Source organism: Stegostoma tigrinum, chromosome 2 (assembly GCF_030684315.1).
Source record: "Stegostoma tigrinum isolate sSteTig4 chromosome 2, sSteTig4.hap1, whole genome shotgun sequence".
In the NCBI taxonomy this organism is placed as follows: domain Eukaryota; kingdom Metazoa; phylum Chordata; class Chondrichthyes; order Orectolobiformes; family Stegostomatidae; genus Stegostoma; species Stegostoma tigrinum.
Genome location: NC_081355.1, coordinates 83,924,110 through 84,500,825, shown reverse-complemented (window position 1 = coordinate 84,500,825; position 576,716 = coordinate 83,924,110). Strand labels below are relative to the sequence as shown.

Here is a 576,716-nt window from a genome sequence, read left to right as displayed (position 1 = left end):
ATCAAGAAAGTAGCCTAGACCCTAACATTACTTTATTTACCAGCAAGTGTAAGGCACGGTGTTGCAGATGTGATTTGATTAGTCTACCGCTAGGTGTTAAGCAAAATACACTTTTTTTCTTACAACACAGTTAAAATACAAACAAATTGAAATACTTACAAAATAAAATATTATCTAACTACTAATCAACTGTTCCAATTTAGCAGCATCCTACATACACCCCCTTGGCAAAGGCAAATTCAGCAAAACAGATTTTCCCTAGAGGCTATCTTCACCCCGCCTAATGCAGGAGAAAGGAACACTGAAAGAAACTATCTGGTAGCAGAGAGCGAGAACTCGAGCTTCAACAGCAGCAAACAGAAAGCTGTATCTAACAACCTCTGTAGCCAACTCCAAATCTCCATTGAAAGGACAACCAAACTCTGGATCTAAGATATCAACTCATGCTGATTTTTTTTTTCTAATTCAGAGAGACTCGGGGAGCTCAAAGCTGTTTACCCACTGTTTCTGAAACAGATATTCCGGCACCACTGTGGCAACATCTCTCTGCAAGAGAAATAGCACAGGACAAATCTGTCTTAAAGACAAAGTACCATCACAATATCAGATGGGTAGTTCCAGTGAAGATGCTGGATTAGCCCTTTGAAACACTCTGTATTCAGTAGAAGCTTGCTGCTGAAGCAATTGTGAAAAAGAAGGTAGTAGTAACCAGGTGTGTTAGAATTTCTTTGTACTGTATATTGTTAAGTCACTGGGACTGGATCAAACACATTTGAGGATAAGGGAGATAAAGATGAAAATCGCAGACATACTGCTTTAATCATGCAACTCCTCTTTAATTTAAAAATGGTGCAAAAGGATTGGAGAATTGCAAATGTTATGGCCTTGTTTTAGACAGATAAATCCAGCAAATCAGACAAATCATACAATCCCTACACTGTGGCAACAGACTATTCAGCCCAACAAGTCCACACTGCCCCTCTGAAGAGCACCCCACCCAGACCCAAACCTCTATCCCTGCATTTCCCCATGTCTAATCCCCTGGACACTATGGGCAATTTAGCATGGCCAATCTACCTACCTGCACGTCTTTGGACTGTGGAAGGAAACCAGAGCACTCGGAAATCCATGCAGATATAGACAGTCGCCTGAGGGTGGAATTGAACCTGGGTTCCTGTTGTTATGAGGCAGCAATGCTAACCACTGGGTCTCCATTGCACCCTGATCAGTTTAACCCTGGTGGAAAAGCTTTTGTTAATAATCACTCAGAACAGAATTTAACAAGTTAAACAAATGCAGATTACTTGAGGAAAACCACCACGGAAATGTTATTGAAAAATAATGTTTAACTTGTTCAAGTTTTCTATAAAGTAACACAAATGTTAAATAAAGGGAATTACAGTGGAATGCAGATATTTAGTTTAAGTAGACTGGACAGATAAATAAGTAGGAAAGACCATAAGCAAGCAGTGACAGGCACCTAAGGAAATAATTCATAATTCCGAGCAAAAATACATCCTAGTTAGGAGGAAAGATTCAAAGCGAGGGATAAACCGACCATGGCTAATAAAAGAAATTAAGAAGAGCATGAAAGAAAAACCATTTAAGGAAACAAAGTCATTGGCCTCAAAGACTAATAAATTCAGGATCTAGCACAGGGGGACTTGAGTAAAAAAGAGAAAATAAAACTACAAGGGCAAACTTTGAGGAATATAAATACTAACAATAAGAGCTTCTTCAAATGTATAAAAAGAGGGGTCAAAGTGAACACAGACCTAGAAAATGAATCTGGAGAAATAATTTATGGGGAACAAGAAAATGACATGAGTTAAACGGAAATTTGTATCAGTTTTTATGGTGGAAGATATTTTGAACATCCCATTAATGCTAAAGAATACTGGGAAGGAATCAAGTACCACCACCATCAGTGGAGAAGTAGTTTTAGACAAACTGACAAGGCTAAATGCAGACAAGTTCTGGCCCTGATGTGTTGTACCCGAGGATCATAAAATTGGTATCTTCAGAAATAATACATGCATTGTTGTAATTTTTCAAAAACCCTTGAATTTTGGAGAAGTACCTGAGGTAGTTTTCCAATCCTATATGACGCCCCAACTGAAAAATACTGTAGGCCAATTAGCTTATCATCTATTGTCAGAAAAATGTTGGTATAGATTATCAAGTAATAGCAGAAAATTTGAAAAATCATAATCTAAAAAAGCAGAGTCGGCATAGTTTCACGAAAGGGAAATGAAAGTTGGACTAGAGTTTTTCGAGTATGTCTTGACCAGATTGGAACCTGGAGGTGTGTTGTTTTTGGACTTCCAGGTGTTTGACAAGGTACTTCATAAAAAGGCTAAGCCATATGTCTTGGAGTCTGTTTCACACAGAGGTGCAGCAGGTAATCAGGAAAACTAATGGAATGTTGGCCCCTGTTTCAAGGGGTTTAGAGTGCAAGAGTATGGAAGTCATACAAAATGCAGGTGATTAAAGTTTTTGGCAAGTTTTGTAGCTTGAGTCATGAATGAGGTTGTAGACTTGCTTGCTGAGCTGGTGTTTGGTTGTAGACATTTTGTCACCCTGCTAGGTAACGTCATCAGTGTGCTTCGGGTGGAGCGTTGGTGTTCTGTCCCATTTGTCATTTAGATGTCTTGTTCTGCTGGCGTGGTTGGCATTACTTCGGGTTCTGTTTTTCAGTAGTTTGCAAATTGGGTCAATGTGTTTGGAGTTCTGGTTGGAATGCCAGGCCTCCAGAAATTCCCTAGCATGTCTCTGCTTGGCTCGTGCTATCGTGGATGTATTGTTCCAATTGAATTTGTGTCCTTCTTTATCTGTGTGTATTGAGACCAGTGAGAGTTGGTTGTGTCTCTTGGTGGCTAGTTGGTGTTCATGTATCCTTTGGCCAAACTGGAAGTAATCTGACAATATGTAATGTTTTTCACAGACCTTGCATGGTATTTTGTATATTACCTTAGTTTTATTGGTTGTGGGTATGGGATCTTTTACGTTCATCAGCGTCTGTTGCAAGGTGATTGTTGGTTTGTGGGCTACCCTGGTACCTAGTGGTCTGTCTTGTGGTCATCTCTGGTATGTCTCTGACGTACGGTAGGGTTACCAGTGTGACTAGCCATGTTGTGTCGTCTTGTTTTGGTCTGTTGCAGAGGTAATATCGGATTGTGCTTTTTGGGTATCCATTCCTTTAAAACTCTGGAAAAGTGCTCCTGTTCTGCTTTACGCAATTGTGGCCTGTTTGAATAATGTCTTGATGCAGCTCCATTATTGGGTGTTGGGGAGGTTGCTGGAGTAATTAAGTATCTGGTCTGTATGTGTTGTCTTTCTGTATATGCTGGTCTGGAGTTCAGTTATTCTTGCGTTCTATCCTTACGTCTAAGAAGGGTAGTCGGTTATTGTTCTCCTTTTCTGAATTTTATTCTGGTGAGGATGATAATGTATTGGTGTGTTTCTTTGAGTCTTGTGCGTTTGATAATCATGAAGGTGTCAAATATGTAACAGACCCAGGCTTTGGCTTGTATGGTGGCAAGTGCTGTATATGGATACCTTTTGCATTACTGCTTCAGCAATTAGTCCTGTCATTGGGGATCCCACTGGTGTTCCATTGATTTGTTTGAATACATGGTCGTTGAATGTGAAATGGATTGTGGGGCAGTTTCAGGGTGCTGTCCTTGTTGATACTGTTGGTGGCCTGGGGTGCCTGCCTCCTTGATTTGTCCAGCAGTGTGGCAATTGTTTCTTTTGCTAGGTCTATGTTTATGGATGAAAATAATGCTATTACATCGAAGGATATCATTAACTCATCCTCTTCTTTTCTGGTGTCCTTTGATGTTGAGAAGTTCTTGGAAGGAGTGGGTGGAATGAATTGTGTTGTCAATTACGTGTTTAAGTATATACTGCTGTTACAGACCACTACAAGAAGACACAACATGGCCAGACACACTAGTCACCCTACCATACATCAGGGATGACCACAAGTCTACTCAGATTGCTAGGCATCAGGATAGCCCACAAACTAACAACCAACCTGGTTGCATGAGCCAAGTAGAGACGTACCAGGGAATTTCTGGAGGCTAGGCATTCCAACTGGAACTCCATCAACGAACACATTTGAACAGGACTCAATATACAAACCACTGAAAAACACAAACCGCAAGCAAGGCCAACCACCCCAGCAAACAGAGTCATATAAATAACAAGCAGGACAGAACACCAGTGCTTCACCAGAGGCACATTATCAATGTTATATAGTAGGGCAATGAAACATCTGCAACTAAACACTGACTGACTAGATGAGCAAGTCCACAACCTCAAAATGCAGGTGAGGCCACACTGCATTACTGTAAGCAGTTTTGATTCTGTTATTGAAGCAAATATCATTTCATTGAAGAGTGTTCACCAGTGTTCTTTAGGGAAAGGAAACTGCATCCTTACCTAGTCTGACCTATATGTGATTCCTCACTCTCAACAATGTGTAGGACACACAGCTGTCCTCTGGGCAATTACGGATGGGCAATAAACGCCGGCCTAGCCAGTGATGCCTTCATCCAAATGAATGAAGAAAAACAAAGTTCAGAGGTGGCTCACTGAGATGGTCTGTGGTAGGGAAGAATTTTGTTATGAGCAAAGTCTGAAACAGGTTTGGATTCTATTTGTTAGGGGAAGTGATTTAATTGAAACATATAGGATTCTTAAAGTACTTAATAGCATAATTGCTGAGAGGATGTTTCCCCTCATGGGAGAGTCTACGACCAGAGGGTGTGATCAGAGACTGTCTATATTTAAAGCTCAAATAAATAACCTTTCTCCTACTGATCAAGAATTTGAGGAAAAGGCAGGAAACTGGACATAAGGAATGTCATCAGCCAGGATTCTGTTGAATAGGAGAGCAGTCTCTAAGAGAATAATGGCCTATTCCTGTTCCTATTTCTTATGATACTAAGTGATTAGAATAATGAGAATGGTATAATGTATTTAGAATTTGAAAAAAAAATTTGATAAAATGCCATAATATAACTTTGCCAGCAAAGTTACAAACCATGATGTTACACCTCACTGGGGCTTGATTTCCAGCATGCTATCCATTGTTCCCACAGTTGTCACAAAAGTAAAAACTTGTATGCTAGTTTACAAATTTCTAAATGTACTTGTCTGATACACTTGGATTAACAGAAAATGCAGACCACATTTTAAAAAAAAACTATTAGAAACATTGGCTGGAAGCAGGTGGTGATGGTTGAATTTGTTTTCTGACTGGATATGTGTCCAGTGGAGTCCCTGAAGAATCGGTGTTGAGAACTTTGGCGCTTGCGGTGTGTGTGTGTGTATGATTTAGACTGGATGGAGGAGGGTTGATCAGTAAGTTCACAAACAGTATGAAAGTTGGTGGGGTGGTAAATGGTGAAAAGAAGTCTTAGATTGCGGGAGGATATAGACGGACTGATCAGAGGCAAATGGAATTTAATCTGGGTGAGCACACTTGGGCGGGACAAACTTGGAAATACCTGATCAACAGCAGGACGTGCCGGAGCACCGAGGATCAGAGGGGCTTTGTTTATGCACATCAGTCCCTTAAGGAGTAGGACAGGTAGATAATAGTTAAGAAGGGATGTGGGATATTTGCCTTTAGTAGCTGAGGCATAGAATTTAAGAGCAGGGAGGTTATGATATAACTGTGTAAAATGATTAGGCCACAGCTAAAGTATTGTGTGTTGTTCTGGAATCCATGTTATAGGAGGCTTATGGCTGCACTGGTGAGGGTGCCACGGAAATTTACCAGGATATTGCGTATCCTGGTAAAAGGTAAAGAGTTTGTTATGAAGCGAGATCGGACAGATTGAATGGTTTTCCTTGGAGCAGAGAAGACAGAAGGGGAAGATGAGCGAAATATATAAAATTACGGGGAGCATATTTAGAGTGAATGGGAAAAAAACTGTTTCCTTTGGTGCAGACATCAGTCTCTGAGGTATAGACTTGAGGTGGAGGAGAGCAGACTTAGATGGGGTTTGAGGAAAATTCTTTCCACCCAGAGGACATCAGAATCTGTAACTCACTGTCTGAATGGGTGGTAAAGGCAAAAACCCACGTGACCCTTAAGACATATTCAGATTTGCATTTGCAATGCCAATGCCTACAAGGCTCTGGGCAAAGTACTGGAAAATAGGATTAGGTGCTTGTTTTTGACTGGCGTAGGGCTTTTTCTTCACTTTAGACATCTAAACTAGGGAGTATATTTAAGGTGAAAGGAGGAAGATTTCGAAAGGACATTATCTGCAAAAAATTTGCCCCTTATGTGTGGAATGAACTGCTAGAAGAAATGGTGGACGCAGGTACAGTGGGCCTAGTTCACTGTGGAAACATAGTCTGTGTGGACTAGTTGGACCGAAGTGTCTGTTTTTGTGTTGTATGACTAACTATGACATGGATTGCATTGCAAGTCTGATTCACGTGACCAGTTCCTTTACTATAGAAGTGTGAAATTCATTTGCAAAGTGGTGCTGCCGTGGTGTGAGTGACGTTTTGCAGCATGTGAGGTGGCTGCTTCCTACACATCCCAAGAGGTGTAATTTGAGTGGGACATAAATACACGCTGTGTGCCCCTGAAAACAAGTTGCTTGGTCAAGACATACAGCCATGAGCTCATGCAGCAACAACAGAAGGCTAAACTTGATCAACATGTGCAGGCAGCCATCTTTTATTTATTTATTTGGAGCTGAGCTCCCTGTACAAATTGCAGCTTTGTGCTTTTTGACCTGATTTTGCTCAAGCATTTTTAAAAGCGCTGTGGTTAACTGCTGCAAGTATCTTCAGGGTTTTTGTTGCTGACCACAGAAAATAACACTGTCTTGTGCAAAGACAGGACATTACTTGGAGTGATTGTTCTTGTGCAACATAAGCAATGCATGCAGAAAAAGCATCAGATGGGTAAAGGTCTATTATTCCTTGACTTTTAAGTCTAGAGCTATAAGGTTCAATTGTTTGGTCCTAGGGTCAAAACTACTGCCAACTAGCTTGATGGTTATGTGATTGCACAATATTCCTCAGAAATTTGGTAATGTGTAAAGGAAGAGGTTTAAGAATTTAATGAAACTGGTAAAATGTTTTTCATAAACACATTTATTGCATGATTAAAACACTGTTTAGACTTTAGGCAAGTCATAGACAGAAGGAATTCTGTCAATAACACAGCTTACCCATTGAAGGGCTAGCTTTTTCTAGCAAAAATTAAATAAAATTACCAACTTTTATAATTCTACACACAAAGCAACTACAACATTTATGTGGAGCAATTTAGAACACTGGTATCAAATACTTGACAAACTCACATTGTACCCCCACTTACGCTGTCATGCACATCAGCACACCGTGAAAACAAATCATGCATTTGGTCAGTATACAGAAGAAGAATGACCTTTTCCCAAGTGGAATTGTATCAAGTAAATGCTTCATTCAGTTTTCCTTCCTCAGGTTTGCCATTTACCTAAACACAGAAGAATAGATTATATGATTGAATATCACCAGACTTGTCTAAGATTCTCATAACTGCACTGAGATGGCTACAGTCAAGGAATACTGATTTAGCTTTTGGCTAATGCTGCTAGACTTACCATAAATAGTAGTTTTGCAGTGGTTTGTAAAATAGAGATCCAGTACCGAGTAGGCAGTGCTGCTGCTGAAGCTCTGGGCTTCATCATTTTGTCCTGTAGTGAGCTGATCACTACCTAATTATGTGCTATACAGAATTTTTCAACATTTCAACAAGGCCTATGTAAAGATACCACATGGGAAACTCAAAGGAGGTAAAAGTGCATGGGATCCAGGATCACGTGGCAAGTTGCTTCCAAAATCAGCTTAGTGACAGGAGAGAGAGGTTGGTAGTATAAGTCTGTTGTCTGACTAGGCCAGTGTCCAGTGGTGTACCACAGGGATCAGTGTTGGGTCCCTAATTCTTCTGTGATATTCATGAATGACATGGATGAGAATGCAGGGAGGATGTTAAGTAAGTTTGTGGATGACACAAAGATTGGCCATGTTGGCATTGAGGAAATTGTTAGGTTTCAGGAGAACAGAAACTGGTCAGGTAGATGCAATTTAACCCTGATAAATATGAAGTGATGTACTGTATGAATGACAAGATACTAGGAAACTCAGGAACAGAGATATCTTGGGGTGCATGTCCACTAAACCCTGAATATAGCAAGTCAGGTTAGTAGGATACTTGAGAGGGCTTGTTTTTATCAGTCATGGCATGGATTATAAGATCAGTGAGGTCATACTGTAGATGTCCTGAACTTTGACCAGGCCACACCTGGAGTACTGTGCACAGTTATGGTCACCCCACTATTGGAATGAGGTGATTGCACTGGAGGAGGTACAAAGGAGATTGACCAGGATGTTGGCTGGCATGGAGCATTTCAGCTATGAAGGGAGGCTGGATAAGTTCAGATAGTTTTCTTCAGAGAAGGTTGAGGAGGAACCTGTTGGAGGTGTACAAGATTATAAGGAACGTGGACAGGGTGGATAGAAAGCAGCTGTTTCCTTTAGTTCACTTTTAAAGTGAAGGGTAGGTGGTTTAGAGGGGATTTGAGGAAAAGCATTTTCACCAACAGAAGAGGATGGATTCTGGAAAGTAATGCCTGGAAGGATAGGTGAAGCTGGAACCCAGGAAGGTAACTTGATTACTACTTCAAAAGACTGAATGGAAATGATTGAGGGCAGAGTGGTGGATATGATCAATATGGATTTCAATGAAGTGTTTGACAAGGTTTCTCATGGTAGACTGGTTAGCAAGGTTAGATCACATGGAATACAGGGAGAACTAGCCCTTTGGATACAGAACTGGCTCAAAGGTAGAAGACTGAGAGTGGCTTATCAGACCAGAAGTGTACCACAAGGATGGGTGCGAGGTCCACTGCTTTTCATAAATGATTTCGATGTGAACGTAGATGGTATGGTGAGTTACATTTGCAGATAACACTAAAATTGGAGATGTAGTGGACAATGAAGGTGGTTACCACACTACAACAGGATCTTGATCAGACGTATGAAACTAGAAAAGATTTATGCAGATATTGCCAGTGCTGGGGATTTTGAACTACAGCGAGAGGCTAAATAGGCTGGGGCTATTTTCCCTGGAGCATCGGAGGCTCAGGGATGACCTTAGAGGTTTATCAAGTCATGAGAGGAATGGATGGGGAGAGTCCAAAACTAGAGGGCATAGGTTTAAGGTTAGAGGGGAAAGATATAAAAGGGACCTGAAGGGGCAACTTTTGATACACATACCACCGTGTGTGTGAAAATGAGGTAGCAGCAGGTATGATCACAACACTTGAAAAGCATGTGGATTGGTACATAAATAGGGATTTAGAAGGATGTGGGCTAAATGTTGGCAAATGGGACTAGATTTATGTCGGCGTGGATGAGTTGGATCTGTTTCCTTGCTGTGTATCTGTACGACAAGCTACTCAATTGTATCCAACTGCTGCTGAAATACCAGCTCAACTGGAAATACGCAATATTTGCCTAAATCCCAACAATGAAGACTAGAAGAAAAAAATAGTACTATCTGACCTTGATTCATCTAACTACTTGTAAGCAGTTTTGGGCCCCCTATTTAAGGAAGGATGTGCTGGTGTTGCAAAGGGTCCAGAAGAGGTTTACAAGAATGTTCCCTGGGCTTGTCAGATGCAGAGCAGTTGAGGACTCTGGGTCTGTAGTCAATGGAGTTTAGAAGGATGAGGGGGATCTGATTGAAACTTGTACAATACTGAGTGGCCTGGATACAGCGAGTGTGGAGATGATGCCTCCACTTGATGGAGAGACTGGTACCAAGGGTACAGCCTCCAAATGAAGTGACAACCTTCTAGAACTGGAGATGAGAAACTTCTGTGGCCCTAATTGCCACAGAGAGCTGTGGAGACCACATCATTGTGTGTATTTAAGACTGAGAGATGGATTCTTGATTTGGTAAGGGGATCAAGGGTAATGGGGAGAAAGCAGGAGAAATGAATTGAGAACCATATCAGCTATGATCAAATGACAAGAGCAGACTTGATGGGCCAAAGGGCCTAATTTCAATCCTGTATCTTATGCTCTAGATTAGCCACCTTGTAAATCTAACTGCTAACACAATTCTTCGCATAACTGGGATTGTTTAGCAGATCTTGTCCAATTGCAGAATCACATCTAATGCTTAAGTCTAAGTTCTAAGACTTGCAGGCACAGCTGGTTAGGTCTGAGCAGTATCTTATCAGTTGCAACAGCTGAAGGACTGTGCTGTTTGATACAAGAAAAGCTGCTGTTCCCTTCGGGATTTGGTATTTTCATGATTCTACCCTGACTAGTATAAAACAAAGACGTCATTTCACTTGTCTTTAAAATGCTACATCACGGTGTTTTAACAATAGAAAGAGGGCTGAAGAAAGCAGATGTTTATATACTTGCAATGAGAAGGAGGAGTGTGGGTGGAGGATAATAGAAGTAACTGGGGCAAGGCAAAAGGGAGAGAATTCTAGCACATCGGACGTCAGCAGCTAAAGACATAGTTGCCAGCACTGGAATAAAGTAAACTGCACTGATATAAGAGGTTTGAATTGGAAAAGAAAATGAATTTAAGGGCTTAGAAAGCTTATAGAGACAGGTAACTGCTAATATCTAACAAGAACACCAGCATAGCATCCATCAGGTTGCATCTTTGTCTCTGCCTATCTTTGTGTATACGGTTTGCAAGAACTCCATTCCAACAGTCTTATTTTGGGAAAGAATAGGCGGTCTGTCATAACTCTGCCTGTGTATGTAGTTGTACAAGCACATTGATAGGAGTGACACTGAACACTGGGTAGCAACTCAAACATTTTGATGAGAGAGTGACGTTTCTTCAACCCACCACAATCATGAGTCACAACCTCTTCATTCAAAAATTGGGCGAACGAATTTCACACCCAGTTTAAGTGACCAGAGGGGGTTGCTATTGTTTGTGGTAGCCAGCTTATCCAATGTAAGTCAGTGAAGGAACTGTAAGTGATGGTGAAGATGTAGACCGATAGCATCAGCACACGTGAAATCTGACTGTCATCCAAAGACACTGCCTAGGATCATTTTGATAACAAATGTAACTTCCTTCCTATTTCTTATGAATAAACAAGCATTTTTTTTTTGCTTTAAAGATCACAACTAAAATTAAACCTGTTGAATGGTGGTGGTGCAAGCTTTCGATCAGCTGTTCTTTAATCAACTGCTTACTCTGTTGCTGGTGCTTGACTTCAGTAGAAAGCAGTTTAAAAAGACCACTAAGTCTTTTAAATTGCTTTCTATTAAAGTCATAAGTTGGAAAGTTTCTTTACACACTCGTACTTGCCTCAAATTGTAGAAATGTCGACATATAATATTCTCCTCCAATCAGGAAAGCAAGAATGAAGAAGTGAAAGATTTGATTATGAATTAAGAATTTAACATGTTAAGCTTTTCTTTCTGATGAGATTTCAGTCACTTTGACAAGAAAATCTGCTGCAGGTTAACAAATGGCTTTGTTCTGGTTACATCAGTATACACAAGTGGAATGGGCCTTTATGATGTAGCACTGGATGAAACGTATTACCCAAGGACCTCTGTCCCCTGTATACTGACATGACAATACTGCCTTTTATGCAATATCTAAGCCAAAGTATTTTGATTCTAACAACATCTGTAATAAAAAATGTTATACATTTTAGTAAATTAAATAAAATACTGAAGATGGCTTTTACTGCAGTTCAATTAGGTTGCATGATAGTCAATATGATAGTGGTTTGAGCAAGGGATGGTTGGCGAGAGAGATGTTGGATACTGACCTGCACCTTGTTGCTGGGGCAGTTGGGTCTGTAAGGGGTGATTCCTACAAAAACAAGATAACAAAAGAACAAAACTGAATTGGATCAAATTCTGTATCTGTTGTGAGGAATAGTTTAATTCTAACATCTTAAACCATTTGTATTTGCTACTCTTTACACTAGAAAGTGACTAAATCAGTGCAGTTATTGATGAGATGAGGATCATATAGTTAGGGCTATAAAATATTACAGACAATACTAGGAACATTACATACTTCACTTTTTAAAAATCTCTGAAATCTAGTCAGATTATTGACAGCTTGAAAAGTATCTTAGCTGCAGTGAAGTCAATTTGTTTCCCTTTCTCTTAGTTCCCATTAGATATTGAAACTCCTTTGAAAGAAAATAAATTGACACTTCTTTTGGTAGCCATACCAGATCCAGAAAGCAAATGTGACAATGTGAAGGACACTTCCCTCTGATGTCCCTTCACTCCCTTTCACAGGAAGTTAGCAAAAACTCAAGGATCAGAAATGGCCAATTTGTCCTCTGACACACCCTCCTCTAATGTATTTGAATGCTTTGTGAAAGAATGAAGCCATTTAAAATTACCACAGTGCTTTGCCATTGCATACCATTTCAAACAGTCTTCTGGTAAACAAGTTATATATTCTATGCCCTATTTAATTGTGCATGTTTGTGTATGTTTACACCTTTTGTCTTTCAGCAAGAATAGCATGAGCTTCTCCAAGGTTCCTTGACGGTCTAATGAGTGTATTTGTTTTTCTTTGTACCCTTTCCAATTTGTACTTCTCTGTTAAATCTGATTATCCTGATCCAAAAAATGCTCCAAACATGTAAAATCCAAAGAGAAACTTCTTAAGGCTTTTATTTCACTATTCCTGCCACACTCCAACATGAACTTGCTTTTTAAATTGCCTCACCATTGTGCATGATGAAAGTAAGGAGTTGACATTGTTACCATCCCTCTACAATATGACCATGGATAATTGAACCACATTCTGATCTGGCTGTGCAACATAGGTCACTATGTTGCCAAAGAGGTAATTTTAAAAAGTCATGTACTTGGCATTAGGTGTAATCAATTTGTATGCCACTACACCTGCAGAACATTTAAAATTCAGTATTTAGCGCTATGTATTCCATATTTGTTGCAAAGTAGTAAATCGATAATACAGGAATAAAAGTAAACAGAAGGGAACCTGCTCAAAATGAGCTAATGAGAAAAATTATAGTACCACCTTAACAATCCAAAATAGTGTTTTGGTGTACAAAACCCAGGCACACATGAATGTGAAACATCTTCCCATACTTCTCAAAGGGAGGTATCATCTATTCACATCCCTAAAACACACGTGTGAGATGTTTAGTTTTTAATGCACAACCAGTTCTCCAGCAGCACATTTCTAATTCCTTTGATCACTGCGTTAAAGGAAAACAACATTCATACAAAATAACAAGATAATGCAGAACTAAAGGAAGACTTACTGTTGTGTCTGCATGAGAGGCATGTTGGAGGTGTCACAGTTATCTGAATGATGAAGGGGTGGTATGATCTCACCAGTTACAGGATTAAACACAGGCAGAGTGGAAAGGGGCCAAGCTGCTTCTCGGTTCTTTGACATGTTCCGAAGCTCCTTGGTTGACTTCTGAATGGAGCTATGATGAACCAACTGGATGCTGAAGGAAAAACATGAAATGAGAAGGTTACACTGAAAACTTTGAACAATACAATCAGGTCAGTGATAAAGTGTGGAGCTGGATGAACACAGCAGGCCAAGCAGTGTCTTAGGAGCACAATAGCTGTCGTTTTGGGCCTAGACCCTCCTTCAGAAAAAGTCTGAAGAAGGGTCTCTGCCCGAAACGTCAGCTTTTGTGCTCTTAAGATGCTGCTTGGCCTGCTGTGTTCATCCAGCTCCATACTTTGTTATCTCGGATTCTCCAGCATCTGCAGTTCCCATTATGATCAGAGATAATCAGGTCAGTGTCTTGCTTTGGGAAACTACTGATAGTTTGACTCGGTAAATAAAATGAATAGAAATTTCTGGATCTTGCTCCCAAGAAATTTTGTTTCTGAATTCCCTGTTAATAAAAAAGTTTTTTTTGTTCCAGTTCATTTTAAAAAAAGTCAAATTAAATAATAAAAATAATCATCAGCAATAAGGGACTAATGTTTAATGCTTTCAAATGACATTGCTCCTAACCTGATTATTTAAAGTAATCCATTTCGAAAGAGTACAGATATGCCATTTAAGTTGTAATAAAATAAACTACCATTTCTGGCCTTAAATGTTCTGACAGTAGCAAAGAAAAGGCTCCAATGTTTCAAACTAGGTCAGAGATTCTAGTATAGTTTTAGGTTTCAAAGTTACCAAATTAGAATATAAAATGGTGATTAGAAAATTTATAAGAATGAAAACTTTTAATCACTATCTAATGGTAAGAAACTAATTTAAAAATACAGTGGAGATTCCTAAAACACTGATTTTAGGAGATAAATTTACAATTGTGAATTAATTTAGATACTTTTATGCCACAGTTTAAATACATCAAGGTAAGAAATTTCTGGTTTTATGTATTTTGCATTTGTGATCATTAGCAGAAGCTGGAGGGTAAGAAGTAACTTTTTGAATTATTCAATTAATATTTGCTCTTTTACACCATTTGTGTAGTTTGTCTGTTACAAGAACTGTCCTGTTTGTAGTTACTATTACCAATTTACCATTGGGTATTTTGTTGCAATGGATTTATTCATTAGTAGTGTCACAAACAGTCCAAGTTAAATAGGAGTCCAAATCAAAACCAGCAACATGAATTATGTATTAATTTGAAAGGGTCACTATGGTGACCGCCACTCCTGATATTTGATCAGATAACTAAATTGTAAAACTTGACATAGCCACAGTTCAGCATCAACCCCCATCTTCAAATTAAACACAACCACTGACTGGTTGTTCTAATCTAATAATACAGAACAAGTGAGGTCTGGATGAACCATATTTCCAGAGGTGTATTACAGGTTGAAAATTGTGAAAGCTATTCAATAAAATGCCAGCCAGAAAAGCATCTCAAAATGCTAAACAGTAAACAATGAGGAAGAATTTGATGGTAGAGCTGGAATAAACTAAAGAATGTGGTCTAGGTATCACCTGGGACTCCAAGATTACAAACTGTCTAGTTCAATTGAGAGGTTATGGAGAGAGATGGAATCAGTCATGACAGTATATTCTGCTGCAGGGTTTGAAGATTATGGTTTGTCTGTCCAACATTTGACATTCTGGCATTCGAAGAAAAAAATTATTGTTCATGTACAAAAGTTTAGGATCACCAGTCATATGACTGGATGACTATTCCAGAAGACTGGACTCCTGATCTGGAAATAAGAGATCAAATACTACCCAGCAGTTGGGAATTTCAGTTGTGTTAATTGAATAAATCTGGAATGACAATGCATAACTAACAGATGATCTTAGAACAGTACAGCACAGTACAGGTCTTTCGGCTCACAATGTTGTGAACTTTTACCCTAAGCCTAATGTCTATCTAACTCCACCCCTACCTTATGTGATCATCCATATGCCTATCGAATAGCTGCTTAAATGCCCCTAATGAGGCTGACTCCACTACCCCCTCCAGCAATGCATTCTACTCCCCTACCACTCTCTGAGTAAAGAACCTACCTCTGATGTCTCCCTTGCATCTACCTCCACTCACTTTAAAACTATGCCCCCTCGTAATAGCTACTTCCACCATAGGAAAAAGTCTCTGGCTGTCCACTCTTATCTTTATCTCTGATCATTTTGTACACCCCTATCAAGGGGTAAGTCCTATACAGAGGATTTACTGGAGTTGGCTCAAATGATATGCCACTGAGGTTACAAACTGGTGCTCACATGAAGAAAGAGACAATAACATAATAACTCTAATCAAAAGAAATAAAAATGGGTTTAAGTTGGGAGGAAAGAGTCGAGCAAAATGTTCGAACAGCATATAATGGTATTTGTGGAACATCTTTGTTTTCTGTTCGTGGATCTGAAGAAATTGGAGTGTGACATTTTGCCAATTTAATAATAATCAAATAAATATGTGAAGAATATAAACTTTTAAAAAAGAATTCAGCCATTTAAGTCAGTCAGGTAGTAAACTTCAGACATGAGAAACAAGCCCAGTTGTGTGTAATTCATGGAGCTGCACAACCTAATATCACTTTGGTCACGAAGAATAGTACAATTGGCTTCCATAATCTTGAATTAAAATCAGCTCGGTCTCTCATTTCCAGAACGTGGCATTACTAGTGGACATTAGATCCCTGTCAAATTCAACATGGTACCTTATTCAAAATTTTTTTCCAAAATAGTTCTCAAAATAGAGATGTTGACAAGCCCAGAAATCATTGTCCATCCTTATTTGCCGTTGAACTGACTGGTTGTGAGGTCAAATGACAAATAAGGAAACAGAATGGTGGCTCCGTGGTTAGCACTGCTGCCTCATAGTACTAGGGCAAGAATCCTGATTCCTTTGTCCTGTGGCATTTCTTTGCTACATGTGTATTTGAACCATCACAGTAAGTCAAAGGCTAGCTGGTAGGCACCTAGGGTTGTCATTCATGAACGGGAACCCAGCTCTGTACGTATGAACACTGTACTGTCACAAGGGTGACTATAAAGTACACTGCCAAGATTCCAGTAGAAATGATAACTTCATTTCCATGAAGTACCAGTCATTCATTGCCAAGCAGGTAACAGACTATGCTATTTTTAATTAAAGTGTTAAGACATGTTATAGGACCGTCATACAGGGCAGGTGGGATTTGAACCTGGACATATGGTACACAAGTAGAGACACTGCACTGCAACATTTTTTCAGTTTTATACTGGGTTTTGGGTTAGATCAGGTAGTCCTAGCTTATTGTATATTTAATAGTACATGTTGAAAAACAAAATCTATCATCTTGTTAAGCCAAACATCTGCTGAAGTGAGAGACAACACAGCATGAAGCTAGAGGAACAGTAAAGTTGATGTTTTGGGTCGGCAACCTTCTTCAGAAATGATCCTGACCTATAACATCAACTTTCCTGTTCTGTTATCGTTTACGGAATAGGCTATAATTCAAAACGGACAGTTGACTGCCTTCTGTAAACGGAAGTCTCAACAGGCAACCAAACTGCAATCACCTTGATACTCAGCTGACACTGCCACAACAGATTGGGGCTTAACCTAGCACACATATTGGTTAAACTAAATTACCCCAAGGATCTGTGCAAAAAAAGCAGCTTTCTATGTTATTTCAAACTAGCGGCAACACAGTACTTTGCAGGCAATATTTAACTGCAATCAACAGCATAATTTGTTTTCAAATAAAAATTGAACATGCCAAAAACAGGTTACGCAGTAACCAGGAATGGAGGAAGCTGAGTTGACATTTTAGGTTGATGAAAAGTTTTTTCAGATCTCCAATATCTGCAGTAAAAGTGGGAGAAGCAGTTCACCCTTCACAAATTTGCTTTGATGAAAGGTAATTATCTAAAATATTTCCCTGTCCCGATATGCTACTGGGTGTGTATTAAATTTTCCAGCATTTTTCCCAATGCAAGTTACCCTGGGTGTGGTGTTCTGGAGTGTGTTCTTTTATCTGCAGACAGCTGGACCTGGTGTGGTCAGCAGAACCTCAAATAACTCAACTTTCACTTGGGAGAAAGATCCAGACTTTTTATACCATGTCTTCAATCAAGAGCAATCTGCACACGTGCAGCATGAGACTGTCAAAAATACATCTTGTGGGAACAGAAATGATCCCCTCAAATTTCTTATCACTTTCAGCATTCCATATTGTCAGCTGATGAGAGATGTAAAGAGGACAGGCAGGAGAGTGAGTTCATGGTTTAGGTGGTCTCAGGGTTGCAGTTAAAGAAGCCAGACATGTTCGGGCAGAAAATGACCCTAAAGTCAAAGTGAGAAGCTTAAAAATCTTATTGTAACAATACTGTATTCTAGACTGAACTCCAAAAAGCACTGATACTAGAATACATTCCTACTGTAGCAGTCATTCATTTCTTTACGATCCCTTAACAGGAAATCACACCACTGGGAAAAAAAAAGAGTTACATGATCTCTAAACTGGCAGTTAAAGGAAAACTTTGCTTTTTTTTTTTCTTCATGATAAAAAATTATTACTCGTTACATTGGGAGTTACTGAACATCAAGAACTCACTTGCCACACTACCAAGAGGCCTAACTGCACTAACTCTTCACTATGGGTCAACAGTATGAGATGAACCATGAAATGTACAACTCAAATGGAAATGAGTACGAAACAGACTCTGAAGACTACGGTAGCAGAATATGATTTGATAAAACAAAAAGTAAAATTAAAAACAGAAGATGCTCAATTTAAAACATAACAGGAAAGAAGACACTTACTCTGGTGTTTGCATGTCTCTCTTTTGCCTAGGAACAAAACAAAATTAATGAATTAAATAATAGGCATTGATACTTGAAACATCAAAAGATATCTGCTAATGATGGTCCCACTTTTGGCAGATGTTGAGAAGATTATTATTGAATGCACTTGTCAGTATCTGCCTACAAGTATAGGGCCAGAATAACTGCACACACAAACACTACGGACACACAGAAGGGAAGAGACTGATGGAAAATAAACGTAGATGATGGAGCTGAAATATGAACGCATGCAATGGTATGGACAGTTTCTGAGCTCTCTACCTCCTTTACTAACCTGTGATATTGTTACTATCAGATCGAACTAGAAACTAGAACCCTTTCCCTAGTATTAAGACACCATTACAACATAGAAAAGTCTCATTCTTTAAAAAAAAGAGATGTGTCCCATGTTTAGAGTCTCTGCATATCTGCACTTGGACAGCAGTGTGATTTACTTACACTCCTTCTCGGCGGCAGAACATGATGTAACCAAGGATAACAAAAAGCACCAGAGCAACGGCTACTGGTATCGCCAATGTAATCACGAAGTCTGTGTAATAGTCCTTGCTTTTCAGGTTAGTGGAAGGTGGTTTATACTCTCCGTCATCAGGCAGAACACCATCTCCCCGAATCAGTTCCTTACTGACAGAAGGCATTTTTGACTTGTCGACCTGCCACCAAATTGTAATAAAAAGAGCTACATCTTTAAATTTGCTATTTTGATTCAAACGTACTAGATATACATTTCAGTACTTCTATAACTTGGCAGCGAAAAATCGTTCCTTCCACTGCATCGATAACTCTCATCTGTGTCAACGTAGAGTTCAGGATGGTGTTTATTTTCTTTGTACTGTTACTTGAATATTTTTGCACCACTGTTATCTTGCACTGTGCAAATTCTGTACTGCTCAGTGCCATTTGAGTGTTTTTCCTGTCTGTACCTGAGCCGGAGCAGGATGGTTCCAGTTCCTGTCGAACTATCAAAATTGTTTTTTTAAAGAAATATCAACCCACGTGCTCTTTAGTTCTGGCAGCTGCACAAAAATATTTAGCAAGGTTAATTCAAAATATTTTTATTTCCCTTTAGAGCCTCCTGAAAACCTTTGATATTATTTTCAAAATTCTTCTGTGCCCCACTGCCAGTTCCTGATTCTCACCAGTAGCTAATACGTCAACCACTGTCTGTCATCCTTACCAGCTCTGCAAGTTTTCTAATTACGCAAATCGAAACTTAATTCTGGAACTTTGCTGCCTCTTATGGCTGAGTATCTTCTCAAACACTGCATTTAGCAAAGGGTAGTTTCAACTTAGTGGATAAGGAGTTTTCACAGTGTCTTTATGCTTAGAAGGGGTAAAATTGATGGCACTCCTGATTCAGATGAAAGATCAAAATTTTAGCTGAATACATTCCCCAAAATATAATCAGCTCTGGTTGTTAGTGTCAGTGCCAGCACCAGTTCTGGCGTGCTGGTAGCACTCAGCTTTGAATTAAAAGGTTGTGGAATCAAGTTCTGTCTTGCCACAGAGGTTTCAGCATAATTGACGTTTTACTGCAACACTGACAAAGTGCTGCTTAATCAGAAGCACTAGATTTAAGACTGAAACCATGACCCTGTCTGCTCTTCTTAGATGGATATAATTAATTTCACAACACTACTTGAAGAAATTTACAATAGTTCTTCCCATATTCTGGTCAATATTTATTTTATCATCTTATCACTAAACACACCAGTCATTTGTTTCATTTCTGTCTGTGGGAAATAGCTGTTAAAATAGTTGTCACATTTCATAGATTGAAAGTAGCTATGCTTCAGAAATATTTCCTTGGCTGTAGAGTACTTTGAGGTCATTAAGTTCTCTCTCTGTCTTTATCTATAGTTATGGTGGAGAGTTAATGTAGTGCTGTTATTCAAGAAGTGTGGTAAGGATAAACCAAGAAACTACAGGTCAGTGAGTCTAGAATTTGTGATAAAGAAAATATTAGGAAAAAAAATTGAGACACCAAACTATCCTCCAGTTGGAGAGGCAAGGATTAGTCAAAGATAGCATAGCTTTGTAAGGGGAGAAGAAATTTGATTTGAATTTTTTGAGGAGGCTAGGTGTGTAGAGGATAGCACAGTTGATGTAATCTACAGATACTCTAATAAAGCTTTTGACCACGTCTCACATGGCAGGCTGGTTCAGAAGGTAACAACCCATGGGATCCAGGGAATTGGTTCAGTGGTAGGAAGCAGAGAGTGATGATCGAAATTTGCTTTTGTGACTGGAAGCCTGTATGCTATGATATAGAGTGACTCACTGGTTAGGACTACATCCTCACAGTGCCAGGCACTTGGGTTCAATTTGCATTCACAAAAACATCCACTGACTAACTCCCTTTGTTTCCTTTCACGGAGACAATTTGGATCTAACTCACCACATTCCTTGGTATCCCTTCATGTAAGTTTCTCAAATGCCTTACTGAAATCCACACAGACAACATCCTCTGTACTCCTCATCGACCTCCCTCTTTGCTTCCTCCATAAATTCAATCAATTAAGACATGACGTCCCTTTAACTATGCTGACTATTCCTGATTAATCCATACCTCTCCAATAATTGATATTTTCCTGCAGTGGGCAGCCATTATCTTCACTTACCAGTAAATGTCTGTGTTCGGTGCAAACTTCAAACAGCAAGGGACCCAAAACCGAGCCCTATGGAACACAACTGAAACGGGTTTCCATTTGCAAGAAATGTATGTTGACCATTATCATCTTTTATGCTAATCCAATTATATTTCCCTGCTCCCATTGACTTTCAGCTTTCTTGTCAAAAGTCTTACTAAAATCCAAACAGACAACATGCACCTCATTACCTCGTTTCTTCTTCAAAAACTTGAAAAAGTTAGTAAAATGTGAACTTCCTCAAAAAAAAATCTAAGCTGACAATCCCCAATTGATCTGGTGTCTTTATAAGTGGTAGTTTATTTTGTGTCTCAGAACTGATTTCAATAATTTGTCCAACACCAACATCAGAATGGCCAGCTTAAATGTGTCCTCTGCCTTGCAACCTTTTTGAATTCAACATTCACAGACCTCCAATCCCTGGCATCTCAACTGTATCAGGTGAGAATTGGAAAATGATCCTCAACCCATCTTCCATGTGCCTCCCAGGCTCTTTTAACAGCCTTGAATATAATCTTTTCAGCCTTGGTGATATATCCCCTTAAGTAGTGTCACTTTCTCCAGTAATACCCCTCTCATACTACTCCAAGCAATATTTCAGACTCCTCCACTTTAATTGCACATCAGCCCTCTCCCTTATGAAAACAAAGTACTCACGAAGAACTGTGCCCAGATCCTCTGCATCAAAGTGTAAATTGTCTTATATACTTCGACAGCGCAGTGGCCAAGGACGCAGATTTGGTTCCAACCTGGAGTGCGTGTCTGTGTGGTGTTTGCACATTCTCCCCATGTCTGCGTGGGTTACCACCAGGTGCTCCAGTTTCCTCCTGCAGTCCAGGTGCATACAGGCTAGGTGGAATAGCCATGGTAAAATGCAGTTATGGGGATAGGGTGAGCAGTCAAGGTTTGGGCAGGAGAGTGGCTGTAGGCTCAATAGGTGGAATGGCCTCTTTCCACAGTGCAGGGATTCTCTTCCCTCAGTTATCTTCCTAGTTATTCTTGTGGTCCTAATGTTTTGGGAAAATCTTTGGATTTTCCTTGATTTTACCTGTCCATGTCCATTCTGTAATTTGTTTTACTGTCCTCCCCCTACATAGATGTGACTCTCAATGCAATGTAGTACCTTCCCAACCAGCCAACAGAACCACACTAAGATCACTGTTAGGTGTTCCCCAATGCTGATCAACTGCAGTCACTCTGAGATCTGTAACAGCTAAACTTGGTGACTATCTTCTGAATTTTTTTTTTAAAGTCGTTCCTTATACTGCAGTCTCAAAACTCCTGCCTTTGCCTGAAGCTGGTGACCCTTTTCCTAATCCCAGGGGAAGGTCACTAGTACAATTGGATCAGTGCTTTGTACTTGTACAGTTGATTTATCAGCAGCCACCCAAAGTATCCAGACAGTGACCCACTTGAGGTGCCGCAGCATCATCTGAGATAAAGAAAAAAATTCAAAGAATGCTCTTCAGTGTCAGTGGAGCAATTCTGGGAGCGTTAATGGGCTGCTCCTCCATAATCAGGTCCCATACCTTCTCAGATTCATAGCATTTTGAGGCTATGGGGTCTATCCAATCTGTCATGGCTGTGATCAACTGTTCAAAAAGTACAATTCATATAACACAAAAATTTAAAGCTTCATTAAAATAAAATAAATCATGTGCATTTAAAAACTAGCGCGCCTGAATTTACCGACAGGAGGGCAAATGTTAAGATTCAAGTTCAGAATAAGACAGTAAACATATGAAGCACATAAAGAAACAGATACATCAATGTTGGTTACATTATCATTTCATTATAGGTGAATCTCACACCAAAAGATTGATAGGTGATAGATCCATAGAGCTTAGTACAGGATTATTAGAGTAAAAATAATTGGATTAGCTTCATTTACCATTTGTTTACAAATACAATTGTTGCAGCTCTGCATAGGTAAAAAGGAAAAAAAAACTGTGAAATTGAAAAGTTTTGAAATTGAAAACCAGAGGGCAAGGCAAGAAATTAGTTTAGAATGAAGACAAAGAAAATGAACTTTCACTGTGACTTCCAGAAGCCCTGTAAAGCCTACAGGGCACAATACCCTCAAGTGTTGCACTGAAGTACAAGCCTATCTTACTCATTCTAGTCTCTGAAGTGATGTTTGAACAAATGACCCCATCATTCATAGGTAAAAGCACCACGATGGCTCCATTTACAGAACTAGCTCAGTCAGCCATGTGACTTCTTTCCATACCATTTAAATTTGATGATTCTATGAATTAAACTGATATGATTATGTTGAAATCATATGCAGAATAAAATGATAAACAAGCAAAATAATGAAAAAAGGAGTTTATTTTCCCAGTCCTGCATTTGGCAGCTTAAAGCTATTGTGTTAAAATGCTGTTTTTCTGTTCAATGCCTAAATGTTGTTGGAAGTTCCTGTCTTTGATGTTCCATAATGCAAGTAAAGGCTAAAAGAGGATGCCAAATGACATGCAAAGTTATTGAGCTCATTTACTTGAAACTTTAGCACAGCTATCTCTATAGTAACTAGTCTTTAGCACAATGGCTCATGACCCCCAGTAGAATCAGTGGACACAAACGTGGGATTGGACACTGTCTCTCCTTCAATGCACAGCAGAAGCCACTGTGGAAAAGAGATAGCCCAGTCTTGAGACTCTGGCAGCAAAGCCTTGGATCTAGGGAATCAGTGCCTCCACACAGTACAGGGTGGACAGTGAACGCAAGACATCCTTTAACATTACAGACAATTATTGGCAGTGAACTTCAATGAGCCCATAACATTTGAGAGTTGTGATAATGGGAACTGCAGATGCTGGAGAATCCAAGATAATAAAATGTGAGGCTGGATGAACACAGCAAGCTCAGGAGCACAAAAGCTGACGTTTCGGGAGTTGACTTGGTGCGGACATGTAAATCAGTGACAGAGTATGGGAAAACCAGATGATCCAGCAGCTGAGGCAGGAAGGTGGCTAGCAGATTCAAACTTGACAGCGTTTCTACTCCTGTCTATGTGATTTATGGATTCCTGCCTCAGCTTCATAGGTACCAACCATTAGACCAAAAGAGGAGGAAGACAGAGGGCCTGATGAAGTGTGGGTATGTGTCTATGTATGTCAGTGGCCAGAGAGAGAAGGTTGGAAAGCAGAGCTACCGAGTGTAGAGGGCTAGATATGATGGCGGAGGGGCTGTGTGTGTGCGCGTGCGCGCGCTGGGAGGGAAGGGACTTCACAATCTTCTGCCAACAAGGAGAATTTTTTCAAACCTACACACGTACTTGAAACAATTATGTTTTTACAAGCATTTCAAAAGCTCAGATTTTCACATTTATGTGATGAATTATATGTTGCACTGTAATAAACAAACTTTAATTATTATGTGTTGAATGTTTCATTTTTGTTGTTATCTGGGGTCATGTTATTTTCCACGAGTTAAAATGGGGTCATATCATTACCAACTAGAGGGAGATGGTGTATCTTACTAACAGTGAAACTTCACTCATTTATGGAGTCAGATACTTGAAAACCTGAATTGATGATTAAACTCGCTTGATAGTAACACTACGATTTGACTAGAATCCTCTCAGGAGTTTTTCTCCTCTAACTTGGTATTTTTTTCAAAGTAGCATTTTCTTAATGATGGAACAGGGTGTATGCAAGTTCCAAACAAGACACTGTTCAGGACTGTGATTCTTGATAAACATTAAACAAATGGTGGAAAATAGCTAGTTAGTTGTAGTGTTTGACAACAGAACTGGGCTCGTTAACCATCTACATTTCTATTTTAGGCTTGGGAACTGATAGAACAATTTAAAAGTTTGTCAATGCCAAATTGGGTGTGACAAAATACACAAAGGAAACAGTTTTACAGCCTGAGCACAATATTGTCAAGCAATGGTGTTACATTGATAGGAAGAAAATAGAGACTGCACATTTCTTGGAAAAAGTAGTGTCTAAATGGGATAGAGGAACAGGGGGGAAATCAGAGGGTTGGGGGGGGTCAGCGGATACACAAATTATTACAAGTAGCAGCACAGGTTAGGGACATAATAAAAATAAACAAACTTTTGGGATTCCTTTCTAAAGGGATAGAATGAAAAATCAGAGAAGTTATGTTAAAATTAAATTGACCCTGATAAGAGAGATAATTTATTAGGATTATAGGAGACATTAGAGGTCATATCCTTCCAAAAATAAATTCATAAAAAGATTTAGGTGATTCTAACAGACACATTTAAGATTATGAACGTTTTTGTAGGATACACAAGGGACAAGATATTTGCACTTCCTGGGGACTAAGAGTCATAAATATGACTTATTCATTAAAAATTGAATCAAGAGTTCAGGAAAAAAAATTCTTTACCTATATAATGGTTAGAGCTCACTACCAAAAGGAGTAGTTGAACTGAATACAGAAGACGTACATAAGAGGAAGGCAGATAAATGCATGCAAGAATAATGAATAGACAGATATATGTTCATGGGGTTAGGCAAAGAAAGGAGGTTGAAGGCATAAATCAAATATAAACATCAGCATTAAATGTAGGTCAATTGGCTTGTTTCTTGTTGTAAATACCATATAACAATCCTGAGAAAACATGTAAAAGAATAGAACATCAAAACGTATATGATCCCCTTCAAAAGACAGAATGCAGAAAGGATAGTGCTTGACTTACCAAAGACAGTTTACACCAGTCAATGTCAAACTGAGCCCTAAATTTCTTGTCACAGCTTATGCTTGGTTCCATCTCCTGACTACACTTCAGCTGGTTTTGTGGGGTCTCCACTTCTCTTAGACACGATGAGAAAGTCACATCTGTCCCCACCATGACATAAACCCTGCAGAGGAAGCATTCCAACAGAACATCATGTTTTACAGGGATATGAAAACCTACGTGGTGTACTATTGCCTCGAGCTGGGTATTTCCAAGTGCATTTACACCTTGAAAGAAGCAATTTTTGAAAGCAACATTTGAATTTTATATAAGTGTCAAACCAAAAGGGTTCATCCAAAGAGTTGTGAAGCATAACAATGCATGCAATCCCTAATTGCTTGAGAAATTTAAAATCAAGAAACTTGGATCATTTGCAACCACTTTCAGAAGCAAGGGCCCTTGGGAGTTCTCAAATGGCAGGGGCAGTGCAATTACTCATTTGGAGAAAATCGCAAACCAGTGAAGGCATTAGCACAGAAGTAGCAAATATTGGCAAAAATATGGATTCAACATGAGAATAAATTGAATCAAATAAACAGAACAGGGCTAGATGCTGAAAAAGGAACAAAGAGGAGTAGGGGAAGTAGGCCTCACAGCAGGAAACAGGGAGTAATTTTCCAACTAGAACCTCGTAGACATTTGTAACACGGGAGGTCGTCATTCAGCCCATCATATCTGGTCTAGGTTAAGATCAGACAATACAAATCACTTTCCAGCTTTTGGTCTGTAACCCTGGAGGCAATGGCAACTGAATATCTAAATGCTGCTTGAAAGTGCCTTCTATCCATGCTATCTATGCCCCATAACGGTGCTGATCTCTATCAATTTCTCTCGACATTTGCTGTCCCAAGGAAAACAACCCCAACCTAAACAATCTTTTCTCACTGCACAGACAATCCAAGCACAGACAGCACTCTGGCAAGTCTTCTCTGCACCCACCTCTCTCATGCAATCACATCCTTCCCATCATGTGGTGGCTGGAACTCTCACAGCGCTCCAGCTGTGTCTGAAACAGTATTGTTTACAGTTCCAGAATGAGCTCCTTCCACTTATATTCTATGGCTCGCTTAATAAAGACAAGTATCCTACATGCATCCTTAACAAACTTGCCTACCTGCTCTGCTACCTTTAGAGATCTGTGGACATGCACACAAAAGTTCCTCTGATCTTAAGTACCTCCCAGGGTCCTGTCATTGATAGTTTAATCCCTCGGCTTGTTAGCCTTCTATCTGTATTATCTCACACTTTTCCTGTTTAAGCTTCACTTCTACAGTTCTGTCCACCTGACCAGTCCATTAATATTCTCCTACAGTTTACCACCCTACCAATTTTGCTATCACCCGTCAACTTCTTGGTCACTGCCCTACGTTTAAGTCCGAATCATTAAGTATACAGCACATACAAGGACACCAGCACTAGAATTATAGGCACAAAAACATCCCTCTCCCAACACCCTCAGCTTCCCACCCCTCAGCCAACTTTAGATACAATGTGGCATCTTGCCTTGCATCCTATGGGCTTACTTTCTTAACCAATCCATCATGAGGGATGTTATCAAAAGCCTTCCTAAAGTCTTCGTCTTCGTCGACCATATTAAATTAATTACCCTCATTCGCACCCTTAGCTACTGTCTGAAAACATTTGATTGCAAGTGTCAAACACGACCTTCCCTTTACAAATCCATGCTGACAATCCATGATTCATTGGTGTCTCTCCGAGAGCAGATACATTCTACGCACCAGAATGCTTCCTAATAACTTTCCACCACTGAGATTCGACTGACTGGCCAGTAATTTCTTGCTCTATCCTCACCAATGCGACAACATTAGCAGCCCTTCAGTCCTGTGGCACCTAATCTATGGACAAGGAGGGTTTGAAAATTATTGCCAGAGCCCCAACATCTCCTCTCTTGCCTCCCTCAACACAGATGGGAGGCATCTGAACTGGGTCCGCAGATTTACCTGCTTTTAAGGCTATTAAACCTGCTTATACCTCCTCTCCCTCTCTGTTAATTTCTAACAATATTTTACAGTCCTCCACCCCGACGTCAATGCCAGCATCATCCCTTTCAATTGGGAAGTCTGATGCAAGGTATTCACTGAGCCCATGCCTTCAGGGTCCACAGTTAGATAACTTATACTATCCTCAAAGGGACCCTTGACTTTCACTAGTTATTTCCATGCTCTTTATTTATTCAAAGAAGCCCCTCTGGGTTTCCCTTTACTCTGCCCACCATCGCTCTCTTTGCCCATCTAATTTCCCTTTAAATTTCCTTCCTGCATGTTTTACACTCCTAGAGTGACTCTGCCACAGCTTTGTTTACTTAAATTAATCCCAACTTTTATGTCATTTGATGTCCAAGGTTCTCCAATCTTAGTCTCACCCTTTGTCTTGTACTCTCACTATTTCCTCCTGGAATCTCCCACTACTCTGATTCACTAGTTTATCCACAAGTAGCAGCTCCCTGTTCACAAGGATCAAATCATATCTTATCTGAATAAAATTGGCCTCTCCACAGTTGAAGCTTTTACTCGCAGCCATCATTATTGTTGCATAGAGCTGTACTGCATAGAAACAGACCCTTCGGTCCAACTCATCCATGCTGACCAGATATTCTAAATTAATCTAGTCTCACTTGCCAGCATTTGGCCCTTATCCCTCTAAATCCTTCCTGTTCATGTACCCATCCAGGTGCCTTTTAAATGTTGTAATTGTACCAGCCTCCACTACTTCCTCTGGCAGCTCATTCCACACATGCATCTCTGAGTGAAAAAAGTGCCCCTTAGGTCCCTTTCAAATCTTTTCCCTCTTACCTTAAACGTATGCCCTCTTGTTCTGGACTCTCCACCCCAGGGAAAAGATCTTGGCTATTCACCCTATCCATGCCCCTCATGATTTTACAAACTTCTATAAGGTCACCTCTCAGGCCCCGATGCTCTGGGGAAAATAACCCCAGCCTATCTAGCCTTTCTCTATTTCGAGGCAGTGGCCATAAAATGCTCCCCTACTGATACACCTTCCACCTGCCTGGGAAAATTTCCAAATATTAGGTTCCCCTCCCTGCTCAAAGTTCTTCAGGATGAAATTTAAGAATTCTTTTTCCACCCCACTTGTGCACCAAAACTAAGAGTTAATAATTGGGAAGTTAAAAATGCTTACTGTTATTACTTTATCAGTCTTAACATTTCTCTGAAATTGGATTACGTATTTGTTATCCTTGCTTCCTGACTATTTGGGGGCCTATGGTACACGCTCAACAACATGTTTGTCACTTCTCCCCTCAAGGCCTAATTTGATGCCTGTCCTAAGATTTCATCACTCCTCACTGCTACAATTGATTCCTTGATCAATATCGCCAACACCAATCCCCACCACCACATCCCCTCTCTTGTCATCTGAATATCCAATAACCAGGGACTTGCAGTTGTCAATCCTGCCGACCTTTCAGTCAAGTCTTCGTCATAGCTGTGAGATTATACTCCCATGTAATTATCTGTGCCTTCAACTCATCCAACTTATTCCTTAGGCCCCTTGTATTTAAATACATTCCATCTAGCCTTGCTAAAGCCATCTCTATCTTATCTAGCGATAATGGGAACTGCAGATGCTGGAGAATCCAAGATAATAAAATGTGAGGCTGGATGAACACAGCAGGCCCAACAGCATCTCAGGAGCACAAAAGCTGACGTTTCGGGCCTAGACTCTTCATCAGAGAGCCTCTCTGATCAAGGGTCTAGGCCCGAAAGGTCAGCTTTTGTGCTCCTGAGATGCTGCTGGGCCTGCTGTGTTCATCCAGCCTCACATTTTATTTTCTATCTTATCTAGCCTCTGCATTCCAGACTCACTCATTCACTCTCTCATTTTAACTTCCAACTCCATCTTGCATTCTCTCTCCTCTGAACTACTTTGTCAGGACCTCATTTCCTGCCAATCCAGGTTAAAGTACCATAACAACATTAGCAACCTCAGCAAGGAAAAATATGCAAGCACCCTGTGTTTCATTTAAGGGTTGCACTGAAATCTGCAGCCATCTGCGTGTCATTCAGTAGCACCAAGTAGGAAAGTGTTAAAATTAATCTGCCCCAAGTTCCTGTTTCTGATTTATTCTTAGCATTTTCAGCGTCTCTCAGTTTCACTTCAAGTGTTCCATAATGGAGGTCATTAGGGTTCTCAACTCAATGAGACCTCACTACCTTTTTACTGTTTGCCAGAGAAGCAACTCATATCAAGCAAGTGGGGTGATTAGGATTTTAGTTTTTACCTTGTTGCAGCAGGTTTTTGATACCGCAACATGTAGCTCTGCAGATCGGCTCTGCCCTTGTCACCATCTATACCATAAGCAGGAGCACAAGGAGTAAAAGGTGGAGGAGAACAACTGGGAGAGCAGGGAACCGGAAGGAAGGTGGCAGTCCCTCACTGCCCAAGATATTGCTGGCAATCATCCAAATGCCATGGCAGCCGTCACATTTGTTCCATACCTTATCTGCCTTCCATCAACTATCACTTCACCACAGCATCAAAATAAAAGTCAAACCAAAATAAACAATCAAACCAAATTTATACATCAAATCATGCCAAATTGAATGCAAAGTTTGAATAATCATTGTTATGCTTTGCCTTAGTGCCTTTCTTCCAGTATTTGGAACACACAGAGGCTGTCACTGAATTCACCCCCGAATGCCCACAAAAATCCCCCCGATATTAAATCTTGGGGGCAACCAATCAGAAACATGTCATCATCATCGGGAGCTGCTCACTCACAGGCTGTTTCTGAGATTGGAAAGGCAGGGAGAAAGAGAGAGAGGCTGCAAAGTGGAGGAGGAAGAGAGCGTGGAATCTGGTCAGACAACAAGTGGAATTTTTAAAGTCCAGTGACGCTGTTTGGGAGACAGAACACAACAAAAGGCATACTCAAACAAGTTAAGACAATTTGAAGCTCATGTAGTAATCAATTCTTTGGAAACAAATGCAGTGTCTGCAGCTTAGGACCGAATAAGTTTGGGAGCTAATGTGTCGGGGGGAAACATATTGATCCAATCTGTCTTTCATTGGCCTTTCCCAGTGTTGCTATACTTTGCAACCCTATGATGATAGATGAATTGCGAAAAGTTGCTACTTTTCAATGGATGAGATTGCAGATGGTCTAGGAGAGTGACCTCAGAGAGAGGGTTTCTTCATCCCGAGCCTGGAAAAACAGAGCTAAATATGCTGTCGGTCCTCTACTGAAAATGGGCTCAAAAAGGGTCCAGTCCTTGAGGAAAGGCTGCAAACTAAAAGGATATATCCACCTATGCCATTTATTCTATATTATACATGGCAGTAAGTAAAGCATGTACAATGAAATTAACCTCCAGGCCCTCGTATAGTTACATAAACAACAAAATAGTCTGATGCAAATCCAAAACTTTGTTTTTTTTTATTTTTCTAAGAAATTAAACTTACCCTTCCTTCATATTGTTGATTGGCAGAGGCACTCGCCCACCCCGATCGAGTGCTGAGGTAATGTTAATGGCATTGAGGCGGTCAGGTTGCCAAACATTCTTCACAGCTCCCAGGAAATCACCAATAACCTCACTTGCCAACATCTCTTCCACATTCATGTTTTTCACAAAGAACTCCGCTTGATAGGGCAAAGGGTAATCTTTAAACAAGAATGCAAATGGTGAAAACAACGTATTCTCAAATCAGTCATATACATGGACTTCGGTAAGGCATTTGGTAAGGTTCCCCATGGTAGGCTGATGGAGAAAGTGAAGTCGCATGGGATCCAGGGTGTGCTAGCTAGATGGCTAGAGAACTGGCTGGGCAACAGGAGACACAGGGTTGTAGTGGAAGGGAGTTTTTCAAAATGAATACCTGTGACCAGTAGTGTTCCACAGGGATCCGTGTTGGGACCACTGTTGTTTGTGATATACATAAATGATCTGGAGCAAGGTATAGGTGGTCTGATTAGCAACTTTGCAGATGACACTAAGATTGGTGGAGTAGCTGATAGTGAAGGGGACTGTCGGAGAATGCAGCAGAATATAGATAGACTGGAGAGTTGGGTGGAGAAATGGCAGCTGGAGTTCAATCCAGGCAAACGAGAGGTGATGTATTTTGGAAGATCCAATTCAAGAATGAACTATACAGTAAATGGAAAAGCCCTGGGGAAAATTGATGCACAGAAAGATCTGGGTGTTTAGGTGCACTGTACCCTGAAGGTGGCAATGCAGGTGGATAGAGTGGTCAAGAAGGCTTATGGCATGCTTTCCTTCATTGGATGGGGTACTGAGTACAAGAGTTGGCAGGTCATGTTACAGTTGTATAGGACTTTGGTTCAACCACATTTGGAGTACTGCATACAGTTCTGGTCACCGCATTACCAAAAGAATGTGGATGTTTTGGACAGGGTGCAGGGGAGGTTCACCAGGATGTTGCCTGGTATGGAGGGCGCTGGCTATGAAGAGAGGTTGAGTAGGTTAGGATTATTTACATTAGAAAGATGGAAGTTGGGGGGGGGGGGGGGGGGGGGGCCTGATTGAGGTCTACAAAATCATGAGAGGTATAGACAAGGTGGATAGCAAGAAGCTTCTTCCTCCCAGTGTGGGGGACTTAATTACTGGGGGGTCACAATTTCAAGGTGAGAGGGGAAACGTTTAAGGGAGATATGCATGGAAAGTTCCTTACACACAGGGTGGTGGATGGCTGAACGTGTTGCCAGCAGAGGTGGGCACGATAGCATTATTTAAGATGTATCTGGACAGATGCATGAATGGGCAGGGAGCAGAGGAATACAGATCCTTGGAAAGTAGGTGACAGGTTTAGATAGAGGATCTGGATCGGCGCAGGCTTGGAGGGCCGCAGGGTCTGTTCCTGTGCTGTAATTTTTCTGTGTTCTTATCTCAATTTAAGTACCACAGAAACATTTGGCAAGTGGTGTGCAGAGGTCTGTGTGCTGTAATTGCATTAATACAGCTATGTGCACAGTTACCTGGAGGCTCATTCTCTTATGGTTTGTATTTGGGAAACACTAATTCCCCAGGTGCAGACTGCAGGGCACGGAATGGAGACTTAGATATCGGATCTCTAATCTCATGGCATTCACGCAGAAGTGTGGGATGACCACATTGGCAACAAACAGACAGGAACCACAGCCAGGGAAATGAGAAAAAAAAATGGAAAAGTTAGTCTTCTAATGTCTGCAATGCAACTGTCTTCTTCTTTCTATTTCGTAAAAAGGCAAGTCTGAATATAACTGGGCCAGTTAAACAACTCGATCCCCCAAATCAAGTCATGGTAAACTTATTGCCACACATTTCGTCAGGTTCACACGAGGAGCAGATAGCTGGCTGTAGGATATAACTATATGTAAGATGCTTGGGTTTTGAAGGGACATCCATGAAACTGTGATAACAAAGTGTGAAGCTGGATGAACACAGCAGGCCAAGCTGCATCTCAGGAGCACAAAAGCTGACGTTTCGGGCCTAGACCCTTCATCACCGAAACGTCAGCTTTTGTGCTTCTGAGATGCTGCTTGGCCTGCTGTGTTCATCCAGCTCCACACTTTGTTATCTTGGATTCTCCAGCATCTGCAGTTCCCATTTTCCATGAAACTGTGATTCTTTTCAAAAGACAGAAAGTCAAGGATTATCTCAGAAGTCTTCAGAATAACAAGGGCTATGATTGGTTAAATATTAATTAAAAAGGGCACATATTCAAGATTATAAAAATTAAGAGATCTGAAAAATGTATTTACACAGAAGGTATGAATGAATGCGAAATTTTCTACAACAGATTTGTGTGGATCCAGAAACCAAATATCCAATAGGAATTAAGAGAGTTGCCTGAAGATGAAGTCAGAAGTCAGGCAGCACCAGGTTACAGTCCAACAGGTTTATCTGAAATCAAGCTTTCAGAACGTTTGCCCCCTTGTCAGGTGAAGTTCATCATTCCACCTGACAAAGGAGCAACGCTCCAAAAGCTTGTGATTTCAAATAAACCTGTTGGACTATAACCTGGTGACATGTGACTGCTGACCTTGTTCACCCCAAACCAACACCACATCATGGCCAGTAGATGGTGAGAGAGCAACTAATTTAGTAGGGAGCAGAAGTCAAACTTGGGAGATTTGTGAGAATATTTTTACTCTGGTTTGCTCTTTGTATTATTGTATAGTTCATCTGAAACCTATGACCATTGTCCTCTAAACATCTTTTTACCTTTATTCATAATGGGATGAGGACATCACTGGCTAGGCAGCATTTATTGTCCATCCCGAATTGCCGAGGGGGCAGGTCATTGTCAACCACGTTGCTGTGGGTCTGGTGTTACATGAGGCCAGACCAGAAGGATGACAGTTTCCTTCCCTAAAGGAAGGAAACATTAGTGAACCAGATGGGTATTTCCAGCAATCAGCAACTGACTCATAGTCGTCACTAAATTCTTAATTCCAGATTTCTTTCTTGAATTCAAATTCTACCATCTGTTGAACCCAGGTCCCCAGAATGTTATCCTGGTCTCTGGATTAACAGTCCAGGGATACTACCACTAGACCATCGCCTCTTCTGTATCAAATATGTAGTGAATCTGACTCATAGTCTCTTTGATGGAGCAATTTGTTTTGAGCAGTTTTGCCAACTGACATTTCATTTCCCAGAACCTGATCCAACTTTCCTCTTTCCTCGTTGTGAGGTAAACACACTGCTCTAAGAAATTACCCCAAGCACACTTCAGAATCTCTTCCTCCTCTGTGCCCTCAACATTAATTACTCCACTATAAACTGGGATGGCAATAAAGTCCCATTATCACTACCCACTACTTTTGCACCTCTTCTATAAGTTTGCTTAGCTGTTCTTATCCCCAGTTGGTGGTCTGCAGAATACACCCAAAAATTTAAAAATACATCTATTGTTTCTTAATTCTAGGCAAATAGAATCTAACTGTCAACATTCCTGGATAACCTTATTGGTTTCACCTCTTATCTGTTCTTTCCAGCCTCATCTCCCTGAGTAATTTTTGCCTTTTTAACCACCGTAAATCCTCACATGGAGCCATTGGGATCAGGTGCATCTCTCAACTCTGGCATTCAGAAATGTAAGCTGACTGTTGTTTTCTTCTTCCACACCCCCCCCCCCCCCCCCCAGGGGAATTTAATCCCCATGAATACGTTGTTCATGAGGTGGTGGGTCTCTTCTAGTTTGTTGCATTTAATAATGACAAATGTGTCATCTATATACTGGATCCAGAGTTTGGTTTGAATACGGGGGAGAGCGTTGTGTTCTAGTCTTTGCATGACTGCCTCTGCGATGAGTGGCCCCTGGGTGTGCCACTGATCTGTTTATATATTTGACCATTAAAGACAAAGTGCATGGTGAGGCAAAGGTCTTTTTTAGTGGGTAACAATACATGTTGCATTGTAGAGGTCCTAACACAATTATAACACTTCAAAGTAAAGCAAGGATTTCTATCAAATATCAAAGTAATAGTACCTTAATCCTAAAGCGCAAGTGTGCATTAGGTTCAGAAAGTCTGAATTGAAGCTGTCTGATACCAATGTCTCTCCCCTAATGAACATAAACATTTAGATTATGTTGCAACATTTATCATTTTTTTTTGGTGTTGTTTAGTTAAGAAGTGGCATGGATGGTTATTCCATTAATTATAGACCGCCTCTAATTATTAACAAATATTCGGAGAGATGGCTTTCCCATTGAATTCTAAAGAATTTTTTGTTGTGTTTAATCTCAAAGGCTAGGTAATCTATTTGGTCAAAGTACTGCGTCCAGCAAAGTCGTAGATTCGAAGCACAAGATCCTTAATCAGACTGTGATTTTACTTCTCTGCAATGGCACAGCACAGGAGTGCTAGGCATCAGCACAAGAATCTCCATAAGCTTGTGGATTTTTGGCACATGTAATCTTTATCAGCAATTCCACATCATTATGAAGAAAGTTGACTGTGTTGACTTGCTGTTAGAAGAGGAGTAACTTTTAATTTAGTTTCGCATATTAATCCCACATGTTTTGGCCCTTACTTTGCACATTGTATCCATGGATATTTCGCACCAAGTCCTTCCTCTTTGTCTCCATTATCACCACAACATCATACGCCCATGTCATTTTGTGCCTGAAGCTGACTTACAACTCTGTATTTACATAGTTACACTAAACCTGAAGGTCTGAACAGATTTCCTCTTACTCCGTCCCCAACTCATCCCATACTAATTCTTACTCAAATGCTATCTATCTATTCAGGGAGACATCAGTGTAGTAGTAATGTCACTGATCTATTAATCCAAACACTCAGACCAATGCTCTGGCAACAAGGCTTCAAAATTCACCATGGGAGCTGCTGGAATTGGAGTTTAATTAACAAATCTGGAATATAAAGCTATCCATAAGTAATGGTGACGATAACTAACCAACTGCAATTAAAACCCATGTGCTTCACTAATTCCTTTTAGATAAGGAAATCTGCCACTCTTACCCAATCTAGCCTGTCTGAAAAGCAGCTCCCACCTGTAAGCTGCCTCATGGATGATATATCCCATATTTATTATACTTCAGGTACATGAATGTCTTCTGTTAACTTCCAAGGAATTACTAACACAATTTTAAAAATTTGCAACAATTCCACATTGATTTTAGCCGGAAACAATAGCTTTCCAAACAGTCACTCCCAAAGTTGATTGCTACAGTTGCAGAGTTTATGAAATGGAAACACAGCACAAGGAAGCTCTACATCCAGAACTGTAGCACAGCCTTTTCTCCTCTGCAGAGGCAAGCTGCATATTTACACCATGTTTTATTGTGTATTGCAAAAACGTTACCCTTTCTATGTAAAAAAAACTAAATGCATCAAGAAGAATCTCCATACCATCTGAAGCCATTATGTTGACAACCAAAGTATGCCTTGCTGTTTCGTACGTTCGTCTGTTATAGGCAGTGATCTGTAAAAGAAGAAAAGAAACAGCAAATCATCAAACATGAAAAAAATCTATTAGCACTGCTGCCTCACAGTGCCAAGGACCCAGATTCGATTCCAGCCTCAGGCAACTGTTTGTGCTGAGTTTGCGCATTCTCCCTGGGTCTGCAGGGGGTTCCTCCAGGCGCACCAGTTTCTGCCCACAGTCCAAAGATGTGCAGGCCAAGTGGATTGGCCATGGGAAATGCAGGATTACAGGGAGAGGATACAGTAAGGAGGTGGGGGGATTGGATGGGATTCTCTTTGAAGGGTTGCTGTGGACTCGATGGGCCAAATGATCTGCTTCCACAACGAACAAATTCTATGATTCAAGATATTCCAGTTAAAAACTGCCTATGGCAGTATTTAAATTTCTATACTATTACCATGCAGCTTGTATTTGAACGTGCACTGTGAATGGAAATTAATGCGTTAGATCAATGCATTCAGAGCAGTCAAACAGCTATACCTAAAACTGTTACTTACACTTCAAAATGTAATCAAAATTAAAATACAATGGACAGCTAAAAGTACAATTCCTTTTGTAATCAAAACAAAGATAGGAATTGGGAGAATTTGCATTCGAATACCATGCAGTAAATTTGTCTTGACGTTTCTCTTGTTTTCATTATGCAGTGGTCCACACTTATAGTTTGCGCTTGCCTTCTGCATGAGAGCTGGCCAGGAAAGTCACCTGTTCTTACAGCCTGCGGTCAGGTATATTGGAAAGATTTACAGCCTGACAATCAACTTGTGGACTATGCTTCAAGTGTGCTTTAGATGATCAAGTCCCAGTTTGGGTCTTAAACCCAGAGTTTCTAGCCCAGTGGTGGGAATGTTGCTACACCATGACATCTCCTACCCCTCCTAATTCCACTACCGGCAAATTTATTATTTATTTCAAGTATCTTGGTGGCTATGTTTAATGTCAGTTACTGTAAGAAACTAGGAAAGGTGGTGGTCTAGTGGTATTATCATTCATCTACTAATCCAAAGACCCAGGTATTGTTCTGAGGACCTGATGTGAATACTGCTGTGACGGATAAATGCAATAAAATTCTGGAATTAAGAGTCTAATGGTGGTCCTGAAAGGTCACTTGTACAAAAAAACCAATCGCCAATGCCCTTTAGGGAAGGAAACTGTCTTTCTTACCTGTGACTCCAAACCCAAAACAATGTGGCTGACTTAACTGCCCTCTGGGAAAATTAGGCCAATAAATGATGGCCTAGCCAACGAATTAAAAAACAAAGGTACATTCTGAAGTGCTTTCCTAAGACAATAAAACCATAAGACACAGGTGCAGAAATAGGCCATTCAACCCACTGAGTCTGGTCTACCTTTCAGTGACATCTGACCGTCCTCTATTCCACTTTCCTCCTTAGTCCCCATCATCCTCAATTCCATAACTGATTAAAAATCAGTCTGTCTCAGGCTGGTATATTCTAATTCAACTGAAAGCTTGATATTTTGCTTTTTTTGTGGTTGTAATTCTGTCCCCAATACATTTTACTGATAAACTGATATTTTTGCAATTAAGTTATAGATGTGTCTTTCGCAACAAGAGGGAGGTGATTTTCGTGATGGAATTGTTATTTTATACTAATAGATCATATGAATATGCATATGAACTAAAAACTGCTCCACAATTCATTAAGAACATGGCTGACCTGATTACTGCACAGTCTCACCAATCCTCACTAGTCTGTAACTTTCTTGCTTATTAAGAATCTACCTCCACCTTAAAATATATCCTGAGACACTGCCTTCTCAAAAGAATTCCAAATATTCACAACCTTCTGAGAACAAAAAGAATTCTCTTCATCTGTGTGTCAAAGAACAGCCCCATTATTCTTAAACTGTGACCCCTAGTTCGAGACTCTCCCACAACAAGAAATATTCTTTCCACATCTATACCATTAAGATGCTTCAAGATCTTATGGTTCAATCAAGTCACCACTTACTCTTCTAAACTGTAGCAGATACATGCCTAGCTTGTCCGGTCTTTCCTCATAAGGCATCGCACCCATTCCAAGCATTCATCTCGTAAACCATCTCTGAACTTCTTCCAATGTACATACGCAGTTCTTTAAATAAAAAAACCTAAAAACACACATAACGGGAGGTGATGGCCCAGTAGTTTTACTACTGGATTCTGTAGTAATATTCCTGTAATGTTCTGGGGAATCACAGTTTGAATCCTGCCATGGCAGATGGCGGAATTTGAATCCAATAAAATCTGGAATTCAAGGGTCTCATGACGACTGAAAATATTGCCAATTGACAGCAGATTCCAAATCTTTTTCCACTGTTGTCCTTCACTGCCTGGTCTGGCCTACATGTGACTCCAGACCTACAGACTCTTAATTGCCTTGTGGGTAATTACAGATGGGCAATAAATGCTGAGCCAGCAATGTCCATATTCTATGAATAAATTTTAAAAAAAACTAATCCAGATGGGATCTTACTAGTGCCCTGTGTAATTCAAGCAGAACCTCTATAATTTTGAATTCAATCCTTCTCGCAATAAACAAGAACATTCTAGATAACAAAGTGTGAAGCTGGATGAAGACAGCAGGGCAAGCAGCATCTTAGGAACACAAAAGCTGACGTTTCGGGCCTAGACCCTTCATCAGAGAGGGGGATAGGGAGAGGGTTCTGAAATAAATAGGAAGAAGGGGGAGGCGGACCGAAGATGGATAGAGGAGAAGATAGGTGGAGAGGAGCATATAGGTGGGCAGGTAGGTAGGGGATAGGTCAGTCAGTGGAGGACGGGCAGGTCAAGGGGGCGGGATGACGTTAGTAGGTAGGAAATGGAGGTGCGGCTTGAGGTGGGAGGAGGGGATAGGTGAGAGGTTGAACAGGTTAGGGAGGCAGGGACGAGCTGGGCTGGTTTTGGGATGCAGTAGTGGGAGGGGAGATTTTGAAGCTTGTGAAGTCCACATTGATACCATTGGGCTGCAGGGTTCCCAAGCGGAATATGTGTTGCTGTTCCTGCAACCTTTGGGTAGCATCATTGTGGCACTGCAGGAGGCCCATGATGGACATGTCGTCTGAGGAATGGGAGGGGTAGTTAAAATGGTTTGTGACTGGGAGGTGCAGTTGTTTATTGCGAACTGCGGAGGTGTTCTGCAAAGCGGTCCCCAAGCCTCCGCTTGGTTTCCCCAATGTAGAGAGAGCCACAACGGGTACAGTGGATGCAATATACCACATTGGCAGACGTGCAGGTGAACATCTGATTGATATGGAAGGTCATCTTGGGGCACGGGATGGGGGTGAGGGAGGTGGTGTGGGGGCAAGTGTAGCACTTCTTGTGGTTGCAGGGGAAGGTGCCAGGTGTGGCGGGGTTGGAGGGGAGTGTGGAGCGGACAAGGGAGTCACGGACAGAGTGGTCTCTCCGGAAGGCAGACAAGGGTGGGGATGGAAAAATAGCTTGGGTGGTGGGGTCGGATTGTAGATGGCGGAAGTGTCAGAGATGATGCGTTGTATCCGGAGGTTGGTGGGGTGGTACGTGAGGACGAGGGGGATTCTCTTCGGGCGGTTATTGCGGGGGCGGGGCGTGGGGAATGTGTTGCGGAAAATGCAGGAGACTCGGTCGAAGGCGTTCTCAACCACTGCGGGGGCGGGGGGGGGGGGGGGGGGGGGGGGGGGTGGTAGTTGTGGTCCTTGAAGAAACGGATATCTGGGATATGCGGGAATGGAATGCCTCATCCTGGGAGCTGGGAGTAGATGCGGCAGAGGCGAAACAAGAACATTCTGTTAGCTTTCATAATAATTTGCTGTCTTTTGAAATTCATGCACTAGGACACTCAAATTCCTCTGCATCTAAGCTGTGCAATTTTTCACCAAGTGAATAGCATGTTTCTTTTCTATTCTTCCTGCTCAAATGGACAATTCCACATTTTCCTATTTTCTAATCCACATTTCCAGATTTTTGCCCACTGCCTTAATCTACCTTCGTACCTTCTTCAAAACTTACTTTCCCACTTATCACCTTGTCATCAAAGTTAACAACCCTACTGTTAGTCCCATCATCCAAGCTATTTGTGTAATTAAATAATTGAGACCTCAAGGCTGATAAAGGTGACACAACACCTACTACATCTTGCCAAACAGAAAGTGACCCATTTAGGACTAATGTTTCCTGTTGGCTAGTCAATCTTCTACCAATGTCAATATGTTACACCATCAGCCTTCATTTACAGCAATGACCTTAGACATAGCACTTCAGGAAATGCAATAACAGTCCATCCAGCGATAATCTACCCCATTATGTACAGCCCATGTTTCTTCACAAAGTAACTTCAATAACTTAGTTTGAACATGATTTCCCTTTCGCAAAACCATATTGAATCTGCATACAGACTCAGAAGCCACATTAGCAATTATACTGGTGATAAATGATTTCCTTAAACATGCACAAGATGGATTTTTAGACTAGTACATTAAGGAACCAACCAACAGGCTTTCTTAGAGTTGGTTTTCTGCAAAAAGTTAATTAATAATTTGTAAGAATAAGTGGGCTGTTTTAGAAAATAGTGACAAGTGGCATACCTCAGGGATCAGCATTTGGGCCCAAACAATTTACTATTTGGAAGAGGGAATTAATTGTAATATTCCCAAATTTTCTGAGGACACAAAAATTGATGGGAGGCCGACTGGTGAAGAAAATATAAAGAGGCTTCGCAGCAATTTAGGCAAGTTGAGTGAATGGTCAAATACATGGTAGATGCAGGAAAACATGGATGAATGTGACCTTTGCCATTCTGTTCTTCCTACTGAAATGGATCAGCATTATTTAACTTGTGATTATATTTGGAAAGGTTGATATGCAAAGGGACCTGGGTGTCTTTGTACATTGGTACACTTACAAAGCTAGCATGCAGATGCAGCAGGCAGTTAAGGTAGCAAATAGGATGTTAACATTCATTGCAAGAGCGTTTGAATCTGAAGCTTTGCTCAATCTGTAACAAGGCCTTGATTAGACCATAACCGGAGCACTGTGTGCAGTCTTGTTTCCTTGCCCACGATATACTTTCTATAGAAGCAGTAGAATGAACATTCACCAGATTAATTCCTGAGACAGCAGTTTTGACGTATGAGGAGACACTGGGTTGAGGAGGCCTGTATTCACTGGAGTGGAGAAGAATGAGAGGAAATCTCATGAAACATAAAATTTTGACAGAGTGGACAGACTGGAATACAGGAATGACGCTTCCTCTGGCCAGTGGTCAAGACCAAGGGGTCCGAATCTGAAGATATGTGGCAGGCCATTTCAAATTAAGCTGAGAACATTTCTTCACTCAAAGGTTGGTGAGCCAGTGGAACTGTCTACAACAGGGGCTTTTTGGAAGCAAAGTCAATGGATATATCATGATTACATAGAATGATGAAGCAGGGTTGATGGCCACATGTCCTACTCTTATTTTCTATATTTCTGTTTCTATTAAAGAATAGCATTGATGGTACACTACAGTGTTGCCAATGTTACCCTCTCAACAAGCAATGATGTAAAGATCTCAGCACTAAACAGGAGAGGTAAGTAATGTGGTCTTTGTAATGTTTATCCATTGACCAATAGTAATAAATGAGCCTGGCGTTGCAATTTTTCAATCTTCCCATGTAAAAAATAGTTGCCACGTTTACTTCCATAAAAATAATCACATCATTTCAAAGTAAGTAACAGCATTGAGAGACGCAACAACGTGCTATGCAAATGGAACATTTTATCCCCATTTTCCATTCTAAATATTTTTCATGGGGCTTGAATTTCCTTGGGATTGCTCCTGCTGCCAAACTTTGTTGGAAGAGAAATGGAAATCCCATTTACATGGGAAGTTACGGAATAGGAGGGAATAAATTCCTAGTCACAGAAAATATTTCAATGTAATTTTAACTTTACCGTAAACTTGAACATGAACATAGTGTTATTGTAACTGCGGATTTTCAAATAGTTCCTAAATGTTTCTAGGTTACTAGATTGCATTGAATTACAAAGTAGAACGCGCCCATTTTCTCAGTGAGAATAAATGTTCATAAATAGCCTGAACTTCTATACTTTGTCTACAACCTCCTAAAAGCTAGCACAGTAATACATACATAACAATAATACAGATAACTACGGTACCTCAATGATTGTCGTTTTGTCAGCGTTCTCAATGGTTGGTGACCCATAAAGCACTCCGTCACTGTATGGAGTTCTTTGAATATATCGCAGCCAGCCAGGTCTGTCTGGATATCCTTTCAGATTTGTCTTAAATGTTATAGGATCATTTCGAGCATCAGCTAAACCAAAGAAAGACAAAGACAAATCTATTTGTAGTTGCTGAAATTCTGCTTTTAATCCTACACTCTTTCTGAATTAAGCGCATATTGAATTTGGGTGTTATGGTGTAGAGAATTGTTACATTACGTCAACTAGTGTAGTAATCACGCTGTAACTGTTTTCCCTTGATGTTTCTACATGTTGTTCAGTCGCACAAACTAGGAAAGCATTAGAATTAGCCTATCAAGTTCAAGCATCTTGGCCAAGACAGTATAAGGAAACTTCAAGGTCACTTTTGTGCCAGGAGGAAGGAAAACTTTGTTGGAGGCTAGTAACGTCTGTTGAAATGCACTTGTGTACATTGGGTCAAAATATTCTGAGATTAGACACAATCCTCCACAGTTAAACAATGTTGCACCCTTAACAGCTAAGGTTCAATCAAGAATAATAATGATAAGGTATTTATGAAATGTCTGGAACTCTCAGGACTATCCAAAAACAAGAGTGAATGTATTAGAAAGATGGGGAGAAATCAGTCACATAAACACCATCTTTTTATTTAAAAAGAGAATGATTTAAAGAAAGTGAAAAACAATGCCGCTTTTTGTTATGTTGCAAGTGCCAACTCATGCTCACTGAAATGGCATACTTGAACAACAACCAATTTTCAACAAGCTATTCAACTATTGGGGCGTCATCATCAAAACCCATCTTGACCTTGCTCAAAGTTCTCATCTGTTCCTCACTTGTGATTTCTTCTCTTCCCTGCCTATAGAGACCAAAATAACTTCAATGTTTCAGTATCTGCCCTAGCTGACATCCAGAAACAAAGCACAAAAGTTTTGGATTAACTTGGGGCCTTTCTGATGTGGATGGATTAGTACTACAGTAAGCAGCCCAGTCTTTTATCAACTATAACTTTAACAGTGTTTCAGTTAATATTAGGAATCTAAATCAGCAACTGAGTTTAACATGTTCTCATTCTGCAAATGTTCTCTGCACCAGGTGCTTGAAAACCCCTGGATGTTAAAGCACGCGTGGTCTATCGTCTTTCTTCCCTCCTATTCAAAAAGTGTCACAATCTTTGTTCATTTCTTTCCTCAATGAGGCTCAAGTCCTGAACTGACCACACTAAATTTCAACCAATCCTGAGCCCAGCTCTAACATTTTCCCAATAACAGGCATTAGGCCAACTGGCCTATAGTTAACTGTTTTTTGCACCTCATTCCCTTTTTAAATAAAGGTATTACAATGTCAGTGAAGACTAAAGTCACCAAGATTAATGCACTGCCTTTTTTACATGACCTCAATATCTCCTGATTTATTCTCAGTCCTCCTGAACAGCTAGTGTTAAGGGGTCTATAGACTATTATCAGCGAGTTCTACTTATTGATATTTCTTAACCGCCACCCATATGGATTCTGCATCTTCCGATCTAAGATCATTGTATTCTACAGAACTTCATCCATCAGCAGTAACAATGATACACCCTTCAAAAGCCAAGTTAACTCTGCCTGATTATATTATGATTTTCTAAAAATCCATCTTAATGGATTCTAGCAATTTCCACACGGCAGATGTTAGGCTATCTGGCCAATAATTTCCTGCAGTTGTCTTCCTCTTTTCCTGATTAAAGATGTTTTATCAGTTCATTTCCAAACCACTGGGATCCTTTCAGAATCTGTGGAATTTTGGAAATTTATAACCAAAAAAAATTACCATCTCTGCAGCCAACAGTGGTTATGAAATCTCAAGACAGACAGTTTACATCCCATTATTCATATCAAATTTTATAGGGGTGGCTTTTGTAAAGCAATGAAGTGCATAATTTTATATCTTTTTAAAATTAACTTTAAAGCATAGATTGAGTTCAATTAACAGTGTCACTTACCGACTTTCATGGAGTATGGAGGAAATTCCCCTTTAAAATATTCTCTCTCCAAAACATGGACAAAAAGGACACCAGAAGATGGATAAACATTCCGGTCTGAATGCACTCTTGAGAAAATGGAATACACTAAAGGGAAATGGGAGATGGACAATAAACCAAAAGCAAAGAATAAACTTATAAAATCATACATGGTTTTGCACTCATTTACAGCAGGGTGTGCTGACCAAATATCAAACTTCATTATATAAAGAATGTAGAAGAATTCCATATATTGATCTGAATTTGATGTTAAATCTTGATCATTAAAAAGGATCTCAACTGAAACAATAAATATGACACATTGAAAACAATACTTTAGTTACACAGACATTAATTTTAAGTTCATATGTACTGGCTTAAATTCAATAAAATAGCATTGAACATTATCCCATCAATAAAACGTCTTAGTGACACCAGTTTACATCTATATTTTTGCTGATGCGGCCTTAAGTGGAGAATTTTTGTTTGTAATTTAATGGGTCATGTCTTCTTTTCTTAAAAACTTGTTTATTTGTTTGCAGAAGGAGTAACAGCTACTTTGCCTTAGTCGCTACTAGTCATAGTCATTAAAAGCAAACAGGTTCAAAGTACATTTATATAGAAAAATAAATCCCGTTTAATTTAACATTTAGCAAAGCCGGTATTAAGTCGACCAGGGAGACCCCTAATGCTGTATTAGAACTCAACTCAACATCAGGAAGCCAAAGGTTGGATTTTTCAGGATAATGGAGGGGTTGTAAGATGCAGTATAATGTACGCAGAGTTCCAAAGTTGGGGAAATGGGTACGTTATTGGGCAATACAAAGGAAGCTCTTACCAAAGGTTCTGTTTCCACAACTTATCACATTAGTTGGTGGTGCTATCATGAACAGTGAAGAATTAAATGCTAGATGTTCAGTCATTGCTAAATGTGCCACGCATCAAAAATATTGTATTCAAAATTGGAAAATTTTTCATTTTGAGCATGAAATGGGTGGACAGTAAGTGTCTTTTTCCAAGGATGATAACTTCAGCTTGTACAAGGGGGCATAGCTTCAAATTGAGGGGTAATAGATTTAAGACAGATATCAGAGGCAGGTTCTTTACTCAGAGTGGTAAGGGTGTGGAATGCCCTGCCTGCCAATGTGGTTAACTCAGCCACATTACGGGCATTTAAACAGTCCTTGGATAAGCATATGGATAATGATGGGATAGTGTAGGGGGAGGGGCTTAGATTAGTTCACAGGTTGGCACAACATCGAGGGCCAAAGGGCCTGTTCTGCGCTGTATTGTTCTATGTTCTGTGTTCTCTGAAATGGTCAAATGGAAATCAGCAAATTAAAATGCATTGGATTTTCAATAGACCAGAGAGGTGGGGTAAGAGAAGATGGGGTGGGGATCTTTCTTGAAATCAAAGAAGTGGCTGAAGACAGGGAAGGCAACACTGCATCCCCAGCAATTTTCCTAGGGGGCTTCACTTGCCTACCTCAGCAGCAACCATTGATCCTGGTGTTGCTGGTCCAGCACCCTTCCAAACAGGGAATTTCAGCCCAGTATAACAGTAAGGAGTAAATATGTATTTCACTTCTTGCGCATTACCTTTTCCATTGTGATAGCCATTTCATATAGTGATCCAAGGTTTTTAAAATTAGCATTACAGAGCTGGGCTTGGTTTAAAAGCAACAGTGAGTACTGAATTCCAATACTGCTGTACTATTGCCATTACACTGAAATAGCTTAAAAGAGATCTTCAATGAAGATATCCCTTGAATTTAATGTGAAAGTCCAGTTTGACAAGTGTTGTGGGGATCGGTTATCTCAGTTGGCTGATTTACAATGCAAAATGATGCCAACTTTGTGGGTTCAATACCCATACTGGCTGAGATTACCATGAAAGGGTCTCCTTCTCAACCTCTCCCCTCATCTTAGGCACTGTGACGCTCTGAGGGGACAGCCTGTGGGGCTATGGTGATATTTACCTATCACTCATTGATTCTGAGACTATGTTTTAAAAGAACAGGTATTTTCAGGCAAATCACGGCATGCTTGTTCTCTCAAGATACTCTTTAAAACAAAGGCTTGCTAAAGGTTGTACGTTTATTCTCCAGAACTACACAGTTGTGAGTTCTCTTAATCTTTGACTGGGTAGATAAGCTTTAATTAAACATAAGGTCACTTGATCATTGATAGCAAAATACTAATTGTATATGTAACTTTTCTGAATCAAATATATTCGTAATTTATTGCAGGACTGAAATATTTTAAATCACAAAATACTGAACTGATATTACAATCTAACCAAATTTAAGAGACTACATAAATCAATTAATTTAGTGTTAGGTCGGAATTAAACAAAAACCAAAATTTAGGACACAACATGAAGGACACTACTTTGTTAATTAATTGTTGGTTAATGCTCAGGTAAAGCTGATGCTAACAAACTGTTGTTGCTTAAAAATAGTACAGCCATTCGAAGATATGTGTACAGTGTTTGCATAGTTGGCTGAGCTCAGGAATCTGGCAGCGAACCATATTCTGACTAATACGTTAAAATTTCCTCTGACATTTCATGGTAAAAATTCTGTGTAAAATGGGCTTGGATAGCATCAACCCAACTGCTATTGGACACAGAGCACAAAACTGCCTCAAAGTCAGAAATCACAATCAGAGGTTGTTGTTTTGGGGGAAAAAAAAGTGTTAACTTGTATTGGAATGCCCTTAAAAGTTTTTTTAAAAAATTAGCAGAGTTTTACTCTGCACTAACATGCCAAGCCTGACTTGGAAATGTATGAGGCTGACACAATAAATAAACCATACCCCGTAGAAAAACTGTCACCTCGCCCAGCACAAAAATCCAAACTATTTATTTTAAATTACATTTGTCAAAATGTTTCTAGCAACTTCACATTTATCTGTAGCAAAAATAAACAGAAGTAGTAGCTATGATCATTAATGCATCTTTGATGGTTCTAAGCTGGCAAACATCACATCAGTTTCTTACTGCTCGTAAAGTTAGGAACACAGGAATAGTACCCAAAAACCCACAGAGTATCTAGCATTCTACCATTCTGCAGGTTGCATCTTACTATGATAACTGAGTTACCACTAACCATGGGAATTATTAGCAATTAATTCAACTACAACAGATGCATACACAAACTGAGAAAATCCATAGTGGTTAGATAGATAATTTTGGGACCTATCGATCAAAGGTCACCTGTTCTTCCCAAGCATCATAGACTCAGATATTAACAGTACAAAAGGAGGCCATTCAACTCATCACGTACATGCTAGACAACAAAAAATCTGACTACTCAAATTCTATTTTCTAGCCTTTGGTCCAGGAGAGCGTGGGGGCAGCACGGTGGCTCAGTGATCAGCAGTGCTGCCTCACAGCACTAGAGAAACAGGTTCAATTCCGCCCTCGGACGACTGTCTGTGTGGAGTTTGCACATTCTCACCATGTCTGCGTGGGTTTCCTCCAGGTGCTCCAGTTTCCTCCAACAGTCCAAAAATGTGCAGGTTAGGTGGGCTGGCCATGATAAATTGCCCCAAAGTGTCCAGGGATGTGTAGTTTAGGTGAGTTATAGGGGGATGGGCCTGGATGGGATGCTCCAAGTGTCAGCGTGGACGTATTGGGCCAAAGGGCCTGTTTCCACACTGTGGGGATTCTACTCTATGTTTCTATAAAAATCAAAATTCTGCTTGAACGTAGCAAGAGTTTCCGACCCACATACCTTTCAGGCAATAAATTCCAGACTTCCACCACTCAAAAAAAAATCTCAACTCTCTTCCTAGCTTTCTAACTCTTACAGTAAATCTAAGTCCTGTGGTTATTAATAATGGAAAAAAAGTGCTTTCATATGAGCCCTATCTGTGCCCCTTATAATTTTATCAGGCCCCCTCTCAGTCTTCACTGCTCCAAGGAAGACAATCCCAGGCTACCAAATGCTGTCTCATATCTTGGACTATCTAGGCAGGCAGCATCCTGGTAAATCTCCTCTGCGCTAGTGTATTCCTCCTCATACATGTTTCAAGTTAATCACATACTACATCCAAAAATGTTATTTTCTGAAATGAATCTAATATATATTTGAATAAATTGATGCCGATTGTTTAATAGGGAATCTGTTCTGTAGATCCACTACTTATTTAAATATAATTATCCACAGTGGCAAGCATACCTTCCAGCAAGTGCTGGCCATGTCATACTGTTGTGAACAATGTGTAACATGGTCTACATTCACTGGGGACTAGATAATCTTAAAAACAGCAATCATGCAATTGCTCAAGCATCTCATTTTCGGGGTGCAGACACCCAATTTACTCCTCATAATCTGATCCCTCCAATCCCACAATCACCCCATTTGCATGCTTCTATATCCATTCTTGTAGTGTGGCAGCTGGAACAGTACACAGAATTCTCTGAACAGATAACTAATCATTTACTAACTGGCGGAATTATCTCACCAATGTCAGTATACCCTGGTATAGCTTACAAACATTATAGCAATTCTGCTGACATCGAATGCTGTACAGCCAGCACAATCCAGTCCAGCTCATTTCCAAGAGAACAAAACTATAATTAACACTGAGTTTGGAGTATTTCAAACTTTTGACTCATTTAATTTTTTTTATTCCTTCATGGAATGAGGGCATCACTGACTAGGCAGCATTTATTGCCCATCGGGCAATTAAGAGTCAAATACATTGCTGTGGGACTGAAGTCACATGTAGGCCAGACCAGACCAGATAAGGATGGCAGTTTCCTTCACTAAAAGGACATTAGTGAACCAGATGGGTTTTTCTGACCATCAACAATGGATTCACGGTCATCATTTGATTCTTAATTCCAGATATTGTATTGACTTCAAATTCCACGATCTGCTGTGGCGGGATTCAAACCTAGGTTCCTGGAACGTTATCTGGGTCTCGGGATTAACAGTCAAGAGATAATACCAGCAGAACATCGTCTCCCCCAGTCAAACACTAGATAACGCTTTCTTGATCATAATGAATGCTCATACTTAGCTTCTTGCTAGTGTTATACTATCCCTGTGGAGATTTAATTGCTTTTCGTTTTCAGTTTTTTTTTAAAACTGCATAGACTTTTCTTTTTTCACTGATTATGTACAATCTGGTTAGGATTAATAACAACTTCATATTCTAAGGTAGTACAATTACTGGATGTGAGTTTGCTCGCTGAGCTGGAAGGTTAGTTTTCAGACATTTCGTCACATTTTTTATTTGAAAAAATGTACTTTATTCATAAGATGTACAAAAAATAAAACATATTTATAAACCTACCCAGTCACGCAAGCCGCTCCGGGTTATCCAGGGGGTACGTACATCAACTAAAGGAAAAAAACAAAGAAGAAAAAAAAACAAAGCAATACCCCGGCAGCCGTCAACCCGCACAGTCCCAGTTGGCCCCCTGACCAGTTGGGGAAGGCGCCAGCTGGGTCCAGGTACCAGATAGGGCCCTTTTTTCTATTCTGGACGAGGGGTTTCATACGGTGGTCTTTCCCCACCGTGCCTTGGCGGCGGCTGCCCCAAGCTTTAGCGCGTCCCTCAGGACGTAGTCCTGGACCTTGGAATGCGCCAGTCTGCAACACTCGGTCGGGGTCAGTTCTTTCAGCTGGCAGACCAGCAAGTTGCGGGCAGACCAAAGAGCGTCTTTAACCGCACTGATGGTCCTCCAGGCGCAGTTCATGTTGGTCTCGGTGTGCGTCCCGGGAAACAGCCCGTAGAGCACGGAGTCCCGCGTCACGGAGCTGCTCGGGATGAACCTCGACAAATACCACTGCATCCCCCTCCAGACCTCCTGCGCATAGGCACACTCCAGAAGGAGGTGATCGACAGTCTCGTCTCACCCCCGCCCCCCCCGCAGCCTCGAGGGCAGCGTGCGGTGGCGCAGAGATTCCAGGCATGCATAAAGGATCTCACTGGCAGAGCCCCTCTCACCACCAGCCAAGCAATGTCCTTGTGCTTGTTTGAAAGTTCTGGCGATGAGGCATTCTGCCAAACGACTTTGGCAGTCTGCGTGGGGAACCACACAACGGGATCCACCCTCTCCTTTTCCCGAAGGGTCCTGAGGATACTACGTGCTGACCACTGCCTGACGGCCTTGTTGTCAAAGGTGTTTCCTTTCAAAAATTTCTCCACGAAGGACAGGTGGTATGGAACGGTCCAACTACTCGGAGCGTTCTGCGGCAGCGAGGCCAGGCCCATCCTTCGCAACACCGGGGACAGGTAGAACCTCAGTAAGTAGTGACACTTGGTGTTTGCGTACTGAGGATCTACGCACAGCTTGATGCAGCCGCTCACAAAGGTAGCCGTCAGGGTGAGGGTGGCGTTCGGTACGCCCTTTCCCCCATTTTCCAGGTCTTTGTACATGGTGTCCCTGCGGACGCGGTCCATCCTCGACCCCCAAATGAAGTAGAAGACGGCCCGGGTGACTGCAGCGGCGCAGGTCCAGGGAATAGGCCAGGCCTGCGCCACATACAACAGTACCGAAAGCCCCTCGCACCCGACAACCAGGTTCTTACCCGCGATGGAGGGGGACCGGAGCATCCACCTGCCCAGCTTCTGATTCAGTTTGGTGATACGCTCCTCCCAAGTCTTAGTGCACGCCCCAGCTCGACCAAACCAAACACCCAGCACCTTCAGGTAGTCTGTCCTGATGGTGAAGGGGATGAAGGAGCAGTCGTCCCAGTTCCCGAAGAACATGACCTCGCTCTTACCCCTATTGATTTTGGCACCCGAGGCCAGTTCAAACTGGCCGCAGATGTCCAATAGTCTACTCACCGACCGACGATCGGTGCAGAAGACGGCGACATCGTCCACGTACAGGGAGGTCTTGGCCTGAAGGCCTCCGCTGCCTGGGATAGTCACGCGCTTCAGGCTCACGTCCTTCCTGATGGAGGCGGCAAAGGGCTCCACACAGCACACGAACAAGGTAGGAGAGAGCGGGCAGCCCTGCCTGACTCCAGATCTAACAGGAAAACTGTCCGATTCCCACCCATTGATCGAGACTGCGCTAACAATGTTGGCGTAGAGCAGCCGGATCCAATTGCGGATGCCCTCCCCGAACCCCAATTTGGACAGGACGTCCCTCATGTAAGCATGAGAGACCCTGTCGAAGGCCTTCTCCTGGTCCAGGCTGACGAGGCAGGTGTCCACCCGCCTGTCCTGCACGTAGGCGATCGTATCCCTGATGAGCGCGAGGCTCTCAGCGATCTTCCTGCCTGGCACAGCACAGGTTTGGTCAGGGTGAATCACTGACTCCAGGACAGACCTGACCCGGTTGGCTATGACCTTGGCCAGGATTTTGTAGTCCACGTTCAATAGTGAAATGGGACGCCAATTCTTAATTTCTTCTCTCTCCCCCTTCTTCTTGTAAATGAGGGTGATGATGCCCTTCCTCATGGACTTGCACATTTCCCCTGCCCGAAGCGCACTATCGTACACCTCCAGCAGGTCCTGGCCGACCAGGTCCCTCAGAGCGGAATACAGCTCAACCCGTAAGCCGTCGCTCCCGGGAGTCCTATTCCTCTCCAAGGACTTGAGGGCTCTGGTCAGCTCGTCCAGGGATATCGGCCGGTCCAGCCACTCCCTTGTGCCGTTGTCTAAGACCTCCGTGATAGACGACAGGAACGACTTGGAGGCCATGCTGTCCGTGGGCTTCGTGTCGTACAGTCCGGCGTAGAAGGATCTGCTGATCCTCAAAATGTCGGGCCGAGACGACGTCACCGAGCCGTCGTCCTCCTTCAGCCGGCTAAGCACAGAGCTCTCTTTGTGCACCTTCTGAAAGAAGGAACGCGAGCACATCTCGTCCCGCTCCACGGAGCGGACCCTGGACCGGAAGATTATCCTGGAGGCCTCCGCGGCGAAGAGCGAGGCTTGCTGGCCCCTCACCTCGCGGAGGTCCTCCGTGACATCGACCTCCATCAACTGCAGAAGGAGCAGGTTCTGCACCCTTTTCTGGAGTCGCGACAGATTTCCCCGCCCCTCTCTCGCCTTCTGAACACCCTTGAGGACAAAGAACCTCTTGATGTTCTCCTTCACCGTCTCCCACCAGTCACCCGGAGACTCAAAGAGGGGTTTCACGGTTCTCCATCCAGCGTACTCCCTCTTAAGCTCCTCGACCTTCTCTGGGGTCAACAGAGTCATGTTGAGCTTCCACATCCCCTTGCCAGCCGGCTGGTCGTCCTGTAAGTGACAGTCAGCCAGCAGGAGGCAGTGGTCAGAGAAGAACACTGGCTCAACGCCGGTGGACCTGACCAAGAACGCCCATGACTCAAACAGGAAGTCTATCCTTGAGCGAATAGACCCGTCTGGCCGCGACCAGGTGTACCTCCGCTGCGCTCCGTCTGCAGGGGTGCTGAAGACGTCGAGCAGCTTAGCGTCCTTCACCGTGCCCATCAGGAATCTGGACGTGACGTCCAGTTGACTCCCCCCACCCGCTGTCCCCACGCCGGATCTTCCATCTGCATCGATGATGCAGTTGAAGTCTCCGCCTAGGATGACCGGCCTGGACGTAGCCAGCAGGGGTGGAAGCCGCTGCAGGACGGCCAACCGCTCATTCCGCACCGCTCGGGCGTACACGTTGATCAGCCTCAGGGGAGCGTTCCTGTAGGTGACGTCAGCCACTAGGAGGCGCACCCCCACCGCCTCCTGAACTTGAGAGATGGTGAAGTTGCGCCCCCGCAGCAGAATAGCCAGGCCCGAGGAGCGACAGTCATTACCCCCTGACCAGATCGAAGGCCCACAGGTCCAGGCGCCGGACCATTTCCCGTACCTACCGAGGTGCGGTATCCCGCACTCCTGCAGAAACAGGAGGTCCGCCTTGATGGTGGTCAGGTAGGCCAACGTGGACACACATCTTGCGGTGGACTTGACACTGCGCACATTAATGCTCGCAACTCGTACCCCCATTGTGGGCAGTGACCGCAGTACCCTCCCCAAGTCCAAGGTCCAGCCCCTCTATCTGTCCCTTCATGCCCATTGCCCAGGCTAACTGCTGGACGCTCTCCAGGCTCAGGAAACCGTCCGTGCTGCCTTCCGGGTGGCATCCCCCCGTTGGGGGTTCGGAGGCAGGAGAGTCTGGCTCTGGGTCAGGCTGGGGTCGCGCTGTTTCCTCCTTCCCGCCTGGAAGTTCCGGGGGGCCCTCCAGTGCCCCAGCGGCACTTGACTGGGTTTCGGAGGGAGCCTCAGGACGCCTCCCGTCACCTGGAAGCGTGATGCTGCTTTCCTTCTCCCTCAAGATCTTTAACTTCTGCTTCGGGCGGGCCCTCTCTGAATCCCCCTCGTCAGAGGAGCTCTTATAGCCCCCCTGTAGCTGCCTCTTCCCGACAGATGGTTGCGGTTCCTGGGCCCGTCGACACACCTTCCTCCTCGCTTTCCGGACCGTCGTCCACTCCCCTGGGTCGCCTGTCACCGCCTCCAAAGACTCCGGGTTGCCGGGGATGGGGAGCGGAGCCTGCAGGGGCGCTTTGCTGGCCTCGGGCCCATCCTGCGGGGCTGGGCCCTCCTGCACATTAGTGGGGTCCTTGCTGGGCCCTGGTGCCTTCCTCTCCTCCGGGGGGGGGGGGGGGGGGGGGGGCTGGCCTCGCATTGCCCCTGCCGGCGACCTGGGCGTAGGTGGTCCCCCGCTGCGGGCATGCCCTATCGAGGTGGCCCGCTTCCCTGCAAAGGTTGCAGCTTCTCTCTCATGGGCAATCCTTTGCAAGGTGTCCGTCCTCCCTGCAGTTCCTGCAGATGGTGGCTTTGCAGTCGGCCACGACGTGACCTGACCTACCGCAGGCATGGCAGACTTTAGGTTGCCCTGCCAAGGTCAGGTAGCCCTTGCTCCCGCCGATCGCGAAGCTGGACGGTGGGTGTACGACGTTCCCATCCACGCCCATCCTCAGCGTCACCTTGACTGCCTCTTACTGGTCCAGATGCCAAAGGGGTCCATGATGTCAGTTAGGTCCCCTTCCACCTTCACGTACATTCCGAGGAAGGTCAGGACATCAACTGCTGGCACATGCGGGTTGTACATGTGTACAGTCACCATACGGCTCCTCTGTGCTGGCATCACGAAAAGCAGGACAGCGGTCAATACAGAGAGTGGGCCCTCACCTCCTTTCTCCTTGAAAACCTCCAGGAAGCACTCGCAAAGCTTGGCACTCCTGAAGGTCACATCGTAAAAACCTCCTCCAGGCAAATCCTGCAGGCAGTAAACGTCCGCAGCAGCGAACCCACAACAGTCCAACTGGACCCTCTTCACGAAGATGGTGCGGTCCACAGGTGCACCTTCATCCACCTTCTTTACGAAAACACGGATGGTGTTCCGGACCCCCTGACCTGGGGCACGAGCACTTGCCACAGCCATCGTTGCAGGTTGGCTGCTCCCCTGAACCAGCGTTAGGCCGAAGCCAGCATTAAGATCCACTGGTTGCAAGGGTGCACAGCCAACCCGACGTCCTCCTTTCACCCCCAACACAGCACTCTCCTCCTCTCGGCCCGCAAGAGAGTGGGTCTTTATTTTGTTCCAGATGTAAGCTGGATAACTGAGCTTGAAGGTTTGTTTTCAGATGTTTTGTCACTATTCTAGGTAACATCATCAGTGAGCATCCGATGAAGCGCTGGTGTTATGTCCCGCTTTCTATTTATCTGGTTAGGTTTCCTTGGGTTGGTGATGTCATTTCCTGTTCTTTTTCTCAGGGGGTGGTAGATTGGTTCCAAATCAATGCGTTTGTTGATGGAGTTCCGGTCGGAATGCCATGCGTGTCTCTGTGTGGCTAGTTGATGTTCATGTATCCTGGTGACTAGCTTTCTACCAGTTTGTCCAATATCGTGTTTGTCACAGTTCTTGCAAGGTATTTTGTAGATGACGTTCGTTTTGTTTGTTGTCTGTATAGGGTCTTTTGACATCAGGGTAGCCCACAAGCCCACCAACACACTAAAACAGCATCTAATGAACTTAAAAGAACCTATACAAACAACAAATAAAACGAACGTCATCTACAAAATACCTTGCAAGAACTGTGACAAACACTACATTGGACAAACAGGCAGAAAGCTAGCCACCAGGATACATGAACATCAACTAGCCACATAACAACATGACCCACTATCACTCGTATCCTTATATACAGATGAGGAAGGACAGCACTTTGATTGGGACAACACATCCATCCTAGGACAAGCCAAACAGAGACACGCATGAGAATTCCTAGAAGCATGGCATTCCAACCAGAACTCCATCAACAAACACATTGGCTCCAAATCAATCTACCATCCCCTGAGAAAAAGAACAGGAAATGACATCACCAATGCAGGAAATGACATCACCAACCCAAGGAAACCTAAACAGATAAATAGAAAGCGGGACATAACACCAGCGCTTCATCGGAGGCTCACTGATGATGTTACCTAGAATGGTGACGAAACGTCTGAAAACTAACCTTCCAGCTCAGCGAGCAAACTCACATCCAGAACCTCAACCTGAGCTACAAATCTTCTCAAAACTCGATAGTACAATTACTTTAAACTCCTTTTCTTAGAATGCTCCTCTATTACTCCATCAAAAGATCTGGAGTTTAATACCTGCTTCTTCCTCCAATGTCACCCAGCATGGAATGAAAATGAAACAGAGTCTGCAAAGTTCTCCCTAAGACCTAAGGAGAATATCCTCTGGGCAACTTCCTGTCGTTTGCAATTATGGGTATTGTAGTTTTTGAAAAGTAATTGTTAACTCCGAACAAACAATTCCAAATTATTTCAAGAACAAAACATGCTGAAAACAATTCAACACAACAACAAAATAATTTATTTTATTAAGTATTGCATTTGAATTTAAAAGCAACAAACACATTGTTGTACAGGTCAATGAGCAATCACTCATTTTTCAACTCTTTGCATCACAGAAGAAAGACATACTGCCTTAGAACGAATTCTCTGCATTACATCCAAAAAAAGTCTTGCAGACTACAACTAATGCTTAGCTTTGTTCATGTATGTCCTAAACTATGTATGTGTGGCGACAATTCAAATATTTCTGTAGCTTTGATTGCAACCAGGAAGTTTTGGCAGTGTTAGAGCAGCAAGTTATTTTTGACAGCTTATCCAGCCGTTATGGGGCAAGAATCGGCAAAATTAACAGTGCATTGATGAATAGTATGTAGCGTGATCTGGTCAAGCCTCAACTCAGGTAATATTTCCCATTCTGATCATGGCTGCAACTATTAACACCAGAACTGTACAGGCAGCAATCCACACATTCAATCAGTGACCTTATACTCTGTAACAGGCCTCCTTCTCATAGCATCAGAGATGATCACAATAGCACTGAGCATTAATGGTACAACCTCATTCCAGATAGCGAACTGAGGTTTCCATTCAATCTCAGTTAATTCACGGCTCAGACTGTTACGGTAAGTCAGGACAGCTGAAAGAACACAGTACTGAATTCAATGAAGGCTGACATATTACGAAATGAATCCTTTTAAGTTGATCATGTCTCTTTTAACAAACAAAATCAATTATGGGCTCTTACTTAACTAGAGTCATTTCTTCAATAAAGATTCCAAGCTTTCAAATTTGAAGAGGGAAGGGGCAATGGATCTATCTGACAAATTGCTCAAGAGGAATGAGGTCAAGTATAGAATACTACAAATTAAAGCAAAAGTAATTTGGGACAGTTCAGTAAGTGGGGAAATCACTATTTTCATAGCCATAAAAGCAGCTGCAGGCAAAGTGCAGACAGGATGCATTTGAGCAACTGTTCTTGATAACGGTTGGTAATATCAGAGGATAAATAGGCGTAGGACAACCACCCAAGTGCTGGTGATTCAGTGCATTCCCTCATCCTCCCAAAACTCAAGTTTAGTTTCTGTCCAACTATTATTCTAAATGATACCTTGATACTTTAATCAAACTGCTTTATGCCTCATTGTTTTCACAGACCTATCAGCAGCACACTTAAGAATGCTACAGAAATTCAATCAGCATTGCTTCAGTCACATCCTCCAGATTCAATGGGAGCACAGTTTAATATGACATTACTTGGGCAATTCTCAATAGAGATCAGAACTACATTGGACAAGATCTGATCAAAGAGGTTGAGGGATATTCTGCTCCTACGTCAGATGTTCCTTCATCCTTCATGAAGTCAACAAAAGCACTCAGACTCCTGCAAAATCAACTTCAATAGTCCAGACACACTCTCCAGACGGCTGAAAATTGCCTCCCCACCAGGTCCTATTCTCCTAACTCTCAAATGGCCAGCGTTCCAAAGGAGGCCAAAGAAAACACTTCAAAACAGTCTATATTTCATTGAAACATCACAGCATTAATTCCAATGACTAAAAGGAGCTTTCAAACCCCAAAGCATTAAAGGCATTGTGAACTTCTCCACCAAGCTGCACATTTTGAACCGAACATCTTAATTTTGAGATGGAGTAGCAGTAGATAGGGAAAGAAAGTAAATCAAATCCTGGGCTATTATGGGAAATCCTGCCTTATGCGTCCAAAGTCCATGGGTTGAGAAGCAACTATTCAGTCACATGGACAGCAAGGCAGTCACTCAACATTATGAATTTGTATGATTCTTAAACTGAGGGGTAACCAAGATGATGGCATCTATCAGTGTTTTCTGTTATGCTTAATAATAGCACCTGCTTCTACTGCCTCTGCTCTACTGTCCAACTCAATGACTTGTCATCCTCCTGAAACTTCACACTTCCATTGTGTAGAAAGTCCAGTTAAATCATGGTAAAGGAATAACAGACAAGATGGCTACCTTATCCAGTTCTGAACAAAGGGAGAGCTATTGAAACTTATTATGCCAGAGATCATGTCAATAGCTCCACAATTACCTCCTATAACACACAGTAAGTCTAAAATTTCTGTTGTCAAAGACACCTTAAATAAAAAACAAAATACTGCTGATGCTGGAAATCTGACACAAGTAGAAAATGCTAGGTAGACTCAGTAGGTCTGACAATATCTTGAAGGAAGAGAGAGAGACAGTTGATGTTTCAAGTCAGATATGACTATTCTTCAAAACATTATGCAGAATGGAAAATGAAAGGGGAAGCTAGGAAACATCAGAATAGAAATTGTAATAAGACCCAATTTCTAACAACTTATACAGCTAAAAAGAAATTATTTACTGTCAAAAAGGTTGCAGATATAAAAACTTGAATGTTTCTGAAATGCATCACAGCATTTCACCAAAAAGAATTATTTTAAAGTTCAGTGACCATACAGAACATTAACATGGAATTATGTGGATACAGAGACCACAAGAAAATACAATTCACTCATTCATAGCAAAAGAGAGGAACCACCTGAAAATTACCTGAAAACTATCTTATTTTAACAAGGATTTACATGATATGATATAGGAATCCCTACCATTGAGGGGGTATTGGATAAATAGACAAATTTATGACAAAGGATATGATAACTAGATAAACGAAGTAATAATATGATTGGGCAACATTATCATGGTTTTACAAAAAAGAAAATCATGTTCAGCTGTTGGAGTGTTTTTTCAGGATATTACTTGTACCATTGGTAAAGAAACAGCAGATGTGCTGTATTCAAATTTTTAGCTGGCTTCTGATAAAATTCCACACAACACTTAGCAAAGAAAATCACGGCAAATGAGATTGGGGGTTCGTGGCTTAAAATTGGTGAACAGACAGAAAAGAGAGTAGGTATAAACAGACCATTCATGAGACAGCCGGCTTTACTACTGGAATACTGCTAGGATCTGTGCTGGGGCCACAGCTGTATACAATCTACATTATTGAATTGGATGTGGGAACCACCCAAATGTAGTTTGCAAATTTGCTTATAACACAAAGTTAAGGAGCAGCTCCAAGGGGACTTCAATAGGCTAAGAGAATAGGCAAGAACGTGGCAGATGGAACATAATGTTTATAATTGTGACATCGTTCATTTTGGTAGGGGGAGAAAAGAGAGAAAGAATATTTCTTAAATGTTGCGAACATGAGAACGTGCTGATGTCCAAAATGATCTGGATGACGTTGTTGCTAAGTTTATAAGAGCTATGATACAGTCACAGGCAGGCAATTAGGAAAGTAAATGGTGCATTAGTCTTCATCACAAGGGAATCTTAATACCAAATAAAGATGTCTTACCACAATCATAAAGAGTCTTGGTATGATAGTCGCTGAAGTATTGCGTATAGTCTCGGTGTTGTATTGTCACGGATGGAGTGCCACTGAGCTTCATCAAATTAATTTCTGGGATGGCAGGAGTGATTGAGGAAACTGAGTCTGTATTCCCTAGAGTTTCAAAAATTGAGAGTTGATCTCGTTTAAACTTATAAAATTCTTATAGGATATGACAAGGTTGATATAGATAGGATATTTCCATGGCTGGTATGTCTGGAACCAGGGAACAGTCTCAAAATCAGGATAGGACAATTAAAACATAGATGAGGAGAAACTTCTTCATTCAGAAGGTAGTGAGTTTCTGGAATTCTCTACCCAGAGGGCTGTGAAATCAGTAACCATGTTCAACGCAGAAATCAATACATTTCTGGAAGCAAAGTTATCAAGGGCAATGGAGATGGTGCAGAGACGTGGTGTTAGGGCAGATAGTCGGCCATGATCTGTTTGAGTGGAACAGCAGGCTCAAGGGGCTGAATGGCCTACCTCTAAGTTCCTAATCCTCAGCACTAGCAATGTAATACACAAAAGGTACAAGTGTCTTTCATTAGGTCATGACAACAAGTCGTTTAAGCAATGAGCTGCTTTGCACCAATAATAAGTAATGAAACTGCCAAGAGATTTTAACATCCTTCAACCACTATAACATAAAAAACCACCACTCAGCCCTTCCTAGTCACCCTTTTGCACTATCTGATTTCTTAAATCTATTACTAGAGCCTCTGCATAAGAAGCTGAGTTGTTTAATTTACATCATTAATTAAATGTAATCTACTATATCAGAATTTTGAAGGTCAGATTTTGACATCATACACCGTAGTTACCTATGACAGTAAATGCAAAACAATCATGTAAGGTTACATCAAGAAAGTCAATTCTTGCTATTATATAGAAACTCCCATGATTACATGTAATGCATTTGCTGATTTACCATGAACTACAGCAAGTGATCTGGAAATCTGAAATAAAAGTAGAAACCCAGCAAGTCAGGCAGCGAGAAACAGAGTTAACAGTTTTTAACAGTATAAAGACAATGCACGAAACTTGTTAACTGTTTCTCTCTCCCGGAGATGCTGCCTGACCTGCTGGAGTTTCTCCAATACTTCGTTTTTTTTATCTCAAATACAGCCATCTAACGCCGAAAATTATCAAACTAAAATAATGTCAGGATCTGATTTGATAACGTGCATTTTTCAAACTAAAATCTGGTCTCTGTTGTATCTGGAATTAATCAAAAACAACGGCGTCCATTTTGTCAGCTTCATAAAAGATGACAGCACAGTCAGCTGTTAAGTACATAATTTTGTAGGAACAACCAGTAAAACAAATTACCATAAATAAAGCTTAGCTTTGCATTGCGAGTTAGCCCAACAGGAACTATGCAAGTTCTGACCAATTTCAATTTAAAGGCATTGATAACTTCCATATACTTCTCATACCAACGTATACAAGTAAACAAAAGGAGAATAGGGAGAAGGTGGCATGATGGTAATGTCACTGGACAAGAGCTTTACCACTAGATATACAAATTCACTGGAGTTGGTGGAATGCAAATTCAATTAATTAATTTGGAATATAAAACTAGTGTTAGTAATAGAGTCATAAGGCTACCACTGATTATGGTTAAAAACCCAACTGGTTCACAGATGCCCTTTAGAGCATGTTTAAATGGTCCATCCTTAACCAGTCCTAACTATGTGTAACTTCAGACCTATAGCACTAGCTGAGTCTTAAATGCCTTCTACATTGGCCTCAATTACCCTTGAACTAAATGGTTTGTAAGTCATACGTCACAAGACACCAGACACCAGATTATAATCCAACAGGTTTACCTGAATTCACAAGCTTTCAAAGTGCTGTTCCTTCATCAGGTGAAGTGGAGGGCAGTGCACAGGTACAGGAATTATAGGCAGAGAGATCATTGCAAGATAATTCTAGGTCATTAAGAGTGTCAAAAGATAGTACAAATAATGTGAGTGGAGAGTCAACAGGCTGAGTACAAGTCTTTGCAGGTGATCAAGAGTTCAAACAGTGGGAGTAAAGCGTCAACAGCTGAATCACAAGTGAAAGGATGACCTATGAACCAGAACCATCTTGCCATTTGCTCTCCACCTACATGTTCTGTGCCTGTACGCTTCCCTCCACTTCACCTGATAAACAGACAGTGCAACAAAAGCTTGTGATTTCAAATAAACTGGTTGGACTATAACCCAGTGCCGTGTGATTTCTGACTTCGTCCACACTAGTCTAACGCTGGCACCTCCACATCAAGGATAATTAGGGATGGATAAAAAATGCTGCCCTGACTTTGATGCCCAGATCCCACAAAAAAATGGAAATCGTGCTGGTAGTTATAACTCCATTTCACTTATGTAGGTTCATATAGTGTAGGTTGGATGGGCTTCAGATCGCTTTCACAGGTTGGTGCAACATCAAGGGCCAAAGGGCCTGTACTGCGCCGTTATGTTCTATGTGTTATGGGAAGGCAACCGCCTAGTGGCATTATCGCTGGACTGTAAATCCAGAGACCCAGATAACGTTCTGGGGATCTGGGTTTGAATCTCATCACAGCAGATGGTGGAATTTGAATTCAATAAAATATCTGGAATTAAGAATCTAATGATGACCATGGACCCACCGTTGATTGTTGAAAAACCCATCTGGTTCACTAATGTCCTTTCAGTAAGAAAAGTGCCATCCTTACCTGGTCTGACCTACACGTGACTCCTGACACACAGCAACGTGGTCGAATCTTAACTGCCCTCTGGGTGATTAGAGATGAGCAGTGGTCCGTGACACCTTCATCCCATGAATAGATTTTTTAAAAAATGTAACCTTGCTTGCACAGAAAGTAAACACCAGCAACCAACTGTGGTTTGTTTCGATAATATACTATCTTCTGTACACAGGGAGCACTTAGAAGTAGACGGTTTCATTTGAGACAAAAACAAAGTGCTGGAGAAACTCAGCAGGTCAAGCAGCATCTATGGTGAGAGAAACAGAGTTAACACGTCCAATACTGCTTCTTCATACTGTTAAAAACTGTTAACTGTGCTTTTGTCTCCACAGATGCTGCCTGACCTACTGTGTTTCTAAAGTACTTTATTTTTATTTCAGATCTCCAGTATCTGTACTATTTTGCTTTTATTTGGCTTATTTTTAAAATTCACTCATGAAACATGGCATCGCTGGCTGGCCAGCATTTATTGCCTGTCCCTTGTTACCCTAAGAAGAAAGTGGTGGTGAGCTGCCTTCTTGAACCACTGCAGTCTATGCGGTATAGGGAGAGCCATAATGCCATCAGGAAGGGAATGCCAGGATTTTTGATCTGGCAATAGTTAAGGAATGCTGCTATATTTCCAAGACAGAGTTGTGAGTGGTATGGAGGGGAACATGCAGGTGGTGGGGTGCCCATGTATCTGTTGCCCATGTCCTTCTAGATGGAAGTGGTCATGGGTTTGGAAGGTGCTGTATACTTAATTTTGGGGAATTGCTGCATCTTGTAGGCAATACACACGGCTGCTACTGAGCGTTAGTGGTGGAGAGGGTGCATGCTTGTGGATCAGCGAGTCCTTTTGTCCTGGATGGTGTCAAGCTTCTTGGGTGTTGCTGGAGCTGCACTGATCAAAGCAAGTGAAGAATATTCTATTACACTCCTGACTTGTCCCTTGTAGATGACAGACAGGCATTAAGGATTCAGGAAGTCAGTTACTGCTATTATATTCTTAGCCTCTGATCTGCTCTCATAGCCACTATATTTATATGTGGAGTCCAATTGAGTTTCTGGTCAATAGTAACCCTAGGGTGTCGATAGTGGGGAATTCAGTGACGGTAACGCCATTAGATATCATGGGTTGGATTGTCTCTTATTGGAGAAGGTCATTACGTGGCACTTGTGCGCCACAAATGTTACTAGCCACAGTTCACGCCAAGACTGAATATTGTCCAAATTTTGTTGTATTTGAACATGCTTCAGCACCTGAGGAGTTGTAAATGGTGCTGAACATTATGCAATCATCAGCAAACATCCCCACTTCTGACCTTATGAAGGAGGAAAGGTTATTGTTGAAGCTGCTGAAGACAGCTAGGCCTAGGACATTATCCTGAGGAACTTCTATAGTGTTGAACTTGCAATGAGATGTCTGACCTCCAACAACCAGCACCTACGTACGGATTCAAACTGCAAACCTTCCTACGTGTCAGGTAATGACTCCATCCAGCGGAGAGTTTGCCCTCTCATTCCCATTGATTCCAGATTTGCTCAGGCTCCTTAATGCCACACTCGGTTAAACGCAACCTTTATGTCAAGGGCTGTCACTTCACCTCAGCATCTGAGGCACGTTATATCTTATGGACCCCAGAAATCTGAAATAATCACTATTTTAAACACTGGTTAAAAAAAAGGTTTTCATGAAATGTATTTTACAGATCTGACCGTGTGCTCTGGACTGAAACTGTTGTTCAGCACCTGACTGTAAGCGCAGCAGCAGTGACTGTGGCATTCTAGGTACATGATCACACACAACAACACAGTCCCCATTTCATATTGGAACAATTCAGCAATGTATGAAGTCTAAAACATTGCTTCAGTTGTTTAAAGCTACCAGATTTATTTTAAATACTTGTCTGCCTTTCAGCTAGAGTTGCATGGATAACTGTAGGGTGCTATCTTAGCTCAATGAGATACAGAGCAGACAAAGTACATTGTCAAAATTTAGAGGCTTTAAAAGGTGCTGTGCCAACAAAGCAGCCAAAAAAATAAGTTATTTTCAGGAAATTGTGCTTTTTCAATGGTCACTCAGTCACTATGCTTTGTACATGTTTCAAATCGCAATGCACATCAAGGGGCAGAACTCCTTAGCACCAACAACTCATTGCAGAATTTCAGCCTCTGGTTAACTTGCCAATTCAAAATGGAATACTCACCTCCAAAAAAGCTACTCCCACAGGATACAACACCAGCACTGCAGTAACCATTTTAAATAGGGCAGCAGAGCTGCCAGCATGGAAGTGGTAAGAAAGTTAGAAGATCCAATCAGGGAGCCTATTTAAATAAAATTTGGAGATTAAATGAGAACATCAGCACAGTTTTGAAGTACATGCATTATGAAAATGCAGGCACATTAAACAGGTTCACCATTCTAAGTAGCCAATTTTGCAGCCAAAACGCCACAGCAGCAAGACTCCACACCATCAGTGAAAACTCAGAAAATCAGCTCTAGCATGCATTTACAAAATTTCTCTCCAAGTTCACAGATTCTGATTTAAAATCACAGAATAAGGAGCAAAGAAGGAAGTAAATCATGTCAGTGCCAGCTCTTCAAAGAAGCTAACTTCCAGCTCTCTTTTCTTCGTTAGATCTCTGTACAACACTTTAAGGCTGATCCCAGAGTTTCAAAGCACTGGTTGTTAAAAATTTGTTGAGCAATATTTAAACCCAGTGAATCACAGGGTTTTAAAAAGAGTGTTTTGCCTTCCACAATTTGATCATTTGTAAAATCTAACCACTGAAACCCATTTGAGGCAGTTAAGTCTTTGAAAACAAATGCCCACACTGCTGCAAACAACCCGCACAATCTAATATAAGCCACAATTTGAGAGAGTAGCCTCAATTTTTTGAATAAAGTTACATTAATATCAAGCCTTTAACATCCTTAGGATGTTTCTAGTGACTTTACAGACAGTGAATTTCTTTGAAGTCCAATCACTGCTTTATTATGGGGAAATACAGTATAATTTATACACAGTTACATCTCGAGGACTATATAAGTCAATGAAGGCTAAAATTAAAGTAACTATAATATTTTTACTCCGACCTATAAAGCTGTATTCCCATCTAAATGATTTCCATTTGGAATGAGGATAATTTTAATTGGAGATGCTCTTGTTAGACCTGTACACAGACTTATGCAGTAAAATGTAATACCAATCAAATTTTGGCAGACATGAACCTCATTAAATATATTTAAAATATATTACACAATAAAAGCAAATGCTTGTAATTAATAAATTAAATTGGGTTAATGTTTAAATAAATTTATGTTATCAGACTGTCACTGTTTTTTGCATTTTGCTTCTGAAAATAGTTATTGAGAAACAAGGGTGACAACTTAAAACACAAACATTACAACAAAACTGAAGTACAAAAATGTTAAAGACAAAATATTTTAGACCAACACTGACAAACCTCCCACAAAGTACATGTTGGGCTTGTTGCTGGACTCACCCTCCATCATCTCAGCAGTCCTACTCCAGCTAATGCGGTAACTGTTGATTCCATTATTCGCCCATTTATTTAATTCAGTGCCATCTGCACAGTTTACAAAACAGGCTTTTCAAAACAAAATGACATTAAAATATTATATGGAACACTTTGCTAAAATATCAACAAACGGCTACAGTAATGAATGGAGAATGCAGTTCATGAACTAGATGCATTCAGCCCCTCCCTCCCCCCTTGCGATGCCTTTGACTTTATTTTTTAAAAATACACACACAAACATTGCACACAGATTAAATTTTGAGCACAACCAGAAACAACCACAGCCGTTAAATCTGGTAAATATGATCCCAGAAACTAATGCTCCATTGTGCTCCCTTAATTACATTAAAATGGGAGTTATACCCCATCAATGGAAACCTGATTAGAAATTCTCAGATTCAGCAACATGTACAATGCCAGCAGCATCAACATCAATGCCAGTTTATCTTGGGTATCCATTAGATTAAGGAAGGGAATGCTGAAGGAAATACTGTTGAATTACTTAAAATTTACTTAAATTAGAGGATAACTAATCTAACGCTTTCAGGGACTGAGAACATCAACGGCACTGCCTAACTGCAAAGCCTGGCAGAACAGAATGATAAGTGCCACAGTAGTAGTCCTGATCATGCAGGCCACTGACATAAAACCTGATTAATCCAGGCTACAAACACTGAAAAAGATAACGCCTGAAACACTCAGAAGCTACATTTTCGACTCCTCATGGGATTATACATCTGTGTATCGCAAACAAACAATGCTTTCCACATGTGGCGATTAAGAACGGTGGGAAGCGTGGCAGAAGATTCTGCATCTCCTGCAGTTTGTGTATCAGACTGCAAAAGGAGGGTCACAACTCTTACCCCTCCTTCCCAGTACTAAATACCCCAAAATAAACTCCTGTGGGACAGACCTATTGTCACCAATGCCCACTCCCTTCTGTCTTTAAACCCTCTTTGAATGTTGACAGCTAACACCAATTCCTTAGCAAATTAAGCCAATTCTAAATGACAAAAGCAAGTAAAAAAAATGAAAAGCTATTTGCAAGCCAACAAATAAATTCAGCATTCTAATCCCTCCTCCTCCAAAGTTTTTAAATTTTGGTCTGCTTTCTGCTGCAGCTCATTGCATGCCTACTGCAGAATCACCCTACTCTGCATAGCTTCTCTACAAGCTAAGAAGCATATATATACACAAATATCATTTTATTCAAAGTGTTTTATTAGAGATTTAACTTTGATTGCCATGTTCCTGCTCATCAAGTGCTGAATGACTTTGAATGTTTTTTTTCCTGCACAGATAACAAGTCAAGTATTTACTGAAACATCATATATCACAATACACATGCTGGACATTCTCTACCACGACCATCGAACACAGCTGAGTATCCAAGTTTATTGCAGTTAATTCTGTCCTTTCTTTAAAAAAAAGACTAACCTATCCAGTTCTATTTATGTTTAATGGTTTGAATGTTTAAATAGATTGTTTTTGCCAAACCTTAAAGTAAAAATGTATCAATTACTTACAAATCAGACCGATATTTATATTTTACGGAATTTTATTAGCCAGTAAACTGAAGAAATTGCAACAAAGCACAACTATCCTTTATCATTAGCAAAGAATCAATATCATAATGACATTGTGAAAAGACATGAGAATTTATAACTGTTAACCCCATTTTAAATTTATGTTCAACAATACATACACTTGTTCTGTCCATAAGTGGAAAGTTATATGATCAAGACATAAGGATTGGTAAACAATGTTATCAGAGAAATCACAACAGGTGCCAAGTACACATATATAAACTGAGTTATTAATACTTTGAACCTTGAGTCAATAATACAAATACTGCATTCAGTAACGACTATCTATAAAGCACTTTTAACCCTGTCAATCATCGCAAAGCAGTTCACGGGTGTGTTTCCAAACAAAATTTGACACTAAGCCACATAAAGAAAAATTAAGGTTGACCATCATAAGCTTGGTCAAAGAAGTAGGTTTGAAAAAAGGATTTTAAAGAAGGAAAGGGAAGTGGAAAGCTTTCAGGAAATAATCCCAGCATTCAAGGTCTTGGTAGCTAAAAAGATACAGCCACCAACAATAAAATTGTTAAAATCAGTGATGCTGAAGAGGTCAAGGTTAGAGAGCACTTACACCCAGGAGATTACAAAAATAGGAGCTTTACATTTGAGAGCATTGAAAATAAGGATGAGTATTGTAAAAATCGGGGCGTTGCTTAAGCAATAGACTGTGAATGTAAGCAAACACAGATAATGGGTAAACATGACTTTGGACAAGGATAGGAAAGACGTAAATCCTTGGAGCGTCTGTGAAACCAGTCAAAAGTGCACTAGAATCCTCAAGTCCAGAGATAACGAAAACGTGAATAAGGATTTCAACAGACAATTGCAAACTGAAACAAGGCTAAAATGGTAATATTAAAAGGTGGAAACAGGCAGTCATGGCGATGGTATGAAACTGTTCCACAACACATAGGATTGTTTACATTAGCTCCTTTCAAAATAAACATAAATAATGAATTGAGGTGAGGCAACAAACAAATTGTACTGAAAAGTTTTGATCAATTAAAACTCCTAACACCTACCAATATTCGCATTTTAGGGAGCAAAAGTCGTTTTTTTCCCTAAAAAATGGGAAAAGGAAGCAGCGGAAAGCGAGAGTCGTTTCTGTGCGGTTGCTATGGGACTGTTTCGACCAGTGTTTGCTGTGGTGAGGTGTGGAATGTGGTATAACGGTGACTGAGGAAGCGACACACCCACAGCAACATTTTTTATACACTTCATATAATGCGAGCCAGGCTGAGCCACAACACACACAGAAACAACACCCTCTTGCAGAGGGACAATTGGGTTCGGGTCTAATGAGATCGCTGCTGCAGAGACTCAACGTCAAACTCACCGAAGAGCAAAGAGATGCAGACGGCACTGGTCCCCATAGTATCGGAACACGGCCCCGATGTACAGCAACAGCAATGGAACAATCCCCACGAATGGAATGTGGCCCGGAGCATCGCCCCGCTTAGCATTATGGGAATAGCATAGCCATTGGTCTAGAACAGAGGATGGAATTGCAGATGGAGCGCGTATAGAGGGGAGACGGAAACTAAACCAAGAGGCCGAAAGGAACGGTGTAGGCAAGGCAGCCGGTTTGCAAACTTCCCAAAATTGGGAGTACAGGAAAAAATTCCGCAGGACAAATGGGGAGGGATTATGCAGCATGAAACGGGAGAACAACTGAAGGAAACACAGCGTAGAGAGGGGCTAGAGAGATTGAAAGCTCAGAAAGGGAAGGGCTGCAGAGACTGTGTGAGGAAAGGTTACAGAGAATGAGAACGTGGAAGAGGGATCACAGAGGATACGCGTAAATGTAACTCAAGAAACATTGTTCAAGTGCGTAAATGGTGATTATTTGGACAATGAATGTCAGTAAACTGTCCAAGTGTACGAGCCATCGCAGCTTGACTTTGCCCTTTTACAGTGGCAATTTTAACTCACCAGCATCGAAGAATTCTTCACTTCTGCTCTTGGAATAATTAACATCCTGACGTTAATGCTTTTATGAATAAGAATAAAAGGGTTTAATTACTTCAATCAAAAATAATAGAATATATTTCTGAATATGTTTGCCTCATTTTGCTTGCTGTCTGTTGATTTGCATCCGAAATATGGAATCTATTTAAAATGTTAAAAGCTGCCTTTTAGATTTCTGAGATAACAAGGTGTAGAGCTGGATGAACACAGCAGGCGAAGCAGCAACAGAGGAGCAGGAAAGCTGCCGTTTTGGTCATAGACGCTTCTTCAGATTGGGGGAGGGGAAGAGATTTCTGAAATAAGTAGGGAGAGTGTGGGAGGTGGATAGAAGATGGATAGAGGAGAAGATAGGTCAAAGAGGCGGGGATGGAGCCAGTAATGGTGGGTGTGGGTTGGAAGGAGGGAAGACAGACAGGTCAAAGGGAGGGATGAGGTTAGTAGGGAGGAAATGGGTGTGGGGCTTTAGGTGGGAGGAAAAACAGGTTAGGGAGGTGTGGATGAGCTGGGCTGGTTTTGGGATGCAGTAGGGGGAGGGAAGATTTTGAAGCTTGTGAAGTTCACATTGTTACAATTTGGGCTGCAGGGTTCCCAAGCGGAATATGAGGTGCTGTTCCTACAACCTTCAGGTAGCATCATTGTGGCACTGCAGGAGGCCCATGATGGACATATCGTCTGAGGAATTGGAGGGGGAGTTGAAATGGTTCACGACTGGGAGGTTCAGTTGTTTATTGTGAACCGAGTGGAGGTGTTCTGCAAAGCAGCCCCCAAGACTCCACTTTCCCCAATGTAGAGGAGGCCACACCGGGTACAGCGGATGCAGTAAACCTCATTGGAGGATGTGCAGGTGAACATCTGTTTGATGTGGAAGGTCTTTTTAGGGTCTGGGATGGGGGTGAGAGAGGAGGTGTGGGTGCAGGTGTAGCACTTCCTGCGGTTGCAAGGAAAAGTGCCGGTTGTGGTGGGGTGGGAAGGGAATGTGGAGCGGACAGGGGAGTCACGGAGAGTGTGGTCCCTCCAGAAAGCAGACAAGGGTGGGGAGGGAAAAATGTCTTTGGTGGTGCAGTCAGATGGTAGAAGTGCTCGAGGTTGATGCATTGCATCCGGAGGTTGATGGGGTGGTACATCAGGATGAGGAGGATTCTGTTTTGGTTGTTATTGCAGGGACAGGGTGTGAAGGATGAGTTGCGGGAAATGCGGGAGACACGGTCGAGGGTGTTCTCAACCACTGAGGGGGGGGGGGGAGTTGCGGTCCTTGAAAAACGAGGACATCTGAGATGTACAGGAGTGGAATATCTCGTCCTGGGAGCAGATGCGGTGAAGCTGAAGGAATTGGAAATAAGGGATGGCATTTTTGCTGGAAGGTGGGTGGGAGGAGGTGTATTCTACGTAGCTGTGGTAGTCGGTGGGCTTGAAATAGATATTGGTTTCTAGGTGGTTGCCAGAGATGGAGACAGAGCGGTCCAGGAAGGAGAGAGAGGTATTAGAGATGCTCTAGGTGAACTGAAGGTTGGGGTGGAAGGTGTTGGTGAAGTGGATGAACTGTTCAAGATCCTGATGGGAGCACGATGCGGCGCCGATACAGTCATAAACGTAAAGGAGACAGAGGTGGGGTTTAGGGCCAGTGTAGCTACGGAAGACGGATTGCTCCACATAATCTGCAAAGAGGCAGGCATAGCTTGAGCCCATGCGGGTACCCATGGCCACCCCCTTAGTCTGCAGGAAGTGAGAGGAATTGAAAGAGAAGGTGTTGAGGGTGAGGATGAGGGTGTCATTGGAGGGGGACTGGTCGCGCCTGCAGGACAGGAAGAACCGGAGGGCTTTTAGGCCATCTGCATGGGGAATGCAGGTGTGTCGGGACTGGACGTCCATTGTAAAGATGAGGTTTTGGGGACCAGGGATTGGAAATTCTGAGGAGGTGGAGGATGTGGGTGGTGTCACGGATGTAGGTAGGGAGTTCCTGGACCAAGGGGGAGAAAATGGAGTCCAGATAGGTGGAGATAAGTTCAGTGGGGCAGGAGCAGGCAGAGACAATGGGTCGACCAGGGCAGGCAGGTTTGTGAATTTTGGGAAGGAGATAGAAGCATGCGGTGCAGTGTTGGGGAATGATGAGGTTGGAGGCTGTGGGTGGGAGCTCACCTGAGGTGACCAGGTTTTGGATGTTCGGGGGTGGGGTCATGATCAAGGGGGCGGTAGGAGGTGGTGTCGCAGAGCTGGTGCCTGGTTCGGCGATGTAGAGGTCAGTACGCCATACTACAACTGCGCCACCCTTGTCCGTGGGTTTTATGGTGAGGTTGGGATTGGAGCAGAGGGCGGCACATTCTGCAGAGGGACCTGTTTGTATCTGCGAATTTTGTTGCATACAGTCTGGAGAGAGGCATTGCCGAAAGTTCAACAATGGTGTGAGATTTCATCTGTTTATAGATGACTGATGGTTGCTTTTTAAATTTTTGTAGTCAGACATTCAAATGTAGAGAAACTTCCAGGTGCTCTTTTCAGGAATAGTATTGAGGGAGAGCTACACTATTGGAAGTGATGTCTTTCAGATGAAACATTAAACCGAGCCTGACTGATCCCTAGCGGATGTAAAAGACGCTATAACTTTATATTTGAAGAAGAGCAGGGGAGTCATCAGCAATGGACTCTGAAAGAAATTACCCCTAATTGATAAAATGTTGCATAACATTGTATTAACTTGAATACTAGTTTATTAGATAACCAGGTAGCGCAGGGTTTGTACGCGAAGAAACTCACTCGAGATCACTGGACTTTAGTTGTAAATCTCAGAAGAAGGCTGATCCCAGCGTGGTTCAGAAAGGCCGTGTGATAAAGGCTTGTGTTATCATTTCGACCAAAAAATGAATTTTAAAATAGAGGTAATTTTCTATGAATTTAAAGTTTTCAACAAAGATCAAAAAATCATTGCTTTAACAGAGTTCAGACAGCTTTTCCAAAGAAGCACGTGACTTAGCTTAAACAACCCAATCGACTAAACTGGGGGAATTGATTGCTGGATAATAAAATGTGAGGCTGGATGAACACAGCAGGCCAAGCAGCATTTCAGGAGCACAAAAGCTGACGTTTCGGGCCTAGACCCTTCATCAGAGAGGGGGATGGGGGGAGGGAACTGGAATAAATAGGGAGAGAGGGGGAGGCGGACCGAAGATGGAGAGTAAAGAAGATAGGTGGAGAGAGTGTAGGTGGGGAGGTAGGGAGGGGATAGGTCAGTCCAGGGAAGACGGACAGGTCAAGGAGGTGGGATGAGGTTAGTAGGTAGCTGGGGGTGCGGCTTGGGGTGGGAGGAAGGGATGGGTGAGAGGAAGAACCGGTTAGGGAGGCAGAGACAGGTTGGACTGGTTTTGGGATGCAGTGGGTCGGGGGGAAGAGCTGGGCTGGTTGTGTGGTGCAGTGGGGGGAGGGGATGAACTGGGCTGGTTTAGGGATGCAGTAGGGGAAGGGGAGATTTTGAAACTGGTGAAGTCCACATTGATACCATATGGCTGCAGGGTTCCCAGGCGGAATATGAGTTGCTGTTCCTGCAACCTTCGGGTGGCATCATTGTGGCAGTGCAGGAGGCCCATGATGGACATGTCATCAAGAGAATGGGAGGGGGAGTGGAAATGGTTTGCAACTGGGAGGTGCAGTTGTTTGTTGGGAACTGAGCGGAGGTGTTCCGCAAAGCGGTCCCCAAGCCTCCGCTTGGTTTCCCCAATGTAGAGGAAGCCGCACCGGGTACAGTGGATGCAGTATACCACATTGGCAGATGTGCAGGTGAACCTCTGCTTAATGTGGAATGTCATCTTGGGGCCTGGGATGGGGGTGAGGGAGGAGGTGTGGGGACAAGTGTAGCATTTCCTGCGGTTGCAGGGGAAGGTGCCGGGTGTGGTGGGGTTGGAGGGCAGTGTGGAGCGAACAAGGGAGTCACGGAGAGAGTGGTCTCTCCGGAAAGCAGACAGGGGAGGGGATGGAAAAATGTCTTGGGTGGTGGGGTCGGATTGTAAATGGCGGAAGTGTCGGAGGATAATGCGTTGTATCCGGAGGTTGGTAGGGTGGTGTGTGAGAACGAGGGGGATCCTCTTGGGGCGGTTGTGGCGGGGGCGGGGTGTGAGGGATGTGTCACGGGAAATGCGGGAGACGCGGTCAAGGGCGTTCTCGATCACCGTGGGGGGAAAGTTGCGGTCCTTAAAGAACTTGGACATCTGGGATGTGCGAGAGTGGAATGTCTTATCGTGGGAGCAGATGCGGCGGAGGCAGAGGAATTGGGAATAGGGGATGGAATTTTTGCAGGAGGGTGGGTGGGAGGAGGTGTATTCTAGGTAGCTGTGGGAGTCGGTGGGCTTGAGATGGACATCAGTTACAAGCTGGTTGCCTGAGATGGAGACTGAGAGGTCCAGGAAGGTGAGGGATGTGCTGGAGATGGCCCAGGTGAACTGAAGGTTGGGGTGGAAGGTGTTGGTGAAGTGGATGAACTGTTCGAGCTCCTCTGGGGAGCAAGAGGCGGCGCCGATACAGTCATCAATGTACCGGGGGAAGAGGTGGGGTTTGGGGCCTGTGTAGGTGCGGAAGAGGGACTGTTCCACGTAACCTACAAAGAGGCAGGCATAGCTGGGGCCCATGCGGGTGCCCATGGCCACCCCCTTAGTCTGTAGGAAGTGGGAGGAGTCAAAAGAGAAGTTGCTGAGTGTGAGGACGAGTTCAGCTAGGCGGATGAGAGTGTCGGTGGAGGGGGCCTGGTCGGGCCTGCGGGACAGGAAGAAGCGGAGGGCCTTGAGGCCATCTCCATGCGGAATGCAGGTGTACAGGGACTGGACGTCCATGGTGAATATGAGGTGTTGGGGGCCAGGGAATTGGAAGTCCTGGAAATTGATTGCTGAATGTTTACAAGGTTAAGTTTTTATGACTTACACAGAAACAGATGGCCAGGAGGCATGAGTAGGTTGAGTTCAGAAGAAAAAGAGTTCCTAATAATACAGCAAGTTTTTCTTTCAGTTTGTAAATACCTCTGGGCTATGAGAATTTGAAGTTTCCTTGCTGTCCGAACTGAAAAGAAGCCAGATTGTCAGTTGGAAAGGAGCTTCTACACCATCTGAACTAGTATCAATTGAGTTAGAAACTTAAAATTGAAATAGGAATGTCACTTAAATGACTGTGAAGGATATTGCTGGTAAAGAGTCAAATCTTTTTTGATGTTTGTATTAAGATATTTTTAAAAGTATCTTGTACTTTTTAGAACATAGATAGAACATAGAACAGTACAGCTCAGAACAGGCCCTTCAGCCCACAATGTTGTGCCGACCATTGATCCTCATGGATGCACCCTCAAATTTCTGTGACCATATGCATGTCCAGCAGTCTCTTAAATGACCCCAATGACCTTGCTTCCACAACTGCTGCTGACAACACATTCCATGCTCTCACAACTCTCTGCGTAAAGAACCCGCCTCTGACATCCCCTCTATACTTTCCACCAACCAGCTTAAAACTATGACCCCTCATGCTAGCCATTTCTGCCCTGGGAAATAGTCTCTGGCTGTCAACTCTATCTATGCCTCTCATTATCTTGTATACCTCAATTAGGTCCCCTCTCCTCCTCCTTTTCTCTCCTCCTTTTGTGTAATAAATTTGTGTGCGTGCTTTTGATGCTAAAGAATATTGACAGCAATATGTGAACATGCTTAGTGACTGACCACCACAACAACCAAACAAGAATAACGAAACTTCTGATCTATCAAACCAAGTTGCACTGAGATCTGTGTTGTCCAGTATTACTCGGATCATAACAGTTCTTCCAACAGTACGGCTCAATCTTTACCCTGTACCAGCGTCCCAAATATCAAAATCAGTTTCTTCCATACCACTCTTTAGGCCACATTTTCAACTCTCTGATCTTTGTACCTGAAGCCAACTTGTTAATGGCTCATACAGTAATCTATCGAATACTAGCAGTAGGTCCAACTGTTTTAAGTTTAGCCCCTCACAGATCAGAGTCCCTGGGCAGAAATTCTTTCTTACTCTTATCCATGTCAGTGGTACCCACAACTGGATTCTCCTTCCTACTCTGATTGCTATCCATCTCTGAGGAGATGCCTTTAAGTCTGGCAAAAGGCAGATGGGCTCATGCCTTTGGCTGAAAACTGTACTCATCCCCTAACTATTCAGTCTTCCAGTACAATCACACATCTTTTGAATGGCCCCATTTAGTGGCTGTTTCCCTCATAGTGCTGTGGTCAGTTTGCTCAACCTTCCTCTGGTCCCCGCACTCATCCACACACATTTACAAGAACATTGAGTCTATTGCACATTTATAGGATTTGAGGCTGGTCTAATGCTAGGGTCTGAGTTCCCATACTGTCTCACTCTGTGTGCAACAGCTCTCTGTAGATATAATTCCCTAAGTGCCACTCCACGCATCCCACACACTTATTTAGCCCTGCACACTCTCCACTTTAAGATGACAACGCAATTATCTCTTGAATGTCTCAATTAAACCTGTTTTACCATATTCTCAGGCAGTGCATTCCAAATCCTAACAACTTGCTGCATGAAAAGGCTTTGCCTCAATTTGAAATAATACGTATTTTGCTTTTGTACCTCTCCTTCATACACAAACCTTCCTATTAGAAAATTTAGTATAGCTAGTTTTATCTTATTTCTTAGGAGTGAAAATGGGAACTGTCTCCTCAGTTCTGAGTAAGGGTGACTGGATCTGCAATGCTACCACTGATTTCTCTCCACAGATGCTGCCAAACTTACAGAGCTTTTCCAGCAATTTTATCATTTCCGGCATTCACAGTTCTTTCTGTTTTTATTTAGAACGGTCTCTTAGCTTGGGAAGCAAAGAAAATTTTTAAAAAAAACAGGCTTGTGAAGGATACTCGAATTGGTGTAGCATTGACTCTGGGGTGACAGTGGACATGGAATGTAGTTGCCAAATAGTTCAGCTGAGATTCTGTACAATGAGCATTCTGAAGATAATATACCCGTTGAGTGGTATGTCAATAATTGCCCCTTATGGGAATAATAAACCGTGAGTGAAGTAAAGTTAGACATTGAACTTGCTAGCTTAAATCAAATGTGAAAGAGTCAAGAAATCCCTAAATTTAGTTGGATGGATACATTTCATCAATATTTTGATTATTTTACAAAAAGAAATGCCCGTACAAAAATATGAGAGGGATTCTAGAGGAGCGGCCTCACAATGTAATGCCTTGCCCAGATATGGAGCTTTTGATTTAATTTTGCTTGTACAGATAAAACCTAAATTTCATTTTAAGACCAAGATGGGAGTCTGCTGTTTGCGTATTAATTGTAAACATTCGGCCCTTTAACTGAGCTCCCCTTAAATAGAAACATAGGTTTAAATTTCCCAGTGCTGTATAATGTTGGCAATGATGAGTCAATTGGGAAATTATGGTGAGATCAGAAAAATAAGATTCTCAACGTTGAGAAGCAAAGTCTGATTTTCTCCCCAAAGTTTGACAGCATGACAAGAATCTTGCTTGGGAGCAGCAAAAAGCATATTTACATCTCATTTTTATTCAGTTTGCTATTTTCCCATGCAGTGGAGAGAAATTAGATAGCCACAATTCTGAACATGAAAGGCAGAGCTCCAGCTTGCTGTTTGCTCCCCTAGGCCTCCATCTTTACCAGCAGTCCCCAACATCTCAAGGTATGCTACGTGGTCAGCAATTGCCCACATCCTCTGTCCACAAAAGTTGGTAGCCTCACCAGATTGTCATAGCACATGTCAAACCCATTTAAAATACAGTAATCCACTTCAGTACAACACTTTAAAGCACATACTCATCTTGCAATACAGAACTGCAGTATGCAGGGGAAGTCATCCATCCCACGGATTGGAGCAGGGTGCATGTCATTGGCTTGCTTCTTTTTAGCACTCATTCACTATGCAGCTCTTTAGATGATCACAGTATCTCTTCTTTGTCTTGCCATTTTGTGCTTCACCACCTCACTCAAATCTATAGGCTCACAATACTTCTTTCATTGACTTTTCAGTGCAGACACAAAGCTAGACAGCTTGACATGGTTAGAGATAATGAGAACTGCAGATGCTGGAGAGTACGAGATTAAAAAAAAATGTGGACCTGGATGAACACAGCAGGCCAAGCAGCATCTTAAGAGCACAAAAGCTGACGTTTCGGGCCCAGACCCTTCATCAGAAAAGGGGAAAGGGGAGAGGGTTCTGAAATAAATAGGCAGAGAGGGGGAGGCGGATCGAAGATGGATAGAGGAGAAGATAGATTAGATTCCCTACAGTGTGGGGACAGGCCCTTCGGCCCAATAAGTCCACACAGCCCCTTGGAGCATCCCACCCAGACCCAACCCCATCCCCCTATAACTCACACACCCCTGGAGAGGAAACAGACAAGTTAAAGGGGCAGGGATGGAGGCTGTAGAGGTGAGTGTGGGTGGGAAGATAGGGAGGGGATAGGCCAGTCCGGGGAGGACGGACAGGTCAAGGGAGCAGAATGAGGTTAGTAGGGAGGAAATGGGGGTGCGGCATGAGGTGGGAGGAGCAGATAGGTGAGGGGAAGAACAGGTTAGGGAGGCGGGGACGAGCTGGGCTGGTTTTGGGATGCAGTGGGGGAGGGGAGATTTTGAAGCTTGTGAAATCCACATTGATACCATTGGACTCCAGGGTTCCCAAGCGGAATATGAGTTGCTGTTCCTGCAATCTCCGCGTGGCATCGTTGTGGCACTGCAGGAGGCCTAGGATGGACATGCCGTCTAAGGAGTGGGAGGGGGAATTGAATTGGTTCCCGACTGGGAGGTGCAGTTGTTTATTGGGAATCGAGCGTAGGTGTTCTGCAAAGCGGTCCCCAAGCCTCTGCTTGGTTTCCCCAATGCAGAGGAAACCACAACGGGTACAGCGGATGCAGTATACCACATTGGCAGATGTGCAGGTGAACATCTGCTTGATGTGGAAAGCCATCTTGGGGCCTGGGATGGGGGTGAGGGTGGAGGACTGGGGGCAAGTGTAGCACTTCCTGCGGTTGCAGGGGAACGTGCTGGGTGTGGTGGGGTTGGAGGGGAGTGTGGAGCGGACAAGGGAGTCACAGAGAGAGTGGTCTCTCCGGAATGCGGACAAGGGTGGGGATGGAAAAATGTCTTTAGTGGTGGGGTCGAATTGTAGATGGCGGAAGTGTTGGAGGATGATGTGTTGTATGCGGAGGTTGGTGGGGTGGTATGTGAGGACTAGGGGGATTCTCTTTTGGCGGTCATTGCGGAGACGGGGTGTGAGAGACGAGTTGTGGAAAATGCAGGAGACACGGTTGAGGGTGTTCTCGACCACTGCAGGGGGTATGTTGCGGTCCTTGAAGAATGAAGTCATGTGGGATGTACCGTTGTGGCTTTCTCTACATTGGAGAAACCAAGTGGAGGCTTGGGAACCGCTTTGCAGAACACCTACGCTCGATTCTCAATAAACAACTGCACCTCCCAGTCGCGAACCGTTTCAACTCTCCCGCGCATTCCTTAGACGACGTGTCTATCCTGGGCCTCCTGCAGTGCCACAACGATGCCACCCAAAGGTTGCAGGAACAGCAACGCATATTCTGCTTGGGAACCCTGCAGCCCAATGGTATCAATGTGGATTTCACAAGCTTCAAAATCTCCCCTTCCCCCCACTGCACCCAAAACCAGCCCAGCTCATCCCCACCTCCCTAACCTGTTCTTCATCTCATGCTTCCCCCCACCTCACCTCAAGCTGCTCCGCCATTTCCTACCTCCTGACCTCATTCTGTCCCCTTGACCTGTCTGTCCTCCCCAGACTGATCTATCCCTTCCCTACCTCCCCACCTACACTCACCTCTACAGGCTCTATCCTGACCCCTATAACTTGTCTATCTCCTCTCCACATATCTTCTCCTCTATCCATCTTTGATCTGCCTCCCCCACCTCCCTATTTATTTCAGAATCCTCTCCCCATCCCCCTTTTCTGTTGAAGGGTCTAGGCCCGAAACATCAGCTTTTGTGCTCCTAAGATGCTGCTTGACCTGCTGTGTTCATCCAGCTCCAAACTTTGTTATCTCAGCTTGTCATGGTTATTAGCAGTTATCCATTAAGGCATAGACATTGCTCTATGGCACTGTGCTATTATCAATGACTCACTTGCAATGTGTGGCATCCGCTTACACAACAAATGCATTAAAAGAGCATCAACTAAATGGTCATGTTTCAAGTTTTAAGTGAATTGGTCCACAGTCAAGTCACTGACACAATAAGTTACAGGCATTGGCCGTTATCAATCCTGGGGCTGGAAATAGTCATTTGGGCACTTGGGATGATCAGATTCGGGGAATCCATATCAGTATAGTTAGGGGAGTGGGCCACAATTAGTCCTGTAGGTCAAATGTAAACAGTCCTGAGATTAGAAATCAGTCAGGGAGCTGATCAGAGATCTCTAAAGAGTCTGGTCATTCATCATTCAGAACTATCTTTCAAGTCAGTCAGAAAGGTATGTGATGATTAACCAAGGGGTCTGTTCACTACTATACAATGGTCATTAGGGCCCAGTGCTGTGGTAGGATGCTAGCGAAATGTGTGGATTAGAGGCAGCATGCTGCAATGTAGAGAGGTATTATTTGTGAAGGGGAGAAAATAGAATAGGAGCGGGCATGGAATACTGCACAAGAGGAGGTCATTGATGGTCACCACCATCCTGGCTTTGATGAAAATCATTACATAATTATGTTTATCATGAATAAGCTATATGGGGCTTGGGGAGTGTGGCCAGATGACCATTTAAATAAAGCAGTTGGGCACAAGTATAGGGCAGATCAAAGTAAATGAGGATGATGAGGGGCCTGGGTGGGGGAGGAGAGGGCAAGGTGGATAGGAAGACTCTAGTTCGTAGAAGGGGGTCACCCAGCTTGAAAGGCTGAGCCTGAGACTCACTCTGAAGTATTATCGGTGTTAACTTCCATCCTCTTCTAAATCTTGTGTGCAATCAAAGTGAAACGTAGCTACCACCAAAATCAAGAGTGGGTGAAATAAGTGTTACCATCATCTGTGGAGAACAGGTCCTCTTTTACGTGTGTGAGGCTGTTGAGGCTGGCATTGGCATTTCGCAAACACACATAATATGAGTGAAGACACCTGTGATCACATCATTCAAGTAATCTTGAACACATCATTTACCATTACAAATTAGTAGCTGTGAAGCACAAGTAATGTCATGCAAGCTGTAAAGCTGTTGCCAAAGTCGCAATCACCTTCCATGGTTCCACTGCCTGCACAAGGTGCAGGAGCTACTCACTTCACAACTTGGACAACAGTACCATCCTATGTGGAATGCTGCCTCTCTTGGGTCCCCTAGGAGTGAGACTGGAGGTTCTCATTATTGCTGTCATTTATTTATGTCACCAAAAGACTTGAGCAGTATATGTGTGTGTCAGGTCAACAAGAGGCAAGGTCCATGTAGCAGCATCCCAGCAGTCTCCTTGTCAGATAAAATCCATGTCCCAGTGTTTGGTGTGGGCTGTTAAAATATTATTGGGGCGTGCAGCAACTGCTGAATGATCACATTACTGAGGAGCTGCTTTGTTTCTGATATCGCTTCACAGAACCTTATTGGAATGGTCTCCAACAGATCCAGGTATGGAAGATGTGGTCATCCCCTTAACCAGTACACGAAGAGCGTTCACACAAATGTATGAGCAGCACATGCCTCTGGAAGCCTAGGACTAGTGTCAATGCATTGGATGTGTGCAGTGTACTACTTATGCAGAATTTGCAGCTAAAGGTGACTTCAGAATATGGTGAAAATACAGGATAGCCACAATCGCCTCTCCTCCAGGGGATGCCATGCAGATGAGGTGGAAGAAGTGCCTATTTACTTTGTTTAGACACATTCTTCTAAACACTATGTCACAATGCCCAGCAAATGTGCAATACTGCAACTTCTTCCATGTGGGACAAAAAGGAGCATCCTCTACATCATTCTCCCATTTAGGTCTGGGGGCCATAGCATTACCATCTAGACAAAAGACACCATTTAATCCTATGATTCTCTGCTCTAGATAACTGGAAGGCTCTCATTGCTTTGTGACCTGGTTTCTTTTAAGAGAGAGTTTGAACAAGATGTTGCGAGCTGGCTACTAAAGATCACTTGAGTTAACAGCCTGGGAGGGCTTGGGTATTTTTAATGCAGCTTGACTGATTGTGGGTGTGGCCAGCTCTCTCAGATTAGGATTTTTGGGTTTTGGTTTCTCAGCAACACCAGAAGTTATTGGGGTTGCCACAGAGTTGGAAGCTTCAGTGCATGTCTCTTGGCTGCTACTCACTCTGACTTTTCTCTTGAGATTTTCTCCCCTCCTGGATTGGAGAACTGCATGTAAGAATTTGTACCTGAATTTTCCTTTTTTTGCCAAGGGGTGTGTTTATGGGATGTTACAATACTAGACCAGTTAATTGGTAACAGTTAACGTACCTAGTATTCTGTTACATTTTTCAATAGAGTTGTTATTCAAAACTCCTCTTTTTTGATTATAATTTAACTATAGTGTTTAAATAAATTGTGTTTTGCTTAACATCGAGGAGTTTGACCAGTCACTTCACAACTGAAACAGACACTTCACATTTGCCTTTAAAAATAAGAAAGATTAGGGATTAGCCTACCTTCTTAAAATATTTTGAGTCTGTTCCATAACACATTCATGGAACTGAGTTGCGTGAAGTCATTTTTCACTGACTAAAGATGTTTCGATGCTGCTGCAGTCAGTATCCCGTGTGTAATCCATACTGCAAGTGCAGATTACCACTTTAAGCATTTTATGCTTTTTCTGTGTTTTTTTTGTAACAAACTGTTGGAAGCGATTGCACTATTTGATGTTCCCTCATTCAATCATGACAACATTTCATGCTCATATGGATTCTATGGAAAGTCAAGATTAGAACAACAATGGCTAAAGCAATGGGGGGATGGGTCAATGCAAATATCTAGACAACACTGAGGCAGCTGAATGCTCATGTGCCACAGACAGCGCTGAACAAATGACGTTGTTTATTGTCTATTTCCTAAATGGCTCTGATAAAACTTGTTGCCGCTCCTGTGTCTGCTGGTGCATTTGAATGAAGTTATAAAAGGCCAACACCAATGTTTTCTGCTCTGGGTCAAAGGTATTGTTCTGTCCGAAGAACATCTTCATGGCCTTTCTTGGCACAGTGCTACAGCTCCCACAGATCATCATCATCTGGTTGGTCTCCAGCAGGTCACTGAGCGTCTTCAACCTGGCACTTTTGTCCTTCTGGCTGCTGCAGACATGAGGCAATGATGCATTTACTGGAATTTGTTCCCAATCCGAACCTAGCTAAAGCAGCCACCGAAGTACCAGTACCTGACCTGGTGACAGCCTTGCCAGTGCTTCCTCAGAAGGATCTGTGGATTCTTCCTCAGAAATGGAGGTGGAGATGAGTTGCAAAACCGGGGTTAAGGTTCAGATGTGTTAAGAGTACGTTCACAGTAGGAGAGCAGTGAAACACTTCACAATGAACTTTACTTGTTTGGTGGAACATGAATGTCCTGGCATAAGCAGTTGTGCTGCTTTCTCACTAGGACAAGGATTCTCTCTTCAGGGATTTGAGGTGATGAGTGTTGGGCATGAGCATCATTAACACTGTTTCTCTCTCCATACATGTTGCCAGATCTGCTGAGCTTCTTAAGCATTTTCTCTTTTTATTCTACAAATACTCTGTTGTGTGGCTGTTACTAATTTTCTTATTTGACTTTTGATAATGAAATGGACTTAATAGTTCTAAACATAATAGTGAGATAAGATTAGATCAGTAGGTAAATAAATTAAGAACTCTAGATTTCTCCTTTGTTATCTGAGGTCTTATTAACATACCTTTTCTAAATTTCAAAAGTACGGGGACAAGGGGACTTGGGAGCCACTAATACAAATGATTTAGCACAGTAGAACCAAAATAATCTAGGATAGGAAAGGTGAAAAAGAAATTAAAACCCTAAGTCAATTTCTCTACATAATTTATGACCAGAAAACTGAACACTCAGAAAATTAATATTTCAGTCATGAACTACTGTTAATGGCTCATAGATGGGAACAAATTCCCTTCCCTGTAATTATCCATTAAAAAAGTTTCATCCAAAACATTGAATATATTATTGAGGATAACAGAGTGAGAGGATTTACTAATCATGATTTAACTGATTTCAACCAAGGTAAATACCCTAATAGGATATCCCAAACTGTTTGATGATTTTGCTGGTAAAGGAGCTGGCCAACTGCAAGCAAAACCTATCCCTGCATCTCTGTACAGATAGACAGTCTGCTGAAATTCACTAGTCAATATTTTAATGCACCTGTAACCATGGCGATGGAACTTGTAATTTGAAATGCTGGTGACTTAAAACTGATATTGTATTCAGGAACAAAATGTATTCCTACTAACTGATGAATAAAAATTAATTTGGCAATTTGAATATGTGGTGCACAACCTTTCCAATATATCAAATATCCCAATATTTGTAACACTTAGCTTGCCCTCATTGCAACCCAGTTTGTTCCATATCATACATCATTCTATTTGTGATCAGAAATAATGGGAACGGCAGATGCTGGAGAATCCAAGATAACAAAGTGTGAAGCTGGATGAACACAGGCCAAGCAGCATCTCAGGAAGTCAAAAGCTGACGTTTCGGGCCTAGCTCTCTGATGAAGGGTCTAGGCCCAAAATGTCAGCTTTTGTGCTCCTGAGATGCTGCTTGGCCTACTGTGCTCATCCAGCTTCACACTCTGTTATCATCATTCTATTTGTACTGACTCTAGTCTCCTAGCCTGCCTTGAGACCCTACAATTTGCCTACCAATGTAACAGGTCCACAGCAGATGCGATTTCCCTAGCCCTGCCCTCATCCCTGGAGTATCTGGACAGTGAGGATATCTATGTCGGACTCTACTCATTGACTACAGCTCTGCCTTCAACACCATTATCCCCTCCAGACTGATCTGAAAACTCCAAGACCTAAGTGTCGGCATAACCCTGTGCAATTGGATCCTCAGCTTTCTGACAGACTACTATCAGTGAAGATAGACAACTGCACTACTTTACAATAACACACAACAGTGGAGCCCCCCAAGGATGCATCCTCAGCCCCCTTCTGTACTCCCTGTGAATCCACAACTGTGTTGCCAAATTCTGAATGAACACCATCTACAAGTTTGCTGATGACACGGCTGTGGTAGGATAGATATGTAATAGGAAATACAGAAAGGGGAAAGAGAGCTTGGTGCAGTGAGAACAACCTCTCTCTCAACTTCAGCAAAACTAAAGAACTGCTCATTGATTTCAGAAAAAAAGGGGAACACACTTCCATCACACTCCCGCAAACAACGGCCTCCATTTTCGCAGCGGGAGCGGTGAGAGCGAAGACCAGGGGCCTGCCTGGAGCTAAGTTCTTCATTTCAGCAGCAGAACTGAGTGGTAGCGGTCGAATTGCACTCTCAAAAGTGAGTGAACTGATATATTTGGGCAGTGGCTAAACCCGAGACATTACACGTGTAGGGTCTCCCACCCGCCCTCCCCCTCTGACCAAAAAACAGACTCTGTGGTGTGTTGATAAGGTAAGTGCTTTTCTTTTTTTAATCATGTGCTGGTAAGTAGAGTGATTTGGTGCAAATTTTTTCATTTGCTTTTATCTGGTATTTGATGTTATAGTAAGACTAAGTTAAGCTTAAAAGTAAAAATGGCAGGAGATCCCAGACCTGTGTTATGCTCCTCTTGCTCAATGTGGGAGCTCAGGGACGTGGCTGATGTCCCTGACTCCTATAAGTGCAGGAAGTGTGTCTTACTGCAGCTCTTGTTAGACCGCATGATGGCTCTGGAGCTGCGGATGGACTCACTTTGGAGCATCCGGGGAAGTCATGAATAGCACGATCAGTAAATTGGTCACACCCCGCACATTAGAATTGCTCAGGGAGAAAGGGAATGGGTGACCAAAAGGCAGAAAAAAAGCAGGAAAGCAGTGCAGGCGTTCCCTGCGGTCATCTCCCTCCAAAACAGGTATTCCGTTTTTGATACTGTTTGGGGAGATGGCTCACCAGGTGAAGGCAGCAGTAGCCAGGTTCATGGCACCGTGGCTGGCTCTGCTGTACAGAAGGCCAGGAAAAAGAGTGGAAGGGCTATATTCATAGGGGATTCGATTGTAAGGGAATAGGCAGTTCTGTGGTCAGAAACGAGACTCCTGAATGGTATCAGAGATAATGGGAACTGCAGATGCTGGAGAATCTGAGATAACAAAGTGTGGAGCTGGATGAACACAGCAGGCCAAGCAGCATCTTAGGAGCACAAAAACTGACATTTTGGCCCTAGGCCCTTCATCAGAAAAGGGGGATGGGGAGATGATTCTGAAATAAACAGGGAGAGAGGGGGTGGCAGACTGAAGATGGATAGAGGAGAAGATAGGTGGGGAGGTAGGGAGGGGATAGGTCAGTCTGGGGAGGACGGACAGGTCAAGGGGGCGGGATGAGGTTAGTAGGTAGGAAATGGAGGTGTGGCTAGGGGTGGGAGGAAGGGATAGGTGAGAGGAAGAACAGGTTAGGGAAGCGGGGATGAGCTGGGCTGGTTTTGGTGACAGTGGGGGGGACGGGAGATTTTGAAGCTTGTGAAATCCACATTGATACCATTGGGCGGCAGGGTTCCCAAGCGGAATATGAGTTGCTGTTCCTGCAACCTTCGGGTGGCTTCGTTGTAGCACTGCAGGAGGCCCAGGATGGACATGTTGTCTAAGGAATGGGAGGGAGGAGTTAAAATGGTTCGCGACTGGGAGTTGGAGTTGTTTGTTGCGAACTGAGCGTAGGTATTCTGCAAAGCGGTCCCCAAGATTCCGCTTGGTTTCCCCAATGTAGAGGTAGCCACAACTTCGATCCACCTCCCCCTCTCTCCCTATTTATTTCAGAATCCTCTCCCCATCCCACTTTTCTGCTGAAGGGTCTAAGCCCGACAAGTCAGCTTTTGTGCTCCTAAGATACTGCTTGGCCTGCTGTGTTCATCCAAGCCCACACTTTGTTCTCCCGAATGGTATGTTGCCTCCAGCTGCATGGGTCAGGGATGTCTCAGATCGACTGCAGGACATTCTGAAGGTGGAGGGTGAACAGCCAGGTGTTGTGGTGCATATGGGCACCAATGATATAGGTAATGAATGGGATGAGGTCCTACAAGCAGAATTTGGGGAGTTGGGAGCCAAGTTAAAATGTAGAACCTCAGAGGTATTAATCTCAGGATTGCTACCAGTGCCACGTGCTAGTCAGAGAAGAAATGAAAAAATAGGCAGGTTAAACAAGTGGCTTGAAAGATGGTGCAGGAGGGAGGGGTTCAGAATTTTGGGACAATGGGACCGGTTCTGGGGAAGGTGGGACTATTACAAATCGGACGGTCTACACGTGGGCGGACTGGAACCAATGTCCTAGGGGCTGTTTTTGCTGACACTGTTGGGGAGGGTTTAAACTAATGTGGCAGAGCGATGGAAACCAAATGAAGAGGCTAATGGACAATAAGGAGGTAGTAACTAAAGCCTGTAAGGAACTAGATAATGAAGTCAGTGTGACCAAGGGGAAGAGTAGGCACAGAGCAGATGATGAACACAGAGGGACAGGTAGTCTGAGGTGCATTTGTTTTAACACAAGAAGTGTAGTAGGTAAGGCAAATGAACTTGGGGCTTGGATTAGTACCCGGGAGTTTGATGTTATTGCTATTACTGAGACTTGGTTGAGGGAAGGGCAAGATTGGCAACTCTGTTTCCCAGGATATAGATGGGGATAGAGGGAGGGAAAGCGGGTGGAGGATCTGCATTACTGGTCAAAGAGGATATCACAGCTGTGCTGAAAGAGGGCACTGTGGAGAATTCGAGCAGTGAGACAATATGGGTAGAAGTCAGAAATAGGAAGGGTGCGGTAACAATGTTGGGGCTGTACTATCGGCCTCCCAACAGCAAGCGTGAGATAGAGGCAAACATATGTCAACAGATTATGGAAAGATGTAGGAACAACAGGGTGGTGATGATGGGAAATTTTAATTTCCCCAACATTGACTGGGATTCACTTAGTGTTAGGGGTTTAGATGGAGCAGAATTTGTAAGGAGCATCCAGGAGGGTTTTCCAGACAAATATGTAAATAGCCCAACTCGGGAAGGGGCCATACTGGACCTGGTGTTGGGGAATGAGCCCAGCCAGATGGTTGAAGTTCCTTAGGGGATTACTTTGGGAATAGTGATCACAATTCCGTAAGTTTTAGAATACTGATGGACAAAGGCAAGAGTGGTCCTAAAGGAAGAGTGCTGAACTGGGGGAAGGCCAACTGTAGCAAAATTCAACAGGAGCTGTGGATTGTGGATTGGGAGCAGCTGTTTGAGGGTAAATCCACATTGGATATGTGGGAGGCTTTTAAAGAGAGGTTGATTGAAGTGCAGGACAGACATGTCCCTATGAAAATGAGGGATAGAAAGGGCAAGATTAGGGAACCATGGATGACAGGTGAAATTGTGAGACTAGTAAAGAGGAAAAAGGAAGCGTACATAAGGCCTAGGCAACAGAAAACAGACGAAGCTTTGGAAGAATATCGGGAAAGGAGGACCAATCTGAAACGAGGAATTAAGATGGCTAAAAGGGGTCATGAATCTTTAGCAAACAGGGTTAAGGAAAATCCCAAAGCCTTTTATTCATACATAAGGAGCAGGAGGGTAACTAGAGAAAGGGTTGGCCCACCCAAGGACAAAGGAGAGAAGTTATGCGAGGAGTCAGAGAAAATGAGTGAGATTCTTAATGAATACTTTGCGTTGATATTCACTGAGGAGAGGGACATGACAGATGTTGAGGTTAGGGATAGATATTTGATTACTCTCACTCAAGTCAGCATAAGGAGAGGGTAAGTGTTATGTATTCTAAAAGGCACTGGGGTGGATAATTCTCCAGGCCTGGATGGGATCTATCCCAGGTTACTGAGGGAAGCAAGAGAGGAAATAGCTGGGGCCTTAACACATATCTTTGCAGAATTCTTGAGCATGGGTGAGGTCGTGGAGGACTGGAGAATTGCTAATGTTGACCCCTTGATTAAGAGGAGAAGATAGGTGGAGAGGAGAGTATGGGTGGGGAGGTAGGGAGGGGATAGGTCAGTCCGGGAAGGACGGACAGGTCAAGCGGGCAGATGAGGTTGGTATGTGGGAAATGGAGGTGCGGCTTGAGGTGGGAGGAGGGGATAGGTGAGAGGAAGAACAGGTGAGGGAGGTGGGGATGTGCTGGGCTGGTTTTGTGATGCAGCGGGGGGAGGGGAGACTTTGAAGCTTGTGAAATCCACATTGATACCATTGGGCTGCAGGGTTCCCAAGCGGAATATGATTGCTGTTCCTGCAACCTTCGGGTGGCATCATTATGGCACTACAGGAGGCCCAGGATGGAAATGTCATCTAAGGAATGGGAGGGGGAGTTAAAATGGTTCGCGACTGGGAGGTGCAGTTCTTTGTTGCGAACCAAGCGGAGGTGTTCTGCAAAGTGGTCCCCAAGCCTTTGCTTGGTTTCCCCAATGTAGAGGAAGCCACACCGGCTACAGTGGATGCAATATACCACATTGGCAGATGTGCAGGTGAACATCTGCTTGATATGGAAAGGCATCTTGGGGCCTGGGATGGGGGTGAGGGAGGAGGTGTGGGGGCAGGTGTAGCACTTCCTGCGGTTGCAGGGGAAGGTGCCGGGTGTGGTGGGGTTGGAGGGGAGTGTGGAGCGGACAAGGGAGTCACAGAGAGAGTGGTCTCTCCGGAATGCGGACAAGGGTGGGGATGGAAAAATGTCTTTAGTGGTGGGGTCGAATTGTAGATGGTGGAAGTGTTGGAGGATGATGTGTTGTATGCGGAGGTTGGTGGGGTGGTATGTGAGGACTATGGGGATTCTCTTTTGGCGGTTATTGCGGGGGTCGAGTGTGAGGGATGAGGTGCGGGAAATGCAGGAGACTCAGTCGAGGGCATTCTCGACCACTGTGGGGGAGAAGTTGCAGTCCTTGAAGAAGGAGGACATCTGGGATGTGCGGGAGTGGAATGCCTCATCCTGGGATCAGATGCAGTGGAGGCGAAGGAATTGGGAATAGGCGATGGAATTTTTGCAGGAAGTTGGGTGAGAGGAGTTGTATTCTAGGTAGCTGTGGGAGTCGGTGGGCTTGAAATGGATATTGGTTTCTAGGTGGCTGCCTGAGATAGAGACAGAGAGGTCCAGGAAGGTAAGGGATGTGTTGGTGATGGCCCAGGTGAATTTGAGGTTGGGGTGGAAGGTGTTGGTGAAGTGGATGAACTGTTCGAGTTCCTCTTGGGAGCACTAGGTGGCGCCAGTACAGTCATCAACGTAACAGAGGAAGAGTTGAGGTTTAGGGGCAGTGTAGGTGCGGAAGAGGGACTGTTCCACATAACCTACAAAGAGGTAGGCATAGCTTGGGGCCATGCGGGTACCCATGGCCACACCCTTTGTCTGTAGGAAGTGGGAGGAATCGAAAGAGAAGTTGTTGAGGGTGAGGACGAGTTCGGCTAGGCGGGTGAGGGTGTCAGTGGAGGGGTCTGGTCAGGTCTGTGGGACAGGAAGAAGCAGAGGACCTTGAGGCCACCTGCATGAGGAATACAGGTGTATAGGGACTGGACGTCCATGGTGAAAATGAAGTGTTGGGGACTGGGGAATTGGAAGTTCTGGAGGAGTTAGACGGTGTGGGTGGTGTCACGGATGTAGGTAGGGAGTTCCTGGACCAAGGGGGAGAAAATGGAGTCCGGATAGGTGGAGATGAGTGGAGTGGAAGGGAGTTTTTCAAAATGGAGAACTGTGACCAGTGGTGTTCCACAGGGATCCGTGTTGGGACCACTGTTGTTTGTGATATACATAAATGATCTGGAGGAAGGTATAGATGGTCTGATTAGCAACTTTGCAAATGACACTAAGATTGGTGGAGTAGCAGGGAGTGAAGGGGACTGTCGGAGAATGCAGCAGAATATAGATAGATTGGAGAGTTGGGTGGAGAAATGGCAGATGGAGTTCAATCCAGGCAAATGTGAGGTGATGCATTTTGGAAGATCCAGTTCAAGAACGAACTATACAGTAAATGGAAAAGTCCTGGGGAAAATTGATGCACAGAGAGATCTGGGTGTTTAGGTGCATTGTACCCTGAAGGTAGCAATGTGGGTGAATAGAGTGGTCAAGAAGGCATACAGCATGTTTTCATTCATCAGATGGGGTATTCAGTACAACAGTTGGCAGGTCATGTTACAGTTGTATAGGAGTTTGGTTCAACCACATTTAGAGTACTGCATACAGTTCTGATCGCCACATTACCAAAAGGATGTGGATGTTTTGGAGAAGGTGCAGAGGAGGTTCACCAGGATGTTGCCTGGTTTAGAGGGCACTAGCTAGGAAGAGAGTTTGAGTAGATTAGGGTTATTTACGTTGGAAAGATGGAGGTTGAGGGGGGACCTGATTGAGGTCTACAAAATCATAAGAGGTATAGACAGGGTGGATAGCAAGAAGCTTTTTCCCCCAGAGTGGGGGACTTAATTACTGGGGGTCACAATTTCAAGGTGAGAGGGGAAACGTTTAAGTGCGTGGAAAGTTCTTTACACAGAGGGTGGTGGGTGCCTGGAACACGTTGCCAGCAGAGGTGGATGAGGTGGGCATGATAGCATCATTTAAGATGTATCTCGACAGATACACGAATGGGCAGGGAGCAGAGAGATACAGATCCTTGGAAAATATGTGACAAGTTTAAATAGAGGTTCTGGATCAGTGCAGGCTTGGAGGGCCGAAGGGCCTTTTTCTGTGCTGTAATTTTCTTTGTTCTATCTACATTAATGGCGCTGATGTTGAGAGGGTGGAAACCGTCAAGTTCGTTGGAGTGACAAGAACCAACAACCTGTCTTGGACTTCCCACATAGATGAAATGGACAAGAAGGCACAACAACACCTTTTCTTCCTCAGGTGGCTGAAGAAATTTTCATGTCCATAAGGTCCCTCACCTACTTTTAAGGATGCACCATAGAAAGCATACGTCTGAGTAGATAACAGTCTGGTACAGCAACAACTCTGTCCAGGACCGTAAGAAACTACAGAAGGTCGTGTGCACAGCCCAGACCATTACGGAAGTCACCCTTCCAACCGCAGACTCCATTTACATGGCTAATTGCCATGGAAAGTTGCCAACATCATTGAAGACCCATCACACCCAAGTAATGCTCCCCTACAACCTCTTCCGTGGAAACTTGAACACATTGACCAGCAGGTTCAGGAACAGCTTCTTACTGGCCATTATTAGACTGATGAATGGACTCTCTAACTTCAAATAATGCTCATCTTGCTAATGTTGATCTTGCCTTGAGCATACCTTGTGCGACGTAACCTGTATGACTCTACTTTTTTTTTACACATTATGATCTGTACACCCTTGCTTACTATGATCTGCCTGTACTGCTCGAAAGCAAAGATTTTCACTGTACTTTGGTGTACATGACAATAAATCAAATCAAATCAAATCAAATTACTGTGTACAATCAGACCACACTGAAATTGCCAGCATTTATTTCACCTGCAGGTGGCGGAAACAAGCAATAGATCGACTTGAATTGAGTGAATTTTCTTGAAGTACTTTACGTCCTGCATATTTAAAAGCATTTTTGCACGTCAGTGGCCTTTCAAGTGAATCACATGCCAATGTAATGACTGTGTGTATTTGCATACCCATTGGTTTAATTATTGACATAATTTTCTGTAAATGAGTGCAAGCAGCTAAACTGCAAGAAAGCTCTGTTTGACCTTTAAAAATACCCTTAGGTCAATGCTGTTGGATGCTGTATCAGTAGCAGACTGTAGGACAAACAGGTATAGGTGGTTAAGTACTTCAATCATTGACTTCACTCTCAAATAACTCTACCACATGATTTATCAACAAATAATCTGCACTGTTTTAGGGAAGAGCACAGGAGTTATCTCCATGGGCCAGGCAAATGTATATCCTTCAAACAACACAACAAAGTAAGATGACTAGTCATAGTAACATTGTAATCTCTGGGACTTTGCTATGTGCAAATTGGTTTCCATATTTCCTATCTTACATTAGTGATTACATGTGGAAATCACATCATCTCCTGCAGAATGCTTTGGGATGTCCTGAGGTCGCGAAAGGTGTTCTAAAAATGTAAGTTGTTACTTGGCGGGATTGCCAACACTTGTCTTACTTCTTTCCTCATCTGGACATTGCTGACATTGGCAATGAGTGCCAACTGGCTTACCCCAGAACCACAAAGCGTCATAGTGTCTGGGCCTGAAAGGGATAACAGTTGAAGACAAATAGTATGTTGGCCTCACAGCAAGGAATCCCAGTGCAGGAGCAGGGATGCCTTCCTGCGATTGGTCAGGGCATTAGTGAGGGCATAGCTGGAGTATGTGACAGTTTCAGTCTCCTCATCTGGGGAAGGATGTTCTGTGTATGGAGGGAGCGCAATGAGGTTTTCTCAGACTGATTCCTCAGCTGAGGAAGGGTCACTGGACCCGAAACGTTAACTCTGTTTTCTCCATTACAGATGCTGCCCGACCTGCTGAGCTTTTCCAGCAACTTTGTTTTTATTCCCAATTCCTGGGCCCATAGGACTGACTATGAAGATAGACAGAATCACAGGATTGATTTGGCACAGAAAGAGGTCATTCGGCCCATGAAGCTTGCACCAGTTTTATTACCTGGTGCTAGTTTCATGTCTTTTTCATATATTGCTACACACCATTTCACTCAATATCTCAACTGAACCTGCGTCCTCCATATTTCCAGGCATCACATTCCAACCCTAACTCTTCACTGTGCGAAGAAGATCTTTCTCAAATCACACTTCGTTCATTTCCACATTACACCTATGCACTGTCATTCCTTTCATCGGTTGCATTTGCTGCCACCAGTACATGCATGCTATGCACCAATTAAACCGTGCATGTGCGTTAAAACAGTTTCATGGGATACTGACTGCAAGAGCTGGGGGAGATGGGGAGCTAGGTGGGGGGGGCTTATTGGTGACAGGGGAGTGTTGGTGAAATCAGGTTGGTGGGTGTAGGGAGAATGGGTTAGGGATACCATATGATGGCACAGTTGTCAGTGCCACATGGGCCAGAACTCACTTCTCCCACTGCAATCTTTGAACCACACATTCATCTGTCTAATCTGCTTTATTCTATGTCAATTTGCACTTGGCTCAAGTAATACTACAAAGATTATGATCTTTAACATTCTTCTTTTAATTTGGTTCATGAGTCCTAAGGCTGACAATGCAGAACCTTCTTCTTTATCCTACCTAAACCATTGGTATGTACCTACATGGACTACAGTGTACTGGATCCCACTGTAAGTTCCCCTCTCACCCTGAACAGATGTACTGCACTCTGGCACACTGCTAGGTGGAATCATACTCTTTGTTGCAAAGAACAGCATCTAATCTTCTCACTATACTGCCCACTACTACCATCACATTTCTTCTTGCTGCCCTCAATCCTGAGAGATTTCCTGTGCTATGGTCAGTAATCTCATCTGCTCTACAGTTCCCAGTTTCATCAAACAAGCTGAAAGAACATCAAACATGTTGGACAATTACTTACTGCCTGTCTAGGGGGTCCCCAACTTGCCTGCTCCCTGTGACAGCCTTCTTTTAAGTTCAAGGCACTAGCCTAGGTGTCACATTTCTCATCCCCTTATGGCATATGAAATTCTATTATGTTATGATAACTTCTGGCAAAAATAATGTTTACTTTGAGATCATTTATTAATTCTGTCTCACTAAATGTTATCAGGTCTAAAATAGCCTGATCCCCTGCTGACTCAAAAATATATTCTTCTAAGAATCTATTCTAAATACACTTTATGAATTCATCCTCAAGCAACCATTCTTAATTTGATTTATGCAACCCATACGAAGATTAAGATCACCTATGATTATTGCAGTACCTTTCTTACAAGCCCCCCCCATACTATTGCTGTGTGTTCTGACTTACAGTGTAACCACTCTTAGGGGTCTATGTTCCCACAAATGAATGCTTTCCATTGCTGTCCCAACCATTCATTATATACCTTGATCCCCCAAACCAATTTATGTTGTGAGGCTGATCATATCCTTTGTTAATAGTACCCCCTTGTAGAACAGGCTGTAAGGAAAGCAGGTTTCCTTCCTTATACAACATTAATCAACCAATTAATAAACAATCAACAGCTCTATGACCACATGAAAACCAAAAGAACTGCAGATGCTATAAATGAGGAACAAAAACAGAAGTTGCTGTTAAAGCTCAGTAGGCCTGGCAGCATCTGTGAAGAGAAATTAGAGTTAACTGAAGTTCTGAGGAATGGTAACCGGACCTGAAACGTTAACTCTGATATCTCGTCACTGATGCTGCCAGGCCTGCTGAGCTTTTGCAGCAACTTCTGTTTTTGTTAGCTCTGTGACCATGTTTGCTGGTAATAGATTTTTATTTTTTTCTTTCATTTGTAAACTCAGTTCAAGTTCTAGCAATATTATGTTGGAATTTCAATTTATTGTCTCTGATTTATTGGTCCAATAACATCACCATTATATTCCATGTCAGGTTTTTATCCTATTTCTATTCATGATGGAACGTGAGCTTCATGGGCTAGTTTGCAATTCATAGCCAACCCTTAACTGTCCTTCAGAAGGTAGAGGTGAGATGCCAATGGTATGTTGAAGTCAGGTAACAGTAATGAAGAAGAATATTAAGGCTTGCTGCCAACTAAGTTGCATCACTAGGACAAGGGGACTTGTGTTCAAACTAATAATAGAAGACAATTTCAGCACTAATATCAGAAAATATTTCACAAAAAGCATGAGATAAATATTGGTGCAGTGAAGTGAAAACTCTCATTTATTCAACAAGTGTTAAGCGTTTTGCTGAGGAATACTTCCATGATTTTCTTGATGGTGATGAGATGAGAAGAATTACGTTTATAAATAAAATATTCTTGTGCGACGGTTTGACTAAAGGTATTATTTGAGTTCCAACCATTGTCACAGTGTGTGAGGAGTCAGAAAGTCATGCATTATATTTATAGCATTGGTATTATCAAGATTTGAATCAGCAGACTGATTTCTGGCAAGACTGACATATGAAGAGAGATTGGATAAGATAGGATTACATTCACTGGAGTTTAGAAGAATGAGGGGAATCTTTTAAAAACCATTGACGTTCTAGCAGGGCTAGACAGTATAAATGCAGGAAGGATGTCCCCAGTACAGAGGAGCTCAGAACCAGAGGTCACAGTCTATGTGTAGATGATACGCCATTTAGGACTGAGGTGAGGAGAAATATCTTCGCCCAGAGGATTGTGGGCCTGTGGAATTCTCTGCCACAGAAGGTGGTTTAGGCCAAAATATTCAATATTTTCAAGAAGGAGTTAGATATAGTTCTTAAGTCAAAAGGGATCAAAAATTATCGGAGGGAGTAGTGGTTGGAACCAGGTGGATCTTGTAGTCAATGAGATCCTTGATTGGGGCCGTTAGCATGGGCCAATCAGGAGGCACTGGCAGACCAATATTAACAGTGGACCTCAGGTGTCCCTGGAGAAGGAGCACGTGATGTGCACTGGCGCTCCTGGTGCCTTATGGGAGAGGTGGGTACCGTGAGGTCTGGACTGCTTTGTTTCCCCCACAAACTCTATTTTGATTTGATCCCTACCATGCCCCCCCCCCACCACCCTCACTTTTTCTTTCACATTGGCATTGTTCCTACAGGAGCTCTGCTTGATACTGATGCTTTGGCCTCACAGGTGATTTTCCTGGTGGTGGTATATTAATAAAGTTATTTGCACACCCAGTGTATTTTTTAGTGTCTCATGCCTGCACATGCACAACAAGGGTGCGGCGGAAGATAAGCTCTATTGCAGTGTAGGGAAAAAATATAACCAAAAAAGAAAAACGAAAGAAAAAAAGAAAGAAAAAAGTATTTACAGGGGATTCAGAATCTTCTCAATTCAGGGGACTGACTCTCAGCTGGCTGGCCATAGCCAGTGCACTGTGCACTAGTGAATAAAGGGTGACTTGGTGATGGGATACTGGCCTCTGCGCAGTTATGTCAGTGGCGATGGGAGAAAATAATGCTTGCCTGAAGAACAACAGCCACCTCGGAATTGGGATAAGCATTTCTGGTATCATTGCCTTTATTTGGGAAATTCGACTCATTTAATCCTGCCTTTGAAGACTAGCGTATGGGAAAAGAACTCAATATTTTTCCTGGGCAAATGACATTGGGGCAGGTGAAAAGCATTGAGTAATTCTCCTGAATGCTTGCAGACCTGCAGCATTTTCCATTATAAGGAGCTTAACTTTCCCAGAGGCACCAGATACTAAAACTTTCCAAGAGTTGATGGAATTCATGAAGGAATACTATTACCCCAAATCGATACTAATTCTGAGACGCTATCAGTTTTATTCGACTGTTAGAGAACCAGGGAAATCCGTATCGGGATTTTCAATAAAGTTAAGACAACTGGCAGAAGCATGTGATTTTGGGTTAACCCTGGATGAGATGCTGAGAGACTGTTTGGTATGTGGGATTAGTGACGTAACCACACAGAAGTGCCTCCCGGCTAAAACACAACTGGACTTCAAACAGGTGCTACAACTGGCTTTGTCATTAGAAAATGCAGCAAGTCGAGCATGGGATCTACAGGCCGTCCCAATGGAAGTGGACTCCCTCACTTATCCGACTGAGCTTGAGTGTAGGCAATCACATGGCTTCGTGCAGGGTATATCCTGAGCAGAGGGACCCTAGACCAGACCACAGCAAAACCCCACAAAGCCAAGCCTTGGCCAAATGCTTAAAGTTTCTTTAGGATTTGCATTAGCAAGCCATTGAAGTTGCTGCTGGAATGCGAACTTGAGACATCAAGGAGTCCTAAAAGGCCTGACTTGAGTAAGAAAACTTGTCAACCAGTACCCAGGAGAGTGTACACCCTGAAACATGCCCTACTATAGGTGGGTTGGAACAATTAAATTGCTTAATGATGTCCAAATCAGAACCAATTAAAATTAATATTTAGCTAAGTGTTCACCCAACTCCCAAGGAGATCAATACCAATGCAGCTGGATCTGTTTTTAGAACCTGTCCTTGACAAGGTTCAATCAGGACTCTAGCCCTTAAGTTTGTGCAACACCTCAGCCAGACTGAGAGCATACACTGGACAACTGTTGCAGGTTAAGGGTGTTACTTCGGTTCCTGCCTCCTATGAGAAGCAGTTGGTTCAGTTACCACTGATGGTGGTAAGAGGCTCAGGCCCAAGTCCACTGGGTTGGAATTGGTTGAGAAAGATTCACCTGGATTGGCTCAACATTTTTTGATTGTAAAATGGCTGCTTCAGTGAAGTCCTAGTGAAATGCCCAGGAGTGTTTCGAAGAAAATCTTAGGACTACCTAAGAGGCAAAGCCACTTTACATGTTGACCAGGAAGAAATTCCAAGGTTTTGCAAGGCCTGCCCACTGTCGTTTGCCTTGTGGGCAGGAATAGAGGCAGAAATCAGGAGGCTGGAGAGAAAAGGAATCATCAAACCAGTGAAGTTTGCAGAATAGGCAACAATGGTTATACCAGTTGTGAAGTCTGACGGCTCGGTTTGACTTTGTGGGGATTTTATGTAAACGGTAAACCATTTCTCGCAGCTGGATAAATACCTGAAGTTGGCAGAAGGGCTCTCCTTTACAAAACTGGACATGAGGCATGTCTACCTGCATTTGTGATGGTTGAGGAGTCCCAGCAGTATGCTACAATTAATACCCTTAAGGATTTACACCAATATATAAAACTGCCATATGGAATATCATCATCCTGTGCCCTTTCCCAGGGGACCAAGGAGAATATTTTACAAGGCCTAATCCAGGTTGCCATTTATCTAGATGATGTGCTGAAAACAGAGAAGATTAATGAAGAGCACTTGGAGAACTTGGACATAGTGCTTAGATGTTTCTCCCAGGTGGGCATATACCTTAGGGAGGAAAAATGGGTGTTCCAGTGCCCCAAGTGACCTACTTGGGCTGCAGAGTTGACAAGACTGGGTTACACCCGTTTGAAGAGAAAGGGCGATAAAGGAGCCCTGACTTCCATTATTACAGAAAATTCACACAGTACCTGGCCTCCATCTTGGAACCTTTACATCTGCTGTTGAAAGACGATCGGCCTTGGAAATGGTCACGTAGCCAAGAAGTAGCCTTTAGGGAAGTGAAAAAGCAGGTATCATCATTCAAGGTGTTGGCCCACTACGATCCGAAGTGAGAGGTGGTGCTGAAACTCAATGCCTCCCCATGCGGTATTGGGGTAGTGCTGGCTCACCAGTAGCCCAATGGAGAGGAATGCCCAAAGGCAGAGGCTTCCTGGAGTTTGGTTGACGCTAAACGCCACTATGCCCAGATAGAGAAGGAAGGTTTGGCAGTCATCTTTGGCATGAGGAATTTCCACCAGTACCTTTATGGACAGGAATTTTTCATAGTAACAGATCACAAACCCCTGCTCAGGCTAATGTAGGAAGACAAGGTGGTGCTGCCCATAGCTTCTGGTAGAATTCAGCATGGGGCCCTTATTCTTAGCACATCCAAGTACAAGTTAGAACACCATCCAGGAAGCCACGTGGTTAATGCAGATGCCTTGAGCTGTGCCCCACAGGCAGATATTCCAATGGTGGGGCTTCCCCTGGAAGAATCCATTCCAGTTTTAAGCTTCCTGGACATCATTCCAGTCACTGCCAACAGTATCTAACTGTAGACACAAAAATATCCTTCCTAGCCAAAACAGATGGTGGTCATGGGGGGAACAGAAGGGCCATTGCAATCTGGATTGAAACCTTTCTGGACCAGATCACTGTAGAGGATGGCATATTACTTTGGGATGGAAGGGTGGTTGTCCTGAGTAAAGATTGCTGCCAGATGCTGGCTAAACCCCACCAGGGCCATCCAGGGGTTTCCAAGATGAAGATGACAGCAAGAAGCTATGTCTGGTGGCCAGGATTGCATACCAACGTAGCTGTGTTAGTGGGGCAGCGCCCACAAATACAAAAATTTCCACCAGCAGTAGCTCCACATTTATGGGAATGGCTGGGTGAACCCTGGACTCGGCTACATGTCGACCAGCCAGCCCTTTCATGGGCTCAAGGTTCCTGGTCAGTGTGGATGCCCATTCAGAGTGGTTGGATGTGCATAAAGTCCGTTTGGCAAACTCATGGATGACAATTGAGAAGCTGCAACCCTCCTTTGTCGTACACAGACCCCAGGAAGTATTGGTCATGGGCAGTGGACCATCATTTACCAGCAGGGAATTTTAGTATTTCTTGAAGTCAAATGGCATTCGGCACATAACGATAGCTCCATACCATCCACCATCCAATGGTCGGGTGCAAACAGCAGTCCAAACCCTGAGAGCAGGATTAATGAAGCAGTCTGCAAGGTCACTCAATAGCTAACTGTCCCAGATCCTGTTTGATTATAGAACCACCCATCTCGCAACAACAGGGATAGCTCCGACAGAATTGCTGATGGGGAGAAGACTCCGCACCAGGTTAAACTGATATTCTCAGATCTGGGAAGGAGGAGGGTGAAATGGCAGCAGGAATGCCAGTGCTGGCCATATGGCTCCTCTAAGCAAGAGATGCAATTTAATTCAGGGGATGAAGTTTGGCACTGGAGCCAATGGAAAGGCCCTGTGTAGGGACGAGGCAAGGTTAATGTGATTTCAGGTCCTGTGACTTACAAAGTTCAAGTAGGTGACACAGTCCTGAAAAAACACATGGATGACCTGAAAGTTGTTACTGTGCAAATGGAGCAAGAACATATCTGAGCCGAAAGTCTGGCAGAAACCATAGGCTCTCCCACTCCATCTAGTGTCAAGGAAACGTAGAAGCCCATGATGCATGCTGCCTCAATACCATTATCACCAAAAGAGATGAGGAAACTCTCCTGAGATACACTGGATGCAAGGGATCAGCTACGATCCTGCTGCCTGTGTCAGACCCTGCATCAGAGGAACTGGAACCATTGCTGGAAAAGCTGCAAAAGAAAGACCAGGCTTACATCTCTGGTCTTGGGGGTGAGGGGTTGCTGGACATGGGGTGTGGTGGTGGGATCTAGTGAGTGGGATCAGATGGACTTCATTGACTATGGTGTCCTTGATGGGGATTGTTAACCTGGGCCACCAGAGAGCCCTGGCTGACCAATATTAACAAGGAATTTAGAATCTTCTCTGTTCTGGGGACTGACTCTGAGCTGACTGGCCACAGCCAGTGTACTGCGCACTAATAAATAAAGGGAGACTTGGTTATGGGATACCAGCCTCTGTGTAGTTACTTCAGAGAGAAATTTGGATGATTAGCCATGACCATATGGAATTGCGGCACAATAGTTAGCACTGCTGCCTCACAGCATCAGGGATCTGGATTCAATTCCACCCTCGGGCGACTGTCTGTGTGGAGTTTGCACATTCTCCCTGTGTCTGTGTTGGTTTCCTCCAGGTGGTCCAGTCTCTTCCCACCATCCAAAAGATGTGCAGGCTAGGTGGATTGGCCATGGTAATTGCCCATAGTGTTCAGGGATGTGGAGATTAGGGGTTATGTCTGGGTTGGATGCTCTGTGTGTTGGTGTAGACTTGTTGGGCCGAAGGGCCTGTTTCCACACTGCTGGGATTCTAAGTTCAGAATGGGAGACTGGGCTTGAATGTTTGAATGGCCTACTCCTGCTCCAAGTCTCTATATTTTAAGATATGCATCTATGCACAAAAGAAAGGAAGTTAGCAAAACCTTTCTCACAGTAGCAAATCACATTAAGTTAACATCAAAGAATATTCTTCAACCATGGAAAAGATTTTACAAAAAAATTTCACTAAATCAATTAACCATAACCATTACAGAAAATGATGCAAAATGTTGAATGGAATGGATATAAATTAGATTACTGCTGTTTAAGATCTAATAGACTTTAAAGACTTTAGTTTCAATGTCTACTAAGTCTGTTTTCTGTGATAGTGTTTGAAGTGGGTGCTGTTTACAGGGTTTCCTTTGCAACATTAACCGAGCATAACATAAAGTTTTAGTGACACCGTAATTGTATCATCTGATAATTGACAGAGGACAATTTTAGTAAGTGATCGTATCTCAGGAGTAATGTGGTATTAACTTAAATGCTAGACGTCCTGTCATATCTATTTTGCATCATTCAGTGAAACAGGAAACACTTATCAGATATTATAATTTAAATATCAAACGTCTGGCATTGTGCCATATTGAAAAATATGAAGAGAAGACATTTCCTTTCATTGTTACTTATTGGGTGATCCCTAATTTTTCTGATGAATTGATTAATAACGTGAACAATAAATAATAAGAGGTGTCTCAGATTTCTTTGGTATTCTTAGGAGTTTTATCTTTTGAAATAAATGCGTTAATTTATGCATAGCACATTGATTGTTTCTTATTGATTTCCTGTGTTGCATCTTGAAGATGTTATACGCTGCCTCATGGGGTGCCAGTGGCGGAGAAAGTGAATGTTTAAAGTGATGTTTGGGATGCCAATCAAGCTGGTTCATATGTCCTAGATGGTGTTGAGCACCTTGCCTATTTTTAGAGCTGCACTCATCCAGGAAATTGGAGTGTATTCCATTATCCTACTGACTTTTGTGTTTGTTTGATATTATGATTCTGGCATTGAGATATGGTATACATTTATGAACAAATGAAAAAAAGTTTAGCAAAACTTTTCTCTCAATAACAACTGATTCGCAGTTAACATCAAAAAACATATTTCATCTATGGAAACATGTTTACAAAAAAGTTTCACAAAAACAATGAAGCAAAATAATTGAAAGAAAAGGTTGAATTTGACGCAGTGGGACCATTTGGGCATTAATCACATGCCAAAATGAAAAATAAATGCTATCATTATTATAATTTTAAAAAGCATTTCATTTCTAATTCAATTATTAGAATTTCTAATTCTATTTCATTTTTTTGTGCTGGTGCCGAGTTAGGCTGGGTTTCAGTTGGTCAGCAAATGCCATCAGTATCATTTACAAATGAGGTCCTGTGTGTAAAAATGCACACAACATTCATGTCAGCTCATTGCAGCAACGTCTAATCCAGTTGCACTCAAATCTAGAATACACTTTCCTTCAAGGGTCATCAGCTAGGAATGAGATGTAGATAGCTGAGTTAATTTAGTTCACTCTAATGCAAGAATGTGGGGATAAGCCTTTACATCTTACTTTGTGGTATTTGCTTCCTTTACCGCTGTGTGGCTCTGAGTAAGGGATTTTGAGGTAGCTCACTGCCATCAATAATTTGTGTGGTTGCATTTGTTTAAGAAAAAAATCTCAGCTCATCAGTTTGATAGCATTGTGTTATAGTTCTGAAGAAGTCATATCAGGCTGAAACATTAACTCTGTTTTCTTTCCACGGACGCTGTCAGAACTGCCGAGTTCCTCCAACATTCTCTATGGTATTTGAAACAAGCACAAGGTGCTTGGAGTAGTCAACTGGGAAAATACCGCAAGATCTCTAACTGTATAACCAGAAGAAGAGAGCACAAACCACAGTGATTTAAATTTGAGCACCCCCAGTCTAATTGGTTTTCCACTGGGAACTTTGCTTTAGGCTGCCCAGATCATAATCTTTGGAATTCCCTCCCTAAACATCTCTAACTCTCTACCCATCTTTAACAAGGTCCTTAAAGTATTTCTCTTTGATTTATCATTTGAACACCATAGTTTTGCCTTATGAGACTTAGCATCAGATTTTATTTTGTAATATTATTTTGAAGCAATTAGGAAATGTTATTACATTAAACATGCTCTATCAATGGATGTTGTTTCAACGGATACCAATCCAGTGCCTAAGAGTACTGTACAGCTTCTAACCAGGGTCATGAGAGGGCATCCAGGCCTGAGAAACATGCAGTAAAGAACAGGTTAAGTGTTGATTGGAATTAGCCGCCCGAGGAATGAGGCAAGTCTGCAGATGTTATGCTGGAGGAGAGTTGAGCTAATGACAGTGTACAAGATTCTAAAGAACATTCACATTTGTCTTGTCTATGTTTAACAAGATGCTTGGCTCTATAATGAGTACTGAGCCTAAAACTTGGAAGAGAAGATGTAAAATACTTGGACTGAATTACTTTACACAAACTGGTGAATGTATGAGGTGGTCTGCTAAAGGAGGTAGTGAGGATTGATTGATTCAATAAATTTGGGGAAGAATTGAACGAGTAGTTGGATAAAACCATATAAAGTCTTACAAAAGATCTCATAGGGCCTAATATTTCTTGGACACCAAAAATGCAATGGTCTTGTCTGGTTCCAAAACATCCTACCTCTCTCTGGTCACTGTACATCCACATTTCTGAGATTCCTTAAGCTAATTTAGATGCACAGAGCCTTGCCCTCCCACACCAAAGTATGAAAAATAGCTAGAAAAATACATTGTATTCTGCTTAAAAAGCACAAGATTTATAGATAATCAGTCAGTGTGGTGTTCTATAAATCCCTACTTTAGAAATAAAACCAGTCTGAATCCAAACAGATTCTAAACAAGGCCTCACACCTAACATGCCTTGTCTGAGTTAAAATGTCATATCTTCTTCACGCTTAAAAAACCTTTACTTCTCTCAGGACAGTAACTTGAAAGGAATTTAGGGATTTATATTTACATATTAATCAATTAAACCCTTCTAAATGTTTAAAGATTTAACAGCATCTTAGGTTTGTTTAATATATCCTCATCAATGGTGTGACCCTTTGATATTTTACTTATAAATTCTGTGTCTGACTCTCTCACTAACATCTGAAGAAGGAGCGAGGCTCCAGAAGTTTGTGTTTTCAAATAAACCTGTTGGACTATAACCTGGTGTCATGTGATTCTGACTTGTCCATCCCAGTCCAACACTGGCACGTCCACATCATAGAAAAATGCACGAGAGCCATACCTCTCAGACTCACCCCACTTCCAGAAATACAAATATTTCAACGCATGGATACAGAAAAAGTTTTTTAAAAATTTGCATTAACTCATAAGCTATCAGATATCCTTCAATACTGTACATCATACAATGTATTGCATTCTCACTGCAATTACCATCACCGTACTATCCTAGACGAGTGGTAGTATAATAGCAGCCTTCATGATGGAAATTCTCTGTGAATAAACACAGGAATCAGACAAATGTGAGAAAGTGTTGTTAACCTTGTTTTTACCTTACTTTCTGGTTGGTTACCACATTTGGTCTGTACAAGGTCAAAGCACATAGCTAGATCAAAGCAACATGTATCCCCGCAGAGGCCAGCATTCCATTTATTTGACTGCAACACAATGGTACCAAATTGATGAGCTGAAACCCTTTTTTTTAAACCAGATCAACCACACAAAGCCCACTATTTTGTAGCATTGCCATTACATTCCAACTAGGTCATGAAAGGTTACATTTAGCAGCAAATGACAGCACAGGATTCATTCCAGTTATTTTCAAAAGACCTGCTCTTTCATTCTTTGAAAGATTAATGGGTTATGTATTTGCCTTGTGTGCTTTTGCTTCAAAAGTGGAAATGTTGAAAAATACATAGTTAGTATCTTGGTACAACTTTCTTCTAGCAACCACAATGATCATATGGCACTTATGATGTAAAAGTTTTCTTCCCTCTAATTAAGTATTTTTGTTGGTAACTTTATGTTCAGAATTGTTGATAGAATACAGAAGGAGTCCTTTCGGCTCTTTGTATCTTTGGTGACCCTTTGAGACAGCCATCTCACTCCTATTTGCCTGCGTTTTTTACCATTTACCTCTGGAAATTTATCGGCTTTTATCAAATTTTCTTCTGAATATTGTCATTAAGTCCTCTGTGATGATCCTATCAAACAGTACACTGCAGATCACAATCCGTCATTGCGAAAAAAGTTTCCTTATGTCTGTTTCTTTGGTTGATCACCTGCACTCTTCTTATTAATCCATCTGTCAATGGCAAGAGATAATGGGAACTGCAGATGCTGGAGAATTCCAAGATAATAAAATGTGAGGCTGGATGAACACAGCAGGCCAAGCAGCATCTCAGGAGCACAAAAGCTGACGTTTCGGGCCTAGACCCTTCATCAGAGAAGGGGATGGGGAGAGGGAGCTGGAATAAATAGGGAGCGAGGGGGAGGCGGACCGAAGATGGAGAGTAAAGAAGATAGTTGGAGAGAGTATAGGTGGGGAGGTAGGGAGGGGATAGGTCAGTCCAGGGCAGACGGACAGGTCAAGGAGGTGGGATGAGGTTAGTAGGTAGCTGGGGGTGCGGCTTGGTGTGGGACGAAGGGATGGGTGAGAGGAAGAACCGGTTAGGGAGGCAGAGACAGGTTGGACTGGTTTTGGGATGCAGTGGGTGGGGGGGAAGAGCTGGGCTGGTTGTGTGGTGCAGTGGGGGGAGGGGACGAACTAGGCTGGTTTAGGGATGCAGTAGGGGAAGGGGAGATTTTGAAACTGGTGAAGTCCACATTGATACCATATGGCTGCAGGGTTCCCAGGCGGAATATGAGTTGCTGTTCCTGCAACCTTCGGGTGGCATCATTGTGGCAGTGCAGGAGGCCCATGATGGACATGTCATCAAGAGAATGGGAGGGGGAGTGGAAATGGTTTGCGACTGGGAGGTGCAGTTGTTTGTTGCGAACTGAGCGGAGGTGTTCTGCAAAGCGGTCCCCAAGCCTCCGCTTGGTTTCCCCAATGTAGAGGAAGCCGCACCGGGTACAGTGGATGCAGTATACCACATTGGCAGATGTGCAGGTGAACCTCTGCTTAATGTGGAATGTCATCTTGGGGCCTGGGATAGGGGTGAGGGAGGAGGTGTGGGGACAATTGTAGCATTTCCTGCGGTTGCAGGGGAAGGTGCCGGGTGTGGTGGGGTTGGAGGGCAGTGTGGAGCGAACAAGGGAGTCACGGAGAGAGTGGTCTCTCCAGAAAGCAGACAGGGGAGGGGATGGAAAAATGTCTTGGGTGGTGGGGTCGGATTGTAAATGGCGGAAGTGTCGGAGGATGATGCGTTGTATCCGGAGGTTGGTAGGGTGGTGTGTGAGAACGAGGGGGATCCTCTTAGGGCGGTTGTGGCGGGGGCGGGGTGTGAGGGATGTGTTGCGGGAAATACGGGAGACGCGGTCAAGGGCGTTCTCGATCACTGTGGGGGGAAAGTTGCGGTCCTTAAAGAACTTGGACATCTGGGATGTGCGGGAGTGGAATGTCTTATCGTGGGAGCAGATGCGGCGGAGGCGGAGGAATTGGGAATAGGGGATGGAATTTTTGCAGGAGGGTGGGTGGGAGGAGGTGTATTCTAGGTAGCTGTGGGAGTCGGTGGGCTTGAAATGGACATCAGTTACAAGCTGGTTGCCTGAGATGGAGACTGAGGTCCAGGAAGGTGAGGGATGTGCTGGAGATGGCCCAGGTGACCTGAAGGTTGGGGTGGAAGGTGTTGGTGAAGTGGATGAACTGTTCGAGCTCCTCTGGGGAGCAAGAGGCGGCGATGATTGACATTGATGACTGTATTTGTGCTCCTGAGATGCTGCTTGGCCTGCTGTGTTCATCCAGCCTCACATTTTATTGTCAATGGCAAGAGTTTCTTTTTACTTACTTCATTAAAACCACACTTGATTTTGAACACTTCTGATACATCTCCTTCAAACCTTCTCTGCTTTAATGAATTCCAGCTTCTCTTGTCTCTCCAACTAACTGAAAAGCTCAACCCTGGTACCATTCCACAAAACCTCTTTGTATCATTCTAATGTCTTGTAGTCTTTCCTCAAGTGATTGAATCCCACAGGGACAAAAGTCATGGAAATTAGGGACATTGTTACACCTTAAAGATACAGATTGGAATTGACTGACTATTATTTTTTAGCTATTATTTAGCTATTATTTTAGCTACTCTTTCCTGCCATTGACGCTACACTTAACTTTCTCAATAATAGAAATCTTGCAGCTCATTCTCTCTATTACAATTTATATTGTCTCACACATGGGAAAGATGGTGGTATATTTGTACAGTCACTGGGTTAGTAATCCAGAGGCCTAAATGATTTTTGGGAGGCAAATTCAAACACAGCAGCTGGTAGAATTTGAATATAATTCATAAAATAATGTCTGGAATATAAGGCTGTTATCTGTTCTAATAACCACAACAACTATCACTGCTTTCTATAAAACCCCATATGGTTCACATGTACCCTTACCTGATCTGGTGGCTAAGCAAGCCACTCAGTTCAAGGGCAGTTGGGGATGGGTAAAAATTGTTGGCCTAGCCAGTGATGCCCACATCCATCAAATCATGAAGAAGGAAAACTTGCTCTTAGCTCTGAGATAGTAGGAACTGCAGATGCTGGAGAATCAGAGATAACAAGGTGTAGAGCTGGATGAACACAGCAGGCCAAGCAGCATCAGAGGAGCAGGAAGGCTGACGTTTCGGGCCTAGACCCTTCTTCAGAAGAAGGGTCCAGGTCTGAAATGTCAGCCTTGCTCCTCCGCTGATGCTGCTTGGCCTGCTGTGTTCATCCAGCTCTACATCTAGTTACCCTTCTTGGCTGTCTTAGTTTTTCTCATACAGTCCATTACCCTTCACATCTTTCATGATCTTATTCCATATTATTATAATGCATCTCTCGGGTAGCACAGTGGAAATGAAGCCCTGCCATTCTCACAAAAGTTAAAGATTTTGAAGTAGGTGTGCAAAGTTCTTCAATTTACTTGGTTTTCAGACTCAGAATAATCGAAAGCACAGGCCAAGTTACTGTACTTGAGAAGAATTACCATTTAAGCTATGTAATTGAATTTTAGCTACAGGTAAACAGCCACAAGCCATTGGCTAAAAATACAAATGAAAACTGTGATTCCTTTATAAAGTTTCCCTTTTACACAAATGTAGAGAAACATAAAGATGGGCAAAATTAGATTATAGGCAGAAGAAACTTGGAAGGCAGTTCATTGGTTCCTATTTATGTGTTGTTGAGATGATCTTTATGATTATTATGCTGATCTGAGCATTGTTTTTCAGTTGTCTTCTTCTGGATAATTCCGCTGGTTTGCAAGAAACACAAAATGGTAGGTTCACTTATAAAAGGTCTCTGATTCATCGGTTAAAATTCACAGCTTAGAACAACTACAGTAGGAAAGATGAACTGGTTTTCTTCAGATTTAAAATGGAGTTTGACCACGGAGAACAGAGAGATGGCTCCAGCGCTGAGGCAAATCAAAATATTCATGAAGAAGAGTCCCTATCCAAAATGTCAATTTTCCTGCTCCTCTGATGCTGTCTGGCCTGCTGTGATTCCTCCAGCTCCACCCTGTGTTATCTCAAAATACTTCTCCCGATATTGTTTCCAACCCTAAGTTGTTCAGTTATCTGAGAACCAATCACACAGATGTTGGCAGGCAAAGTGATTTTCTCATTTATAACTGATGACTAAAACATGAACCAATCAACTTCTTATTGCCAGCCAGCTGCAACTGTACACAGAACCCCCTTGGTCCCAGTCTGTAACCATTTCAGTTAATGCTTTTCTGAACAGCTGCTTGCACAAGTGCCACCTACATCACTAGAACCAGACATCATGAAAAAAGACAAGGAGCCATTTTGATGAGTGTACACTTTTTTTTACATTATTCTAAGATTTGTTGGACATTGCTGAATGGTTTCCTGCAATCTCAGCACACCATTGTGCTCTCATGCTTGCAGTTATATCTTAAATCTCTTCCAGTGTTTCATTGAAACCCGCACAAATTAGAGAAACAGCTTCTTATTTTACATTTAGGCACTTTACAGCTAAAGGTCTCAACATTGAACTCAACAACTTCAGATCATTAACTCTGTCCTCAATTTTGATTACCCCCTTCTGCTCCACTTCCTCATTTGCTCTCAGCAAAACTGACCTGCTTTCTGCTTTTAACACATTCCTATTTGTTACTATTGGTCTTCCTTGCCCTTTCCCTACAGCATAAAACCCATCACTTTTCCAGCATCCTTCTGTTCTGAAGAACAGTTTTATTTCTCTATTTTTATTTCTCCAGTCTATTTCTCTCCTCATAGATGCTGCTGCCAGACCTGCTGAGCTTCTCCGGCACTTCCCAGTTTTCATTTAGATCTGCAAAAACTGCAATGTTTTGCTTTCAGGTTAATGTGGCTTAATTTGTTTAATGGGTTTCTAAAAATAGTATAACGACTGAATTCTGATTCAAAAAAGAGATTGCTGGAAAACTGGGTCGGTAGGTAGAAAGCAAACATATGCTGCATTTTCTGAATAAATCTATTCAGAGAACCTATTGTGAGGAAAAGTATTGGAACCAGTTTCATAACTCATCAACTGCTTAGAACTGAATTATACAATAGTAGTAGATGGATGCCTAAAGGTAAAAATTGGAAACTAAGATTATTTTCTGCAGAATGGAAGATTGTAAACTGAGTTACTTTTGTGGAAAAAAGGCTGAATTTGTGTAGGAAGTGTTAGTGTGTGATTATCTAGTCTTCTCCAAATCTGAATGAGTGGAGAAATAATTGGATCGATAGATTTGACTTTACTAGAGAGAAAACCAGGTGGGATTAGTATTGTCAGTTCCTGACAAAAGCAAAATTAACAGCAATTTTTTTTGTTGTAAACTGATAAGCATCAGTTGCTGATGGATACTGACGTAGGTTTGAATACTCTATAAGGCTCAAAGGATGAAACTGTTTCTGCTAAATATACAAAAACAGCAAAAGGAAAAATGCTTGAATTTACAACATGAAAACCCCATGTCTGTATTACAACTAATATAAACAAATAGTTCTAGTCAGACTTTCATGCCCCACTCTTACATTCCCTTCTTCTCTGGGGTCATGGGAATTGAGTGTATGGTTGGAAGATACAATATGAGGCTTTTGAAGTTTGTCTCTTCTGTTCATTGTCGGGATGAATGTTCTCATATGATTACAGGGCTACTTCATTTATTATGCATACAAGCTGTGTCATGAGTTGAAATGCAGGGAAGATGGGCAGGAGGATCTTGACCCTGCTGTGAACTTATGGGGCAATGGTCTGGGCACTATGTTTAAAGGTCATCTTGACACTCTTTCACTGTCTACAAACCTGCAGTAACCTCTCAACTTGCATTTTCACTCTCCCTCTCCCTGCAAGCAATCACACCTTGCTAGAGGAGCAGATCTAGGCTGCCAGGAAAGAAAGGAGATTGTTTTCCCCAGGGATGATAGCAGGAAGCCCTCCAATCAGACCTGGATCAGATACAGTGCAGGTCGGTGTCCGTGAGCCCCACAATAGAGCCCAGATGTAGTGCAGGAAGAGGAAGAATGATCTCCAGCACTCTGCAAGTGGCACCATCTACACACCGCAAAGTGACATATAGACATAATTCCAAATAAACATTTTTCAGTCCCAAAATGTAAATGATTTGCAGGATATTTATGTCCCTGAGAATTAGTTTATAAATGAAGCTGTTTCAGTTAAGCACTTCTTTGGCAGGCACTCGCAGATGATACAAAGTGAATGGAGACTCAAAACAGATTACCAGACTGGCTAAGTACAATCAGAGTTCCTGGGGAAAATGAACCAGTGCAGGGGGAAGATTCCACTAGCTGCAAGTTCTAGTTTTCTGTTTCTCTCTTCTAATTTTAAAACACTGCACAAACTTGTTAGCAAAGTGGGTTGAATCACCTCAAGTTACTCAGACGATAGCTGAAAATTCTGGAATTGTTTTACTGCCAGTTTTATGCACATACACCACATGGACCGCTGTAGCTCTGAAAGATAGTTTTCTACCACCTTCTCAAGGGCATTTCAGAGTGGTCACAAATGCTGGCCTGACATCCCAGAAACAAACCTTTTAAAATTCTCTTGTTCCTCCTCAGCAAAAGATTATGAGCTCATATTTTCCTCCACTCCACATATCACATAACAAAAAAAATCACATGGCAAGTATGTGCAGTGTTTTCTAACCAACTGTGTGCTAGACAGCATGACTTTTATCAACCATTGTGATTAAGTTTACGGAATAAATTATTTGCAGAAATAATACATCTTATGCTAGCATAAGTGTTGAATAAGCAGCACCCTCTAAAACTGATTAACTAGTATATCATAAAGGAGGAAAAACCTTATGCTAAATAATTCACAAATCCAAAGCCTGATATAAGTTAAATATCTGGAGCTTATTATAAAGTTAACAATGAGAGTGTTAGCTTGGAACATCAGTGTTGTGCATGTCATATTGTTGTATAAAACTAACTGCAAAAGTTAGGAAAGGGATTCTAGCTTTTCATCACGAATTTTATGTGACGTTCCTATTTAAGTACAATTTACATGTACATCTGTCTAGAATGTAGCTATACAATGTAAATGAAAAAATAAAGTAGCAAAAACACTTTTGTTCATAAAAACGGTTGACTACTTGTTAAATTCCTTTGAACATTTTTCTCCTGCCTTGTATTCAGTTGCTTGGAGACATCATATAAACCTTGAAATAAAATCAATGCCATGGCAACTGCAGTGTATGTATTCGTAGCAATTGTATCGATAGGCAAATAAGATGATTTATGTCTAATGATGTAACAAAGCCTAGCACACTGTTTAACGACAGCCTTTTAATCTACTTTTGCTTCTGGACCGTGCTGGGAGAGAAGCCAATTTTTCCCAATGAAATTACATATAATTACCTTCTAGAACAGTGGAGAACTGTTATATCTTTGAGGGCATAAATAGCAGTTTAACAGAAGCTGAATTATTTATAAAGGTTACAAGGTAATCATTGGTGGAAAAGGTGACATGTTTACATCTGCTATGTATGTTGTCTAATATTACTGACTTAGCAATGAATCTTTAGATCTTGTACAATACCACAAATATGCGATTATTCAATATTTAGAACTATCCTAATTTAAAAATGAACCAAATTCTGATGATATAGCAACCATTTTATGAGGGAAATCAACTATGAAAATAAATCTTCAGCTTTGTTCCCAGTCTTTAAAACCGCTCCTTTTTCCTATAATGACTCCCTTCCAACAAGCTATTCCATTTGTGTATCAACTGGCTGGAGTTCAAATCTTCTGTATTCTTCTTCATTAAGATTCTGAAAATTATGATTTAAAAATAACTTTAAAGTAATTTCCTAATAAATATGCAGCCAACAGATTATTATTATATCATGCCTGTTATACACCAATTGTCCCAAGGCGTCTTACTGAAGATTAAAGGCAATTAAAGGAATTAGGAAGTGGAAGCTGGAGCAACCAAAAAGCAAAAAGCTGAAATAAGTTAGCTGAATATTAACTACTGGGAGCAAAATGGATATTTAAGGAGTTAATATCTGGAGGAGTAGTGTATTTTCAGGGTTAGCATGCACTTGGGAGTGATGAATGATTTCAGATGACAAGATTTGTGGCTTAAAATAAATATAAATGAAGAGGAATAGGCTCAGATTGCTGATTGGATAAGGAGGAGTTGCAAGGTTAGGAGGGCTAACATGGATGGAGAAAAATTTTGTAAACAATAGAAAGTGAGGCTAATACATGAAAAGAAAAAGGAGACTGAAATAGACAGAGGAAGCCACGGAATGGCAGAACAAATTATGGAAATGAGAGAGTAGACTGAAGTTACATTAGTAATACCATAGAATATGTTTTGAAATAAATGGTATTGCTAAAAGAAGGAAAGGAATTAAATGAAAAAAAGTAAAATGGTAGTTGGAGAAATGAAAAGCGTTTGAAGAAGCATTTTGAATTTCTAAAAGGCAATGGAGAAGGAGGACAATAAGGTTGTGGTGGAAGCAATCATTCAGAGCAAGGAGAATGCAGCAGCTGACTGGATGATCAAAGCCATGTAGAATCAGCAAGATATTGAAGCCCATATCGACATAAACAGCCATGAAAGATTAATGAAACAGGGTGATTACAGTGAAAAAGATCAACCATATATTGTGATCCAAACTGAAATTTTCAAACTCTTTTATTTGTTAATGGGATATGGGTATTGCTTGTTAGAAGTTACTGGCTGTCCTTGAGAAGGTGCTGGTGAGCTTGTTTCAACAAACTTTGGCAATCCATATAGTGTTGGTACATCCACAGTGCTGTTAAGAATAGAATTCAAGCATTGAAACCCAGCATGAGTGAAGGAATCACAACATAATTCCAATCCCGGATGGTGTGTGACTTGCTGGGGGAATTTGTAGGTGAAAGAGTACCCATGCATCAGCTGCCCTTGTCCTTCTTAATGGTGGAGGCTGTGGGTTTAGAAGGTGCTGTTGGAGGAGTCTGAGCGAGTTGCTGCAATTCATCATGTTGCCACTATTGTATGTCAGTGGTGAATGTTGTATGTGGTGAACAGGGCACTAATCAAGTGGGCTAATCTGTCTTGGAAGGTGTTGAGCTCTTTTGAATGTTAGTGGGGCTGAAAATATCTAGATAATTAGAGAGCCTTCCATCACACTCCTGACTTGTGTATTATAGATAGTGGACAGGTTTAGGAGAGAGTGAGTTATTCACCACAGAATCCTCAGCTTCTGACCATCCACTGTGGCCACACTATTATATGAGGAATCTGGGCCAATCATAATGGTAACAACTATGGTAACATCCAGGATATTGACAGTAGAGGTTTCAGAGGTGATAATGCTGTTGAATGTACAGCGTCAATGGTTAGATTCTGTTGTATTGGAGATGATTAGTGGCTGCTACTTATGTGGTGTGAATGTTACTTACTGCTTGTCAGCCCAACTTGAGTGTTGTCCAGGTCTTGCTGCCTATGAAAGTGGATTACTTTTGAATAGGAAGTCACAAATAGTGCTAAATATTCTGCAAGCATTAGTGAATATCCCCTCTTTCCATTTGCCTTAGAGAAAGGAGGTGGTTTAGAACGGTTGGAAAATGGGTTTCCTCAGTGTAACGATGTTAATTTGAAAGTTCCAGACCAGAAATGTTTGGTTACAGCCAAAGTTTTATTCAAAGTTGAAAAAGGCTAAGTTCGGTTATACGACTAATCATGGATGAGTTACCAAAATCTCTAAGACTGCAAATTTAAGAAACCGCTAATTTAAACCCATAGATGTAATGTAGAAGGGGACTCTGTCTTGTGTTTGAGTGATGTAAAGTGATGATGCGATTATACTGTTAATATATAGATATCAAAATCTTTCAACTTGTGTTATATGTGAACAACTTGGATAAGTCTATTTTATCTTCTTTCCTTTTGCAGAATAAGCCTTTGCTTGGCATGCAAGTAGTTCTGTTTTTAGCTTCACCAGGTTTACACCTTACTTTCAGGAATGCGTGATGCTGCTCCTAGTTACTCCGATCCAATGGGAAAGGAGAGATTTGAGGAGAATGGCAGAAGAATGAGCACCATGGGAGAGACAACAACGCTGGGTTTCCTCCTCAGGGCAAGAAGACTGCTGCAGACGTGAGAAGTCAGGCCAAGAAAGCCATGCATTTTAATTGAAAATGCTAGGCTATGTCCAAGCCAATTGCTGGAGGTTACAGGAAAATTCTGAAGGGCTTAAATACACCATGTGCAGAGAAAAAGAGCATAGCCAACCAGAGCAGGAATACAAGCTGCTAAGCTTCCATCATGGATCTTAGCTTGACCCCTGGAGAATGGTGAATATAGAACGTTTGGGTGTTTTTGAGAGGATGGGGTTGAGGGGAGGAGAGAGGGGTATCACTTGCAAGATTAGAGGTATGGCTCTCAAAAGAAACACCTTCATCCCCACACATGCCACTGTGAGGTCACTGACCAACTTGGCAGGGTTCACTGAGTAGCCTTTAGGAAGCATAGGGAAATCATGTGAGTTCATGAAAATCCTGGTGGATTCATGGATAAGGTTTGTTGATTAATAGGCTTAATAATGCATCTAATTAGCTGCTGCCGCTGACTGAATGAGAGTCAGCTTTTCCTTTTGGCCACACACCACCTCTCACACTTGATGAGTTCCGTCAATCACGAACAACACCCACCGGAGAGAAAGTCACTGAACTTGAAAAGTAACGGTTTGGCTGAGAGCAAATCATTGCTGTTAAAATCAGATCCAGAAAATAAAGTAAACAGCAAAACTTGATGCCAACATTATGAGTAGTCTTTTTCAAACAATTTGGTCCCAGTTTTGGTGCTTATGTATGTCAGAGGTTTACTGACTGATTATTTTCAAGTGGCCTGCATGTAAGTACATCCAGAGATAATAGGAACTGCAGATGCTGGAGAATATGAGATAACAAGGTGTAGAGCTGGCTGAACGCAGCAGGATAAGCAGCATCAGAGGAGCAGGAAGACTGACGTTTCGGGCCTAGATCCTTCATCAGAAATGGGGTAGGGGAAGAGGGTTCTGAAATAAATAGGGAGAGAGGGGGAGGCGGATTGAAGATGGATAGAGTAGAAGCTAGGTGGAGAGGAGACAGGTAAGTTAAAGAGGCGGGGATGGAGCCAGTAAAGGTGAGTGTAGGTGGGGAGGTAGGGAGTAGCTAGGTCAGTCCAGGGAGGATGGACAGGTCAAAGGGGTGGGATGAAGTTAGTAGGTAGGAGATGGGGCGGGGGGCGCTTGAGGTGGGAAGATGGGATAAGTGGGAGGAAGGACAGGTTAGGGAGGCAGGGACAAGCTGAGCTGGTTTTGGGACGTAGTAAGGGGAGGGGAGATTTTGAAGCTTGTGAAGCCCACATTGATACCATTGGGCTGTAGGGTTCCCAAGTGGAATATGAGTTGCTGTTCCTGCAACCTTTGTGTAGCATTGTAGTGGCACTGCAGGACACCCACGCTTGGTTCGCACCAAACAACTGCACCTCCCCGTTGCGAACCATTTCAACTCCCCTTCCTGGGCCTCCTGCAGTGCCACAACGATGCCACCGGAAGGTTGCCTCCCGCCCCCATCTCCTACCTACTAACCTCAAGCTGCCCCTTTGACCTGTCCGTCTTCCCTGGATTGACAAACTCCTCCCTACCTCCCCACCGACACTCACCTTTACTGGCTCCAGCCCTGCCTCTTTGACCTGGCTGTCTCCTCTCTACCTATCTTCTCCTCTGTCCATCTTCTGTCTGCCTCCCCCTCTCTCCCTATATATTTCAGAGCCCCCTTCCCCTCTCCCATTTCTGAAGAATGGTCTCGGCCAAAAACGTCAGCTTTCTTGCACCTCTGATATTGCTTAGCCTGCTGTGTTCATCCAGCTCTACACCTTGTTATCTCTGTAAGTACATCCAGATATAATGACACTAAGTGAAAAGCTTTTGAGATTTTAATTTAACATAAAATAAAAGCTTTCAAAATAGTATTGATGCATATATATAAAATACATATATATATGTGAAATAAATTAAGGTTGTAGCATAATGAAAATATATAAAATTTGTTTTCTTTTATATTCTTAAAACTCATTTTCCTCAACCATGTAGCTCTACTCAATTACCCATTGTACCGTTCACTTTTTCTGTTTTTAATCATGAGAGACTATTCGCTATTAATGCTCACTCTGCCTGATGACTGGCAAAGAACTGGGAACTAGAGCTTATGCTTATACATTTTAATGCTTCTTCTGATAAATCAACTAGGCTTCATTTTCATTGAAATTATCCATTCCTTTTGATGAGATTTAAAGTTGGGAGCCAACACAGAGTGCCATTTTCAACTCAAGTGGAATCAAGTGGATCAACTCGCATGATCAAGGACAGAAAACACAAACAGGAGAACAGGTAGTGAGCAGAGCTACACAATTGAGGAAAAATAGCAGACATTTAGGAAAATAGTCCACAGAAAAGATACAACCCAACAAGAAAGTAGAATTCTAGGAAGGGGATAAGCTAACCATAGTTAACCAGGGATGTTAGGTTAGCCTCAAACAAAAAAAAATGTGACAAGGTTAGTGGTAAGACAGGAGATTAGGAAAGTTTTAAAAACCAACAAAAGACAACCAGAGAAAACTAAAGAGGAAGAAGGTAAACTTTGTGGATAAAGTTAGAAGTAATATCAAGGTGGACAGCAAAAAGCTTCTTTAAACACATAAAAAGAAAGAGAGAGGTCAAAGTGGAAATAAATGCCCTAGAGAACAAGGCTGGGGAAACAGAAAAAATGGCAGAGGAGTCACAAAAATACTTTGTGCCAACCTGCACATAGTAGACAACACTAGTAGTATTCCAAAAGTATTAAATCATCAAGGAGTAAAAGGAGATGGGGAAATGAATACAGTAACCATTACTAAAGAAAAAGCTAAGGCGTGAAAGACTGATTAGTTCCTTAGACCTGATGGGATGCATCGCAGAATATTAACAGAAATAGCTATCAAGATAATGGATGCACTGGTAACAACGTTCCAAGAATCTTTAGTTTCCCAGAGAATTAGAAAACTGCCAATATAATACCTTAATTTACAAAGGGAGGGACACAAAAAAGACAAGTAACTAGAACCCAGTTAGCTTAATGTCTGCTATTGGGAGTATGTTAAAGTCTATTATAAAGAAAGTAGTGGCAGAGAATTTAGAAGTAAATAATGTAATCAAGCAGATGGATCATGACTTCACAATAGGAAAATCATACCTGGTAAATTTACTAGAATTCTTTAACTAAGTAACAAGCAGGATAGATAAAGGAAAAGCAGAGTGTGTAATGTATTTGCATTTTCAGAAGGCATTTGACAAGAAACCACACACTAGGCTACAAAACAAGACAAGAATCCAATATATTAGAGATAGTATAGTTGCATGGATAAAGCATTAGCTAACTAACAGAAAAGAGAGAGTTGGTATGAGGGGAGCATTTTCAGGATGGCATCATGTAACTAGTGGAGTGTCATAAGCACCAGTGCTAATGGCACAATTATTTACTATGTATATGAATGCCTTGGATGAAGGAAGACCCAAAAATAGGTGGAAAGGCTATACTGAGGGTGATGCAAGGTGTCTATTGATGTATAAAGCTATGTTAAGTGATTGGGCAAAAAAATGACAGATGGCATATAATGTGGGGGAATCTCAAATGCTTTACTTAAATCCATGTATACCACATCCACTGCTCCACCTTCATCCATGTGTTTGGTCACCTCTTCAGAGAATTCATAAGGTTTGTGAGGCATGATCTACTCCTCACAAATCCATGCTGACTGTCACAAATCAAACTGTACCTATCCAAGTGATAATAAATCCTATCTCTCAGAGCCCTTTCCAATAATTTGCCCACTGATCAAGTAAGACTAACTGGCCTGTAATTTCCAGGGTTATCTCTATTTCCTTTTTTGAACAAGAGAGTGATATTTGCCTCCCTCCAATCTTCTGGCACTATACCTGTGGAGGGTGAGGACAAAAAGGCCCTGCAATCTCTTCCCTCACTTACACTTGGACAAATCCCATCAGGCCCGGGGGACTTAACTATCTTCAAGTTCCTCAAAATTCCAAGTACACCTTCCCTACTAGCATCAACCTCCTCTAGCCTACCTGCTTGTTTCACACTGTCCTCCCCTATAAATAGGTCCCTCTCAGTTGTGAATACCAAAGAAAAGTGTTCATTAAGGACCTCTCCTATCTCTTTAGGCTCTGAGCACAAATTCCCTTTACAATCCTTGATCGGCCCTACCCTTTCTCTGGCCATTCTCTTATTCCTCATGCACATGCAAAAAGCCTTGGAGTTTTCCTTGATCCTATCTGCCAATGTTTTCTCATGCCCCCTTACAGCTCTCTTAAGCCCTTTCTTCAGCTCCTTCCTGGCTTACTGGTATCCCTTCCTTGTTTCCTAGAACTTATATAAGCATCCTTCTTCCTTTTAAACAATTGGTCTACCTCTCTTGACAACCAAGATTCCCTCACTCAACCGCATCTTCCCAGTCTACTCGGGACAAACATATTGAGCACCCGCAGTATGCATTCCTTAAACAATCTCCACATTTCAATACTGCTCTTCCCTGGCAGCAACTGTTCCCATTTTATGTTATCCAGTTCTTGTCTACCAGAATTATAATTACCCTTCCCCCAATTATAAACCTGACCCTGCTGTATGTACCTATCCTTTTCCATGACTATTGTAAAAGTTACAGAGTTATGATCGCTACCACCAAAATGCTCTCCTACCAACAGGTCTAACACTTCAGATAACAAGGTGTGGAGCTGGATGAACACAGCAAGTCAAACAGCATCAGAGGAGCAGGAAAGCTGATGTTTTGGGTCTAGACCCTTCTTCAGAAGTCAGGGAGGAGAAGGGGATTCTGAAATAATTAAGGAGAGAGGGGGGAGGTGGCGAGAAGATGGATAAAGGAGAAGATAGATGGAGAGGAGACAGGCAGGTCAAAGAGGTGGGGGTGGAGCCAGTAAAGGTGAGTACAGGTGCAGAGTGGGGGGGGGCGCGCGGTGGAATAGGTCAGTCTAGGGAGGATGGATAGGTCAAGGAGGCAGGATGAGGCTGGTAGGTAGGAAACGGGGGTGGAGTTTGAGGTGATGACGGAATAGGTGGGAGGAAGGACAGGTTAGGGATGCAGGGACAAGCTGGGTTGGTTTTGGGATATGGCTGGGGGAGGGAAGATTTTGAAACTTGTGAAGTCCACATTGAGACCATTGGGCTGCAGGGTTCCCAAGCGAAATATGAGATGCTGTTCCTGTAACCTTCAGGTGGCATCATTGTGGCACTGCAGGAGGCCCAGGATGGTCATATCGTCTGAGGAATGGGAGGGGGAGTTGTTTGTTGCGAACCAAGCGGAGGTGTTCTGCAAAGCAGTCCCCAAGTCTCCGCTTGGTTTCCCCGATGTAGAGGAGGCCACATCGGGAACAGCGGATACAATATACCACACTAGCAGATGTGCAGGTGAACGTCTGTTTGATGTGGAATGCCTTCTTGATCCTGGGATGGGGGTGAGGGAGGAGGTATAAAGGCAGGTGTAGCACTTCCTCCGGTTGCAGGGGAAGGTGCCGGGTGTGGTGGGGTTGGAGGGGAGTGTGGAGAGGACAAGGGAATCATGGAGAGAGTGGTCTCTCCGGAAAGCAGACAAGGGTGGGGAGAGAAAAATGTCTTTGGTGGTGGGGTCAGATTGTAGATGGCGGAAGTGCCAGAGGATGTTGCATTAGATATGACTCCACTACCATTTTCCATCCCCACCCTTATTTGCTCTCTGGAGGGATGACTCTCTCTGTGACTCCCTTGTCCACTCCACACTCCCGCAACGTCAGCTTTCCTGCTCCTCTGATGCTGCTTGGCCTGCTGTGTTCATCCAGCTCTCCACCTTGTTATCTCAGAATCTCTAGTATCTGCAGTTACTACTATCTCTGAAATAGGTCTAACACTCGGTTCATTTCATCGCCAAGTGCCAAATCCAAAGTGGCCTCTTGGTCTATCTACATACTGTGCCAGGAATCCTTCCTGAACGCACTGGACAAAATCGGTTCCATCTAAACATGTACACCTAAAATGTTTCCAGTCAAAATTTGGAAAGTTGAAGTCACCCATGACCATAACCCTGTGATTTCTGCACCTTTCCAGTATCTGCCACCCAATCCGCTCCCCCACTTCTCTACAACTATTAGAGTGTCTATTAGGTATTAGAAATCCTACAGAGGGTGAAGATAGATAAGTCCCCTGGGCCGGATGGGATTTATCCTCGGATCCTCTGGGAAGCCCCAGAGGAGATTGCCGAGCCTTTGGCATTGATCTTTAACTTGTCATTGTCTACAGGAATAGTGCCGATGACTGGAGGATAGCAAATGTGGTTCTCCTGTTCAAGAAGGGGAGTAGAGACAACCCTGGTAATTATAGACCAGTGAGCCTTACCTCAGTTGTTGGTAAAGTGTTGGAAAAGGTTATAAGGGATAGGATTTAAAATCATCTAGAAAAGAATAAATTGATTAGGGATAGTCAGCACGGTTTTGTGAAGGGAAGGTCGTGCCTCACAAACCTTATTGAGTTCTTTGAGAAGGTGATCAAGCAAGTAGATGAGAGTAAACCGGTTGACGTGGTGTATATGGATTTCAGCAAGGTGGTCGATAATGTTCCCCACAATAGGCTATTGTACAAAATGCGGAGGAATGGAATTGTGGGAGATATAGCAGCTTGGATCGGAAATTGGCTTGCTGAAAGAAGACAGAGGGTGGTAGTTGATGGGAAATGTTCATCCTGGAGAGCAGTTACTAGTGGTGAAAAATATAGGACAGATGTCAGAGGTAGTTTCTTTACTCAGAGAGTAGTAAGGGAATGGAACGCTTTGCCTGCAACGGTAGTAGATTTGTCAACTTTAGGTACATTTAAGTCGTCATTGGATAAGCATATGGACGTACATGGAATAGTGTAGGTTAGATGGGCTTGAGATCGGTATGACAGGTCGGCACAACATCGAGGGCCGAAGGGCCTGTACTGTGTTGTAATGTTCTATGTCCTATGTTCTATGTCTGTAAAAGACCCCCAACAAAGTGATTGTTCCTTTCTTGTTCCAGACCTCAACCCAAACTGACTCTGTAGACATATCATCCTTGAACTTCCTTGCAGTAGCTGCTATACTAGCCCTGACTAGCAATGCCACTCTCCCAATTCTTTTTCCACCCTCCCTATTTTTTTAAAGCATTTAAATCCTGGAACTTCCAACAACCATTCCTGTCCCTGAGTTACCCAAGTTTCTGTAATGGCCACAGCATTATAGTTCCAAGTACTGACCCATGCACTAAGTTCATCCGCCTTATTTCTGATACTTCTGGCATTGAAGTATGCACACCTCAAACCATCCCCGTATCCACAATGACGCTCCATCGACCGCATTTCTTTATTAATATCCTCACTCCCTGTTGTGTCTGTTGGAAGGCTGAATATCTCATCCTCTGAATTACAAATCCAGTTCCCCACCCCCTGCCAGTCTAGTTTAAACTATCCCATTTAGCTCAAGCAAACCACCCTCCCAGGATATTTGTGCCTTTCTAGTTCAGGTCCAACCTGTCCTTCCTGTACAGGTCCCACCTTCCCCAGAATGTGTTCCAATTATCCACATAATGGAATCCCTCCCTCCTACACCAGCCCTGTAGCCATGTATTTAGCTGCACTCTCTCCCTCTTTCTTACCTCATTACCACATAGTACTGGTAGTAATCCAGAGATATCTACCCTGTTGTCCTGGACTCTGGTTTCCAACCTAACTCCCTGCACTTGTTTTTCACTTTCTCAGTTCTTTTTCTCCCTATGTCATTGGTACTGATGTGTACTATGACTGCTGGTTGCTCACCCACCCCCTTAAGGGTCTTGAAGATACGATCCGAGACATCACGGACCTTGGCACCCGGAAGGCAACACACCATCCGTTCATCTTGTTCGTGTCCACAGAACGGCATGTCTGTGCCTCTTACTATTGAATCCCCCACTACAATTACTCTCCTTTTCTTCCCACTTCCCTTCTGTGCCACAGGGCCAGGCTCAGTGCCAGAGACCTGTCCACTATGGCTTTCCCCTGGTACGTCCCGCCCTCCCAACAGTATCTAAAACAATATACTTATAATTGAGGGGAACAGCCACAGATGATCCCCGCACTATTTGCCTATTCCCTTTCCCCCTCCTGATAGTCACCCAGCTACTTTTTCCCTGTGCCCTGGGTGTGACCACCTCCTTATAACTCTTCTCTATCATCCCCTCAGCCTACCGAATGATCCGGAGTTAATCCAGCTCCAACTCCAATTTCCCCCAATGTGGTTTGTGAGGAGCTGGAGCTGGGTGCACTTCTCACAGGTGAAGTCAGAAGGGACACCAGCAGTGACCCTTACCTCCCACATCCTGCAAGAGGAGCATGCACCTGCCCTAGCTTCAATTCCCTGTTCTCCTGATTTCTTGAAGAGTAAAAAAAAGCCTTACCTTACCGACCCTCCACTTAGTCCTTTTTTTTGGTTAGCGGAGGAGGATGGGCGGGACACACTACACACGTAGTGTTTTGGATTTAGCCACTGCCCGAACATATTAGTTCACTTACTGAAAGCAAGAAGGCCACTGCTGCATGAGGTAGGTTTTTATACAGAAAAGCTTACCTTCCCAACTGCACCCTGGCTTGCGTTCTGTTCATTACCCGCCACTGAAAGCAAAAAACAAGTTTCTATTTTTTTTTGTTTTGTGTCATCCTTAGCATGGCAACAGACTCACAATTGAGAAGGTTTTGGGTGCAAGCCCCGTTCTGGTATTAAAGGTAGTAATGGTTACACTGTTCGGTGAAAGATTACTTAGCACTATTTAAAAAAGAACAAAAAAATTTGCCACTTGCAGCCAACATTAGTCTTTCAATCAATACCATCAAAACTTGTTAATTTGTAATTTTACTAACTGCTATCCATAGCTTCTAACTGTGCATATAGCTGATGCCATATCTTGAGATGACAACGGTGACTCGATCTCAAAAATAACTTATTAACCATGAAGCACTGTGGACATCCTGAAGTCATAAAAGGTGCAAAATAAATGCAAGGTCTTTTTTTTTGCTCTATTGTACTTTGCTCCATAGTGATGGCAAAGTTATTTACTGTGGTCTTTTACAGCCTCTGCTTACTTTCCTTGTTTCTATATTCAGAAAATCATAACTGGCAAGAAGATAATGTTGTTCTCGACAAAAGAAATGTGATTTTATTCACTGGGACATTGCTTTCCAGTAGAATTCCATGTACATTTATAGCTTTGCATCATGAGATCTACAAAAGAGAGACAGGATATTTCCATAGCAGACCAAGAGACCTTCAAGTTATATCTTCCAACTGGAATTGAAGTCAGTAACTACAAAGTCAGTTCCAAGGGTCAGGTACTGAGGACTTGGTCACTTTGCAGTAAAATATTCAGTACCCTCAAATCAGTGGTCATGGTCAAAGGATGTAACTTCAATGATATTTCCTCCCTATCACAACATCAGCCTCTCAAGCAGTTCAATGCACAGATGCACATCACTCACATATCAGGGATTGTGTCTGATATTCAGATGCATTGCTTCACCCTCACATTCTTATCAATGACATAATCAGAAATCACAACACCAATAGTCTGAGATAGTAAGAACTGCTGATGCTGGGGTCAGACATAATGCAGTGTGGAGCCAGAGAAGCACAGCAGGCCAAGCAACATCAGAGGAGCAGGAAAACTGACATTTTGGGTCAGGACCCTTCTTCAGAAATGGGGAAGGGGGAAGGGAGCCCTGGAATAAATAGAGCGAGGAGATGTGGAGCTGGGTAAGGCAGGTCAGATGGTGATAGGTGAGTGCTGGTGTGCAGTGGTGGGAACTGGTCTGTGAGGTGGGAGGAGTGGATAGGTGGGAGACAAGATTGGCAGGTTATGTCAGGTTGAAGAGGTGGGGATGAGAGGGAGGGTTGGTCATGGGATGAGGCCGGGGCTGGGGAGATTTTGAAACTGGTTAAGTCCACATTGAGAGCATTGGGCTGTAGGCTGCCAAGACAGAATATGAGTTGCTGCTCCTCCAGTTTCCGGCTGGCATCATCGTGACACTGGAGGAGGCCCAGGATGGACATGTTGCCCAGGGAGTGAGAGGGGGAGTTGAATCGCTGCGTCTGCTCCGAAGATGGGGAGTTCCACTCCTAAAAATCCCAGATGTCCTTTATTTCAAGCACCGCAACTTTCATTCTTTGGTAGTCAAAAATGATCTTGACTGCATCTCTTGCATTTCCCGGGCCCAGGCCTTGCATCCCCTGTCCCCAACAAAAACAAAGACAGACTTGGGGCCCTGGAACATTATCTGTGTCTCTGGATGAACAGTCCAGCAATCATACCACTAGACCAACACCTCTCCTGTGCTCTCACAAATTACTTGAATCGCTGAAGCACTGCCCCAAGGGGGTGGTAGTGGTCATACGCAATTCAGCCTGTTTCCCTGTTTCAGATTCTGCATCCACTGCCTTTTGAGGAAGGAAATCTCAAAGGCTCATAACCCACTGAGACAGAAGAAAACGTTTCCTCATCCCTGTTTTAAATGTGTGTTCTCTTATTTTTAAACTGTGACCTTTTGGTGTTGGCTTTTACTTCAGAATTCTAAATTTCTCAATGACGCCCAACACAATTCATTCACAAAGATCTGCAGTATCAGACCTAAATAAAACACACCTCACCTGGAAGCTCCTGTGACTTTTTTAAACAGCACGATTGGGATTCCATGCGCAGCTGAACACATGGTTAACTAGGAGGGGATGTTAACAGGATCTGTGAATTTAAAAATGGCAGATGTCATGTCAATTCTGCATTAGATACTGTTCGCTATCACAGTTGCCCTGGTTTATAAGCTTCACAAGGACCCTGATGCTTGCACCCTTACAGCCAGGATACGTTACATAGGCAATGCCCGAGACTGTCTGACTAAATTTATGAGGTATTGGTTTTCCTTTGCACAGAATCCATTGGCAGTGTAGAGCCAGATTTTGCAGCTGAAACATCAAAGTAAGGGCAATAAGGCTGTGTCAAAACGATGAAAAATAGTGAAGTTATTCAATGTAGTTTGCAAAAGAAAGTCAATTCATACTGAGTATGAAAGACTATTTATTATTGTTGAAATGTGGAATAGAATGCAATTATGATGATTGATGTAGTGCTAGTAATAAAAGTAATGTCAACAATTATAGCTTATGGTCAACACAAAAAGAGAATAACTCATGGTTAAGAGGTAATGGGAACTGCAGATGCTGGAGAATCCAAGATAACAAAGTGTGAGGCTGGATGAACACAGCAGGCCCAGCAGCATCTCAGGAGCACAAAAGCTGACATTTCGGGCCTAGACCCTTCATCAGAGAGGGGGATGGGGTGAGGGTTCTGGAATAAATAGGGAGAGAGGGGGAGGCGGACCGAAGATGGAGAGAAAAGAAGATGGATGGAGAGGAGAGTATAGGTGGGGAGGTAGGGAGGGGGTAGGTCAGTCCAGGGAAGATGGGCAGGTCAAGGAGGTGGGATGAGGTTAGTAGGTAGGAGATGGAGGTGCGGCTTGGGGTGGGAGGAAGGGATGGGTGAGAGGAAGAACAGGTTAGGGAGGCAGAGACAGGTTGGACTGGTTTTGGGATGCAGTGGGGGGAGGGGAAGAGCTGGGCTGGTTTTGGGATGCGGTGGGGGAAGGGGAGATTTTGAAGCTGGCGGAGTCCACATTGATACCATTGGGCTGCAGGGTTCCCAAGCGGAATATGAGTTGCTGTTCCTGCAACCTTCGGGTGCCATCATTGTGGCACTGCAGGAGGTCCATGATGGACATGTCATCTAAAGAATGGGAGGGGGAGTGGAAATGGTTTGCGACTGGGAGGTGCAGTTGTTTATTGCGAACCGAGAGGAGGTGTTCTGCAAAGCGGACCCCAAGCCTCCGCTTGGTTTCCCCAATGTAGAGGAAGCCACACCGGGTACAATGGATACAGTATACCACATTGGCAGATGTGCAGGTGAACCTCTGCTTAATATGGAAAGTCATCTTGGGGCCTGGGATAGGGGTGAGGGAGGAGGTGTGGGGGCAAGTGTAGCATTTCGTGCGGTTGCAGGGGAAGGTGCCGGGTGTGGTGGGTTGGAGGGCAGTGTGGAGCGAACAAGGGAGTCACGGAGAGAGTGGTCTCTCCAGAAAGCAGACAAGGGTGGGGATGGAAAAATGTCTTGGGTGGTGGGGTCTTGGATTGTAGATGGCGGAAGTGTCGGAGGATGATGCGTTGTATCTGGAGGTTGGTGGGGCGGTGTGTGAGAACGAGGGGGATCCTCTTTGGGCGGTTGTGGCGGGGGCGGGGTGTGAGGGATGTGTTGCGGGAAATGCGGGAGACGCGGTCAAAGGTGTTCTCGACCACTGTGGGGGGAACGTTGCGGTCCTTAAAGAACTTGGACATCTGGGATGTGCGAGAGTGGAATGCCTCATCGTGGGAGCAGATGCGGCGGAGGCGGAGGAATTGGGAATAGGGGATGGAATTTTAATTGACTATGAGTCACACACAGCTAGCATCATAAATCTCTCAAAAATATAGTATTCTTGTTTTTGTCACTAGACGATGAGTCTGATAAATTACAAAAATTTAGAAGTATTTCTATTTAACAATCAGTTAAGAAATGTTCTTTGGGAACAGGGACATTGTCTAGTGCATTTAGACAATATCCTGTGACATGATAATATCACTAGGATTCAACTGAAGAATTGAGATATTTTCTATGCAGGTACAGTTCTACTGTTTCACAGTTAGAATGGACAGATTTAAAGATGTGATGTAGGTGGTGCTTCATCAGGGAGTCCTGAAGGTCAAATGGTCTGATGACATCATTTCCAGTCAAGAGCACAGGCAGAACTCTAATTAGTTGCTATCTTAAAGTGAATTACTTAACCTGACTGTAAGCATTAAATTGCTAGGATTAAGCTGCACTTTGAATGACAGTCAATTAAGCAAGAGGAAAGGATCAATGATTAATGGTTTCAAATTGACATTCACATATTTTGTAAACAATTATTAATGTGTTCTTTGCAAATAGAATAACATATGGAAATAAATCATCAGCCTTGTGGTCAGCTAGGCAAAAGGTACACCAATGTACAGTTGGTATAAACAATTCTGATAGCTAAATGTCAATTTGTTAATTGTCTAGAGCATAAATAAATGTTATTATTTGAGAAAGAGATAAAAAGGTGATGAATATTTCCCTGATTCATGGCTTTTGACACTCCAGTTTCCTTTGTTTTGCAGAGCTGTTAGACACATGCCATTGCAAAAAGAAAATGCTTAGATTTATTCAAGTGTGATTCATGAAGTGAATATAAAGAAAGGCATGAACTTTCAGTGACGGAAAATCAGCATTGCAATGCAATGAGCACGGTGTGTGTGTTTTTTGAGTAATTTGGAATGAGATCAGCTATTAAATGCTTTACAAAACAAAAGAGTAAAAATTGTTGCTTTGTAGATATTAGCAAAATCTTTGCCTTCTTATAATGTTCCTTTGTCTGTTACTTTAGCAGATATATTTTTGAAATTTGGTTTTTATTCATACTCTATAGCAATTTGCAAAATATTTTTAATTCCATTATTGAGGTTGATCTTTTTTATGAATAAAATAAAGTTCACCACATTAAATCTTTTTCATTTTCTCTGAGAGACCAACGACATGTATGATTATTTATTTCCTTTTCCACTGTGGGTTTGTACTTCTAAGCATGCGCTATGAAATGAGCTACTCTCAGGTTTCCACCAACTGCTCGGGCTGTGTGTAAATCTGCCTGAGGACTCTCACTGCAGTAACCTTCAACTCAGGGAAGATTCTGTTGTCAATGCATAAGAAAAATTCAGCATAAAGTGCAAAAATAAATTTACTGTGAATTTACCCAGATTTGAACAGCAACCTTGATAGGCCTGTGGCTTTTGAGATGTTAGCCCATGTAAGACATACCACAGAGACTTGGGCCTTATTAGGTCAGATATCCGTAAGTTAGTTAATTAGCAACCAACCATGTAGCACTAATATGACACTTCAGACTTACATATGTAATCTTAGTTGTGTTTATTTCAATTACAATTATATAGACAGTTGACTGGTTGGTTAATAGACTGACTCATAAATTAAATGACTACTTGGTTCAATGTTGACTGAATGCACAGAGAGTAAGATGGAGTTCTGTTATGATAAAGCAGCATACGTTCTGATTTTACTCAGCTCTTTTAAAGGTATAGTGCCATTCTGAAATCTGTGCACTAATACAATATCCCCATTTACACTTTGAAGAATAGGAAGCCTGTCCTGACAAACATATTCAAGAAAACACATCAACATATGATTTTTAAAAATTCAGATTATGTATTGGCAAACATGCAATACAACTTATAATATGATCACATCTTTGCTATGCATTCTCACTCTATGGGAAGCTATCTGTAATTATGAAGATGTGAATCATGTTTTACGATGTCTGGTGTGATATTTTCAGTGTCTGAGTCATTATCTTGCATGGCAGAAGATTGGTCATGTACAGCTTGGATGCATCATCTGTTCACCATACAATTTGGCCACTGTCTGTGAGAATGTCATATTACGTGGACGGGAGACAATGTTATAGAATCATTCCATGAACCATGAGTTAATACAATGATCTTGAACTCTGATGCATTTTCTTGGTTCAAGTTGGGATAACTGTCTGCATGCTCATTGATCCTGTTCTTGTACTATTTCCTCTCTTCTTACTAACAATGCAATATGTACTCGTGTTTGGGTGATAGAACCTGTGTTGGTGGAACTGTGTGGATCTGTCTTCAAAGTATGAGAGCTGTGCCTAAGGGAAAACCACTGCCTCGAATAGTAACTTGAAGATTTTATCATAGGCATCTGAAAATCCTGTCGAGTAGCTGTATGTTTAATGAAGATAACCTTCACCCTATGAATGGTGCATTCTGTGAGACCATGATATTATGAACAGAGAAGACAGGAGGTAAGGTGTTGAACATTCCGCTTTCCACACATGTTTTGGAAAGGTGCATAGTGTACTACACACTATTGTTGGAAGAAATCTGTTGAGATCTGCCAAACATACTGAATGTGGCATTGATATGTCATGAATGGATATGAAGACTATCTTTGAACTTTGATTCAACAATAGTCACTTGCAAGTACAAAGGAATATCTTAGTTCTCAGCTGTATTTGGAAATCTGCTACGAGCATCAAGTATGGTCATTTGTGGGCCTTGTTCATATCATATATCAAATTCGTCTCCCCAGACTTTCACAAGCTGACGGTGTTGTCATGGAGCTGTGAACAATGGAATGCCTATCAAAGAAAAACCTTTGCATTCTGAAACGTAAAACGTAAGTTTCCTTTTCTATGCTGGTACAATTATCTGAGTTCTCATAAGGACTTTGGAACCAAACATAATCATCATATCATCATGAAGAAGACATGCTCTGAGGCCTTTTCAAGATGTGACTGCTTCCAACATAATAACGTGGAGGGGTCATAATATTGAAGAATACACTTGCTGAAAGATGAAGCATTTTTGAAAAACTGAAAGAGATTTTGGTAGCATAATGTAATGTAGTCCTAGCATAGTGTGTCTTTGTGGAGCAAATCTTGAAGTGGAGATACTTTGGTTGCAAAATTTGGAAAATATGGGAATAAAAAGTTGAAAATCTGGGAACATCTTTGAAAAACCATTGACTTATGGTATCAGTAAGCTTTTACATACCTTCTACTTTGGTAGGATCAAGTCTAAACCATTAGAAGAATAAAGAAAGAGAGATTCATTTGGCCTGTGTTAATTTGATGTTTTAGCAGTTGAGAACTAATTTCATGACACATTGAGTGATTTAAGTGCCCAGACTCACGGATTGTGAAAGAGTGAATGCATAAATTAAGTGTGAAGTTAGACTGCTGGGAAAAGAGATATCAGTTTGCCAAGTGGTTTGTGTGCCGGGGTGCCTGTAGATATGGTGCTAGACAATGAGTTAGAATGGTACCAGGTGCCAGATAAGTAGGGTGCTATATTGGTAGGGGATAGAATGCCAGGTAAGTAGGTGCTGGTTGAGTAAGGTGCCGAGGCACACGGTGGGAAGGAGCCAAATAATTTACTTAGTATTTATAGTAGGTTGTTATGGGCCAGAGATATTGTGTTTAGTGGGATTGAGGTTTTGGCTGTACATCAGGTTCTGTTGAGCAGAAGATGGAGTCAGGTCCCAGGGTTTTGTGGGGGAGCTTGGCATCAGTGGTAGAGGAGGGTCTGGTGACAGGGGAAGGGTGGAGTGTTGTGTTCTGGGGACAGGAGGCTGAAAACCCCAGTGCCTGGGGTTTAAAGGGTGTGGAGTGTGTGGGTGACAGTTCCGTGGAAAGCTGGGGTTTAGTTTAATACTTACCCCAGTTTTCTAACTTTTACTATCTAATTATCTACTTAAGAGATGCAGAACTCTTTAAATTCACCAATTTGAATAGATACTTTTGGAGGGTTCCAGATGCCGCTAGGGCAGCCCGGTGGCTCAGTGGTTAGCACTGCAGCCTCACAGCACCAGGGACCCGGGTTCGATTCCAGCCTCGGGTGTCTGTCTGTGTGGAATTTGCGCATTCTCCCCATGTATGCGTGGGTTTCCCCCAGGTGCTCCAGCTTCCTCCGACCGTCCAAGATGTGCAGGTTAGGTGGATTGGCCATGCTAAATTGCCCGTAGTGTTCAGGAATGTGTGGATTAGGTGGGTTAGAGGGGGATAGGTCTGGGTGGGACGCACTGAGGTTCAGTGTGGACTTATTGGGCTGAAGGGCCTGTTTCCACACTGCAGGGATTCTATGGTACTATGTAAGGGAATTGCCCATCAGACTCTTAAATCTCCTAGACACCTCCCATCCACGCTGTAGAAATGGCCAATGGAAAATCTGGGCTGTATTGTTGACATCTTTACAGTGAAATGTTCAGTCACCTTGGATCTAAACATTCATATGGAATGCTATCTAAATAGGAATAGGGCTGTACCAATCGATTTTGTGAATGATGTGGTTTCACACTAATTTGTGTTTATCATGATACTACATTCCTGCAGAGGGCTGATGCTGCACTGGGAATTATCTGTCAGATACATTATTGCATCATCTTTAAAATCATCAATAGAATCAAACTGTCTGGGCAGATGTTTGTCAGCTCATGAATAGATATGATGTTCTTGTCTGGAATCATTGGAATTAATACACTGATTGTAGCTAGGAAAAGGTTGGAACATATGCTTGAGATGGGGTTGGGATTAGGGGAGGGGGAGAAGTAAACAATAGGTAGAGGAGATGACTGAGCTACAGGCTACTAGAATTGAAAGGGTTAAGGTTAGTAAGGAGGAGGTGTTATCAATTCTAGAGGGTGTGAAGGTAGATAAAACCCCTGGGCCTGATGGGATTTTTCTGAGGATTCTCTGGGAAGCTAAGGAGGAGGTGGTGGAGCCTTTGGCCTTGATCTTTGAGTCCTCATTGTCTACAGGTTTAGTGCCAGAGGACTGGAGGATTACAAATGTTGTGCCCTTGTTCAAGAAGGGCAGTAGGGATGACCCAGGTAATTATAGACCTGTGAGCCTTACGTCTGTTGTAGGAAAAATTTTGGAAAGGATTATAAGAGATAGGATTTATAATCATCCAGCAAGCAACAATGTGATTGGAGATAGTCAACATGGATATGTCAAGGGCAGGTCGTGTCTCACAAACCTCATTGAGTTTTTTGAGAAGGTGACCAAGCATGTGGATGAGGGTCGGGCAGTTGGCGTGGTGTACATGGACTTCAGTAAAGCCTTTGGTAAGTTTCCCCATGGTAGGCTACTGGAGAAAATAGAGGTACTGGATTGAGGGAGATTTAGCCATTTGGATTAGAAACTGGCTTTCTGTAAGAAGGCAACCAGTGGTGGTTGATGGAAAATATTCAGCCTGGAGTCCGGTTACTCGTGGTGTGCCTCAAGGATCTGTTTTGAGACCACTGCTGTTTGTCATTTGTCTAAATGACTTGGACACAGGCATTGGTGGATGGGTCAGTAAGTTTGCAGATGACACTAAAGTCGGTGGAGTGGTGGACAGTGTGGAAGAATGTTGCAGGTTTCAGGGAGACTTGGATAAACTGCAGAATTGGGTTGAAAGGTGGCAACTGGAGATTAATATGGATAAATGTGAGATGATTCACTTTGGGAGGAATAATAGGAAGGCAGAACACCGGGTCAACGGAAAGATTCTTGACAGTGTAGATGAGCAGAGGGATCTTGGTATCCATGTACATAGATTCCTGAAAACTGCCACCCAGGTTGATAGTGCTGTTCAGAATTCTGATGGTGTTTTAGGTTGCATTGGTAGAGGGATTGAGTTCTGGAGACGTGATGCCATGCTGCAACTCTACAAAACGCTAGTGCGGCCTCACTTTGAATATTGCGTGGTCGCTCCATTACAGAAAGGATGTGGAATTGTTGGAACAGGTACAGAGGAGATTTACCAGGATGTTGCCTGGTCTGGAGCGAAGGTCTGATGAAGAAAGGCTGAGGAACTTGGGTCTGTTCTCATTGGAGAGAAGGAGGCTAAGAGGAGATTTAATAGAGACATACAAGATGATCAGTGGATTAGATAAGGTGGACAGTGAGAGTCTTTTTCCGAGGATGATGACTTCAGCTTGTACAAGGGGGCGCAGCTACACATTGAGGGGTGACGGATTTAAAACAGATGTCAGAGGCAGGTTCTTTACTCAGAGAGTGGTAAGGGCCTGGAATGCCCTGCCTGCCAATATAGTTAACTCAGCCACACGAGGGGCATTTAAACAGCCCTTGGATAAGCATATGGTTGACGATGGGATAGTGTAGGGGAATGGGGTTAGATTAGTTCACAGGTCAGCGCAACATCGAGGGCCGAAGGGCCTGTTCTGCGCTGTGTTGTTCTATGTTCTATGTTCAGATGGAGCCCAGAGAGAACAACAGTTGAACACACAAAGGAATGGGTGAAGATCAATCTGGGGGAATCAATAGATGTTAATGGGTTGTGGTAGCAGCCCATGTGATGACAAGCCTGGTGTGTGGGGATTATGGAAGGGCATGGGAGAAGGTGCAGAACTTGGCTGAACCATCTCCTGCACTTCTGCCCTCATCTCTTCCTCTTTCCACCCACAATAACAATAGGGTCCCTGTGGTCCTCACCCATCACATTACCAGCATCCACATCCAAAAGATCATCAGCTGCTATTTTCACCACCTCCAGCAGGAAGCCACCACCAGAAAAATATTCCCCTTCCCTCCCTTGTCAGCCTTCCGCAGGGGCTGTTTCCGACAGGACACACTGATCCATTCTTCCTCCATGCCCAACAACCCAACTCTCCCAGGCCACCTTCCCATGTAATCACAGAAGGCGTAACCCCTGCCTGCCCATTTCCTCACTATCCAATGCCCCAGACACACCTTCCAGGTGAAGCAGCAATTTACTGCACTTCATTCAATCTAGTCTACAGTTTTCACTGCTCACCATGTGGCCTTCTCTACATTGGGGAAATGAAATGCAGATTGGGCAACCATTTTGCAGAACACCTACATTCTGCCCGTAACAGTAACTCTGACTTTTTGGTTGCCTGTCACTTCAAACCACCATGTTTAGATTTGTGTTTAGATTTGATTCCCTACAGTGTTGAAACAGGCCCTTCAGCCCAACAAGTCCACACACCCCCTTGGAACATCCCACCCAGGCACATCCCCCCATAACCCATACACCCCTGAACACTATGGGCAATTTAGCACGGCCAATCCACCTAGCCTGCACATCTTCGGACTGTGGGAGGAGACCGGAGCACGCGGAGGAAACCCACACGGACACGGAGAGAACATGCAAACTCCACACAGACAGTTACCCGAGGCTGGAATCGAACCTGGGTCCCTGGCGCTGTGACGCTGCGGTGCTAATCACTGAGCCACAGTGCCACCACCGTGTTCCCTAGCCAATCTCTGTCTCAAGTTTGCTGTAATTTTCCAGTGAAGCTCAGCACAAGCTGGAAGAACAGCATCTCATTTTCCACTTTGGGGCCCAACAGCTTTTTGGATTCAATATCAAGTTCAATAACTTCAGGGCCTGAGCACCTTCTCCCATGTCCTTCCTCCAACCCCACACTCCAGGCCTTGTCATCACATGGTCTGCTACCACAACCATCCCTTTGTCAGCTAATGGGTTTTGGTAGCAGCCCATGTGATGACAAGCCTGGTGTGTGTGGTCCCAAATGATGTCCCCAGCCTGATCTTTACCAATGCTTTATCTGTCTGACTGTTGTTCTCTCTTGCCAGTTGCCATCTCCACCTATTGTTCACAATGTCCCCATCACCCATCAAACCCCCTCCCCCACGACCAACCACTTCATCTTCAGCTTATATACCCACCTTTTCCTACAATAGATTTGAAAAAGGATCACTGGACCCAAAATGTTAACTTTGCTTTCTCTCCACAGTTGCTGCCAGACATGCTAAGACTTTCCAGCAATTTACAATTTTGTTTTTGATTTTCACTATCCGCAGTTCTTGCTCTTTTATACTAATTACCTTGTGGATCATGATGATGCATAAATCTGTGCATGCTGGATCAACAATGTAAAAGTATTCAGGTGCCCATTCTGAGTAATTGTATCAACACGTAAGAGGGATTTTGACCACACATAGGATATGTGAACCATTGTAAGCAGTTAACTTGTCTGATGTGGACTGCACCAAACCATGCCATTTTCCTGAGTATATGTCATGTTAAGGTGCATAAAGGGATGATATTTGTACGTGGATCAGTATCAATCTTGGTATATAGCACCCTACTGTCCATTCCTCTCAGGATATATCAATAGGATGGTGGTAAAGGTGTCAATATTTTCCAATGGCAGCTTTGTGGTATGTCAAATTGATGGCATGTACCATCTGATTGGAGTCTATAAGCATTGCAGTTACCTCTTGGAATTTCTTAATGTGCTTCCATGCCACTATTGCTATTCAGAGGAAGGACAACTTGTAATCCCAAATGTGATGATTGCAACACCATTGGGCATTAAAGCTTGAGATGCCCTGAAATACAATCTTTATTTAATTGGTGTTGAAAGTTTATGAAAGATAAGAAGACATGGCTTTGGTCAAAACTTAAATTATATCATTTCATACCTTAATTCAGTCAGTTAATATCAGCAAAACTAAAGAACTAATCATTGACTTCAAAAAGAAAGGAGGAAGACACACCTCCACCTATATCAGCAGAACTGAGGTTGACAGAGTGAAGAGCATCAAATTCCTCAGAATGACGATAACTGATAACCATATCTGGACTTCTCACATAAATGTGACAGTCAAGAGGGCACAGCAAAGCCTATTCTTCCTCAGGCATCTCAAGAAATTTGGCATGTCCATAAGATCCCTCACCGACTTCTACAGATTGAAAACATAGTGTCCATGTGCACAATGGCCTGGTATGGCAACTGCTGTGCCCAGGACTAGAAGAAATTACAGAAGGTAGTGTGCACAGCCCAGATCATCACGGAAGCCAACCTTCCTTCTGCAGACTCTATTTACATGGCTCACTGCCACAGAAAGGCAGCCAACATCAAAGACCCATTACACTGCTGTATAATGATCTCATAAAACCTCTTCTGTCAGGCAGAAGATACAGAAGCCTGAACGCACACACAAGCAGGTTCAGGAACAACTTCTTTCTGGCTGTTATCAGACTGCTGAATGGACTGTAGCCTCAAATAATGTAACCTGCAATGTAACCTGTATGCCTCTCAGTCTTTTTGGTCTGTACATCCTTTACTTGCTGTGATCTGCCATACCACTTGTAAAGAAAGCATTTCACTGTATTTCAGCACATGTGACAATAAAATCAAAATCAAAATCTGCCACAACCACAGGATTTAGATGATTAGCCCAGATATGTTTCTGGTGAATTAGAACCATCAAATTATTGATGATTGGAGATTCTAATGGTGATGTCATTAAACGTTAGGGGGAGGTGATACAATTCTTGTTTGTTGGAAATGGTCATTGCCTGAAATAATTGTCACTTGCCTTTTATCAACCCAAAACTAAATGGAGCAATTCCAAGTGGGATTGAACACTGTGTAATCGTCTGTGAATACCCCACTTTTCACAGAATGATGGAAGGAAGATCATTAATATAGTGGCTGATGTCCTTGATGCAACATTGAGGAACACCTGCAATAATGTTCTGTGCCTGAAGTGATTGTCTTCCACCAACCACAATTATCATCATGTATTGGGCGTGACTTGCACCAGCGGAGAGCTTTCCCCCCGATTCCCAATGACTTCTTAGGTTCTTTGATGCTGCAATTAGTCAAATGCTGACCTGACCTCAAGGGCATCACTCTGCTGTATAATTGGCAATGATAGAAAGGTCAACAGTGCCTTCAGTTTAAGCAGTGATCGAAACTGACTACTACCCAATTGTCCAGCTGGATGATTGCAAAGCTGCAGTATGTAATGCCACCTACATTAGCAAGACAGATTTACTTAAGGGATACTGACAAGTACTGGTTGTGTAAAGGAAATCTCCGCTTTGATAACTCAACAGGTTATACTACCGTCAAATCATGTCATTTGAATTCCAAACTGTCCCAGTCACCTTTCAAAGGCCAACCAACCAGATAGTGATGGACTCATTGAATTGCTTTGAGTGTCTGGACAATGTCCTGGTGTACAGTGACACCTGGGAAATGCATTTAGACCAACTGAAAACCCTCATCCAGAAAATATAGTCAGCTGAACTAATGCTAAGGTCCAAAAGACATAACTAAGACATGGGCTGCAAAGCTAGGAAGTATAGCACAGTTTTCCATTCGCATGACAAACTAGGAAATCATGAGGTTCTTGGAAATGAGTGTTTCCATCCTAAATGTTGTCCCAATTTCAGCACAACAGCCATGCAGCTGAAAACCCAGTACAGGAAAAAGTAGGATGAGAAATACCAGATAGCTTTTGAAAGTCTGAAGGCTGTTTTAATGAGTGTGCTTGGCCTGTGCTTGCAGCTCCAAACTTTAATCAAACATTTAACATAGCCATTGATACAAATGACATTAGGATAGTAATCCTCCAAGAGAGCTAAAATGGTGTCACAAACTGTCGATTTATCACTGCTGTTACACCCTTTGACACATGTGTCCCAGATGGGTATAGATGGGGTACAGAGTGTTGCATAACTCATTAACTTTTGAGAATGAGTTTAAGACTGAGGGTATCAGCTATTCTGTTAGGGTTGGTTTTTCAACTGTACAACTTTTTTTAAAAAATCACCCAAATTGTTGGGTAATTGAATGTGATTGCAGATGCCTAGTCTAGAACTTGGAGTGCAGGTTAGACCAGAAACATAAGAATAGATTTGGGCCATTCAACCCATATTTTCTAATCATTCTATCACCATAAGCATGTATCCTACTGGCAATCAGAAGTCTATTAATATTTACCTGAAACATATTCAAAGACTAAGCCTTCACAGCTATCTCTGGTAGAGAATCCCCAAAGTTCACAACACTCTTAGGAAAAAAATGTCTGCTTATCTCATACCTAAGTGGCATCCTCCTTACTTTTAAAGTCTGTTCTCTTGTTCTAGATTCCCCAACCAGGAGAAAACACCTTCTCAGTATCTACACTGCCTATCTCCTTTAGAATTTTGTAGAGAATACTGACCATGGCTTGGACAATGAATATGTATGAGAGTCTGTTTCTCATTTTATATCATAAAGTCATAGGGTCATAGAGCTATACAGTGTAGAAACAGACCCTTTGGTCTAACTCATCCATACTGATCAAATATCCTAAATAAACCTAGTCCCATTTGCCAGCATTTGGCCTATATCCCTCTAAACCCTTCCTATTCATGTACCCATCCAGATGCCTTTTAAATGTTGCAACTGTACCAGCCTCCACCACTTCCTCTGGCAGCTCAGGCCACATACGCGCCACAATCTGCATGAAAAAGTTGTCCATTAGTTCCATTTTAAACCTTTCCCCTCTCATCTTAAACCTATGCCCTCCAATTTTGGACTCCATCAGCCTGTGGAAAAAACTTTGTCAACCTTCCTTGTCAATGCTCCTCGTGATTTTATAAACCTCTATAAGATCACCCCTCAGCCTCTGATGCTCTAAGGAAAATACCCCAAGCTTGTTCAGCCTTTCCCTACAGTTCAGGCCTTCCAACCTTGGCAACATCCATGTAAATCTTTTCTGAACACTTTCTAGTTTCACAGCATACTTCACAAGAGCAGGGAGACCAGAACTGCACACAATATTCCAAAAGTGACCGAACCAATGTCCTGTACAGCTGCAACATGACCTCCCAATTCCTATACACAATACACTGACCAATAAAGGCAAGCATACCAGACACCCTCTTCACTATCCTGTCTAGCTGCCACTCCACTTTCAAAGAACTATGAACCGGCACTTCAAGGTCTCTTTGTTCAGTAACACGCCCAAGGACTTCCCAATAAGTGTATAATTCCTGTCTTGATTTGCCTTTCCAAAATGCAGCACCTCACATTTATCTTAATTAATCTCCATCTGCCAATCCTTGGCCCATTGGCAAATCTGATCCAGATCCCATTGTATTCTGAGGTAAACTTCTTCACTGTCCACTCCACTCCATTTCTAATTTTGGTGTCATCTGCATCTAACCATACCTCGTATGTTCACATCCAAATCATTTATATAGGTGACAAAAAGCAATGGACCCAGTATCGATCCTTGTGGCAGACCGCTGCTCATGGGCCTCCAGTGTGAAAATCAATCCTCCACCATCGCCCGCTGTCTTCTACTTTTGAGCCATTTCTGTATCCAAATGGCTAGTTCTCCCTGTATTCCATGTGATCTAACCTTGCCAACATCTAACCTTGCCTCATCGAATACCTTACTGAAGTCCATATAGATCACTCCATTATATATTTAAATGTTTTTCTCACTTTGTAATGAATGGAGTATGTATATTATTTTATACATCCAATGGGTAAGCATCATGATGATGGATCAGAATCTTAAAGTTCTTACAGATTTGTTGAAGCTTTATTTCCAAGATGTGTTTTGTTTAAAAGAGGGTTGCTATAGCCAACAGATAATCTTCTGTCAGAGTCCTGCGCACAGCCATGGAATATTGCACCCAGATCCCTGAAGGATAAAATACAAACGTATCTACAGGACATAATGTGAACAGCAGATGCTGGAGAATCCAAGATAATAAAGTGTGAAGCTGGATGAACACAGCAGGCCAAGCAGCATCTCAGGAGCACAAAAGCTGACGTTTCGGGCCGAGACCCTTCATCAGATAGGGGGTTGGGGTGAGGGTTCTGGAATAAATAGGGAGAGAGGGGGAGGCGAACCGAAGATGGAGAGAAAAGAAGATAGGAGAGGAGAGTATAGGTGGGGAGGTAGGGAGGGGATAGGTCAGTCCAGGGAAGACGGACAGGTCAAGGAGGTGGGATGAGGTTAGTAGGTAGGAAATGGAGGTGTGGCTTGGGGTGAGAGGAAGGGATGGGTGAGAGGAAGAACAGGTTAGGGAGGCAGAGATGGGCTGGGCTGGTTTTGGGATGCAGTGGGGGGAGGGGATGAGCTGGGCTGGTTTTGGGATGCGGTGGGGGAAGGGGAGATTTTGAAGCTGGTGAAGTCCACATCATCCTTGGAATCAAAATGTTTAATCAATATGTGCTGGGTAGTAACAGTATGCTGGTTACAGATCATGAGCTTCGAATATCTATTCTATTGACAGCAAAAATATACATCATTGCACTTGTTACATGAAGCAGAAAGTAGATTGTGAATGTACAATCCTCACAATAAGCAAGTGAGGATTTTCCAGTCACAGAAATTGAAATTGAAATTGAAATTGCAGCTGCAACTCAGAAATACCTATTTTAATGAAACTTTGAAAGGTTTGATAGAATTTGACCAGTGCTCAAGTAAGATATTGAATCCATTCCACAATGGACACAACGAGTGTTATGTGAACAATGATGCAATACCTGGGTCACAATGGTACCAGGTTCTTTAAGAATCAGGATTTTGGCAGAATACACCAGTATGTTTAGTGCAAAATCTGTAGCCAGAGGTTGTGTTTTTTTTTTGGCCAGGCCTAGAATCACTGATTAGCCATTGCATTATCTGTCAAAATCACAGGAATTAGCTGCCAAAATCTCCTTTACAACCATGCAACCATTTCAAAGTGCAAATGTACTTTTTTAAAGAAAACAAACAAAAATGGCAACAGCAATTAAACCTAGAGAGGGAAGGGGTATTGAAACAACATGAAAGCAAATTATGACAAGATAATTAGCTAGGAATGTACAAAACATAGGCTGTGAATAAACCTGCTGAGATTATGAATGAAACTGGATCAAAAGAAAGCAGATACAGGAGATGGTCCAAGAAAATAAAAGAAAGATGGCCTCTTCTAAGCCCTGAATGGAAACCAGACAGTCCAAAATCTGTATGCGATAAAGTAAATGTCATAAACATGTTTTTAGACTTGATTGTTGGTGCAATTTAAGAAGAAAAAGAAGTCAGTTGTTATTTTGCCAATTGCGGATATTCGCAAAGAGTTATTGGTGATTGGCTTTGAAGTTGTATAGTTAGTGTAAATGCAAATAACCTACAGTTAAAAGTTACATTTTTTAACTGGGGAAAGCTGTGTAATATTTAATATTTGCTGCTAACAGCAATCCCAGTCCAGGAAAGACCTGCCACTGAGCTTCTGGCCGCTTTTAGTTGGCCATGCTTCATTATCCTTATGCTTCCCTTGCAAGAAGCAAATTTGCTGGTAAAATAATAAGTAGTTCCAATATAAATGGGTCTAATTACATTCCCACAACTGCCTTCAAGCAAAGCCTCCTCTCAAGATTCTCTGGGAATATTCATTGCGATATAAACACTTCAGTCTTTCTTTCTTCCTTCCAAACATCTTTCGCTCTACATTCCATCCCCTGCCATCCTTCTGACTCATCTCCAATTGGCTTGTAAAATCCCGGTTATGGTCTTGCATTCTTCCTATTGCCAGTTTGACATCTTCATCAATCATAACTGAAATAACTCCACAAAGGCTGGTATTCAATCACCAAGTTGACCTTCATTTACATGTCATAAGTCCTTGACACTGATCCAGCTCCATCAGAGCCAGGTCTCAGAGTGAACAGGATGTCTGACACTCCTGTACTTACCTGTCAATCAACACGACCTGTTTGGACCAGATTAACAGCCCCAATCGGGGAATTCAAATTCTATGAGGTCCATTTGGCTGACCTCATTACAATCATTACATCCTTCCACCTCTGAGTCTCAGGACGTAGCTTTTTTTTTGTAGCTCCTCCCGGGGTATTTTAGCACTGGGTCAGGTTCCTCCAACTCTACCTCTGATACAGGCAGCATGTAACTCATGATAGTTCAACTCTTGTGCCAGAAGCATCTTGGAAGAAATTCATTCTCCTCTTCAGGCAGCAAAGGCATTGATCTCAGATTAGATTAGATTCCCTACAGTGTAGGAACAGGCCCTATGGCCCAACAAGTCCACACCGTCTCTTGCAGCATCCCACCCAGGCTCATCCCCCTGTGACCCCCACACCCCTGAACACTACAGGCAATTTAGCATGGCCAATCCACCTAGCCTGCACATCTTTGGACTGTGGGAGGAAACCAGAGCACCCGGAGGAAACCCACGCAGACACAGGGAGAATGTGCAAACTCCGCACAGACAGTCGCCCGAGGCTGGAATCGAACCGGGGTCCCTGGCGCTGTGAGGCTGCAGTGCTAACCACTGAGCCACCACACTGCCCTATGGGAGCAGCAACTTTTGCCATGTCCATCTTAGGTTCCAAGGTATCTTCAATGCTCGATAGAGAAGGACAATCCATTGGTTCCATAACAGTCAGAAAAGGCTGTCGAGGTGCTTGGCATGTCTTGCTCCTGCACCATTCGAGAGTTTTCAGCTTTCATATGGTCCTTGTACTTGTTCATACCATTGCACCTATCTGAACTTTATAAATCACTGGACCTAACCTTGCATTGTCCATGCCTCTTACTCATGGACGGTCATTCATGTAGTTCCTACACTAAACATAGTCCCCTGAAGAAAGCGTCTTTCTTGCTTGGCAGAGTTCTGTGCCCGACATTGGCATTCCTGATGCCATTTAACCCCTACCTTGCCCCCCCCCCCCAACGACCCTCAGGCCCATGAAAATCAGAATTAACCTGATGCAGCATCTTCTCTCCATTAGCAACTCTGCTGGGACTATCGCTGTAGTTGCATGAAGGGTACTCCTATAATTAAGTAGGAATGAGGGCAGTTTGGTATCAAGTGAAGGTGTAGGCTGTTTCTTTAAGCCTGCCTTCAAAGTTTGAACAGCTGTTTCTGCCAGACCATTCGATAATGGATGGTGTGGAGCTTTCTTTAGGTAACAAATACTATTTGACTTTAGGAAATACACAAATTCCATTTTAGTGAACGATGGCCCATTATCTGTATATTGCAAAAGATGCATGCAATTTTTTTTATCATCGCCCCTGTGTTTGATGAATGAACTCTATGTCCATCCAGCCACCATGAGTGGGCCTCCACAATGACTAAGAATATCAAGTGCTTGAAAGGATCTGCATCGTTGACGTGTAACCACGTCTAGGGTTCACCTGGCCATTCCCACAAACTGGGGGAGCTGGTGTTGTTACTGCCCCACCAATGTAGCTTTGTCTGCCACAGTCCTGGCCAGGAAATAGAATACTTTTCCAATGTCTTCATTTTGAAAACCTTGGATGACCCTGCTGGAGTTTGGCGGTACCTGGCAGCAACATTTGCTCAGGACAGTCACTCTTCTTCCCTATAATAATATGCTGACCCTCTCTGTGATCCGGTCTCTCTGGGTTCAAAAAGGTTTCAGTTCTGGTTTTGACGGCACTTTGGTTTCCCCCTTCACCACCAGCTGTTTCTACATTCAAAGTCTGATACTGTCAGCTGTGACTGGACGTCTGTCCACAAAATCTAAAATGATTACAGACTCTTCCAGTGGCAATATCACCAGTGGGCTGAGGCTCAATGCATCCGCATTTGGACTGGCTTCCCAGATGATGTTCCAACTTGTAATTATATGCAATTAGTGTTAGAACCTACTGCTGAATTCAGCCTGAAGCTATGGGTGGCCCTGCCTTGTCCTCCTTAAGTAGACCTAGCAGGGGTTTGTGGTCCATTATTATCACAAATGTACGTCCATAATGGTTTTGGTTGAATTTCCCAACTCCAAGTGTGACCACCAAACCTTCTTTCTCTATTTGGAGGTATTTACATTCTGCATTAGCCGAAGTCCTGGATGCATACGCTATTGGGTGTTACTCTCCATGAGGCCACCAATGAGCTAATATGACCCCAATCCTGTACAGGGAGGCATCATATGTCAATGCTAGATCTTACCTGGGATCATAGGGGTGCCAAGACTTTAGAGGATGATGACTGTTCCTTCGCTTCCCTGAAAGTTATGTCTTGGCTACGCAATTATTTCCAAGGATGACCCTTTTTAAAGAGTTGATGCAAAGGTGCCAGGATGGGGGCCAGGTTACGTATGAACTTTCCATAAGAGTTCACCAACTCAAGGGAAGTACTGAGCTCTGATACAGATGTAGCGGCTGGGGCATCTTTGATAACCCTCACTTTATGTTCCAATGAATGTAACCAAGTCTTGTCAACTCTGTAGCTGAAGTAGGTCACTTGAAGTGCCTGGAATACATTTTTCCATTCAAAGGCTTATGCCCGCCAGAGATAAATGTCAAAGGACTATTTCCCAACTTCTCGAAGTGTTCCTGATTGGTCATCCCTGTTAATAACACGTCATCTAGGTAAATGGTGATCTAGGGTAGACCTTGTAAAATGTCCTCCATCACCCTTCTGACAAATTGCACAGGCAGTCTTGTATATTGGTACAAACTTTTTGCACATATATCCTTTATGCAAGGGATTGGGTATTTAAAAGCTGCAAAAAGTATTTAAATATTTGTTTAAAATTACCTTAAAGGCGAACTGATCAGTTGGACTTCACAATCAGCGCTGCCCATTCCGCAAGCTGGACAGGTTTGATGAATCCTTCGCTTTCCAGCCTCCGGATTTCTGCCTCTACTTTTTCCTGCAAGGCAAATGGTACTGGCAGGCCTTGCAAAATCGTGGAATTGCTTCCTTGTCAACATGCAAGGAGGCTTTACCTCCGTTGATAGTCCCTATACCTTCCTGAAAATCTTCCAGGTATACAATTCAGGCTTCAGTCAGGCAGCCATTTTCTAATTGAAAAACATTAAGCCAATCAAGTTGAAACTTTCTTAACCAATTTTGCCCCATCAAGTTTGGGCCTCAGCCTTTTTCTGCAATTAATGTTAATTGAACCAGCTGCTTCTCACAAGAGACTGGAACCGAAGCTGTACGCTTAACCTGTAAAGGTTCCCCGGTATAGGTTCCCAGTCTAGCCAAAGTCTTGCACAAAATTAAGGGTTGGAGTCCAGAGTGAATTTTATTAAAGACAGGTTCTGCAATCATTGTAGCAGCTGGTATCAACCTCCATTAGAACTGGGTGATCATTTAATCTGACGTTTATTTTGATTGGTTCTGATACGGTTGTTGATTAGCAATTTAACAGTTCCAAACCAGATGTAGGTGGATTTTCCAGAGTGTGCACTGTCCTGGATATCAGCCTATGAGTTCTCTTGTTTCATTTAGGTCTAGTGGGATTCTTTTGTTGCTTTAGTCCGCATCCCAGCAGCAACTACAATAGTTTGCCGGCCTGGATCCTGAAGAAAATTTTAACCATGTGGCCAAGGCTTGGCTTTGTCTTGGCATTAGTTGTGGTTTGACCTAGAGTCCTTCTCTTCAATCAAGTGGTATTCCTCAAGCTGAGTCGGACTCGCAAGCGTATCCAACTCCACCAGAATACCCTGCAACTCATAAGCTCCACTTGCCACATTTTCTAATGACAAAGCCAGCTGTAGTGCCTGTTTGAAATCCAATTGGGCTTCAGCTAAAAGGTGCTTTTACACAGTTACATCATTAATCCAACAGACCAAGCAGCCTCTCAGCATCTCTTTAAGGATTAAACCAAAGTCACAGGCCTCTGCCAGTGGTCTTAACCTTGTCACCAAGTCACCCCTTATTTACCTTGGAAATTCCTTGACACTGATCCAGCTTCCTCAAAGGTAGCTCTGAGCGTGAACAGGATGTCTGACACTCCCATCTCTATCTGTCAGCCAGTGCTCCCTGGTTGGACTGCGTTAACATCATCAATCAGGGAGCTTGTATTCTATAAGGTCTACCTGGCTGACCTCATTACAATCACTACAAGGATGAATTGCACTCTCTCATGTAAATCTACTTTTTGACAATGAAGATCTGTGCAACTATGAGCAACAGCCAAAACTCTCGTCCTCGTTGGCTATTTTTGTTGCTTTTACTCAAAGCAGTCTGTTAGCTTTCAGGCTGACTACTGTGTGAACAAGGTTTTCTTTTCAGTCATGTCTTTGAATTCTATTAAGAACTCAGGAATAGCTGCAAAGCTGGTCGACAACCAGTCACCACTTGAAACATCATTAAACAATCAATGTGCATATTCTGCTGTCTGGGTCATTCTGGAAGTATTTTACAGCACACAATGAGCTGGTGTCCAGGTTTGTAGTTATTCGTTGCATTTGTTTCATTGTCATTGATAAATTAATGGAAGTCAATACATGTAGCATATTAGTGTTTCTACAAAGATATTCAATACAATGGTTCCATGGAGGTGTAGGCAACATATTAGCATGCATTGAGTATTGGTAAAGGCCTGGGAGCTTACAGTAGGTTGCCAGACTGTGACTAGTGAAGTCCCACAAGTGTAAGACTGGAACATCAGCTTTTTACATTGATATTAATGTTTACAATGAAAAGATCAAAAATAATCTATTCAAGCTCATTATTAGCATGCAGTTCTTCTTTGTTTCTGTCTTGGCATCTTTCTGTCTGGTCATAAAGATACAAAATTTGAAGGTATTGTCATCAGTATATACAATTGTCTCAGACACAACACTGGCAATATAAATGTTGAAATATTGTAATGCCAGCACCAAACTCAACGCCTCCTTCTCAGCTGTGGAATATTTCTGATGATGATTAATCAATTCTGGAAAAATATCCAATAGGATTTTTTATCTTCCCATCATCTTCTTGCAAAAGTACAGCCCTGATATCCACATCACTACATTGATAGCCAACTTGAATGACTTTGTGTAATTAGGTGTGGCTAACACTAGATTAGTGGTTAACACAGTTATCAGGCTGTCAAATGCCTTCTGACATTTTCCTATTCACTGAAATTTTCTACACTTCTTCAACAAATCAGTCAGTGAAGCAACCGCTCTGCTAAAATTCAGTACCAACTCCCAATAAAAGCTGGTCGGTCCAGGAATCGTAGTACTAGATGGAGTAGTAATTTCAAATGTAAAATAATTCAAACTCAAACTTAAAACTAATTCACCTGGAACTTATCAGTTTCTTCAGTTTTAACAGCAGGAAGGTGGGCAAACTATTCACTAGTCGAATTAAATATTTTAATGCAATGGTGTGTCAAAGTTTTTATCTGTATATCAAGCTTAATACTGAACAGCTGTGTTTCCCATGTATTGGAAAACCTGTATGGAAGGGGAGTCACAGACTAGTGCACAGATCATTTCAGTCTCTTTCCAGCACAGTTTGCAAAGCAAGGGGAGCAGAAGTAATTCCCCCAACTCACCACATACACTATTAGCCTTCCAAAGATGCACACTTTGACACCTGGCCTTGTCCCATTTCTCACCACTCTCTCTCCAATCTCCCTCCAATCTTTCCCTGAGGCCATCTTTCCTTCCAATCTCCTTTGAACCCCATGCCATCTCTGCCTCAGACCATTCTCTGAACCACAATAATCACGTCAGACCCTGTTATATCTGTGCATCACTTTACCTTGAGAAGGAAAAAGCTAAGGAGCCCGGAACTTCAGCTTCTTTTGCAGTTTTCTCTGCCAAACATAGAGGTAAACCTGTCAATCAGGGCAGGGAACCTATTCAAAAACACATACAAGATGATGTTGCAGTTTCATGCCGCCATGCCCACCCATAACTAGATGTCCTAAGATGTTTCGCAAAAGTGTTATTAGACAAAGTATGATAAGAAATTACATAATTTGATATTTGGTCAGATTTGAGAAAATGTTTCAATGAAGAGGTGGATTTTTAGGTCCATCTTAAAGAAAGAAATTGAGGTAAACAGATGGAGGGGTATACAGAATAATCCAGACCTTGTAGTCTCACAATCTGCTGACCTATTGATGTACTGGGATTATCATTGGGCAGGTATCAGCTGATTGCTGATGCATTCCCAGAGTCTAGACCAGTCAGTCAGACTGTATCCTGCAGTACAAGGGTCTCATGCATTGAAGATGCCTATCATGTTCTCTGTAACATGGCTGGTCAGAGAGGAGTGGTAAGACCAACACAGCTATTTAGAGGAAAAGTAGAAGTAGGAGATGAAAGACAGTGACCTGACTACACGGGGAGACGGATTTCTCTGGTGCAAGGCTTAAAGCTCTCCACAATGATCATTGTCAGGATCATCAGGTACACAGAGTTTCAGATGATTTATTTGAACCCAAGAGATGGCATGTATTGGATCTCCTTCTGATCTGGCTGCTATTGAAGCTGCAGCCTGGAATAGATCAACCTTTGCCACAACGAGGGAGTTAGCACTTGGCCCAATATTTTGACCACTGCTTTCAGCTACTTCCAAGTAGTGCTTCCCTTCTGGCCTCAGGCACGGTAGGGGGAGTCTGCTTACTTCTCTCTGGTTGCATCTGAAATACATGTGGAATTGTCCTAATGGTGCAGCTCACAGTGATGACTGGAATACAATGCATTCTCTTATCCTGTACATCACAATTTCTATTCACCATAGCCACCCGACCTACCCTGACCTGCTTTTTGTCAGCCCACTTGGTGACCTGCAATGTTCCCTTTTCCATAGTGGGACAATTGGTAGGACTGAACCCGCATTCCATAAGAGCCCATTTATGAGCATTCTGAGCCTGCTTCCCCTGCAAAGTCAATAGTGAGAGATATGGCACTGCTGGCCTCTACACCATTACCAAGTGGCTCCTTGGTATAAGAAGCAGCAAGCATCAGTGCTGCCAGGTCTCCAGTTTTACAAATCTAAGGAGTTAGTATGCAGCCTGTTCCACACATGCTCAGGAATAGCATGTCCCTTCACACTTAACAGCTGCTGTGTCTGTTGGACATTGAATTGCTTGTCAGAGCTTTGTATAGCTTGACAGAGTAAATAAAGCAATTGAACCTCCTCCTGCATTGCAGCCAGCTCCTCCTAACCATATTCCATCTGTTCGCAGCCTTTTTCCTATCAACCTCCAGAAAGAGTACCTTGCTGCTCTCCCTCACTGCCTCCACAACAGTTTCCTGATCCGCATCAGCAAAGCAATGGGCAGTCCTATCATGGATAGCAGTCCTTTCCTTTCCTGCTTTATCAATGCTACAGTGAATGTTACACGAAACAGCATCCAAATTGGCTGCTGTGGTCAGTTTAAATTATTGAGCCCACATTATTTCTGTCCTGTCTCTATTCCTGCCACTGCGTCCAGTTATTCTCAGCCCAACTCACTCAGTCAAATCAGCTGCCAGCTTATAAGAGCTGTGACTGTTTCTCCCTGGTGATGGGATCAGGTCTTAGAAACTGTCTCAACATCTGTTTCCTGACCCCATAGGAAAATCAAGCCCAGCCACATAAACAAGTCAACTGGTTGCTCCCAATTGGGAATGTATCTGGAGAAATTGAAGACATACGTGAAGTGACCATGCTCCCTTAGCAACAGGTTCAAATGACCTACATGAATAGGCTAGGCTGTCATTTCAAATGTGTGTTTTACAAAAAAAGAAAAATTTATTAACCAGCAAGAATACTTTTATGGCAAGTTTAATAAATTACAGGTCAATTATGAAAAATGCAATGCAGATTTAATATTTTATAAACTAAAAGACTGCAAAAGCTTCTACTACTGGCTATACATGATTGAATAAATTCAATCAGAAACTGTCTTAAATGGGACTTTAATCACAGGACTTACCACTGTAACATATTTCTAGTACTACAGGATGTAAAAAGGGAAGCAGGAAGTGCTGACTCAGTATCATATTCTGGTTAGTTTTAGTTACTGTGAAATAATCTGAAGGTTTATCTCAGAAAACAGGACATGGTCACAGATACATAAACACATCCAGTGGCATATGACTACTTCCTTCTTGTTTTCTTAACTTTTTCTCTAAACGCGCACTCACAACTGCAGTTGTATTTTCCAAATTGTTCCACAGTCACATGAAGAATCTTAAAGCCATTAATGTAATAATGCCAATATGTTCTGCCACACGAGAAAGTACATTTTGCACCTCATTCTTAACTGTTCTACACATGACTATAATTTAAGAAAATTGTAAGAGTAACAGTTTCTGGATTTAAAAAAATTGGTTCATCATCACAGTCAGCATAGACATGGTGGGCCATGCTGTACTGTTCCATGTTCTATGTTTAGACAGCAGCATTTGAATTGTACAGACGGATAGCAGCAGCAGATCATGAGTTGAGATAAACTCAGCAGTTAACAGTAGTAGAATCAGAACAGGAAGCGTGGAACAGCTAATCTGCAGTTTGCCCATCAACCTGTAGGCAGCTAGCTTGAAACCATATTCCTACATCTGTCACTAGCAGCTATATTTTCGATAAAAGGATTTTCTAAAATTATATAACCTTATATTGGAAGAAGTACTTTGACTTACAGTTATAATACCTGAATTTTGCTGTCAAACTTTAGAAAAAGGTATGCCAGTTTTAAGTACAATGCAGTAATGAAGATTTCATATACACTGACGTGTAATTGTGAAAGCAAACCATTCTTTACTGTTTCACCTAGTGCAATGAGGCAGAACTCTGCTCATAGATAATCATGTGTACTAAGCTCTAAATGCCATCCGCCAGTGAAAATAGAAATTAGCAACTGGTATTAAAGCAATAAACATATATCTGCGCAGCACAAAATTCTAACTGCAAATGAATGACCTGACCTGATACCAGCAAATTGCTGCTCTTAATCTGTATTTCTAGAATGCAAATCATTTCATTTGTTTAAAGCTTTAAGAAGAGTCTCCTCTGCAAGTCCAAGTGTGGTGAGGTGACACCCCAGCCCTACTAACTGCGGGCTGGAGACCCAGATCCACATTCTCCAGATGGCATTACTAATATCGCCGTGCTATAGGACACAGCAATGGTGCCTGTCCTGCTCCATCACTATAAGATCCAATGTGACAACCGGTCTAAGGTCTCCTGAGAATCCAACGGCTGAAGAGAAGAAGGAAGACCTGAATTTCAGAAGCAGTTGTCCAAATGGAAAATTATAGGCCGATTAGCCTAACCTTGGTTGTTGGTAAAATTCTAGAATCCATCGTTAGGGATGAGATTTCTAAATTCTTGGAAGTGCAGGGCCAGATTAGAACAATTCAGCATGGATTTAGTAAGGGATGTTCTGCCTGACAAACCTGTTAGAATTCTTTGAAGAGGTAACAAATAGGTTAGACTAGGGAAATCCAATGGATGTTATCTAGCTAGACTTCTAAAAGGCCTTTGATGAGGTGCCTCACGGGAGGCTGCTGAGTAAGGTGAGGGCCCATGGTGTTTGAGGTGAGCTACTGACATGGATGCATGGACATTGGCTGCCTGACAGAAGGCAGAGAGTTGGGATAAAAGGCTCTTTTTCGGAATGGCAGCCGGTGATGAGTGGTGTCCCGCAGGGTTCAGTGTTGGGGCCACAGCTGTTCACCTTATATATTAATGATCTGGATGAAGGGACTGGGGGCATTCTGGCGAAGTTTGCTGATGATACGAAGTTAGGTGGACAGGCAGGTAGTAATGGGGAGGTGGGGAAGCTGCAGAAAGACTTTAGGAGAGTGGTCCAGGAAATGGCTGATGAAATCCAACATGAGCAAACGTGAGGTCTTGCACTTTCGAAAGAAGAATACAGGGATGGACTATTTTCTAAACGGTGAGAATGAGGGGAGAGCTACTAGAAACTTACAAGATAATACATGGCTTAGAAAGGGTGGATGCTGGAAAGTTTCACACGGAGATTCACACGGATGATCCCTGGAATGGTAGGTTTAATGTATGATGAACGGCTAAGGATCCTGGGGTTGTACTCATAAGAGTTTAGAAGGTTGAGGGGAGATCTAATAGAAACTTACAAGATAATGTATGGTTTAGAAGGGGTGGACGCTCGGAAGTTGTTTCCGTTAGGCGGGGAGACTGGACACATGTTAGAATTAGAGGGGGTCAATTTTGAACGGAAACGAGGAGACATTTCTTCAGCCAGAGAGTGTTGGGCCTGTGGAATTCATTGCCATGGAGTGCAGTGGAGGCCGGGATGTTAAATGTTTTCAAGGCAGAGATTGATAAATTCTTGATATCAAAAGAAATTAAGGGCTACGGGGTGAGTACGGGGAAGTGGAGTTGAAACGCCCATCAGCCATGATTAAATGGAGGAGTGGACTTGATGGGCTGAATGGCCTACTTCCATTCCTATGTCTAATGGTCTTAATCTACTGTAGGAAATTGCTATATAAATTTGATGTAAGATTGGTATTCTCCTTTGAAAATCAGACGTGTCTCAGTTGGTAGTACACTTCACTTCTGAGTCTCAGGGGTGTGGGATGTCATGTCTTGTGGTTCCTGATAGTTTCACAGCTCTTACCACAAACTATGGATTACAACTTGTTTCACAACACACAGTCTATAGTTCAGTCATGTGTGATGTAGTGTTCTGCATTTACTCATTAACATATATTTTATAAACCATATTGGGATCATAATTATGCCTCTTTGTTTAAAAATACCCCTATATATCAATACAACTTTCAATTAATGTTTTTAACTTGCATCCAAACCGAAGATTATTAATTGAATTTTACAATTAAACTGAACAATTTCAAAGTCTTTTGTAGCTTGTTTTCTCAAAACACATTTCATTTACTACATTGCTTAAGTGGTAAAATATTGTACTTCTTCTGGGCTAAAGCAACATGTTGCAGTTGGTTCTGGGCCTGGTAGCAATTGCTTTCTTCTCTGCGTTATGATTCTGTAGCTTCTATTTCTCTTCCTCCTACTTTAAGCATCCGTCTTCCACTTTGTCACTTTTCTGCAGTGCCTGCTCTCCTTGGCTTTTTGCATTTCATATTTCCTCTTTTCAACGTTCCAGTAATGTCAACAGTTTGTTATTCATCTTCAGCAAATAATTTGCAGTTGTGCTATAGTGTTAAGTTGCATCTGTCATTCACAGATTTGCCATCTGAATTCAGCACTATTGCTTTTGTTTCTTCTTAAAGTTCTTCTCTTTGAATCATGAGCAGTTGAGGTTTAGAATTGAGGATCAGGATCTTCCTCGTGGAACTTTCCTATATTAACTGTACAGCATGCAATTAAACTTCCAAATGCTTTTTTCCAAGAAGGCATGCTATGTCCTGCTCAGCATTCAAACTTTCATTCACCCTTCGGTGATGTTTCCTCCATTTCCGGGTTTATTGAGAGTCAGCTGCAGCTCTTGCAATTGCACAACATCAGGACAGCAGGACCATCTGTTTCCGTGATGTAGAACATGGAGTTAATGTCATTTCCTTTGTATATGTCTCTGCTTGGCTCATTCTGAGCTGTTGACTCTCAGTTCCATCATATACTATCAGTATAATGTTATTCACTTCCACAGCATCTTTCTTTGAGTGACCGTTTTCATTCAAATTGGCAGGAAAGATCTTCTGGTACAGCCTGAGTGGGATGCAGTTCCTTTGTGCTCCAGTATTAAGTTTCAGCTTTAGGTTAATGGTTGTGGATATTTGATCATATTCTTCTATTTCTGTGCGGACTCAAGTAGTTGTCCACAGCTCTTGCATATCTTTCTCCCTGACTGTTGTGTATTTCTGTTTCATTGCATTAATCCTTCTTCCTTTTACTTGTTTTCTCTAAAGACCAGCCTTTTGTGTGCCTTCATCTATCTACTCTTTGCTATCTGGCCATGTCCTCAATCCACATTATTGCAAGTTTGCCCTTTCCAATTAGATTGTTTTATAGATAATAAAATGTGAGGCTGGATGAACACAGCAGGCCAAGCAGCATCTCAGGAGCACAAAAGCTGACGTTTTGGGCCTAGACCCTTCATCAGAGAGGGGGATGGGGAGAGGGAACTGGAATAAATAGGGAGAGAGGGGGAGGCGGACCAAAGATGGAGAGTAAAGAAGATAGGTGGAGAGAGTATAGGTGGGGAGGTAGGGAGGGGATAGGTCAGTCCAGGGAAGACGGACTGGTCAAGGAGGTGGGATGAGGTTAGTAGGTAGATGGGGGTGCGGCTTGGGGTGGGAGGAAGGGATGGGTGAGAGGAAGAACCGGTTAGGGAGGCAGAGACAGGTTGGACTGGTTTTGGGATGCAGTGGGTGGGGGGGAAGAGCTGGGCTGGTTGTGTGGTGCAGTGGGGGGAGGGGACGAACTGGGCTGGTTTAGGGATACAGTAAGGGAAGGGGAGATTTTGAAACTGGTGAAGTCCACATTGATACCATTAGGCTGCAGGGTTCCCAGGCGGAATATGAGTTGCTGTTCCTGCAACCTTCGGGTGGCATCATTGTGGCAGTGCAGGAGGCCCATGATGGACATGTCATCTAGAGAATGGGAGGGGGAGTGGAAATGGTTTGCAACTGGGAGGTGCAGTTGTTTGTTGCGAACTGAGCGGAGGTGTTCTGCAAAGTGGTCTCCAAGCCTCCGCTTGGTTTCCCCAATGTAGAGGGAGCCACATCAGGTACAGTGGATGCAGTATACCACATTGGCAGATGTGCAGGTGAACCTCTGCTTAATGTGGAAATTGTTTTATACTTCACTGTGTGCAAAGCCTAAATGAATTATTAACAAGCTCTTTATCTGTTCCTTGGATTGAATCTATTTTTCCTACCAAAGTGCATAACCTCACATTTTCCCACATTGTATTCCACCTGCCATTTCTTTGCCCAGTGTCCAAGCCTGTCCAAGTCCTTCTGCAGTCTCCTGCTTCCTCAACATCACTTGTCCCTCCGCCTTTCTTTGTGTTGTTTGCAAACTTAGCAGCAATACCCTCAGTTCCTTCATCCAGATCATTACTGTGTAACATGATAGTTGACACTGACCCCTGTGTATCTCTACTGGTCACTGATGGTCAGCATGAAAAAGACCCTTTAATCTGCAATCTCTGCCTTCTGCCAGTCAACTAGTCAGCTCCATCCATGCTAGTACCTTGCTCCTAACACAATGGACTCTTATCTTATACAGCAGCTTCCAAGCAGCATCAGCCATTTATAGTTACACTTTGCATCTAGATAATAGAAAGTAATAGTGAGCTACCATATTCAACTTTGCCCGCACAGTCCTCCCTGCTCCATGAACACCAGCGTTACACCTTAATAATTGCCACCTTGCTCCTATGCATTCCTACTGTGGAGGCCAAGGTGGTGGTTGCTAGTCCAATCCCCCCTCTTCCCATAGCCTACTGTAAGCTGAAATGCTGTTCCTTTTGTTACACATATACCTGTACCATCCCTACCAACCATCAGAGTCCTGTCCCCACTTCTAAAAGTGCCTCTGCTTCTCCCCACACTAGCCTTCATTCCCCTTCCCTTTTTAGCAATAATTGCCCTACATATCATCCTTGTACCCTCTCTGATGCTCGATGAATGGACCACCAGTTTTACATTCCCCCAGACCTCTGACTGCCTCTGATAAATAACCCTTAGTCATGGCTGACCAGACCTCTAACCACTGTCATTGCAGCTCTTTAACTAACCTTAGGCTGGAAATGGCCCAACAGGTCTTACTGCTGCCACTCCCTGGGCTGTAGCAGGACAGGTCCCTTGAATATGTGTCTCAAGTGGACACCTGGCCATGACCAAGGCCCTGGGCTGTGTCAGCCTGTGTCCCTGACTGACATTACCAGGGCCCTCTGAGAAACAGCATCCCACCTTGACAAGGGACTAGCCCCACACTAATGGGCATCATTTAGATGAAAAAGTGCGCGGTGTATTTACCACATAGGCAGCCGGTGCATCCCGTGTTTAGATTAATGCTCTGACATGAAGAACATCGATGCATCTCCCAACTCAACAGATGCTCACTGACAAGCAATCTGTCCATGAATCTGTGCAGAGGTGTATAGTGATATGGCAATGGTGATAGCCTTGGCTCTGGCTGACATGCCAATATGATAACAAGTATGGTATGATATAGCAAGGCAAGGCATGGTAGCTGACAGCTGCATACAGGCACTTAGTTGGTAAACAAGAAGCTCGGAGATGCAGCCTTGTGCAGTCCATGAGATAGGTCCCTGTCCCTGGGGATGCCAATGTCCCTGAATGAATAGTGCCTGCAACTTGTGCCCACAAATCATGCCCTGTGACACTGTTTGGTCCAAAGCAACATAGAGGTCCTTCACAGCAAGCAGTGAACAGATTTTACCACCTACCTGATCTGATTTCCATGTTGCATTTTCTCAATGTCTAGTTTATTTGATGCATTTGGTACAACAGAAAGTTGAATATTAACGAAGTGATTTGGGCCATTGACAAGGCATTTAACAAGAAATAAAATTCCCCTTAATTGGCAACTCACCTTTGCTGAGCAAGAAACTCGCCACTTGTCAAATGCGTAAAACATGGAGTAAGACACTTATGACATAGAGATGGGCCTTGCTGGACTTTTCCTCCAAATTTTCTGCAAATCCCACTACGGCACATGTTACTCAGACCCCATACGGTTTCATCCCTTGTTAGTTTAATTTCTCAATCTTTCTAAGAAGTTGTACGAGCATACATTCCAACATATGAATTAGGAGCAGCAGTAGGCCATTCAACCCGAGCCTGTTCCACCATTTAGTAAGATCATGGCTGATCTAATTGTAACCTCAAATCCACATTCCAGTCTACCCTGACGACCAATGTCCTTCTTCTTTAGCTCTGCATTAAAAATATTTAAGGACTCTAACTCATGACCTTTTCAAAGACTCAGAAATGTCTGGGAGAAAAAAAAATTGCCTCATCTCCATTTTAATGGGGGACCCCAAATTTTAAGCTGCGTCCCCTGTTCTAAATTCTCCCCATAAGTGGAAGGTAGAGTTTGCTGATCACATAACTGTGGGGAACTGTGCATGTGCACTTGTCCAGAAACATGCATGTGCACAATTCAAGGCACTACATCATCATCTAGATTCTACCTGTAACATCTTATGCAACAACTACACAGCACATGTGCATTGAAGTGTGTGCTTTTGAAACAGGGTTCAACAGTAGAGAATGAGGACAGAGGTGGAAGGGAATTGGGGGAGAGAGAACGGTGTGGTGAGGGGAAAAGAGGACCAGGAGGGGAAAACAGAGAATTGACTGAGGGAACAGGGAGCAGGAAGAGAAGAGGTTGACAGAGATATTACGGTGTGGAGGCCCCCCTTTCCTGAATGCCCCTCCCGTGTCATGATGCCCTCCCCCAATCTTCCTGGTCCCCATCTCCCCGTTTTCCTCATTCCCAGGATGCACTCCCCTGAACCGTTTAAATGCACTTGCATGATTTAAAGCCATACATAGCACGCATGTGCTTGTGTCAGCAAACACAGCCCAAGCGAAACCTTCTGGTCCACAGCTATCCTGTCAAGATCCCTTCCCTCAACTGCTTCCAGCCAGTGACTAGTGGAGTTCTTCAGGAGATCAGTGTTGGAACCACAACTATTTGCATTATGTAACAATAATTTGGACAAAGGAACCGAGGACATTGTTGTTAAGTTTGTAGTTGACACAAAGACAGGTGGAGGGATAGGCAGTATCGAGGAAGTGGGGAGGCTGCAGAAGGACTTGGGCAGGCTAAAAGAATGGGCAAAGAAGTGGCAGATGGAATACAACATGGGAAAATATGAGGCTATACACTTTGGTAGGAAGAACAGAGGTGCAGATTATTTTCTAAATGGGGAAAGGCTTCCGAAATCTGAAGCACAAAGGGACTTAGGACACTTAGTTCAGCATTCTCGTAAGGTTAATATGCAGGTTCAGGTGTCAGTTAGGAAGGCTAATGTAATGATGGTGCTTGTTTCAAGAGGGATAGAATACATGAGCAGGGATGCACAGCTGAGTCTATAAAAGGCTCTGGTCAGATCACATTGGAATATTGTAAAGAGTTTTGGACGACACATTTAAGGAAGGATGTGTTGGCCTTGGAGAGAGTCCTGAGGAGGTTGACAAGAGCGATCCTGGGATTGAAGGACTTGTTACATTAGGATTGGTTGAGGGCTCTGGTTCTGTACATAATGGAAGGATGAGGGGGGATCTTATTGAAATTTACAGAATACTGGGAGACCTAGGCTGAGTGGATGTGGAGAAGATGTTTTCACTAGTAAGAGAGATTATGACCTGAATGGTCTCAGAACTAAGAGACAACCCTAGGGGCAGCATGGTGGCTCAGTGTTTAGCATTGTTGCCTCACAGTACCAGCGAACTGGGTTCAATTCCACCCTCGGGTGACTATCTGTGTGGAGTTTGCCCATTCTCCATGTGTCTGGGCGGGTTTCCTCCGGTTTCATCCCACAGTCAAAAAGATGTGCAGGGTAGTGGATTGGCCGTGCTAAATTACCCATAGTGTTCAGGGATGTGTAGATTAGGTGGGTCATGAGGGATGGGTTTGGGTAGGATGCTCTGAGGGTCGGTGTGGGCTTGCTGGGCTGAAGGGCCTTTTTCCACGCAGTAGAGATTCTGTATTAGTTCTCAAACTGAAATGAGGAGGAATTTCTTCAGTCAGAGGATGCAGAATGTTTGAAGCTCATTGTCACTGTGGAGACCGAGTCATTGAATGTCTTTAAGACAGAGATAGGTAGTTTCTTGATTAGTAAGGGGATCAAGGGTAATGGGAGAAGGCAGGAAAATGGAGCTGAGAAACATTTCGACCATGATCGAGTGGCACAGCAGACTCAACTGCAGAGACCATAAATCTGCTCTTATTCCTTATGGTCTTATGCACATACCCCATCTCTGTATTTTTGTTGCCCTGTTGTTCTCTAAGAAATGGTCTCTTCCAATGTTGTTCAGGGTAACCAAAGAAGCATCTTGATTCTCAGTTTCTTACATTGTTACTTTTAGAGTTGCATGCTTTCTTCTGTGATGAGAAAAGGCAGAATGAAATAAGTGGGAGTGTGCTGCAGGTGAAATGAGTCATTGAGGAGGATGGTTGTGAGGAAGGGATGCAAGAGAGGAAAGTGATGAGGGTAAATACGGGTATTGTCATTTAGATCCAAATTTAAGGAGTTGCCTGGAGAAAAGGATATATGTTGAACTGCAAAATAAAAGGAATACTTTTCAAGTGAGCGCAAGAGAGGTCAAAGAGTGACAAGAGGCCATGTGAAAATGGTCAGAAAATTACTTTTCTGGATGTAACGACATCATTAAGCCATTTCTGGTTCTGGAAAACTATACTTCTACTGTTCACAGTTTTGTCCAGTTCAAATTTTATCTGCTCCATTTGGAAGGCTGGCCTCTTCCTCCTAGCCAGAGGGAAATAGTGTTCCTCTCTGGACCTCATTTCTTTCTTCAGGGACAAAAAACATAGAAATAGGGCTAGGCTTCCCTCACCTGTCATTAACAGAATGCGCGTCAACAACATGTCTGTACTACGAAGTCTGTTTCATTTGTTTTGAAGAAGGGTCGCAGGAGTCGAAACGTTAACTCTGATTTCTCTCCACAGATGCTGCCAGACCTGCTGAATTTCTTGAGCAAGTTAGGTTTTTGCTTCAGATTTCCAGCATCCACAGTTCTTTATTTTATTTTGTTTATTTGATTTATTTTAAATGGCTTCCCAACCCCAAACATTCTCCACACTGTGGGTTGGTCTATTTTGTTAAGATCACCTCAATTTGTTTTGTTGCTCCCATGTTTGTTTGGGGAAAATCTAGACTTATCCAAGAATAGATGTAAAACAAACGGTTTGTCTGTGGGGAACCAGTAGAAAAGTGGAGAATTTGAGTTGCACATTCTTGGTTTACATGTGGAAGTTGACTGATGTCTGCTGATGTCATCTGGACCAGCATGTTGATGAGGTGATGTGGATGAGGTGGAGCCACAATTTATTTGGGGAGAACTCAAGAGGTAAGATGATTGGAAAGAGAGTGACAGATTGATCAAATATGTAATAATGGAACTGAATGAGGATTGTCCTTAGATGGACTGTGAAGGAGAGGTGTTGGGGTGGGATGGCATTGCCAACCATCTGAAAGGCTGCATGGAGGTTAAAAAGAGATAATTCAAAGGATCGTTCTCTGCCATTTCAGACAACTCCAGCAGAACACCGCCACCAAATACATCTGACCCCCAATCCCCAGTCTGCATTTCTCAGTGATCTTCCCATTGGGACACCTGCCCCTTCACCTCTTCCCTCCTCACCGTCCAAGGGCCAAAACAGTCCTTCTAGGTGAAGCAGCATGTACCTCTTCCAATCCTGTGTACTGTATTCGATGCACCCAATGTGGCCTACTCTGCATTGCAGAAACCAAACTCAGGCTGGGTAACCACTTTGCATAACACCTCCTGTCAGTGTGCAGACATAACTCTGACTTTCCCATAATTGGTAATTTTAACACAGCTTCCTGCTCGCATGCCCTCTGACTGTCCTCGGCATGCTGCAGTGTTCCAGTGAATCACAGCACAAACTGGAGGAGCAATGTCTCAACTCCAGCCTAGGCAATTCACAGACTCCTGGACTCTTAAGACTGAGTTGAACACCTTCAAATTGTGAGCTATTTCTTCCCTTTCTTTTAAGCTTGTCACATTTTGTTATCATGTCTTCTCTCACCTCTCCGACCCTTTTTCTGTCCTTTCAAGTTTAGCAGGAGACACACCATTGTTCTGCCATGCTCACATTTCAATTGCTTAATTTGAAATATCTATGTCTTTCCTTCATAAGTACCCTACACCCACTACCCCGACACTCCCCCATCCCAAACTATAGCATAAATGCTGTCCCCTCCACACCTCACTTCAGTTCTGATGAATAGTCATCTACACTCAAAACATTAGTTTGTTCTCTCTCTATGGATGCTGTCTCACCCATTGTGATCTCCAGCATTTATTGTTTTCACTAACGCATATTAATCATAATCAAACCTTACTTCGGATAAACCTTTCCAACAATTAAGCCATTACGTCTGTATGCCTTCTAAAATCCATCACATTGCCATTTTGAATAATTTTGTAAAAAAGCTAGTGAGTTTTTTGAAAGTAATCCAGTTTCGGTCATGGAATGGTATCAATTCTTAACAGGTGGACAGCATGCTTGCTGAGTGAAATTGACTTAGTCAAATCTTCCGACATTGAAAGCATCTGCTCCGTTAATAATTGCCAAGCTGGTGTTTTATTTCAGCAATTATTTCTGACTGTGATAAATCCGTATTATGATAAGACGCATATTTTTAATGCAACCTAAAGATCAATTTACATTTGTAATTGGTCAGGAAAATTCCTTCAAATATAAAGCATATTTACGTAAAAATGTAATACATTCTGCTTTTATATTATTTTGCACCATTAGGTTCCAGACTGAGAATTCAATTTGGAAGCCAACACAGTTCTACTTATTACAGAATTATCCCCTGTCCAATTAAGTTGAGCACTGAGTCATCCTTGCTCCAATTTCTATTATTGTTGGTTAATTCTCTTTCCTACAGCTAGAAGAATTCATATGATAGTCATTACTCATCAAAATTTCATATTGTATATATTCTGATGATGAGCTATTTTGCTTTCTTCAGTTATGTGTTTTGTTGTCAGGAATAAAACCGAGCCAACACTTGAGGTTAACACAGAATAATTAAACAGTTGCTATAGTAACAGAATTATATCTGGTTCAGAGTATACATGCCAGACATCTCACATCCATCAAGAGAACCTTATGTTTGCGTATACTGTTGCTTCTGATTAGTTAGAAGTTATATATTTATTTGTGGTAAAACAGAATGTAATCCTGTTATATCCTCGCATCACAATTTAGAATTGAAATTATCTGAATTGCACATTTCATTACAAATTAACTTGGAAACACATTGAGACTTCTCGAGAATTATAAGAATTTGCTTTAATGTGATCTTAAAATTCCTCAATCTAAAGGCCTAATAGTGTGAATTCCAAACTAACCTGACATTGACATACCTTTCAAGTTAAATTATTATAAGATATTACAAGCTGAAGTAGGCCTCAAATCCACGTTCCTGCTCTTCACCCATAGCCCTTGATTCCATTGCTAATTGAAAATCTGTCTACCTCAGCCTTGAATATAATTAATGACCCAACCTCTACAACCTTCTGTAGTAAGTAATTCCACAGATTCACTACTCCCAAGAGAAGAAATTGCACATCATCTCTGTCTTAAATGATTTGAAATTATGTCCTCCAGTTCCAGATTCTGCAGCAAAGGGAAACAAATCTTTCTGCATATATACTCTCAAACCTCCTAAAAGTCTTGTGTGTTTCAATAAGGTCACCTCAGACTCTTCTGAAATATAATCAGCACAGGCCCAAGATACTCTACCTCTCAGAATAAAATCCCTTCATATCCAGAATCAATCTGGTGAACCTTCTATGAACTGCCTCCCGCTAGTACATCATTTCTTAGATAATCAAAACTACACACAATATTCTGGGCCTAATCTAACGAGTGTCTTGTATGGTTTTTATAAGACTTCCCTATTTTAGCACTGTATTCCATTCAAATGAAGCCGATATTCTGTTTGCCTACTCTATTATCCATTGAACTTGGTTGCCAATCTTTTGCGATTTATGCACTAGGACTCCCTGTCTGCTGCAGATTTCTGCAAATCTTTCTGTGCTTAAATAATATTCAACTCCTCTATACTTCCTGACAATGTGCATAATTTCACATTCTCCCACATTATATTCCACCTGCCAAGTTTTGCCCACTTATTTTATCTGTCTACATCCCTCTGGGGACTCCTTGTTTCATCATCCTTGCCTTCCCACCTATTTTTGTGTCATCTGCAAATGTGGCTAACGTACTTTCTGTCAATGTATATGATTTCTCTTTATGAAGCCAAGCTGATTCTGCTCGATTATTAAATGTATTTGTAAATGCCCTGGTGTTACATCATTGATAACAGACTTTAACATTTCATAATACCAGATGTTAAGCTAACTGGCCTACAATGACATATATTTTTGTATCTTTTCCTTATTGAACAAGGGTGTGATATTGGCAGTTTTCCAATTCTCAAAGTTTTTACAAGAACTGAAAGATTCTTGGAAAATTATTCCCTGTGCATCTACTATCTCCAAAGCAGCTATCTCCTTTAGTAACCAAGGATGCATCTGATCAGGTCCAGGAGATCTATTGACTTTTAGTTTAGTTTCCCTTGTGTTTTTTCTTTAGTGATCATTGTTATATTTATTGTCAATCCCCTCTTTTGCCTTTCTTTTCTTAATATTTTTGAATACCATTAATGTAGTCTACTGTAAAGACTGATGGAAGGTACTTATTGAACTCCTCTGCCATTTCCTGGTTCCCTAGTAATATTTCCAGTCTCATTCTCTAAGGGACCTACGTTCATTTTGGTCTCTCTTTTCCTTTTTATATACTTAAAAAGATCTTGCTGTCAATTTTACTTGCAAGTTTATCCTCAAAACTTATTTTCTCTCTTTTTTGGGCCATCTTTTATTGGTTTTTACTAATCTTTGCCACATTGCATCTGTTTTTTTTATTTGATGCTATATTTAAATTCTCTGTTAAACCATAATTGGTTTGTCCCCTTCCTAAAGGCCTTCTTTCTCATGGGGAGATATCTTTGTCTTGAATCTGTTGTAATCTCTACCAACAATTTAGGTGTCATACGTTGCTTGAAGCATGTGTCAGAGAACGTTAAGGGAGGGGTTCCTAATGAATCCTGTCAATGCAAACACAGAATGGCAATGTCAGTGGCCCAGACTTTAAGGTGAAGCAATAACAAGCTATTACAACACGTCATTAAACCATTCCAAAGTGCTTCACATATATTGCATTGCTTTGAAATGTGGCAATGACTCTTAAGCAGGCAAATTCAATAGCTGGTCAGCATCACCCTCGAAACCCCCAACAACATTCAGACAAATAACAATTTTAAATTTAATTGTCTTGATTTGGGAAAGAATGCTGCAAGCCAACAGAATTTCTAAGTTAAATCATAAGAACTGGAGAAACTCAGCTGTGGAGCAACAGAATTAATAACTTGAGTCTGATACGACTCATCTTTAAATCTTTCTGTTTTTATATTGGAGCTCCAGCATCCACAATATTTTCTTTTTATATGAGAATTCTGGATTTCTTTCTATAGTGTCATGTGATCTTCAATGCAGCTGAGTTCTCAGTTTAACATCACATCAATAGATCAACAACTGCAGCAGCGCAGTACTCCCTCTGAATTATACTGGAGTATCTAGTTTATGTGTTTAAGTGGACTGGGACTTGAACCTTTTGGCACAAAGGCTACTAATCGAACCAGGCTGACTTATGAATGTTGGCATGACTAAACAGGTTCATTAGGAGGAGAAGAATTATACATTTGTCTCACATTAATAAAACATCAGTCATTTCCCAATATATGTGGCTCTTTTATATTTATGTAAGTATAATGTACAGCATCTTAAAGTCTAGAGCAGTTATGTTCAAATTACTAGGTACTGAAGTGATTGCACTAACAACTTGTAACAACGTCCCACTCACTATAAGGAAAGTGAAAATGCATATAATGTTCCACAATTGAGACTTGTAATGATGTTAAGGCTCTTGATTCTCAATAGTACAGAAATGCAATGGAGCTGGTGCCCTTTGGTGCTGAATGCACAATGTGCTGACCTCATCGTACAATGATTCAATTTTACAAAATGGAAGCAACAAGGCATGAAGGCAAAACAACTCCATTCTATAACGTTTCTTTGAAATTTGTAGGGAGAAGAATAGGTCTTTATGAAGGACAAAAGCACTCTCTAGACAAGGTACTATTACACAAGGCTGGAGGGAGGTTGCTGAATAAATTATTAGAATCCTTATTTTCAACACAGATCAATGAAAAAGTAACGTAATCACCTTCCTTTGAGATTTTAGGCTGTATTTCCAATGCAGTATCATTCGTAGCAGTCAAAGTGCAGCAATTTTTAGAGAGAATTTTTGTAGAAGATGCACTCATCTTTTTATGATACGAATTGCTGTATTTCAGCAGGCGAACAAAACATTTAAAGGCCCCGAAACCTCTTTGAGGTGGTACGGAGGGAAGGTAAACATAGAAGGCAAGTTGGTTAGTCTCAGGGTGGTAGATGGATGGGTAGAGGTTAGGATAGCAGGTGGGTGGATAAGTTGGTAGGATACCCAGGTTGAGTGCGGGAGTAGGATGACAGGTGATCAGAAAGTGTGGCAGGTCAGGTCATAGGTGGTTTATTTAAGCAAGTCTTTGGAGGATGGAGAGTATCACTGGATGCGGAAATTAATCAGGCCAGGTTGAGGGGCAAAACGCATTAATTTTTCAGTGGGAAAGGAGAAAAAGATAGATACTGAAGCAACCCAGAATTACCCCAAAATGAAGAAGGATAGCTCCACCAAGTAGTTAGAGATAATGGATACCCAAACAGTTAGGTCTGACAAAGCCTGCCACACAAACAACAGGTTTTACAGTACCTCCCAACATGGTTGACGTGACCATACATCAAGAATGTATCTGAACTGACCGCAAGACTCCTACGGCCACTGGGCATCAGAGTGACACACAAATCCACATCAACCCTCTCCGATGAAGGGTCTAGGCCTGAAACATCAGCTTTTGTGTTTCTGAGATGCTGCTGGGCCTGCTGTGTTCATCCAGCTTCACATTTTATTATCTTGGATTCTCCAGCATCTGCAGTTCCCATTATCACTCAACCCTACGCCAACTGCGAACAAGAACCAAAGACCCTTTACTCACAATGGACAGAGCCAAAGTAATATACAAGACTCCATGCAAGGACTGTGACAAACATTACATTGCACAGACAGGAAGGAAACTAGCCACAAGAATACACGAGCACCAACTAGCAACAAAAAGACACGACCAATACGCACTCGTATCCATACACACCGACAAGGAGGCCACCAATTCAGTACGTCAGGATCCTTGGACAAGCCAAACAAAGGCAAGCACCAGAATTCCTAGAGGCCAGCTTCTCCACTGAGAAGGCCATCAATAAACACATAGAATTAGACCCTATATACACACACCACTGCAAAGAAAAACCAAAAATGAGGTAATTAACTCCAACGGACCCCAGAGTTTAAACAACAAGCAGGAAAACACAACACTTCATTGGAAGCTGCATTGATGATGTGACCTAGTAGGATAATGAAACATCTGCAAACTATTGAAACAGCTCAGTGAGTGAACCAACTACAGCAGGATGGTGCTTACCTCGGTCTCACACACTCCCTTTATTACAATCAAACCGCGTCAAACCTGGAAATTTTAATGTGATGCTTACGAAAAACAAACATAGCCCAGGCTTCATAAAAGCACGTTGTTGGTTTGCTGACAATAATTTCAAGGAAATAGGAAATGTTCCCAAAAATTAATTAATTTATATTTAAGGCTCCTGGCCCAGTAAATAGTATTCCTACAAGGCCTGGCTTGCAGTTTCACACTTGTTTTTTCTTGCAAAAACAACACAGATGATGCCGGAATGCTTGCAAACATACCAAACTGTCACTATCTACAGGGCATAGGGGCATGGACCTTTCACAATACGTGGATACTGCTACAATGTGTGATCAGTCCCAGTGAAGACAAAAGGTGGGATCTGCAGCTTATGGATATGCTGAACGGCATGTATCAAATTTGTGGATGACAGTGGGTGTGAGTTTAAGTGAATCCCTTATTTGGACAGTCAATACAAACATGATGGTCTGAATATCCTCCTTTTGTGCTGTAATAATTTTGTGATTATTGCCTAAATTTGGGATCCCCATTAGCTTGCTGGGCTGCATCTACACAGGGAGCTGCCATCAGTAACCCACACTGCAGGGAAATGAATAGGTATCCATAACGCCACGAGAAGAAATCATTGAAAGCAGCTTTATTAATGGTTCTAATTAGCAATAATGTAACATGGCTAATTTTATAGAGAGCCAGCAATAATACTGGTTCAGTTATTTATCTTCCCGAAGCCAATAACCACACTAAGTACAATGCCATCACCACTGTTGACAATTCTAAAATAGACAATTTCAAACCTGTGACTTTCTTGGGCACTGTCGTCTCAAGCAATTCATTTATCCACAATGACGCTAAACATATATCACTTCTGGTTTATCTCAGTTCAATTACACCATGTAAAGAAACAGCCATGCTGCTTTGAATCCCTATAATACAGAAATCATCACTTATACCATTGACCAGAAACTGTTCTGGACTAGTTGTATAAATATTGTGGCTACAAGAGCAGGTCAAAAACTAGAAATCTTGCAAGTACCTTACTTCCTGGCTCCCCCAAGTTTGTCCAGCACCTAAAGTCATGAATATGATGGGATACTACCCCCTTGCCTGATTAAACTCAATTCCAATAACACTCATGAAACTTGACAGTATCCATTTCAAAGCAGCTCACTTGATTGGCACCACATTCACAAACATTCACTCCCTCCACCTTTGATGCTCAATAGCAGCAGTGTGTACCATATACAAGATGCACTGCAAAAAGTCAATACTGTATCTTAGAGAGCACCTTTCAAACGTACAACTATTACCACTTAGAAGGACAATAGCAGCAGTTATATGGAAATCTCACCGCTTTTTATCCTCCAAGCCACTCATCCACCCTGACTTGGAAATATATCATTATTTCTTCAGTGTCATTAATTCAAAATCCTGAAACTCTGTCCCGAACAGTATTGGGGGTGTACCTATATTCAACGGATTACACTGTATATAGGCAGCTCACCAGCTGCTTCTGAAGAGTACCTAGGGATGAGCAATAAGTGCTTGCCCAACCTACAAAGCTCTTATCCTTTGAATGAATAAAAAAAAGAATATTGTAGGTGACTGTAAAATTTCATGTTTTAATGCTAGACAAAACATTACATTGGTGCTAGATGCAGTTCTCAGTAACCTGAATGTATAATCTCATGATGGCAAATTAGTAAGGCACTGAATGAAGAAAAGGTACCATGGTCTAGGCGTAGCTGGAATAGGGCAGCTTTATAAACATTGTGGAAATTCAACTAGCTCTAGCTGATGTGTAATGTATGTCCTATTAGACAGTTATTGAACAGTCAGTGCTTCTAGAAGGTTATCTGCCTGTTTTTCCATAACCTTTTATTAAAGGAAACTGTTTCAAATACAAGTGGTTCCTTTAGACAACCCAATTTTTTTCAGGGATTTTAATAATCTGCCTGTGACCTTCCATATGTTAAAAGTATATCATTGAGAGCTAAGCTTGCCTGCTACTCAGGGAAAACCACTCCTCAGGAGAATTTTGGTACTTCTGCTGCTTGACCACTCATTTTGTACTGTTGCTGCTCGTTCCATTATATAAAGCAAATTTATACTCCTTCCATTCCTTCTGTAAGGCCATTATCGGTCAACTTATAGCACATGTAATATGCTGGTCCAAGATCAGTTCTCCACTACTTTTTCAAGGGAAATTGAGGATGGGCAATAAACGTTGGCTAGCCACTGATACCCACATTCCAGAAGTAATTTAAAAAATTAGAATGTTGGCAGAAGTTTATTTTATCACCTTTATTTTGAATTCTAATGTTCCTTTTTGAAAGTATCTCGGACCAGCATAAATATGTGTATGAAACAAAGTCTGTAAATTCCCAAATCTGAAATGAGCAATAATGGTGAAAACATAAAGTTTTAATGGTTTTGCTTTTGTTTAGCAATGGTGACAGATCACCATATTATAAATTTTGAACGTGGGTGGTGTCAGAAATAGTCAAAAGAAATAAAACTTGTGTTATGAATGCACAAGGGCGTCTGAGATGTAACGTTATTTTGTGGGGTATTTATATAAAAATCAACGTTATTTTATATGGGGGATAATTATTTTATTTTATACATCTGTTACTAAGAAGACATCTAACATAGCAGCAACCAACACAGTGTGGAGCTGGAGGAACACAGCAGGCCAGGCAACATCAGAGGAGTAGGAAAGTCAATGTTTCAGGTCAAGACCCTTCTTCAGAACTTTCTTAGTCCTTGGATGCTGCCTGACCTGCTGTGTTCTCCAGCTCCACACTGTGTTGACTTTGACTCCAGTATCTGCAGTTCTTGGTATCTTTGAGTAACATAGCAACCACTTATGCTACACAAGATTACTTAAACTTCAGAGGGAAATCTGTGCTCATTTATCATCTGACATAATATAAAGACCACTGCAAAATAGAAATATTGCCCACTGCTTTGGAATTTTCCAGATAAGAGAGACATTTTAGTGATTTGTTTTCCTCTGACTGAACTCCATCTCCTTTCATTACGTTGTTGATCTTCTAACAGAACAAAGCTAAGTGACTCACTCTTTATCTATCAAAATTTGCAAATTTGTTGTCTTATAAGAACTCAGAGTACTTGTTCAAAAAATGTTAAGTGTGGCGTCATAATTTCAATTCATGCCAAAGCATTCCATAGCCAGGTTGCATTGAGAATACATCAATGGAAGGGTGTGCGTTGACTGATTTCTCAGGAATTTGTAATGAGGGATCCATCCTGATTAGCTCGAGGGAATGTTAATGTTCTTAAAGTATGAATTAGGATCTCATTGATGCCCATTTCTCACTTTCACAAAGTAGTCTGGCAAATGGATTTTAATCTGCTTTCAGAGCAAACTCTCCACCCCTTCATTTGGGCACCATGCATTTTCCATGCCCTGCAAATCTTCAGCTTGTTCTTTTTGACAGGCTCATGATGTCACTGCTGTACCATTTTTTTGCTGCTGCCATTTTCCTTAAAGTCATCTAGAGAGACTGTCTACCTACATACCAAAAGAAACAGAAAGCTGTTCAGCCTTGCTCAGCTGAGGATAAAGACTTTGTCAGGCTGTCGCTGTGTGCTGACAATGCCACACTGGTATTTCTTCAGTGGAAAACAAACAGACTCTCATATGTGTCAGAGATAGTAGGAACTGCAGATGCTGGAGAATCTGAGATAACAAGGTATAGAGCTGGATGAGTACAGCAGGCCAAGCAGCATCAGAGGAGCAGGAAGGCTGATGTTTCAGGCCTAGGCCCTTCTTCAGAAATTTCCTGCTCCCCTGATGCTGCTTGGCCTGCTGCATTCATCCAGCTCTACACCTTGTTATCTCAGACTGTCTTATGTACACTTTGGTTTGATTAACAGTATTAGGAAGCCAAACATCATGGCTCAGGATGTTGCCAATATCTCGATGTTTCAGCATTGAAAATGTGACACTGGATATTACTGACAGTTTCACCAGGCTACTGCCCATAGTAATTAGTAATCTATCACTATATAGTTCTTCTGGCAGCTCACTGGAGGGCTTTGGTGCAAATAAATTCTGATTTGGAGTCTCAACTGAGGATTTGATGGGGCACGAGTGTCCTTGCTATTGCCTTTCAATAAATCAGCCTAGACTGATGTTGTACAAGCTGACATCATGCAGACCAAAGCTGTGCAATCAAGATCACACAAGGCAAAGTCAACTGCAGAACCTCCAGTGAGACTCAACAGCCATCCTACAACAACTGGGATAGCACTATGTTGAAGCAACAGGGCAGGCAAAGGATCACAAAGCAGGCACAAAAGGAATGCACAAGAACGAATAGTTAACTTCCTTTCGCATAGTTGGTTATGACTTCAGAAAAAGATGTTCATGAAAATACATCTTTTGCACTGTGTCTCAACACCATCTATCCACTTACTCATCCTCTGTCTTCATCAATGGTATAGAAAATAACCTATTTTCCAACATCTTTCAGTTCTGAAGAAATTATACCATGCTCAAAATGATTCTCCAGCATCTGCAGTTCCCATTATCTCTAATCCTGTTTATCTGTCCATAGATGCTGCCAGATCTGTTGGGACTAATGCTTACAGTGTTTTTTCAAGAAAATGGTCCTATGAGTGGCCTTTATTGCAGAATGTGGTAATGCGACATTGTTTAGGATGTGTTGGATAGGTATGTCAATCTCCCCAGCCAGTTAATTTAAGTTTCTGGTCAGTGTTAATCCCTAGGATGTTGATGGTTGTGGATTCAGCATGATAATACAGCTGAATAGCAAGGGGAATTTGTTAGATTCTCCTTTTTCATTAGATTCTTCTTTCTTGGAGAGGGCCCTAACCTGACTTTGTCTATCGTGAATTGGTTACTTGGCACTTAGTTGGCCTTCAGCAACCACAATCATCTTCTTTTGTGCTAGGTATAATTAAAACTATGCTTTTATTCTCCATATGAGTGCTACATCAATTCTAAGGTTTCATTACCTATCTGGATTCCTTCTTGTCATCATGGATGAACTACAGACTCCAATAGGTAAACTTAGAGAAAATATAAGGTATTATGTTTGGCCTCCACATTAATTCTGTACTAACACCATTAACTTCATCCACCTTACTGGGCACTGTCTTGGCTTAGTCTTCACACAAATATTCTATTCTCTCCTAACAGAACTCCCATCTTTCACTCCTGGCAAATTTAAGCTAACCTAAATTTCTGTATCCTATCCCACACCAAATACTGTTAGTCCATCCTTTTTGTTTTATCTATGCTGGTTTCAAAATTCTCAACATCTCAAATTTAATACTCTTATTCTTATCTTTAAATTCTTCCAGAGTCTGCAAATATTGCTTCAATGCTACAACTTCCTCTGTTTTATTCTGGACTCTTGTCCATCCCACACACCTGATCTTTGCCATTAATTTACCAATTACTAATTTACCATTAGTAGCTGTACCTTCAAGTTACTTTAACTCTAAAGTCTGAAGCCCACTCCCTAAGTTCCACAACATTACTCTTTAGCATTAATATGATCCTGAAAAAATGTGGCAGGCTTTTGCTAACTTGCATAATATTCTTTTCTTTGGTTCAATGCTCATTTTTTTCCCAGGAACTTTGGTGAAAAGCATGGGATTTTTGCTCTATCTTAATCATACAAATCTGATTAATTTTGTTTTTGGCTCTATTAAATCCCTGGTCTATTCTTTATTGTTCTTTGGATTATTTTCCACATCTGAGGTCTTCTTGATTTGTTTTCCCTCACCTTTACCCGCAAAGATGTTGCATATTCCATCCTTAATCACAGCTATTGATAATTATGGTTTAACTTCAAATAATATAGAATCACATCTACTTTTGTGATTAAATTGACATTGAAACAACTGATGTAAATACTATCACTGTGGTAGGTTAAACATGACACATTAAATTCCCTATTGTTCAAAATGATTGAGAACAGACAAAATAAATGACATCATTTTGCTTGTCATTATTTAAACTGAGAAGCGTTGCCAACTTAATTTTATTCATACATTTTGTTTTTTTTATTCTCTTGTAAAATGTCCTTGCATCATATTTCATCCTGAGAAATGAGGATTTAAAAATGAGCTTTTGACAGATTTATGTCAATTCTATTGTAAAGGCAACTATTACAGTTCTGAAAATGTGAGCATTCAGTACAGCCAATCTGTAAAAGCAAAACCACACAGACTGAAACAAATGCTACTCGGAGAAGGATAATGCATTGTTTTAAGATAAATGGAAACTTAAAAATCCAATTCCAATCTACAAGATCACAGTCAAACAGTACATTGGTGCCTTCCACCCTTTGCTCCCGCCACTGACCCAAATATTTTGTAGAGATGATTATCAGTACAAAAGCAATGTTACTAAGACTCCTTAACATATGTTCTTGCAACAGTTTCCAACTGCTGGAATTCATAGTGGAACTTTTCTTCTTCATAAAAATGTCTGCATAATCTATATGTGTTACCTCAACTAAACAGTACAATGTAATTTATAATTTTCTGAAAGGAATTTCACCAATGTCTGGAAGAGATAGGTACTTGTTTAAGAGACCTGGGTTGTATATATTTGAGATTGCTCTTCCTCTGCAAGCACAGAATATCATTAAGCAAAAACAAATTAATGAAAAAAAAACAGTATTTTTGGCCTGTTTAGCCCGTGTTTATATTTGGACAAGCCACTGAAATTATGTTTTCTTCACAAGACAAAATCACTCATTATGGCATTTTTCACTTTTTATCAGGGAATAAGTTACAATGAAGTAGGAGTAGGCCTTTCAATCTCTTGAACCTGTTCTGCCATTCAGTGAGATCATGGCTGATGTGTGGCCTAACTCCATATACTTGTCTTTGTGTTTAACAAAAAATTATCTATCTCAGATTCAAAATTAACAACTCTTCTAGCATCTACTGCATTTGTAGAAGGGCAGTTCCAAACATCTACCACCCTTGTGTGTAGAAGGAGTTCCGAACATTTCCCCTGAATGTTGGCCCTAATTCTCCGAATTTGCCACCTCGCCCTACAATTCCTAAGCAGTGGTAATTGCTTATCTTTAAAACCCTGTCTTTTCCTGTGTATACAGCAAACATTTTAGAACTAACACCTTTGGGTCCAAGAGTACCAGTTAATCAAATATTCCAGTTGGACAACAGGACCAGGTAATCAATGGAAAAACACACACTAAGTAATAGAAACCTAATGCACATTGCTGCAAAAATTTTTGTCAGCATAAATTACTTAAATAATAACGCAACTTTACCTTTACCGACAGACAGCCTTCTCGCTCGCAATCTCACCTGACTACTCGATCATCGCAGAAATCAGGATAATACGCTGGAGTTCCAGTGTTTAAGATATATACATTTTGCCGGTTTATCGAGAGTACCGGTTAATTTGCCGGTTAAAACAAACCTTGCTCGATCTTGAAGACTTCAATCAGATTCCCCTTAAACTCCTAAATTGTAGGGGGGGAAAGGCCCCATTTGTATAATTTCTAATTTAGCCCCAGAAGTTCAGGTATCATTCCAGTAAACTGTGTTGTACTTCCTCCAAGGTCAATACGTTCGTCCTCAGGTGTTCTTCCTTATCTGCTCACAGTGCTCCAAATAGCGTCTAATCAGGCCTTTGTATAATTGTAACATAACTTCTACATCCCCACACTCTGATCTTCTCGATATTAAGGTCAGCACGCCATTAGATTTCTTATTTTCTGCACTTGTTCATCACATTTTAAAGTTCCATGCACCTGAATCGCTGAATCTCCTTGGAGATTCATTGTATTTAACTTCATAAACCTCACACTTGCTTACATTGAACTCCATCTGTCACAGTTTTGCCATTCACTTTGTCTATCAATATCACTTTTGTAATTTTACGCTATAATCCACATTGTTTATAATGCCGTTCAACATTATGTCACCAGAAAATTTGAATGTATAACTGTCTATTCTATTAAGCTACATCTGTTAAAATAATTTCATTTTTATTTTAAGTCATTGCATTTGGCTTAGAAGGTTGTGGATTTGATTTAACAGTCAAAAGACTGCACACATCATTATGACTGACCATTCAGTGCAGTACAGCAAAAGTGCAGCACTCATCAAGGTCTGCCTTTTGAATGAAATTTGATATCCTTCATAACCTTCAGATGTGGAAGAGTGCCCTGGCCAAAGTAACAAATCTTTGAATCAACACAGTGAAAATTAAATATTTAGTGATTAATCTCATTTGGACATCTCTATGGGATCTCTATCTCTATGGGATCTTGGCTTCTGCAACATACCTGTTACGTGCTCCATATCTTGTCACAATAACCTGCTTCTAGTAAACATTTGAGATAACGGAAACTGCAGATGCTGTAGAATCTGAGATAACAAAGTGTGGAGCTGGATGAACACAGCAGGCCAAACAGCATCTTGGGAGCACAAAAGCTGACGTTTCGGGCCAAGACCCTTCATCCCCTCTCTGATGAAGGGTCTAGGCCCGAAACGTCAGCTTTTGTGCTCCTGAGATGCTGCTTGGCCTGCTGTGTTCATCCAGCCTCACATTTTATCATCTTGGAATCTCCAGCATCTGCAGTTCCCATTATCTCTGATCAGTAAACATCTGTCTTCTTTATTCATAGAACATAGAACAATACAGCGCAGAACAGGCTCTTTGGCCCTCGATGTTGCGCCGACCTGTGAACTAATCTAAGCCCCTCCCCCCTACACTGTCCCATCATTGTTCGTAATTTTGTAATTCATTGCTCTTCCGTGTTCCCTGTAAACTGTCGTGTCATTGTGATATCTTGAAAGAAGATTGGATTGCAGTTAATTTAGAAAATTGAAGTAATAATTTGTCAGTAATCCATGCATGCATTTGCTGGCATAGGTATATTTAAAATACCGTTGTGAAGAGTACCTTCAGGCTTGTAATTACAGTTGGAGAGATATTAAATGGAATTGACACAATTTAAATGTAAGCATTATTAACAAAGGAATAAAGAACAATTGATGCCTAAATTTGTGATACAGGCATACAGTATAAATATTGAAACTCTAACCAGGGGCTTGTAGAATTGCTGCAAATATTTGCTTTTTATCCTGATAATACCACGTTCATGTGAATACCTACTGTTGTTCAGTCAGATGCTTATGACTGGTTTGTTGCATAACACAACGTATTCTCAACAAAATGAAAACATGAACTCAACCATAACTCTTTCAATATGATTTACAAACTCTTAGAAAGCTGCATGCAATTCTTTTTGCCCTTCTAGAGGAAAGATGTTAAAAATGAGAGGGTGTAGAAAAGATACACAAGGATCTTCCTGGGACTGGAGAGTTTGATTTATCAGGAGAGGCTCAATAGGCTGGGGCTTTTTCCCCTGGCGTGTTGCCGGGTGAGGGTGATCTTATAGAGGTTTATAACATCGAGGAGTGTGGATAGGGTGACTAGCCAAGGTATTTTTTCAAGGGTTGAGGAGTCCAAAACTAGTGGACGTAGGTTTAAGGTGAGAGGAGAATTAAAAAGGAGTTGAAGGGTAACTATTTCACGGAGAGTGGTGTGTGTATGGAATGGGCTGCCAGAGGAAGTGGCGGAGGCTGATACAATTACAACATTGAAAAGGCATCTGGATGTGTATATAAATACGAAGTGTTTAGAGGATTATGGCCAAATGCTGGCAAATAGGACTAGGTCAGATTGGGATGTCTAGTCATCATGGACAAGTTGGTCTGAGGAGTCTGTTTCCATGCTGTTTGAGTATTTCTCTAAGTACTTTATTAGCTCTGTAGCACTGACACTCTGATATAAAAGTTGGCAGGTCAATGCAAATTCTATTAAATTTCTATTAAAGTGCCTTTGGAGGACAGGCAATGTATTGTTTCTCACTTACAATACAATAATTGTATGTACTTAGTAGACTGAAACATATCATAGAAAATACAAAATTGCTACAAAGATATAGAATGTACATGAATAGAGACTAGTACATTTACCATGAATATACTAAAGGCATTGAAACTCAGTATGTGTGTAATACTTTATGTAATTTGTTTTCATGAAATAAGTATTGAAATATTTTAATGCAGAAACTTCACTGTTTTAAGAGTAATCTCATACTTTATGCCAGTCGCTTTGATCTATATACTTGTCAAAACAAACAACTCCATAGATTTATAATGCGTATTTTCTTTCGAACACAGTTGGAAGAAAACAAGCACAGTCTTCATTGACTGAATGGCCTATTTTTAAGGTGAAATATCGTACTTTCAAATGTTGTCAGTGCTTTTTGGGGAGAAGGTTGTGAAAACAACTCTCGAATAATTGTATAAGGGGAAAAAAACACGAAGAAAGAAAATTGCGTTTGATGAAAAATTGAAAGCAAATCGCTGCAAAAAAAAAACTGGAACAGGTTGTCAGCATCAGGTTCCACGGCCGGAACATAAGTCTACTGGCGTCAGGAGCGACTGGAGGATTTCGACGATGAAGGTTGCATGGTGTATTTGATGAGTGGACTGTACTCTGCTCCCCGGATCCGTGCTGCCCTCGCCCTCGCGGCGGTTCTGCCTGCGGTCTCCTCATGTTTGACGCTCGGCCACGCGATGACGTGGGCGCGCGGTACACGGCCGTTGTGTTTCAGTTGGAGCGCGAGCCGCTGCGGGAGTAACGGCTGCGTCGGCGCCAGCGAAAGCGCTCTGGCTCGGAAGCCGGGGCAGGTTCCTACCTCGATCCCGTCCTTGCCCCGCACCCCCATGGCCAGCATGTCCGCAGGCAGCAGTTGCTGTGCCTTAGATTCGTGGGCACCTGTGCCGCTGCGCCTCCGGGCTTCTCTTCCTCCAGCTCTCGGCGTGACAGTGGCCGTGTGAGACTGAGAGAACCCCCCCCCCCCCACTTGCAGCATTTATTTGGAAGGAGGAGGGGGCAACTGTTTTTTTCAGGCATCTTCATCATTCGGCTGGTGCCGACTGTAAACCATGATGAAGACGGAGGCTTCAGGAGAGAGATCGACCCTCCGCAGTGCCTCGCCCCACCGAAACGCTTACCGGACCGAGTTCCAGGCTCTCAAGAGCACCTTCAGTAAAGGCGCCGGCAACGCGGGGGTGGCGGCGGCCGCCCCTGGAGGCGATGGGAAGGCGAGGGAAGGCACCGAGAACCCGCCGCAAGCCCGGGGAAGGAAATACGGCTCCAATGTTAACCGGATCAAGAACATGTTGTTTATGCAGATGGGCATGGGGCCTGGCGAGGACAACGGGTCTTCTGCTCGCAGCAAAGGAGCCCGAGGGACTTCGTCGTCCCCGCACCGGAGAGTGCGACCCCGGGATGTGGCGGACGTCGCAGTCGGCCCCCGGGTCAAGCTGGCCGATCGGACGAGTCGCATCGAAGCCAGTCGTGATGGGCCATCGACCTACTCCAAATTTTCTGAGACACGCAAACTGTTCGAGCAGAGCAGCCGCGAGTCGCTGGCCCTTTCTCACCAGTGCTCCCCCAAACGGGAGCGCAAGGGCTCCCAGGACCAGTTGCTGGACGAGCTGCAAGCGATCGATGGGCCCCGCTCCCATAGGGGTAGCACCGAGTCTCTGGACAGCACCAGCCCCAGGACAGAATCCGTGTCTCCCACTGTCAGCCAGCTCAGTGCCGTCTTCGAAAGCACCGAGCAGCAAAACCCGGCGGCTGGTGAAAGCGGGCTGCACGGCTCCTCGAAAAGCATTGAACGACTGAACGAGGAGCAACCCCCAGACTCGAAAACATCCGTTATTCAAGGTGAATACAAGAATTATTTTGTAAACGAGGATACTGGAGGTTCACCGAAGACACATGAAATACAGCCCAACATTGCCAGCCATGCGACATTTCCATCGGACACCGTCAAAACAGATCCTTCTTGTGACCAGAACAGTGCAATGGACGAAAGGCAAGCTAAATCCGGAGCGCACGTTGGTGTGGACCATCATTGTAATCAGCAAGAACGAGGACCCATTGCAGAAGGTGGTTCTAACTTAGGGAAACACACAAACATTCCTTTGGACGTGAATCAAAGCAGCGTTGCTTCAGATTTTCAGAAAAGCGTTGCGGTTGCAACCGGTACAGCTTCAGGTAAGCGAGGTTCAACAGCAAGCGAAAATTCCTCGGAGGAAAGTACAACTGAACATTCTGGGATTCCAGTCACAAATCGATCAGTTGACAAAACCGGCGGTTTGGAATATCCCAAAACCGAATCTAAAATTCAAAATGTGGAGGGTGAGGGCTGCAGTGTGGAGTCAGGAGATGACGCTGTTTGGGAGCACACTTATGAGGACTCAGAGGAGCAATTGGATAGCGATGAAAATAATTATGACCCAAATGTGGAATGTACAGAAGTAAAAGGATTATCCGATGAAGATAATATTCCAACGAAAAGGAAAGTTAAGTTCAGCACGGCTCCCATAAAAGTAAGTGTTTTGCAATGGCTGAAACATGTTAGGGCATCTTAACAAGACAACGTCCAGAAACTTCCGAAATAACTGTGTTTTAAAATACATTTCATTTATAACTTTGAAAAAAATCTGATGTGCAGTTATTTTGACTAAAAAAGGTCTAAATTAAGTTAGATTTGTCACAACAGATGTGAATACTCCAAAAGATTATTTCTGATGTGGTAATATTGAAATGAGCACTGTCTCAATAAATTGTCTATTTCACAAGTAACAACCGAGAGTAAGGTCGAGCCAGATATTATATTGCATTTATGCTGTAGCATGTTTAAATGGCAAAGCACAGTTTCACAATATGGATAGGATGCAGGAATTCCGACTTTCAATGCTACAGGAAAACGCAGCCCTTCTTCTCAAGTTATGATTTACTTCTGACATGGGTATTTATAACTTTGTTTTTGGCTTTGTAAGACACTCCTTGAAGTGTATTGAATGAAACCACTTGATGTATGGCTAAAATTTTCTTGCAAATCAGGCTGAATGTCTATTTACTCCCACGATCTTTCAAGGGAAACAAAAATGGGCAGTTAAATGCAGGAAATGGGACAATCAGTGTTTGTCACTTGAGCTGTTCAGGCCATACATTCCTGCGTGTGTAACATAGCAACTGTCCTTGCTGCCACAAAAGCAAACTGAAACATGTGTTGACATCAAATTTAAACGCTCTATAATTAGTGTTAGTTCATAAAATGAGAACTCTGGTGGAGCAAAAGGTAATGAACCAAAAAGGAAATCCCAAACAAGCAGGTGAGTAAGTATGCCTGAACTGACCACTATCTTCAAATTCAGGAAATAGCAACATAAATTAAGCACGTGTCTAAAATCTGACCTAGCTCTAACTGTTCACCTGTGCTAAGTTCTTAACTGTCTACTGTTCTAAAAAAAATATTTTGAAAGCTAGTCTTAATGTTTCACATCATATACAAGAACAATGTGTTATATGGACCCTGTAACTCAGATAAATTAAAGACCAAAATAGAAATCAAAATAATCATCCAGCCCTATACTTTGTTATCTTAAATTGCATTAGTATTACAGTTTTCATGAAATGCTTAAAAATGCTTTATAGCCAATTAGATGCTATTTTGTAATGCTGTCACTGTTCCTGTGTTGGAAAAATGGCGGTTAATTCTCACACAGCAATAATCCAAAAACAGCAATATGATAATGACTGCAAAACTTTATTTCAGCCTGCAGCTATATGACTCAGAAATGAAGTGCCTTCCGCTGAACCATAGGCAACAAGCTGAACACAATACACAACACCTTTGGCACCTTTATTATGACCCAGGGACGTCCTAAACGACCTTACAGTGAAGTACCTCAAAACTGTTGTCACTGTTATAATGTTGAAATGCAGCAGTTCTCAGACAGCAAGCACGCACAAACAACATTATGATGATGGCTGCTGAGCCAAAGATGATAAAATGTGTGATCAAATGCTTGGTCAAGTGATAATGGGAACTGCAGATGCTGGAGATTCCAAGATAACAAAGTGTGGAGTTGGATGAACAGAGAGCTGATGAAGAGTCTAGGCCCAAAACGTCAGTTTTTGTGCTCCTGAGATGCTGCTTGGCCTGCTGTGTTCATCCAGCTCCACACTTTGTTTGCTTGGTCAAGTCATGGGTTTGAAGGAGGGCCTTGAAAGTAGGTAGAGAGAGAAGGAGAAATTTGAAGTGTAGGGAACAAATTTTAAACTTTGACCCTTGACAGTTGAAGGTGAGCTCAAATGGCTGAATGAATGAAGGATCATGCAAAAGGTCCAAGTTAAAGAATCATGAGTTATGGGATGGCTGCTAGACTGGAGAATATTGCAGAGATAATGAAGGGAAAACTGTGACAAGAGCTTAATATGAAACCAATAACTTTACATTTGGAGATACTTGTGAGTTGAGGCAGCATGTATTTTGTATAGAGTTTAGGATAAGCAAAGTCAAGAAATCACTTGGAGAACTTAATAGGGGCCCTAACAATAACAACAGTGGGGTGAGGTATACACGAAGAAATAATAGGTACTTAGGGAAGTCTGATTTAATTTCCTCGTAGTTTGAAGCATGAAATTGGCAAAGGTAGCCTGGAAGTTTAGTTTATAGTATCTTTGGAACACTTTTTTAAGAGTAACAAGTTCTAGAGTCAACTGGAGATCAGGCTATCCTAAATCTGACTAGTAAACAGGATTAATTAATAACTTAGGTAAAAGCACCCTGATGTAACAGGGACCGAAACATGATTTTAATTTTGCATGTAGTTTCAGGGACAGCACAGTGGGTCTCAGACCAGAGTTTAATTAAATTTAACTAAGGTTAATAATGAAATCATGAAGACAGCTGGCTAAAATAAACTGAGAAATTTGGTTAATGGAGGGGCTGGTAAAGATGTGGTTTTGGACTTTGAGGAGATGTGTCATAACACTCAACAGATGTGCATTAGAATGAGGATGAAAAGTTAAGGGAAGAACATACCATCAGTTCCTAACTAAGGAAGTTAAAGGTATTTTCAAATCTAAACGAGATGTACAATTCTGTAACAATTAGTATCAAGTCAGAGGATTGGGCAGTTTATTTAAAAAAAACAGCAAATGAAGTCTGAAGAAAGGGAGAAATTAGACCATGAGATAAAGTACTTAAAAAGGAAAATAATAAGTAAAGTGAGTACTGGTCCTCTAGTGTCCAAGTCTGGTTGGGGAATTATTAATGGAGGGATGTAGTTGCATTGGAGGCAGTTTAGAAGCGATTCACCAGATTGATTCCAGAGATGAGGGTTTGTCACATGAAGAGAGAGAGTGAGCAGTTTAGGCCTATGCTCCCTGGAGTTTAGAAGAATGAGAAGACAGCTCATTGAAGTGTATAAGATTAACAAAGTAGATGTAGAAAAGAAACTTCCTTAGGTGGGGCAATGTAGAATGAGAGGTCAAGTTTTAGGATAAAGGATAGTAGATAAAGATAAAAGGTAGAGGGATGAAATGGCCTAGTGGTATTATTGCTGGCCTGTTAATCCAGAGACCCAGATAATATTCTGGGACCCCAGTTCAAATCCTGCCATGGTAAATGGTAAAATTTGAATTCAATAATAAAAAAAACTGGAATTAAGAGTCTGATGATGACCATGAATCCATTGTCAGGAAAAACCTGTCTGGTTCACTAATGCCCTTTGTGAAGGAAATCTGTAATGCTTACATTGTCTGGACTATAGCTTTGTAGAACTTTAGTTAGACCTTTAGTTGGAACTTTAGTTGGAATCTTGCATGCAGTTTTGGTCACCACAGTGCCAGAAGGATGTTAATACTTTTGGAGAGGGCGCCAAAAAGGTTTACCAGGATGTTGCCTGGTATGGAGGACCTTAGCTATGAAGAAAGGTTGGAGAGACTGGGTTTGTTTTCACTGGAATGCGGGAGATTGCAGGGTGACCTGATAGAAGTTTATAAGATTGTGAATTGCATGGATAAAGTGGAAAGTATGAGGCTTTTTCACAGGGTGGAGGAGTCAATTACTAAGGGATACTGGTTCAAGGTGAAGAGGTAGGGGTTTGTAGCTTAGAAGAGATGTGCGATGCAGTTTTTTCTCACAAAGGGTAGTGAGTACCTGGAACTTGCTGCCAGAGGAGGTGGTGGAAGCAGGCACAATACCAACATTCAAGAAGCACTTGGACGAATACAAAAATAGGAACGGAATAGAGCGATACAGATCCTGTAAGGGAAGACAGTTTTAGTATAGGAGGGCTAAATGTGTCAGTGCAGGCCTGGAGGGCTGAAGAGCCTGTTCCTGCGCTGTATTGGTCTTTGTTCCACGTGTGATTCTAGACCCACAGCCAATGTGGTTCACCTTTAACTGCCCTCTGGACAACTAGGTATGGGCAATAAACGCTAGCCTGGCCAGTGATCCCCTCATCCCGTGAATCAATAAACAAAGATTAGAAATTACTTTTCTCAAAGGTTGTGATTGTGTGAAATTCACTACCATGAAATGTGGTGAATGTCAAGACATTGAGTAAATTTACAGAGGAGATTGACAGATTTTTAATTAATAATGGATTGAACAGTTCTGGACAGTGGGCCACAAAGTGGAGTTGAAGTGAGACGAGATCAGCCATGATTGTATTAAATGGTGGATCAGACCTGAGGGGTTGAATGACCTATTCCTCCTCCTAGTTCTTATGAGTTTAAATTAAGGTATGGGTGAAGAATTGAGTACATATTTTGCATTGAGAAACATATTAATATCCTAAAAATAATTAAACATTATTAAGTGACAGATAATGAAGAACTTAATCACTAGGGAAAGGGTATTGAGAATTCTGAGAACTAAAGGCAGACATTAGCAACATAGGACCACGGAACAGGAGTAGGCCATTTGGCCCTTTAAACCTGGTCCACTTCTCAATAAGATCCTGGCTGACTTGGTTGTGGTCTAAGATCCTCTTTCTGTCTGGAACCCATAATCTTTGACTCCCTTGCCTATCAAGAAATCTCTGTAAGAATGATGCAATAACTGTAAAGACCCAGTGTGCACTAGTGAGAACAGAATTCCAGAGCCTAACAACCCTCTGAGAGAAAACATTTCTTTTCACCTTTGTCTCAAAAGGGAGCTCTCTTATTCTTAAACCATGTCTCTAGTTTTAATCTCCAAATATCTAGATCCCTAAAGACCTTATCTATTTCAATAAAATCGCCCTTATTCTTCAGAACTGAACTGGGCGAACGTCTAACCTGTTTAATGTTCCTTCATAAGACGTGTGATCCTTCTCAGAACTGCTTCTAAAACTGTTCTATATTTTATTAAGGTATGAGGACCAAAACTGTCTGCAGGACTGTAGATAGACTCTCACCAAGTCCTGTAAAACTGCAGCAAAATGCCCTACTTTTATATTCCATTCCCTTGCAATAAATGATAATATTTAATTTGCCTTCTCTTTTGATATACCTGCTGAGTAAGTTTTTGTGATTCATGTATCAGGACACTCGGATTGCTCTGTACCACTGTTTCCTGTAGTCTGTCTCTATTTAAATAGTAAACTGCTTTTCTACTATTCCTGTCAAAACGGACAAGTTCATAATTACCCACATTATACTCCATGTGTCAAATGTTTGGCCACTCATTTAACACTTTACAGACTACCTATCTCCACTTTACAACTTACAATGACATCATGATAGGTAGGAAAATAAATTTGAGCCACTGTTCACTTTTTCCTTTCATCCAAGTCATTCACATGTGTTGTTAGTATTTGAGGACCCAACACTTATCCCTATGGCAGTTACAGCAATCATTTTCTTATTAAAAAAAAATAGAAATTGCTACAGAAACTCAACAGGTCTGACAGCATCTATGAAGGAAAGGCAGAGTTAACATTTGGAGTCTGGTGACCCATCTTCAGAAGGATCTGGAGAATGGTCACTAGACTTGAAACATCAATTTGACTGTCAGTCCACAGATGCAGCCATATCTGCTGAGTTTTCTCCAGCAATTTCTGTTTTTGTTTCAGATTGCTGGTGTCTGTAGTTCTTTGTATTATCTATTATCTCTGCTTTCTGCTAATTAACCAATGCTATAACCATGTTACTCCCTATATTGTATAATGTTATTTTGTGTGGTAACCTTTGATGTGGTACTTGTCAAATGCTAGACCTTGTCCTATGGCTGTCAAATCCCAGGGGAGTTGAAAGTTTCTCCTTAATTGTGTAATATACTGCAACATCATTATAACATAAATTGTACAGTTGGGAAGCAGTCACTTGATCTGGGGATTTTTCAAAAAGAAGCAGCAAGGTTACAGATGTCTGAGCAGGTACAGAGAGGGTTTGAAAAAAGCAGCAGTGATCCATAATGTTATACAACAAACAAGACAGAAGATGAGGATGCAGATGATCAGAGTGTACCATGCCAAATGTACAAAAGAGACAGCTTGATAGAAGGATCATATTGATTTTTGATATTCAATGGAAATAGTTTTGTTTATGCTAAGCTTGGATTTTAATTGTATCCCACTTAATGATTATGCCATGTGGGTCTGATTCCCTGCTCCAAAAAGGTGGGACCAGCTATGGATTTATAAATTATTTGGTAATGAGGCTGTTAGGGTGTGGGGGCTGGTGACTCTGTAGACACTCTTGCAAAATAATTTTTGTTTTGCTGCTGTTGAGACAGTGCAAGGACCAAGGATAACTTCTATAACGTAGCAAGATAATAATTGTTAATGAGAATTTCAATAGCAGCAGGTCAATAGCTCCCCAGCAGAGAGCTATTCTTAAACACATGTTGATGTTAGATTTGCTGTGACATTATGATCTGACAGATCTCCATAGTGCTGTTCCATTGTTTGCTGTGCTGTTTATTCCAGCAGATTTATTTGCTGTACTGCTTCCAAATCTGCCTTAGATTGAATCCCTTGGGAAGTTACAAATTTATGTTCACAGGCTTGATTTCATGGCGACTACCATCAGTTGATTTTTGACAATGTTTCATCACTGGAATGTCACCGCTAATAGTGCAATAATTAGTTATAGCAATAACTTGCTTTGGAGAATAGTTAGAATCGTGACAGTACAAAAGGAAATCATTTTGCCCATCTTGTTTGTGTTGTTACTCTGCAGCCGAAAATATATCTAGCAGCCCTGCCCTTTCCTCATGGCCTTGTGTACCCCTTTGCTTCAAATATTTATTCCAGTTTTGTTTAAAATGTGAGGATGTGTTTGGTGATTTTTAAACTAAGTTTAACTATAATGATCTAAGGTATTTTTGTGCATAAACATTCCCCAGTTCACCAATTAAAAACATGCCAGATTTTGTTCGAAAAGCTTGTTTGAAATGTTTTAGCGAGGAGACCAGACTCAGCTGTGTATGATACCTTTGATAAATGTAAGAATGACAACTTAAATTGTACCAGTTCTGGAGTGTGTAGGAATGTTTGAGGTGTGGTGCGTATGGAAATATGCAAAGTCCCAGGAGTGTTCTGATTAATTAAGACAGGTGTTGTTACATATGTTGGTACTCATAGGAATTGTGTGAAATAGTGTATTGCCATATGTCTAAACTACTGAGCCTTTCTGCGAAACAGTTTATTTGATGTCTTCATTCCTCCGACTTTGTAACTTTATGGGTCATGGGAAAGTCTGGTTCCTCTGCAGAGCTTCATAATTGTAATGGTCTTGAGACCTATCTGGTGAGATTTTGCTTTAATGATTTTATTGTCCATCAAATATGATTTACTGAACACATCTTATTTTTATACTTTGTTTTTAATACAGTAGTATCCTTGTATCCTGTTTCTTCCATTCTTGGGATGTCTTGTGTCTTTTACTATGTATAAATTCATTCAAAAATTAACAGTTTTGTAGATTTGAAACATGGGAATGAAGAATAGACATTGTGAGTAGTATTTATAGGTCTAATATGTATGTTTTGTGAACTTTGTGGGTCTATGCTTGTTGTAGTTGCTACCTATTGAAGATGCTTGTGATAATATTAGATTTATATTTCATATTGTTATATTTGGACAGGACCTTGATTTCCAGGATTTTACACAGCTGTCATACTTCTTTTTTGAGAAATTTCTTACAGTTCAGGCAGTTTTGTGATGACTTGGCATATGGTTAGATCTCTTTAAAATAGAGAAATAGTTGCTTAAGTCTTTACTCAGGTGCATGGTGAATGAGAGAAAGCCCCGATATCTGTAGGATTTATATTTTAACTGTGCAGATTTTAAATAATCCTGCCAAACAAATGCACAGGATGGGCAGCAGTGATAAGAATCAGCAGAAGGACACAAGTCTCAAAGTTGTGTTTTTATCCCAGTTTGAGAAGAATGAAATTGTTGGTATTACAATGATGTACACTACTTTTAAATTTCAGGTATACATTTAAACTTTTCCTGAATTTGCGCATAAATCAGCCTGTCATGAAGTTGAAATGACAACTGTTGTAAGAACATAATTTATTCTGCCACAGTTAACATCACTCAATGGCCTCTGCTACTGATTCATCCAAATGAATAGTTACTGAAACCTATGACGCATGTTGCACTCAGTGGTTGCATTAATAAATATATCTTTCTCTTACAATTTTTAGTTGATTTTATTTATTATCTGTCGACTAGGTCTGAATAGTTAATAGGGCATTAATTTATTTCACTTGAGGGGTTTTCAGGCAGCAGTTTTTTGAAGCTGGAATAGAAGATCTGTCTCTTAAGTCTGACAAATACAATGTGATGTTTTTGTGTGTCCGAGGTGGCCGTTTATGTAGCATTTCATATGTCGAAGCTGAAGTTCTGTTTGCGTAAAAGAATGGTAAACTTAATTTTGAGACTAGATGGTCTTAATTTGAATCTGCTGTTGTGTCCACAAATTTTCAGCTGACCTCAGTGAAATCTATAGTTTTTTTTTACAAAATCGTTGACACCGTTTTTAGATTACTTCGAATTAACACTTCTGTTTCACACTCAATCTGTTATCTCAGGTGTTCCCATGTTTCTCCAGGCAAACTATGCATAATAAATTATTATCCATTATTGTGGCCTCAACTTTGAACAAAGATGGCTTAATTTGCTGAAGCAAAGCTTGTAAGCAGGTTCACTTCTGGAATATTTGCGATTTTAAATGGAGGAAAGAAGGGTTTCTTAAATAATTTAGCATAAGATTTGTGCTAAACAGAAAAATTTTATTTGTGCCAAATGTTTTTTTTTGGTTTTATTGTTTTTAATGATATTTATTTGCCTTATTTATTATTTATTTATTTGGATTAAAATAATTATTCTTTTTGCCAGCATCTGTCACCATTGAAAATAATTTGAATGCTGAAGTATGAAAAACTTACACAGTGGTAATGTGCAATTTCTTAGTTAAGTTGAACTTTGTCGTGGTAGAAAGCTTTAAGGTATTTGAAATTTATTTAAATGCTTAGGGTAGTGATGTTTGGATTAAAATTTGATACAAATAGAATTGTATTATAAAAAATTGTATGTGCTTCCTCCGACTCAAATCAGGGAATTAAACATATTGCAGTACATAGTGTTAGCACTGGCTGAAGAGGGGTGTGCTGGCTCTCTTCTTCAACTTCTGTAGTTGGTTGCAAGTAAGATAGATGTTCTTTTTACCTCATGACTTTTCTTCAATTAAAATGTAATTTACTATTTTTGCTGAAACAATAAGCAGCCAATTGCAAAGATTTCTCGAGTGAGAGAGCACTTTTTAAATCTAATAACACCACGAAAGCGATAGAAATATGATGTCAAGTGTACAGCCTCTGTGAGTTCACATATATCACTCACATATTCGTATGCAGGTAGAAGGTTAAAAAGGTTTCGTGTCCACAACAAATGGGGGTACAGTCTAAAGTGCTTAGGTCATAATGTTTTACATGAGACCGTGGTTGTTTAGTTGGTGTTGAGTCTTTTCCAGCCTGTTTCTGTTCTGCAGTCAAAAATCCATGATATGATTCTCTGCTGAAAGTAATTTAAAGAAATAGCAGCTGATTGTATATTACATTTGTTGGAGTTATTTTTGTTTTCCACGTTTCATAATTACTGGTTGTCTTCATTTTCAACATGTGAAAGGTGTCATGATGGCATGTATTAGATCAGCCATGCAAACATACAAACACAGATAATAGGGAATGGTGTAGGCCATTTTCCTTTTGAGCCTAATCGTGACTGATCATCTAACTCAGTACGCTGTTCCTTCTTTCTCACCATTTGCTTTGATTCCTTTAGCCTTAAGGATTATCTAACTTATTCTTGAATCCATTCAATGTTTTGTCTTCAATCATTGTCTGTGACAGAATTTCCCAGGCTCACCACTGTCCAGGTGAAGAAATTTCCCTGTTCATGTTTTCTGGACGAAAGAAGAGTTGACTGTTTTTGATGATAAAATGATAATTTTAGCTCAGCTGTCTTTTGTCTAACCTCAGTTGGTTTCCTGAAACTTAACCACTAGCATGGTCAGGTGATGCCTCGAGTCATTTTAAGTTTATTTGGACCCTTTTTTAAATCATTTGAGTCCATGAAAGTCTTAATTATTAAATTGATCATAGAATTCAAAATTCAGTAAATGGAGATTATATGATTCTGACATTGTTAATTTGAAAGCTTGCACTGTGATTTTATTTCCAAGAACAAAATGTTGACAGGAGCTTATTTGGCACTTGTTAAATTCTGTAAAGACCATCTCCACATCCCTTCAGCCTGAGTTATGTTGTCAACTTGGACCTTGTTCGATTTTATGCCTTTGTTTTGTGCAGGTTTCAATTTGGTTAGCTGATATCAGCAGGCAGTGGTTTCAAGAAGAATATTCTCAGCCAAGTGGAAGTGGGATTTGGTGTGTGAAAGGGGGTAAATTCGTTGAATTTGATGTGGGGTTGGGATCCTTTTTTCTCACTTTTCTAGGCTGGGCTTTGAGTTCTGCAAGGAATCACTTCCTTCCTCCTCTTCCTTAGTAGAAAGTATGTACCTTAGGATGCCAGATCTTGATGTTTGCATTGGTGGGCCATTACTCATTGGACTTCAGGCATCCTGCTGGGAGTGTTGGTTAATCCTAACTGCTTCATGATTGCTGGCTGGCAATGTCTTTTTTAATGGCTGTAGTGCCCCTTCCTGTTGGAGGCTGCCACCCCTGGGGTCCATGGGTCATTATTAGGTAGAGCTGCTCCTCTTGGTTGGCTGCTGGTCTTTCCCTCTTCTGGCTGCAGAATATCCTCGTGGCTGGCATTCTATTATGGCTTTAATTTTGGCTTACAGCTAAAGGAGCAATGCAGGGGTCTGGGTATTGGAGACCCCTGTTGTGGTCAAGATGGATAGCAGCTCCAATCAGCAGTTTGGAGCCTTATACGTCATGGCTGCCTTGTGAGACATCAGACAGCATTGTGGAACAAGTGCATAACTGATGTTAAAACAGGTTTGTGGTGCATAATAAGAATTTGAGTACCAATAGTAACTAAAACAAAACCATGAGAAATGGGGCAACACTAAACTGAGACTTTGTGCAAGTTGGGCCATCTGCAATTTACTTATGTAGCTGTACTGTTAAGTTCTTTATTTGCTGGATCGCTGGCTACTATAATTACAATGAGTCAGGTGGACTTTTCTTACAAAAATGTTTCAGGACGTTGGCAGTAAACACCTGGCCATGGAATCATTAGGTTTTTATTTCGTAGCTTCTTATGTTTGCTAAGATTTTGGGTTAAGAATTCCATTGTGTGATAAAGTCGACTGCAACCAAATTTCGCAGCTGTATGTTTTACAGTCAAGATGACAACATTTAGATTAATTTTTCCAAAGTAAAATACTGCAAATTTTGTAAATGTGAAATCATTAATTCTTGCCAGACCAAACAGTTTCTGAGGATAGGGAAACAGTTAATGAATCAGACCAGTGACTTGTTTTCTACAGAACAACTATTTTCCCAGTTATGCTACTGTGATGAACTATGCATACAGAGATAAGAATTATTGTTTTGATCATTAGTTACTGTGCTAGTTATTTGTATTGTTAATGTAATCATGTATTTAATGCTGTATAACTTGAATTTTCCAAAAATTATTTGCGGCGAAACAAAATGTGTAATGATGATTCTTAGGTTATTATTTTCTCCCCATTGTGTCTGGGGACTTTGGGAGATTTAATGTCTCCTTTTAATAACTGTTGATATGTGGGTTATTGCTTTAGACTTTTTCTTCAACACTTGACTGATTTGAAATATTCATGTCATCATCAGTTATCAGTGGCTTGTCATACACACTTGGAAGACAGCGTATTATTTATGAGCAGATTCAGTTTCAGTTGCAAGGCAACAAATTACTTAATAAGGATTTTCTTGAAAATACTCAATTTGAGATCAAGAGGTTGTTCATGTTTCAATAAAGGTGTGTCCAGAGCTAATAAAATTTTAGGAATCTATCATTTTAATATCACAAATTTTGTTCAGCTGTGCAAGAGACTATATCATAATTTGTATCACAGATTGAAATTCACTAGGCACAACATTTATGTGGCTAGGGACAACTCACCCAGCTTTAAAGTTCATAGTTCATACTTGGAGACTGAAAGCTCCATGATTAGTAGGCAGAGCTTTGCTTATAAATGGCTGAGTTTTGTGTTACTAATAATGTTAGTGAAATGTTGTAACTTAGCTAAGGTCTATTAGTAAAATGAAATATGCCACATTGATTTTTCCAGTTTTCTACTTTTAAGAACTGACTGTGTTTATAGCTAAACTTGAAGGATCCAATGGTGTTCTGTTATTTGAAAACTAAATTTTTCACAATGATGTATTATGCTTGAGATGATCAGACTAGATACATGTTGGCTAAATTTGCAGGTGACATACATTGGTAGAAAGATAAGTTATGAAAACGACATAAGAAGATTCTATAGAGGAATATGGAAAAATGTGAACTTATCTGCTTTGGCAAGAAGAACAGAAAAGCGGTATATTACTTAAATGGAGAGAGACTGCAAAAATCTACAATATGAAATTATCTGGGTGCTCCCATAAATGAATCACAAAAAGTTAGTGCACAGGTGTAGCAATGATTACAAAGGCTATTAGAATGTATTGCAAGAAGAACAAAGAAGAAAGTAGGGAAGTGCTATCAAAGCTGCACCAGCTTTAGTGTGACTACATCTGGAGTCCTGTGTACTTCTGTTCTCCTTACCCAAGAAAAGACGTAATCATATTGGATGCATTTCAGAGAAGCTTTTAAGGAAAAATTGAGCAAGCTGGAACCATACCCAAAGAATTCAGAAGAATGAGAGATGATCTTATCGAAACGTATGAAGATCCTGAGGAAACTCACCAGGCAGGATATTGAGAAGACGCTTCTCAGTGTGGGGAAGGTTTGGAACTAGGGGACACAGTTTAAAAGTAAGGAATCTCCCCATTAAGATGAAGATGAGGATTTTCTTTCTCTCTCAGAGAGAGTTGTTAGGCTGTGGAATTCTCTCTCCCAAAGAAAAACACAGGCTCGGTTAATGAATACATACAAGTTGAGTTAGACAGATTTTGATAAACAAGAACATCAAGAGTTGTCAGAAAAAGGAAAGTTGACTTGAGGTCACAGATTAGCCATGATCTTGTCAAATGACTGACAGCTCTAGGATGTGAATGGCTTATTTCTAATTCTTCCAAGTACTCCTGGCATGGTATTACTAAGTTTCCGCTCTGGCCAACAATGACATCTCCACTTTTGAATTCTGTCCATTTAGAACACAATCCCCATATTTTCTATGATAACAAGGTGTGGAGCTGGATCGACACAGCAGGCCAAGCAGCATCTTAGGAACACAAAAGCTGACATTTCGGTCCTCGACCTTTTATCAGGTCTAGGCCCGAAATGTCAGCTTTCCTGCTCCTAAGATGCTGCTTGGCCAGCTGTGTTCATCCAGCTCTACACCTTGTTATCTCAGATTCTCCAGCATCTGCAGTTCGTATTATCTGTCCCATATTCAAATTGCTTCTGTAAAAAGTGAATAACAGTGGTTAGAAATGAAACCTGGTGAAGCATCACCTTCTGCCTTCAGCAATAGCTTGCATACTCTCTACATTTAATTTAGCCACATATTCAGACCTTTTCAGAATTAGTAAACATTTTCTGAACAAATAACTAAGTAGATGGAAGGGTAAAATTTGATCTTGAATCTGGATTCTGGGTATGTGAGAAATTACACTTATTTATCTTCCCTCTTCTTTGTAAAACCAGAAACACACCCAAAGCATACACCTGTTCGGGAATTTGCAAGTACAAATTCTAACATTCTTTTTGCACTGGTTTGAGAAATCATTTCCCAGCCAATTTAAATGTTTTGCTTGCAATATATAACCCTTTTATTTTGGCCCACAATATCCTCAAACACGGTTCCCTACGCTGAACAGTAGTTAATTGCAGTAAGGCATTGTTTCACAAGCATTGGTTATCCTCCAAGAACAAGCTGCCCAAAGTCAAATCTAGTTCTGGACCTGCCTTATAAATTAAAAACACAAGCCAAGAACTCTGAATGGAGCAGCAGCAGAAATTCTCATCAATGTTTCACCTTGGTTAATTGTTGTAACGTTTATGTAGAATCCCTACAGTGTGGGAACAGGCCCTTCGGCCCAAAAATGTCCACTCTGACCATTGGAGCATCCATCCCAGACCCATCCCCTATAACCCACCTAAGCTACATATCCCTGAACAATACAGGCAATTTAGCCTGCCTGACCACTTAACCTGCACATTGTTGGACTGTGGTAGGAAACCGGAGCACCCAGAGGAAACCCATGACGATACAGGGAGGATGTGCAAAATCCAGACAGACAATCACCCAAGGGTGAAATCGAATCCAGGCCCTTGGCACTATGAGGCAGCAGTGCTAACCACTGAGCCACTGTGCTGCCCCAAAAACTTACAATAATGAAATTATTTTAAGGTAAGTTATTTAAAGCCCCGTCAGTGGCTGAAGCCACAAAATAAGTTTTCTGAAAACTCAAGTGACCTAAACAGGTCTCAGAATAGCCTTCGACACTGCAATTTACAAAGCTGCCATAACATATTGAACTTCCTGGATGTAGTTTACCAAAGAAGTAAGCTTAAATGTGTGAGAACTACCATCTCCTGAATTGCTCAAAGATATTCAAGCACAATCTATCAATCATTCAGGTGGATGACAACAACTACTTTGGATTCAGAAACCCGGTAGATGGCCCTACTATTTAATATATTCACTTTAAACTGGGCTGGAATAGGCACACGGTACAGTTTTATGCTACAGAATATAGACCACAGAACATTACAGTTCAGATCCTTTGGTCCACCATGTCTGTCCGTACACACTAAGTACAAAACGTGTCACTCAGTCATATTCAAAGGTAGTACATTATTAACATTTTGGAGATACACTTAATTGTGAGATCCTAGGGGATGTTGCTGAACAAAGAGACCTTGGAATGCAGGTTCATAGTTCCTTAAAAGTGGAGTCACAAGTAGATGGGATAGTGAAGAAGACATTTCGTGTGGTTGCCTTTATTGGTCAGTGCATTGAGTGTATAGGAGTTGGGGAGGTCATGCCACAGATGTACAGGACATTTGCTCGACCACTTTTGGAATTGAACATAGAACAGTACAGGCCCTTTGGCCCACGATGTTGTGCCAAACTTTTACATTAAACCTAGTGTCTATCTCACCTCCACCCCTACCTTATACTGTCATCTATATGCCTACGTAAAAGCCACTTAAATGCCCGTAATGAGGCCGACTCTACGACCCTCTCTGGCTCCACGCCCCTACCACTCTGAGTAAAGAACCTACCTCTGATGTTTCCCCTATATCCAGCTCCATTCACTTTAAAACTATGTTCCCTCATACCAGCTACCTCCACCTTAGGAAAAAGTTTCTGGCTGTCCACTCCAATTAAACTTCTGATCATTTTGTACACCTCTATCAAGTCACCTCTCATCCTTTATTGTTCTAAAGAGAAAAGCCCCAGCTCTCTCATCCTTTCCTTGTAAGACCTTCCCTCCATTCCAGGCAACATCCTGGTACATCTTCCTTACTAACATCGATCTCCTCTAGCCTACCAGCCTGTTTCACACTGTCCTCATTAGGAAAGATGTGGAAGTGTTGGAAATGGTGCAGAAGAGGTTTCCTAATGAGGCGACCAGAACTGGTCACAACACTCCAATGTGGCTGAACCAGGATTTTGTATAGCTGGAGCATAACTTCATGGCTCTTGAACTCAACCCCCCGTTAATGAAAGCCAACACACCATACATCTTCTTAACAACTCTATCCTCCTCGGTGGGAACTTTCAGGGAACTGTGGACATGAACCCCAAAATCCCTCTGCTCCTCTACACTGCCAAGAATCTTTCCATGAACACTGTATTCTGCTTTCAAGTTTATCCTTCCAAAATGAATCACCTTACACTTTTCAGGGTTAAACTCCATTGGCACTTCTCAGTCCAGCTCTGCATCCTACCAATGTCCCTTTGTAACCTAAAACAGCCCTATCCACAACTTGACCTACCTTCGTATTGTCGGCGAACTTACTAATCCACCCTTCCACTCCTACAACCAAATCATTTACAAAAATCACACAAAGAAGAGGACCCAGAAGAGACCCTTGTAGTAGACTACTTGTAATGGAGCACCATGTTGAATATTTTCCACTCACTACCACCGTTTGCCTTCTAAGGGTCAGCCAATTCTGAACCCAATCTGCCACATTTCCCCCTAACACATGCATCCTTACTTTCTGCATGAGCCTACCATGGGGAACCTTATCAAATGCCTTACTTAAATCCATGTATACCATATTCACTGCTCTGCCTTCATCCTCGTGTTTGGACACCTCTTCAAACAATTCAGTAAGGTTTGTGATGTAAGATTTACCCTGCACAAATCTACGCTGACTATCATGAATCAAACTGTGCGCATCCAAGTGATCATAAATCCTATCTCTGAAAGCCCTTTCCAATAATTTGCCCACCACTGAAGTAAGACTAACTGGCCTGTAATTTCCATGGTTATCCCTGTTCCCTTTTTTTGAACAAGGGAATGACGTTTGCCACTCTCCAATCTTCCGGCACTATACCCGTGGACAGTGAGGACAAAAGATCATCACCAAAGGCCCTATGATCTTTTCTTTCACTTCCCATAGAATCCATAGATAAATCCCATCAGGGCCGGAGGAACTTACCTATCTCCAAGCTCCTCAAAATTCCTAGTACATCTTCCTTACTAACATTGACCTCCTCTAGCCTATCAGCCTGTTTCACACCATTCTCCCCTACAACTAGGTCTTGCTTAGTTGTGAATACTGAAGAAAAGTACTCATTGAGGACCTCTTCTATCTCTTTAGGCTCGGTGCACAAATTCACTTTGCAATTTTTGATCGGCCCTACCCTTACTCTGGTCGTTCTCTTATTCCTCATGCACATGTAAAAAGCCTTGGAGTTTTCCTTGATTCTATCTGCCAAGGTTTTGTCATGCCCCCTTATAGTTCTCCTAAGCCCTTTCTTCAGCTGCTTCCTGGCTAACTTGCATCCCTCTAGAGCCTGTTCTGAACCTTGTTTCCTAAACCTTATATAAGCATCCTTCTTCCTCTTAACTAGTCGTTCGACCTCTCTTGAAAACCAAGGCTCCTTCATTCGACCGCATCTTCCCTGCCTGCTAGTGACAAACATATCAATCGCACACAGTATGCATTCCTTAAACAATCTCCACATTTCAATAGTGCTTTTCCCTGACAGCATCTGTTTCCATTTTATGTTACTCAGTTCTTGCCTAACAGAATTGTAGTTAACCTACTCCTAATTATAAACCTTACCCTGCTGTATGTACCTATCCTTTTCAGTGACTATTGTAAAAGTTGTAGAGTTATGATCGCTACTGCCAAAATGCTCTCCTACCAACAGGCCTAACACTTAGCCTGGCCCGTTGCCAAGCACCAAATCCAAAGTGGCCCTTCCTCATGTTGGTCTATCTACATTCTGTGTCATGAACCTTTGTTGAATGCACTGGACAAAATCTGCTCTGTGTAAACTATTACAACTAAAATGTTTCCAGTCAATATTTGGAAAATTGAAGTCACCCATGACCATAACCCTGTGATTTCTGCACCTTTCCAGTATCTGCCTCCCAATCTGCTCCCCGACTTCTCTGAAACTGTTTGGGGTCTGCAAAAAGCCCCCAACAAAGTGACTGCTCCTTTCTTCTTGACCTCAACCGAAACTGACTGTAGACGTATCATTCTTGAACTTCCTTTCAGTAGCTGCTATACTAGTCCTGACTAGCAATGCCACACTGCTGCCTGTTTTACCACCCTCCCTATTTCTTTTAAAGCATTTAAATCCCGGAACTTGCAACAACCATTACTGTCCCTGAGTTTCTGCAATGGCCACAACATCATAGTTCCAGGTACTGACCCATGCACTAAGTTCATCCACCTTATATCTGATACTTGTAGCATTGAAGTATACGCACCTCAAACCATCCCTGTGTCCACAATGACGCTCCATCGACCGCATTTCTTTATTAACAACCTCGCTCCCTGTTGTGTCTGTTGGAAGGCTGAATACCTCATCCTCTGAATTACAAATCCAGTTCCCCACCCCCTGCCAGTCTAGTTTAAACTGTCCTGTATAGCTCAAGCAAACCTCCCTCCCAGGATATTTGTGCCCTTCCAGTTCAGGTGTAACCCGTCCTTCCTGTACAGGTCCCACCTTCCCCAGAATGTGCTCCAATTATCCGCATGATGGAAGCCCTCCCTCCTACACCAGCCCTGCAGCCACGTGTTTAGCTGCACTGTCTCCATATTTCTTACCTTGTTATCCTGTGGCACTAGTAATAATCCAGAGATAACTACCCTGTTTGTCCTCGACTTCAGCTTCCAACCTAACTCCTTGTACTTGTTTTTCACATTCTCGGTCCTTTTTCTACCTATGTCATTGGTACCAATGTGTACCATGACTGGTTGCTCACCCTCTCCCTTAAGGATCTTGAAGACATGATCTGAGACGTCACGGACCCTGGCACCCAGTAGGCAACACACCATCGTTCATGACACAGAATGTAGATAGACCAACATGAGGAAGGGCCACTTTGGATTTGGTGATTGGCAATGGGCCAGGCTAAGTGTTAGGCCTGTTGGTAGGAGTGCGTTTTGTTCGTCTTGTTTGCGTCCACAGAACCGCCTGTCTGTACCTCTCACTATTGAATCCTCCACAACAATTGCTCTTCTGTTCTCCCCCCTTCTTTTCTGTGCCACAGGGCCAGGCTTAGTGCCAGAGAGCCAGAGACCTGTCTGCTATGGCCTTCTCCTCATAGGTGGTCCCCCCCCCCAATAGTATCCAAAACGGTGTACTTATTATTGAGGGGAACGGCCACAGGGGATCATTGCACTGTCTGCCTATTTCCGTTCCCCCTCCTGACAGTCACCCAGCTACCTTTTTCCGATACCTTGGGTATAACCACCTCCCTGTAACTCCTCTCTATCACCCCCTCAGCCTCCCGAATGATTTGGAGTTCATCCAGCTCCAATCCAGTTCCCTGATGCGGTTTGTGAGGAGTTGGAGTTGAGTGCACTTCTTGCAGTTGAAGTCAGAGGCGACACCAGCAGTGACCCTTACCTCCCACATCCTGCAAGAGGAGCATGCATCTGCCCTAGCTAAAAAATCCCTGTACTCCTGATTTCTCGAAGAGTAAAAAAAAAGCCTTACCTTACCGACCCTCCACTTAGTCCTTTTTTTTGGTTAGCGGAGGAGGATGGGCGGGAGACACTACACATGTCGTGTTTTGGATTTAACCACTGCCCGAACATATTAGTTCACTTCCTGGCTCATATTAGTTCACTCCCATTGCTGAAAGCAAGAAGGCCGCTGCTGCTCGAGGTAAGTTTTTATACAGAAAAGCTTACCTTCCCAACTACACCCTGGCTTGCGTTCTGTTCATTACCCGCCACTGAAAGCAGGAAGGCCGCTGCTGCACAATGTAAGTATTTATGCAGAAAATCTTACCTTCCCAACTGCGCCCTGGCTCATGTTCTCTCCACTCCCGCCTCTGAAAGCTGCATGGAATTCTCGTCTACCTGCTATGGGAAGGATGTCGTGAAACTTGAAAAGTTCAGGCAAGATTTACAAGTATGTTGCCACGGTTGGAGATTTTGAGCTGTGGTGGAAGCTGAATTGGCTGGAGCTATTTTCCCTGCAGTGTCAGAGGCTGAGGGGTTACCTTGTAGAGATTTATAAAATCATGAAAAGGACATTGAAAAAGTGAATAGCCAAGGTCTTCTCCCTGGGGTTGGGGAGTTCAAAGCTAGAGGGTATAGGTTTAGGGAGAGAGGGGAAAAATTTAAATGGGACTTAAAAGGGCAACTTTTACACGCAGACGGTGGTGCACGTATGGAATGAGCTGCCAGAAGAAGTGGTGGAGGCAGGCCCAATTATCACATTTAAAAGGCAGTTGCATGGTTACATGAATAAGAAGGGCTTGGAGGGATATAGGCCAAATGCTGGCAAATGGGCCTAGATTTAGTTATGATATCTCTTCAGCATGGACATGTTGGACCGAAGTGTCTGTTTCCTTGCTGTATAGCTCTATGACTCTATAATTGGAAAGCTGCTAATTTGACACTCCTATTCAAAAAGGGATGGAGATGAAAAACCGGTGTACTATAGGTCGATTATCCTAACATCTATATGTGGAAAAGAATCAGAATCAATTACTAAGGAAATAATAGCAGAGCACTGAGAAAATTAGAATAAAGTCAGCATTTATTCATGAAAGAGAAATAATGCCACACTTTTTTGTAAGAATTTTTCAGAAGTCTTAGCTGTAATGGGTAGAGGGTAACCAGTAGATGTGTTGTATTTGGATTCCAAAAGCATTTGGCAAGGTACCTCGTAACAGGATAAGTCATAAGATAAGCACTAATGGTGTTGGCGGTAGTACATTGGCCTGTATAGAGAATTGGTTAATGGGCAGGTAACAATAAGTGAGGATAAGGGATAATGGGAACTGCAGATGCTGGAGAATCCAAGATAATAAAATGTGAGGCTGGATGAACACAGCAGGCCCAGCAGCATCTCAGGAGCACAAAAGCTGACGTTTCGGGCCTAGACCCTTCATCAGACAGGGGGATGGGGTGAGGGAACTGGAATAAATAGGGAGAGAGGGGGAGGCGGACCGAAGATGGAGAGAAAAGAAGATAGGTGGAGAGGACAGTATGGGTGGGGAGGTAGGGAGGGGATGGGTCAGCCCAGGGAAGACGGACAGGTCAAGGAGGTGGGATGAGGTTAGTAGGTAGGAGATGGAGGTGCGACTTGGGGTGGGAGGAAGGGATGGGTGAGAGGAAGAACAGGTTAGGGAGGCAGAGACAGGCTGGGCTGGTTTTGGGATGCAGTAGTGGGAGGGGAAGTGCTGGGCTGGTTGTGTGATGCAGTGGGCGGAGGGGACAAACTGGGCTGGTTTTGGGATGCGGTGGGGGAAGGGGAGATTTTGAAGCTAGTGAAGTCCACATTGATACCATTGGGCAGCAGGGTTCTCAAGCGGAATATGAGTTGCTGTTCCTGCAACCTTCAGGTGGCATCATTGTGGCACTGCAGGAGGCCCATGATGGACATGTCATCTAAAGAATGGGAGGGGGAGTGGAAATGGTTCGTGACTGGGAGGTGCAGTTGTTTATTGCGAACTGAGCGGAGGTATTCTGCAAAGCGGTCCCCAAGCCTCCGCTTGGTTTCCCCAGTGTAGAGGAAGCCACACCGGGTACAATGGATACAGTATATCACATTGGCAGATGTGCAGGTGAACCTCTGCTTAATATGGAAAGTCATCTTGGGGCCTGGGATAGGGGTGAGGGAGGAGGTGTGGGGGCAAGTGTAACATTTCCTGCGGTTGCAGGGGAGGGTGCTGGGTGTGGTGGGGTTGGAGGGCAGTGTGGAGCGAACAAGGGAGTCATGGAGAGAGTGGTCTCTCTGGAAAGCAGACAAGGGTGGGGATGGAAAAATGTCTTGGGTGGTGGGGTCGGATTGTAGATGGCAGAAGTGTCGGAGGATGATGCGTTGTATCCGGAGGTTGGTGGGGTGTTGTGTGAGAATGAGGGGGATCCTCTTTGGGTGGTTGTGGTGGGGGCGGAGTGTGAGGGATGTGTTGCGGGAAATGCGGGAGACACAGTCAAGGGCGTTCTTGACCACTGTGGGGGGAAAGTTGCGGTCCTTGAAGAACGTGGTCATCTGGGATGTGCGGGAGTGGAATGCCTCATTGTGGGAGCAAATGTGGCGGAGGCGGAGGAATTGGGAATAGGGGATCGAATTTTTGCAGGAGGGTGGGTGGGAGGAGGTGTATTCTAGGTAGCTGTGGGAGTCGGTGGGCTTGAAATGGACATCAGTTACAAGCTGGTTGCCTGAGATGGAGACTGAGAGGTCCAGGAAGGTGAGGGATGTGCTGGAGATGGCCCAGGTGAACTGAAGGTTGGGGTGGAAGGTGTTGGTGAAGTGGATGAACTGTTCATCCAGCTTCACACTTTATTATAGTGAGGATAAGGGGTTCTTTGTCAAGTTGGTGATCTGTACCAGTTTGGTTCCATAAGGATCAGCGCTGGGACTGCAGCTGTTTCCAATATATATTAATGACATGCAAGAGGGAAGCAAATGTACTGCAGCCATGTTTGCAGATGACTCAAAAAAAGATAAAAAGGCAGGATATCAGAAAGATATGAACAGTTTACATAGAAATATTGATAGTGTAAGTAAGTATGCAAAAAGTTTGTAAATGGAGCACAAGATGAGAAATTGTGAAATTGTTCATTTTGGAAGGGAGAACAACTAAACAGAATATTATTCAAGCGGAGAAACACTGCAGAAAGTTGAACCATAGAATCACATCAGCGTGGAAGCAGGCCATTTGGCCCATCGAATCTAGACAGAAGAGCCTCCCATCCAGTGCCATTAATACTACCCTATTTCTGTAACCCTGCATTTGCTATGGTAATCCATCTATCCAGCACATTCCTGGACACTATGGGCAATTTAGCATGGCCAATCCACATAACTTGCACATATTTGGACTGTGGGAGGAAACCAACGTGCCCAGAGAAAACCCACACAGACTGTTGCCTGAGGGTGGAATCAAATCTGGGTCCCTAGTGCTGTGTGGCAGCAGTGCTAACCATGGAGAAAGACATAGGGACTTGAAGGGCACTTTTGGGGTGCTTGTACATGAAACACAGAAAACTAGAACATAGGAAAACAGGAAAGCTAATGGAATGAGTGATAATGGGAACTGCAGATGCTGGAGAATCCAAGATAATAAAATGTGAGGCTGGATGAACACAGCAGGCCCAGCAGCATCTCAGGAGCACAAAAGCTGACGTTTCGGGCCTAGACCCTTCATCAATGGAATGTCAGCTTTTATTTCAAGGGAATTGGAGTATAAGATCAAGGAAGCCTTACTGCACCTGTACACAGTGCTGGTGAGACCATATTTCAAATATTGTGAGCATTATTGGTCCCCTTATCTGAGGAAAGGTGTCATTTTATTGAAAGCAGTTCAGAGAAGGTTGAGTAGGATGATCCCTTCAATGGAGGGATTGTCTTATGAACAAAGGGTAAATGGGTTAAAACACTATTCACTAGAGTTTAGCAGATTAGGAGGTGATCTCATCGAAACAAATGGGATTCTTTAAGTGGTTTGACAGGGTAAATGCTGAGACGATGTTGCCCTCATGGCAGAATCTAGGACCAGAGAGCATATTCTCAGAATAAAGGGACACCAATTTAAGACTGAAATGAGGAGGAATTTCTTCTGTGTGTGTTGAAAGTTTTTGGAACTCCTTGCCACAAAGAGCTGTGGGAGCAGAACCCCAAAGTATATTTAAGTCTAAGGTAGATACATTCTTGTAGGAGAATGAAGGGTTAAAGGAAAAAATGCAAAAAAGTGGATATGAAGAACATCAGATCAGCTATGATCCAATTAAATGATGCAGCAGTCTTGAGGACTCTTTGGAATTCTGTATCTCAGAGCACATTGGAGGCTCTGTCATTGAGAATATTCAAGGCAGAATTTCAGAGGTTTCCAGATTCTAAGGATATAAAGAGATACGGCAGTACTGTCGTATATTAGCATTGAGGTGGAAGATCAACTATAATTCAGTTGAATGACCTTTTCCTGATTCTGTATTTTATCATATATTTTATGAAGTAATCTTTGACATGACGTCTTGTCAAATGCAATTTGGAAATCCAAATACATCACTTCTACACGTTACTCTTTATCTTCTTTACTTGTTGCTTTTTGAATTGTTAGAATTTAGCAAAGCATGATTTAGCTTTTACCAAACCATTTTGCCTGTATCTAATTATGTTAAGATTTTCTGGTTATACTGCAATTATCTCCTTTAGAAATAATTTCTAGCATTTTCCCCAAGTTGAATTAACTGACCTATAGTTCCATGCTTTCTGTTTTCCTCCTGCCTTGAATAGTTGTGTCATGGTTGGGATTTCCCAATCCACTGGAAAAATTATAGAATATAAGGAATTTTAGAAAAGCACAACCAATGTGTTTGTTGTGTTTGCAACCACTTCATTTAAGACTCAGTATCGCAGGCCGTTAGTCCAGTGACACTTGTTAACCTTTAACTACAGTAGCTTTCCCAGTACCTCTTCCATAGTGATTCTGATTATTTGAGTTGTTTTTCAGTTATTCTTGGAACTTTTGTAGTGTCTTCCACAATGAAGACTTCTTCTGCCATTTGCTTGTTTTCTATCATTTATCCCTCAGTTGCATTCTCTAAGGGATCTATGCTCACTTTAGTTGTAATTTTCCTTTTTAAATACTTGTAGAAGATTTGTCTATTATTTGTTTCTAGCTAGAATGTGGTCATACTATAAAATTCTCCTCCATTATTTTTCAATCATTTTTACTGGTTTCAAAATCTCTCCACACTTCTGACTTATGACTAATCTTGGCAGTGTTGAACACTTTTACTTGATGCCATCCTTAACCTCCTCCAATTAACCATGAGTTTGCATCCTTCTCATTGAGGAATATACCTTTGCTGTCAGTTAGAAAACATTTCCATATGTCTGTGGCATTATTCTTCTTCCATCCTACTTTTGGACCTTATTTTCCCAGTTTACATTATCAAATTTTGTCTTCATCGTGTTGTGATTCATTTTATTTTAGTTTAAATAACTTAGTCTTAGACCTATATTTAACAGTGACAAACTGACTGGTACCACAGAAATGTTGTGCAGAGGCTATTTTTACTGAAGTCGTTAATTATTTGTAATTCATTGTGCGTTGCCATGCTAAAAATAGCCTGCTCCCTTTCTGAAGCTAAAATGGACAACTGTAAGAATTAATCCTGATTCCTTTCTTTGGACGCATCTTCTGGGTGGCCTTTGATAATCTGATTTGTCCAAACTGTACAAAGATTAAAATTACACATAATTGGAGGTAATAGTGAAGGTGCAAAGAAATTCTAAACTTAGTCAAACTATCTTTCTTGAGGAAGTGGTAAGAATGTGGAACATAAACGTTAGTTGAAGCAAAGAGCGTATAGATTCATGAAGGAGAAAGGACAATAACATCAGCTAATCAGGTTAGATTAAAACTAATGAGAAAAGAATAGACTCATGTTCTCAACAGGCATCTGCTGGGCTGCTTGTTTTGATTCGTAAAGTAAGTACTGTATGATTCTATTTTTAAAACCTTGATTTACAACGAAGTTATGGTGGAAGAGTTTGGATGTTTATGTTAATGATTATGACTACTAAACTGAGGGCTGTTGGTGTAAATTTTGAATTTAATTCAGATAAGCACAGAATAGGACTGTGAATTCTTAACATTCCAAGCAATGGTGGATTTTCATCTTGATATTTGAGTTCATACTTTGACTGCATAGTTATATGTGGCTTTACAATGCATGTTAATCAAGTACACTTTCTGTGAGAAGATTAATATTGTCCAGTGTCTGCCTGACAATTTGGCATTGCCATCAGTGATAATATTATGGAGAAGCTTGACCTTCCTGTAACATTTTAGAATCATATGCAATGTTCTTGAATTAAACACAGCTTTTCCTTTATTTATTCCTTTATTCATTCACGGGATGAGGGCATCGCTGGCTAGGCAGCATTTATTGCCCGACCCTAATTGCCCAGAGGGCAGTTCAGAGTCAGCTGCATTGCTGTGGGTCTGGAGTGACATATGGGCCAGACCAGGTAAGGATGGCACCAGCCGTTCCCGGAGTTGTCACAGAGGTTAAAGATTTCATCAAAGTACCCAAAATTTCCAACTTGCCTGTCTTTTACATCAGGTTGATGAAGGATGATCCTGTACTTAACTTCACTAAATATTCATTATAAATAGAGAAATTCTGGCTACAGATGAACAATTATGAATTATGACATATGACTAGTTAAACTCTTAGCATCTTATAACATTCTTTCAATGTATACATTCAGGCAGATACACAAAAAATATGGGTTATAGACTGTTGTGGGGAAATCACATCAAGCTACCTTTAATTGGGCTGTTTATCAAGAAATCTCTCGGACAATCAAGTACTGAAACAATGATTTAAGCCTTTTTACATGTAACAACCAAAACAAGACCTCTCAAGGTAGCAAGTTAAGTTTCAAACTCAATTTGGCTATTACCTGAATAGTGGTGAAAGTTAGGCATTGTTGTTTGAAATCGTAGCTATCTCTAATGTCCAGAGTTTGATCCTTGTGCAGTGTTGTTCTTTGAAGTTCTGTGTTGAAGTCTTGTAAAGTTTCTTGTCCTTCAGATCTATGGTGTAACACTATTGATGATGGTTTAGAATTTTTCATCCAAAATTTTGATTACTCTCCAGGAATCCTTGAGTATGCAGCTTGCTTCCTTATCAGAAGTAACCCTTCTGTACTTTGTTACATTTGGCTTTAATTATCTGTTTGAAGACAGGGCTATCTTGTGATTAACTCCTTAAATTCTTTGATAGGGTAATCATTTGTCCTTGTGGCATAAAGTAGCCAGTTATCAAGCAGATGTCAAAACAGATTTGTTCAGGTAGCTTCAACTCCTTCTTCTTCCAGACATGCCTAATTGTTTTCAATTCCTGTATCAGTTTGTCCTTGTCTCTTAATAGTTTATTTCAGTCAGAGTTATTGCTAATTCTTTGAGTTCATGAACAGTTACAGTAAGTTCTTCTGTAACATGATAGTTACATTCTTGCGTGACCTGGCGGTAGAGAAAATTGTGTTGCAGGGAAATCACTGTAGAAAATCGCTATTCCAGTACAGTGGAAAGTTTGTGTTATCCAAACAGCATCCACCATTCATCAGTCATATTATAGCCAATTCGCATTAACAATACATGGATTATAGCAGAATTAAGAGGAGCAGGACTGTTCATGTTTTGGGTCGGGACCTGTCTTCAGAAATGCAAATCAGTGGATTATCTGTGAAAGGGTGACTATGGAGCAGTAGTCTGATCAGCACAAGAACCACTGAGATAATGGGAACTGCAGATGCTGGAGAATCCAAGATAATAAAATGTGAGGCTGGATGAACACAGCAGGCCCAGCAGCATCTCAGGAGCACAAAAGCTGACGTTTCGGGCCTAGACCCTTCGGGTCAGCTTTTGTGCTCCTGAGATGCTGCTGGGCCTGCTGTGTTCATCCAGCCTCACATTAACAAGAACCACTGATCTGTTTTTTATTCAAATGTTTCCCTCTGACCTGTGATAGCATGAACTGCAGAACTTTAATACAGGTAGTTCTGCTTTAGGAGATAATAAGAACTGCCGACGCGGGAGTCAGAGATAACACAGTATGGAGCTGGAGGAACACAGCAGGCCACGCAGCATCAGAGGAGGAGGAAAGTTGATGTTTCATCTGTTTGGTTTGTTTAGTTTCACACCAGGCACAGGCTCAGCTACATATTCGTCAATGTGGTCTATTGCATCTGCTGCTCCCAAGGTGGCTTCCTCGACATCAGTGAGACCAAGCAGAGGCTCGGAGACCGCTTTTGAGAGCAACTGCTCTCTGTTTGCAACAAATGACAACGTCTTCTGGTTGCGAACCATTTCAGCTCCCCCCCTCCTACTCCCTGGGTGACATGTTCATCCTGGGCCTTCTCCTGTGCCACAAAAACGCCACCCGAAAACTGGAGGAGCAGCACCTCATATCCCACCTTGGGAACTACAGGCCAGTGGCTTAAATGTGGACTTAACCAGTTTCTAAATCTCCCCACCCCAGCCTCACACCATGACCAACTTACCCTCTCATCCCTGCCTCCTTGACCTAACGCAACCTGTCCATATTCTTTCCCACCTATTCGCTCCTCCCACCTCACTGACCAATCCCCACCACTGCCTACCTGCACTCACTTATCACCATCCAACCTACCTTCCCCATCCCCACCCCTCCTCTTTCTATTATTTCAGACCTCCCTTACCCCTCCCCCATTTCTGAAGAAGGGTCCTGACCTGAAACATCAACTTCCCTGCTCTTCTGATGCTGACTGGCCTGCTGTGCTCCTCCAGCTCCATACTGTGTTATCTCCATCTGTACATGATCCCTTGGCTCAAGTTCATCTGCTGTAACCCAGAGTTGTACAAAGTGTTCAAAATGAGTATCAAATTACTTGCTTTTAAATTGTGCAACAGTCCTTGGTTTTTTTTAAATAGCATCTTTTAATTTCAAACCACAATTAGAAAATGCACAAAATATAAAGATGCAGTCTTTATAGTCTGGGCCTCGGGTTTCCTAGTCCAGACACATTACCCCTCTACTACCATCTCTTTATGTATAAGTGATGGACTTCAACAGGAGAAAATCATTTCATATATAACAACCTTTTCCAAACTGCGATTAGCTCTGAAGAAACCATTGGACCTGAAATAGTAGCTCTGCTTTCTCTCCATAGATGCTGCCAGACTTGCTGAGATCTTCTAGCAATTTCTCATTTTGTTTAGGATCTTGTCATTTCCCTTGACATTCAACAATGTTACCTTCCCTGAATCATCATCAATCTAGGACTTGCCTTTGACTATAGACTTCATTGGACCAGCTGTGTAAATATTGAGCATTAGCATATAGCAAACTAGGAAATCTGCAGCAAATAATTAATACCTTTTCTCCCCAAAATCTATGCATCAGCTAAAATGTTCTTGTCAGAAGCGTGATAGAATACTTTTTCGCTTGCCTGAATGGAAGAAATACCTTGGACACAATGAATGGGTTGCCTATTTCCCTCTTTGTTCCTTATTATCAAGGCCCCAACTACACCTTCCAGGTGCACTTATGCTTTTTTCAATCTAGTCTACTGCGTATGCTGTTCACAGCATGATTTCTTTTCCATTGATGAGACCAAATGCAGTTGGGTGTTGACTTCGCAGAACATCTCTGCTTTGTTCATGGGAACATCCCTGACCTCCCAGTTATTTGCCATTTCAATAAACCATCTTCCTTTCATGCTGACATTTCTGTCCTGAATTGCTGCAATATTCCAATGAAGGACATTCAAGCTCAGGGAATAACACCTCATTTTCTGCTAAGACACTTTACAGCCTCGAGGTCTCAATATTGAATTCCCTAAGTTCAAACTGATATCATTGTATCTCTTCGCTATTTTTCTTACAGTCTCTGCCCCCAGTCTCCCCAAAGCTTTGACTTGTTTGTGTCCTTTTTATTTTACTCTTTGTAGAAAGGACCCATTCTCTCCCTTTCACACCTTAATTGACAGCCATTTCATCTGTTTTTCTCTTTCTTCATCATTAGCAACCCATTTGTCCCTTGCACTGGGCCTCTGTCTCTGTTAAAAATATATAAACATTTTCTAAAACCTTTCAGTTATGAAGAAAAACCATACTGGACCTCTGTTTCTCTCTCCACAGATGCTGCTTCACACATTGAGTTTCTTCATAATTTACTCCACTTGTCTGCATGGGTGCAGATCCAATAGCACGTGAGAGGCCTGATACTATCCAGCTCGAGCAGCCAGCTGATTGATAGCTGATGTACAGCCTTCTCTATTACTAGCCACAGTGGTTGTAGTGTGTACTATCAATCGCGTGAAATGAAGCATCTTGCCAAATCTCCTTTGGCTACATCTTCCAAATCTACAATCTTGAGCCCTTGATGAACAAGGGCAGCAGGTTAATGGCAGCCCCATGATATAGAAGTCCCATCCAAGTCTTGGACTTGGTTTCAAACCTATTCCGTAATTGTTGCTGGGGCATGAAACTTGGAACTCACTGGCTGTATTGTAGTTGATTTTAGTTCTCATGTAGATTGGATAATTCATGTTTGCACGGTTGACTTGAAAGTAAGTTCATGAAGTGTATTCAAAGCAATTTCTTAGAGTTGTTCTCGAGCCATTCTGAGAACAGGCTATTCTGACTTAGTAATGAGCAGTGTGACAGGATTAATCAATAACCTTATTGCAAAGGATGTTCTAGGTGACAGTGATCATAACATGATACATAACACAGTATAGAGCTGGATGAACACAGCAGGCCAAGCAGCATCAGAGGATCAGGAAAGCTGACGTTTCAGGTCGAGACCCTTCTCCAGAAAAAATATTTTTTGTTTTGAAGACAGTTTGAGGGATGTGCTTGATGTGCTACTGGGAATTTGTTTACATTGTGAAAATCTTACAAGTGGACAGTAAACATTGAAGAGCACTGGGCTGCTTTCAGTTGGAAGGATCATAAAATGTTATTTATTTAAGGTAAATACCCATAACTTGGAAAGGTTTTGGTTTCACTTCGAAAGCATACTGGTTAAAGTTGTAGTTATAAAGATTGTAACATGTAGAAACAGAGGTAGAACATTTGGCTCTGTCATTCAGTGAGAGTATGGCTGATGTAATACTTCGCAACTTCACTTTCCTATCTTATCCCTGTACCCCCTTGATTCCCTCACTGATTAAAAATATGTATATCTCAGCCTTGAATATATTTAACAACCCAGCAATATGGCCCCCTGCAATAAAGAATTCCATCGGTTGACTGCCCTGTGAGAGAAAAATATCTTGTTCACCTTTGCCTTAAATAGGAAACTCCTTTCTCTCAGATTATGTCCTAGACTCTCGCACAAGAGAAACAGCCTCTACCCTGTCAAGCCCCTTTAAAAAACACATTTTTAACAAGGTCTTCTTGTAGTCCTCCCTATACCCAAACCAACCAAATGACTCCTCTCTGGACTAGTGATAATGGGAACTGCAGATGCTGGAGAATCCAAGATAACAAAGTGTGAAGCTGGATGAACACAGCGGGCCAAGCAGCATCTCAGACGCACAAAAGCTGGCGTTTTGAGCCTGGACCCTTCATCAGAGATAGGCCCGAAACGTCAGCTTTTGTGGTCCTGAGATGCTGCTTGGCCCGCTGTGTTCATCCAGCTTCACACTTTGTTATCTACTCCTCTCTGGACTGCCTGCAATGTCGGTATATAAATGGGAGGTGATGGCCTAATGGTATAATCGCTGGACTGTTAATCCAGAGACCCAGATAATCTTCTGGGGACCTCGGTTCAAATCCTGCCGAGGCAGATGGTGGAATTTGAATTCAGTTAATATCTAGAATTAAGAGTCTAATGATGACCATGAACCCATTGTCATTTGTTGAGGAAAATCCTATCTGGTTCACTAATGTGCTTTAGGGAAGGAAGCTGTCATCCTTGTGATTCCAGAGCCATAACAGTGTGGTTGACACTTAACTGCCCTTTAGAGATGTGCAGTAAATGATGCCAAACCAGCAACACCCTCATCCAATGAATGAAGAAAAAATAAGCTTTGTTGAGATAAGTGGATCAAAACTGTTCATAGTATACTAAGTGATGTGTGAATGAAGCCTTGCAGAGTTTCAATAAGACCTCCATAGTTTTATACACCATTACCTTTGAAAACTAGTCCAACTGTCCATTTGCCTTTTCTGATATCTACTAAACTTTGATACTAACTTTTAGTGACTCATATATGATGAACCCCAGATCACTCTGCTGCAGTTCTTTCTATATTATTTCCTCATTTAAATAATATTCAGCTCTTCTATTCTTCCTGCCAAAGTACACAACTTCACATGTTCCAATATTATGTTCCATCTAGCAAGGTTTTTACGCTCACTAATCTGCCTTTATCCTTCTGTAGACTGTTTCTCATGACTTTTCTTCCCGACTATTTTTGTGTCATTGTAAATTTGGTTACAGTACATTCACTTGCCTCATCTAAACTATTAATATGTATTGTAAATAATTGTGCACATAATGCTGATCATTGTGCATTCCTCTAATTATAGGTTTCCATCCTGAAAATGCCCCCTTTACCACAATTCTATCTTATATTGTTTGGTCAATTCTTTATCCATGCAAAAATACTACCACCAGTATCAGGGCTCTTATTTTATTAAGTAGCTTTATGTATGCTACATTATCAAATGCCTTTTCAAAATACAAATATATGTCATTTATTTTATCTAACCTGCTTATAGAGTCATACAGCATGGAAACAGACCCTTAAGTCCAACTAGTCCACACCGACCATGTTCCCAAATTAAACTAGTTCCACCTGTCATTGCTTGGCCCATATCCTTCCAAACTTTTCCTATTTATGAACTTAACAAATTTTATTTTAAATGTTATAACTGTACCTGCATCCTCCACTTTCTCTGACAGTTCATTCCACACATGAAGCACTCTCTGTAACAAAAAAAATTGCTCCTCGTGTCCTTTTTAAATCTTTCTCCTCTCACCTTAAAACTATGTCCCCTACTTTTGAATTCCCTCATCCTTGGGAAAAGACCCATATCATTCACCTTACCTAGCCCCTCTGATTTTAGAAACCTGAATAAGGTCACCCCCCAAACTCCTATCCTCCAGTGAAAAAAGTCCCAGTTTGTTCTGTCTATTCTTATGCCTCAAACCCTCCATTCCTGGCAACATCCTAGTGAAACTCTTCTGGATCACCTCTCATTTAATAGTGTCATTTCTATAATATGGCGACCAGAACTGCGTACTGTATGCCAGAAGAGGCCTCACCCATGTCCTGTATAGCCTCAATATGACATCCCAACTCCAACACTCAAGGGTCTGAGCAATGAAGTTAAGCATACTAGATAGTTTCTTAACCATCCTGTCAAGCATTGACAGAAATTGAAAAAAATATATACCTGATCCCCTAGGTCTCTGTGTTCTATAACACAACCCAGGACCCTACCATTAATTGTATAACTCCTGTTCTTGTTTGTTTGACCAAAATGCAATACCTTGCATTTATCCAAACTAAACTCTTTTTGCAGTTATGCATGAGTGGACACTAATAACTTCCACAGTTACCTCCTACAATGCTCAATGGGTTTTGTCTAGGGACATCAAAAAGACTTCATTAGCTGCCATGTCCAAATCAGGAGCTCCAGTCAAATAACTGAAACTCTGCATTCCTCAGTCTGAAATAACAAGCTGTAGAGCTGCATGAAGACAGCAGGCCAAGCAGCATCAGAGGAGCAGGAAAACTGATGTTTCGGGCCTAGATCCGTCTTCAGAAATGCAAGCTTCACAGCGGGGTTAGAATTGTTTCATTTCTGATTATCTCAGATTCTCCAGCATCTGCAGTTCCTACTGTCTCATTCCTCAGTCTACTGTTTTACATCCTCCAGACAACATGTAAGTTCCTGGCTCAGTTAACATCTTCAACTCAACCACTCCTAACTTACAGAAAGAATAATGTTTTAACCAGAAAAGTGAACATATTTTCAAATCTAGCAGAAATACTGCTGCATTTTCAGTTGCAGTTGGGGTCACATAGTGGCTCAGTGGTTAGCATTGCTGCCTCACAACACGCAGGATCCTGGTTCGATACCATCCTTGGGCAACTGCCTGTGTGGATTTTGCACATTCTTCTGCTGTCTGGGTGGGTTTCGTCTGGGTGCTCTGGTTTCTTCCCACAGTCTAAAAATGTGCAGGTTAGGTGGATTGACAATGGAAAATACAGAGGTAGGGTGGGGTGGGTGTATCTGGGTGAGATGCTGTTCAGAAGGTTAGTGTGGACTTGATGGGTCAAATTGCCTGTTTCCACACTCTAAGGATTCTATGAACATCTGTGCAGTAACCTGCACTGAAATTCCTACAAAAAAACGATATTCTTTCTGGGCAATTAGCTGTAGAATTTCACTGGGCATTATGTTACAGGGCTCTAACTCGTGGAAATTATTGAATTTTTAAAAAATTTTATGTAAATTGTAGCAGGAACTTTATTTCCCCCCGGCAATGAAAATGAAGAGCCTAGTCCTTGTTTGGATTCACAACATATTGTTCCAGGATACTTTTCCAAATTCACTCTACATGAAGATTAAAGACATCCATCATTAATCTGGAGATGGTAGGAACTGCTGATGCTGAAGAATCTGAGATAACGAGGTGTCGAACTGGATGAACACAGCAGGCCAAGCACCATCAGAGGAGCAGGAAAACTGACATTTCTGAAGAAGTGTCCAGACCGAAACGCCAGCTTTCCTGCTCCTCTGATGCTGGTTGGCCTGCCGTGTTCATCCAGCTCGACACCTTGTTATCCATGATTAATCTGCTGCGTTTTTTTGCATGTCCTTATTATCTCCTGATTTATTCTCAGTTTTACAAAACAGCTTCCTGGAGGGGTCCTTTGGATACGCCCACCTCGGTTTTTTTCCTTTTGTAGTATTATACCTTCACCCATATGAATTCTACATAATCCGATCCAACATCATTTCTTGGTATCATATTTATTTCATCTCCTACTAACAAAGCCACCCCACCACCCTTCCCTTCTGGTCTGTTCTTTTTGCAAAGTCACGTACTGCTGCATAGTTAGTTTGGTTTCCTTGTAACCAATTTTTATAATGGCAATGAGATCATGTCCATTAGCCTGTATTGCTGTTGATTCGTTTAGTTTATTCTAAAGACTGCAGGCATTTACATAAAGAACCAGAGATTTTGCATCTCCCTTCACCCATAACCTATTTTATGCTGTTTTCTCATGCTTGTATTCTCAGTCTCTTCATCTCCCACTATGGATATCATTATTGAAATAATTGCTTTGCAATCCAGCTATACCCTTTTTTCTCTGTAAGCCCATGTACTCCTCTTAGATCTTCTGGCTCAGAGGTATCATTACAAGACCCTATAAATATTTTTAATCAATCTGTTCAGACATGATGCAGTGTACCTCTGGACTGGATTTGACTTGAACCTGATCTAGAGGTAGGGTTATACCACAAAACCACAAGAGCCTCCAGAACTAGCATATGATACATACTGGTTCAACTCAAGTTGTAGATATTTTCCAAATAACATGTTTGAAATGTTATGAAATACCTCTGGAGTTGATGGGACTTGAACATGGACCGACTGAATCAGAGGTAAGGGCCACTAACATTGGCCACAAGTGCTCTAGTATGTTTCATATTTATTGAATTCAAATTTCTTCACATGTCATGTGAGGATTGGCACCCAGGTCCTTGGAACATTGCTTGGGTCTCTGGATTAATAGTCTAGTGACAATGTCACAATGACATCGTCTCCTCTTAGTATGTTTTCATAGATATTTTCTAATCAACCTGTTCAGAGATATTATTGTGTACCTGCAGGGACTTGGGGTCAGACCTCTTAAATCAGTGGTAGAGAGACAACAACAGCACCCCAAGAGCCCTTAGTGTGTCATCATTTTTATTTAATCAACCTGTCCAGATGTGTTGTGAATTACCTCTGGACCAGGTAGTTTTTGAACTTGGGCTTGTGGGCCAGGCACAGGGACAGTACCACTGCACCACACAAGCCCTCATATCTTATTAGATATTTTATATACAGTCTGTTCAGAAATGTTGTTAATAGCTTTGGAGGAGGTGGGACTTGAATCCAGGCCTCCTGGCTCAGAAGTACAGATACTACCACAGTAGAACAAGAATCCTTTATATATTTTCAGTCTGTACATGATATTCATTTGTCTTTGTTCCTGATTTTCCTTACCAGCGAACTAGAGTGCTCTATTATGTATCCTGTACTTAGTTGAGAATTTAATACTGATCTCGGTTTAGAATTAGTTATATGATAAAATACCAAATTTAGTCCTGCCAGCACAGTTTATCTAGAAGCAGTTGCAATAAACTGGACATGTTTAAATTGGTATCAGAGATAATGGGAACTGCAGATGCTGGAGATTCCAAGATAATAAAATGTGAGGCTGGATGAACACAGCAGGCCAAGCAGCATCTCAGGAGCACAAAAGCTGACGTTTCGGGCCTAGACCCTTCATCAGAGGGTCTCTGATGAAGGGTCTAGGCCCGAAACGTCAGCTTTTGTGCTCCTGAGATGCTGCTTGGCCTGCTGTGTTCATCCAGCCTCACATGTTTAAATTGGCATCATTTTAGATTCTGTTTCCCTGCAAGTAATGGTATAAACTCACACTGACATTGTCCATACATTTATTTAACATGGAACTTTTTTTGAAATAATTAGTATCGGGACTTTTGCCTCTTGTCACAGGCAAAAACTAGAGGTGAATTGTATTGGTTTATTTCTAATGTTCTTATTTTCATTGTATTTTTTTTCTAAAAAATAGGCAATAGTGTTTTTCCTCAAACCCAGTATGTAGAGTCAAATTAAAAATAATCTATTACAGATTATTTCGGGTTAAACCAAAGGGTGGATTAGGACTACCTTGAACACCTGGGGAATAGGAAAGAAGTTACAAATTATTTAAAATCAAGCACAGCAGAATTTGTTCGTGTGAGTTAGAAAGCTCAGTAAGTCGGTGTCCATTTGAAGTTCTCTGAGTTGCTTGTGTATAGAAGTCTCACTTTCACAGCAGCCCAGATGCAGTCAAATTGCTGCTGAAGGTTTAGTAGAAACTTTGCAGGTATAGAATGGCTTCTTTTTATAAATCAAACTTTTGAAAGTTATTGATCAGATGCTGGTGCTTAGCAATACCTGTAACTGCATACTGTGATGTGTTCTGCCTAGTGTCACAAGGATGCTGTCAAACAGATGTCAATTCTGTGTAGTTAAGAGGATTCAAACAAACTAATTTCAGTTCTGTGACTGGGACTTTGTGTTGAGACACTTAGTTAATGAGATGGATTGTTGTTCCCATTGTCAGAAATCAGTGTATTTTATAATATATAATTGGAGTCATTTCATTAAGTCATTTCAAGTCAAACTATAATGGGTTTTGATGGTCTCCTTTATTCAGAACTGGCTGAGGTAGACATTTTCTTACCGATCTTTGAGTTGGCTTGGCTGGAATGTTTGTACAGTGCTTAGAGAGTAACATTCCAGGAGGTGTTCCCACGAGGAGCTCAAACAGTTCATCCACTTCACTAACACCTTCCACCCCAAACTTAAGTTTACCTGAACCATCTCTGACACCTCTTTTTCCTCTCCTTCCTGGACCTCTCTGTCTCCATCTCTGGCATCCACCGGGAAACCGATATCCATTTTAAGCCTACTGACTCCCACAACTACCTGGAGTATTCCTCCTCTCACCCACCTTCCTGTGTAAAGGCCATCCCCTATTTCCAATTCCTTCGCCTCTGCCGCATCTGCTCCTGAGATGAGGCATTCCACTCCAGAACATCCCAGATGTCCTCTTTTTTTTCAAAAACCGCAACTTCCCCTCCACGGTGATTGAAAATGCCCATGACCATGTCTCCCGCATTTCCCGCAACTCATCCCTCACACCCCCATCTGCAATAATAACCAAAACAGAATCCCCCTCATCCTCACGTACCACCCCACCAACCTCCAAATCCAGCGCATCATCCTCTGACATTTCCGCCATCTGCAATCTGACCCCACTACCAAAGACATTTTCCCTCCCCACCCTTATGTGCTTTCCGGAGGGACCATTCTCTCCATGACTCCCTTGTCCGGTCCACACTCCCCTCCAGCCCCACCACCCCTGGCATTTTTCCCTGCAACCAAAGCAAGTGCTACACCTGCCCCTATACCTCCCCCCTCACCCCTATCCCAGGCCCTAAGAAGACTTTTCACATCAAACAGATGTTCACCTGCACATCAGTTAATGTGATATACTGTATCCGCTGTTCCCATTGTGGCCTCCTCTACATCGGGGAAAAGAAGCGGAGGCTTGGAGACCGCTTTGCGGAACACCTACGCTCAGTTCGTAACATACAACTACACTCCCAGTCGCGAAGCATTTCAACTCACTACCCACCCCACCCCACCCCACTCCTAGGATGAGATATCCATCCTGGGCCTCCTGCGTTGCCAAAATGACGCCACCCGAAAGATGAAGGAACAGCATCTCATTATTTCGCTTGGGTACCCTGCAGCCCAAGGGTATCAATGTGGACTTCTCCCCTCCTCCGACCACACGCCAAAGCGAGCCCAGCTAGTCCCCGCCTCCCTAACCATTCCTCCCACCTCAAGCCCCACCTCCATCTCCTACCCACTAACCTCATCCCACCCCCTTGACCCGTCGGTCCTCCCTGGACTGACCTATCCCCTCCCTAACTCCCCACCTATATTCACCTTCACTGGCTCTAACCCCACCTCTTTAGCCTGTCTGTCTCCTCTCACCATATCTTCTCTTCTACCCATCTTCCATCTGCCTCCCCCATCTCCCTATTTATTTCAGAATCCCCTTCCTCTCCCCCATTTCTGAAGAAGGGTCTCGACCCGAAACGTTAAACTTTCCTGCTCCTCTGATGCTGCTTGGCCTGCTGTGCTCATCCAGCCTCACACCGTGTTCTCTCAGATTCTCCAGCATCGGCAGTTCCTACCATCTCCATTTCAGGAGGTGAGTTTGCTTTTGACCTACTAATTGCTGGAACTTTCTAGAAGTAGTCATCTTTATCATTCTGTGTTTATGGCAGCCAATTTAAAGTCCAGTAAAAATTCACCAAAAAAATTTAAACAATAAGATATAGATTTAAAAAAAAGCTAGGATCTTTTTCTCTTCCTGCTGTATGAGCATGACTCACTTGAAATGCAGCTGAATGATCGTCAATCTTGGTTTGGTGCTGATGTACAAAAATCACAAAGTAACAAAATATTTGAATTGATATCAAAAGATAAATATGCAAAAGCAAGTTCGACATATATCTTTGAATAAGCAATGCTGATGATTATTAATTTGAGGGAGCAATTTTATCTGATACTTGGCTTTCCTTAATGCCTTTGTGATTCGACAATGCTAGTCTATTTTATTGGTGACTCTTAAAATCATCACAAATAATGACTTTTTTGAAAAGGTGTACAAAATCAACATTGATCTTGCAAAAATTCTGATTTTCTTATTATTACCACAACCTGCCAATACACTCCCCATCCATTATTCCTTTTCTGTTTTCCTGTTTGACCCAATTTCTCTGGCATTGTATGGAATAAATCATGTAACCTTGAAAATGCCCATTAGAAAGTATGCTGCCCGAAGGATTAGAGTTTCTTTCTAAAAACATGACAACCTATTTTTGGCCCTCCCATTTTCCAGGTGACCTGCTGTCAGGTCAGTGTAATCATGCACTGGGCTAGTTGATGCTTCAGTGATTTAGGTAACTCAATATGTAAGAATGTAACATAACCTTTATTTGAGCAAAAATTAAAAACACTCCTTAGGATGTTCTTGCAAAGAAGCTGGTATGGGTAGATTTTAATTTTGTCTTCTTCGTGTTTTTTTGTATTTAATGAATGGTTGTGTTTGTTACTTGCACAATTTAAGAACAGTGAATATTGAGCTTGGGCACCCAATGTTTCCTTTATAATCTTACAAATTTAAATCTAAGGTTTTGGGTTTTAAAATAAATGTCCTTGTTAAAGAAGAAAATGTGTTTAGCCATCCAGTGGGAGTTTTCATTGAGCATGTGATTTATAATTTCTCAAACATTCCGGTGTTCAACTTTAGATTTTCGCATGTGTTCAGTTTTTACCCTGATTTCAATAGTATGGCAACTGCCATGTATAATATAAAGAAAAATGAGTCAACTGGGATGAATGATCGACCTACTGTATGTATATTTGATTTGTAACCATTTTTGAACTTCTCTTAAAACCTGGCTAACAATTTGGCAAGTAATTTATGACCAATTTGGTGAAATAGGAAATTCTAAAATAACTCTTGTATTAAGTTTATGTAGCAAAATAAGTAAATAATTATGCTGTTAACATCTTACTAGAAATTGTGAACCCAATTTTTGATCAAATCCCCTTCTGGCAGAGTTTACACTTCAGACTCAATTAATTGAAATTAAATCCTGTCTTAGTAATGATGACTATGAAACCAACATCACTTGCTGGAAAAATTCTTTTGGTTCCCTAATATCCTTTAGTCATGAAGAAAATTTGCTATCCATGTCCCATTTGGCCTACAAGTGTCTGTAAACTCACAGTAATGTTGTTGAATCTTAACTGCCCTGAAGTGGCTGAGTATACCACCAGTTTGAGGACAGTCAAGGATGGGTAACAAATAACGGTACTGCTGTGTGATGCCCAAATCCCATGAAAGAATAAAGAAAAATAAACCTTAGTGATACAAATGCATTACAAATACTAATAAATTATCTGAGTTTTGAAAGGTAAAGGATCAAAATATTTGCTAACCATTTCACTTACTTGTTTGCCTCTGACATCATGTTTGATATATCTCAGAACATTCTATAGTCACAGACTGGACTGACTGCCTGACTTGGGGCCTTCCTCTCACCCCAATCCTATTATCGTTGTTAGGTCAAAATCTATGTCATTCCTATGGAGTATTTATGTAATGGCACTGTGGAAGTACTTTGTCCTCTAGGTTCAAGAAAAAGGCTCATCATTACATCTGAAAGGTAGTTAATGATAAGCAATAAATGCTAGTTTTCTCTGCCATGGTTGTAAAAATGTGACCGTATTATCTTAATTAAGGTGTTATTTTCGATCAGCCGCATAAGTCGCTGTTGTTCTATGAAAGTACATTTCGATGTTTTTAGCGTACCTAGATTCTATTGAGGCTTTATCAGGAGTCATTAATTCCCCTTGGTTACATGAAACTAAATGTTAGGCGTATAAGAATGCAATTTGACTATTTACATCTGCTTTGCCATTTAATGAGATCATGTATGACGTCTTTATTTTCTGGATTCCTCATTCCAGTCTACCCTAATAACCTTTGACTCACTTGGCTAACAAGGATCTGCCTATCTTCAGTCACCTTACCTGGAATTAATATTTGGAATTAAGAATCTAGTGATGACCACAAACTCATTGTCGATTGTGAGAAAAACCCATCTGATTCACTAATGTCCTTTGGGGAAGGAAACTGCCTTGCTTACCTGGTCTGGCCTACATGTGTGTCCAGACCCACAATATGGTTGACTCTGAACTGTCCTCAGGCAATGACGGATGGGCAATAAATAAGACCATAAGACATAGGAGTGGAAGTAAGGCCATTCGGCCCATCAAGTCCACTCCGCCATTTAAATCATGGCTGATGGGCATTTCAGCACCACTTCCCTGCACTCTCCCTGTAGCCCTTGATTCGTTTTGAGATCAAGAATTTGTCAATCTCTGCCTTGAAGGCATCTAACATCCTGGCCTACACTGCACTCTGCGGCAATGAATTCCACAAGACCACCACTCTCTGGCTGAAGAAATGCCGTCTCATTTCAGTTTTAAATTAACCCCCCTCTAATTTTAAGGCTGTGCCCACGGGTCCTAGTTTCCCCGCCTAACAGAAACAACTTCCTAGCATCCACCCCTATGCCACCTAGCTAGCGATGCTCTCATCCCATTTATGAATAATAAAATACCTCGACCACCTTGAGGCAAAGGGTTCCAAAATTGCACAGCCCTCAGAAATAAAATACCCTAATTTTGTCCTGAAGAAGTGACCCATAATTCCTAAAAAAAAGTTTTCTAGTTCTGACGTCCTAACTCCTATACTCAGTAGTCTGAACAATGAAGGCAAATGTGCCAAATGTCGTCTTCACCACCCTCCCTACCTGTGACACAACTTTCAGTGAACTGTATACCTGAACCCCTAGGTCTCTTTGTTCGACAACAGTCCCCAGCACCCTGCCATTAACTGTGTAACTCCTGCCTTGTTTGTCTTGTCTAAATGCAGCACCTCACATTTATGGAAATTAAACTCCATCTGCCACTCCTGGGCCCATTGGCCCAATTGATCAATATCCTTTTATAATCTTAGATGACCTTCTTCATTTTCAACTGTACCAGCAATTTTGGCGTCAACTTCAAACTTACTAACGATACCTTTTAAATTTTTATCCAAATCATTTATGTAAATTACAGACAAAAGTGGACCCAGGAGATCCCTACGCAACACAAGCCTCCAGTCCAAAACAACAAAGTCTGGAGCTGGATAAACACAGCTGGCCAAGCAGCATCTTAGGAGCACAAAAGCTGACGTTTCAGGCCTAGACCCTTCATCAGAAAAGGGGGATGGGGAGAGGATTCTGAAATAAATAGGGAGAGAGGGGGAAGCGGACTGAAGATGGATAGAGGAGAAGATAGGTGGAGAGGAGAGTATAGGTGGGGAGGTAGGGAGGAGATAGGTCAGTCTGGGGAGGACGGACAGGTCAAGGGGTCGGGATGAGGTTAGTAGGTAGGAAATGAAGGTGCGGCTTGAGGTGGGAGGAGGGGATAGGTGAGGGGAAGAACAGGTTAGGGATGTGTGGACGAGTCCAAAAAAACAACCTTCCACCACCACCCTCTGTCTCCAACTGTCAAGCCAAGTTTGCATTTAATTGGCAAGCTCTCCGTGAATTCCATGTGATTTAACTTTACTAATCAGTCTACCATGTGAACCTTGTCAAAGACTTTACTAATCTCCATCCAGACAATGTCTAACACTCTACCGTCATCCATCTTCTTAGTCACATCCTCAGTTGAGTTTTTAAAGGAAGAATGGTTAGTAAGTTAACAGAACTTATACAGTTAATGGTAATGCTCTGGGGAGTAATGTCGAATAGAGGGACATGGGGTTCAGGTATCGAGGTCTTTAAAAGTTGCGTCACAGATAGACAGGGTGGTAAAGAAGGCATTTGGCAGCTTGCCTCCATTGCTCAGACCACCGAGTATAGGAGTTCAGACGTCATGCTCCAGTTGTAAAAGATTTTGCTTAGGCCACTTTTGGAACACTGTATATAGTACTGACTTTCCTGCTAGAGGAACGATATTATTAAATTGGAGAGGGTTCAGAAGAGATTCACAAGGAAGTTAGTGGGACCAGATGGACTTATTTTTTCCACTGGAGTGTAGAAGATTGAGGGATGAACTTCATGAGGGGAATAGATAAGGTGAATAGCTATGGCCTTTTCCCTATGGAGTTCAAACTAGGGGTTAAAGTTCAAACTATATTTTTAAGATGAGAGGAGAAAAATTCAAAAGGCACCTGAGGGGCAACTTTTTCAGACAAAAGGGGTTTGTATGTGGTATTAACTGCTAGAGGAAATGCTAGATGCAGGTCCAGAAGTAACATTTTAAAGATATTTGGACAGGTATATAAATAGGAAAGGTTTAGAGGGATAACAAAGTGTGGAGCTGGATGAACACAGCAGGCCTAGCAGCATCTTAGGAGCACAAAAGCTGACGTTTCGGGCCTAGACCGAATTCAGAACCCTCTCCCTATCCCCCATGATGCCACAATGATGCCACCCGAAGTTGTTGCAGCAACAGCAACTCATATTCTGCTTGGGAACTCTGCAGCCCAATGGTGTCAATGTGGCTTTCACAAGCTTCAAAGTCTCCCCTCCCCCCAATGCATCCCAAAACCAGCCCAGCTCGTCCCTGCCTCCCTAACCTGTTCTTCCTCTCACCTATCCCCTCCTCCCACCTCAAGCCGCTCCTCCATTTCCTACCTACCAACCTCATCCTGCCCCCTTGACCTGTCTGTCCTCCCTGGACCGACCTGCCCCTTCCCTAGCTCCCCACCCATACTCTCCTTTCCACCTATCTTTTCCTCTATCCATCTTCAGTCCACCTTCCCCTCTCTCCCTATTTATTTCATAATCCTCTCCCCATCCCCCTTTCAGGAAGGACATACTGGTGCTGGAGCATGTCCAGTGGAGATTCACACGGATGATCCCTGGAATGGTAGGTTTAACGTATGATGAATGGTTAAGGATCCTGGGATTGTATTCATTAGAGTTTAGAAGGTTGAGGGGAGATCTAACAGAAACTTGCAAGATAATGTATGGTTTAGAAAGGGTGGACGCTGCGAAGTTGTCTCCGTTAGGCGAGGAGGCTAGGGCCCCTGGGCACAGCCTTAGAATTAGAGGGGGTAAATTTAAAACGGAAATGAGGAGACATTTCTTCAGCCAGAGAGTGGTGGGCCTGTGGAATTCATTGCCACGGAGTGCAGTGGAGGCTGGAATGTTAAATGTCTTCAAGGCAGAGATCGATAAATTCTTGATCTCAGAAGGAATCAAGGGCTACGGGGAGAGTGCAGGAAAGTGGAGTTGAAATGCCCATCAACCATGATTTAAATGGCGGAGTGAACTCGATGGGCCGAATGGCCTTGCTTCCACTCCTCTGTCTTATGTTTTTATGGTCTTATGGGAAGCAGGGACGAGCTGGGCTGGTTTTGGAATGTGGGTGGGGGAGGGGAGATTTTTGAAGCTTGTGAAGTCCGCATTGATACCATTGGGCTGCAGGGTTCCCAAGCGAAATATGAGGTGCTGTTCCTGCAACCTTTGGGTGGCATCGTTGTGGCACTGCAGGAGGCCCTTGAACATGTTGTCCAAGGATTGGGAGGGGGCGTTAAAGTGGTTTGCGACTGGAAGGCGCAGCCGTTTGTCACGAACAGAGTGTTGTGTTCTGCAAAGCAGTCTCCAAGCCTCTGCTTGGTTTCCCCAATGTAGAGGAGGCCACTTTGGGAACAGCGGATACAGTATACCACATTAACAGATATGCAGGTGTACATAAATTTGACGTGGAATGTTTTCTTGGGGCCTGGGATGGGGGTGAGGGGGAGAGGTGTCGGGGCAGGTGTAGCACTTCATGCAGTTGCAGGGAAAAGTGCTGGGTATGGTGGGGCTGGAGGGGAGTGTGGAGCAGACAAGGGAGTCACGGAGACAAGGTGGTCCCTCCGGAAAGCAGGTAAGAGTGGGGAGGGAAAAATGTCTTTAGTAATGGGGTCAGATTGCAGATGACGGAAGTGCCAGAGGATGATGTGTTAAATCCGGAGGTTGGTGAGATGGTACGTGAGGACGAGGGGGATTCTGTTTTTGTTGTTATTGTGGGGAGGGGACGTGAGTTGCGGGAAATCGAGAAATGCGTTCAAGGGCATTTTGACCACTGTGGAGTGGAAGTTGTGGTCCTTGTGTTGGGCTTCTGATGGGGCTAGCCAGTGATGCTCACATCCCATGAATGAATGACAAAAAATGTTGCGGTTGAAAATAAGGTGCTTTAATTGATCATGCTCTGGGACACCAGAATTAGTGTAAACAGCACCTTCATTTGACATTTTTAAAATTATCTCTAGTATTGCTGTTGCCAGAATGGAAAGGCTGTATTACTAGAAATGTGTGCAGAGCAATGACATTGAGCATTCGTCAGTGTACAATATCCTTAGTGATGTCTGATAATGAGGTCAGCATGTTGGAGCAAATCTTGTGGCATTTCTTCATCTGTAGGTTGTAGTGTTGGCAGGACGTCAGATACATTAAAATTGCTACAATCTCAACTATGCATCTTTGCATACATATAAAGGGCAAAATATTTGCCTTTTATGATGACTGCCTACACACATTTGGGCATTTTGAAAAATGCATTGTTGAGACCAGAGAACTTTGTTATCGAATTTTGAGAAGATTTGTAGCTCAGGTTGAGGTTCTGGATGTGAGTTTGCTCGCTGAGCTGGAAGGTTAGTTTTCAGACGTTTCGTCACCATTCTAGGTAACATCATCAGTGAGCCTCCAATGAAGCGCTGGTGTTATGTCCCGCTTTCTATTTATCTGTTTAGGTTTCCTTGGGTTGGTGATGTCATTTCCTGCATTGGTGATGTCATTTACTGTTCTTTTTCTCAGAGGATGGTAGATTGGCTCCAAATCAATGTGTTTGTTGATGGAGTTCCGGTTGGAATGCCATGCTTCTAGGAATTCTCGTGCGTGTCTCTGTTTGGCTTGTCCTAGGATGGATGTGTTGTCCCAATCAAGGTGGTGTCCTTCCTCATGTGTATGTCAAAAAAAAACAAAAAAAACCTTGCAAGAACTGTGACAAACACTACATTGGACAAACAGGCAGAAAGCTAGCCACCAGGATACATGAACATCAACTAGCCATAAAACGACAAGACCCACTATCACTCGTATCCTTACATACACATGAGGAAGGACACCACTTTGATTGGGACAACACATCCATCCTAGGACAAGCCAAACAGAGACACGCACGAGAATTCCTAGAAGCATGGCATTCCAACCGGAACTCCATCAACAAACACATTGATTTGGAGCCAATCTACCGTCCTCTGAGAAAAAGAACAGAAAATGACATCACCAATGCAGGAAATGAATCACCAACCCAAGGAAGCCTAAACAGATAAATAGAAAGCGGGACATAACACCAGCGCTTCGTTGGAGGCCCACTGATGATGTTACCTAGAATGGTGACGAAACGTCTGAAAACTAACCTTCCAGCTCAGTGAGCAAACTCGCATCCAGAACTTTGTTTTGATAAGTTCATAAATTGTGTCCCGTAATTCAGTCATTCAATGTTCATGTGGCTACAGGCAAATTATAGAACTGAAAAATGAATTAAAAATGCATAGTGCTTTATAAGACACTATCGGCATAGTTTTATTACAATTTAAATTTAAGAAAGTGTCTATCAGAATACAATTTAATTTTAATGATTTATTGTACTTTTATGTTACTCAGTTACCCTGTTGAATTGATGGTGTATATGCTATGACGACTGTTCCAGAAGTAAAGAATAACATGCATTAATCAAATAAACATTTTAATATAAATTTAAAAAGGACTGACCTTGTTACGGATGCTGGACAAGGACAAAGCCAAGTCTATTTAAAGGAGAAATAAAAGAGTTATATATTGTAAGTTATCAATAGTATACAGTAAAATTTCCACCTATATTGTGCTTTTACCATCACATGGTTGTGGGCACTTCAAAGGTAACTTGCAATAACTTTTAAAATATTGGATCTAAATATTTGGTGTTGTTGAAACCACATTTGGAGTATTGTGTAGAATTTTGATCTCCGTATGTGAAAAAGGATTGAAATGAATTATAAACAGTTTAGAGAAAGTGTAATTCCTTCAATTCATTCCTTGAGATGATGGGCTTATCTTGTGAAGAAAGGTTGAACATATTGGGCTTTGACCAGTGGAGTTTTGAAGAATGAGGAGTGATCTTATTGAAATGTACAAAATTCTGAATGTTGAGAGGGTGATTTCTCTTGTCAGGAAGAGTTGAACTAACAGACACAGTTTAATCAAACAAGTCAGCTTCGGAGAATTATTTTCTCCTCTGAGAATAGTTAGTCTGTTGGAATTGTCTTCTCCAGAGAATGATGGAGGCTGGATCATTGAATTTACTCAGGCCTGAACTAGGTAGCTTCTTGATCATCAAGAGAGCCAAAGGTTATGGGGTTGTTGATGGACAAGGGGCCTTGAGACCACAAACACATGAACCATGATATTATGGAATAATAGAGCACGTTGCAAGGGCCAAATGGCTTACTTCTCTGAAGTTTCTTGTTCCTGTGTTCTAAGAAGAAGTGCTATGAAGGGCATCACTGGCATGACTTATTAATCCCAAAAATGTGCACAGAGATCATGGTGCAGGATTCATTTGAGCTGTTCTTTCTGATCTAAGCAGCACACTGTGATTTTAGAGCGCAACCAACTCTTAATCTGCTGTATTGAATCACATCACACATCAGTAATAGCTTGAAAATGCTAAGAGGCTTGCACCAGTTGAAGTTTTCTGCTCTATGTAAAAAATAAGCTTGCAACATTCAAAGAGGACATGAAGTGTAGCTGGGGAAAGGCTAGATGCCATTCCATAACTGTAACCTGTAAAGCGCTCAGTAACAGAGCAAGACAGGATAGAATGACCTCCGAGATTTTCCCACACTGTACTGATGACCTTGGTGGAGGCAGTAAAGAGTTGAAGAGATGTCTATTTTTTGCAAGAGAAGCAGGAAACCTTCCAGAGAAAGCAGAAAGCTATGAAAATAGATGACATTGGCAGTTGAGCCATGAGTATCTGAATCAGAACAAAGAACATAAGAAATAAGAACAGGGGAGTGGCTCATTGATCCTCCTCTGTTATTCACTGCAAGTATAATTGATTTTCAATTCCCAGTATCTCATTTAACTTGATTTCATTGAGACCAAAGATTAGGCTATAACCGTGTCTTCCCCTCCTTAATACATAAAATATGATTAATATTTAAAATATATTGTTAACAGTAATAGTAAAGAATTGCTGATTACCAGGATGTAGTGTTGCAATAATCTGGATGTAGATTTCAGGTACAAAAGGACTGTGTGGAAAACTCATGTCCTTTACAGAAACAAATTTCCAAGGTCTAGTCTATAATATGACTCAGCTGATTCTTAGCTGCGATATAAATAGACCAGCGTGCCATTCCAGTTTTATGGAAATCCAAGCAGTTGTTATCACGATCAGCACAGATGTGGTGGACTGAACGACCTGCTCCAGTGCTGTAGTGTTCAGTGTTTTATCTTTATGTATTTATTGATGGAGCAATCACAACTGTTTGGGGTAGAGGAGTCCCTGCAGTATAAAAAGTTGGTGCAGGGGGTGCGGTCTGTGAATCTTGCAAAGGAAATAAGGAAAGAGAACACATGATAAAGCATTGACAGGTGTAATAAAGGGAAACCAAAATGGAGTTTTTTTTAAAGTGTAAGAGACAACAGAATAATGTGAGAAGAAGTTTGCCCATGGGGGAGTAGAGGTAATCTGTGTGGGATCTGGAAAGTGTGAGCACAGTTCTAATGAATACTTGCCATCATCTTCATAATGGAATGAAATATTAGAAGACATTAACATAGAGAGAGAGAGAGAGAGAGAGAGAGATAGGGAGGGAGGGAGGAAAGTTCTAGCGGGCTTAGCAACTTAAATAGTCAATGAATCCGCTGCAAACCGAGGTGAAATGGGCTTTTGAGGGACGGAAGGGAGGAGATGTCAGGGATAGTAGGAACTGCCGATGCTGGAGACTGAGATAACAAGGTATATAGCTGGATCAACACAACAGGCCAGGCAGCATCAGAGGAGCTGGAAAGCAGAGGTTTCGGATCTGGTCTCTTTTTCAGAAATGGGGGAGGAGAAGGGGGCTCTGAAATAAATAGAAAGGGGGAGGCGATGATAGAAATTGGATGGAGTTTTCCCTGCAACTGCAGGAAGTGCTACACCTGCCCCTATACCTCCCCCCTCACCTCCATCCAAGGTCTCAAGAAAACCTTCCACATTAAACCGATGTTCACCTGCACGTCTGCTAATGTGGTGTCTTGTATCCACTGTTCCCAACGTGGCCTCCTCTACATCGGGGAAACCAAACGGAGGCTTGGAGATCACTTTGTGGAGCACCTATGCTCACCTATGCACCTAATGACTCCTCCCAGTCGCGAACCATGTCAACTCGCCCACACATTCCTTGGACGATCTGTCCATTCCTGGGCCTCCTCCAGTGCCACGGCGATGCCACCCAAAGGCTGGAGGAATAGCACCTTGTATTTCACTTGGGAACTCTGCAGCCCAATGGTCTCAATGTGGACTTTACAAGCTTCAAAATCTCCCGACCTCATCCCAAGACCAGCCCAGCTCTTCCCCGCCTCCTTGATGTGTTCATCTTTTCTCCCACCTATCTGCTCCTCCCACTTTGCTGACCACCCCCACCCCCCTTCCTACCTATTAGCTTCATCCATGCCTCCTTGACCTATCTGACTTCCTTCCCACCTACCTGCCTCTCCCTCCTCACTGACCAACCCCAATCCCAATTCCCTACCTATGCTCACCTTTACTGGCTTCATCCTCACCTCCTTGACCTGTCCATCTTCTCTCCACCTTTTTGCTCCTCTATCAACCTTCTATCATCGCCTCCCCCTCTCTCTATTTATTTCAGAGCCCCCTTCCCCTCCCCCATTTCTGAAGAAGGGCCCAGACCCGACATGTCAGCTTTCCTGCTCCTCTGATGCTGTCTGACTCCTGTGTTGATCCAGCTCTACACCTTGTTATCTCTTCTATAGCTCCAAACTTTTTGATGTATTCTAGGTAATTCTGGGAGTCGGTAGACTTGGAATAGATATCAGTTTCCAGGTGGTTGCCAGAAATGGAAATAGAGAGGTCAAGGAAAGAGGGAGAAGTATGGGAGATGGTCCTCATGGGAGCATGAGGCGGCACCAATACAGTCATTGATACAATGGAGGGGGAGATGGGGTTTAGGGCCAGTGTAGGTATGGAAGAGGGGCTGTTCCACGTATCCTACAAAGATAAAGGCATAGCTTGGGCCCATGCGGGTACCCATGGCCTCTCCCTTTGTATGTAGGAAGTGGGAGGAGTTGAAGGAGAAGTTGTTAAGGGTGAGGACAAGTTTAGCTAAGTGGATAAGGGTGTTGGTGGAGGGGGACTGGTCGGGCCTGTGGGAGAGGAAGAAGCAGAGGGCTTATAGACCATCTGCTTGGGAAGTGCAAGTATATAGGTACTGGACGCCTATGGTGAAGATGAGATGTTGAAGACCAGGGAATCGGAAGCTTTGGAGGAGCTGCAGGGCATGGGTGGTGTCATGGATGTAGGTGAGGACTTCCTGGATCAGGGGGAGAAAATGGAGTTGAGATAAGTGAAGATAAGTTTGGTGGGGCAGGAGCAGACAGAGACAATGGGTTGACCAGGGCAGTCGAGTTTGTGATTTTGGGAAGGACTATCTCTTTCCTACTTCTTTCCTACTATCTCTTGGAATAATAGAAGTAGCCTGGATGGATGGGGTCAGTCTCCTACAAAGCCAAGATTTTTAGTTTCAGCTTTCTGCAGTTGCTGGGGTCTTGAAGCTGGGTGTGGAGGATATCATTCCTCTCTTTGTCACAACTGAAAACAGAGGTTCCATTCCTGCTGCTAGAATTGCATGTGAGATAATCTATTTTACTGAGCTTGCCCAAGAGTGTGTTTATGGGATGTTGCTGTATTGGAGCAGTTAATATGTCTATTACTGAGTTAATCATTTTGATAGAGTTATAGCTAAGCCAGTTCTGTTATTTTTTGTCAGCATTTTAACTATTGAGAAAATAGAGTGTTTTGCTTAATGTTGAGTAGTTTGACAAATTGCATCTGGAACGCAACACCTTAGACTTAACCTGCACAGTCAGAAAAAGTTAGGGTTTAAGCTATCTGGGCTTAAGCTATCTGCTGAATATATTTTATGAGGGATTTGGTCTGGTCCATAACAGAGGTGAGAAGTTGGAAAAGGCTGACAAGGCAAGCGATCACACCGTGAATAGCAGGATTCAATAAAGTACTTAAAATTAGAGGGACCTTGGTCTGGACGACAACAGAGACCTGAAGATAGCATTACAGATAATAATGGTGGTTAAAGAAAGCATGTGAGATCCTAGCCCTTATTAGCCGAAGAGTGAAATATAGGAGCAGGGAGGTTAGGCTGGAACTATATAAAACTCTGATTAGGCACTGTTGGAGCACTGTGTGCAGTCTGGTCACCACATGATAGGATGGATATGATTGTGTGAGAGAGGGTGCAGAGAAATTTACTAAGATGCTGCCTGTGCGGAGGTCTGAGCTGTGAGGAATGTTTGGACAAAGTCGTAGAGATGTACAGGACGGAAACAGACCTTCTGGTCCAACTCGTCCATACTGACCAGATATCCTAGATAAATCTAGTCCCATTTCCCAGCGTTTGGCCTATATCCATCTAAACGCTTCCTATTCATATACCCATCCAGATGCCTTTAAATGTTGTAACTGTACCAGCCTTCATCGCTTATTTTGGCAGTTCATTCCATACATACACCACCCTCTCCATAAAAGATTTGCCCCTTAGGTCCCTTTATATCTCCCCCCCCACCTTAAACCAATGCCCTCTTATTTTGGACTCCCCAACTCTAAGGAAAAGTCCTTGTCTATTTACCCTATCAATGCCCTCATAATTTTATAAACCTAACTAAAGTCACTCCTCAGCCTTCGATGCTCCAGGGAAAGTAGCCCTAGCCTGTTCAGCCTGTTCCTATAGCTCAAACCCCAGTTCTGGCACCATCCTTGTAAATCCTTTCTGAACCCTTTCAAGCTTCACAACATCCTTCCTGTAGCAGGGTGACCAGAATTTCAAAAGTGGCCTAACCAACATCCTATACAGCCGCAATGTGACCTCCCCACTGCTATACTCACTATTCTTGCGTTGCTATGGCCTCCAGACTATGGGCTAAGAACTGGAAAATGGAATTAGTGTAGTTAGATATTTGTTGACCTGCACAGTCATGATGACCTGACTGGCCTTCTTCTGTGTTGTAACCGCATAGGTCTAGAATTTAAGGATTTCTAAGATTTGGAGTAGATTTGTAACTCGGCTTGTGGATGTTGAGGTTGGTTGGCTTACTGAGCTGGTTTGTTGTTCTGCAGACGTTTCATTACCATGCTGGGTAATATCACCAGTGCAGCTTCCAATGAAGCATCGGTGTGTTTTCCGACCTAGTTGTTAAACTCTGGAGTCCGTTGAGCTGGGTTGCCTCAATTCTGGTTTTCCTTCATAGTGGAGTGTATATGGGGTCAGAAGAGGGCTACACGAACAACATCAGGAAGATACTACACACCCCGACGCACTCGTTACACTGTCTTACATCAGGAACTCATCAGAACTAACCACAAGACTCCTACGACCGCTGGGCATCAGAGTGGCACACAAACCCACGGCAACAACTGCTCACCTGAACTAAAGACCCACTCCCTGCCATGGACAGGACCAATGCCATCTGTAAGATCCCCTGCAGAGATTGTGAGAAACACTACACCGGACAAACAGGAAGGAAACTAACAACACGAACACCAACTGGCTACAAAAAGACATGACCAATACTCACTCATCTCAATCCACACAGATAAGGAGAACCACCAGTTTAACTGGGACAGCACCAAAATGCTGGGACAAGCTAAGCAGAGACAGGCACGGGAATTCCTAGAAGCCTGACACTCCACGAAGCAAACCATTAATCAACACATGGAAGTGGACCCCATATACACTCCACTATGATGGAAAACCAGAAGTGAGGCAATCCAGCTCAGTGGACTCCAGAGTTTAAAAGCCAGGCAGGAAAACACACCAACGCTTCATCGGAGGCTGCACTGATGATGTCACCCAGCATGGTAACAAAACCTCTGCAGAACAACAAACCAGCCAGGCAAGCCAACCAACCTCATTTTAAGGATTCTTAATCTTTTGAATGAAGACGTTTCTCTTCACATCGGACACAAATGATTTAAGCTTTATCCTGAAATTGTGCCCTTGTGTTCTAGATACCTTTACCGGGGTTATAGAACAACCCCTATATCTACCTTAACAATTAACAATCATCTTTCTTTCAATGAGATAACTGCCACTCTTCTAAATTCCAGATGTAAAGGTAAAATTTACTCATAATCTGATTGTTGGATATCTTTCTTATTCCCAGGAACTAATTTAGGACATTTTCACTGTGCTGCCTCCAAAATAAGTTCAGCATTCCTCGAATATTCTGCAGAGTTTTAATCATCATATTTAAAGTGTTATTTCAACAAGATTGGATTCAACTCCCCAAAGTTTTCATGCATGCCATATGAGTGGTCAAAGTCAGTGAATGTTTCATCAAATATAATGTCACTTACAGCACCACTAGCCTCTCACATCGCTCAATGCACAACACTCCTATCACTCTTTTGCAGCAATCTTTCTCAATCAGAATTCATACCTGACATTTTTAGCTTCATCTCATCTTTACATGCTTAATAATTCTGCAAGCCTTGCACGCACCACCTGCCATCCAACGTGACAACCACCAACTCAGTGATACACTTCCTTGTCTTGTATGGGACCAGTTGCTGCATAACCTGAAGCAAAGCTATTAACTGTCAGAACTCGGGTACTTACATTTGCATTACTTTCATGAGAAGATGGTGATCATATTAGTGAAATGCCAATTACCGAGGCTTCGACCAAAGTTGGTACCAAAATTTAGAAGACCTCTGCATACCTAATCCTCCTTTAATCATTTCACAATGTGCACCTGTTACTTTCTCCTCTTAACCTCACCGTAGCCTTACTGTTATGCCTTTGTTCTTTTGGATACTCAAGAACTACCCCTGGATGGGCATTAATTGAAGGATGGGAGGCAAGTGATGATGAAGAACATTGTTACTTGACCTTTTATTGTCAATCCCTAGCTGAGATATTGATTTTGCCCATAATTTTGAGGTTAATTTAAAAGTAGGATACGTACATGGTGAGATTCTGGTACCAGTGATTTGCAGTCATTTCAAGGAACAAAGTAGCACAGGTGCCAGCTTCCCAAAGGGCATAGTTGCACATGAACACATGAACTTCAATGATATTGGCCACAGAAGATATTTTATGCACATGCACAGTGAGATGCATGATGCCTTTGAAGCCTTACTCGCAAACGTGTGTGCAATATCAGTGACCATGAAGGTGACAAAGGTTGATGTCCATTCTGTCCAGAATGAAAGTGTTGGTTGCTGCATCAGCCTGCTTCTAGAACCAAACAGAATGCAACATCTGGTGATCAATGTTCCTGATCTCATTGACCCTGCAGAGCTTTTGCTACAGATTCCTGCCATGCAACCTCAGATTGCAACCATCATAGTTGTGGTACTGGTATTGAAGTGGTTTCGCAGGTTGTCATTGCAGGTTAGCAATCTGTTTTCCAGTGAATTGCTGAAGGCAATTTGTTGAGGAACTGCCCTGGGCAAAAAGCAGTGACTCTGTGGGGCATAAATCTGCTGTCCTCTGTCCTGATGGCTGCATTTATTCTCCCACAATTGCCAATTCACCAGCTAGTTCATACTCTTGCAACCAAACTGCAATGTATTGCTGGATTATTAATTTGGAGATCCAGACAGTGTTCTGAGGACCTGCGTTCAAATCCCGCCATGGCAGATGGTGAAATTTGAATTCAATAAAATATCTAGAATTAAGAATCTAATGATGACCATGAATCCATTGTCGATTTTCAGGAAAAAACCATCTGGTTCACTAATGTCCTTTAGGGAAGGAAACTGTCACCTTTACCTGCATTTACCATGGCTAATCCACCTAGCGTGCACATCCCTAGACACTGTTGGACGCTTTAGCGTAGCTAATCCACCTGTTCTGCACATGTTTGAACAGTGGGAGGAAACCAGAGCACCCAGCAGAAATCCGTACAGACGCATGGAGAATAGGCAAACTGCACACAGTCTCCCGAGGTTGGAATCAAACCCAGGTTTCCTGGCTCTCTGAGGCAGCTGTGCTAACCACTGTGCCACTATGCCGCTGCTGGTTCTCACTTACCACCCCACCACCGTGTCCAAAGGATTGTAAGCTGCTATTGCCGTCAACTCCAACAGAATGCCACAGCGTGACACACATTTCCCTGTCCTCATTTGTCAGTATTCTGCAGAAATGATGCACTACTCCTCCATTTCCAACACCTCTTCCACATGCTCCCATGACACTTTCCCATGCAGTCACAGAAGGTGTAACATCTGCATATTTACATCTTCCTTCCTCACCATCCAAAGCTTCAGATTACCTTCCAAGTGAAGCAGCAGTTTACCTGTACTTCATTCAATCTAGTACATGTATTTGCTCTTCACAATTCTACATTGAGGAAATGAAATGTAGACTGTGTGACAGCTTTGCAAAACACTTACGTTCTGTCTGTAAAAATGACCCACAGCTTCCAGTCATACGCCACTGCTGTATACCACTGTGTTTCCATGTCAATGTTTCAGTCACAGACAGCTGTAGTGTTTCAGAGAGCCCTAGCGCAAGCTTGAAGAACAACATCTCATTTTCTGCTAGGGAACCCTGCAGCCTCTGGAACTCAACATCATGCTCTTAATAACTTTAGGGCCTTATTCCATCCTTATGTGTTTTTACTCAGCCCCACACCCAGCCCTACTTTTACATGTGTTTTTTGTTTGCATAGCCAACCTATTTTCACCAACCCTCAGGCCTTTTATCACATTAAATGGTTCGCTTTCAGTACCCATTTTGTGGGACAGCCCTCTCCATTTTGATATGAGTTTCAGGATGTTATTATTAAGGAGGAGTTTGTAGGTTGATTGGATAAGCTGTGTCATTGTTAAATTGATGCTGGGTGGTGTGTCTGCTTTTACGTCTTTTCAACTTTTCTGTACCAGTTTGGCACAATTGAGTCATCGTTGGTAATTTCAGAGGGTCAAAGAATGAACCATGTTGCTGTGGATTTGGAGTCACATGTAGACCATACTGGGTAACAATGGCATTTCTCATTCTAGAGTACATTAGTCAACCAATTGGGTTTTATGGTCACCGTGACTGATATTAGCTTTTAATTTCAGATTTTGTTAATTAACTTGTAACTAACCTCCATCAACTGTGGTGATTTGAACTTGTGTCCCCATATCATTAGCTGGGGGCCTCGGTAACATACTACTCCACTGTCTCCATAAATTAGACAATGGTAAATGCTTATCAGTGTACTCTGAATGCATTCTAACCTTTATGCTAAAAATTTGGTCAGCTGATGGAAGGGGGTGGGGATTATTTTATTGTGTATAGTAATATAAATGCTAAATATATAGAGTGAATATTCCCACCCAGGCAGCTGTGTGGTCATAAAGCTGAAGCAGTTTAATCTGAGACAGATTATTATGGCCATCTGTAATCATCAATCTGAAGATTTATAACATAATGCAAGGATATACTTGTTTTTACAGATTGTTTTCAGCATGTCTGTTGTACTATTTATAATAGGCATCCCAAATAAGTTTCAGTTTTGTACGAAAAACTGATAAAATGTTTAATTCTAAATAATTCGGCAGTTTGAATTGCAACATCCTGTTGCTAGTTAGAAAAATGATCCAACTGAGCAGTTCTGGCATTGGGGCTATTTTCTTTTTAGATAAAATATTTTAAGGATGAGATCATATCCTAAAATATGACCTTTTACAATACTCCGTACCATCAGATCATCTTGATGTTTTGGCTATTGCAAACGTAGGTTTTGTCATAAAGGAAGATTAAAAAGCAGCATAATAACAGTAGCAAATGCATTAGTGTCATAATTGCAGTTCATCACTGAGTCAGTTTTTGCAGCACATTTGGCCCATTGCGTCTGTGCCAGTCCCTGACCACCTATCTACTCTAGTCCCATTTCCTGCTTAATCTATAGCCTTATATACAATGGTATTTCAAGTGTTTGTCCAAATTCTAGTAAAATGTTGTGATGGTTTCACTCTGTACTACATTTAACAATATGGGATTTTGAAAATAGTAGTTGTTTTTAGCTGGTCCAGATGGAAGGTTGGAAATGATGTCTAGTGGATACCAAATCCTGCTCTACCTCTTCCATTTTTCTAATTTTTTTGGTCTTTTTTTTAAAAAAAGAGATGATGAGAAATTACTTCTCTCAAAGGATCATCAATCTGTGAAATTCACTACCTCATAGTACAGTGGATGCTGAAACAACAATAAATTTAAGAAGGAGATTAAAAGTTTTTTAATTAATAATGGACGGAATGGTATGGAGAGTGGGCGGGAAAGTGGAGTTGAGGCTGAGATGACTTCAGCCATGATTGTATCAAATGGTGAAGCAAGCTTGAGAAGTTGATTAGCTTACTCTTAATCCTGATTCATATGGCGTTGATCACTATTTTGTTTCATCAATTTCTAGCAATATGTTGACCAGTAAGCTGACAGAACGCTCATTGTTCTTTAAGTATTGCCATGATCATTTGCCTTCACCTCAGAGAGGTTGGGATCTGAAAGATGGAAGCAGCAATTTACTGTGCCACTTACACCAGACATGTTTATGCAGTATAATTTGCCTGTTATAAAGTGTTACAACGTATACATGTCGTCACTGCTAATTGGTACTTCAGACTGCCTTATCTGTTACCTGAAGAATTATCCTAATTGCTAGACCTGATCAAGATTTGCACAGTTCAGTCTCTTCTCTCCCTGAATTGTTGCTGTTCAGACTCATTTCTGTGATGCTGCAGTCAAAATTGGATAACAGTCGTGTTTTTGATATATTTTTGTTGTTGAGCATGAGGGGAAAAAACTAAGTTCAATATAACAATAAATACTAGAGAGGAATGTTTCATAATCTGAAAAGCAAGAAACCAAAATGGAGGAACTTGATTGTATCCTGGCACCTGATTTGAATCTGGAAATGTAAAGAGAGGTTCCATAGATTGAGGTTAGTTTCCTTGGAACAGAGATGTCTGAAGAGAAAAGTAATTGAGATGTATAAAATTATGCATCAATGAAAATAAACTTTTTCCCTTATGAGGGTATCAATGATTGGGGTCATAGATTTAAGATAAGTGTCAGTAGGTTTAGAAAGGATAAGGGAAACCTTTTTCACCCAGAGGTGGTGAGAATCTGGATCCCTTGTAAGAGTGGTAGAGACAGAAACCCTTATATCGTTTAAGAAAAATTTAGATGTACACTTGCGATGCTAAGTGCTAAGAACTAGTATTAGAATAGTTAGGTGGTTTTTGACAGTTGCAGACTTGATGGGCTGAGGGGCATTTTCTGTTCTGTAGACCTCTACCATGCTAACTCCAATAGCTATTTCTTAGGTTTTGTTTGTTATGAGTTCTATACATGGCACAAAGCTTGCATTTATAAATTATCTCTTTTAAATCTAAAGTGAAGTTAAGATAATTCTGGAAAAGTGATAGTTGAATTTTCTGGTTGCAATACCAATTCCGAGAAATGAGACTCTGCCTGAGATTGTTATGGGATGAATGGCGTAGGAAGATATAGGTGTTGAAGATACATAGAATGGCCAGAGACAGCATTTTCTATGACAAAGTTGATCAGTGTACAGAGGCTGCTAGAGATGATAAAGTTAAAGGTATGTCCAAGAATGTGAGCAAGACAATTGATATGGAAGAAAAGTGTTAAGGATGACCAGTGTTCTGTGAATTCAGATGAAGAAAGTTCAAGAGAAATTGACAAGTGGATTGAAATGTCAGGACTGAAGCATTGCTCAGTGTGAGGCTGAAAATGGAAAGATGCTCTTCAGAATATATAGATTGCAGAAATACTGCAAGTGAGCTCCCTGTTATGAGGTTGCTCTTGATTCCTGTTTTCTCGAGTCATGGTATATGCAGTACAGCTGGAACAAATGTATATGCTGTGTATCTTTCTTGATGTTGGGAAAGATCAATACAAGTTGGTTATGCAAAACTAACAATACTGATCAATGTAAATGATGGCTAATAATAACTAGTGTTGTGCCTCTGACGTAAAGATGAATACCACCCCATAAGTACACTTAAATTGCAGTATTGCTGTAACAATGGCATCAGCTCCAAAAGTGTAGTCTTTGACTGCTGATGACAACATAAACGTTTTCCTGGTAGCCTGTCATTAACGATTGGTCCTGACAAATCCAACAAGTTTGCTTTGGAATTAACACAGACCAAGAGACATAAGGATTGTGCTCCTTGTCATAGCCACTCAGTACCACAACAGAGTTTCTAAAAAGCTTATCTGTTCTGGCCTAGATTTTCACTACTAATTTACACAAACACATGCCTTGCATGGCACGTTTGCACTCGAGGTTGCATTGTTAGACAAATGATATTCAAATTAGTATTACCAATTTCTTTTGCTCCTTGAACAAATATTCACAAACCAACGGAAGTAAATGTTAAGCTGGCAGTTTTAAAATAATGAGACTTGTTTTCTTTACAAAAAGGCAGTGACATTAATACTTCTAAAAATTGTATGTGTGGTCAAGCTTTGACAGCTTTAGCTGCTGGTCCATAAAGTAGACAATTTCTTGAATGCATGTTTAAAAGTTATTTGTTCATGGATTTGCCTTGGAGAAACTGGGTAACAAACCATCATTGAATTTCAGTGTGAAGTTTTGTGACATTACATTGATGGAAGTAGAAGCCTGTCCAGTTGCTGAAGGCTTAATCACAGCTGCTGTCTATTTATTCAATAATCCACAAACAACCGTAAAGTGTAACCTCAGTGTTATTTGTGGACAGTTCTGAATGCACAGATATTAAATGCCTAGAATTGGAACGCAGATTTGAAGGGGACAGCACTTACAAAATGTTGAATGTTTGACAAACCCTTTTGCTAAGTTTTCAATTTTTAATTAGTTTATTTGTATGTGTGTTGTTTGGACCTTGACCGTGTCTTAATGATTTCCTCAGGCTTGTACAGGCAACTTCTCTGTACAAGTTTCCCAATCTGAAAGTTTCTACTTGCCACACCTCTTGTGCAAACTATGTCTGTATTCATGAGCCTTGATGAAGTTCATCAGCATTGAGCATCTATTTTGTTATGTATCCATTTTCTAGTCCAAATGCTGTGGACAAATATAGAAACAAATTCTTTGTCTGATGATGGATACATGTAATTGATTACAAGATGCTTCTGCTCTAAGACAGATTTTCTTCCCTCTCAAAATATGCTTTGACTCCTGAGATTTAATAAACAAGTTGTGAAGACCTAAAAGTCTTAATGAGCTAAAAGGCTATTTCACTTAAAACAGGTTCCATTTCTTAGTCACACAAACTTTAATTTTACTATATGGCTGGCTGGATTTCATAATAGAAACAAACACAGCTGACATTTTTGGGCACTATTTGAGTGGTGATTTGTGTGACTGGAGGCTGGTCATCAATGGTGTTCACAGGCATCGGTGCAGGGTCAGTTATTGTTCGTGACAATATATAAATGATACAGATTCCTCAAGCGGCTCAGGAATTCCAGCATGTCCATAAGGACCCTCACCAATTTTTACAGATGCATCATAGAAAGCATACTATCAGGATGCAATACGGCCTGATAAGGCAATTGCTCTGCCCAGGACCGTAAGAAACTACAGACAGTTGTGTGCACAGCCCAGACCATCACGGAAGCCAATCTTCCATCCATTTACACTGCTTGATTCTGCAGAAAGGCTGCCAACATCATCCATGATCCCTCCACCCTGGTAATGCTGTCCTACAATCTGTCCCGTCAGGTAGAAGATACAGAAGCTTGAACACATCCACGAACAGGTTCAAGAACTATTTCTTCCTTGCCATTATTAGACTGATGAATGGACCATGTCACTTCAAATAATGTTGATCTTATTAACATTAATTTTGTTTCGTGTACATCCTGTGAAGTGTGACCTGAATGCCTCACTCTTTCTAAGCACCGCATGATCTTTGCCTTTGCTTACTTGGATATGCTTGTACTGCTTGCAAACAAAGCTTTTGACTGTACTTAGGCACATGTGACTACAATAAATCAAAGAAAAATGAGAATATGAGGGTGACATGAAAATTGGCTGGGTTGTCAATATTGAGGAAACAAGTCTTAGGCTACCGAAAGGTACAGATGGGTTGATCAGATGGGTAGATTAGTCACAGATGGAATTTAACCCTGAGAACTGCAAGATGATGCAGTTTGGAAGATGTAACAAGACAAGGAAATATTTGGTGAATGGCAAGAGACTAGGAAACTCTGGGGAAAAGAGGGATCTTGGGATGCTTGTCCACAGATCCTTGAAGATGGCAGCACAAGTTAACAGGTTAATTAAGAAGGATGCTTTCCTTTATCAACAGTGGCATAGATTATAGGAGTAGAGACCTTATTTTGGAACAGTACAGATCTTTGGTTCAGCTACAGCTGGAATATTGTCTGCACTTCTGGTCATCTCACTATAGGAGAGAGTTGAGGGAGTGCAGAGAAGGTTCACCAAATTATTGCCCAAGTTTGAGCATTCAGACTATGAAAAGAGGCTGGATACACTTCTTAGCAGCAGAGGAGGCTGAGGGAAAACCTGAATGAGGTGCATAAAATAATGAGGGACATGAATTTGAATCGGACCTTCTGGCTTAGAGGCAAGGATACTACCACTGCGCCACAAGGTTCGAGAAACTAGCTTTAATCTTATATTTAGTTACTTTTAATTTACATTTTAGGCATGTCATAACATACCTCCAGAACGGGTGGTTCTTGAACCCAGACTACCTAGCCCAGAGGTGGGGGCATTACCACCACAAGAACCTTCAGTTAATGTTCTGTTAATTTCCACTATTTGCATACACTTACAGTAAGCATTAGTGAAATTCAATTCAAGGAACTGATTGTCCAGAAACTATGAATTCACAGCTCTGAGTGGTTGCCGTTTTTGGAAGAATAAATTAGGAGATAATTTTTTTATTAAGAACAGATACATAAGTCATTGAGAAAATAGTCATTTGAATATGTGGAATCAGGAAACATATAGAAGGTAACAGCTGACTGCAAAACAGAAAACAGCAGGTGTTAATGGTGGCTTCTCAGATTGACAAAATATAGAAGTGCTGTTTCATGAGAATTGATACTGGTGCCATGATTCTTCACAATTTACATGAACAGCTTGAACCACTGATGCCATATTACTCCCTACAAACTTATAGAAAAGCTAGAAGTATGAAAAGAGACCTCCTATTTGTGGTGATGGCTATAACTTGGGTCGTCGGTATGAGATGGTCTCCCAAAAATCCACTAAGGAATTATTTCAAGAGCAGTTCGAATGTGAAACATGCTATCAGATGGAGTAGTCATATAGAATCGATGATGAGAAGCTGCAGGTTATAGTCCGACAGATTTATTTGAAACCACAAGCATTTGGAGCATAGCCCCTTTGTCAGGTAAAGCCACTTCACCTGATGAAGAGATTACAATTCAAAAGCTTGTGATTTCAAATAAACCTGTTGGATTGTACCTGATATCGTGTGACTTCTGAATCAGACCTAAAGAAAACCTAGATAAAGCTCAGAGAGCAAGTACGGGTCAGGTGGTCCAAATGGCCTCCTTCTGCACCAACAATTCCGTGATGAACATTTGAAGCTGAAAGAAATAGAGGTAGGTGAAGAAATGTGGGAGGAGGCTTGTGTGGAGTTCAGATATATATAGCTTTAAATTGAGGGGTGATAGATATAGGATAGATGTCAGAGGTAGGTTTTTTTACTCGGAGTAGTAAGGGCGTGGAATGCCCTGCCTGCAACAGTAGTAGACTCGCCAACGTTAAGGGCATTTAAATGGCCATTGGATAAACATATGGATGATAATGGAATAGTGTGGGTTAGATGGGCTTCAGATTGGTTTCACAGGTTGGTGCGACAGCAGGGGCCGAAGGGCCTGTACTGCATTGTAATGTTCTATCTTTCAATTGTTATTGTGTATTTCAATGATGTGGTAAGAAAGATAAATTGGTATTTCTAGCGCTGAGGTGCAGTGTGGCACTATACGGAGTCAAATCAGCCTACCTACTTCTATATTCGCAATACAGTAGAATTAAAACCTTCAAAGACCCTCAAGATTGACCCTAATGGTTCCAGACTTTCTGAATAATCAATCTCAGTTGGTTGTGAATAATCAGCTCTACATGCCTGATCTGTAGTTTAAACAAATGACTTAACACTTTTTTTTAACAATATAGTAACTTCAACAGAGCAAAATTAAATGACAAAGTAATCTAATTAATGTCTACAATTTAAACTCAGTAACCTTTGTGTACATTCCCATTCACACAAATGACAGATAAACAAACAGTGTTAAGGAGTAACTGGTCAGATTATTTGAGTAGTTTTCATGATGCACTCCTCCCACAGGCATATAAGAATATTTCTGAGAAAGTTCAGAGGAAGGTTCACTTGGCCTGAAATACTAGCTGTGATTTGTCTCCATAGATGCTGCCAGACTGCTGAGCTTTTTCAGCAATTTCTGTTTTTGCTTGATTTTGGTTTTTATGAATTTTTTTGAGTGATTTTCTAAAGATGTCAGTCAGTACCACCATTTTAGTTCACTCTTGAGGAAATTTTGGTAATACTTATAACTTAGTTTCTATTCTGTAAACTTTCAATAACTGATAATAGGTTAGGCAGGGAGCTTTCAAATCTTCATGCTGTAACATCAATAGCAAAACTCCTCTGCCAAACAGTCCAAAAAAAAGTTCAGACTCTGTAACCACTCCCACTGTTTGACCAGACACGAATTCCTAGCTACTGACCTCGTTAATGGTAAAACGTCTGCAAAGAATCTGTGGAATCCTTTGATCATGAATCAACTTGCAATTAGCTTTCAGGCCTGTCCTCTCAAACAAACAACAGCTTGTTTGTTCCTTTTTTTTTACACACAAGCTGCTGCCCACAGTCTAAAGGTCATCTTCAACTCTTGGTTCACAGCTCAAAACCAAAATTGAAAAAGAATCAAATAAAAATAAGGAAACATCAGTGAGAGTTCTAACAAGTGGAAAATAGAGATGATCAAGATAGTGAACGTGGGAGTCTGTTTCAGTCGGAGGATAAGACATTATTAAACTAGAATATTGATAACGTTGTTCTGCATTTACTATAATTGGCCATCTCTCCATAGATGCATAGACTCCTTAAATAATGAAAGTACACATTTTTATAATTAGTAATGCATTTGACAAAGGTTCTGCATGGTAGATTAATTAGTATTTTAGATCATATGGACTTCAGGGAGAGCTTGCCAATTGGATGGAGGGTTATTCTTAAGACTGGAGCCTTGTGACCAGTGGTGTTTCACAAGGATCGATGCTGGGTCTACTTTTGTTTGTACGTTATATAATTGACTTGGATGAGAATTTAGGAGGCATGGTTAATAAGTTTGTGGATGACCCCGAAATTGGTGGTGTAGTCAACAGTGAAGAAGGTTAGCTAAGATTACTAAGGGATCTTGATCAGTTGGGCCAATGGCCTGAGGAGTGGCAGGTAGAGTTTAATTTGGATAATTGATATTGAGATATTGAATTTTGGTAAAAGAAACCAGGGTGAGACTTATACAATTAACAGTAGGGCCCAGGGTAGTGTTGTAGAGAAGAGCAACCTAGGGGTTCATAGAACATAGTTCTTTGAAAGTTTGAAAGTTGCATCACAGGCAGATAGGGTGGTTATAAAGGTGATTAGCATGCTTGCCTTCACTGATCAGGCCATTGAACATAATAGTTGGGACAGTCATGTTGAGGTCACACAAGACATTGATGAGGCCACTTTTGGAGTACTGTGTACAGTTCTGGTCACCCTGCTATTGGAAGAATATTATTAAATTGGAGAGGGTTCAGAAAAGATATACCAGGATGCTGGTGGATCTGGAGAGTTTGAGCTATAGGGAGAGGCTGAATACGGTGCGACTTTCACTGGAGCGTAGGAAGTTGAGGGGTGACTTTATAGAGTTTTATAAAATCACAAGAGGGATAGATAAGGTGAATAGCAAAGGTATTTTTGCTAGGATGGGTGAATTCAAAACTAGGGAGTAAATTTTTAAGGTGAAAGGAGAAAAATTTGAAAGGGAACTAAGGGGCAATTTTTTCACTCGGGGTAGTTCGTTTATTTGTGACAGAATAAACTGTCAGAGAAATGGTAGATGTAGGCACAGTTATAGCATTTAAAAGACATTTTGGATAAGTAAATGAGTTTAGAGGGATATGGCCAAACACGGGCAAGTGAGACAACTTTAATTTGGGAAGCTTGGTTGACTTGGACGAGTTAGATTGAAGGGTACATTATCGTGCTGTATGACTATTATAAAACAGGAAGGCTTTGAATTGGTACTACCATGATAGCATGAACCAACAAGGTAATACAATACCGAGATTCTAGTTTGACCGTGCAGTTCATGTGCATCTGTAGTTCATGATTTTTTGAAGATCTGATATGAGAATTTTAGCATTTTATTAAAATGCATTTGCTGACCATGACCACTTGTTTATAATGATCATTAGGTGTAATATGGAACTGTTGCCAGGCCTTCTGATTCAGCATCGTGGAATTTTCATCTGCTCCCATTCATTTTTGAGGGTGATCGTTGAGGGCTTTTTCATTCTGCAGAATCCTGCTCTTTGTTCTCTTGGACATACCAACTACTAATGCATCCAATGTTGAATTGGTTACTCTGGAACCTGCTGTTTTATCCTGGTGTTCAATATTCTGATGTTTTAAATGTCAACAGCCGCCTTCAGTGCATTTCCCTTTAACGGAGATAACCTACCTTTAAAAAACTGGCTGGCTAGAATGCATGATTTCCAAATAATGCTGCCAAGCACCACTGCTAAAGATAGAGGCTGCAGGCAATGTTCAAGAGAGTAGGTAAAGCTGAACTCCATTAGCCCAACTTTTCAATGATTCAGATGATGTAATTTGAATGTTGCCTACTTTGATCTGAATGGATGCAAACAGGTTGTGAATTGCAATCCCTACACCTAATAAAACTGGATAATCTGAGGAAGGGTCACTGGACCCAAAACATGAACTCTGATGTTTTTTTTCACAGATGCTGCCAAACCTGCTGAGCTTTTCCAGCAACTTCTGTTTTTGTTCCTGATTTATAGCATTTGCAGTTTTTTTGGTTTCTATTTGGACAATCCAAAATCTAGCCTATGACAACTCCTTTAAAGTTTTTGAAAGACGCAAGTCTACAAAAGTGGAAGAACAACTAATTCGCAATAAACTTATGGTTGTTTGAGTATAATTAATGCAAGTATTATGTCACATTCGGTGCATCTGTGTTCTTGCTCAGCAGACAGGCCCTTGAACAAACTGCATTTAAATGGCCCTAAGTTTAAATTTAATGGATTTTTCAATCTGTGTAATAACTACAGATACCATGAGATTGTGATGTATTGATATTCACTTTCATGGCTTCAGTTAGTATTAAAATGGATTGAAATTTAACTTTGATCATAAAACACACATTTTCAGGGTTTTGCAGCTGTCAAAAACTGACAACGTTAATTGCCTCAGAGATGGTCGCCCTAGAATCTCATCCTGCCCCTCTTGGAGATCAGCAATGACAATTTGTGAATCCCTGAGTTAGAATATATCCAGGCTTGCGATATGAAACCAGGTGGTTAAATGTGTAGAATTTTTTAAAAATTGTTTTGGGTTCAGCACCAAACCAAAGAAGAAAATGTTTAAGTGAGAAGGATTTTGAATTTAAGATGGGGACATGGGGAACCAAGCCAGAAAATAGGAAACTATTTACAATTTCAGTTTTCAATGTCGGAATTAGGAAGGGAAATCGGCAGTTTGGTGGGTGTTGGAGTGATCAAAGCAGTGGGATATTGATCTGATGGACAAGATATGAGAGACAATGAATAACTTGGGGGGAGGGGAAAGTAAAGGTGATGAGGGATGGGGGGAGAGCGAGAGAGAGAGATGAGGAAGATGTTAGTGGTTTGTTTTACTGACAGAGGGAAGATAGAAGGGCAACTGAATAGATGACGTAAGTCTAATGACATAAAATTTCGTGAGCTCTTTGCACCTAAAAATTGGTTAGGAGAATGAGATTTTCTACTTCCACATTTATAACACTGCCTGCCTCTAATTATGTCTCTTCAAATGTTTCAGCTCATTTGCTGCTGAAACTCTCATTCATGACTTTGCCACCCTCTAGAGGCTGTTTCAACATTTTACGTGGATCACTTACATACTGTATATTAAGCTTCAGCTTATCCAAAACTCTGCTGCTCATAACTGTCCCACCAAAGGTTCTGTTTACTTATTGGTGTTTTACGTTGGATTATAGAAAATAGGAGCAGGACTACACCATTTGACTGGTTGATCCTGTTCAGCCATTCAGTTATAATTATGGCTGTTTTTGTATCACTGCCATTCTTCTGCTCTCTCATCATGCTCCTTGACATCTTTACCAGCCAGCAATCTACCTTCCTTCTCCCTTCATACATTCAGTGACTTGGCTTCTACAAACCTTCTATGAGTCTTAGAATCCCTACACTGTAGCAATAGTCCCTTTGGACCAGCAAGTCCACACTGACTCTCAGAGCATCCCACCCAGACCCCCCCCCCCCCCCCCCCCCCAATAACCCACCTCATCTACACATCCCTCGTCACTATAGGCAATTTTCCATGGCCAATCCACCCAGCCTGCACATTTTTATAGGCCCGTTTTCCATGGCCGGTCCACCTAGCCTGCACATTTTTGGACTGTGGGAGGAAACCAGAGCACCCAGAAGAAACCCATGCAGACACGGGGAGGATGTGCTAACTCCACACGGTCGCCTGAGGGTGGAATCGAATCCAGATCCCTGGTGCTGTGAGGCAGCAGTGCTAACCACTGAGCCACTGTGCCACCCCAGTGGTACAGAGTTCCCCAAGTTCACCACCTTCTAAGAAATTTCTTCTCAGTCCCAAATGGCCTACCATATATTCTGTCACTAGCAATCCCAATTCTGGAACCTCTGGCCAGGGGAAGCATCATCCCTGTCTCCAGTGTGTCTGGCCTGTTAAAAGTTTGTACATTTCAATGAGACCACCTCTCATTCCTCTAAATCCAACGAATACAGGCCCTAATGACACAATCCCTTCTCATATGACAAACCTGCCATTCCAGAAATCAGCCTGGTGACCTTCATTGCACACCCACTATGGCAAGTATATTTTTACCCGGGTAAGTTACCTGCTCAAAAAACGCCAGTACATTTGTGAAACATGATTTCACTTTTGTGTTAACTTTGTATAATCACATTGGTGTTTTCTAATTCTGCTGTCGCCATGCCCTTTATAATAGTCTCCAGAATTTTCCCTATTACTGATGTTAGTCTAAAAGATCTCTGATTCCTGGTTTTCTATCCTCTCCTTTTTAAGATAGTGAGTGTACGTATGCCACCGTCTAAACTGCTAGGCCACTCCAGAGTCTGTGGACATCAAGAAGATGACAACCAATGTATAGACTGTCTCCATGGCCACTTCTTTTAGTATCCTGAGATATAGATTATCAAGCCCTGGGAATTCAGTTTTTGGTCCCAGTAACATCTTTGAACATCTTTATTTTTCAAAATAATACTGATTTCCTTCACTTCCTCCTTTCCAATGTTTCCCCATTGCTTCTGGGAAGTTTTGAGTTTTCTGTGAAGACAGAAGAAAAGTAACTGTTTAGTTACTCTTGGACTTTATTGTTCTTTATTATCATTCTTTGATTTCAGACAGCAAGGTTCCTGTATTATTATTCTTCAACCCTTCCCTTTGCACATACATATAAGAGTTTTTATGGTCCGTTTTTATATGCTTTGAAAGTTTATCATCATACTCTCTTTGTTGCCTTTTTATCAACCTCAGTTCTAAACGGTTCCCAGTCCCTGGCCTTGCTATTTTTGTGCAACTTTATATGATTCCTCTTTGAATCTTGTGTCTTTAGTTTATTGTGTCAACTTTGGTTCAGCCCTTTTTCCCGTTGTGTTCTTTTGCCTGAAGGAAATGTATAGTTGCTGTAATATATACATTTGTTCCTTAAGTATTAATCATTACCTGTCCATGTCATGCCCTTTAATGAAGTTACCCTGTCTATTGCATCCATCCTGCCCCCTCATACCTTTTACAGTTTCTTTTGTTTACTTTTTGGATTTTATCCATTGACTCATGTTGGTTCCTGAAGTTCCAATGTCTCCAATTTAAAAATTCTCCTTCTATTTAAATTTTTACCTGGCCTCATGCCTTCCTATCTTTTGCACCCATCTTAGCTGTGTAATATCCCTTTGGCTCAACATTGGTGTCTGCCATCATTCCCCCAAGCCCTGCACAAAAGTTCCCTCCACAAAGCTTTGACTAAACTGTTAGTCTCATTGTATTCTGTCACTTTGCAATCATTTTACTTGCAAATTACATTTGCATAGCTATGCACTGCCCACTGTACATGTACTATATAGCAGCAAGTTATCATTTTTATGGTTAAACACCCTACTGTATAAATATTGAGAAATTAGGAAAGTAATTTATTTTGGATCCATATTTAACTCTGGCCACCAGTTTCTAAAGCAAACCAAATAGCCAAAAAAAGTTATTGAAATTTATTTATTTTATCGCTGTGGTACGGTATGAAGTATGGTTGTAACTGTTAATTGTTGTTGATTGACTTACAGATTATTGTAAAGTTTTGAAGAATTACTTTGTAATTTCACAATCTTAACTCAAAGATTGTCTCAATCACAACTCAACTTCTTATGAAATCCATGTTTATCGTGTCGTGTAGTGAAATTAACAAAAAAATTAAATGATATATGCAGAAGTTCAACTGCATTGTGGCAATTAAGCCACCCATTCCTGTTCCTGTGGTTCACCTCCAGGTGCTTCCTGAAAAATGAGCCTTTCTCAGGCATGATTAATGTATCCTTTGTTTGGGAGATGTAAATGATGACATGCCTATCTCCGTGATGAAAACTCTACACAAATTAAGAGTTAAATAATGATTTTCTAGTTCTTGCTTTGTTATTATTTTATGTTTATTGCACTTGTGTGACCAGTGCAAATAGAGAATGTTGAACGGATCCACTTTCATGTCGGCTAGTTTCTACATCTTATCCTTAAAGATGCTGTAATTAATTCTGAAACTGGAGTATGTGCAGTAGTGCCTTATTTCAGTTTCAGTTCGGGTGAACAGTTTGTTTAACCTCAAGATTCAGGCTTTGGGAAAAGTGATTCTGTTATGAACCTACAAAATATGATTGATTGATATTTGCATTCCATTGTCCGATGCAATACCTGGAAATTTCTTTGAAGCTAGCCAGTCCCTCCATGTTAGGTTCGAGAAGGCCCTTGTCTCTTATTTGGATTTACCACAATTACGAGTAATTTAACATGCTGAAGATAGAACTTAGCTGATTAAACATGAAAACAAAATTTCTACACACAGGGAATAAATATGGCAGGGCAAAGTGGAAGAATTTTAGACTGTAGAGCTGACCATGCTGAAAATTCTATCTTTCTATCCCTTGAGAAAAAAATCAGTTCCTTTGGAAGCAATAAAGAATAAATACCAGGGCACCGAGAACTTTGAAAATAAACAAAATTCCAACACACAGGGAATAAATATGGCAGGGCAAAGTGGAAGGATTTTAGACTGTAGAACTGACCATGCTGACAATTCTGTCCTTCTATCCCTTGAGAAACAAAAACAGTTCCTGTGGAAGCAATAAAGAATAAATACCAGGGCACCGAGAACTTTGAAAATAAAGCACCAGTGTTAGATGGTCAGTACTGATAGAGTGGAGCATTGTAATGGGTCAGTACTAAGTTGCGCTGCGTAGTCTTTAGGTCAAAGTAAAACGAGCTGCATGAGTAGAAGGTCATAGTTAAGGGAACCGCACTGTTTGAGCTGTGTCTTTTGGATGAAACGATAAATGAAACTCCATCAGCCCAAATATAACTGATTAAGAAGGCTAATAGAATGCTGGCCTTCATTATGAGAGGAATTTAATGAGGAGGTAAGGATAATGTGCTTTAGTTATAGGGTTATTGATGAGACCAAATCAAGACTACTGCTTGCATTTTTGAACTTTTTTAAGGATGGTACCAGAAAGATTAATCGTTATGAGAATGGCATTGGGTGGGTGTTATCGCAGGGAGCAAGTAGCATGGAAATAATGGATATGGAAGGGCCTGGTTTGGAAAGATGATTTAGGAGAGGAGGAGTGGGTTGGGTAATGGAAGGCTGGATTGTAATTAAAGGAACAACATGGGATAGAGATGGTATGAGCAATAGGAATGGCACAGAAGGGCAAAGGAAGATTGAGATGAAAGAGGACAAGTGGGAGGTATATGAAGGTTGCAGCTGGAAATGGGAAGCAGGTAGAAAATGTGGGATGGCATGGGAAGTATGGATACAATGAAGAAAATTACTTAAATTTGTTAGTTTGACAGCAGGGTAAGACCTGTTTAAAAAAGATGGGATTGGGATAGAATGAGAAGTGTGGAAGAATGTTTTAAATAATAGTGACACCAAATCTTTGGGGTTTAGTACTTCAAGCAATCTTTATTTGCACTACTAGGGAAATAACCTTATACTGTTTAAATCAGGAGACATCTCCAACAATACAGAGTTTCAGGCAGTTTACATGCAATTCTAATTGTGTTGTAATCACTGCTGACAACAGGCTGGTACAATTAAGTAGGGCTGTAACTTGGACTATCACAACCATAAGACCATAAGATATAGGAGTGGAAGTAAGGCCATTCGGCCCATCAAGTCCACTCCGCCACTTAATCATGGCTGATCGGAATTTCAACTCCACTTCCCTACATTCTCCCCGCAGCCCTTGATTCCTTGTGAGATCAATAATTTATCAACCTTTGCGTTGAAGACATTTAACGTCCCAGCCTCCACTGCGCTCCGTGACAATGACACATTGTAACCATCATCATGCCATCTAACTAAAAAATGGAGGCTATTGTTACAACCAGACAGCCCTAGACAACATGCGTTTGCCCTTGTCTCAAGGTGAGAAAATATTTTTTATAAAGATCAGCTTGCAAACAGGTATACCTCATTGATTGAATATACGTTTCACAGATGTAGAAACAACACCAGTACCGGGTGTCCAGATTTGCAGGATCAAAGTGGGGTGTCACGCACCAGTTATTCTGCGGGTTGACCTCAAGAGATACTGGGGCATGCTATGTGATTCATGTTTGCAGTAAAGTTACTTTGTTGCCTTTGCTTTGCAAGTTTGACATTCAAGAATTGTTTTAACTTTGTAATTGCTGTTTTGCTAAAAAAACCCACCACAAGACAGCTTGAATAGCATGGGGTGGGGATAGCATGAGAAGAATTAAAAGGGTAAATGATACCTTATGAGCGGGAGCAGCAAAGTATCAGAGGTATAGCATGGGATGGAAATGTCTTTGGAGGGTTGGTATGAGATGGAAATTGTACCAGAGGAAGGGGATAACATGGGAAGGATTAAATGTATGGGATAAATGTGGAACAGTGGGAAGGCAAGGGAAGAATGGAATGTCATGGAAAGGTGCATTAGGCTATTGATTTGGTTAAGTACGTTGTTTGATGGCCAGTAGTTTGCTAATTTGTCCTTTTCTGCTTGGACAATACTAATTAATACAGAAATAGCCATTATGAAGGTCATTTGTAAAAGAAGCATTTCTTCTCATTATTTCCATGGTTTTGTCATCTCTTATCAGACTGTTTTTAACTAATTGAATAAAGGGAGAAAAGTTGATCTGAAAATAACATTGTGTTATCACTTCAAAATTTTTGTATTTGTCACTTGTTCTGGGAATATATTTGAATAGATCAATTAACACATTTGAACATTTGATGCCAAATGACAAATGGAAAGTAAAAAATGTATTAGGGATTTTGTTTGATCTTTAAACATTTAAATTCATATTGTAGCTTTAGTGATCATCTGGTAGAGAGGTGGGGAACTGACCCATATGGACTGGACCATGTGGTAGCAAATGGGATTCGTTTAGAATGGCATCATGGTTGTCACAGACATGGTGGACTGAAGATCCTGGTCCTCTGCTGCACTGTTCTATATTCTATGTTTAACAGTGCAGAAAAGCAAACATCTAAAACAAGAGTTGAGTCAAAACTGGATTTACCAAGTCTCTTATAAGCCAGCCACATGCATGGGCACTGCACAGATCGCTACTTTAATTATTTATCTATTTGTCTCGACAAGCTTCTAACAACGTTTGGGGTTCAGTGATTTAATTGAAATCTAAATTGAGGCCACAACTGAAGATGAAGGAGAGACCCAAAACATTTAATGAACTTTGCACAGCAAAAGATTTGGGTGAGACCAGTCACAACTTAAAAGTAAATTGTCATTGAAATTTTTATAGATCCATTTCCTACCTGGCCCCTAGCTAAATTGACAGGGTGATGGTTGGGCATTACAATAGCAATAGATCACACAAATGTAATCTGTTATTTTTGGGGTGGTTGCATCAGCGAAGCACAGGTCAGGAAGCTCAACTCTTGTAACTTGTTGGTTGGGAAAAATTATGTTGAGTTGCTGAGGTAAGAGGTAGATCATTTCAGCCTGCAGCAAGGTTGATTTCTTAAAATTATCCATTCGTGGGATGTGGCCATTGATGGCTATGTCAGCTTTCATTGTTCCTTCCTAGTTGTCTTTGAGAAGATGATGGTGAGCTGACTTTTGAATCAGTGTAGTCCATATGGTTAGTGGATCCACAGCACTGTTAGTGACAATGGAGAAACAACAATATAGTTAAAAGTCTGATGGTAAATGGCTTAGAAGGAAGCCTGCACATTATGATGTTCCCATATAACTTCAAGCTTTGTCCATTTTGGTGGTAGTGGCTTTGGGTGCCAGATTATAACATTACAAATGGTGATATATTATTCTGCAACTTCTGATGACCCACATAATTTCATGGATGTTTAATTCTGATTTTCCAGATCTGTCCTAATCTGTCAAACATGTAAGCCAAGAATTAGGAGAGGGTTGGGACACTTGTTCCCCTGAGCTTGCATCACCATTCAGTGAAATCAGGGCTGAATTAATCTTTTTCCGTGTCCCTGCATAGCTCCTATAACTTTTTGCACCCTTGAATCTATCCATCTGTGCTTTAAAATCCTTCATTTTTTCTTTTCATTGCCTTTTGTGGTAGACAGTTTCAAAGACTCATGACCCTCTAAGAGAAAAAAAAAATTCTCATCTCCACCTTAAATGGGCAACCTCTATTTGGAAACAGTGACCCCGGGTCTGGATTCTATCACAAAAGAAGCATCTTTTCCGGATGGACTCTGCCAAGATTCCTCAGGTTCTTGATATTTTTAATCAACCAATTTCTTATTTTGCCAAGTTCCAGTGGATTCAAACCTTGCCTATTGAAAAAATCTGCTCGTTCGAGGTATTAGTGTAGTGGAGTATTGGAGTGAATCTAATACTAATACTCTGACTGTTTTTCACACCAAAGTGTATAACTTCACATTTCGCCATGTTGTCCTTCATCTGCCATGTAATTTTGCACTCAGTCATCTTGTCTAAATAATGCCTCCTTTCACTCTCCTTATTACTTTAAATCCTGCCTAGTTTTGACTCATCAAACTCAGAAGTGTTGCATTTGGTTCCCACATCCAGGTCATTTATCTATTGTGTTGGTATAGAATGGATCCTTGGGTACCCCACTGGTTACTGACTGCCAATTGGAAAAATTCTCATTTTATTCCCACTCTGCTCCCTGTCTGTCAACTAATTCTCAATCCATGCCAATACATTACCGCCTATCCTACGTTTTTTAACTTTTCCCACTAACCTCTTCTGTGGGACTTTATCAGAAGCCTTCTGAAAAACCAAATACGTGGCCTTATCTATTTTACGAGCTGCCTTCTCAAAAGTGGAGCATGATTTGCCTTTTGTAAATCCAGGTTGCTTTTGTCCAATCCTGCTAATGCTTTCCAAATGTTCTGTTATCACATTATTTATAAGGCTCCAGCATTTTCTCCACTACTGATGTTAATTTAACTAGTCTGTAAGTCTACTTTCTCCCCCTCTCTTTAAATAGCAGGGTTACATTTAACTTGGCCCAATCTGTAGGACTTATTCCAGAGATAGAATTCTGAAAGATGACCACCAATATATCCAGTTATTCCAAGGTCATTTGTGTTATTACTCTGGGATGTAGATAATCAAGCTGTACTGATTCCATTAACCTTTAAGCCCATTGATTTGCATAACACTGTTTTCTGGCTAGTATTGTTTTCCTTCAGTTCTTGTCCTTTCACTAGCCACTTGGTTTTCTAACATTTAGAATCATACAGTTATAGAGATATATAGCACAGAAACAGCCCCTTTAGTCCAACTTGTCCATGCCAAACAGGTATCCTACAAAATCTAGACCCATTTGCCACCATTTGGCCCATGAAGGGTCTAGGCCCGAAACGTCAGCTTTTGTGCTCCTGAGATGCTGCTTGGCCTGCTGTGTTCATCCAGCCTCACATTTTATTATCTTGGAATCTCCAGCATCTGCAGTTCCCATTATCTCTCTCCTCTAAACCCTTCCTATTCATATACCCGTTCAGATGCCTTTTAAATATTGTAACTGTACCAGCCTCTACCACTTCCTCTGTTGGCTCATTCCATATACGCACCACTCTCTGCGTGAAAAAGTTGCCTCTTAGGTCCTTTTATATCTTTCCCCTGAGGTTGTTGACTTGCTTGCCTGGCTTGCTTGTTTTCATCCAGACGTTTTGTCACCATGCTAGGTGACATCGTCAGTGGAGCCTCCGATGGAGCGATGTTATTCTACTCCACTTGGAATTTATACTGTCTGGTCTGTTATGGTGAGTAATGTCATTTCTGGTTTTGATCTGTATGGGTTTGTATATGGGGTCCAATTCTGTATGTTTGTTGATTGCATTACGGGTGGAGAACTATGCCCGTAGGAATTCCCGTGCGTGTCTATGTTTGGTTTGTGCTACTATGGTTGCCTTGTCCCAGTTAAACCGATGGCCTTTATTGTCTGAGTATACTGAAATTAAGGAAATTTTGTTGTGCTGTGTTGCTGCTTCCTAATGTTCAAGTGTTTTGATGGCTAGTTTCCTTCCTGTCTGTCCAATGTAATGTTTGTGGCAATCATTCACTGGTATTTTGTAAACCACATTGGTTCTGCATGTTGTAGGAATTGGGTCATTAATCCTTGTGTTTGTCGTAGAGTGGCTATGGGTTTGTGTGCCACCATGATTCCTTAGCAGTCTTAGGAGTCTTGTCAGTTCAGATATGCTCTCGATGTCGGGCAATGTGGCCAGTGTGTTAGGGCATACTGTATCCTCCTGTTGTTGTCTGTTTAGTAGGCATCTGAGGATGAAGTTGCAGGGATACCTGTTCATAACAACGAGTTTGTGTGGGTGCTAATCCTCTTTCCTGTGCTGCAATGTGTCCTGGCCTGTTTAAATAGCGCCCTAATGCAGCTTTGTTTGTGGATGTTAGGGTTGTTGTTGTGGAAGTTGAGGATTTGATTCATGTGGGTGCTTTTCTGTGTACTGAGGCTTGGAAATCCCATTGGTCATACGCTCAACTTTAACATCCAGGCACGGAAGTTGATTGTTGTTTTCTTCTTCCCTTGTGAATTCAATCCTTGAGAATACATTGTTGATGAGGCGGTGGGTCTCTTTTGGTTTGTTGCATTTAATAATGGTAAGTGTGTCATCTACATCCCGGATCCACACTTTAGGATGATTGTGGGGGAGGGTGGTGTGTTCTAGTCTTTGCATGACTGCTTCTCTGCAATGAGTCCTGAGATGGGTGACTCCATTGATGCACCATTGATCTGCTTGTTTACTTGACCATTAAAGACGAAGTGTGTGGCGAGGCACAGGTCTAGTAATTTAACTATTGCTAATGGAGCTGCTGGTCTACATTGCTGCTTCTTCTAGTAATGTGGCCACTGGTCCTTTGGCTAGTGTGATGTTGAACGATGTGAATAAAGCTGTGACGTCAAAGGATACCATAATCTTGTCATCGCTGATTTTTGTGTTCTTTTCTCTCTCACTTTAAATCTATGCCCTCTCGTTTGGACACTCCTACACCAGGGAAAAGACCTTATCTATTTACCCTATCCATGCCCCTTATGATTTTATAATCCTCTATAAGATCACCTCTCAGCGTCTGACACTTCAGGGAAAATAGCCACAACCTGTTCAGCTTCTCCCTAAAGTTCAAACCCTCCAACCCTGGCAACATCCTTGTAAATCCTCCCAACTCCTATGCTCAGTGCACTGACCAATAAAGGCAAGCGTACTAAACACCTCCTCACTATCCTAACTACGTGCAACTTCACTTTCAATGAACTTTGAACCTGCATTCCTAGGTCTCTTTGTTCAGCAACCCTCGTCAAGACCTTACCATTAAGCGTATAAGTCTTGCGTAGTTTGCAACACTTCACGATAAGTGAAATTAAACTCCCATCTGCCACTCCTTGGCCCATTGGCCCATCTGATCAAGATCTGATTGTACTCTGAAGTAACCTTCTTCACTGTCCGCTACATTTCCAATTTTGGTGTTATCTGCAAACTTACTAACCATATCTCCTTTGTTCACATTCAAATAATTTATGTCAGTGCCGAAAAGCAGTGGGCCCAGCACCAATCCTTGTGGCACACCACTCATCGCAGGCCTCCAGTCTGAAAGTTAGCCCTTCACCACCACCCTCTGTCTTCTACCTTGTGAGCCAGTTCAGTATCTAAACGGCTAGTTCTCCCCGTATTCAAAAAGCGATAAAAAACCAGCAAATAGATAAAATGAAAAGATTAAATAAAAGATTATACTGGTAAATGTCAAAAAAAGTTTAGTACTGGACTTTTATTTATTTTTAAACTGGCATTTTTAGTGCACGCTATACATTTGCATGAGATTGAAAAGAAACTGGAGATGAGCATGCACAATCGGCAATTATCAGTGGATTGTTGGTGTTGGTGGACACTTTGAACTAAATACAGAGTAATGATTAAATCCACCAAGTAGCACCATTTATAGTTTTTTTCCTGATGAATTGTATTAGGGCAGAATATCTCAAGCTTAGTTTATTTAAAGTGTTACAGATTGCCTGTGTTGATACAGTTTGACTAAAAGAAAAACAAATTATTAGATTCACATATTTTGGTGGTAATATCTCAGTAATATCCAGCATGCAGTGGTGAGTGGGATGGAAAGGAAGTTGAGTTTATCTCACCAGTCATTGACATTATTGAAATTTTATAGCTGAAGCATGTGAGAACTGTCAGGGTAGCTGAATTAAGCATTTAACTCATATCATATAATTAAGAATATAAGATTTCCCAAAAGAGGAAATCCAGAAATGGAACATAGAAAACAAATAAGCCTAAATTTCTCCCTGTAAGATATAGGATATTTTCTGAGGGCACGTATCGAATTGGGTGGAACACATAATGAAAGGGTGGCATCCAGATTCAATGGCACTTTATTGGAAATGTTGCTAGGTGCAATCTTGAGCAAGAGAAGCTTGCTTTTGAAAGTGATGCACAATCAGATTGTAGGAGTGGAATCGTCTCTAAGTACAGATGTATTCACAAGATGGATAGAAAGATTTTCCAAAGTATTGTGACCCAATGATGTGAAGCATTGTCATATTTTCCCTTTGATAAAATTAAAGGTGAGGGAGATCAGCTTCTGTCAGCAAACATGTATCCTGCCTTTTGAGGTTGCCACGTTGTGCTGGATCACAATCAGTTTTGGTCTGTAAGCCCATGATCACAAAGAACTGAACATTGCCCACTGAATCATTTAATCCAGCAATCCAGAATAGATTTGCCTTTACGTTCTGGGATGAAAGTTCCTCATCTGATCACTGTGCTGCCTTATTCAATTAGTTTTGCACTTCTAAAAATGTAAAGCATCATATTTTGTTTTATGTAGATGAATAATATTTTTAGATGCTCGTATTGATATGACTTTTGTACAGACCTACATACTGTAATGTAAGTTCTTGTTATTGATGAATTACTTTCGATTGGTCTCCAAATTTTTAAATTGAGCCATTGCAGTAACAGCAAGTTTGTTTCTACAGGTTTTCCATACGTACTCTAATGAAGACTATGATAGGAGAAATGATGACGTGGATCCAGTTGCCGCATCTGCTGAATATGAACTGGAAAAACGAGTAGAGAGGCTTGATCTTTTCCCTGTTGAACTTGAAAAAGGTAGGAGTAAGAACCTAGGTTTACTCTCAAATTTTTGAGCTTAGCTTAACTTTGAAAAGATGATGAATAGATGCTGGATAGAAGATGTTAAGAAGGGAAAATTGAAAATTGGTGCAAGAGGGTAGTTTTATGACATTCTTAAAGGAGGAGTAGATGGACGGTTGCAAAATGGCATCCAACCATCAGTTATGGTGGGCTATGCCACACTTCCATTCTGTGCTGGAAGTGAGCTACTCATTTAATTGGTAAATGTTGAAGAATAATCATATACAGACTCTCCACTTAATCTTTAATTTTTTTTTCACGGGAGATAGCATTTGTTGAACCTCTCTAATTTCTCTTGAGCAGGTGTTGAGGTGCCTTCTTGAATCGCAGTAGTAACTTTAGTGTTTGTATATGCAGAATTTTATTAGGATGTGAGTTGAGGAATCTTGATCCAGTCACAGTAGAGATGTGGTGACAATATAGTTTCATTTCAAGTTGATGTGCGCCTTGAAGTGGAACTTATGTCTGGTGGTCTTCCATAGGATCATTGCTCATGTCCTTCCAGGTGGTAGATGTCGCAGGTTTGCAAGGTACTGTTGAAGGAACTGGTGATTTATTGCAGTGTACCTTGAATATGATATATGCCACTGTGTGCTGAAAGTGAAGGAAGTGAATATTTAAGCTGGTGCATGGGATGCTGATCAAGCAGGCTGCTTTGTTGTGGTTGATGTTGAGATGCTTGTGCATTCTTAGAACTGTACTCATCCAAGCAAGTGGAAAGTATTCCAGCACACTCCTGACCTGTGCATTGTAGAGATCGTGCACAGATTTTGGGAGTCAAGACAAAATAAAATGACAAAGAATTCCCAGCCTCCCACCTGCTTATGTAGTCATTGTCATTTCGTACTGCCCGGAACATAGGAATTTAATTTAAATTCCACTTTGCAGGTGTGTTATTTGAAGATGTACTGCTGATAGCTCTTGCTTCCCAGCCAAATTTGAATTACATCATGAGGTCCAATATTGAGCGTCCAACTTGTTCCCCTGATATAGACTTGATGGGCCAAATGGAGTGCTTCTGCTCCCATATCTTGTGGTTTTATGGACTCTGGCACTGAAATGCAATAAAACTCTAGTTTTCTATCCTGTCTTTGCTAAGCATCAGCTGTTGACCTCCAGATGATGCGAATTGCAGAAAAACTTTATATATTCAGTTCTGAAAAAGGCATGGTATATTTATAAAAGGTTTTCCATGTAAATATTGAGGATTGCAAAATTCATTCTTGATGTTAGCATTAAAAATACAAGGTTCATCATTTTTATGTAGCAAAATTGTGTGGTTGCTAGAATTCTGTGAAAAAAAAACTGGAAAAATGCAGAACATCAAGCAACAACTGTTGAAGTCTGATGTTGTTGGGTTTGGCACAAGATGGACATGGCAGTGGGCATAGGAGTATCAGACCAGAAGCAAAGATGATGCCTGCGGATTGGCAACTTCAGTGTTCATTGGGTCACGTGTATGCGGCGGCAAAGCATATTCCGCTTGGGAACCCTGCAGCCCAATGGTATCAATGTGGATTTCACAAGCTTCCAAATCTCCCCTCCCCCCACTGTATCCCAAAGCCAGCCCAGCTCGACCCTGCCTCCCTAACCTGTTCTTCCTCTCACCCATTCCCCCCCCCCCACCTCAAGCCGCACTTCTATTGCCTACCTACTAACCTCATCCCACACCCTTGACCTGTCCGTCCTTCCTGGGCTGACCTATCCCCTCCCTACCTCCCCACCTATACTCTCCTCTCCACCTATCTTCTCCTCTATCCATCTTTGATCCGCCTCCCCCTCTCTCCCTAATAATTTCAGAACCCTCTCTCCATCCCCCTTTTCTGGTGAAGGGTTGAGGCCTGAAATGTCAGCTTTTGTGTTCCTAAGGTGCTGCTTGGCCTGCTGTGTTCATCCAGCTCCACACTTTGTTACCTTGCTTTCTTAACTGGTTTTTCAGCTATTTCTCTCCTGCAAATAATGATTCAGTTAGAGTACATTTAACAAGACTTCAACAAAGTGTTATGGACCAGACCAAACCCCCTCAAAATATATTAAGCTATCCTAACCTTACCTTTAAAGTAAGAAAAAATGTTAAGTATCAGTGTTACATTCTAGGTGCAATTTGACTGGCTAAACTATTGGATTTGAAGTAAAACACACTTTTTTCATGCACCTTAGGTAAAATACAACAAAAGAAAGCATAAAGAAAAGAATTGGCTTAGCTGGAACTTTATTGGAAAACTTAAGAGAGTAATTGATTATTTTACTACTAAATAGTAACGATCACAGCCTCAGCAAAGGCAAGTTCAGAAAGACAGATTGTCTCACGTGCAACTCTGGTCAAGGAAGAAAAGTATCAAGAGAAGATTTTGAGAGAATGTAGCAGGGAGAGATGTATTGCACCTTCTAAACCCTGCTGAGACCCAGCAACAACTGCTACAGAGAAACTGAAAAAAACTAAAAATCTTGGTTCTGTGAGAGCTTGACCATGTCTATTCAAGCTGCTTCCATTGTTCCAACTGTAAATAATGATCTCGACATCACAAACTTTTTACCCTAGTGTCTCTGTGTAGACTGCTCGCAACCTCTGCCTTAACCTCTCTTTTTGAAAAAAGGACAAAATAAACCTCTTAAAGCCATAGTATCGTCACAAAAGATTTATTTAAATATATTGTATTTAACAAAGGAACACGCTTGCAGTTACTTCCGACATGCCAGCTGGTTGATGAGAACACTGAGCCAAAGAAGTGATTGAGGTCACAAGCTTAGATTTTAAAGATGATCTTGTAGGAGGAAAGATTTAAAGAGAAAGTTCTAGATGTGGGGCCTAGTTGTATGAAATCCAGTAGCAAATTGTACGGCAAAAGAGGGGGCATGCACAGAGCCTAGAGATGATTAAGGTCTGGATAGATGAAGGGGAGGATGTTAGAGAGTTTAGAGGAGCAATAGCGGTTTAAAACATGTCGATAACCTTTATTTGGAACAGTTGGGAAATGGAGTAATGAATGATTGGCACTTGTGTAAGATAGGAAACAGGCAAAGGAGACTTGGTGAAGCCGAAGTTATTGGAGAATGGAGGCCTAACAAGAGAGCTTTGTAAAAGTTGAGTAGAATGGATTGGGCAGTGTTTCAGAGGTAGAGGGGATATAGGTTTGTAAAATAACTTCACGGTTGACTGGGATACCAACGTTATGAATTGGTTAGATAAGCCAGAAACAATGGCTGTGTGAATTGGATTCGTTCATAAGGTTTTAGAGTAGACCTGCGTATTGCCAGCTTATATATAGAAATTGTTGCTATAATTTCTCATGGTATTGCTAAGGTAAGAACGTATCCATAACAATGAGGCAAGAATAAATCTTTGTTGGACTCCAGAGAAAGCAATCCGTCAGAGCTCCATAGATGAGCCATTGTTGCAGGCATTCTGGTTACAATCTGGTAGAGTGAAACCAAGCAGAGGCAGTTCCACTAAGCTAAACAAAAGAGAAGGAATATAAACAAAGTCCTGGAGCAGGTCTGGTAATATCTGTGGAGAGAGAAACAGTTAAAATTTCTAATCTAGTGACTCCTATTCATAACTGTTCTCAGAAGAGTCATTGAACTTCAAATGTTACCTTTGTTTCTCTCTCCACAGATGCTACCAGACATAATGTTTCTGCAGCGCTTCTTATTTTTGTTTCAGATCTACATTTGAAGTAGCATCTGCGGTATTTTGCTTTTAATGTAGGGAAGGTGTTGAATATATCTGCAGACAGATCAAGAAGTGATAATGCGATCAGAGTTAGAGAATATGTCATTTATGACTGGAAATGCTGGAGGATTGATTTGTTCCTTGTTTGCCCAGTCAAGGGATTTTGAGGCTAATTTTAGCATCTCTGTACCAATCTAGCTGAGGTCAAGTGGGTCAACAGCAAACTTGAATGAAAGTTGCTTTGTGTGCATCAGCAACCAATTTGTAAGGTATTACCTTTTTTTAAGGCAGGTGGTGATATATAAAGGATTTACGTTTTACTAAAGTACTTTGCAGGAGAGAAGATCAACTCTAGCTAATGTTTATTCAAATAATTTTATGCTAATATATTTGAAACTTGTAGAATAATTAAGATATTCCTACTCTCCCAGTCATTAGCTGGTAGTTGTTTATTTACTTCTTACATGCAACATCATGGGGGGAGGGGACAAACTGGGCTGGTTTTGGGATGCAGTGGGGGAAGGGGAGATTTTGAAGCTGGTGAAGTCCACATTGATACCATTGGGCTGCAGGGTTCCCAAGTGGAATATGAGTTGCTGTTCCTGCAACTTTCGGGTGGCATCATTGTGGCACTGCAGGAGGCCCATGATGGACATGTCATCTAAAGAATGTGGGGGGGAGTGGAAATGGTTCGCGACTGGGAGGTGCAGTTGTTTATTGCGAACCGAGCGGAGGTGTTCTGCAAAGCGGTCCCTAAGTCTCCGCTTGGTTTCCCCAATGTAGAGGAAGCCACACCAGGTACAATGGATACAGTATACCACATTGGCAGATGTGCAGGTGAACCTCTGCTTAACCAGCCCAGTTCGTCCCCTCCCCCCACTGCACCACACAACCAGCCCAGCTCTTCTCCTCCACCCACTGCATCCCAAAACCAGTCCAGCCTGTCTCTGCCTCCCTAACCTGTTCTTCCTCTCACCCATCCCTTCCTCCCACCCCAAGCCGCACCTCCATCTCCTACCTACTAGCCTCATCCCACCTCCTTGACCTGTCCGTCTTCCCTGGACTGACCTATCCCCTCCCTACCTCCCCACCGATACTCTCCTCTCCACCTATCTTCTTTTCCCTCCATCTTCGGTCCGCCTCTCCCTCTCTCCCTATTTATTCCAGAACCCTCACCCCATCCCCTTCTCTGATGAAGGGTCTAGGCCCGAAACGTCAGCTTTTGTGCTCCTGAGATGCTGCTTGGCCTGCTGTGTTCATCCAGCCTCACATTTTATTATCTTGGATTCTCCAGCATCTGCTGTTCCCATTATCATTGATTATAAGCCATCTCAGTTCCATGTTCTTTTAAAATTGAGGATTGAAATTGCCTGAACTGCATTCTACATTGTAAAATTATGTAGTACATTGGAGAAGTAATTTTGTGAAGGTGTATGTCACGTTAACAATAAGAAAGCTCAAGTTTGTATTAGATACAGTTAATATGACAGATTACTGAATAATCTGCTCAACTGTTCTGATCCTCCACTTGTTCTCAGGTTTGTCAAAGGATATTGCAGTGTCTAAAATGTTTATTCACAATCCTGATACCTGGGGTATTAGAATGATTTTATTTTGTACAATGGCTAACTGTCAGTATTTTATACACCTCAATGACTGAGCTTTGACAGTCATTTGGAGGGAGGAAATTCCAAAGAGTCCAACCTTCTGAATCAAATAAATTCTCCTTTTCTTGGTCTTAATTGGCTTCTCCCTTATTTTGAAATCGTGTCCCTGGTCTGTACTCCATCTTGCCTATATCTATTCGGTTTATCTCTATTAAGTATTTTGTAGATTTTAGCAAAATCTTTTCTATTGTCTGAAGTTTCAAAGAATGATTGATTTCCCAAATCTCTCGCCTTATGACAGTGCCATCCTGGAACGAAGTCTGTGAATCCTTCTTGTACTCCCTTGATTGCAATAGTATCCTTCCTATAGCAAGGAGACCAAAACTCCTCACAGTATTCCAGTTGCAGTCTGACCAAAGTTCTTTGCACATAAAATGATACTTGCCTATTCCTGTACTGAAATCCTTCTAAATTAAAGACTAATGTGCCATTAGTGCTTCCTAAGCTATGCTTTATTGTATAGTTACAACACAGGCATCTGCCTGACAATTTGGAAACTTTGTCTAGGTGCCCTGACTACCAAAGGACAATTTCAATCATTCCACTTACTATCCCATCAATCTACTTTCAACTTTAATAAGTGTGATGATGTTGATTTTTCTATTGTAGCAATCACTTCGGCAACAAACTGCTCATCAGTATTCAAATTCACATGGCTCCCGATTTCATTATGGCCAGTGTCTAAACATGCACAAACGAGCTGAATTTCAGAAATAAGTGACTCCCCTTGAATCACTGCTGCTTTTGACTGAGTGTGACATTAGGGACCCTAGCAAAGCATAAGTAAATGGGAATTGGGGAAAACTAGTTGGAACTATAATAGCAGAAAGGAAGATTGTTGTGGTTGTTGGAAGCCAATCCACTCAGGCCACTGTTATGCTTGTAGTAATTCCTTTGGGTGGGTCCAACCATCTTCAATCCCTTAACCTGAGAAATAGGCCCACGCCATTTTAGCCTCCCATGTCTTCTGTGCTTTCTGTAAGATCGTCGCTAATATGCCCAGACCTCAACTCCTGTTTTGTGCCAACTTTGTCAGTCCTCAATTCCTTTATTTCAAAAATCAATCTATCTCTTTAAATACTTCCAGTGACCTCGTCTCCGCACTTGCATAGAGAATTCCAAACACTTACTACTTTTGAAAGAAGAAATTCCTTTGCATCTCTATTTTAAATGAGTAAGCCCTTACTCTGTAACTGTGTCCCCTAGCTTGAGATTCTCCCACTAGCAGCAACATTCTCTCAACATTTATCCTGTCAGCCACCTCAGCATCCTGTATATTTAAAGTTGGTTCATTGATGCCGAACCCACTGAGATGGTCAGAAGTGGAGCTGTTTGAGACTTATGAAGCGTTCTTTCACAGCACCTAAGATGATGAAGTGGCTTAAGTTTATATGTAGCAAGACCTAGGTAACACTCTGACTGGGGCAGATAGGTGGCAAGTAAGGTTTGTACAGCACAAGTGACAGACAATGACCATCTCCAATTGTCATTGAATGTCAAGGGGAGACATCACCATCACCAGATCCCTCACAATGTCTTTTCTTAGGCAGATCCTTGGGATTGAGGATGACTTCCATTCGTTTTGATGGTTTCTGAGATGGCTGATAAGTCCTATGTACGATCTGCAAACTCTCCCACATGCGGGGAAGCTGGTGCTTGAAGGATCAGGTAGATGAGTTGTTTTGAGGTTTGTGTACTCCCTCAAATGCCTCGACTCCGCCTCTGTGTGTTCCTGACAAAGTCTTTTACTATGTTCAGTGCCTTCCTGAATGGACCAACCTATGAGTCATAGTTATGTACGAGACAAAAGGAAGCCATTCAGCCATTTAAGCCCAATTTGGCTCCCCAGATAGCAATCCAGTCTGTCCAAACCCACTCTCTGATTCCATTTTTTAAAAATTGACCTGTAGTTTAAAATTACACCCCTCTGGAGTAGGTGGGGCTTAAACCCATGTCTCTTAGCCTAGAAGTAGGGACACTACCACCGTGTCATGAGACTGCCTTTGAACCCATTCTTTTTTTTAAAAAAGACCTATTTTTCTCATCAACCTGTTCAGAGATGTTATTACATACTCCTGGAGCAGGTGGGACTTGAACATTGGCCTTTTGGTCCAGGGGTAGGGACACTACCACTGCGCCACAAGATGGTCCCTAATTTTTTTTAATATTCAACCTACTTTTCTAATCAACCTGTTCAGATGTTCTGACACACCGCTGGAGCAGGTGGGACTTGAACCTAGGTGCTTTGGTTCAGGGATAAGGACACCATAAGTGTGTCATGAGACTCTCTTTGTGTGATGTCATTAATCCAGCAGCTTCACGTCCTTCAAGTGTGTCATCCAATTTCCTTTTGAAATCATTGATCGCTTCTGCATCTGCTGACATTGTGGATAGTATGTTCCAGATCATTTCAATTTGCTGTGTTCAAGAAAAGTGTTATTCTTCCTATTCCCCTGTATCTCTTGTCCAAAGCCTTAAATCTTTGTCACCTTAACCCTCTGCCATCAGTGAAAAAGAAGATTTTTTTCCCTTGTTTAGCTTATCTAAATCTGTCATAATCTTCTGTAACTCAACAATCTAAAGCTTTCCTTCCTCACCATGTAACTAAAAACATAGAAACTGAGAGCAGGAGTGGGCCATTTGTTCCTTTAAGCCTGCTTTGCAGTTTAATATTGTCATGGCTGATCATCTGTAATGCCTTATTTCTGCCTCTTGATGTCTACAAAATCTAAAAACATATCTATCTTATTTTTGAGTGTACTCAGCAGCTTGGCTTTCATAGTCTTCCATGATAGACAATTCCACAGGCTCACAGCCTTTTGAGTGAAGAAACCTTTCCTCTTCTGAGTCCTGAATGGCCTACCCTGTATCCTGAGAAAGTGACCTCTGGATCTAGACTCACCAGCCAGAGAAACTATCATTTCTGCTTCTAGTTTATTCAACCCTGTTGGAAGAAAAAAAGTATTGGGTCTATTAGAAATACCTGCCTATCAGCAACTGTCAGATTTTTATAAAAAGATGAACTATTAGTTAAACTGATAGTTGCTAAGATTGGGAGTGAATCTCCCAATAGACTTCCAAAAGGCCTTTGATGACGTGCCTCACAGAAGGCTGCTGAATAAGGTGAGGGTCCATTGTTTTCAAGGTGAGCTACTGGCTTGGATTGAGGATTGGCTGTCTGACAGAAGGCAGAGAGTTGGGATAAAAGGCTCTTTTTCGGAATGGCAACCGGTGACAAGTGGTGTCCCACAGGGTTCAGTGTTGGAGCCACAGCTGTTCACTTTATATATTAATGATCTGGTTGAAGGAACTGGGGGCATTCTGGTGAAGTTTGCCAATGATACGAAGATGGACAGGCAGGTAGTACTGAGGAGGTGGGGAGGCTGCAGAATGATTCAGACAGTTTAGGAGAGTGGTCCAGGAAATGGCTGTTGAAATTCAATGTGAGCAACTGCGAGGTTTTGCACTTTGGAAAAAAGAATACAGGCTTGGATTATTTTCTAAACGGTGAGAAAATTCATAAAGCGCAAGTACAAAGGGATCTGGGAGTGTTGATGCAGGATTCTCTAAAGGTTAACTTGGAGGTAGAGTCCATGATTAAGAAAGCGAATGTAATGTTGTCGGTTATCTCAAGAGGGTTGGAATATAAAAGCAGTGATGTGCTTCTGAGACTTTATAAAGCTTTAGTTAGGCCCCATTTAGAGTACTGTGTCCAATTTTGGGCCCCACACCTCAGGAAGGACATACTGGCACTGGAGTGTGTCCAGCAGAGATTCACATGGATGATCCCTGGAATGGTAGGTTTGACGTATGATGAATGGCTGAGGATCCTGGGATTGTATTCATTAGAGTTTAGAAGGTTGAGGAGAGATCTAATCGAAACTTACGAGATAATGCATGGCTTAGAAAGGGTGGACGCTGGGAAGTTGTTTCCATTAGGCGGGAAGACTAGGACCCGTGGGCACAGCCTTAGAATTAGAGGGGGTAAATGAAAAACAGAAAGGAGGCGACAATTCTTCAACCAGAGAGTGGTGGGCCTGTGGAATTCATTGCCACGGAGTGCAGCGGAGGCCGGGACGTTAAATGTCTTCAAGGCAGAGAGTGATAGATTCTTGATCTCAGAAGGAATCAAGGGCTATGGGGAGAGTGCAGGGAGGTGGAGTTGAAATGCCCATCAGCCATGATTTAAATAGTGGAATGGACTCGATGGGCCAAAAGACCTTACTTCCACTCATATGTCTTATGGTCTTATGAATGCAGAGCAGCTAGAGTGGTTAACACAGAGCTCACTACCAGTCTCAGATTCCGTCTGTCCAATACTGACTGTCCCAGCTTCTCCACTCACTAGTTTCCTTTCTGCAGACCTTTCTATTCCTCTAAAGATAGAATTTAGAATTGAAGGAGCAACAAGTGCATGAGAGAAGGAAATTACCACTTGAGGTTGATGTGCAGTAATTCTGGCTTGTCATTTCATAGACGTTTAGGAGACTTGCAACTGCACAGTCACATAAAAATGTAGAAAATATGAACTGGAGAAGGAAATTTGGTCCTTTGAGCCAGTTCCATCATTCATAGGTGATCATCCAACTCAATACCCTGTTCCTGTTTTTGTCCCATACCTTTTGATCCTTTTATAGCCCTATTTGACTCCTTGAAAACATTCAACATTTTTATCTCAACCACTTCCTGTGGCAGAGAATTCCACTGGCTCGCCGCTCTGTGCTTATATCAGTCCTAATTGGTTACTCCATATGCTAAGATCATGATCTGGTCTGACATCTCCAGTCATGGGCACATCCTTCCTCTGTTTACTCTGTGTAGTTCTGTCAGAATTTCATAGGTTTCTATGAGATCCCCTCAATCATTCTTATAAACTCTAATGAATATAATCTTAACCAATTCAGTCTCTCTTCAGCATCAGTCTTGGCATCCTGGGAATCAGTCTGGTAAATATAGGTTGCAGCAGATTCATCAACCGTGAATTCCCTTTCATAATCACACGCGGACTCTTTTCAATCTTGTCATTGTTTTCTAAGTTAATAAAGTGTGAAGCTGGATGAACACAGCAGGCCAAGCAGCATCTCAGATGCATCTGAGATGCTGCTTGGCCTGCTGTGTTTATCCAGCTTCACACTTTATAATCTTGGATTGTCCAGCATCTACAGTTCTCATTATCTCTGATACAATTGTTTTCTAAGTACTCTGCTATGAAACCTTTTATGATGGTCTCTAGCATATCCCCTATTACAGATGTCAGGCTAACCAATCTATAATTGACCCCACCCCCGACCACAAAACATCATCTCCCAAACCACTCACAACCTCATCACATCAGGGGACCTCCCACCCACAGCCTGCAACCTCATCATACCCCAACCCCGCACCGCCCGCTTCTATTTCCTTCCTAAAATCCACAAATCTGACTGCCCTGGTCAACACATTGTTTCTGCCTGCTCTAGCCCCACCGAACTTATCTCCGCCTATCTCGACTCCATTTTCTCCCCCTTGGTCCAGGAACTGCCTACCTACTTCCATGGCACCACCCGCACCCTCCACGTCCTCCAAAACCTCCAATTCCCTGGTCCCCAACACCTCATCTTTACCATGGACATCCATTCCTTATACACCTGCACTCCCCATGCAGATGATGGCCTAAAGGCCCTCCACATCTTCCTGTTCTACAGGCCTGACCAGTTCCCCTCCACTGAGACCCTCATCCGCTTAGCTGAACTCGTCCTCACCTCAACAACTTCTCTTTCAATTCCTCCCACTTCCTACAGATAAAAAGGGGTGGTCATGGAGACCCACATGGGCCCAAGCTATGCCTGCCTCTTTGTAGGTTATGTGGAACAATGCCTCTTCCATAACTACACTGGCCCTAAACTCCACCTCGTCCTCTGTTACATTGATGACTGTATCGGCGCTACATCGTGCTCGAACAGTTCATCCACTTCACCAACACTTCCACCCCAACCTTAAGTTCACCTGGACCACCTCTGATATCTCCTTCTCCTTCCTGGATCCCTCTGTTTCCATTTCTGGCAAACACCTGGAAACCGATATCCATTTTAAGGCCACCGATTCCCACAGCTACCTCGAATACACCTCCTCCCACCCACCTTCCTGCAAAAATGCCATTCCTTACTCCCAATTCTTTCACCTCTGCCTCATCTGCTCCCAGGATGAGGCATTCCTCTCCCGAACACCTCAGATGTCCTCGTTTTTCAAGGACTGCAACATTTCCCCCCTCCATGGTCGAGAACACCCTCGACCGTGTCTCAAGCATTTCCTGCAACTCATCCCTCACACCCACTCCCAGCAATAACAACCAAAACATAATCCTCCTTGTCCTCACGTACCATCTCACCAACCTCCGGATCCAATGCATCATCCTCCGACACTTCTGCCATCTGCAATCTGACCCTACCACCAAAGACATTTTTCCCTCCCCATGCTTATCTGCTTTCTGGAGGGACCACTCTCTCAGTGACTTCCTTGTCTGCTCCACACTCCCCTCCAGCCTCACCACACCCAGCACTTTTCCCTGCAACCGCAGGAGGTATTACACCTGCCCCCACACCTCCCCCTTCACTCCCATCCCAGGCCCCTAGAAGACTTTCCACGTCAAGCAGATGTTCACCTGCACATCTCCTATTGTGGTATACTGTATGCACTGTTCCTGTTGTGGCCCCCTCTACATCGGGGAAACCAAGCGGAGGCTTGGGGATCGCTTTGTGGAACACCTATGCTCGGTTTGCACTAAACAACTGCACCTCACAGTCACGAACCATTTGAACTCCCCCTCCCATTCCTCAGATGACATGTCTACCCTGTAGTGCCACAACAATGCCACCCGAAGGTTGCAGGAACAGCAGCTCATATTCTACTTGGGAACCCTGCCCAATGGTATCAATGTGGACTTCATAAGTTTCAAAATCTCCCCTCCCCCTACCGATCCCAAAACCAGCCCAGCCTGCCCCTGCCTCCCTAACCTGTCCGACCTCCCACCTATCCCCTCCTCCTACCTCAAGTCCCACCCCCATCTCCTACCTACTAACCTCATCCTGCAACCTTGAACTGTCCGTCCTCCTGGGACTGACCTATCCCCTCACTAACTCCCCACCTACCCTCACCTTTTTTAGCTCCATACCCGCCTTTTTGACCTGTCTGTCTCCTCTCCACCTATCTTCTCCTCTATCCATCTTCTATCTGCCTCCCCCTCTCTCCCTATTTATTTAAGGACCCCTTTCCCCTCCCCCATTTCTGAAGAAGCGTCTAGGCCCGAAATGTCAGCTTTCCTGCTCCTTTGATGCTGCGTGACCTGCTGTGTTCATCCAGCTCTACACCTTGTTAGCTCAGTTTATAATTCCTTGCTTTCTCAGTACCTCCTCTTTCTTTAAATAGTGAGATCACATTAGCGACCCTCCAATCCATAGGGATTGTTCCATAGTCTATAGAACATTAAAAGATGACCACCAATGGGTGGCATCCCAACTATATCAAAAGAGTTTATATTTATTTATGAGATAAATTCATCCACTTTATTGCAAGTGATCCACGCATTTAGACAAAAGACTGTAAGGCTTAATAGTGGTCATTTGACCAGACATTCAGTGACTAATCCATCACGTGTAACTTTCTCCACAAACCGGAGACAAGAATTGATTAAGAGAGCATAGGAAGCAGAGGTGAGCTGATTAACAGAACATTGTGATTGTCTGTATTGGACATGGGGTGGCTGTCTGTAACAGGCTGTCTGTCATTCTGCATGCATAGGCCCCTTGACATTCGAGAGTGAAATTGGCCGAGGGCTGTCATGGCAACAACCTGTGACTCTGCTATTGATTTAAGAGGAATCTGTATATTTTTTTTAACATGGAATGATGATGGGCCTAATGATGTTTAAAACTATAACTGAGGGGTGATGTAAATTCTGAGGGAAAATGCCTGCTCTCATTCCCATAATATAGAATCAAACTGAAACCTGAATATAACACGGTGTGAAGGCCAAGCAGCATCAGAGGAGTAGGAATGAAACCTGAATATATTGATTTGTTTTTCGGCTGGAGCATAGTTCCAATGCATCACCAAAAGACCAGTCAGTTCAGCAGAGATAAGCAATCCATCCTGAAACTTGCCGACTTGTGAGACTAATGGTTACATTCTTGGCATTGGGATCTTGATTGCGACCTTTGAGTAAATATGTAGTAATATAGTTGTTTTAAATTATTTGTTTGCAGGATGTGGGCAAGTCTGGCTGTGTGTGCATTTATTGCCCATCCTTAACTGTTCCTTGATATGTATAGGTTCCTCACGCCATTTCATACAGTCGTTAAAAGTTAACCAAATTGAAACCTGCCTGCCCTGGTCGACCCATCGTCTCAGCCTGCTCCTGCCCCACCGAACTCATCTCCACCTATCTGGACTCCATTTTCTCCCCTTTGGTCCAGGAACTCCCCACCCACGTCCGTGACACCACCCACGCCCTCCACCTCCTCCAGGACTTCCAATTCGCTGGCCCCCAACACCTCATATTCACCATGGACGTCCAGTCCCTGTACACCTGCATTCCGCATGGAGATGGCCTCAAGGCCCTCCGCTTCATCCTGTCCCGCAGGCCCGACCAGTCCCCCTCCACCGACACTCTCATCCGCCTAGCTGAACTCGTCCTCACACTCAACAACTTCTCTTTTGACTCCTCCCACTTCCTACAGACTAAGGGGGTGGCCATGGGCACCCGCATGGGCCCCAGCTATGCCTGCCTCTTTGTGGAACAGTCCCTCTTCCGCACCTACACAGGCCCCAAACCCCACCTCTTCCTCCGGTACATTGATGACTGTATCGGCGCCGCCTCTTGCTCCCCAGAGGAGCTCGAACAGTTCATCCACTTCACCAACACCTTCCACCCCAACCTTCAGTTCACCTGGGCCATCTCCAGCACATCCCTCACCTTCCTGGACCTCTCAGTCTCCATCTCAGGCAACCAGCTTGTAACTGATGTCCATTTCAAGCCCACCGACTCCCACAGCTACCTAGAATACACCTCCTCCCACCCACCCTCCTGCAAAAATTCGATCCCCTATTCCCAATTCCTCCGCCTCCGCCGCATCTGCTCCCACGATAAGACATTCCACTCCCGCACATCCCAGATGTCCAAGTTCTTTAAGGACCGCAACTTTCCCCCCACAGTGATCGAGAACGCCCTTGACCGCGTCTCCCGTATTTCCCGCAACACATCCCTCACACCCCGCCCCCGCCACAACCGCCCTAAGAGGATCCCCCTCGTTCTCACACACCACCCTACCAACCTCCGGATACAACGCATCATCCTCCAACACTTCCGCCATTTACAATCCGACCCCACCACCCAAGACATTTTTCCATCCCCTCCCCTGTCTGCTTTCCGGAGAGACCACTCTCTCCATGACTCCCTTGTTCGCTCCACACTGCCCTCCAACCCCACCACACCCGGCACCTTCCCCTGCAACCGCAGGAAATGCTACACTTGTCCCCACACCTCCTCCCTCACCCCTATCGCAGGCCCCAAGATGACATTCCACATTAAGCAGAGGTTCACCTGCACATCTGCCAATGTGGTATACTGCATCCATTGTACCCGGTGCGGCTTCCTCTACATTGGGGAAACCAAGCGGAGGCTTGGAGACCGCTTTGCCGAACACCTCCGCTCAGTTCGCAACAAACAACTGCACCTCCCAGTCGCAAACCATTTCCACTCCCCCTCCCATTCTCTAGATGACATGTCCATCATGGGCCTCCTGCACTGCCACAATGATGCCACCCAAAGGTTGCAGGAACAGCAACTCATATTCCGCCTGGGAACCCTGCAGCCATATGGTATCAATGTGGACTTCACCAGTTTCAAAATCTCCCCTTCCCCTACTGCATCCCTAAACCAGCCTAGTTCATCCCCTCCCCCCACTGCACCACACAACCAGCCCAGCTCTTCTCCCCCCACCCACTGCATCCCAAAACCAGTCCAACCTGTCTCTGCCTCCCTAACCGGTTCTTCCTCTCACCCATCCCTTCCTCCCACCCCAAGCCACACCCCCAGCTACCTACTAACCTCATCCCACCTCCTTGACCTGTCTGTCTTCCCTGGACTGACCTATCCCCTCCCTACCTCCCCACCTACACTCTCTCCACCTATCTTCTTTATTCTCCATCTTCGGTCCGCCTCCCCCTCTCTCCCTATTTATTCCAGCTCCCTCTTCCCATCCCCCTCTCTGATGAAGGGTCTAGGCCCGAAACGTCAGCTTTTGTGCTCCTGAGGTGCTGCTTGGCCTGCTGTGTTCATCCAGCCTCACATTTTATTATCTTGGAATTCTCCAGCATCTGCAGTTCCCATTATCTCTGCTGTGGGCTTGGAGTTGTGTAGGCTAGATCAGGTAAGAATGACCAGATTCCCTTCCTTAAAGGACATTACAGAATTGGATATTGAGAAGCAAGAAAATGATCAAAATTCATTCAACTAACCTACTAGTTAGTTTTTATGTCTGCCTAATTTCTGTTTCATTGTGTCAAATACTTGAAATTTGGGTTAAGCTGATCTTTGTTTATGACTGTCAAATGGCACTGTAAATGATTGGGACTGATTCATCTTGAGCAGATTTTTTTTACATGGCGATCTTAGCTCTTAGGCGGTGATATCTTGTCTCTAATTGAAGCTTATCTACCTATGATGTACATAAACCATCAAAGTTATGTTGAAGTTTTCTTGTTAGTGTGAACATTATCCTGTATTAATTTTACTAATTACATGAAAAGTTAATGCGTTGAAATGATGAGGTACTTTGGTACCTCCCCCAGTATTGGTCTCATTGTCACTCCCCACAAAGTAGTCATCAGCCAGGGATGAAGAGTCTGTAAAATAGGAGCAGAAACATAGTAAAGTTTGCAACCGCCACTTACCTTCCTGTCTCAGCTGCACGACCACTTGGCACTTCCCACATACAAGTCATTGAGTTATATGTCTGCCATTGCTTACCAGCTTGTGTTTTGAGCAATTTCTTGGAAAGGTGTTTTTTGAGATTGAAGAATAGCTGGGCTAACTTGTTGGTAACATGTGCAACTCAAGGAGATGTACAGTCTTTTATGGAACAGAAGACAGTTTGGTCCCCTCGAGACCATGCCAGCTGTCTGCAGTTCATTCTGGTTAATTCCTTTACCCCTTCTGTGGTCCTGTAAGTTTACTTCCAAGCATGTTTCCATTTGAAGATATTAATTGTTTCACCACTTCCATTGGCAGAGTGTTTCATATCATTCCCACTTGCCATGTAAATAAGCAATCGCCCATTTCACACTCTGCATCTTTAATTTTGAATCTCTGTCTTCTACTCCTTTCATTGTCACTTAATGGGAATAGATTTTCTTTGACTACCTTATATAAGCCTGTCATAATTTCAATCTCCATTACAGAAATGGGAACAACTTGAGCTTTTCCAATTTAACCTTCCAAGAATAAATATCCATGCCTGTAACCATTCTGGTGGTATGTTTATCCTGCACCTTCTCAAGGAATTTCAGATATTTCCTGAAGTGCGGTGACGAGAATCAGGTGCAATGTTCTAACTGCATCTTAACCAGAGGTTTATAAAAAAATAAGCATAACATTCCATCTTTTCTACTCAATGCCTGTTTATGTGAAGTTCACGATCCCATGGGCTTTGCTGACCATTCTCTCAATATGTTGCACCCTCTTTAAAGATCAGTAAATATGCACATCCAAACCCTTCTGTTCCTGCACATTCTTTATAATTATGTCATTAAGTAAACGTTGCCTCTCAACAGTCCTTCTGCCAAAATGCATCGCCAAAAGTTTTTCTATATTGGATTTCATCTGTCATTTGTCTGTCCACTTTGCAGGCCTGTCATCCTCATTGCTTGTCATTTCTCCATTTCTGGTATCATTAGCAAATTTTGAAATTTGACTCCATATTTTATAAACTGTTTATATATAAAACAAAGAAAGCAGCTGTCCTAGCACTGATCCTTGGAAAACACTGGCTTCTACCCTCAACTTCAAAAAACAAACATTGTTTTTCAAAGTTGAGGGTAGGAGCCAGTGTTTTCCAAGGATCAGTGCTAGGACAGCTGCTTTCTTTGTTTTATATATAAACAGTTTATAATAACAACGGCTCCATGTTTAAGGTAATTTTATTACTGAGTTGGACATTGGCCTTCCCATTCCCTCAACCTCCATTTTGGTGATCAGATTTTTATGTGTTACTTTGGCAAACCCTTTCTTAAAATTCATGGAGACAACATCCACTACAATTGCTTCATCAGTTAGCCATGTTACTTCAATTGTGTTTGTCAAAACAATCATTCTTCACAACTTTATCCCTCCTCTTCACTGATTATGGATTGCAAAACCTTACGCACCACTGAGGTTAAATAACAACCCCCCCACCCCACCCATAACATGGCAAAATTAAAAGGTGGCAAGTCGTCTCACTATGTCCATCCCGTTTTCTTTGAAAACCTGGGAAGCATGCCACTCAGACCAAGTGACTTTTCAATGCTGAAAATAACCCACGTTTCCATACCACACCTCTTTAATTTTCATACTTACCTCTATAATCTCTGTTTCGACTAACATTTGATCAGATTCCTCCTCCTTTGTTAATATCTAAACAAAGAAATTAAGTATTCTAGCCTTGCCCTGCTCCTTTAAGCATCTATCACTACATGTTTTGTATTAGGACCCACTTCACTGCTTACTAATTAAAATCTGAAAAAAGATTTTTGTGTCCCTTTTATATTGTCTGCTGCTATCCTTTTCTAATACTCTATTTTGTCAGTTTTATTTTCTACTTTGCCTCCTTTACAAGCTATGTTACTTGACCTGGTCTGTGGGCCTTTCATTTTTGTTTCGTCATATCGCTACCCCTGTTATCACCCAAGATGCTTTGTTTTGCTTCCTTTGTCTTTTGCCCGTGTTCAATCAACTTAACCTGTACCTGAAGCATCTGTTCTTTAAGGGTCACCTACTGCCCTGTAAAATAGTAGATTGCCCCTATTTCTTTTCTAGTGACAGTCTAAATCTTATGATATAATGATCACTCTTGCCCAAATTTCTTCCCATTGACACTTGGTCCATTTGTCCCATCTTATTCCCCAGCGCCAGATCTAGCATTGTCTTCATTCTAGAAGGACCAAAAGTACACTGATCAAGGAAGCTCTGCTAGGCATATTTCAGAGATTCCTCCTCTACCTTACCCTTGACTCTATAATTTTGTCATTCGATATCTAATGTTCCCAATCATCATCTGCAATATTTCATATCTTGCATTTAAGATTTGAAAATTCCTGTCCCACTCTGAGTGATAGAATAATGTTTAAGACACACTGACTATTCTACTTTCTTTCAAACAACTTCCTGAAAAGGCACTTTCAAATATACTTTTAAAATCCATTTGCCTTGTCTTTGGGCCTCCATTTACCATGATATTTCAGGAGTTTGTCTGTATAATCACTTACATATTTCCACCATTGATGCACTTTATCTCAGTGAATCCTTGACTGTCTCTAGTACAGGTTCCATTTTCATCTTCCCATTTTCAAGGAGCGTAGACTTGAGCATATCTGACGTAATGACTAGTTTATTGACATCGTCAGATACAGTAGGATCATATCAAGTGCTATCAGACTTACTTAAATTATCCACTGTTGTGGGTGTAGGATTCAAGCCATTTATTCACCTGTCTCTGAGTGCTTTCTTGTTCCCTCTGTCCCAACATCAATTGAGAATTTGCCTTTATTGTTTCTCCAGGACCCTACACATTTTCTTTCCAAGCCCTTCTTGCCCATAAAGCCCATTTGTGCCTTCTCCATTTATCCTGTTCTGACTAATGGCTGAGCACAGAGCTCTCTCTGGTTCCAATTCAAGATATTTTTGAAATGGTACTCTTTCATCAAGATATTGTTGCTATCCTGCCGATTGTAGCAGTTTCTATCTGCTTCCCCTGCCTTTTGTAAGTAAATCTGTTAGCCCTCTGTTCTTGAAAATCTTCTCCCAGAGTGCTTATGTAAAAAATACATTTGAATTCCTGTATCTATAAACTTCGTGGCATACCTCTAAATGTCACCACCTCTGGCTCTGGCTGATTTGATCTGATTACACTCAGTTATGCAATTGGCTATCCAGGTGAAAAAGTTTGTTATAGCCTCTTTCCATTAGATACATTAACATCAAGTAAGTGTCAGTGTAGTTTAGCCTGATTGTATTTTGTACTATTTATCATAGAACCCACAAATATTAGTTAAACGTAAGTAATATGTTAGAAGGTGAAGGTGCTGCAACACTGGCTTGTGTTTTCAAAGCATTATCTGATCTTGTCTCCATACCAAATTAATTCTTTACTTTCTCACTCTGCAGATGAAGATGGTCTTGGCATCAGTATTATAGGAATGGGAGTTGGAGCAGATGCAGGATTAGAAAAACTAGGAATTTTTGTCAAGACCGTTACAGAGGGAGGAGCGGCTCAAAGGGATAGCAGGTGAGAAAAATTGAAGTTGAAAAGGTGGTACTTTTAGAACTTTTATGAGTCTCCCATAAAAATGTAGCAGGTCTAGAATAACATCCTTGAGTGTGAAGTAAATGAAGTTTACCCCAATTGTTTTACAAATAAATCACAAGTAGCTACAGCGAACTACTTGGCTGCAAAGCTGTAGGACGAGTTAAATACTCACTTACTTGACACAAAAAGGTGGTCATTTGGGTTTTTGCTTGTTCTGGATTTTCTGCAGCAACTTCTTAATGTCATGTGAAACTAACCAAGTTGACAAACATAAGCATCCACGAGAAATGGGTCCTCATGAATAAGATAATATGCTTTGCACTTACAACTGAAGATAGTTAGAAACTGTGGTCTTTCACTCATTTGCTGGTCTTCTCAGTTTCTTGAATGTGATAGAGTGCCAGAACTTTGCTCTGATCTCCTAAGTATAGAAATATTTAATTCAGTTTGTAACCTTCTCCTGCCAGTGCTTATTCAGTTGTAGCTTTATTAGGTTAGTGCTGTACTGTCAGGTATTACTTCCAGGTGTCTGTCTACACTGAAACAATTTGGCTTGCTATTCTGTTCTTATTCAGCCCCATTTAAAACCATTGTGGGAATGAAAGGTATACTCACTGAAGACCATTCTCTGTTTTCAAGGGCTTTACGCTGGCCAACATGCCTAACACTTCTGTAGGCGGAGGTTCTAAGCTGTGAAATACATTCCCTAAGGTAGAGGCAAGGAAATGTAATTCACCGTGGAAATTTGTAGAACTTCTAAGATAAATTGCACATCCTTAACTCTACCATCCCTAATAAGCACGTGTCATGTTTCAGTTTTGGTGCTGGGCCCAAGCATTAGCATTGTTTTATAGATATCATTATCATTATCGTTAGCAGGTGACAGGGAAGCTTCAACTCCATTGAAAATTAGGAAAAAAGTGAAAGGGAAGAACTCAAGAGCTGTTAGCAATGGAGGTAATGGGACCCAAAACGAAGGTGCAAAAACTGGCATAAGGGCACTTTATCTGAATGCTTGGAGCATTTGCAACAAGCTGGATGAGTTGACGGTGCAAATCATGGCAAATGAGTATGATTTAGTGGCCATTACGGAGACACGGTTACAGGATGGTCATGACTGGGAGTTAAATATCCAGGGGTATCAAACTGTTCGGAAGGTCAGACCGGAAAGTAAGGCAGGTGGTGTTGCTCTGACTTTTAAGGATGATATCAGAGCAGTAGTAAGAGATGATATAGGTTCTACTAAACAAAACGTTGAATCCATTTGGGTGGAAATTAGGAATAGCAGGAAGAAGAAATCACTGATAGGCCATCAAATAATGAAATCGTGTTGGGGTGGGCAATAAACATAAAAATAACTAATGCATGTAAAAATGGTGCAGCAATTATCATGAAGGATTTTAATCTACATATTGATTGGTCAAACCAGGTCGGTCATGACAGCCTTGAGGAGGGGTTCAGAGAATGCATACGTGATAATTTCCTTGAACAATATGTAATGGAACCTATGAGGGAACAAGCTATCCTAGATCTAATCCTGTGTAATGAGACAGAAATAATTAATGATCTCACAGTTAGGGATCTTCTCGGAAGGAGCGATCATAGTATGGTCGAATTTAAAATACAGATGGAGTGTGAGAATGTTACATCCAGTAGCTACATCATGGGCTTAAACAACGGAGACTATAAAGGAATGAGGGAGGAATTAGCTAAGGTAGAATGGGAGCAAAAACTTCATGGTCGGTCAATTGAGGAACAGTGGGGGATTTCCAAAATTATTTTTCACAGTGCTCAGCAGAAGTATATTCCAGTGATAAGGAAGAACTGTAGGCAAAGAGAGAGCCAGCCATGGATGTGTCAGGAAATAAACGAAAGTATCAGATTGAAAAAAAAGACTGATACAAAAAAGCAAAGAGTAGTGGAAAACTAGTAGACTGGGAAATCTTAAAAGGCCAATGAAAAGCCAGAAAATAAGTTATAAAGAAAAGTAAGATAGATAATGAGATTAAACTAGCTCAGAATATAAAAACAGGCAGCAAAAGTTTCTATAAATATGTAAATCGTAAAAGAGTGGTGAAGGCAAACATTGGCCCTTTAGAGGATATGAAGGCCAATTTAATAACTGGGAATGAGGAAATAGATGAGACATTAACCAGTTTTCTCGCGTCAGTCTTCTCTGTGGAAGACACAAATAACATGCTGAAAACTAATGGCAAGAAGGTTGTAGCAGGTGAGGACCTAGAAACTATCATTATCACCAAGGAGGCAGTGCTAGGCGAGCTAATGGGGCTAAAGGTAGACAAGTCTCCTGGCCCTGATGAAATGTATCCCAGGATACTAAATGAGGTGATGGGAGAAATAGCAAATACACCAGTATATACTTACCAAAATTCACTGCACTCTGGGGTGGTTCCCACAGATTGGAAAACAGCCCATGTGATGCCACTGTTTAAGAAAGGAAGTGGACAAAAAGTAGGTAACTATAGGCCAGTTAGCTTAACTTCGGTAGTGGGGAATGTGCTTGAATCTAACATTAAGGAAGAAATAGCAAGCCGTCTAGATATAAATTGTCCCATTGGGAACTCCCAGCATGGGTTCATGAAAAGTAGGTCATGTTTAACTAATTTGGTGGAATTCTTTGAGGACATTGCTTGCATAGTGGACAATGAGGAACCTGTGGATGTGGTGTATCTGGATTTTCAGAAGGTATTTGATAAGGTGCCCCACCAATGGCTGCTACATAAGATAAAGTTGCATGGTATTACAGGTAATGTACTGGCATGGATAGAGGATTGGTTGACCAGTAGAAAGCAAAGAATAGGGTAAATGGGTGTTTTTCTGGTTGGTGGTCATTGGCTAGTGGTGTGCCTCAGGAATCAGTGTTGGGACCTCAAATGTTTACAATTTACATAGATGATTTGGAGTTGGAGACTAAGTGTGGTATGTCAAAATTTGCAGATGATACGAAGGTGAGTGGCAGAGCAAAGTGTGTAGAAGACACTGAAAGTCTGCAGAGGGATGTAGATAGTCTAAGTGAGTGGACAAAGGTCTGGCAAATGCAGTACATTTCATCCATTTTGGTAGGAATAACATCAAAATGGACTATGTTTTAAATGGTAAAAAATTAAAGCACGCTGCTGTACAAAGGGACTTGAGAGTCCTTGTGCATGAATCACTGAAGGTTGGATTGCAGGTGCAGCAGGTAATGAAAAAGGCAAATGGAATTTTGTCTGCCATTTTTAGAGGGATGGAGTTTAAAAACAGGGAGGGTATGCTGCAGCTGTGTAGGGTCCTGGTGAGGCCACACCTGAAGTACTGTGTGCAGTTTTGGTCTCCTTACTTGAGAAGAGATATACTAGCACTGGAGGGGGTGCAAAGGAGATTCATTTGGTTGATTCCAGAGTTGAGGGGGTTGGATGATGAGGAGACACTGAGTAGACTGGGATTATACTGATTGGAATTCGGAAGAATGATGGAAGATCTTATAAAAAACATATACGATTGTGAAGGGAATAGATAAGGTGGAGGCAGGGAGGTTGTTTCCACGAGCAGGTGAAACTAGGACTAGAGGGCATCGCCTCAAAATAAAGGGAAGCAAATGTAGGACTGAGGTCAGGAGAAACCTCTTCACCCAGAGGGTTGTGAATCTGTGGAATTCCCTGCCCAGTGAAGCTACCTCGCTGAATGCTTTTCAGACAAGGCTAGATAAATTCTTGAACAGTAAAGGAATTAAGAGCAATGATGAGTGGGCGGGCAAATGGAGCTGAGTCTTAAAAATATCGGCAATGATCTTATTAAATGGCAGGGCAGGCTCAAGGGGCCAGTTGGCCTACTTCTGCTGCTAGTTCTTATGTTCTTATTATGGTAAAATCTGGCCTTCAGTTTGGGTGGCATTATATTTCACCACTTATTCTTCTGTGTCTTTTCAAACTTTCTCACCTTTGTACCTTCTGGAGAAAATCTGGAGACCAATGCTTGTAATACCTCCTTGCTGTTTTTGTCCTGCCTATCTGTAGCTCAGACATTAGTCCTTTGATCATACTTGCCTTTGACCGAGGCCTCCCTCCACCATCTCCAAGGTTGATGCAGCCTTTGGTACATTTGTCAGTAGTGTTGTCCACTTGCGATTTTTAAAAAACTGGTTTCCTTCACAATGTTCCTGGCTGCTGTTCAAGCTTCTTTTTACTTGTTAGTTTGCACCTCTGTCCTCTTCCAGCCATTAGTATGATGTGTCAGTCTGTACTTTGGTAACTTACCTTTGACCCTAAAAACATTAGCAGAATTACAAGAATTTACAAATCAAATTTTATCGAATATCTGAAATCATGTCAAATGTGGTACCTTCACGAGCTGGTTATATTAAAATTGTGCCAAGAACCTTTGACCAGTTGAGTCTGTACTGCCAAAAATATGCTCCAGCCTACACCAGTGCAACTTTCCCATAATAGGCTCATAGTCTTGAATGTTATGATAGTCCAAGTACTTTTCTTAAAGTTAGAGAGGTTACCAATCTCAACTACCCTCCTCGGCATTCCAGATCCCCATTAAGCTCTGGGTTAACAGTTGTTTTTCCTGAAATCCCCACTAAACCTCCTGCCCTTAGTTTAAAAGTGGGCTGCCATGTTCTCGATTTTTCAACCAGGGGAGCGGCTGCTTTGTATCCAACCTGTTCATGCCCCTCATATCTTATACATGTCTTATCAGCACCCCCTCAACATTCTCTGCTCAAAGAAAACAGCCTGAATTTTGGCAGCCTCTTTTCATAGCTGAAATTCTCCATCTTAGGCAACAACTTGGTGAATCCCATCTGCACCCCCCTCCAGTACAGTTACACCCTTCATATTTTTTACAACAGCACATAGTACTCCAGCTGTTGCCCGATCAAAATTCTGTGTAGTTCCAACGTGACCTACCTGCTCTTATAATCTGTGCCTTGAAGTGCCCTGTACGTTGTCTTAGCTAACCTATTAAACTGCCCTACCACCTTCAGGGATTGGTGAACAAGCATCCTAAGATCCCTCTATTCCTCACAGCTTCCTAATGTCCTGCCATTCATTGAATATTCCTTTGTCTGTCTCCCTGTTCTGAAGTGCAACATCTCATATTTATCATGACCAAATTCTGCCTGCCACTGATCTGCCCATCTGACCAATCCATCACTATCCTCCTGTAACCTAAGACCTTCCTTCTCCCTGTCAACTATCTGGTCAATCCTTGTGTCATCTGCAAACTTACCTTTAATTGCCTCTATGTCCTCATCTTCATTATTTAAGAATAAAACAGACAATAAAGGACTCAGGATAATAAAATGTGAGGCTGGATGAACACAGCAGGCCAAGCAGCATCTCAGGAGCACAAAAGCTGACGTTTCGGGCTTAGACCCTTCATCAGAGAGGGCCAATAAAGGACTCAGCACTGATCCCTGAGGTATGTGACTTCAAGCTAGCCTCCAGGCACATAAACAACCCTCGATAATAAAATGTGAGGCTGGATGAACACAGCAGGCCAAGCAGCATCTCAGGAGCACAAAAGCTGACGTTTCGGGCCTAGACCCTTCATCAGAGAGGGGAATGGGGGGAGGGAACTGGAATAAATAGGGAGAGAGGGGGAGGCGGACCGAAGATGGAGAGTAAAGAAGATAGGTGGAGAGAGTGTAGGTGGGGAGGTAGGGAGGGGATAGGTCAGTCCAGGGAAGACGGACAGGTCAAGGAGGTGGGTTCCCTGCAGCCATATGGTATCAATGTGGACTTCACCAGTTTCAAAATCTCCCCTTCCCCTACTACATCCCTAAACCAGCCCAGTTCATCCCCTTCCCCCACTGCACCACACAACCAGCCCAGCTCTTCCCCCCCACCCACTGCATCCCAAAACCAGTCCAACCTGTCTCTGCCTCCCTAACCGGTTCTTCCTCTCACCCATCCCTTCCTCCCACCCCAAGCCGCACCCCCAGCTACCTACTAACCTCATCCCACCTCCTTGACCTGTCCGTCTTCCCTGGACTGACCTATCCCCTCCCTACCTCCCCACCTATACTCTCCCCTCCACCTATCTTCTTTACTCTCCATCTTCGGTCCGCCTCCCCCTCTCTCCCTATTTATTCCAGTTCCCTCCCCCCATCCCCCTCTCTGATGAAGGGTCTAGGCCCGAAACGTCAGCTTTTGTGCTCCTGAGATGCTGCTTGGCCTGCTGTGTTCATCCAGCTTCACATTTTATTATCTTGGAATCTCCAGCATCTGCAGTTCCCATTATCTCTCACATAAACAACCCTCTACCGCCGCCCTCAGTCTTGTACCACTAAACCAATTTTGGATCCACATTAGCAAGTTACTCTGGATCCCATGATTCCATGCCTTCTCTATCAGTTTCCCATGTGGGACCTTGTGAAAAGCCTTGCCGAAATCCACGTGAAATACATCACTTCCCCTACTTGCTTCAATACACTCAGTTACTTCCTCAGAATGTTCAACTAGATTTGACAGGCATGATTTCCCTCTGACAAAGCCATGCTGACAATCCCTGATACAGTGTTGCCTCTCTAAATTGCGATGAATTTTCTCCTTCAGTGTTTTCCCCAATAGCTTCCCAGACATTGATGCAACACTCACTGGTCGATAGTTATCTTGTCTGTCTCTACTGCCCTTCTTGATAAGTGAAACTACATTAGCTTTCCCCAGACCTCTGATACGTCTCCTGTGGCAGGAACAGTTTAAAAATTTGGGTCAGATTCCTTATTATTTTCTCCCTCGTCTCTCACAGTAGGCAGGGATGCACCTCATTCAGACCTGAGGATTTGTCCACTTTTAAAGCAGCTAAAAATTTCAAAACTTCCTCACTGCATCTGTCAATCTGCTCAAGAACTTCACAGTCTATCTTCTTGAAATCTGTATCTGAATTTCCCATCTCCCAAGCAAGGACAGGTGTGAAGTACTCGTTTAGCACTCAACCAGTGTCCTCCAGCTTCATGCACACATTTCTCCCTTTAGTCCCTAATGGGCCCTCCTCTTCCCTTTGATCAACTTGTAGAATATCTTGGTATCCTCCCTAATCTTGCCCACTAGCATTTTTTCTGTTCTTTCAATGTTCACCCTCTGTGCTCTCCTGATTATTTTTCATCAAATTCCCCCCTGCATTCTCTATTCTCCTGTAAAACCTCTGTTGTTTTACTCACTATGTACCTGCTATATATCTCTCTCTTCCCTTTTATCTAGTCCTGAATATACCTGGATGTCCTGGGTTCTTTGGGCTTGTTGCTCCTAAAGAGAACACGTCAGGCCTGTACTTTCTCCCACAGTTCTGCTACAGGTTTAGCTTTAACAAACTGTTCCCAGACTGTTTTGGTCAGTTCCTGCCTTTTCTAATAAAATCTGCCTTACCCCAATCCACAACCCTGTTTGCAGACCCCTTCCTCCTTTTTCATAACAAACCTGCCAAAGTCTTGCTGTTGTTTTATCTGTTGGATATTTTCTTTTAATATTCAATGGGAAGGCAATATATAATTATCCTTGGCTGTTTGCACTCTAAATTTGTCAAGATGGGTAAGAAAGTTATTGAGAGTTAGAAAATACCAAAGAGGCATATGGACAGTATAAGAGAGTGGGCAAAAGATTGACAGTTGGACCATGAAGTGGAAAACCGTAAACTTGTCCACTTTGACTGGAAGAGTGCAAAAGCAGTATATTATTTAAATGGAGATGGAGAGAAATTGCAGAATTCAGAGTTACACAGGAATCTGGGTGACGTGGTATGTAAATCACCAAGTTAGTTTGCAGATGCATTGAATGATTCGTAAGGCAGATGCAATGTTGATGTTGCTTGCAAGGGGAATGGAATATGACACAGTTAAATTGTACAACTGCAGTTCTATAATGCTTCAGTGAGATTGAATCTGGAATACAATGTACAACTTTGGTCTCCTTAATTCGAAAAAGATAAAATTGTGTTAGACATAATTCTCAGAAGACTTACCTGACATGAAGAAAGGTTGACAGGTTGGATCTTTAGCCTGTGGAGTCTACAGGAGTAAAAAATGATTTTATTGAGATAAATAAGGTCCTGAGGAGATTTGACAGATTGGATTCTGAAACGAAGTTTCCTGTTACAGGAGAAATCACAAACAAGAAACAATGTTTAAGGAGAAGAGATTTCCCTTTTAAGATGGAGAAGAGAAAAAGTTCTTTTCTCGCAGGGAGTCATTTGTATGTGAAATTCCTCCATCAACAAAAGATAGCTGAAATGCCTATAGGCAAATGTAACACTGCATTAGGTACGATATTTGTCAAAAATGCCAAGGCTAGTACACTATTACAATGATCTACAGAATTATGTTTGGCAAAATAAATGTAAGGGTTGGTGTAACATTTAGCAGTGCACAGTTGAGTAGTCTTGTTTATTTACTGATGCAGACTACAAGATAGAAACTGAAAATATGAAGATTGTTCAGTTTGTTCAAAAAAAGTTTCAGCCATGTATCTTGTTCAGTGTTGTCTCCATGACAGTTTTCCATATGGATAGTAGCATATTACACTATTTACATAATACATACACTGTCCTTTGTATAGAAAGTGACAGCAGTTCTGCAAGTATCAACAGGGAATGAAACTAGTTAATCGAAAATAGTTTTCTATTAGAGTATTTCCAAGAGTCGCAGATGTTTCTGCTACAACTTTCCTATAACAGTTAGTAAGATTTTTTTCTCCGTATTTTTCAGTATATATACGTGTTTTTGTAATGTTTGTTTCTGATCTTCTTTTCATAAAGGATCCAGGTGAATGATCAGATTGTGGAAGTGGATGGAATCAGTTTGGTGGGTGTTACCCAAAGTTTTGCTGCCACTGTTCTAAGAACAACTAAAGGCAGTGTCAGGTAAGGAAATGTTACATTTAGCTTTTAGAATATCAAATTTATTATTTGTGGTATTCTCTAAGGGATCATCTACAGATTGTTTCGACCTGAAGTTTTAGGTCTTAAAACCATTATAATGTAGAATGATACTTTATTATTAAATTACTTATAAAAATATCTAATGCAACTTGATGTTATTAATGTGGAGACTTGCTAATGTGATAGTGGCTATAGGCAGAAATGGGTGAAGTTCAATTTGCCATTGGATGAGTAAATAAATTCCCAATGGAGATGATTCTGACTTTGAACATATAGCTGTCTGTGCTCAATCCGGTCTTGCTCACTTGAATGATCTGCCAGTTGTCTCTCAAAGATGTGCATGCTGGTTATCTAGCAGATCTCAGTGCTGAGATGCAGAACCTAGCTTTTGAATGTGAGTGAGACACAAACATTGTGCCTAACATTGGTTACTTTTTATATTTCTTCTTGCTGACTCTCTTAATTGACTTTTCAATAACTTAGGTAGATGTCTCTTGACAGTTTGCAGAGTATCCCGGTTGTGGCTAGAGTAAATTCTCTAAAATTGTTTCTGTTTTCCAAATTCTCCCCCTTTGTTGTTCTCTTTCGTTAGTTTAACTTGATTTGTCTCCTTTCATAAATTTATCGCTCCTTCCTTAGATACTCATTCTTCATATGAAACAGCATGTACAAAATTAGTTTATTTGAACTATTGGCTCCGTTACATTGAGGGCCAGTTCCCTGTACTGTACTGTGAATCTTGAGGGTGAAACATTGAGCTGCTTGCTCCACTTTCAATTTACAGATGACAACCTGTCAATCAGCATGAGGCAGAGTTTCTATCCATTTCTAGGAGAACATCAGTTGAAAAGGCCCAAATGAGATGCACTCATGAATTATGAAGGAAGTGGGTGTAGAAATTGTGGGGACATTGGTTGTAATCTTTAGTCCTCCCTGAACTTGAGGAGGTCAGAAGACTGGAGGATTGCAAACATTATGGCCTTGTTCAAAATCAATTGTTAGGATAATCTGAGAAAATACAGACCAATTAGTTTAACTTTGATGGTGGGGAAACTTTTGGAAATAATTTTCTCCAGTAAAATTAGTAAACTCTAAAAATTGTGTTAATTAGGAAGATTTAGCACACATTTCTAAAGGGAAAATTTGAAAATTATAGGTCATGGTATAAGGAGGACAGTGGCAACATGGATATAAAATTAGCTGAATGAGATGGAGTGTAATGATTATGGGACATTTTTTGGGTTGGAAGAAGGTTTGCAATGGAGTTCCGGAATGGTCGGTATTAGGCTCTGTTTTTCATGATATATATTATTGATCTGGATATTAGATAATTTAAAGATAACACTGAAGTTGGAGAAGTTGTCAACTGTGAGGCAGACAGAGGGTATTGGTAAGTTGGAGTGGGTGGATAGTTGAGATGAGGCTCAATGAAGACAGTTATAATGTGATGCATTTTGGTAGGCCATAGAAATACAAGATACAGTAAGGCGTACAATTATAAAAGGGGTGCAGGAAGCAGAGGGACCTGCATCTATATATCTACAGATCGTGAAAGGTAGCAGGAAAGATGGAGAGAGCAGTTTAAAAAGTGTACAGTTTATTAATGGGAGCATAGAGTGTAAAAGCAGGGATATGATGTTGAACTTGCCCAAGATGCTTCATACACATCCACTGGAATATTGTGTGCACCCATGAGCGTCACATTATCGGATGGATGTGAATGTATTGAAGAGAGTGCGAAAACAATTTGCAAGTATGTTTCCCAGAGTGAGAAATTTAAGTTATGAGGATAGATTGAAGAAGTTGGGATTGGTCTCATTGGAGACAAGAAGCCTGAGAGGGGATTTGATAAAGTTTTCCAAATCATGATAATATTGGATAGAATAAACAGGGATCAGCAGTTCTGCTTGTAAAAAAAAGAGACAGCATAGATTTAAAGTGCTGTGCAAAAGAAGCAAGGATGACATGAGGGAAAAGAAACCTGTTACAGTGTGGAATGTATTTCTTGGAAATATGGTGAAGGCAGGTTTAATGGAGACATTTAAGAGGGGATTTGATGATTATTTGAGTACTATTAGTGTGCAGGGAAACAGAAAAGGCCGGAGATTGGTATTAGAAAATGGAACTGGTGTGGGCGTGATGGGCCAAATGGCCTCATGCAACATAAAATTCTGTTATTCTGAGATTTTATGTTCTGCCTCAGCACTATGTTGCAGCAGTACCAATCAAGAATGGTGACAACTGTTTGCGTTTCAGATAGGCCAAGGAGATGTCTTATATACAGCACCTGGTAGTGAATGATCTGAGATTTAGATATATCCAAGATTTTGCTGTGACCAGGCTATCAAGGATCCTGACACTCTGCGAGCTGATTCTGAAGAGTCAGTACTAAAGTCAAGGACTGTTCATGTGTAAATAAAGGGTGACTTGGATAAAGTCCTAAGGTGTTATTCCGAGGGAGGTGTATGCCTAAGAAAGGAAAAAGAGACCGATTTGGGCTACAGAGTTGAGGAGACTGAGTTACGCCCATTGGAAGATAAAGTATGGGTGATCAAAAGTGTCCTGCTCCCAATTCTGATGAGGACCTCAGGTCATTTCTTGGGCTGGTAAATTATTATGGTGAGTTCATACATAACTTGGCCTCCATCCTGGTACCTTTGCATCAATTCCTTAAAAAGGGTCAGCCTTGGAAATAATCACATAAACAAACCGTAGCTTTCAGTGAAGTGAATAAACAGCAGTCATTCTCTTAAGGTGTTGACACACAATAATCCCAGGAAAGATCTGGTTTTGACAATTGTTGCCTCTCTGTGCAGTATTGAAGTGGCATTAGCTCATATGTTTCTAATGGAGAGGAACACTCCATCAGTAATGCATCCAGGACTTTGGATAATGCGGAGCATATTTACCCCCCAGATAGAGAAAGAAGGTTTGGCAGTCACATTTGGAATCCAGAAGTCCCACCAAAATATCTATTGATGAAAATTTGTGATAATCACAGTACACAAACTCCTACTTGGTCTGCACAGCGCAAGACAGTGCCACCCATTTCTTTGGGCTGTACTCAACTGTGGGCTCTAATATGAAGTGCTCATAATTACAAGTTAGAACACCGTCCGGGAGGTCAAGTAGCAAAAGCGGATGCATTGAGCTGCCTACGATTGACAGACAAACCACTTGTGGTACTGTCAATGGAAGAAGTGTAATGTTATTCAGTTTTTTGGAAACAGTCCCAGTCACAGCTGACAGTATCAGACTTTGGATGCAGAAAGATCAAGTCTTTTCATAACTGAAACAACTGGTGATGACTGGGGAAACCAAAGGTCCATCATAACAAGAACTGGAAACTTTTTGGACCAGGAGAGACCAACTCATCAGTGAGGACAGTTTTATTGTTATGGAAAGAAAGAGTGACTGTCCTGAGCAAAGGCTGCCACCAAATGCTAGGAGACAAATGAAACAAATACAATTGAAACAACCTCCCTGCGTCCACCTTATCTATTCCCTTCATAATCTTATATGTTTCTGTAAGATCTCCCCATATTCTTCTCAATTCCAATCAGTATAATCCCAGTCTACTCAGTCCCTAAGGGCTCAGGGCTAACCAGGGGTCTCCAAAATTAAATGTTGGTGGGAAGTTATGTCTTGGCCAGGCCTGGGCACAGACTTAACCATGTTGGTGGGGCAGTATCCAATGTGCCAACAAAGACAAAAATACCGCGAACAACTTCTTCTCAGTTGAATGCCCAGGTAAACTTTGGAGTCAGTTGCACGTCGACTGTGCAGGTTCTTTCATGGGTTTAATGTTCTTAGTCATCATAGATGCCCTCTCAGTGGTTGGATGTGCATGGGGACCTTTCATCAAACCATGGGATGATGATAGAAAAACCGTATGCATCTTTTTTAATACTTGAATTCCTGGAAGTGTTCTTGGCCATCATTTACCAACAAGGAATTTGAGTCTTTCCTAGTGTTGAAATGGGATTCAACATACCATGCTAGCTCCCACATGCAACTACAGGGATAGCACTGGCAAAGTTGTTAATGGGTAGAAGACTCTGCACCAGGTTAAGTCTGATTTTCCCAGACCTCGGGGCAGTGGTAGGTGGGGAAGAAAGGACATTAGGAACGCCATGGCTAGTGACAACACTTCACTCAGTGAGAGATACAGTTTGATTGAGGGGATGAAATCTGGTGAATGAGTCATGGAAGTGGCTCCACGTTCGTAATAGACATGGTCGATGTGAGTTAAGAACCAGTTATATTTAAAGTTCAGGTTGGTACGATGATCCTGAACTAGCATGTGGACCATATGAAAGTTGCAAATTTGCAGAACAGGCCCTGTCCCTTGGAACAGGCTGCCAGAAATCGTGGGTGCACCTTCTCCATCTAGTGTTGATGGGTCCATAGAATCAGAGCTGGACATGATTGGTGTAACTGCCTTGACTCCTTTGTTACTGGAAGAAGAGAGTGAAATTCTACTGAGGTGCTCCTTACGCAAGAAGCAAGCTTCCAAGTTTTACACACCGCCCATATCAGACACATAGTTGGAGGAAGCTGATCCAGTGCTAAAACACCCCAGGAGGCTCTCCAAGAAAAAGGACCAGCCTATGTCCTTGGACTCCAAGTGCAAGGGATACAGTGACTGTAATGAGTTCAGCCAGCGGGACCTCATAGAATGTGAGTCCCCGATGGCAATATTATTGTCGAACAGATTTATTTGAAATCACAAACTTTCAGACCAGACCGCTGCTCCTTCATCGGGTGAAGTCACCTGATGAAGGAGCAACGCTCCAAAAGCTCATGACTTCACCTGATGAAGGAGCAGTGCTCTGAAAGTTTTGTGATTTCAAATAAACCTGTTGGACTATAATCTGGTGTCACGTGACTTCTGACTTCGTTCAAAGATATGAAGATTAGGTGCATTGTCCATGCTAAATTTCTCTGTAGCGTCCAGGGATATGCAGACAAGATACATTAGCCATGGTAAATGCAGGGTTACGCAGATGGGGTGAAATGCTGTTTGGAAGGTTGGTGCAGACTCAATGAGTCGAATGGCCTACACCTGGACTGGAGGGATTCTGTAATTCTATGTGCGCTTGGAATTGGATGTAGATTTTAAAAAAGGTGGTACATTGTTTTTTGTTTATGCTTTTGTTGTTTATGAAAAAAATTCAAGCTCCAGGATTTGGTTCTTACTCTGTGGCAGGAGAAGAAACTAATTATGTGGTGAATATCTGGTAAGCGCCTAAAGTTTCTTCAATTCTTGAAGTTCAAAATAGTACAGCATCTGGTGCTGAGGTTAATAAAATATATAAAATTTTAAGTAAATATTTAATTTCATACAATCATTTATGTACTTAGAACACATTATAGATGACAGGACGGATGATGTATCAGAGCTGCATCATGTGGAACTCCAGGATGCAAGTGTGATCTAGAACAAACATGTCTGCAGCAACTGTTTGACACTTGAGCAGCTTTGGAGGCTATGAGCTGGAGGCTGAGCTACTGACACGGCAACACAACAGAGAAGGAGAAAGTTTTGTGGATTTTTTGGACTCAGGTCCTTCTTAAACTTATTCCCTCACACCTTAAACCTACACAAGCTAGTTTTCAATTCCACATTCCTGAAGAAAAAGACTATATGCATTCATCCTATCTTTGCCCCTCATGATTTTATACACCTCAGTAAGGTCATCCCACGTTCTCCTATGTTCCAAGGAATAAAGTCCTATCCTGTCTAACCTCTCCCGATAAACTCCAACCTCCTAGTCCTGGCAACATCCTTGTAAATCATCTTTGCACACTTTCCCGTTTAACTGTGTCTTTCCCATAACAGGACGACCAAAACTGTACACAACATTCCAAGTACGGCCTTACCAATGACTCCTACAACTGTAACATAACATCCCAACTCCTATAGTCAGTGCCTCAATCAATGAAGGCCAGCATGCTAAATGCCTTCTTCACTACTCTGTCAACTTGTGACGTCATGTTCAACAAACTTGTACTCCTAGGTCCCTCTGTCCCACAACACTCCTCAGAACTTTACTGTTTACTGTATAGGTTCTACCTTGGTTTGGCTTTCCAAAGTTCAACACCTCACATTTATCTGTATTGAATTGCATTTGCCAGCCCTTGGCCCACTTCCCCAGCTGATCAAGGTCCCGCTTAGGAAAGGGTCTTCTAATTTGATCAGTGTTCAGGGACAGCAGGATGTCTGCAAGTGATGCAGATAAAGATGCTCAGCATGGGAGCCTCAATGTTGGAAATTTTCCAACAAGTTTGAGGTTCTTTCACGATGTTTGTTTGAGAGTGAAAGCTGCAGGGTGGATGCACCAACTGACCATGATACTGGAAGCCATGTAAGTGAGGAAAACAAAAGGATTTGTCACTATTCTCTGCAGCAAAGAGTGTGAATGTAGATGGCTATGCTGCCTGCCAGTTACCAGGATTGGGATATCTGGCTCGGGACAGAAAGGAACTTGTATTTGGGAGGGGGAGGATCAAGTCATTGTTGTCTATGTTGATGTTGTACCTGCCTGAACCACTTTCTCGGACAGCCCATTCCATAAACGCATCACTCTCTAGGTGAGGAAGAGGTACCAACAATGTCGACAAGTCGAAGAGGAAGTAGGCACCAAATTAAAATCCATCACCTTGAAGATTGCAGTCTCTGGATTATTATCCAAACTGGGGCAGAGAACAAAAGAACATCAGAACAATGAGCAGAAGTAGGCCATCTGACCCCTCGAGCCTGCCCCGCTATTTAATAAGATCATGGCTGATCTTTGAGCTTCACTTAACCGCCCACTCGCCATTACCCTTAGTTCCTTTACCGTTCAAAAATTTATCTAGCCTTGCCTTAAAAACAGTCAGCGAGGTAACTTCAACCGCTTCACTGGGCAGGGAATTCGGCAGATACACAACCCTTTGGGTGGAGAAGTTCCTCCTGACCTCAGTCCTACATCTGCTTCCCTTTATTTTGAGGTGATGCCCTCTGGTCCTAGTTTTACCTGCTAGCAGAAACAACCTCCCTGCTTCCACCTTATCTATTCCCTTCATAATCTTATATATTTCAAAAGCTCTCCCCTCATTCTTCCGAATTCCAATCAGTATAATCCCAGTCTACTCAGTGTCTCCTCATCATCCAATCTCCTCAACTCTGGAATCAACCAAATGAATCTCCTCTGCACCCCTTCCAGTGCTAGTATATCTCTCCTCAAGTAAGGGAGACCAAAACTGCACACAGTACTTCAGGTGTGGCCTCACCAGGACCCTACACAGCTGCAGCATACCCTCCCTGTTTTTAAACTCCATCCGTCTAAAAATGGCAGACAAAATTCTATTTGCCTTTTTCATTACCTGCTGCACCTGCAATCCAACCTTCAGTGATTCATGCACAAGGACACCCAAGTCACTTTGCACAGCAGCATGCTTTAATTTTTTACCATTTAAAACATAGTCCATTTTGATGTTATTCCTACCAAAATGGATGACCTCACACTTATCAACATGGTATTCCATCTGCCAGACCTTTGCCCACTCACTCAGACTATCTGTATCCCTCTGCAGACTTTCAGTGTCTTCTGCACACTTTGCTCTGCCACTCACCTTAGTGTCATCTGCAAATTTTGACATACCACACTTAGTCTCCAACTCCAAATCATCTATGTAAATTGTAAACATTTGAGGTCCCAACACTGATTCCTGAGGCACACCACTAGCCACTGACCACCAACCAGAAAAACACCCATTTACCCTATTCTTTGCTTTCTACTGGTCAACCAATCCTCTATCCATGCCAGTACATTACCTGTAATCCCATGCAACTTTATCTTATGTAGCAGCCATTGGTGTGGCACCTTGTCAAATGCCTTCTGAAAATCCAGATACACCACATCGATAGGTTCCTCATTGTCCACCATGCAAGTAATGTCCTCAAAGAATTCCACCAAATTAGTTAAACATGACCTACCCTTCATGAACCCATGTTGGGTGTTCCCAATGGGACAATTTACATCCAGATGTCTTGCTATTTCTTCCTTAATGATAGTTTCGAGCTTTTTTCCCATTACTGAAGTTAAGCTAACTGGCCTATAGTTACCCACCTGGCCTATAGAAAATCAGATTAGAAAATTAATGCAAATTTCAGTTTGTGTGGCACTGGCACTAGTACTGGAGATAGTTGATCTGTATTGTTTTAATGGACCCCACTTGAACTGTGTTCTCATGAACTGCATAATTGGAAAAGTAGAGGGCACTGTAAGACAAATAGTTGAGGTAAAGGATCAGATTTTCATGGATATGATGAATAAAATAATAGAGACAAGACAACAGAGGGGTGTTATTATAAGAACTGAGAAGCAGACTGTAGCAGAAGAGCATAGAGCCCAAATTTAAGAGTAAGTTAACTGAAGATGAGAGGATTTTAAAAAATGTTAGAGTTGTCATTAGTGGCATAGAGCTCGAGCATTACTGCAAAAAGGCATTTTTCAAAGCTTTTGGAACAGTTCACACAAGTACCAATTTAAGGGCAACCAGCACATGTACTGTATGAGAAGAAAGTGCTAATTGGTTGCTATTATTAACTTGTGCATTCTGCATGGCAGTGCTTCTACCAATTCAAGTCCAATCAGCACTGTTCTCTCACAGTATATAAATGTTGGTTTCCTCTTATATTAATTTTCTTGTGAATTGTCCTGTCTTCTTATTTTTCAGCAATATTTACCAGAAACTCAACTGGTCTTGCCATTTAAGTACTGTAGCTACATGAGTGTGTCAGAGGCTAGGAATACTGCCACAAATAACTCATCTCCTGACTTCCCAAAGCCTGACCATCATCTACACAGCAGAAATTAGGAGTTTGATGGAATTTTTCCTGCTTTCCTTGACGAGTACAGTTTGATACCATCCAGGTCAAAGCAGCCTATTTGACTGTTACTGCATCCAGAAGCATCCACTCCCTTCACTACTGATGCTGAGTCATAGCAGTGTGTACTGTCTACAAGATGCTGTCCAGAAATTCACCGAGGATCTTTAGATAACATATTTTAAAAATGTGACCACTACCATCTGGAAGTATAAAGGCAGCAGATACATGGGAACATCACCAGTTGCAAGTTCCCCTCAAGCCACTTACATCCTGACTTGGAACTATATAGCTGTTCCTTCAGCGTGGCTGGGTTCAAACCCTAGAACTCCTACCTTAACAGTGTTGTGCATGCACCTGCAGCACATGGACTGCAGCAGTTCAAGAAGGCAGCTCTCCATCACCTGCTCAAGGGCAATCGTGCGTGGACAATAAGTGCTGGCTCAACCAGAGACACTCACATTGCATGAATGAATGTAAAGACACGGTTCCTGAATCTCACTTAAAATACTTGTCAGAAATGGGAAAATTGAGCCCAAAAATCTGTACCGACTGCCTTTTCAGAAAGAGTTCCAAAGCCTGTGGACCCTCTAAGGAGAGCAATTGCCACATATTAATGAGGAGCACTTTATTTTTAAACAGTTGCCAAGTTCTAGATTCTCCCATAAGAGGAAGAGTTCTTTCCACATCTGCCCTGTCAAATCAACATTTAAGACGATATTTCAGAATCTGCAAAATAGATATGTTCTAAAGGATGAAACCCTCTCCCCGTCCATTGCCACCTGTGGTTAACTAGAACGATTAAAGATAGTAAGAAATTTAAAAAGGAAGCTTTTAATTGTACCAAGGTAGGTGACCGGCCAAGATATTAGATAGATGTAACCAGGCCAATGAGATGAATTCGGGCAGTTTGTGACAGACATAAGGCTTCTTGACCCATATGAGGAAAAGATGCTATACTTGGTCAGATGAGAATTTGAACACTGATGTGAGGACGTGGAGACCTGTGTGGACAACCACTGCAATGAGCTGTATTGTGCTGTGCTTTTGTGTTCACTTGCACACGGTATGTTGGGTCTAGTGTTTTTGTCACTGTCCAGCCTGGTGAAGTTGCACCCTTGTGAAAGATGAACAGCCTATTCATACGTACCAAGGATGGAAGATACTGTAATGACCAGTGATTAACCTCTTCTTTCGCACCCTATCAATTCCTTGACTGCAGCTCACATTATATGTAGGAATCCTTAAAATGTGCTGTTGATGATTGAAGTTAAAGCATTACAGTTTAATGTGGACAACATTTGAGGCTACATGAAGTCTGTAGTGATTGTGGTAGAACTTGGCTTGCATAGAATTTCCATGCTTGCATCCATGTTACGAGTAAGAGTATGGAATCAGTGAGGATTCCACGCATTTGTTGAGGCAAGGTTTCATGCAGTTGTTGGAAATTTTACAAGGAAAAGCCATCAAACTAATTTAACAAGTTACTCCTGAGAAACGTATTTCTATAAGAAAGAATGAGCAGAATTTGATAATGCTTGGAAGCACAGTTTAATCCCAGTTTTGAAGATATAGGAAACTTTTTTTTTCAAAATTGGACAACAAGGTTTCTGCAAATGAGATTAAGTTTGGCCCATCGTCAGAAACAAGAGTGTGATTGTGTGAGGCAGGCATTGTGATCCAGAATTTAACTTTGGAGAAGCTTCAGCCTGGAAGTATAAGGTTTTTATTCCCAACGTCGACAAGTCTACAGACTGCAGAGAGGATGCATGAACTGATTATAGCACTGTGGAGCAATAGTCATGCTACACAAATGCCAGGTAATGACCATCTCCAATTTAACCACCGCCTCTTGACATTCAGTGGCGATATCATCACTGTATGCCCCATGATCAATCTGATCAAAGTGTGTAAGTTCTAAGTGTCCCAGGCTCCTAAGTGAATTCCTGAATGGCTAAAAAGGTGCCTGGGTTGTTCCAAAAATAGCATGATGATTTGGTGATGCTAATTGTTAGGGAGATGCCCCCTTCTGTGGTTAAAGCCCATTTGAATAGAGGAGCCATGGACCATGCAAGGATGTTGCGGTGAAGGCAGAGTTGTCTGAATTCGGGAGAAGCAAATGGCAAATCAGGGATTTGCTCCGGTTAGTTTTGTGGGAAGGAAAGGAAATTTGGGAGCTACATAGAAGTGAAGCGAGTTTTGTGAATAAGAACATGCAGTTGCATAGAAAAAAATGCGGTTGCTACTCGGTCACAAGGTCTTGTATTTGCTGCTTAAACCTTAAGGGGTAAATTGGAACATTTTTTTCCTCTCTCGAGAATCTGACTTTTTTTCATTTCCACTGTATTTTTTCATTTTCACTGTATTTTCCCAACATTCTCACCACTGAGGAGCATCCTTGAGGAGGGGCTGAAGAACCTACTTGTTTGTCTGTTTGTATCATATGGAAATTAATAATCCATAGATCTATGGCAGTTATGAGAACACTTGCTGATTTTTCATGATTCTTATTCTTTTATCAATTTTGGTTTGGAACTGTGAACTGAGAACTGTGGGCTAAAGATGACTTTTGGACCGTGGCTAACAGCTTATTTTAAAAGGAAAAGAGAGAAAACAAACTTTTTTGTGAGATTGGGTCTGAAAGTTAATTGTGGGTTGGTTCCTGACCAAAAGATTCCACAGAAACTTCATTGCAGGGAAAACATTACAAACAGATAACAGAAGTTGGCTAGTAATGAGATCAGAATCTGTGAATTGGTTCCAGCAATTTGGAAAAGATCTAATGCTCAAACAGATGGCAGATGTTGAATGATAACTGCGACTTTATGGAGGAGGCAATCAGTCTGGCAGGGAGTGGTCTGAGTTGGAATTAGGTTTTGAACTGTATTTTCTGTGGACAATAAAAGATTTGCAAACTCCCTGCCTAACCTCTGTTGGAAGTTCAGAGAATAGAAAGCTAAGCATAACTGCCTTTGTCTGAGTGAATCTCCTTAGTGACATCTTTAGAAAATCAACTTTGAAACTATCATCTATGATTGCAGGAACACATCGTGAAAACCACTTAAGTAATGTGACCAGTTTGGCTTTATTAAGTTATTAAGTGTTTGTTTGCTGTTCATTTGTCTTTTGTTTTCAGCTCCCCAAAGGCTTTTGGGTTTAAAGGTAAAGTCACCATAGTCATACCAGACCATAGGGCTGGTCTCTCATTGGAGAGATGCACTGGTGGTTATTTAACGTGAGGATCATCTTGCCTCAACATGGGAAAAGGTTGAGAAGAAGTGTTCTTCATGGTAACTTATGTTTGTCTGGTAATTGAATCCATGCTATTCGCATTTCTCTGTATCACAAACCAGTTTTAGCCAGCTTAGCTAAATTAATCCCCATATTTGGATTTATTGCATAGACCAGTAAAGATTACTTGGTCATTAAATTTTATTTTGCTACATCACTATGTTGTTAATAATTTGCTAAGTCTTTTGTTTAAGTTACAAACTGACGTTTGGAATAGAGTATTCACAGAGTCTGGGAGTGGTTATTCAAATGCCTGGATAAAAATGATTGAGGTCAATTTTGAGGGTATTTGAAGGTTTTCATTTTACTTCGTTGTGAATACAGAGGTAGGAAAGTCTGATTGCATTTGTCTATCTGTCTCTGTATATAATACACTACATAGACTTTTCTCATTCTGTGCTTTCTACTTCTACGTAATATACATGTCCAATCATAAATCTAAGCCTGCCTATGAAGGATCTCTGTGAACATAATTGAAGGTAATTCAAGATGAATTTTAAAACCTTTCTTTTTCTGGAACCCGAGGAATTCGGTCTGCATTCTACAGTCTATCTCCATGATTAAATCAACATAGTGTTTTTTTTTTCTGTGCCTGGTATTGAATCCAATATGTGTGAATGTGAAGCAGTTGTATTATGCTGTATAAAATGAAATAATGTCAGTTGAGAAGTAAAATATGTTTTCCTCATAGTATCTTTTTGAAATTATATGATATTTTATGTTGAATGTACAATTTGAATATGTTCATTTGAGATGTTCAGCTGCTCAGTTTTCTACTATTTGCTGCTATTCAGTTACTTTAAGTGATAATGGTTAGAGAATAAATGGAGAATGACTTATTCTGCAGGTTCCTGATTGGGCGAGAGAAACCTGGCCAGAGCAGTGAGGTTGCTCAGCTGATCAGCCAAACTCTGGAGCAGGAACGACATCAAAGAGAACTGCTGGAACAGCACTATGCTCAGTATGATGCTGATGATGATGAGGTAACATCATTCTGTTGAAACGATTCTCTATCTCACTCTTTAAAATTGGTAATTCTAGCTTTCCCCAGGGAGTAATATTTCAGAGCACACTGCTTTCGAGCAAGAGAACCAGAGTGTAAGGTTCCAAATACACTTGCCTCACAGGCAGTTGGACTTAAAATTTTCTACACAGGTTTGGTCTGAACCCAGGAAAATCGCCTAAGTTGTTTCTATTTGGCAGAGTATCTGATTACATTATCGGGTGAAAATTAAATATTCACAAGTATAAAATTATTAAAAGGAGGCTGTATTAGAATAAGAGATAACAAGGTATAGAGCTGGATGAACACAATAGGCCAAGCAGCATCATAGGAGCTGGAAAGCTGACATTTCGGGCCTAGATCCTTCTTGAAGGGTCTAGGCCCGAAACGTCAGCTTTCCTGCTCCTGTGATGCTGCTTGGCCTGCTGTGTTCATCCAGCTCTACGCCTTGTTATCTCTGTATTAGAATAATTTTGGAATCACAACTGGGCACTTTTTTGAGTAAAAGAATAAAGCTTTAAAGAATTGAATATTAGATGAATTGGTTTTCCTAGTTTATAGGTGTGAGGCTGGAAAAGTACAGCAGATCAGACAGCATCCAGGGATCAGGTAAGCCAGTGTTTCAGCCTGAAACCCTGACAGTAAGTTTGTTTAATATGGTAAGTATATAAACAAAGTCAAATTTTGGGGAATTGCTTCCTTGACATGTTCACGGTGAAGTTATCTTTCAAGGCTGATTCCAATGCAATTTAACATTAATAAACTTCATTCAGCTGTGATGGTAATTTGTCAGACTGTAGCTTGGTGTGTCAGTTTGGTGTTAAACAGATGAAGGCATTTTGCTTGAGCAAATGTGCTTAAAGATGTTGTTGCCATTGGCCAGAGAATTAGATGGCTGTTGGCATTTTGTAAACTAAAAGCATTTTTTTTACTGTTGCAGAGTTGTTGCATTTAGATAACTTTATTTGAAAATTTATTCATCTGTTTGCATGTGAACTATTCTGGTAAATGAACTGTACATTGCCAACTTGTGCACTTAATTCCTCCAGTTTAAGTAGAACCAGTTGATATTGTAGTTTTTTGATGACAATGGCAATGTAACTATGAAGTTTGAAGTTACAACTATTTTATCAATTGGTTGCATCATAAGATATCTAGCATTGGCCAACACAGAGTAATTGCAAAATTTATTTACTGCCGCTTCAAGGATAATGCCTGCTTAGATTGTTTATGCTAATTCAGCACTAATATTCTTTTAAACACACTCATCATTGATGAAGTACCCCTTGGGCCTTAACTTCCACTAGTCCATTTCTTGGATGACATGGTGGCTCAGTGGTTAGCACTGTTTCCTCACAGTGTCAGTGACACAGGCTTTACTCCAGCCTTGGGTGACTGCCTTTGTGAAGTTGGTATATATTCTTTGATTCTGTTTAGGCTCCTGCCAGTGCTCTGGTTTCCTTCCACATTCCAAAGATAGGCAGGTAGGTGGATTGGACATGTTAAATTGTCCGTGGTGTCCAGGGTTGTGCAGGCTAGACGGATTAGCAATGAGTAAATGTGGGGTTACGGAGGTAGGGTGGCAGCCTGGGTCTGTGTGGGATGCTGTTCGGAGGGTCAGTGAAGACTTGATGAGCAGAGTGGCCTCTTTCGGTACTGTAGAAATTCTACAATTTAATTCTAGAATTAAAGTAGCTCCTGCCAGTGCTCTGGTACGTCTACAATTTAATTCTAGAATTTGAGTTGCTTGTTGCTTGCCTTTACAGATTATTGGGTAAACAGTAAAACAGGCTAGACATTTAAATTAAGTCAATGATAATAAATAAATGGTCAGGCCCATCAAATCAAAATACCATTGGATATAAATGTAGCATTTCTTTAAATCTTTGTGACTTAAAGGTACCTAATGTGATAAAAATTTGAAAATGAACAAAGCAATTAAGAAACTTGGATGGTTGTTTTAGCATTCTTGTTTGTGTTGTAGTGATAATCTTCCATATTTAGTTATAACATGGTTAAGTGAGAAATTCTCCTGTACCACTTTCAAAGCTTTAAACCTATTTCTTAATTTGTGCTCAAACTTGAAAGGAGTATACTAATTGGGTCTGATGTAGTGTTTTGTGTAGATTTAGCATTTAATTTTTGATAATTTTTACAAAATGATTATTAAAAATTGCATTGATTCTTAAAATATTTGTTGCCCCTTGAAGAAAAGTATGAAGAGAGTTTCTGGGAATAGATAGTAATTTAAATAAATGTTGTAAGAGCAAAAGTTTGATTTAACTACTTGAAAATTTCCAAAGTCCAGTCTGTTTTTCATTAAGATTAGAAATTGAGATCTACAAAATTCAATTCAATATCACCGTAATAAAGCATCACTTCTAATATCATGGCTCCTTTAGACTCTCTAGAAAGGGTGTTGTGAATCTTGGAAAGGTTTCAGAAAAGATGATGCCAGGTTTTGGGGGTTTGTGCTGCAAGGAGAGGCTGAATAGGCTGGGCTATTTCCCCTGGAGCGTTGGAGGCTGAGAGGTAAACTTAGAGGCTCATAAAGTCAGGAGTAGCATGGATAAGGTAAATAGGCAATGTCTTTTCCTGGGGTGGGGAGTTCATTACAGGCATGGATAGGGTAAATAGAGAAGGTATTTTTCCCGGAATAGAGGCATCCGCAACTAGAGGGCATAGGTTCAGGGGAAAGGTTTAAAAGGAACCTAAGGGGCAACTTTTTCATGCAGAGGGTGGTGCGCATATGGAATGAGCTACCAGAGGATGTGGTGAATACTGGTATAATTACAACATTGAAAAGGCATCTGGATGGGCCTATGAATAGGAAGGGTTTATAGGGATATGGGCCAAATGCTGCCAGATGGGACTAGATTAATTTAGGATATCTGGTCAGCATGGACGAGCTGGACTGAAGGTTCTGTTTCTGTGCTGTACATCTCTATGACTATGACTACAGCAAGAATTTTCAGCCCTCTTTTGAGTGAGAATCATCTCTTGGAGAAGTGAGACCTCTGTCCTTAGGAGCAATGGGATTTTTCAGCTGAGCACCCCAGCAACAATTTAAGGGATGCTACTGATTGATAGGTGCTGCTGAATAGTAGGTACTACTGAATGGTCATGTTGCCATATCAAAAACTACTCACTGGCAAAAGAAATCACATATTAATTTGGTGCTTACTTTTGACAAGTGTAAATCTTACACATGCAGAATAATATTTTCCAGAACATCCCTCCTATCAATAGTACACTGGGCATCTGACCCTAATAGGCATACGTTCAGCTAACATTCAAAAGGGTTGCACAGTGTCTCACAGGTTAGCACTGCTGCTTCTTAGTACCAGGAACCTGCATTCGATTCCATCCTTGGGCACCTGATTGTGTTGAGTTTGCACTTTCTCCCTGTGTCTGCATGAGTTCCCTTCAGGTCATCTCCTACAGGCCAAAGATGTGCAATTAGGTGGATTGTTCATGCTGAAATGTTGGTAGTGTTGAGGCTAGATTGGTTAGCCATGGGACATGCAGGGCTATGGGGATAGCGTAGGGGCCTGGGTCTGGATAAGGCGCGGTTCGGAGAGATGGTGAAAACCTAATGTGCCGAGAGGCTTCTTTCCGCAAATTCTACAAATCAGTTTATTTCTATATTTTGACTTGCTCATCCTTCCCTTTACGGTTTACTGGGTAAATAGCAAAACTGGCAAGACAGTTAAAACTAAGTCAATGATAATGAATCGGTGGTCAAATCCATCAAGTAAAAATCCATTGGATACAAGTATTTATAAACTAGGTATTTCTTTGAATCTCTTTGACTGAAAAGGTACCTTATGTGATAGAAATTTGAAATTAAAGAATACATTTTGGAAACTTGGACAATTATTTTAGCGTTCTTGTTTGTGTTCTGGTGATAGCCTTCCATTTCTGTAGTTACAACGTAATTAAGTGAGGGATTCTTCTGAAACCTCTTCAAAACTTCTAAAACCAGTTTTAAAGTGTGTGCTCGAATTTGAAGGCAATACTCTAATTGGGGCTGATATAATGTTTTGTGTAGATTTAGCTGTTTATGTTTTGATAATTTTTTGTAAAATTTTCATTAAAAATTGCTTTGATTCTTAAAATATTCCTTTGGAGCTTTCCATGTGTCTGCGTGGGTTTCCTCCAGGTGCTCCAATTTCCTCCTACACTCCGATGTGCAGGCTGGTGGATTGGCTATGCTAAGTTGCCCCACAGTATGCAGGAATGTGTAGGCTAGGTAGATTAGCCATAGTAAATGCAGGAGTACGGGGATAGGGTTGAGCGCTAGGTTTGGGTAGGATGCTTTTTGGAGGACCGCGCAGACTTGATGGGCCAAGCAGTTTCTTTACACACTTTAGGGATTCTATGTTTCTGTGAAAAGAAACTATAGGAAATATGTAGGAATGGGAAAATATGTTGTGGGCAGACGTTAAAAATATGATAGAATATTTCCTCAAGCAAATTTTTAGGCCTACGTTTCTCAGGTCAGCTGAAGTAACTCTGGGGTGCCGACAGTAAATCTTGAAGTCAGACGTATAAAGTAAAAGTTGCATACTACTCCTTTAAGCAGAGGAAAGCAAATTAAAATGCCATATTTCATACCAGTAGGCAAAAAGTCAACAAAGAATAGAAGGACAGGTTCAGAATACATATGTCATTTCATAAAGACTTATGAATAAGGCTTGTGAGATATATAAATATGGTAAAGCAGCAATAATGAAACCATGGACAATATATTTTAATTCAAGAAGCCAGTGTATTTGGGCAAGACATAAGAGACGCTGGAATAGCGGTACTGCCTATGGAAGACATTGCCATTTCGGAGAGAGAGGGCATCCTTAAGAAAACAAAGTTTGATTAGTATTGAGAAATAAAAAAATGCATGATTCTGCTATGCAAATATTCAACAGATGTCTAATTAATGAGTGATAATTAGAAGAGAAAAACTGCAGGAAAATCAGAGATAGACCATAATTGTAGAGCAGTGACAATTGGGGCTTGTATTATATTCAGTTATTGATTTGGATACTGTTTGAATAAAAGAAAAAGTAGCAGAGGAATTTCTGACATAGGTTCAAGGAAAACTACCTTGACTGGTGTGATCTGAGTCCAACCAGGCTGGGGAATGGGTGGGCCAAGTGGACCACTTGTCTGTGAAGGAATGCTTGTGTAAGAGTGATCAAAGCATTATATCGGTTAACTCATGCAGAAGAGCAAATAACTTTCTGAAGTCAAAATAATAAATTAGAAGAGGGCAAATGAGGATAAAATGGTATCAAAAATCAGAAAAGTATTAAGTAGTCTTTAAGAAAGTATGTTAAAATTACAAACTAGATACATTCCAACAACTGTGAAAGGTGGAATGTGAGCAAACTGTAAATCAAACTAAAAATTGTTTGTAAATCAGGGAGCCCCCTTACAATATACCTGTGTTTACTGAAGAAATGAATGCTGACAAAATATTCCAAGAAATAGAGATGGCTTCTAATTAGCCAGTCTTTGGAACTGGGCCACCATCCTTAATTGAATATAGAAACAACTCCAACTCTGCCTCTAAACCATATATAGCATGGTTAACATAAGCAGTCTCATCTCTCATTGTTAACAGAAGAAGCCTCTTCTCTTATCCATGAGTCAGAGAGTCAGTGAAGCACTGTTTATTTTATCCATGGGATGACAGTGTTGTTGGCTTAGCCAGCATTTATTTTCCTTTCCTATTGCCCAGAGGACAGTTAAGAACCAGCCTCTGTAATGATTGGAACAAGGGCCAGGTTCATCTCATGGTCTGTATGATCTTTGATTGGGGTTGTTAATCTGGCCCAATCAGATGAAGAAATGGCACTGAACAAGCTAGACAGAGTCTATGTACTCTGCACATGTAAATAAAAGTGACTTAATGACAGGATACCTGCCTCCTTGGAGTTATTTCAGTGGCGACAAGAGAAAACAGTATGTTCCTGAAGAAAACTCGCTCACAACAGCCAGCTCTGAGTTGGGTTAAACAATATCGTCCTGCCCTCGAAGACGGGCCCAGTGAGTGGAAAGAATGTATTTTTTTTCCGGCCAAAAGACAATGGGGCAGATGAAAAGCAACGAGTCATTCTTCTGACTGCTTGCAGACATGCAGCATTTTCAGTTGTTAAGAGCGTAACTTTCCTTGTAACACCTAATACCAAAACCTTTCAAGAGTTGATGGGATTTAGCTAATGAATATTACAACTCCAAGCCTCTTCTAATTCTGAGGTTTAATTTGACAGTTCAAAAACTGGAGGAATCTGTATCAGGATTTTTGACAGTTAAAACGGCGGTGGAGGCATGTGATTTTGGGTGAAACCTCAATGAGATGCTGAGAGACCATTTGGTATGTGGGTTTAATGATGTAATATTGATTGTCCCAAGTAAGGCCACTGCCAGATACTGGCTGAACTTCGCCAAGGTCATCCAGGTGTTTCTAAAATGAAAATGTTGGCAAGATGTTATGTGTGGTGGCCAGGATTGGATGCTAACATAGCTACATTGGTGGGGCAGGGTCCAGATGCTAATAAGGACAGAAATTACTGCCAGCAGCATCCCCACATTCATGGGAATGGCCAGGAAAACCCTGGAGTCAGTTACGTGTTTACTGTGCCAGTCCTTTCACGGGCTGAATGTTCTTAGTCATTGTGGATGCTCATCCAAAGTGTTTGGATATGCCCAGAATTCATTTGGCAAGATCAGGGATGACGATTGAAAATCTATGAGCGTTATTCGTGATGTGTGGACTCTCTAAGTATTGGTCACGGACAATGGGATATTATTTACCAGTGCGGATTTTGAGTATTTCCTTAAGCTGAATGGCATTTGGCATGTTCAGAGACCTCCATACCATCCATCATCTAATGGTCTGGTGAAAAGAGTAGTCCAGCTATTGAAGGCAGGCTTAGAGAAGCAGATTAAATCTTCCCTTGATACCAAACAGTTCTGGTTTCTGTGTAATTATAGGACCAGTGCCCTTTGTTAGAACTGAAAGTAACTAGGAAAATGCTTTTAGTTCTGGCAAATGGTCACTGGACTTGAAATATTAACTCTTTTCTCTCTACAGATGCTGCTAGACCTGTAGAGTTTCTCCAGCACTTTCTGTTTTTATTATGACAGAGCTGAACTTGAGGTGAGATTGACTGCCCTTGACTTAAAGATCTGAAGTTGGGATGTTCACTGATGATTGCTTAATTTTCAACACCATTCATGACTCTTCAGACACAGAAGTAGCCTGTTTCCATATACGGCAAGATGTGAACAACATCCATGTGGACTCTGCAGTAATCTTCTGCAACACCAATGCCAAGTAATAACTATCTCCAACGAAAGAGAATCTCCGCCACATTTAATTATATTCCCATTACTGAAACTCCAGTCAGAACATCCTGTAGAATTCCATTGTCCAGAAACTTAACAGCATCTGTTATGTAACTACTGTGGCTGCAGAGGCTAGGAATTCTGCAGCAAATAACTTAACTCCTAACTTCCAAACGTTTGTTCACCATTTATAAGGGTTAAATCAGGAGTGAGCTGGAGTACTGTCCACATGTTTGGATGAATGCAGCTCCAACAATACTAAAGAAGCTTAATACCATCCAGGGCAAGTTAGTCTCCTTAATTGGTAACCCTCAAACTCTCAAAGATTTATTTCTTCCACAATTGGCACACATTAGCAACAGTACGTATCATCTCACAAATGTACAACAGCAGCTCTCCAAGGGTCTTTTGAAACCTTCTAAATCTGTGACCTGTACCGCTGAGAATCATAAGTCAGCAGATACACAGTAACACTACCACCTGCAAGTTCTCCGACCAGCCACAAACCATCCTGACTTGGAACTGTATCACCATTCCTTAACTGTTGCTGGGCTAAAACCTTGGGACTTGGCACTTTGAAGATGGCAGCTCACTACAATTGTCTAAGAATAATTGAGGATAATTGCTTTCCTAGCGAACAAAGTCCAATAAATAGTATAGATTTTTTTTCACTCGCTGTAGTATATGTCCAATTTCCTTAAAGTGTGGCACCCAGAACTGGATGCAGTACTCAAGTTGAAGATGAACCAGTATTCTCTACAGCTTTAACTAATTTTTCTTCTGCACTGCATGCCCTGTTAAATAGTGTCGATGATACTGTGTGCTTCAGTGGATTATGACGGTACTTCTTAAAACTGATAGTCAGTACATTCACTTGGCATTAATTGGTTCAATCACATAGAAATTAGAATAGTGTAGAAATTTTTGTCGTGTACTTTCAATGAAAAATAAAGTGGAAAGTTTTATAACTTGCCCACCAAGGTGCCTTCATTCATGGTAATAATCATAGATAACTATAACAGCCAACTTATTTATCTTTTATGCAGCTGAAATTCTTCTATTATCTGTTGTTAACCATTTTTAGAGCAACATTGTGCATGATTTTCGTGGAAGCAGAAGGAGCTGCAACAATAACAACAATTCTTCTTTTAAGCAGGTTTGTTATTTTGTAGGAAATCTGATTTTATATGTCTGCATTATTTGCCAACATGACTAATTTCTACTCACCAATATATAGTTTGTGCATTCCAATTTAACATTTCAAAGATCACTTGAAAATCTTTATCTGGGGCTACTTGTTAAGACTACTGTTATCTGTTATTTTATAATTTCTGTTCAATATATAACCTCTCTTTTCTTGCAGAATACATTACTTGATGGTAGGTACTTGTGTCTGTTAAAGGAGCCATCATTTGCGGCTATTAGTTTTCAATATAGATGTTGAAAGTTAAGCATGATTTAATATTGCAGCCATTGTATAGCTAATACTAATACGTTTTTCTTTCAATGTAATACTTTTGAAAATTGAACATTTTTTGAGATTATTGAACTAGAAAATTTGTTTCATTGAAATTTTTATTTAGTTCCCTGCTTACCATGGATAAAGACAACATGCAAAAGAGGAAAATAAAGGAACACTTACCCTGTTATGACCTTTTCCAACTAAGACCACGTGACTTTCTGCTGTGCTTTTTTAAATAATTGCATTATATCCTTGCTGCGTTCTCTTCATTACTTACATTTGTTTTACTTAAACTAGTACTGTTTTTGTTTTGCTTCCTGGGCTTCAATTATTTGAAGAGTTTTTTTTTTCTTCAGCTATCTGAATTCTGAGCAAACTATACTTCAAATTTTAACCAACATTTCAGAACGTTATCAAAGAATCAGGTGGCTTGTGAACGTTTAACCCAATATAGACTGCTCAGATATGCTCCCTAGCTAAGCATTGCGTGTAGGGAAAGATTTTCTATTTGTAAGCTGAAAGACCCGGCAACCATAAAATTATTGGTAAGCAAAGAGAAAAAGCTGGAAATGTGTGTTTGGATAGGCAGCATCAGAGAAACAGTTAACATTTCAGATCAATAACCTTTCTCTATTGGATTTGATGCATGAAGTGAAATCACTGTCCAAATCCATGTAAGCTTGGAAAGCTTTGGAAATATTCAACAGTTTTTTAAAAATCACTGACCTGATGGCTTTTTGCAATCAAAGCTTCTGCTTAAATACCTAGATACTTGGTATCTAGACCTTGGCAGCGTGGAGGAACAGAGGGATCTTGGTGTGCAGATACATAGATCCCTTAAAATGGCCACCCAAGTGGACAGGGTTGTTAAGAAAGCATATGGTGTTTTGGCTTTCATTAACAGGGGGATTGAGTTTAAGAGTCGTGAGATCTTGTTGCAGCTCTATAAAACTTTGGTTAGACCGCACTTGGAATACTGCGTCCAGTTCTGGGCGCCCTATTATAGGAAAGATGTGGATGCTTTGGAGAGGGTTCAGAGGAGGTTTACCAGGATGCTGCCTGGACTGGAGGGCTTATCTTATGAAGAGAGGTTGACTGAGCTCGGTCTCTTTTCATTGGAGAAAAGGAGGAGGAGAGGGGACCTAATTGAGGTATACAAGATAATGAGAGGCATAGATAGAGTCGATAGCCAGAGACTATTTCCCAGGGCAGAAATGGCTAGCACGAGGGGTCATAGTTTTAAGCTGGTTGGTGGAAAGTATAGAGGGGATGTCAGAGGCAGGTTCTTTACGCAGAGAGTTGTGAGAGCATGGAATGCGTTGCCAGCAGCAGTTGTGGAAGCAAGATCATTGGGGTCATTTAAGAGACTGCTGGACATGCATATGGTCACAGAAATTTGAGGGTGCATCCATGAGGATCAATGGTCGGCACAACATTGTGGGCTGAAGGGCCTGTTCTGTGCTGTACTGTTCTATGTTCTATGTTCTATGTTCTATATTTTCATAGAAGGCATGGCTGCCACAAAATACATCTTTTGAAAAGGTGCAAGTCTGCTAGCTTCTGAGACAGTTGAACTTTTATTTGAGTTTTGGATAGGCTGTAGTTCCAGGTGACCAATTTGGTGGATTTGAGCTGAGGAACTAACATTTTTCTGTTTTAATGCTTTGCTGATGAGAGTCTAAGTTAGTTACATAGAACAGTCCTTTAACTGAAAAAGAGCTTCTTGGGAAATTCAGTGGAAAAATTGTTAATCAAAGTCTACATTAGATTCGTACATTGGCATTGTCCTTGATTGTCAGAGATTTTTCTGAATGATACAGAGTAATGAATAAGAATTTGAATAATTTAGCCATTTGAAAGTATATAATTTACCACAGCATATGATTTTTCTCCATATAATATGGATTTGGGTAGATACTATATGAAAATCAGCTTCATTTTCTGCATAATATCAGTTTTACTCCTTGATCTGCTAAATATGTAATGCTGCAGACTTAAAACTTCTGTTTTTTTGTGTGACATTTCCCAAAATTGTGATGGCAAAATTATGCTAAGTTCTAAATTTGTTCACATGAAGCAGCATTACCCATGCTGCATATCAGTACTGCTGATATCAGTGAAGAACACTATACAGTTTGAGACCATATACACTACTAATATTGGCTAATTTTTTAACAGTCTTTGGAGCAATTGTCAAAAAGTTGTTTATATGAAGTCTTCTATTTCCAGGTTAAAGTTCACAGTACTCTTGAATTTTAGCCTCTTCATTTTGAGCCTTTTTCAGCAACATTTGCAAGCTTGTTAAGGCTTATTCATAGTTGTGATCCTGATGTACTGAATCTTTGTTTAGAAGTACTAGGCCAAATTGTAAAGGGGTCTGAGTGACATGGGCGATGGCAAGATTTGTGTTAGAATTATTTGAGAAGTCCAATGAGGTCTCTCTTGAATTTGGGAGCATCTTGTGTCATCTGTCATCTGTTATGCCTTTTACAAGTGGTGAGGTGAGTTTCTCACTAGGCTGTGTTGAATTGACAATGAAGGTTGATATTTCTTGTTAAACTTTATTATTGGACCAACTCACCTCACTAACATTCAGTTTTTGATATCATCAAAAGTGCCAAATCAGCTAGACATTTGAGAAGACTCAACATTGAAATCAGAACAAATCCCTGGCAAATTCAGGTCACTGCTCGCTCCAAATGGCACCCACGTTGGAAACCAAGCAGTAATATCTCAGGGCACCCTTTATGGACAGCATCCACACACACCCCATATCCATGAACATTGACATCCGAATTGTGCCAGCCTATAAGATCACTCATGATACATTACCACTGCTTCTTTACTTCAGGACTACATATTGGACTCCACTGGTGACCATCATAATAATGCTGCAAAAACACGCACCCAGCTCATGAATTGGGCCAGACTACATCTCAAGACTCTTTGCTTACTTTCATTACACTCACTCACACTGAGCCAGCCTGGATGCTCACAATATCCCTGTTTTACATGCTGGCCTTAGTTAAGGGGGATAACCATTGCTCAGGGTGTGTCAGTGGAGTAAATCAGGGTTAGCTTCTGATATCAGTCCAGTGGTCAGTCATGATGCTCTCTTTGTAAGGGCTGAGATGCTGAAAGTTGGGCAGACTATACCCTGCCTTGATTCATTTTTGCTTTATTCTGTACTGGCACAATGAGAATGAAATGAAGATCCAATAACTTACCATTGTAAACATAGTTGGACATCTCAAGTGGCAAGATGTCATGAATTTTTCTGGAGCCACTTGTTTGTAACTTTGTAAGATTTTCAGGTTATGGCCTTTCCTGTCTTTTTGCCATTGCAAGCTGTAGAACAGTTCCAGCTGAGGCATCAGATATTGGAAGGAAAGAACGTTTCTTAAATTGCCGTTATGAACTTTTTCCAGTGTTGCCTGGACAGTCATACCTAAATATTACCTTTCTCCTCTATTTCTATTTGGCAAGTGTGACCTCCATATTCCTCTGGTCAAAGATTCCCTCAGCTGAAACATGTGCTGATTGAAAACCTATCTTATATATCATCTTGGTAAACTTTAACCCCTGCTGAACTTCTATTCTTTAGGACACATTGGGCTGAAAGACCTTTTTCTGTGCTGTAGAACTGTATGGCATCTGGCTATATTGGGACTACGTGAGAATTTGCTTACAATATTGATTTGCAACCAAACTTCACATCATATAACAAGATGTTCAGGCAATTGGCTCAGTTTGAATAACTTTAGTAAAGTAATGACATCTCCTTTTGCTTGTCACTTCATTAATGTGGGATCAAACTTTGATCTGCTGGACCAACTAGGTTTCCATAATGACATGCTGTGTTTTCTGTATTTCTATAATACCAAATGAATACCAATGCAGCTGAGATAACAAAATGTAAGGCTGGATGAACACAGCAGGCCAAGCAGCATCTCAGGAGCACAAAAGCTGACGTTTCGGGCCTAGACCCTTCATCAGAGAGGGGGATGGGGGGAGGGAACTGGAATAAATAGGGAGAGAGGGGGAGGCGGACCGAAGATGGAGAGTAAAGAAGATAGGTGGAGAGGGTGTAGGTGGGGAGGTAGGGAGGGGATAGGTCAGTCCAGGGAAGACGGACAGGTCAAGGAGGTGGGATGAGGTTAGTAGGTAGCTGGTGGTGCGGCTTGGGGTGGGAGGAAGGGATGGGTGAGAGGAAGAACCGGTTAGGGAGGCAGAGACAGGTTGGACTGGTTTTGGGATGCAGTGGGTGGGGGGGAAGAGCTGGGCTGGTTGTGTGGTGCAGTGGGGGGAGGGGATGAACTGGGCTGGTTTAGGGATGCAGTAGGGGAAGGGGAGATTTTGAAACTGGTGAAGTCCACATTGATACCATATGGCTGCAGGGTTCCCAGGCGGAATATGAGTTGCTGTTCCTGCAACCTTCGGGTGGCATCATTGTGGCAGTGCAGGAGGCCCATGATGGACATGTCATCAAGAGAATGGGAGGGGGAGTGGAAATGGTTTGCGACTGGGAGGTGCAGTTGTTTGTTGCGAACTGAGCGGAGGTGTTCTGCAAAGTGGTCCCCAAGCCTCCGCTTGGTTTCCCCAATGTAGAGGAAGCCGCACCGGGTACAGTGGATGCAGTATACCACATTGGCAGATGTGCAGGTGAACCTCTGCTTAATGTGGAATGTCATCTTGGGGCCTGGGATGGGGGTGAGGGAGGAGGTGTGGGGACAAGTGTAGCATTTCCTGCGGTTGCAGGGGAAGGTGCCGGGTGTGGTGGGGTTGGAGGGCAGTGTGGAGCGAACAAGGGAGTCACGGAGAGAGTGGTCTCTCCGGAAAGCAGACAGGGGAGGGGATGGAAAAATGTCTTGGGTGGTGGGGTCGGATTGTAAATGGCGGAAGTGCCGGAGGATAATGCGTTGTATCCGGAGGTTGGTAGGGTGGTGTGTGAGAACGAGGGGGATCCTCTTGGGGCGGTTGTGGCGGGGGCGGGGTGTGAGGGATGTGTCGCGGGAAATGCGGGAGACGCGGTCAAGGGCGTTCTCAATCACCGTGGGGGGAAAGTTGCGGTCCTTAAAGAACTTGGACATCTGGGATGTGCGGGAGTGGAATGTCTTATCGTGGGAGCAGATGCGGCGGAGGCGGAGGAATTGGGAATAGGGGATGGAATTTTTGCAGGAGGGTGGGTGGGGTGAGGTGTATTCTAGGTAGCTGTGGGAGTCGGTGGGCTTGAAATGGACATCAGTTACAAGCTGGTTGCCTGAGATGGAGACTGAGAGGTCCAGGAAGGTGAGGGATGTGCTGGATTATCCTCCAACACTTCCGCCATTTACAATCCGACCCCACCACCCAAGACATTTTTCCATCCCCTCCCCTGTCTGCTTTCCGGAGAGACCACTCTCTCCGTGACTCCCTTGTTCGCTCCACACTGCCCTCCAACCCCACCACACCCGGCACCTTCCCCTGCAACCGCAGGAAATGCTACACTTGTCCCCACACCTCCTCCCTCACCCCCATCCCAGGCCCCAAGATGACATTCCACATTAAGCAGAGGTTCACCTGCACATCTGCCAATGTGGTATACTGCATCCACTGTACCCGGTGCGGCTTCCTCTACATTGGGGAAACCAAGCGGAGGCTTGGGGACCGCTTTGCAGAACACCTCCGCTCAGTTCGCAACAAACAACTGCACCTCCCAGTCGCAAACCATTTCCACTCCCCCTCCCATTCTCTTGATGACATGTCCATCATGGGCCTCCTGCACTGCCACAATGATGCCACCCGAAGGTTGCAGGAACAGCAACTCATATTCCGCCTGGGAACCCTGCAGCCATATGGTATCAATGTGGACTTCACCAGTTTCAAAATCTCCCCTTCCCCTACTGCATCCCTAAACCAGCCCAGTTCATCCCCTCCCCCCACTGCACCACACAACCAGCCCAGCTCTTCCCCCCCACCCACTGCATCCCAAAACCAGTCCAACCTGTCTCTGCCTCCCTAACCGGTTCTTCCTCTCACCCATCCCTTCCTCCCACCCCAAGCCGCACCACCAGCTACCTACTTACCTCATCCCACCTCCTTGACCTGTCCGTCTTCCCTGGACTGACCTATCCCCTCCCTACCTCCCCACCTACACCCTCTCCACCTATCTTCTTTACTCTCCATCTTCGGTCCGCCTCCCCCTCTCTCCCTATTTATTCCAGTTCCCTCCCCCCATCCCCCTCTCTGATGAAGGGTCTAGGCCCGAAACGTCAGCTTTTGTGCTCCTGAGATGCTGCTTGGCCTGCTGTGTTCATCCAGCCTCACATTTTGTTATCTTGGAATCTCCAGCATCTGCAGTTCCCATTATCACCAATGCAGCTGAGTTTTGTTAGAACAAACTTCCAGTAATTTGTTTCTCGAGTGCAAATGGTTCCACGTTGATATTATGAATTATTTTACTGCCACTGGTCATAACTTTTCAAGTTGTGTCTTGTTTCCATATTGTTCAATTGTACCAATGACTATTAGTGTGTTTTCAGGTGGATGTAGTAGTTCTCCTCTGTAAAACATTTGCAATTTTTTTTAGAACATCTTTAGGCCTTTTCTCTACATATCAATTAGTGTTGATGTAAAACGTAGAAGAATTATATACTGTGAGGAGGACAGTGTAGAACTCCAAAAGGACACGAGAGATTGGTGGAGTGAGCAGATGGGTTTCAATACAGGCAAATGTGTGGTGATGTATTTTGTGAGAAAGGACATTGAAAGATACTGTACAATAGAGGGTACACTTCTAAGGGGATGCAAGGGCAGTGGCACCTGGATGTATATGTACACACATCATTTGAAAGTGGCAGAACAGGTAGGATGAGTAATAAGTAAACTAAAGCATGTTCTTCTTGGTTTTATTTTAAAAAAGGCATAGTGTGCAAGAGCAAGGAAGTTAAGCTGAAATTGCATAAAACACTTAGAGTCATCGAATCATTTAACATGGAAATAGATCCTTCGGTCCAACTCATTCATGCCAACCAAGTTTCCAAAACTAAACCAGTCTCACTTGCCTGCATTTGGCCCATGCTCCCCTAAACCTTTCCTTTTCATTCCCTTGTCCAGATGTCTTTTAAATTTGTAACTGTGCCTGCATCTGCCACTTCGTCTGGCAGTTCATTCCACATATAAACCACCCTCTGCGTGAAAAGGTTATCCTTCCGGTTCCTTTTAAATCTTTCTCCTCTCACCTTAAAAATATACCCTCTAGTTTTAAACTCCCCCACCCTTGGGACTGTACCTTGACTATTCACCTTATCTGTGCCCCTCAAGATTTTATAAACCTCTATAAGGTCACTCTCAACCTCCTGTGCTGCAGTCAAAAAATGTCCCAGCCTATCCAACCAATTTTTATAGTTCAAATCCTCCAGTGTGCAACTTCCGTGTAAATATTTTCTGAATCCTCTCCAATTTAATAATACCTTTTTCTATAACCCAGAATGTTGCCATTTCTCAAAATACTGGCACAGTATGGCACTAATAAGGTCAAGTTGCAGGTCCAAACTTTGTATTGGACAGTGTGGCTATTCAATCTGAAAGTCAGTTGATATGTACCCCATTTTGGCCCTGGGATCTTTTATATCCGACTGAGCAGGCAGACTAGAGTTCACTTTAACATCTCATCCAGCACTGCACTAGAGTGTCAGCCTAAGTTCTTGCTTCAAATCTTGAGTGAATATAAAAACATAAGACGTAAAAGTTAGAGATAATAAAATGTGAGGCTGGATGAACACAGCAGGCCAAGCAGCATCTCAGGAGCACAAAAGCTGACGTTTCGGGCCTAGACCCTTCATCAGAGAGGGGGATGGGGAGAGGGAACTGGAATAAATAGGGAGAGAGGGGGAGGCGGACCGAAGATGTAGAGTAAAGAAGATAGGTGGAGAGAGTATAGGTAGGGAGGTAGGGAGGGGATAGGTCAGTCCAGGGAAGATGGACAGGTCAAGGAGATGGGATGAGGTTAGTAGGTAGATGGGGGTGCGGCTTGGGGTGGGAGGAAGGGATGGGTGAGAGGAAGAACCGGTTAGGGAGGCAGAGACAGGTTGGACTGGTTTTGGGATGCAGTGGGTGGGGGGGAAGAGCTGGGCTGGTTGTGTGGTGCAGTGGGGGGAGGGGACGAACTGGGCTGTTTTAGGGATGCAAGTTAGGGTTGGTTATTTGGTTCTTCAAGTTTGCGGTATCTTGCACTATCCCTGAAAGGAAGAACGGGCTTTTTTTTTTGTGGGGGTTTAATTTCTGATATGTGTTCTGGAGAACTTCTTAAAACCGGTATGTTCTCAGCTGAATTAGAAGACTGACGTAGTTACTCGGAAATGGAGGAGGCCAAGTGGACCAAATATCTACAGGGAGAATGCTTGGCTAAGAGTGATCATTGTAACATAAACTTTAATTATCATACAATTATAAGACATTGTAACACGAAATCCAATTTGAAATTGGAAGATGGCTAACTTCAGTGGGATGAGAGGATCCGCTTGAAATGGAACTAAAGACAGACAGAAAAAGTGGTGATGGGACAGTGGGTAATCTTTTGGATTATCTCAAGTGTATGGAAGACAAAACATGGGATGCTATCCAGGTGCACATTGTAATTGTCAAGTCTGGAAATAATGAAAGTATGAATGATAGTTTTAGCAGCAAATGAGGTGAGGCAGGGACAAAGTTGGGTAATGTTGCAGAGGTGGAAATAGGCAGTCTTAAGTGATGGTGCAGATATGTCAAAATTTAGCTTAGATTTAAATATAACATGAAGGTTAAAATAAGCTGCTTCAAATCAGACAGCTGTTAGGAGAGGGATGTAGCTGGTAACCAAGGAATAGAGTTGTTGCAGGATCAAAGATAATGACTTTTGTCTTCCAATATTTAATTAGACAAAATTTCTCCTCTTCCAATATTGGGAATTGGACAACTTGTCTGAGAATTTGGAGGTAATGGAGGAATTGAGGACAAATGGTAATAAGATAAAGTGCTAGATTAAAAAATAGAAAATAGGAACAGGAATAGGCCATTCAGCCCTTTGTGCCGGCTTTGCAATTAATCCTACTCAGTATCCTGTTTCCATTTTCTTCCCATACCTTTTAGCCCTCAGAACAGCATCTAACCCCTGTTTGAAGACAGTTAGTGATTTGCCCTAAGTTGTTTCTATGGATGACCTTTCAAAATGGATGTTACATTTTTCAGAGATCCAGTTACAGTACTTTATCTATTTAAAAGTCCATATCACCGTTTTCCTTGCTATCCTTTCAATATTTCTTCAAAGAATAGATGAGCAAAGCATGATATATTAAGGGAATAGCTATTAAAAATAAAAATTAGATAAAATTGAAAGCTGTAGCTAAATACTGTATCACTCATCTTACCACCATCCTCTTTTGCTGTTCCTCCTTGAGAATGAGACAGAAAATAGCTTGTTTCTTATTAACTGAGGTGATTAAGGGGGAATGTGGGCAGTTATGTTTAAAACAGTACCACTAGTGGCAGGGTCTCATTGGAGTGTTACCTGCTGGGGACCCACATGTATCAAATGGACATTAAATGGCAGGTGATGAAACAATCCAGCAAATAAGCTTTACTTTTAGAAGAAGCTGCTACTGGAACTGAAAGGCACATTATATAACAATTCAGTTAATTCAAATCAAGCAATTACATAAATCTTCCCTTTCATATTTGACTTGCAGACCACACACAATGGATCATACCTCATTAATTAGGAGATCAGCCAGTTTACTTACCCATGTATCCGTTATATACACATGCAATACATGTTACGCCCAAGATTGACAAGAAGGTAAAAGCAGTATCATTGACAGTAGGAACTGCAGATGCGGGAGTATCTGAGATGAATCTGTTCATCCAGCTCCACACTGTGTTACCTCTAAAAGCAATATCATGTTGGCTTTTTACCAAAGTGCAATGCAAGACGCCCAGTCAGAGATCCATTAACCAAGTAGCATTACCACCTTCGCTGTTGCCAAACACCAGTCCACTAAAAATGAAGTTTACAGAATCTTTGATCAGATTACACAGATGCAGAAAGTCAGATTCACAGAGAGAAAGAAAGCAGGTAGATAGAGAATGACATACAATGGAAGTTTAGCTGTAAGACAGGGACTGAATGGCTAAATGTAACAGAACAGTGGGAGCCTGGACAGAACAGCCGAGAGACAGAGATTGAACACCCAAGGGAAGAAGAGGAGGGGCTTAGTCTGTTGAACTCCTGTTGCACTCCCTGTATGACAAGTACATCTTTCCTTAGATAAGGATGCAAAATTTTACAGAATACTTCATGTCCAGTCTCACCAAAGCTCTATCCAACTGCAGCAAGACATTTTTAACTCCTGAACTCAAGTCCCATACGATGAAGGATAATGTACTGTTTTCCTTATTAATAGCTTTTGGAAATAATTCTGAGGGATAGGATTTATGACTATTTGGAAAAGCATAGCGTGATTAGAGGGAGTCAGCTTGGCTTTGTGAGGGGCAGGTCATGCCTTACAAATCTTATTGAGTTCTTTGAGGAAGTCACGAGACAGGTCGATGAGGGTCGAGCAGTGGATGTGGTGTACATGGACTTCAGCAAGGCATTTGATAAGGTTCCCCATGGCAGGCTCATTCATAAAGTCAGGAGCTATGGGATACAGGGTGATTGGGCTGTCTGGATTCAGAATTGGTTGGCTGACAGGAGGCAGAGAATGAAGGATAGCGAAGATGATTCTCGATAGGAGAGAGAGAGACAGGGTAGTTGTCATGGGGGACTTCAACTTTCCAAATATTGACTGGGAACACTATAGTTCGAGTACTATAGATGGGTCAGTGTTTGTCCAGTGTGTGCAGGAGGGCTTCCTGACACAGTATGTAGACAGGCCAACAAGGGGTGAAGCCACATTAGACTTGGTACTGGGTAAAGAGCCCGGCCAGGTGTTAGATTTGGAACTAGGTGAGCACTTTGGTGATAGCGATCACAATTCTGTTATGTTTACTTTAGTGATGGAAAAGGATGGGTGTATACCACTGGGCAAGAATTATAGTTGGGGGAAAGGCAATTATGATGAGATTAGGCAAGAGTTAGGGAGCATAGGATGGGGAAGGAAACTGCAGGGGATGGGCACATTAGAAATGTGGACCTTATTCAAGGAAAAGCTCCTGTGTGTCCTAGATAAGTATGTACCTGTCAGGCAGGGAGGAAGCTGTAGAGCGCGGGAGCCGTGGTTTACAAAGGAAGTGAAATCTCTGGTCAAGAGGAAGAAGAAGGCTTATGTTAGGATGAGATGTGAAGGCTCAGTTAGGGCGCTTGAGCGTTACAAGGTAGCCAGGAAAGACCTGAAGAGAGAGCTTAGAGCCAGGAGGACACATGAGAAGCTGTTGGCGGATAAGATCAGAGTAAACCGTAAGGCTTTCTATAGGTGTTTAACGAATAAAAGATTGACGAGAGAAAGATTAGACCCAAGCAAGTATGGTAGTGGGAAGTTGTGTGTGGAGTCAGAGGAGATAGGGGAAGAACTAAATGAATATTTTTCGATAGTATTCACCCTAGAAAACGACAATGTTGTCAAGGAAAATACTGAGATACAGGCTACCAGACTAGGTGGGATTGAGGCTCACAAGGAAGAGGTATTAGAAATCCTACAGAGTGTTAAAATAGATAAGTCCCCTGGGCCGGATGGGATTTATCCTAGGATCCTCTGGGAAGCCAGGGAGGAGATTGCCGAACCTTTGGCATTGATCTTTAACTCGTCATTGTCTATAGGAATAGTGCCAGATGACTGGAGGATAGAAAATGTGGTTCCCCTGTTCAAGAAGGGGAGTAGAGACAACCCTGGTGATTACAGACCAGTGAGCCTTACTTCAGTTGTTGTTAAAGTGTTGGGAAAGGTTAGAAGAGATAGGATTTATAATCATCTAGAAAAGAATAATTTGATTAGGGATAGTCAGCACGGTTTTGTGAAGGGTAGGTCGTTCCTCACAAACCTTACTGAGTTCTTTGAGAAGGTGACCAAACAGGTAGATGAGAGTAAACCGGTTGATGTGGTGTATAGATTTCAGTAAGGCGTTCGATAAGGTTCCCTACAGTAGGCTATTGCACAAAATGTCAAGGAATGGGATTGTGGGAGTTATAGCAGTTTAGATCAGAAATTGGCTTGCTGAAAGAAGACAGAAGGTGGTGGTTGATGGGAAATGTTCATCCTGGAGTCCAATTACTAGTGGTGTACCGCAAGGGTCGGTGTTGGGTCCACTGCTGATCGTTATTTTTATAAACGACCTGGATGATGGCATAGAAGGATGGGTTAGTAAATTTGGAGATGACACTAAGGTCGGTGGAGTTGTGGATAGTGATGAAGGATGTTGTAGGTTACAGAGAGACATAGATAAGCTGCAGAGCTGGGCTGAGAGGTGGCAAATGGACTTTAATGCGGACAAGTGTGAGGTGATGCACTTCGGTAGGAGTAACCAGAATGCAAAGTGCTAGGCTAATGCTAAGATTCTTGGTCGTGTAGATGAGCAGAGAGATCTTGGTGTCCATGTACACAGATCCTTGAAAGTTGCCATCCAGGTTAACAGGGCTGTTAAGAAGGCATACAGTGTTTTAGCTTTTATTAATAGAGGGATCGAGTTCTGGAACCAAGAGGTTATGGTGAAGCTGTACAAAACTCTGGTGCGGCCGCACTTGGAGTATTGCGTATAGTTCTGGTCACCGCATTATAAGAAAGATGTGGAAGATTTGGAAAGGGTGCAGAGGAGATTTACTGGGATGTTGCCTGGTATGGAGGGAAGGTCTTACGAGGAAAGGCTGAGGGACTTGAGGCTGTTTTCGTTAGAGAGAAGAAGGTTGAGAGGTGACTTAATTGAGACATATAAGATAATCAGAGGGTTAGATAGGGTGAATAGGGAGAGCCTTTTTCCTTGAATGGTGACGGCGAGCATGAGGGAGCACAGCTTTAAATTGAGGGGTGATAGATATACGACAGATGTCAAAGGTAGTTTCTTTACTCAGAGCAGTAAGGGTATGCAACGCTTTGCCTGCAACGGTAGTAGATTCGCCAACTTTAAGTACATTTAAGTTGTCATTGGACAAGCATATGGACGTACATGGATTAGTGTAGGTTAGATGGGCTTCAGATTGGTATGGCAGGTTGGCACAACATCGAGGGCCGAAGGGCCTATACTGTGCTGTTACGTTCTATGTTCTATTAGCAGCTAATTACCCTCCCAGCCAAATCGTTATCCACTCCTTTGTATATTCAACTGTTCCTCCCTCTCTGTCTTTGGGTTCCATTAACCTATCATTTACTCGTGCCCCCCACCCCATCATCTACATATATACACTCACATTTGCCTATCTACCATCAGTTCTGAGGAAGGTGACCCGACCCGAAACATTACCTCTAATTTCTTTTCACATTTAATACCCGACCCTACTTGTCTTTGAGAAGATGATCGTGAGCTGCCTTCTTGAACTGCTGCAATCCACCTGCTGTAGGTTGACCCACAATGTTGTTCAGGAGAGGATACCAAGAGTTTGACCCAGCACAGTGAGGGGAAAAGCGATATTTTTCCAAGTCAGGATGGACAGTGTCTTGGAGGAGATCATGCAGGTGGTGATGTACCCCCGTCTTTGCTGCCCTTGTCTTTCTAGGTAAAAGTGGTCATGGGTTTGGAAGGTAACAAAGTGTGGAGTTGGATGAACACAGCAGGCCAAGCAGCATCTTAGGAGCATAAAAGCTGATATTTTGGACCTAGACCCTTCAGCACAAAAGGCGCTGTGTGAGGAACTTGGGTGAATTTCTGCTGTGCATCTTGCAGATGGTAGGCACTACTACAGCTGAACATCGGTGGCAAAGGAAGTGGATGATAAGTGAGATTTAGCTGCCAACAGATTGCTATTTGGTTTGTTGAGTTATGACCGGTTGTCGATGCCAAAAGGTGTCAATTTGACAACAAATGGACTTGGTTTAAACAGCTGTACAGCTTGTCAGTGTGAACAATACTGGTGGAAGCGTTCAGACAGTTGCAAGGACAGATGGCATGCTTTTCTCCAATAAAATACCTAAAGCCCCAAGAAACCTAGCTTCTTTTCCCTCACTCGTTGCTGCAAGCTATGGTCTTCAATCAGTAACTAAGAGAATTTGCAGTTGGTGTAGCAATCACCTGTGCCTGCCATAAAGATGAGTGACAAGAACTAAGAGAAAAGAAGTTGAGGAATAAACAAATCCTGCTAAGCCAAAGGGTCATGATGGATGATCCTATGATCTTGAATTGTCTCCTCAGTTTTTTGTTCCCTCCACACGGCTCTAATGTTTTTCTGTATCTGTCTGTTTGTGTGTTCAGAGAAGTTCTTAGGGATGGGAGAGTGATAATTTGTAGATTTACATGTTGACAATTCATAATTGTTTACCTACTTATAATCTATTTACTTGTAATAAATAGTAGTTCTTGTTAAGTACAGAAATCTTGACAATGTTTTCTCTTAGCATGGATGTGTCTGACTCGTAACTTGGGGATTTTGCATACTTTGATAAAACCCTTAGCTTATGTGACAAGATCTGGAATGGAGGGGCTTAATTTCCAATGCCCTATCCCTGCGAGGCGAACACTTCTTCAAGGTGACACATGCAATTAGCCTTAGCTTTGACTGTGATCGGTGATATGGCCAAGCGTGGCCTCAAAGTCTTGGCACTTGCCTTATTTGCTTGACCTTAAAGCTGGTAGAATTTACATCTGTTGTGCGATACTTAAGTAACATTAGTTTATGTTGACTATATCTCATTCTTACTGATTTGTGTGTCCAAAATTTGGATTTAAGAAGCAATCATTCCAAAAAACAGGATCTAAAATAAACCTTACCATTGCTGCAGAAGGAGACATATTGTCTCGGTTTAATTTTGGTTTGCATTCATTAGGGCAGAAGCAAGAATGCCATATTTTGAAGGGAGCAGTACATCTGAAATTGAATGAGAATTCATGATTGGACAGAACTTGTTGCATAACCTCAAGTGTGTTAAGAATTTTACTAGCGACCAAACTAAAATTATCAGTCAGGCTCGTTTTATGGCTCATTTACATTGAAGCTACCTGTAGACATCAGTGGGGGACTTAGTATGCACAAAAAAAAACATATGAAAGCATTTCATCTTTCTGATTTTTTGAAAAAAAAGTATGGGGAAATAATAATTACCTAGTGCATTCTCCATGCTAATCCCTCAGTAATTACAGGGTTACTTACTAACCAGTCAGCACTTTTTCTATATGCTGCAAATAAAATTGGACATTTTTGCATCTGTTGTGATGAATGCAAAATGAAAAGTTTAAACATTCCTTTCAGCAATTCTCAAGCCCCTCCATTCCAGAATTTTTCACATAAGGTAAGGGTTTTATCAAAGTATGCAAAATCCCCAAGTTACGAGTCAGACACATCCAGGCTAAGAGAAAACATTGTCAAGATTTCTGTACTTAACAAGAACTACTATTTATTACAAGTAAATTCTTCAAATGAGGAATTTGTTGATTTTTTTCAAGATTGTCATGATTAATAAGTGCAGTGAAACCTTGATTACTCAGAGTTCCCAATATGTGTTTTTTTTTCACTACCTGATTTTAATCATCCGCTCCTATATGCAAATGTGCATATGCTGGAGCAAGTTGCACCTGAAGATCACCAATGTACCTGTCCATGAGCTTAATTGCCCGACTCGTGCCAAACCCAAGATCTGCCAAAAAGTGCTGATCTAATGAAAAATTATCATCTTTGTTTTTTTTTTCTTCTTCTTCCATCTAGAGTCAGAAGTCAAATGACACCAAGTTATAGTCTAACAGATATATCTGAAATCACAGTTTTTTGGAGCATAGCCCCTTCATCACCTGACTCTCTGAAAGCTTGTGATTTCAAACAAACCTGTTGAGCTATAACCTAGTGTCATGTAACTTCTGACTTTGTACCAATTCAGCACTGGCACCTCCAAATCATAGCTTCCATCTGCAGACATCTGATAAGGGGAGATCTTCCATAGCTTGTTATAAGCAACCTTCATAGCCCTGATCTCTTAGCAGAAGTGTCAATTTTAAAATCTGTAGAGGTCCAATCTGCTTCATGAAATGCTTTTCTGAAATGCTGAATATGAAGCAATATTTTTTCTCATTAGCATTGTGAGAAAACTTTTTAAGCTACCAGAACAGATTACCTTGCTGGCAAAAGTAAAGCATGAAGGAAAATGATGCTGCAGAGGCTTGCAGGTGAGAGGCAACACATTCAAAATAGTAATCAGCAGTAAATCCAACAGTTTTGATTTCATGACTTTTTTTTATTATCTGTGTGAAGTGTGACTGGAGCAAGAGTAAGCAGTGTCCATTCTGCTATGATAAACAATGGCGATTTCAAGCAGTTGATTGCTGGAAAGAATAGATGGGAGAAAATTGGGAATAGAGAAAAGAGGGGGAGGTGATGACGTCATGGCATTATCACGACACAAATTAACTTAAAGACCCAGGAGATCGAATGCTCTGGCGACCTGGGTTCAAATCTCACTATGGGAAATAGTGGAATTTGAATCCAATAAAAGTCTGTAGCTAGAAGTCTAGTGATGACTTCTTGTGGGGGAATTCCCATCTAGCTCACTAGTGTCCTTGAAGGGAGGAAACTGACATTCTTACCCGATCTGGACCTACATGCATCTTCTGAGCAATTAGGTATAGGCAGTAAATTCTGGCCCAGTGTGTGAAAACCACACCCCATGAATGAATAAGAGAAAAGAGATGAAGCAATAGCAGGGATTTCCCATGTTGAATTTAAAGTATTTTAAACGACATCCGTGGTGAGTTTGCTCGTGCTGCTATTGACTTCATTTCATTCATTTTGAATTAAACAGTGGATCATGTGGAAAGTCCTTACCCACTCGTGTTCTGGGTAAGAGATTCTGATGTAATATTTAAAGGGCATCTGTGCACCCTTTCATAGGCTGTGAGCCAGAAACTCCAGAAAAGACAGTGGCCTTTGATCTCCGCTTCATAGATGCCTCACTGAACTTCCAGGCTATCTAGGCCAAAGAAAAGTTCCCTTCCCTATTGGGTGAATCATTCACTTCCATGAGAATCAGCTGGCCTGAGCACATCACATGGTGAGTCAGCACCTTGAGTGGGCATTGTTGCTTAAATGAAGCAAAAACTTGTGCGGGAAGCTGCTGAATGGTTTCCTGGACTCTGAAAACTTAAGTGCCACCATACTCTCACTGCAACCTCACATGGGCCATCACTCAGCCTAGGTCTACCACTATGTAACTGTATCATAGAAGTGTTCTGGCATCACCATTACATGCAAAATGAGCACTGAAGAGTTCACATCTGCTTGTGCTGACAGCCTTGGTACTGTGTTTGCTGCTTACTGAGAAGGGTTTCACTACCTGGCAAGGTTGTGCATGCTCACCAAATGCTCATGCACACATTCCCATCACACTCAACCTTTCTTTTTCTCATTGATGGAAAGCTGATGTCAAACAGGAAGGAAAGAGCCCAGATGGGTCGTGGGCTTCCTGGTCTTTACATTCTCACCACTTTCGAGGAAGGCGAATACGAGTCGACCGATGAAGACCTAAATTGGAGAGATAGAAATGGTAGAAGCCAGTGAGTAACGTTGTTATCTGCTCTTCTGAGAAGTGAGGTTACACTCAGACATTGTTCTTCTTTGATATTTGGATTTCATCACCAAATAATTCTCTTTTTCTCTTCCACAGATAAATAGAATCAACAAATAGCAAACCACAAGAGACCTCAGAGATTTTCCAGCCAGTGCCTCTAAGGGTGAAGTCTTTGACACCTGAGCGTATGCACCAACAAGGCATTCACCTGCACCTTCCCTCCCCATAGAGACAGTTATTTCGATGGATACGTTAGGTAGATTCAGGAACGTCATCTGATGAACACATTATTAACCTGTCTGCAGCTACTGCAGGAGGAAACATCCAAGGTCTCTGACATTCAGACTGTCAGAGGTAAGGCTCCAACTCAGTCCTGTGCAGAAGACATGTCTATCTAGTTCGCTGTAACTGACATACTCCACTGACGGAGACAGGCAATGATGCCAGAGGCTCTCACTGGACTGGAACAAGTGAAAGAAGAGTATGTTGATCTTTTAACTGGTATTATGTGTGTTCAGTGTCAATAGCAGGGTGAGAGGGAGCCCTTGCACTCACTCCAGAGTCTTCTGAAGGAGAGAGTACAGAAAGAATGACAGACGGGCACCCCTGGTGTTTCATTTCCGAATTTGCTCAAGATTCCTGACCACTCTACTTGTCTTCGGCTAGCGACTCCATTACCTGTAACCAATCTGGGTGAGGATGATGCATCAATATCTATGCATATGTGTGAGACTTGTCTGAGGCCTCTCGACACTGAGGTCATGGAGGTCACCCACTACAGTCATCACAGTGATTAGATTGCATCAGTCGGCAGGCTGTATCCACCTGTGGAAGATACAGAAAAGGTAGCAAAGACAAGCCAGGGAACTACAGGCCAGTGAGCCCGATATCAGTGGTAGACAAGTTATCAGAGAAGATACTAAGGGACAGGATCAAACAACATTTGAATAGTCAAGGTCTATTCGGAGATAGTCAGCACGGATTTGTATGCAAGAAGTCATGTCTGACAAATCTTTTAGAGTTTTTCAAAGAGGTAACTAAGAGGATGGATGAAGGTAGGGCAGTGAATGTTATCTATATGGACTTTAATAAAGCCTTTGATAAGATCCAACATGGCAGGGAGTTGTGAACATTAGGTTGCATGGGATCCAGGCAAATCGGATTCATAATTGGCTCAATGGTAGCAAGCAGAGGGTGATGGTTGAATGTTGTTTCTTGCAGTGGAGGCCTGTGACTAGTGGTGTGCCATAGGGTCGGAGCTGGTACCTTTGTTATTTGTTATTTGCATAAATGATCTGGATGTGAATGTGACTAGTAATTTTGTGGATGATACAGAATTGGGTGGTATTGTTGATAGTGAAGACAGTTATCAAGAATCACAGAGGGATCATGATCAGATGGAGAAGTGGAGGATTAGCAAATGCAATTCAATACCGATAGGGCAGTGACAAAGGCATTGAGCAAGCTGGCCTTCATTGGTCAAGGCATTGAGTATAGGAGTTGGGATGTTATGTTACAGTTGTATAAGTCATTGAGGCTGTACTTGGTATCTTGTGTACAGTTTTGGTCCAGAGAGAGTAGGAACTGCAGATGCTGCAGAATCTGAGATAACAAGGTGTCGAGCTGAATGAACACTGTAGGTCAAGCAGCATCAGAGGAGCAGGAAAGCTGATGTTTTGGGCCTAGACTCTTCTTCAGAAAAGTGGTCTAGGCCCAAAACGTCAGCTTTCCTGCTCCTCTGATGCTGCTTGATCTGCTGTGTTAATCCATCTGTACACCTTGTTGTTACAGTTTTGGTCACCCTGTTATAGAAAAGACAGAGTTAAACTGGAAAGTGTGCAAAGATGATTTGCAAGGATTTTGCCAGGACTAATAGGCCGAAGTTAATAGGGAGAAGTTGGAGAGTATAGGACTTTATTCTTTGGAACATAGGAGAATGAGGCATGACCTTATTGATGTGTATAAAATCATGAGGGGCATAGATAGGATGAATGCATAAAGCCTTTTTCCCAGGAACGGGGAATTGAAAACTAGAAGGCATAGCTTTAAGGTGAGAGAGGAAAGATTTAGGAAGGACATGAGGGGCAACCTCTTCACACAAAGTGGTGCGCATATGGAATAGGCTGCCAGAGAAAGTGGTTCAGGCAGGTACGATAGCAACATTTAGTCATTTGTATAGGTACATGAATGGAAAAGGTTTAGAGGCATATGGTCCACATGCATGCATTTGGAACTAGCTGAGGAGGCACCATAGTCAGCGTAGGCCAGTTTGGGCCGAAAAGCCTGTTTCCTAACTGACTCTATAATGATGGGAATGTCTTTTTGAATGTAATGAATTGCACTATCAGACAAGTCCCAGCATCTGAATCATGAATCTCATTTTCAGGAGCCCTAGGGTTTGCTTTAGAGTGGTTCCTGTGCAAGCATGTGAAGTGTTGGATCTCTTGTCAGCATCAATCCGTGGATGTCACAGGAGTCCTGAGCCAGGATTTGAAGGTGTAGTGTTTGTCATCAATCATCCATTCCAGTGTGTGACGAGGGGATGCAAGCGTCTGTGGGTTTTCTGGAATGTGGGCATCATAACTGTTCCCTGGATAACATGGATTTCAGCAAGGCGTTCGATAAGGTTCCCCACAATAGGCTATTGTACAAAATGAGGAGGAATGGAATTAGAACGTAGAACAATACAGTGCAGAACAAGCCCTTCGGCCCTCGATGTTGCGCCGGCCTGTGAACTAATCTAAGCCCCTCCCCCTACACTATCCCATCATTATCCTTATGCTTATCCAAGGACTGTTTAAATGCCCCTAATGTGGCTGAGTTAACTACATTGGCAGGCAGGGCATTCCACACCCTTACCACTCTGAGTAAAGAACCTGCCTCTGACATCTGTCTTAAATCTATCACCCCTCAATTTGTCGCTCCGCCCCCTTGTACAAGCTGAAGTCATCATCCTCGGAAAAAGACTCTCACTGTCCACCATATCTAATCCTCTGATCATCTTGCATGTCTCTATTAAATCCCCTCTTAGCCTCCTTCTCTCCAACGAGAACAGACCCAAGTCCCTCAGCCTTTCTTCATAGGGCCTGCGTTCCAGACCAGGCAACATCCTGGTGAATCTCCTCTGCACCTTTTCCAATACTTCCACATCCTTCCTGTAATGGGGTGACCAGAACTGCATGCAATATTCCAAGTGAGGCCACACTAGCATTTTGAAATTTGTGGGAGATATAACAGTTTGGATCGGAAATTGGCTTCCTGAAAGAAGACAGAGGGTGGTAGTTGATGGGAAATGTTCATTCTTGAGACCAGTTACTAGTGGTGTACCCCAAGGGTCGGTGTTGGGTCCACTGCTGTTTGTCATTTTTATAAATGACCTGGATGAGGGCGTAGAAGGATGGGTTAGTAAATTTGCAGACGACACTAAGGTCGGTGGAGTTGTGAATAGTGACAAAGGTTGCAGAGAGTCATAGATAAGCTGCAGAGCTGGGCTGAGAGGTGGCAAATGGAGTTTAATGCAGATAAGTGTGAGGTGATGCACTTTGGTAGGAGTAACCAGAAGGCAAAGTACAGGGCTAATGGTAAGATTCTTAGTAGTGTAGATGAGCAGAGAGATCTCGGTGTCCATGTACACAGATCCTTGAAAGTTGCCACCCAGGTTGACAGGGCTGTTAAGAAGGCATACAGTGTTTTAGCTTTTATTAATAGAGGGATTGAGTTCCGGAACCAAGAGGTTATGGTGAAGCTGTACAAAACTCTGGTGCGGCCGCACTTGGAGTATTGTGTACAGTTCTGGTCACCGCATTATAAGAAGGATGTGGAAGCTTTGGAAAGGGTGCAGAGGAGATTTACTAGGATGTTGCCTGGTATGGAGGGAAGGTCTTACGAGGAAAGGCTGAGGGACTTGAGGCTGTTTTCATTAGAGAGAAGAAGGTTGAGAGGTGACTTAATTGAAACATATAAAATAATCAGAGGGTTAGATAGGATGGATAGGGAGAGCCTTTTTCCTCGGATGGTGACGGCGAGCACGAGGGGGCATAGCTTTAAATTGAGGGGCGAAAGATATAGGACAGATGTCAGAGGTAGTTTCTTTACTTAGAGAGTAGTAAGGGAATGGAACGCTTTGCCTGCAACGGTAGTAGATTCGCCAACTTTAGGTACATTTAAGTCGTCATTGGACAAGCGTATGGATGTACATGGAATAGTGTAGGTTAGATGGGCTTGAGATCGGTATGACAGGTCAGCACAACATCGAGGGCCGAAGGGCCTGTACTGTGCTGTAATGTTCTATCTATGTAAATGTGCAGATTTGCACTATCTAGGTGGTGTGGTCAGAGATGATCTGCTTATTCATGAAGTGGAGGCCTTTCTCATTCACGAAGACAGTGATTGCTGATGGGATGCTCTGAGGGCTTCTTGGAAATTGTGCAATGGCAGGAAAGCTGTCACTGACACTGCTGCCTGACTTGCAGCATTTGAGGGAAAATTAATAAATGAATCAGCTTTAACAAACAGAGCATCCAGTAATCTCCCATTTGCAGTTATGCGTGAATATCTTTGTGAGCATCAGCAGACATCCCCAGTGGCTCCCTAAAATGTTCCACTCACACAGAAATTGACTGTGTCCGCACTATCTCCTCTTTCAGGGTGGTCCATTGTTTAACCACAGCTTTGGCTGTTGACATTTTCTTCCAATCTATCTCACCCACCTCCATTCTTGCCTCACTGACTTAGCACTCACAAGTGACTTATTTTTACTCTGGACTGATCATTGTCCTTTACTACCTCTATAAAGCTTATATTAAAATGATCAATGGCTCCTAAACATCTACATTCAGGTTATTAAAATACCAAATGATTACTGATTTATAATATTGACATGTCTCTGTTATTTACCTGCAGATTTGATCCTCTGCATAATTCCTAGTAGGTTGATGATTTGTAGATTGTACCAAGCAATGTAATTGTATAGTTTTTGTTCCTGTGCTCTCGCTGATTACTTCTGTCCTTGAATCCTCTGGGACATTGTCTTTCTATAACACTGCAATGCACTTCCCAATCACCATCACCACCCCTCTTTTTGTCTTTTCTGTTTTTTACTTAATATCGTGTGTCTAGGAAAACTTCATACCCAGTCTCGGCCTTCTTTGATCCAGATATCTGTTATTGCCGCAACATCATATTTCCTCATTGCTTTCTGCATCTGTAATTTCTCAGTCATATTTACTGCACTCTGTGCATTCACAACTGTCCACTAACCTTGATTAACAAGCTTTACCAATTGAGTTTCAATTCTCCACACTAGTGTTATCCATCTCCCCAAGTGTCATTTGCACGCTGTATCCTCTGAAATTGAATTGAATCATTTACTGTCACGTGTATTCAAGTTAAAATACGGCGAAAAGTGTGTATCTTCACCATACATAGATGGCACTATTCACATAAACTTAGAATAAGGTAAGAAAAAAAACTTAAGAAAATCCAGCTCTCCTTTCCACTGCTGCAGTCCCATGCACGGCTTTCCGGTACTCGCCGTGCCTCTGCCAGAGTCCCGCTCCGAACTTTCTAGCCCACGCCGTGTCACTGTCAGTGTCCCACTCTCAGCAGCCTCACTGGCCTAATTTCGCCGCTGCTGCTACCTGACTGATCCACTCTCAGCTACCTCACTGGCTTGCTGTCTCCGCTGCTGTTTCACTGGCCCAATCTTACGCATCCCAGTCCATGCGGTAAAGTTCCGCCATGTGGTTCCTGGTTGCATCCTGGCTCCTTCTGGACTGCTTAAGTGGGTAGTTAAAATGGGTTGGTGGGCGCAGGGGGAATAGAATTACCACATACGGTGAGAAATGAAGGGAGAAAAAACGGGAGGACAAAGAAAGAAAGAGAAGGAACTGGCGGGCAGAGTTTAGCACCAGTCTTGCGACTTGTGCTGCTGACTTGTCCATGTTCTGTCTTGATTTCTATTCCCTGCATGTCAGTTTAAAGTGTTCCCAACAACACTAATAAAGTTCTCACAAGGAACTCAAGCCCAGATCTGCTCAGATGCAACCACTCGATCTTGTACAAGTGTCATCCTCCCTGAGTTTATTTTGCAGACATGGTGACGAAGCTCAGTTTTACATGTATGTATTACTTTTGTGCGGTCAGCCTACCTGTCCAGCACCAAATCCTAGATGAACCACAATTTCTTTTGGGTTAAAAAGTGATAAAACCAAATATGTTGTGTTTCTTAGTTGTCACATGCACTACTTTTTGCACCAATTTCATCTGTTTCTTTGGCAGTTGTTCCAGAGAAACAAGCCTGTTGGCAACTTCCAGCTGTCCAACGCAGCTCTCAACTGACCTTCCAATTTCACATCTTTTTCATTACAATAACTGTTTACTTCAATTTCTATAATTTCACGTGTTTCTGCTGTGGAAGCTCTAGTGCATACATTTCAGATGCATTCTTGACTGTTAGTGTTTTCCTAACTTTCCTTCCATCCCACATATCCTGTAAACTTCTGGTGATCCTTACCTTTCTTTTGTATTCTATCAGCAGTTTTGTTCATTAACCTGGCCCCTGATTATTGGATCCTCAATCTCCAATGCCTCCATTTTAAGATTTTAATTTTGATGTTTATTCTTTTTGTCCTTGACTGTCTTAGCAACCTTCTGCAGCCATACAATCTCTCTTAGAAATCTCTGTTCTTCAGATTCATTGTCTTTCACCTCATCAGCAGAAGGCATGCCTCAAACTGCCAAGACTGAATGTTTTAGAACTCCCTCTTCGAACATTTCTTTCTCCTCCTCTAAGTCCTTCCTTGAAACTCACCGGCTTGGCTGAGTGCTTTGAAATTATTCTTTGATTCTGCCCAGTTTTGTATGATTATGCCTCTGTGAACTGTTATACTATTTCTGATTTGGTGTTAACTTGCATTTACAAAATCTCATTGTCGGTATTCATATTGGTATTTCCACAACATTTTGTTAAAAAGAAGATAATGGTAAAACTTTCCTTCTAATAATCTTCTTATAATCCCTTGATTTGATTTCTTAAGGTAAGAATTACACGACACCTGGCTAAGGTCCAACAGGTTGACTTGAAAACACAAGCCTTCAGAGTCTTACTCCTTCTTCAGATGTTAGTGAGGGGAGTAGTATCAGATGCAGAATTTATAAGTACAAGATCAAAGGGTCACACCATTGATGAGAGTGTATTAAACGAACATAAGATGCTATTAAACCTTCAATCAGTTAGGTTTTAATTGATTAATATGTAAATGTAAATCCCAAAATTCCTTCCAAGTCACTGTCCTGAGAGAACTAAAGGTTTTATCAGTGTAAAGAAGATGTGACATTTTACGTCAGACAGTGCATGTTTGGTGTGAGGCCTTGTTTAGAATCTGTTTGTTTTGGTTTGGAGTTAGACTGGTCTTATTTCTAGAGTAGGAATTTATAAAATGCCATGTTGACTGATTCTATAAATTGTGTGCTTTTGGAATAAAATGGAATGCATCTGCAAATACAGATTTGCCCCATAGATTCATGTGTTCTGGATGTGAGTTTGCTCGCTGTGCTGGAAGGTTAGTTTTTTTTATTTGAAATAATATACTTTATTCATAAGATGTACAAAAAATAAAACATATTTATACACCTACCCAGTCACGCAAGCCGCTCTGGGTTACCCAGGGCGTACGTACACCAACTAAAGGAAAAAAAAACAAAGAAGAAAAAAACAAAGCAAAGAAAATACCCCGGCAGTCGTCACCCCGCACAGTCCCCGTTGGCCCCCTGACCAGTTGGGGAAGGCGCCAGCTGGGCCCAGTTAACAGATAGGGCCCTTTTTTCCAATCTGGACGAGGAGTTTCATACGGTGGTCTTTCCCCACCGTGCCTTGGCTGCGGCTGCCCCAAGCTTTAGCGCGTCCCTCAGCACGTAGTCCTGGACCTTGGAGTGCGCCAGTCTGCAACACTCGGTTGGGGTTGCCAGTCTGCAACACTCGGTCGGGGTCAGTTCTTTCAGCTGGCAGACCAGCAAGTTGCGGGCGGACCTAAGAGCGTCTTTCACCGCATTGATGGTCCTCCAGGTGCAGTTGATGTTGGCCTCGGTGTGCGTCCCGGGAAACAGCCCATAGAGCACGGAGACCTGCGTCACGGAGCTGCTCGGGACGAACCTCGACAAATACCACTGCATCCCCCTCCAGACCTCCTGCGCATAGGCACACTCCAGAAGGAGGTGATCGACAGTCTTGTCCCCCCCCCCCCACACAGCCGCCTCGAGGGCAGTGTGCGGTGGCGCAGAGATTCCGGGCATGCATAAAGGATCTCACTGGCAGAGCCCCTCTCACCGCCAGCCAAGCAATGTCCTTGTGCTTGTTTGAAAGTTCTGGCGATGAGGCATTCTGGCAAATGACTTTGGCAGTCTGCGTGGGGAACCACACGACAGGATCCACCCTCTCCTTTTCCCGAAGGGTCTCGAGGATACTACGTGCTGACCACTGCCTGACAGCCTTGTGGTCAAAGGTGTTTCCTTTCAAAAATTTCTCCATGAAGGACAGGTGGTACAGGACGGTCCAACTACTCGGAGCGTTCCGCAGCAACGACGCCAGGCCCATCCTTCGCAACACCGGGGACAGGTAGAACCTCAGTAAGTAGTGACACTTGGTGTTTCCGTACTGAGGATCTACGCACAGCTTGATGCAGCCGCACACAAAGGTAGCCGTCAGGGCGAGGGTGGCGTTCGGTACGCCCTTTTCCCCCATTTTCCAGGTCTTTGTACATGGTGACCCTGCGGATCTGGTCCATCCTCAACCCCCAAATGAAGTGGAAGATGGCCCGGGTGACCGCAGCAGTGCAGGTCCAGGGAATAGGCCAGGCCTGCACCACATACAACAGTACCGAAAGACCCTCGCACTCAACAACCAGGTTCTTACCTGCGATGGAGAGGGACTGGAGCGTCCACCCGCCCAGCTTCTGCTTCAGTTTGGCGATACGCTCCTCCCAAGTCTTAGTGCACGCCCCAGGTCCACTGAACCAAACACCCAGCACCTTCAGGTAGTCTGTCCTGACGGTGAAGGGGATGAAGGAGCGGTCATCCCAGTTCCTGAAGAACGTGGCCTCGCTCTTACCCCTATGACTTTGGCACCCGAGGCCAGTTCAAACTGGCCGCAGATGTCCAACAGCCTACTCACCGACCGACGATCAGTGCAGAAGACGGCGACGTCGTCCATGTACAGGGAGGCCTTAACCTGAAGGCCTCCACTGCCTGGGGTAGTCACGGCCTTCAGGCTCACGTCCTTCCTGATGGATGCGGCGAAGGGCTCCACACAGCACACGAACAGGGCAGGAGAGAGTGGGCAGCCCTGCCTGACTCCAGATCTGACGGGAAAACTGTCCGATTCCCAACCGTTGATTGAGACCGTGCTAACGATGTTGGTGCAGAGCAGCTGGATCCAATTGCGGATGTCCTCCCCAAACCCCAATTTGGAGAGTACGTCCCTCATGTAAGCACGAGAGACCCTGTCGAAAGCCTTCTCCTGGTCCAGGCTGACGAGGCAGGTATCCACCCGCCTGTCCTGCACGTAGGCGATCGTATCCCTGATGAGCGCGAGGCTCTCAGCGATCTTCCTGCCTGGCACAGCGCAGGTTTGGTCAGGGTGAATCACTGACTCCAAGACAGACCTGACCCGGTTGGCTATGACCTTGGCCATGATTTTGTAGCCACGTTCAATAGTGAAATGGGATGCCAATTCTTAATTTCTTCCCTCTCCCCCTTCCTCTTGTAAATGAGGTTGATGATGCCCTTCCTCATGGACTTGCACATTTCCCCTGCCTGAAGCTCACTATCGTACACCTCCAGCAGGTCCTAGCCGACCAGGTCCCTCAGAGCGGAATACAGTTCGGCCGGTAAGCCGTCACTCCCAGGAGTCTTATTCCTCTCCAAGGACTTGAGGGCTCTGGTCAGCTCGTCCAGGGATATCGGCCGGTCCAGCCACTGCCTCATGCCGTCATCTAAGACCTCCGTGATAGACGACAGGAACGATTGGGAGGCCGTGCTGTCCGTGGGCTTCATATCGTACAGCCCAGCATGGTAGGATCTGCTGATCCTCAAAATGTCGGGCCGAGACGATGTCACCGAGCCGTCGTCCTCCTTCAGCCAGCTAAGCACAGAGCTCTCTTTGTGCACCTTCTGAAAGAAGAAACGCGAGCATGTCTCCTCACGCTCCACGGAGCGGACCCTGGACCGGAAGATTATCCTGGAGGCCTCCGCGGTGAAGAGCGAGGCTGGCTGGCCCCTCACCTTGCGGAGGTCCTCTGTGACATTGACCCCCATCAACTGCAGAAGGAGCAGGTTCTGCACCCTTTCCTGGAGTTGCGACAGCTTTCCCCACCTCTCTCTCGCCTTCCGAACACCCTTGAGGACAAAGAACCTTTTGATGTTCTCCTTCACCGTCTCCCACCAGTCGCCCGGAGACTCAAAGAGGGGTTTCACGGTTCTCCAACCGGCGTACTCCCTCTTAAGCTCCTCGACGTTCTCTGGGGTCAACAGAGTCGTGTTGAGCTTCCACGTCCCCTTGCCGGCCGGCTGGTCATCCTATAAGTGACATTCGGCCAGCAGTAGGCAGTGGTAAGAGAAGAACACCGGCTCGACGCCGGTGGACCTGACCGAGAACGCCCATGACACAAACAGGAAGTCTATCCTTGAACGAATAGACCCGTCTGGCCGCGACGAGGTGTACCTCCGCTGCGCTCCGTCTGCAGGGGTGCTGAAGACGTCGAGTAGCTTGGCGTCCTTCACCGTGCCCATCAGGAATCTGGACGTGATGCCCAGTTGACTCCCCCTACCCGCTGTCCCCATGCCGGATCTTCCATCTGCATCGATGATGCAGTTGAAGTCTCCGCCTAGGATTACCGGCCTGGACGTAGCCAGCAGGGTTGGAAGCCGCTGCAGGACGGCCAACCGCTCAGTCCGTACCACTGGGGCGTACACGTTGATCAGCCTCAGGGGAGCGTTCCTGTAGGTGACGTCAGCCACTAGGAGGCGCCCCCCCCCACCACCTCCTGAACATGAGAGAAGGTGAAGTCGCGCCCCCTGCAGCAGAATAGCCAGGCCCGAGGAGCGACAGTCGTTACCCCCCCCCCCCCGACCAGATCGAAGGCCCACAGGTCCAGGCGCCGGACCATTTGCCGTACCTGCTGAGGTGCGGTATCCCGCACTCCTGCAGAAACAGGAGGTCCGCCTTGATGGTGGTCAGGTAGGCCAACGTGGACACACCTCTTGTGGTGGACTTGACCCTGCACACATTAATGCTCGCAACACGTACCCCCATTGTGGGCAGTGACCGCAGTACCCTCCCCAAGTCCAAGTTCCAGCCCCTCCATCTGTCCCTTCATGCCCATTGCCCGGGCTAACTGCCGGACGCTCTCCGGGCTCAGGAAACCGTCCGTGCTGCCTTCCGGGTGGCATCCCCCCGTCAGGGGTGCGGAGGCAGGAGGGTCCGGCTCTGGGTCAGGCTGGGGACGCACTGTTTCCTCCTTCCCGCCTGGAAGTTCTGGGGGGCCCTCCAGTGCCCCAGCAGCACTTGACTGGGTGTCGGAGGGAGCCTCAGGACGCCTCCCGTCACCTGGAAGCGGGGTGCTGCTTTCCTTCTCCCTCGAGATCTTTAACTTCTGCTTCGGGCGGGCCCTCTCCGAATCCCCCTCGTCAGAGGAGCTCTTATAGCCCCCCTGTAGCTACTTCTTTCCGCCTGATGGTTGCGGTTCCTGGGCCCGTCGACGCACCTTCCTCCTCGCTTTCCGGACCGTCGTCCACTCCCCTGGGTCTCCTGTCGCTGCCTCCATCGACTCCGGGTTGTTGGGGGAGAGCGGAGCCTGCAGGGGCGCTTTGCTGGCCTCGGGCCCATCCAGCGGGGCTGGGCCCTCCTGCACGACCTGGCCCTCCTGCACATTAGTGGGGTCCTTGCTGGGCCCTGGTGCTTTCCTCTCCTCCGGGGGTGCTGGCCCCACATTGCCCCTGCCGGCAACCTGGGCGTAGGTGGTCCCCTGCTGCGGGCATGCCCTATCGAGGTGGCCCGCTTCCCCGCAAAGGTTGCAGCTTTTCTCTTGTGGGCAATCCTTTGCAAGGTGTCCCTCCTCCCTGCAGTTCCACCAGATGGTGGCTTTGCAGTCGGCCACCATGTGACCTGACCTACCACAGGCATGACAGACTTTAGGTTGCCCTGCATTGGTCAGGTAGCCCTTGCTCCCGCCAATCGCGAAGCTGGATAGTGGGTGTACGACATTCCCGTCCGCACCCATCCTCAGCGTCACCTTGACCTGCCTCTTACTAGTCCAGATGCCAAAGGGGTCCATGATGTCAGTTAGGTCCCCTTCCACCTTCTCGTACCTTCCAAGGAAGGTCAGGACATTAACTGCTGGCACATGCGGGTGGTACATGTGTACAGTCACCATACGGCTCCTCTGTGCTGGCATCACAAACAGCAGGACAGCGGTCAATACAGAGAGTGGGCCCTCACCTCCTTTCTCCTTGAAAACCTCCAGGAAGCGCTCACAAAGCTTGGCACTCCTGAAGGTCACATCGTAAAAACCTCCTCCGGGGAAATCCTGCAGGCAGTAAATGTCCGCAGCAGCGAACCCGCAACAGTCCACCAGGACCCTCTTCACGAAGAAGGTGCGGTCCACAGGTGCACCTTCATCCACCTTCTTTACGGAAACTCGGATGGTGTTCCGGACCCCCTGACCTGGGGCACGAGCACTTGCCGCAACCATCGTTGCAGGTTGGCTGCCCCCCTGAACCAGCGTTAGGCCGAAGCCAGCATTAAGATCCACCGGTTGCAAGGGTGCACAGCCAACCAACGTCCTCCTTTCACCTCCAAGACAGCACTCTCCTCCTCTCGGTCCACAAGAGAGTGGGCCTTTATTTTGTTCCAGATGTAAGCTGGTTCACTGAGCTGGAAGGTTTGTTCCCAGATGTTTTGTCACCATTCTAGGTAACATCAACAGTGAGCCTCCGACAAAGCGCTGGTGTTATGTCCCGCTTTCTATTTATCTGTTTAGGTCTCCTTCGGTTGGTGATGTCATTTCCTGTGGTGATGTCATTTCCTGTTATTTTTCTCAGGGGATGGTAGATTGATTTGGAGCCAATGTGTTTGTTGATGGAGTTCCGGTTGGAATGCCATGCTTCTAGGAATTCTCGTGCGTGTCTCTGTTTGGCTTGTCCTAGGATGGATGTGTTGTCCCAATCAAAGTGGTGTCCTTCCTCATGTGTATGTAAGGATACGAGTGATAGTGGTTCATGTTGTTAACCTTCCAGCTCTGCGAGCAAACTCACATCCAGAACCTCAACCTGAGCTACAAATCTTCTCGAAACTCGCTAGATTCATGTGTGTGTGGACGTGTGTATATGTATGGAAGAGTGAGTGTGTGTATGCATGAAGGAGGAAGAGGGAGACTGTGTGCGAGACAGTGTGTGTGAATGAGGGAGAGAGAGAGAGACACACGCGTGTGTACACACACATTTCCAAAACTGAATAGAGATGAGTAAGTTGTATCAGAGATAATGGAAACTGCAGATGCTGGAGAATCCAAGATAACGAAGTGTGGAGCTGCATGAACACAGCAGGCCAAGCAGCATCTTAGGAGCACAAAAGCTGACGTTTTGAGCCTAGACCCTTGTAAAGACCATTTATATAGAGTTAATGTTATAAAATTCAACCGCATGATTTTTGGTGTTGAAAAATGAACAGAATGTTTGAGACATCTCCTACTTTTTCTAGGCAAAGCCCAAACATTTAGGAACCAAGGTGCAATATCTGCAATCACATAAGGCGCCACAGTTCATCACTTGAGTAAATGTTATTGTTATCATATTCCATTTGGTGCCTACTTACCAAATCAAGCAGGAAGGTTTTCGAGTGATTTAGAATTCAGGTAACTGTAAATCACAGAACTGATCAGATTAGAGTAATAAAGAATGCAGATGCAAACACTATGCAAGAACAATGTTCCAGACCAAGCTTTAAATTATTTTAATTTAATTTAGCCCATATCTTGGGCACTCAATCATCAATAGGAGTGCTCATGGGAAGAGGGGAGTAGACTGAGCTCTTGCCTTTTGGACTCCTATAAATGCCTATTCAGTACAATTTTCCTGTATTGAAGCTTATGTCAAGAGCTAGAAGCTATCAGCCTGACTTTCCTATCTGACTATCATTCCTTGCCCTTTCTCCAAACAGCATTGTTTATATTTGTTCATGAGAGGTGGGTGTCACTGGCTATGTAAGCATTTAGTGCCTGTTTGTAACTGCTCTGAAGAAGGTGAGGATGAGCTGTCTTCTTGAACTGCTGCGGTCCTTGGGGGCATAGTGTGATCCATAGCACTGTTAGGATGGGAGCTCCATGACTTTGACCCAGTGACAGTGATGGAACAGTGATATAGTTACAAATTCGGATGGTGTGTGGCCTGGAGGGGAACTTTCAGGTTGTGATCCTATGTACATCTAAAGCTTTTTGTCTGACTAAGCGTTAGAGGTCGTGGGTTTGGAAGGTGGATTTCGAGGAACTTTGATGAGTTAGTGCAGTGCATCTTGTTGGTACATATGTCTGCTATTTTGTATCATTGGTGATGGGAGTGAACGTTCAAGCAAGTTGAAAAAATTTGTTCATGCAGTTTTAATTGCTGTTTGTTGACATTACATAAGGTAAATGCTGACCCAATAATCGTCTGGTGTGGATGCTGCTTCCACTTCGAACTTGTTTGTTGTAACTGATTTTAAAGTTGTGTCAGCTACATTGTGTTTTTGTTGAAAGTGAGCCTTCAAAAAATTTTTTTGTGTCAAAGTCAATCTTAACTTTATCTTTTTACTGAAAACATTGGTCTCAAAAATCTAACTCCAGCACAAATACATTTAATAGATTTGATGTTCCTCAAGTACCATGCCCCGACTGAGCACTGTACTCCAAATGTGATGTTGCAGAATTGCTGACTACTGTAGATAGATGATGTGTGTGTAGCTTTGTCCTACTCAATTTAGAACTGGTCATAGTCTACTTCTTTAAGTTTTACCAGTTTAACAGAAATGCTAATATTTGTAAATTGTATCAAGTTCCCAAAACCTCTCAAATAAAAGCAAAATGTTACAGATGCTGGAGATCTGAAACAAAATCAGAAAGTGCCAAAGAAACATATCACAACTGACAACATGTGGAGAGAGAAAAGCAGAGTTAACATTTTGAGTCTCATGACTTCTTCAGAACTGAAATATAACTCAAAATGTTAATTCTTTTTCTCTCCACAGGTGCTGCCAGACCTGCTGGATTTCTCTAACACTTTCTGTATTTATCCCAGAAACTTCTACTGAGATCAAGATTTCTGGAAAGAGCTCCCAACCTCTGGGAATAACTGCAGAATTTTTCAATGCAAAGGCATTTAGGTATTGTCATCCATGAGTCACAATTAGTTAGTAAGCAGGTAGAGCTCTTTTTCAAAAAAGCTATCGTTTATTATGAAATGATTTGAACATAAAATGAACAATGTTATGCTTCAGTTATGCAGGGTCAGTTGACATCTTGAATATTATGTGTAGTTCTCATCACGTTAAGGAAGGATATAAATGAATTTGAGGGGGGTCCGAAAATGTTAGCTAGATTAGTACTGGAATGAGTAGGCTGGCTGATGAGGATAGGATGAACAGACTGGGCTTGTTTCCATGTTTTTTGGAAGTCTAATGGTTAGACCATAAAACATATGAACAGAAATTATGTCATTCGTCTCTGCCATTACTGATAAGTTTCTCAACCACATTCTCCTGCCTTCTACCTGTAACCTTTAATCCCCTTAACAATCAAGGACTTATCTATATCAGTCTTAAATATACTCAATGACCTGGCCTCCACAGCCTTTGACAATGAATACTATAGATTCACCACCTCGCTGACCGAAGAAGTTTCTCCTCATTTCCGTTCTAAAGGATCTTCCCTATACTCTAAGGCTGTGCCCTCAGGTCCTAGTCTCTCCTGCCAATGGAAACATCCTCCCAACGGTCCACACTATCCAGATCTTTCAGCATTCTGTAAGTTTCAGTTAGATCCCCCCTCATCCTTCCAAACTCCATCCAATATCGACGCAGAGTCCTCAAATATTCTTCATATGTTAAGTTTTTTATTTCTGGGATCATTCTCGTGAACCTCTTCTGGACCTGCTCCAGGGCCAGTACATCCTTCGGAGATATGGAGCCCAGAATTGCCCACAATATTCTAAATTTGGTCTGACCAGAGCCTTATAAAGCCTCAGAGATACATCCCTGCTTTTATATTGTAGTTCTCTGAAAATAAACACAAACGTTGCATTTGCCTTCCTAAGTACCGACTCAACCTACAGGTTGACCTTAAGAGAATCTTGGACGAGGAATCCCAAGTCTCTTTGCAGTTCAGATTTCTGAATTTTCTCCCTGTTTAGAAAATAATTTTGGCCTCTTTTCTTCCTACAAAAGTACATAACCTTATATTTTCCCATGTTGTATTCCATCTGCCACTTCTTTGCCCTCTCCTAACCTATCGAAGTCCTTCTGCAGCCTCCCCACCTCAATACTACCTGTCCCTTCAACTGTCTTTGTATCATCTGCAAACTTAATCAGAATGCCCTCAGTTCATTCAACTAGATCATTAACGTGTAAAATGAAAAGTTGTGCCCCAACACTGACCCCTGCAGATTTCCACTAGTCACCGGCTGTCATCCTAAGAAGGAGCCTTTTATCCACACTATCTGCTTTCTGCCAGACAGCCAATCTTGTAGCCATGCTAGTATCTTGCCTCTAACGCCATGGGCTCTTGTCTTACTCAGCAGGCTCCTGTTTGGCACCTTGTCAAAGGCCTCTGGAAGTCCAAGTAAATAACATCCACTTGCTCTCCTTGGTCTAACCTGCTTGTTGACTTATAAACAGGTTCTAACAGATTCGTCAAGCGAGACCTCCCCTCGATGAAACTGTGTTGACGTTTCCCTATTTTACAATGCATTTCCAAGTATTCATCCAAGAAATCTCAAACTTCACAATGGACTCCAAAATCTTACCAATGACTGAGGACAGGCTAATTAGCCTGTAATTTCCCATCTTTTGCCTCACTCCCTTCTTGAACAGAGTGTTACATTAGTGATTTTCCAGTCCTCTGGCCCTCTCCCTGACTCCAGTGATACCTGCAAGATCACCACTAATGCCTCTACTGTCTCTTTAGCTATGTCATTCAAAATTTTGGAGTGCAGACTGTCTGGTCCAGGTGATTTATACACCTTCAGACCTTTTAGTTCTTACAGCACCTTTTCCTTGGTGTGATGCTCGCCTCTGCCCTCTGACTCTCTTGAACTTTCGAGAATTTGCTCATGTCTTCCACTATGAAGACTGACACAAAGCACTTATTCAGTTCTTCTGCCATTTCTTTGTTCCCCGTTACTACTAGATTGATGACTTGATTGATATGCGTAAGATCCTTGATAGACTTGACAGGATGAATATGGCAAAAATGTTTCATCTTGAGGGACATTCTAAAACTCGGATATTTTGCTCCAAAGTTAGGGGTCAGTCTTTCAGAACAGAGAATGTTTTGCAGAGTTTCAAACTCTCCCTCAGAAAACATCAGAGACAGGATCACAATTTTTTTTTAAGATGGGCGTAGATTGATTCTTGGAGAATTGAGAGTTATTCTTTATGAAGGAGAAGAAAGAACAATCCCTTGGAGGAATAGTGTTTTTCTGGAATGTCCTTAAGAGAAAAGATATAGTTTTTTTTCAGGTAAACTGCTGAATTCCTAATTAAAATGATGTTGGTGAATCACAGAAGAAAAAGTAGTGATTGAAATTCCATTGTGTAAAAATGAAATCTTCCACAGACTATTTTTGCAAATTCAATTAATGAATATATGAAATAAAAATACCTTGCTTTAAAGGCACGTTGTGTAAGCAGATTTGAGCTTCGTGAAACTAATAAGGAATATTCTGTTCTTATCAGGCCTTAGATACTTATTATTCTGTAAATTTTCAAAACTAATGTTTTGCATTGCTTTTTTTAAACATTTGTGAAAAGATACATGTTATAATGTACGGTTAATGTTTGGTGAGTCTATTTCGTGTACAAATCTATTTCAGTTATAACTAATTAAGTGGTAACAGCTAGAAGGAGGGTGCAGCATTTATTCAATGCCATCTTTCCAATACAATTTGCCAGAATTGTGTTGTAGTTGTAATATTGTAGTATTCTCTATTTTCTTTTTTGAAGTATTAGTAAGGCCTAAAATTAAAATACTAAATTTCATATTAAGACTATGTATTGTACACTAAAATAATCTTTAATTGTTATGCACACTGAGACACGAATCTGAACAAATGTGTATTTTGTTTCCATTCTAAAGCCTGTATTTTATAAACGCTGCAAGAATTTTATAAATGTTAACTTGAGTGTTCATATTTGCAAAAATATAATTTGATGTTAAGACAGGGGAATATGCCACTGATGAGGAGGATGACGAATTGGGTGCAGTTCTCACTGGTGGTGAAATGGCGATTGAAGTGTTTGACCTGCCTGAAACCGATGATATGCTTTCTCCTACAGAGGTGGATGCCAGCAAGATTGCTCACAAATTCAAAGAGGTAACCAGGAATATGTTTGTATTGCCAGCCAGTCAAAAAGTACTCAAACATGAAGGAAATTAACAAAGTAGAATGAAATGAAAACTTTCAATGTAGTTAGTTTAATGAATAAACATGAATGTTCTTCAAAAGTATTTTTAAAATAATTTCATCAGAGGCTTGTTCTGTACAACTCCTCTGGTTGTATGTACATGCAGAATATAATCAATTTTGTCTAATAGTAAAGGATTGAGTATCAACAAACATATATTTTGAGTCGCACATTAGAAAGAAACATACATAAATGTATATTATGCCCTTGGTTGTATTTTCTGTCCTTCTTAAGTATTAATTATAAGGACTAGTACCATCTATGTGTTGTTTTGCAAGAAATTATTTGTACTTTATATCACCTGTGAAGTGTTAGTTTGTATCTCAGTAACCGGAGAGCACTATATAGTAATAATGCATTATCTTTTACCTTTTGCTGTTTAAAAATTATTCTGAAAAAATGCATATTTGCCTGGAAAAGCATTTTGTTTGTATAACCATAAGCTGTGATTGTGCTTTGGAATTTGCCTAAAATGTCTCTGGGTTGCCCTCCCAAAATTATGTTTAATATGTAAAAAAGCACAAATACAGATAGCTCCAGTGTTGGATTCTCAGCCCTTATGCTTCCTGAACAAACACTGAATCCTTCAAGTGGAGTTCCTAATTGACTGTCTAAACAGGACTGTAATTATTGAGAAGTGCCATGTGTTTCACGTGAATTTAGGCATCACAAAAGTCAATCACACCAGGTTAGTTAGAGCTTATTGCTGCGGATTTGTTATCTTATACACATATATCACAGATTGGGTAAAGTTGTTTAGCTTAAGACATGGAATGATGTCAGTCTCGAAGTTATTTTAAATTTATTTCAACTAAACAGTTTGGCCTTTCAGTTTATATCTTGTAAAAATCAAAGAAAAATAAGCTTTGCAGTCTACTTCTTTGCGAGTACTTTGTTTCCACTTTCAATCGCTCTATAAAAGATGGGGTGGAATTTTATACACTTTGTTGTTGAAAGATTTCCTATTAAAGAGCCCACAACATAGGCAACATGAAATCACCAGCACTTTGTTGCTGCAGTCTCAAAAATCCAAATGAACTGAGAAGAGACCCGAGAAGACTGTTTCCTGGATGTCTCTCAGGTTGGAAATTTTGCTATTGAATCTGAGAACCTGCAATGAGCTAAGATCTCCCAGAAATGTGAGCAAGAGGATAACTTCTCCAAGTAAGGTGATGTGGGTGGCATTGGAACAGGGTGTGACCAGTAGGCTGGGTCTCAAAACTGCAGACAGAACAGCAAGAGAATTCAGGACTACAGGAGTGTGTTGACAGATGAATAACATGATGCTTTCTGGTATCAGATTACAGTCACCACAGCACTATCCTGCAGAATACTCCTCAGAACAATTCACTTTGCAGCTCCACTTATTCTGTTTGCAGTCATATTGCATTCTCCATCTGAAGTGCCAACATTCCTGCTATTCCCCCTACTTTTTTTTTCTTCCTTGCACCCAGGCCTCGGGCATCTTCTCCAATTCTTGTTCTTAAATCCTGTTTGTATAAATCATTATGAACATATGCATCTCTCAGCTTTCTCTCAAGGGGTCACACATTTTGACAAGAGGCAGAAACCTGGGCGTGAGCTTGTTCTGAAGAATAGCACTCCAAAGATGGCTGTCCAATTCGCCATTGGCATTGCATTTTCCTGTGCTCCACTGGGAATGACATCCTGTTCCCAGGAACTGTAGATGTTAACAGCAGCCTGTCATGACAACCAGAGTCTCCTAAAGTATTAGTGCTTGGATTTAAAGAAAATCTTCGATCATTACGTGTCATTCTGCCATTAGAAATGATATATCAAGCAATCTGGGCTGTATTAAGGGTTATGTTGGAATAAGATCATCAGACAAACCCGCATGTGATTTATTTGCATATGCTAGAAGCTACATTTATGAATATTCTCCATCCTGTTTTATGTAGGCAGAAAAAAATTTGTGGATACTTTGCACCTTTTTCAAGAAAAGGGGCCGTGGAAATAGCTGAATTGCTACATTCCCATGGCAATACCATGACCAATCCGAAACTGCCTGTCTGGTGTTAGAATTCACATTGATGTTTGTTGCAGTTCCTTGTCAATGGCCAACCAATCAGCATTTTCTTCTCATTCTGTATAAAATGGTGTCTCTTTTTTTTTCCCAAGTCTTTTTCTTGTGTTCTAGTTCTGACAAATGCAAGATGGAAGGCTTCAAATCCTAGTCTCCTTTTAACAATATTTAAATTTTGCACTACCACGCATTTATTCATGTTCCAGATTTCATCACTGGAACTGGATAACTATTGCAGTAACATGACCAATCTCATTACTCCTGTCTTGCCGCCTCCTTCTCAGTTATGTTAAGAGTTCTATGCACCCATTGTTGTTTGTTTTGGAGGGGGTAGGTATTGTCTCTTTCCAACTGCACCTTGGTACAGGCATCTTTTCCCCATGGAGAGCCATGCAGATGAGAAGTATTTGTTGCTACTGGGTTTTGCTGCTGCTGTTTCTGTGCTTGAGGCAGTATACTTGTTTCTGTTTTTTCACACCTAGAAAGAAGGGTACAGTTCTATAAGTTTCACCAGTGTCATGTCTGAACAAGTGATTAAAAATACATATAAGGTGGCAGCAGGTAAGTTCAGTTCGAGATGAAGTCTGAGACAGCTAAACTTCTTTCCCAGGATTTGGCAATCAGCTGTCAAATAGAGATAGCATTATCTATGAGAAGATGTACCTTGACAACAGCCACATACCTGAATATGGCTGAGCACTGAAATTTTACTAATCAAAAGCTGCTCCATTTGTCAGTTTCCCTAAACAGGCACTTGTCACTGTGCATTGCCTCATTGACCCTGCTGAATTTCTGACAGGTTAAGAAACAGGGGCCCTAGTTAGGAAGTCTAGAATTGGGGGTCAAGGCAGTTGTTAGTTGGCTTCATAATTATCTTAATTACTTTTCCAACAGATCCAAGGAGCTTTAGTTGATCCTGTTCAATTCCACCATGCAGAAATCCAGAACAGTATGGAATGATTTTGGAATCCCAATCCAATTTAGAGATTTAATTCCATCCTTGAAGACAGACACCTGCCTCCTCTTTCTTGGGAAATCCCCCCTCTCCCCAGTGGACTTAGTTCCTTACTTCAAACTTGGCATCGGTTGAAATAAATATTTTGGTTGTATCTTTGCCATCAGTTAACTCAAATTCTTCGATGTGAGTTTGCTCGCTGAGCTGGAAGGTTAATGACCCACTATCACTAGTATCCTTACATACAGATGAGGAAGGACACCAGTTTGATTGGGACAACACATCCATCCTAGGACAAGCCAAACAGACACACACGAGAATTCCTAGAAGCATGGCATTCCAACCGGAACTCCATCAACAAACACATTGATTTGGAGCCAATCTACCATCCTCTGAGAAAAAGAACCGGAAATGACATCACCAACCCAAGGGAAACTAAACAGATAAATCGAAAGCAGGACATAACACCAGTGCTTCATCGAAGGCTCACTGATGATGTTACCTAGAATGGTGACGAAACGTCTGAAAACTAACCTTCCAGCTCAGCGAGCAAACTCACATCCAGAACCTCAACCTGAGCTACAAATCTTCTCAAATTCTTGGTCTACCAAATATTTTCTCACAAGTAAACCTTTTGAACTGGGCGCACATATTTTTTAAAAGTAGCAGTAAAAATGTGTATAATCTGTCAACATTCCCAAGTGAATTTCAAAATGGCTCCAGGCATTCAATGATGTAATTAAACCAAATTCAGATGTGCATGTTAGGAACCTGTACACTGCTGTGTATAAAGTTAGTTCATCTTCTCTGTTTAAGTTCATTTATTTTATGAGAGCACGTGCACATTTCTTCTGAGGTTAGATTGTTCACTTTTAGACTTCATCTGTCTCTTCAGCAGATGCAATTCACTAAACCTAGGACCCGTGTAATTGATTAACATCGTTGAGTGTATATATATTGTTGCAATCAGGTGAGGTGTATTGGATTGGTTTTCATCTTTTCCCATTGTGCTTGTAGCAGGGTTTTGAATTTTAAGTGAAGGCTGGATCGCCAGTTCACTGTGTAGTTGACTATGTGCCATTTGTGAGAATTAGGAAAAGACAGAATTCCTAGGTTAAACACGAGTTTAGATTTATTGCTAAAACCCATCCAAGGAAAATAATCAGTGTTAAAAGTGTACAAACAGGTCCTACTCCCAGTAATATGAGCAAATACACATTCCCCTGGCAAAAAATGAAAGTATGAGATGTTAAATTTGACCAAACAAGATATGGATTAACCACCTTAATTTAGTTAAAGCCTGCTGGTTACATCTGGGTACTTCAGTTCTCAGAATCAATTGCTTTGCAATAGGTGCTGAAAGTTCCCCTTCTCTTGGAAGCACTCCTGTTGGATTTAAATCTCCTAAAAAATTCTTTGTGCTAGAGGTTTTTTGGCTGCTTTTCCAGCCACAAGAAGCCTTATGAGGGAGGCTCAGAAGAGTGTAATCACCTCTGCTGTTCTGTACTAAAAGCTGCAATCTCAAATCCAGCTAGGTTGCCTGACAATCCTCCAACATGGTCAATAGCAGGTCAAAGAAATCAGGTGTGATTTTTAAAAGGAACATGGTCAGCCCATGTCTTGACATTAATCTTAGTTACTGTTTTTTTGAGCTCAGGTAATTCATTTTTATTGCCTCATCCATTAATTCCTGAATGAGCCATCAGCCACCATGGTGAGATGTGAAGGGTGCCATTGTCTTTTTTTGGATCTTTGTAAACTTTGTGTTTCCATGGGACAGAATGGAACATCACAGATGCAAATTAACAGCTATTTAAAATGTGTGTCCTTTGTTTACAAAAAGTATCCTTTCAAAAAAAATTCTATGAATATGTATGAAATTAAATCCTAATACTTAATATAAGCACGTCCTTGTGATAATTGTCAACGAGGAACCTGTTGTAACAATTGAAGGGTCATCCATTATACTAACTAACTGATGGTGTGATTGTCTTTGATGCTGCAATTCATTCATAACTTCATGTATCTGAGGCTTTTGTTTTTAGTTAATCGTGTTGCTTGTATTTGTAATATTTTGATCACATCTTCGAAGTGATGAGCTACAAAGCATTATGTACCCCAGACTGTTGATTACTGAAAGCAGCTATTTACCCTTAATGGTAAAGCTTTTTAAATTACTTTGACTTGAAGGTAGATAATTTCTTTGCTTAGAAATTTCCTACCTGTGCAGGTTGTTTTGACACTACCAGTATTCTGGCTGTCATGAATTTGAAAATTACCACATATATTTTGTTTAGTTAAATTTTCTGCTAAATTTGAATGTTTGCTCCATACCTTTTTATTCTGAGAGAAAACCTCTGCACACCCTGATATACAAATATCATTTATAACAATGTCTTGTTATCAGCTGGCATAGCCAGACATTTGTTCACAAGATCAAGATATTCCGTATAATTCTTTCAGTAGGAGGTACCTGAACTAGTTTCACACAAGGGCTACTCCTAGGTTCCAAAAAGAATTGGATGTAATTTAAAAACTGTTCCCAGCATGACTGCTTATGTTCAACTACAAAAAACCATGCAGTTTCAGCAGAACTGAGATTAATTTTTTCCTTGAATCAAAGTGCCTTTTAAAATGGTCTTTCATTCTTTGTGGGGGACTGTGATTGTGTACAAGATGATATCAGAAGTAAGACCATAGACCATACGGCATAGGAGTGGAAGTAAGACCATTTGGCCCATCAGGTCCACTCTGCCAATTAAATCATGGCTGATGGACATTTCAACACCACTTCCCTGCACTCTCCATGTAGCCCTTGATTCCTTCTGAGATCAAGAATTCGTCGATCTCTGCCTTGAAGGCGTCCAACGTCCTGGTCTCCACTGCACTCTGTGGCAATGAATTCCTCAAGCCCACCACTCTCTGGCTGAAGAAATGTCGTCTCATTTCAGTTTTAAATTTACCCCCTCTAATTTTAAGGCTGTGCCCACGGGTCCTAGTCTCCCCGCCTAACGAAAACAACTTCCTAGCGTCCACCCCTTCTAAAACATACATTATCTTGTAAGTTTCTATTAGTTCTCCCCTCAACCTTCTAAACTCTAATGAGTGCAATCCCAGGACCCTTAGCCATTCATCATACGTTAAACAAAGAAACAAAGAAACCTACAGCACAGGAACAGGCCCTTCGGCCCTCCAAGCCTGCGCCGATCAAGATCCTACCATTTCAGGGATCATCTGTGTCAAACCTGCCGTTCCAGGGATCATCCATGTGAAGTTAGGATTATTCACCTTTTATTTATAGTTGTAAACATTCGTCAAAGAGTAGTACACTCAACTAGCTGTAATGATTAGCTTCTGCTGTTTGCAATAATATTAACTATGGATTTTCTCAGTTGTACTCATCTGTTTGGCTAATAGGCCTTCGTATATCTGCAGGCTTCGACATGGCTTCATGTATTAATGCTGTAAATTATTAACATTCAGATTAGTTTAGATTAGATTAGATTCCCTACAGTGTGGAAACAGGCCCTTCGGCCCAACAAGCCCACACCGCCCCTTGCAGCATCCCACCCAGACCCATCCCCCTATAACCGACACACCCTGAACACTACGGGCAATTTAGCATGGCCAATCCACCTAACCTGCACATCTTTGGACTGCGGGAGGAAACCGGAGCACCTGGAGGAACCCCACGCAGACACAGGGAGAATGTGCAAACTCTGCACAGACAGTCACCCGAGGTTGGAATTGAACCTGGGTCCCTGGCACTGTGAGGCTGCAGTGCCAACCACTGAGCCATTTTGTTTCAGAAATATTGAATTTACTATGTTTAACAAATTGGATGAGACTCTATTTTAGTAATTGTAGTTTACATTTTGGCATTAGCAGAGCTCTTTATCACTTGGCCAGTAATTCAAAGTTAGTGTCGGGACATTCAACCAAAAATATAGCAAATAAGAATCTGTTTTAATTCAAGATGATACTTAAATTGTACTTTTGTAATCAGTCCCTGCTAATTTTTCTCTTGAAGTAGTTATTCAGTTCCTATGCGAAAATGATTATTACACCTACTTTTGTCAATAATGTTAATTATTAAGTAAGTCCTAATAATAAAATAGTTTCCATCACAAGGTAACAGACTTAAAATGTTTTATCGCTGAAAGCCAAACTGATAGTTTGCTTTCAGTTGTATTACTGAATGTGAAAGTACCTTCCTAAGGGATATGGTATGGAAAAGTCACACTGGCTTTTGATTGGAAAATTCCTCAAATTGTTAGATACCACTCTAGTTTTTTCATTCTATTGCATGATTTTATCCATGGTATTTGGAGTATAGCCTTTAGTGAAGAATGATGACTTCTACATCTAAAGGTGAGCTTTATTTTTGTTTTTAAGTTTTAACGTGCTGTTTTATAATTTGACTTGCTTCATTGTAGAATGGTTTTACGAAATGATGTGTGTGATTTCGTATACAGTGTAGATACCTGCTTTTAGTATAGTGAGAGTAAACATATTGATTACAATTGGGACTGTTCAAGTTTATTGGAGAACAACATTACAATCTGGAAAATACCTGACCTCACTATACTGCATTATTAATTTTGTCTTTCCCATTGCTATCCATGCTCCAAATTTAACTCATATCTTTCGAAGAAAATGCATGAGAAGAAAGAAAACATTAGTAATGGTGTGGCTTTGATGGAGATTGTTGTTGTGAGGTAGAATATACTGCATACGGCAGTATGAGAATGACATTAACTGTTAAAAAAGTTTTTTCATATCAGTAACTGTTTATATATTTCGCAGAACTCCCTGACCCTTTTTTTAAATTCATCTAGCTACAGATTAAGCATTCTGTTACTGAAGCTGAAATTCAGAAATTGAAAACTAAGGTAAGGAGCTGTATTTTTTTTTGTTTTAGGATACACTGGGTGTTAAATACTACATTGTTATTCAGTTTGGTTTCCACAATAAGCATGTAATTAAATAATTTGTTATGTTCAGTATTTTACTTTGGAAAGGGCTTTGAAAGGTGATTACAAACCATCAGTTCTAATATTGTTACAAAGCAGCATTATTTTGTTGAGATAGCAAGAACTGCAGATGCTGGAATCAGAGCTAACAAAGTGTGGACCTGGAGGAACACAGCAGGCTAGGCAGCATCAGAGGAACAGGAAAGCTGATGTTTCGGGTTGGGACCCGTCTTCAGAAAAAGATTTTTTTGTTGCAAGATTATGAACCATCTATGAAGTGTTCACATTTGACAAACACAAGAAAAATGTTTCCTTTTGAGATTCTCATTTTGATTTTTTAAAAATTTGATCTTTCATGATTTTTCTTTGTATGAGTGCCCTCATGGGAGGGGCTGTTTCTTCGACTTTGCCTGTTAATTTCATAAAACTTAGTTATCTAAATTAAAATTGATCAATCCTCTGTGTAATTAGATTTTTTTTGTTTTTGGTCTTTGTAGCTGATTATATTATTCAAAGTGGGCCTTTCTCCATCTGTATATTCTATGCTGATTGCAACATTGGGCTTAGAAATCTGATTTGTGGATGCAGCATTGTCTAAGAAACTAAAGGCCTCAAGGTCATCCAAAAATTGGGGTTAATTTGAATATGTGCCTTCATCTATCCATCCACTTCTGCTGTGATGGAGAGTGTGAGAGACTCGGCGTCATGTCTAGTTGTGTAGTTGTGGTTGGACTAATTCTTCTTGTTTGGCAGCATTAGTTGCCTACTGGTTCCTGATCATAGTTACTCTGTCAAAACAAATCTGTCAAGTCTTTTTGGATTATATAGTGGTCTCCAACTTTGCCATCATCGTTCTGCTTTCAAATGATTTTGCTTGCCTGTAGGATCATAATTGCAAAGTGAGTTTTTCTATTAATGCATCCTCTCACACTTGAACCCATTTAATAGATTCTGAACTTAACTTGTCTATCACATCTGTCTCTGAATTTAAACAATATTCATTGATGCTGCATACTCACTCTCCCTACCAACACAATGTGTTTCAGGCTGTAACCATAACTCCCTTGCATCGTTCTGTCTCTATTCTTGTTTAAGATAATGAATATTTGCTCCCAAGTAAATGCTGCATAACAAGGCATGTGTAATTTGAGGCTTTTAAGACATTTTGTTCATTTTAATTTCCTAATCAAAACCACTATTGTAGCAGATTTTTAAAATACATGCAGTAATACATACATGTACACATATTAAAACACATGTATATGTAAGATTTATTCCAAACAAATGGTCATTTGATATTGTAGGAATTAACTATTGTTGAATTGAAGAAGCATTTTGTTGAAGATCTTCTTTTCGCACTCATCAGGATATTTCACAAGTATCAATGAAGGGAAAAATATTGTTATCTGAAGTTTACAAGAAGATTTGTAGCTGAGGTCATAGACATGCCCGCCGAGCCAGTGGGTTTGGATTCAAATGTTTCATCACCCTGCGAGGGAGCATCAAAAGTGCGCCTCCGGTGAAGCGTCAGTGCTCTGTCCCACTTGTTATTTATGTGCCTTGGTTTGCTGGTGTGGTTGGTATTACTTCCAATTTTGTTTCTCAGAGGTATGTACACAGGGTCTAATTCAATGTGTTTGTTGATGGAATTCCAGTGTCTCTGTTTGTGTAATTGTGGATGTATTGTCCCCGTCGAATTTGTGTCCTTTGTTGTCCATGTGTAGTGAGACAGTGGGAATTGACCATGTCTCTTGGTGGCTAGTTGGTGGTAATACAGTTATACAAGCACCAAATAGCCTCCAACAGACACACACAATTCTCACTACACATGGACAATGAGGGTCACAAATTTGACTGGGACAACACATCCATAATCACACAAGCCAATCAGAGACAGCCCAGGGAGTTCCAACCAGAACTCCATCAACAAGCACATTGAATTTGATCCTGTGTACAAATCACTGATAAATAGAACCGGAAGTTGTACCAACTGCCCCAGCGATGCAAGGCCTATAAATAACAAGCAGGACAGAACACCACCGCTTTACCAGATGTGCACTGATGGTATTGATGATGATGTTATCTCGCAGGTTGACAAAATGTTTGCATCCAAACGCACTGGCTCGGCGAGCATGTCTACAACCTCAAAATTTTTATCTGTATACAAGGAGAATGCTGATCGGTTATCAAGTAGATTCTCATTGGTAAAAGTGTTACCATAGAGATTTCATCAGTTAATTATGACTGACAGCTAACCACCATGCCTTGTTTGAGCATTAAACCAGGTAGGTTGACTTGGATCAGTTAAAGCAGTGCCCTAAAAGAACCAGAAAATGGCGGTCACCTAATACCTTGAGTTGAATCAGGTATAGTTGTGGTTTCAAACATAGCAAACATGTTGTCATATTGGAAGTATGCAAATGTTTGGAGGTTAGACGTTATTCAATTGAAGACGTGTTTCTCATGGAACCGAGCAAAGATGTTTGCAAAAGCTGTCTCTAGCTGGATTCTATGGCAGTATAAACTGTTGGGACATATGTGATGTTAAAATCAAACTCAAATGCATGCGTTCCTGAGTTCATAAGTGAATGAGTACTAATTCACACAATGATTGCTTGTGCAGATTTCCATGATATGATGCTGCAGTTCGAATGTCTATGGCTTACTTGATTGGTACATTGGTGAATAGGCTAGCGATGTGAAATGAGCACTCCATTACCATACAACACTTTTCACTGTATTTTGCAATAAAATACATGTGACAATAAATAAAACAAATCAGATCAAATATTAATGATGTGCAAATCTGTGTGGCCTTCATAAATATGAAGAAACCCTTCAATGTGTACGTGGAAAATGTGCTTAGAATTTTTTGTAGCTATTCGTTCAACTAGTTAGCTAGTTCGTTATCATGGATAAGATAGTGTAAAGGGATATCAATTTTACATGTTTAACAGCCCAGGATAGAATCAGCTGTAAGGACTCACTGTATGACCCATGTTAGCTGGCAACATGTTGCTCTTTTAAAGGTTCAGCAAGTGCTTTTAGCTTCCTGAAAGTTGTACAAGCATGCTCAGCGGCTGGCCCAATTTATGTGAATTTAGAACTATCTTTAAAAATTGCGTGCAGTGATACACTTGTTAAGGATGACTATTCCGGTCCTTTTCTCAAATTTCTCATGTGATAGAGTATAAATGTTGATTTCCATTTTAGGTTGGTATTTCTTGTGAATTGACCTGATGAGTGCAAGACAAAAAGGTTTGAAGAAAGTGTATTTTGTTCTGCAATTCCGAATAATGTTTCGGTTTTCTAAAACCCAATTGACAGACACATTTGACAGCAAGTTTACAAAGTAAAGAAAATGGCAGGGTCTAGCTTCATTCATCAAATCAGCTGTGACATCTGATACTCCTTAAAGTTGTCAAATCTCAAGGCTATCACTCCAGACTCAGCCATTACTTGCATTTTTACAATCATAGAATTTTGCAGCATAGAAGGAGGCCATTTGACCCCTTTCGTCTGTACTGGCTCCCAAAAGAGCTGCCTAGCTGGTCCCATTCTCCAGCTCCATCTCCGTAGCCCTTTAAATTAATCATTTTCAAATATATATTCAACCATCTTTTGAAGCCTCTGCCTCCACCACCCTCCCAGGCAGTGCATTACAAATCCTAACAACTCTGAGTAAAGAAAGTTCTCTGCTTCTAACTCTGAGCTATGTTGCTGGCAATGTTGAAATTGTGACGCCCTAGTTACTGACTTACCAGCTAGTGGAAACTGAATGTCCTTCTTTACCCTCTTAAAATTGTTCATAATTTTGAACACCTCAATAAGATTACTTCTTAATCTTCACTGCTCCAGGATCACCACTTTATCTACTCTGCATGTTTATTTTTCTCCCTCCTTTTCCCACCATTTTATTCCTTCTAGACTGTTCACTGCTAACCTTAAATAAGGAGCAAAACTCGAACAGGCTAGGCTTGTATCCACTGCTGTTTAGAAGACTAAGAAGTGAACTGACTGAACGTAAAATCCTGAAGGGTTTTGACAAGGCAGATGTGGAGAGAATATTATCTCATGTGGGAGAATCTAGAAATAAGGTTTACAGTTTAAAAATCAATGCTCACTGACGTAAAGCAGGGATTAGGTGAAACATTTTCAAACAATCATGAATGTTTGGAGCTGTCTTCTGGAAAAGGTGTTGAAAGCAGAGTCCTTTTATTATTTTTAAGGTAGAGTAAGTAGATTCTTAAGTAAAGAGTTGAAATGTTACCCGGGATGGGGGGGGGGGGGGGGATTTGTATTACAATCAGATCAGCGCTGATCTTACTGAATGGCTCGAGAGGTTGAATGGTCTAATTCTGATTTCTATATTCATATTTATGCCTGTATGAAATCTTAAATCTTTCTCTCTCAATTGACGTGGTCTGACCTGAATAATTTCTGCACTCTATTTTATTTCACTATTCTAATTGTTTCATAAACAATCTGGTACCCTTCATCTTTTCTTCAGTATCTTTGGTTCCTTACAACTTGCCCCAATTAAAGTACCTGAGACTGGAGGATGAGCTGTTGACCTGCACATAGCTCTGTATCAATGCTGCTTCAGCTTCATTCAATATCTGTACTTAAGTTAAAACTGTCCAATTAGAACTGATAGAGTATATATTTTATAAATTTGATGTAAAATTAAAGTTGATGAATTACGTTCGTAAGTTCTACCTTTTTATAAGTTCTCCTTTCGGATAACATCATTTGTTTGTGTTTTCCAGCTCCAGTTAGCAGAGAATGAGAAGGTTCAGTGGGAAATGGAGAAAACACAACTCCAGCAGAGCATTGAAGAGAACAAAGAAAGGATGTTAAAATTAGAGAGCTACTGGATTGAGGCACAGTCCTTGTGTCATACGGTCAATGAACATTTAAAAGAGACCCAAAGCCAATACCAGGCTTTAGAGAAGAAATATAATAAAGCCAAGAAACTTATTAAAGATTACCAGCAGAAGTAAGAAATTTATTTTTTAAAAATATAGCTTTAGGAACTGAAGATGATTTACTGAACCTGAAAACTCTCTGGAAACTTTTTTTCAGGGAAATAGAATTTGTTAAGCATCAAGATGCTGAAAGAAAGAAATTTGAAGAAGTTGAAAAGCTACATGCAGCAGAAGTTCAGAAACTTCAGAGCAGGGTAAGAGATGCTGCAGGATTATTCTCTTAAACTGACAACTTTTCAAAATCCTAGAAATAATTCAAAGAAATCCAATTTTTGCAGTAAATTTTGCATCATGCCTTTCATTTTTAATCATAAATCTTACAACATTTATAAGTATTCACTAAATTTTGTTTTGTATTATGGAATCTGTAAGCCCTAAATTTCTCTTACATACCTCAGGAAAATTTGTGTTTTAAGTTCAAAAGACAGAAAGTGGAAGCTGAGATTTTTGAAGTTGTTGACTTAATCCCCTTCTACTTTATAGGCATTTTTGAGCTTCTGTAAGAGAAGCAACATGTCTGTGCAAACAACCTTGTAGAAATAATAAATACTTGGAAATCAAATAGGGGAAATCTAAAGGTCCTCCTATTCCATCTTCCTATTGGAAGTTGGGCATCTATTCCGAATGATTCAGGAGGAAAGCTTTTGTTATAGCTCTTGCACCAGGGCTCCCTCCAATTGGAGGTTCTTATAGCAAGCAACAAGGCCAGAGTGTAAAAACCAAAAGAACTTTGGATGCTGTAAATGGGACAAAACCAAAGTTGCTGGAAAAACTCAGCAGGTCTGGCAGCATTTGTGAAGGAAAAAACAGAGTTTACGACCTCAAAGGAAGGGTCACCAGACTCAAAACAATAAGGCCAAAGTGTAAGTGGAATCTTTCCTCCATGGATCCCCAGGACTAGAAACCCCCTGCATAGCACTTAGAAGATCCAAAAGCTGGAAGCTGTTGCCACTGTTACCACACTAAGGGTTGCAGATGCAAGATTTTCCTTCTCTGTTTCTGGTGAAAGTCCCTGGCAGAAACGCTGTACTGGAGGACTTATGAATGATAAAGTACAAGTCTATATCCAGCTGAGTATTTTGGGTATTTGTGACACATGAGTGCATGGAATAACAAGAAGGCTTGACAGTAGTAAATTTTTTTTTTTCTCCTTTTCTGGCTTATGCTTTTCACTTATGATTGCAAATATCCACCCTCTGGTCAATTGACCCAATGCCCATTTCTAAAGGTAATGAAAAAATGTTAATTAATATGTAACATCCCTCCAGTATTTTGCAATTGACAACATCTTTTTACTTTTTTCTGTTTTAATCTTTATTAATTGCTTACAATAACGTCTTTGTTGACTGTGTATAAATAATCATTATTCTTTCACATCTGGCATATAGTGGTACGGTCCTCATTACTCTTCTTTCATAATAACTAAGATGTTATGGGCCTAGCTGATTTAAAACTAGACGAGCCATTTCCTGTAATGAAACCTGGCTTGCTAGACCATATATTTAATTTTGTTGTTGGTTAATATGGTTGTTTGTCATTGAAACAACTTCAAGTGGGGCTGTAGATGTTCTTTGACAACAGAACATAAATTCATTACAAAGAAAAGCACATATGTGGAGGACATTTGGAATGATCTTAATTCAAGCATCAAAACAGAATTTAAAAAATCACAAAGAACTGCGGATACTGGAAATCAAAATCAAAAACAAAAACAGAAGTTGCTGGGAAAACTCAGCAGGCCTGGCAGCATTTGTGTAGAGAAAGCAGAGTTAATGTTTTGGGTCCAGTGACCCTTCTTCAGAATTGATTGGGATAAGGACAGGGAAGGAGATGCACAGACCCTAAAATTATTGAATTCGACATTGAGTCCCAAATTCTGCAGGGTTCTCAAGTGGAAAATGAAATGCTGCTCTTCCAGCTTGTACGAAGATTTGCTGGAGCACTGCAACAAGTCCAAGACAGAGATGTCGGCCAGGTGGCAGGGTTGTGTGTTGAATGGCAGGCAACAGGAAGCTCAGGGTCATTTTGCAAACAGATCATTGGTGTTTTGCAAAGTGATTGCCCAGTCTTTGTAGACTAGTGTAGGCGACATTGTGAGCAGCAAATATGGTAGACAACATTGAGTGGAGTGCAGGTCAATCACTCCCTGATCTGGAAATTGTGTCTGAGTTCTTAGATAGTGAGGAAGGAAGAAGTAAATGGGTAGGTGTTACACCTTCTGCAATTGCATGGGAAGGTGCTGTGGACGTATTGGGAGTGGAGGAGGAGTAGACCAAGATGTCCCACAGGGACATTTCTGATGTAGGGTCTAGGCCTGAAACGTCAGCTTTTGTGCTTCTAAGATGCTGCTTGGCCGGCTGTGTTCATCCAGCCCCACGCTTTATTACTTTGGATTCTCCAGCATCTGCAGTTCCCATTATCTCTGTCCCACAGGGAGCAGTCTCTGTGGAAGGCTGACATGGAAGGGGAGGGGAGTATGTCGTGGAATCACATAGCTAATGGTCCTTTGGATGCGGATGCTGTTGAGGTAAGTGAGGACTGGGGACCCTATCACCATTGTGGGAGGGAAGAGAAGGGATGAAGTCCAAAGTGGGGGAGATGGGTCAGATGCAACTGAGGGTCCTGTTAACCATGGTGGTGGGAAATTTTGGTTGAAGAAGAAGGTGGACATTTCAAGGCATTTTGGAGGTCCTCTTCCATAAGTTGGCTTCATCAGAACAGCTGCGATGGAGACTGAGAAACTGGAAGAATGGAATAGAATCTTTATAGGAAGCACAGCGTGATGATGTGTAGCGAAGATAACCATGGGAGTCAGTGGGTATGTAGTGGATATTGGTGGCTAGCCTATCCCCAGAAATGGAAACTGATTTCAAAGGAGGGAGGAGTCAGAGATAGACCAGGTGAAGGTAAGAGCAAGGTGGAAATTGGAAGCAAAATAGATAAACTTTTCCAATTTCAGATGAGAGAAGAAAGCACCACCGATGATGTCATTGATGTACCATGTTTCAACAAAGTTTCAACTTGTTTACCAATACTATCTGTTACAGACTGAATCTCACAGAAGTACCTTTCCTATAAAACCTGCGTTTTAAATCTTAACTACTTTGCCCAGTTTCTTTTTCTAGAACTGTGGAGAGAATTTTATGATTCCTTTGCTTGTCAGCTAACATGATGTGTCTGTGGTTCTTATGCCCTAAACTTGCTAAATTTTCTGGTTGAAGGTTATGCTCCCTGTAAGCTACGCCATGCACCCAAAAACAAAGGAGACAAAACTGCAGAAAATACTCTCATATGATTTCCCCAATCCCTGTGCAATTTTTTTGTCTTTATTCATTGTTGGGATGAGGGTGTCACTAGCTAGGCCGCATTTGTTGCCCATCCCTAATTGCCCAGAGGTGGTTAAGGGTCAACCACATTGCAGTGGGTCTGGAGTCATATGTAGGCCAGACCAGGTAAGGATGGCAATTTCCTTCCCTAAAGGGCACTAGTGAACCAGATGGGTTTTTCCCCTGACAATCAACAATGGATTTATGATCATCATCAGATTCTTAATGCCAGATATTTATTGAATTGAACTTCCATCATCTGCTGTGGCGGGATTCGAACCTGGGTCCTCAGAGCATTATCTGGGTCTTCGGATTAACAGTCTAGTGATAATACCACTAGGCCATTGCCTCCCCTTGCAGCAAGATACTGCGCTTGTACAGGAAGGCCAACATAGCATTTGCATGGAACAGTTCCTATTGATTGGCAGGTAGCAAATGCAACCCACTACATGAAAAAGCGTTGGTGAAAAACGATTTCTCTTTTGTGGCTGACCGAATCTGTCACTGTTTTTCAAGTGCTCCGCTATTAAATCTTTTATAATGGACTCCAGCATTTTCCCAATTACCAATGTCAAGCTAAATGGTTTGAAATTTTCCGTTTATCTCTTTTTTTTAAACAATGGATTGTGTTTGCTACTTGCCAACACATAGCAATGGTTCCAGAGTCTATTGAATTTTGAAAGTTGACTGCCAATGCGTTCCCTACTTCTAGGGCTACTTCCATTAAATTCTCTGGAATTTACATTATCAGAACCTGGGGATTTATCAGCTTCTAATCTCATCAGTTGCCCCAATACCATTTCCTATTAATACAGATTTCCTTCAATTCCTCCCTGTCACTCGACCTTGTCTTCCCCAAAATGTATGGAAATTTATTTGTGTCCTTCTTTGTGAAGACAGAACCAAAATATGCATTTAATTGGTCTGCCACCTCTTTGTCTTTTTCCCACTCATGCATGGGACATGTATGTGGTTGTCCCTAGTTGCCCTTGGAAAGATGGTCATGAGCTGCCTTCCTGAACCACTACAGTCCACATGCAGTAGGTTGACCCACAGTTCCCTTAGGGAGGGAATTCCAGGAGTTTGATTCTGTGATACTGAAGGAGTGGCAATATGTTTGAAGTCAGGATGGCTTGGAGGGAAATTTGCATATGGTGGCAATTCCATGTATCTGTTGCCCTTGTCCTTCTATATGGAAGTGATCGTTAGTTTGGAAGGTGCTGTCTAAGGATCTTTGGTAAATTTCTGCAGTCCATCTTGTAGATAATGCACAATGCCACTACTGAGCACCAGTGATGGAGAGAATGAATGCTTGCAGATGTGATGTCAGTCAAGCGGGTTGCCTTGTCCTGTCAAGTTTCTAGAGTGTTGATGGAGCTGCACCCATCCAGGTAATTGGAGAGTGTTCCATCACACTCCTGACTTGCGTCTTGTAGATGGTGTACAGGCTCTGGGGAGCCAGGAGGTAAGTTGCTTGCTGCAGGATTCCTTGTCTCTGACCTGCTCTTGTAACCACTGTCTTGTATGCTAAGTCCTGTTGAATTTCAGATGAACGGTAATGCCCAAGATGTTATAAGTGAGAAATTCTGTGATGGTAACAGAAGAGCTTGGCTCAAGGAATGACAAGGTGTGGAGCACAAATCTTTAGCCCTATTGCCAGAATGTTGTCAGGGCCCATTGCCTATTCAGCATTGTGCGCCTCCAACTGTTTCTTAATATACATGGAGTGAAGTGAATTGATTGAAGACCAATTGAATATCATCTGTGAAGACCATCTCTAATGCTGGGGACAACTGGAGGAGGCCAATATGGCTTATCCGTTTGGCACTTCAGGCTGATGATTGCCATGAATGCTTCAGTCTTATCTTTTGTACTGATGTATTGTGCTCTTTCACGATTGAGGATGGAGATATTTATGGAACTGCCTCCTCCATGTGAGTTGTTTAATTGTGCACCACAATCACGACTGAATATGGTAGGACTGTAGAACTTAAATTTGATCTGTTCTGGGATTGGTTTGCTCTATCACTTGCTGCTTATGCTCTTTGGGACGCAGGTAGTACTGTTTGGTAATTTAACCAGATTTGCCCCCCATTTTTAAGTATGCCTGGTGCTGTTCCTGGCATGCCATCCTGCAGTCTTCACTGAACCAGGGTTGACCCCTTTGCCAGGCTCTGAGGTTGCAGATTGTGCTGGAGTACAATTCTGGTGCTTTTGTTAGCCCACAGCACCTCGTGGCTATCCAGTTTTAAATTGCTAGATGTGTTCAAAGTTTGTCCTATTTAGCTCCGTGATCATGCCATACACCAGCATGGAGGTTATTCCCAATATGAAGGCAGGGCTTCATCTCCATTAGGACTTTGTGATGGTCACTCATTGAAATTGTAATGAATAAGTGCATTTGTGGAATGTAGATTGGTGAGGGTGAATCAAGTATTTCCCTCGATGGTTCCTTCACCACCTGCCGCAGACCCAGTCTAGCAGCTATGTCCTTTAGGACCCAACCAGCTCAATCCGTACTGCTGCTGCTAAGCCACTCCTGGTGGTGGACAATGAAATCCCGCCATCCAGAAAACCTTTTGAGTTCTTACCACCCTCAGTGTTTCCTCCAAATGTTTTTTTCAAATTGGGAAGTACTAATTCATCAGCCAAGGGAGTATGGTTCTTAGAGGATTCCTTACCCCTGTTTAACCTGAAGCCATGAGACTTCATGTGCTCAAAAATCAATATTGAGAACTTCAAAGACAACTCTGATCTGACCATATACCACTGTTTTGCCACCTGTAATGGGTCTGTCCTTTTAGTAGGACAGGGTATCTGTAGAAATGGTGATGGTAGTGTCTGCAACATGTCTGTAAGATATGATTCTGTGAATGGGAGTATGTCAGGCTGTTGCTTCACTTGCCTGAGAGATAGCTGTCTCAATCTTGGCACGAGGCTCCAGATGTTGGCAAGGAGGATTTTTCAAAGTTGACATTGCTGTTTCTGCTATTGTGTTTTCCAGTAACTAGGTTGATGCCAGGTGGTATGTCCAGTTTCATTTCTTTGTTGAATCTTTGTAGCAATTGATATTAATGAGTGGCTTGCTAGGCCATTTCAGGGGACAGTCGAAAGTCAACAACATTGCAATATATATGGAGTGACAAGTAGAGTAGACCAGGTATGGATGATAGATTTCATTCCTTGAAGGACATTGGTGAGCCAGATGGATTTTCTCCATAATTGACAATGGTTCCATGATGGGTTAAGTACATTCTTCTTTTTTCTTTTGTTTTTGTTACTGAGTTCATCTTTTGCGGCAGGATTCAGACTCAGAACATTAGCCGAGTTTCTGGATTAATAGTTTGACGATAATACCACTAGGCTATTGACTTCCCTATTATAACTTCCCCGTTTCTGACCTATAAGACTTATGTCTATGAAACCTATGTTTACCTTCAGTAATCTTTTCCTCATCACATACATACAGAGGCTTTTGCAATCAGTTTGTATGTTCTCTGCAAGCTTACTCTCACCCTATTTTTCTCCTGTTAATCAATGAATTTGTCCTCCTTTGCTAACAATTAAATTGCACCCACTCTTCAAGTCTGCTGTTTTTCCATTAATTTGTATTCCTCATTCTTAGAACTGACTCAATTTCTTATCCATGATTAGAGCAGCTGTCTCATTTTTTTATGTCAGACAGGAATGAATGATTGTCACAGCGCCTCCATTCAGTCTTTAAATGTTTGCTATTCCCTACTTATCATAATCCTTTTGAGTAATGTTCCCAATTTATCATAGCCAGCTCATGTACCATACAATTGTAATTGCCCTTTTTTAGATTCAGGACCCGAGTCTCAACTACATCACTCTGAAATAATTGCAGAGACTGGGTCCTATCACCTAGTCACCCTTTATTTACTAGTGCACAGTACACTGGCTGTGACCAGCCAGCTCAGAGTCAGTCCTCAACTGAGGAGATTCTAATCTGGTTGTGTTTTTTTTCCCCTTCCACCCCTACACTACTGCCTTACAACAGTAGTGCTTGCTTTTCCCATCAGCACCCATGTTGTGTGTGTGTGTGTGTAAGTGCAGGAGTCAATAAAAACAGTGTCCAAAATAATTTTATTCAACAATAAGACCACCAGGAAAAACACCCATGTGGCCAGGGAATCAAAAACAAGTAAATCTCAGTAGGAGCAATGCTTACATGAAAGAAAAAAATGAATGGGAAGGTAGGAATCAATCAAAATAGAATTTGAGGGGACAATAAAGCATTTCACCCACTGTGGCGCTCACCTCTCCCTAAAGGCATCAAGAGTATTGTTGGACACCATGTGCTCCCTCTCCAAGGACCCCCAGGCTCAAACATAACCACTGACGACGGGTAGGCATCTCTTGGTTATATTGGTTAGTCAAGACTTTCCTGATTGGACCAGCTTAATGACCCCAATCAAGAACCTCATAGTCAACAAGGTCCACCTGGTCCCAATCATTGCATTTTCCACTTTAATACGCCCAACGTACTATCCTAGATAACAAAGTGTGGAGCTGGATGAACACTGCAGGCCAAGCAGCATCTCAGGAGCTCAAAAGCTGATGTTTCAGGCCTAGACCCTTCATCCTGGAGACTCGTTTGCCACAGAAACATCTATCTATTTCCCTTATAATTAAACCTCCATTTCTTATTCCTCCTACACTGCTTCTTTCTCTTCTGTGCAGTAGAGCTAATTGTGGTGCAGCAAATTATGCTGTTGCTGCTTTTTTTCTGAGGCCATTTGCCTCCAACAGTATCCAAAGCTGTAAATCTGTTCTGCAGGGGAATGGCTGCAGGAAACTCCTGCACTGCCTATCTAGTTCTCTTTCTCCCTGCATAATACCCATGACCCAAGCTCTGTATATTGATTGCCCACAATCTTTCTATAGGTCATGGAGCCAAATGCAATCTGTAATCAGCAATGACAAGTTGTAAATTAGCCACAAAATTGTCATCAGATCCAATAGTTAAAATGAATAGAACCTCCAAGAAACCCATTTTAACATAAATCTTTCGCCTCCATCATCATTGCTTCCTCCCTGCAAGTATCAAGGCATATGATACTGTGGAAGGTGAATGATATGTTCTGAATTAAATTATCTTTTAATCATTCACAGTCCAATTAATAAATAAGGAAAGAAAATACTGGAGAAGTTCAACATATCTGGCAGCATCTGAGAAGAAGGAAGGAGTTAACATTTCAAGTCTGATATGACTGTTCTTGGAACTGAAGGAGTTGGAAATAGTGGGTTATATGCTTTGGAGAATAACGGTACAGAAGAGCAGAGGAGTACTTGGAACAGATGGTGAAGGTGCCTAGTGCAAAAGTCGAAGGGAGCACTAATTGTATTGTAAGATATAGTCTGTATTTGGTTTCACCAATGTAGAGGAAACTGCATTGTGAGCAACCATTGCAGTAGACAAGAATGAAAGAATTGAAGAATTAAGTTCTTATTACTATTAAGTTATCTACCTAAAGAATTAACTTATATAAAATTAGAAATCAGCAAATCTCCAAGCAATTAAAAGTGAATTTGCAATTCAGGGTTCAGAGAAGTTTAGTTTGTTGGTTATAATAGTTTATTAATTCCCCTCAAATTAGCTATGTAATTGTCTTCCAAAATAATGTCAGTGATATCATTGGACCTCATTTTCTTATTTAACAAGGTTAAACTAATTAACCTAATTTGTTTCTATCCGTTTAGGCAACAATTGAAATAAAATCCTCTTTTCTAGATTTCAGATTTGAAAGTCGAGCTTCAAAAATTAACGAGAACGAATGGGACTCAGATGAACAACAATAATAACATCTTTGGCGAGGAGCAGGAGAAGAAAACAACACTCATGGATATAATAAGAGAGCCTCCACTCAAAGCAATTGATAGCTTGACAAGAATGCAGGGGTACAACCTTGGCGGTTCAACTGAAGGTGGGAAGATCTGATATGTATTGTAAAGCATCATAAAGCATTCGAATCTTTGATTTATAGAAACACACATTCACAAACATTCAGTCCTCCACTACTAACTCAGTAGTAGCAGCATTTAAAAGATTATGCTTCTGAAAATTACCAAGGTTCTTCAGATAATGCTGTCCAAATCCAAAACCGTTACCATCTTGATGGACAAGGGTAGCAGATACATAGGAATGCCAGAAGCTGCAAGCTCCCAACCGTCCAACTCACCATCCTGACTTGAAAATATATTATCGTTCCTTTATGAACATTCTCCCCAACAATCTTGTGCGGCTACCAACAGCTGATGGGCTGAGTGGCATCACACAGAGGGTGGTTCATGTGTGGAATAAACTGTTAGAGGAAGTGGTAGATGCAAGCGCAGTTAAAACATTTAAAAGACAATTGGACAGGTACATGAATAGGAAAGGTTGAGAGGGATATGGGCTAAACATGGGCAAATGGGACTAGTTTGGTTTGGATAATCTCGTCGGCATGGACAGTTTTAGACTAAAGGTCTGTTTTCTGTTTCCTTGCTGTATGACTGTATGACACATATGATTGCAGCTGAAGAAGACTGCTCAACGCCACTTCTGAAGGGCAACTAGGTGTGGGCCATAAATGTTGCCTCAGCCAGGGATGCCAATATCTCATGAATGAATAAAATAAAAGAAGGCATAGTTTTAGAATAGAAAGTAGGCTACTCAACATTGAGATGGGGAGAAACATGTTCACTGACAGTTTGGATCTTTGAAATTCTATCCACTAGAGGGCTGTCAAGGTTTAGTACTTGAACATATTCAATACAGAAATTAATAGGGTTTCTAGGTATTAAACAAAATGAGGGATATGAGGAAAAATGGTGTTGAGGTAGAAAATCAGCATTGATCTATCTCCGATTTTCTACATGAGCAAGCAGGCTCCTGCCTCTTAAATCCTGTATTCCTAGCGGGAGAGGACATATCTAAATCACTTGGAAAAGAAGTACTTTTGGTCATGTTTCCTATTTGCAATACCTCAGGAAATCAACAAGTATAAATATAAATTATTTAATCTTTGAGTTATGTTTATTGTGTATCTAAATATTTCTAAGTGGTTCAAGAAAGAAAATAAACTATAAATTATCTAATTAAATTATGCACAAAAGCTTTGAAATCTTTACTGATTACTGTATCAGGTTAATAAATTACATTTTGTTTCAAATGATTTCCCAATGAAAGCTCAGTATAATTTTCTTTACCAATTGGTACCTCCAGCCAAATACCCTCTAACTTCAAATCATGTAAGTTTCAAACAATTGGACAACATAATTACAGATTTACATTTTTTTTAATTATTCAACCGAACAGGTTCATGCCCGCCTCTATGCTCCATGTAAGCTTCCTCTATCATCCTATTTCGTTTCAACCTATCAACATATTCTTTTGTTCATTTCTGTCACCTAATGTCCCTTTAAATGCATCTGTGCTGTTAACTTGACTACTTTGTAGGAAGTTTCACTTTCCAAATAATGTGGGGAAAGACATTTCTCTGAAATTCCTTACCGTAATTAAAATGATCTCATATTTATCAGCTCCAGCTTTGAACTCTCCTACAAGTGGTCGCATCGTCTTAGTGAAAGAGTTTGACAGAGTAGACATGATCTTAAGCACTTTCATCAGCCTTATAAAAAAGCCCTAAACTGTTCACTGTTTCCAGTAGTTGTGCATTCTCACCTTCTGGGCTGTATATATTGTGTTAGGAAGGAGCAAATTTAAAGCAACTGTTTGACACAGAACAGTAGAATATTGGTATTGCAGAATTGATTATCATACAAGATGTTTTCCTTTTATTTTGAGGATAAATATGTAATTGAGATGATTGTTGGTTACATATATATTTTAATCATTCACAGAAGTTGTTGAAACTTCAACTATGAAGTCAGGTGACCCAGATGAGGTTTTTGGTAAGTTTTGTTTTAGTGTCATTACAACACAGTTGTCTATCAGCAGTGTTTCATTATACATTTACTCAATGGCATAAAACATTTTGATGGTGTATGTATATTTTAAAATGACATCCTTGTATGGAACTCAGCACAAAATGGATTTTTATCACTTGTTATTTAACTAAGGATGATGTGATCATCCTTTAAAATGAGAAATGTTTCAATTCTAATGATAGTTCAAAAATGAAATCTTGATCTAGCTTCTTTGTCTGTTTGTCATAGAGGGACTCCAGCAGAGGTTCACTAAGTTGATACCAGGAATGCCGGTCTTTCCTTTGAGGAGAGATTGTTTCAACTGGGCCGAGATTCGTTTGCGTTTGAAGTTTGAGCAGGGATTTGATTGAAACATATAGGATTCTGGCAGGGCTGGACAGGTTACAGGGAGAATGTTTTCCTTAGATGGGGAGTCTAGAACCAGGGGACACAGTCTCGGGATATGGGGTAGACCATTTATGACTGAGATGTGGAAATGCTTCTTCATTCAAAGGGTGATGGACCTGTGAAATTCTCCATTGCAGAAAGCTATGGAGGCCAAGTCGTTGAATATTTTCAAGAACGAGATAGATGCATTTTTAGATTTTAAAGGAAGAAAGATCACGTTGAGATAGAGGATTAACCATGATCATATCAAGTGGTGGATCAGGCTTGAATTACCAAATAATGTACTCTTCCTCCTACTTTCTTTGATCCTCTAAAAGCTGTAATGTATTCAGAAGGGTACAAGTTAGAGATGACTAAAAGAATAATTGAAAAGATTAGTTTTATAGGACAGGAAAATAGAGTTGAGGAGAGATCAACCATGATTGTGTTAAATGGTGGAGCGGGTCCTGTGGGTTGAAATGCCTATTTCTGCTCTTTGTTCTTATGTAACCACTTTGAGTAATCTCAACAATTTACTTTTGTAACTGTGGAGAGATTTCTTAGAGCCCGCATGCATTTAGGAAAGCATGACCTAATTAGGGACATTCAGCATGGCTTTTTGCGGGGCATGTCTTCCTAAATTGATTTTCACTTCCTCAAAGAAATTCAAAAGTGATTGATTAGGGTAGAGCAATGGATATTGTCTACATGGATTTTAGTAAGGGTTTCGACAAGGTCCCTCTTGGTAGGCTCATCCAGAAGAATAAGATATATGGGATCCATGGTGACCTGGTTGCTTGGATTCAGATTTAGCTTGCTCATAGAAGGCAGTGGGTAGTGGTAGAAGGGTGTTTGCTTGGCTTGAGGTCTGTGACTATTGGTGTTCTGCAGGGTTCATACTGGAACCTCTGCTGTTTGTGATATATATAATGACTTGGATGGAAATGTAGATGGATGGGTTAGTAAATTTGAAAACGGTATAAAGGTCACTCAAGTTGTGGATACTGTAGAAGGTCCTCAAAAGATACAGCAGGATATAGATCATTTGCAGATTTGGGTGGAGAAATGGCAGATGGAGTTTAATCCGGATAAGTGTGATGTGCTGCACTTTGGGAGATCAACTGTTAGGAAAAGTATGTAGTTAATGGCAGGACCCTGAACTACATTGTTGTACATAGGGATCTTGGGGTTCAAACCCATAGCTCCCTGAACGTGGTCGCACAAGTAGATAGAGTGGTAAAGAAGTTGAATGGCACGCCTGTCTTTATTGGTTGGGGAATTGAGTACAAGAGTCAGGATGTCATGTTGCATCCTTATAAGACTTTGGTTGTGCTGCACATGGAGTACATTTCTGGTTGCCACATTACATGAAGGACGTGGAGGCTTTGGAGATGGTGTAGAAGAGGTTTACCAGGATGGTGCCTGAATTAGGGGATATGAGTTATAAGGAGAGGCTAGAGAACTTGTGTTGTTTTCTCTGGAGCAATGGGGCTGAGGGGAGACAATAGAAGTCTACAAAATTGAGATGTATAGATAGTGTTGATGGTCAGCATCTTTTTTTCCAGAGTTGGAATATCTAACAATTGGGTACGTGTATTTAAGGAGAGAGGGAAAAGTTCAAAGGAGATGTGAAGGTTGGGTTTTTTACACATAACGTGGTAGGAGCCTGGAATGCGCTGCCGGACCAGTGGTGGAGGCAAATGTGACGAGGGCATTTAAGGGACTTTTGAGATAATGCCATGAATATGCAATGGAGGGATGTGCACCTTGGGCAGGTAGAAAGGATTAGTTTAATCTGGTGTCATGTTCGGCACAACCATTCCTGTGCTATACTGTTCTATATTCTTACCTATCTCATGTTACCAGCAAATGTGACAACCATATCTTCTATCTTCATCAAAGCTATTTGCATAAATTGGATACTGTTGAAGCCCTAGCATGTGGCCCATTACATCTTTGCGAACCTGAAAAAGATCCATTGACACCTACTGCCTGCTTGCCTTTAGCTAGCCACTTTTCCATGTATGCTGAGAGATTCTCACCTACCCACTCCCAACACCATGAGCTTTTACAGTCCACAATATCTTTGATGTGGCACCTTATCATGTGCCATCTGAAGATCGGAATTCAGTATATCCACTAGCTCCCCTTTATTCACAGCACATTATCTCCTCAAAGACTTCCAATAGATTGGTCAAGCATTATTTTCCTCCTTAAAACCATGTTGATTCTGTCTAATTACCTTGAACTTATCTAAGTGCCCTGTTAAAACTTCTTTAATAATAAATTCTAACATTTTGCCTTTGACAGATGTTCAGCTAAGTCCACCAGGATCCCAGCACTTCATAGAATCCCTAGTGTGCAGAAAAGACTATTCAGTTCATCAAGTCTCCACCAACCTTCTGAACAACACAAGTGAATAAGATAAAATTGGCCTATGATTACCTGCGCTACGCCTCCTTCCCTTTTTAAATAGGTGTGTCCCATTAGCAGTTTTTCAATTATTTAGAAGTTGTCCAGGATTCATCGATTCTTGGAAAATTGCAACTAATGTATCCACTATTTCTATAGTTATCTCTTTTAGGATTCCAACCCGCATTCTGTCAGGGAATGGCAGAGGAATTAAGATGGATACTTTGCATCAGTTTTTACATTGGAAAATACTTGTAACATTCCATTTATACTAAAGAATACAGAGGAGAAATTAGATACCATCACCAACACTAAGGAGATTGCATTAGACAAACTAGAGGTTAAATGTAGATAAGCCTCCTGGCCCTGACACAATGCGGGCTGGAATCCTAGAGGTTGTCCAGGATTCATCGATTCTTGGCAAATTGCAACTAATGTATCCACTATTTCTATAGTTATCTCTTTTAGGATTCCAGCCCACATTCTGTCAGGGCCAGGAGGCTTATCTACATTTAACCTCTTTAGTTTGCCTAATGCAATCTCCTTAGTGTTGGTGATGGTATCTAATTTCTCCTCTGTATTCTTTAGTATAAATGGAATGTTAGAAGTATTTTCCAATGTAAAAGCTGATGCAAAGTATCCATCTTAATTCCTCTGCCATTTCCTTGATACCCAAACTCATCTCCCTCGATTTATTTTCAAAGGAGCCTATATTCACTTGGACCTCTCTTCCTTTTTGTATGTTCAAAGATGCTCTTAATGCCAGTTTTCATATTCCTTGCTAGTTTGTGCTTCATAATTTATTTTCTCTGTCTTCTTAGTTTTTCATCTTTTTAGCCCACCTTTGGATACTGAATTTGTCCCTGTCTTTGGGCCAGCACTGACTTTGGCCTCTTTACATGCTTTTTCTTTAAACTAATATTCTCCCCTTAATTTCCTTGGTTAGTTATGATTGGCTTATCCCTTTCTCAGAATCTTTCCTTTTTACCCGGATGTAGTTTTTCTGCAAGTCATAAATTACATTCTTAAATTTCTACCACTCCTTACATTCATTCCTGCTAACCTATTCACCCAGTTTAGTTTAGTTTAGTTATCTCTGTCTACATTTCATTGTAATTCCCTTCATTTGTGTTTCTGATTGTTGTTATATTGTTTTTATTTTAGTTTTTTATTGCTAACCCACAGTGGCCACAGAGTCACGCTCCTGAGCCCTGGACTCACGCTCTCTTCTTTTCTTTCATTTTTTCTCTCTCTTTTCTCATTGTTTCTCTTTGTCTTTACCTCTTTTGAAGAGCTTGGTTGCAGCGATGACATTGGCAGTGAGTTTGGGTTTCTGGCAGCTTTTGCATCAATGAGGTGAATCCAGCGCCGACTCATGGCTGCTGTAGTGGAGGTGAGTTTGGTTCCCCATAGCATCTTTATCTAGCACAGATTCATGGAGGCAGCGGTAAAGGAATGTTTGGGCTCAATATGAGATCCAGTGCATCGGTGGTGGTTACATTGGCGAAGTAGGCCCGGAGCAGACTCTTGGCAGCAGCAGTGGAGTTGAGTTTGGGCCGGTGTGGTGGAGGCAAGAAGGCGCCGAAGAGTGGCGACTCTTGTTCCAGTCGAGCAGCCAAGGGACTCGTAGCTGGCCATCCCAGGCCCATGACTGAGTATCTAATAAGAAGAGCTGTAAAGTTGAATTATATTTCTTTATTTTTCCAGCCCTATGTTCAATGTTTGGTTTCACTGTTCTGTGTTGTAAGATGGTGCTGGAGAGTGGTGACACGATACAGCGCTTTTCACTGTATTTTGTTACAAAATACATGTGACAATAAAAATGTAAAATAAATCAAATCAAATATCTGTTAATTAGTAAATGAATACTGATTTTCAATTAATGTAGTAAAACTGGATCCATTTTAATTTTACTTATGCCTGGTTTAGATTTTAATGAAGCAGTACCTGAAACACAAATATTGGATAGCAAAGTACTGAAGGCTCGAGCACATCTTTCAGGGAAATCAAAGCGACAGCGACCCTCGAGATCCAGGATGCATGACAGTGTCAGTTCAACTGATGGTGATGATAGTCTTGAGCGAAAGGTAATTATGGCCACTCTTTTGAGGATCGTATATATGCTTTTTATTGAGAGTTCAGTTTTATAGATTTACCAAGAAACTGTTTTAAGTTATTGAAGCTTCTAATGTTAATTCAGGTTTTACAATAAAATCTTCACTTAGTAGTAATCTTTGTGCCTTGAAACTGTGGCCAGTGTTTGTTGACGTGATTGTAAAATATTCTTAAGGTTTTATTTCTCGAGTGGAGCACTGTTTTGGAAGATAAGTAAGTTAATGAATGTTTTATGGATAGTTTAAAATATTTAAAGGCACCCATTTTCCATCAGTGAGGAATATGGTTGCTGATGAGCACATCTGTTTGTTTTCAGTCTTCTGCCCATGATATTAATGCTTGAATATCACTTCTAGTGTAATCTGAAGCTGTGCTTTGAACATCTAGGGACAAAATTCATGCACAGAATTCTGAAGGTCAGAATTCCACATGTTTGTGCTCAATGGTGCTCATCACTGAAGGAGAGAGTGAAAAAACTTTTGAGGTTGGTTGGCTCACTGAGCTGGTTTCTTGTTTCGCAGACATTTCATTACCATGCTTGGTAACATCCTCAGAGCAGCCTCCGTGAAGCGTCAGTATGTTTTCCCACCTGGTTCTTAAACTCTGGGGTCCGTTGAGATGGGTTGCCTCACTTCCAGGTTTCCACATAGTGGAATGTATATGGGGTCGGGATCGATGTGTTTGTTAATGGCATGCCTTGTGAATTGCCATGCTTCCAGGAATTCCAGCATGGCACTCCACAAGGCATGCCATTAACAAACACATCGATCTCAACCCCATGTACATTCCACTATGAAGGAAACCTGGAAGTGAGGCAACCCATCTCAATGGACACCAGAGTTTAAAAACCAGGCGGGAAAACATACCAAGATAATAAAATGTGAGGCTGGATGAACACAGCAGGCCAAGCAGCATCTCAGGAGCACAAAAGCTGACGTTTCGGGCCAAGACCCTTCATCAGAGAGCTCTCTGATGAAGGGTCTAGGCCCGAAACGTCAGCTTTTGTGCTCCTGAGATGCTGCTTGGCCTGCTGTGTTCATCCAGCCTCACATTTTATTATCTTGGAATTCTCCAGCATCTGCAGTTCCCATTATCTCGGGAAAACATACCGACGCTTCATTGGAGGCGGCACTGAGGATGTTACCAAGCATGGTGACGAAACATCTGTGAAACAAGAAACCAGCTCAGTGAGCCAACCAACCTCAACACCCACAACCCGAGCTGCAAGTCTCCTCCAAAACCTTAGTGAAATAGCTGTCTATTCTCTCTCATTCTATTGTGTTTTTCCAATACATATTTCAATTTTTCAATTTCAAATATTTATGCTTTTTTTCTTTCAATGGTTATTATTTACTCTGCTCCCATTATTGGTTTTTAATAGATCATTGCACGTCCTAACATTCTTAAGAAATTTTTAAAAAAATAAATAACCAATTTTCTTTGGGAGAATGATCTTTACAAACTTTGTGACCCATCTTACTGACACACGGATCAATAGACATTTTTTTTTAGCTTCCAAGCGTGAAGTTGAAATGTAAAAACCCAGTACAGAAAGTAGTGCAGAGTTGGTCTGAGAAGACTGAAGGGTTTATATCAGACAGCTTAGAGTCAGTGGACTGGTCCATATTCAAGAACTCAGGAGCCAACGTAAACAAGTATGCCACTACAGCTGTAGACTTCATTAGTAGATATGTAGATGACTGCATGCTGAAGAAGTTAATCTGAACCTTTCCCAACCAGAAACTGTGGATGAGTCGTGAGATCTACTCTCTACTGAAGCCCAAGTCTGAGGCGTTTATGTAGGGCAACCCTGACCTATACAGGAAATCCAGGTGTGACCTTCAAAAGGCCACCTTGGATGCCAAGAGGCAATACCAAACTAAGCTTGTGACCCAGACTAACCATGTGGACACCTGTCTTTCATGGCAAGGCTTACACAAAATAACAGACTGCAGAGCAAAACCTGACAGAATCACGAACAACAATACATCCCTACCTGATGAGCTCAATACGTTCTATGCTTGCTTTGAACAGAAGGGCAGTGAAACGATATCACCTGTCCCATCAATTTTCGATGCATGTGTACCCTCTGTCACCACAGCAGACATTAGATCAGCTTTCTTAAGAGTGAACATGCAGAAAGTGACCAATCCAGATGGAGTCCCTGGCTAATCATTCAGATCCTGTGCAGACCAGCTGGCAGGAGTATTCGCAGACATCTTTAACCTCTCCTTACAATGCTCTGAAGTCTCCACCTGCTTCAAGAAGACCACCATCATCCCAAAGAAGGTTCCAAAGAAAAATCATGCAGCATGCCTCAGTGGCTACTTCTCAGTGGCTCTTAGATCCATCATTATGATATGCTTTGAGAGTAATGGCACACATCAACTCCAGCCTCCCAATTGCGATTCATCTAACAGTGTAACAAGTCCATGGCAGACACCATCTCCCTGACCCTATGCTTATGCCTGGAACATCTGGACAACAAGGATACCTATGTCAGGCTCCTACTTATTGACTCCAGCTCTGCCTTCAACACCATAATTCCAGACCATTTAATCTCTAAACTTCAGGACCTAGGTCTGTACTCCCCGCTCTGTAACTGGATTCTTGTCTTCCTAACCAACTGACCACAGTGAGCAAAGATAGGTAACACCACCTTAATGATATTCCTCAACACTGATGCTTCACAAGGCTTCATACTCAGGCTCCTACTATACTCCTTGTATACATGTGTGGCCAAATTCTACAGCAACTCTATTTTTGAGTTTGCTGATGACACCGCTTGTAGGTCTGATTTCAAACCACGATGAGACTGATTACAGGAAGGAGATGGAGTGTTTAACAGCATGATGTGAAAACAACAACCTCTCCATCAATGTCAGCAAAAGAAAGGAGTTGCTCATTGACTTCAGAAAGTGGAGTGGTGACCATGCCCCTGTCTGTAGTGGAGCTGGCTGAGAGCATCATGTTCCTGGGAGTGATGATCGCCAACAATGTGAGCTGGGTTACCCATGTTGGCACTATAGTCAAGAAAGCATAGCAACACCTCTACATCCTCAGGAGGCTAAGGAAATTTGGCATGTCCATAAACACTCTTACAGAATTTTATAAACAGACCGTAGAAATCATCCTAGCCAGATGTGTTACACTCTGGTATGGCAATTGCTTTTCCCAAGACTAAAAGAAAATACAGAGAGTTTTGAGTACAGCCCAGTCCATCACACAAAGCCCATCCATTGACTTCATCAATATTTTCTGCTGCATCAGGAAAGCAACCAATATTATCAAAGATCCCTCCCACCCCAGCTGTACTCTCTTCTACCCTCTTACGTTGGGCAGAAGATATAAAAGTTTGTGTACACGTATGAACAGATTCAAGAACAGCTTCTCCCCCACAGTTATCAGACTTTTGAATGGACCTGTTTGATGCTAATGTTGATCTCTCTCTGCACATTCTCGACAGCTATAACATTGTATTCTGCACTTTGTTCTGTTACACTGATGCACTCATACAGTACGATCTGCCTATAAAGCACATAAGACAACACTTTTCACTGTATCTTGGTACACATAACAGTAATAAATCAAATCAATTTTTTTTTCCTGCTTTACTTGATGAAAACCATGTACTGTAATTTTGAAGTTATCCTTTGAAGCTCCTGCAACTTAACAAAAAAAGGAAATGGAAACGCAGCAAACAAAGCAACATCTCTAGAGAAGTCAGTGTTTCAGGTTCAAACCCTTCTTGTAAAATAAGAGATAGACAAGCAAATTTATATTCTGTATTTTTTCATGGGATGTGGATATAACTGGCAAGGCCAGCATTCATTTCAGATGTTCAATTGCCTTTGAAATTACTGACATTTAAGTGTCACTCACATTACAGTGAGCCTGGAGTCATATGTAGGGCTTTACTCATAAGGATAGCATTTTTCCATCCCTAAATTACATTTGTGAACCAAATGGAATTTTATGACAATTGACAGTCGTTTCATGATGCCATTACAAGAACTAGACGTTTATTAATTGAATTCAAGTTCCACCAGGTGCTGTGTTCCCACAGTATTTGTCTGAACCTCTGGATGGCTTGTCTAAATGTTACCACAGCACAACTATCTCCCAGAGATATAGAAAAATATACACAGAACACAAGAAACAGCAAGTGATAGAAAAACTCTAGATCTGCCAATATCTCTGGAGAGAGGAACAGAGGACAGGATCTTCAGATCTCAGATACCCTGACATTTGTGCTTCAGGACCCTTAGATGCCCAGATTCAGTAACTGCCAAGAGAAACTGAGAAATTTAAACTTCTGATGGCAATTATCCTTCATCCGGAATCTTTTGATCATTTCCCCAAATCTGAACCAATGCCATAGACTTTAGAGGGTTCTAACTCACACATATTTATCCAGAAAAAAGTTAAAGGGATTAAACACGCTCAAACTCCTAACCATTACCCATCCTATCCCTTCATCAATTTAACACCTTCCCCTTTCACCCATTTGGCATCCTTCCGCCTTATCAACCCAGTTGATGCCCTACTCTTTTATCCAACTGACATCCTTCCACTGCACCCACACACCTGGCACTCTTACCCGTCTTCCAAGTTACCTAAAATGTAGCAGCATATAACTCATCACATTTCCACCTCATACTGAACTCGAAACTTTAGCTCTTTTTTTATAGTTGCTGCTAGACCTTCTGAGCTTCTCCAGTCCTTTATGCCTTCCATTAAAGGTTTTAGTTGGCAAGCTCCTTGAGAGCTCACAGGAGGCAGTTTGAGAGACAGCAAGGAATGCAAATGCTGGAGTCAGAGATAACACAGTATCGTGCTGGAGGAACACAGCAGGCCAGGCAGGATGAGAGGAGCAGGGAAGTTGATGTTTTAGGTTGAGTCTCTTCTTCAGAAATGGGGAAGGGGAAGGGAGCTGGGAAATAAATAGAGAGAGGAGGGTTGGGACTGGGGAAGGTAGGTGGAATATTGACAGGTGAGTGCAGGTAGGGAATGGTGGGAATTGACCAGTAGGATTGGTTGGACAGATAGGTTGGAGAGAAGATGGACAGGTTGTGTCAGGTCAAGGAGGTGGGGATGAGAGAGAGGGTTGGACATGGGATGAGACCAGGGATGGGGAGATTTTAAATGTGATGAATTCCATATTTAGGCCTTCGGGCTGTAGGGTCCCGAGGTGGAATATAAGGTGTTAACACCTCCGGCTTGTGGGTGGTGTCATTGTGACACTGGAGAAGGTTCAGGATGGACATGTCACCCAGGGAGTGGGAGGGGGAGTTAAAATGGTTGGCAACCAGGTGTTGACATTTATTGCATACAGACCGCAGATGCTTTGTTTCTGAGTCTATGCTTGGCCTTAACCGTGGACAGCGGATACAGTAGACCAAGTTGACGGATGTGAATGTGAACCCCTGTCTGATATGAAAGGTTTGTTTTGGGCCTTGAATGGAAGTGAGGAGGGAGGTGTAGGAGCAGGTGTAGCACTTCTTGTAGTTTGCACGGAAAGGTGCCGGGTATGGTGGGATTGGTGGGGAATGTGAAGCGGATGAGTGAGCAATCCCTATTAAAGGCAGATAGGGGTGGGGAGGGAAATATCTGGTTCTGGGGTCGAATTTTAGGTGGCGGAAGTGGTGGAGAACGATAAGCTGGAGGTTGGCAGGGTGATATAAGGATAAGGGGGAATTCTGTCTTTATTTTTGTTGGGGAAGGGTTTTGAGGGAAGAAGGACAGGAAATGCAAGAGATGTGTTGAAGGCATTTTTGATCACCGGAGTGGGGATGTTGCGGTCTTTGAAGTAAGAGGACATCTGGGATGTGTGGGAGTGGAACACTCCATCTTGGGAGCAGATGCAGCAGTTGGAATTGGGAGTAGAAGATCGCATTCTTGCAGGAGTGGGTGTGAGAGGCAGTATAGTCCAGGTAGCTGTGGAAGTTGTCAGGCTTGAAATAGATGTCAGTTTTGAGGTGGTTACCAGAGATGGAAACGGATAGGTCCAGGAAGGAGAGAGAGAGAGAGAGAGAGGTATTAGAGATGGTCCAGGTGAATTTGAAGTTGTGGGTGAAAGGTGTTAGTAAAGTTGATCAACTTATCAAGCTCTTCGTGGGAACGCAAGGTAGTGCTGATACAGTCACCAGTGTAGCAGAGGAAGAGATGGGGTGTAGTGCCATGTAACAGCGGAAAATGGACTGTTCACATATCCTGCAAAGAGACAGGCATTGCTTGGGCCCATGCAGGTGCCCATGGCCAACCCTTAGTCTGTAGGAAGTAGGAGGAGTTAAAGGAAAAGTCATTCAGGGTAAGGACAAGTTCTGTTAAGTGGATGAGGGTGTCATTGAAGGGATACTAGTTGGGCCTGCAGGAGAGGAAGACGCGGAGGGCTTTTAGGCCATTTGTGTGGCGGACACTACAGGGATTGGATGTCTATAGTGAAGATGAGGTGTTGGGGGCCAGGGATTGGAAGCCTTGGGGGAAGTGGAGGGCGTGGATGGTGTCCCGGACATAGATGAGGAGTTCTTGGACCAGGATGGATAAAACAGTGTAAAGGAAAGCGGCGAAGAGTTGGTGGGGCAGGAGCAGGCAGAGACAATGGGTCAGCTGGGGCAGTCAGATTTTTAGGGAAACCTGCCAGTTGTGTACTGAGTTAGAGGAAGACTATATGCAGGGAAGCAACCACACAGCTGGGATGATGGGCATGCACAAAGGGTGCATGTTTTAGAGAGGCCTACATGCGCTAAGTGACATGCTTGACTTCCAGGAAGAGTGTTTATGAGCACAGACAATGCAAGAGGTTTTAATTCTCCTGGCATCACGGAAATTAAAGAATAGGAAATAAGGCTTCCAGATTGGGTAGGGAGCCTGGTGAGCACAAAATATGCAGTTTCTGGTAATGGGAACACCACTCTGAATTGTTGAATCCAGTGACCAAGAGGAGGGAATTCTGTACAGGAGAAGCAGAATCCTGCAGGAAAAGTACAATGGCAAGGACAACAACAACAGAGACAACAGAGGACATACCAACTGCATCAAATCAACCAACAGAGATGGACTTATGTTAAGCATGGGAGAACCAACACTACGGGAGACAACAACTCTCAAGGAAGATGTATTGAAGACCTCATCACAAGGAATTATTCATTATACCCTGCCAGTGGCCACAAGAACATTGTGTCTTTGATTTTCCTAATCTGTGTGTTTTTCCAAGGATCAGCTGTGGATCTTGGAAGTTAATACATGCAGCTAAATCATGTAGGTTAATGATGTTATGTTAATGACTTTAAACTTCTGAGTTGGGGGGAAGGGAAAGTGAAAGAGACAGGGAGTATGGAGTTAAATGGAAAGATAAGCAACAGGATAGCATGTGTACAGGTGGATTTAAGCTCGAGGCAGACTAGGAATACAGCAAAAAGGAAGGAAAGGATTTCCAACCTCTCTAATAATGATAAGAAAGTTAGCATGAAGGTACTTTATCGAAATGCTCGTAGTATTTGCAACAACGTAGATGAATTAACAGCACAAATCCTCTTGAATGATTATGCTGTGGTAGGCATCACAGAGACATGGTTGCAGGGAGTTCAGGACTGGCAGTTAAGCATCCAAGGATTCACATCATGTCAAAAGACAGGGAGGTGGGCAGAGGGGGTGGGGTTGCCTTGTTAGTTAAGAATGTAATTAAATCTACAGCACTGAATGACATAGGGTCAGAAGATGTGGAGTCTGTGTGGGTGGAATTGAGGAACCACAAAGGCAAAAAAACTATAATGGGAGTAATGTACAGACCTCCTAACAGTGATCAGGACCAGGGGCGCAAGATGCACCGAAGAAATAGATAGGGCATGTCAGAAAGGCAAGGTCACGGTGATCATGGGGGACTTCAATATGCAAGTGGATTGGGTGAATAATGTTGCCGGTGGATCCAAAGAAAGGGAATTCATGGAATGTTTGCAGGATGGCTTTTTGGAACAGCTTGTGATGGAGCCCACAAGGGAGCAGGCTATTCTGGACTTAGTGCTATGTCATGAGCCAGACTTTATAAAAGACCTTAAAGTAAGGGAACACTTAGGAGGCAGCGATCATATATAGGAGAGTTCAGTCTGCAGTTTGAAAGACAGAAGGCAAAATCGGATGTAATGGTGTTACAGTTAAATAAAGGTAATTACAGGGGCATAAGAGAGGAATTGACGAAAATCGACTGGAAGCAGAGCCTAGCGGGGAAGACAGTAGACCAACGATGGCAGGAGTTTCTGGGTGTAATTGAGGACACAGTACAGAGGTTCATCCCAAAGAAAAGAAAGATTATCCGGGGTGGGATTAGACAGCCATGGCTGACAAAGGAAGTCAGGAAATATATCAAAGAAAAAGAGACAGCCTATAAAGTGGCCAAGAGCACTGGAAAATCAGAAGATTGGGAAGGCTACAAAAACAGACAGAGGATAACAAAGACAGCAATAAGGAAGGAGAGGATTGAATATTAAGGTAGGCTAGCTAGTCATATTAGAAATGATAGTAAAAGCTTCTTTCAATACATAAGAAACAAACGAGAGGCAAAAGTAGATATTGGGCCGCTCCAAATTGATGCTGGAAGGCAAGAGATAGGAGATAAGGAAATAGCTGAAGAACTAAATAAGGACTTTGCGTCAGTCTTCACAGTGGAAGGCATGAGTAGTATGCCAACATTTAGGGAGAGCTGGGGGCAGAGTTGAGTATGGTAGGCATTACAAAAGAGAAAGTGCTAGAAAAGCTAAAAGGTCTAAAAATTGATAAATCTCCTGGCCCCGATGGGCTACATCCTAGAGTTCTGAGGGAGGTGGCTGAGGAAATAGCGGAGGCTTTGGTCGTGATCTTTCAAAAGTCATTGGAGTCAGGGAAAGTCCCAGATGATTGGAAAATTGCTGTCGTAACCTCCTTGTTTAAGAATGGATCAAGGCAAAAGATGGAAAATTATAGGCCGATTAGCCTAACTCGGTAGTTGGTAAAATTCTAGAATCCATTGTCAAGGATGAGATTTCTAAATTCCTGGAAGTGCAGGGTCAGATTAGAACAAGTCAGCATGGATTTAGTAAGGGGAGGTCGTGCCTGACAAACCTGTTAGAATTCTTTGAAGAGGTAACAAGTATGTTAGACCAGGGAAACCCAGTAGATGTCATCTATCTAGACTTCCAAAAGGCCTTTAATACGGTGCCTCACGGGAGGCTGCTGTTCAAGGTGAGCTACTGGCTTGGATTGAGGATTGGCTGTCTGACAGAAGGCAGAGAGTTGGGATAAAAGGTTCTTTTTCAGAATGGCAACCAGTGACGAGTGGTGTCCCGCAGCGTTCAGTGTTGGGGCCGCAGCTGTTCACCTTATATATTAATGATCTGGATGAAGGGACTGGGGGCATTCTGGCGAAGTTTGCCGATGATACAAAGATAGGTGGACAGGCAGGTTGTACTGAGGAGGTGGGGAAGCTGCAGAAAGATTTAGACAGTTTAAGAGAGTGGTCCAGGAAATGGCTGATGAAATTCAATGTGAGTAAATGTGAGGTTTTGCACTTTGGAAAAAAGAATACAGGCATGGACTATTTTCTAAATGGTGAGAAAATTTGCAAAGCAGAAGTACAAAGGGATCTGGGAGTGTTGGTGCAGGATTCTCTCAAGGTTAACTTGTAGGTAGAGTCTGTAATTAAGAAAGCGAATGTAATGTTGTCGCTTATCTCGAGGGTTTGAATATAAAAGCAGCAATGTGCTTCTGAGGCTTTATAAAGCTCTAGTTATCCCCATTTAGAATACTGTGTCCAATTTTGGGCCCCACACCTCAGGAAGGACATACTAGCCCTGGAGCGTGTCCAGCGGAGATTCACACGGATGATCCCTGGAATTGTAGGTTTAATGTATGATGAACGGCTAAGGATCCTGGGATTGTACTCATAAGAGTTTAGAAGGTTGAGGAGAGATCTAATAGAAACTTACAAGATAATGTATGGTTTAGAAGTGGTGGACGCTCGGAAGTTGTTTCCATGAGGCAGGGAGACTAGGACCCGTGGGCACAGCCTTAAAATTAGAGGGGGTAAATTTAAAACTGAAATGAGACAACATTTCTTCAGCCAGAGAGTGGAGGGTTTGTGGAATTCATTGCCACGTAGTGCAATGGAGGCCAGGATGTTGGATGCCTTCAAGGCAGAGATCGACAAATTCTTGATCTCAGAGGAATCAAGGGCTACGGGGAGAGTGCAGGGAAGTGGAGTTGAAATGCCCATCAGCCATGATTTAAATGGCGGAGTCGACTTGATGGACCAAATGGCCTTACTTCCACTCCTTAGTCTTATGGTTATCTTTGCCTGCTGAATAGCAAATTCAATTCTTGGCTGTGGGGCCTCACAGTTAAAAAGGCAAGTTTTGCCTTTATCATGAGAATTAGCCCGAAGGGTCTGTTTCTGTGATGCCCCAAAGTGCAGGGCATCATCAATTGCTCAGTTTTGGCTATCAAAACACTCAGAGATTGGCTAACGACCTTCACCAGCAGGAAATTTTTCCATTCACTCAACATTTGTCGGTTTGTGGCCACAGAAAGTGGTTCCGAGATGTGTGTGCTTGCTTTCTTAAAATCTTACACAGCATTCTCTTCCATTACCCGGATACGCTTATGTAAGGTATGATTTGTCCAGATAGCATGCAAAACAATACTTTTCACTGTATCTTGGTACATGTGACAATAACAAATCAAATCAAAATCAAAAGAACTGTTTAGAAGAACCCTTTCAACCCATCAACTGTACTGCCAAAAATACTCTGACCTACACTGTTCCTTATTTCAGGCACTAGACTTAAAAGCCCTCAATGTTATGAGACTTCAAATGTTCAACCAAGTACTTTTTGAAGGTTATGAGGTTAGCCGCCTTGAATACCCTACCAGGCATTGCATTCCGGGGACACCCCCCACCCCCGCTTCCTGTACCACCACCACCATCATCATCATCACCACCATCACTTGGGTGAAAAGACTTTTTCTGAGCTTCCATCTAAACCTCCTAAGCAGCTGTCATGATTCCTTCAACCTCCAGCTCTCCAGGGCCATGCAGATCTTCATTTCTGTCTCACCTATCCAAATAGAATGGATGTATTCCAGGAACCAAATCATATCACTTGATAAGCTGGCTACTTCCCTTTTTACAAGACCCACAGACACCACCATGCGGCTGTAATCGAAGGTATTTACTCATTAGGATCAACATCAAACCAGCTTATGAAGATATAGTTTCAATGTCTTGCATCTGTCAGGTCAAACCCTGCAAACGCTCTTGGCAGAGTCTCTCACATTGTTACCATCCACTGTGCATTCCATAATATGGGCGTTTAAATGTTCAGGAGTAGGAGCAAGATACAAAACTCAATGCTAGTCTTCACTCCTCCGGCCCAGTTTCAGCAGTTTTTTTCCTGCAATGAAAGAGAGGCATTGTGTAGACTGGCCGTGGATGGAAGGGCAGTTAGTGGTAGAGCAGCAGCAGGAGGGGTGGTGAGGTGTCGTCAAAGTGAGTTGGAAGCCCAGAGGGTAGGAATGTAGGTAGTAGATTCGCCAACTTTAGGTATGTTTAAGTCGTCATTGGATAAGCATATGGATGTACATGGAATAGTGTAGATTAGATGGGCTTGAGATCGGTATGACAGGTCAGCACAACATCGAGGACCAAAGGGCCTGTACTGTGCTGTTGTGTTCTGTGTACTCTGGGCGGATGAGGTGGGAGAGAACATGATACATTTAATAGCGAGAACGGTAGTCACTGAGAAGTGAGAGGCATGCACGGTGGCATAGCAAATGGTGGTCTTGTAAGTGTGAATAGCTGAGAGAAGAATGGGACACTTACTCTTGAGGAGTACAAAGAATCATTAACTATCTTTCTTCAGTCCTCTGCATAGCATTTTACATGTATCACTGGTCTGACTTGGAGTGTTTTCTCGGTTCAGGCTGGCCTGGTTTTGTGGTTTAACTTCCTTTATCAGTTAATAGGATACAGCACTGTTCTTCATCATCCCAAATAACAGCATGTCCTCAATGAACTTCCAGTTAACTTTGTAGGCACTCAAAAACCAAAGTGTGAAGGACAGTTCCTAGCTTGCAGCATCTGAAGTTATGTGTGACTTATGACCATAACGCTTTAAACTCCACAAATTTCTGCCAGCGGCAAACATTTCCACTTGTGACGGTCATCCCATAAGAAGGACACCATAAAGCCTAGATGCATAGTTAAGGTGAAAGGCAGGTGATTGCATAAGAACTGTGACTTGACCAGATGCCTTGTATTTTACTCAAAATAGCATTTTCATTGATAATGGGAAATTTCAGCCCGAATTTGAGTAATTCATTTTGAAATTTGATTGTTTCACATAATCTCTGCTTATTGTTGTCTCAAAGATCATAATCCGTTACCTGTCCATTATACATGTACCCAATCTGTTAACTTGTTTATGTCTTCTTGAAATGGTTTATCATTTTCATGTTAACCTCAAACCCAGATTTTATGATGTCTGTAAATTTTGACTTATTTACATTATGCACTCATACCCAATCATTAAGAGCAATGGTCCCAAAATTGAACCTGCAGAGGCAAATGTTTATATTTCTCTCGTTTAAAAAAACAAGCATTGATCACTGCTGTCCACTATCTGAACTTTAACCAGAGTTCTGTCTGCACAACATCACTAATTCTAATTTGTGAACAATGTCCTTTTTTAAACATTGCCACGTGCAAAACCCAAATGCACAATATTTTCTGCATTTTTATTATACAGTTGTTTCCTCAAGAATGTTATGAAATTTACTGGCACCGTTATTACTAATGAGTCATTTTATAAGTGGGAGAAATTCACTAACTTTGCAGTTTAAAAATAATTTAGATAGTTTCTTGTGATTATGACCAAATTGATGACTCTTTTATGTTTGTTTTTCTTAATAAACACCTGCAATTGCTGAGGTGCACGTAACTTAAGTAAAATAAATATTAGGTATCAAATATGCCAAGGGAAGTAGGAATATTAATTTATCTTCAAAGTCCAAATTTAAGTGTTTGTGAAAATAGACAAAATTCAGTCTCCAAATTCACATTTCGAATTCATCTAGAATGGATAAATCAGGAACATAATATACAACTTCTGTGTTGAGGTGGCATCAAGTATCATTATATTTTGACTGAAGTATTTAACAGTTGCACACATTGTACTGTTGTAATGCTTTAAGCTCAAATTTTATGACCTGTACAAAATTGCTGAAAAATATAAACACATAACCAGTTCATGGCCCTGAAGTTCCTGCACATAATTATATTAAAATCTGGATTAGTTTGCATGCTGATTTTGCCCTAAAATTCCTGTGGAGTTAATTTGCCGATGCTGAAATATCCTAACTGACATTAAAACAGGTGCACCCATAACCCCATAAATGGGGGAAAACAACTTGGCTGATTGTGCCTGTCAGAGCCACATTCCAAGGCTGTTCTTTCTCCGTCTCACTCTTGTGCATTGTTGTACAGTGGTATGAGCAAAAATTTTCAGTTATGCTGACAGCACTTTGGATGTGTACAGAACAGGTATGAGTAAGTTTTTAAAAATATAACCAAAAAGTGATTCAGTTGACCGAAGAGGTTTCTCTAAAACCAATACATTTTAAATTGTCATTTGTATGCTATTCAGAAACTCTCATGCACTCTATGTTTCTCCCCTATTTGAAATAAAAGCCTTTAGATAGCTATGGAAGTCCCACGCACATTTCCAGATGCCCCCTGCCAGCATCCTTGAGGACTTGTTCACCAGCATCTGATTCTGGAGCCTCTTCGTTATCTCCAGTAGCCAGCAATGCAGTCTTCTCATTTGATGCTACAGTTGAAAATCAAGCTCTCGGAGAACATAACCAACGATGTTTGACGTCATCAGAGCTACTTTCAGAGGATTCCGTGGGAGGAACCACAACTTCCTTGCCATCAAATCCTTGTCACAATGCCACATTATCTTTCTTGCATCATATGGATAACCAAGGCAAAATGAGAAAACCTGAAGGTATAAGAAGATGTTGTTCTTAATTTCAGTAATTATCTAGTCTGTGCTTTGTCATATAATTGTTGTTATTGTAATAGTAGCTGTTACAGCTGTTTGAAAAATACCAGTAACTGCTGAATTGTCCATAATGCAATAATGCACTGCTTTTCTACCCACCTTATAAAGTTAGTAACAATAATTTAAATAAGCAGGTTTTAAAGCTATCTGATGTGAATGTGCTTGTTTTAAGATTTTTTTTAAAAGCTATAAATGGCAGCAATTCTGTATAGCCCATTTTTGACAAGAACGTTTTCTTTTTGGACGTGAATGTTCAAATTGTGACAAGATCAAATGACAGCTAAAGATGGTAGAGTTTTATTATGAAAATCACCAAGTTTGAATGACTAGAATGTGTTCTGTTTTGTTGGTGTGTTAACAAAACATTCCTTTTCTAAAGAGAACTATTTAATGTAACATGTCTAAAATAATACTGTTAATTTCAGATGACAACAGAGGTATTTCTTCACCAACAAAAGTCAGTCTTCCTATGAATCAAAAAGAGAACACAAAACAAAAGTTTGTTGACTTTAGGTATGTTATTTATAATCCCCCGGTATAGCATGTTAAACTTAATCTGACGCTGTCAACTGCAAATTACTTGTTTTTAATTAACACAGTTCAAAAACAAAATTCTAAACTGGCTTATTCAAAACATTCACAGCATCACAAAATTGAGTGATGTAATTAAATCCTGATTTCCTGTGGATTTGAACACAAGGCTGCGAATTTTCACTTTGGTCAATGGTGTAAAAGTTGTAGTAATGAATTAACGACCTGCTATACTTTCATAACTTTATAAATTGTGATTTTCTCTTCTATTTACTTCAGCGGAAAGGAAAATCAGCCATCGTATGTAATAGATGACTAATTAGTAATTTGTACTTCAGAGATAATGGGGACTGCAGATGCTGGAGAACCCAAGATTACAAAGTGTGAAGCTGGATGAACACAGCAGGCCGAGCAGCATCTCAGGAGCACAAAAGCTGACGTTTCGGGCCTAGACCCTTCATCAGAGAAGGGGATGGGGAGAGGGTTCTGAAATAAATAGGGAGAGAGGGGGAGGCGGACTGAAGATGGACAGAAAAGATAGGTGGAGAGGAGAGTATAGGTGGGGAGGTAGGGAGGGGATAGGTCAGTCCAGGGAGGACGGACAGGTCGAGGAGGCAGGATGAGGTTAGTAGGTAGGAAATGGAGGTGCGGCTTGAGGTGGGAGGAGGGGATAGGTGACAGGAAGAACAGGTTAGGGAGGCGGGGACAAGCTGGCCTCGTTTTGGGATGCACTGGGGGGAGGGGATGAGCTGGGCTGGTTTTGGGATGCAGTGGGGGAAGGGGAGATTTTGAAGCTTGTGAAGTCCACATTGATACCATTGGGCTGCAGGGTTCCCAAGCAGAATATAAGTTGCTGTTCCTGCAATCTTCGGGTGGCATCATTGTGGCACTGCAGGAGGCTCATGATGGACATGTCGTCTGAGGAACGGGAGGGGTAGTTAAAATGGTTTGCGACTTGCAGGTGCAGTTGTTTATTGCGAACTGAGCGGAGGTGTTCTGCAAAGCGGTCCCCAAGCCTCTGCTTGGTTTCCCCAATGTGGAGGAAGCCACACCGGGTACAGTGGATACAGTATACCACATTGGCAGATGTGCAGGTGAACCTCTGCTTAATATGGAAAGTCATCTTGGGGCCTGGGATAGGGGTGAGGGAGGAGGTGTGGGGGCAAGTGTAGCACTTCCTGCAACTCATATCCTTATCCCACCTCCTTGACCTGTTCGTCCTCCCTGGACTGACCTATCCCCTCCCTGTCTCCCCACCTATACTCGCCTCTCCACCTATTTTCTTTTCTCTCCATCTTCAGTCTGCCTCCCCCTCTCTCCCTATTTATTTCAGAACCCTCTCCCCATCCCCCTCTCTGATGAAGGGTCTAGCCCGAAACGTCAGCTTTTGTGCTCCTGAGATGCTGTTTAGCCTGCTGTGTTCATCCAGCTTCACACTTTGTTATCTTAGTAATGTGTACTTACACTTTTACCTTATTTAAAGAATAGTCTGTGAGAGGCAAGATCAAGAATGAGATTCAGGGTAGAGATTAACAGGATTCAGATTGTGGAAGTACAGAAGGTGTGAAGGATGGTGGATGAAAAGAAGCCAGCTGGAGAGAGTAGTGGGAAAGAGGAGAAACTGTATTAGCACATGAAGATTGAGAAGATGTTGAGGGGACAGATGGGAATCGGAGAAAGTTGGCTATGTACTGATGCTGCAGGTGAAGTTGCAAGAAGTTTGGAAATTAAAGGGTGGGGATGTTCCAATGTAGATATTTTGTAAGGACTCATTTCCTGATCAATTGTGGAGAAGTCCTTTATGGGTGAGTGAGGGAATAGTATTTGTATGTAGAGGAATAGAATAGAGTGAATTAGACAATGTTTTTACAAATCAAAATTGGCAAACCCAGGTGGAGAAGTGGGTGAAATATTACTGAGTGGAGCTTACATCAGGGAGTGTAAAGCTTCTCATTGAATGTGACATGAAGACAAAAATTATAACCAGTGACTGAGGTAATAAATTCTTGAATTGAGAGAAGTTTCCCAAGAGGTGGCAATGAAAGTCAGTGGTGCCAGTAACCAAATTCCAGAATTCTTGCTGGCTTTTGGATGTAAACCAATGTTTGTTGATTTTATAATGGGAAGAAAGGCATTGTTTGTGCGTGGGAATGTGAATAAGTTGCTCGGTTCTTTTGCAGGGTGGGGAGAAAAATATTAAGGGTTGAAATGCAACACTGTTCACTCAGTATGAACACCTAGTCACAGTAACAAGGACCAGCAAGGAATAATCTCCTCTGAATGATGATGGCAAAAGTGCTGTATAGGAAGGGGACTTGTATGTTGTTCAAAAGTATCTGAATAAATGGAGACTCTTTATCCATTAAGCTTATAGTCAGGTACCTTGTCTAATGTAAGTCCAGTAGATTTTTGAATTGGCCAGATCAATAGCCCAGCTTTGCCGATACCATATTGGGCAGAGATGGTAAGGAGGGAAAGTACGAAAACCAAGTAATCAAATAGCTTATCAGCAGAATTTCAGTTATGCATAACACATAAACACATAAAATAGACATCAAGCAAAAGATCAGCTGGTCCAAAATTATGGCTAGAACATCATAGCAGCATTTCTTGTTTCTTTTGCACTCCCGTTCACCAGAATCTTGCCCCTACACCCCCCCCCACCAAAACACACACGCACACAACACGCATCCATGAATACAAAAATCTGCAACAAATGGACTGCAGCCGTTCAAGAATGCAGCTCACCACAAACTTTTCCAGTGCTGTTAGAGTTGGGCAGTAAATTATGGTCAAACCAACAAAGCCCACATCATCTGAACACATTTTGGAAGTTCCTCAGCCACACAGTTTCCTGAGAGTAAGTGAATGGGTTGGGAATAATGATTGAAATACCTGAGAAAATTCCATTCTTACTCCTTTAGGCAATCATAAGGTAGCATGGATCAAAAGATCAAAAAGGCATTTCATATAATGCAATCTCTACTCTAGTTGAGAACTAATTCAGATCCCTATTTCATCTTTTATCTCACTTTTCACTTTTAGCATTAACATATATTTTAAAAATCTGGCTTTTTGCACGTAACTATAATTTTGAAAACATAATTAATTAATTGTACAGCATAAAATTTCAGCTTCTGTTATTCTTAAAACCAGTATTAATAACTGATTTATTTTGAATTTACTGTAGCATTCAATTACAAACAGCATCTTATAAAGGGAATAAACAAAAGGACAAGGAGAAAGAATCCAATAGACTATCATCAGGAAGCAGGTTTGCCACAATATGGTTCACAAATGACTCTTTTTCTTATTTGTGCATGTAACAAGATTTTTTGGGCAACAATTTAAAGAGGATGAGAATTGCTGTGGCTACAGAAAACCTCCACACAGTTCGGGGCCATTCCAGTCTATCAAAGATTTGTAAATGTTCATCTTCGAAGTTTTTATCTTATTCAAAAAGGAAATTGCATTTGGCCAGACAGTAGCACTGTCTATGTAGATCAGTTGTGAAGTTCCCACTTCTGTTCAGAACAGACAGTTTGCTTATATTTTTCTTCCTTACCGTTGGTTAATAACTCATTCCTGATATAATTCTTCTGAACTACAACACTTCTGGGAATAGCCAAAATACATACTTTTCACCTACTAAACATCGTACAGGTGATTATCATCACTGTAACAACATTCTTGACTGGATTTTGTGTTGTGATTTAAGGTAACTGGAAATTTAATTCCTCAATGTCTCCAGATCTTTGACATCCAGAAAATAATGAACAATCATTCTTGTATTATCACTATCCAAACATTCCAGCATCTGCAATATTTTGTTTTCATTATGCAAATGCTTACTCACCATGTTCATGGAATTTGTAAATTATTTTAATTAAAAATAATGCTGGAGAACCAGAAGCATCATGAACTGGGTACATTGATCACCATGTGCAGTTTTCTGACCCATGCTCCGAGATTAAGGCTGCCCTATGTTCTGCTCTCGACAGATTAGATGGCTCTGGTATGTTTAGGTAATGATTATTCGTTATTTTCTTGATGTCAAAGATCAGGAAACATTGAAGTTGGAGATTAAATTTTCAGATTTCTTAAATCATAACACATAACCTAGTCAAGAATCTTACTATAGTGATGATAACCATCTGTAAAATGTTTAGTACCTGCTGCAAAAAGTATGTATTTCAGCTATTACGAAAATGTTTGTACAAAGACCAGGACAGCACAGGAACAGGCCCTTCTGCTCACCAAGTCTGAGTCAACACGCAGGGTCTTTCTCAACAAAAAACCTTTCGCGAATGCATGATCCATATTCCTCTATTTTCTGCCTATTCACAAATCTTCCCAGGTGCTTCTTATGTGTTGCTACTGTATCTGCCTTCACCACCACCTCTGACAGTGCATTCCAAGCACTGACCTCGTTCTGTGTTTAAAAAAAAGTGTGCCTTTCACATCTTCTTTAAACTTACCCCCTATTACCTTAAACCTATGTCCCCTGGTAATTCACATTTTTGCGTTGGGAAAATGACTCTGAGTATCCATTCTTTCCATGCCTCTCATAATTTTGTAAACTTCTATCACGTCACCCCACATCTTTCAACTTTCAAGTAAAAGCAAACCAAGTTTGGCCAATCTCTTCTCATAGCTAATACCCTCCAAACCGGACAACATCTTGGTAAGCAGTTTCTGTACCCCTTCCCAAAGCCTCCACATTCTTCTGGTACTGTGGCGATCAGAACTACACAGTATTCCAAATGTGGCCTCACTAAGGTTCTATAGACCTGTGACATGAGTTGCCAACTTCTATATTGTATGCCCCGATTGATGAAGGCACGCATGCCATATGCTTTCTTATCCACTACTGCACTGCCGTCATCAATCATCTTTTGTCACTTCCTCAAAAAACTCAGTCAAGTTTGTCAAATATGAACAAAAACAGAAATTGGTGGAAAAGTGCAGCAGGTCTGGCAACATCTGTGAAGAGAAATCAGAGTTAACATTTTGGATCCAGGGACCCTTCCTTAGAACTGAGGACCTGCTGAGCATTTCCAGCAACTTCTGTTTTTGTTCCTGATTTACAGCATCTGCGGTTCTTTCAGTTTTTGTCAGATGTGACCTTATTTGCAGAATGCCATGCTGCCAATGACTAATAAGTTCATATTTTTCCAAATCTGAGTAAATCCTTCCCCAAGAATCTTCTCCAACAATTTCCCTACCACTCATATAAGGCATACTCGCCAGTAATTTCCCAGATTATCCCTGTTGTCCTCCTTAAACAAAGGAACAATGTTGACCATTCTCCAGTCCTCTGGGACCTCTATTGGAACTAATCATTCTCTATTCCTCTGGGATCTCCCCTGTGACTGAAGAGGATATAAAGATTTTGTACAGGGCCCCAGCAACTTCCTTCTTCACCTTCCTCTATTCTGTGCTAGATCCCTTTCAGGTCCTGGGGACTTGTCTACCTTTAATGCTTCTCAAAACATCCAAAACCTCATCCATTTTAATGTTGACAAGCCCCAGAATATTTAACATACCCCTCCTAAGAGTCACCATTCACCCAGGTCTCCTCCTTTGTAGGTAATTACACAAAGTATTTGTTGAGGACCTCACCCACTTCCTCCGACTCCAGGCATAAAATCTCTCCTTTGTCCTTGAGTGGACCTACCCTATCTCTAACTGTGCTCTTGTTCCTTTATATGTGTATGAAACACCTTGGGTTACTCCTTAAACCTGTTTTCCAAAGACATTTCATGATCCCTTTTCGCCATTACTAATTCCTTGCTTGAGTTCTTTCCTCCTAAATCCTTGTTTGAGTTATTATACTTCAAAGGAAAATGCCAGGATAAAGGGGAAGAAAATATTATACTGGAGAAATTTAGCAGTAGAGAGACAAAAAGAGCTAACGTTTTGTGTCTGGTATGACTCTTCAGAACTGAAATCAGTCACACCCAGTTCTGTGATCTACCCAATTGACAAGTGAAGCTGTTTTCAGTAGCTTTCTCTCATCTAGTATAACTTTATTTCCTTGCGATGTTGAACTTTATTCATGGTATTTACTGCTCCATTGACATACTCTTATACTTAATTTTTCAATGTCATTTATGTTTTCAGAAGGAATACTTCTTCAAATAAATTCTGGTAATCAAAAAGCTGTTTCTGTAATGGTACTTTTCATTGACCGCTCCTGGATTAATAATAATAGGAAAGAAAAGTTTAAGTGAGCATGTCCGTTCAAAGTATTTTTGTTTCTAAAATAAAACTATGTACTCATCAAATATGTCTCAGTATTCTGACATGCTCAGCCACTGAGAAGTATGCAAAATTAGGTTTCCCTATTTCCCTTTTAGTTGTAATTCATGTTATCACTGATGGGAAGTATTTAGATGGTAGAACAGAAATTGCTGGAAAAGCTCAGCAGATCCAGTAGAGTCTTTGGTGAGAAATCAGAGTTAACATTTTGAGTCCAGTCACCCTTCCTTAGAATGCAGGAAGGATTACGCAACCTGAAATGTTAACTCTGATTTCTCAACAGATGCTAAGACTTCTCAACAACTTCTGTTTTTATATCTCTTTCACATCACCCGCAGCTCATTCAGTTTTTATTTGGTATTTAGGTGCTGCTTGATTGTAATAAACATGCTAACTACATTAATCAATCTGAGAAGGACTCTTGTGGTGCAATAGTAGTGCCCCTGTCACTGAGATAAGAGGCCACGTTCAAGTGCCACCTGCTCCATAGGTGTGTAATAACATCTCTTAATAGGTTGGTTTGAACACATACGATAAAGTGATAACGTAAATTCTCTGGACCAGAAAGCCCATGTTCAAGTTTCACTTGCCCTAGACATATGTCATAACATGCCTGAACAGGTTGATTAAGAATATCTAGACCGTCCTGAACATTAGTTTCAAATCATAGATCGTGTGAAATCACACTATTGGCTGAGAGATCTCCAACCCCAAATAGCAGTGACACTATCTGGGATCCTGCAGCCAACCTGGATTTCCTGCTCCCATTAATTATAATAGAGCTATTCCATGATGCTTCCCATCACTAATGACATGAAGTTGTCAAAGTTACAGACTGAACTAAATAAAAAAAAAACTGCATTTTCTAAGCATTAATATGAACAGTTCAATGTTGTGGTTAGTTCAGCATTCACTTAGTGTCAATGGGTCTAATGCCACAGTTTCCTGTAGAATGAAAACTGCATCCACTGCTTGTCAAAGTGAGGTATTGATATTTGTGTTTTCAGATGCAAGAATCTCAGTGAATAGGCACACAGAGTAATTCTAAGCAGTTTGATCTGGCTGGCAAAGATTTGGATGAGCTAATGTTTATTGATCTTTGTGTTTAAATGTATCAAGTAGGGAACTGCTCTGGAAAACCTACAGGTACCAGCAGTTGTGCTGAGGGATTTGGAAAATGCTGAAAAGTTAGTTGCTTTGTGAAAATTTGGGTACCAGTTGCAAAATTATTAACAAAACCAATCAAAAATGATGGAATGATCAAGAACTTGTAGATCTAAATATGTTAAAGTGACTACTGTCTTGGCTGATTCTTAAGCAACCCCGACGACTTGGCACCCAACATATCTAAATGTTGGGAAATAGCCTGCAGTATGGAAATCTGTTAGCTGTAGCTTAAAAAGTGGGACAGTGTACTAATCAGAGAGGAAATACTTCTGATGATACATTGAAATTTATCAATAATAATGGATGCCTGCATTCATACGTTTTTGTGATTTTATTAGCAGGATCTCCAAGGATACCCTGGATAGCTTGACAAGTACCATTTCAATCGGAGAAACATCTTCCTCCGTCTCACCATGTGTACTTTTGTCCTGGTTTGGAGAAAGTGCTAGAGGGTACAATTCTTCCAGTAATATGCCATCCCCAAGCAGCTCAACAGACCCGTCTTCTGAGAGCCTAAGCCCAGAGAAACAGAGATATAAGGTAATTTACTGGTTTTTAAAAATCTGTCATGCAAGGTGATGAATTTATTAATCTGCTTAAGCAGAGATCAAGACATGATTGCGCAATATTAGATGGAAACATTTGTGATGAGCACAAATATACATTTCCATTGCATGAACTGTGAAAATTAAAGTTGATTTGTAATTCATTGATCTGGTGGATTGGGTTTATTGTTATAGAGCCATATAGAGTTATACAGCATTGAAACAGACCCTTCGCTCCAACCCGTCCACTTTGACCTTGTTCCCAAACTAAACTAGCCCTGCTGCCTGTGTTTGGCTCATACCCTTCCAAACCTTTCCTATTCACATACTTATCCAAATGCCTTATAAACATTGTAACAGTACCTGCATCCACCACTTCCTCTAGCAGTTCATTCTACATACTAACCACTCCTTGTTGTAAGAAAAATGCCCCTCATGTCCTTTTAAACCTTTCTCCTCGCACCCCCTATCTTAAGGAAAAGACCTTTGCTATTCACCCTACTATGCCCCTCATGATTTTATAAACCTCTATAAAGTCACTCCGCAACCCTGATACTCCAATGAAAAATGTCCCAGCCTATCCAACCTATTTTTATAACTCAAACCCTGCATTCTTGGCAACATCCTGATAAATCTTTTCTAAACCCTCTCCAGTTTAATAATAGCCTTCCTCTAACAGGATAACCAGAACTATACACAGTACTCCAGGAGAGGCCTCAGCATCGTCCTATATAATCTCAACATAATGTCCCAACTCCTATACTCAAAGATCTGAGCATGCAAATTATACTGATTATCTTGTGTATAAACAAACAAAAATCTGAAGAAAATCTACTTCTCCCTGTACTCTTGAAACCAAATTATGATTAAAGAATGTATTGACCCAGAATTTAAGCAGTCAACATACCTACATCTGTTTTAACTGACAGAGGTGGTGATGGTATCATGATAATGCCACTTGATCAATCATTCAGAACCTAAGGCTAAGGGCCTGGGGATATGAGTTCAAAGTCTACCGTGACAAATGATAGAATTTAAATTCGATAAAATTTGGAATTTAAAGACGTGTTTCCTTTTTGTGAGCATCTAACATCTGCCAATTATCATAATAAAGTCTCGTTCACTAATGTCCTTGAGGAATGGAAGTCTGCCATCCTTGTCGAGTTTGGTGATTCTGAACCCACAGCAAACTGGTTGATTTTTAACTGCCCTCTGAGCAATTAAGAATGGAAAAATATGCTAGCCTAGCCTGCAAAGGCCCACATCCCATGAATAAATAACAAATACTGGTCCTCCCAAAAACAACTTAAACCAAGATTTCTCAGGAATCTCAAAATATGCAGCCATGTAACAACTGTTGTGAAACAAAATGCAATCCACATTCAGAAGTCAAGCAGAAATGTACACTGTTGCCTTTATCTTATTGATGTTGTGAAAGTTAAAGGTTGAAGCTATAAAACTATTATTTTTAGATCTTAAAGTATATTTAAGAAAATCTAGTAATGAAACCATTTCTCTTTTTCATGTAAGATTCTGATAATATTAAAGTTTAGTTAAAGATGTAGAAAATTACTGTCATAGGGATGATACAAAGGTTCAGTGGTTAGCACTGATGCCTCACAGCACTAAGGACCTGGGTTCATTCCCACCTCAGGCAACTATCTGTATGGAGTCTGCACATTCTCCCCTTGTCTGCATGGGTTTCTTCTGGGTGCTGTTGCTTCTTCCCACAGTTCAAAGATGAGCAGGCTGGGTGGATTAGTCATGGGAAATGTAGCGATACAGGGATAGGATAGGGAATGCATCTGCATGGGATGCTGTACAGAGGGTAGGTGTGGACTTGATGGGCCACGTGGACTGCTTCCACACTGGAGGGATTCTATGATGATTTTCAGTAAGAAAAAAGAAACAATATGCTGAAATGCTGGAAGTAGTTACATAGAGTCATATGGCACATTCAGTGTTGAGTATAAATTTACATCTACACTGAAATTACATGAATACATAAATTCACCTTGACGGAACTTTTATTTTGGGACAGAGGAATCTGAGTTAAATTAAGTGAGGTTTCAATGGATATTACTCGTAAGTGCAGTGAAAATGATTAAGGTAGTTCTGTGCATCGAGAGGTGCTGGCTTAAAACAAGTAGAAGTCACTTGATTGTCAGTTTATTCAAAATTTCCATGCATGATTCAGATGTTTTGAAATTGTCAAATGGAAGTTATGAGGCCATTATCATTTTTACGTTGTTGTTTTTCCTATGGTGCGGACTTTGCCGTCATAATGGTAACAAAGCTATAATTTGTGTCCTCTGTTATTATTCCTGTGAAACTGACAGCATTTTTGGGAATCTGATCTTGCACATTTAACCCTGGAAATTGAGAAGTTGTTGTCAATGATTCTAAGCTTCTCCATTGGTTTCGTTTTTGAACTCTTAAGATGGAAATCGATTTGAAGCCATTGAACTAATAAGAATTTCCACTTTTGCACTGTAATGTCACATTGAACACTTCTGAGAAGTTGTGTTTTTTTGATGAGTTGTAGATAGATTTAAACAATGTTTTCCTACATCAAAACTAATTCTCAACAACCTCTCTTGCTTTGGAAAACTAATTTTGTAGCATGGAAGGTAACTTTTTGGCTTTGTCATTATTTTTAAGAAAATCTTTAAAAGTTGCATATATGATCGTTTAGTTTTTGCTGCAAATGTTCCAATCTTTACTTTACTTCCTGTAAGACTTGTAAAAAGTGAAGGATAATCAGATTTTACTTTCTGATTTGGTGTCTGAAAGTCTGTCAACATATTTTGCTACTAATCCTGAAGGATAATGTCACTGTTGCTGGAGATCTTGACTGGCTGCCAAATTCAAATAACATTCGAAAGATCAATTTTATGTCGCAAAAATTAAATGGGTCTCCAAGGTCAGTGGGTATGCACTGTTGAGTTGTTGCTAACTGCAAAATCTAGGATAATTTCTTTGACTTGCAAAACATCTGGGGCTAAACAGTTGCAAGTATATTTCTGAGTATCTGTCATTCTGAAATTGAATTCTTCCAGAGAACTTGCAATGATTTCAGTGCGGAGAGTATTGGTTTTTATTTAAACCCAAAACTTTCTGTAACAGTCATCTGTACAATGTAAATATATCTGTATCTCACTTTCAGTATGGATCATAATCTCCAATAAATCCAGCTGACAGCATTGGTAGTTCATTAGCGAGCCATAATAGACACAATGGGTGAATAGCCTCCTTTGTACTGTAACTTCTATGATTCTATTATTGGTTCAAAGATGTCCATTTTGACCAGCCTCTCTATTTTGGATAGACCTATTGTTCAATTTCAGGCACTGATCTAGCCTTGCAACATTTTGCTGGATTCTCGCTCTTCATTTTCAGCTTGACAGGGATCTTTCTCATGTTTCCTAGATCCTCATTGAAAATAATGGCACGTTTCTTTAAAATGAAGGTAAATCAGTCTCAGAATCTGACAGGTGACTTAGTTCAACCCAGTTGAGTTTTGATTTTCTCCAATCACTTTCTTTCCAGCAAAGCTGGAAAATTTCCTTTGATAACATAAGGATAAATCTTCAGACTCAATATAACCAAACATGCACATTGACACCAAAAGAACCATGGATGCTGTAAGCCAGGAACAAAGACAAAGTTGCTGGAAAAGCTGAGCAGGCCTGGCGGCATCTGTGAAGGAGGAAACAGTGTTAACATTTCGGATACGGTGACCCTTCCTCAGAACATTGATACATTCGCTTAAAGGTGCAACTTTGCCTTCACGCTTTCTGAGTGCACTTTTTGAGGGCTGCACTGCAGATTGGCTCAGCTGCTTCTGGTGCACACTTCCAGCAATATAATGAAACTACAGCTCCATGGCCCAACACCATTCTTACTGGTTTGCTATTCAGTAAAGTGTGACCCAGTATCATTGGTTTCACCAGCAATGGCTAGTACATTAATAATATTTCCTCTTTGGACTGAGAGCCTAGTTGTTTACATGCCCTTTGTGTACCAAGTAGGTCTTCATAGTACTGTTCATTTTCAGTAGTTTTCCTCGCTGTTGTTCATGTTTCCTCCTCCTAGCACTGTGCCCGTTCAATGCACCTTTTTTTTGGGCTGCAGCTTGTTTATACCAACAATTGGCTGCTGCAAAACCTATTTTTCAACACTGATCATGCTTTTAACTCTGCATTGGTGATCTCAGCTACCATTTTGTGAACGCTTATGCCGGTGTTTAACTGCTGAGCTTTCTTGGTTACTAGTTCCATGGAAATTGCCATTTCCAGTGTTTTCTTCAAATCTGGTCCCCTTTATCAGTGTTCTCTTCTGGATTATTTCACATCTTAAACCACACATGAGTCTGTCTTCGTTACCATCATCTACATTCTTCTGACTTTTTAGAATTCTCTAACTTAGAGTCATACAGCATGGAAACAGACTCTTTGGTCCAACCATTTCATTCCGACCATAATCCCAAACTAGTCCTATCTGCCTGCATTTGGCCCATAGCTCTTCAAACATTTCTTATTCATGTGTTTATCCAAATGACTTTTAAATATAACTGTACCTGCATCCACCACTTTGGAGGTTCATTCCACACACAAACCACTCTGTGTAAAAAAAACTTACTCCACACATCTTTTTAAACTTTCTCGTCTCACCTTAAAAATATGCTCCCTAGCCTTGAGATTCCCCACCATAGGGAAAAGATACCTACCGTTCACCTTATCCCTCTCTCATGATTTTGTAAACCCCTGTAAAGTCACCCCTCAACCACCTATGCTCCAGTGAAAGAAACCCCAGCTTATCCAGCCTTTCCTTTATAACTCAAACCCTCCATTCTTGGCAACAACCTCTTCTGAACCTTCTCCAGCTTAACAATATTCGTCCTATAACAGGGCAACCAGAACTGCATACAGTTCTCCAGAAGGAGCTTCACCAACATCCTGAACAATCTCAACATGACGTCTCAACTCAACTCCTATATTCAGAGGTATGAGCAATGAAGGCATGCGTGTTAAATGCCTCCTTAACCACCTTGTCTATATGTGATATAAACTTCAAAGAATTATGTACCTGAATCCCTAGGTGTCTATTCTACAACACCATCCAAGGCCCTACTTTTAATTGTATAAATCTTGCTCTTGTTTATTTTAGCAAAATGCAGTATGTCGCATTAATCCAAATTAAACTCCATCTGCCACTGTTCAGCCCATTGACTCAATTGATCAAGATTTCTTTGTAATTTTAGATAACCTTCTTCACTGTCCACTGTACCACCAATTCTGGTGTCATCTGCAACAATACCTTCTATATTCTCAAATAAATCATTTACATACTGACAAACAAAAGAGAACCCAGCACTGAATCCTGTGGAGCACTGCTGGTCATAGACCTCCAGTCTGAAAAACAACCCCCGCTCTCTTGTCTCTGGTCGTTATGCCAATTTTGTATCCAATTGGCAAGCTCATGCTAAATCACGTGATCTCTCTTTACTAATTAATCTACCATGTGGAACTTTGTTAAAGGCTTCATCAAAGTTCGAGTGAACAATGCCTACCACTCTTCGTTCATCAGTCTTCTTCGTTACTTCCTCAAAAAGCTCAATCACATTTCTGAGACACAATTTCTCTCGCAGAAAACACAACAGCACACCAGACTCTTTAGGATGTTAGCAATTCTGTTCCCCCAATAATACTCAGCCTTCACCTCACTGTGCTGAAGTTTCGTCTAGTCTTGCTGACCTTGCTGTTTACAAATAAGAAGCTTAGGTTCGGAAAGAAGAAAAGTCTAATAGGTCGATGAGGAGCAACATCCTGTTCACATGTTTGATTTCACCAAAAATCTTCATTTGTGTATTATGTTTAGAGAAAAAGGATGGAGAAATATTGGACAGATCTTTTAGACATCTGAGTTATGTGAGCTATTATAAGACGTGTAGCAGAATTGGGCGAGATGTTCACATCAAGATCATTATGCCACATTTTTACATTTTTCTTGTGATGAGGTTCACTAGGCAGCAGGGATTTCCTGACTGACACTTGTTAAATGCCTTGTTAAAAGCCCCACTTGCACCATTAAGTTGGTTATGGCCTTAGAAAACACATCAAGCCAACTACCTGTTGAGAAATGCTCCAAGGCCACTGGCAATGCATACCCTAATAACAACAGATATTGGTATCCAACATCTGCCTGCCTCTGAGAACCCACAAACATGTGTCCAATCCACTTGCAGGATGTTTCCTTACTTCAATACTGAACCTCAGGCTGCACCAGCAGCTGTCATTTTAATGATGCAGCAAGGACATTGTGCACTTGAGCACACACCTAATTCATGAACTGGACCAGGCTACATCTCTGGGATCAGTGACCCTACTTGAATGATCATCACATTCCTGCCTTGCATTTCTTTCTCTTTTACTGCAGTCAGCCAGAGATACCAAGCTCAAATTAATGATATCTCTGTGTTCCATTTAGATTCAAAACCAGGAAGCTCATTGTAGTTGTCAACACACCTTTGTACAAGTAGGAGATAGCCTTTACTCTGGGATTCTGGCACAATAAGTCAAGAGTAGCCTCAAAGATCAGTTCAGGCTCTTCTTGGGGCAGTCAAAATCCGGACACTCTCCCCAATATGAGTGAAGAGTAGAATGATGAGCAGCACCTTTCTGACCTTCGTGGAACGAAGGGAGGCAGATTATTAAAGGAGACACAAGTTGATGGGTTAGTTACTAATGCAGGTGGAGAAATGTTCCAAGCAGGTGAACAGGCAGCACAGAGGGCATGTACGGTTAATAGCTTCATAGGTTGGGCGAGTAAGGGTCAGTGGGGAATGCTATTGCAACAGTATTGAGAGTGGTGGAGCATAAAACTTAGCGGGAAGTGCAGGTAAATTCACCATAGTCCAGAGGACCATGGGGCTGCTCTCATCAGAGAGATGACTGGTGATGAATTTACCTGAGGATCGCCTTGCCTCAAGTGAAAGATGAAATTGAGAAGGCAGAACTTTCCGGGTGACCTCAGCTGTTGTGGGAATGCCATCACTCTGCATCGCAAACCAGCTGTCCGGTCAACTAGGCTATCCAACTGTACCAGAGGTCGTATGAGTGAGAGGTATCAGAACAGGTGGTAACACCTATGCTGGCAGAGTTGAGGGGGGCATTGAATACTTTATGATCACAGGATCATACAGCACAGAAACAGACCCTTCACTCCAATTTGCTGATGCCAACCAGGTTTCCCAAATTAATTAGTCCTATTTTTCTTTGTTTATTCATTCATGGTATGTGGGCATCATTAGCTAGACTAGCATTTATTGCACATCCCTAATTGCTCAGAGGACAGTTAAGAGTTAACCATATTGTTGTGGCTGTGGAGTCACATGTAGCTGGACCAAGTAAGGCTGACAGTTTCCTTCTCTAAAGGGCATTAGTGAACCAGATGGGTTTTTCCCATAATTTTCAATGGATTTCTGGTCATCCTTACACTGTTAATTTCAGATTTTTAGTTGAATTCAGGTTCTACCATTTGCCATGGTCGGAATCAAACCCAGGTCCCCAGAGTATTACCTGGATCTCTGGATCAACAATCCAGTGATTAATGCCACTAGGCCATTGCCTTCCTTTGCCTATGTTTGGCCAATATTTCTCTAAACATTCTTATCCATGTACCTGTTCAAATGTCTTTTAAATGTTGTAACTGTGCCTCCATCTACCAGTTCAACTAGTGGCTCATTCCACATATGAACCAACCACTGTGATGTCCCTCAGCCCTTTTGCTATTGGTGGCCTCAAGATTGTTGGGAGAAAGTTTGTGAAGGAACAGTGATATATTTCCAAGTCAGGATGGTGAGTTGCTGCACTGGGAACTTGCACTTCTGGCATTCCTATATATCTGCTGCCCTTGTTCCTTCAAGATGGTAGTGATTTTGGATTTGGACAGCATTATCTAAAGAACATAGAACATAGAACAGTACAGCACAGAACAGGCCCTTCAGCCCACAATGTTGTGCCGACCATTGATCCTCCTGTGTGCACCCTCAAATTTCTGTGACCATATGCATGTCCAGCAGTCTCTTAAATGACCCCAATGACCTTGCTTCCACAACTGCTGCTGGCAACGCATTCCATGCTCTCACAACTCTCTGTGTAAAGAACCCGCCTCTGACATCCCCTCTATACTTTCCACCAACCAGCTTAAAACTATGACCCCTCGTGCTAGCCATTTCTGCCCTGGGAAATAGTCTCTGGCTATCAACTCTATCTATGCCTCTCATTATCTTGTATACCTCAATTAGGCCCCCTCTCCTCCTCCTTTTCTCCAATGAAAAGAGACCAAGCTCAGTCAACCTCTCTTCATAAGATAAGCCATCCAGCCCAGGCAGCATCCTGGTAAACCTCCTCTGAACCCTCTCCAAAGCATCCACATCTTTCCTATAATACGGCGACCAGAACTGGACGCAGTATTCCAAGTGCGGTCTAACCAAAGCTTTAATAGAGCTGCAACAAGATCTCACGACTCTTAAACTCAATCCCCCTGTTAATGAAAGCCAAAACACCATATGCTTTCTTAACAACCCTGTCCACTTGGGTGGCCATTTTAAGGGATCTATGTATCTGCACACCAAGATCCCTTTGTTCCTCCACACTGCCAAGAATCCTATCCTTAATCCTGTACTCAGCTTTCAAATTCGACCTTCCAAAATGCATCACCTCGCATTTTTCCAGGTTGAACTCCATCTGCCACCTCTCAGCCCATCTCTGCATCCTGTCAATGTCCCGCTGCAGCCTACAACAGCCCTCTATACTGTCAACGACACCTCCGACCTTTGTGTCATCTTCAAACTTGCTGACCCATCCTTCAATCCCCTCATCCAAGTCATTAATAAAAATTACAAACAGTAGAGGCCCAAGGACAGAGCCCTGTGGAACACCACTCACCACTGACTTCCAGGCAGAATATTTTCTTTCTACTACCACTCGCTGTCTTCTGTTGGCCAGCCAATTCTGTATCCAGACAGCTAATTTCCCCTGTATCCCATTCCTCCTGACCTTCTGAAATGAGCCTACCATGGGGAACCTTATCAAATGCCTTACTGAAGTCCATATACACCACATCCACAGCTCGACCCTCATCAACGTTTCTAGTCACATCCTCAAAGAACTCGATAAGGTTTGTGAGGCATGACCTACCCCTCACAAAGCCGTGTTGACTGTATTTGATCAAGCCATGCTCTTCCAGATGGTCATAAATCCTATCCCTCAGAATCCTTTCTAACACCTTGCAGACGACAGACGTGAGACTTACTGGTCTGTAATTGCCGGGGATTTCCCTATTTCCTTTCTTGAAGAGAGGAATTACATTTGCCTCTCTCCAGTCCTTAGGTACGACTCCAGTGGAGAGCGAGGATGCAAAGATCTTCGCAAGTGGCGAACCAATTGCATTTCTCGTTTCCCAAAGCAGCCGAGGACAAATCTGGTCCGGGCCTGGCGACTTGTCAGTCTTAATGTTTGACAAAATTTTCAGCACATCAGCTTCCTCTATCTCCATCCATTCCAGCATGCACACCTTGGTAATTTTCAGAAATGTAATCTTTTAAATGCTGCTACTGCTATGTCAACAGTGGAGAGACTGAATGTTTGTGGATGTGGTGCCAATTAAGCAGGCTGCTTTGGTCTTGATGATGTTGAGCGTCTTCAGACTATTGAAGTTGCACCCATCCTGGTAAGTGGAGAATATTTCATTATACTCTGAACTTTGCCTTGGACATGGCGGACAGGCTTTGGGGAGTCAGCTGGTGAGTTACTCACAACAGGATTCCACGCCTCTTACCTGCTGTTATGGCCAATGTATTCATATTGCTGGTCCAGTTTCTGGTCAATTTAAACACCGACAATGTTTATAATGGGTGATACAGCTTTGATAATATAACTAATTGTTGGATGTGTTTGCTGATGCCAGCACATGCAATTTGTGTGCTACTTAAATTTGCATATGTGTATTTAAACTAGTCCAAGGTGAGGGCATAGTGGCCTGTGTCCTTATTGGATGCTCCTACCACCTTCATTTTCCATCAGTGAATCAAGTTTCCAAACTGTGTTTCTTCTCTGTGCATGAGCTATGTGAGCTTTGCATATGAAACCACTCATAAATTTTACATGATGTGCATCTCTGAATAAGTACGCAAGCACTATTGCCCGCAGTTGCAAGTGCCAGTCCACACTGCCTTGAAGGACAATGGTAGCATTCTCTCTTGGCAGAGATGGTCATTGCCTTGCTCTTGTGAAATGGCTCAACTGAAGGTAGGAAGATGAATATACTTAAATCTCCTTGCTGCCACACTTTGTCAAATGCAGCCTTGAGGAAAGAGGAGTCACTCTTACCTCACCTCACCTCACTTCACTTCACCCCTGGAATTTGGCTGGTTTGTCCATGTTTGAACCAAAGCTGTAAAGTGGTAAGGAGCTCAGTGGCCCTTGCAGAACTCAAACTGAAACTCAGCGAGCAGATTATATCTAAGCAAGTGCTGCTTGGTAGTACTGTTAATGTGTTGATGAGAGCTTCCATCACTGAACTGATAATCAAGAGTATGCTTTTGCAGCATCCGGTGTCTCAAATCTTCCTTGATGTCATGTCGAGTGGATCAAATTTGCTAAAGACTGGCATCTTGATGCTGGGGACCTCAGGAGGAGGCCAAAATAGATCATTCACTCAGCATTTGTGTAATTTGATAGATTTTGATCAAGACCGATGAATAGAGAATGTGTCAAATTATGTTTGGCAGAAAATTTCCTTGTCTCCCCTCTGCACTTGCATTTTGTTGTTTGTGTACTTGGTCATCCAAATTATTTGTTTTGCAGTAGGTCACCATTCCAAAATCAATGACCTTGTGCTCTTCCAGTGCACCCCCTCCACCAGTTTTGCTCACTCAATTACATAGAACATAGAAAAGGACAGTACACAAACAGGCCCTTCGGCACATGATGTAGTGCTGAATAAAATGTCAAACTAAACTAATATATTCTACCTGACCTTGATATTTAACCTTCCGTTCCTTGCGTGTTAACGTGCTTATCTGAAAGTCCCTTACATACCACTATTGTATCTGCCTCCGCCACCACACCTGGCAGTGCACTCCAGACTCCTACCACACTTTGTGTAAAAAAACAACTTGCCCCTCGCATCTCCTCTGAACTTTCCCCTCTCACGTTAAATGCATGCCTCCTAGTATTAGATATTTCAGCTCTTGGAAAAAGATTCTGACTGTGAATACCATCTATTCTTCTCATAAATCTATAGACTTCTATCAAGTCTCCACTCAGCCTCTCCTGCTTCAGAGAAGAAAACTTGAGGTTTTCTAGCTTCTCCTTTTAACTAATACCTTCTAATCCAAGCAGCATCCTGGTAAACCTCCAAAGCCTCCACATCTTTCCAATAATGTGGCAACCAGAATTAAATGTAATACTGTTAAGTATGGCCTAACCAAAGTCTTATAAAGCTGCAACATGACATTCTGACTATTGTACTCCGTTCTCCGACCAATAAAGGCAAGCATGCCATGCAAGGTATTTTGTAGATGACGTTCGTTTTATTTGTTGTCTGTATAGGGTCTTTTAACAGTCAACAAACAAAACGAACGTCATCTACAAAATACCTTGCAAGAACTGTGACAAACACTACATTGGACAAACTGACAGAAAGCTAGCCACCAGGATACATGAACATCAACTAGCCACAAAACGACATGACCCACTATCACTCGTATCCTTATATACAGATGAGGAAGGACACCACTTTGATTGGGACAACACATCCATCCTAGGACAAGCCAAACAGAGACATGCACGAGAATTCCTAGAAGCATGGCATTCCAACCGGAACTCCATCAACAAACACATTGACTTGGAGCCAATCTCCCATCCCCTGAGAAAAAGAACAAGAAATGACATCCCCAACGCAGGAAATGACACCACCAACCCAAAGAAACCTAACCAGATAAATAGAAAGCGGGACAAAACACCAGCGCTTCGTCGGAGGCTCACTGATGATGTTACCTAGAATGGTGACGAAACGTCTGAAAACTAACCTTCCAGCTCAGCGAGCAAACTCACATCCAGAACCTCAACCTGAGCTACAAATCTTCTCAAAACTCGCTAACATATGATATTTCTCATTGATGTTAGGATACTGTCATATGTAAAGCATGACTAGATGAATAGATAAGAATAAGAGTTGGGGAGAAAGCAGAAGTTGTTCTCATTTAATAAAATTGATTGTACAGAGAATAAAGTGATGTTAGGAAATTGATATGTTTTAATTTCCTGAAGACAAAGTATGGTGGGAGTAATAGGAACACTTCAGGTATGAAGGAAATGGATGTTAAACCTGTTGTACTAGTACACAACAAGAAATTCCACAGGAAAAGCTGTATCAGAAAATGAAATTTAGAAAAACTCTGCTTTTAATTTTTTTTTCAGTGGAAGTAGATAGGGACAAGAAGGGTTGATAAGAAGTTTATATTTGAGTTGGAAGTCACTCCATTTTTTTCCAAGCAAGAGTATAGAAAGATTGTTATCCAGTGACATACTATCTGAGATCCAGGCTTATTGTTCGGGAAGGATTTAAATCTTTTTTCCAGAAATATTAATACAATGTGTTTGTAGGCAGTGTGCATCTTTCCTGTTACATAAAGTAAATTTAAATTGTGCTGTGACCTACTTGAAATGCTATAAAAATATAGCACCTAAAAGAAGGCATTCCTATTAATGCAACACTTCCTCAGTCCTAAACTGAAGTACTGGATGAACTTAAATGGCAATGTTTAGACTACTGTCAAAAATTGCATGCTTATTTTCTCATCTCCAACAATCTCTAACTGGTCACTTTTGGAACAAAAACAAACAAAACTTTTATCCCTGCCACACTAATGTAAACCCTTCTGAATGGCACTGTCAAACCTCTCTGCCAGGATATTACATCCAGCTTAGGTGCACCCATTCTTCTTGTACAGTTTCCACCTACCCCAGAAGATGTTCCAATGAATCACATATCCAAAATCCTACCTCTTACACCAGCCCTTTAGCCATGTATTTAACTGTACTATTTTCCTGTGTGTGTGTGTGTGTGGTTGGATTTTGAGAGCCTTGTAGTTTAAGTTGCACAATGTTGTCTGTTGTAATAAGTAGTTTTTTCTTTAACTTAAACGACCTGGTGTGAATTGAATTGCATTTGTCCTGAAAAACAATCAAGCAAATTGGGCTGAGAGGTGGCAGATGGAGTTCAACCTGGATAAATGCGAGTTGATGCATTTTGGAAGGTTGAATTTGAAAGCTGAGTACAGGATTAAGGATAGGAATCTTGGCAGTGTGGAGGAACAGAGGGATCTTGGTGTGCGGATACATAGATCCCTTAAAATGGCCACCCAAGTGGACAGGGTTGTTAAGAAAGCATATGGTGTTTTGGCTTTCATTAACAGGGGGATTGAGTTTAAGAGTCGTGAGATTTTGTTGCAGCTCTATAAAAAATTTGGTTAGACCGCACTTGGAATACTGCGTCCAGTTCTGGTCACTCTATTATAGGAAAGATGTGGATGCTTTGGAGAGGGTTCAGAGGAGGTTTACCAGAATGCTGCCTGGACTGGAGGGCTTATCTTCTGAAGAGAGGTTGACTGAACTTGGACATTTTTCATTGGAGAAAAGGAGGAGGAGAGGGGATCGAATTGAGGTATACAAGATAATGAGAGGCATAGATAGAGCTGATAGCCAGAGACTATTTCCCAGGGCAGAAAAGGCTAACACGAGGGGTCATAGTTTTAAGCTGGTTGTAGGAAAGTATAGAGGGGATGTCAGAGGCGGGTTCTTTACACAGTGAGTTGAGAGAGCATGGAATGCGTTGCCAGCAGCAATTGTGGAAGCAAGGTCATTGGGGACATTTAAGAGACTGCTGGACAGGCATATGGTCACAGAAGTTTGAGGGTGCATACATGAGGATCAATGATCGGCACAACATTGTGGGCTGAAGGGCCTGTTCTGTGCTGTACTGTTCTATGTTCTATGTTCTAAATTGGTTATTCTTGTGGTCTCATTGGAATTTTTTACACTTTTACTTTTTCTGATGGCTGTGTGACAGTGGGCATGATTGTTGCTGCACTGTCATAGATAAAACATGACATAGGTAACGGTGGCAGCAAAAGAAAAAAATGAGTAGCATAAATCAATCAAGAATGTTGGTGAGATTGCATTTGATGGGCCATTTGGCCTATTTCTGTTTTAGGTGTTATGTTTTGCTGTTTCCATGGTGGAACTCATCTGAAGTTGTCATTCAAAGTTAGGCGAGAACTGAATACAGTTGATTTTAAACTCCAAAGCAGTTATACTGCATAGTTTGCATTATTCCAAAGCAAGACATAGAAAATAACAAAACATAAACAGTTTCATTTTGACTAACAGATATTAAGCAAGATATAATTATGCCAGCGCAAAACAAGCTTTATAAATGGCATTTAAAACTTTGAAAAATACCTAAACAATTTATTTAGTTTAACTTGAGTGTAATATATGCTTCACTAACACAGAGCAAGGTAAGAGGGACGGTTGATTCTTACTACCCTTTTGTTTTTTAACCTTTTTCTTAATCCATCTACATTTTCTAGGATTCGCTTCATGGGTGTTTGTCTCCAGCACCATAAACATGTGCCAATTATTCACACAACCTTTGTTGACAGATTAGTTTATAGGGTCAGGACATCACAGGTGAGAATTGCCTTCATTCTTATCCAGCATGTATACTCGAACACTTTCACTCATTGAAAGTAGCAATTACTGAAAGCTACCAAGGAGTGAGAATTTTGGCTAATGTATCTTGCAGTGGTGCGGACGCTCAGTGCAGTACCCCCGTAGAATATTCCCACATGGTAAGCTGATTCTGAAGTGACCTGTCAAGGGAAGTTGCTTCCGAGTCGTGTTAAAAAAATTACTCAGTATTTCAATGTCAGTACAAATCCATGTTGCTTTGCCTAGCTTTAAACTACAGAAGTAACATAGTGATTTTGTGATGTACGGATCTTCTTTTTTGAGAAATCAAGTTGATCACACAAAAAGAATCATATACCATTAATTATACAAAATAAAGCCAATACAATTTATAATCAAATGACATCAGCACCAACTTGAACATTTACAGACTTGTGCATTGTTAGATTAATTACCATCAATATTCAATATTGTATATTCACCTTCATAGCTAGCTTCTCATTATAAGGATAATTGCACCCATAATGTGAAGTGGGTTAGTTTATATTTGGGCATTAACTGATAAACATTGCTTTCAAAAGGCAAGATACTGCATGACACCCAAACTACTAACCTTGTGCTGTTAAAACAAACAATGAATATTGGAATATCTATGGCGATGCAACATAGAGGTTACAAAAGAATAAACCCATTCTCTATTCCATTCCGCTAAGTTTTGCATACACTCATTTTAAATCTTATGAACATTGGGTCTTGAGGGTGATTTTAAAAATCTGGACCCAAAGAAAGTTCTGGCCTCCTATCATAGTACGCATTTTGTTTGGATATGCAATTCAAAGTTTCAACTCATTTAATCAAAATTTATGCATGTTAGGTGATTATATTTTTAAGAACCTGCAGTTAGTGAAGCTTTCCAGTTTTTAATGGGGCTTCCACTGATACCATAATTCAAAGAAACAGAAAATACAATGCAGGTCTTAGTAATGAATGAAAACACTCAAAACATTATAATTAAAAGGCTAATTTACTTGGTTTCCTGATGCACCTGAAAAACCAATAATCATTTGAAGAAGGCTTTCTGCAAAGTGCTTTTGCAACAAACTGCATTAAATTTGAGGCTGTGTGTGTGTGTCTGTGTGTGTGTGTGTCTGTGTCTGTGTCTGTGTGTCTGTGTCTGTGTGTGTGTGTGTGTGTGTGTGTGTGTGTGTGTGTGCACGCGCGCGCGGCAGGGTGAGTCAGTGGGGTTGGGAGATGGAGCTGTTGGTTGCAGTGTGTGAAAAACATCTCATAGCCAAAACTTGGCTGATTTACCTATACTGCATTAGCTTGGTCAGAATGGGGAGGCAATGGCCTAGTGATATTATTGCTGGACTGTTAATCCACAGACCCAGATAAATTTCTGGGGACGTGGGTTTGAAACTGGCCATAGCAAAAGGTGGAGATTGAATTAAATGAAATATCTGGAATGAAGAATCTGATGATGATCATGAATCCATTGTTGATTGTCAGAAAAACCCATCTGGATCACCAATGCCCTTTTAGGGAAGGCAACTACCATCCTTACCAGGTGTGGCCTACATCTGACTCCAGTCCCGCAGCAATGTGGTTGATGCTGAACTGCCCTCTGGGCAATTAGGAATGAGCAATAAATGCTGCCTGATCAACGACACCCTCACCCTTTTGTGAACATGATAGTAAGATGAATTCAAACAAAATCGAACATTAGCAGAAATATCCAGGAACCCAAACTGTTAAGGCTTGAATATCTAAGCAAGAAGATGGAACTATCCCGGGATGAAACAGAGAAAAAAATATTGCCGAAGCAAATTGGAGAAACCAAGCAAGAAATGGACATCATCAAGTGAGATAAACTTCCTGCCAACAAGCATTTTTAGAAGAGTATATAATTGAGCAATAATTCTCCTCCTTAACCAATGCACGTTCTGATATCTTTATAGTTCTATATGCTGGAGGTGGCCCTTATGGTACAGGAGGAGAGCTTCTCTGATTCCTGCTCTGGCCTTGTTTGTGAAAGAAATGCGTTTGCACATTCATGTGTATATCCGTGCTCATGTTTGTTCTCTTTCACCGAAATAAACCAATTTGTAGGTTCATTTATGTCCAACACAGGTTTTTGCCACACTCTCAAAGGTTCATCAACCTTGGTTTACTTTGTTTTTGAAATTTTGCTTTTGAGATGTTTCTTTTCGATCACCTCCTAAAGGAAAAGCTTGCTATTTTGTGAACATGATAGTAAGATGAATCATAAACACTGGTATTGGTTGGCGACCGGATGCTGCCAAACCCAAAGAGCTCTCCTACTGTTCCACTAAACTTAAGGATCTTTATCATGCAACTGAGCCACAAGATCTGGACTTCAGTAAGGCATTCGACAAGGTTCCTCATGGTAGACTGATTAGCAAGGTTAGATCACATGGAACAGAGAGAGAACTAGCTCTTTCGATACAGAACTGGCTTGAAGGTAGAAGGCAGAGGGTGGTGGTGGAGACAGTGTGGTGTAGAGCTGGAGGAGCATGGCAGATCAGGTATCATCGGAGGAGTGGGGATGTTGACATTTTGGGTTGGTATCCTGATGAAGGGTCCCGATCCAAGGCATCGACTTTCCTGCTCCTCTGGTGCTGCCTGACCTGCTGTGTTCCTGCAGCTCCACACTGTATTGACTCTGACTCCAGTATTTGAAGTTCTTGCTATCTCTAAGTGGTGTTGGAAGGTTGCTTTTCAGATTGGAGGCCTGTGACCAGCGGTCTGCCACAAGGATTGGTGCTGGGACCTCTGCTTTTTGTCATGTATATAAATGACTTGGATGTGAACATCGGTGGCATGGGTTAGTAAGTTAGCTGATGAAACCAAAATTAGCGGAGTAGTGAGCAGCGAAGAAACTTACCGCAGACTGCAACAAGATCTTGATCAGATGGGCCAACAGGCTGAGGGGTTGCAGATGGAGTTTAATTGAGGTAAATATGAGGTGCTGCTTTCTGGAAAGGCAAATTAGGGCAGGAGTTACACACTTAGTGGTTTGGTCCTGGGGTGTGTTGCTGAACAAAGAGATCTTGGAGTGTGGGTTCATAGTTCCTTTGAAGCAGCTCGCTTGATTGGCACCCTATTTATCAACTTCAACATTCAATCTCTTCGCAACCAACACACAGTGGAAGCAGACGCCTTCATTGATAGACCTTCCAAACTTGTCACTTCCAATACCTCAAGTGTTAGAGTAGCAGATGCATGGGATTACTGGCACCATCGCGTTCCCTTCCAAACCACACAACTGTGATTTGAGCTATGTAGACATTTCTTCAGTGTTGCTGAGTCAATATCCATGAACTCCCTCTATAATAATACCATGGATGTACTAGTGCCAGATAAATTACCAATGGTGTAAGAACTCTACTCACCACTACCTTCTTAGGAATGGACACCACATGCCAACTGGGCAAACCACAGACCAGGCTCTGTCCACTTCAACTGAGAAAGTTGAGATTGCTAGACATATTGCAAGGGAGAGAAATGAATAAGTGTACTGAGGCATATAGGTAGCATGGATGGTACATAATTGCCAATAAACTTGCACTTTGTAAATATATCTTCACGTACACTCAGATTTTCTGCCCTGTTGTATTTTTCACTGTCAGACCTGGTTAAGTTACTCTGAATGTGAGGGATAAGCAGTTTCTTCAGACATTGCAAAGATTTGTTACTCATTACTCACCTCTCAGAAGCAATCAACTCCTTGACTGCAGAAAGCCTCAGATGTCAGGGATACTTGAATCAGGACCAAGACTACAGCCAAGGCATTGCACATTCATTCTGGAATATAGTTTGTATTATGTAATCTGCAGCTACTTGCAGTCAATGGTATTTGCCTCGAGCATACTGTCTTGATTGGCCCTTCTTACCAATAGCCTGATCCTTATTCTCAGAAGATTGCAGCCAGTGCCCAACTCTTCTGCAGCTGGGACATACACCATCCTTTGGCAACATTAGTTGTGAAGGGTATGACAAACTACAGTGATGCAGTCCATCCTTTCTGGGCTATTTGGCAAGGCCCTTCCAGAGTGGTCAAGGGAGTGAAACCTCAACTTTAAAGAGGCCCTTAGCCTGTTTCATTATGATCCGTGTACAAGAATGAGTTGCATGGTGTCTTCATTCTGCATCAGTCTGAGAATGCCATTAAGATGTCATTAGCTTTTGTTTCGAGGAGAGAGCCCTGTGTCTGTATGGCCCACGGCCCTTGGAAGGATGCAGGAATGTGAATCTTCTAGTATACAAGAATGTTAGGAGTTCTCAGGATATCTGACACAGGTGCCCAAGATTTAGCTTCTGTGGTCAATATAATTTGAACATCAATGTAATGGAAGCCTCTTATGTAGTTTGATGAGAGGATGTTCTCCAAGCATTGTAGTTGTGATCAATAGTACCTGAACCTGAGAAAAGCCAATGATGGAGAACCCCACCGCCCAAGCTGTTTGACTCTCCTCCTCACAGGTAAAAGATATGAAGAACTGTGCTCTGAGGAAAATAGCATCTATTACATCACAGCAGGTCAAGCCGCATCCTTGGAGCACAAAAGCTGACAGGGAAGGGGAAAGGGTTCTGAAATAAATAGGGAGAGGGGGGAGGCAGATCAAAGATGGATAGAGGAGAAGATAGATGGAGAAGAGATCTGCCAATGTGGTATACTGCATCCGCTGTACCTGTAGTGGTCTCCTCTACATTGGGGAAACCAAGCAGAGGCTTGAGGACTGCTTTGCAGAACACCTATGCTCGGTTTGCAATAAACAACTGCACCTCCCAGTCACGAACCATTTCAACTCCCCATCCCATTCCTTAGACGACATGTCCATCCTCGGCCTCCTGCAGTGCCACAATAATGCCACCCGAAGGTTGCAGGAACAGCAACTCATATTCTGCTTGGGAACCCTGCAGCCCAATGGTGTCAAAGTGGATTTCACAAGCTTCAAAATCTCCCTTCCCCCACTGCATCCCAAAACCAGCCCAGCTCATCCCCGCATCCCTAACCTGTTCTTCCTCTCACCTATCCCCTCGTCCCACCTCAAGCCGCACCCCCATTTCCTTCCTACTAAACTCATCCCGCCCCCTTGACCTGTCCGTCCTCCCCGGACTGACCTATCCCCTCCTTACCTCCCCACCTATACTCACCTTTACTGGCTCCATCTCCGCCTCTTTAACTTGTCCGCTTCCTTTCCACCTATCTTCTCCTGTATCCATCTTCGATCCACCTCCCCCCTCTCCCTATTTATTTCAGAACCCTCTCCCCCTCCCCATTTTCTGATGAAGGGTCTAGGTCCGAAACGTCAGCTTTTGTGCTCCTAAGATGCTGCTTGGCCTGCTGTGTTCATCCAGCTCTACACTTTGTTATCTCGGATTCTCCAGCATCTGCAGTTCCCATTATCTCTGCTACATCACAGTTATCTCCCAACCCTTTACTCAACTCCCTGCTTCTTGAAAGAGTCACAAAAATGTGACGCACAAAATTAGAGCAACTGTGCCTTGATGGCCCCTGGGATGGGTTGGCCACCCAGAGTTCCTGAGCAGCTGCAAAGCATTGTCTTCTCTTCCTAGCCACAGAATATGTTTCTAAATATTTTTAATCAACTTGTTCAAGAATGTTATGACACCTTTGCAGCAGGCAGCACTTGAACCTGGGCCTCCTGGCTCAAAGATATGTATCTACCTTTATATCACAACAGCCCGAAAATAAAATTCAAATTTCACTGTTTGCCATGGGGGTCTTGAAGTCATGCCATCAGAACAATCACACATGACAAGCTATCACCAGCAGGTCCAAATATTAAAAATTGTGCTTCCGAAATCTCTTGATCTCAATTCTGTGCAAACAAAACACAAGGACCTCATCTGTGTGCTATTCATATAGAAAGAGCTCAGGAGACACTTCTATGAATGTTTGTCTGATTACATTCAATTAACCAACATGACAAGGAGACAATTAGTACAGTGAATGTAGTGATCATGATTGCTTGAAGTTATTGTTCACGTATGCATGGCAAGAACAATGAATAATCTGTCAATGAAATGCTAATTGTAGCCATTACTGGTGACATTACTGAATCACTGCGATCATGATTATTGCAATTACACTGATTCCAGAAGTTTTACTCTATATTAAAGGGTAAAAAGTAACATACTTTGCATGCTTTGACAGCCATTTTGTACAGTTAATGCATAGTTGACTTTGAATTTGAGATGTCAAGCTTCTGACTATATGTTCTCATGAATAAATTGCAAACCCCACCTGAAACTTGAATTTCAGGACCAAACACAGCTTGGTCCTGGGACTGTAAAGACTAGATTCAGATAGGACTAAGTATCTGGCTGACTTTGCCCAACCCCTAGACTGGAAGTAGATAAGCCGCTTGATTGACTGCACTGTACCCTTTTGCCTTTTAGTCATTTGACTGAAGCACATGCTACATATTTGCCACGTCAGCTTCTGGCAGATGCTGCAGGTGTGACGTTGATGTTGCCTAGTGCCACACAGTGACATGTCAACCACCTTCAATGTTAGCGCTGTTCACAAGCTGCTTACCTCTCCCTCTGTTCTAAAAAGCAGTTAAACCCACAGAGACTGGCTACCTCAAAGTAAGTGCAAATTGAGTGATCCCTACACACTAAGCAACTTACCAGAAGCATACAAGCTGTGCTTGTCCTTGAGCTGCAAAATAAATGGCCAAAGTAATGTGTTAGATAGTCCAATGATGTTTATTAGGGATGGAGACATTAACTTACACATGGGTTCCTGTCTTGGGATCTCATGAATGGAAACAGAAGGTGATTATCATTCTATGAATATTATAATGTTAATAAAATTGTTCTTCTGTTTCACCACAATAAATAGAAGCAAAGCATGATAAAGACAAACTGGCAGGTACATCTCCGTTCGTAACTTCTAGGCTTAAGACAACAACTCAGATCGCATTTAAATTTTAATAGATTTTTGTTAAAACTTTCAAAGCAGTTTCCAGAATAAATTTAAAACTACTCTTCAACTTGATACATGGTTATTACATTGTTTTTGAAATCAGACAATGTCATTACTTGAAAGTTTTCATACAAGAACTGCATAGATTCATCAAGAAACAAGACACTCTATTTCTAAAGTCCATTGCTGGCACAGGATGCAGGCAAATTTTCTATTTTGACGAACAATGAGAAGATCCAATTTTTCTTGCAATAACCCATGAACCAAGTCTGAGACCTATTCCAAAGCCATGCGTTCTTGCATTTTCATTAGCAGGTAATTAATGCAATCTAATTCAAACAGACACGTTCTCATCTTCTATTAATAGAGGAACCACGTGCCCCCATGTTTGTTTTACATGACTCTCATCTCTCACTGATTTCAGTGCATTCTGATGTTACATACTATTATTACTTTGACTATTCATTTAAATCTAATGCAACTTGCATTCACTAAATATCTTATTACCATTCAGAATCTTTGATTTACAGAATTTCACCTACATTGATGACTTTAGCCCCAGTAGCACAAGTTCTGCTGATTTGAGTGGATTGGTTGCAGAACCAAATTCTACAGGGCGGTCCCTAATATTGGCATTCTCCTCTGATGAGGTAGGTAAATTATGAATAGAGAAAGCAAAACTGAAGACTTTTGGTCTATTTATTGTCAGTCTTTGTATGGGACCAACTTTGAGAAATAAGGCAACCACTCCCTACCGACTTCATTTGAAATGATTTTTGCAACTTATCCTGTTCTTGCATCTCCATGTCTGCCCAGCATTCAAGCCAAGACTAACAATTAATCTGCTTCCAGTTCTCTGGCAATAATGTACTTTTAATGAGTAAGAGTAGTGTGATGTTGTTCTGCCTGAGTTCCACTGTATTCTATTTTACAGCCCTCTGGGCTCATATTCAGTTCAACGCCTTCAAATTGTAAACCCATTCCTTCCTTTTCTTTTAACTTTTCTTGTTACAATCTGTCTCGCCATGCCCTCGCCCCACTCCTCCCACTCCAGTGGGACTGTCTGTGCTTTCCAGTCTGGCAGGTAGACACCCCATTTTTCTAACATTCTCTCGTTTCAGTCACTGAACTAATCTGAACTATCAGCATCCTTTCTCCCAAAGCACTTCAAATCACCTCTCCCCCCCAACTATTGCATAAATCTTGCCCCCTCCACACTCGAAATGTTAGCTCGGTTTTTCTCCATGGATGCTGCCTGACCTGCTGTGATCACCAGCACTTTTTGTTTCCAATGTAATCCTTTTGCCACCAGCTACTCTCTGTTAAGGTGACTGCAATGTCTATCATTGCATGATAGATATTTCAAAATGCTGCAATATCATTCTGTTTGAAGCTATTTCCTAAGAATGCAGTATTTTTCCCATGGTCCTTTTTAACCACCAAATTAAGTAATAGAAATATGAATGAGGTCATCTGAGCTGTTTCTAAGAGTGCTTTCACAATATGTGCTAGAGTTCTATAGGAATGTCAGGCTACAAATAGCCTTGTATGATGCATCATAGATGGCATGGAATTTCCTGTCCCTTGTTGAAATTCACATCTGAAGTATTAGGGGAAAAGAACATCTGGTCTTACGGGGTTTGATTTGACTGGGCGAATCAGTGGCGTTCTAGGTTCAATGTTATACTTTTATTTCAGAGACCTGAGTTTGATTCCAGATTGTTGACGTGAAAGTTCCTTAGTGAAATTATTTTGCTTGTTTTCCATTTTGCTTTTAAAGTCACAGGTCAACAGCATACGAAAAATTTTCAAACTTTTATTACATTGAAGTTGCTTAATGTATAAAATGAAAAATTTCACACTGACAAACAAAGGAGTGTTTTCCTGAAGTTCAGACATATAAGAATGAATTTTGATCACCCAGAATGCAAATTGGAGGATGCAGTTAAATTCTGCAAAAAAAACTGTGTCTGGTTTGCCACAGCCACATCTACTGTAACCAGGCAGATCATAGGTCCATGGGAAATGGGGTCTGCACTCAAATGGCAATTAGTAATAGAAACACAATAATGAGATGATGTGCCTCAGATTTTACACAGTCTCACACGCAATAGCTGCAGGCTGTTATTCCAAGGCTCAAAGGACGCTCAGTGGGTAAAGAGAAGTGGAAATAGTTGGATCCAGCATGTAAATGTTGTGGACTGGAATTATTTTTTTCCTGAGCCCTCCAAGGTAAACTTGAAGCAAAAATCCTTTCTCCCCAAGACTGAATTTTCCATCTCCTTTGATCTGTAATTTGAGGACCACTTCCTCTAACCTGCTAACATCAGGCATAATGTCCCCGTAATATCCATAAACTAAAGGCTTCCCTGTGATCTCTAGTCAACTGCCAATCCAAAATCCTCTTGATGGTTTCCCCTGAATTGCAATCCAAATGCCTTTGTCTTCCCAAAACCGCAGTCTGAAGCCATCTCCATGATCTCCAAATCTGCAGTCTAAAGCTCTGTCAGCAATTACCTGCTGACCTGCAATCCAATTGCCCTTACCTATCGCTCTTCTCCTTCCCAGATTCAGCTTTTTAGTACAGACTTTACTACCCAAATGGGAGCCAGCCAGATAATTGGTGAAAAATATCCAAATGTCATTCAGTTCACCAAGTATTACCTGCATTATAACATTAAGAATTCCATTAAGTGTTCGACTCTGCATGTGGTTTGTGCAGTCTTCAATTTAGGAATGACCAATAATATCGGATACAAAAAGTTTTCCATTCCTTGCACTGATATCAGTTGTTCATGATATTTTATCTGTACAGTCGCATCCTATGAATGACAAGAATAAAATAGGAGGATCAGAATAAAACACAAAATAACTAGAAAGATTTGTTTGGAGCAAGCTCCATTGTTGTTTAATCTCATTCCTCTGAAATACTAATTTTGGCATCTTTTTGGCATAATTTCTGAAATAACTTTTGTTTCTTGTTTTCTAATTTTGAGAAACAGAAGCTAAAACATGAAGGTAGTAAGAGTGGTATTCTTGAATAGAAGTAAAATAATTTGAGTTAGAGATTTTTTTTATAAAAACCAGTATGTGTTCTCCACAAATTAGTGCATCTCTCTCAATTCTTTTTGGTGTGTAAACAAAAGAATGTCTAAATTGAAGTTATCACTGCTGATCATTGTAAACATTGTTTTAATGTATTTGCTTACTTTTTTGTGTTCTGAAATATTCTTCCTTCATTTCTCTTGTTGCTAACTTGGCAGAGCCTGGATATGATAGATGATAAGGTGAGATGTGTGAAAAGATGTCCAGCATGTTACTTTTTTTTTAATCATCTCATCATTAACCTTTTATGTGTTTTATACATTTTGTGTGTTGCATCCCGTATCAAACCATAATCGGATATCGTCAGATATTCTATGGAATGTGTGCTTCATGCAGTGTTACTGTTGGGAGTGCATAGATTATACACACATTTAAGTAGAATTAAAAGTTGTGACCCAATCGGTGAACTTTTTTTAGCTCAAACTCATTACTGGGTAAATATTATCAATTTGTTTTTAAATGAATTATGCATTGCACCAGTGATTGTCAATTGATGTTCAAAATTTAAATTAGCTTGCTACACATTGAGCCAGATTTTGCTATTATTAACAAATGAATAGTGTATGCTTATCAAAAAAAAAACAGAGCACTGCGGATGCTGGAAATCTCAGCAGGTTTTGCAGCATCTGTGGAGAGAGAGCAGAGTTAACATTTTGGGTCCAGTGACCCTTCTTCAGAACTGATTGTAGCCAGGAAAAGTTAGGTATATATACTGAAGATGGAGTGGGGGAACCGGGAGGAATAAACGATAGATGGAGATGAAGCCCAGAAAGAGGGAGCAACAGTTGGACAGAAAAAGGAATGGGTAAAGGTCAGCATGGAGTAATCAATGGCTGCTAATTGGGATGATTAGTAGCTGACTATGGAATGGTTGTAGTAGCAGCCCATGTGATGAAAGGCCTGGCATGTGATGGTTGAGGTAAGGACTTGGACGAAGATGTTTAGGCCCTAAAACTATTGAACTTGATAATGGGTCCCAACGGCTGCAGAGTTCCAAGTGGTAAATGAGGTGTTGTTCTTCTAGCTTGTGATAAGCTTCACTGGTGCATTGCAGCAAACCCAAGAAAGAGATGTTGGTCAAGGAACATGGTGGTGTGTTGAAGTGGCAGGCAAATGGAAGCTCTGGGTCATTTTTACATACAGAATGTAGCTGTTCTTCTCAAGAGTTGTCCAGTCTGCATTTCATCTCCCCAGTGGAGACAAGACCACATTGGGAGCAGTCAGTGGCGTTGATTAGATTGTGAAGTGCAGGTAAATTGCCTTTTCACCTGAAATGTGTGTCTGGGTCATTGGATAGTGAGGAGGGAGGAAATAAACATGCAGGTGTTATACTTTCTGCAATTGCATTCCATGAGGGTTGGGAGTGGACCAGGTTGTCCCAGAGAGAATAATCCCCGTGGAACGATGACGAGGAAGGGGAGGGGAACATGTGTGGTCTTGGCATCCAGTTAGACTTGGCCAAAATGGTAGATAGTGATTCTTTGCATGTGGATGCTGGTGGCATGGTAAATGACGATGAAGTGGACTGTATCGCCATGGTAGGAGGGAAGAGAAGGAATGAGTGGTCAAGTGCAGGATATGGATTTGACATGGATGAGAGCCCTGTCAACCGCGGTAGTTGGGAATCCTCAATTGAGGAAGAAGGTAGACATATCGGAGCCCCTTGTGTAAGCTGGCATCGTCAAAACAGATGCAAAAGAGATGGAGAAACTGAGAAAATGGAACGGAGTGGGCTTAATGATGTATAGTCAAGGTAACTGTGGGAGTCGGTGGGTTTATAATGGATATTGTGATATTGGTGTCCAGTTTATACATAGAAATGGAAACAAAGATGTTAAGGAAGGGAAGGGAGGAGTCAGAGATGAATCAGGTGAAGGTGAGAGCAGGATGAAAATTGGAAGTGAAATTGATAAACTTTTCCAACATTGGACTAGAGAGGGAAGCAGCACCGATCATGCCATGTACCCAAAAAAGAGTCAGGCCTAACTATGCCCCATGCGAGTACACATGGCAATGCCTTCGACCTGAAGAATATGAGAAGAAATAAAAAGGGAAGTTATTCATAGCAGTCAGTTCTCCTGGCACTGACCCTGACAGTGTGGCAAAGAAGGGAAGGGGGCAGAATAGAAAAGTACTCGTGGTAGGGGACTCGATAGTTAGGGGAATCGACAGGAGATTTTGTGGTCGGGATCAGGATTCCCGGAAGGTATGTTGCCTCCCTGGTGTCAGGGTCCGGGACGTCTCCGATCGGGTGTATAAGGTTCTAAAAGGGGAGGGCGAACAGCCAGAAATCGTGTTACATATTGGCACTAATGATATAGCCAGAAAAAGGATTGATGATATAAAAAGTGATTTCAGGGAGTTAGGATGGAAGCGCAAAGCAGGACGAACAGAGTAGTGTTCTCTAGTTTACTACCGGTGCCACGAGATAGCGAGGCGAGGAACAGGGAGCGGGCGCAGCTTAACACGTGGCTGCGCAGCTGGTGTAGGAGGGAGGGCTTCAGATATGTAGATAATTGGGATGCTTCTGGGGAAGGTGGGACCTGTACAAGAAGGACGGGTTGCATCTGAACTGGAAGGTGACCAATGTCCTGGGTGGAAGGTTTGCTCGAGTCGTTCGAGAGGGTTTAAACTAGTATGGCAGGGGGGTGGGAACCTGAGCTGTATACCGGAGGTGAGAGTTGATGCAGGTGAGGCAATAGCAAGAGGTAGACCAGCTAGTGGGAAGGATTTTCCTGGGAAGGAACCAAGGGATCAGTTAAAGTGTGTTTGCTTTAACGCAAGGAGTATCAGGAATAAAAGTGATGAACTTAGAGCATGGATCAGTACCTGGTGCTATGATGTTGTGGCCATAACAGAGACATGGGTTTCTCAGGGGCAGGAATGGTTGCTGGATGTTCCAGGGTTTAGAGCATTTAAAAAGAACAGGGACAGGGGGGAAAAGAGGAGGGGGTGTAGCACTACTAATCAGAGGGGGTATCACAGCTACAGAAGCTTCCATTGTCGAGGAAGATCTGCCTACTGAGTCAGTATGGGTGGAAATTAGGAACAGCAAGGAGTAGTCACCTCGTTAGGGGTTTACTACAGGCCCCCCAATAGCAGCAGGGAGATTGAAGAAAGCATAGGTCAGCAGATTTTGGAAAAGTGTGGACGTAGTAGGGTTGTTGTAATGGGTGACTTTAACTTTCCCAATATTGATTGGAACCTCCTTCGAGCAGAAGATTTGAATGGAGCTGTTTTTGTAAGGTGTGTTCAGGAGGGTTTCCTAACTCAGTACGTTGACAGGCCGACAAGGGGAGAGGCCATTCTAGACTTGGTGCTCGGAAACGAGCTGGGGCAGGTATCAGATCTTGTGGTGGGAGAGCATTTTGGTGATAGTGACCATAACTGCCTCACATTCTACATAGCTATGGAGAAGGAGAGGATTAGGCAAAATGGGAGGATATTTAATTGGGGAAGAGGAAACTATGATGCGATTTGACATGAGTTAGGAAGCATGGACTGGGAGCAATTGTTCCATGGTAAAGGCACTATAGACATGTGGAGACTGTTTAAGGAACAGTTGTTGCGAGTGATGAATAAATATGTCTCTCTGAGACAGGCAAGAAGGGGCAAGATAAAGGAACCTTGGATGACGAAAGCGGTGGAGCTTCTCGTCAAAAGGAAGAAGGTAGCTTACATAAGGTAGAGGAAGCTAGGGTCAAGCTCAGCTCTAGAGGATTACAGGCAGGTGAGGAAGGAGCTCAAAAATGGTCTGAGGAGAGCCAGGAGGGGGCACGAGAAAGGCTTGGCAGAACGGATTAGGGAGAACACAAAGGCATTTTACATTTATGTGAGGAATAAGAGAATGGTCAAAGAAAGAGTAGGGCCGATCAGGGATAGCATAGGGAACTTGTGTATGGAGTCTGAGGAGCTAGGGGAAGCCCTGAATGAGTTTTTTGCTTCTGTCTTTACGAAAGAAACGAACTTTGTAGTGAATGAAACCTTTGAAGAGTAGGTGTGCATGCTGGAATGGATAGAGATAGAGGAAGCTGATGTGCTGAAAATTTTGTCAAACATTAAGATTGACAAGTCGCCAGGCCCGGACCAGATTTGTCCTCGGCTGCTTTGGGAAACGAGAAATGCAATTGCTTCGCCACTTGCGAAGATCTTTGCATCCTCGCTCTCCACTGGAGTCGTACCTGAGGACTGGAGAGAGGCAAATGTAAGAAGGAAATAGGGAAATCCCTGGCAATTATAGACCAGTAAGTCTCACGTCAGTCGTCTGCAAGGTGTTAGAAAGGATTCTGAGGGATAAGATTTATGACCATCTGGAAGAGCATGGCTTGATTAAATGCAGTCAACATGGCTTTGTGAGGGGCAGGTCATGCCTCACAAACCTTATCGAGTTCTTTGAGGATGTGACTAGAAAAGTTGATGAGGGTCGAGCTGTGGATGTGGTGTATATGGACTTCAGAAAGGCATTTGATAAGGTTCCCTATGGTAGGCTCATTTAGAAGGTCAGGAGGAATGGGATACAGGGGAACTTAGCTGTCTGGATACAGAATTGGCTGGCCAACAGAAGACAGCGAGTGGTAGTAGAAAGAAAATATTCCGCCTGGAAGTCAGTGGTGAGTGGTGTTCCACAGGGCTCTGTCCTTGGGTCTCTATGGTTTGTAATTTTTATTAATGACTTGGATGAGGGGATTGAAGGATAGGTCAACAAGTTTGCAGACGACACGAAAGTTGGTGGTGTCGTTGACAGTATAGAGGGCTGTTGTAGGCTGCAGCGGGACATTGACAGGATGCAGAGATGGGCTGAGAGGTGGCAGATGGAGTTCAACCTGGATAAATGCGAGGTGATGCATTTTGGAAGGTCGAATTTGAAAGCTGAGTACAGGATTAAGGATAGGATTCTTGGCAGTGTGGAGGAACAGAGGGATCTTGGTGTGCAGATACATAGGTCCCTTAAAATGGCCACCCAAGTGGACAGGGTTGTTAAGAAAGCATATGGTGTTTTAGCTTTCATTAGCAGGGGGATTGAGTTTAAGAGTCGTGAGATCTTGTTGCAGCTCTATAAAACTTTGGTTAGACCGCACTTGGAATACTGCGTCCAGTTCTGGTCGCCGTATTATAGGAAAGACGTGGATGCTTTGGAGAGTGTTCAGAGGAGGTTTACCAGGATGCTGCCTGGGCTGGAGGGCTTATCTTATGAAGAGAGGTTGACTGAGCTCAGACTTTTTTTCATCGGAGAAAAGGAGGAGGAGAGGGGACCTAATTGAGGTATACAAGATAATGAGAGGCATAGATAGAGTTGATAGCCAGAGACTATTTCCCAGGGCAGAAATGGCTAACACGAGGGGTCATAGTTTTAAGCTGGTTGGTGGAAAGTATAGAGGGGATGTCAGAGGCGGGTTCTTTATGCAGAGAGTTGTGAGAGCATGGAATGTGTTGCCAGCAGCAGTTGTGGAAGCAAGGTCATTGGGGACATTTAAGAGACTGCTGGACATGCATATGGTCACAGAAATTTGAGGGTGCATACATGAGGATCGATGGTCAGCACAACATTGTGGGCTGAAGGGCCTGTTCTGTGCTGTACTGTTCTATGTTCAACGTGAGGATGAGCACAGCCAAGTGGAGGAGTGTGGTGGTGGATGGGGATGGTTCAGGCTTTTTCTCCAGGAAAAAATAGAAAGCCCTGAAACCATGCTGATGGGGGATGACTGTGTAAAGGGATTGCACGTCCATGTTGAAAGTGGACCCCGTGAACTGATGATTCTGAAACAGAACATAAAGCACCAGAAGAAGGATTTTGGGGACTGAACAAGGGGAGAAGATAATAAATTTGTGGTAGAAAGGTATGAGTTCTGTGGAGCAGGAACTGGCAGCAATAATGGGAAGATAATGTTTGTGGATTTTGGGAAGGAGGTAGAAGTAGGCTGTGCGGGCTTAGGGGACAATGAGCTTGGAGGCAGTGAAGGGGAGATCACCAGATGAAACAAGTTTAGTGACCATTGTAGATATAATAACCTGGCGTTCAGTGATCAGGTCATGGTCCAAGGGCAGATAGGAGGAGGTGTCCAAGAGCTGGTGCTTAGCCTCCACAGTGTAGAGGTTAATATGCCAGACAACAACAGCACCATCCTTGTTGGCCAGCTTGATTACAAAGTCAGGAGTGGATTGAGACTATTAAGTGCAGTCAGTTCAGAGGAAAATATGTTCAAATAGGCAGGGGGGAATTGCAGAGAAATAAGATGACCAACGTTACGACAACAGTTCTCGATGAACAGGTCGCATGCAGGTAAAAGATCACATAGAAGAATACAGGTGGGGAGACAGTTTTGGAGATCAGTGAAGGGGCTTGTGAGACAAGGAGAGGACTCTTGTCCAGGGAAATAGACACAGAGGTGATGGAAGAAGAGTTAAAAGTCACGTTGTGCCCAAAATTCATTGAGGTTGGGGGCGCAGAGGAATAAAACTAAGATCTTTGCTGGGTAAGGAACATTCAGCAACAGAGAGTAGAGGGCCCGAAGAGATAATAAATACACAACAGAAACTGGGGCTAGCAGAAGGGATGGAGAAGTGATGGCGTATACTTAGCCATAAACCTTATGGAGATTTTGCCTAAGCATTTACTGTAATTAGAAAATTAAATGCTAGGGTGTCTTCTACAGAGAATTTAGCACATGTGTAAATTGTCTTCTTAACTAATCAGATTCAAGAATTCATAATGAATAACATAGTGCTTGAACCAGGAGTTGCCAGGTAGAATATTGAATTCAGATGTAGAAAATGAAATAGCGAGAAAGAGATTAAGGCATTCTGTTAAAAGTTCATCTTCAGAGCCAGAGATGTTTGATAGTAACTAAGATGTAGTCGGGCAGCATGGTAGCCTGGTGGTTAACATGCTGCCTCACAGCATCAGGGACCTGCGTTCGATTTCAGCCTCGGGCAATTGTCTATGTGGAATTTGTACATTCTCCTCATGTCTGCATATGCTTCCGTCGGGTGCTCCAGTTTCCTCCCGCAGTCCAAAGATGTACAGGTTAGGTGGATTGGCTATGCTAAATTGCCCAGAGTGTCTAGGATAGGGAATGCAGGAATAGGGTAGGGGGTGGGTCTGGGTGAAATGCTCTTCAAGTGGTCAAGGTGGATTTTCTGGACCAAATGGCCTACTTCCACACTGTAGGGATTTGTTTATGCAGTTATGTGATACATACCCGGTATCCAGTCGTGTACCGCAAGGATCAGTACTGCGACCTTATTGTTTGTTATGTATGTATATGATATGAAAATGAGGGGGGAATGCTAAGGAAGTTTGCGGATGATACCAAGATTGGTAGAGTGGTTAATAGTGAAGAAGGTGGTTTTAGGTTACAGGAAGATATAGGTGGGTTGGTCAGATAAACAGAGTGCTGACAGATGAAGTTTAAACCTGATAAGTGTGATATGCTGTGCTGAATTTGTCAGAGCACGTGAATAGGATCATTAAGAAGGCATATAAAACACTTACTTTCATCAGGCATGTAGTATAAGAGCAAGGAGGTAATGTTTGAGTTGTAGGCCACAGATGGAGTACAGTGTACAATTCTGGTCGTCTCCCTACAGGAAGGCTGCAGCAGCACAGCGGGTGGTACAGGGGCGTTTCATCAGGATGTTGCTGGGGATGGAGCAATTGAGCTATAAGGAGAAACCAGATAGGTTTGGATTGTTTTCTTTCAGGGCAGAGAAGACTGAGGAGTAGACGTGATTGAGGTATATAACATTATAAGGGGCATGGACAGGGTGAGTAGAGAGCAGCTGCTCCCCTTGGTTAGGAGTCAGTCATGAGGGGGCATTGTTCTAGGGTAAGGGGCAGGAGATTCAGACAGGATTTAAGAAAAAGCTTTCTCTTTCAGAGGGTGGTAGGAATCTGGAATGCATTGCCTGTGAATATAGTGGAGGAAGGAAACCTCACAACCTTAAAATATTTGGAGGAGCATATGAAGTATCATAACATTCAAGATTATGGAACAAGTGCAGCAAGTTAAGATTAGCTTGCCTTTAGTGAGAGCTATTGTCAATACAGACTCAATGACTGAAGGGCCTTTTCTGTGCTGTATGACTGACTGTATTTGCAAGTTTATTTGCAAGTTTTTTTTTCTGACAAACATACTATGTATATACATACCCCTAAGTGCTGTAACTTCAAACTTTTCCATCTATTTCATTATGGAGTCTTTAGTAGTGTTGGCAGAATGAGGCAATTCAGACAGCAACTTGATTTCTGTATTTAACTGTACATATGTGACTACCAGAAGTTAACTTACTATTTAGTAATAGTGAGCACTGTTAGCTTCATTGGTACTTCTACATTAAAACCCAGCCTAGTTCTGCTTTCTGATCATCACAGCGTTTGTTTGGAGACTTGATTTTTTTTTCCATATGATCAGAAACACATTCATCCACAAATCAAAAATGACAGTGGGAGAAATCTGAAACTGACAGTGCAGACTAAAAGATGGACTTAAACCAATGGGGATTGTGATTCCTGCAGACATTAGCATTTATTTGGGACTACCACAACATTAGTGAGACACAAATTCCATTTTAGGAGAAGAATCCTGCTACTTTCTTGCCAGTGTCTTGCGTGTAAAGTCAGAAGAGAAGTTAATATCAGGACAGTGTAATGACAGGGTTGGGGTCGGGGGAGAAGATGTTGGTGTTGGTGGAACCTTGCACTTTTTAATCTGTTAAGGGCTTGTATCAAATACAGCCCAGAAGAAACCTTTGGGCCCATTGAGTCTGTATCACCCAAAATACACTAGTACCTACCCAAGTCCTATATTTCATGATATCCTTGAATGTTATGGCACTTTCAAGTACTTTTCAAATCTGAAGATAACTGCCTCAACTACCCTCCCAGGCAGTGCATTCCAGACCCCGACCACCCTCTGGGTAAAAAGGTGTTTTCCTCAAATCCCCTCTAAACCTCCTGTTTTTCACTTTAAAAGTATGCTCCTTGTTCCTGACCTTTTAATTCAAGGGAACATGTGCTTTCTATCCACCCTGTCCATCCCCCTTGTAATCTTATACACCTCTAGCAGGTCCCTCCTAAGCATCTCTGCTTTGAAGAAAACAATCTGAATCTACCCAGCTTCTCTTCATTGGTAAAATGCTGTATCCCAGGCAACATCCTGATGAATGTCCCATGCATTCCCTCTAGTTCAATACATTCTTCCTGTAGTATGGTAACTAGAACTGCAAGTTACTCCAGCTGTGTCCTAATTAAAGTTCTGTATACAGTTCCAGCATGAACTCCCTGCTCTTATAATCTGTGCCTAGACTGGTAAAGATCTGTCCCACATGCTTTCTTAACTTCTCCATTAACCTATCCTGCCACCTTCAGGGATCTGTGGACAAGCACTGCAGGGATCCCTGTGCTCCTCTGAACTTGATGTCCTATGGTACCTTGAGTACTTTTTGCAAAGCACATCACTCACATTTATTAGGATTAAATTCCATCTGCCAGTGATCTGCCCATCCGTCCAGTCTGGCTATATTCTGCTGTAACCTAAGCCCTTTCTCCAACCACCCGCCCAATCTTTGTGCCATCTGTTAATGTGTTTATTATCTCGTCCCTCTCCCCTCAACCACCAACATTCTTATCTATATGATTTAAGAATATTTCAAATAATGAGGGACCCAACACTGATCCTGGGATATGCCACTGTGCACCAGGCTCCACTCACACAAACAGCCTTCTACCACCACCCTTTGTCTGATGCTACTAAGTCAATTTTGGGTCCAAATTGCCAAGTTATCCTGGATCTCATGAGCTTTTGCCTTCTTTGTCAGTTTCCCATGTGGGACCTTGTCAAACGCCTTGCTGAAATTCATTTCAACTAAATCAACTGCTGTACCCTGATCTACACACTTGTTCATCTCCTTGAAAAATTCAGTCGAATTTGTTAGGCATGACCTCCCTCTGACAAAGCCATGCTGACTATTTCTGACTAAACCCTGCCTCTTTAATTGGGGACTAATTTTCTTCTTCGGTATTTTCTCCAGTAGTTTCCTACCACTAAGGTGAGACTATCCAGTCTGTAGTTTCGTGGTCTGTCTCTACCACCCTCTTGAAAACTGGAACCACAATTGCTGTTCTCCAGACCTCTGGCATCTTCCCCTGCGGCTGGTGGCAATTTAAAAATTTGGGTCAGACCACCTATTACTTTTTTCCTCCTCCCTCATAGTAATCAATGTTTCATAGAATTGTGAGAACCTCATGATCTGTTGCTGTATTCTATGCAGTGTCTAATAAAGGCCGGTATGCCTTCTTCACCTCTCTATCTAATTGTTCTGACACTTTCAGGACTTGTACACCAAGGTACCTTTGTCCCTCAGTACCCCCTAGGGACCTACAATTCATTGTGTGTGTCCCTCCTGTATTAGACCTCCCAAAATGCATCACCTCACACTTATCAGAACTAAATTCCACCTGCCATTGCCCTGCCCAATTTACCAGCTGATCAATATCAGACTGCAGCCTGAGACCACTGTCCTCAGGATCAGCAACGCCACCAATTTTTGTGACATCTGTGGGCTTACTAATTGTACCGTCCATACCGCACATAAGAGGGAGCACGGATTCTAGCACTGATCCCCATGGTACAGTGCTGGTCACAAGCTTCCAATTACAAAAACATCCCCCAACTTTACCCACTGTTTCCAAGCCAGTTTTGAATCCAGTTTGCTTACTTGCGGTGGATCCCATGGACACTTACCTTTTGGACCAACTTTCCACGTGGGACTTAGCCAAAGGCCTTTCTGAAGTCCATGTAAACCATATCAACCGTACTACTCTTAGCATATTTAGCCATCTTTTATCCCTGTAACAAATTCATACTAACAATCCCTGATCAATCCCTCACTTTCTAAGTGTTGAGTAATCCTGTTGCTCAGGAATTTTCCAATAATTTCCCTATCACTGATGTCAGACAACAGGTCTGTAATTACCTGGCTAATCCCCGCTGCCCTTCTTCAACAAAAGAGCCACATTAGCTCCTTTGGGGGAGGCAATGGCCTAGTGGTATTATTGCTGGACTGTTAATCCAGACACCCGGATAAATTCTGGAGACCCAGGTTCAAATCCCCCATGGCAGATGGTGGAATTTGAATTCAATAAAATATCTGGAATTAAGAATCTAATGATGACCATGAATCCATTGCTGATTGTCGGGAAAAACTCACCTGGTTCACTGATGTCCTTTAGGAAAGGGAACTGTAATCCTTACCTGGCCTGTCCAACATGTGACTCCAGACCCACAGCAATGTGGTTGACCCTTAACTGCCCTTTGGGCATTGAGGGTTGAATAATAAATGCTGCCTAGCCAGCGACGTCTTCATCCCATTAATGAATTTTGAAAAAACTATCTTCCAGTCAACTTGGACTTAATCTCTGGCCAACAAAGTATTAAATATCTCCACCAGGGCCCCAGAAATCTCCTCCCTTGCCTTCTTGAGGACATGGGTGAGATCTTAAAAGAATACTTCTCAACTGTATTCACAGGGGAGAAAGACATTGGATCTGGGGACTTCAGTTGGGATAGTAAGGTTCTAGAACAAGTTAAAATTAACATGGAGATGTATCCATAGCAGCCTAGGATACATCTCAACAGGCCTTAGGGATTTACACATCTTTACGCCCATTAAAACACCTGAGACCTTCTCCATGTTAATCTTAACATGTTGCAGAACCTCACTGTCCCAACTAAACTCTCCGGCTGCAACGTCTTTCTCCTCCATGACTATGATGACTATAATTTAAGACCTCACTCATGTTCACAAGTGCCACGTACAGATTGCCCTTTAGGCCCCTAAGAGGTCTGCTCTTTCCATGCTAGTCCTTTTCTTGCACTTGATCCTTACTGCTAAAGATATTGTGTGGCCCCCTTTGCCTTCCTAATTTCTTTTTAAAGCAAACCTGTACATTCTGTATACTTTTGAAGGGCCTCCTCTGTTTTTGATGTGCTGTAATTGACACATGCTTCCTTATTTTTCTTTATTACATTCGGATAACCCTTGATATCTCGAGTTCTCTGGACTTCCTGCCCTTCCCCTTCCCCTTTAGAGAAACACGTTGGCCCTGAATTCTCTTTATGCTACTTCTAAAAGTTCCCACTTTCCAAATGTAGAATTACTTACAAATAGCTGCTCCCAGTACGTTTGTCAGATCCTGTCTAATGACATTGAAATTTACCTATCGCCAAATGAGACACTAGTTCTGCATTATCCATATCCCTTTAATATAATGACTTTTAAACTTGCTCACTATCCTCAAAATACTTGCCCACTGAAACTTGAACCATTTGACTGACTTCATTCCGTAGAAATAGGTGAAGCACTGCCCCATCTCTACTACAACTACCTAGATGCAGACACAAAAGAGCTCCCTGAGATGTACTTTAAAAATTCCACCTTGTCAATCCTTTTGCACAAATCCCAGATAATGTTAGCAGAGTTGAAATCCCCAACAACTGTGACACTGTTTCTCTCTCAACTTTTTATGATTTGCCTATGCCTGCTCCTCTAGCTCCTTCTTACTGTTGGAAGGCCTGTATTATAATTCCAGAAAAGTAATCACACCTCATTTTTATTATTTCTAAGCTCTATCCACATGGCCTCATTTGAAGACCTTCTAGGTCATCCACTCTTTTTACTGCATTGATGGTTTACTTTATCATTACTGGAATGCCCCGACATCATGCCTGAAACTTCCCTGGAATGTTGAGCAGCCAGTCCTGTTTTTCAGCAACCATGCCTCAATGAATGTAACAATATCATATACCCACAGGCTGATCGAAGCTCTAAGATCATCCACTTTGCTGATCAAGCTCCTTACATTGAAATAGATACAGTTTAGCTTTCTGGACATCCCATGCACCTTACCCTGCCCATGTCTTCTGTGCCCACTGAACTGACCTAGCATTCCTTCCACATTTGATTGAACCTTGCTCCTGACTTTGCATCTATTCTATGCCCACCATCTCTGCCAAATTAGTTTAAAGCCTCCCCAACAGCACAAGCAAATCTCCTGGCAAGGATTTTGGACCCATTGCCATTCAGGTGTAAATTTGACAGCTTGTACAGGTCCCATCTACTTCAAATGTCCCAATATTCCAAAAATTGAAGGCCCTCCCTCATATATCATGCCTTTAACTATGTATTCAGCTGACCTATCTTCATAATTCTACACTAGGTACTACATAGCAGTGGACGTAACCTTGAGGCTACAACCTTATCCAGTCTTGTCCTTCCCTGAACTATGTTTCTGTGATAGCAACAACATTGCAACTCCACATGCCAATCCATCTCATTAATTCATCTATCTTCCCTATAATATTCATGGCATTAATATACAGGCCATCTAGCCTTGCTTTAATCCCTGGAAACTTTGAGGCTGAACTCTCTCTGCCTTGTATTCTTTTTTGAGTTATGCTGTGCCACCATTTAATTAACATACAATGTCCCCTGCCCCCGCTGAACTAATTAAATTCCCCCCAGAGCATTAGCAAACCCTCCTTCAAGGATGTTATTCACAATCTGTTTCAGGTACAGACTGTTCCAGTTGTAGATGTCCCACCTTCCCCAGAAATAGTCCCAGTGATCCCAGAATCTAAAATCTCTCTCCTGCACCTACTCTTAAGCAATGCATTCATGTGTTGTAATCACCTATTTCTTTACTCGCTAACACCTGGTACAGGGAGTAATCCTAAGGTTATAACCTTTGAGGTTCTGCTTCTTAATCTACAGCCTAGCTCTCTGGACACTAAATGCAAAACCTCATCCCTCATTCTGCCTGTATCATTGATGAACCAATGTGTACTTCAACCTCACTTGTGTCACACTCCTCCTCCAGGATGCCCTGCAGCCACTCAGTGACATGCCTGACCCAGCCACCAGGAAGGCAGCACACCATCATAGATTCATGTCTACGGCCACTTCTTTCTCCCCTCCTGTAGATTCAGGCTGCTTTTGGTGCCAGAGGCTTAGCTGTCGTTGCATGCCAATGAGGATATCCGTGCCCTCGTCAACTTCCAAAACGAAAAATGATTTTTGAGTTGAGCCTCAGGGGACTCCCGTAGTATCCATCTACTCCTCTTTGACTGGCTGGTTTACGCTAATTCCTTGCTTTCCTCCCGTCCCTCCAGCTGGTGTGTGACCATCTCTCTGCTATGTATAAAAGTCTGAGCGTCACATTGTGCCACAATGTCTCCAGCTGCTGCTGTAGCTCAAAAGCCCAGATTTAAATTTGTGCAGTTAGGAGTATTTCTGCAGCAGTAGGATCCATGAGCTCCCCATGTGATAGATCACCCATTCCATTCAGCTGCTCTCATCTGCATGATTTAAATTTCCTTAGTCTTATGAGCTAACTTTTTCCTGAAATAATTCTACAGTTTTTAAATAACTGCTGTTTAGGATGAGCTCCTAAAGGCAGTTCCCTTACCAGCCAGACAACTCGCTGCTTTCCTGTGTGACATCACTACGACTTTTTTCACCTAGATCAGATGAGTGAATTTATATGCAGCATATGTTAAACCCCTGAAGCTTGTTAAGGGTGCATAATGACTTAAAAAGAAAAATATACTGTGGTAACAATGAAATGGAGACATTCTATAGCCTGCTTCAGTAAGTGACATGAAGGTTCCAGGTGAGAACATTGAGAAATTATAGAAGTGTAAATAAGTTGTAATATCTTAATTTCTGCTAGTAATTTGCAGGTTAACTATTTAATAAACAAACAGGTGATATCATAATCATTATTGTGACTGTCTCTCTTACTTTCTCAAAGATCCTTGATGAAGGACAGTCACCAAAACACAATCAATGGAAGACTCGTGCTGTCTTGGATTGGAGCACCCATCAGGTTTCTCATTGGCTTATGGGACTGAACATGGAACAATATATTCCACAATTTACTGCCAAAGGCATTGATGGAGAACAGTTGCTGCAGCTGGATGGAAGCAAACTTAAGGTAAATAGATACTAAAAAATACTATTTGTTTAGTTCAATTTAAAATAATCCATGGCTCAACTATCAAAGATGATAATATGTTGCACCTTTTCAATGCCTGGCATGGAAAAGTCCACAATCAAGCTGCATCAAGACAGTGATCCAAAAATAGGTACAGATATAAATAAATTATCAAACTAAGAGTTTGCAAATGTGTTTTATTATATTTTGCTGTATACTGAACCATCGAGATTTGCGTGAGAAATATTTCTGCCAGTTCTAAAATGGATGCAGAGAGAAAATTGAAGGCATAGGAGCCATAGCTATAAGAAGTTAGTCAATATAATTAATGTGATGTATTAAATCTTTGATTTGTATCCCATTTGTCAAATTTTACTTTGAGTTCTGTGATCCTTTAAAATGATAACTAGTGTTGAATCGTGTTGACTTTATTTTCACCATCTTACCAATAGCAGTGATGTTACATCTCTGTTTGGCATTTTGCATCTCCTTGATCTATACTGAACAGATGGTTCATCCCACCCTTTTGCATATTCACTTCTAATGGCTGGGAGCAAATTTTAATTAATAAATTAGGAACAAAAACAGAAATTGCTGGAAAAGCTCAGCAAGTCTGGCAACATCAGTGGAGAGAAATCAGAGCTAGTGTTTCAGGCCCAGTGACTCTTCCTCAGAACTGATGGTAGCTGGGAAAAAGTTGGTTTTGTGGAGAAGGTGGGGTGGAGAGGAGGGTGTAAGGAGTAAATGGTAGGAGGAGATAACTCCCAAAGAGAGAGAACAGTTGGACAGACAAAGGAATGAATAACAATCAACATGGGAGAATGAATAGATATCATCCCCGTACGTAAGGAAGCATGTGCAACATGCCTTAATGACTACAACCCAATGGCTCTGACCTCCATAATCATGAAGAGCTTCAAGAGGCTGGTTGTGGCCCACATCAACTCTAGTCTCCCAGCCTGCCTTGATCCCCTGCAATTTTCCTACTGACATAACAAGTCCACAGCAGGTGCCATTTCCCTAACCATGCACTCATCCCTGGAACATCTGGACAACAAGGACACCTGTGTCAGACTCCTGCTGATTGACTATAGCTCTGTCTTCAACATTATTATCCCCTCCAGATTGATTTCAAAACTTCAAGACCTAGGTCTTGTCATGCCCTCTGCAACTGGATCCTCAGCTTCCTGTCCCATAGACCACAATCAGTGAAGATAATAGGTAATGGCACCTCCTCCACAATTGCACTCAACACTGAAGTTCCCCAAGGGTGTGTTGTCAGCCCCCTACTGTACTCCCTGTACACCCATAAACGTGTAGCCAAATACTGAATGAACATCATCTACAAATTTGCTGAAGGAGATAGAGGGCTTTGTGATGTGGTGCAATGATTACAACCTCTGTCTCAATGTCGACAAAATCAAAGAACTGATTATTCACTTCCGAAAGAAAGGAAGAGAACACACCCCCATCTACATCAATGGAATGGAGGTTGTGAGCGTCAGGTTCGAGGGAGTGACGATAACCGACAACCTGTCCTGGACTTCCCGTGTGGATGCAACGGTTAAGAACAACCACACCGCCTCTTCCGGAGGCGGCTCAGGAAATTTGACATGTCCCAAACGACCTCACCAACTTTTACAGATGCACCATAGAAAGCGTATTATCCGGTGCATAATGGCTTGGTACGGCAACTGTTCTGCCCAGGGCCTTAAGAAAATACAAAAGGTTGTGTGCACAGCCCAGACCACCACAGAATCCAACTTCATTCATGAACTCCATTTATATCCTCATTGTCATGTAAAAGCTGCCAACATCATCAAAGAGCCATCCCACCCAGGTAATGCTCTCGTACAACATTGTCAGGCAGAAATTACAGCAACTTGAACACACGCACGAACAAGTTCAAGAACAGCTTTTTCCCTGCCGCTGTTAGACTGATGAATGGAAAAACCAAAAGAACTGCAGATGCTATAAATCAGAAATAAAACCAAAATTGTTGGAAAAGCTAAGCAGGTCTGGCTGCATCTGTGAAGGAAAAAACAGAGGTAAAGTTTTGGGTCCAGTGACCCTTCCTCAGAACTGAGGTCCATGGAAGTGTCACCGGACCCAAAACGTTACCTCTGTTTTTTTCCTTCACAGGTATTGCCAGACCTGCTGAGCTTTTCCAGCAGCTTTGTTTTTGTTGTTGTTGTTGTTGAAACTGATGAATGGACCTCTCTAACTCCAGGCAATGTTGACCTTGTCTCACAGACATCCTGTGCGATATAACCTGTGTGCATTACTCCATTCAAGTTTTTTTCACCCTATGATCTGTATACCCTTGCTTACTATGATATGCCTGTACTGCTCACAACAAAGCTTTTCACTGTACTTAGGTACACATAGCAATAAATCAAATCAATCAACCAATCGAATAATTAATAATGGTGACTGTTTGTGGCTAACACTCATTTGTGTATAATAGCAGACCTTGTGATAACAAGGCCTGGTGTGTAGGAGCTGGATGAGGGCATGGGAGAAAATACCTCAAGCCATAAAATTGTTGAACTCAATATTGAGTCCAGAACGCTGTAGAGGCCCCAAGTGAAAATGAGGTACTGTTCTTCCAGCTTGTGCTGAACTAGCTGAAGCTCTGCAGCAAGCCTGGGACAAAGATTTAGCCAGAGATCTTTGCCCACGCCCTTACCCACCCCTCTCACGCTAGGCCTTGTTATCATATGGTCTGCTATTACACACAACCCATTGTTAGCCACTAGTTGTCACTATCAGTAGCTATTTATTCTCCTAGGCTGATCGTTATCCACTCCTTTGACTGTCCAACTGTTGTTCTATCTCTTTTCACAGTACATCCTCCCATCATTTACTTAATAGTTGAAGTTTCTGTAGATTGCAGGTGGCTAATGTTGTGCCATTATTTAAGAAAGACTGCAGGGATATGCTTGGGAACTGCAGACTGGTGAGCCTAATATCAGTGGTGAGTAAGTTATTAGAGGGGATTCTGAGAGACAGGATCTACAGGCAGTTGGGAGGCAAGTACTCATTTAGGACAGTCTGCATGACTTTGTGCATGGGAAATCATGTCACATAAATTTGATTGAGAGGGCGACCAAGGAAGTAAGTGAGGGTAATATGGACTTTAGCAAGGCCTTAGATGGGGTACTGCATGGTAGGTTCGTAGAATCATAGAGTCCCTGCACTGTGGGAACAGGCCATTTGGCCCAATAAGTCCACACCACCCCTCCAAAATCCATTTCCCTACCCCTGTATTTGCCATGTCTAACCCACCTAACCTAAACATCCCTGGACATTATGGGCAACTTAGCATGGCTAATCCACCTACTCTGCACCTTTTTGGACTGTGGGAGGAAGCCCACACAGACAGTCACCTGAGGGTGGAACCGAACCCAGCTGCCTGGTGCTGTGAGGCAGGAATGCTAACCACTGAGCCACCCTGCTGCGCTTTTAGGCACCAAGGTTGTTGAGTAAGATTAAATCTCACAGGATTCAGGGAGATTGGATACAAAATTGTCTTGACAGTAGAAGACAGAGGGTGATAGTAGAGGGGTGTTTCTTAGCTTGGAGACCTTTGGGCAATGGTATGACGTAGGGATTGGTGATATTGTTGTTCATAATTTATATAAATGATTTGGATGGGAATTTAGGAGATATGGTTAGTAAGTTCACGGACGGTACCAAGATTGGTGGTATCGTGGATAATAAAGAAGGCTATCTACAAATGCAGAAATATCTTGTTCGACTCGACCAGTGTGCTGACAAATGGCAGGTGGTGTTTAATTTAGATAAACGCAAGATGTTGCATTTTCGGTGGATCAAAACAAGGCAAGACTTTAACAGTCAATGATAGTGTTATTGAACAAAGGGATCTAGGAGTACAAGTTCATAGTCCCTTGAAAATGGAGTCAAATGTAGACAGGGTGATGAAGGCAGCGTTCGACATGCTTGCTTTCATCCGTCAGAGCATTGAGTATAGGAGTTGGGACATCTTGTTGCAGCTGTACAAAACATTTGGAGTACTGCATGAAGCTCTGGTCATTTTGCTGTAGAAAAGATATCCTTAACATAGAAAGAATGCAGAAAAGATTTACTAGGATGCTACCTGGACTGGAAGGTTTGGGTTACAAGGAGAAGTTGGATAGGGTGGAATTTTTTTCCCTGGAGTGTATTAGACTAAGGGGTGACCTTTATAGAGGTTTATAAAATCACAAGGAGCATAGATAAGGAAGACGGGCAGAAGCTTTCCCATGGTAGGGGAGTCTAAAACTAGAGGGCATAGATTTAATGTGAGACGGGAAAGATGCAAAAGAGTTTGAGGGGGAGGTTTTTTCATACAGACAGCGGTGACTGTCTGGAATGGACTGCCAGAGGTTGTGGTGGAAGCGAGTACAATTTTGTCATTAAGAAACATTTGCACATGTACTAAAATGGGATAGGTATCAAGGGCTATGGACCAAGTATAGTCAAATTGGACTGATTTAATTGTGAAACCCGGTAGCTTGGACAGATTAGACCAAAAGGCCAGTTTGTATGCTGTAGACCCCTGTGATTTCTTGTCCCACTTTCCCCCAAACCTTGTCTTCTGCATAAAAATCAACTTTTCTGAACTACCATCAGCTCTAAGGAAGGGTCACTTGACCCAAAATGTTAATGTTGCAGTTGGGGTTGGAGGGCAGTGTGGAGCAATCCGACCCCACCACCCAAGACATTTTTCCATCCCCACCCCTGTCTGCTTTCCGGAGAGACCACTCTCTCCGTGACTCCCTTGTTCGCTCCACACTGCCCTCCAACCCCACCACACCCGGCACCTTCCCCTGCAACCGCAGGAAATGCTACACTTGCCCCCACACCTCCTCCCTCACCCCTATCCCAGGCCCCAAGATGACATTCCACATTAAGCAGAGGTTCACCTGCACATCTGCCAATGTGGTATACTGCATCCATTGTACCCGGTGCGGCTTCCTCTACATTGGAGAAACCAAGCGGAGGCTTGGAGACCGCTTTGCAGAACACCTCCGCTCAGTTCGCAACAAACAACTGCACCTCCCAGTCGCAAACCATTTCCACTCCCCCTCCCATTCTCTAGATGACATGTCCATCATGGGTCTCCTGCACTACCACAATGATGCCACCCGAAGGTTGCAGGAACAGCAACTCATATTCCGCCTGGGAACCCTGCAGCCTAATGGTATCAATGTGGACTTCACCAGTTTCAAAATCTCCCCTTCCCCTACTGCATCCCTAAACCAGCCCAGTTCGTCCCCTCCCCCCACTGCACCACACAAGCAGCCCAGCTCTTTCCCCCCACCCACTGCATCCCAAAACCAGTCCAACCTGTCTCTGCCTCCCTAACCGGTTCTTCCTCTCACCCATCCAAGCCGCACCCCCATCTACCTACTAACCTCATCCCACCTCCTTGACCTGTCCATCTTCCCTGGACTGACCTATCCCCTCCCTACCTCCCCACCTATACTCTCTCCACCTATCTTCTTTACTCTCCATCTTCGGTCCGCCTCCCCCTCTCTCCCTATTTATTCCAGTTCCCTCTCCCCATCCCCCTCTCTGATGAAGGGTCTAGGCCCGAAACGTCAGCTTTTGTGCTCCTGAGATGCTGCTTGGCCTGCTGTGTTCATCCAGCCTCACATTTTATTATCCAAGACTTATACAGTTAATTTTAGGGCCCTGGGGAATGTCGCTGAACAAAGAGACCTGGGGGTGCAGATGCTTAGTTCCTTGAAAGTGGAGTTACAGGCAGACAGGGTGGTGAAGAAGGTGTTTTGCATGCTTGTCTTCATTGGTTAGAATGTTATGTACAAAAGCCGGGATGTCATGTTGCAGCTGTACAGGACATTGGTGAGGCCACTTTTAGAATACTGTATACAATCCTGGTTACCCTTCTATAGGAAGGAAATTGTTAAACTTGAAAGGATGCTGAAAATGTTTATAAGAATGTTGTAATGACTGGAGGGTTTGAGTTTCTCCCTGGAGAATCAGAGGCTGCGTGGTGATTTGATAGAGGTCTATAAAATCATGAGAGCCATGAGATAGGGTAAATAGCTAAGGTGTTTTTCCTAGGGTGGGTGAGTCCAAAACTGGAGGACATAGGTTTAACGTGAAAGGGGAAAGATTTAAAAAAAACCTGAGGTGTAACTTTTTCACAAAGAGGGTAGTGGATGTATGGAATGTGCTGCCAGAAGAAGTGGTGGATTAGGTACAGTTACAACATTTAAAAGTCATCTGGATGGGTGTATGAATAGGAAGGTTTTAGAAGGGTTTAAATGCTGGCAAATGGTAGTGGTGCAAGAGTGTTTTCAGGCTGGAGGTCCGTCATTAGAGGTGTTCCGCAGAGATCTGTGCTGTGACCTCTGCTGTTCATGATATATATAAATGACTTGGATGAAAATGTAGATGGGTTAGTAAGTTTGCAGAAGAAACAAGATCAGTGGAGTTGTAGATAGTGGAGAAGGTTATGAAAGGATTTGGTGGGATATGAATCAGTCGCAGATATGAGTGGAGAAATGGCAAATGGGAGTTTAATCCACGTAAGTGTGAGGTGCTGCACTTTGGGAGATCAAATGTTAAGGTAAAGTATACAGTTAATAGCAGGACCCTTAACAGCATTGATGTACAGAGGGATCTTGGGGTTCAAGTCCATAGCTCCCTGAAAGTGGCCTCACAAGTAGATTGGTAAGGAAGGCGTATGGCATGCTTGCCTTTATTGGTAGGGGAAGTGGGTTCAAGAGTCAGGATGTCATGTAGCAGCTTTATAAGATTTTGGCCAGGCCACATTTAGACTATTATGTTCAGTTCTGGTCTCCACATTAGAAGAAGAATGTGGAGGTTTTGGAGAATGGGCAGAAGAGGTTTACCAGAATGCATGTAATGAGAGAGGGAAGGTCTAAAGGAGACATGAGGGGCATGTTTTTTTACACAGAAAGTGGTAGGAGTCTGGAATACACTGCCACGAGTAGTGATGGAGGCATACATGATAGGGGCGTTTAAGGGACTTCTAAATAAGCACATGAATGAGCAAAGATTGGAGGAATATAGACCAAGGGCAGGCAGAAGGATTAGTTTAATTTGGTATCATTTTTGGCGTGACAACATGGGCCAAAGGGCTCGTTCCTGTGTTTTCTCAAGGGCAGGCGGAAGGGATTAGTTTAATTTGGTGTGATGTTCAGCACATCATCGTGGGCCGAAAGGCCCATTCCTGTGTTCTTTTGTTTTATGTTCAGAATGGTTCTAGGTCAGATTGGGATGTCTGGTCGGGGCATATGAGTTAGACTGAAGGTTCTGTTTCCACAGTCTATGACTCTGTAACTCTTCCTCACATACTTTCTTCTCCCTCTGTCCCAAGTACTCAACTCCTCCCTCTCCTATACCATCCCACACTCCCACTCTGTCCCTCTCCTTCCCACCCTTAATCCTCGCCCTTCCTTCCACTCTATCCTCTGTCTCACCCTTCTTCTCCCATCTCCCATCCTTTCACTCTCACTGCCCCCTTTCTATCCCTCAGACGCTCTTCCTTTTTCCTGGCACCCCTTCTCCACTCCCAGCGCTATCTCCTCCATTACTTGTTGCCTTCAACTGAAAAGTAGGGCTAAGGAAGCAAATGTGGCAAGATGTCATATGTAAAAGGGTAGAGATGCAGTAAGAGAGGGAAGTAGTAATATGGGAAATAAGGGTCAGAGAGTAGCAGGAAGACATAAGAGGTATAAACTGAGGAACATAATAACAATCAAGACTAGATTTTACAAAGATAATAAAATGACAAAACTGAAGGCTCTGTATTTGAATGCACGTAGTATTCATAACAAATTAAATGACTTGCCAATGGACACCCCAATAAATAGATGCAATCTAATAGCCATTGTGGAGACCTGACGGCAGGATGTCAAGGATTAAGTCCTGAATATTGAGGGGTATATGACAATCAAGAACAGGAAGCTAGGTAAAGGTGGAGGGGTAGCACTGTTAATCAAGGATAGCATCTGTGCAATAATTAGAGATCTCTTTGGTTCAGGAGATCAGGATGTCGCGTAACTTTAGATGGAAATAAGAAATAACAGGGGGAAAAACTAGTGAGAATTGTCTGCAGACTCCCTTACAATAACCACACTGTATATCAAATTATAAAAGGAGAAATATTCGGTGTTTGTGGTCTCACTCCACAGACCCAAAAACATGGGAGAGTGAAAGGAAGGCAAGTAGCAAACGTAAAGAAGGGACAGGCCCCGGGAATTCTTCCTCAAACCACACACCCAAGGGTTCCTTTCATAATAAAGTGGGACACTTTTATTCAGAATGCTGGAAGTTATGTGGGAAGCCCATGGGACTTAGTGGAGTCAATGGGACTTATACTGAATTTGATAAAGGAGCTCAGAAGGATAATGCCACAGATCAAGTTGTAGCTTTAGTGACAACTATATACTGAAATATAAATACTGCTAAAAGTGCAGATGAGATGAACAAGTAGATGAGAGATATAAAGGATTTTTGCCAGAAGGAAACTGGTTCTTTTCTCTTCAAATGTTAATGGCTAAACTCATATAACATGTAAAAGAAAACCCTTCATTCAAAAAGAAAGGGGAACAGAAAGCAGGAATCTACTTGCCAATTAGCTTAACATTTGTCATATACAGAATGTTAGAAGCTGTTATTAATCAAGTTATATCAAGGCACTTGGATAAGTTCAAGTTAATTAGGCAGGGTCAATACGGCTTTCTGAAAGAAAGTCACTTTTGATCAGTCCATTGGAGTTCTTTGAGGAGACCAACATGTGCCATTGATAAAGGGGAACCAGTGGATGTACTATACTTAAATTCCCAGAAGGCATTTGATAAGGTGCCACATCAAAGGTTACTGCAGAAATTAAAAACTCACAGTGTAGGGTTAACAATGTCAGCAATGATGAAAGAAACATTGTTTAGCTAACAGTAAGGAGAGGGTACAAGGAGGTTACAAAAAGATATTGCCAGGTTAAGTGAGTGGGTAAAGATGTAGCAAATGGAGTATAATGTGGAAAAATTTGAAATTGTCCATTTTAACAGAAAGAATAAAAAATGAAGCATGTTTTCTAAATGGTGAGAGATTGTAGAATTCTGAGATGCAGGGGGATCGGGACGCCCTCATGCATGAATTGCACAAGGTTACTGTACAGCAAGTAAATAGGAAGGCTAACAAGATTTTAAAAATTGAGAGAAAATAAAGAGCTTATGCATCAGTGAAATAGGACACAGGTGAGACTGCATCTAGAGTACAGTGCACAGTATTGGTTGTCTCTCCTTAAGAAATATGTAAATGCATTGGAGGCAGTTCAGAAGAAGGTTTACTGGTCTAAAATCTGGAATGGGTGGGTTGTCCTATAAGGAAGGGTTGGATGGGCTTGGCTTGTATTCACTGAATGTTGGAAAGAATTTCAAATATATAAAATCCTAAAGGATTTTGACAGGGCAGATGTAGAGACCAAGTTTCATTTTATGGAAAAATCTAGAACTAAAGGTTACTGTTTAAAAATCAGGAATGGCCTGTGTAAAACAGATTAGGCAAAATTCTTTTTGTGAAGGCTGTGACACTTTGGAAACCTCTTCTTGAAAAGGCAGTGGAAGCAGAATCCTTATGTGTTTTAAAGGTAGAAGTGGATAGATTCTTGTTAGCAAGGAGTTGAAAGATTATCAGGGGAGGCAGGAATGTTGATGTGAGGCTCCAAACATTTTGCTCAACTTATTGCATGACCAAGCAAATTCAAGGTACTGAATTACCTATTCCTAATCCGGATTTGTATGCTCGTATATGAGACAAACTTACATTTTTTCCTCCAGACGGTACATTGAAAGCCAAGTGGAATTTTAATAAATAGAAGTAGTGGAGAACATTTGATCTGCTCCTTTGTACAAAGTGTGCTTAGGATGTGACCCACAATCCAAAACAGTGATATTTGGAAATGATTGGAAATTACTCATTAATTGGGTTGACTCACTCCTAAGGAATCATTTGGCCAGAGTAATGGTTGTAGCTTTTACTGTTATAGAGAGTTTGGTTAAAGACGTGAAGCATTTGCAGGAATAAATTCCAGGCATTTCTTTCTAGCATGTATTGAAGCCAGAACAATGGTGAAACATAGTCCATCTCCAGATGTCAATGTGATAGCAAAAGCTATTGTAAGATCAGTGAGATATTTTTAACAAAATTGGGACAATTCACAAGAAGTTTTCAGCAAGTCATCTTTAATTGAAGCTCAGAAAGCAGATCCAAAGTTAATCACATTAGCACAATCAGCCCACACTAAAGCTGAGGTTGAAGGAATTCTGGAATGTTGTGATTATAAAGATGGAATTCAGATGAGGAAGTGGAGGCATCCTCACAGATCTGCAGATGAAGAGTAATTGTTATTCATCCATTAATGGTTCTATCTAGAAGCTTTGGAAGGTAGCACATGAAATTCCATAGCTGTACACAGAGGAATACAAAAACTCAAACAGTAATAAACAGGAATATATTCCTGTTTAGGTCTTCATAAGGATGCAGTGCAGTTCTGTAAAACATGCCATGAGATCAGATAGTGAGAAAACCTCATCAACACCATTCATACCTTTATATGTTTTTGTAGAACTGTTCAGTGAAGTGTTATTAGATTGGCTAAGACTGTTACAAAAAACAAAAACTGAACACCAGCATATCCTTACAATTATGCATAGGACAGCTGGATTTCCAGAAGTTATTCCTTTGGCAATTACAGCTAAAGCAGGTAAAGGTATAAAAAATAGGTCAGTTCTTTTCTCAATATGGGCTGCCAAATGAAATACTGTCGGACCAAGCTTCCAACATTGTCTAAATTAATTCATATGTAAAGACAATTTCTTTTTAGTGCTCCTTATTTATAATTATGGACTGAAATGGGAAATGGACTCTTCTAAAACCAAGGCATGTGGAAGGAATTGCTGTTTTAAAATGCAAGTCAGTGAAACTTATTGTGAGTTGTGTTTGCATTGCTGCTTTATTCAAGCAGTAGGGTAAGATTTTTGGAGATTGTGTACATCCCCAGGTGTCAGACTAAGTTAGATTCAGCTGGCAGCAGATTGCTGATTGGTTTGTGGGTAGATGCAAAAGGCTGTCATCCTGACAACAACTGTCTGGCATCTGGCTAGTTGAACGGTTCCTGAGCATGAATGATACTGGAAGAAACCTCAAGCATTAGTTATATCATTAAATATATTTGAACAATAACATTAAAGAGAAGATGTTTAAAAAAACAGCAAGGATAACAGGTCATGAGACTAGTGGAGAAAGACAGACATAGTTACGGTGGATTAGAAGAAAGTGTAGACAATTTACAAAGTTAACCTCCCGTAATCTGATTAGCCAGCACTGACATTATTATTGTGCTTGGCAGAAGAAGAACGGAAGGATCTAATAGGCTACATATGGAATTATAGAATTCGAGGGCATCTATTGAGATGCACAACCCCTTACACAAATATAAAATAAATCTGAAGATCAGGGTGCAGAATTAGGCCATTTGACCCATAGAGCCTGCTCAACCAACTAATCATGGCTGATATGTTTCTCAACCCAATCCTCCTGCCTTCTTGCCATAACCCTTGATCATCTTACTAATCAAATATGTATCTATCTCTGTTGTAAATACACTGAATAACTTGACTTCCACTGCTGTCTGCAAAAATGATTTTCACGGGTTAACCACCCTCTGGCTGAAGAAATTCCTCCTCGTCTCATTTCTAAAGGGTCGTTCCCTTCCCCTGAGGCTGTGCACTCTGGTCCTAGCTTCTCCGAGTGGTGGAAACAACATCTCCATGTCCACTTTATTCAGACCTGTCAGTATTTTGTGAGTTTTGATCAGATTACTCCACTCCCCAACTATCCTTCTAAATTCCATTAAGTACTGACCCAGAAGTGCCAGCTGCTGTTCATGCGAGAAGCCCTTAGAATTGGGGCCCAGAACTGCTCACAATATTCCAAACATAATTTGATCAAAATCTTACACAGCCTCAGCAGTACACCTCTGCTTTTGTATTCTTGCCTTCTTGAAATGAATGCATTTGCCTTCCTAAATGTCAACTGAATCTGCATATTAACTTTAAGAAAACCCTGAACTAAGACTCCTAAGTCCCTTTGTGCTACACATTTTCAAAGCCTCTCCCATTTAGAAAATAGTCTAGAAAATATCGTTCCTATTAAAGTGAATAATCTCACACTTTTCCACATTATATCCCATCTATCACTTCCATGCCCACACTGTTAGTTTGTCTGAGTCCTTCTTGTTTTGAGCGGCAGGAGTGGTGAGGTTGCAAGCCGGCGTGTCGTCAGGAAGGTAAGCATTTTCCAATAAAAACTTACCTCATGCAGCAGCGGCCTTTTTGTTTCGGGCGGCGGGAGTGGCCAGGCAAGAAGCGAACTAATATATTCAGGCATTGGCTAAACCCGAAACACTACGCATGTAGTGTCTCCCACCCATCCTCCTCCTCTAACCAAAAAAATAGACTGTTTGGAGGGTCGGTAAGGTAAGCCTTTTTTATATTCTTCTGGAAATCTAGAGGGAACGGAAGTTGGGGCAGTTGCGTGCTCCTCTTACAGGATGTGGGAGGTAAGGGTCACTGCTGGTGTCCCTTCTGACTTCACCTGCGAGAAGTGCACCCAGCTCCAGCTCCTCACAAACCACATTGGGGGAAATTGGAGTTGGAGCTGGATTAACTCCGGATCATTCAGTAGGCTGAGGGGATGATAGAGAAGAGTTATAAGGAGGTGGTCACACCCAGGGTACAGGGAAAAAGTAGCTGGGTGACTATCAGGAGGGGGAAAGGGAATAGGCAAATAGTGCAGGGATCATCTGTGGCCATTCCCCTCAATTATAAGTATATTGTTTTAGATACTGTTGGGAGGGCGGGACCTACCAGGGGAAAGCCATAGTGGACAGGTCTCTAGCACTGAGCCTGGCCCTGTGGCACAGAAGGGAAGTGGGGAGAAAAGGAGAGTAATTGTAGTGGGGGATTCAATAGTAAGAGGCACAGACAGGCCGTTCTGTGGACACGAACAAGATGAACGGTCGATGTGTTGCCTTCCGGGTGCCAAGGTCCGTGATGTCTCGGATCGTATCTTCAAGACCCTTAAGGGGGTGGGTGAGCAATCAGCAGTCATAGTACACATCAGTACCAATGACATAGGGAGAAAAAGAACTGAGAAAGTGAAAAACAAGTGCAGGGAGTTAGGTCGGAAATCAGAGTCCAGGACAACAGGGTAGATATCTCTGGATTACTACCAGTACTATGTGGTAATGAGGTAAGAAAGAGGGAGAGAGTGCAGCTAAATACATGGCTACAGGGTTGGTGTAGGAGGGAGGGATTCCATTATGTGGATAATTGGAACACATTTTGGGGAAGGTGGGACCTGTACAGGAAGGACAGGTTGGACCTGAACTAGAAAGGCACAAATATCCTTGGTGGGTGGTTTGCTTGAGCTAAACGGGATAGTTTAAACTAGATTGTCAGGGAGTGGGGAACCGTATTTATAATTCAGAGGATGAGGTATTCAGCCTTCCAACAGACACAACAGGGAGTGAGGATATTAATAAAGAAATGCAGTCCATAATTGTGGATACGGGGATGGTTTGAAGTGTGTACACTTCAATGCTAGAAAGAAGGCGGATGAACTTAGTGCATGGGTCAGTACTTGGAACTACAATGTTGTGGCCATTACAGAAGCATGGGTAACACAGGGATAGGAATGGTTGCTGGAAGTTCTGGTATTTAGATGCTCTGAAAGAAATAGGGAGGGTGGTAAAAGAGGCAGGGGAGTGGCATTGCTAGTCAGGGCTAGTATAGCAGCTACTGAAAGGCAGTTCAAGAATGATATGTCTACAGAGTCAGTTTGGGTTGAGGTCCGGAACAAGAAAGGAGCAGTCACTTTGTTGGTTTTCTCTTATAGACCCCCAAATAGTTGCAGAGAAGTGGAGGAGCAGATTGGAAGGCAGATACTAGAAAGTTTGAGAAGCCACAGGCTTGTCGTAATGGGTGACTTCAACTTTCCAAATATTGATTGGAAACTTTTTAGTTGTAATAGTCTAGATGGAGCGGATTTTGTTCAGTGCATTGAGTAAGGATTCCTGATACAGTATGTAGATAGACCAACACGAGGAGAGGCTACTTTGGATTTGCTGCTTGAAAATGAACCGTACCAAGTGTTAGATCTGTTGATAGGAGAGCATTTTGACAGTAGCGGTCATAACTCTATTACTTTTACAATAGTCATGGAAAAGGATAGGTATGTAGAAAATGGTAAGGTTTATAATTGGGGGAGGGCAATTATAATTCTGTTAGGCAAGAAGTGGGTTATATAAAATGGGAACAGATACTGTCATGGAAGAGCACTATAGAAATGTGGTGATTGTTCAAGGAATGCATACTGGTGTGCTCGATATGTTTGTCCTTTGCAAGCAGGCAAGATGCAGTCAAGTGAGGGAACCATGGTTCTCCAGAGAGGTCAATCGACTGCTTAAGAGGAAGAAGGATGCTTATATAACGTTTCAGAAACAAGTATCGGAAAAGGCTGTCGAAGGATACGAGTTAGCCAGGAGCTGAAGAAAGGGCTTAAGAGAGCTATAAGAAGGCATGGGAAAACCTTGGCAGATAGGATCAAGGAAATCTCCAAAGCTTTTTACACAAATGTGAGGAATAAGAGAATGACCAGAGAAGGGGAGGGCCGATCAAGGATTGTAAACAGAATTTGTGTTTGGAGCCCAAAGTAATAGGAGAGGTCCTTAATGAATACTTTTCTTCAGTATTCACAACTGAGAGGGACTTGGTTGTCAGGGAGGACAGTGTGAAACAGGCTGGTAGGCTAGAGGAGGTCGATTTTAGTAAGGAAGATGTACTAGAAATTTTGAGGAACTTGAAGGTAAATATAGGTAAGTCCCCTGGGCCTGATGGGATTTATCCAAGGACTCTATGGGAAGTGAGGGAAGAGATTGCAGGGCCTTTGGCAATGACCTTTTCGGCCTCACTCTGCACGGGTATAGTGCTGGAAGATTGGAGAGAGGCAAACCTCATTCCCCCTTTCAAAAAAAGGAATAGGGATAACCCTGGAAATTACAGGCCAGTTAGTCTTACTTCAGTGGTGGGCGAATTATTGGAAAGGGCTTTGAGAGATAGGATTTGTGATCACTTGGATAAGCATAGCTTGATTTGTGATAGTCAGCAATGATTTGTTTAGGGTAAATCATGCCTCACAAATCTTATTGAATTCTTTGAAGAGGTGACCAAACACGTGGATGAAGGTAGAGCAGTGGATGTGGTGTAAAAGGATTTAAGTAAAGTGTTTGATAAGGTTCCCCATGGTAGGCTCATGCAGAAAGTAAAGAGGCATGGAGATAGGGGGAAATATGGCAAATTGGATTCAGAATTGGCTGTCTCTTGGAAGATAAAGGGTGGTTGTGGCCGGAAATATTCAACATTTTGCTCAGTTACGAGTGGTGTTCCACAAGGATCTGTTCTGGGCCCTCTTCTATTTGTGATTTTTGTAAATGATTTAGATGTAGGAGTGGAAGGATGGATTACTAAGTTCCCGGATGATACGAAGGTGGGTCAAGTTGTGGATGGTGTGGAGGGCTGTTCTAGGTTACAAAGGGACATTGGTAGGATGCAGAGCTGGACTGAGAAGTGGCAGATGGAGTTTAACCCTGAAAAGTATGACGTGATTCATGTTGGAAGGACAAACTTGAAATCAGAATACAGGGTTAACGGAAAGATTCTTGGCCGGGTGGAGAAGCAGAGGATCTTAGGGTTCATGTCCACAGTTCCCTGAAAGCTGCCATCCAGATGGCCAGAGTTGTTATGAAGGTGTATGGTGTGTTAGCTTTCATTAATAGAGGGATTGAGTTCAAGAGCCATGAAGTTATGCTCCAGCTATACCAAAGTCTGGTTTGGCCACATCTGGAGGATTGTTTGCAGTTCTGTCGCCTCATTATATGAAAGTTGTGGAAGCATTGTCAAAGGCAGAGAGGAAATTTACCAGGATGGAGCCTGGAATGGAGGTAAGTTCTTACGAGGAAAGGTTGAGAGAGGTAGGGCTTTTCTCTTAAGATTGATGAAGGATAAGAGGTAACTTGATAGAGATGTACAAAATGATCAGAGGTATAGATAGAGTGGACAGCCAGAAACTTTTTCCTGGAGTGGAGGTAGCTGTTATGAGGGGACACAGTTTTAAAGAGGGTGGAGGTAGATATAGGGGAGGCATCAGAGGTAGGTTTTTTACTGAGAGTGGTGGGGCGTGGAATGCATTGCCGGAGAGGGTAGTGGAGTCGGTCTCGTTAGGGCCATTTAAGGGCCTATTAAATAGGCATATGGATGTTATATAAGTTAGGGGTGATGGTTAGATAAACCTTAGGTTTAGGGTAAAAGTTTGGGACAACATCGTGGGCCGAAAGGCCTGTACTGTGCTGTACTGTTCTATGTTCATTCTGCAGCCTCCCCACATCCTCAACACCTGTCCCATCACCTATCTTTCAGTCATCTGCAAACTTAACAATAATGCCCTCAATTCCTCCGTCCAGATTGTTATTGTATTAACCTGAGTAATTGTGGTGTCAACACTGACCATTACAGAACTCCGCTCATCACTGGCTGCCGTCCTGAAATAGACACATTTATCCCTACTCTCTGCTGTCTGTCAGTCACTCAGTCCTCTATCCATGCCAGTACCTTATCAATAACACCATGGACTCTTATTTTGTTTTAGCAGCATCTTGTCAAAAGCCTTCTGGAAATCCAAGTAGATGACATACACTGGCACTGCTTCGTCTTACTTGCTCATTACCTTCTCCAAGAATTTTAACAGATTTATCAGGCACGGCCTCCTCTTGACAAAACCATATTGACTCAGCCCTGTTTTACCATGCACTTTCCAAGTCCTCCATAATCTCACCCTTAATAATGGACTCTTAAAATCTTATCAACAACTGAGGTCAGGTTAATCTAGCTACCGTTTCCTGTCTTCAATCTCCCTTCCTTCTTAAGCAGGTGTGTTACGTCGGCCATTTTCCAGTCATCTGGGACCCTCCCTGGCTCCAGTGATTGCTGAAAGATCACCACCAATATTGCTGTAACCTCCTCAGCAATAGGAAGGGTTTAGAGGAATATGGGCCAAATGCAGGAAAATGGGACCAGGTCAGATTGGGCAGAAGAACCCTTTTTGAAGACGGGTCTAGGCCCAAAATGTCAGCCTTCCTGCTCCTCTGACGCTTCTTGGCCTGCTGTGTTCACCCAGCTGTACACCTTGTTATCCCAGGTCAGATTGGGATGTCTAGTCGGTCCAGATGAATTGGACTGAACGGTGTTTTTCTGTGCTGTATGACTCGATAACTTTGGGGGTACTCCTTTTGATCGGGATGATTCCTCCACATTCTGACCTTTCAGTTTCACTTTTTTTGTATGTCTAAATCCTCTTGAAATCTTATTTAATCTTATTTTATATTACTACCTAGTTTACCCTAATATTTCATCTTCTCCCCAGCCCTCCTTACTGCTTTTTTTTCCAGTTAGGCTGTGCTGTTTTTAAAGGCTTCCTAATCCTCAGGCTTCCCACTAATCATCACCACAATGTGTGCTTTTTCTGTTTCTTTTAAGCTGTTCCTGACTACCCTTGTCAGCCATGGTTGCCTCATCCTCCATGTATTATGTTTCTTCCTCCTTGAGATGAATTTCTGCTGTGCCTCCCAAATTACCCCAAAAACTTCTGCTTATTGCTGCTTCACTATCTTCCCATCTAGGCTCCTTTTCCAATCAACTTTGACCCATTCCTTCCTCAATTTTAATACCGTTACATCTGATTTCAACTTCTCCCTCTCAAACTGCCAACTTTATCATGTCATTGTTAGTGTCCCTGAGAGGCTCAGAAAAGAAGGGTCTAGACCCAAAACGTCATCTTTCCTGCTCCTCTGATGCTGTTTGGCCTGCTGTGTTCATCCAGCTCTACACATTGCTATCCAAGCAAAAAGAGATCGGGTATATAGAAAATCAATCAATTAAACCTAGCCGGAGCAGTAGGAATTCACCAGCATAGTATTAACTCCTAAATCTAATGGGCAGGTCAACTATATTTTGCATAGATTATAGAAAAATAAATGTAGTAACAAAACTGTTCAGGACTCAAATCCCGTGTCAGAATATTGTATTGATAGGGTTGGCAATGCCTCGTTCCTCACCATGTTGATTTATCAAAGGAGCGCTGGCAAGCATTATTGACTTCAGAAGTTTAGGAGGTACCAACTTTTGTCACACCAAATGGGGTTTATTAGTTTCTAATCATGCCATTTGGGTTTAATAAATGCTCCAGCTGCATTCCAAACAATACGGAATCAAGTTGTCAGTAGTTAGTGTCCCAAACTGTGTGGCCTACTTTAATGATGTATTAATATTCTGCAATAGCTAAAAAGAAAATGAAACAGAATTCAATCTTACATTGTCAGAATTGTTCATATCACAGGAAAAAGGTATATAATTTTTGCAATGTCATGAATAGAAAGGTGCCTGAACAGTTGAGTTTTTTTTTAACAGTAGGAGCAATTGTATAAATCTTGTATAAAGAGTGAATGGAATTGGATGATTGTAACTTTTGTTTTTTTTTCAAATGTGTCATTTTATAACGTTTATAGCATTTGAAAATGGACTACATCTTCTGGGTTAAAGCATGCTGGGAGCACACACTTAAGGATTATGAAAACTGGAAAATGGACATTTGGGCATTTCTGGGCTGCAAAGGAATTATCGTTCAATTATTTTCAACTGCAATGTCAAAAGGTTAAAAGAAAGACCATGGTCTGTTTGCTGATTGCGAAAAGAAATCAAGCAACTTTGGAAAACAGTGTTGTGCAAGGTTTTAGAGAAGGAGATGAGTGGTGTTCAGTGATTTCATTATTGAGCAAACAAACCTGACAAATTCTAATAGAGCTATTCAGCTGTCACTGAGCTCCGTCACTCATTCCCACCCATTCTCCCTCAATTCCTCCCAGTCTCTGTCAACCTGCCCTTTCTCTTTCACACTCAGTATTCACCTCTCCTCTCACTTTCCCATTTCTTACATTTGACGTTGATAGACTTGGTAGTAAATCCGCCAACAGCAAATGTGGGAGAGTAGCAGCATCTCTTTCTTGAATCTTCCAGCTTCTGGTCACAGGCCAGAGTGAATCCATTAGCAGGTCACTGATTGTACAAGCTGCCGCAGAGATCATTTCAAGCAAATCTACTTTTTTTACCTGAGATAACAAGGTGTAGAGTTGGATGAACTCAACAGGCCAAGCAGCCTCTGAGGAGCAGGAAAGCTGACGTTTTGGGCCTAGACCTTTCTTCAGAAAACACTTTACTTCTTTACCATCAGTTTTCCTAACATTCTGTAAATAACATAAAAACAACAGCTTGTATTATAGTAATAAGAACAGGGTTGATGCAGGCTCAGTTAGTTTCAATGTTGTATCATTCTGTAACAGCTGAATTATATCTGCATGTATTGATCAAATTATTGCATGCCTTTTGTACCAGTATTTGCAGGCTAACAGATACAAGAATCCTGCCTCCCACCCAGCCTCTTTTGGAAGACCTCAGCCTATCTTTCTATCAATCACTGCCCCTTCTAGCGTCTATGACAATCACAAATCTCCTTATCCCAAAACTTATTGCTGTGTTTTTTTTTATGCCCCCAACCCACCCTGATCTGTTGCCTGAATATGGGAGTCACCCCGAAAGATCCTTAGTGGTGGCCTCTTGCCTCTAGTTTTTTCAGTCTGGCAGCTGGCCAACCTACTACTTCAGTCAAACAGAATAAAATCATGTTTCCACAGTTAGATTCTGCAGGTCCTGCAAATTCTTCAGTGGTTTTCAGCCTCATAGGTTTCCATTCTGTGGATAATTTCTCAATGTTGAAAGTTAAAATTCCATTTGCTTCGTTTTTAACAACCTTATTGATTTGTCTCCTTCAAGAATCTGCACATATTACACTTTATCTATGTTACTGCATTCTCTTTAAAATTATGTCATTTATCTGCCATCTGTCTGCTATGAGGAAGGAAATGTGCTCATTGTCTGTTAATTTTATTATTAGTAATTGCCTATTATCAACCTTCATTCCCCATCTTGAAGTGGTCATCAGCGTCATAACAGGCATGATTCTTCAATAGTGCATCTCTCATCAGGGCCACCAGTAAGTTTAAAATACAACTCTGGTTTATCCAATTGGATCTACAAATTTTCAGCCATAAACACTTGCCTCTCCATGACCAGAGAAAGCTAGGCATCCAGATACATCAGCTAATATTTACAAGTCTCTTCTCTAGGTAATGTCTTCACATAGCTTGAATATCTCCAGAGCTTCAAGGATTTCATCATTAGCTACGTAAATGTATTTGTTTGTCATTTCATGAAATATGTTATGCAAAACAGCTGATGATAAACCACCTTAATTTCCTCCCCATTGAAGTCTAGCCCTGTCTCCATGACAGCCTAAGTAATCTTATAACTGTCCAACAGAGCAGTGTTGATCAGGCAGTCTGAAGGACTGATGAAACACAGAGAAGTGCACTTGACACTATAAGTTATAACCCTTCCACCTTCACCCTGGATTATACTTCAAATTAATGTCTAAAAGTGTAGGTAGTCCTAACTGGATATGTAGTCAAAGATTTACTTGTGTTTTGATGGTAATCTGCTTCATTGTAACTGGTTCTAATTGAGCAGTACTATTCTACATTCTTCACTCATGCTAAGTTATACTTTAGCTCTGTGACCGTAGTTAAGTGGATATTGTGCCTGCAAAAGAGTATTCACTTCATGTTAGGTAAGTTGAGACTTTAACTTGTGTGATTCTTGTAATCTTAGTAATTTTATTTTGGTGTTCATAAGTTGAGGTATATGTCATGTATTTAGCAGTCATGTATTTTGTGGAAAGTAGCTACTTACAACAGGAGCATTTAGAATATTTGGCCCATAGTTTTTATTAAAGGTTCCCTATTTCCGTCTTAGTTTTGACAAAAGTTTATATCTAAACTATTAACCTGACCTTTCTCTTTCCAGATGCTGTCAAACTTGTTGCCTACTTCCAACAGTTTTGGTTTTAGTAATTTTTTGCATCAAGATGTGAGGGTAGTTGCGCAATCAAATTGGTTGTTCATTGTGTATTAACTATAATTCTAAATATTTCTTCACCACAGTCATTAGGTGTTGTGTCTCAAGATCGAACCATCATTAAAAAGAAACTAAAAGAACTAAAGTCATCAGTTGAAAAAGCCCGTAAAGCACAACAGAAGTTAGAGAAACAAAGAGAAAAACGGAGAAAGAAAGAACAGGAGCAGCTTCTGAAAAAGAATAAGAAAAGCAAATCTTCATTTCCAGCAGCAGAGCCTGATACTGAATAAGACTGGTAGAAAGTCTGGGTTAGGAATGAAGACTTAAGAGGGTTTTAGTATTAACCCAGTATGCAGTATCCTGTGTGGCAGCGCTGTTGACATGTACAGATTTTAAGAAAAATGCACTTCAGATCTCAATTTTTCCAAACCTCAAAGTTAGTGATGTTTTGGTGACTGGCGTAAAAGCACCAAAAATCAGTGGCATTTTTCGTACTACTGTTAAGTTTACCATTCCACAACTGGCTACTATGGAAGACTTTTGTGATTCCCCTTGCTGTAGCACTAAACTAAGTGAAGCCCAAAGGAAGGATCTGCCGATGTGTGACTGTCCAACAGCTCATCTGACCATGCATCAGCTAAAAAAGACTTTGAAACGATCATACAAAATGCAACCATATTTCTGGATGGGAAATTGTTAGATTTGGGAGCTAAGATCATACAAGCATTTCTATTTTCACGAAGTCTTTTAAAAAAATTGGGGTGTGGATAATTTTTGTCCCTTTTAAGTGTTTCTACAAGAATATTACTCAGTTTAAATGAAAATAATATTACTGTCAGTATTTGTGTGCCTATTTTTGAAGTCTTAAAAGAAGAGAAGGAACTTGGTCTTTCATGAACTGCTGCCTTTTTCCAGAACCTTCATTTCTTTGAGAACTAAGAGTTTAGTTCTTAAATCTCTGCATTATGTAAAATTACTGTAAATGCAAATGATTTCCAAATCAAAATATTTTAGTTCTTGCAAATGAAATGTTTGAACTGCAGAGGGCCTAGAATAAGCAATTTCAGAGACCTGCATATTGCACTGAAATTTAATGGACATAAACTCCTTAGCAGGAAGCTATACCCACACAATACTACTTGCGATACCAATGTGTGATGGACAGTATAGCTGTGGAATGAGTGAGTACCCATTTTACTCTACCAGTAAGAAAGCCTTTACAAAGATATAAAGGAAATTTTCACAAGTGGTAGAATATTTTTGTACACTCCATTGTTCTGCATTCTATTTATTAGAAAAGTTTCATAGAAAGTAGCTGGGGGTTTCTGTACTCCTTTTAAAGTCCCATGTAGGTAACTGTTCAGTTGCGATAACGAAGACTTTCCAAAGTAGAGGTGTACATGTACATAATTTCAAGGAAATTATAAAGGTTGGCCAAGATATAACCATTTATAATATTTCAAAATTGAGTATTGTCTGGCTGAGTAACAAAATATACAAATATTTCAATGAAAAGAGGGTGATTAATTAAATAAGGCCAGATTTCCTTTTAAAAAAAAACTAATTAGCTTTGTTGGAGAATTTCTACAGATCATCTTTTACATTCCACTTACAAATTGCATATATTCATTGTTATGTGCCAATTCAGCAAAATCAGTAGGAAAGTAATGTATTAAAGCTCTGGTCTGAGTGTAAATTAAGGAAATATGATTACTATTGTCTATATGATAACTTTTGTGATAAATATGCATTCATGTGTCTCATGTTTGAAACTTGTTTCATCTTACTATTTCCACAATTCTCTATTTACTTTTACTTGATATAAAGTATCTGACAGATTATTTAGATTTGATTGAATCAATGCTCCAACTTCTTAAAAACATTAAAACATTGTTATTTTATATGTGAACAATTTTTTTTAGAACGCCACTGTATTATCTCGCATGATTTGGGGACTCATCAGATAACTTTGTTTTGAATATTGCTTCTTGAGAGAATTTTTAGAAGTTCCCCAGCGCTTGATTATTGTATCAAAAATTTGTGCAGTCCCTTGCATGTTTTTGAATCCAAACTTTTTCTTCTGTTTTTGGTAAGTACATTTTCTTCCATGTCTCACAGAATGCAAGTGGATTCATAAATAACTCAGCACCAAACGTATTGGTTTCCTACCCTCTTCATCACTGTATGGCCTATTTTGTTTGTAATTGTGTGTCATCAATTACAGCCAGTATTTCACATTTTATTTAGAGCAATTAAATACTGTAACAGCAACAAAAGGCTGAATATATTTTCATGTAAATTCTGACAGTGAAACTTGCAGCATTATGCACTTTCACCTTAATTGTTTTAAGTTTCATTTTACCATTTTGAAGATATTTTAGTGGTTAAAATTCTTAGTTCTAATGCAATCTTGCGTTAAAATTAAGCAGCAGACAAATAAGGGCATTTAATTAATTTAGTGGATTTGTTCAAGGCCATTTCTCTGTTATCAAAGAGATCTACAGTAATTCTGTTTGCAGGTGATTAGCAAAGTTTAATTTTTAGGATGTGACCCTGATATGTTTTATTGCTTTTGATCCAAAATGTGTCATATTGATTCATCTGTTAATCCAAAGATTTATCAGTTAAAGTTAATTATAAATGAAGAAGTTATGTACTAAACATAAAACAGGTTTGCAGTTCAAAGCAGCCAATTTAAATAAGTTGAATCTGTCAACAGTTTGGTCTGCTGATCTGTTTGAGAAAGGTCCTATGATACTCTGCACTTGTATTTTCTGTATCTGTACTGCATGTGTTTGTACGTCTATATTTCTATCCTCCAGTTATTATTTCTTCCATTAAAGTTAACATTTTCTGGCTTCCTTACTGTATCCAACAGGCAGGTACTCCTTGATAAATATTAGAACTCGAGGAAGAAGGAATAGTATTGTTAGAAGCAGCAGTTCATGTCATGAATTGTGCAGCTCGCTTTCAACTACTTCAGCCAAAAAGATGTACAGTCTTTAAAGCAACCACTCTTTTTGTCCATGTGTTATTGTTCTCAGCAAAACAGTAACATTCAGATTAGCATTATTTTCTTGTATTAACTTTCCTTTGCTAGTTGCAAGAATGATTTTTTTTAAATTTTACACTTCCATTTGTTGCAATATGAGTGTGATACTTCAATATTTGTTAATATACACAACTATTTAAGTGTGCCAAATCCTGCAATTTAACAACCAATGCTAGATAACTTGTCTGATATATTTTTAAACAAGTGCCATAAGGATGCTGTGTTGTATGAAAGTCCTACTGGTAGATTTTCCATGTTGACCACTAAAGTGAAAAATGTTAAAGGACAGGTAACAAATTGCTGAGGCTTTGCTGCTTTTAGTAGTTAACTGAATCAACTAGTCTGGTATAATTTTTTTGGAACATTTTCTGATGTGATGAACTACTATTAAATACTTTGAAGCTGAGGGGAATTAAAATGAAAAATTAACTTTGCATACAATTAAAATAAATAAATCTAGCAAGCATATAAGGTAGTGATGATGATCCATAATAGGAAGGTTTGATGAATTGCCTGCACAGAATGAGGGATTATTTGGTATTTAACATAAACTGTACTAAAGGATGTTGTATCGGTGATTGTACCTTTTTCTGAATTGTGTAACAGTTAATTCATTTTGAAATAAGACCGTTAGTTCATGTAGCTCAAGAATGACTGGGCAGCTAATGAAGAAATGCACTGAGGATGTTGAATTTGTTTTAATTTGCTTGGGTGTACTTTCTATTTGTGTTACCCAAGCATCACAAGATGGAGGAAATTATTTTGAGTAAAATATGTACAAATAGCATGGCTTGGTGTTTGATATGAACACCTATTCATAATGTTCCTCTGACTGCATGATGATGAAATCTTAGTGCCATGCCTGAACCTAGTCTATGCTTAGTGATGTACTGTATTCCTATGTTGTGTTTACAAAATTACATTCCTCAATGTTTTATTTCAATGTTCATGACTGATGGGAGCTTTATAATGGCTAGTTTGCCCTTCTCTCTCAATTTAAAATAACTGTGATGAGCTAATATTAGTTGATGTAAATAAAGAATTTGCCAGTTGCCAAATGCGTAGCATTGTTGTCTGACAACAAATGCATTAAAAGTAACAAGAATTGAAAAGTCGTAATTGTTTCTTTCACATTTTATGTTTCACAGTTTTTTCACCACATTATTCATAGTAATCTGTTCTGTTCTAGGATAATTCTGAATTAACCATTCCAAATAATCATAGGTTTATGTTTAATACTACCTTTCTGCATGAATACTTACACTAGTTTTTCCTGTGTGTCATTTAAATAACTCAATTTGATACATCATCAGTTACAGTAGTACCGCAAAAGTTCCACCACCTACTTTGCTGTTTGCTGTAAACTGTGTTGAAACAATGACAAGTTGAATTTGTTTTAAACTCATATCAATAGAATTTTATTTATTTATTAAAAATCTGAAGTTCTGGAAAATAAGCAGGAGATCCTGATCTTGCAATAGATTTGCAAATTCAGAAATGTTACTGTATGATGTGCCAGAACTAGCTTCACTGAGCAAAATTGGTGGCCTGGAGCTCCTTCAAATGTTCAAGTGGTCGGGTGGTGAAAGAATTTTTGGGTAAATTCAGTACATTTCTGATTTAGCAGCAAATGGAGTATCAATTAACTATTCAGCTTCTTAGCAAGCGATGTGGAAAATTATTTGGACTGACTTTTCATAAATGTTAGCTGAAGGTCAATTTCAGGAAATTTCATGGACAGTTTCTCAAGCAGTGTTTCTCACACAGTTTTCCACAGCTCACCTGTGAGTTTGCACTAGGCTCCCATTCACGCTATCATGAAGTAGCAGCAAAATGCTCACCAGAACCAGCACTCAGCACACTGGTATCATATTTAAACCCCAGCTATGCACTGTCAAACACTGCCAACCTAGTTGGAAGTAGCCATCCATGACAGTGCAGCGTCCACAGTCCAGAGGGAAGCCCAGCAATGATATTCTGCACTGACTACAAAAACATGAATGATATTGTGCACTGTGCAAAGTGCCACAGCTTCTCTCCTCTGCTTCAGACTCATTCTAACTCTGCCATTGCACCCACCTTGCACAAGGCTCTTGATATTCCACTCACAGTACTAAATACTGTATCTTACCTCATTTGGCAACATGATGCCACAGGAGTTAGCACTGCTGCTTCACAGTGCCAGGGACCTCAGTTTGATTCCATCCTTGGGTGACTGTGGGGTTTGCATGTTCTCCCTGTGCCTGGGTGGGTTTCTGCTGGGTGCTCCCTTTTCATTGCAGAGTCCAAAGATGTACAGTTTAGATGTATTGTCCATGGTAAATGTGGTGTTACAGTGATAGGGGAGGATGAGAGTCTGAGGAGAACACACTTTGTGGAGGGTTGGTGTAGATTCAGTGGGCCAAATAGCTTCTGTCTGGGAGTCAGTCATGCCTCTTGATCGTGAGTGTTCAGTGCTGCCAAACATGACAAGCTGCTTGCCTATATCTACGCTAAAAGGCAAGGCAGAAATGCTGTGAGCATTCAAGTCAATAAAAGTCCATTATGTATTAAGACTGCAAGCTAAAAGTCTGAGATACATCTTGTTTAATGCATGGGAAGACTGATTGTCCACATGTGTAAAGCAGCCTGTCAGCATTGTAGATCACTGACACCTTTCGTTGTAAAATGCTGAACCATATTATAACTGAGTCCCAAATGTAACATCATGATGTAGTGAGGCTGCTGCTTTTATGATGCCAACCTTTGTGGGCAAAGAATGCTGGTTGCTGCACTTGAAGCATGCTGGTCAAGATGTAGGCCCAGAGAAGATACCAGTGAGCTGGAGCCACCAAGTAACTGCTCAGACTTCCGTGTCGGGAATTTCCATTATTTATTTTCTTTCCACTGTGTGGAAAAATGGCAAATTGCATATAAATCAGATGGGATAAAGTGATAATGATATGTTAATACTTGCAAATAGCTTCGCCACTCACTAGTGAGATTCTTATGAAGTTGTTAAAACGTTGGGTGGCAGACTTTTCTCTTAATGTTGAGATTCACATTTTTCCACTGACCCAATGCTCATGTGATTCAGGGCAAATTCTACCCTTTGAAACAAATGGAAGGTGTTAACACAGCTGTTAGCTGTTATGAGAGGTGCACTATTTCTTAGGTTACAAATTAAATGGAATCCTCTTTCCCAAAATATTTTATAATTCCACTCAATGAAATCACCATGAATTAACTCTGGAAATATTAGCTGCCAGTGTATATGGTAACTTCATTCTTTGCATTTCAGAAATTGATTAAAAATTGCTGCATTACTTCAATTAGATTTTGTTTGAGTTAGACATATCAACACTGAAAATGTTTTAATGAGTTTTGGCATAATATGGGTTGCTGTTTTGCTGGGAGGTTGATCCTGTAAGGATGAATGTCCAAATCAGGATGATGTATGACTTTAACATAATCTGATGGTCCCACTTATTTCCTGACTTCTAGGTGTTTAGAGGTTGTAGGTCTGTAAGGAGTTTCTAAAATATGACAGCATTGCATCCTGTAAATAGTGAACATGACAGCAGCCACACAAATATGTCAATGGGACTGGAAGATTAAGCTACTTACTGGGGTGCAGATCAAGTGGTTCATTTCAGCACTGAATCGTGTTGAGTTTTTGTTCAGGCAGCCCATTTTTAAGTGTATTCCATCACGGTCTAGTCTTGTCTCTCAAAGTCAGTAGCAAGGCTTTGGCAGTCAGATGTAAATTACATGCCACAGAATACACAACCTCTCACTTACCCCATATCAGTGTATGAGACTGGCTAATAGTGAAAATTGACAAATAAGTGTAATCCAACACCACAATTATTTTCTGCTACTTCTGCCAGCTACGTTCCTACTTTTCAGCCTCTTCGTAGGATACATGGTACGGTCCCTCTTCTGCAGCTAGACTGGCACTATTCCCCACCTTTTCCTCTGCTACATCAATGACTGTATCGGCACTGCCACGTGCTCCCACAAGGAGCTTGAATAGTTGATCAACTTTACTAACGCCTTTCACCCCAACCTCAAATTCACTGGTCCATCTCCAATACCTCTGTCTTCTTCCTGGACCTCTCTGTCTCCATCTCTGGTAACCACATCGAAATTGACATCTATTTCAAGCCTACCTACTCCCACAGCTACCTAGACTGCACTTCTTCTCACCCACTTTCCTGCAAGAATCCGATCCTGCACTGCTAATTCCTCTGCCTCCACCGTGTCTCCTCCCACAATGGGGTGTTCTACTCCCGAACATCCCAGATGCCCTCTTATTTCAAGGACCGATCCTTCTCCACTTCAGTGATTAAAAATGCCCTCAACTGCATCTCTTACATTTCCTGCACCTCTGCCCTCACATCACCTTGCCCCGACAAAAGTAAAGACAGAATCCCCCTTGTTCTCACATATCACCCCACCAACCTCTGCATCCAATGTCTCCTTCTCCGCCACTTTCGCCACCTGCAATCTGCCACCACAACTGAAGAGATATTTCCTTCCCAAGCCCGATCTGCCTTTCGTAGGGACCACTCTCTCCATGAGTCTGTTGTCCACTCCACACTTCCTACTAACCCATACCCACCCCACCCCAGCACCTATCCCTGCAACTGCAGGACGTGCTGCACCTCCCCACTAACCCCCATTCAAGGCTCAAAACAAACACACCATATCAGACAGATGTTCACCTGCACATCCACTAATGTGGTCTGCTGTATGTGCTGCTCCGATGTGGCCTCCTGTATGTTGGTGAGACCAAGCACAGACTCGAAGACAATTTTGTAGAGCATCTGTGCTGCATACATGACAAATGCTGACAGTTTCCAGTCACCAACCTTTTTAACTCTCACTCTCCATTTCTGGGTGACATGTCCATCCTGGACCTCCTCCAGTGTTACAATGACACCACGCACAAACTGGAGGAGCAACACCTCATATTCAGCCCAATGGCCTAAACATGGAATTCACCAGTTTTAATATCTCCCCACCCCCGGCCTCAACACATTTCCAACCCTCCCTCTCATCCCCACCTCCTTGACCTGTCCATCTGTTCTCCTACCTATCTGTCCCACCCATTTTACTGACCAATCCCCACCACTCCCTATCTGCATTCATCAAACACCATCCTACCTACCTTCCCCAGCACCACCCCTCCTCTCTCTATTTATGTCCTAGCTTCCTTCCCCCTCCCTGTTTCTGAAGAAGGGTTCCGACCCGAAATGTCACCTTTCCTGCTCCACTGATGCTGCCTGGCCTGCTGTGTTCTTACAGCTCTATACTGTGTTATCAAATAAGCATAGTAATTCAATGTCTGTGGTAGGTTGTCATGCTCAAAGATTAAGAGGAGTACTGCATAATTAGCTTTCAGCTGGAATGTTAAACCTAGGTCTCGTGACACTATTTCAAATACGAAGGGAATGAATTCAAGGGTCATGGCTAATATTAATTGTTCAACCATATTGAAACTAATTATTAAATGGGGGACTTTGCTATGTACAAATTGATTTGTATATCCTAGATTACAACAGAGGCTGTACTGTAAAATGTACTTAAATGGCTGTGAAGTGATTTGGGATAGCTGCAGTTCTGACTTCAAGATATGCTTTAACAGAATATTTCAGATTTTTCACAAACATAGTTACACACATTCTAAAATCATGTCCTATTGTCATATTTGACCTTTTTACTTAAAATTATTTAATTTTTGTTTGCTGATTAGATAAATGAAGTATAAGACAGTATTGCGGTTGGTTGGCTCATCGAGCTGGTTCGTTGTTCTGCAGATGTTTCATTACCCTGCTGGGTAACATCGTCAGTGCAGCCTCCAATGAAGGGCTGTTGTGTTTTCCTGCCTGATCTTCAAACTCTGGGGTCCGTTAAGTTGGATTACCTCACGTACGGTTTTCCTTTGCAGCAGAGTGTATACAGGGTCTAGCTCTATGTTTATTGATGGCTTTCTTAATGGACAACCAAGCCTCTAGGAATTCCTGTACTTGTCTCTGCTTGGCCTGCTCTTGGATCCTGGTGTTGTCCCAATTGAAATGGTGGTTTAACCTTATCTACGTGGATGGAGATGAGTGAGTATTGGTCGTGTCTTTTTGTCGCTAGTAGGTGTTCGTGTACTGTTGTGGCTAATTTTCTTCCTGTCTGCCCAATGTAATGTTTGTCACAGTCTTTGCAAGGCCTCTTGCATGTCCGTTTGGTTCTGTCTGTAGAGGGTAACAAGTCTTTGGTTTAGGTTAGCAGTTGGCAGAGGGTTGATGTGGATTTGTGAGCTACTCTGATGCCCAGTTGTCAGAGGAGTCTTGCAGTCAGTTCAAATATGTTCTTGATGTATGGTAGCATGATGGATGTGTTAGGGCATGCAGTATCTTCCTGTTATAGTTCATGTAATAGGCATCTTCTGACCCAGTTTTTCGGGTATCCATTGTTGTTGAATACTTGGAGGAGTACTTGTCTTCATCTGAGATATTACGTTTGAATCAGGAAAATGTGAAAATAAATATGTTATATCAGTGACAAGAACGTGCTGCTAGGATTATTTAATTAAGATATACACACACAAAGGGTGATAAAACTGACCTGTTTTGTGCAAAACATTGTGATCACAGGCAGAAGAGAATATATAAATTCCATCCATTACAAAAAAAACTGATGTAAATGAAGAAAAGCAATGATAAAATGTCTGTGATTGATATCATTACTTAATACTTTGTTATGCATGCCTTAAACTTCATCTAGGAAGTGTCTACCCATGCTTTTTTTCCAAAGTTGAAAAGAATTATCAGCACACACCATGTACCTGGTATATTACCACAAATGTTCAGATCTCAAGAGTGAAGAAGAAAAAAACAAAATGAAAGACTTAATGAGAATGAAGTGAGTAAATGCGATAATTAATGTCAAACTGAGTTATGACATGAAGAAAGGACTCAGGTTTGCACTGCACTATATGCATTGGCCAATTTCAGCTTGCCTCGCAGTAAAATTATTACAACTGGGCTTAGTATCCTTTACTTATGGTTGATTTAACACTCACTACCTCCATTACTATAGAACCATGATGTAGCCTTACCAGACAAAAATCCATCAACCTTAGTTTTGAACATTTGAACTATTCAGATTTCGAAAACTTTTTGGGGAATCATTGTCTAACTCATGCATTTATACAGACGGTATTTTGATTAGAAGCTCATCTTAGAGTCAAAATTAAACAGACATTAGAGTTCTAAACAGGTACCAGAGATGGAGATATTAGCTAGGAGTGCTGAGCTTCTGATTTTGCTCTTCCTAAAAGTAGTTGGAGGAAATTTCTGCTCCTCCAATACTTGATGTTGGACTAACAGCCTGATAAATTATTGTTAGTGGCAGGATCAGAGGTGGTGATGAGGTAGAACTGTCATCAGTGTAGTTGTAGAAATGACACTTTTCAGGTGATGTTACTAGATTTAGATTTAAATTTTATTATCATGTACTAAATATAGGAATACGTGAGTACAGTGAAAAGTGCATACAGTCACTATTTCCTGGTGTCATCTTGGTTACAAATCAGAATTAAAGATTTGACAGAGTCAAAAGTTAAAGGGAAAAAAAAAGTCCCACCTCCGTAAATGTGCCTGGAATGCTCAGTCACGGTGCAGGAACCTGGGCCCAGCTACAGCCTGAAATCTAGGCTATCCCAGGAGCCCTGCCCAGAGGTTCCATACTTTCACTGCAGCACATAGATGAGAAAGAGGAAAAGGACCAAAAGAATCTATCCATATGATTACAGTGGTAACTGGGAACAGGAAGAGAAGACATTGCAATTGATTGTCTGGCTAAAGTTAGATAGATACCACTGCTGTTCAACATGACAAACCACCAGAAGACTCCATTATAGTTCACAATTATTTATTCATTTGTACAGCCAGTCTTAAATGTTCTAAAGCTAAACTATGGTAAAACCTCACATTATCATCACTTATACACCTTACTCATTTATTCAATTTCACGTATAGTGAACAAACAGCTGTAATCAAGGTGGCAGCACCAACATAGTATGTCGTGTTTGGGCTGATTCAGTCTGCTCCAGGCTAGGTGTATTCTTTTTCTCTCTCTTTCCTTTTTGTATCTTCTTTGTCTTCATCTTCCTGATGTCACAGGGAGGCCAGAGTGATGTATAATGGTGACTCCTAGCTGTGGTACAGCATGGAGCGTGGACTCTTCTGGCAGTGGTGTTGGCGCCCAAAGTGGGGACTCCTGGCTGCAGGAGGGCACAGAGCAGGGACCTTGCGGAAATCCTGGAGCCATGTTTGGGATACCGGCGGATGAAGGTGAACTCTATTTAAGTACTTATTTTTAATTCTTTTGTACCTCAAAATGGCACCAGATTGTGGTGACAGAATATTTTGCACTATCTCTAGATATACGTGAGAATAAATTGTTAGTTCCTTCATTCATTCATTTATAAATACCCACTTTCATGTATCTCCTGCAGTACCTAAATTGGGCACAGTTCAAGTCCACCTGTCGTATCACCTTACCCAGTTGATTGTATTATCTAGGCTGCATCCCCATCTGCCACTCACTCCCAGGCTGGATCTTTGCCATCTGCTTACATTTTTAATGCAAATGCTTCTAACTGAGTTTGTACGAAGAACGGTCTAGGCCCAAAACGTCAGCTTTTGTGCTCCTAAGATGCCGCTGGGCCTGCTGTGTTCATCCAGCCCCACACTTTGTTATCTTGGATTCTCCAGCATGTGCAGTCCCCATTATCTCCGATTGTATTTAACCCTTTCAGCTTTAACTCTTTCATCGCCAGAGGTGGAACATAGTGGAGAAAGTGTGATCAACTGTGTCAAAGCTTCCTGTCAGGTCAGGAAGGAGATGGGTAGGCTTACCTTCTTCATAGTGCTTTAAGATGTCATTTGTGACTAAGAGCCATTTTGGCATCATAGAAGTGATGGAATCTTCATTTCAGGAATTGAAACAGTTATAGGTATAATTGGCATAAACCAGGGTGCTTTGTCACTTGCCAAAGACTTGAGATGAAAAGGATGAAGAAGTTTTGTTTTTCAAACAGCATGATAATGAAGGCCAATTTGAAGAAGGGAACAATCCTGAAAACAAAATCGTTAATAATATCAACTAAAAGAAGCCAAGTAGGATAGATGGATTGGCATTAACTTAGTAGGTATAGCATTGCCACAAGTGAGTTTTTTTGACAAAATACACCAGGAGAGGACACTAGGAGAGAAACTTGGTAAAAGAGAAAAATTCAGGGCAAGTTACAGGGAACTTTAGAAGAAGGAGGCGGCAGAGGCAGCCATCTGAATTACCCCAATCCTGAAAAAAAGTCTGAGAGATTTACACACTTTCAATGGACAGGGAACAGAGAAAAATGTTTGGTATTTTCAATACCATTTGCATAAACTTATGTAAGACCTTTGCAATAATAAAGGTATGAAAGCAGAGCCAGCTAAAGTGATTTGGAAAATTAGTTTAAGGGCTAGGTCAATGGAGATGCAGTTGCAGATATTTAAGGGGATATTTCAAAATAGATACATTCCAATAAGAAATAAAAATTCCAAAGGGAGGGCCGATCATCTGTGGCCAACAAGAAGAGTTAAACAAGCGGAAGGTCAGAAGTTGGGACAGAATATTAGAAACAGAAAACAATGAGAAAGATTTAAAACATTGTCAGAATTTCTACAGATAGTTTTAAATAAAAAGGAAAAGCATCAAAGTAAACATTAAAGAAATCCAGTCCATGGGATTAATCATGAAAAATAAGGAGACAGTGGAAGAATTGAACAGATATTTTTAATCAGACTTCACTGGGGAGGTTGAAATATCATCCCAGAAAAGAAAATGGAAGGGAAGGGAAACTAAAGAAAGCTATATATCACTAGACAAGGTACTGAGCAAATTGTTGAAACTGCTGGCTGTACTGATGAAATCCATCCTAGGAACTGAAAAGGAGTGGCTAATGAGATAGTTGGTGCATTGATATTAATTGTCCAAAATTTCCCAGACTGGGGCAAGGTTCCATTAGATAAGAAGGTAATGAATAGAACTCCTTTATTTAAAAAAAGGGTTGCAAAAAAGGGAGAGTCAACATATTAACATCTTAGTTTAAAATCTGTCTTAGATACAGTATTAGAATCATTAAAAGTGTAAGGTAATTAGGCAGAGTCAACATGGTTTTACAAGAAGGAAGTTGAGTTTAACCAATTTATTGGAGTTCTTTGAAGAAACAATCTGCTGTGAATGAAGGGGAACTGGTACAATACTAGAACTTGACTTCCAGAAGGTTTTTGATAACATCACACCAAATGTTTTTACAGAAAATAAAATCATGAAGGGTAAGCAGAAATGAGCTTTTGCCAGATGGAAAAATATGAAGAGGTGTCACAAGAATCAATGCTGGGGCCTGAACCTTTTACTATTCATATGAATGATTTGGATGAAGCGACCAAATATGTCTGCTAAATCTGCCAATGATACAATGACAAAGTAAGTTGTGAAGAACATATAAAGAGGCTCAAAAGTTATGCAGGTAAGTTGAATGAGTAGGCAAAGACCTAGCAAGTTGAAGATAATGTGAGAAAATGCAAAGTTATCCACCTTGGCCAAAAGAATGAAATGTGTGAGATTGCAGTTATCAGAGATGTAGAGGGATCTCGGTGTTCCAGAGCATGAATCACATAATGCTTGCAGGTACAGCAAGTAATTAAACTAATGCAAAGTTATTCCTTATTATGAGGGGAATTAAATATTAAAGTAGGAAAGTTACGCCTCAATTTATGGGACATTGGTGAAATTACATTTCAGGTACTATGCACCTGTATTATATTGATCTCATTATTTAAGAAAGGACGTAAATACATTGGAAGTAGCTCAAAGAAGTTCACCACACTTGTACCTGGAACAGGTGGGCTGGCTTATGAGGAAAATTTGGAAGGCTATGCTTGTACCAGTGGAATTTAGAAGAGTACAAGATGACTTGACTGAAACATACAATATCCTGAAGGGACTTAACAGTGGATGTGGCAAAGATGTTTCCCCAATCTATATGTAGGGGTTACTATTTGAAAATAAAGCATTACTCATTTAAAACTGCGATAAAAAAAAATGATTTCTTCCAGAGGGTTATGAATCTTTGGAACTCTCTTCTTTGAAAGGCCAGGGAAGCAGAATATTTGAAGATTTTTAGGCACAGGTGGATAGATTCTTGATAGGCAAGGGGGCGAAAGGTAATTGGGTTGGGAGGAACCGAGATAACGAAGTATAGAGCTGGATGAACACGGCAGGCCAGGCAGCATCTTAGGAGCACAGAAGCTGACGTTTCGGGCCTAGACTCTTCATCTGAAAATGGATTTCCTGATGAAGGGGCGAGACCCGAAACATCAGCTCTTGTGCTCTTAAGATGCTGCTTGGCTTGCTGTGTTCATCCAGCTCTACACTTTGTTATCTCAGATTCTCCAGCATCTGCAGTTCCTATTATCTGTAGGTTGGGAGCAATGGAGTTTTATGGTTCAATCCGATCAGTCATGATGTTGTTAAATGGTCGCAGAACCACTCTTCCTCATAACATATGTTTATATGTATTTCCTTCCAGTAGAATTGAATGCATTTGACATGCCCTGAATTTTAGACCTTCTCCCAAAGCTCTCTAATTTGTAGAAATAGAGATGTACAGGACAGAAACAGACCTTTTGGTCCAACTCATCCATACCAACCAGATATCCTAAATAATCCAGTCCCATTCGCCACAATATGGCCCATGGCCTTCTACATCCTACCTATTCATATACCTATCCAGACGCCGTTTAAATGTTGTAATTGTACCAGCCTTCATCGCTTGTTTTGGCAGCTCATTCTCTACACGCACCACTCTCTGCATGAAAAATTTGTCCCTTAGGTCCCTTTAAATATTTCCTGTCTCAGCTTAAACCTATGGCCTCTAGTTTTGGACTCCCTTCCCCCCAGGGAAGTGATCTCGTCTATTTACCTCATCCATGTCCCTCATGGTTTTATAAAACTCTAAGGCTACCTCTCAGTCTCCAGTGTTCCAGGGAGTGTAGCCCCAGCTTATTCAGCCTCTCCTCAAAGCTCAAACCTTCCAACCCTGGCAACATTCTTGTAAATCTTTTCTGAACCTGTTCAAGTTTCACAACATCCTCCCTATAATACAAAGACCAGTTATAATGGGATACTTTACAAAAAAAAATTAAATCCCAATTTATTGCCATGTTAGACGCAAAATGAAACCATTACCATTGGCATAAATGTCATACTCTAAAGAAAGGGAAGTATTACAAATGTTTTATTCACTGCCTGAACGGATAGAACATTCCTAGCTATGAAAGCACGTATCAACTCATAGTAATGAACTACCGAGTTCACAATAAAGTGCTTTGTGGAAGATTGTGCCAATAAGCAATTTTTCTTCATAAGCAATGGCAACTGATGAGCCTTGGAGAACAGAGTCATTGTTCAGATACACTTGAGTCACTTTTGGTTCCTCAGATAGAATGTTTTCAATTTTGATTACCTGTGAATAAAGATAACAGTTTATTTATCTATACAATTCTCAATACATTGCAGCCCACTGAAACAAATGCCTATTTTTCTAGGTGATGTGATTACATAGCTGAAATGTAGTCCTTCTAGTTTTAATAGCGCAACGTAAACACATATTGCTTTCTTCAGTTCAAATGATTTAAATGTAGCTAAACCTTTGTTAAACAGAATTCATTATTCATCCTTGGGTACTTATTGAAAACGTCATTTCTACATAGGCTTGTTTTTAAACTATTTTAATCAATTTTATTCAGATTTGAATAATCTTTAAAACAAATGCAAATATACATGTACTGCAGAAGGTCTTATTTCAATATTTATACATTATTGCCAAGGGAATCCTGTGGCATGGTAGTAGTGCCCTCACCTCACAGCCAGGGACCCCAGGTTCAAATGCCATCTGCTTAATCACTTATTACATGCCTGAACAGGCTGATTAGAAATATTTACAGGAATGACAATTTACTGTAAGTTTTTAAAAAATAAATATAGTCAAAATATTAGGATAGATTTATGTTTTGCAACTTCAGAGGTGAGTTCTTAGTACAAGATTTAGTTAATGCCTATAGGTTACAATCAGGGCACTCAATGATAAGTATATTGAACTGTTCAGATGGTAGCTCTTATGAGATAGCACCCAATTGAGAATAGTTTAAAACTAAAGCAATTTAACTCTTCAAGAAGAAAGTTGCATTTTTCTCAACATTTGTATAACTAACCTCAGATCCTAGGCCATTTTCAGGATCGTAAACAAACATTTTCCAGCAATTGGGACAGCAACCAACCCACACATCTCCAGTCTTGGGGTCCACCTCCAGATTGTCTGGTAAAGTTTCCAAATGCAAAGTCTTCACAGAGAGAAACCAACATTAAAATTAATGTGACACCTGCAAGTTTGATGCTTAGTATTCTTGTACATTACAGGCCTAAGTTATATGTGATGATCTCATACAAGTCCCTGTGAACACCAAATTAATCTAAACTAACTTAACAGATGCCAACCTGCTAAGAAGAAATGATTTAGTTGCACTAAAAGCAAGAAGAATTTGGTGCAACTGTCATAAACTGACCAGTATTGATTGTAATTTCTACTTTTACACTACTGTCGAAGAATTCAACTAAAACATTATCATGTGCAGAATCCGATTCTGACCAGTGAAATGTTTTCTTAAACATGAAATAACATCATCTCAGAATGTTTGACCCTTGCATTGAAAATGGTGAAACCATTCAATGTAATTCTACAGTTTTCACAGTCTCCCCACCTGCTTACCTCCCAGCATATTTTCACTCGAGCTACTTGTCCATTTTATCATTTTCCTTATTTTCCCTGTACTCTTCATCACCCAGTATATTTAAGTTCCCAAGCCTGCTTTCTCTCAACTGTATCTCAGTATTTGCAACCATTTCAGAACTTTCAACTGAATCTGCAGGTGCAATTCATTCCATTTGTTTCTTACATTCCAAGGACAAAATTATACCTTACTGCATTAGTCAGTTTGAAAATGTTGTGGTGAGAATGTAAAATCCAGCAGGTGATCCACTCACACATGTCCCTACCAGTGGCAAGGGTGGGCATCAGGCAGCTCACCCAATAGCCACTGACACCCTTGAGTGGGGAAAGAGCCTCAGCTTGCTGCCACAAGGACTGAACAAGCCATAGAGGTCCATGGTAAGGTTTCCCATGTAGATACAGACTGGTCCCTCCTTAACAGGCCCCCTGGACCCATCACATGGCTCCACATAAGATGTTAAATCACACCTGCTCCCTGATGGTCTCAAACCCTAGTGCACCCTCCTCCATGCAAGATCATTAGCGCCTTCCAGCTTGGGAGACTACAGGGCCTGACAAAGTGCTATTTGCTTCCTCAAGCCCCAAGTATGGTACCGACAGTGACCACCATTCGCAGTTGCAGTGACAGGATGAGAGAATTGTCAGCAGCTGCTTAACCAGCAGTTTTGAGACAGCACTTCCTGTTCCTGAGGGGCAGAACTCCCACACTGTATCTAGTAAATTTCTATAGTACAAGCTCCTCCTTTGGGTGGGCTTCCCCTCCCATCTTTACAGCTGAGAGCCTCAGACCAGGCCATCACTAAAATCCTGCTGGATGTATTTAAATGGTGCATTTATTTGGACCACACACATACTACAATTTGTCCTTCAATTCTAATGTCTTACGCATGTTTCTTATTTCTCTTTCATGCATCAATTTCGTTACATATTCTAGTTTCTCCTTTATCTTTAGTGTCCAAAATATAATTTATGGCCGTTATAATACTTTCTTCCATTTCTTCTGTTTTGAAACTACTACTTATTCCATATGAGAAAGCATGGTGGCTTAGTGGCTAGCACTGCTGCCTGATAGCACCAGGGACTTGGGTTTGATTTCACCCTCAGATGACTGTATCTGTGTGGAGTTTGCACATTCTTCCCGTGTCTGTGTGGGTTTCCTCCGTGTGCTCCAGTTTCCTCCCACAGTCCAAAGATGAGCAGGTTAGGTGGATTGGCTGTGCTAAATTGCCCAGTTCCAGGGATGTGCAAGCTAGGTAGGTTAACCATAGGAAATGCAGGGTTAAAGGGTAGTGGGGTGGGATGCTCTTCAGAGGGTCAGCCTGGACTTGATGGGCTGAATGGGCTACTTCCATACTGTAGGAATTCTATGATGTACTCTGTGATTATCCACATGAGCTCTCCCAAACATTTACTAGAACAATAATTTCAAACTGCACACAGAAACTTCATCCAGGTTATAGACGTCACTTTTTGACACTAAAATGTTGTCTGTGTTTACAGGCAAAGTTGTTCCAGCATTCCGTAACCTTGATTAATTCTAATAATTATTTCAAATCCTTACCTTCACTGGAATCAGAGTATTATTCAGATTTATTTCCATAATATGGATGTTCTGGGCAGAACTATCTGCAATATAGATATATCTGAAATACAAAGCAAGAATATAATTCACATTAGAGAAGATAATTTTTTTACAAACTTTTAAATTGTTAATCATTGTTAACACTGAAAATATATAGTAGACCGGAAAAGTGCTGAGGCAATTCCAGTGACCCTTTACTCCGCAGATGCTGCCAGACCTTGTGTTTCTCTGGCACTTTTTGTTTTTGTTTCAGATTTCAGCTATCCTCAGCTTTTTATTTTGTGAGTTATGCGGGAAATCTTTCTGTTTTTGTTCTCTAAACAACAAGACAATCAAAGACAATCATACTGGCACAACGGAAAACTGCGAAGAGAAAACCAAGTATGTGGAAAACCAAAATATTGCAACGATACAAAAGGTGAACTTATTTTACTGTCAATTAACAGATAGTAAGGAGACATATACTCAGCATTTGGAGCAGAAGGATATGTAAGGAGTTAGACATCTCTCTTTTAAAATCCATCACTGAGAGAGGAGAGTGAGCAGATCAATGGAAAATAAATACCAAAGACAAATATAATCGACAATCTTTTGGGGACTGAATAGAACATGCAATTGGCATTCTCACAAGCCACCTTGTAGAGAAATACAGAAGCACAGCTTGAGATTTTCAACTACAGCAATTTAACCTCTAGTGATACCAAAATAGTAGTACTAATAATAGTACTAATAATAATATAGTACCAAAATTGAATATGCAGTGAACAGCAAAACACTCAATTGTGCAGGAACAGAGCCACCGAGCTATACAAATCTCAAAGGCACTGATTACACTGGCATCATGGTTATGGTACTAGATTATAATTCAAGCTAGCCCATTACACCTGGTGGTGAGGAAAAATTCTACTTAGACTCATCCTCCACAAGCTACCCATCACAGTTGCATCTATTCAAGACATTATTTGTATAAGGAACCATTTGCTCAATCTGCTCCAGCTATGACAATACATTGAATAAGTTTTGACTTTACTTTTGGAGTGAAAAAGGCTGAGAGGGGATCAGCTGTTCAAAATCATGAGCTGGCCAGATAGGGTAGATAGAGAGAAGTTGTTTCCCCCTCAGGCAAATGATGTGCATAGTAGCAAGATGTGCTAACTGCTTGAATCTGAACTGGGCAATTACAGAATCACTAAAGGTTAAATTGCTGTAGTTGAAAATCTCAAGCTGTGCTTCTGTATTTCTCTACAGGGTGGCTTGTGAGAATGCCAATAGCATGTTCTATTCTAAAGATAATGGTGAGTTCAGGAATGAACTTAATCCAAAACCAAGAATGTTCTGCCAACCGTATTTGTTCTCCCTTAGAATTATATAGAAATAATCTTGCTTGCTGTACCTGAGTTCAGAGTTTGAGGATGTTTGGAGCTTAGAAAGGCTTGCATACTCAGGAGTGAAGAGAGCGAGATGAATTTCAAGAGACTTTAAGAAGAGAGCACGCAAGACTTGGAAAGCGATTTGAGTTTGAATCCCTTTTGCTGCCTGCTTGTAATAGGGTTCTAATTTGAACTATCTTGCACTTCCAATGTGTCATTTATCCCACAACAACTTCATTATGTCACATTCATCTTTTATCATGTGGAACAACTGGGCACTATCAAGTTGAAGATTTCTCCACTCTGATCCTGTCTCCCTGCCAGTCTTGCCACTAACCTCATGTGTGTCTCTCTCTCTAGTGCCTGTTTCTGCTGCCTGCATGCAACTCTTAAAATAATAGGAACAAATGAGGTCACACCTCCAACGCTAGATATCCTGCATCAGCAAGCCCAATAACCTCTTCCACGCACACCTTGTAGAAATCGTGGAAAGTAGGAGAGTTTGCAGTGGATACAGAAAACTGCACTTAGAACACAGCTTGCTTGCTTTCTGCAAACTGGCTACTGCACTAAGAGAGATAAGCTGCATTTAATACTTTCAGGTAACATGAATTAATTTGTGCTCTCACTCACCACCAATTCAGCTGTCTCACAAACCAGACATGGACTATTCTACAAAGACAGTACAAACTGCAGATGCTGGAGAATCTGAGATAACAAGGTGTAGAGCTGGATGAACACAGCAGGCCAAGGAGCATTAAAAGAGCAGGAAGGCTGACATTTCAGGCCTAGACCCTTCTTCAGAAATGGAATAAGGTGGCATTTCTGAAGAAGGGTCTAGGCCCGAAACGTCAGCCTTCCTATTCCTCTAATGCTGCTTGGCCTGCTGTGTATATCCAACTCTACACCTATTCTACAGAACACTGCCTTTAATAGGACTCTGCCTTTTGGAGTTTTTGCAACCTTTGTTTTGCACAAAATCATGCTTATGGCTCCTCCTGTGGTGTAATTTACAACACTACCACAATTACATGTGGCTGGGGTACATTATGCAAACTTGCTAATCATTCATACACACACACACACACACACACACACACACACACAGAGGTTTGGTAATCTATAAGGAAGGTCCACTACTTTGAGGACTCCAGCCAATATTTAGCAGAGCTCAGCGGACAAGCGGACTGTAGAGATTCAGCAACCATCACAACTAATCTCACAACGAATTATGGGTCACTTGCTACATTACAATCTGGTTTCTTGATCATTTGCATAGTCTTTTTTTAAAATGTCAGTGTCAACATCCTGGAACTCCCTCCCAAAAAAAGAAATCCAAGTCTATCTGTACCATATGTTGGCAGTAATTCATAAGGATAATCTCCATCATCCTATCAAAGTTAACTAGGGATAGCAAATAAATGTCAATCTTTCCAATGACACCCATGACCCAGGAATGAATGTTACAAGAGAACATTATGGAATTCAGAATTCCTGGAGGATGGCCAACCTAATTTTGGAAAAAAGCAAGATATAATCATTGTTGACCCAGCATCTAAAATTGTGGATTTAAAAATTGTTCTAATATATGTTTCCTTGAAAATGCAAGCGTGGTACACAGAACTACTCAAAAAAATTTTTTTAGAAATACAACTATACAGGTAGAAAAGTAAAGCTGTCAATAGTTAGGTCAGTCACCACTGAAAGATGTTATTAACATCGTATGATGAACATTAAAAGCAAAGAGTTTGTCATCTCTGGAATTAATGAAGAGATGGGAACCTATTGTTACTCATACAGCTTTGAGATGCTAGGAGAATGATTTCAGTAAGAACCTTCTCGTCCATTGTAAATTCAGATAATTCGCTAAAATTCCTGAAATTAATCTAGACACAGAAACTCTGCTTAAATTGTTGTTGAGAGCAGTGAAAATTAGGATATTCTACAGACTTCTCAAATTCTCAAGGTTTCGAATAGGGTAAATAAATAGAAACATACTTTCTACTGGCTCAGATGAAAAACAGGTTATCAATTTCAAGAGATAATGGGAACTGCAGATGCTGGAGAATCCAAGATAACAAAGTGTGAAGCTGGATGAACACAGCAGGCCAAGCAGCATCTCAGGAGCACAAAAGCTGACCTTTCAGGCCGAGATCCTTCATCAGAAAAGGGGGATGGGGAGAGGGTTCTGGAATAAATAGGGAGAGAGGAGGAGGAGGACCGAAGATGGAGAGAAAAGAAGATGGGTGGAGAGGAGAGTATAGGTGGGGAAGTAGGGAGGGGATAAGTCAGTCCGGGGAGGACGGACAGGTCAAGGAGGCAGGATGAGGTTAGTAGGTAGGAAATGGAGGTGCGGCTTGAGGTGGGAGGAGGGGATAGGTGAGAGGAAGAACAGGTTAGGGAGGTGGGGACGAGCTAGGCTGGTTTTGGGATGCAGGGGGTGGGGGGAAGGGGAGAATTAGAAGCTTGTGAAGTCCACATTGATACCATTGGGCTGCAGGGTTCTTAAGCGGAATAGCAGTTGCTGTTCCTGCAACCTTCGAGTGGCATCATTGTGGCACTGCAGGAGGCCCAGGATGGACATGTCATCTGAGGAATGGGAGGGGGAGTTAAAATGGTTCGCGACTGGGAGGTGCAGTTGTTTATTGCGAACCGAGCGGAGGTGTTCTGCAAAGCAGTCTCCAAGCCTCCGCTTGGTTTCCCCAGTGTAGAGGGGCCAGGGCAGGCGGGTTTATGGATTTTGGTAAGGAGATAGAAATGGGCCTCATCACCTCAGGGGACCTCCCACCCATAGCCTCCAACCTTATTGTTCCCCAACCCCGCACAGCCTGTTTCTATCTCACGGCCTATTTCTATCTCCTTCCCAAAATCCACAAACTCGCCTGCCCTGGTCGACCCATAGTCTCCGCCTATTCCTGCCCCAGTGAACTCATCTCCACCTATCTAGACTCCATTTTATCCTCTTTGGTCCAGGAACTCCCCACCTACGTCCGTGACACCACCCACGCCCTCCACTTCCTCCAGAACCTCCAATTCCATGGCCCCCAACACCTCATTTTCACCATGGACATCCAGTCCCTATACACCTGTATTCCTCATGCAGATGGCCTCAAAGCCCTCTGCTTCTTCCTGTCCCGCAGGCCCGACCAGTCCCCCTCCACCGATACCCTCATCCGCCTCGTCGAAATCATCCTCACCCTCAACAACTTCTCTTTCGATTCCTCCCACTTCCTACAGCCAAAGGGGGTGGCCATGGGCACCCGCATGGGCCCAAGCTATGCCTGCCTCTTTGTAGGTTATGTGGAACGGTCCCTCTGCCGCACCTACACAGGCCACAAACCCCACCTCTTCCTCTGTCACATTGATGACTGTATTGGCACCGCCTCTTGCTCCCAAGAGGAGCTCGAACAGTTCATCCACTTCAACAACACCTTCTACCCCAACCTGGGCCATCTCCAACACATCCCTCACCTTCCTGACCTCTCCCTCTCCATCTCAGGTAACCAGATAGAAACTGATGTCCATTTCAAGCCCACCAACTCCCACAGCTACCTAGAATACACCACCACCCACCCAATCTCCTCCAAAAATTCCATCCCTTATTCCCAATTCCTCCGCCTCCGCTGCCTCTACTCCCAGGATGAGGCATTCCACTCCCGCACATCCCAGCTGTCCAAGTTCTTCAAGGACCGCAACTTTCCTCCCGCAGCAGTCGAGAATGCCCTTGACCGCGTCTCCCGCATTTCCCGCAACACATCCCTCACACCCCGCCCCTGCCATAACCGCCCCAAGAGGATCCCCCTCGTTCTCACATACCACCCCACCAACCTCCGGATACAACGCATCATCCTGCGACACTTCCGCCATCTACAATCTGACCCCACCACACAAGACATTTTTCCATCCCCATCCTGTCTACCTTCCGGAGAGACCACTCGCTCCGTGACTCCCTTGTCCGCTCCACACTCCCCTCCAACCCCACCACACCTGGCACCTTCCCCTGCAAACGCAGGAAGTGCTACACTTGCCCCCACACCTCCTCCCTCACCCCCATCCCAGGCCCCAAGATGACATTCCATATTAAGCAGATGTTCACCTGCACATCTGCCAATGTGGTATACTGTATCCACTGTACCTGGTGTGGCTTCCTCTACATTGGGGAAACCAAGTGGAGACTTGGGGACCGCTTTGCAGAACACCTTCGCTCAGTTCGCAATAAACAACTGCACCTCCCAGTCGCAAACCATTTTAACTACCCCTCCCATTCCTTAGACGACATGTCCATCATGGGCCTCCTGCACTGCCACAATGATGCCACCCGAAGGTTGCAGGAACAGCAACTCTTATTACACTTGGGAACCCTGCAGCCCAATGGTATCAATGTAGACTTCACAAGCTTCAAAATCTCCCCTTCCCCCACTGCATCCCAAAACCAGCCCAGCTCATCCCCGCCTCCCTAACCTGTTCTTCCTCTCACCTATCCCTTCCTCCCACCTCAAGGTGCACCTCCATTTCCTACCTACTAACCTCATCCCGCCTCCTTGACCTGTCCGTCCTCCCCGGACTGACCTATCCCCTCCCTACCTCCCCACCTATACTGTCCTCTCCATCTATCTTTTCTCTCCATCTTCAGTCTGCCTCCCCCTCTCTCCCTATTTATTCCAGAACCCTCTCCCCATCCCCTTCTCTGATGAAGGGTCTAGGCCCAAAACGTCAGCTTTTGTGCTCCTGAGATGCTGCTTGGCCTGCCGTGTTCATCCAGCTTCACACTTTGTTATCAGTTTCAAGTCCTGATGAAGGGTTTCAGCCAAACCATCAACCTACCTACTCCTCGGATGCTGTCTGACCTGCTGTGCTTTTCCAGCCTCACACCTATAGACACTAACCAATTTCAAATATTTACCAAGGGCATTGGAAGAGAGGCTAGCAGAATATTTTGGCACAACAAACAACGAGGTGGAAACCACAACTTATTCATTTTTGAAACTATGTTAATTTTTAAATTAGAGGCATGTATGGGAGAGATTGGAAATCAGTACTAGTTTTAGACTGTGTTGATGGACAATCAGGTCAAACATAATCAAACTATACTGCTCAACAGCAATTTTGAGCCTACTTCCAACGTTAGTTTATACTTCACACAAGTAGTTATTAGAATTTCCATTAATCATAACATTTAAGAAGTTTTTAGATATACACTTGCGATACCAAGGCATACAAGGCTGTGGGCCAAGTGCCGGAAAATGGGATTAGTTAGGTGATTGTTTTTGACTGGCATAGGCTAAATGGGCTGAAGGGCCTTTTAGTGTGCTGTAGATCTACATGACTGTAAAAGTGAACATTCATTTTAAATGTCCAATCAACGTGCATTGCTAACAAACATGTACTAGGGACACATTCCAGGGAAACTGAATTTTATGTCTGTAGTCAACTGTCACATGCATAATATCATGTACAATTCTGGATTCTTTCTTCAAAAGAGATTTAAGAACTGACTAAAACAATTTCAGGTGTTCAGCACTTTCAACTTACAACTGATCAATACATAAAAGAAAAACGTTTGGATGAACGGATACTACAGAAATAGTGTGTTATGTTCCTTCAGTTGACAGATCAACATTGGAGAAGGTTGTTAAAACTTTGGCTTTACGAATAGAGACAGAGTGTAAAAGCAAGGAAATTTTGTGAGTCCTTTATATAACATTGGTTAGACCCCAACTGAAGTACTGTGGCCACCTTTAGGTGCTAGACACAATTCATAAGGATGTCACAGCTGAGAAAAGGTAAAGGGCACCAGGGACTTAAACTTTTTCACACAATGAGAAGTCAGGTTATGACGTGCCCTGCTTGGATGTGTGGGAGGGAGGTTCAACTGAGGCATTCAAGAGGATCTTGAATGATTATTTAAACTGAAACAACGCACAGGAATATGGGGAGAAAGGCAGGAGATTAATACAAAGTTAAAAATGTTCAGATGGCCAGTGCAGACATGACAGGCTGAATGTACTCTATGCTGTAGCAATTCCGTGATTCTCAGTAAAGCTAAGCTCATTAGCTATTATCCATATAAAACCACAGTGAGGTCTTCCCTCTAGTGAGAAAGACATTGGTTATTTGCCTTGAGGGACACCTCAAGCGTAGGGCAAGATAAGGAGACAGGCTCCATGCAGGACTTCAGTTATAGAAACACTGTGGTTATCCTCCTTCATCCAGGGAAGAGCTAGGGGAATGAAAACAAAATGGTGAAACTCAACAGATCAGGCTGCACTCATAGAGGTTCATAGTTCTTCATAAAACCTAAAGAAAGACAGAAGTGTAAGAGAATTAAAGCTAGAGGAAAGAAGGAGAATCAGGACTAATAAAAGTAGAAGGACCATGATAGAATCGAGGCCAGGGGAATCAGTTCTGATGAAGGGTCATTGTCAAACATTAACACTACATCTCTCCACAGATGCTTCCTGACCTACTAAGGTTCTTTAGCTTTTGTGGTTCTTATTTCCAGCAGGAGATTTTTTTTAATATGTGCATTATTGGAAATGTGATATACATTGAATACAATGAAAGGTTTTAATAAAAAGTAAATAAGCAGAAAATGTTTCCAAGGGAAGTAATCAGTAACAAGAGGACAGAGCTGTGAAGCTGATTGACCAAATGAACCAGAGGCAACATGAAGGGAAGTAAAGGAATTTCCTCAGTGTTATGATAATCCAGTATGCATGGTCTTAAAGGATGATTGAGTCTGATTCAGGAAGCACTTTCAAGAGCAAATTGGGTATGCACACAATGGGAAAAAAAATACGGGAGGAACTACAAGGAAGTGGGACTAATTAGCTGGGAAAGCTACAAGTAAAGAAAAATACACACAGCTAAGTCTGAGTATCGCCACTGTCGTGAACAAGTACCATGAGGCGCAGATGCAGTAAGGGAAATCAGGAACCACGAAAGCAATTTAAACAGAGGTCCCATAGAGTCAGAGATAGTAGGAACTGCAGATGCTGGAGAATCCAAGATAACAAGGTATAGAGCTGGATGAATACAGCAGGCCAAGCAGCATCAGAGGAGCAGGAAGGCTGACGCTTCGAGCTTAGACCCTTCTTCAGATTTCTGAAGAAGGGTCTAGGCCCGAAACGTCAGCCTTCCTGCTCCTCCCATAGGGTCATACAGCATGGGAACAGACCATTTGGTCTAACCAGTCAACGCTGACCATAATCTCTAACTAAACTAATTGTGCCTGCCTGCGCATGGTCCATAAGTCTCCAAACATTTCTTATACATGTACTTATCTAAACGAATTTTAAACGTTGTAACTATACCCACAACCACCACTTCCTTTGGAAGTTCATTCCACAGCCTGTCAAAAAAAAGCCTCTCAAAACTTGGAAATATTTCTCCTCTCACCTTCACAAAATGCCCCAACTCTGGGGAAAAGACCCTTGCATTCACTTCATCTATGCCCCTCATAATGTTATGAACTTCTAGAGGGTCACCTCTCAACTTCCTATGCTCCAGTGAAAAACATCCCATACTATCCAGCCTCTCTTTATAACTCAAACCCTCCTTTGCTGGCAACATCCTCTGGCAAATGTCCTCTGAACCCACTCCAGCTTAAAAAATATCTTTTTTATAACAGCAAGACCAAAACTGGACATAGTACTCCAAAAGAGACATTACCAACGTCCTATACAACTATATAATGTCCCAATTCCTATACCCAAATGGGGAAACATCCCAAACCAAAATTAGTGCAGTGAAGGAGCATGTCTGAATCCTAAGCAGACAAAGTCTAACAAAACAACATTAATAGGAAAGGTGGGAGAGATCTATGATAGAACTTGTGATTAAAAACAGGGAGAAATTTACTAAAACTGCAGACAGTGAGAATTATTTGGGAAAAAATGTCATGATTAAAGCATGCATTGTTATTAAAGTCACATGCACTGAGATTAATTCATTTAAACTGTTAACAAAATGAGAATCATTTGTTTAGATTAAAATTTACAGAATTCAATGAGAAAGGCTGTGGAAAAAATAAGGGGTAGCCTCTATTGTGACCACAGAAGGTGTTCCTTTTGACCACAAAATACACAGAAAAGCCCTCCAATAACAGCGCTATTACTGCAAAATTAAAAACATTGCAGGCAAGGAGAATAAATAATCATTTTAGGAAGACATAGCACCAGGAATATTTAATTTTAGACAAGGACCAAATGAAACAGAGTTAGCCACCTTAGAGAAAAAAAACCTTAAAATACATATTTTTTCCTCAAAATACAGACTAACCTGGAACGTGACCACATTAATACACTTCACTCTAAAACTGGGAGCGTAGCTTATTAAGATGTAATTTAAACTCATTAAGGCATACAAGAAACAACAGAAAGTTTTGAATTACTGAACAATTTTGACAATAACTTTAAATTACTTTAGGGGGTGGTGACAGCCTAATGGAATTATCTCTGGACTGTTAATCCAGGGGTCCAGGTAATTTTCTGGGGACCGGAGTTCGAATCCCACCATGGCACATGATGGAATTTGAATTCAATGAACAGTCTGGAATTAAGAGCCCAATGATGACCATGAATCCATTGTCGATTGCAAGAACAAACCCATCTGGTTCACTAATGTCCTTCAGGGAAGGATTTTGGGCTTCTTACTTTATCTGGCCTATATATGACTCCAGAGCTACTGCAATATGGCTGACTCTTAACAAAGGATAGGCAAATAAATACTGGCCCACTGATGATGCCCTTATCCCGTGAATGAATAAAAAAAGTGCACAACAAATAAAATTCTTAGAAGATCTAACAGAAGAGTTCAACATTCATGAAAATCATAGATAATTTTGTTAATGAGCTCTATATATTAGTGTAAAAAAATGAGACAATGGTATTTTAAAGCCATTGTTCATAAGATGCAGAATTGTTGTCAGAATTGCTGTCTCAGTCAGTGTTATTATAGTCAAAAGAACATTTGTTTCTAGAGAAAACAATACAGGAGGCAGCAATACAGCGGATGTGCTTTCTCGAGAAATGGTTGACAGGTTTAGGAGGGATGGTGTGAGATAACAAGGTATAGAGCTGGATGAACACAGCAGGCCAGGCATCCCAGGAGCAAGAACGCTGACGCTTCGGGTCTGGGCCCATCTTCAGAAAAAAAAAAATGAGGGATGGTATCGTGTTTACTCACGAGATTGGGTCATATGTTCAATCCATAACAATAAAGTGACCAGCAAGCCATAATAAGCTCAACCAAAAATATCAAAAAACAGACTTCAGCAACAACAACCACACCCATTAGTGCCACCACTCTCCATCAGACCATGGGAATTTGTGGACACAGAACTGTTCATTTTGACAGCAAGTTATGTACCACCACGGCAGATGTGGAATACAGAGTATCATTTTAGATGGCCAAAGTTTGCTGGTGAGCGCTTCAGCATATTTGTAGCCAGTTGTGAATTTGATCATGTCACAATCTTCAGACAGGGATGTTCCCTCCCAGTGGGGGAACACTTCAGCCGTCAAAGATATTTGGCCTCGGATCTTAAAGTAAACATCCTCCAGGACAGACTCTGGGATACACAACAACACAGAATCGCCAAGCAGAGACTGATAGCCAAGTTCCATGCCTATGAAGGTGGCCTCAACTGTGATCTTGGGTTCATGTCATGCTACAGGTGATCCCACCACACTGTTTTGTATCTGTAAAATCTTCCTTACTGTCCTGTTGACACCATCATCTCGATAAATTGTTATGATCTCTCTACCTTAAATGGCATGTGAATCTAATACCTACCATGTTATTCCAGTCATTTAGTTTGTCTCCAGCACCACCTCATTATTAATTTTTCATAATTATCTCTCTGCCTCATTTAATTGGGTTGCCTTGAGATATCAACAATCGAACGGGAAAGGCAAGCACTGGATCCAAAACAGTCAAGCTGCTCGGGAGGAAAAGTGCTGATTTCTAGACGGGACTTCTAAATACGTGGGGTGAGAGGCAGAAAGCTCCATTCAGTATCCTACTAAAGTTGACTATGTGTTGACATTCACATGACTATCATAAACCAAGGCAAAAGTTGTGGATGAGGAACTTTACTGGGAAAACTATGCTCATCCAGGAAGTGTCAAATCAGCAGTAATCCTAAATTGTTTGTTCTGCAATGTAAGTTTTATGAAGCAACAAAGGAAGCTGATCCCATTACAGAGCAATAATACCACCACTGCTTAATTGAGATGAGCCCAATAAGGCATGTCACAATGAAAGGAACTATTAGCCCCTCACTGTCAGGATTAAAATCAACACTCTTCAACATAGGCATTAAACAGTCTTCCAAGTCCAAAAAGAACACATTTTAGGACAATAGTGAAACTTTTAGATTCCCTGAATTCGTGAAGTCAGAAGTTTGGAGAGACAGGAGAGCGTGAAAAATGTATTATGTACAGAATGATATGATATTAATAATATCGAAAACAGAAAGCTGTTGGGATATGGGGTGGGGGTGGGGGTAGAGACAATTATGTAGGAGAGTGTAAAGGGTTAACACTGAGAAGTACCTTAAACCCCACCTACTATGATAATATCATACAGAGTTGGTGGGAGAGTATAGTTTAGAATCTGGGAGGACAGAAATCAAACATCCAGGACCTCATTGGAGTCTCTATAACAATAATTATCATATGAGCGTAACTAGCATTTGGTGGCTAAAAATGCATTGGACTACCTCTTTGTTTAAGATGAGTACCTTCTCATTAGTCTAGCAAGTGATTTCCTCAAGCTCGTTAGACCAAGCAGGTACTATAGACCCTAACCCGGAAAGGTAGTGATGGCAGCAAACCTATCCCAGACAGCCTCATACAACATGATATTTAACAATGAAGACTGCTCATAAACTTAAAGACTTCTAGGGCACAATGGTCAATTGTTTCGGTGATATCCACCTTGGCACACAATTGCCAGGTTTGATTGACTGTACGTATAATGAGGAACAGTCATTGTGATTATTAATAAATTATGAAAGAGATTTTATGCTTATCTCTGCCTGGCACAGAATTCAAAATGAAGAAGCTGATATATAAAGGTTAGCATGATTGACTCTTAACATATTTTTACTGCATCAACTGACATGTTGAGGCGATTCCAGCATGTACCAAGTATTCAGCCTCATGTAAGCCTCTTAATCACAAATATATAACCAAAGTTGACTGTAGCATAACAACAGGATCAATTAACCTGGAACTTAAGTTTGGTCATTGTGAATGCCTAAGGTCATCAGCCTGACAACAACTAATCAGTCGATTCCTGCATAGCTGAACAGCTTCTGGTGTGAACAATACAGGGAGAAACCCTTAGAGCTCTGGAATGGGAGGTGGTGTCTCTCTCCAAAAAAATAAGCTTGAAACTAGAAGGCCAGCTATTTACTCCCATCAGCTGCTGTAAGCTGTTGGTTTTAACCAACAAGTCGCTCTCTGTTTCTTATGAAGAAGTAGAAGAACCTAAAGGAAAAACCCTGAGAACTAAACAAATGGAACCCCTCCATCAAATCCTGAAGACTGATGCCATTGAATTGATAAAAGTGACATATTTAAGCTGTAGAATATTTAGTGAGCTCGGCAAGAGTGAGGAATCAGCTTGAAGCTAATAATTATTAACAGGCTGTATTAGACATGTAAGATTTTATAAAACAATGATACTTTAAGTTACCTCTTTGAATTTGAAAATGGGAGCGTGCAACCTCCTATTAGTTCTATCTGGTGGGAAATCAATGTGGCCTGCTTGCTAGGGGGACCACAGACTTGGGTCAAGTTCTCTTGAAATCCAAGTGTCAGAATACAAGGGGAGAGGCATCTAGCTTTGTGCAAACTTGCAACATCTCAGGCAGGCAGTTTCAGTGATCCTGGTTACAGGGAGGGAGAAGCTGCTGTGTGAAGATGCAGGGAAGCGATGACAGTTCTCTGCATAACCCTTTAACCTGTTACTAATTAAAAATCTTTCCATCTCCTCTTTAAACTTACTCAGGCTCCCAACTTCCATTGCTGTCTTGGGTGACAAATGCCATAGATTCACAACCTTTTGAAAGAAATAATTGTTGCTCATCTCCGTCGTAAATCGCTACCCCTTATCCTAAAATTACCACCTCTTGTTCTAGATTTCCTCACAAGGGGAAACATCTCTGTACATCTACTCAGTCAATCCCCTTCAGCAGCTTATATACCTCAACTAGATTGCTTCTCGCTCTGTAAACTTCCAGCAAGTTTAGGTCTAAACTGCTCAATTTCTCTTTGACATGGAGGTCCAGATTTTGAACTGGGGTGGGCATAGTCAGAAGTCACATGACACCAGGTTATAGTCCAACAGATTTATTTGAAACCACAAGCTTTCAGAGCGCAGCCCCTTTGTCAGGTGCAGAGAGACAGGAGCACACAGACAGAGTTCATAGGCTGAGAGATCTAAAGATCATACAACTGATGTGAGTGGAGTGTCAGATAAGAAGTCTCTGCTGGTGACCAAGAGTGGTAGATGGTGAGTAAAGTGTCAGCAGCTGAATAACCTGCAACCCAATTAAATGAGTCAGAGAGATAATTATGAAAAATTAATAATGAGGTGGTGCTGGAGATAAACTAAATGACTGGAATAACATGATAGGTATTACAGTCACATGCCATTTAAGGTAGAGAGATCATAACAATTTATCGAGATGATGGTGTCAAACAGGACAGTAAGGAAGATTTTACAGATACAAAACAGTGTGGTGGGATCACCTGTAGCATGACATGAACCCAAGATCACATTTGAGGCCACCTTCATAGGCATGGAACTTGGCTATCAGTCTCTGCTTGGCGATTCTGTGTTGTTGTGTATCCCAAAGTCTGTCCTGGAGGATGTTTACTTTAAGATCCGAGGCCAAATATCTTTGACTGCTGAAGTGTTCCCCCACTGGGAGGGAACATCCCTGTCTGAAGATTGTTGCCCAGTGTTCATTCATCTGTTGTCGTGGTGTCTGCACAGTTTCGCCAATGTACTATGCCTCAGAGCATCCTTGCCTAAAGCATATGTGATAGACAACATTGGCCAAGTCACATGAGAATCTGCTGTGTATGTGGTGGGTGGTGTCCCATGTATGATGATCAACATATCCATGTTGATGATCTGACATGTCTTGCAGAGGCTGCCATGACAGGGCTATATAGTGCTGTAGTCGATGATGTCCTGAAGGTTGGGTAGTTTGCTGCAAACAGTGGTCTGTTTAAGGTTTGGTGGTTGTTTGAAGGCCAGAAGTGGAGGCGTGGGGAAAAATCTTGGTGAGGTGCTCATCGTCATCAATAACATATTGAAGACTGCAAATGACATGTCATAGTTTCTCTGCTCCAGGGAAGTACTGGACAATGAATGGTATTCTATCGGTCATATCCTATGTCGGCCTTCTGAGGTGGTCATTTCAGCTTTTTGCTGTGGCATGTTGGAACTGGCAATCGATGAGATGCGCATGTAATCCCATTCTAATGAGTGCAACCTTCATAATCTTTATGTGCCTGGTGAGTCCCTCCTGATCCAAGCAGTTCCTGTGAATGCACACGGCTTGTCCTTAGGGGGTGGCTTCTTTAATATGTTTAGGATGGAAACTAGACAAGTGCAGCATTGTGAGGTTATTGTGGTCTTGTGGCAGAGTGAGGTACTGCGTGGTCTGTCCTTGATGGGGAGATGCATGTGTCCAAGAACAAGACTGTTTCTGAAAAAGTTGTATGATCTTTTGATCTCTCTGCCGACAAATTCTGTATCTGTGAGCTCTTCACTCTCATCTCACCTAACGAAGGGGCAATGCTGCAAAAGCCTGTGATTACAAATAAACCTGTTGGACTATAACCTGATGTCATGTGACTTCTCACAACTTCTCCTTGTAAGGCGAGCCTTTCATCTCTGGATTTAAACTCGTGAAACTTCTCTGAACTGCCTCCAATGCAATTACATCCTTCCTCAAGTAAGGAGATTGAACTGTATGCAATATTCCAGATGTGGCCTCACCAGTGCCTTGTACATAATGAAGTGATGGGATCATAACAATACAAAGGAAAAGTGAAACCACAGTGAGATAACAAAGTGTGAAGCTGGATGAACACAGCAGGCCAAGCAGCATCAGTGGGGCAGGAAGGCTGACGCTTCGGGCTTAGACCCTTCTTCAGAAATGGAAGGCAGCGGCATTTCTGAAGAAGGGTCTAGGCCTGAAACGTCAGCCTTCCTGCCCCACTGATGCTGCTTGGCCTGCTGTGTCCATCCAGCTCTACACTTTGTTATCTCAGATTCTCCAGTATCCTCAGTGCCTATTATCAGTGAAACCATGGTGTCTGGTACCACAAATATTCAAACGTTTGGCATGACTGAACAGGTTCTAAAAGAAAATGGCAATTTAGCTGGCATAAGTGCTACGCAATGTTTAAGTTACAGAAACTGACCCAAGTGTTCACTGGGGGGTGGGAGTGGGGGTGCTGGTGGTAGAGAAAATGGACATACTGGAATGAAAACAGAAAGTGCTGGAAAATCGCAGTAAGTCTGTCAGCAGAAAAAAATAAAGTTAATGTTTTGAGTCCAGCATGACTCTTCTTCAGAAGAGAAATCCCTGATATTTTTACCCCAGCAGGCTCGTTGCACAAGACAATATTACCAGTTTGGCCACTCTATAACCAGGCAGCTAGTGAGGATACCCACTAAAATATTTTACATTTATCTTGTTACAAAGCTTTTAAGCTTTGATTTTAAAAGTTATTCCATTTACAGATAAGGACATACAGTATTTAAGCTTAAATTTTAATGGATTTCTCTCTGATAGGAAAGGTCCTGCAGAACCTAAATACAGCTTTACATTGATTCTAACAGGAAATCTGATTTGCTTCATGCTGCTTCTCTTTGTTGTATCCAGCCGTATTTCAGTCACAAACACAAAATGAGGTATTACTGTAGAGTGGATGATTTTTGGTACTACAGGGTGTAAAAAGTAAAGATTCATTTACAAGAAGTTCTCTTGATCACTGACAGTCGATAACAAATAGAACCATCCAAACTTACCTTCCATCAGGGGAAATGTTAATCCCATTGGCAAGTCTAAATCCTGTTGCCACTTCTTTTACTTCAGAAGGACTGTAGTAAATAACATTGCACCATGGCAAGCCGAAGAGAAACCCAAAGGTCTTTAAGGGTTCCTGAACGAAATAATGGTCATTGGTGGCATAGAATCGATCAGAGCTTAATGCAACAATATCATTCACACTGGAAGAAAATATGAAAAAAATCATCTCAAAACTGGAGACAAGTTACATACTTGCAATTATACCATAAAGAGTTTTGCAATGTTTACAAAAAACAAAATTTCTCACAAAAATACTTGAATTGACTCAGAGAATGTATCTGTATCATCTCCCACAGACAGACTGTAGGGAGGGCTATAAATACACATATAGAACATCTCATTTTTATATTTTCTGTGTTTTTGGCAGGCAGCAATTTATAGGTGTACTTCTCTTCAGGCTGCTAAAGTGCAAAAATAATGCCAAATTGCTTTATTAATAAAATAAAAAATTCTATAAATATTCTGCATGTCAAGCATCTTTGAATAAAGCAATATTGTTAACATTTGAGTTGGATTTGAGTTGTAACGGCTTTTAAACAGAGGCAAGAAAACAGGGTTGAACAAGCGAACTAAAAACTGAGGGTCTGAGAGAAGTTAAGAACTGCAGACACTGAAGTCAGAGACAACAGTGTGGAGGTGGAGGAACACAGCAGCCAACGTTACTGCTCCTCTGATGCTGCCACCTAGCCTGCTGTGTTCCTCCAGCTCCACACAGTGTTATCAGGGTCTGAGAGAAGGTGGATAGCATGAAAACTTAAAGGAAAAAATCACCATGGTAAGGGCATCAGCAAAAAGGAACAGTATATTCTGCAGTAACAAGTAATTGTACTGGATATTGTGATCACATTGATATAGATTAGCATAAAGCTCAGCAATATGTTCACCTGTGTAAACAGAAAGACTTAGGTTCCTGTTGGACAGAGGTTTTTAAGTGTATTTGCAACACTGGGAATCCTCTTTCAATAACATTTGCAGAACGTACATAGATATATAATCTCTATACACTTTTTAATAAGGTTGGAATCTGTTGTTGCAGGTGAACTTATATCATTTATCACAGATGTGTAGTGCTGTCTGGCACGATAATTTCTTATATCGAGGTAATCCTGTGTGATGGACGGTTGACGATATGTACTTCATAGATGTTGTCTATTTCTTCGCAAAAATTGACCATTGCTCTTCACAAAACATATGACCTAGGTGGGAATCACTCGCACAGCATCATCCCACAAACCTACACATTGATATGAAAATTTCAAACTCATGCTTTGTCCTGGATCAAGTGGGACAAATCTCTGTACACTGACTGATCATGTTCTTGTATTATTTTCTTATTTCTTTCCAACAATGCTCCATGCATTTGTGTTTAGGTGGTGACAGTGAGAGGGGGCAAGACTCCCTGGATCTGATTCCTAAACAAAAGTATTGCTGGTAAGGGTGAAACATTTCCTCAAGGATTTAACATAGTTATCCAGGAAAGGTGACGAGTCACTTTACATCAGGCCAAGCAGCATCTCAGGAGCACAAAAGCTGACGTTTCGGGCCTAGACCCTTCATCAGAGAGGGGGATGGGGGGAGGGAACTGGAATAAATAGGGAGAGAGGGGGAGGCGGACCGAAGATGGAGAGTAAAGAAGATAGGTGGAGAGAGTGTAGGTGGGGAGGTAGGGAGGGGATAGGTCAGTCCAGGGAAGACGGACAGGTCAAGGAGGTGGGATGAGGTTAGTAGTTAGCTGGGGGTGCGGCTTGGGGTGGGAGGAAGGGATGGGTGAGAGGAAGAACCGGTTAGGGAGGCAGAGACAGGTTGGACTGGTTTTGGGATGCAGTAGGGGAAGGGGAGATTTTGAAACTGGTGAAGTCCACATTGATACCATATGGCTGCAGGGTTCCCAGGCGGAATATGAGTTGCTGTTCCTGCAACCTTCGGGTGGCATCATTGTGGCAGTGCAGGAGGCCCATGATGGACATGTCATCAAGAGAATGGGAGGGGGAGTGGAAATGGTTTGCGACTGGGAGGTGCAGTTGTTTGTTGCGAACTGAGCGGAGGTGTTCTGCAAAGCGGTCCCCAAGCCTCCACTTGGTTTCCCCAATGTAGAGGAAGCCGCACCGGGTACAGTGGATGCAGTATACCACATTGGCAGATGTGCAGGTGAACCTCTGCTTAATGTGGAATGTCATCTTGGGGCCTGGGATGGGGGTGAGGGAGGAGGTGTGGGGACAAGTGTAGCATTTCCTGCGGTTGCAGGGGAAGGTGCCGGGTGTGGTGGGGTTGGAGGGCAGTGTGGAGCCAACAAGGGAGTCACGGAGAGAGTGGTCTCTCCGGAAAGCAGACAGGGGAGGGGATGGAAAAATGTCTTGGGTGGTGGGGTCGGATTGTAAATGGCAGAAGTGTCGGAGGATAATGCGTTGTATCCGGAGGTTGGTAGGGTGGTGTGTGAGAACGAGGGGGATCCTCTTGGGGCGGTTGTGGCGGGGGCGGGGTGTGAGGGATGTGTCGCGGGAAATGCGGGAGACGCGGTCAAGGGCGTTCTCGATCACCGTGGGGGGAAAGTTGCGGTCCTTAAAGAACTTGGACATCTGGGATGTGCGGGCATGTCCATCATGGGCCTCCTGCACTGCCACAATGATGCCACCTGAAGGTTGCAGGAACAGCAACTCATATTCCGCCTGGGAACCCTGCAGCCATATGGTATCAATGTGGACTTCACCAGTTTCAAAATCTCCCCTTCCCCTACTGCATCCCTAAACCAGCCCAGTTCATCCCCTCCCCCCACTGCACCACGCAACCAGCCCAGCTCTTCCCCCCCACCCACTGCATCCCAAAACCAGTCCAACCTGTCTCTGCCTCCCTAACCGGTTCTTCCTCTCACCCATCCCTTCCTCCCACCCCAAGCCGCACCCCCAGCTACCTACTAACCTCATCCCACCTCCTTGGCCTGTCCGTCTTCCCTGGACTGACCTATCCCCTCCCTACCTCCCCACCTACACTCTCTCCACCTATCTTCTTTACTCTCCATCTTCGGTCCGCCTCCCCCTCTCTCCCTATTTATTCCAGTTCCCTCCCCCCATCCCCCTCTCTGATGAAGGGTCTAGGCCAGAAGCGTCAGCTTTTGTGCTCCTGAGATGCTGCTTGGCCTGCTGTGTTCATCCAGCCTCACATTTTATTATCTTGGAATCTCCAGCATCTGCAGTTCCCATTATCTCAAGTCACTTTACATCTACTGGTTATGAAGGTTATGGTGTGAAAAGTGCCTTCTCAGAGATGAGGGTGACACAAAAAGGTGATATGTTGAACATCCCATTTCCTACACATTTTTGGGAAAGGTGCCCAATGTCAGACACAATTTGTTGGGGTACACTGGATATACAGAGAATAGCAGTCAAGATATCAACCGCCACAGCACTAATGGTGTTTTTGATTTGTTGGACAAAAGGGAATCAGGTGAAATGGTTGTTGAAGGAGACAGAGTTGATACGTTTCACGAGTTGTTCAGTTGATCAATGCTTTTGTCGATACCAGGCCATCTAAACATTCAAATGACATGACACATTCTTTGGTTGCTGGTTCTACCCATATGACTCATACATATCTGGTCCTAATGTAGAGTTTGCAGAATAGCCTGTTTTTCTGCTTTTGAAAATTACATTCTTGGGGAATCCATGTTCATGTCTGAATGACCGGAATGAATATTCTGGCTCAGGAATTGTTGGATATGGTCAAGTCACCTGGTGGTCATGATTTTTATGATCGGTTGCAGCTAATCATTCTCTGGCATAACTTTCTGAATCTGCTCTGCTCAGACCAAAAAGACTCTGATAGATGTTGTTTCCTGAAGCTTCGGTGTTCTGACTAACAGGTTAATTAGCTCACAGACCAAAATGATATGGATCTGTACATGTTGGTAAACAAGTAATCGTAGCTGGTCTATCTGTTTCACTGATGTTAAAGATTTCAGGTGTCCGTCCTGCAGATTTGCACTGGCATTTAAGATGGAAAATGCTACCAGATGGGATGTCAGACCCATTGTATCCTATGTGGACTGCAGCACACTGTGCCAGTTTCCACACTACATCTCACTTAAAGTGAGCACTGGCACCAGGGTCAGTCATGACATACAATGTGATGTTGTCCATTCCTTTTGGGGTATATCACTTGGACAGAGGTGAAGAGTTCAATTTTTCTGAAAGCATGTATGTGGTGTGTCAAATTCACCAGATTTTCTGTTTTACTAAGGTCTATGGGCTGTAACACTACAGTTACCTCCTTGACTTCATTCACATGCTTGCCTACCATTGGCAGAACTTAGAAAATTTTTCTGTCGTTGAATCTTGTCCGATAGCATTAAGAGAAATCTCAAAGAAAAACATATTATCCTCTAATATTTCCACCTTAAATTCTGCTTCCTTTAGATATATACAACTTTAGTAGGCTCATAAAATGGCCTATTCGATCACATTATTCTATTTCCAACAGCTTTTGAATCCTTCAACATTGTATAGACTTTCTAACCAAAGCTGAAACAAAGGACCTGGAGATGACCCATCTAAATGCTAATACTATCATAATTAGCTCGTCACCTCCCAATGGAAACTCTAATGAGGAGCCAGCTGTTAGCTCAATGTCCTACAATTGGCCCACTGTGATGGATCACCAGCCCCCTGAAATGCCTGTCTTTGGCTTATATGGAAGTCAGAACTCACTGAATTGTGTATATAATTCAGGGTTTCTAAGGCAGTTGCTGTTTGATCCCCAGAAGGAAAGCAGGGCTCCAGGCAACTTCATCACCTATCACCGTTTCCAAGTTGCTGGCTGGAAAGAAGCCTACACTTTGCCTGCAAGAAAGAACACTACTGGGCCCAGCTCACCAAAAAAAAACTATTTGACTGATATCCAGGAAGTTGTAAACTCATGTGAACTGATTTTCAACTTACCTGGACTTCCCGTGTATGTTATGATCTCTCTCTCACTTCCTGTCCTGTCTGTCTTAATTTTGTAAGTTTGTGTGTTGGGATCCAGTAGCTAAGCGATTGTCCAATATTTTGGAAGTTTTGTTAATAGAACCTACTTTGATTTCACATGAAGAGGGTATCTTTCAGGGTTTTGTTGAGGGTTTCAACACAAAATATAACGCTATTAATTCCAAAACATTCCTTTGTAAATACAAATCATGCAAAATAGCTTTGCATTGTACCAAAAACATGCCACTGGTACAGTACCCCCCCAAAAAAACTAATTTATACTCACACCAGAATCCCTGTATCTAACACCTTAGTAGGTTTAATTCATTTGTGACTTAAACTTTTAAACTAGAATTGAAGGTAACTCCTTCCTAGAGCAATCATACACCAGAGAATCAATATACTTAGCTTCTTCACTCTAAGAACCTAATTTACTGTGTACCCTTATTTAAATCTCACCATGGCAACCTGTGGAGTTTAAAATTCAGTTAACACAATCTGGACTGGACAGCTTATGTTACTTCTAGTGATTATGAAACTAACAATTGTAAAACTTAATTTATTTATTAATTTCCTTTAGGGAAGGAAATCTACCAGCCTTACCCAGTCAAGTCTATGTCTCTGCATACTGACAGCAATATTGCTGACCCTTAAACACGCCTAAAATAACATTTCAAGCCATTCAGTTCAAGGGCACCTAATTAGCAACAAACGCTGACCTTGCCAGCGATGCCCACATTCTAAAGAGTTAACAAAAGAACAACAATATACCTGTGTAAAAGTTCATGTTGGATGGTCTCTAAATGAATCAAACTATTTTGTTCCTCTTCAAACTTGAAAATTTCCACTGTGGTCATATTCTGTGGATGGTTCACAACAAAAACATATACAGTATCATCTAGAAGTAAAGAAAGCAACATTAGTAAAATGTGAAATGCTCCTACAGATACTGCGGAGACAAAATACTGTCTTCTCATTGAGCGTAACTTCTAGTGTGTGTGTGGCACTATCACCACACTAAATAGGACAGACTTTGAATAGATCTGACAACTTGAAACTGGACATCTGTAAGACTTGAAAGTCAATCAACAGCAGCAGAATTATATTCAAATGCACTTTACAACCTCATAGCCAGGCTTTTCCCTGACTCTACCATTGCCAGAAGATCTACACTGATTTAATTTTTAAAAATGCAGGAAAGTATGCCTAAAAATGTGGTGTCATCTTGGAAAAGTTAGAAGATTACCTGCATATTAAAAGGTAGCTCCAACTGTAGACAGATCTAAGCAATTGCACAACCAATATAATAGATCTAAGCTCTGCATTCCTTCTATATCCAGTGATGAATGCTAGTGTCAATGAAACTATTAACAAAAGGACAAGGCTTCTTGAAGAGGGAGGAGCACAGCACATCAGTGCAAAAGATAACGCTGATGTATTTGCATCACCTTCAGCCATAGCTGTCAAGTTAATGATTTAACTCGGCTTTTTCCTGTAACCCACTGCATCACACATCAGGGAGCAACCGATTCAATTCACTCTACATGATATCAAGAAACAGCTGACTGCACTGGATATACCAAAGGCAATAGGGCCTGACAATCTGACAACTTTCCTGCAATAGAAACAAAGATTTATGCTCCAGATGCAGCCATGTCTCTAGCCAAACTGTTTCAGTAAACTACAATACTGGCATATATCAGGCAGTGGAAAAATTACCCAGGTATGTTCTGCGCACAAAAAGCTGGACAAATCTAACCCAGCCAATTTCTGCCCTATCAGTTTATTCCTAATCAGAAGTAAAATGATGGAAGGTGTTACTGACACTTGCATAGGAGTAACCTCATCATTGGACCATTGAGAGTGTCATTCAGTTCCTTACCTCAATGCAGCCTTGGGCCAAACATCAACAAAACAGCTGAACTTCAGAGGTGATGCGTGAGTGATCTCCTTGACTTCATGGTCACATTTGACAGAGCATTGCATTGAGGAGATAACAAAGTGTGAAGCTGGATGAACACAGCAGGCCAAGCAGCATCAGAGGAGCAGGAAGGTTCACGTTTCAGGCCTAGACCCAGAAATCAGATTTCTAAAGAAGGGTCTAGGTCCAAAATGTCAGCCTTCCTGCTCCTCTGGTGCTGCTCTACAGCTTATTATCTCAGATTCTCCAGCATCTGCAGTTTCCACTATCACTGCATTGAGAAGCCCTAGCAGAACTGGAATCATTGGTGAACAGGCAAAAAAACTCTCCACTGGTTGAAGTCATACCTAGCACAAAATATGATGTTTGTGGTTGTTAGAGGTCAATCTGCTGCTTCAACGACCTTCCCTTCATTATAAGGTCTGAAGTGGGGATGTTCAGCATTATTCGCGACTCCTCAAATACTGAACAGTTTGTGTTCTGGACAATTGTAAGACCTGGACATTTGGGCCAACAAGTGACAAGTAATATTTGCACAACAGAAGTGCCAGGCAATGACCTTCACCAAAAAGAGACCATCTTACCATTGGTCCTTGACACTGACCAGCATTACCATCACAGAATCCTCTGGACTAACATTCTGACTTTTAATGTTGACAGTAAATTGAACTGGACAAGCCATGTAAATTAAAACAAAAGCAATAAATTGATGGAAAAAAAACTCAGCAGGTCTGGCAGCATCTTGGAGAGAAATTAGAGTTAATGTTTCAAATCCAGTGACTCTTCTTCAGAACGGATAGTAGATAAGGAATGTTTGATATTTATGCAGAAGATGGGGGGAGAGTGAACAGTAGGTGGAGATAGAGCCTAAAGAGAGAGAGAAAATTTGGACAGAAAAAGGGCGATCAGAGATAATGGGAACTGCAGATTCTGGAGAATCCAAGATAACAAAGTGTGGAGCTGGATGAACACAGCAGGCCAAGCAGCATCTCAGTAGCACAAAAGCTGACGTTTCAGGCCTAGACCCTTCATTGGCCCGAAACGTCAGCTTTTGTGCTCCTGGGATGCTGCTTGGCCTGCTGTGTTCATCCAGCTTCACACTTTGTTATCTGGGACAGAAAAAGGAGTGGTTATAGTCACGCTGGGCGAATAAATAGCTGCTAATGGGGACTAATAGTAGCTGACAAAGGACTGTCATATAAATAGTGGCAAACAAGAGCAGGTCAGGAGCTAGGAATTTTGTGGCAAGTTCATCACCTGCTGAACTCCCTAAACTCTGTTCACCTTAGAATCCCTACCAGTGCAGATAGAAACCATTTGGCCAATCATATCTGCACGGACCCTCCAAAGAGCATCCCACCATTTCCCCATAGCCCCACATTTACAATAACCCACATATCTACACATATCTGAACACTACAGGCCAATTTTGCATGGCCAATCCGCCCAACCTGCATACCTTTGGACAGTGGGAGGAAACCAGGGCACCCAGAGGAAACTCACACAGCTACCCAAGGCGAGAACCAAATTTGGTCTCTGACGCTGAAAGGCCGCAGTGTGTCACAGTGCTGCCCATTGCACATCGAGGCACGGGTCAGGATTGTGATAGAATACTCCCCACTTGCTTGGATGAGTGCAGCTCCAAAATCACTCAAAGCAGTCATTGAGATGTACAGCACAGAAACAGACCTTTGGGTCCAACTCATCGATGCCAACAAGATATCCTAAATTAATCTAGTCCCATTTGCCAGCAATTTACTCACATCCCTCTACACCTTTCCTATACATATGCCCTTCCAGACGCCTTTTAAATGTTGTAATTTTACCAACCTCCACCACTTCCTCTGGTTCTATACATGCACTACCCTCTGCATGAAAACATTGCCCCTGAAGTCCTGTTTAAATCTTTCCCCTCTCACCTTAAACATATGCCGTTTAGTTTTGGACTCCCCTACCTTGGGGAAATTCATCATATACATGCCCCTTGTGATTTTATAAACTGCTATTAGGTCACCCCTTATCCTCCAACTCTCCAATTAAAATAGTCCCAGCCAATTCAGCTTCTTCTTATAGCTCAAACCCTCCTGCCCAGGCGATCCTGTGACTTCTACTGCCACGAAGGACAAGGACAGCAGAAGCATGGGAGCACAACCTGTTTAAGTCACACACATCCCACCTGGGCACTACATGACCATTCTTTCACTGTTGCTGAATCAAAATCCTGGAACTTCCTTCTGAGCAGCATTGTAGGTGTACCTATATCACATGGACTGCAGTAGTTAAAGACAACAGCTCATATTCACCTCCTCCAGGACAGGCAGCAAATGCTGTTTCATTCTGCAACATTCACAACTCACGAATTAATCGTTTTTTTAAAAAAAACACACCAGAACTTGGATGTTTTGAGATGTTAAACTTTTCATCATTTCTAATTATGTTCCTATTGTGAAATAGCAGAAAACATCAAAATAAATCCGACATTAATTAGCAAACTATGAAATGTTTTTCCATCTCACCTTATTGATTAATAGTTGTTCTCTGGCTTGTAATTCTCCCAAGTAACAGTAATTCTCTTGGCACTTACCCTCATCTATATATGTACTCAACCCATGTGGATTAAAGGATTCCACATCAAATCCACGACTGATTCTCGGTGCAACAGCTTTCAGGACCGGTTGGTTTAGATCCACAAGGAGAATCTGGCCTGGTCGATCGTAAGCAAAATTAGGCATCAATGGATGTCTCAGACCCTTAAAAGCAAGTGTAAAAAGAAGAAATAGAGAATATAAAGAATAGGTTTGTCTTACAGTAATAGAAATAACTCACAGTCAATGTGAAGTATTGGGGCATAAACCTCTAGGCCTACAATCATCTGTACTTTGCAGATTTTTTAATTACAGTTATGCTTCACTGTATTACTAAATACTGTTTTGTTACTTTACAAAGCATTTAGCCTGCATTCAGCAGGTACGGGTAACAGTGTAATGTGGTGTTGTCAACTGGCTACTAGCATCAAGCAGCATAAAGGAATTTTATTCATACCTTTTACACCTGTTCAGCCAATAGAATCTTAGGAAAACGTTTAGTTAAGATATAATATGGTAATCAGTTCACCCTGTAATTTCTTTTTGGGAATAACTGAGAGGACCCTTTTAACTTTGTTAGTATAGCTGTACACATGGTAAACAAGAAGAACAGAATTCTGCACTACCTGTCTTCAGACATACCTGTAGCTCAGAGGAAATATTTATGGTGATACACAAATTCAACTATTGTATCAGCTGATCTGTGCATCATTTTCTATCAAATTAAAATCTTAACTTAAAATATCTCTTTAAACAGGAGAAATATTTAATTTCATACTGGAAAATCAATTCCTTAGCATTAGGTTATGAGGCTAAAGGATGTTTACTTTCACAACTGGGCATTTTGACAAAGGATGTTGGAGAAAACTGCTTCCCCTGTGAGCCAATAATTTCAGGGTCTTTATTTTAACCTGAACCCAAACCATGAATTGAGGGGGTTAACAAACCTTCTATATTTACTAGATACAACGTTGGAAGCAAATTCATTAAATTAACTTCAAAGGCTTTTGAAAGGTATACTTTTCGTTTTTAAAATGCAGCAACATGGAACCAAATGAACACTTTATCGAACAGCCAGCATTGGGTACGCCTTCTGTGCTGGAAATCCCAGGGTTTTAACCTACTCACTAACGTCAACTTACATCTCCATTCGCATTTATAAGATTAAGTATATTCTTTTTTAAACAGTGGACTTATACTACTTTATTATATTTGAAGATGCTAAAAGTATAAAATGGTTTTTATTTAGAGATTCAGTTAATCATTTTATCAAGTGGATGGCATTGACTCGATTTATTGTGTGGTCGCATGTACCTAAGTACTCAGAGAAGCTTTATTTGCAAGCAGTGAGGCAGATAATAGCAAGCAAGGACATACAGATCATCAAGTGCTTAGACAGACTGAGGCATACAGGTTACACTGCACAGAAGGTGCACAAAGCATGATCAATATTAGCAAGATCAACATTATTTGAAGTTAGATAGGTCCATTCATCCACCTAATAATGGCAGGGAAGAAGCTGTTCTTGAATGTGTTGGTGGGTGTGTTCAAGCTTCTGTATCTTCTGCCTGACAGAAGAGGTTGGAAGAGAGTATTACAAGGTTGGAAGATAGTATTACCAGGGTGGGAGAGATCTTTGAAATTGTTAGCAGCCTTTTGGTGGCAACAAGAAGTTTAAATGGAGTCCATAGATGGGAGGTTGGCTTCTGTGACGGTCTGGGCCATGCACAGGCCGTTATGGACTCAAATAGAATACTTTCTTTAGTGCATCTGTAAAGGTTTATGACGGTCATTATGGACATGCTGATGTTCCTCAGTGGTCTGAGGAAGAGGAGACATTGTTGTGCCTTCTCAATTGTCACATCTACATGCAAAGTCCAGGACAGGTTGTCAGTTATCGTCACTCTGAGAAACTCGATGCTCTCAACCGTCTCAACCTCAGCTCTATCGATGGGGGTGTGTTCTCCTCCTTTCTTCCTGAAGTCAATGATTAGTTCTTTAGTTTTGCCAATGTTGAGAGACAGGTTGTTATCACTGCACCATGACACTAAGCCCTCTATTTCCTTGCTGTATTCTGACTCATCATTGTTTGGTATCCGTTCTACTACAGTCATGCTGTCAGCAAACATGCAGGTGGCATTCATTTGGAATTTGGTTATGGGTGTTATGGACATACAGGGAGTACAGTAAGGGGCTGAGAATGCATCCTTGGGGGGGCTCCAGTGTTGAATGCTGTCATAGAGGAGGTGCGGGCTATGGGTCAGGAAGCTGATGATCCAGTTGGCATGGTGTTGAAAGTAAAATCTATATGGTATCAGAGAATGTTTGCATCATGACTGTTCATATTTCCCCTATGAAACTTATGAAATGTAAACATACTCCTAATGAATATCAAATGCAGACTTACCGAGCTGATAAGGGCCAGCCCTCCAGGAAGAATGCTGATGTCTTCAGAACCATACTCTGGAACAGCAAGGTATTTACTAGTCACTGAACAAACACAGCAGACCCACACAATTACTTTAAAATAAATGTTAACCACAAGCTTTTCAGTCTCTTGAATTTGCCATCAGCTTCAGCTATGTATTCATGTAAAATCCAGACCTTTAGGTTAGACTTTCCCACCAAAATGCAATACTCTAGACTTACAATTGTTAAAATTGTACCTGCCATGTGTCTGTCTATTCCCATCTTTTTACCATAGAAAATAGAAGCAGGAATTGGCCATTCAGTCCTTTGAACCTGCTCCATCCTTCAAAATGATCCTGGCTGATCATCCAACTCAATAGCCAGCTACCTCTTTTCACCCCCACACATATCTCTTTCGTCACGAGTGCTATATTCAACTCCTTCATGAAATCATATGATGCTTTGGCTTTTTGGGCTTTCTGTGGTAGCAAACTCCACAGGTTCACCACTCTTTGGATGAAGAAATTTCTCCTCATCTCACTCTTAAGTGATTTACTCTGTAACCTTATAATGCGACCCCTGGTTCTGGACTCTCCTGCCATCAAGAACATCCTTCCTACATCTACCCCATCTAGTTTTGTTAGAATTTTGTACATTTCTATTAGATCTGCTCTTATTTCTCTGAACTCCAGTGAATATAATCGTAACATATTCAACTTCTCTTCATACATCAGTCCTGTCATCCCAGGAATCAGTCTGGGATGCACTCGCTGTACTCCCTGTATAGTAAGAACTTCCTTTCTCAAATAAACAGACCAAGACTATATGCAATTTTCCAGGTGTGGTCTCACTGCGAGTCTGTATAATTTCAGGAAGACATCCTTGTTCCTGTACTCTCATCTTCTTGCTATGAAGGCCAGCATCCTATTTTCTTCTTGAACTGCGCACTGCACCTGCATGCTTACCTTCAGCGAATGGTAGTGAGGACACCCAGGTCTCATTGTACATTCCCCTCTTTCAATTTACAGTGATTCAGACAATAATCTGCCTGTTTTGCTACCAAAGTGGATGACCTCACATTTATCCACATTATACTGCATTTGCCATGCATTTGTCCAATTATTCAGCTTGTCTGAATCACATGGAAGCATTTCTGCATCCCCCTCACAGCTCACCCTCTCACCCCGTTTTGAACCATCTGCAAATTTCCAAAGGCCGTTATCCTCCACAGAGTCACTAGATTTCCAAGCTTTATGTCATCTGATAAGTTGTGTCCTAAACACCAAGAATGCCTCTTTTATATTTACTGCATATCACTGACTATATGGATGATGTTTGGGAACAGTCTTTCCAAACCTGTATTTGCCAACTGCTTGTAATAAATCTATCAATGTAATGAAGAAGAGACTCAACCCAAAACATCAGCTTTCCTGTTGCTCTGATGCTGCCTGGCCTGCTGTGTTCCTCCAGCTCCACACTGTGCTATCTCTGACTCCAGCATCTACAGTCCTTATTACCTCAACGTAATCCATCTTTGTTGCAGTCAAATCTAACCTTTCACAATTTTCATACATTCTCTTTTTACAGCTGAATTCCAGTAAAAAAAATAGAATACATACCAATTCCTTTGATCAAATAGCAATTGCCAGGCTTGACTGGATGCAGTTTCCTGAATACGCCCAAACTATTGCTGCAAACCAACAGAAACAACAAATCATTAAATCAGTCACGTTAAAACATAGAGTAGATAAGACCATAAAACATAGAAGCAGAAATTAGGCCATTCGGCTCATCGGGTTTGCCCGCCATTCAATCATAGCTGATAAGTTTCTCAACCCCATTCTCCTGCTTTCTCCCCGTAACCCTTGACCCCTTTGGCAATCAAGAACCTATCTATTTCTGTCTTAAATATGCTCAATGGCCTGGCCTCCACAGCCTTCTGTGGCAATGAATTCCACAGATTCACCACTCTCTGGCTGAAGAAGTTTTTGTTATCACTGATCTAAAAGGTATTCCCTTTACTCTAAGGCTGTGCCCTCGGGTCCTAGTCTCTCCTACCAATGGAAGCATCTTCCCAACATCCACTCTGTCCAGGCTATTCGGTATTCTGTAAGTTTCAATTAGACCTTCCCTCAACCCTCTAAACGCTATTGAGTATAGAACCAAAGTCCTCAACGCTCCTCATATGTTAAGCTTTTCATTCCTGGGACCATTCTCACGAACCTCCTCTGAACCTGCTCGAGGATCAGTGCCTCTTTCCTGAGATATGGGGCCCTAAACTACGCACAGGACTCCAGAAGTGCCCTGACCAGAGCCTTATTGCCTCAGAAATATATCCCTGCTTTTATATTCAAGTCCTCCCATAATAAATGTCAAAGTTGCATTTTCCTTTCTAACTACTGACTTAATCTGCAAGTTTGCCTTGAGAGAATCCTGGACTAGAACTCCTAAGTGTTGTTGTACTTCAGGCTTCTGAATTTTTTCCCCATTTAGAAAATAGTGCATGCTTTTATTCTTCTTACCAAAGTGCATGACCTCACACTTTCCCACCTTGTACTCCATCTGTCACTTCTTTGCCCACTCTCCTAACCTGTCCAAATCCTTTTGCAACCTCCCTGTCTCCTCACTGGTGTGACACTGCCATCTATGGTATTGATTGTAAGATATGGAGTGGACATTACTTTTTGAGCTGCTATGGAAAAGTTCCCAGCTTCGTTTGAAATTAATAATTTCTTTTCTTCTTTTTGCCATCATGTTTTGCTGCTATTTTATGGATTTTTTTATTACAATGCCATATACTGCCATGTTATAGGCTGTAATTTTCTCATAAAACATTATGATATTGAAATCAGTCTTTGTAGATTTTTTTCATTAATCTGATCAGTTCTTAATGAGATTACTGCTCTATTCCAAAAAAAAGTTTGTGTTCACACTACCTCAAACTACAGATAACCAGATTTCTTTTTCTTTACACACCAGGGTTTTTTTTCATGTATTTCCTCATAGCCTTGTTCTACTGAAAACAGAAATGCATTGTACAGTTATCTGAAAGGGTTCTGTAGAGAAATCCTACCAGTTCCAAGAGGTCTGATGTATACTGTATGAATTTCAGGAACATCTACTTACCTCAAGTCATTCCTGCATGTGAATCTCTTCTTCCGAACCTTCCATTATGTAACCACAATGCTTCACAGAGCATTGGAAGTTGGTTGTCCAAGGCTGTGTACTGAAAAGGTAGTGTACTGTACTTTTATATTATGGAAGATAATCTGTACCAGAAGTCCAAAGGCTGAAATCGGGGTTTCGTGAACCAACAAAGATGTCCTGTTTCTTTTAATATCAATGTTTCACAAATTTCAGATGGTCACAACCTATGCAAAGCACGGAATTACAAAATCGTACTTTTATATTTTACAAAATGTCACTGTTCGTGGTCTGAAATGTACATTTTCTATGTTTCAAATACTACCTGTCCCTCCATTTATCTTTTGTATTGTCTGCAAACTTAGCCAGCAAGCCCTCAGGTCCTTCATCTAGATCATTAATGTATAAAGTGAACAGTTGTGGTCCCAACACTGACCCTTGCAGAACACCACTTGTCACCAGCTGCCATCCTGAGGACGACCCTTTTAACCCCACTCTCTGCTTTCTGCCAAGCAGCCAATCTTCTATCCATGCTAGCATCTTGCCTCTAACACCATGGGCCCTTATCTTACTCAGCAGCCTCTTGTGCAGCACCTTGTCAAAGGCCTTCTGGAAGTCCAGGTAGATAACATCCAATGGCTCTATTTGGTCTAACTTGTTCGTTACTTCCTCAATGAATTTTAACAGGATTTGTCAGGCATGACCTAGCTTTGATGAAGCCATGCTGACACTGCCCTATTTTACCATGCACGTCCAAGTATTCAGAAATCTCATCCTTCAAAATGGACACAAAAATCTCATCCATGACCAAGGTTAGGCCAATCAGCCTGTAATTTTCCATCTTTTATCTTACTCTATTTTTAAACAGGGGTGTCTCATTAATGATTTTCCAGTCCTCTAGGACCCTCCCTGACTCTAGCAATTCCTGGAAGGTCATCACTAAAGCCTCTGCTATGCCTTCAGATTTCCAACATGTGGACAGTTGATCTGCAATGTCAACTTTCTGCCAAGGTAGGAAGTTGAATATCTATCTCATTTGATGGAATAACAAGATTCCCACCAAGTGTCTCAGGTACCTAGAGATAGTAGGAACTGCCAATGCTGGAGTCTGAGATAACAAGATGTAGAGCTGGATAAACACAGCAGGCAAGGCAGCATGAGAGGAGTACGAAAGCTGATGTTTCAGGTCGGGATCCTTCCTCAGAAATTTCAGCTTCACCCGAAACATCAGCTTTCCTGCTCCTCTGATGCTGCCTTGCCTGCTGTGTTCATCCAGCTCTACACCTTATTATCTCAAGTACCTAGATGTGCTTGTTGAAAGTAGTTAAATGGTTTAAAATACCTGGCCTTGCTACAGCATTGCATGTAAATTGTGTGTTGGTTTTGGTTAAGCACCAAATTATACCACATTTATTTTTACAGGGAACCAATATTTAGCAGCATGAACTATGAAAGTATCAATGAAGGTGTTCTCCCCACCCACCTAAACACCTTGAAATTTCAGATACTTTTTACATCAGATGTCAGCTAGTCAACTCCCAAATATTGTTCAACCAACCATAACAAGGTCTCATTGTTAACATGCATTCCAAAACGTGTAGCATAAGTTTAAAATGTTTTTGAGAGATAGTAGAGACTGCAGATGCTGGAGAATCTGAGATACCAAAGTGCAGAGATGAATGAACACAGCAGGTCAAGCAGCATCAGAGGAGCAGGAAAACTGACATTTTGGGCCTAGACTCTTCTTCAGAAATGGAAGGAGAAGGCATTCCTGAAGAAGGGTCTCGGCCCGAAACGTCAGCTTTCCTGCTCCTCTGATGCTGCTTGGCCTGCTGTGTTCATCCAGCTCTACACCTCGGCATTTAACATGTTTCTTTTTCATTTTCAAAACCCTCCTACTGCTCTGGAACAATAAAACTGTGGCAAATTAGAACATTTTCTTATTTCTGGCTCAATGCCCAGCCTTATCTTTTGACTCTTCATTTTTATTTTGCTAATTGACTGTTCTCTCTTCAAAATAAAATGACCCAAATATCCCATCTCTAATACATTTGAACGTATTTTGTACATTATAACAAGCTCATCCTTCCTTTAAATACATTCCACCCTTGCTTAAAAAAACACATAGATCTCATCTCTATAATAGTCACTTAGACATCTTTATCCTACTCCATTTATCCTAACCCATTTCTGGTGTAGAGTTTTCACAAAATATTACTGACAGGTGAGTTAGTCTGCCAGATTCTGGATAAGTGACAAAAAAAAGAGTAGCAGTAAGTCTTTATGTTTTACCAATCAAGAATGAAGCTGGAAGCTCATATCAGATTGAAAAGACCAAATTTATAAGGAAAAATCTTCAGTAATGCTTTATTGTGAAGGACAGTTCTGGGAAGAGAATTACCAGGCTGACAGTACCAGGCTTAACTGAAAGAGTTAAATACAGATATGATCAGAAGAGTTTGTAGGAAAATAAATGTAAGTAGATAGCAAAGAGTTGGGCGGGGGAGTACATGATTATAACATGGCACAATCCAAACTGCACAAACAGCAGAATAAGGGAAGGCCTTAGCTAGATTGTGTGGGAAGTAAATGACATCTGGTTAAGATAACAAAGTGTGGGACTGGATGAACACAGTGGGCAAGCAGAATCTTAGGAGCACAAAAGCTGATGATTCAGGCCTGGACCCTTCATCAGAAAAGGGGGATGGGGAGAGGATTCTGAAATAAATAGGGAGAGATGGGGAGGCGGACTGAAGATAGATAGAGAAGATAGGTGCAGAGGAGAGTATGGGTGGGGAGGTAGGGAGGGAATAGGTCAGTCTGGGGAGGATGGACAGGTCAAGGGGGCAGGATGAGTTTAGTAGGTGGGAAATGGAGGTGCGGCTTGAGGTGGGAGGAGGGGATAGGTGAGAGGAAGAACAGGTTAGGCAGGCAGGGAGGAGCTGGGCTGGTTCGTCCCCACCTGCCTTAGACAGAAGGCAGCTGATAGGACATCCAATTGAGGTTTTCGAAATCATGAGCAGGCTGGATAGAGCAGTTAGGGTGAAGCTGTTTCTGCTGGTAAAAGAAATAGAATGAGAGGCTATAGATTTAAAGTGTAGTGCAAACGAAGCAACAGTGATGTGAGGAAAAAAAACATTTTCACACTGAGTAGTCAGGAACGCACTGCCTGGAAATGTCATAGAAGCAATTTCAACTGAAGATTGAATGGAATTCAATTCAACAGGTCATGTTTTTTTTTGGATAGTAATGATGTGCAGTGATATGGGGGAAAGGTGAGAACCAGACTAGATAATAGACACAGTGTAAGAATGATGGGCCAAATGAACTCTTTTGGCAGTACAATAATTCTGTGGCTCTGTGAACTAGAACTTCAAGTTTATTTTGTAAAAAAGGTATCAGGCTCTATACATGGTGTAATGTCAGACATTGCAGCTACAGCAAAGTTCAATGGTTATTTTGAAGTCCAAAGTTTGGATCAACTACATTGGTATGCCTTTTCCCAATAGAATGCCTTTTCATCCACCTGCCATGTTAAACATAATGCATGTGATAGCTTATGTAATTTCAAGATATTATCTTGAACATCAGTTTGATGACTACATCATATCATTATTTAATCAGGCAACAGGCACAAAAATTTTACTAGCAGAAAGTACTAGATCAGGGCAAAGTCCCAAAGTTTATGAATCCATCTGACCCAAGAATAATATTAGGACAGAAAGAAATACCCTACAATATTACTTAAAAGATACTGGTAAGGTGGGTGCAGCTGGGACTGAGATGTTTAATGCTAGTACTTCTTTAAATGACGCTAGCTATTTTGATATTAATTTATTCTAACAAGATAATTTTTCAGATCCTTAAAGTTTACTCATTTTCATATAGCACTTGGTTTGAAAGCACTTAGCTTCCTATGATTACAAAACTGCTTCTCTGTACCTGCTCTCCGTATTTTGTTGAAACACCCAATGCTATTTAGGAACTTCATTTTTTTTAAAACATGTCCACACTTGAAATGTTGACCTGTCTTCTCTTCACAAATATTGCCAGACCTCCCACATGCCAAAAGTTTTATTTATATTACTATGCAACATATTCTAGTTGTTATTTATTTTTCTTCAGCTTAATTAGGCACTGTGGGACATCATCATCAGAATTGTATTAAACCACATCATATAAACTAATGTTCAGTTAATACCAAATACTCAAAGTTCTTGACCATCAAGACAGGACACCAACCCTACATCATTGAGGACTAAAGGAAAGCATGCCAAGTACACCAGGCATAACTAAAGATGAGGTGTCAATCTGGTGAAATTACAAATAAAACAACTATATGCATCCTAAACGCCAGAAGAAGTGTTGACAGACTGAGCTAAACAATCCCAAAACCAATAGATCACATCATCTTTGTTTCTCTCTCCACAGATGCTGCCAGATTGGAGTTTCTCCAAATACATTTTTTCCCCATTTTAGATTTCCAGCACCTATAGTATTTTGCTTTTATTGGATCAGCTTATGTTTCATAGTGCTAGTACATCCTTCTGAATGGTGCGAGACAGTTAAACAAATTGGTTAACTTGACTCCACAAATATCACAATCTTAAATGACTGGGCAGACCAAATCATCAGTTCAGATATTTCAGACTTGTGTCTTTCATTTTACTTCAGCCAGAAGTGGCATCTGGACAATACACCTTGATATCCTCCACAGGTCCACACCATCATGGACGCCAATCTTTGGCTGATCCTCAAACCAAAGTACAGCAATAATGTTGGTAGCCACCAAACAATGTGGAAAATTCCAAGTTTTGTTGTATCCACAAAAAGCAGGACAAATCTAAACTGCTCATTCATGTCTCATGAACATGACAAAAATCAAACTGTTTTAAAACAAGATGTTATCGTTTAAATTTTGAAATGATGGTCTGAAACTTTGCTACTGCCAATCACACAGAGCAAACTGACCACAATTTCTGGAAGAATTCTGTTCAGCAGTTACCCTGACAAAACTCAGACAGCATTCTCCTGGAATGTTACATCCTCAGATGTTGTGGACCTGGCCGTCCAAATACACAAAAGATCAGCAGTCAACATGCCTGCCACAGCCAGCTCAGAACAAAGCTACTGAAACTCATTCTGCCTGAAGTGGATCCAATGGCCCACCACTGCAAGATGCCAAAGGTCCTGGCCAGGAGATTTAAATCAATTGCTAACTAGAAACTAACATCATACTGAAACAACCCGTGCCTGTGCATAGCAAGACCCGGACAAATTTAAGGCATGGGCTAACCAGTGACAGTAACCTTCAAGCTACATGTCAGTCAGCGAACACCTCTGATAAGAGGGTTGGGTGTTGCTCCCACAAGACGTAAGGAGTTCTACAAAATGCAAGACTAAGCAATCCAGCTATTCTAAATGCCATCCAGAAATATATTAAATGTTTTCTCTCTCCATCAGACTGGGAGTAGTAGGTACCTTGCATGAGAAACACTGCAGTAGCTCAGAGTCTCCTTTGATAGCACCTTCCAAACCTGCAACATCCACAGGGTCAAGGGCAGCAGATGCACAGAAACACCACAACCCGCAAGTTCTCCTCTAAGAAACCTGCCATCCTGACTAGGAGCTGTATCATAATTTCTTCACTGCCATTGGGTCAAAATATAGGACTCCTTTCTCACAGCCCTGTGGCTGTATCTACACTTTGTGGGCTGCAGCAATTCAAAGAAGTGATACATTATTATCATCTTAAAGAAAAGATGGCAATGAGTAATGAATGGTAGCCTTGTTGGTGACAGCACATTCCATGAAGGGGTTAAAAGCTACACAGAAATAAGTATGAATGCAGCTTTTGTGACTTTTATGTAATATTTTGCAATCACAATTATTGTCCCTGAACAAACTAATACCTCAAGCCAGCTTCCAGTGACGACGCCTCTATGAGGTGGGAAGTTCAACTGTCTCCGTAGCCTCATAGGCTCCGGATGTTCTGCACCATTTACCACTCCTCAGCATCTGAAGCAGTCTGTCCACGTTCAGCAAGACCAGGACAATAACCAGGCTCGGGCTGATATGTGGCAAATATCACATACATCACAAAAGTGCCATGTAATGACCATCACCAACAAGAGCGAAAGCCATCTCCCATAACTTTCTGCACAAACAGCATCGCTGAATTCTCCCTCAACAGACTGCGAATGGAAGCAGAAGAAAACAGCACTGTAACTTGGGAGATTGTGAAGTCAGGTCTGCTGCTCCCAAGCCTGCAATGGATTTTAGAACACGGCACGCACTTTAAGCTAGTTCCCAGCCATGCCTTCTGAGTGTTCCTACACTGCGCCATTACAATTCCAAGGTTTTTTTTAGGCTAAGTCCTACCAGCATCCACATTTCTGTCTGTGGAGCGATAAGGTGCAGCGAGTCGCCTCTCCCTAAAACGCTCACGGTTCGGGAAACAGCCACAATTAACGTGGGGGAGCCGAGCCAGGGTCATCCATTCGGACACATTTCAAAGGACAATTCTCGGAGTAAGATTATACTCGTGTCATATTTTTATTCATTTATTTATTTTTACAATATACCGCTCCCATTTGAACAGCCCTCGGTCCCTTCGCCAGCTGCAAACGGAGCTCGCCTCTTTCCTGGAACAAAGTCAGAACTGGACAATTCAGGAGGAAACAACTACAATCCCATTTATTTCCCGTCCACTCACTTCCGCCGAACTCCCGAGAAGTTTGCAAAACTTACCACAAATCTAAAAGCCTGTACGCGACCGCAGACAGTAGGACTGCGAAAATCGCAACTATCAGTAGCTTCCCCATTGTGAAGACAGGTCTCTGTGTCAGGAACAAGGAACAGTGACCTCCACTGAACACAGAGCCAACCAATCGCCGTTGCTGGTTGCCGTGGGTGGGGCCTCTCATCCGAATTTGCTGATAACAGCGTTTTTGAAAAGCTAACTGTTGTGTATTCCCTGTGGAAATGTTAGCAGCGATACTCGAAATCTTCACAAACATCGGTTCATGGGACTAGGCAGGCTAGATGTGGGAATAATGTTCCCGATGTTGGGCAAGTCCAGAACTAGGGGTCACAGTCAAAGAATAAGGGGTAAACCATTCAGGATTGAGATGCGGAAGAATTTCTTTATTCGGAGAGTCGTGAAGCTGTGGAATTCTCTCCCAACAGGAAGCTGTTGGGGCCAGTTGATTAGAAATATTCAAGAGAGAGCCGGACGTGGCCGTTGTAGCTAAAGGGACCCAGGTGTATGGAGAGAAAGTGGGAATGAGAGACTGAAATTATATGATCAGCTTTGATCACATTGAGTTATGGTGCAGGCTCAAAGGGCCGAATGGCCTACTCCTACACCTATTTTGTGCCCACCCCCTACTTTCAAACAACTGTTTGATCAATTGCAATACTTCCCACCTTCATCATTCTGCAGTGATGGGTGGATTAGCAGAGGTATTTGTATCATTGACAGCCTCGTCTACGTGGACCTACAAGGTACTGCATGGTAGACTGCTTATTAAAATTGGACTACGTGGGATCCAGGGAGAGCCAGCCAATTGTATACAAAATTCGCTTGATGGTATGGGGACAGAGGGTGGTGGTAGAAGGTTGCTATTCAGATTGGAGGCCTGTGACCAATAGTGTGTCACAAAGCTTGGTGCTGGATCTGTAGTTGTTTGTCATTTATAAAAGCAACTTGGATGAGAATATGAGAAAACATGATTAGTAAGTTTGTGAATGACACCAGAATTGGTGAAATGGTAAACAGTGAAGATAGTTATCTAAGAGTACAATGCCATCTTGATCAATTGGGCCAGTGAGCCGAGGAATGACAGATGGAGTTTAATTCAGATAAATGCAAGGTGTTTCATTTTTGAAAGACAAACCAGGGCTGGATTTACATGGTTAATGATAGGGCCCCAGGAAATGTTTTTGAACAAAGAAACATAGAGGTCCAGGAATACAGTTCCTTGAAAATGCCATGACAGGTAGACAGGGTGGCGAAGAAGGCATTTGGCTCCCTTCATTGGTTAGAGCATTGAGTGCTGGAGTTGGGACATTTTGTTACCAGACGTTGGTAAGGTTGCATTTGAAGTATTGCATATTATTCTGGTCACCCTGCTGTAAGAAGGGTGTTAAGAAACTGGAAAGGGTGCAAAAAAGGATGTTGCTGAGACTAGAAGATTATAGTTAAAAGTAGAGGTTGGAAAGACTGGGACTTATTTCCCTGGAATGTAAGAAGCTGCGGGGTGACCTTCTCCCCAGGGTAGAGAAGTCCAAAACTAGAGGGCATAACCCTAGTTTAAGGTGAGGGGGAAAGATTTAAAAGGGACCCGAAGGGCAACTTTTTCACACAGAGGGTGGTGCGTGTATGGAACGAACTGCCAGAGGAATCGGTCGAGGCAGGTACAATTACAACATTTAAAAGACATTTAGACAGGTACTTGAATAGAAAAGGTTTAGAGGGCTATAAGCCAAATGAAGGCAAATGGGACCAGTTTATGAAACTTGGTCAGCATGAATGAGTTGGGCTAACAGGCCTGCTTCCATGCTACATAACTATGACTATGACTGGACTGCATGATCACCACCCGGAATGTTACTTCAATTTAACTTGTTGGATTTAGTCAATGATTTTGTTAACAGTACTGCTTTCAAATGGTATATTCCTGCTGACCAACAATTTAAAAGGTGAATTCAAATGAGATATGGTATCTGAGATTTTCCATTTTGAGCTTTAAGATTGGTGACACGGTCTTAGATGACATTATGTCGCCAATGCCTAATGGTGCATGATCTCATCCAAGCACGTACCTCTTAGCTCTTTATTGCTGCACCAGTTAGTCATATAGCAGGGGAGGCAGAGCTGTGGTGGTATCATCATGGACTGTGAATCTAGAAATCTAGTTCTGGGCAAATGGGTTTGAATCCCACCATGGCTGATAGTGAACTTTGAATTCAATAAAAAATCTCTCTCGTTAAATCCAGCTATCTGTTAAAAGCTAGCCTAATTGTGAACATGTCACCACCCTGTCAATTGCTGTTAGAAAAAAGTCTGGTTCACTAATGTTCTTTTCTTTTTTTCTAGCTTCTTCCTTCTACTTTCTTCCTTGTGTATGAGTGTGTGTTTTGCTAATCATCTCCCACATTGAATGCTTGAATAACCCATTCTTTTAACTGTAAAGAGAGTTAATTGTAAAGCGTTTAAAAGATTGTTTGGGAGATCGCACCACTGTCTGTTATGAAAGAGAAAAACATTTTAATCAAATTTTAAACCATCTCTTTAGCAGGCAGGAGAGAATAGTAAAAATAATTTAATTTACCTCTATCAATTGTCCACGACACATACAAACAAAAATTAGAACACAGTTTTAACTCAGTCAAAACCCATTTGCTTCCAGAGCTTAAGTTTGAAGTTATAATAAAACTAACATAAAAACATTTCAAAATTATGCACTTGTTCCCTGCAGGCTGAAGACATCATACCCATGGTTTCATCATCCCTTAGTAAGCAGACTGTAATAGAATTATTTTACATACTATAATATCTGGTATTGCATATCTTTGCCTTTGGCCATTGAAGTTAATGTAGCCATAAATATTATGTTTCTAGTCATGAGAGGTTCCTGCAAATGCCACTTCTAACAATGGTTAATGGGCTGCACATGACTGCATCAATAAATGACAGACTTCTTCTGTGCCAATTAAATCATTGACTGAATATATGTAGTCTTGTCTGTTTCATCAAAAAACTTGCAATATTAAGGAACAGAAAGATCTTCCACTTGCTAAATAAACAGCTGGTGTGTGACCAGCATGTGGGTTTATCTTTGATATCGTGGCAATTGTAACAAGGTTTTCACGCTGCATCAATCATCAAATCCTTCCCCTTTTCATCTAGATTATCAAATGAAAGACTGAAAAACTGGACACAATGGCTATCCTCTGTGCAACACCATAAATCCTGTTATTTATCGGCAGCTGTGTGCTCAGAAGAGACAGAACCAAAACCATGGGCTCAATTTTACTGAAATGGTGAAGTCCTTGCATTGAGGCTGAACATGTGCTGTGACTCCACTTTGGATGGTGGTGAGATCCAGCGAGGTATATTGATGGCAGTGAGCAATGAAGTGACTGCTGCTGGGGCCACGATTTGATGAAGCACAGTGACCCACTTCCAAGTTGTCCTGGCTAACAGGTCAGCAGTGACAGGGCTAGCCATGACCATTGCTGAATCTATAACTTCAGGAATAGCTTGCTTTGATGGCTGGCAGTTCACAGATGCCACCATTGCCACCCGGGTGGCAATTGCTTCCAGCACTCCGTCTGTGGACCACGGAGTGCCCATTACAGAAATCCTTTCCCCACCTAGAGCTCTCTAGGAGGCTGCCATGTTACACTGGTTGATCGCCACATTGATTATTTTCTGCTAGACTTGCCACAGTTTTGTCATGAGAAGGATCTAATCTATTGAGCCACCTTTGGAGAAAGACTTTAGAAGTAAAGAGGCTGTGTAAGGAAGATAAACCCTACTTAGCGAGAGTTTCAAGCTGGTCATTCAACCCTTTTTTTAAAAAATGTTTATGGGGAGAAGCTTGATTTAAAATCAAAGCCTACTAGGCAGTTAAAAAGTAGCAAAATCAGCCTGTGCTATCAAGAAGAATAAATACATTGTGAAACTAACAGAGACATTTGTCTAAATGTGACCTTGACAAGTTACACAGAATCAATGGGTCTCTTCAATAAACAATGAGTATCAGGAAAGTTAACTATTCAAACAACCAACTATGACTACAGAATTCACATGTTAAAATTGACTTAAAAAAAACCTAAGTGGGCAATCTTGTGGACTTGAAGTTTTAAATGAAATGTGACATTTCACTGGTTGTCATAATCTAAGATTATTGCTAATAGACCAGCAAGACCTCAATGATATACCAGCCTGCTACCTTTGAAAAGAAAACGTATAAAAGAATCTGAGATAACAAGGTGTAGAGCTGGATGAACACAGCAGGCCAAGCAGTATCAGAGGAGCAGGAAGGCTGACGTTTCGGGCCTAGACTCTTCTTCAGAAATGGAAGAAGAAGGTATTTCTGAAGAAGGGTCCAGGCCCGAAACGTCTGCCTTCCTGCTCCTCTGATGCTGCTTGGCCTGCTGTGTTCATCCAGCTTCACACCTTGTTATCTCTGATTCTCCAGCATCTGCAGTTCCTACTACCTCTGTATAAAAGAAGCTGTTGAGATAATTTTGTTACTATGGACAAGAACTCAAAGGAGAACTGCAGTCAACAAGGAGGCAAAACAAATAATGTCAGAATGAGAGAATTGCAATTTTCAGGATCTGGAGATGATTATGCAACAATTATTTAGAAGATACTGGGATATTTTTAAGCATCCTCATTGCCTATCAAATCACAATGCCTGGTTAACAAACACTCAATGAATATATCCTTCACAGGATGAATTTAATTTCTTACAATGAGTATTTTTTTTTACAATCAACATAAATGCATCCATTTAGTAACGGACAACCTAGGAGTAGGAGTAACGCATCAGTATTGTTGTTGTGCCTCCTTTTTTTAAGTTGATTTACTAAGTGATGGAAGTACAGACTGAATAAACAAATCTTCAGATCACAGTAAATCAACATAAAGACACAATAAACAAGAGCAGGATTTGACCCTATAGCCCATCAACCTGATTTACCATTCATTATCGACATTTCTGACCCTGAACTTCAGTTCCACTTTTCTGCCCACTTTCTGTGTCTTTTGATTCCACAAAAGGCCAAAATCTATCCAGTCCAGCCTTAAATAAAATCAACAACAGAGCATCTACAACTCTTTGGGGTTAGTTTATGACAAATTACTGATGATTCATTAAAGATATAAAAGATTAAAGATGAAGATATAACAGCAACATTTCCTAAATACATTTCCTCGTGCAACAAAGTTTTGTACTTGAGAACTGTTGCTACATTTTCTTTCTTAGATCTTTAATGGGTTATTAATAATTTATCATAAGCTTTATTATTATGTTTCATTTTAATTTCTGTTTCCTTAGTCATCTAAGGAACTCTAATTGGTGTATGTTACCTATTCTCATGTGAATGTGTTTACTCTGCTATTGAATTATCTTCTCTTTGAAGGTACCCCTTTGTTTCATCACTGTTTTGCCTACCAGAACGATAATCTTGCTGCCAATTATTAAAAATGGTGACAACTTTCTCATAAAACTGCTTCACATTTCAGTTCATAAAGGATCCTCTGGACAGAAGTATAGCCATAACCATCTTCCTCCAAGTGCTGGGCACTGGGCTTCCACGGAGCACCTCTTTGGCCTTCTCCTCCTCCTTCCCCCATCCAACACCAAGGAAGAGTAGTGCTCCTGGTCCTCCTCTGCAACCAGTTTCAGACCTCTTAGTATTGTTGTGTTGTTCAGCATACAGCAAATGAGCACAGTATGATGAACGTCAGCTGGCTTTACTGAAGGTATCACCAATGAGGGCAATGGCAAATGAATCTTCAAGACATCAATGGGCAGTTCAACGCAGGTATGTGATGATAGATTATGCTGGTCATAGTCCCTCATCACCATTGTTAGTTAGTGCTGGGAGAGTGCCTGAAATTTGTGAAGATATCGAGTGAGGATATTGAGAGTAGCTTTTCAAAGACAGGTTTGCAGTGCTCAAGCTAAGTTCTGTAATTAGACTAGAACATTTTTCCCTCCCCACCCTTGCCTGCTTTCCAGAGGGACCACACTCTCTGTGACTCCCTTGTCTGCTCCACACTCCCCTCCAGCCCCACCACACACGGCACTTTTCCCTGCAACGTTCTCCCACACCTTCTTCCACCCCCCCACCCCCCGCATCCCAGGCCCCAAGAAGACTTTCAATATCAAGCAGATGTTCACCTGCACATCTGCCAATGTGGTATACTGCATCCGCTGTACCCACTGTGGCTCCCTCTACATCGGGAAAACCAAGCAGAGGCTTGGGAATCGCTTTGCAGAACACCTATGCTCGGTTCACACTAAACAATTGCACCTCCCAGTCACGAGCCATTTCAACTCCCCCTCCCATTCCTCAACAACATGTCCATCCTGGGCCTCCTACAGTGCCACAACGATGCCACCCGAAGATAGCAGGAAAAGCATCTCATTTTCCACTTGGGAACCCTGCAGGCCAATGGTATCAATGTGGATTTCATAGGCTTCAAAATCTCCCCTCCACCTACTGCATCCCAAAACCAGCCCGGCTCGTCCCCGCCTCCCTAACCTGATCTTCCTCTCACCTATCCCCTCCCCCCACCTCAAGCCGCACCCCCATTTCCTATCTACTAACCTCATCCCATCCCCTTGACATCTCCGTCCTCCCCGGACTGACTTATCTCCTCCCTACCTCCCCACCTACACTCACCTTTACTGGCTCCATCCCCGCCTCTTTAACTTGTCTGTCTCCTCTCCACCTAGCTTCTACTCTATCCATCTTCAATCCACCTCCCCCTCTCTCCCTATTTATTTCAGAACCCTCTTCCCCTACCCCATTTCTGATGAAGGATCTAGGCCCGAAACGTCAGACTTCCTGCTCCTATGATGCTGCTTGGCCTGCTGTGTTCATCCAGCTCTACACCTTGTTATCTAGAACATCCTTTTTGCTTTGCTGGATAAAGTCAGAAATTTGTTCTGTGATTGCTGTGTAGAATTGAAATCTCAGAGGAACTCTGGAACTAAATATAAAGCTGGAGGACAAATGCTTTACTTGTTGAGGTTTGGGGATCTGAGACACTCAGGAAGAGGGCAGTCTGCAGCAGAACATTCTTGAAATTGTGAACGGTGGGATAACTGAGAAGCTGGCACGTTGTTCAATTAAAATTGCATTCTGTGAAAGGGTTTTTCTCAAGTTCTATGTTCTTAGATTAACCCTTGTTTCGCAGCAGATCCCTTAAGTGCATTTTTCACTATGGTCATCTTGAGGCTAACTGCAGAGGCCATGAAAGAGCTGCATAAAATGAACAGCTACATCTCTGACAAAATTCAAGATCTAAACAAGAAGGCATGTTTCAGAAAGGGAAATTAAATAAAGTTTTTTTTATGAATTTGTATGCTTGTATTCATATTTTGAGATTTTTTTACCAGTAAAAGTTTCATATCTCCGTTAGTTCTTCTAATAAGCATGAGAACAATAATTCAGGGACTTGGTATTACCCTTGACATAATTTGAACTGGAATGCTATTAATCCCTACTGCGCCCAACCTGAAGAGACATCATCTGGGCTCAACCATTGCCAGCTGGTCCCTAGAAGAATTGGGATGAGATTCCAGTGGCAAAGGGAGATTGTTTCCTCTGGTGTGATAATCGAGGATCAAAGGGCATAATTTCACAGTAACAGGCCATCTATTTAAGACAGGAATAAAGAGGAACTTGTTTCTTTCAGAAGGAAGTGAATCTGTGGAATTCTTTAGCACAAAGGGCGGCCAGGGCTGGTTCATTAAATATATCCAAGGCTGAAATGTACAGCTTTCTAATGTTGATTTTGTTGTACAAACATGCTTATCTCACTGAGTTACGCAGTAAAGTAACATGTAAAATAGACTTTAAGCATATGCCAGCATTTTTACTACCTGTATGATTTTGTGATGCAATTTTTTTTTAACTAACACAGTTATGAATTTTGTTAACATTAGAAGCAGATTTTATGATCATATTTGGACTGGAAACCTGTGACCAGCATTGTGCTGCAAGGATTGGTGCTGGGTCCATTGTAATTTGTTATTTATATAAATGATTAGAATGAGAGTATAACAGGCATGGTTGGTAAGTTTGCGGATGACACCAAAATGATGGGATAGTGGACAGTGAGGAAGGTTATCTAAGATTACAACAGTCTCTTGATCAACTGGGCCAGGGGGCTGAGGAATGGTAGTTGGAGTTTAATTTAGACAGATGCGAGGTGTCACGTTTCGGTAAGACAAACCAGGGCAGGACTTACAGTTAATGGTAGGGCCCTGGGAAGTGTCGAACAGCGAGACCTAGGCACATAGTTCCTTGAAAGTGGCATCACAGATAGACAGGGTAGTGAAGAAGGCATTTGACACATTTGCCTTCATCAGTCAGAGCATTGAGTACAGGAGCTGGGACATCATGTTACAGCTTACAAGACATTGGTGAGGCCATGTTTGGAGAATAGCATACAATTCTGGTCATCCTGCTGTGTAAAGGATGTTATTAAATTGGAAAAGGTGCAAAAATGATTTACAAGGATGTTGTCAAGACCGGAAGGTTTGAGTTGTAAGAAGAGGCTTGTTAGGCTGGGATATTTTTATTTGGCATGCAGAATGCTAGGAAGTGACCTAATAAAGGTTCGTAAAATCATGAGGGGCACACATAAGGTGAATAGGTAAGGTCTTTTCCCCAGGATATGGGAATCCAAAGCTAAAGGGCATAGGTTTAAAGTGAGAGGGGAAAGATTTAACAGGCATTTGAGGAGCAACTTTTACACACAGAGGGTGGTGCATGTATTGAGTGAGTTGCCAGAAGACATAGTGGAGGTGAGTACAAATACAACATTTAAAAGACATTTGGACAGTTACGTGGATTGGAAAGGGTTAGAGGGATATGGGCTAATAGCAGGAAAATTGAACTAATTCAGTTTAGGAAAACCTGGTCGGCATGGACAAATTGGGCCAAAGAGGCTGCTTCTGTGCTGTATGATTCTATGACTCTACAATTCTATATTCAGGAAGAGGATCATGGGTTATGGGGATAAAGTGGGGCTGAGAACTATCAGATCAGCCATGATCTTTTTGAATGATAGAGCAGACTTGATAGGTCAAATGGCCTACTTCTGCTCCTGCATCTCATGGCCTACAGGTTCCATTGAACCATAGGCTTTGGGAGACAGAAAGCATCAAAGTTGCTGCTTCTAATTATTGTTCGGCAAATCGTGCTGGAAGTTTATGTGTTTCTGTTTTTGTTTGTGTTTACTTTAAGGTCAGGTGAGGACAAGGTCAGAAAAATTGAGAAAGCTAATGAACTCTATTAACCTTTATGGAAGTCATAACTATAAATAGCAAGCTCCACATGACTAACATATAAAATTACGCCAGTAGTGCAAAGTTCTGATAGTGGTTGTGTTGTCAGTGTATCTGAAGCTCAGTTTCTCATTAGGATTACTATAAGCAAGTTTATTCGTGCTGCTTTTGAAAATGGAAGTAGAAAGTCCACGAGCCCATGCAGCCAGAATACTAAAAGCAACATTTTTACAAGCACTGCAGAATAATGACTGTAAAACCCTGAAAGAAATGTTGAGGAAGAAGAAGATAGATGTTGATACCATTTTTGAAGTGGAAGATGAAACCATGATTTTGGCATCTTATAAACAAGGTACAATTCATCAGACTAAAACTTAATTAAAATTAAAAGGTAAATGAGCTGCATTGTGCTATGTAAATCAAGGTCCATTGACTTACACATCTATACTTCAGTTGTAAAATGTCAATTAATGAGAATTTGATATCAAAAATTCAGTTTTAGATAACTATTTCAACATCAGTAACTGCTACAAATACTGTTTTCATAAAATGGTCACGTTTGTTTAAATGTTCTAAAGAAAGTGCAGACCTACTTATCTAATGGCTTCTGATTTTAAACTGATAGAAGCAAATGATTTTGTCTATGAGTGTGTTGTTTGTCACCTCTTTTCAATTTATCATAAAGTTACGTTGATGGTAACTCGACAGAACCAAATTTTACCAAGTTTATTTTTAAGCAGCCATTCTTTTCTCACAATTATCTAGATAACGGTTAACAAAGTTCTTAATGGGTAGACTTGAGTTAGCCAAATAAATCTGTCATTTAAACCTCTTGTGTACTTGAAATAACTACACAGAGGCCGGTATCCCATCACCAAGTCACCCTTTGTTTACATTTGCACAGTACACTGGCTGTGGCCAGCCAATTCAGTCAGTCCCTGCAAAGAGGAAATTCTGAACCCCCTATTTATATCTGTCAACCAGGGCTCTCTGATAGGCTCAGATTACAAGCCCAATCAAGGATCTCATAGTCAATAAGATCTACCTAGTTCCAATTACTACAATAATAAATATCCATTCATAAATTGCTTTTGAAGAAGGATCTAGTAGTTCTTGATTTTGGGCAGAATTTCTTTGGAATACAGTACACATGGGAGCAGTGTGTCATGCTGATGTAAATTATTTCCTGTGTAGTTGCTTCCATCTAAAATATTTGTTACATTCGCAGAGTGTTTCCACTTGCTACTTTGGCTGAAAGGTGCTTTTGGAAACCTGTAGTTGTGAAAGGCACTTTTTTCAGTGCAAACTCTTTTTGGAAAAATGGTCAGAATTTCCTTATGTTAACTGATCAAATGTTGCCTATACACTAAGCTGCCTGAGAGAGTTCTGAAATAGCTGACAAGGATCTAAAGGCCCAAATTCTTGACTGCATACCAAGGGCAGCAAGCTGAAGTCGTACTACCTGTCACGCTGCACTGTCTGTGAAACTGCACAATCCCTGAAAAATGTGTGGACAGAACAGAAAAGTATTATCTCCATATGAATAATAGTTCTTATAGAAATTAGATGAAGCGAAACAAGAGTGGACTAATTTCTTTAGCATTGTCTCAAAAGAAATGTTCTAAGATGCCTGACAGGTGTTATCTGATAGGAATATATAGTTCTCTGTACAAAAGCATATGTAATTCCAAATATTTCTCCATAATTCTTTTCCTGCTGCCCGATCCAACTTTTCATACAACTTAATACCTCTTTGAATAGTTACCATTTATGTCAATGCTATACATGCTCAAGTAGATTATAATCATCTCACATGAGAGTTACAATGTAATTCGGAATGATGAAGGTTTCTACATACTCCAATGATGACCAACAGAGTGGGACATTTATTGTGTCGATGGACAGTTTTATAAAATATGCATTGTCTCAGGAGGCAACAGGCCTGAACTACAGGTGAGTCCTGTAATTTGAAGTCATAATTCACTTCAAAAGTGAAGGTCCTCCTTCAACTTAGAACTTGTACCCATCCTGTACATGCTGTAACATCTCTTCTCCCACACATCCACATATGTACACATATATTTTGGGGAGGTGATGTCCTAATGGTATTATCAGTTGAAATGAAAATCTGCACAAACCTAACTCATTAGAATTAACAGTGAAAGGCCAAATTAAGATATCAATTCAGATTCAAAGTAAACTCCCATGTTCGTCAGCTATAATGAATTAATTTTAGGCAGAAACTTGTCAAATTCATGAAACCATTTTGTGAACAGATGCAGAGAAAATATCTCTATGTGATTTTACAGATGGTGAGCTAGCGAATAGATTTGTTGAATGAATGCTCCCATCCATCCCTATGGAAACATTCCTGAACCATCAAATTATTAGCCAAACTGAAGAAATTTAACATTAAAGATCTACAAGAGAATGGATGTTAGTCGACAATAATCCTTACAGATTCAGACCACTTATGCATTCGAAGTACAAACTCAATTGTTAACATAATCACTGGAATGTCCAAACATAGCGAGATGTGTGGGAAAGGGTGACCTTCTGGATGCCAAGGAAATGCTCCATTTTCAATCAATTTTTGCAAGGCATATGCAGAAAAGCCCATTGACAGAGGCAGTACATGAAGGCGAAGCCTAATACAGTTACAAAGAGTCGTATACTGACCTAACCTAACCTCACACAAGCAGGACCTTAAAACTACAATAAGAACAATCTGATATCCCTCCAGAAGCATCTATCTGAAGCACTTACCAGACTATAATTTGGTGATATGCATTGGGAGACAAAGAATAGTGAACACACTTTTCACATTGTCAATCTAATGGAAAATGTCATTGTCATCTCATCATCTGAAGTGTTTGCAAAAAAAGTTACCTATTCTCAGAAAACTGGTGATTATTTATTATTGGCTCAGATTGACAGTGTAATTGCTGATATGCTACGTCAGAAAATTCCAAAACTTTTGTACCTATAGATATGGGAAGCCCACACAAAACTCACAGCATAAAACCGTTCACCAATTCCACATAACACTCGGTCCTTGTTGAGACAGATGTCTTATAGTTTATTAACAACACTAACTTATTATCTTCTGTAATTTCATGGACTTCACAATAATCTGGTTTCTGTACTTGAAGATTTCACTGAACAATACACATGCTTAACAAACAGACTAAACACCCCAACACCCCAAACTGATGGCATTTCACTGAGTGCCTGTATGCAGACGAGGCAGACATCCTTATACTTGATCATCACATGTCATGATGCCATGTACTTATCTTAAGAAGTAAACAGTATGTCTAGCCTGGAATCAATGCAATACCACAATAACTGATATCCTTTCTTATTTTCCAGGTTACTGGCTGCCAAGTTACAAACTAGGGTCATCCTGGACAACGGGCCTGCACTTAGCAGTGATGTTTGGCAATCTGGAGAGTATGGCAGTGCTACTAGATCATCAGGCTAGTATAAACTATCAACCAAATGGGAAAACACCTTTACATGTTGCCATTGACATGAAAAACAGGGACTGTGTTAGCAAATTGTTACATCATGGAGCTAAAGTAAACTCTTTTTCACTGAGTGGATATGCACCACTACATTTATGCAGAACCAAGGAGTCAATTTCCTGTGCAAAACTGCTGATCTGGAATGGTGAGCTGTGCTAGTTTTTTTTGTTAAAATGTTTCTAAGTTTCTTTGTAACATTAAAATATTAAACAAATATATTTCCAGGAACAACAACATATTGCTTAGTATTTGAATTTTATTGCCTCTTTTGAAATGGATTGTCAATTTCTCTTTACGGCCCTCAAGCATGCCTATTCCTGGTCCTCAGTTATGTGGGTGGCATATGTTATTGGCTAAGGATGGGTTAGCCTGTGGAGGAGTATCCAAACTCTGTTAAGGAGCCTTCCTTGCTTGCCTATCTATGCCCTGTAATTGTAGGAACTTACCGAGCTGGAGTTACATTGTGAAACCTACACTCTCCATTTTCACGTAGAGAAACAAAATTAAGAAATCAGAACATATGCAAATCATGGGTTAGGCTGTGCCTGAAATCTTATGGGATCCTGAGCAATCATCTGGTCGCACTTGTACACTTTTAGAACATAGAACATAGAATACAGAACAGTACAGCACAGTATAGGCCATTCGGCCCATGATGTTGGGCCAAACTTTTATCCTAATTCTAAGGTCTATCTAACCTCCACTCCTACCTTGTACTATAATCCATGTGCCTGTCTAATAGCCACTTAATGAGGCGCCAAATGAGGCCGACTCCACTACCCTCTCCGACAATGCATTTCATGCCCGCACCACTCTCTGAGTAAAAAACCTTCCTCTGACGTCTCCCCTATATCTACCTCCACTCACTTTAAAACTAGGCCCCCTTCGTAATAGCTACCTCCACCCTGGGAAAAAAAAATCTCTGGCTGTCTATCTATACCTCTGATCATTTTGTACACCTCTATCAAGTCACCTCTCATCCTTCATCGTTCGAAAGAGAAAAGCCCTAGCTCTCTCAATCTTTCCTTGTAAGACCGTCCCTCCATTCCAGGCAACATCCTGGTAAATTTCCTCTGTACCTTTTTCAACGCTTCCATATCTTTCCTGTAGTGAGATGACCAGAACTGGACACAATACTCCAGATGTGGCCAAACCAAGCTTTTGTATAGCTGGAACATAACTTCACGGCTCTTAAACTCAATCCCTCTATTAATGAAAGCTAACACACCATACGCCTTCAGGGAACTTTGGACATGAATCCCAAGATCTCTCTGCTCCTCCACCCTACCAAGAATCTTTCCGTTAACCCTGTATTCTGATTTCAAGTTTGTCCTTCCAAAATGAATCAACTCACACTTTGCAGGGTTAAACCCATCTGCCACTTCTCAGGCCAGCTCTCCATCCTATCAATGTCCCTTTGTAATCTAGAACAGCCCTCTGCACTAACCATAACACAATCCCCTTCATATCTTAATGTAGGCACCAGTGTGTTTCCAATTGACTCTCATCATTGCTTATCAAACATCTTGTCCACACCTCAACTTGCCACTTTAATATTTCTGTTGTGGTCAAACCAACATCACTATCAAACTAACCATTGGGAAAACTTAACATGGAAACCAGAGCAGATTCTTGATGGGTTCAAGTCTCCGTTTGCTCCCAAATACCAGGCTGCATCTCTAAGATCCTTGCTTGTTGTCATAGTTCTGACTCTGTTTTATGCTCACTTCCTGCCCCACACCCCTCAGCCCCCCACCCTCCCACCTGAATGCTCCCTGCATCCCTGCCTTACATTGCCTTGCCTTTCCTTTTTCTGTGTTGCTCCCTTCAGCCAGCAATACCAGACTCACATTAGCACTGTCTTGCTATTTGACAGTACCAAGTCAGGAAGCCTGTCATATTTGTCAACAGGCTTCAGTCTAGTCAAGGAGGGATAGCTGTTATTCAGGGGATCCTGGCAGAGTAAGGTAAGGGCAGCCTCCAAATCCAGTTGGATCCTTGTCAATCAGAATCACAATCTTCTCCTCATAATGCGTGAGGTGCCAAATAGCAGTGAGTATACCAACCTGCCTTCAGTCTTTTTGCTCTATTCTGGGCTGATTTACACGTGGAATGAGATTGAGGTAAATACTATTGGGCATGAAAGAGGGTGGCTCAGCTACTACTGTTGGTGCAGGTGGAGAGGTTTCCCAAGTGAGCGCAGAGGGCATGCAGGATTAGTGTTGTTGCAAGTTGAGCTGGGTGAGGAATAGTGGGGAATTTGTTGCATGTAGTTGTATGAGTAATTAAAGCATGAATCTTGATGAGAGTTAGGTGCTGTAGCAGAGATAGAGTGATTGTGAGATATCTGAGAAAAGATAGTGTAATGGAGGCTGGAAGCGGGGAAAAGGATGCTGCCCTTCTTCCTACAGTGCTGGGCATTCCTCCAGATGGCTGAGACTGGGTGCCAACCTTGATATAGGCTGGCATGGTCTAGTGTCACAACTTCCACAGCTGATCCTGTAGGAAGTCAAAGTCCTGCCTGTATACCAACTCATCCAATGGATTTCTAGGACCATGCCCCAAGAGGGGATGGCACAGTAGCTCAGTGGTTAGCACTGCTGCCTCACAGTGTCAGGGACCTGGGTTCAATTTCACCCTCGGGCGACTGTCTGAGTGGAGTTTACACATTCTTCCCGTGTCTGCGTTGGTTTCCTCTAGTCGCTTCGGTTTCTTCCACAGTCCAAAGGTGTGCAGTCTGGGTGGATTGGCCATGCTAAATTGCCCATAGTGTTCAGGGTTGTGTCAATTAGGGGGATGGGTCTGGCTGGGATGCTTTAAGTGTCAGTATGGACTTGTTGGGCCGAATGGCCTGTTTCCACACTGTAGGGGCTTCTATGATCATCCTCTGATCAAGTGAGGTGCTGATGTCCCCCTGTCTGCGGTGTCTGCGGCAACTATCAGGAACCACGCAGGGCAGCTGCAGATGCTCAGTGCTTGTCTGGGTGTACAATGAATTTATAACATGGTGCCAGGAATGCCACTTAATTCCATAATATCCATTAGGTGGTGATTTGTTCCCGGATTGGTGCATGGTGATCGAACATTGAATTCATCATTGAGCAGCAATGACCGTATGGTGCGTGATTTTGTAACATTCAGGGAGGAAACTAACTCAGCCATATGGTGGGAATACATCACCGTACCAAACCTGACATAACATGCACTTAGCCAAAAAAGCCATATGATTCAGTTTTCTATCAGAAGTGAAAACATTAAAGATCTGTCCAGATGCAAAATGTGTGTCAAATAATGAATTCCTTTAATAATTTAAACATTATAAATAAACCAAAATAAATTAATGTAGTAAGTTAAGCGAAGATGGCAGATTGTAAAAGAAATAAATAGAGTATATAAAATGAAAATGAATACACTGAAACAACCAGGATATACTTAACCAATTTTAATTCTTTGGGAAGATGATAATTCTGATGGAATAGAAGACATTGCTCCTGCCTCTGAAATAACCAGCCAGCACAACATTACCAGCAGAAAACACAACTCAAGAAATTTAAACAAGAACAAAGTTGCTGGAAAAGCTCAGCAGGTCTGGCAGCATCTGTGAAGGGAAAAACAGAGTTAACGTTTTGCATCCAGTGACTGGGTTCGGAGGAAGGGTCACTGGACCCGAAATGTTTACTCTGGTTTTTTCCTTCACAGATGCTGCCGGACCTGCTGAGCTTTCACAGCAATTTTGTTTGTATTCCTGATTTACAGCGTCCGCAGTTCTTTCGATTTTTATCAAGAAATTTAAACATGCAAATGTAAGAAATCTAAAACGAAAACAAATACATTGGAAATATGGACCAGATCGGTAGCAACCAAAAGCAGGTGGGACAGGTTAATACTTCATGTTTTTGAAGTTTACCTGAAACATTAAACTGTCACCTTCCAACCTTATAACTGCTGGTTGAAATACTCTGTATTTCCAGGAGTTCCTGTCTTAATTCAAGTTATTACTTGCTAAGACTTGATTTCTTTTTTCTGTTGAATTGGTCAAAGTATTTTCATGAATTACTTTGGAGCTACGTGGCTACATCTCACCCTTCCTTTTTAACAGGTGCCAACCTGAATCTACAGGCTAACAATGATTATCAAGATACCCCACTGCACACAGCTGCACGGTTTGGAGTACCTGAACTTGTGGCCCTTTACATCGAACATGGAGCAGCTGTTGACAGTCTTAACGTCTATATGGAAACACCACTTATTACAGCAATTTATTGGGCTTTAAACATGAAGGAACAACAATACAGCACAAACCATCACCTGATCTGCAGAATGCTTATAGACTATGGAGCTTCCGTGAATGCTCGAGATCGGGATTACAAATCTCCACTTCATAAAGCAGCTTGGAATTGTGACCATCTGCTTCTGCAAATGTTGTTAGAATCAGGCGCCCGGGTTGGGTCAATGGATGTCAATGGCTGTGCCTCTCTACAGTACCTTCTGAAGGTCACAGGGGTACGTCCTGCAGCAGAACCAGAGAAATGCTATCAACTGCTGCTAAACCATGGAGCTGCAAGGGTTTACCCTCCACAGTTTCACAAGGTAAGAATGCAGAATCAGATTTAGACAATAATCCTGTCAATTTATTATTGATAATACTGTTTGCTGAATACTAACTCCAGAAATTAGCATTTGACATATTTGCATGCAGAACAGATAATGTATGCTAATCCTTTGTCTTCCATTTAACAAATTTATTACCAAATCTATTTTAAACAGGCTTGACCTACCTAATTAATTTAAGAACCTTATTCAGTGTCAAGCGGTCACAAATACTCCTGTCAATTCTAAGCTTCAGTTTCTTGCCTTTCTTTTGATTTTTCTTCATGAGCAGAAAGGAAATTGAGAGAAAAGGAGCTGTTAAAGTTTTTAGCATTGGATTTCTACAATAAATACAAAAGAAATCAGTGCTACTAAAATTTGTAAAGTTACCTGGTCAAGATGGAATTAATCCTAGGTTGCCAAAAGAAGTAATAACAGATAAAGTAGATACATTGATCACAATTTTTTAATCCTTATTGGATACAGGATAGTGTAAAAGGTCACCAGGGTTGTGAATGTTATATCATAACTCAAGAAAGGGGAGAAGTAAAGCCCAGAAACTACAGTGAGTCAGCTCAACATCACCAAATCATAGCAAAATATAAATGATAAAGGTAACGTGGAAAGTTGATTGGTGTAATGCAATACAAATATGTATGGATTTTGAAAATATATTAAGCACAGTGCTGCTCTGAAGCTTGTGAATAAGATGAAAGTCCATGGAATTAAGGCGAAGGTGATGTTTTAGATACTAAAATTGGCTGAATGACAGGAAGCAAAGAGTGAGGGTGTTGAATATTTTCAGATTTGAAGGTGGTTCACAGTGCTATTATTAAAAGTCAGGTTTGAGTCCACTGCACTTTTGTTGTTAAACAATCTTCATTCAGGTATTCAGCATTTTTATAAAATTTATAGGTGATACAAAATTTGTCAAAGTAGCAAGTAGTGCTGAGGGTTGTTGTAGGCTTCAGGATAAAATGGTGAAATGTAAAGAAGTATGATAGCTGAAGCTCAAAGCAGAGAAATATGAAGCATCCATTGGGAGGATGTAGTACATTATTAATTGCATAATATGGAAATACATAGCTAATCTGTAAGATATTGGTAATGATTTGTAAAAATCCTTAATAGGGTGAGGGTGGTTACTTGAGTTTATAATTAGAGGATATGCTTCCATGCATATACATCTGTTGACATATGTAAAGTCCACTCACACATCACTTTAGATACTACAAGCCAGGAACAGACCTCACACTGTGATGCTCAACAGTTATCACCAAAGAAATGACCCGTAAGAAAGGAAATTAGCTATCTATTTCCAGGACAGGGGCCTGGAGGCATTGATTGATGGGGTGGTGGAGAGAAGGGCCAGATTTTCTCAAAGAATTGCTGCAACAGGCCATGCCATGATGCACAGCTACCCTGGAGTCAGATTGCAGCATGAGCCAGTGCAGTGAGCCCAGTGCAAAGGGACATCCATTAGTGCAGGAAGGTCAATGACCTTCTTCACTCAACAAGATGGCAAATGCCACCATCCTGTATCTGTAACTTTACAATCACAGGGCCAATTCTTCCACTGAGCACACATCTCACCAAGACTCATGGGCTACAATACATGAGCATCATGTCCACTCAATAGCTTTTACCTACCTCAGCCTCCCAAACTACTAACCCTGCCTGCTTTCTGCACTTTCTTCTCCCTAACATTGACATTGACAGAATGCAGAGCTGGGCTGAGACATGGCAGATGGAGTTCAACCCGTATAAATGAGAAGTGATGCATTTTGGAAGGTCGAGCTTAAATGCTGAATATACGATTAAAGGCAGGATTCTCGGCAGTGTGGAGGAACAGCGGGATCTTGGTGTTCAAGTGCATAGCTCCCTCAAAGTTGCCACCCAGGTGGATAAGGTTGTTAAGCAAGCATATGGTGTTTTGGCTTTCATTAACAGGGGGATCGGGTTTAAGAGCCGCGAGGTTATGCTGCAGCTCTACAAAACCCTGGTGAGACCACACTTGGAATATTGTGTCCAGTTCTGGCCGCCCTATTACAGGAAAGATGTGGAGGCTTTGGAGAGGGTGCAAACGAGGTTTACCAGGAGGCTGCCTGGACTGGAGGTCTTGTCTTACGAGGAGAGGTTGACTGAGCTCGGATTTTTCTCTCTGGAGAGAAGGAGGAAGAGAGGTGACCTGATCGAGGTGTACAAGGTAATGAGAGGCATGGATAGACTCGATAGCCAGAGGCTTTTCCCCAGGGCAGGATTGACTGCCACGAGGCGTCATAGTTTTAAGGTGTTAGGAGGAAGGTATAGAGGAGACGCCAGAGGGAGGTTCTTCACTCAGAGAGTTGTGAGCGCATGGAATACTTTACCATTGGTAGTCGTGGAAGCAGAGTCATTATTGACATTTAAGTGACTGCTGGACATGCACATGGACAGCAGTGAATTGAGGGGAATGTAGGTTAGGTTATTTTTGGACTAGGGATATTCCACGGCACAACATCGTGGGCTGAAGGGCCTGTACTGTGCTGTACTTTTCTATGTTCTATGTTCTAACTGGGGACAGCTCATCAACTCTCCTGCTCATGCATCAACACTAATTGCTTTGTCACTCACTTCCATCAAACTAGATCCCTCCTATGTTTCGTTGTTGGAAAACATGGCCCATAATCACGCTGAAAAATCCTAGATGAGCAGTGGGTACAGTCATCAGACATTTTACACCTTATGAGCAAAGTAAGTCAATCTAACCAGAGAAGAGCAGGAGTGCTCATGCGGCACTGGGGAAATCTCACAGTGCGACCAACTCAGTCAGCTTCATCCTGTGGTGCTTCCTTTCATTACCATCAGTACAAACTCATTCTTAATCACAAGCTTTCCACCATTAACCTCTTCTCATCCCTTAAGCAGGCACTAGTGACATCCAGTGAAGCTCCACACAAAGTCCATATTAAGAAGATGCAAGAATAGGCCATTTGGCTCCTCAAGCCTGCTCTAACTTTTAATAAAATCACAGCCTCAAATTCATTTTCCTGTGAACCTTTCACCCTCTTGCTTAACAAGAAGATATTCAGCTTTGTCTTAAAATTTTGAAGGACTTGCTCTAACTACTTTTGAAGAAGATTTCAAGCATAACCCCCTGTGAGAAAAACATTTCATCTGATCCATTTTGAATGGGTGTCCCCTTACTTTTAAACAGTGACCCACAAAATAAACATCCTCAGTACATCCAATCTATCAAGCACACTTATGATCTTATATATTTCAAGAAAGTTGCTTTTATTCTTCTAAACTGCAGCAGATATAAAATCTACCTGTTCAACCTTTCCTCATAAGGCAACTTACCCATTCCAGGTATTCGTCCAGTAAACTTTCTCTGATCTGCTTTCAATGATTTTACATCTTTCCTTAATAAGTTTTTGAATACTGTACACTCAACAGTGCCTGCCCAATGTAAGTGAAGCATTAGCTCTTACTGTTGGATTCAATTCCCCTTGCAATAAAGTGCGGCATTCTACTGACTTTCTTTATCACTTTCTTACTTAATTAACATACCTGCATATTTACCTTTAATATTTAACGTACTCCGACACCCATATCTTTCTGCATCTCATAGCTCTGCAATCTCACACCATTTAGCTAGTACGTTTCTTTTTAATTTTTCTTCCAAAATGGACAATTTTCTCAAATTATACTCCAGTTGCCAGACCTTTGCCCAATTATCTAACCTATCTATCATTTTAGCAATCTCCTTATGTCTGCTTCACAACTTATTTTCCTGCCTACCCTCGCATCATCAGCAAATTTAGCAACCATACCCTCTGTTCCTTATTCCAACTATTTCTATAAATTGCCAACCTGATAAAGACACGTTAATGCTTATTCTTTGCTTCCTGTTCATCAGCCAGTCTTCTATCCATACCAATATCTTAGCCCATACACCATTAGCTTTTATTTTCTACAATAGCCTTTGATGCAGCACTTTATTAAATGTTGTCTGGACATCTTAGTACAGTGTATAATAACAAAGTGTGAAGCTGGATGAACACAGCAGGCCAAGCAGCATCTTAGGAGCACAAAAGCTGATGTTTCAGACGTAGACCCTTCATCAGAGAGCCTCTCTGATGAAGGGTTTAGGCCCAAAACGTCAGCTTTTGTGCTCCTGAGATGCTGCTTGGCCTGCTGTGTTCATCCAGCTTCACACTTTATTATCTCGGATTCTCCAGCATCTGCAGTTCCCATCATCTCTTAGTACAGTGTGTACTTTGGTTCCACTTTATCCACACCTTGTTACTTCTCCAAAGAACTCAAATACATTGATAAAACATAATTTTCCCTTTACAAAATGATGTTGACTCTACTTGATTGTCTTGAACCTAACCTGTTTCTAATGGTTCTGATGGTAATGAACCTAAACTATTTCTAATTTTCTATTTATGACCAAGGTGAAGTTAATTGGCCTGTACTTTTTCACTTTCTGTATCATTCGCTTTTTGAGTAAAGGAATTATATTTGCTATAATCCAAACCTTCCTCAAATCTAAGCAGCTTTGGAAAATTAAAACCAATGCTCCATCTGCCCAACCGGCCTCTTCTTTTAAGGCCCTGGGATGAAATCCCTAGGATCTGGGAACTTATCAGCCCCCAACTCCAACAGTTTAAGACTTCTTGGGTAATTGTAAATTTCCTGAGTTCCTCCCTCCTTTCCATTACCTGATTAATAGCTGCTTTTAGGATGTCATACATATCCTGTATTATGAAGACTGATCCAATATACCTACTTAATTCAATCTTCCATCTCTTTGTTTCCATTATTAACTCAAAAGATTCACTTTCTATCGGGTAAAATGCTCACTTTGTTAACTTTGTTCTTTCTTAAATATTTGTAGGAAACCTTATGATCTGTTTTAATATTTTTTGCTAGCTTTCTCTCATACTTTCATTTTCTCTGCTTACTAAAATTTTGGTTATTCCTTCTTTTTACTTATGTTCTGATCTTTTACCTATCTTTGGCCAACGCTTTTTCTTTAAATTTGATGCTATTTTTAACATTTCTAGAAAACAATCGATGTTGGATCCATCCTTGGGATTTTTCTTACTCATTAGGATGCATTTATTCTATACATTCTGAAATATCCCCTTAAATTGTTACTACTATATCATTATTGACCAATCCTTTAATCTAATTTAATAATTCACTTCAGCCAACTCTATTTTCATTCTCTCACAATTGGCCTTATAAACTTTTATTTAAAATGGCTTTGGACCCATTTCTTTTTCACTCAAACTGTTGCTGCTACCTAGGGACACTTTCATTAATTAATTCTATTTGTTGCATAATACCAGGCCTAGTCAATTCCAAAACATGCTGCTGTAAGAACTATCCCGATAGCATTCTATGATGTCCTGAACTAGCTATCTTGGCCCATCTGGCTTTTTCAATTCATACATAGAGTAAATCTCCCATGATTATCACAGATTATTATTATGATAATCTCTCATAATTCCATCCTTTAAGCTCCACTCTACCACATCCCTCACCCTGAGGCATGGTGACCCTCAGGTCAAACCACCACTAGCGTGTCTCTCTATTGGGAGAACAGCTCTGTGGTCCTCTGAGACTATGGCAAATATACTTTACTTACTTGCTGTGTGGTTTTTGTTAGATATCCTATACACCAGTCCCACAAGTGACTTCTTGTCCTTCATCATCCTGGTTTTCCTAACTCAGGGCATAATTCTTTATTGTGCTAATACCATTGCTAACTAACAAAGCCATCATTCCACAACTTCTTAGTTTCCCACCCTTCCTAAATGAACCGTAGCTTCAGATTTAGGTCTCAATATATGTCATCCTGAAACCATGTTTCCATAATGGATATCAAATCATACTTATTCGTTTCTATTTGCACTCTAAGTTTGTCTGTTTCGAATGCTATGTGCATTCAAATACTAACACTTTAGATTTAGCCTTTTTTCAACTTCCAGTAGCATCCATTGACTAACTCTTAAATTTTTACTCTCTTTCCGTCTATTAGAAGATATTGACCATTTCCTGCATTAATACCATATTCTTTTGCCTTATGCCTCCTCTTTAATTTTCCATATGGTCCAAAATTTGATCCCTTGCCCCAACTTTTTCATTCAAAACTCTCTCTAATTCCCTAGTGATATAGCTTACAAGAACACTGATCTCAGCACATTCCAGGTGGAGGCCATTCTGTCGGTACAACCAGTTTTCCTGGTACTGGTGCCACTTCCCCACAGATTAGAACCTACTTCTTCCATTGCAGTCCCCGAATGGTATTCATCTCTTTCAGCTGATTTGTCCAATGCCACTTTACATAGCACCCACTCATACCTCACCCAGGGTCACACTCTCTGGCCCCCGAACATTGACCAAATCAGATGACCCAATCCTAATGAAGGCGCGATTGCCTACCAGTTTCTCTGAAAGATTCCCACATCTTTCCCCCTCCCTGATGCAACTCAGTATTGACCAAACGCCCAGGATACAGTGAGGCCCACGTTTTAGATTGATTTGGCAGAACCACCCTAACTGACACTAACACTCCAACTGGAATCCCTTCTCTCCTTGCACTTGAGCTGCAGGACTGACCATGCTCAATCCCTGGAATGCAAGAGCACAAATTTGTAGTCTTGAGTGGGGCCACATGCCTGACTGATTGTAGCCAATGCCCTGCTGGGTAATCGGATGACCTCCTTGTCTGATTGTTGTGCTCACCCTTAACGGACTGAAGTTCCCCTTCACATCACTATGGACTGCTCCCTTTGATGTTCACACATTGCCATTCACTTCAAGCACATGCTGTGTTTTTGCTATGTGAACTGCTGACTCATGCTGATGTTGATATAGCAGAGTGCGAAACAGTGACATGTAACTACTGGCAGATAGATTGACTGCTCAGTACTGCCCAACCTCACAAGCAATCAGCGTCTCCTTCTGCTGTAAAAAATGATGCAAGCCATAGCAGCTGGCAGACGTAACTGAACACTAAACAGCCTGTGGGCTATGAAAGTTACAGAGACTGGAAGCCATAAGTCAGTACTTACGTCAACACACACTAGGAAAACAATGTCAAGTGGAGAGCCTCCAAGTAATTGCTGAAGTGAGAGAAGCTAAGAGCCAAAAACTGCATGAGCCAATGTAGCATAGAAATATCTTCTGCAATGAATGAGATGCATATCTGTTCTTGCCTGCAAAACACGCAAAACAAAGGTGCCCAGGTTCCAAAGCAAAATGTTGAAGGACTGAAGTGGTGCCTAAGCTGGTCTGAGAGCAGGTATGATGATGTGGTGAGGTTGGCTGTTTACTGATATCAACTTGCCGAGATGAAGCAGAGAGGAGAACAGTGGTCAAGGAGCGTGCAGGATCATTGTTCTGAGGAAGAGTATTCACAATGATTGGGTGAAGAAAGTAGCCGCTCTGATTTACATGTTGGGAATTTGCACTGACTAGTTTCTTGGTGGGTGGAAGGAGAATTGGAAATGGCATATAAATAAGGCAAGTTGAAGTTTTAATGAAAATGCAAGTGCATTGAATTAAGTTAGTTACCATACTGTGGCAAGATCCTGAAGTTACCATTTCAGCCTTGTAGGTTAATCAAGAAGCGTTTTCTCCATGTCAAGAGGCTGATTTGTTTTCATTCTCTCTGAATTTTCCCAACTTTGGCGAGCAGGCAAAGCTGTTAGACTGGGCGTGTGACAGGTGATAAGAAAACCACAAGAAAGAAAACTATACTTGACTTTGTTCTCACCTATCTACCTGTTGCAGATCCACTTGTACCTTGTCTTTATTGGTAGGAGTGACCAATGCACAATCCTATGGAGAAGATGTTTCATCTTCACATCTAAGGTACTGACCATCACATTGAATAGCTCTAACACCATATGAATGGGATAGATTTCCAATAGATCTAGCAAAGCTCTCTGAGAATAATGGACAAAATAACTAAATTAGAGACCTGGAATACTAAGATCAGTATTTCTGTGCAATTGCATGCAAACAAAATAGTTTATTCGACCTCCCAGGAATCAGACAACAGTCACACTTAGATAAGGCAGAGACAGAGATGCAGCATGCAGAATAGGGATAGTATTGCCTGAGAGTCACCTTTAGCTAGACTGAACTCTGACACCTGTCGCCAGAATCCATACAGACAGATCAACTAAGGTTTTCATCCACGGAGATGGATCAGTCTATCATTGATAATGGGAACTGCAGATGCTGGAGAATCCAAGATAATGAAATGTGAGGCTGGATGAACACAGCAGGCCCAGCAGCATCTCAGGAGCACAAAAGCTGACGTTTCGGGCCTAGACTCTTCATCAAAGAGGGGGATGGGGTGACCGTTCTGGAATAAATAGGGAGAGAGGGGGTGGCGGACTGAAGATGGAGAGAAAAGAAGATAGGTGGAGAGGAGTGTATAAGTGGGGAGGTAGGGAGGGGATAGGTAAGTCCAGGGAAGACGGACAGGTCAAGGAGGTGGGATGAGGTTAGTAGGTAGGTGATGGAGGTGCGGCTTGGGGTGGGAGGAAGGGATGGGTGAGAGGAAGAACAGGTTAGGGAGGCAGAGACAAGTTGGACTGGTTTTGGGATGCAGTGGGTGGAGGGGAAGAGCTGGGCTGGTTGTGTGGTGCAGTGGGGGGAGGGGATGAACTGGGCTGGACTTGCCCCCACACTTCCTCCCTCAACCCTATCCCAAGCCCCAAGATGACTTTCCACATTAATCAGGGGTTCACCTGCACATCTGCCAATGTGGTATACTGCATCCACTGTACCCGGTGTGGCTTCCTCTACATTGGGGAAAGCAAGCAGAGGCTTGGGGACCGCTTTGTAGAACACCTCCGCTCGGTTTGCAATAAACAACTGCACCTCCCAGTCACAAACCATTTCCACTCCCCCCCCCATTCTTTAGATGACATGTCCATCATGGGCCTCCTGCAGTGCCACAATGATGCCACCCGAAGGTTGCAGGAACAGCAACTCATATTCCGCTTGGGAACCCTGCAGCCCAATGGTATCAATGTGGACTTCACCAGCTTCAAAATCTCCCCTTCCCCCACCGCATCCCAAAACCAGCCCAGTTCGTCCCCTCCCCCCACTGCACCACACAACCAGCCCAGTCCTTCCCTCCACCCACTGCATCCCAAAACCAGTCCAACCTGTCTCTGCCTCCCTAACCTGTTCTTCCTCTCACCCATCCCTTCCTCCCACCCCAAGCCGCACCTCCAACTCCTACCTACTAACCTCATCCCACCTCCTTGACCTGTCCGTCTTCCCTGGACTGACCTATCCCCTCCCTACCTCCCCACCTATACTCTCCTCTCCACCTATCTTCTTTTCTCTCCATCTTCGGTCCGCCTCCCCCTCTCTTCATATTTATTCCAGAACCCTCACCCCATTCCCCCCTCTTTGATGAAGGGTCTAGGCCTGAAACATCAGCTTTTGTGCTCCTGAGATGCTGCTGGGCCTGCTGTGTTCATCCAGCCTCACATTTTATTATCTCAGTCTATCATGCCTGCTTAAACCATTATGGCAGCTAGGGAGATTTCAATTCTGTTGGCATTACAAGCCAAAATTAACATGGAAAAAAGCAGAAGCAGACAAAAGAAAAATATCAGAAGACCTACTTCGGTCAGAGATGTACTGAAGCCTGTGGGTGGCACCTCTGGCTAAGTCACAAACTCTACTGCAGCAGTTTGTGAATGCAGAGGCCTATAGAAAGGCTTATATAGGGAATAATGGAAGGACAGCTCCAATGATAGTGCATGCTTCTGGTGTGCATGCTAAATTGCAGAAGTGTGAAGTCAGTACCTTCCTGTATGCAAATAGACCAATAACCAGTGATAATCTTATGAGATGGAGCTTGAAGGAACTTCTGCAGATTTTGAGTCCATCCTAAAAGTATTTAACGAATATTTCAGCTCAGAAAGCTTTGGAATTGGAATTGAGGTGTGATATAATCAAAAGTGTTAGAGACAAAGGAAATTATTCAAAACATGTCTAACAAATATTTACAGGTTAAGGTAGGTTAGTTGTTGTGGATATGGAACTCTAAAAACTGAACTCATTTGTGACTGGATCATCATAGGTGCCTGTAATGAGTAGTTAGCAGATTTCTTACAATCGAAAAATGATTTGACTTTGGAGCAAACAATTCAGAATGAAACACAAGTTCGGAGTCAGATCATTAACCAAGGAAATAAGGAGGCAATTTATCTGAATCAGTCAGTTGGCAGTGCCATTATCCCAAAAGCCTACAAAACTGATTGAAGAGTAAGAATCAAATTAGGACGTTCATGCTCTTGAGCAAAGCAATGCCACAAGTGCCATTATTGCCCAGCAAGGGGATTTGAGAGTTTCCAATCTGGAAAGCTTGAACATTTTGAATCTTTTTGCAGACTCCAATGTATATCATCGCCACCATAAAACAAAAGGGTCCCAAGAAAGTGAAAATTCCTGAGAAGGTAAAAGAACAAATCCAGAGAGGGATCATAGTGGATTCTAATAAAATGAAGATGTTAAATGAAATTTCACACATAAAGAGATTCGATGACTTTCAGTAATTTCCAGAAATGGCCAACTAGGGAAAACAATTTGTTCCCAATTTGGCTCCAATCACACAAACTATAAGAGATCCTTTGAGAAAAGGTCAATCGTGACCATGGGATTGGGAACATGCCACAGTATTCCAGATGATTGAGGAGAAATTACTTTCTTCAGATGTGTGAGCCCATTAACATCCTGGTTGTACACTGTGCAGTGCATCTTGAATGGGATTAGGCAGGCACAGTACTCATCGAAGTTGAAGGTGATCATAGAAAAAAATCACTTTATTCAGCATCCATAGAACTAACTGAGACAGAACAATTCAAAGCGACCATAGAACAAAAGCCTTAAGCAGTAACTTGGGGATGTGTATATTTCTTTGATTATCTGATGAGATTTGAGTTTCAAAAGAAGATAGATCACAAACCATTAGTTACGCCATTAGATTCCAAGGTGATATTCAAAATGTAGCTCACAATCCTGAGGTTCAGATAAAGGCTGATACAATATGATTCCATGCCAGTCTACATACTAGTGAAAATGCAGCTGTCAGCTAACACACTATCTGGGCTAAATTTATCAAGCTGGCTGAGAGAATTTAGCCCCTGATGAAGAGATGAAATACTTCCATTAATCTTAATAAATTCTCTCGCTCCTTCTGAAAAGAGGTTACAGGAAATTTGAGAAGCTCAGAAGGCAAATACGGAGTGCACATACCTCCAGGGCTGCTGTCTAGACAGTTGGTCCAAATATAGTCCAACTAAAATTCCTTTATGCAAGTATCACAAACAAAGCAGACATTTAACCATAGTTCATGATATTTGAGTTTTCAATCACAGTTCAGCGAGTGCAAAATCTACGAGGGAAGAAATTTCATAGGCTTCATAGAGGGCACTTAGGAATAATCAAGCATAGATGTAGTGTAGTCTTTCCTGCAACATTCCCCCCACAGTGGTCGAACCGCAACTTTCCCCCCACAGTGGTCGAGAACGCCCTTGACCGCGTCTCCCGCATTTCCCGCAACACATCCCTCACACCCCGCCCCGGCCACAACCGCCCAAAGAGGATCTCCCTCGTTCTCACACACCACCCCACCAAGCTCCGGATACAACGCATCATCCTCCGACACTTTCGCCATCTACAATCCGACACCACCACCCAAGACATTTTTCCATCCCCACCCTTGTCTGTTTTCCGGAGAGACCACTCTCTCCGTGACTCCCTTGTTCGCTCCACACTGCCCTCCAACCCCACCACACCCGGCACCTTCCCCTACAACCGCAGGAAGTGCTACACTTGCCCCCACGCCTCCTCCCTCACCCCTATCCCAGGCCCCAAGATGACTTTCCATATTAAGCAGAGGTTCACCTGCACATCTGCCAATGTGGCACACTGTATCCATTGTACCCGGTGTGGCTTCCTCTACATCGGGGAAACCAAGCGGAGGCTTGGGGACTGCTTTGCAGAACACCTCTGCTCGGTTCGCAATGAACAACCGCACCTCTGAGTCGCAAACCATTTCAACTCCCCCTCCCATTCTTTAGATGGCATGTCCATCATGGGCCTCCTGCAGTGCCACAATGATGCCACCCGAAGGTTGCAGGAACAGCAACTCATATTCCACTTGGGAACCCTGCAGCCCAATGGTATCAATGTGGAGTTCACCAGCTTCAAAATCTCCCTGTCCCCCACCGCATCCCAAACCCAGCCCAGTTCGTCCCCTCCCCCCACTGCATCACACAACCAGCCCAGCTTTTCCCCTCCCCCCACTGCATCCCAACACCAGCCCAGCCTGTCTCTGCCTCCCTAATCTGTTCTTCCTCTCACCCATCCCTTCCTCCCACCCCAAGCCACACCTTCATTCCCTACCTACCAACCTCATCCCACCTCCTTGACCTGTCCGTCTTCCCTGGACCCCTCCCTACCTCCCCACCTATACTCTCCTCTCCACCTATCTTCTTTTCTCTCCATCTTCGGTCTGCCTCCCCCTCTCTCCCTATTTATTCCAGAACCCTCACCCCATCCCCCTCTCTGATGAAGGGTCTAGGCCCGAAATGTCAGCTTTTGTGCTCCTGAGATGCTGCTTGGCCTGCTGTGTTCATCCAGCTTCACACTTTATTATCTTGAATTCTCCAGCATCTGCAGTTCCCATTATCTCTGTACTGTAGTCTGTATGGTGTCCAAGCATTTCAAAAAAAAAGAGGAATTCCTTTCCTGCTGTCATACATGAGCAGTAAATAGATAGACACAAATGGAGCTCTCATTATTTTCTAATTTCCTTGACAGGTCTTGGCAAATGTTCACCCTATACTTACTTAATGTTCAAGGGAAAGCACACTTGATAAGAATGGATCACTAATCCAAGTGGATAGACTTTACTAGACTTCACACAACCACAGCTAAGACAGTAACCACAGACTGAAGAACACCTTTGCTACACATGAGTTTCCAGATGAGATTGTTTCAGTCAACAGTCTACAATTCATGAATTTTTTATAATTCAAAAAAGAATCAGGAATTAATCATGTCATAACATTTCCTCTTCATCCATGGGCCATTGGAGAAGCCAAAAGAGCAAAAAAAACTATTTTGTCAGAAACAAAGATTTGAATTTAGTTTAACTGATTGGAAATTTACTGGTACCATTTCTGATGGTTAGAAGACGGAAAGCAGAAATTCCAATACCATGGCAAAATTGTAAAACTAATTATCACATCTCAAGAACACAAAAATGGGACAGGAATTGAGAACAACCACAAAATGAAACAAAATAATTGGTTGAATTCCTGGCATAGAGCGAAATTTATCAGTTTTGGTACCAGACCAAAAAGTTTTGATAAGTGGTAGGAAACCAGTAGGTGCGGTTCTCAGAAAGTATTCAGCCATGATCTTACACTGTTTGAAGCCTAACACAAAGATTCAGAAGAAGTAGAAAAGCATTCATTTTTCTTGAAGCAGCTGGAACAAGTCAATATGACTAATGTATAAAATTTGGGATAATGAGAACAGAATGACTACCATCTACGTGAATAATGATGAAAGTTACAGAAATGATGGAAGAGTATAACCCTCATCCAGCAAATTGTGCAAACAAAATCACGGTGAGCTATTCAAGTTTCACAAAGACAAAAGTTCAAATCTTGTAGGAGCATGAATGCAATGAGCCATGGTGAAATTTGTGCCAAAATCTTGCAAGAAGGCCAGCAAGGTCAACCTTGACATCGGGAGCAACTCACTGTGTCTTTTCTGCATTTGCCAAGTGGCAAGCTGAGTTTCTCATGAGACAGCAACACTTTGCCAATTTAGGGGGACTTAAACTTGTTAAACGCATTATTAGTGGCATAACTCACCTCATTAATATTCAGTTTCCTATCTTACCAAACCTGCCAAGATGCTCGACATTGTGAATTCCTGCTATGGAAACCAGAGCAGGTACTTGCTATCTTCAGCTCATGGCTTGCTCCAAAGGACCTCATTGTCAGACACCAACAGCTTAGGAAGTCTCACTGGGCATCATCCGTATGCACTGCATCTCCATGGGGATTAGCATCTGACATGTACCAAGTCTAAGAATCCTCATAGTATATCACCAATCTGGTTGCAGTCTACTTTAGTGCAGCACCTCGAACTGCCTTACCAAGCATCATTGTCATGTGCAGCAAGGATTCTGTGTGCTTAGAGACACACTTTCATACACTCACAGCATGGAGCAGGCTGCATTTCTGGCCTATTAATTTGCTGGCATAACGCTCAGTCACACTGAGTCTTCCTGGATGTTCCCACCATCCCTACCTTGTGTTGCACTGCCTTGCCTTGCATTGCCCTGTCTTGCCTTTTTAAGTTTTGCCTCCTCAGCCTGAGACACCAGGCTCATAACATTGGTTGCCACACCATTTAGTGAAGACCCAAAATCAAGAAGCTTGACATATTTGTAAGCAGGTCTCAGTCAAGTCAAGGAGGTAGCCTTCACAGTCGGGGTCCCAGCACAGCAAGTCAAGGGCAGCTTTCAATAGCAGTACAGAGGCTTGTGGGTGAACAATCAGCCTGTGGGATGGTGAGAGTCTAGATGTTCTCCACATTAACAGTAAAGACCTGAATGTCATCTTGACTCTTTTTGGTTTATTTTAGGGCTGTTTCCTTCTAAAATGAGAGACAGTCAGATACTAAGGCAGATGAAAGTGGGTGGCATAGCTATTCACTTTGGTGCAGATGGGGAAGGTGTCCTGAGCAAGTGAGCAGACAGTGCAGAGGCTATGCAGGCCTGGTGGTGTAGGGGGTTGTGGTGAGTGAGGGCAGATGTTGCAGGCAATATCAAGAATGTTAGAATCTGAGGCTTGGTAGGACATGAGAACAATAGCAGTGATAGAGTCAGTATGAGGTAGAAGAGAGAAAATTGTAGCACTTATGCTGGCAAGGTGGAGAAAGGCTTTGAAATTTTTGTTACATTGCAGTGCATTCCTTCAGATGGCTGAGACTGCACTGAACTGGGAGACAAGTACAGTTCAGGCTGGCATAATCTTGTGTCATGGCCTCTTTTGCTGGTCCTGGAGAAAGAGGACATCCCACTTTGAAACCACACTGTTCACCAGAAATTCAAGGATCCTGCCCATTAACTGGGGCAACAAATTTCCCTTATGCACCACATCGGGGGCAAATGTCAGGGATTGTGCAGGGTAGCTGACATTGTTTGCCCAGGTGCAAAACATCCTTTTAAAGATGGGGCAGTACCAGAGATGGCAGTCAATTCTCAGGTATTCAGGCAGTAGCGAGTTGTCCTCAGATGGTGTGTGGTAAGATAGGGCTAGAATCATGTGAGAGGGACCATAGGGGCAGGACAGGTAGTTAATGAAGAAAAACGAAAACTGAAATTGCTGCCGAAACTTAGCAGGTCTGGCAGCATCTAGGGAAGAAAATATAGTTAACATTTCCAGTCCAGTGACTTCATCAGAATTCTGAGCAGCTCAAAATAAAATGCCAGCAATTTCTGTCTTTATTTCAGATCTCCAACATTTGCAGCTCTTTGTTTTATTGCAGTTAATGAAGTGAGTTTGGAAAAATACAGTGAGAAAACTTGTTAGGCTTCACAGTGAAATCCCTCCAGAAAACCTAATACCACTGTCACTTAGTCAAAAAAAAATCAGTGTCAGCTCAAAATCTCTGATGTTTGAAATTTGAGTGCAGGGAGATGGTGAGAATGTAAATAGTTTCAAGAAATTGATGAAATGATAAGTTGAGAGAGTAGGATGTGGGCTGGAGATGGGGTTGTGAGATAATGAGAATGCATATGCAGATAATATAGTGATCTATTGATGAATAACACTGATATCAAAACACTGAAAAGAGTGTAATGAATATCTGCATTAGAGAGAGATGATGCAAACATCAGTTTTCTGTGCAATAGTATGTTAATAAGGGAATTTATTGGAGCTGCTGAGAATGAAAGACATTACTCTTCTTTAGATAAGTTGGAGACAGAAAAGTTCTGTTGCCAAATTGTGGAAACAGTACAATCTACAAAAGCAGCCTGTATGGTGTGGTATCAAGCCCTGATGCTAAATCTTCATGTTAGCCAAATTAGCTAAGAGTTGTATCCAGCGAAGTAAATCAATCCATGGTGTCAACCCAAACAATTTTGTAAATACTTCAAAGAGAAATTGAGAAGCATTCCAAAAATGCATTTTGAAATAGAACAGGTTTTGCAACATAGCTTTTGCCTTGCACTAACAAACAGTTAAACATCCATCATCATCAGTATTGAACACAGATGTGTATTGACGCTTCATTACCCCACTTTAGCATGGTTTAAAGATTAAAGGGATAAATTGCAAAAGTCATGCGTACATGTGTACAGTTCACCCCATGGGAGTGCACAAAGGGTAATTTAGGTGTCCACCTAATGACATTCTGTCAATTATTTTTAATTGACAGAAAAGAAGGCAGAGTACTCAACAAAATCCTTGATATTTTCTGGTGCTTAGCAATAATTCATACTGGGAGTAAGAATTGATAAAAGTTACTATTGGTGGAGTAAATTATGCCCTATTAATCACGATACATAATTAACTGCTGTGGTCCAAACTTCACATTTACATCCACCCAAATTTTCCTGGGCCTTTAATCCTGTTAAAGTATTAAGATTGGGATTGTGTTTTCCAATTTAAATAAAAATGGAATGTGCCTGTTTTGCCATATTGTGAGTTCCTGCCATTTGTAGTTTGAGGTATGGGATGGATGGGGAAAAGCACTGATCTTCCACTTACCACAGCACCAGCACCATGTCGGAAAATTATGCTTGCAGACAGCTAGTGAGAGTTGGTTGAATGTTCCAGAAGCTCAGAAGAAGAAACAAATTGAGCTTATATTAATTCTCTTCAAGACAAGGCAATCAGTCATGATTGTATACCAGTTGTCGCTTCATGAAGCAAGCAGCCTGTCCATGGAAGGTGAGAATCAATGAGGACTTTTGGATCTGTTGCCTGACTGTTAATCACTGATGTGGATAACAGTGTTGGGAGTGAGTGGAACCCAAGTATATCTTATTTACGATCTAATTTGTGGACTCTGTCCTAGAATTCTGACAGGACTACACCAGAGGGTTGATGGAGATTTGAGTTCCGTATCTTCAAATTATGAGATCAATAAATTACCCCTTGGAAAACTTTGTATGTTTACCCTGCCAGTCATATGCATCAATGTTTCAAATTCATTCTTCAATAAGCAAACAAAAAAGGATAAAATTTACTTTTTGTTTATTTCCAGGTACTACAATCATGCTACACCTGTCCAAAAGCAGTGGAGGTTATGATCAATTCATATGAATCCATTCAATCCACACCAAAGTGGAGACAAGTTATACCAGATGAAGTCCTAGAGGTAATTTTGTTCAATTTCTGTTTCCTTTGTTTGAAGATTCTAACCTTAACTGAACAAAACAAAAAATCAGGTAGGACCAAATAGTTTCCGTATACTAGTCATCACCAAATTCATGACTCAAACAAGAACAGGACTGGATATTTAATATCCTAGGCTTTTAGTAAAAATAGGATGGGTGTAAGGGGAGGAGGTGGCAGTCTTGGTGAAAGATTGTATCATTGCCCTTGAACATGATATAGTTCCTGAATTAGAAGCTATATGGTTAGAAGTGAGAAACAGGAATGGAGCAGTGACCTTGCTAAGTATTTATTATAGACCTCCAAATAATGGGGAAGAAGTATAAGAGAGTACTTGTGAGAAGATTATGGAGATTTGCAGGATAAGTGATTGTTGTGATAGTTTGTGATTTGAATTACCCTAGGGTAGACTGGGAAAATGGTAGGTTGTAGGGCATGGAAGGGGAGAAATTTCTACAATGCATGCGGGAGAACTTTCTGGAACAATACATTTTCAGTCCTACCTGGGACGGAGCTGTGCTGGATCTGGTCCTAGAAAATGAGGCAGGTCAAGTGGAGAATATCAGCATGGACGAGCATTCAGGAAACAGTGATCATAACATAATACGGTTCAGTATTAGGTTGGAAAAGGATAAAAATCAACCAATGATTAAGATCCCAGACTGGAAAAGGGCAGATTTTTGGTGTCTAAAAGTTGAACTGGAGCATGTTTATCAGAAATAATGGGAACTGCAGATGCTGGAGAATCCAAGATAACAAAGTGTGAAGCTGGATGAATACAGCAGGCCAAGCAGCATCTCAGGAGCACAAAAGCTGATGTTTCAGGCCTAGACCCTTCCCAAGGCTTTTGTGCTCGTGAGATACTGTTTGGCCTGCTGTGTTCATCCAGCTTCACACTTTGTTATCATGTTTATCAGAAACACATTTTGCTGGATAAAACAACAGATGAAAATGAAAGAACTTTAAAAGGGAGATGAATAGGGTACAAGCTAGGTAAATACCCATGGGAAGTAAATATGGGGCATCCAAAGCAAGACTAGGCTTAATGACTAAGGATATTAATGAGAAAATAAGCAAGAAAAAAGAGGTATACAACACATACTGGAATAATAATAGCAAAAGAAATCAGGAAGAATATCTCAAATGCAGAAGAGAGGCTGAGGCTGGTAAGGAAGGCAAAGAGGAAGCATGAGAAAGAATGGCAGGCTGTGCTGAAACAAATAGTTCTTCAAATATATTAATAGTCTAAAAATAGAGAAGGTTACAGTGAGGTCCATAAGGAACAAGCAGGGTAAGCTGCTCACTGAATCAAAGGGTATGGCTGAGGTACTAGATTAATATTTTGCTTCAGCCTTTACCAAATTTTAAGATGGTGACAATAGAAAACATGGGTATTGAGCAACTGAGCAGTAAAGAGATAGAGATACAAGAGGTGCTAAAAAGGCTGGCAACACTCTAGGTAAAGTCACCAGGTTTAGATGGGATGCACCCTAGTCTGCTGAGAGAGCTAAGGGAGCAAATTGTGGAGCCTTTGACAGAACTTTTCCAGGCCTTCCTGAACACAGCTTTAGACCACGGGTGTGGAAGATTGTAAATATGATAAAGGGACAAAGGTTAACCTAGGAAATCACAGATCTGTGACCTTTACGTCTGTAGTGAGAAAAATGATAGAGGCTATAATGTGGGATAAGGTAAATATACACTTAGAAAAAGATTAGTTAATACTAGACAGTCAACATGGCTTTGTCTGGGGCAGGTCATATCTGACAAATCGAATTGAGTTCTTTGATAAGGTGGCACAGGCATTAGATGAGGATATTGCTATGAAAGTTGTATATTTAGACCTGTAGAAAGCATTTGATACGGTATCACATGGCAGGTTGATTAGCAGATTGCAAATGTTTGGGATTGATAGGTCCTTGGCAGCATGGATTAGAAGTTGGCTAAAGGATAGGAAACAGAGGGTAGGTATGGATGAGCATTTCTCAGATTGCAGAAGAGTTGAAAGTGGTGTTCACCAGGAATGAGTGCTATTTTCTGATTTATGCAAACAATTGGGAGATGGCTGTTGAAAGCAAAGTATCTAAATTTGTGGATGATACTAAGCCAGAGAGAATAGTGAATTATGAAGATGATGCTGAGTGACTTCAGAGACATCGACAAGTTGGCCAAATGGCAGCTGGCAGATGAAATTCAATGCAGAAAAATGTGAGGTAATGCATTTTGGTGGAAGAAACACAGAGAGACAATACAGGTTCCATGGAACAACTTTGAGGTGAGCGCAGGAACAGATGGACCTTGGAGTTCACAGGCATGATTCTCTGAAGGAGGCCAGGCAAGTTGAAGCAGTTATTTCAGGCTTATAGAATCCTTAGGTTTATAAATAGAAACATAGAGTATTGAAGCAAGGAAGTGATGCTACACCTGTGCAAATCTTCGGTCAGATCACATGTAGAGTGTTGTGTTAAGTTCTGGGCACCTTATTTAAGGAAGGATATTAAAGCCCTGGAGAAAGTTCAAAGGAGATTTACAGGAATAAAGGATTTTAGACACAAGGAATGATTAGAGAGATTAAACTTATTCTCCTTGCAGCAGAGAAGATTAAGAAATAACTTTGATCACCTTAATAAAGTTATGAACAATTTTGACAGGACAAAGAAGGATATTCTACTTCAAATAGTTGGTTCATCACTAACCAGGGGCTCACAGTTTCAATATGGTAAACAAGAGAGGTAGGAGATGAAGTAAACTTCTTTACTTGGAGAAATGTTAGGATTTGGAATGGTAAGAGAATGGTGGAGGTGGATCCCATAGGAAGTTTTAAAAGAGAGCTAGATATATGTTTGAATGTGATGAAGATAGAGGGCTATGGAGATAGAACTGGAGGTTGGAGCATGATATAGACATAACACTTCAAATAGCCTCCTTTTGTACTGTAAAAATCTATGGTTCTATTGTTCTATAGACTAAGCTTGATTAAATTCAGATGAGTCAATGCGCATGTATGTGTGTTCACATATGGGATCAACAATATCCAGCGATGATGATTTTTGCTATGTCCCAACACTTTTGAATTTTGAGCTCTGATTAATTTTCAAGTGAGTAGGTTTGTATTAGATATCCACCTTAGGCTCCATTAAAGCTAGAGGAGGGTAAATCAGCCTGAACACATTGCAAACTTGGCAAGTACAATCAGTTAAAGTCAGGATGGATATCATTGGAGGACAACTTCCTTTCTGCAGTGAGATTGAAAAGCAATAGACTGCGTGGATAACAAAGTGTGGAGCTGGATGAACACAGCAGGCCAAGCAGCATCTTTGGAGCACAAATGCTGACGTTTCGGACCTAGGCCCTTCATCAGAAAAGGAGGAGGGGGAGAGGGTTCTGAAATAAATAGGGAGGGGTGGAGGCGGATTGAAGATGGATAGAAGAGAAAATAGGTGGAGAGGAGACAGACAAGTTAAAGAGGCGGGGATGGTGCCAGTAGAGGTGAGTGTAGGTGGGGAGGGAATAGGACAGTCTGGGGAGGACAGACAGGTCAAGGGGGCGGGTTGAGGTTAGTAGGTAGGGAATGGGGGTGCAACTTGAGGTGGGAGGAGGGGATAGGTGAGAGGAAGAACAGGTTAGGGAGGCGGGGACGAGCTGGGCTGGTTTTGGATGCAGGAGAGGGAGGGGAGATTTTGAAGCTTGTGAAATCCACATTGATACCATTGGGCTGCAGGGTTTCCAAGCGGAATATAAGTTGCTGTTCCTGCAACCTTCGGGTGGCATCGTTGTGGCACTGCAGGAGGCCCAGGATGGACATGTCGTCTGAGGATGGGAGAGGGAGTTAAAATAGTTCACGACTGGGAGGTGCAGTTGTTTATTGTGAACCGAGCATAGATGTTCTGCAAAGCGGTCCCCAAGCCTCCGCTTGGTTTCCCCAATGTAGAGGCAGCCACAACGGGTACAGTGGATGCGGTATACCACATTGACAGATGTGCAGGTGAACATCTGCTTGATGTTGAAAGTCTTCTTGGGGCCTGGGATGGGGATGAGGTGTGGGGGCAGGCGTAGCACTTCCTGCGGTTGTAGGGGAAGGTGCTGGGTGTGGTGGGTGTGGCTACTTTGGGTGTAGCCTTTTGAAAGTAGAAGAAAGTTTGCCAAATTTGTCAAAATAATGAGATCTACTTTCATGGTTAGAATGAAATTGTTCAACCCTTCCCATGTCACTCTCCAAGAGCTCACCAGCCTTTGTAATCCCTGTCACCTTGGAAAGAAACCACCCCACTGATATTTCCACTGATCACATTGGTGTGTTTATTAATTTGCCTATTTCTTCCCCTTTGTGCCCTTAACAAAGCATGTTCCAATGCTTCTCCTGACCTTCTACCCCCCTATCAACTGCATTCCTTGGCACGACACCATATAAAACCATGTGGTTCCTCAGCCTGACCCATTAATGCACACCTTACCAAATCTAATTATCAACAATACCCCCATTCCACCCCATGATTGTAAGTATGGCCTCCGCTTCCCAATACTGCTAGACACATCCTTGGCCATGAACCTCTCACATCAAGGACCAAAACCTAGACCATCATTTCCCTGTGACTTTCCCTTGCCAGCCACAATCCCAATCCTCCCAGGGCAGGACAGAGGTTGCTGTGAGGCCCACCCTTGGATAGACAATGCTGCAGTCCTCTGCAGGCACCCACCTTTTGAAAATTAACTGCACTTCCCTTAACCTTTTCAGCTATAACATGCCCTGCAGCCACAGAGACTGCCTCCCTCATCTTTGGGTCCCACCCCCTTGACCTATCCCCTCCCTACCTACACTCACCTTTACTGGCTCCATCCCTGCCTCTTTGACCTGTCTGTCTTCTCTCCACCTACCTTCTCCTCTATCCATCCTCGATCCGCCTCCCCCCTCTTCCTATTTATTTCAGAACCCTCTCCCCCTCCCTATTTCTGACAAAGGGTCTGGACCTGAAACGCCAGTTCTCCTGCTCCTCTGATGCTGCTTGGTCTGCTGTGTTCATCCAGCTCTGTGCCTTGTTATTCCCACATCTTAGTCATTTGTGCTTTAACATGACCTACAGAGTGTCACTTCCACCCTGTTGACTGCACTTGTTGAGATTACGATACAATTCAATGCAACCATCATTTAAAGCTGTATTGTTATCAGGAAAAGCAGCAAGTACTTACCTCATAGTCCAGGAAGAAGTGAAGGCTGTCAGAGGCAGGCCTTTTTCATGCTGCCAGGTATTTACAGCAACAGTTTTTGCAATTGGGTAAAGGTCAATTCAGAAGGCCTACTTATTTCCAGCAAATATGATGCTGATATATGCAGATAGGGTATTCAATGCCTGCAGTTGGAATGGCTGACCTTTCTTTTATCATTGGATTTGGGTGGCACATTGGCTCAGTGTTCAGCACTGCAGCCTCACAGCAACAGGGACCCAGCTTCAATTCCAGCCTCGGGTAACTGTCTGTGTGGAGTTTGCACATTCTCCCCATGTTTGCATGGGCTTCCTCCAGGTGCTCCGGTTTCCTCCCACAGTCCAAAGATGTGCAGGCTAGGTGGATTGGCCATGCTAAATTGCCCGTAGTGTTTAGGGGGATGGGTCTGGGTGGGATGCTCCAAGGGGCGGTATGGACTTGTTGGGCCAAGGGGCCTGTTTCCACACTGTACAGAATCTAATCTAATCTAATTACTTTGTTGCTAAACTTTAGCCCACTCACGGATATCTGATTTTTGGAGTTCTTGCCTAATTATGTTTACCTGTCCACCATACTTCTCAACTCCTCCTGGACTGGAATATTCCATCCTGTGACCGTAGTCAGTAAAAATGACATGATATATGCAAATTATTACCAGTTTAATGTGTACCAATAATATATTAAAGTCAATATGCCAATTAATCTTTACAAAAGTAAAATGCAGTGCTTGCTGGAAGTCTGAAATAAAAACAAAACATGTTAGAAATTCTCAATGGGTGCCACGTTCTGGGGAGAGAAAAACAGAGTTAATGTTTCAATTAACAAAGTGTAGAGCTGGATGAACACAGCAGGCTAAGCAGATTCTTAGGAGCAGAAAAGCTTTTGTGCTCCTCTGATGCTGCTTGGCCTGCTGTGTTCATCCAGTTCTACACTTTGTTATCTCAGATTCTCCAGCATCTGCAGTTCCTATTATCTTTAATGTTTCAATTTGCTGGCCTGTCGTCAGAGTTCTGTCATTTTTGTTCCTTCACTCTTCAGACAGAACACAGGTATTTCATTTTTGTGCTGCAATCTGTGCATTATGAATCATGAATGGTGACTTGAATTTCGTATTTTCAAAGGGGTAGCAAGTCAACTCAAACTATAGCATTGTTATTATTAACAGCAAAATAATCTGATGACCAAACCGATCAAATCATGACTGAAAAAGAATGGCTTGTTTGAGCCATTTTCTTGGATTTGATTATTTTCCTAGCTAAAAGTTCACAAATAATAGCAGCTGTTTGAAAATAAAATAATGTGGCCTGAAGCTATGCACACTATCAGGTCAGGCTTAAATAGCCCATCTTTCAAGAAACTTTCTGTTTCTTTCAAAACATACTCAGACACAATAAGACCACTTCTTGTTCCCATCCTATTATTGCTTGTAGTGGACAAAAGTAAAATGCTTCAAATGAAATTAAATAAATAGAGCAAATTTAAGCTAAAATAACACATTATGTATTATGAACCCGCTCTCCCTCATCCCCAATAACTCTGTCATGCAGCACTCACTCACTCACCCAATTTGAGAACCTTTGATTTAGAAAGCCAGTCTTTGACCAATATCATTTTCTTGACTTTGCAGCAACACTGGGAGTTTTATAAATCTCTGTTTGATGTCTGTGGAAGATCTCCACGCTCTCTGATGCACCTGGCTAGATGTGCAGTTCGAGCAGTGTTGCAGAAAAGGTGTTACGAAGCAGTGCCAAAACTTAACCTCCCACTTCGACTTAAAAAGTATCTTCTATTAGAACCAGAGGGTGTGCTCTACTGAGTTTCAGAATTGATAAATGAGTTTATATGCATCACTGGATCTTATTCTTCTTGTTAAATCAACCATTGCACAAAGTTAATGGCCCAGATTTTGCGGTCGGTGATGTAGGAACAAAACTTACTATTCATTGCGCGTACAGCAACCACAGACTTAACTGTGGGCTTTTCAGCAACAGCTTAGTTACAAGAAGTCCTTTTCAGTATGGTGCCCTCTTTAGGGGACTGCAGCAATGTGAACAGGGAAAAAATACACCACAACTCTTAAAGAGGCATGTAGATTCTCAACCAGGAAGCAAAAATTAGAATATCTAATTCAGTTTAAAATCATGCATGAAAGCTAAACAACGTGAAGTAAAAGAAAGAAAGATTTGCATTTATATAAAGCTTTCCATGGCCACTAGACATCTCAAACTGCTTTACACTTAATGAAATCCAAAGAAGTGCAGTCACTATTATAAAGTGGCAGCCAATACATACTGAGCAAAATCTGACAATGTGACAATGAATAGATAATCTGTGTGCGTAATGTTAATTGAGGCATAAGTATTTGCTGGGCACCAAGCAGCACTTTCCTGATCTTCTTGGAAATAGTGCCATCCTCCTATAGATCCAAGTATGGCCTCAGTTTAACATCTGTATCACAAAATTCTACTCCAGTAATGCACCTGAATGTCAGCTGTGAATGGATTTGAACCAAGCTGGCCAAACAGAAGCTAAGAGGCACAAACATTCTTTGTTTATTGACAATATAAATCCAACAGTCCTGTCTCAGCACCAGCCATTGCCCCTTTATATCTAAGTATCAATTAACTAATTGATAGACATCACCAGTTTCATTTCTAACTGACCAGAGTCCAAAGAGGGAAGGCTAGATGGATTGGCCATGTGAAAGGGCAATGCAGTGTCCAGGGATATGCAGACTAGGTGGATTAGCCCTGGTAAATGTGGAGTTATGGGGATACAGTGGTGGTGAAGGATCTGCATGGGCTGCTCTCCAAGGTCAGCGCAGATTTGATGGACTGAATTATCTCTATCTGCACTGTAGAGATTCTGTGATTCTATGAGGGCATTGTTGCTAACTTTGCAGATGACATAAAGATAGGTGAAGGATGAGGTAGCGTTGAGGAAGCAGACAGCCTGCAGAAGGACTTGGACAGGCTACAGAGAAGGAGGGTAAAGAAATGGCAGATGGGATACAATATGGAAAAGTGTGAAGTTGTACCCTTTAGCAGGAAGATTAGCGGCAGAGACTATTTTCTAAATGGGGAAAGGCTTTGGAAATCCAAAGCACAATAGGACTTAAGAGTCCTAGTTCAGGATTCTCTTAAGGTTAAGATGCAGGTTCAGTTGGCAGTTAGGAAAGCTAATGCAATGTTAGCTTTCATTTCAAGAGGGCTAGAATACAAGAGCAGGGCTGCACTACTGAGGCTTTATAAGACTCTGATCAGACTGCATTTGGAATATTGCGAGCAGTTTTAGGTTCTCTATCTAAAGACGTATGTGGTGGTGTTAGAGTTCACAAGGATGATCGTGGGGATGAAGGACTTCACATATGAAGAGTGATTGGGGATTCTGGGTCTGGTTCAGAGGATGAGGGGGATCTTATTAAAACTTACAGAATACCGAGAGTACTGAGTAGAGTGGACATGGAGAAAATGTTTTGACTGGTAGGAGAGGCTAGGACCTTCACAGCCTCAAAGTGAAGGGCCAAACCTTTAGAATGAAGAAGAGGAAGAATTTCTTCAGTCAGAGGGTGATGAATCTTTGGAACTCGTTGTGCAGAAAGCTGTGGACGCTAAGTCATTTAGTGTACTTAAGGCAGAGATATATAGTTTCTTAATTAGTAAGGTGATCAAAGGTTATGGGGAGAATGGCATTGAGAAATGTATTAGCCATAATCAAATGGAAGAGCAAACTTGATGGGCCGAATGGTTTAATTGTCCTTCTGCATCTTATGGTCTTAATTATTTGTAATATTAATGTCAGCTTTGTCCTGTGCATAAGCCCAGGTGTCAAACTTGATCCAGAGCCTTGTGATCCAACAATGAGACTTTTTAAAAGAAGGGGATCTGAGAGAAACAAAAGATAGAAAGTAAAAGTTACAAAAATCTAACATTTAATTTAAATTTCAATAAAAATTAAAGTCTGAAGGAGTGAGACTCCAGACTTGTAAATGTGAAATCCCAATACCAGAGAGGTTGTTTAGTTAGTAATTAAGATCTATTATGGCATTAAAAATTCACATACACACAAATGCACCAGCCCTAATTTTTTCAAGAATGTTTCACAAATGTTATAATTTTGTGCTTTTGTATTTTAATGCTGAATTTGTTGGAGATGTACCATGTGGAAGAACTGGGTATCTAGGACAATAATCTCTGCTTTTTAACACTTAATTGTACATATGTGGCAGTAGAAATCACTTTTCAATTTACTTTGTAAGGAATGCAAGCACTGATAGCGTCATTTATAATCCTAAATCCAGGCCATTGGGTTTCCCTCAGATTTTTCTGTGTATTAACTGCATCTGTTTATATATTTTGAATCAAACCAATTTTCAAAGACAAATGAACAAATCTGATTGTGTAGAATATGAAATGCACAAAATAGAGTAAACTGTATATCCTGTTTTATTGTTCTGTTATATTCACCAAAAAAATCATAATTTCAAAGTTGTTTAAGTAACATTAAAAAAGTGTAACTATAACACCTTTTTTGACCATTTAAATTTACACATTTCATCTGTTTGGTAGTTATTTTTTTTGACACCTACCTACAAGTAAATCCATGAACCACAAGTATATATTCCAAGATGTTTCTCTAACATTGTTGAATTTGTATATGTCCTGCATTCAACATAAGATAACATGATGTCAAACAATTACTGATTATTTCTATATGTGGTTCTATATGACATTTGATAAATTTATATTTTATTAAATTTGTACTGTACCTGTTATCATTGATTAACATGAAGTCTGTCCTGCCTAAACTGACTTATGTCTGAAATCATCAACTCACACTTTTGTCTTTACACCTACTCATTACCATCACCTCCTTATGGTGCCACCCGCTAACCTTTCATTTTGTCCCAAATGCTTCTTCTTTAAAATCATTCCTGTGTACTGCCTCTGCATTCCCAACACCCACCGGTCCTTACCAGATGGCTTCCTTTTTTTCATCCTTCAGATTCTATGTTGAGCAACTTCTCATCCAGGCTGATTTCATTTGCATTTCACCTTGACTTTCTCCTTTTATTTCCCTGCAGTCTTGACTGCCTTTAATCTTTCACTACATTCATATTCATGACTCCTTCCATTACTTTGTTTATCTCATGTGCTCTCTATACTTCCATATCCTTGATCATAGACAAGATGATATCCTGGCATTCCTCACCACCCACTTAATCCTTCCTTCTCATAGAATAACCCCTAAATGCCACTTAAACAGCACATTCAAATTCCTGACCTTGGCTTTCTGTTTTTCACAATTTCTCTGCAGGTGTCAACTTGTCAATCTTTCGCACATTTGCTTTTCTCCCTAATAAACCTATACACTTTCCAAATGAAATAGTTCCACCTAATATTGTTTCCTTAGGTTAAGATGAGACAAATTAGCTCTCAGTTCTTAAAATATTAAACTTAATGTTCTCATGACATGCCTTTTCTTTGCTTCAAGAGAGGTCTGCAATCCTCTGATGCTGGTGTTTTATATACCACACCTTCCCTTTGCCCCATCATTTAAAGCTGTACTCTCAGTCATTTTGTCCCATTCTCTGAAATATCCCCTTTATACTTCTCGATCTACTTCTCCTCCCTTGAGATGTGCCTTAAATCACCCTATACAAAGCTTAGGATCACTCCTTCCTGATATCTTTTGTTTTAATTTCAAAAATATACTTCATTCAGAAAAATACTCATCATTTATATACATTGTCACAAAAGCAGTTCAGTTCTGTATAGTTGCACATCAAGTAAATAAACAAAACGTTGAACTTTGACTATCCACAAAACTAGAGACCTCTCTTATATATACAATACTAATGTTTGCATATATTTGAGACATTAGGAGAGTTTGACTCAGCATCAAGCTTTATCTGATTTATCTTCACAGAAATCAGTTAGACATGTTCTAAACATAGAAACACAGAAGATAGAAGCAGGAGGAGGCCACTTTGCCCTTCGAGCCTGCTCCACCATTCATCACGATCATGGCTGATCATCCAACTCAATAGCCTAATCCAGCTTTCTCCCCATAACCTTTGATCCCTTCACCCCAAGTGCCATATCTAGCTGCTTCTTGGATACATTCAATGTTTTGGCATCAACTACTTCCTGTGGGAATGAATTCCACAGGCTTACCACTCTTTGAGGGAAGAAATGTCTCCTTATTTCTGTCCTAAATGGTCTACCCCAAATCGTCAGACTGTGACCCCTTGTTCTGGACACACCCACCATCGGGAACATCCTCCCTGCATCTGCCCTGTTAGAATTTTATAAGTCTCTCTGAGAACAGCGCCCCCCACCCACATTCATCTGAACTCCACCAAAAACAATCCTAACCTAGTCAATCTCTCCACATATGTCAGTCCCTCCATCTCCAGAATCAGTCTGGTAAACCTTCGCTGCACTCCCTCGAGAGCCACAACATCCTTCCTCAGAAAAGAAGACCAAAACTGGACACAATATTCTAGGTGTGGCCTCACCAAGGCCCTGTTTAACTACAACAACACATCCCTGCTCCTGTACTCAAAACCTCTCGCAATGAAGGCCACATACTATTTGCCCTCTTTTGACACGTTAAAGACAGTAAACATATGTAAGTTATTGTTATTGATAAAAACCAAAAGAACTGCGGATGCTGTAAATCAGGAACAAAAACAAAGATGCTGGAAAAGCTCAGCAGGTCTGGCAGAAACTGAAGGAAAAAGACAGAGTTAACATTTCGGGCCTGGTGGCCCTTGTGTATTGTTATTGATGTTACCTTCTGATGACAGATTATCTGCTTATCTACAGTAGCTGCAGAGAATTCTGACGTCAGTAGGTCATTCCTTATTTTTAAACATTTCTGTTCATTCACTTACAGTGAAGAAAATTCATGTAATGTTAATTATAATGCTACTGCAATTCTATGTATATCTTTGTTGTGACATTAAAGAAATACATCCCTTTAAAAATGCTAAATAAAATTGTATGCTTTCTCAGTTGTCATGTTTTCATTTTCTCTTTTTATGTTTGCTTTTAAATTTTGGTTCAGACTCCTTCTTGTCATTCATATATTTCATGATTTACTTTTCTTTGTTACTTATGTAATCAGATGTTTATATTTTCTAGCTTCATTCTGAAGCTGTTATTTATATCTCTAGAAATTCCAATCCTGGCTGATTGAAAAATATCTCCTAGCCATTTGAGAGCACTTTACATAATGAGATCATTGGAGTGAGCATTTCAGACTCTGATCTTGTTTTGGGATGCCCTTCACAATCAGAAGATACCTACTAAGTCATCAACATCTCAAGAATGTGGGAGATCCGATAAGTTATTTTCATTCAATGTCATAAATTAAATTTGAAAGAGCATTGCTTACTTTTTCATGATACATCTGTTAGTCATCATGATCCTTTCTCCAATAGTGCAAATGTAATTCATTCAGATTATCCTCACAAACTAATGTACTGCATCCATTATAAGATAACAAAGTGTGAGGCTGGATGAACACAGCAGGCCAAGCAGCATCTCAGGAGCACAAAAGCTGACGTTTCAGGCCTAGACCCTTCATCAGAGACCACAACTCTTTTTCTCTAAACTCTCCATCATACCATTGATAATGGGAACTGCAGATGCTGGAGAATCCAAGATAACAAAGTGTGGAGCCGGATGAAGGGTCTAGGCCCGAAACGTCAGCTTTTGTGCTCCTGAGATGCTGCTTGGCCTGCTGTGTTCATCCGGCTCCACACTTTGTTATCTCCATCATACCATGCTTTTTTAAAAGGGAAGGAGGGTTCGGCGTCTATATTTGGTTCACAATGCTTTGGGCAGTTGTGTGTCAGCAAGCAGATTGACATATAACCCAATCATAACATTTGTATTCAAATAGTGGCAGCTACTTTTGTTCTGTAAGGGTCAACGCTGAGACCACAGTTATTTACAATCAATATTGATTGCTTAGATAAAGGTAATTAGATTAACATATGCAAGTTTACTGACAATGCAAAGCTAAATAAGATTGTAGGCTATGAGGCTAAAGGACAGGTTAAGCAAATGGGTAATGACGTGTCAGACAGCATATAATGTGGAGAAAAATGAAGGTTTTCACGCGGCTAAGAGGAATAGAACATTAGAATAATATTTGAAATGGTGAAAAACTATTAAGCATTCATATTCTGATATTTGGGTGCCCTGGTGCAAGAAGGTCTCTAAGTAGCTACAATAAGTAAGTAGGAACAAATGGCATTTTGCCCTTTACTGCGAGAGAGTTGAAGTCTCAATAAGGAAGTTCTGTTGCAATTTATGTTGGACTTTCATGAGAACACACCTAGAGTACTGAGAACAATTTTGATCTCCTTACAATAAGAAAACATTTCTTTGCTATGGAGGCAATGCAGTATGGGTTAGCCACATTGATTCTGAGGATAAGCGGATTATCCTGAGAATTTTTGGGTCTAAGTGTCTGGAGTTTGGAAGAGTGAGATGTAGGCCTGGTTTTTATGTTGAACCATGGTTCTGTACCCCATTCTGAGACAAAAATCAAGGGGGCAGGGAGCCTGGCCATGGTAATGATTGTCACCCCACAGCAAGGTCACTCTGGGGGCAGTGTTAATCACTTTTTCTCACTAGGATGTCCTACCTTAGAGAGCTGCTAACCGATCATATGTCTGGAAGCTGTTGCGGGAAACTCAGGCAGTCCCACCACAATAAGGCACCTGGGTACATCTGGGGTGAATGGGCTCACTAAAACCTGCCAAGATGGCACAGGCAAGATGGTGTCAGGGGTTGGAGGGCTGGATTAAAGAGGCTAGGGTGGAGTAATGAAATGGGGAGAAAATGACCTCTGCTGAGTCCCTCTGATGAATCCAGGGGGCTACTGGGATAACTGTCCACTGTGGTGGTTGATGCACTGTTTCTAATTTTCCAAAACTCCCTTAATTCAAAGAAATTTCCATTTGCTTCAAAAATAGCAAATGTGGTAAATGTAGCAAATGTAACTCCTTTATTCAAAAAGGGAGGGAAACAGAGAGCAGGACACTATAGACCAGTTAGCTTAAGCGTCTGTTCTTCAGTAGATACCATAAGTTATTAGTAAAGATGTTACAGTAGGGCAAGTAGAGAAGTTTGAGTAATCTGGAAGAGTCAATGTGCGTTTGCAAAAAAGAAATCATGTTGAACCAACTTACTGAAGTTCTTTGAAGAGCTGTTCTGGAAACCTGATGGATGTACTGTACTGAGAATTTCAGAAGGTATTTATATGGCATCACGGGTTATTCTGAAAAATAAAGTTTCATGCCGTGAAACGTAATATAGAAACATAGCAAATGGGAGCAGGAGTAGGCCATTTGATCCTTCAAACCTATTTCATGGCCGATTGTCCAACTCAGTTCCCTGTTCCCTGCTCTCTGATGAAGGGTCTAGGCCTGAAATGTCAGCTTTTGTGCTCCTGAAATGCTGCTTGGCCTGCTGTGTTCATCCAGCATCACACTTTGTTATCTTGGATTCTTCAGCATTGGCAGTTCCCATCATCTCAGTTCCCTGTTCCTGCCTTCTCCTCAAACCCTCCAATACCAACCCCCACCACCCCCCCCCTGCCAAGAACTTCATCCAACTCCCTCTCAAAAACACTCAATGTCAGAGCTTCAAATACTTTCTGTGGCAGAGACCTCCATAGGCTTACCACTCTCTAGATGAAGAAGTTTCTCTTCACCTAAGACCTAAATGGTCTTTCCATATTCTTATACTATGTCCCCTCATTGAGGTGTCTCAGGTCATTGGGAACATCTTTCCTGTGTTCACCCTGTCTAGTGCTGTTAGAATTTTAGAGGTTTCTGTGAGATCCCATTCCCCCTTACCCTCTGTTGAAGGGACAGAAAGTATGCTTGCTAAATTTGCTAATGACACAAACATGGATAGGACTGTAAATTGTGAAAAGGCCACAAAGAGGTATATGTACGTTAAGTAAGTCATGTGAACTTGTCTATTTTAATAGGATAATTTTTAAAAAAACATGCATGCCATCTAAATGGTGGAAGATTGCAGTGTTGATTCAAAAACTTCCAGACCCCACAAAAGTTCCATTCTTTATTTTAGTTTAGCTGGTGAGAGGTCCAGAGTCACCACCAAAGTAACAGTCAAACTGTCAGTTGGTGGACTCTCGTCAGACCTCTGTGTATAGCATAAAAGCAGTACAGTTTATAGCCCTTGTTATCACATCCCATTCTATTCACATGAGTCATAAGCAGACAAACAGTGCAGCCAACAATGTTCCATTGAATAGAGGAAGAAGCCCCAGGTGTGGTAAGAAAAGCTGCAACCTTCAGCTTGTTACAAACACAGACACACATTTCAAAATTTATGGTACACTGTTATTGCAGCAAAACTTTTAACTATTGTTTCCCCAATACTTTATCATTCCCTCCTTTTGATCATTTTATGATCACGCAGAATATGCTTAAAGCCGAAAACTATAGCAATTGGAAATCAGTGGCCACAAGCATCTTAATACAAGAATGCAGACAATTACAATAAGCATTATAATACCGAAATGTAACAACATGCCCCCAATATTCCCAAAAAGACTCCCAGACGGTCACCATCCTGTTCCACTATTGAACCCATGTAGGTCGTTACCAACACCTTGAATTTTCTGGACTTCTTGGGTAATGTGCTTGGAGAGGTCAGTAATATTGGTTGATTCATGAGGAAGATAAGTACAACATTCCTTCTCTATAATGGCACATATCCCTCCTTTTTCTGCCAGGATAAAGTCCAGGGCCATTCAATTTTGTAAGACTGTTTGCCACATTGCAACCATGTCAGCAGATAACTCAGTTACCTACATCTGAGCATCAGTCAATGCCCCCGCTGTACTGTTAGCTAACTCCTCCACGGCAGCTGCTAAATTAATTATTTCTAGAAGTTCGGGCAGTTCCATAAAGGGGATAAAGGATCATCCAGAACCTTTCCCTTTCAGGTATTTATCTTTGTTGTCCACCCCAATGAGGATGTTCCTTGAGGAGGCTCATAATTCGTAAATGAGGGACCAAATATGCTAAGTAACAATAACCCTTCCAAGGGTGGCCCTGGGATTTAGTGATTCCACCATTGTCTGCTTTCTCACCTGGCAACGAGGTGTAGGCCCAGTTCCCGCACACCCAATAGGTTCCATTTAGAAGCTGTGAATCGCAATACTCTGATTCTTTACACAGGAGTTGTAAGCCACATCATGGGCACACTCTGAGTATGGCTACAGTAACAGACAGCATTCACCGGATCTTTAGGAAGAGGCATTATCAAGGCAGTCACTAACTACTCGGGATCTGGGGGGCTTTTCTTGCTTTTCACCCTTCAAAACAACACGGCTGACAATCACTACCATGTTGATATAGTGAGCAGTTGACTGCACTACCACTGGTGGAAGCTGAAAAGGTTTGTATTGAAGTTACTTCACTAGCATTGAGGGGGTCAATAGACATGGGAACCATGCCCTGACCATGCTGGGGAATCTCAGCACATTCCCAACATGCTCCCTGCTCTACCAGTCTGGCATACGTATGAAAGAGGGATAGAAAGGTGTTAGCCTGAAGTCCTTCTGTCCTCGGAGTAAAATCCCACAAAGTCATCAGTGTCACAATTATCCAATGCATTTTTCTTCCTTAATCCTTCTCTGTTCCTTCACTGCCTCGTTTACAGTTGGTTCTATGAATCCAGTTGGGTTGTCCTTGCACTTTCACAGCCATGAGTGTGGTCATCAACACCTGATATGGTCCTTTCCATCTTGGTTCCAACTTTCCCCGGCCCCAATTCTTAATCAGGACAAAATCTCCAGGGTTTACAGTGGGGTAATCTCCTTTAGACAGATTGTTACCCTCTTGAGAGACCTGGCATACCTATGAATGTAAACTTTAGAGAGTTTTGGTTAATTTATGCAGGTATTTTTTCCCGTTTTCTCCCCCAGAGTGTGCATATCCAATTTTTCAGGAAGGGGATGTTGGACTATCCCAAATCCCTACGCGGCCCGCATGGGCTTCCCATAGACAGTCTCAGTGGGAGATAACCCTGTTTTACCTGAGGGGGTAATTCCCAAATGGAATAGCGCCAAAGGTAGGACCTTCAACCAGTTCAGTCCAGTCTCCTGTGTTGACTTGGCCAACTTATTCTTTAGAGTGCTGTTTGCTTGTTCCATTATCCTGGCTGCCTTTGGGTGGCGAGTGCAGTGGAACTGTTGCTTTTTAGCCAGATCTTTGCAGATCTCCTTGTTTACTCTGGCTACAAAGTGTGATCCATTGTCCAAGCTTATCATTTCTGGAAGTCCATAACAGGGAATTATCTCCCTCAACAATATTTTTACCACTGTTGTAGCAGCATTGTCAGTCATTGGGATGGCTTCAATCCATGTACTAAACACATCTACTGTTACTAAACAATACTTATAACAATGTACCCTAGGTAGTTTTATAAAATCAAGTTGTAGACAAGCAAAAGGCCCACAAGGTAAGGGGGTGGCTCCAGAACCACAGGGCATCTCTCTTTCAGCATTCATCTTTTTACAAACTAAGCATGCTTAGGCTCGTTTCTCAGCTGCTTTCTGGAAATCCAGGTGCCACCAGGTTTATAATAAAATAACCTTCCCCAAGTGTGTACAGTTATTCACATAATTAACTTAGACTAGTAGGTGCAAAGAACTTGTCCCGCTGGGGTCACCCATAGCTTAGTGAGGGTCGAGGTAGCACCCTATTTGAGTCCATAGTTTCTGCTCCTCAGCAGGGGTGTCCCCCTACAATTTCTGTGTCTCATCCAGGTCTGGCATACCCGTCCTTACACTGTTTCCAAGCAGGTTTTGCTGGGAATCCAATGGAGCCAAAAGTTCGGGGTGTGAGACCGCCTGCTGGGCAGCAGCTTCGACCCGCTCATTGCCTTTGGAGACCGTATCTACCGCACCGGTGTGAGCCGAACATTTGCTTACCGCCAGACTGGCTGGCAATTGCAAAGCCTGCTTGAGGTTGTGCACAAAAACAGCATTACTGATAGGCGGTCCCGTGGAAGTTAAAAATCCCCCATGTTCCCACAAGGCTCTGTAATCGTGGGCCACGTCAAAAGCATAGCGAGAGTCAATATATATATATATATATATAAACTGCCCCGTGGGTGCAACAAGGGAGCTTCCGTCTACAGAGAGGATTAATTCTGCTTTTGGAAGTGGCAGGGGTCGGCCAAATCTGAGCTGTGGTAAAAAGATGATTTCTCAAGAAGAAATCGTGCTCGGGGCGGGGGGGGGGTTCAGTCAAAAACGTAAATGCAGTCAACTGTTCAGTCGTTAACGTCAAGCTGGGAGGGGTATGTGAGGTGGGTTCCACCCCCAGTGGGTATCCTGGTCCCAATCAACCTGGTCGGGGTTGGCACACGGGGGGCAGGGATGGCGAAGTGGCAGGGCATATTCGGTTTTTACCTGTGACTTGACTCGTGGTTTGGGTTCGCTCTGACCGTCCCAGTAGCAGACCACCACTCACCTCATGTGCGACCGGGAATTCCCGGACCAGTTCATATTCGTTCGCCGCATCATGTCAGCGACACCAGACGGAAGACATTGCAAAACCACAGCGTTAAACAAAAGTGAGTCGTCTCCTCGATTGAAGGCTTTATCACCCGCAAAAACAGGCCACAAACCACTCCCAATAATCACCTCCCAACTCCAGTATTTTACTAATGTTTACGGGTTGTTGTAATGACTGAATCAAATGGTTTGTTTGGGCGTCAGCGCGGGGAAATCTCTGCTCTAACTCCCTATAACTTCGAATTGGTCCCCTTTGATCGCCCGCTTGTTCCTGCCAAGTAGTCACTTCCTCAGGCGGTCGAACAGATCTTGGGGGGTGGGCATTATACATTTGAACCGTCCTTCGCACATACTGGGCTGGTTTTTCCTTACGATCCGGAGTTTGGTTCATTATAACTATCATTTCTTGGGGCTTCCAGGGGTCATAAACTCCAATTGTTGGTTCCTCATCGTCATCAGTGTCTCTGGGACTTGGTAACTGTCATATTGGACACTGCAATTGGGGACCAATTTGGAGTCCACTAACCCTGGTGCAAAGGTCAGACGGTACCTGTTTTCTGGGATAATGGGAACTGCAGATGCTGGAAAATCCCAGATAACAAAGTGTGGAGCTGGATGAACACAGCAGGCCAAGTAGCATCTTAGAAGCACAAAGGTGCCGTTTTGGGCCTTGACCCTTCATCGGGTAAAACCATAAGACATAGGAGTGGAAGTAAGGCCATTCAGCAAATCGAGTCCACTCTGCCATTTAAATCATGGCTGATGGGCATTTCAACTCCACTTCCCTGCACTATCCCCACAGCCCTTGATTCCTTGTGAGATCAAGAATTGATCAATCTCTGCCTTGAAGACATTTAACGTCCCAGCCTCCACTGCACTCCGTGGCAATGAATTCCACAGGCCCACCACTATCTGGCTGAAGAAATGTCTCCTCATTTCCATTTAAAATTTACCCCCTCTAATTGTAAGGCTGTGCCCAGGGGTCCTAGCCTCCCTGCCTAACGGAGACAACTTCGCAGCGTCCACCCTTTCTAAACCATACATTATCTTGCAAGTTTCTGTTAGATCTCTCCTCAACCCTCTAAACTCTAATGAATACAATCTTAGGATCCTTAGCCATTCATCATACGTTAAACCTACCATACTAGGGATCATCTGTGTGAATCTCTGCTGGACATGCTCCAGCGCCAGTATGTCCTTCCTGAAAGGGAGATGGGGAGAGGATTATGAAATAAATAGGGAGAGAGGGGGAGGTGGGCTGAAGATGGATAGAGGAGAAGATAAGTGGAAAGGAGAGTACAAGTGGGGAGATAGGGAAGGAATAGGTCAGTCCGGGGAGGACAGACAGGTCAAGGGGGCAGGATGAGGTTGGTAGGTAGGAAATGGAGGTGCTGCTTGAGGTGGGAGGAGGGGATAGGTGAGAGGAAGAACAGGTTAGGGAGGCGGGGACGAGCTGGGCTGGTTTTGGGATGCAATGGGTGGAGGAGAGATTTTGAAGCTTGTGAAAGCCACATTGACACCATTGGGCTGTAGAGTTCCCAAGCAGAATATGAGTTGCTGTTCCTGCAACCTTCGGGTGGCATCATTGTGGCACTGCAGGAGGCCCAGGATGGACATGTCGTCTAAGGAATGGGAGGGGGAGTTGAAATGGTTCGCGACTGGGAGGTGCAGTTGTTTATTGCGAACCGAGTGTAGTTGTTCTGCAAAGCGGTCCCCAAGCCTCCGCTTGGTTTCCCCATTGTAGAGGAAGCCACACTGGATACAGCGGATGTGCAGGTGAACATCTGCTTGATGTGGGAAGTCATCGTGGGCCCTGATATGGGGGCGAGGGGGAAGGTGTGAGGGCAAGTGTAGAGTCCACATTATCCTCCGACACTTCCACCAACTACAATCCGACCCCACCACTAAAGACAATTTTCCAACCCCACCCTTGACTGCCTCCCGAAGAGACCACTCTCTCCACGACTCCCTTGTCCGCTCCACACTCCCCTCCAACCCCACCACACCCGGCACCTTCCCCTGCAACAGCAGGAAGTGCTTCACTTGCCCCCACACCACCTCCCTCACCTCCATCCCAGGCCCCTAGATGACTTTCCACATCAAGCAGATGTTCATCTGCACATCTGCCAATGTGGTATATTGCATCCGCTGTACCCGGTGTGGCTTCCTCTACATCTGGGAAACCAAGCGGCTTGGGGACCGCTTTGCAGAACACCTACGCTCAGTTCGCAGTAAACAACTGCACCTCCCAGTCGTGAACCATTTCCACTCCCCCTCCCATTCGTTAGACGATATGTCCATCCTGGGCCTCCTGCAGTGCCATAATGATGCCACCCGTAGGTTGCAGGAACAGCATCTCATATTCTGCTTGGGAACCCTGCAGCCCAATGGTATCTGTGTGGATTTCACAAGCTTCAAAATCTCCCCTCCATCCACTGCATTCCCAAAACCAGCCCAGCTTGTCCCCGCCTGCCTAACCTGTTCTTCCTCTCACCTATCGCCTCCCCCCACCTCAAGCCGCACCTCCATTTCCTACCTACTAACCTCATCCCACCTCCTTGACCTGTCCGTCCTCCCCGGACTGACCTATCCCTTCCCTACCTCCCCACCCATACTCTCCACTGCACCTATCTTCTCCTCTATCCATCTTCGGTCCACCTCCCCCTCTCTCCCTATTTATTTCAGAACCCTCTCCCCATCCCCCTCTCTGATGAAGGGTCAAGGCCCAAAACGTCAGCTTTTGTGCTCCTAAGATGCTGCTTGGCCTGCTGTGTTCATCCAGCTCCACACTTTGTTATCTCGGGTTCTCCAGCATCTGCAGCTCCCATTATCTCCCTACCACTCTATTATGCTCGATTCAAACTCTTGGTCACTTATTCAGCCCAAAGAAACGTTCCCTTTGTGGGATCTGAATCACGGCATCAAAACTGTTGACTCAAAAACTTCCAGACCCCACAAAAGTTCCATTATCTTCTTTATTTTAGTTTAGCCAGTGAGCGGTCTGGAGTCAACGCCAAAGTAACAGTCAAACTCTCACTTAGTGGACTCTTATCAGACCTCTGTGTATAGCATAAAAGCAGCACAGTTTACAGCCCTTTTTATCACATCCCATACGATTCATATAGTCATAAGCAGATAAGCAGTGCAGCTAACAATGTTTCTTCAAATAGAAGAAGAAGCCCCAGCTGTGGGAAGAAAAGCTGCAACCTTCAGCTTGTTACAAACACAGACACACATTTCAAAATTTTTGGTGCACTGTTATTTCAGCAAAGCTTTTGACTATTGCTTCCCCAATACTTTATCAGCAGTGCTCTGAGGTTGTATGATTACTGATGTGTGAATGTATAAGCAGGGAGAATAAATAATTCGGAAAACTGATGGAATGTTATCATTTATTGAGAGGGAAATTCAATATCAAAGTATTAAGGGAGGCTATGCTTCAGCAATGCAAGGCATTGGTGAGACCACATTCAGATTACTGTGTATAGAATTTCTCACCTTATGTGTGAAGAATTTAAAATGCTGGAAGCGGCCCAGTGCAGGTTTACTAGACTAATACCCGAAATGGGTAGTATGTCTTATGAGGAAAGTTTAGATAGATAAAGTTTGTACCTGTTGCAGTTTAGAAAAGTAAGAGGCAACTCCATTGAAACATAGAAGATCCTGAGGAGACTTCACAGGGTAGATGTTGGAAAAAAAGTTTCCTGATGTGGGAAATTCTAAAACTAGGGTATCATGGCTTAAAATGAAAGGTTGCACTTTTTAAGAAAGAGATGGGTTTTTTTTTCGCATAAAGGTATGGATTGTTGGATCTCCATTTCCTCAAAAAACAATGAAAACAGGTTCTGTAATCTCTTTGAAGCAGAGATAAATAGATTCTTGTTAACCAAGGCAGTGAAAGGTTATCTGCAACGAACATGGATTAATCATATCGGTCATGCAACCATTCAAAGATTGGGAATCACTTTATAACTGTTGTAAAATCAAACTTTTTTTATTCAGGGGACTCAATGGTCTTGTGTATTACCACTGTACCTGTTAATCCTGAGAACCAAGTAATGTTCTGGGAACCTGGGTTCAGATCGTGCCATGGCAAGTGGTGGATTGTGAATTCAACAGAGAGAATCTGGAATTAAGGGTCTAATATGAACACTGTCAATTGTCAGAAAAACGTATCTGTTTCACTGATATCCTTTAGGAAGGAAACTGCTGTCCTTACCTGGTCTAGCCTACATGTGACTCCAGTCCCACAGTAACGTGGTTGACTCTTAACTGCCCTATGGCAGTAAATGCCAGCCTAGCCAAATGACACCCTCATCCCATGAATGATTAAAAATTCATTAATTTACATCAAAGAAATCAAATCCTTTAAAACTGCCAATTGAAAAGTGAACTCTCTTGTGAGGTAAGTTGTCTTGGATCTTTTCAAACATCCAAATAGTCTATGGCGTGGTGGTTCAGTGGTTTGCACTGCAGCCCCACAGCGCCAGGGACCCAGGTTCGATTTCCAGCCTCAGGCAACTGTCCGTGTGGAGTTTGCACATTCTCCCCGTGTCTGTGCAGGTTTGCTCCGGTTTCCTCCCACAGTTCAAAGATGTGCAGACTAGGTGGATCAGAAATGCTAAATTGCCCGTAGTGTTTAGTGGTGTGTGGGTTATAGGGAGATGGGCCTGGGTGGGATACTCCAAGGGGCAGTGTGGACTTTTTGGGCCAAAGGGCCTGTTTCCACACTGTAGGGAATCTTAAAAAAAATTGTTAAAATGTCCATTTGTGGCACAGTGGTAGCTCCCCTATCTCTGGTCTGGAGGCCTAGGTTGAAATCCCACCTGATGCAGAGATGTGTAATAATATCTCTAAACAGGTCAATTATAAAACTAGGTGAAAGATTAAGGACTACCCTCCCCTACCCCACTGCTCACTTTTGATGGTTTGCTTTGCCAAAACGGGCTTTGCGTATAACTTCCAATTGACTGCATGTGTGATTACTGGAGGTGTTTAAGTGGTAAGAACAAAAATAAATCACGGTGATTTGTTGGTAGGAAAGCTGGCCAGTGGTGGATGATAACTTTGAAAACCAAGGGTGAAGAATGTTGTTGAGGAGTTCTTGTGGTGTAGAATCCCTACCTGTGGGCCAGGAAATCTCAGATCAAGTTCTCCCTGTTCCAGAGGTGTGTCACAACATCTCTGAACAGTTGATTTTGATTTTTGATTTGATTTATTGTTGTCACATGTATTGAAGTACAGTGAAAAAAGATAATGGGAACTGCAAATGCTGGAGAATCCAAGATAACAAAGTGTGTAGCTGGATGAACACAGCAGGCCAAGCAGCATCTCAGGAGCACCAAAGCTGATGTTTCGGGCCTAGACCCTCTCTGATGAAGGGTCGAGGCCCGAAACGTCAGCTTTAGTGCTCTTGAGATGCTGCTTGGCCTGCTGTGTTCATCCAGCTACACACTTTGTATTCTAAGTACAGTGAAAAGTTTTGTTTTGCGAACAGTACAGCAGATTGTACCGTACAAAAACATATAGGTCATAGGGTGTTTGGACAGAGTGAGGCATACAAGGTTATGACTGCACAGGAGGTACACAAAAGGAAGATCGACATCAGATTTGAAATTAGTGCAGTCCATTCAGGAGAATGCCTGTTCTTGAATCTGTTGGTGCATGTTTTTAAACTTCCGTATCTTCTGCCTGACTGAAGAGGTTGGAAGAGAGCATTAGCGGGACGGGAGGGATCTTTGATGATCTTCACAGCCCTTCTGCAGTAATGAGAAGTGTAAATGGAGACCATAGATGGGAGGTTAGCTTTTGTGATTGTCTGGGCTGTCTACATAACTTTCTGTAGTTTCTTACAGTCCTGGGTACAGCTGTTGCCTTACCAAGCTGTTATGCAACCAGATAAAAAGCATTCAGTGATGCATCTGTAGACGCTGATCTATGGACAGGCTGAATTTCCTAAGCCACCTCAGGAAGAAGAGGCATTGATGTGCTTTCGTATCTATGTGGGAGGTCCAGGACAGAGTGTTTATTGTCACACCAAGGAACTCGATGCTCTCGACCATCTCCACTACGGCACCTTTGATGTAGATAGGAGCATGTCCTCCTCCTTTCTTTCTGAATTCAATGATCAGCTCTTTAGTTTTACTGACATTGAGGGGGAGATTGTTATCTTTGCATCACAACACCAAGCATGTTGTCCCCTTCTTGTATTCGGACTTGCTATTGTTTGATACCTGGCCTACAATGGCAGTGCCATGAGCAAACTTGTACATGGCATTCATACAAAATTTGGCCACACAGTCATGAGTGGACAGACTGTACAGTAGCAGGCTGAGAATGCATCCTTGCAGGGTGTGGTATTAAGGATTATTGTGGAGGAGGTGTTCAAGTCTACCTTCACTGATTGCAGCCTGTGGTTCAGGAAGCTAAGGATCCAACTGCAGAGGCAGAGCAGAGACCTAGGTCTTAGAGTTTTGAGATTAGTTTGGTTGGGATTATAATGTTGAGGGTGGAGCTGTAGTCGATAATTAGGAGCCTGACATATGTATCCTTATTATCCATATGTTCCAGGGATGTGTGTAGGTCTAGGAAATGGCATCTGCTCTGGACCTGTTTCACAGGCTGGCAAATTGCAAGGGATTGAGGCAAGCTTGGAGACTAGAGTTGATGTGCGCCATGACTAACCTCCGGAAGCACCTCATGATTATGGAGGTCAGAGCCACTGAACAGTGGTCATTGAGGCACATCGCATGTGTTTTCTTTGGTACTGGGATGATGGTGGTCTTCTTGAAGCAGGTGGGGACTTTAGACTATAGCTAGGAGAGGTTCAAGATGCCACTGAATACTACCAATAGGTGGTCTGCACAGGATCTGCATGTATGACCAGGTCAAGTAAAATACTGAAAGATTGTTAATTTGAGATCATTGTGTATGGGGTCAGGCCTTCCACATCTGGACCTTGCCTGCCATTTATAAAAGCCTCCAAAATGAATCTCAGTCTACAAAATCTAACCCAGCATTCCAGGATGAGGATCTAGAAGTTAGAGCTGTGATGAACAGAAATTTCTTCATTTAGTGAATATCAATTTTGGCATCGACAGCCCCAGAAGTATTTAGGTGTCCTTGTTTCATATATTCAGAGTTGAGATAGGCAGATCTTTATACTGTCAGGGTTTTTGGAGATATGAGGTTGAGAAATAAAACTGAATTCAGGTTAGTGATCAACCAAGATCTCATTAAATGTTGGAGCAAGCAAAAGGAGGCATGATTTAATCCTATTCCTACTTTTTAAGTCTTATTTTCATATACTTAAAAGAAAGTGGAAAAAGTCCTCATATTTATGGGACTGTCCCATTTTTGAGGTGAATGTTCCTTGTCATGGCTTAACTGTAGTTGAAATTTGTCCTTAACTTCAATCTTTTACATCTGGCACAGGTGCAATATGCACTTACGTAATTGTCACAGTGGTCTGCACTCAAAGTGCTGCAGGAAACCCTTCTCACCACCTCCTCCCATTCCCACAGTGTTTGCTAGCACTGAACCCCTTTCCCACCATGCAGCATTGCTGTTGGTTTGCCAGCAGCCTTACCCTCTCTCCCACTGTCTCTCAGATTTCTCTGCCACACCACCTCTTCCCTCCCCTTCATTTTTTAAGGTTCACCAACATGTTCCTTAATTTATTCCTTGACGATTTGCTGTGAGTCTCAAGGGCAACTGGAGATGGGCAACAAATCCCATCCCAGTCAACAATGGCCACAGCTGATGAATGATTTTTTAATAGCTTCTCTATAAGAAACTAAGGGTAAAACCACAAAAGGTTTTTGTTTAAAATTCACATATGGGATGTGGACATCACTGGTTTGGCCAGAATTTATTGCCCATCCCTAGATATTTTTGGGAAATTGTTTGTGAGTTGCCTTCTTGAACTACTGCGTTCCATTGGCTGTAGATTGATCCATAATGCCTTCAGGGAGGGAGTTCCAGGATTTTAACCTCGTGACAGTGAAGCAATGGTGTGCATTTCCAAGTCAGTTTGGGTCACT

At 41.8% G+C, this 576,716-nt stretch overlaps 4 protein-coding genes and 1 long non-coding RNA gene across 20 annotated transcripts; 2 read left to right on the top strand and 3 right to left on the bottom strand.

Annotated features, from left to right (window-relative positions):
- Nucleotides 1-7,110: 7,110 nt before the first annotated feature.
- On the bottom strand, nt 7,111-69,285 carry sgce (sarcoglycan, epsilon). Of its 8 annotated transcripts, none has more exons than XM_048558417.2 (14): nt 69,151-69,281; nt 66,193-66,297; nt 59,934-60,080; nt 44,761-44,886; nt 42,732-42,889; nt 36,520-36,592; nt 31,104-31,302; nt 25,623-25,785; nt 18,741-18,952; nt 18,261-18,287; nt 13,329-13,520; nt 11,841-11,884; nt 11,369-11,403; nt 7,111-7,492 (listed from the first exon to the last, which is right to left on the bottom strand). In XM_048558417.2, the coding sequence occupies exons 1-14, from the start codon at nt 69,275-69,277 to the stop codon at nt 7,445-7,447; spliced, it is 1,656 nt and encodes a 551-aa protein (XP_048414374.2). In that variant the 5' UTR covers nt 69,278-69,281; the 3' UTR covers nt 7,111-7,444. The 8 variants fall into 8 exon arrangements, with proteins under 8 accessions (XP_048414374.2, XP_048414384.2, XP_048414393.2 ...); XM_048558427.2 differs by having other exon boundaries at nt 66,193-66,276; XM_048558436.2 differs by lacking the exon at nt 18,261-18,287.
- A 108,476-nt stretch (nt 69,286-177,761) lies between these two features.
- On the top strand, nt 177,762-462,424 carry ppp1r9a (protein phosphatase 1, regulatory subunit 9A). Of its 8 annotated transcripts, none has more exons than XM_048557927.2 (21): nt 177,762-179,234; nt 258,272-258,404; nt 278,188-278,308; nt 287,087-287,191; nt 300,223-300,358; nt 308,813-308,884; nt 345,301-345,456; nt 353,385-353,438; nt 358,289-358,518; nt 358,605-358,701; nt 367,589-367,781; nt 369,703-369,750; nt 374,494-374,651; nt 388,397-388,715; nt 389,198-389,285; nt 392,494-392,577; nt 397,070-397,271; nt 419,548-419,667; nt 422,281-422,304; nt 436,932-437,114; nt 458,344-462,424. In XM_048557927.2, exons 1-21 carry the CDS (start codon nt 177,780-177,782, stop codon nt 458,545-458,547), a joined length of 4,182 nt encoding a protein of 1,393 aa, XP_048413884.2. In that variant the 5' UTR covers nt 177,762-177,779; the 3' UTR covers nt 458,548-462,424. The 8 variants fall into 8 exon arrangements, with proteins under 8 accessions (XP_048413884.2, XP_048413875.2, XP_048413866.2 ...); XM_048557918.2 differs by having other exon boundaries at nt 369,700-369,750; nt 397,073-397,271; XM_048557909.2 differs by having other exon boundaries at nt 369,700-369,750.
- Nucleotides 462,425-473,521: 11,097 nt separating this feature from the next.
- LOC125446950 (serum paraoxonase/arylesterase 2-like) lies at nt 473,522-515,239 on the bottom strand. The gene is made up of 9 exons (XM_048520969.1): nt 515,026-515,239; nt 506,751-506,821; nt 505,130-505,185; nt 502,722-502,887; nt 498,988-499,114; nt 493,198-493,398; nt 476,747-476,828; nt 474,611-474,739; nt 473,522-473,862 (listed from the first exon to the last, which is right to left on the bottom strand). Exons 1-9 carry the CDS (start codon nt 515,199-515,201, stop codon nt 473,689-473,691), a joined length of 1,182 nt encoding a protein of 393 aa, XP_048376926.1. The 5' UTR covers nt 515,202-515,239; the 3' UTR covers nt 473,522-473,688.
- Nucleotides 515,240-524,421: 9,182 nt separating this feature from the next.
- asb4 (ankyrin repeat and SOCS box containing 4) lies at nt 524,422-561,841 on the top strand. 2 transcript variants are annotated; one of them, XM_048562543.2, is made up of 6 exons: nt 524,422-524,670; nt 527,691-527,990; nt 531,945-532,435; nt 540,227-540,307; nt 549,764-549,877; nt 556,724-561,841. In XM_048562543.2, the coding sequence occupies exons 1-6, from the start codon at nt 524,493-524,495 to the stop codon at nt 556,910-556,912; spliced, it is 1,353 nt and encodes a 450-aa protein (XP_048418500.1). In that variant the 5' UTR covers nt 524,422-524,492; the 3' UTR covers nt 556,913-561,841. The 2 variants fall into 2 exon arrangements, with proteins under 2 accessions (XP_048418500.1, XP_048418507.1); XM_048562550.2 differs by lacking the exon at nt 540,227-540,307.
- Nucleotides 556,191-568,958, bottom strand: LOC125463223 (uncharacterized). Its single transcript, XR_007249786.2, has 4 exons — nt 568,631-568,958; nt 564,305-564,393; nt 559,685-559,757; nt 556,191-558,980 (listed from the first exon to the last, which is right to left on the bottom strand). It is a non-coding gene; the product is annotated as an uncharacterized LOC125463223 (long non-coding RNA).
- Between the last annotated feature and the right edge of the window lie 7,758 nt (nt 568,959-576,716).

Coding starts and splice junctions, on each gene's coding strand:
- sgce (XM_048558417.2), bottom strand. CDS start 69,277: ATGCTAAGCGGGGCGATGCTCCGGGCCACATTCCATTCGTGGGGATTG. Junction 60,081..66,192: donor GACTGCTGAGATGATGGAGG/GTGAGTCCAGCA, acceptor TTGAAACTCTAG/GGAATACAGACTCAGTTTCC. Junction 11,404..11,840: donor GCCCCAGCAACAAGGTGCAG/GTCAGTATCCAA, acceptor TCCTGATTGGAG/GAGAATATTATATGTCGACA.
- ppp1r9a (XM_048557909.2), top strand. CDS start 177,780: ATGATGAAGACGGAGGCTTCAGGAGAGAGATCGACCCTCCGCAGTGCC. Junction 300,359..308,812: donor ATGATGCTGATGATGATGAG/GTAACATCATTC, acceptor AACCATTTTTAG/AGCAACATTGTGCATGATTT. Junction 358,702..367,588: donor TTCAGAAACTTCAGAGCAGG/GTAAGAGATGCT, acceptor CCTCTTTTCTAG/ATTTCAGATTTGAAAGTCGA.
- LOC125446950 (XM_048520969.1), bottom strand. CDS start 515,201: ATGAGAGGCCCCACCCACGGCAACCAGCAACGGCGATTGGTTGGCTCT. Junction 502,888..505,129: donor GGCTGGCCCTTATCAGCTCG/GTAAGTCTGCAT, acceptor CTTGCTTTTAAG/GGTCTGAGACATCCATTGAT. Junction 499,115..502,721: donor GAGTACATATATAGATGAGG/GTAAGTGCCAAG, acceptor CTTTACTTCTAG/ATGATACTGTATATGTTTTT.
- asb4 (XM_048562543.2), top strand. CDS start 524,493: ATGGAAGTAGAAAGTCCACGAGCCCATGCAGCCAGAATACTAAAAGCA. Junction 524,671..527,690: donor TTTGGCATCTTATAAACAAG/GTACAATTCATC, acceptor CTTATTTTCCAG/GTTACTGGCTGCCAAGTTAC. Junction 532,436..540,226: donor ACCCTCCACAGTTTCACAAG/GTAAGAATGCAG, acceptor TACCTGTTGCAG/ATCCACTTGTACCTTGTCTT.